The 498,015-nt window shown below is 40.5% G+C and overlaps 6 protein-coding genes, 1 long non-coding RNA gene and 1 pseudogene across 28 annotated transcripts; 5 read left to right on the top strand and 3 right to left on the bottom strand.

Annotated features, from left to right (window-relative positions):
* Positions 1 to 11,186: 11,186 nt before the first annotated feature.
* Positions 11,187 to 30,874, bottom strand: LOC115523058. Its single transcript, XR_004344080.1, has 4 exons — positions 30,698 to 30,874; positions 27,562 to 27,665; positions 12,372 to 12,743; positions 11,187 to 11,717 (listed from the first exon to the last, which is right to left on the bottom strand). It is a non-coding gene; the product is annotated as an uncharacterized LOC115523058 (long non-coding RNA).
* Positions 30,875 to 49,765: 18,891 nt separating this feature from the next.
* On the top strand, positions 49,766 to 252,374 carry ANKRD28 (ankyrin repeat domain 28). Of its 6 annotated transcripts, XM_030328697.1 has the most exons (30): positions 49,766 to 50,132; positions 60,110 to 60,217; positions 103,878 to 103,950; positions 130,293 to 130,376; positions 165,477 to 165,555; positions 183,723 to 183,793; positions 189,849 to 190,049; positions 191,610 to 191,697; positions 197,218 to 197,360; positions 200,675 to 200,887; positions 207,718 to 207,796; positions 208,714 to 208,828; positions 210,083 to 210,165; positions 211,756 to 211,819; positions 213,264 to 213,332; positions 215,437 to 215,577; positions 222,371 to 222,482; positions 223,504 to 223,530; positions 223,952 to 224,026; positions 227,556 to 227,757; positions 231,536 to 231,623; positions 231,855 to 231,972; positions 232,538 to 232,757; positions 238,523 to 238,610; positions 238,699 to 238,782; positions 239,398 to 239,543; positions 240,149 to 240,231; positions 240,693 to 240,775; positions 242,213 to 242,304; positions 249,107 to 252,374. In XM_030328697.1, coding segments are annotated over exons 2-30 (3,210 nt in total). In that variant the 5' UTR covers positions 49,766 to 50,132; positions 60,110 to 60,215; the 3' UTR covers positions 249,394 to 252,374. The 6 variants fall into 6 exon arrangements, with proteins under 6 accessions (XP_030184557.1, XP_030184560.1, XP_030184558.1 ...); XM_030328700.1 differs by lacking the exon at positions 60,110 to 60,217; XM_030328701.1 differs by lacking the exons at positions 49,766 to 50,132; positions 60,110 to 60,217; positions 103,878 to 103,950 and adding exons at positions 127,645 to 129,165; positions 246,195 to 246,345 and having other exon boundaries at positions 249,107 to 249,173.
* LOC115523774 lies at positions 142,121 to 144,214 on the top strand (annotated as a pseudogene).
* A 21,543-nt stretch (positions 252,375 to 273,917) lies between the features above and the next one.
* On the bottom strand, positions 273,918 to 304,362 carry BTD (biotinidase). Its single transcript, XM_030329007.1, has 5 exons — positions 304,290 to 304,362; positions 302,127 to 302,277; positions 281,576 to 281,840; positions 276,356 to 276,505; positions 273,918 to 275,376 (listed from the first exon to the last, which is right to left on the bottom strand). Exons 2-5 carry the CDS (start codon positions 302,135 to 302,137, stop codon positions 274,204 to 274,206), a joined length of 1,599 nt encoding a protein of 532 aa, XP_030184867.1. The 5' UTR covers positions 302,138 to 302,277; positions 304,290 to 304,362; the 3' UTR covers positions 273,918 to 274,203.
* Positions 304,363 to 304,388: 26 nt separating this feature from the next.
* On the top strand, positions 304,389 to 359,808 carry HACL1 (2-hydroxyacyl-CoA lyase 1). 12 transcript variants are annotated; one of them, XR_003971674.2, is made up of 20 exons: positions 304,523 to 304,699; positions 304,875 to 304,979; positions 310,211 to 310,251; positions 310,877 to 310,957; positions 313,093 to 313,165; positions 315,340 to 315,417; positions 316,232 to 316,326; positions 318,092 to 318,204; positions 318,922 to 319,057; positions 327,042 to 327,147; positions 329,359 to 329,442; positions 330,368 to 330,469; positions 332,526 to 332,680; positions 333,098 to 333,256; positions 335,002 to 335,109; positions 336,039 to 336,225; positions 339,914 to 339,983; positions 346,575 to 346,721; positions 358,898 to 359,087; positions 359,728 to 359,808. XR_003971674.2 is itself a non-coding variant. In XM_030329000.2 (18 exons), the coding sequence occupies exons 2-18, from the start codon at positions 304,610 to 304,612 to the stop codon at positions 339,944 to 339,946; spliced, it is 1,746 nt and encodes a 581-aa protein (XP_030184860.1). In that variant the 5' UTR covers positions 304,389 to 304,516; positions 304,603 to 304,609; the 3' UTR covers positions 339,947 to 340,283. The 12 variants fall into 12 exon arrangements, 8 of the variants coding, with proteins under 8 accessions (XP_030184860.1, XP_032450557.1, XP_030184859.1 ...); XR_003971676.2 differs by lacking the exon at positions 336,039 to 336,225; XR_003971675.2 differs by lacking the exons at positions 358,898 to 359,087; positions 359,728 to 359,808 and adding an exon at positions 351,271 to 351,288.
* Positions 359,809 to 365,938: 6,130 nt separating this feature from the next.
* Positions 365,939 to 442,759, top strand: COLQ (collagen like tail subunit of asymmetric acetylcholinesterase). 4 transcript variants are annotated; one of them, XM_030329011.1, is made up of 17 exons: positions 365,939 to 366,135; positions 393,322 to 393,434; positions 394,543 to 394,644; positions 398,556 to 398,600; positions 398,934 to 398,960; positions 401,049 to 401,111; positions 402,825 to 402,887; positions 403,287 to 403,313; positions 403,963 to 404,007; positions 404,204 to 404,239; positions 407,447 to 407,527; positions 412,403 to 412,508; positions 418,296 to 418,435; positions 419,325 to 419,444; positions 419,827 to 419,947; positions 421,319 to 421,421; positions 423,353 to 425,942. In XM_030329011.1, the coding sequence occupies exons 1-17, from the start codon at positions 366,030 to 366,032 to the stop codon at positions 423,420 to 423,422; spliced, it is 1,368 nt and encodes a 455-aa protein (XP_030184871.1). In that variant the 5' UTR covers positions 365,939 to 366,029; the 3' UTR covers positions 423,423 to 425,942. The 4 variants fall into 4 exon arrangements, with proteins under 4 accessions (XP_030184871.1, XP_030184870.1, XP_030184869.1 ...); XM_030329010.1 differs by lacking the exons at positions 365,939 to 366,135; positions 423,353 to 425,942 and adding exons at positions 375,742 to 376,660; positions 442,571 to 442,759; XM_030329009.1 differs by lacking the exon at positions 365,939 to 366,135 and adding an exon at positions 387,212 to 387,510.
* Positions 433,286 to 446,602, bottom strand: EAF1 (ELL associated factor 1). Its single transcript, XM_030329012.1, has 6 exons — positions 446,003 to 446,602; positions 444,031 to 444,125; positions 442,037 to 442,173; positions 439,669 to 439,859; positions 437,781 to 438,014; positions 433,286 to 434,990 (listed from the first exon to the last, which is right to left on the bottom strand). The coding sequence occupies exons 1-6, from the start codon at positions 446,382 to 446,384 to the stop codon at positions 434,944 to 434,946; spliced, it is 1,086 nt and encodes a 361-aa protein (XP_030184872.1). The 5' UTR covers positions 446,385 to 446,602; the 3' UTR covers positions 433,286 to 434,943.
* A 27-nt stretch (positions 446,603 to 446,629) lies between these two features.
* Positions 446,630 to 464,821, top strand: METTL6 (methyltransferase like 6). 3 transcript variants are annotated; one of them, XM_030329013.1, is made up of 6 exons: positions 446,630 to 446,759; positions 447,502 to 447,876; positions 449,617 to 449,751; positions 455,377 to 455,547; positions 462,119 to 462,260; positions 464,136 to 464,821. In XM_030329013.1, the coding sequence occupies exons 2-6, from the start codon at positions 447,652 to 447,654 to the stop codon at positions 464,315 to 464,317; spliced, it is 855 nt and encodes a 284-aa protein (XP_030184873.1). In that variant the 5' UTR covers positions 446,630 to 446,759; positions 447,502 to 447,651; the 3' UTR covers positions 464,318 to 464,821. The 3 variants fall into 3 exon arrangements, with proteins under 3 accessions (XP_030184873.1, XP_030184874.1, XP_030184875.1); XM_030329014.1 differs by having other exon boundaries at positions 449,617 to 449,736; XM_030329015.1 differs by lacking the exon at positions 449,617 to 449,751.
* Positions 464,822 to 498,015: the final 33,194 nt, after the last annotated feature.

Genomic DNA, 498,015 nt, shown 5'->3' on the forward strand with positions numbered 1-498,015 from the left:
TAAGCAGACACTTGCACTCTTTACAACTACTTAAACTCATAATAAAATGTAAATGAAAATTATGAACTATACATAGTTTTTCATATTTTCTCTAACAAGTTCACAGCAAAACAAACAAAAAGTTTGAAGACCACATGTCTGAAAGCTTTTCCTCTGATCTTCAAGGCGCATCAGGGCATATCAAGACACAGAGTCATCTTGTCTGCTATGAAGCCCTCTCAGGCAAGCAGAGCAACCCCCTTGTGACCTCGTGCCTCCAAGTCTGCCCAAGACCTGATTCCAACCTCACACTGTCATCCCGCAGTGCAATTACCTCTAACTCCTGTTCACATCCTCTCCAGCAGCTCCTTAGCCCAGGCATGAAGGAGCAACTCAATGCTGGAGGACAGATGAAGGATGGATGGATACATGCATACATGGACAGATTGCAGCCTACGTAGTCAGGCATTCTAGATTATTCAGGACAAAAGCATTGATGTTTAAGGTTCAAAACAGCTCTCTGAGACCCTGATTCCAAGGGGCTCTCTGTATAATAGCATTCCACCAGATTATCACCACCTCCTGCTCATATCATAAAGGGTGCACCTGACTGGGAGGAATTAATGTCGTGGCAGAACAGTCCTCAGCTTTTAGGAGGATTATCTTTGGTATCTTGGTTTTACTGGTTAGTTTTTTATTTCAATTTTAAAATAACTGTATTCAAATTATGGGTTATTTATATGGTTTTGTTTGTTTGTTTTCTTTTTTTGGAAGTGGGGAGGTGGGAGGAATAGGGAAGGTTGATAGAGAAGATAAAAGAGAATACAGATTGGTATCTCCAAACAATACCATCACTTCCTTGAGTTATTTAATACATAGCCATCCATTCCAGTCATCTTCTCATTTCTGATCTCCGTTTTTCTTCCTTATTTAATACTTACAAAAATGTATAAAGTATTAGTAATAATAGTATAAACTGGGGCACCTGGGTGGCTCAGTCAGTTAAGTGTCTGGCTCTTAACTTTGGCTCAGGTCATGACCTCACAGTTCATGAGTTTGAGCCCCATGTTGGGCTCTACACTGACAATGCAGAGCCTACTTGGGATTCTCTCTCTCTCTGCCCCTCCCTCACTTGTGTGCTCTTACTCTCTCTCAAAATAAATAAATATACTTAAAAAATTTTTTTTAAATATGAACTTTCATGGTTCTACCACTCTGTTCCAGAAAGAGAACATGATCAGTCCCAAGTCCCCTCTGTGCCCCACCTTCGTGTCTTTCTCCTGACTTCCCTTTGCCCAAAAGTAAGCACTGCTCTAAGCTGTGTGTATATCATCCCATCACTTTTTTAAAAATAGATTTTCACACATGTCTTAACACTATATGGTTCAGTTTTGCCTGTTTTTGCACTTTGTATGTTATCATAGTCCATATATTCTTCTACAACGTGATTTTTTTTCACTTGACATTTTGTTTGAAAAAAGCATCCATCTTGTGTACATAGCTAAAGGTCATTAATTTTCATTGCAGCAAGGTATTCATTGTATAAGTATGGCAAAGATGATCCATTTTCCTATTGATAGCCATTTAAATAGTATTTTATTGTTTTCACTACAATAGAAATACTGCTGTGGACATATTTGAACCTACCTCAGTTGCACGCGTGTACGAGTTAATAGGAGGAGGGATCCACACATTCCTAGGAATTTCTGGGTTACAGAACACTTTATGTGTATGTTCTAGTATGTTTACTAGATAATGCCAAATTGTTTCTTTTTTTAATTTTTTTCATGTTTGTGAGAGAGAGAGAGATCAGAGCATGGGTGGGGGAGGGGCAGAGAGAGAGGGAGACACAGAATCCAAAGCAGGCTCCAGGTTCTGAGCTGTCAGCAAAGAGCCCAACGTGGGGTTTCTTTTTTTTTTTTTTTTTTTAACGTTTATTTATTTTTGAGACAGAGAGAGACAGAGCATGAACGGGGGGAGGGGCAGAGAGAGAGGGAGACACAGAATCAGAAACAGGCTCCAGGCTCTGAGCCATCAGCCCAGAGCCTGACGCGGGGCTCGAACTCACGGACCGCGAGATCGTGACCTGGCTGAAGTCCGACGCTTAACCGACTGTGCCACCCAGGCGCCCCAAACCCAACGTGGGGTTTCAACCCACGAACCGTGAGATCATGCCCTGAGCCAAAGTCAGACATTCAACCAGCTGAGCCACCCAGCCGCCCCAATAATGCCAGATTATTTCTAAAAGTGGTTGGAATAATTTATACTCCCACCAGCAGTGTATAAGACTTCATGTTAACCCATGGCTTCACCAACATGTTTTTAAAATGTTTTATCAATTTGGGGGCTATAAAATGTTACCTCATTCTTTAATTTGTATTTCCCTAATTATAAATGATTGAACATGTTTCCCTGTTTATTGGACATTCATGGTTTCTTTTCTATTAAATACCTTTCTGTGCCTCTTGCCTATTTTTTTAATAGAGTTTTTGCTTTTTCATTGATTTTTAAAATATGTGTGTATTAAACGTGTGTTATAAAACATACGTCTTATATATATATTACACAACGTACGTTTTTTCTGGATAGAATTCCTTGTCAGTTATGTTTTGTGAATTTCTTTTCCCAGATTATATCTTGTATTTCACATTGTTCTGCCCTCTTTTGATAATCACAAGTTCTTAATTTTCACAGGGCCAAGTTTGACAACACTTTCCTTGCCTATTTTTCTTTGTTTAGAAAACTGTTTCCTGTATGGAGATCAAACAGGTATTCTCCTACATTTTCTTCTAAAAGTTTTGAAATTTTCCTTTTCACACACAACTCTTTGGTTTACCTCGAATTCACTATTGTGTTCTGTGTGAGGGAGGAACCAAACCCAAAAAAATTTTCCCGTAAGTATATTGCATGTTCCATACTTTTCTCCCCATCTGTAGTGCCAGCTCCATTATTGGTATAAAACATTCCTAACCACGCATGGGGCAAGTCCTGGGATCTGCTCTGTTCCGTTGGTTTCAATTTAAAAAATCTCTCTTTAGCTTCTTTCCAATTGTGCTTCAATCAGTGTGGGGAAGTCATACCATTACCCTCATTTGGCTGAGGATTTGGGGGGCTATCTGGTAACTGCATCTACTTCACAGCATTGGCGTGAAGATCTCACACAGGATATGACACACACATTGTTTAATAAAATGCCTGGCCCAGAGTAAACCCCTCAGTAAACTGTACTTATCATTACCATGATACCTTATAGTGTTCATAATTTACTTTCTTTAGTGTCAACAGTGGCTACATTCCTTAAAAAATAAATTTATTTTATTTTTATAATTTATTATAAAATTATCTGAGGATATTCAGGGAGGGGGCAGGCCATGTAGCATATACTGCCTGTTTTGTGCCAACAAAATTAATTAAAAGAAAAGAGGAATTAAGTCATGAAAAAATATGTGTCTGTATCAGAAGGAAGGATATTAAAAGGAGAGGTGGGCTCTTTGGCCAATGATCAGCTCAAGCCAGATCTGAGAGTGTTTGAAAATTTCATCAAGATTTAAATTTAAGGCATCTTATGGATTGTGGTCATATTAAAATATGTCCACAAATTCTTTTTTTAAATTTTTATCATTTTATTTATTTGAGAAAGAGAGAGAGAGAGAGAGAGAGAGAGAGAGAGAGAGAGAATCTCAAGCAGGCTTCACGCTCAGCACGGAGCCCAGTGTAGGGCTCGATCCCACAACCCTGGGATCATGGCCTGAACCAAAATCAAGAGTCAGACGCTCAACCGACTGAGCCACCCAGGTGCCCCTGTCCACAAATTCTTTAACATTCCTCTTCTCAAAAAGTGGAGCCTAAATCCCTTCCCTCAAGTGTGGGCTAGACTTAATGGCTTACTCCTACTAACTAATAGATTGTGCTGGAAGTGATATTTATGTGACTTCCAAGATCAGGATCCAAGGTGTATGGCTTCGTTTTTGCCCTCTTTTGAATTATCCATAGTGGAGGAAACCAAGTGATATGCTGTGTGGACACTCAGGTAGTCCTAGGGAGAGGTCCATGTGGTGAGGAACTGAGGGAACCATCTTGGCAACAGATCATCCAGCCCCAGTCAAGCCTTGAGATGACTACAGTCCCAGCAAAATCTTGACTGCAACTTCAAGACAGACCTTGAGTCAGAACCACTTAGCAAAGCTGCTTCCTAATTTCTCAGCCCCAGAAACTATTGAGATAATAAATGTTTGTTGTTTTAAGCCACTACGTTTTGAGTTACTCTGTTACACAGCAGTAGATAACTCATATATGGGTCTTCCATGGTTGATAACAAATAAAAAAATGTGATAAAAAATAAATAATTAAAACGTTAAAATTAAAAAATAAATTAATTTAAAAAATAAAATTCAAACAAGTTAATTTAAAAAATTAAAAAATAAAGAAAAAGAAGCTGAGGAGAAGACAGTGATGGATATGGGGAAATGACTTGATGTTTGTATCCGGATAATGACCAGGGTTGGTAGAGGTTTCCATAGTCCAGTGACATTTGCTTAAAAGTAGAAGAGGTACTATCCCATTTGTTAATTTGCTTATTTTAATGAGGGAAGAATATTAAGATGAAGAACAGCATTTTAAGTACATGATGTGTCTTCATCATGAAGACACATGAATAGCTCCGTTTTACAGATGAAGAAATATAGCTCAGAGTTACACAATCAGTAAGTGGAGAAGTCTGCCCAACTCCAGAGCCCATTCCCTTAAAATTTATGTTATACTGGAATCTTCTATGATACCATAGTCAGTCTTATTATAGAATATCTAATTTCTACTATCCGATTTCATAAACACTTGTTGAACACCCACAGTGTAAGCATCTCACTACCTATGTGATTCCAAATTAAATCTGGGTCTGTCCCTGCTCTTGAGTTGTACACAATCTCAACATAATATCTAAAAGCTGTGACCTTCTCACCACCTCTGCTGGCACACCCTACCCGAAGTCATCATCCTTCCTCACCTAGACCCCAACAAATAGCCTTCCCTGACTGGTTGCCTTGCTGTATTCCTGCCCTGCTCCCTCTGTTCTCCACGTGTCCAAAATGATCTTGTCAAAATACCGTTTCAGTCATGACACTCACCTGTTAATACCCACCAATGGCTTTCCACCGAATAAAATCCAATCCCTTCACCACAACCTGCACAACTCCACGGAGTCTAGTCTCTGCCTGTCCCTAATCCCTCTTTCTTTCCCAGTGGCCTCATTTTCCAGCCACATAGGCCACTTCTCCAGTCCTCAGTCCTGTCGGTCCTCCTTCCTGGAAAACTTGTCCTGCTCTTCCCATACTTCGAATCTCAGTTTAAATGTCACCTCCTCAAGGGAGATTTCTCAGACCGCCCCCTTACTCTACCCACCATCTGTCTCCCAGCACATCACAGGTTTCCTTACAGCAATTATCATAATTTTATGCACTAATACATTTGCTTATTTTTCTATTTTCCCCACTAGAATGTAAACCTCTTGAAGGCAAAAGCCATGTATATCAAGATCACACTTCTTTATGTCCAACCTAGTCCTGTGCCTGCATAGTGTGGATGCTGAATAACTATTTATTGAATGAATCAACCAATCAGCTGAGGGGGGGAGAAAACCAGCAAATAATTATAATATAGATGTCAATCATAATGGTTACCATTTCTCAAATGCTCCTGATGAGCCAGGCAATGTATTCACACACTTAAAATCTTGTTTTGTTGAGTTCTTATATTGTTCCAAGTCCTTACAAATACCATTTTTTATTTCCACAAGAACTCTGCAGAGCAAATACTATCATCTTCATTATTACAGATGAGGAAACTGAGGCTGTACACAATTTATAACATAGTTTATGGAAGGCCACTAGACAAGAAAGTGGAAAAGTCAAGATGTAACAGAATAGTCTTGCTACCAAGACTAGACCTTTGCCTTTTTAAAAATATCTTTATTTATTTTTGAGAGAGAGAGCATGAGCAGGGAAGGGGCAGAAAGAAAGGGGGAGGCAGGGTCCCAGGAGGGTTCTGTGCTGACAGTGGTGAGCCTGAAGCGGGGCTCAAACTCAGAAAACATGAGATCATGACCTGAGCCAAAGTCAGACACTCAACTGAGTGAGCCACCCAGGTACCCCTACATCTCTGCCTTATATCACATCATGTCTCTAAAACTTGGTACGTCACACAAAACATGAGTTAAGTGCAAATCCTTGTATCACCATCACCCTATTCTAACCAATAAAGAACCAGTTATAACCAGGGATGTACCAAGTGCTATAGAACTCCCTGCACTTACTTAATAAAATATAATTATATACATTAACGCATTTACGTATATGAAGTGCTTAGCTTCATGCCAGGCACAAAATAGTCACTCAAGAAACGGTTGCTCTAACTGGGAGGTTGACTCTCAAGGTGGTTAAGGGCATGGACTTTGGAGCCGGGCTAAATCTGAATTTGAATCTGGTCTCCTCAACTTACTAGTTACATGACCTCGGGTAAGTTTGCTCACACTTCACGTCTCGATATCTTCTTAGGTTTGCTGTAAGATTAAATGCATTTCAAATGCTTGGCACAGTACCTGGCACATGATAAACAGCTAACAATCAATAATTTTCATTGTGTTGACTATTGAAGTATCACAGAAAAAGTGTTTAACTCTCCTCAGAGCAGCTGCATGCTGTGTTACCTGATGTTAGCACCTTTGCATTTCAGGGGGCTGTGCAAGCATGGAGCCCATCAATGCTGCCCCATTTATTTGGTCATATGGCTGACCCTGTCTTCTTTCAGACTGTTTCCTGATAATGTGGAGCATTTGGAATTCTTAACTTGTGGTTATTGTTTACCAAATGAAACAAATATATACATATATATATATATATATATATATATATATAGTTAGAGTGATGCAAGAATTTTAATTACGGAAAAGGGAATATTGATTAATTTAATAATGTCATATTGTGACATGAAAAAGAATGTTGAAGCAAGAGAAAACTGACCTCTCATATCAGCTCTTCCTAGCTGTGCATGCTTGGGGTTGGTTAAGTGACTTTTCTGAGTTTCTGTTTCTTCGTCTATAAAATGAATACAGTAAAACTTACTTGCTAGATTATTAGGATTATTTGAATGTATACGAGTCATGTGGGACAGTGAATTGTGCACAGTAGGTCCTCAATCCATAGCAAATAAACTCATTTGCTGATCCAGAGACCCAGACCCTAAGTTAGGTGTCAAAACTAAAAAAGAAAAAAAAGGTATCTTTCTGCATCATAGATTCTAACACATGGATTATAAAATGATAATTTCATTTGGATCACATGGTGGTATTGCTGTTGCCAACTTTTAAATATTGGCAGATATATTAATACCGTTGGATAACTTCCATCGTCCTCAAGGTATGTTTTCACTAGAAGCATTGGAAGAGACAGTAGGTGTTGTCTCCCATAAATTAAACACTATGTTAATAATTCATTAATTTATGATGAAAAACATTAACAACTTTAGGAAGCAGGACTCAAGCCTTCTCTAATCAACACATTCTCTTCCGGGAGGAGATGTACATGGATGGCCAGATTGTAGACAGAGGATTCCTTGGTGAAGAGCAAATCAGAATATGGGGTGTGTTCAACAATTCCAATGGCCAGTGACATCAATCCATAATGAAGTCATCCAATAATTCCCTCCAAGGGGAACTACGGGAAAGAGCTCCAAGGGGCAATTACCTGAGTCTATGCCCTCTAATGGACAGCCCTGGAGAACACCATTGACTTGTTATTCTTTGGCACACTTGACTCTTCTTTGGTTGCGCTCCATGCAGACATAGTTCAGTTCAAGCCCTTCTATGTAATAAAATTGATAAGTGTAGTGTGTTAGCAGAATACTTTATTTTTTTTTTACTTTTTTTAACGTTTTATTTATTTTTGAGACAGAGAGAGACAGAGCATGAACGGGGGAGGGGCAGAGAGAGAGGGACACCGACACAGAATCGGAAGCAGGCTCCAGGCTCTGAGCCATCAGCCCAGAGCCCGATGCAGGGCTCGAACTCACGGACCGCGAGATCGTGACCTGAGCTGAAGTCGGCCGCTTAACCGACTGAGCCACCCAGGCGCCCAGCAGAATACTTTTTTAAGTAAATAGGGGAAAAGTTCACTGGAAAAAAAATGAGGGAATTATAAAAAAAGAATGCATTCAACATTTTATTCCAAAATTTAAATGCACCTTTGTATGTCAATCTTTTGATCTAGGACTAAGACCGATTCTTTAAAATTTACCTCATTTCCCTTGCATAAAGCCCACCTACAAGGAGTCATCTACAATTTCCTTTTAGGTTTCTTTAAAGTGGAGAAAGAACATAAAGGTCCCTATGAAGCAATCTGAGAGCAGAATACTTCTAGATTTTTACAATTTCAACCCAAAGTTGTCTCATTTACATATCATTCAATGGCAACTTTAATAAAAAGCACCTTGGCCAAGTTTTTCACAGCACCTAACTTAATTTTCATCAGTACAAGAACTCATCATTTTTTTTTTTTGCACTCATTATTTCACAGATTAACATAGTATTTTATTTAAGTATATAATTACAAAAGGCACAACTGGCATAAAACAGGTTTGGGAACAAACCCAACTGAGTCTAAGAAAGTCTATAATGTTATTAGGAGACATACATCAGACTGGACTTCCAGCCAGAAGTTTTTAGTGAGATGTGGGCATTCATCAGAATGTCTTACAGAGAAAACAGCACATCAGCTAACCTAGCTAGTCTGTTTAGTGGGAGTCAGTTAAAAAAATACAATCTAGAAGCTTTTTTTTTTTTTTTTTTCAGATCATGGCTTATATAACTGGTTGGATCCATGCTCTCTTAGATACAATTACAATCCTCTCTTGCCTCCCTGAGAATACAGCCACCCACTATTTAGCCACCCAATGAGTGATTATTAAGTCAGGAAGATTCCCTTCTCATTTATCGCAAGCTCATTTTGTAGCTCCAAGTTTGGAACTTACCTTGCTATAGCCACTGTGTGATACTTCCAGGATCTGTTGTAAGGATCAAATGTGAGGGGTGCCTGAGTAGCTCAGGTGGTTAAGTGGCCAACTTTGGCTCAGGTCATGATCTCGAGGTTCACAAGTTCAAGCCCTGCATTGGGCTCTGTGCTGACAGCTCAGAGCCTGGAGCCTGCTTCGGATTCTGTGTCTCCCTCTCTCTCTGCCCCTCCTTTGTTTGTGCTCTGTCTCTCTCACTCTGGAAAATAAATAATAAAACATTTTTTAAAAATGTTAAAAAAAAAAGAAACTGTATCTGTGAGAACACTTTGTTAACTCAAAAGCCTTAATCTAAAGGCTGTCATTCATTCTGTGTGCATTTATCAAACCATCCTGTTAGATTGTGGGTTCCATGAGGATAGGAAAAAAACCATTCCATACAAAGCCAGCAGAGTACTGCCCACACAGTGAGGACCAAGATTACTTGGGAATTGATATTCCAAGGGCATATGTAAATCATCCTTGTTGTTCTTATCTGCCAGGTACAAGCATATGCTGGAAAGAGGATCCCGTCAATTCTGCCCATCCCATAAGTACTAGAACATTGTCAATGATCAAGAAAATAATGAATTTTACAGGATCCTTCACTCCAGAAGGAATCAGCTGGTGGCAGCTCCTCGGAATTATCTGGGATGACAAAGGAGATTGACAAGGAAGATGAGCAGGTGGTTTTGTCTGAAAGGAGTGGCACTTTCACATAAAACCACAGCTCAATTTTTTTTGACATTTTTCTTTGCTCTCTTCCTATGCTATAAAAAGTCTGTTTTGAAATCATTGAATGTATTTTTTTACAGGCAAAGTTTCTGTTTTTTCAGGAAGGATAACAACTTGCCATTACTGATTTATTTCTTCCTGGTCATTGGTGATATCTTTGTGGTATTTCTTTTCTTTTTCCTGTTTTTTTCTTTCTTTCCTTTTTTTTTTTTTTTTGCAAAGATGGTGGGTGGCAATAGAATAGTATAAAGAAGTGTCTGTTACAGAGAAAAAGCATCTGAGTTCTTGATGTCCCAAAGCCAGAGCAAGTCTTCTAAGCTCAAATATTCTATAACAATCATTCTTAAACTTTAATCAGAATCTCCTGGAGGGCTTGTTAACCAGATTAGTGGACTCCGCCTCCAGGGTTTCTGATTCAGTAGGTCTAGGATGAGGCCCCAAGAATTTACATTTCCAACAAGTCCTCAGCTGATGCTGACACTATAGGTCTGGGACCATAGATTGAGCACCACTGCCCTAGCCCTAGAATGCTAGTTCAGTTACCATATATTGAACACCTACAATGGGCTAGGCTCTGTGCTGGGGACACCAAGATGGGTGAGACTCATCTCATGCCCTTGAGGAGTCAAAGGCATGGAGCAAAAAATAGACACAGACATGAATTCATTTACTCATTGAGCACTGTTAAGGGAATACAGCATCAAAGTTCTTTCTCTGGGCCTCAGTTTCCCTCCTCACATCCCAGGCTTCTGGTGTACCATCCCACTGCTCTTTTCGACACTAGCTCTTCCCTTCTCTGACTGGGTGACCAGGGTAGAGAACCGGCTCCAGAAGGTCACAGATGAAAAGGAACCTTGGGTTCTTGAGGAGTGGGTGGAGAAGACAGGGGCTGGTTTCTTTTTATTAGCATGTCCGTGAAGCTCCCTTCTGGGCCAAGAGAGCACTGAGGAAGGAGCCAGAGGGGCCTGGACACAGGTCAGCAGCACTTTGGTGTGGAAGGCAGAGTGAGCATGTCAGAAATTATCCCCTCACCCAATCTCTACCCTTGAAATCCTTATTTCTTCATGTCTAAATGTCACCCTTAATTTAAAGCTTGGCTTAGATGCCATCGTGTGTGCAAAGCCTTTCTTGGCCCTCTATCCTTCACTGTCTCCACTGAACCTGCTTCCCTCACTGTGAATAATTACAGGATTTTATTCTTGCCTCTTCTGGGGCAGCTGCTTCCTCCTGCCGTTTAGAATAGCCCAGTCTTTTCTCTCTTGCTGACCATGAATTCCATCTTTTCTTAGAATTCTCCATTGCACGTGGTGCCAGGCCTCACACAGCATTCAACACACATCAGAATGTGGAATGAATCAGAATGTGGAATGAGGAATGAATAAACTAAGAGTTCATGCTACAGAAATCACTTCAATCCCAAAACCCACAATGTGAAGCAAAAGAGAGCAGAAGGGAAGTGGGGATGGAAGGAAATGGGAAATGGAGTAGGTAGGCTGACCAGTTCCAGAATTTGGCTAGGGACTGGACTGAAGAGATTATAGGCCTTGCCAGAGATTATGATTTAGTGGAGGATCACGGGAGCTCCAGGGTTCACGTATTCACTCAGTTATTTGCTTAGTTTTTCCTTTCTTTAGTGTTCCCAGTGTAACCAGGCTCCCTTGGGCAGCACCTGCTCTCACCCTGAACCTCCTGGAAACAGAACTCACCATTTGATGTGCCCCTCAAGACAGATCCACAATGCACTCACAGAAGAGACAATTTACTGAAGGTTTTGTTGGAGAGAATGGAGAGAGGATTGACCTCACACACCACAAGACTTATTCAATTCCTAAGGGGTATCTTGGTTCCCTTCCAAATCCTCTTCTAGTCAGCTCCTTTGCTGCTCCCTGCTTCCTTCCCCAGACAGCCTCCAAAGCCCTGTTTGCTGCCCCGAGCACTTCAGATCTTCTCAGATATAATACTTCACTCTGCAAAATGGAAGCCTAAGAGTTAGTCAACCACAATAACCTATGGCTCCTGACAAGTCCCTCGGAGGCCCCAGAACAGCCCTCTCGCACACTCAGTCTACACAGACGTACGAACTCTTATTACCCAGCTTCCACACTGCTCCCCACTCAGTGAGGATGCCCTTACGGAGTCCCCTCCCAAATGCATTAGAGCTGGCCTGTGTGACAAATAGAATTTGGTGTTAGTAGATTGTGTGACTGCTGGATTAGAGCAAAATGGCCTCCAAACCTCTACTTTATTCTTCCAGATTACCTGCTCCTAGTGCCTTGAAATGCATGTAAGATGCACGTCTATTCTGAGGCCACGAGCTGGAAGTACCACATGAGAAATCTCATAGAGAGTCTTGGCTCTGTGCAAAGGGAGAATGAAATGCCCAGCCAGCCCTCAGCAGATCCAGCCCCAGCCATTTGAGTCACTCCAGTTGGGGGCCCAGACGTGGCATGGAGCGGAGACAAGCTCTGCCCAAATTGCAGATTCCTGATAGACTCCTGTGACTTTAGGCCAGTAACTGTGGGGATGATCTGTTATACGGCAACAGATAACAAGGTAGGTGCTTTTATTACTTTTATTTTATAGAGGAGAAAAATGCAGGTCAGAGAAGTGAAGTAACTTACCCAGTAAGTGGTGGTGTCTAGATTTGGATGCAAGCAATCTGGCTTCTAAGTCTGTTCTCACAACGTCAAAGGCTTTACATAAACTCAGAGCCTTCTTCAACATTCAAATGTTGAAGGTGTGGACCTCACAGACTGTTGTTCTTTATGGGGCCATGATGCTCCAGGCACCGTGATGTAACTTCTGGCCCACCACTGCCTCTCTCAGTCTGTAAGTTCTTGTTCTCCGTCAGCCAGGCATGACATACACTCAGTTTCACACCAGAGCAATTCAAATTCCTGAAAACCAGCTTACACATCCAGCAAATCCACTCTCAAGCACATCAGGACGCTCCTGTTGGCCAGTCTTCCATTTTCCTCATAGCAGGGGAGCCTCTTTGGAAAAAGAACTTGGGGTCAGAAAACTCAGAGCCAAGGGAGTAAATGATGCATGATAGGGAGGTTCAGCCCAACATGTGGGACTGCAGTGGGGAGGAGGTAGGGGGTCTGCCTAGTGTCTGGGTTGTGAGGTAAACAACTGATGTGGTCATGTGCTGGCTATTCTCTGCCTGGCCCTGCTCTCCTGCATGCACTCTCCCCCTTCCTCTGCCCTGCTCTGCGCTCAGGGAAACTGATCCCAGGGGACTGCATCAGCTGGGCTCCCTCGTCAGGTGGATACTGATTGGACTCAGCAATGAGAGGCACTGGCCGGAGACTGGAAAGTGGGAGAAGAGAGGATTCAGCTCTGCACCGTATTTGTGGCCTTGGCTGCACCCCTCCACAGCCACAGCTCCTCAATGGCTCCAGCTCACACGAGCTCTGGTAAGACGACCTTTTTGCCCCTTTCTCCTTCCAAGCCTAAAAGGGTGGTAACATCTTCCCGCCAGTCTCTGGGTGCCTCAACATCCTGTTTGTTCCCTTGACCTGAACACACCTTTGTAAGCAGATCCCTCCTGAAAGTCTCCTCGGTTGTACCGTCTGGGTGAAGTTGATTTCAGCTGAGACTCTGATTCAGGTGCCCAGGCATGCACATGGGCTGAGCAAGGTGAGTCAGAAGAAGTAAGGGGCAGACTGGGGTGGGAGTGTTTGGGAGCTGGCCCTGCACCAAAGTATAAATGTCAGATACTCTCAGACATAGTGCTGGCTGGGCCCAACAGATGCTTCTAAGAGGACTTATTTACCATCCACCCATTTGGGGAGCCTGGCAAAGCCCTTCCTTGTATAGGAGAATGATAATCCAAGCCTCCTATGGTCTTCACTGTGGCCAGCCAGGACACCATTACTCTAGGACAGAGCTGGAGAAACCCTCATATATGCTTTTGCTTTTGTTTTTGCAAACATTGCAACATTCCCTTTCTAGCATAGAACGTAGATACACCTCTGCTTCAGTTCAGACCTTGGCTCTACCCCTTGGTACCTGTGCGACCTTGAATAAATAGGTAATCCCTCTGGGCCTCTGTGTTCTCATCTGTAAAATGAGGGATAATAATGGGTTTGGGGCAGGGACTAAATGACCTACTATATATACAGCTCTTAGCACAGCGCCTGACACCAGCCAGTGCTCAAAATTGTTACTATCTCCACCGCTTACGTAGCCACGCGACCCTAGGCAGTTCACTTCACCTTTCTGTGCCTCCATTTCCTCCTCGATCAACTGGAGAAGTAACACAGACCTCTTGCGTTACAAGGAGATCAAAATGAAGAAAATGTCATTGAAAGCATTCTAGAAGCTCTAAGCATCTTATGAATACAAGGCCTGTTTAAAAAAAAAATGTAATAATAATTACCACAATTGAAAAACTAGCGGGGGCCCTAAAGACATGTTTCAGTAAGTCTTCATGCCATTATCCATAATGATATGGAGAAGGAATTTAATAATAAGATCGCTGAGAAAGTCTCAGGTAAAGAACAAATCATGAAAGAAAGAAAGAAAGAAAGAAAGAAAGAAAGAAAGAAAGAAAGAAAGAAAGAAAGAAAGAAAAGGTTAAGAAAACTTCTGAGAAATGGATTTGGTTTCATTTCTAAGCCTACCCATTTAAACACACCTCCTGAAAAGGAATTTCTACCACAATATATTTTCCAAATTCACTGATCATTAAGCCACGTATGAACAATGACTAAAACACACAGGATCAGATGCATTGAAATGAGTGAGTCCCCCCAGGAAAACACCTAGAGGAGTTCCCCCACCTCCCCAGGCATCCAGAGTGGACCACTCCCCTCCTCAGGGCAGGACACCTCCCTGCCCATGCCCAGCCGGGAAGACAGCCACAGGCCAGGGCCCAGGGCCCGGAGCCATGACTGTGTTTTTGGGAAATTTAGACTCTCAAACCAGACTACTTTTGTTTTCCTGCCTCTCGTGATCTGCCTTTCCCTTCATGATAATGAAAGCATTGACTTTGTGGTAAGGGTTTTAACATCTCCAGACTCAGAGTATGGTCTGTGGACCAGCAGTATCAGCATCACCAGGAGCTCGTTAGAAGTCTACAATCTTAGGCCCCACCTCAGCCCTGTTGAATCAGAATCTGCATTTTAACATGATCCTCAGGTGATTCGTAGGCTCATTAAAGTTTGAGAAGCACTGTTTTAATCTTTCTGAGCCTCATACTTATCTTGCAAGGTTATTGTGAGGATTAAATATGTTCAAAGTGGCTGGCAAGAACTAAGTGCTAAATACATTTTTATCCTCTTCTTTACCCGGCACCCTGCACTGCCTCTGTGCCCGGCCTCCATCTGCCTGAGCCCTTCTTCTTGGCCTGGGCTTCTGAAAGCTGACCTTAACTTGCTTACTCAGACCCTGCCACTTGGCCAGTGCCCCAGACTGACCTCAACTCTTTCCTTGGAGTCCCTGGCAGACTCGCTGGGGTCTGTTGCTATACTTTTCAGCACTCCCTGCTGACCTAGACTGTCCTAGACTTATCCTTGCTCTCCCCAAGCCCCACCTCTCTTGGCCCATCGCTGCCTTTGGACACCAAAAACTCTACAACAGCACGTATTTTAGTCACGCTGCCATTGCTCAAAATGGCCTTGGAACCGCTCCTTGGAATTTGCCTTTACAACCTCACACGGTGCCTGGCCCAGCAGAGTCACTAACTAAATATTCCTTAGAGGAATGAATGAAGAACAAGCCTTCATACTGGGCCACAGGGTTTGTATCTCCTTTTGGGGATTCAGTTTCTTTGCTTTTCCTTTTTCCCACTTTTCTTTGCCATCTCAAAAGTGTGATGCAGAAGGCTGAGATTCAATGTTGACCCAGAAAGAAAGAGCCAATGAGAATGCCTGACTTGTTACGATTCTAGACCTCAATTCTCTATGCAAGGGAGCCCCTGTGGCCCCCAGGGTCCAGCCCTGCTCACTATGATAACATGCTGGGGCTTGAGGCCAAATTGCCAGAAAGTATTGTCAGGTCCTGGCCTGGCCTTCTGTGCTTAGGTGGCTATGGGCTATCGGTATCCTGTCCAAATATCCTTCACTAGCTAGTACGCACGTCACCCAGCTGCTGCAAGTGCTAGGGCCCGAAGCTCCCACCTGTGACCTTCTTTGGACAATTGCTATTGAATGAGCCACCTCACCTAGAAAATTAGGATATATGTCATCCTCATTCTCACCCCAAGGAACCAATGACTGAAGGATATAGGGGTATAAAAGCCAGCACCTTTTTCTCCAGGTGAGAGAACTCTGTAGTGCAGTTCACATTGCAGAGTTCCCACAGATCAGACCAAGGCTAGAATTTACCTGAGACCATATCCCTGACCAGTTCATTCCTCTGCTTCCTTTACTCCTTTACAAGTTTCCTTCTAGGGCATCCCTCAATAAACTGTGTGCACCTGAAACTCTTTCTCAGGCTCTGGTTCCAGGAAAACTGGCCGAAAACAGCGCTTTTGGGATTGAGTGGCAGAACAAGGTTTCTGTGTTCAGGAGCCTGAGGGCTCAGCAGACACCATCTCGACACCAGCCCGACATGACTTATACTGGCATCTCCCCCCCACTCCCATCAGCCCCTGGAGGCCCCAGAGCCAACTCTAAGAGAGAGGGATGAGAATCTAGAGCCGTGTTGTCCAAAATGGTAGCCACTAGCTACAGGTGACTGCTGAACATTTGAAATGTGGCTCATGCAATTAAAAAGCCGAATAGTTAATTTCACTTTATTTTAATTAAAAAATTGGTATTCGGGGTGCCGGGGTGGCTCAGTCGGTGGAGCTTCCGACTTTGGCTCAGGTCATGATCTTGTGGTCTCTGAGTTCAAGCCCCGCGTCGGGCTCTGCGCTGGCAGCTCAGAGCCTGGAGCCTGTTTCTGTGCTGACAGCTCAGAGCCTGGAGCCTGCTTTGGATTCTGTGTCTCCCTCTCTCTCTGCTCTTCCCCCGCTCATGCTCTGTCTCTCTCTCTCTCTGTCAAAAATAAAAATAAACATTAAAAATTTTTTTTAAATAAAAAAATTAAAAAAATAAAAAATTGGTACTCAATTCAGTTATTAGGAAACTATTAAGCATATTTGTAACAACTTGGGTGTGTAAATCTACATCTTTGCAGGTTGCAAATCTTTCTTAAAAAATTTACATCCAAGTTAATTAGCATAGAGTGCAATAATGATTTCAGTAGAATCCAGTGATTCATCTCCCACATATAACATCCAGTGCTCATCCCAACAAGCGTCCTCCCTAATGCCCCTTGCCCATTTAGCCCATCCCCCCACCCACCTCCCCTCCAGCGACCCTCAATTTGTTCTCTGTATTTAAGAGTCTCTTATATCTTGCCACCCTCCCTGTTTTTATATTATTTTTGCTTCCCTTCCCTTATGTTCATCTGTTTTGTATCTTAAATTCCACAAATGAGGGAAGTCACATGACATCTGTCTTTCTCTGACTAATTTTGCTTAGGATAATGCCCTCTAGTTCCATCCACATGCTTGCAAATGGCAAGATTTCATTATTTTTGATTGCTGAGTAATACTCCATTATATATATGTGTGTGTGTATATATATATATATATATATATATATATACACACACACACACATATAAAATTTATCCATTAATTTGTCGATAGATATTTGGGCTCTTTCCATACTTTGGCTGTTGTTGATAGTGCTGCTATAAGCATTGGGGTGCATGTGCCCCTTCGAAACAGCACACCGGGATCCTTTGGATAAATTTCAGGTTGCAAATCTTATGAAATCCAAATACAGTTCAAGGATTTTTCCAATGAAAATTTAGCATCCAAATTGAGAGGTGCTGTATGTATTAAAAAGGTACACCAGATTCTAGAGATCTAGTATTAAAAGGTAACATAAAAGATACCATTAATACTTTTATTTTATTTTATTTATTTATTTATTTTTTTAATTTTTTTTTTCAACGTTTATTTATTTTTGGGACAGAGGGAGACAGAGCATGAACGGGGGAGGGGCAGAGAGAGAGGGAGACACAGAATCGGAAACAGGCTCCAGGCTCTGAGCCATCGGCCCAGAGCCTGACGCGGGGCTCGAACTCCCGGACCGCGAGATCGTGACCTGGCCGAAGTCGGACGCTTAACCGACTGTGCCACCCAGGCGTCCCTATTTTTTAATTAAAAAATGTTTATTTATTTATTTTTGAGAGAGTTGGGGAGGGGCGGGGGGGGGGGAACAGAGAGAGAGAATCCCAAGCAGGCTCTGAGCTGTTAGCTCAGAGCCCAATGTAGGGCTTGATCTCACGAACCCTGAGGTCATGACCTGAGCCAAAATCAAGAGTAGGATGCCTGACCGACTGAGCCACCCAGGCACCCCTCATTAATATTTTTAATATTGGTTACATGTTAAAATAATATTTTATTTACTTTGTTAAATAAAAATGTTATTAGTATTTAAACTATGGCTTCGAAAAATGTTTAATTATGTACATAATAAGAATATGTACTTGGCACAAAAACAGACACACAGACCAATGGAATAGAATAGAAACCCCAGAACTAGACCCACAAACGTATGGCCAACTCATCTTTGACAAAGCAGGAAAGAACATCCAATGGAAAAAAGACAGCCTCTTTAACAAATGGTGCTGGGAGAACTGGACAGCAACATGCAGAAAGTTGAAACTAGACCACTTTCTCACACCATTTACAAAAATAAACTCAAAATGGATAAAGGACCTAAATGTGAGACAGGAAACCATCAGAACCTTAGAGGAGAAAGCAGGAAAAGATCTCTCTGACCTCAGCCGTAGCAATCTCTTACTCGACACATCCCCAAAGGCAAGGGAATTAAAAGCAAAAGTGAATTCCTGGGACCTTATGAAGATAAAAAGCTTCTGTACAGCAAAGGAAACAACCAACAAAACTAAAAGGCAACCAACGGAATGGGAAAAGATATTTGCAAATGACATATCGGACAAAGGGCTAGTATCTAAAATCTATAAAGAGCTCACCAAACTCCACACCCGAAAAACAAATAACCCAGTGAAGAAATGGGCAGAAAACATGAATAGACACTTCTCTAAAGAAGACATCCGGATGGCCAACAGGCACATGAAAAGATGTTCAGCGTCGCTCCTTATCAGGGAAATACAAATCAAAACCACACTCAGGTATCACCTCACGCCAGTCAGAGTGGCCAAAATGAACAAATCAGGAGACTATAGATGCTGGAGAGGATGTGGAGAAACGGGAACCCTCTTGCACTGTTGGTGGGAATGCAAATTGGTGCAGCCGCTCTGGAAAGCAGTGTGGAGGTTCCTCAGAAAATTAAAAATAGACCTACCCTATGACCCAGCAATAGCACTGCTAGGAATTTATCCAAGGGATACAGGAGTACTGATGCATAGGGGCACTTGTACCCCAATGTTCATAGCAGCACTCTCAACAATAGCCAAATTGTGGAAAGAGCCTAAATGTCCATCAACTGATGAATGGATAAAGAAATTGTGGTTTATATACACAATGGAATACTATGTGGCAATGAGAAAAAATGAAATATGGCCCTTTGTAGCAACGTGGATGGAACTGGAGAGTGTAATGCTAAGTGAAATAAGCCATACAGAGAAAGACAGATACCATATGGTTTCACTCTTATGTGGATCCTGAGAAACTTAACAGGAACCCATGGGGGAGGGGAAGGAAAAAAAAAAAAAAAAAAAAGAGGTTAGAGTGGGAGAGAGCCAAAGCATAAGAGACTGTTAAAAACTGAGAACAAACTGAGGGTTGATGGGGGGTGGGAGGGAGGGGAGGGTGGGTGATGGGTATTGAGGAGGGCACCTTTTGGGAGGAGCACTGGGTGTTGTATGGAAACCAATTTGTCAATAAATTTCATAAAAAAAATAAAATAAAAAAAAAATAAAATATAAAAAAAAAAAAAAAAGAAAAAAAAAAAAAAGAATATGTACTAATTACATGTGTAATAAGAATTAAATGCAAGGACCAGGCAGGGTACTGTAGTCCAGACTGAAATGTGACCAAAAAGGGACTTAGAGATACTGAGCCCCAGAGATGTTAAGATAAAACAGTTGCTCATATATCCTCTCAGGAAACTCCCATGTCTCAAGTGGGGTTCCCCAGAAACAGACATTGATATGAGGATTAATGTGCAAAGCAATTATTGCCGAAAAGCTGGTAGGAAGTGGAGGACAGGATAGGGAAACGGGGAAAACCGGGAATGATTTCAGCAGTCTGCAGAGGGCAGCTTAAGCTTCACCCAGATGGCAAATTCTGGAGTATAAGTTATACTTCAGAGGTTGTCTCAACTCCAGGTGAGGGAGGCTGGTTTTCAAAGCCCCCCACCAATCAGTCCTTTGTCAAAGGACTCAGCAGGATACCTAAACTCCTGGGTACCTCCTACTTGTGATCCTAGGCAAAGCAGCTCTAGCAGCCCAAAGAGAGTTCTAAGAAAAAGAGTTACATGTACAGACTATTGAAGGCAAAAGCACGCTGAAGCCAGGGGAGGAGTGACCAGACATAGTAAAGAAATTTAAGGATTCTGGGTAGTGCATCAACAGCCTCCACTGTACTCCATCTTGGAAGGTCACCCGCGTACATCTCTTCCCTGCAGCCTGAAGAGTGTAGCTGGATCAGCAACCTTATGTGCTCTCTTCAATTCACCTTCTGGTTTTCAGACTGTTCTTACAGAGTTTCCTTTTGGGTCGCTATAAATCCAGGAGACCCCAGCTGGTAAGGCTCCATGCCCTCTACCTGGCTAAAAATGAAGCAGGTCTACTTTTTAATTTTTTTTTTTTTTTCAACGTTTATTTATTTTTGGGACAGAGAGAGACAGAGCATGAACGGGGGAGGGGCAGAGAGAGAGGGAGACACAGAATCGGAAACAGGCTCCAGGCTCCGAGCCATCAGCCCAGAGCCTGACTCGGGGCTCGAACTCACGGACCGCGAGATCGTGACCTGGCTGAAGTCGGACGCTTAACCGACTGCGCCACCCAGGCGCCCCGAAGCAGGTCTACTTTTATTTTCTCCTATGTATTGGGTTTCCAAGGATGATTTTGCTTAACCAGAGGTCTCCACAGCTAAAAGAAAGCCTTGAAAACTACAGTGATAGGCCGTGGTCAAAATAAGTGTATTACTTTTTTTTTTTAATCACTGGATAACAAATCACCCAAAACTTAGAAGCTCAAAATAACATATATTTTTTTCTCACAGTCTCTGTAGGTCAGAAGTCCAAGCACAGCTAAGCTCAGAGTCTCATAAGGCTGCCATCTAGGTATTGACAGAGGCTGTGGTCTCATCAGAGGCTTGACTAGGGAAGGATCTGATTCCAAGCTCCTTCAGGCTGTTGGCAGAATTGATCTCCTTGTAATTGTAGGACTAGGGCCTGTTTTCTTGCTGACTGTCAGCAAATATGGGCCACCCAAAGTTTCTTGCCAGGTGGGCCCCTCCATAGGCCCTCTTGTGACAAGGCAGCTTACTCCTTCAAGGCATAATGAAGTCTCTCTAGTCTATGCTAGCAAGATAGAGCTATATATGTATATAATAACATAATCATGAGTGATATATAACAACATAATCATGAAAGTGACACCCTTGCCATGTTCTAGGGTGAGTTCCTAGTCCTACCCACACTCAAAGGGAGGACATGATACAGGACATAAAAATGGGGCCATACTAGGGTCTGTCCACCACAATGGTTATAGAGGAAGGATGTTTAATTGGAGGCTTCTTGGTAAAAGCCTTGCCATGTAAGAGAAAGAATTGCTATATTTCTAATTCTTCCATTCATCCCAACCTGGTCTTAAGCAAGCAAGCAAGCAAGGTCTTTCTTGTGCAGACCCTAAATGATTTTGATCTATTGTCTTGCTTTCTGACCTCTCATATCTGTGTGCATTTTGACAACACATTTTCAACCAGTATCTCTAGACCACGGGTGGGGTCTTGGGCTTGCCCTGGCTAGTTACGTAGCCCTATCTCTGCATTCTTACAGCTGTTGCCTCTGGTCCCACACCTAATAGTCTTTTTTTTTTTTTTTCACTTAATTTCCTGCCTTGGTTTTCATATATTCAATCAAAACTGTCACATGGGAAAAAGCTACAGCTCACTGGATCAAACAAAACACATTATAATAATTAAAAAGCAAATCTTGGTTAAATTTCTTCAGATAAGAAGGAGTTACTTTAGATTAACTGTACTTGACTACCTTGATAAATTTGACATCATTTAGATTTTTAGTTTAGCCTTATGGTAATTTTTAAACAACATCTGTAGGATACCAGCTTCAGGGAATTTGGCCGGCATTACTAAAAGTCACATTTTGCTGAAAGCTTGTTGAATTTAGAGCTCACATTTTATGTAAAATTTGAAGACTTTGATGCTTAATACCTCCAATTTATTACCTCTCTGAGGTCTTAAAGTGTCATTATACTTTATTTCACCAATGAAAACAGTAAATAGTAAATGTTAGGGAATGAAACAAAAACAAGTTATTCATCAAGCATTATCAGAAAAAGAAAACCTTAAGAATCACCAGAGAAACAAAAGGAATTTGAGAACTGAAGATCAATCCAGAGACTGACTAATCAGGAATGGCAAATATTTAGCATGGATGCCTCAACTTCCCAACTGGTGCCCGTGGCAGACATCATCAATTCATCACTACATTCCTCTGCTGAGTCTGAATAGGGCTTCTGAGTTCTCCATTCCCAGAAATGACTACTGCTTTAGATAAGGCTCTTTAGTTACAAGTAATAGAAACCAACTTGAGCCACCTTGAGCAAATAAGGAGGAAATTCACAGAAACATACGAGGGTGTCCTAAAGAAGTCCAGCACAAGTATGCAGCTAGGCCCCAGGAACCAGGAACCAGAAAACCATCAGGCCTCTGTCCCTTACCTCTGCATGTTTTTGCCTGCTTTTTTTCACTTTTTTTCTCTGCAGTCAGGCTTTCTCTTCATCTCCAATCTGCTTGAGGTCATGTGGCCACTCTTAGCACCCATGTTTTCTTATTCCAATTATAGCCTCCTACAGCGACTGTATCTGAATCTCAGCATCAGATTCCCAAGGGAGAAGCTCTGACTGACTGTGCTTAGATCAGGTGACTACCCCTGACCCCGTCAGCCCTCATCTAAAAGGTAGGGACAGCGTTCAAAATGGCTATGCAGTGCCCACTCCTGTGGAATGGCGAGCAGTTCTCAGAGAGGGCAGGGATGGCTCACAGCCTGAGCAGAAAAGTCAGAGATCTTTTCTATTACTATTATCAATCAACAGGCAGTGGCATAAGAGATGAAACATATTTTCTCCTTAGGATCTAGATCAGGCGAGACCAGTAGAGCTTCTGCGGATGGCGGAAATGTTCTGTATCTGCACGCTCAGATGTGATAGCCACTCACCACATGTGAGCTGTCAAGTGCTTGACATGTGTGTGGGGAACCAAATTGTTAGCCTTATTTACTTTTAATTTAAATTTAAATAGCCATATATAGCAAGTGGCCACCATACCAGGCAGTGTAGTTTAAAGATAAGGAAACTGAGCTCCCAGACCACATAGCTAGTTAATAACACAACTGGAACTGAATGCTTGCTCTCCTCTGTCTTTAAAATCTTTCCATCCCATTAACTGGAATTGAGGAATCCGCACAAAGGATCTTCCCAGGTAATTCAAATTTGCTACTTTAAGTGTCCACACCTAACCATTCGTTGATGTCAAGCTTTCTGAAGTGTACTGCACACGTCCCTGCCTTGGAAAAAAGCCATGTGGCCGTAATTGTAGACTTTTCTTAATAACACCAAGTGTGAACCTCAGTTGTCACTCTGGGGAATAATAATGAGGCCCTCAGAACAGGGCCTAGTGAGGCTTACAGGGCTGTCTTCCCCACACTTAACGTCTCTACAGCTGGGAGCGATTTGGCTGTTTCCTCTCTCCTTGTCACATCTTGATGTGGTGGCTTCTGACAGCATCCCACCTCCCTTCACTAGCTCAGCAACGAACCAAGTACAGGAACTTGATCCATTAGTGAGCTTAATTTCACCCACGATTCTAAACCATTAGGCCTGGGGGAGTTTCACAACTGAGTCAGGTACACAGGGTTTTGTATAAAATTTTCCACAATACACAGTTTTTTTTCTTAAAGGTGTATAATGATGTGAGTCTTATGAAAGCTGTTTGCGGGATAAATGGTATGATGTTTTTTGGTTTTTGGTTTTTTTTTTTTTTATTGTGCCACTGTGGGTATGTCAATATTGCTATGTCTAGGGTACCAAGGTAGGATAGGACTGTGCACAAAATATTTCAAGAAATGAGATGGAAACTTGGTGTGGATTATTTTAGATTACTTTCCTGAGCTCTTTTTCCACAGTGTGTTTTCAGGTCATGGAATAGCCACAGTTTTACAAATCTTTTGAAAATATTCAAACTCCAAAGTGAATTTGAAGGATACTAAAAGAAATAATAAATTCGTTTCTGTACTCTCTGCTTATATGGGGGCCAGACTTGCAGTAATTGTATCTATTCAAAACATATCTGAGTGCGTGAGAGCCAGAAAGGGCTCAAAGCAAAGGGAATAGTTGTCGCAAAGCCCATGCACTAGAGACCCTGACCTGTAGCCAGGAGAAACAAGACACCCTGATGGCCTTCAGCCTGGGTCTCATGCTCTTCTCCTGGAGCCCGGACTGAGGGTGTGTGAGAAGGGTGGTTCAAAAGGAAATCTGGGCTCTGCTTCCCGGACCACCAAAAGCCACTATATGACTATATGCTCTGTTCACCATTTCTGGGGAGAATATAATCTATTTTAGAAATATTTCCCTTACACGATTAAAATGTTTGGGTTTTTGTGGCATCTGTGAGGTGAGCTTTCAGTTATCTGAAAAAAAAAAAAAAAAAAAAAAAAAAAAAGCTTTATGCAGAGGCACACCACCAGACAGGGGTCCTGCATTTTTCACTTGCCTTCTGAAAACACCGTGAGGATTTGTTCAAGGGAAGCACTCATTTTGCCTTTATGCTACTTTACAAAATAACTTCACTAACGCGTTCATCGGTTCATCAGTTATTTATAGTCAAGTCTTGATTATCCTCTAGGCAGGTTCCTGGCACGGTTTTCAGCCCTCTGTTTGCCTTTCTCACCTCCCACGGACACACACACTTCTGCAGCTTGTAGCAACTTAGAATTTCCCCTGAGTCACAGCTCCCCTACCCCTCGTGCCAGCTCAGCCGCCCTTCCCCCAAGGTGTCTACAAACCCAAACAACAGTTACCTACCTCCCCACGGCCTTTCCCAAGAACCAGACGAGGCCGCCAGAGAGGATTCTGGGGTTCCTGGGAAGCATGCGGAGAGCCCCAGATCTTGCGGGAAGGCTGGAGAGGGGTCACTAGCCAGGGCGGGGCGGGGCCATCCACTAGCTTCCCATCTCATTTCACAGCATGGCATCACTTTGTTTGAAGTTTTATGTATTCCCAAGACATGTGACACACCCTCCCCTCCTCAAATTCCAGATGAGTACAAAAACAAATTCCTAAGTTGCATCAGAATTATTTCTTTTCTATCTGCACTTTGGGCCTCCGTGAAAGTGGTGCTGGCATTTTTTTTTTTTTTTTTTTTTTTTTTTGTGATGAGGAATAGATTCTAGGTCTCCTAATTCCTGAGCCAGAGCTGTTTCCATGCTGCCCTTAGTTAGAGCAGTGGTTCTCAGTCTCGGGATTCTGATGCCTCGGCCTCAGCTCTAGAGATTCTGATTTTAACTGATCTGAGGTTAGACCTGAGCACTGGGCTCTTCACACATCCTCCAAGCGGTTCTAGTGTGCAGCCAAGGCTGAGAACCACTGGCTCAGAGCCTCCCTTGGCTAATAGTGATTGCGAGTGCAGCTCTTCAGTTGCACAGCTGTGGCTCCACTGATTTAGAATAAATGTTTGACTAGGAAGGGGAGGAGATGTACACACACACACAGAACAATTCAGGGGCTGTTGCACAGCGCCAGGGTGAACATTTCATTCACTCATTCAGTCCACAAACATTTATTGAGGCCCGCCACTAGAATGGGTAGATGCAAAAATGCATGATAAAGTCATTAAAACCTCCAGGATATAACAACCCCCTAGAAGAAGCTTTCCGACAGGTTCTCTGGACCCCCAGAGTCCCCTATAGGGACAGTCAATTCTAGCCCTTCCTCCTTCCTGGTTTATGCCCAGTTAGTGACTCATAATTCCCCTGCATTTGCACATGATTTGACTGAACATATATAATCCTGATGCTTGTAGTCTCTGGTTGCTCTGCAGAGTACAGTTGCTTGAATTATGACAGTTATCTCTGCTAATAAAGTTCACTTTTTTACTGCAGAGTTATAAATACATATGCAGCTTGCATATTCGAGGAGGCATGTGGGAGGAAACGCTGAGCTGTGGGGCCCTTCTAGAACAGAAGCCACTCCCTGGCACCTGCACATACATAACTTTCCTGATACATCCCTCCATGCACTACCCCCCCCCCCCACCACCATCCCAAAGGCTCATCTTCAGGGCTTTCTTATAAAAAGGATTTACTGTATACGACCCTGGTGAGAAGATCAGAAATTAGCATCCTTGACATTTGCCTGCTTTCCTCAGCCCCCAAATGGATTCAGAGCTATCAGCTTCCCTTTTCCCAGGAGAAAACTGGTCCCACAGTCTCTGAGGAGACTGGAATGGCATTAACTGGGATGTAAAGCGACAGCCAAATGGGGATTAGGAAGACAGGCAGCAGGAAGGGGGATGGCCGATCTTGTAAATTTGAGCCCTGCAAATAAGTTCATTAAGTCTAGGATATGCTCGGGGTGCTGGTAAGGCATATAAAGGAGCAGCAGACAAATAAATCTAGCCAGTTGTTTGAAGGAGAAGAGCTAATGGAGGAATTTTTCTAAAAGGAACTTTAACTTTTTACTGAATGCAATAACACTATGCATTATCAATCAGCTGACTATAATTTTACAATTTAGCCTGGAATTTGAACTGCCTGCAGGAGATTGTACCTTGTGGGTAATAATAGGTATGCACGGCGAATGTTGTATAGCATATTTCCTTAAAATATATAGCGGGCTACTTTGGTAACGAATACGTTTATTCGCAGAGAAAATTACGATTATGGTGTGACTCAGCATGGAGCAGGCACTGCTGGTTGTCGAACCAACAGCTTTTCCCCATTTTCCTTGCTAGTCAAGGAAATCCCACTGAGTTGGGAGGGGGTGGCTAGATTTCCACCCTCCCCCAAGTGACAGGGTTGAGAGTGACTTCGCCCTCCCCCCAGGATCAAAGGGAAATCCTCACGGGCCTCAGCCAATCCCAGTAACCCATTCCCCTCGCTGGAGCTACTTCAGGGGTGGGTGTACTGGACTGTCTGCTACCAGAATTGTACCACCATTCGCCTCCAAGTCGAGGACCCGTGCTGTCCAGAATGACCATCTCTGCCCTGTTCCAGCTCATTGCTCGCAAGAGGACCTCGGGTCAGGATTTGCAAAGAGGACGGTGTTATTCCTCTAGAGATAGTTGTAGCTGCATGGGTGGGCAGATGAGAAAGTCCCCGCAGCTTCCTGGCACAAATGTAAGGAATTACACACTTAGGTGTTTGAGGCTAAGGTTGTTCAGGGTCAGTTCCTCTGATCTTTAAGGATAGAGTTTCTAAACTCTGCTCCCCTGGCTCTCCCAGGAGTTGTGGGAGATCCTACGTTAGGTCTGTTAGATCCAGGATGCATCGAGTGGCTTTAGTTTTCCATCCTGAACCCTGACTGATACAGTGGCCAGGGGTCCAGTATTGACCAATAGGTTGGAGCGCTTTTCTTTACCTCTGAGAAGTAGACTGTAGGAGAGACAGCCCCTATCTGCTGCCTCTGGATGACGTGGCATTTGGATGTGATGCCTGGTACAGCTGTCACCATTTGCTGCCCGCCTGAAATAGAGCCAATATGCAAGTAAAAGGAGAGCCGAGAGAAATGCCCAGCAAGAGGAGCTGAAGTCCTGATGTACCTGCAGCCAATGGCTTTCTAATTGGCACAGACATATTCTTTAAGGAAGCAAATGTTAAGATAGTTTGACAGTGGCTGCCGTGTTTTCTGAGGATGAGACATTATAGAGTGATTCACACCTGCTCTCCAGCCTTTTCTTCTTATATTCTTCCCCACCCCAGCAAATGAATATCCAGATAATCTCTGTCTCAAATGTATCACACACCTTTGAAATATCTATGTGAATTACTGGTTTGCATTGGCATATGTGTCTACAATATTATTGCACCTTTTTTTTTCAAACTCCAATTACACTTTAAAAGACTTACACTGCCAAAGCATTAGTATAATCCTATCATTTTGAATTTCTTCTTGTTTTACCCATACACATTCAGTCCTCACTTTGCAGGATAGTGCAGGAGCAAAAAAATGACCCTGAAAGCTGAAGCTATACCAAGCAATCTTAATAATTAACAGGAAAAATCACAACTGTTGCATGAAAGTTTTTTTGAAAATACTAAAAACTCTTACTTTCATTTATAAACATATGGAGATGCTTTAAAAATGGTAAAAGTTACATTTATTTGATACAATGTTACTTAAAACATTGGAAACATTGATTAAATGTTCTATTTCTCTGAAAAATTTGAGTCGTTTGAACAGTGCTTACCTTCAGAGCATCTTTTCTCTGCCCTGGCAAATTGTCATGTCATTCTAAGTTTAGAGCAGCTTCTAACATTTCATCCTTTACACTTACAGTGTAAGTGTAACTTTAGAGTTTTTTTAATATGAAAATTTTGTCCATGTCACTTCCCCTGAGACATCCTCCTTTTTGCCACACCACTCACTGATGATAAATTTGCCTTCTGGCTGCGTACCTATGTTTCTTGAATAGCTGCAGTGTCAACATTCTCACTGTAGAAACTTATGTATTATTTGCAACCCAAATAATCATGATATAGGAAGTATTATTACTATTATTGTTGTAAATTCCATATGAAAACTTCCTGCTGAGTTCTAAATCAGATATAGTAGTAGCACTTGAAGAGAACTGTCCACAAACCTTGGGAGTCTGCCTCTGGACAAGCAAAAAAGCATGTTGTTATATGAATTCTCCCATCCTATTGAGTACTGACTTCCTAAAATGCCATTGTTCTTCCCCAGGACCCCCTTGGGTGAACCACAAGGCATTGTTTTGGTTTTGGAACCTATCTACCCTTCTGGGAAAAAGAAAAGAAGTCAAGTTTTTACCTGAGGAAAGCCAGCTAGGCACAAAGGAAATTTGTTTTGTGAAGTTGTTATCCATCCAGGCTAGCAATCAAGAGAATCTTATGGGTCAAGTGACAGTACCTTCCTGGATTACTGTGTTAAAAAGGACTTTCAGGGGCGCCTGGGTGGCTCGGTCGGTTAAGCGGCCGAATTCGGCTCAGGTCATGATCTCGCGGTCCGTGAGTTCGAGCCCCGCGTCGGGCTCTGTGCTGACAGCTCAGAGCCTGGAGCCTGTTTCAGATTCTGTGTCTCCCTCTCTCTGACCCTCCCCCATTCATGCTCTGTCTCTCTCTGTCTCAAAAATAAATAAACGTTAAAATAAATAAATAAATAAATAAATAAATAAATAAATAAAAAGGACTTTCAGACGATGTCTAGGCTCAACAGAAGAAAGCATCGCAATTGATTAGCAATGTCTGTCACAGTTAAGGGAGAGGAGAGTAAGGGTATCTGCTCTGGACAGGCCATTCCTCATCTAGAGGCTGCCTCTTGGTAAGGTCAGCCATCCAAGTCTGGCAGCATACGAAAACATATTTGATATCTCAGGGATGGACTCGCACCAACCAAATTCATACGAAACTGATATATAAATCAGAAAGACAGTTTATTGACTTGATTTAGAAATGAAACTGCGAATGTGCACCTGTTATTAAATGGGAACTTGAATGGCATAATGAAGGAACTTTGGAGTCAGGCAGACCTAGTTTTGCATCACGGCAGCAGCTCTCAGTAGCTACAAGCTCGTCCATAGCATTCTGTTGATAAGGACATTGACGCTGTGTCTGGGGTCAGTAGGAAAAAATGTCCTGGTTAATTAACTATGTCTGAAGCAGTCAAAATGGGGAAAGTGGGAGTGGCTATTGTTGGTACATATTGTTATATGTTCCAGTTTTTAACCAATGAATGCATGCTGGATTCCTGATAGGAGAGTCTGTTTTCTAGAATCGAAAAACTGCTTTGCGAACAAGGATATAAAAGATGTTTGCTGCAAGATTTGTATGGTTAGTATCACCGAGGCATCTTCACAGTATAAACACAAAGGACACATAAATAAGAAATGATGGTTTGTGGTTCTGGACACTCACTCTCCTGCTCAGAGCTGGAGAAAAAATGGTCACATTTTGTCTCCTATCTATCCTCCATTTTATATACACATTATAGACCAGTGCTGACCAACAGAAATATAATGCAAGCCATAAATGTGAACTATGTAGGTTATTTTAAATTTTCTAGTAGCCATATGAAAAAGTGAAGAGAAATTAACACCTTTTTACAAGGATTTGACCAGTTTTATTACCTCTATACCTTGTGTACATACCCTCATCTTTAGAGAATAATCTCTACATTTAGCTATTGGAGTATCTCTGGCCAAGGACTGGTATCTCAGAGGAGACTGGGGGCCTGGTCCCTCCAAGCCTTAGCTCTCTCTAGTCTTACTGCTGGGTGGTAGGCAGCAGCTGCCCAGCCTGGTATTTGTGGTTCTTTTTGTGGAACACTGGTCTCTCCACAACCACAGTTCTGTTGGGCCCTCAGCAAAGCTGAACCATTTTTCTACCTTGGATTCTTTCAAAGTTTCTCCTATAACCATAATTTTTTTAACTTGGAGAAAAGAACAGGCTCCTTTTTCTTCTTTAAACTGCATTTATGGCACCATTACTGGTTTTCCCTAAACCAGTGGTTCTCATACTTGAGTGAACATCAGCCTCACCTGGAGGGTTTGTTAAATCACTGGTCCAGCTCCAGAGTTTCAGCTTCAGTAGGTCTGAGGTGGGGCTTGAGCATCTGCATTGCTAAAAGTTCCCAGGGGATGGCAGTGCTGTGGTCCAGGAACCACACTTTGAGAACCACTGATATTTTTACCTTTCATTTCAGTGCAGGAAGGAGATGAGAGGCTTTGGGTATCTGAAAGTGAAAGAATTGGGGGAAGTGAAAAGCATCAGGTTATATCTTTCCTCCAAAATAAGTCAAACCCAGTTCTGTTGTTATTCTTTCCCCTGAACCAGCATCTTAGCATGCTCGAACACCTCCTCTTCCAAGATTTCTCCCCCAGTCTCCTGCTAGAGGCAGAGCAACGGGGCCTCTGTCTTTCACAGACCTCTTCTACAGCCCTCTATTGTTCTCTGATGTTGTAAGCATCTGGGCATGCATGTTGACAGTCATGTGCAGTAGGGCTGGAGACTTCTTTTGGCTAGCAGCACCCTCTCCCTAACACCAGGACCTCTCATAGAACTCTCTTGGCCAAAGAGTATTGAATGATTGAGTGAATGAATGATACATGTTTGGAAAACAAGAAGGGGACTATTCACACGTTAGTTAAAACTTTCCCAAGTATCAGAGATAACAATGACACAAGAAATTGTTAAGAAAAAAAAAACAAAAACCCAAAAAACAACAGACAGACTTGGACCTCCTGAGAACTCATTATAACTTTAATATCACTTACATGGTGTCAATCACACAGTTCTAAACACCTATCATGGTTTTACAGACACAACTTCCATTTGACATAGATGCTGTTACTTGGAGTGATAGACTTGTAAGGCATGTTATTATGAAGAAAATGTTTTCGGTGCCCTTAAAACACTGGGTCTCAGGGGCGCTTGGGTGACTCAGTCGGCTAAGCCTGTGACCTCAGCTCAGGTCATGATCTTGTGGTTGATGGGCTCGAGCTCCACGTTGGGCTCTGACAGCTCAGAGACTGGAGCCTGTTTCAGATTCTGTGTCTACCTCTCTATGTCCTTCCCTCTGCTCATGGTCTGTCTCTCAAAAATGAAGAAATGTTTTAAAAAAATAAAAATAAACCCACTGGTCTCAGAGACCCTTCTTTTTTTTTTAAACTTTTTATTTTGGAAAATTTCAAATATATATAAAGGTAAAGAGGACAATACGATGAACTTTCATGAAGCAATAATCTAGCTTCAATAATGATCAACTCTTGGCAAATCTTGTTTAATCTATAACTTCCCTCACTTCAGTAATACATGCATTTCTTATGAAGCAACCCCCAGTGTATATCAGCTCATACATAAAAAGTTTCAGTGTGTATCTCTAATATTTGAAGATTATTTTAAGAATATAACTACACTGGGGTGCCTGGGTGGCTCAGGTTGAGCGATGGACCCTCGGTTTCAGCTCAGGTCATGATCTCACATTTCATGAGTTTGAGCCCCACATCGGGCTCTAAGCTGACAGCACAGAGCCTGCTTGGGTTTCTCTCTCCCTATCTCTCTGCCCTTCCCTGGCTTGTGCTGTCTCTGTCTCTCTCAAAATAAGTAAATAAACTTAAAAAAAAAAAAGAATATAACCACATTGTCATTATCACACTTAATAAATCCTTAACATCATCAAATATTAAAAAAATTTTTTTTAATGTTTATTTATTTTTGAGAGACAGAGACAGAGTGTGAGGGGGAGAGGGACTGAGAGAGGGAGACACAGAATCAGAAGTAGGCTCCAGGCTCCGAGCTGTCAGCACAGAGCCTGACGCGGGGCTTGAACTCACGAACAGTGAGATGACCTGAGCTGAAGTCAGACGCTCGACCGACTGAGCTACCCAGGCGCCCCAAAATCATCAAATATTTTAACTAGTGTTTCAATTTTCCCATTGTCTCATAAACCTTTTCAGTTTGTTTATCTAAACAACTTGTATTCAAGTTGTATTGGTGTATTCAGAATACAATTGGTTTATAAATTGCATTGGTTGACATGCAGTTAAATCCCTCCTTTTTAAAAAAAATTTTTTTTAATGTTTAGTTATTTCTGAGAGAGAGAGAGAGAGAGACAGAATCTGAAGCAGGCTCCAGGCTCCAAGCTGTCAGCACAGAACCCGATGAGAGGCTCCAACCCTGGAACCACAAGATCATGACCTGAGCCACAAATGGATGCCCAACTGACTGAGCCACCCAGGCGCTCCAAGTCCCTCTTTTAATTGTTGGGTTCTCATTCTTTCCCTTTTGGGTTTTTAATTATTATTATTATTATTATTATTATTATCATCATTATTATTTTATTCTGAGAGAGAGATAGAGAGCAAGCTGGGGAGGGGCAAAGAGAGAGGGAAACAGAATCCCAAATAGGCTTCATGCTGCCAGCGCAGAGCCCGACACAGGGCTCCAACTCACAGACCGTAAGATCATGACCTGAGCTGAAATCAAGAGTCAGATGCTTAACCAACTGAGCCACCCATGGACCCCCCTTTGGGTTTAAAAAAAAAAAAAATTATTTGCTGAAGAAACTGGGTTGGTTGTTCTATAAGGTTTCTCACAGTCTGGAGTTTGCATATTATATTTCTGTTGTACCATTTACCTCTATTCGTTCTGTCCCTCTATAGGTAATAATTTCTTTTGAGATTTTTATATTTTATCCTTGCATTAAAAAACAATAGTAAAAATGTAGCATACCATATACACTTTCTCTGCCTTGCTTTTTTTCACTCAATGTTATATCCTGGTGATCACTCCACCACAGTTTACAGAGGAATACTGCATTTCTTTTTTATAGCTGCATATTACTCCATCATATGTTACATAGCTTATTCAACCAGTCCTCTACTGATAGACAAGTGAACTGTTTGAAGTTTGTTGCTACTACACATGGTGCTGCAATGAATAGCCAAAACCTCTCATTGTATTTTTGCCTGGGTATTTCTGGAATAGATTCCTAGAAGGGAAACTGCTGAGACAAAGGATAATTGCATTTGTAATTTTGCTAGAAATTGCAGAAGCTCTGCTTTTTATTTTAATTTAATTTAATTTATTTTTTTAAAGTTTATTTATTTTTGAGAGAGAGACACACACACACATACACACACAGAGTATAAGTGGGGGAAGGGCAGAGAGAGAGAGGGAGACACAGAATCCAAAGCAGGCTCCAGGCTCTGTGCTGACAGCTCAGAGCCCGACACAGGGCTCAAACCCACAATCCGTGAGATCATGACCTGAGCCGAAGTTGGACCCCTTACTGACTGAGCCACCCAGGCGCCTCCAGAAGTTCTGCTTTTAAATGCAATGTGTTTCCAGAAGTTTTGTTATAAAATGGATCCTGGAACAGATCCTATTTTAATTATCTATTGCAATATAACAAATACCCCCCACAAGTAGTCACTTAAAATAACACCATTTATTATTTCTCCTCATTGTGCAGTGTGGGTGGGGCTCCCCAGGGATGGTTTCTCTCTGCTCCATTCGGTTCACTGGGACAGCCTGGCTGAAGCTACAGAATCCATGTGACTTTATTCACACCTTTCATGCCTCAGCTGTATGGCTGGAATGGCCGGACACTGCCTGGGCTTCTCTCTCTCCATGTGGTCTCAAGTTATCCAGAATTCCAAGTTTCTTAAGCATGACAGTAAAACAGGAAACTGCAAGTCCTCTTAAGGTGTAGGCCTGGATTCATACAACTGTTACTTCTGCATTCCACAGGCCAAAGCAAGTCTCATGGCCATCCAGAGTCACAGGGAAGGAAAATAAACCCTATCCTCTGGTGGGAAGAATAACATGCGTACATAGAGATGAAAACAATTGTTAATGGCCATCTTTCAGGCAATCTACCACAGATCAGCACTGCATATGCATTATATAGACCAAAAACACATGCCCTATTCTTATCTCCTTCAGCATCAGCAGAATCTGGAAAGAGTCCATAAAGGTGGTGAGAAGTGAAACACCTTTTTATGCTGCAGTGTTAAGTGTGGGGAATGGTAAAGCTCAAGGGGACCCAAAGGGGAGATAACATCTATCAAGGAAAAGGGAGAAAGTCTTGCTTTGAGGCACGGTTCCTGATCACCTATCTAGAACATAAATCTACTAACAGCTATTATATTCATCCATTGTTTGTTTATTCAAGAACATTGTTCCAGGTTCAAAGAGTTCAAAGTGGTGAAAATAACAGACAAGGTCTTAGCTCTTGTAGTACTTACTTTCTAAATGGGGAAATGTAGAACATGGTAAGGGATAGAAAGATATGTAAGAGAATATCCTGCCCTTGAGGAAATTACAATGTACAGTTGAAAGTGGGGATGATAAGTAATCATGACCTACCTAGAACCAAATAGAGATGATGGAAAGGCAAATACCATTTTGTACAAGTGGAGGGACACAAACACAGAGTACCTGCTCTGCATAAATAGCTACAACACTAACAGGACTGACTGCAGAGGTACAAATCTGAGGAAAGGAGAGGTTCAAAGGAAAATAGAGGAAAGGAGGGATCATTGTGGCCTGGGGAAGTCAAGGAACACTGCATTATGGGAGAGAGGTATTGTAGGGACCAGAGGCTTCTTCTGTGTCTCTGATGACATACTGGCAAGTTCCAGGGGTTGTTGTGTGATTAAAGGTTCTCACCAAGATGGCTTCCCTCCAAGATGGCCTCCTACTACTTGCTGAGAGAAAGGGAAAGGCAAAATGGATTTTTTTTTGTTTATTTATTTTAAGAGAGAGAGACAGAATCCTAAGCAGGCTCCACACTGTCAATACAGAGCCTGATGCGGGGCTTGAACTCATGAACTGTGAAATCATGACCTGAGCTAAAAGCAAAAGTCGATCACATAAATGACTGAGCCCCCCAGGTGCCCCCCCAATGGGGTTTTAAAATGCAGTTCTACATAAAATATCCTATTATTCAAAGGGCAAAATTGGGAGTTCTATGACAGATGTTCAAGGCCTTGTCCTTGGCTGTCATATCTACATGTTCTCCCTTGGTGATCTCACTCAGCTACATGGCTTTACATAGTATCGAAATGCCAATGACTCACAAAAGGACATCTTCAGCTCTGACATCTTGCCATACTCACATATCAACCATTTATAATCTACATACTCATTTGGAAGTCTAATAAGCTTCACATGGCCAAAATGGAATCCTTGATTTTCCCTGGAAAAACCCTGCTCCTCCTCCAGTTTCCCTATCACTTAGTGGCACCACCAGCACCAAGTTACTTAAGCCAAAACACTGGAGTCTTTCTTGACCCCTCTCTTTTTCTAACATGCCATCTCCAACTAATCAGTTGGTCCTGGTGTTTGTTCTACCTTCAGAATGGATCTCAAATTCAACTACTCAACGCTTCTTGCCCTGCACCAAACCACCATCACCTCTCACAACCTAACCCATCTCTTGCCTCCTCTCACACTTCCCTCAGTCTATTACCTACATAGATGCCAGAGCAAACTTTTAAAAAATAAAAGTAAGGTCATATAATATCCCTCATTAAAATCCTCCAATGGCTTACCATAGCAATTTAATTAAAATTCAACCTCCTAGCCTTGGCTTACAAGGCCCAATATTATTCTAGCCCTGACTCTTGCTTCAGCCTCACCTTATGTTACACTTTACCGCCCTTACAGCTCTCCAGCCACAGTGGCTTCTTTGTTTCCAAAACATGCTGAAGTTGTGGCTTTCTTGGGAACTCTACATTGCTCTTTTCCTGCCCCTCTTCTTTGCATGACTGCAAACTCTTCATTTTTTAGGTCTCCGTTCAGATGGCACCTCCTTAGAGATACCTCTCCTGACAACCTTATTTAAAGAAGCCCACAGTTAAAATTCACTAATCGAGGCACAGAGGGCACAATGATGAATAATATAACAAAGTTCTAGCTCTTGTGATACTTAACATTTTAAATGGAGAGAATGCAGAACATGGTAAGGAATATATTGTTACATGGTAAGGGATATATTATTGTTATATTCTCCATAGCATTGATCATACTCTGAAAGATATCTTAATCATCTTCCTATTTAGGTCCACCTCCCACTCTATTCAGTATACACTGGCAAAGGGAGATAGGAAAGGGTCTGTAGCTGTCTTACTCTCCATAATATTTCCAGCTTTTATGATGGTGCTTAGCATATAGTTGGATCTCAATGAATATTTGTTAACTGTATGACTGAATGTGCTTGCATATATTAAAAATTACAGAAGTAACATTTTAGTTATAAAGGAAGAATTTGTTATAGAAGAAAAACTGTTTATATACCCTTTATTCCAATCATATCCTTCTAAATCTTGACTTCCAATCCCACCCCAACATTATGCTGATGTCAAGAATTATTGGACCCCTTCATTACATTTGCCACCAGGGAAATGCACGTCAGCCTAATTACTCCACAGTGGTATGCATTTCCTAGAGGGCAACACACCTCTTTGCTTCCTGTAAAAAATGTGTTCTTTCAGGGCTGTGTTAAACATTGGTGCTCCAGCTACGGTTTCTGATAGTACTTTCTTTGTTCTTTGACATAGGCAATCATGACCTAGCTAGAACCAAATAGAGATAATGGAAAGACAAACACAACTTTGTGTTAAGTGAAGGGAAACAAACACAGATTAGGGGATCTACTCTGCACGCTGTAAGATCTAACACAAACGACAATGAACCTGACTTAACAGTCTTATGCTGGGCAAATTATATAGTCCTTCATGGTTCAATTTCCTCTTTCTGTAACATCTGGATAATAGTGCTTATTCTTCCTGACTTCCTTGTGAAATAGGCATTATTTTAGATCATAGAATTATGGAATGTTAGGCCCTCAGGTATCCTGGGAATCATCTAATCCATATCCAAATGTGGAAACTGAAGCCTGGTGAGGGTAAGTGATGTACCTTACCTAAGCTCATGGCTAATTACTAGCATGACTGGAACTAGAATTCATATCTTCTGACCCTTAGACCAGTGTTTTTTGTCCTCCCCTACTGCAATGTTTGCTGTTGTTTAGCTTTTCCTGGGTGTCTGTATTATCTTCAAGTTAGTTCACACAATTCTTGGAGATAGTGATAATTTGTCTCCCCCACAGTGCTTCCTTGGTTATATATATAAATATCTATTTAAAAAAAGGGGCACCTGGGTGGCTCAGTTGGTTAAGTGTCTGACTTTGGCTCAGGTCATGGTCTCACAGTTCGGTTCATAAGTTCAAGCCCTGCATCAGGCTCACTGCTGTCAGTGCAAAGCCTGGTTTGGATCCTCGGCCCCCTCTCTCGCTGCCCCTCCCCCACTCTCGCTTTCTCTCAAAAATAAATTAAAACACATTAAAAAAAGAGTAGTTGCCATCCCTCCCTGTCATAATCAGCTGTAACTTTCCAGCTACTTCCCCTCATTCATTGAAAATTTTAGCAACTGGTTCACTATCTTTCTTTCCATGTGACTCGTTTTTCTTGGTGACTTCAATAAGCTCATAAATGAATTATATGACACTCTGACCACTTAGTTTACTGAACTCTTCACATCCAATGAGATTTTTCTCCACCCACCTCAGCCATCCATTCTCGTGGTTATGTATTGTAATTCTGAATCTTGATTTTTAAGCATTCCATTGTTTGACTACTGCCTCTTGTCTTCCAGTTCACTTATTATAATAGCCTGACTCCAACCCTTCTGCAACCCCATCAGGAGCTCTGATCCTTTGGCCCCATCAGTGTTTCAACTGTCCCTTCCTCTCCTCACTCTCTTCTTCATCCAGCCTAGAATCCCTGGTCATTCACTGCAATCAGTCCTTGGTGTACATCCACAACTCCATTGCCACTTTCTTTATCACTTGCCTGGAAAAATGCCAATCCTGGTTAAAGCCAACTCTCTATCTATCTTGTTCCTACACCTAAGCAGTGGAAAAAACCTTGTTAAAACAGTCACGACTTGTGCTGTTTAAACTTATGATTATAAATTAGAGGAGGGCCCTCAACAATGCCCAGTAATCCCTCATTTCCTTAGTCAACCCACTCTCGTTCTTCTAGACTTTTTTAATTTAAATCCCACACTCTCGGGGCACCTGGGTGGCTCAGTTGGTTAAACATCCCACTTCCGTTCAGGTCATGATCTCCCAGTTCCGAGTTTGAGCCCTGCGTGGGGCTCTGTGCTGCCGGCTCAGATTCTCCCTCTCTCTCTGCCCCTCCCTGACTCTTGCTCTGTCTCTCTCTCTGAAAAATAAATAAACATTAAAAAAATTAAAAAAAAAAATCCCACTCTCAATGCCTAATACTCACTCTTACCTGATATACTCACCCACTGATATACTGGGGGAAAAAATAAAATTAAGCAAAAGAGAGGTATCAGCATCTTTTCCAATAATCTTATCTTCCCTACTTTCCCAACCTCCATGTCCTAAAATGAAGTGTCCATTCTAATAAAGCTAAACTCTCTGTTGAGAGATAGTTCTCCATGTGTCTCTCACATTTGTTTTTTTTTTTTTTTTTAATTTTTTTTTTTCAACGTTTATTTATTTTTGGGACAGAGAGAGACAGAGCATGAACGGGGGAGGGGCAGAGAGAGAGAGACACAGAATCGGAAACAGGCTCCAGGCTCCGAGCCATCAGCCCAGAGCCTGACGCGGGGCTCGAACCCACGGACCGCGAGATCGTGACCTGGCTGAAGTCGGACGTTTAACCGACCGCGCCACCCAGGCGCCCCTCACATTTGTTTTGATTCAGGCTATCTTATCAAGGATATTTGTAGAGTGAATAGCCTGGGAAGACAGAGATAGTATCTTCCTTTGGAGCAAAAAGCAGGAATACTTACTGTCCACTATAATAAAAATAATGTCTCTCTCTGGAGCAAAGGACAGGCATGTTTACTTCCCAGTGTAAAAGATTCAGGTTCACGAAGCTCAGATTTCCTTACTTGTAATGCAACCCACTGCCATGTACAGGCATCTCCTGGCCCTCTTCACATTGCTCTGTGGGAACTGAGGCTCAGGAAATTGATATAATAAAATTCTGATCTCTGGCTACTGCTTTTACTGTGAGAGATGAAATCCTTTGTCTCTGACCCAGGGGTCTCATGTTTTTTGTTTTTGTTTGTTTTTTTGTTTTTTGTTTTTTGTTTTTTTTGCCAGCACCCATGAAATTATGACAGGCTGTTAGCATGCAAGGTGGATGAAATCTCATACATTGCAGAGTTCTTGATACTTTCTACTTCTGAATGACATCTCATTTCCTCTTGCCTTTTCAAGGACTTTGTTCTACAGGTAACTGCTCTTTCTTTTGCATAGTCAATTTTTCCTTTTCATCTGTATCACACCTCAGCCTATACATGGGATGTAATATCTACCACCTTAAAAGACAAAAACAGCTTCCCTTAGGCTTCTCGTTTCCCTGCAACTACTGCTCCATTTCTCTACAGCCTTTTAGAATGAGACTCCTTTAAAAAGTTGTCTTTATTCCTTTTTCCACCTCTTCACTTTTCATTCTCTTCTAATTCATTCCAATCAGGTTAATTATACCATTTTTTCTGAAACCCTTCCTAAAGTTGTCAGCAACCTCCATATGGTTTAATCCAATGGCCCTAAAAAAATCCAATTTCTCTTTTTATTGGATTTAGCAGCAATCAACCAGTTGACTACTCTTTCTTTCTTGAAATACATTCTTGGTTTCTGGTTTTTCTTATCCCACTCAATCTCCTTTGCTAACTCTTCCTGCTCTACTGAGAAGATTATGAGTTTTTTGTCCTTTATTACATTAATATAGCACATTACTTGATTGTCAGATGTTAAACTAACTTTGCATTCCTGGAATAAATCCAACTTGGCCATGATATATTATTCTTTTTTTTTCATGTTGCTGAACTTTATTTGGTAATATTTTGTTAAGGATTTTTGCATCTTTGTTCATAAGGGATATTGGTCTGCAGTCTTTTCTTCTTGTGATGTCTTTGACTGGCTTTGGTTTCAGGATAGTACTGGCCTCATAAAATACATTGGGGAGTATTCTCTTTGTTTTCTCAAAGAATTTGTGAAGGGTTGATCTTATTTCTTCTTTAAACATTTTTTTTTTATTTTTTTTTTTTCCACGTTTATTTATTTTTGGGACAGAGAGAGACAGAGCATGAACGGGGGAGGGGCAGAGAGAGAGGGAGACACAGAATCGGAAACAGGCTCCAGGCTCTGAGCCATCAGCCCAGAGCCCGACGCGGGGCTCGAACTCACGGACCGTGAGATCGTGACCTGGCTGAAGTCGGACGCTTAACCGACTGCGCCACCCAGGCGCCCCTAAACATTTTTTTTTAATGTTTACTTATTTTTGAGAGAGAGACACAGCATGAGCAGGGGAGGGGCAGAGAGAGAGAGGGAGACACCAGAATCCGAAGCAGGCTCCAGGCTCTAAGCTGTCCACACAGAGCCTGACGCGGGGCTCAAATTCACGGACCATGAGATCATGACCTGAGCCAAAGTTGGATGCTTAACCAACTAAGCCACCCAGGCACTCCATTCTTATTTCTTCTTTAAAACGTTTGATTGAATTCACCAGTGACACCATCTGGGCCTGGCTTTTGTTTGTGAGATTTTAAATTACTAATGCAATATCTTTACTTGTTAAAGGTTTATGCAGATATTTTGTTTCTTCTTGAGTCAGTCTTGGTTATTTGTGTACTTATAGAAATTTTTCCATTTTATCTAAGTTGTTTAATTTATTGACATTTAGCTGTTGATAATATTCCCTTATAATCCTTTTAATTTCTGCAGAGTTGGTAGCAATATCTTTCTATCTTTTATAACTTTAGTAATTAGTGCCTTTTCTCTTAGCTTCTTGGTCAGTCTAGTTAAGGGTTTGTCAATTTTATTGATTTTTTCAAAGAATCAGCTTTAAAAAATTTTCTCTATTGTTTTTCTGCTATAATAATTACTTAATTCCTTCTACTTGCTTTGTGTTTAGCTTGCTCTTTGTTTTCTAGTTTAATGCAGAATCTTAGGTTTTTAAGACTTTTTTTTTCTTTTATTTAATTTTCAAGTTAGTTAACATACAGTGTAGTGTTGGGCTTCAGGAGTAGAACCTAGTGATTCATCTCTTACGTATGATACCCAGTGCTTCTCCTGAAAAGTGCTCTTCTTAATGCCCATTGGCCATTTAACCCACTCCCCCACCTCCCAGCAACCCTGTTTGTTTTCTGTACTTAAGAGTCTCTTATGGTTTGCCTCCCTCTTTATTTTTATCTTCTTTTTCCTTCTCTTCCCCTATGTTCATCTGTTGAGTTTCTCAAATTCCACATATGAGTGAAATCATGATATCTTTCTTATTTCACTTAGCATAATATCCTCCAGTTCCATCCACGTTGTTGCAAATGGCAATATTTCACTTTTTCATCACTGCGTAGTATTCCATTGTACGTATGTGTTTATATATATACATATATATACATTTCTTGTATATATGTATACATATGTATATGTATATATATGTACATATATATACCACATCTTCTTTATTCATTCATCATGGGATGGGCACTTAGGCTCTTTCCACAATTAGGCTATTGCTGATAGCACCACTATAAACATTGGGCTACATGTGCCCCTTTGAATCAGCATTTTTGTATCCTTTGGATAAATTCCTAGTAGTGCAATTGCTGGGTCATAGAGTAGTTGTATTTTTAATTTTTTGAGGAATCTCCATACTGTTTTCCAGAATGGCTGCACCAGTTTGCATTCCCACCAACAGTGCAAAATGGTTCCCCTTTCTCCATATCCTTGCCAACATCTATTGTTTCCTGAGTTGTTAATTTTAGCTATTCTGACTGGTGTGAGGTGGTATCTCACTATGGTTTTGATTTGTATTTCCCTGATGATGAGTGATGTCGAGCATCTTTTCATGTGTCTGTTTGCCATCTGGATGTAAGAACTTTTTTCCTATATAGGCATCTAAAGTTACACGTTTCTCTCTAAGCACTGCTTTAGATACATGCCATGAATTTTGATTAATTTTCCTTGTGATTCTTCTTTGACTCGTTGGTTATTCAGAAGTGTTTTGCTTAATTTCCAACTATTTAGTGTTTTCTCAGATGTCTTTCTGTATAGATCTCTAATTCCATTGTGGCCAGAGGACATACTTTGTATAATTTGTCTTCTTTATTTTTTTGGGACTTGTTTTAGGCTATAGTATATGGTCTAGCCTGGAGAATGTTCCATATGCATGTGAAAAGAAATGTGCATTTTGCAGCTTTTGGATGGAGTATTTTATAAATATTAGTTAAGACAAGTTGGTTGATAGTGTTGTTAAAGTCTTCTATAGTTGTTCTACTATTGAAAGTGGGATTTTGAAATCTCTATTATTATCTATTTCTCCTTTCACTTTTGCCAGTTTTTGTGTCATACATTTTGGGAGATGGTTCTTTGATGTATATATAACTATTATATCTTCTAGATGTGTTGACCATTTATCAGAAACGTCTCCAATAATATTTCTTGTCTTTCAATATGCCTGATATTAATATAGTCACTCTAGGCCTCCTATGGTTACTGTTTGTATGGTCTATCTTTTCCATCCTTTACTTTCAATATAATACCTTTAAACTCAGGTGTGTCTCTTGTAGGCCTGTGACATAGAGTCGGGTCTTGCTGTTTTATTATGTTTGATAGTATCTGCCTTTTGAGCAGCATGTTTAGTCCAATCATATTTATGTACTTATTGCTATAGTCAGAATTTCTTTTGCAATTTTGACAGTTGTTTTCTGTATGTCTCATGTGTTTTTTATTCCAGTGAAGTAATGGAACCACGAAGCACTAATATATTTGGAAACTACTTAAACAATTTCTCGCTGAACAAAATATGCAGAGTACAAAAAATAGAAGAAATGACTCCTACTTCTGTTATTTAAACATAACTTTATTTAATATTGGGGTATATTTTTTTGCAGGCTTAAAATTTTCCCTATTCAGATTTTTGCTTTTTTTGTTTTTGTTTACATAGTTTATATCATGCTCTGCACACATTTGTTTATCTTTATCCTATGTAGTCTATTATATGCGTTTTCTGTGTTTCAAACACAGAGCAGCTATCACCAGCAAAGATATTTGAAGCAGTTAAGCAGAGATCTCCTTGGAAGAGCTTTTACCAAATGAAATGGTTCTGCATGGCCTCGCTGAAACAATTACACTTGTCAAAAACTGGGTATGTTTTTGACAAGTGTATCTGGGTGCTCAGTTGGTTGAGCTTCTGACCCTTGATTTTGGCTCAGGTCATGATCCCAGGGTCATAGGATCAAGCCTCTTATCTGGATCTTTGCTGAGCATGGAGCCCACTTAAGATTCTCTCTCCCTTTTCCCCTCTCCCCTGCTCATGCTCTCTCTCTCTCAAAAACAAGAACACAATACTGGATATGTCAGAGGGTGTTTGGAAGACAAGGTATCTGAAAAGCACTTGGTACATCAGAAGTCTTGGTTATGCACTTGGTTTTTAGCTTCCTACTTTGTGAAGTAAAACAAAGGAGAGGAATTTTCTCTTGCACATTTTGTAAAATTTACCTATAAAATGGCTGGATTAAATGTCTGGAGGAATGGTATGGACTATATTTTACTACTGATTATGGGTGTGTATGTGTGTGTACGTATCTATAATCTCACATGATATCAAGTTTATTGATCCCATGGTATTCTAATCTTTTATCTGCTTGTTTATTAGTTTTTGCATTTATCAATTTCTCTATGTAGTTCTAGCAAACTTTGCTCTATGTGATTTAGTGCGCATTAGTTCATCATTGTATCATGACTGTAGGTTGTCCTGGTGGATAGTTCCTTCTATAATTACTACATGTCACTCTTTATCTCTATCAATCTTTGTTTTAAATTCTTATGTTGGATATTAATATTATTAGATGAACAATTTTTTGGTTAGTATTTTCTTGGTAGTTTTTAAAAAAAAATTGCCTTTCTCCAAATGTTTGGTAATATGTTCTAACTATATAGTTGCAAATGGCACATGGCTGTGTTTCTTCCCTTAAAAACCCTGTCTAAATGTGTTTTTGGTGTCATTTTTTAATAATACAAACCATTTATATTTATTAATACCACTTTGATTTCTCTCTAGAATCTTGTTTCCTATTTATCCTTTGCTTTTCTTTCTCTTCTTTTTTGCTTGCTAATCCAGTAACTAAGTTTTCTGTAGGTCATTTTTTTCCTCTATAGATTCGGAAGTTAGACATTCTACTTCTCTAATTTTGGTGAATACCTTTCAATGTTTAATATATATCTATATCTATATATATATCAGTAATAGACTGTCATATTCAAGGCTGCCATAATCTTTTATTTTTAATTTATTTTTTAGAAAGAGAGAGAGAGAGAGCACTAGCAGGAGAGAGGGGCAGAGGGAGACAGGGAGAGAATCTTAAGCAGGGTCCACCCTTAGTGTGGAGCCCAATGGGGGCCCTTGATCCCAGGACTCTGGGATCATGGCCTGAGCCGAAATCAAGAGTTAGATGCTCAACTGACTGAGCCACCCAGGTGCCCCGCCATAATCTTTTAAATAACATTTCTATATTTAGGATAATTCCCTGGTTATAAATCTCATCTTCCCAATATAAAATTCAGAACTCTGATTTCTTGCCTCCCTTGCAACCAGGATGCAGGCCTATGACATATGCTGTGCTAGCCAGAGCACCTGTGGAAATGTGAGGAATGTGAGGATACAAGCTCTGCACACAACTTTCATTTTCCTGGTGTAGGTAAAGATTAAAACATCAAGCTTATAAAGGCGGCAGTCATTGCAAAGTCCTGATGTTGATAGCAGGAACAGGGGAAGAAAAGTTGAGTTCATGGCATTTAGTGTTTGATGGGAATAGCAACAGTTTCTTTACCATGAAAGTTCTGCTGCATGGTTTAGGGCAATTTTTTTCTAGAACCTTAACCCAAGCTTTTCTTTTTTCTTCTTACCCAATGACCCTGGAGCTGCTGAATGTCAATTTAAGAAATTCTTGCTTGAAGTCTGTTGTTTGCAACAAAGGATTTTAACCAATATAATAACTTGTGAAAGTCTGAAGTTAAGGCATATTTCACTCCTGAGTAAAAGAAATTGAGTCTTTAATTCAGAACTCCCTTTCTGCCATCATCTATGATATTTTTGAGGGCTAATATTTTAATTTCACCTGGTTTTAAAATTCCAAAATACTGGAATATAAAAAAATAATTCTGATTTAGATTAACCAATATATTTGTTAATTTGTTTATTCTTCCTTATCCCATACTTACTTAATCCTTTTGGGTTCAGCTTTTCTTATTGGAGCAAATTCTTTAGTATGTCCTTCAATGAGCATCTGTGAGTACTAAATTTGAAAATGTGTTTATTTTGTTCTTCCTTTTGAAAGATAGTTTAGCTAGGTATAGAATACTAGTTTTTCAGTTATGGACTGTCAGTACTTTGAAGATATTTTCCTTCTGTCACCTATTGCTGCTTATAAATCTGCTGACAGCTCATTCCTGTCAAAATGGTACCTTTTAACATTTTCTTATTGCATTTGGTATTCGGTAATTTCACTCCTCTATACAGGTCTTAGTTTCAAAAATTTATTCTGCTTGAGCCTCAGCATTTTCTTTTGATTTGGTAACCCATGGTTTCTTCAGGTCTGAAAAATTCTCACAATCATCTCTTTGGATATTGCCTCTCCTCCATACTCTATTTTCTCTCCTCCAGAAACTCTTTAAGATGTATACTGGCTCTTCTATATCTAACCTTCAGGTCTCTGAACTTATCTTGGCTGCTCTGGCAGCTTATTATATGCATTTTCCATGTATTTCAGTCTCTATATAAAAATCATTTATATAAGGGTCATCTGGTTCAAAATTTCCTACCACATTAATTGCTCTTCTGGCTTTCAAAGCTCTCATGCATCCAGACCCTGACGTTAGTTAGGTAACTATGGGCTCACAACATCTCTGGGCCCATTTCCCAACACAAAGAGATAACTGAGGTTATTGAAAAACGTAAATGAAGTGACACATTTAAGGTGCTGACAAGTTCCCCAGACATAGCAGCACACTACATAAAATTTACTGTGACTGCCTAAATCAAAGCAGTTTCCCTGATGGTCACATCTGTATGACACCTTTCCTTCTACCATTTTAGACATGAATTCTGAATGGAAGCTGTTTTCAGTTCTAAGACCTTGCTCCTTTGGACTGAGGCCTGGTCACATGAGTCTAGCCCAACTGATTAGTCATTCCTTGAAACTTAAAATTTGACATTTCCTTTTTGACTATAGAGTACTTAAAATGTGAATAGAGCTGCTGGCTGTAGTAAAAGAGAATGAAAATGACATTTTAAGAAGTGTGTGTGGGGGTGGGGGTGAGGGAATGGGTAGGAGAGATTGCTGACCATTCAAGTTCCTGGCTTCATTAGCTTTGATGATATGGGATTTTTCAATACTATAGATTCCTTTAATATTTGAATGTTTTATAATAGGGAGGAATAACCTTATCATAAAGATTTGAAAAATTTTATCAGAATCTGAACACAAATCTTACTTCATTGTATTATTCAATCATATCAATTTTTTATTCTTACTTTCCAGAATGATTGTTATCCTCTCTCCAGCTTTGGAAATGTAGTTGTAATAACATTATATTTGAATGGTCCTGCAGAGTTCCCACAGCCTTTCCTATCATTATCTTATTTGATTGTGTGAGATGAACAGGCCAGGTAATGTTAAGATTAATTTTTACAAATTGTGAAATTAAGACTCAAGTTACATGTTGTTTAGGCCAAAGAAGGGTGGAAACTGAGCTAGATATTAAGCATTCTCTACCAGAAGAGCTCAGAGCTTACCATTTGCAAGACTGTCAAAGATGACACATTATAAAATATTTTCACTAATTATTTTTCATTAGGATTTTCAGGTAACTTCTGAAAAGTTTCATTAGCTCAACTGTAAAACCTATTAAAATGCACTCTGTCCACAACTTAAATTCATACTCTCAAATGCACTTGTGTTCTCCCAAAAGTTAATCTTTGCCGTGTTGTGAATCAAGTTCCCGTTGTGCTTTTAAATTTTAGAACTTTAACCTGGGGAAGATATTATTGAGAGGGAAGTTGGGGAGAAGGGGACATATTAATTCCTGGCTAGACATCCACAGTGCTTAACAGGTTCACGTAGGAATGAGGGTAAATTCTTACACCCCTTGACTAAGAACTATGTTGGGTATAGCCTGTGGGTAATTATTTACAAAGGTGACTTGTAATCACAAAGTAGTCTAGTAATATCATCACACTTTTGTTTTGGAAAATTCAAATGCTTTCACAACCTAACTCATTCACACTCACTGAACTGACAAGGAGTGGCTGAATGACAAATAATATCTGCTGAAGTTATTGAAGTATAGGGGAGTGAGATACTGAAAATAATACAAAGCAAGAATAGTTTAGCTTCCTTTTTAGCCTCAGCATGATTGCTACCTCTTAGGAGAATCTTTCCATTTCAAGCAGAAAATATAATTTATGATGAGGATTGTTAATTTTCGATAAGAAATTGTTTCTATGGAATCAAGGCATTGATATGTCATAGAATATTGGAAGGATCATACTATTAATCAGCAGTGTTCTTCATTTTGCACTCTGATATTTTCATTTTCTATGGGGCTAAAGATAAGCTTTTTGTTTTAAGCACAGCATTATTATAAGCTGACAGTCCTGGCATAGGTCCCCTTTTCTCCTGACTGTCACTAGACTCAAATCGATCCTCTAAATACAGTCCGTCCCAAGAGACACAATTGATGTCGGAAAAGAGGACTTTTTTAAACCGAGCCTGACGTCACACATTTGTGCTCTAACCATCTGTACCTTTTATTAACCAGGGGCTGGAGCCGCCCAGGCGGACAGACACAGGCGCACAACAGCCTTCTCCCACACAAGCCTGGAATGGCAACAGTGTGCTGCTGCCTTAGAAAGAAAAGCCGTTTCAGAACTGTGGGGTGGCGTGGGGGTGTGTGTGTGGCAGGGTGAGGGAATCATTTCTCTTCTTCTCCATCCAAGGATGCTATTTATTGGAAATCCAGCACATCTTTTATTATTTTTTTTCAATTGATTTCTCTCGAGTGGGAGGCAAAACCCTTCAGATGCAAGAGAAGAAAGGGGAAAAAAAAAAAATGCAAGCCGGGCAGGAGGATTTTGGAGAACCACAGCTTTGCTTCGGATTGGGACTACAGGCAGAGAAAGACTCCAGCCAGCGTCCACAACCTGTTTGGCCTGCAAAGATGCCGCTGTTCCGCCCCGAGTGCAGCATCGCTCCCCTTCCCCTCCCCCCTCCCTCCGGCTCCGTGCTGCCCCTGGGAGGGCAGCAGCCCCCAAGAGTCACCTCTCACTCCCTGCCGTGCCCAGTCCAAGTCCGGAGGGGCGTGTGCTAGGGAAGAACACTCCTTCTCCTTCGACGCGCGAGACCCGGGGAGTTTACGCTCCCCTGTAGCCCCCTCCTTCTGGCCTTGCCCACAGTCCCCGAGAGGGCAGCAGCCGCCTGGTGAACGCCTCTCCCCCCACTCGTGTGACTCCTTCTTCCTCCCCCAGCCCAGGGGCGCATTCTCACTCTCCCTCCACGTGTGCGTCCGGTTCGCCTCTCTCCCGTCGCAGGAAGGCAGCAGCCCCCAGGTGCCCACCTCTCGCGCCCCTTCCGGCCCCTCACCCAGTTCCTTCAGCGTCCTCTAGCTTTGGGGAGCGTCCGCACTCCACCTCCACGTGCGAGCCCAGGGCCGTTACCCCGCTTCCAGATACTCCCCCCCACCCCCGCGCCACCTCTAGCCAGGGCTCCGCCCACCGCGCCCGGGGCGCGCGCCCAGGAGTACCTGGCCACCCCTCCCCCGGCTTGGCGCCGCTCCCCTCCCACCTCCCCCACCCCGCGCGCAGTAGCTCGCAGCCCACCCCTCGCAGCTTCCTTCTCTCCGCCCCCTCCCTCTCCAGGAGGTGGGGGGGGCACGAACGGGCGCGGTGGCGTGGCCAATGGGCGCTCGGCTTACTCTGGCCTCTCCCCCGCGCAGCCGCCAATCGCGGCGGGCGGTGGTGGTAATATTGTGGAGTGGAGTTTGGATGCCGCCGCTGCCGCGGGCTGGAGCGGCGCGGCCGCGGGGGCTGCCAGGGTATTTCGGGAAGGGGGCGTGAGGAGGCGGCGGCTGCGGCGGTGGGCGGCTGTGGCTGCGGCAGCGTGTGGAGGCAGCTGAGAGAAAGAGAAAGAAAGGAAAGAAGAGGGCGGGGGAGTACTCAGGAGGAGGCGGGACCGACCGGGCTCCTTACCTCTCGGTAGCGGCGGCGGGCGGCCCGGGAGGCGGCACCGCCCCCTGCCCGCGGACTCCTCAGCGCAGCCAGCCGCGGACCCGCTGGCTCCGGGCAGCGACCGAAGCTACGGGGGCGGAAGCGGTGGGCCGGGGCGGCGGCGGAGGCGACCGCCATGGCGTTCCTCAAACTCCGTGACCAGGTAGGTGAGGGGCGGCGGGGCGGGATCGCGCCGACCGGAGAGGAAGGAAGGGAGGGAGGGCGGCGGGCCAGCTGTGTGGGCCGCCCGGGCGCCCGCTCGGCGGGGTGGGCGCGGGGGAGGCGGGGTGCCGCCCCGGGGACTAGCGCGCTGAGGCCGGGCCGGGGACCGCGGGCGACCCGCCTGTCAGCGAAGCACCGGCCGGGTGAAGCCCACGTGCGGCTGGGGGGCTCGCCGCCGTCTCCGGTCGCCGCCGCGTGAGGGGCGGGTCCCGCGCTGGCCGCCTAGGCGCCCGCGCCCGGCGCGCTGCCGGGTGTGCACCTCCTCTCTCCTGCCAGGTGAGGCTCGGGCCTAACAGGTGGCTTTCCGCTGCCGGGCGGGAGCGGTGCTGGCGGCCGTGACCTTAGGTCACGACCTTGCTCGCCTGTTTGCTTCGCCGGATAGTTTGAGGCACGCTCTCTCCGGGTTAAAATCGGTTGATTCTGCTTCGGGACTAGCTATTCAACCTGCAAGTTCCTAGACTTGTTTTCTTTTGACGTTTTGTGCACCATTTTGGTTACTTTTCTTGACTTACGAAGAGCTGGTCGAAGAATACCTGAAGTGCCGAAAAGAGTAGTGACTCTTTCGCACTGAAGAAAAAAATTGTGTCTAGGAACGAAATGGCAACTATATCAGAATGATTTGTACACCTGAAAATATGGAAATAAGGGTAAGAAGGCTTTCAGGCGGTGCAGAGGCTTCCAAACATTTGTGTCTCTTTAAGAAGAGGGAAATTAACGTATGAAATTTACCGAGAGGCAGTAGACGTAATAGTGCTGAGAATTTATTTTTGCCATTTGTTTTTTTTTTTGAACAGAAGGTACTGGGCAGATTTGAAGGGAAAGTAACTTACATATATTGGGAAACTGTTCTTAAAGTGCGTACCCCTTTTTCAGAAACAATGAGGAAAAACTTGAGATGTCTTTTTTAATATCATCTCTTACTGAATACTGTGCCTTAAATTCTGAATCTTGGTATCATGAATTCTCATTTCATAAATGAATTTTGTTTTCTTTTTAGGCCGTTGGCTTAACGCGTGTATCATTGGGTATCAGGAAGGTTTTAGCTGGTGTTAGCATCGTCAGGAATGATACTTTGAAAAACTCTCCTGTTCAGTGAAGTTTATACATTGTATTTCAAGTGATAGAACAGCATTGTCCATTATGATAGCTACTAGCCTACCTGTGGCAACATAAGTTTTAATTAGTTAAAATTAAATAAAATAAAAAGTTCATTACTCTTAGTGTTGGCAGCCACATTTCCAGTGCTTGGTAGCCACATGTGGTTATTGACTGTGGTATTGGACAGCACAGATACAGAACATTTATATCATCAGAAAGTTCTATGGGATAGCACTGTTGAAGAATAACAGGTAAAACATAACTAATTCCTGTATAATCAAGTCATGATATACCTTAAAGGTGTAAAATTCAAGATCTAGATTCTCTAATCTTTACCAATCTAATGGCACTTTGTGCTTCCCTAGGTTATAGTTGAAGTAATGATTGATTTTTATTTTGTTTCTAGTCCTCCTTTTTGAAAACGTTACTTCTGCGATTTGGATCATAGCGCGCATTAGGAATTTGGTGAACTTTTAGGAGATTATCTCATTTTATTCACCATCAGGTTTAAACAGAAACAAGTTTATGTTGGGGCACCTGGGTGGCTCAGTCGGTTGAGCGTCCGACTTCAGCTCAGGTCACGATCTCATGGTTCGTGAGTTCGAGCCCCGCATTGGGCTCTGGGCTGATGGCTCAGAGCCTGGAGCCTGCTTCCGATTCTGTGTCTCCCTCTCTCTCTGCCCCTTCCCCGTTCATGCTCTGTCTCTCTCTGTCCCAAAAATAAATAAATGTTAAAAAAAATTAAAAAAAAAAAAAAGAAACAAGATTATGTTTTCAGATTGACATAAAGTCTACTTGCACCTTTGCATTTGTGTATTTAGGAATTGGAATTATGAAATAATTGTGATGCTTCTCCAGTTTTATATAGTATCTGTTAATACTCAGTGGTAGTGATGATATGTAAAATGTCACCTGTAAACTTAAGGCTACTTGGACAAGTTAATGAAGTGACATAGCTCAGACGGGAAGAACGTTGAGGTTTACCTCTAAACTACAAAGTAATTGACTCACCTGGTCTCTCTTTTGGAAGACTTTGAGAAATGAGTTTGATTTGCCTATTTCAAAGGGAATAGCCGCTTTTATAAGTCATCTTGTATGTTGATATTTTATTGGCTATTAGAAATGAGAGTAAAAATGAAATGGAATACAAATATAATTTTAACGTACATGAAAAACAGTTCAGGTAGATGAATTATTTTATTTGGGGAAAAGGAGCTGACAGTGTAGATAAGTACACATAATTTTAAAGCTGGAAGATACTTAACCTAACATTTAACTCTGTCCTCATTTACATTTGGGATAGGAAATAGTTCAACCTACTTTTTTTCTATTATTGCCATATTTACCTTGTATTTTGTTCTAGCTCTGCAAATACAACTATTATAAGTAGAACCTATTAATGGATAGGAGTTGTTCTTTGTGTGCATAAGCATCAGGTGGATTCTAGATGGTTTAAATATAAAATCAGTGATTAAATAAAGCAGTTTGTTTTCATGTCTGGTAAATCTGGATAAGACAGCTTTCCCCCTTTCCATGGCAATACCTAATATGGGGGTAAGAACAGGATTGAGTTTTCAGTTGGACACCAAATCTGATTGTACCATTGCATTCATGAATTGCAATTATGAAGCAATTGGGATGCTACTCTGGTTCTATATAGTATCTGTTAATACTCACTGTAGTGATAATATGTGAAATGCCACCTGTGAACTTTAGGATATTTGGACAAGAACTTGGACTAGTGCATTATTCTTTGTTAGTAGATGAAAATAATTTTTAATTGTAAATGAGGCGAAAATTGTTTTCTCTTTGAGGACTAGAAACATGAACTGTCCCCTCGATTTTTTTCACATTAAAGTGTTTATACAGCATGAATCTCTTACAATTGTAGGATTTTATTCAACAGGTATCACTATCCAGATTTTTATCTTTGCAGTTAGCAAAAATGTAATCATATGATTATATTTAAATTAAAAAAATATATTTTTCAGCTTTATTGAAATATTGACATATAACATGTAAGTTAAAGGTGTACAGTGTGATGTTTTGATACATACCTATAATGCAAAAGGAATACATAATAAGGTTAGTTAACACCTCCGTCCCCTCCCACAATTACTTTGTGTGTGTGTGTGTGTGTGTGTGTGTGTGTAGATAAGGTCTACTTTCTTCACAGCTTTGAAGTTTGTGTGTGTGTGTGTGTGTGTGTGTGTATGCATGCATGCACATATATATAATGCAGTATTGTTAATTGTAGTTGCTTGCTGTACTTTAGATCCCTAGAACTTCTTTATAGCTGGAAATTTGTACCTTTTGGCCAATTACATAATTACATTTTAATTTATCAGCAATTACATTTTAATTTATCAGAAATGATTCATAGTCTGCCCTCATAAGAGAGAGAAGACTGTCTTTGTTCAGACTGTGTAGGGTAACAAACTCACAATTGAGAAGCTAAATGGTAACTGGCCCTGGCTTTAGCACCTAGAAGATAGTAGGGAGTGATGGCGATCATGGCAGATAGGAGCAGGTATATTAGCTGCTGCTTATTAGCTCCAGGACATTGTTACTGTGCAGGTGTGCCTACTATTTTTAAAATACCAATTTTCTTTAGGAAGTTAGAGATCAGATACTTATGAAAAAAATCTCTCTATAAGTATTGGTAGGTAAGTTGGTAGTTACCATTGATTAAAAAGTTAAAGCTGTAGTTTTACAAATAGGCTGGTAGGGGACCAGTTTGTAATCATGAGTTTAGCTTAGCTTGAGAAAACAAACTACAAAATAAGATTCTTATTTTAAAAGAGCAGTTTTCTTTCAGATAAAGTAGTTAGAATGGTCATAAACTTAAAAAAAATAAGATGTAATGCATATACCATAAAAGTCATCCTTTAAAGTGTACATTTCAACCAAAGCAATTTTGAGGGGGAAAAAAAAGGCTGGAGGTATCACAATCCCAGATTCAAGATGCACTGCACAGCTGTAATAACCAAAACAGTATGATACTGTCACAAAAGTAGATACATAGATCAATGGAACAGAATAGAGAGCCCAGAAATAAACGCTTGCTTATTTGGTCAATTACCATATGACAAAGGTGGCAAGAATATACAATGGGTAAAAGACAAACAACAACAACAACAAACAAAAAAAATAAAAGGCAACCTACTGAATGGGAGAAGATATTTTCAAATGATATATCTAATAAGGGGTTAATATCTAAAATATATGGAGAATTTACACAATTCAGCATTGGGGAAAAATCATAATCTGATTAAAACATGGACAGAGGACCTAGGTAGACATTTTTCCAAAGAAATACCGATGGCCAACAGATACAAGCAAAGATACTCCACATCACTCATCATCAGGGAAATACAAATTTAAAAAAACAGTGAGATATCACCTAACACCTGTCAAAATGGCTAGAATCAAAAAGAAAAGAAACAAGTGTTGGTGAGGATGTGGAGAAAAAGGTGTGCTGGGAACGTAAATCGGTGTAGCTACTGTGGGAAACTGTATAGAGGCTCCTCAAACACCCCCCCTCCCACACACACACACACAGAGGAATATTAGTCAGCCATAATAAAAGAACAAGATCTTGCCATTTGCAGCAACATGGTTATACCTCGAGGGTATTATGGTAAGTAAAATAAGTAGGCAAAAGACAAATACCATATGAATTTCACTTACATGTGAAATTTGAAACAACCAAGCAAACAGAAATCTGAAACAGTCCCATAAGTAATAGGTGGTTGCCTGAGGGGAATGGAGTGGGGGATGGGCTAAAGGGGATGAAGGAAGTAGGAGCTACAAGCTTCCAGTTACAGAATGCATAAACTACAGGGATTTTCATACAGCATAAGAAATACAGTCAGTAGTATATAATAGTATCATATCACAGTACCATCATTGTAATGGTAGCTGCACTTGTGACGATCATAGCATAATGAATAGAGTTGTTGAGTTGCTATGCTGTATATCTGAAACCAGTGTAACATTGTGTGTCAGCTGTACTTCAATTTTAAAAAAACATTCAATAAGTAACACCCCCAGAAAAGTGTGCAATTCAGTAGATTTTAGTATAGTTGCAAAATTGTGTAGCCATTAGCAGTTACTCCCCATTTTCCCTTACCTCTAGCCCCTGGGGAGTGCTGATTTACTACTTTCTGTCTTTATGAAGTTGCCTATTCTGGATATTCATATAAATGAAATTATACACCATGTGACTTTTTATGTCTGACTTCTTTTACTTAGTATAATATCTTTAAGGTTCATCCATTCATGTAGTATGAATCAGTTCATAAAATTTGTATCATATTAAAGAGTTTCTTTTAAAAATTTCTATACTTTTATGTTGTTTTATTGCTTCTTGTAGTGTGCACATGTGTAATCTGGGATGTTTGTTTCTATTTTTTGAATTTGTTTTAAAACTGGAGTTAGACTTTGTTTGCAGTAGCACTAAAGGATAATAGTTTTTATATTTGGATTATTTTTGTGTAGGAGCCATCTTTGTGTTCTCTTTTGGGTTAATGGTCATTAGGTAAGGATTCTTGATATGTTGAAGGGTTTTTTTTTTTTTTTGAGCAGGGTTAGCATATATCAATAAATAGATATTGAATGGGTGAGAATAATTTGACTGCTGTTTTGGATAGTTAGTATGCTCTCACTTGATCAAGTATCTACTTAGGGTAGAGCATTTTTTGACCTTTCAGTAGAAAAAAAAGATGATCCTAAAAAAAAATCTTATAATTAGGGGTACAGAATATGTGAAATGCATGAAAAACACTGAGTGCTTATATATCCAAGTATTCTCTATTGAGTGTTCCCTTGCATTGTGTTGGAGACTTTGGGGCACACAAAGGTACAGTAGCCACCATCTCTGCCCTTAAAAGTCTTATTGGCTAGGAAAGGAGAAATGATACATAAATGCACAGTATCTGAAACACTTCACCTGAAAGGGTTTATAGAGGTTGAAGAAAGCATATGGAGCATGTTATTTGGAAATGTATCTAACAGTTAAAAAGTAAGTGTGTCTTGTGTTTACTGGGTTTTTGATGCCTTGTATAGTAATAGAACATGTAAAGTTGTAGAACATAAAAGATGTAGATAACATGTTTCAGAATTCAGAAAGGATCAGGTGATCTGGTTGTAGGTGGAAGGAAACTTTTATGGCAAGGGAGGTATTTGAGGTTCACAGGAAGGATTTGTTGAAAGCAAATACTTGTGAAGGAAAGCAACAAGAGAGAACTATGAAGGCAGGCCAAAAAAAGAATACAGTATATCTGTCTGTGCTGGGGTACTGAGGAGATAGATCTGATTGGTGTGGATAGTTGGAAAGGATGGGAGATAGATCAGCTAAACTAACAGTGACTACATTGTGAAGTACTTTGAATACAAGATTAAGAAGTTTGGACTTGATTGGTAGTTGAGGGAAGTTCTAATAGGTGGGCTTTCTTAATCTAAGGTCTGTGAAGGGCTTCTGGAGGAATATGCATATATGTACTTAAGAGGTGTCATAACTTTTATTAGAACCTGTGAGGAGTCCACAACACCCACAAGTTAAATAGCCACTATGTTATGGGTTTTAGAAGAGTGGATTACAGAAGACAAACAGGAACACCCAAGACCAGTTAGGTGGCTACTGCTATCATTCAGAACATATGTAAAACATTTTAGTGCAAGCCAAGTACATTAAGTAATAAGCAGAAGTTTGAATGGGAATGAGTATATCTTTAAAGGATCCTCATAGCTATATTAATGACTCACTTAAGTATACAATTAAGAGTGTCTTATATTTATATGACACCTGACAGTTTTTTGTTGCATAGTTCCACTAGGGTAAATTAAATATGAAAATGCAATTAATGTTGATTATGGTAGTAAAAAAGAGCAGATAATCTAAGTGGTTAAATTTGGGTTGTATTAGGTTTTCTTTCCAGTATTGTATCTTATTTCCTTTTTATTTTTCTAGTCTAATGTAACATTTGTATTCAGTGAATACACTCAACCTGGGTTGAAGTGAGACGCTCATGGAGACAGTTTTGTGCCTGGGAAGAATACATTAGGGTAAAGTCTTTTTGTTCTGGAGATTGTATTCTGTGGACAGTTCACATCAAACACACACAGTGATACTGAATCATATAGTTATACAGTGCTTCTCATTTAAAGCAAATATTAATGAAATCTCCAGTTACTTTAACCAGTAATGTTTTAAAATGTAACGGTACGTTGGTATACAATGGTTAAAGGTACTCAAGTACTTCAAGTTTAATTTCTACTCCTACTCCTTGGTCCCAGTTCTTAGTTAAGTGATTCATCCACCTTCCTTATATGATACTGATTTTTTAAAAAAGGGTTCTTCTGGGTGCACCTGGGTGGCTCAGTCGGTTGAGTATACAACTCTTGATTTTGGCTAAAGTCATGATCCCAGGGTTGGGTGATTGAGCCCCTTGTCAGGCTGAGCGTGGAGCTTGCTTGGGATTCTCTCTCTCTTTCCCTCAACCCCTCCCCCCACTTGTGTGCATGCTCACTCTCTCTTTAAAAACAAAAATTAACATTAAAATTGAAAAGAATGAAGAATTCTTCTCTGTGTATACTGATTGGCATGCAAGGCAAAGCCTGGGTAGAACTACTACTCCCACAACTTTAGTGAAAAGTACACTTTGCCTAGTAAATTTAAGTTCAAATTCTTAATTGTGATGGTTTATTTAAATTTATTTATTATAAACTTAAAGGTATATCTTTTCTACTCTTAAGGATTTAAGAACACAGATAATATTAAAACATACAGCATGTGACAGTTAAAATATTTAAAAATGAAAATCAGAAAGCAGTTGCTTATGAAATATCTACTTGTTCAGAAGCCTAGAATGAGAATTATTATAGTTTATTACTACATTTAACTTTATTTCTTGTTACCTAAGGTACCAGCCTTCCCCCCCCCCCCCCCCCAGCTTTGTATCTTATAATAGGAAGTATAAATTAGTCTGGAGAGGCAGCCTTTTCTCTTGCATCATTTTCTGGATTAAAAAGTTTGATAGCCTTTTCTTTTTTAAACAGTTTTACTGCAATATAATTCACACCAATTTAAGTTGTACAGTTCGGTGATTTTTAGTATATTCACAGAGCTGTATAAGCATCACCTCAATCAATTTTAGATCATTTCTAGTCATACTGAAAAGAAACCTCTTATCCCTAAACTATCATTCCCTCAACCCCCCATCCTTTGTAGCCATAGACAACTGCTAGTCTGTCTATTTTCTGTCTCTATATATTTACCTATTTTAGTTAGCATGTTTGTAAGGCTCATCTGTATTGTAGCATGTGTCAGTATTTTTATTGCTGAATAATACAATATTACATTGTATCATACCACGTTTTACCTATCCATTCAGTAGTTAATAGGCACTTGGATTATTCTCACTTTTTGGCTAGTATGAATGATACCACGAGAACATTTGTGTACAAATGTTTTTATGTGGACAAAAGTTTTCATTTCTCTTGGTGCTTAGAATGGACTAGTTGGGTCATATGGGAACTCTATAGCCTTTTAAGGAACTGCCAGACCATTTTCCAAGAGTGGCTGCACCATTTTACATTCCCACCAGCAGTGCATGAGGGTTCCAGTTTCTCCATATCCTCAATAATGCTTATTATTGTTTATCTTCTTTCATTGTTTAGTCATTCTAGTGTGTATAAAGTGGTATCTCCTTGTGGTTTTGATTTGCATTATGGCTAATAATGTTGAGCATCTTTTCATCATAGCCTTTGCCCAGTTTTTTAAATTGGGCTATTTGTCTTTTTATTGTTGAGTTGGAGTTCTTTAAATATTTTAGATACAAGTCCCTTATCAGATATATGATTTGCAAAAAATTTCTCCCATTCTGTAGGCTGTCTTTCTGCTTGCTTGTTAGTATTCTTTGAAGCACAAAAGCTTTTAATTATGAAGTCCAATTTGTCTGATTCATAGGGTTTTGACTAGGGAGCCTACGTGGGTAGGGTATGCAAGAAGAGGAGTTGGCTTGAGGGTGAGATGAATTCAGTTTTATATATGTTTAGGTCCTAGTAGAACAGTTAATTGGAAAAGTTGTTATAGGAGGCAGTTAAATGTGAGGCTGGGCTCAGAGAAAAGTGTTTTCAGTAGTAATAGAGGTGAATGAGATCACTTAATGGGAAAACTTCATGGCCTAGGAGAGTATAATGGAGAATATGGAATGCGTAGAGGAAAGGAAGCTTGAGAAGAAGCTACCAGAGTTAGGAAGAGAGCCTTGAGAGACTGATCACAGGCCAGAGGAGGGAGGAATTTCCCAAGTTGTACCTGTGTTGTTCTTAGGCACAAAGTCTTGATTTTTTTGTCACTTTTCAGGTTTCTTTTTATCCAGCACATTGTTGTAAACTTTCCAAGGAAGTATTTTTCCTATTTGCCCCAATTTGTTTACTTCCTAAGCCAGTAATTCCTAAGTTGGGCATACATCAAAATCAGTTGGCCAGCTTTAATACAGGATTTTAGTGTCCTACGAGACATACTGAATAAGAATCACCTGGGGTAATGTCCCAGAATCTATATTGTAAAACCTCTTAAGGTAAAAAGAGTGGTTTACTCTTCACCAAGCTTGTTTCCTTTTCTCTTGGATCCCAGCTAACTTATATTTTCCAGCCCCTCTTGCATTTGGGATGGCCATATATGATTGAGATATGGCCATAGGAAGTTAAGCAGAAGTGTTGAGTGTTTCTTCAGACCTGGCAAATACAAACCTTTCTTGAACAATCCTCTCTTCTCTCTTCTCCTCTCTCCTGCTGGCTGGGTGTTGTCTGCCAAAGCAACTTTGGAATTGATGGGTCCAAGGATGCTGAACTTCTGTCAGCCTGGGTCATCTCCAGCCTCCTCATGCCCACAGCTGATCATTAACATGGATTTTTGGACTTCATGTAAGCATGAAATAAAAATAAGCTATTATGTCACACTTTGGGATTTATCTTTTATAACATCCATTGTTACTTTAGTCAGTATACCTCCTTAGCTTATTAACCACAAATTCTGTTTTGGGATCCATTGCCCTTGGTTTATACTGTTTTGCATTTTAAAACTCATTTATATGGTAAGTTAGTCTTCAGCTATTGACTTCCAGACCTTATACATTAATATTGTGTTTTCTTTGTAAAAATTTTCATGGAAATGATTATAATTAACATCCTGATTATTTTATTATCTAACAAACATTTGTATGCCTGCTATCTGCTGGCCCTTGATACTAGGGATACAGCTGTGTATAAAACATGGTCTCTGTCTTCTAGTATGGAATAAGATGGAATTAGATAAGGGCAATTATCTTACATGTGCTTTGAGAGCATCAAGGGAGAAACGGCAGATTGAACCCAGTTGTGGAGTTGGGGGTCCTCAAAGTTATTTTAATGGGATTTTGTTTACCCATGTTCCTTTTGTAATCTTGTTCTCTCTTCTTGTTGGTAGATAAGAGCCATACATAGCCTACATAAAATATCCTTTTAGAGGAACAAATAATACAAGTCAATTTTGGTAGATTTGTGTTACATGTGGGTATTTTATTTGAGTGTATATTTTTTCTTTCCTTTTTTTTTCAATTTTCTTTAATGTTTGTCAATTTTTGAGAGAAAGAGAGATAGAGTGTGATCAGGGGAGGGGCAGAGAGAGGGAGACACAGAATCTGAAGCAAGCTCCAGGTTCTGAGTGGTCAGCACAGAGTCCATGCAGGGCTTGAACTCCTAAATTGCGAGATCATGACCTGAGCCAAAGTCAGATGCTTAACTGAGTGAGCCACCCACCCAGGTGCCCTTTTCTTTTCTTTTCTTTTCTTTTCTTTTCTTTTCTTTTCTTTTCTTTTCTTTTCTTTCTTTCTTTCTTTCTTTCTTTCTTTCTTTTAATTTTTTTTTTAACGTTTATTTATTTTTGAGACAGAGAGAGAGCATGAATGGGGGAGGGTCACAGAGAGAGGGAGACACAGAATCTGAAACAGGCTCCAGGCTCCATCCAAGCTGTCAGCACAGAGCCCGACGCGGGGCTTGAACCCACGGACCGTGAGATCATGACCTGAGCCGAAGTCGGACGCTTAACCGACCAAGCCACCCAGGCGCCCCTCTTTCTTTCTTTTTATTTAGTTTGAGAGAGAGACAGCGTGAATATGGTAGGGGCAGGGAAAGAAAGAGGGAGAGAGAGAATTCCAAGAAGCCTCCACACTGCCAGTGCAGAGCCTGACTCGGGCTTGAACCCATGAAACTGTGAGATCCTGACCTGAGCTGCGACCAAGAGCCAGATGCTTAACCTTAGACTGAGCCATCCAGGCACCCCATGTGTATATATATTTTCTTAATCTCTACCACCAGGAAAGAAAAGAATACTTTATTTAGAGAACTGCAAATCTTAGTCTTGATGCAGATTATATTGTTAAACTTTTCCTGGAGTTAACTAAAGTTGTTTTTTTTGTTGTTTTTTGCTTTGTCTTGTTCTTAAAGAAATACTATATGTTGTCTTTTCTTTTTGAGGGAACTTTCTGATTAGAAATGGTGAAAGTCAGAAAGGACCTACTTACTATTAGTGTTGTATTCTTACTAGTGTAAATTAGGAAAAAGTAAGATAATTCAAACAGGACTTTGAAAGATTGTGTGTGTGTGTGTGTGTGTGTGTGTGTGTAAACAGGTAAACAAGAGCCTTCTATATTGACTAGTTCTCTGAATGGTGAGAGACTTCCTCCAGTTTTTGAAAGCTTACATGCTAGGCAGTGTGTAGTTCCAAAGTGTTACACTGGCTCATGCCAAGGGTGAGAAGAGTGTCTCTGGGAGAACTAAAAACAGCTAGGCAAGCAACGACCACATCCTGAAGAAAAGGAGTTGAACTTGAGGGTTGAAAACACCTGGTTTTTAAGGGATGTAAAAGCAAACTGCAGCATCAGGAGTGAGCAGTGGAGTTGAAATCAGATGAATAGATCAGAATAGCATATGTAGTATTTATCATGTAGATCCAATAAGTAGCCTAATCCAGGGTATAGGCAGATAGTTAACAACTAGCATGTCAGAACTTGAATGATTCATACAGAGAAGATGTCTGAAATCAAAGGACTTCAATAGATGAAGCCAAAGGGCTATAACCTTTCAGACCTTCTCATTTGACACTGTAGCAGGGACAGGGAGAAGGAACCTGGTAGGAGTATTTCCCAATTTAGAAACATCAAGAGGTGTAAGTGAATACAGTATAGATGTACTATAGAAATGTTCTGGAACATTGTATACATGTTAAATAATGGTTCATCCACTCATTTAATAGTGAGCAACTTTCAAGGCGCCTGGGTGGCTCAGTCAGTTCAGCGTCTGACTCTTGATTTTGGCTCAGGTCATGATCTCATGGTTCTTGGGTTCGAACCCCACATCGGGCTCTGCGCTGAAAGTGTGGAGCCTGCCTGGGATTCTCTCTCTGTCTCTCCCTCTCTCTGTCTCTCCCTCTCTCTCTGCCTCTCCCTGTTCACACACACACACTCTCTCTCAAAGTAAATAAACATTAAAAATTTTTTTTAAGAGAGCAACTTTTTCTATTTTAATGAAACTTAGGGTAAATTACTTTAAATATAGAGTCTGTTAATAAAACAAATTATCTTTCAGTTTATCTTTTACCATAAAGCTGAAATTGTATATATCACCTTAAGTTTAGACATACTGGCTGTTCAACTATTATAGATGGTCAGTAACACATGGATTATTTTGGATGTCCTGGTGCATTATTGGCTTTAGAAACTCCTTTGTTTTGGCTATTGAATTACTGCTTTTAAAATGTGACTAAACCTGTTTGTATTTTCTTTTCCTTACCAGCAATTTCTACTTTTTAAGACTTCTATTAGACTATAAGATTCCATTGTGAAGTCAAATGAACTTTTTTACCAGCTCACCTTGTAGTTTCTTCAGCATCTTGGAACCACAGTTTTGAACATGGAATTTCTTTTCTCTGACTACAGCAGCTTCTTTCGTTGTTGGTTCTCTTACTTCCTCACCCTAGTGAACCTGAGCTTTGCCGTATTGGAACCTGCTTTACCTAGTCCACTGGGTTTGCTTTGGCCACAAACTGGCCTAATGAGAAGCTTTGACCTCCTGGTTTGAGCAGTACTGGTTAGGGTAGTGTTTTCTGAAGCATGGGACAACTTTTACTTGAGATTTATTGTGGGTGACCTGTCTACTTTGATTACCAGATGTTGACTGATGCTTCCTTGGTTCCAATCCAGACTCATGAGTATTTCCTCGTATCCTGCTTCGTTCTCACTTTCCTCTTGCCTATTCGGAAATCTCCCAGCTCACTCCATTGCAGCCTTTCGTGGTAACTGTTCTGTAGGTTTCATTTTGTCCTCTTCAACACCCTTCCCTCCTCCCTTCAACTATCACCCCATTCCTAACCATCTTGCTGCTTTCATTTCTGTTTTTCCACCTCTACCTCCTTTCTTTTAATCTTTTTTGACCCAGCCTCTTGAACCTCAACTACAAACTTACAGTCTCTTCCTCTTCATCTGTTTTCTGCCTTTTACAACTTGTCCATTTTTCCCCCTCCCACACCCTTCTCAGGCTGGATCCTTTCCTCAGCAAGCCTTGTTTCTCAGTGGGAACTTTCCCTGCAGTTCCTTCCCTTAATGCTGTTATCATGTCAGTCTTATGTCTGCCCTCTAGGTTTTATACTCCTGTCTTTAGCCTCAGTGTCACCCTTTTACCTTGTAGCTCCATTCTTCCCTGCAGCTGTGTCAGGCAAGGGAAGCAAATGACTTTAAGAAAAATGTTAAGTAAATAATAGTGGATGTCATCATGCATGGATACGGCAAACACTGATGATAATCTTAATTGAATGTCTGAAATGGTAGAATACATGCTTTTAATTCTGGCTCATTAATTTATCACCTCTGTGACCTTGGGCCAGTTATTTCACTTGAATTTGAGCTTTCTCACCTAAAAAGGGAGATAATAGTGTCTGTCTCACAGAGTTAATGAATTAAGATGAGAGTGTATAAAAACTCTAATACATAGTTAGTATTTGCTAAATGGTAGCTACTATTGTACTGAAGATGACTTTGGCTTGAGTGATCTGGGCAGCTCTACCTTTGTCTTACTGTGTGATGACCTTGGGCAAAGAAGCTAAATCTGAGCCTGAGTTTGGTTGGTTGGTTGTTTTAACATCTTTTTTGAGATATAATTGACATACCACAAAATACACCCATTTAAAATATACAGAGCAGTGTTGTTGTTTTTTCTTTCTTTCTTTTTTTTAAGTAAATTCACAGGGTTGTGCAACCATCACTGTAGTCTTAATTTTTTAACATTTTTGTCGCCTCAGAAAGAAGCCCCATACCCAGCAGTCACCCCATTCCTCCTAAATTCCCACCTACTCCCTTCCCCCTGCCCTGCCCTTCCCTTAGTCTTAGGCAACCACTAATCTCCTTTCTGTTTATATGCATTTGCTTATTCTGGACACTTGATATAAATAGAGTCGTAAAATATGTAATCTGTTATGATTGGCTTCTTTCACTTATAAGGTTTTCAAGTTCATTCATACTGTAGCATGTATCAGGAGTTCATTTCTTTTTATTGCTGTATTGGGTTGTTTCTACTTTCTGAAAGAAGTAAAATGGCATGGCGATATCTTCATTTAATTGTGAGAATTGTGGGTATGTTGATAAAGCATGTAGTATGTAGTAGCTCAATTAATGATCACTTTACCAAACAACTTAAATTCCTGTATTCCCTTGACTTTCTCAGTCAACTAATCAATTACTTCTACAATATATATTCTCTTATTTTAGCTTTGGGACCACTAAAATTGGTGAGGAAAGTAAGGAACCCAAGTTGAATACACTCCAGTTTGCTGATATCTAACTTCAGTTGCACCTTCAAAGCTGCTTAATCCTTATCATTTCTTTTCTGTGTCCATTAATCTTCATTTCTAACTTCTCCATTTTAACACGTAGTTGTGTCTCCTAATTTACTAAGAGAAGTCTCTTTACCCATGGAAGCTTTCTTATGGATCTCCTTCCTTATTGCACATGCTTTATTTCTGCACTTTGCTTTTTCCCTCTATCTTCTTTTTCTTATTTTGGCTGAGAGAAATGAATATACGTTTTTCTTTCTCAGAGCATTTTTTTTCTGCTGTAATCCTAATCATATTCTCATCTGTGATTTAAATGTATTATTTCTTATTTTTTCATATTTTTTCACTTTCTCTCCCTGCTCTCACACATTGCTATATATTGGTGTCTGGATGGACACTACCTGTTAATCAAGATTCTAATACTCAGATTGTGCAAAACCAGGTAAGCAATAGTCTTGCAGAATTCGGCCTTAACAAGTGTTACTTATGTTTGAGTATGCCATATGTTACAATATAACTTTTAAAATATTGCTTACTTCATTGTAAAGCAGTAAGTCAAGGTCATTTGAGTTGAAATTTTTTGATTAGAATAGTGAAAACATTTTCCTTTTCATTGTCTTTTGTTAAGGTTAATTACATGTAATATTTTAGAAAGAGTATCCTTTTATTATTATTCCTGGAGACAAATCTGACCCACCCTTCAGGTAGTCTTCTCTCTGAACCACATTGATTGTAAAATGTGCTGATTTTGTGTAATTGTCATTGGTTCCACATTCCTGTGTCCCTAAGCACCCTGTTGGAAAATCTTCCTTTTTACCCAATTCAGTTCTCTCCAGCTATAATTCAGTCATTTTCTGTTCTGTTGTCTATAGTAAGGATCCTGTGTGGCTGATCAACCTTTCAAGTTGGATTCAAGGACCTGGCAATTGGTTAGACCAGTGGTTCCTTTTTTAAAAACAATTTTTAAGGTATAATTTACATACTATAAAATTCATCTGTTTTAAGAGCACAGTTCTTTTAGTAAATTTAAAGAGTTTGCACTCAGCACCACAATCCAGTTTTAGAACATTTCCATCACCCAAAAAGATACCTGTTTTGGAAAACATCAGTTCTTCTCCTAGTGTTATTCTCTTATTCTCATACTATTACCACACTTGTCACACTAATGACACCAGATGGGTGTCCTACAATTCAACTTAATTTTGACACTGGTGACCTGGAGAAAGCATCAGGTTCCATAGGTTAAGGACTTAGTCCCACAAGACGCCCCCCCCCCCCTTCCCCTACTGATGCCAGTTGCAAATCCAGGTTATCTATCACCTGTGCTTCTGACTGACTATAAATTGTAAGTTCCCAAGTAATTTGTTAGAGTGGCTCACAGAACTCAAAGAAACATTTTACTAGCTAGATTACTGGTTTATTACAAAAGGATATAACTAAGGAACAGCCAAATGGAAGAGATGCATAGGGCAAGGTGTGTGGGAAGGGGCATGGAGCCTCTGTGCTCTCTGGGTATGCCACTCTCCCCCAATCTTAATGTGTTCACCAACCTAGAAGCTCTCTGAACCCCATCCTTTTGGCTTTTAATGGAGGCTTTGTTACATGAGCACAATTGACTAAATCATTGATGATTGAATTTCCAGCCCCTCTCTCCTCCCTAGAAGTCAGGGGTAGGGGTAGGGATGTGGGTGGACTGAAAGTTACAACCCTCTGATCACCTTGGTTGGTTATCTTGAGGTGGTTTCCAAAAGTCACTTAACATAACAAAAGACTTAGAGCTCACAGCACTGGAAATTCCAAAGATTTAGGAACATTTTTTTAGAAGAGTTTGTGAAGGACTAGTATAATTTTTAATTTAAATATTTGACATAATTCAGTCATGAAGTTGTGTAGGCAAGAACTTTTCTTTGTGATAAGCTTTTATTTTATTTTATTTTATTTTTTAAATTTTTTTTTTCAACGTTTATTTATTTTTGGAACAGAGAGAGACAGAGCATGAATGGGGGAGGGGCAGAGAGAGAGGGAGACACAGAATCGGAAGCAGGCTCCAGGCTCTGAGCCATCAGCCCAGAGCCTGACGTGGGGCTCGAACCCACGGACCGCGAGATCGTGACCTGGCTGAAGTCGGACGCTTAACCGACTGCGCCACCCAGGCGCCCCTGTGATAAGCTTTTAAATTACTAATTCAGTCTTGTAGGTCTATTCAGATTTTTTATTTTTAAGTTTAGGTAATTTGTGTTTTTTTAGGGAATTTGCTCATTTTATCTAATTTGGCATAAAGTTGTTCGTAGTATTACTTTATAAACTTTTTAATTTACCTGAGGTTGATAGTTTTGTACCCCTTTTCATGTCTGACTTTAGTTATTTGTCTCCATTCTTTAACTGGTCAGCCTAGCTAAAGGTTTGTTAATTTTGTTGGTCTTTTCAAAGAACCAATTTTGGGTTTTGATTTTTATCTTTTCTATGGTATTGATTTTCCTTCTAATATTTACAGTTTCTTTCCTTCTGCTTGTTTTGGGTTTGGTTTGCTTTTTTTCTAATTTCTTAAGATGGAGCTGTAAACTTCCTAGGAGTTTTGATATGTTTTTTTTTATTAAAATTTTTTTAATGTTTATTTTTGAGAGAGAGAGAGAGAGAGAGAGCACAAGTGGAAGAGAGGGGGAGACAGAGAGTCTGAAGCAGGCTTCAGGTTCTGAGCTGTCAACACAGACCTGACTGGGCTTGAACTCACAAGCCGAGCTGTATGATCATGACCTCAGCTGAAGTCGGATGCTTACCTGACTGAGCCACCCAGGCGCCCCTGTTTTGTTTTTGTTTTCATTTAGCTTAGAATCTTGAGATTTTTGTCTTTGACCTGTAGGTTATTTAGAAGTGTCTCATTTAGGGGTGCCTGGGAGGCTCAGTCGGTTGAGCGTCCGACTTTGGCTCAGGTCATGATCTCGTGGTACGTGAGTTTGAGCCTCGCGTCGGGCTGTGTGCTGACATCTCAGAGCCTGGAGCCTGTTTCGGATTCTGTGTCTTCCTCTCTCTCTGACCCTCCCCCGTTCATGCTGTGTCCCTCTCTGTCTCAAAAATAAATAAACGTTAAAAAAAAAATAAAAAAAAGTCTCATTTAATATCCAGACATTTATGGATTTCCCAAGTTTCTCTCTCTCTCTTTTTTTTTCTAATTCCATTGTGATTGAGGAATATTTTTTGTATTCTTCATACCATTTTTTCCCACATTTTTATAACAATTTATTTAACTAAGAAATCCAACATCATTATTTGAATTATAATCCATACCAGAATAATGAGTAAGATAAGTTACATACTTTTTAAAAAAATTTTTATTATTGAAGTATAGCTGACATATAGTATTCTATTAATTTCAGGTGTACAACATTGTGATTTAAAAATTCTATACGGGGGCGCCTGGGTGGCTCAGTTGGTTAAGCGTCCAACTTTGGCTCAGGTCATGATCTTGCAGTCCGTGAGTTCGAGCCCCACGTCGGGCTCTGTGCTGAAAGCTCAGAGTCCAGAGCCTGTTTCAGATTCTGTGTCTCCCTCTCTCTCTGACCCTCCCCCATTCATGCTCTGTCTTTCTCTGTCCCAAAAATAAATAAACATTAAAAAAATTAAAAAAAATAAATAAAAATTCTATACGTAACTCAGTGCTCACCGTGTTAAGTGTGGTCACCATCTTTCACTATACAACATTATTACAGTGTTATTGACTATTTTCCCTATGCTGCATTTTTTTATTTCTGTGACTTCTTTTATAACTGGAAGTCTGTACTTCTCAGTCCTCTTTACCTATTGTGCCCATCCCCCATTCCCTTTCCCTTTGGCATCCATCACTTTGTTCTCTGTATTCATGAGTCTGTTTCTTGTTTCTGTTTCTTTGAGATTCCACATACAATGAAATCATATAGTATTTGTCTTTGACTTATTTCACCTTGTATAACACACTCTAGATCCATCCATGTTGTCACAAATGACAAGATCTTACTCTTTTTATGGCTGAATAATATTCCATTTTGTATATATGCCACATCTTCTTTATCCTAGGTTACTTCCATATCTTGGTTACTGTAAATAATGCAGCAATAAAAACAGGGGTGCGTATGTCTTTTCAGGTTAGTGTTTTCATTTTGAGGGGGGTAAATACCCAGTAATGGAATTACTGATCCTGTGGTATTTCTGTTTAAATTTTTTGAGGAACTTCCATCCTGTTTTCCACAGTGGGTGCACCAATTTACATTTCTATCAGTAGTGTGCAAGAGTTCCCTTTTCTCCACATCCTTGCCCAAACTGGTTATTTCTTATGATCTTTTTTTTTTTTTTATAATGTTTGTTTATTTGTGAGTGTGGGTGTGGGTGAGAGAGAGAGCCTGTACGCATGGGCTCGCAAGAGCAAGTGGGGGGGGGGGGACGGGTAGAGTGAGGGGGGACAGAGGATCCTAAGGGCCTCCACACTGGCCCCAGAGAGCCTGATGCGGGGCTCAAACCTGTGAACCGTGAGATCATGACCTGAGTTGAAGTCAGAAGCTTAACTGACTGAGCCACCCAGGTGTCCCTCTTGTCTTTTTGATACTGGCCTTTTCTGACTGGTATGAGATACCTCATTGTGGTTTTGATTTTCATTTCATGTTTTTAAATTTGAGATTTGTTTTATGGACCTAGCATATGATGTATCAAAAAGAATGTTCTGTGCATGCTTTAGAAGAATGTGAATTCTGCTGTTGCTGGGTAGAGACTTTCACATATGTTGGTAAGGTCAAGTTGGTCAATAGAGTTGTTTAAATTCAGTATTCTTCCTGATTTCCTGTTTACTTGTTCTATTGTTTAATTGCCTATTTCTTCCTTCATTTCTTTCATTTTTTGCTTACCTTATTTTGGGTTATTTTGTTAGGTGAATATGTTTACATTTACTATATCTTCCTGTTAAATTGATGCTTTTAATATTATAAAATAACCCTCTTTGGAAAAAAAATAGCCCTCTTTGTTCTCAAGCAACTTTTTTTTTTTTTTTTTTTTTTTTACTGAAGTCTATTTTGTCAGATATTTTTTTAAATTTTTTTTTTTCAACATTTATTTATTTTTTTGGGACAGAGAGAGACGGAGCATGAACAGGGGAAGGGCAGAGAGAGAGGGAGACACAGAATCGGAAACAGGCTCCAGGCTCTGAGCCATCAGCCCAGAGCCTGACGCGGGGCTCGAACTCGCGGACCGCGAGATCGTGACCTGGCTGAAGTCGGACGCTTAACCGACTGCGCCACCCAGGCGCCCCTATTTTGTCAGATATTTTTTGAGCTACTCCAGTTCTGATGTTATTGTTTGCATGTTATATCTTTTTCCATCCTTTTAATATATTTGTGCCTTTGAATCTAAAATGTATCTTGTAGATGGCATATATTTGGGTATTGCTTTTTTATCCATGTAACAGATATGTCTTTTTAATGGACTCTTTAATCCTTTCCTGTTTCATATTATTTTTGAAATAGTTGGGTTTGCATCTCCCATTTTGCTTTTCGGTTTTTGTATACCTCATGTATTTTTTTTGTTTCTCTTTTATCACCTTTGTGTTTTCTTTTTAGCATTTAAATTTTATAACTTTTTAAAATTATACTTTCCTTTTTTTTCCCAATCCTTTTTTTTTTTTTTTTAATTTTTTTTTTTTCAACGTTTATTTATTTTTGGGACAGAGAGAGACAGAGCATGAACGGGGGAGGGGCAGAGAGAGAGGGAGACACAGAATCGGAAACAGGCTCCAGGCTCTGAGCCATCAGCCCAGAGCCCGACGCGGGGCTCGAACTCACGGACCGCGAGATCGTGACCTGGCTGAAGTCGGACGCTTAACCGACTGCGCCACCCAGGCGCCCCCCAATCCTTTTTTTAAAAATACTCATAATTTACATCCAGGTTAGCATATAGTGCAATAATGATTTTATACCTTTCTTAGTGTTTGTTTTAGGGATTACAGCATACCTTAGAATTTATCACAGTCTACTTCAGATTAGTACTAATGATGCTCAGTATATAATAAGTTCACTTATGTAATAAAGTGGACAATACAGTGTTTCGATTATTGCTTTAAACAATATATGTCTTTTATGTTTTTATTATTTTTTAACAATGTATGTCTTTCAAGGTTTTTTTAATGTTTATTTTTGGAGACAGAATGTGTGTGGGGGAGGAGCAGAGAGAGAAGGAGACACGATTGGAGGCAAGCTCCAGGCTCTGAGCTGTCACCATAGAACCTGACGTGGGCTTGGGCTCAGGAGCTGTGAGATCATAACCTGAGCCAAAGTTGGACACTTAACTGAGCCACCAGGTGCCCCAACAATGTATGTCTTTTATTTTTTTTTTTTTAATTTTTTTTTTCAACGTTTATTTATTTTTTTGGGACACAGAGAGACAGAGCATGAACGGGGGAGGGGCAGAGAGAGAGGGAGACACAGAATCGGAAACAGGCTCCAGGCTCTGAGCCATCAGCCCAGAGCCTGACGCGGGGCTCGAACTCATGGACCGCGAGATCGTGACCTGGCTGAAGTCGGACGCCCAACCGACTGCGCCACCCAGGCGCCCCTGTATGTCTTTTAAAGAAGAGAAGAAAAGAGTAAAATATTTATAGTCTTTTGTAAATGTATTTTACACATTGTGTTTACCATTTCTGATCTCTGTTTCTTCTTGTGGATTTGAGTTACCTTCTGGCGTCGTCATTTCCTTCCTCCAGTGTAGCTTCATTCCCTTTTCCCTTTTTGTGTTATTATTGTCAGAGATGCTACATCTTTATATGTTATAAGCCTAATAATACAATTTTATAATTGTTTTATACAGTTACTTTTTAAATCAATATAGTAAAACATTTATTTTTAATGTATTTATAGCCATTTTTTCCTTTACTTGTAATCATCTGTGCCAGTGTTTATTTTTCATATGGATTCTGAATTACTATCTGTTATCACTTCCTTTCATCCTGAATAACTTCCTTTAGTATTTGGCTTACATCTATATCTTTCAAAGAATACATGTAAGTATTAGTGAGCCCCTCTCCCATCTTTTCAGTTGGAGACTCATATGCCTTATCTTACACACTGGTATTAGTTGAGTGAGGATTGAGAAAGGTTGGCAGGAGATGAGGCTGGAGGGGGGAAGTATGTAGGGGTCAATTCCTGGAGTATCTTATGTTCTAAGCTATGGAACTTGAACCTTATAGCTGTGGGGAGCAACTATTGGAAGATTTTATGTAGAATTCTTACGTCATACTTGAGCCTTGAGGAAAGGACTTTGCAAAGACTGGATTCTGAATGCTTGTTTAGAGATGGCAGTGACAAACCGTGGGTTGTAAGAGGAAAGTAAATCTGCCTTTTTCTCTGGAATTCTTCTTTGTTCTTTTGAGCAATTAAATGCTGTTTATATCCAAGTAGCTACTTCCTTGCAGTCATAAAATATTTATGGATTTGTGACAGAGTAATATAGTTTGTAGAGTAGGGATCATGGGAGCAGTCTGTGAAGTTTGTGAAACAACAGTTTGAAAACCACTATTACAGGATGAAGAGATTGCTTACCTTTTGTGTATATGGAATGGAGTGTATATTGAAACATAGAAACATCTTGTGGGATCTGACCTTTTTTTTTTCTTCTCTCTCTTTTTATTCTTAAAGCTGGGTATACCTAAGCTGTATCTTTTAGTAGTTTTTCTATGATAGGGAAGTGTTTGATCTTTTTTTTATTTGGTGCACACACACACACACACTATATGTTTTCTTTTATATAGTACTTGTTAGGAAAAATTAAAGAGCAGAAAGTTTATTTATTCTAGGTTTTTGCTACCAGTTCTTTCCAGAAGTATAAAATGAAAGGAAAAATAAATCCCCTTCTCCAGTCTTCTCAGATTCTATTCTAAACTATCCTTGTGATTGTCAACTTGTCGATTTGTTTTCACCTTTGAATAACTTGTGCAGGCGACAACCTTGTTTCTGGACTACTCTCACTTACTGCCTGCAGTAGGTTTTAGGAATGCAGGAGCTCTTTTTCTCCTTACTCATAAAGTCAATAAACTATATTTTTCAAGAGTCGAATATACTGTTTTCATTTAACTGATGGAAGTTAGAATTGAAACTACAAGGAAACTTATCTGTTTAGTCTTGAGCTTATAATTTCCCAAAGAATAAGGGCCACAGTTTTGCCCAGCACCGATCACATAGCAAGGAGTTTAGCCATAAAATTATGTCACAGGCTTTCTTAAATACTAGCATGCAAAAATAACATTTTTACCTATCACATTCAATACTTCGATAATATCTTGACTAATATTGGTGGGAATGCAGGAAATTGGTCCCATTATACTGTTTTATTTCTCTGTAGCACTTTCTGAAATAATTCTATTTGTTTACATGTTTATGGTCTGTCTCTCTCTATATTGGAATGCAAGCTTGTAGAGAGTAAGAACCATATCTGTCTGTTATTTATTGTCATATCCCCATTACCTAATAGTAATGCTTTGCATATATGGTGGACACTCAAATAATTGCTGGATTAATAATGGATTCTGATTAGGTGTATCTGGAGTGGGATGCTGGTACCTATATTTTTAAAGACAAGCATCTCCACTTATTTTGAAGTGCATTCCTAAGGTTGAGAAACACTGCCTATATCTTCGTTCTCTTATGTGCAGTAATGTGTATGAAGTACAGAAGATTTATATGTACCTTTACTAAAAGATCACTGTTAGAGGCATCCTTCACTCTTGAAATTGGAAACCTGTGACTGAGTTCCCTAGAAGGAAGAGTTTAGTTTAGAACTGTTTTCCAAGTATTGTTTGCAGGTAAGACTCAGAATGGACAGTTGCTTTCCATCATCAAACAATTAAGTTTAGAGGAGGATGAGAAGATAGAGCTAAAATGAAATTTATTCCTTTTTTTAAAAGCACGAAAAGAAGGGGCACTTGGGTGGCTCAGTCAGTTAAGCATCTGACTTTTGGTTTTGGTGCAGGTCATGATCTCATGGTTTGTGAGATCAAGCCCTGCCTCAGGCTCTGCCATGTCAGCACAGAGCCTGCTTGGGATTCTCTCTCTCCCTCTCTCTCTGCCCTTCCCCTGCTTGTGTGTGCATGTGTGAGCATGCTCTTTTTCAAAATAAATAAACATTAAAAAACGGCAAGGACACTCTTCCTAGATGATTTTCCTTTAAAAAAGTGATTCCCAGTAGGAGGGGTAGGTGTATTATACAATGACTAGAGACATTTTTGATATAACTGGGCAGGGGGAAAGGATAATACTGGCATATATTGGATAGAGGTCAGGGTACTGCTAAATGTCCAACAATGAACAGGACATCCAGTCCTAACAATGAATCGTTTGTTCTGAAATGTCAACGTTGCAGAGGTTGAGAAGCTGTTCTTTAAACAGGCTGCTTGGAGAAAACATTGGTAGTTACCTTGGAGTTTGGCAGTTAGGGAGCCCGTGGAGCTTGCATGTGCGTACATCCGCACATACACACCAGGTTTTGGCCCTGGGCAAAACTGAGTATCTTGTGTAGAAAAATCTATAGGTGTGGGCTTGACTTTTATATACTCAGGAGTTTGATTGTAACTAACCTTGTGCTAGTTTGGGAGGTCCCTAAGACCACTATCAGCTTCAGTAATTTGCTAGGAGGACTCCAAGAACTCAGCAAAGCTTTTATATTCATGGTTATGATTTATTACAGTGAAAGGATATAGATTAAAACCAGGAATGGGTAAAGGCACACAGACCAGAGTCTAGGTGAGTTCCAGATATGATCTTCTAGTTGTTCTCTCCCAGTGGAGTCATGTGGGCAGTGCTTATTTCCCCCAGCAACAATGTATGACAACCTACATGGAGTATTAGCAATTAGGAGTGTTGCCACCCTGTCGAGCCTTAGGGTCCAGGCTTTTTACTGGGGGTCAGTCACATAGTCTTCAGTCCCTTAAGAGGTCAGGCTGATACTGCATGGCCTAAATCCTTCACCATAAATCACATTATTAGACTATTTGTTGTGGCCCATGTTCTCCAGGTAAACAGAGACACTTTTGCCAAACAGGACATTCCAAGGGCTTAGAGGTTACCTTCTAGAAGCTGGGGAAAGGCCAAATCTTTTTTTGCAAGGTGAAGCCTTTACTGCACACTTTGGGCCTGCTGTTTTTTTCTTTCTTTGGAAACAGCTATCCGAGTGATTCTTAGGGGGCTAGTTTAGGATGTTCTGTTATTGATCAGTAGTTTATACCTAGATCTTATATCTTAGAGACCTGTTGGTACATATAAATCTGTGGTTCTCAAAGTGTGCTTCGTGGACCTCTGGGAGTCCCTGAGATCAAAACTGTTCTCATAGTAACAGTAAAATATCATGCGCCCCTTTTACTTTGTTAACATTTGAACTAATGGTACAAAAGTCATGGTGAGTAAAACTGCTGATAACTGTTTTAGGAATCTCACCAGTGGCACCAATCTGTCTAGTCGTCTGTATCCTTTACTGCCATGCACTCAGAGTTTACCAAAACAAAACAAAAACCGCCCATTTCCCTTAAGAATGTTTTTAAGTATAATTTAATTTTATTATGCTTGAATCTTGAACATCTGTATGGTAAAATGGGTATGTACTGCACAGGAAAAGCACTTTGGGGATGGACTTGCCAGCTGAACTAGGCATTTTCTATGAAATAAATCCCTTTTTACTTGAAAGAGGAATTGACAGACTGGTTATTCAGAGTTGGATATTTGGCAAATATTTTCTTGAAAAGGAACAAAGGAGACGTCATTTCGAGGAAAGCAGTTGTCAATGTTTGTTACTATTAATAAAATTTGAGTTTTCCAGAAAGAAATCAGATGTTGAGAGAATCTGTATTGTTCACCTTGAGTTTAGCAGCTTCACAGTACTTAAAAGACTTCTGATAATGTTAGTAATGATTTTAATAAGGGTAACTTTTTGATATTGTAGATAATGAAATGTGTCAAGGGTTGGAAGACCTGAATAACTCCATGAACTAGTATTTTCTTAAGGACTGATTTGTGATGTTATAAAAACACTCATGGGTCAAAGATACATTCAGAGTGTATGGATTTCATGTGAAAAGTATGAAAAGTTTGTGGATAATAGTTTTATATTTCACATTGCAACTAGCCTTCAATAGATCCTACTTGACAAGTTTTGATGTAAAATCAAAGGAAGATACCCATAATTATCTGAAAAGGCTTTTAAAATATGCTAACATTTTCTGTCTAGTTATGAGTACAGATTTTCTTCATATTACTTGAATCAGGATAATTTATCATGGATTGAACACAGAGCATATATGAGACTACAGCTATTTTCTATGAAGCTAGACATTAAAGTGATTTGTAAAAATGTAAAACAGTGCCACTCTTCCTACTGATTTTTAAAACTTACTTTCATACAGTTAGTTGTATTGATTTGTAATGTAGTAAGTGAATTCAAATAAATATTTAAACAATTTCTCAGTTTTAATTTTGAGTATAGGAGACATCAACATAAATAGCTTTCACAGACAAAGCTCTTTAGGTTCATCAGTAATTTAAAAGTGTGAAGGAGTGTTGAGGCCAAAATTTTTTGAACACATGACTTCCTGAGATTCATCCCATAGATATTGTTGAACCTAAGTTTGTGTCTCTTGTGGGGTTAGGCTACCACAGGCTAGCAGGTTTAAATTCCTTGGGCTTTGGCAGAAAGTTCTGGCTTTTTACTTTTACCTGATTATATTTTTAATGTGCAAAATACATAGAATTTATCATGGTTACATTCTGATTTCATATGGCTAGAAAAGTATTATTTCTAGATCAGATGAGTGGAGAATTCTATCTGGAAGAATGACAAAAAGAATTGCAGAAAATGGTAAATAAATTATTTTCTAGAAGTTTCTAGGCAAATGATTATAGAAAAAGCATTGTATGAGAGTCTCAGAGAAACAGGATAAGATTGAGCAAGCACTTTACATATAAGAGATTGCATGCTCATGAAAAGGGGTTATGATAGAATCATTTTAATTATCGACATGCACTATAGCTTTATCTAACCATAAAGAAATAATAGGTCATCTGTTTCTGTAAACACTGAAAATAAGCTCTGTGGGTTGAGTGAATTGTTGGTGGGTTACTATGGAATTTATTTCAGGCAACATTTGGGAGAACCTTACTGAAAGTAATTTAGAAGAAAAGAGACTTTCCATGGATTTTTTTTTTTAATCTGTACATTAATCAGGAATACTTTGATTTAAAATCCTGGTCTGGTTAAACCTTTGTAGAGGGTTAGTTTGGCTTGTTTAGGTAAGACTTTGAGAAATATCTGTGAAGTCCGTGAATAAGTGCAGTGTGGTGTGCAAAGCTGTGGAAGATTCAGAAGAAATCAGGAAGGAAAATTTGTCAGGGGTCAAGTTAAAAACTTATAGGCAGTGGTTCCCCCCCTAGATATTAATAAACTTAATATTAATAAGTTTATTATTATAAGGTATAATAAAGTATTAATATAAAGTATTAATTATAAAGTATATAAAATATAAAAAAGTATATATTTTTTTATATGTAGTACTTTTATTTAGTTCATCGTGGGTTTATGACCCCTAATCATTTCTTAGCAGGGATTAAGAACTAGAGTATTAGGAAAAGATCATAATTTGTTTTTTTCTCAAGTCCTAGTAGAAATAATACTAACATCGATATTTGTATACTTGGATGTTTTTCACTAGTTAAATGTGAGGAAATTCTGTTTTTAAAAAAAATCTTGCCTTGGGGGCTCCTGGTTGGCTCAGTTGGTTGTGTCCAACTCTTGATTTTGGCTCAGTTCATAATATGGTTGGTCACAGGATCAAGCTCCACATTAGGCTCTGCTTGAGATTCTCTCCCCCCTGCACCATCTCCCTCTGCCCCTACCCTACAGCGCACTCGCTGTCTCTCTCTCTCTCTCTCAAAAAAGCAAAACAGAAACAAACAAACAAACAAAAAACCCCCCACGTTTCACCTTGGAACAAAGATTTTTTTTTCTGAAGCACCTGGGTGGCTCAGTTGGTTAAGCATCTGACTTAATTTTGGCTCAGGTCATGATCTCACAGTTTTGTTAGTTTGAGCCTGCGTCAGGCTCTGTGCTGGTAGTACGGAGCCTACTTGGGATTCTCTCTCTGCCTCCCCACACTTGCACTGTCTCTGTTTCTCTTGAAATAAAAAAAAAGGGGGGGGAATAGATTTTTTCTAATTACTGGTGTACTTTTTGGAAACATTTAAGGAGGTACTGTTATAAATTCCATGTTTTTTTTTCTTTTATACTCTCTACTTTCTCATTTTAGATTTATATTTTTTATTCTAACTGAACAGTGACAAGAGATTTTTAGAGGCACAGGTCTTTATAAATTTTGTGTGTGTGCAATAGAATCCATCAATACTATTTTCTTCCCTCAGGTGTTAAAAAAAATTCTTATTCTAAAATTAATCAAACAAAAATACATATTATCCTAAACTGTAAATTATTTATTTATGTAAAAACAAAACATTATTTATATTTTTTATTGTGGTAAAATATACATATATAAAATTTATCATTTAAACCATTTTAAGGTGTACAATTCATTGACATTAAATACATTCACATTGTGCAGCCGTCATTACCATCTAGCTCCTCCGCAACTTTTTAATCTTCACAAAATGAAACTCCATACACATTGAATGTTAACTTTTCATTCACTTTATCCCCCAACCCCTGAACAAAATGAGGTTTGTCAAAAAATCCCCTGTCCTTGTATCTGCATAAATAAGAACACTGGAAGGGTACAACAGGAAACCAAGAAAAGTGATTATAGAGGCAGGAGGGTGGGAGGGCAGTGGTGGGAATGAGCTTTCTCAATTTTTGCCCTTTTGTATGTGTGTGGGTTATATATTTTGAGAGAGAGAGCAAACAGAAGCAGGGGGTGGGCAGACAGAGAAGGAGAGAGAATCCCAAGTGTTGGCAGTGTGGAGCCCAATGTAGGGCTTGATCTCACAAACTGCAGGATCATGACCTGAGCGGAAATCACTAGTCGGATCCTTAACCGACTAAGCCATGCAGTTGCCACTCAATTTATGCTCTTTTAATACAGTTCTGATTATTTAAAAAGATGTGACTCTATTGCTCAATGAAAATAAAATGATAATTGCAGAAGAAAAAAAATGCCCTATCCTTTTGTGATTGACTTATTTTACTTAACATAATGTCTTCAAGGTTTATCCATGTTGTGGAATATGTCAAAATATCTTTACTTTTTTAAAAAAAATGTTTATTTTTGAGAGAGTGAGAGTGAGAGCGAGAGAGAGAGAGTGGGGGAGAGCCAGAGAGAGAGGGAGACACAGAATCCAAAGCAGGCTCCAGGCTCTGAGCTGTCAGCACAGAGCCCAAGATGCGGCTCGAACTTACGAACCGTGAGATCATGACCTGAGCCAAAGTTGGACGCTTAACCCACTGAACCACTCAGGCACCCCAAAATATCTTTACTTTTTAAGGCTGAATAATATTTCAGCGTATGTATGTGCCACATTTTGTGTGTCTGTTTAATCCATCTGTGGACACTTGGGTTATTTCCTAAGTGTCCTTTTGGCTTTTGGTGAATAATGACCTAGTACATATCAATATGTTTCAGTTCCTGCTTTCAGTTCTTTTGGGTATATCTGTAAAACTATAATTGTTGGATCGTATGGTAATTCTGTGTTTAATTTTTGAGGAAATACCGTACTGTAATCTGTGCATTAATGGCTGTACCATTTTACATTCTCACCAACAATGCATGAGAGTTTCACTTTCTCTGCATCCTTGGCAACATTTGTTATTTTCTTTTTTCTTTTTTTCTGTAATTTCCATTCTAATGTGTATGAAGTGGTATTTTGTGGTTTTCATTTGCATTTCCCTACTAGTGATATTGAGCATCTTTTCATGTGCTTATTGCCATTTGCCCATTATTTAATTGGGCTGTTACTGTTTTTGAACTGTCGGAGTTCTTTATATATTCTGGATATTAACTTCTTATCAGATACATGATTTGCAGATATGTTCTGTCTTTCAGTAGGTTTCTTTTTCACTCCATTGCTAGTGAAAATTTTACTATTTCCTGCACAAAATATTAAATTTTGATTAAGTTCAGTTTATTTTTTCTTTTGTTACCTGTGCTTTTGTCATAGCCAAATCCATTGTCATGAAGTTTTTCCCCTGTTTTCTTCTAAGGATTTTTTCATAATTTTAGCTCTTGTGTATAAGTCTTTGATCCATTTTGAATTAAATTTTGTATATGGTGTGAGGTAAGGGTCCAACTTCATTCTTTTGCTTATGGTTATGCAGTTTTCCCAACACCACTTGTTGAAAAGACTGTCCTTTCCTTCACTGAATGGTCTTGGCACCCTTGTTAGAATCATTTGATCATATATGTATGGGAAGGTTTATTTCCGGGCTCTGTTCTTTTGGTCTGCATGCCTGTCTTAATGGCCGGTTCCACATTGTTTTGATTACTGTGGCTTTTGTAAAAAGTTATGAAATCAGGACATGTGAAACTTCTAAAAAAAATTGTTTTTGAGATTGTTCTAGCTATTCAGAGTCCCTTGAGATTCCATATGGAGTCTAGGATGGATTTTTTTTTTTTTTTAAGATTTATGGATTTATTTTATTTTTGAAAGAGGCAGAGAGAGAGGGAGAGAGAAATCCCAAGTAGGCTCCACACTGTCACTGCAGAGCCTGACACAGGGCTGGAACCCAGGAACCTTAAGATTGTGACCTGAGCTGAAATCAAGAGTCAGACACTTCACTGACTGAACCACCCAGGCGCCCTAGGATGGATTTTTTTTTAATCTATAAAAAACATTGTTGGGATTTTGATAGGGATTATATTCAATATATTATTTTGAATTATATTGAATCTGTAGATTTCTCTATGTAAATTTTAACAAAATTAAGTCTTCCAATTCATGAACACAGATTATGTTTCTATTTATTTGTGTTGTCTTTAATTTCTTTCAGCAGTGTTAAAGTAGTTTTCAGTGTACAGATCTTTTGCCTCCTTGGTTAAATTTATTCCCAAGTATTTCATTCTTCTTGATGCTGTTGTAAATGGAATTATTTTCTTAATTTCCTTTTTGGGTCGTTGTTATTGTATTAAAAGACAACTAATTTTTGTATGTTGATATTGCATCCTGCAACTTTGCTGCATTCACTTACTAGTTCTAATATATATAGGGTGTGTGTGTAATCTTCGGGTTTTTCTGTTTGTAAAGTCATGTTGTCTGTGAACAGGGCTAATTTTACTTCTTCCTTTCCAGTTTGGATGCCTTTTCTTTTTTCGTGTGTATTACTTTTAACTGATGGAGAAATTAAATGGGATATGATATTAGTTGATTTAGAAACCTTTTTATCCAAAGACCTACTATGGAAAATATATCTTGAAAGTTTTCTGTTTTGTTCCATTGGAAAGCTTGGGGGTTTTATTTACAGAGTGACAAAGACTGCCTACATTGCAAAGAAAATAGATTATAGATTTAAAACGGGGTTTGTTTTGTTTTTGTTTTGCTATCTCAGAAAGCCTAATCACATAGGCAGTTAATCTTCCAGTCCCTGACTTTTTGCACATTTTTTGTGTTTTCTGCTTGCTTTTAAAGGTAACTAATTAGTATCTAATTAGCATCGAATTGTTCTTTGGAGTTTTTGTTGTTAAAGATATTTGTGTAAGAGATGCCTAAAACTGACATTATAGATATATAAAATGTAAGGTCATTAAAAGCACATTGTGCACTGGAAATGAACTTTAATCATGTAGGTAAAATCTTAGATGAGAGAACTGAGGCCTAGAGACAATGTTAGCTTTACACAAGATTGTAGTGTTAATTATCAGAGCCAGGACTAAAACCTTTTTACTAATTTTTCTCTTATTCTGTCTATCTGAACCATTGATTACTGCAATAGCCTGTAACTGTCTTTCTGGACTTTAGACTCATCCTTTAATTTATTCTGGCTACTGAATCCAGAGCATAATATTTCTAACATATGAATATGATTAGTCGTATCAGTGTGTCAGTTTTTCATTTACTAGCCATTATCTTCGGGATAATATTAGCATTAAATAACAGCTAAGTCCCTTACATATGTTGTCTGATTTAATTCCTTAAATTTTTTTTTAATGTTTATTTATTTTTGAGAGAGAGAGAGAGACAGAGTGTGACTGGGGGAGGGTCAGAGAGAGAGGGAGACACAGAATCCGAAGCAGGCTCCAGGCTCCAAGCTGTCAGCACAGAGCTTGATGCAGGGCTTGAACTCACAGACTGCAAGATCATGACCTGAGCCAAAGTTGGATGCTTAACTGACTGAGCCACCCAGGCGCCCCTGATTGAATTCTTTAAATAGGCCTTGCTGTTAATTATCCCAGATTTATAGATGAGGAAGCCGAGACCGGGGCCTAAATGCAGGATTGTCTGATTTCAAACTTTATGTTCCTAGGCACTATATTATGCTACTTAAGTAGGGTATTCAAGACACCTCATATTATGATTCTTACACACTTTTCTAGTGTTTGGTTGACATTTTTAACTGTAAGTTCCTTGAGGGTAGAGATCATGTCCCAGACCAAGTAGTTGCATAATATATAGTAGGTACTAGGTAAGAGTTGAGTAGATTTTAAGCAATGAGTGACTAGCACAGGAGAGTGAAAACAGCCTAGTGTGGAAAGACATGAATATTACATTGGAAGGAAAAGATTGCTCTGATTGGCCATATGCATCAAGTTCAGTCTTTGGGTTAAAGCAAAATAGTGAGAGGTAATAGAATGAGGGAAATGAAACCCAGGGAGATGATTAAAAATAGCAATTATTTGTTCTTGATACAATTAATTATATTCTTGGATTGTAAGAATTTGAAAATGAATTCTCTAATTTAATGTTTTCAGGTCTTGTGTGGTTAAGAAAGGAAGTGCCTGAAAACTAGAGACAAGGAAAGGTTACTACATTTTTCAAAAGGGGTAAGAAGATTATAAACCTTGATGTGGCTCTCAAGTGAGATTCTAGAATAAATTATTTAAAGAGTTACTTGTTTTCAGGACAGGTGAAGCACTAATCATTAAGAATTAGCCTAAATTCATTGAGCCTAACTCTTTGTGTATGAAGCTTGCTATCTTAAATGGAATGCGAGAGATTTAAGGCATACTCCTCAAATTTGCTGATAGCACAGATATGGGAGGGATAATGAATTAGCCAGGGTGGGCTGGATTTTGCTGTAGTAATAATGCCTAAATCTCAGTAGCTTAAAAATAAGAGATTTTTTTTATGTTTGTTTGTTTGTTTGTTTATTTATTTATTTATTTATTTTTTTACCGTTTTATTTATTTTTGAGACAGGGAGAGACAGAGCATGAACAGGGAAGGGTCAGAGAGAGGGAGACACAGAATCTGAAACAGGCTCCAGGCTCTCAGCTGTCAGCACAGAGCCCAACACGGGGCTCGAACTCAAGGACCGCGAGATTATGACCTGAGCCGAAGTCGCCGCTTAACCGACTGAGCCACCCAGGCGCCCCTTTTGTTTATTTATTTTTGAGAGAGAGAGAGAGAGAGAGTGAGAGAGTGTTGGGGGCCAGGGGCAGAGAGAGAGGGAGACAGAGAATCCTAAGCAAGCTCTGTGCCATCAGCGCAGAGCCCGATACGGGGCTCAGTCCCATGAACCGTGAGATCATGACTTAAGCCGAAATTAAGAATTGGACACTTAAACCCACTGAGCCACCCAGTGCCCCCAAAATTAGAGATTTATTTATTGCTTGTATAACATGTCCATTCTCAGGTCAGCAGAGTACTCTGCTTTGTGTTGTCCTCATTCGGGAACCTGGTCTGGAGTTTTTAACTTGTGGAACATCAACTTGTATTTGTGGTAGGAGAAAGGGAACCTGATGAATTACTTATCAACCCTCAAAGTCTTCTGTCATATCACTTCAACTCATATTTAATTGATCAAAGCAAGTTATATGACCACATCCAACTTGGGTGTAATTCTACCATAACTTGGAAGGAAGAGACCCAGAAATATTGCTAATATCAATATCAACTAAGATGAATAAAGATATATGATGACATATTAAGCTAAGAAGATTGATTTTTGATAGGCTGATGTGATCAGCTGAATCAAAGAGAAATTGAATAGGGAGAAGTGTAAGATCCTGTGTTTCCATCCAAAAATTAATTCCAATAACATATTGTTGATGGAAGGTGGGATGTGGTGAGGTACATCTTACTGGCTTATCAACACATGTGACAAAAACAAGCGTAGTCATTGGTGCAAGGGAAATGACAAGGAGGCCTCAATTCTGACTATTCCACACCTGAATTATCACATTTCTGGCTATAGATGCATGTTCAGAGGGGAGGTACACTTGAAATTGAGTATATGAAATGAATAAGGCAAATAGGAATGTATAGCTGGGAAAATTATCCTAGACAGGAGAATGGGAGGCATCATGACTTCCTCATATATTTGGAGGTGTGCTGTGTAGAAGCAGGAATGAATTTATCATATGTCAGACTAAGAACTAGTGGGTGAAAACTGTAGGAAGTGATTTCAGTTCACTGTAAAGAAGAATTATCCTGATTTAGAGGTGGCCTACAATACTTCTTCCTGGAGATAATCAAACATCAGATTGATTCCCCCGAATTTCTGTGATGCTAAATGAAGAATACCTGTCAATATACCAAGAACTTTCATAAACACTTTAATACAATGAGTGTGCAAACATTTAGGTAATTATTACTAAAAGTGAGATTTAGGGGCACCTGGGTGGCTCAGTCGGTTAAGCGTCCGACTTTGGCTCAGGTCACTATCTCACGGTTCATGGGTTCAAGCCCCGCATCGGGCTCTGGGCTGATGGCTCAGAGCCTGGAGCCTGCTTCCGATTCTGTATCTTCCTCTCTCTCTACCCCTGCCCCGTTCATGCTCTGTCTCTCTCTGTCTCAAAAATAAATAAACGTTAAAAAAAAAAATTAAATAAAAGTGAGATTTAATGAATTAGTGAACTAGTAAAACACATCTTTATACCTACTGTATACTGGAACTATACTAGGAATTTTGTGAATTTTTTTTCTAAATCTTACTTTAGTCTCATTTTATAGATGAGGAAACTGATTCAGAGATTGTTACTTGCCCAGGTTTATTGCTGACTCGTGGATCAAGTAAGGATTTTAACCAAGATCTCTTTGATTCCCAAGACTGCTTTTTCTACCATCCCACTACAATAGATACATTGTTTTGCATACCTACCTTATTGGTGCCTTGGGTAACAGTACCTCCTTACTTTTGGATTCCATCTCTCCATCTTTCTGTACCTCACCACATAGTTCTAATGGGACTGCCCAGAGTTTTCTACTCCTTGGTCACCCCCCACCTCCCTTCCCGTAGGCCAGTCAGAATTCCCTGGGAGTTTTTAACTAAAACCAGGGAAGAGAATCATCCTTCTGTGGTGATAGATGCAGAAAGATGCTGTACTTGAGAGCTGTCCATATTTGCCACTCTTTGAAGGAAGCTGGACTGCATTGAGAGAAAATGATACCTATCGTCTGACAAATGTCTTGGCTGCGTGAATGTGTGGTTCCAGTTGTTCCTGATGCCCATCTGCAATCCTTTCCTTGCCATGATTAGTTATTCCACCCTTCTCCTATTTGAGACCTCCCTAGTAGCATTCAAAAAATTTCCCTTTTTGCAGTAGCGGAAAGAATTGATTAGGGCCTTGAACAGTCCTGGTTACTTTTGACAGATGAGAGGTGGCTGCGGGGGCTATGTGCTGGGGAAACTCTCTGATAGGGAAGAAATTAACCACTGAAGAAGACTGTCATTTCAGCAGCTCTTGAACGTGCAGGGTGTGTGTGTGTGTGTGTGTGTGTGTGTGTGTGTGTGTGTGTGTGTGTGTGTGTGTGTGTTGGGGAAAAGTGGAGTTGTCAGCAGTGGTGATTTTTCAGAATTAATTTGTTAAAAGCCACTGGATCCATTTAACCAAATGCAGCCTGTGGTATACTGAAATCTTAGGACAGGCAGAGCTCTTCTGGTTGAATAGTGTTTGGAGCCCTGGCCTCCTCTTCCTACCTCTTTTCTGTCCCCTTCTTGGCTACTGCTACCTGAGACATCTTGATATGATCTAGAAGGATTTTTTTTTTTTTCCTTCCTTCCAAAGTCTGCCCTTCCATAGGTTCTTAAAGACAAGAGATATATATAGCAGCTACTCTGGGGATTGGTGGAGGAAAGAAAGAAAATGATAGGGAAAGAAAATGATAGAGAAGGAAAATGATAGGGATATGTTTATTAAGTACTTAAAGTGTAGTGAGTACTTTATATGAATTTGACGTAAGTGGTATTCTTATTACAGTTATGGGGATTCAGGCTCAAAAGAGATTAAATGACTTTACCAAGGTCACAGGGCTAATCCCAGATCTGTTCTAAGTCTAAAATTTGACCATTTCATATAACTACTAGAGAATAGCAGCGCAGTTGTTCATGTATGTAAGCCAAAGATCAGAGTTAGTTGCATCTGACTTAATCTAACAAAAGACCAAGGCAGGGCAAAGGTTAGGAGCAGGAACAAGAGGAAAATGGTTCTATAAAGGACTAAAAAGAAAAGAAACATGAAAATGATGATAGTCAATAGTAATAGCTAACTGGATTATGCTCAGTGATACCCAGAAAGAGTATCTCTATCACACTTCTATACAAAATGCTGTTATCAGCCAGACAGCCAAAGTTGTAAGACCTACATCTTTGCCTTAAAAAATGAATGATTCTCAAAAGATAAGAATTTTTCTCTATTTCAAAATTAATAGGAACAAACTTTTTTCTTTTTCCAAATGAAATGAATAGATATGTGTGGAGTTTCTGAAGGGTGATGACCTTGGTATTACAAACTGAAAAGCAGCTCTTTATAAGCATTAAGTAGAGTAGAGGGTAAGGAAAGGACATTGTTTTATTTCTTCCTTCCTTTTTTTTTTTTTTTTAAGTCTCTCTTAGGCAGTTTACACGGATAAGCAGACAACCCTGAAAGAAACTAGTACTCAGTTCTAAAACTTGCATTACCTTAATATTCAAACAAACAACAAAAAAACTATACCTATATATATAAAATGGGTGCTGAGGCTTAGCATATTTTTGTTAATTTTCTGAGAGCAGTACATTTCATATGGTGTTTCTCTGTGTCCTAGGGTCTCACTGAAGTGCTTTGTGATTGGAATTGGAGTGGTGACCTGGTGGACCTCTGGGCCTGCATTCTTTTTCTTAATCAGAGTGGGGTCTGTTTTGGTTGTCATCTGTCTATACATTCTCATGAATGTGTGGGAAGGTGAAGGCATACACACATATATTAGATGAAATCATCTGAAATCTTAGTTTTGATGAAAGGATACTCTCAGATTCAAATTATATGTATCAGAACATTGTTGTTCAGTAGGGTTAACTCATTATCTTAAGTGTTCTTACATGTCTTTTTGGAATTTGCTATGTTTTTGCCTATAAATTGTGTTTGGATCCAATGTTAATGACTGTTGCAGCCCATGTCAGTGGAATTATTTTCAGTTGATGATTAGAGATGATGAATTTTAGAGTTTGTTTATAAGCTGCCAGCTTTTGTGTGATACACGAATAGTGAAAGTGACAAGTTTGGTGCAGGTTGACAAGGATGTGTCTTTTGTACATTGTATTAGTAATACAGATAAGATAATATGGTGAATCAGATTTAGTAATAGAAATGCAGAGCTTCTGGATAGAGGCTCCTCAGGCTTTGATTTTAACTATAGAATTTTGTAGAAAGGCAGCCTAAGTTCCCTAACTAGAAGGTGGTGTAATTGAACTTGAATTAGAAGAAAGACTAAAAATCAAGCTCATATCGGAGGACTATTTTTTTTTTTTTACTGTGGTTTAATGGATATGCACAAACATTTCAACAACATGGGAGATCCTAAAGAAAATAACTCATAAGCATACCAGTCTTTCATAACTGTGTGGGTCCTAATTCCTATGTATATGTATTATAGATTTCTCTCCTTCCATGTTCATGGTCTTATCTACTTGGATTGATGTAGTAGTTCTCTGACCAATCTATCCTTTTCCAGTCTTGACCCTATTTAAGTTTTTTCTTTGTTCGTTTGCTTTGTTTCTTAAATTCCACATGAATGAAATCGTATGGTATTTGTCTTTCTCTGACTGATGTATTTCACTTAGCACTATACTCTCTATATCCATCCATGTTGTTGCAAATGGCAACAGTTCGTTCTTTTTTATGGCTGAATTAACATTCTCTTATGTATATATTACCATATCTTTATCCATTCATCAATTAGTGGACACTTGGGCTGTGTCCATAGTTTGACTATTTGTAAATAATGCTGCAACAAACATAGGTGTGTATATGTATCCCTTTGAATTAATGTTTTTGTGTTAAATACCCTGTAGTGCAAACACTGGATCATAGGATAGTTATATTTTTACTTTTTTGAGGAACCTCCATACTGTTTTCCACAGTGGCTGCACTAGTTTGCATTCCCATCAACAGTGCACGAGGGTTTCTTTTTCTTCACATCCTTGCCAACATGTTGTTTCTTGTGTTTTTGATTTTCGCTGTTCTGACAGGTGTGAGGTGATATCTCATTGCGATTTTGATTTCCATTTCCCTGATGATGGGTGATGTTGAGCATCCTTTCATGTGTCTGTTGGCCATCTGTATGTTTTCCTTGGAGAGATAATCTGTTCATGCCTTCTGCTCATTTTTAAATTATATTATTTGGGTTTTTTTTTTTTTGGTGTTGTGTAAGTTTTTTATATATTTTGGACACCAACCCTTTACCACATCTGACATTTGCAAATATTTCTCTCATTTAGTGGGTTGCCTTTTAGTTTTATTGATTATTGCCTTCACTGTGCATTTTGATGTACTCCCAATTGTTTATTTTTGCTTTTGTTTCCCTTGCCTCAGGAGACATATCTAGAAAAATGTTGCTACCACCAGTGTTAGAGAAATGACTGTCTGTGCTGTCTTCTAGGATTTTTATGGTTTCAAGTCTCATTTTTAGGGTTTTAATCCATTTTGAGTTTATTTTTGTGTATGGCATAAGAAAGTGGTGTGGTTTCATTCTTCTTGCATGTAGCTGTCCAGTTTTCCCAACACCATTTGTTGAAGAGACTTTTTCCCTTTGCATATTCTTGTCTCCTTTGTTGAAGATGAATTGGGTTTATTCATGGGTTTATTTCTGGGTTCTTTATTTGGTTCCATTGATCTATTTGTCTATTTTTTGTGCCAGTACCATACATAGTGTTTTGAATACTGCAGCTTTATGGTATGTCTTGAAGTCTGGGATTGTGATACCTATAATTTTGTTCTTCTTTTTCAAGATTGCTTTGGCTATTTGGGTTCTTTTGTTCCATACAAATTTTAGGATTATTTGTTCTAGTTCTGTGAAAAATGCTGTTGTTATTTTGATAGGAATTGCATTAAATCTGTAGATTGCTTTGGGTAGTATGGACATTTTAACAGTATTTGTTTTTCCAGTTCATGAACATGAAATATCTTTCCCTTTGTTTATGTTGCCTTAATTTTCTTTCATCATTGTTCTATAGTTTTCAGAGTATACTCTGCAGAGTATACCTCCAAGAGTACTCTTACTCCAAGAGTAACCTCCTTGGTTAAGTACATTTCTAGGTATTTTATTATTTTTGGTGCAGATGTAAATGGGATTGTTTTTCTTAATTTCTCTTTCTGCTACTTCATTGATAGTGTATAGAATGCAACAGATTTCTGTGTATTGATTTTGTATCCTGTGACTTTACTGAATTCATTTTATCCGTTCCAGTAGTTTTTTGGTGGAGCCTTTAAGGTTTTCTATATATAGTATCATGTCATTTGCAAATAGTGACAGTTTTACTTATTCCTTACCAATTTGATTGCCTTTGTTGTTGTTGTTGTTGTTGTTGTTGTTGTTGTTGTCTGATTGCTGTGGCTAGGACTTCCAGTACTGTGTGAATACAGGTGCTGAGAGTGGACATCCTTGTCTTGTTCCTGATCTTAGGGGAAAAGCTCTTTCACTGTTGAGGATTATGTTAGCTGTGGGTTTTTTCATAGATGGCCTTTATTATGTTGAGGTATGTTCCCTCTAAACCTACTTTGTTGAGAGTTTTTATCACGAATGGATGTTGTACTTTGTCAAATGCTTTTTCTGCATCTGTAGAAATGATTGTATAGTGTTTATCCTTTCTCTTGTTGATGTGATGTATCACGTTGATTTGCAAATGTTGAACTACCCTTGTATCCCAGGAATAAATTCTGTTTGATTGTGGTGAGTAATTTGTTTAATGTATTGTGGGACTCAGTTTACTAATATTTTATTGATGGTATTGCATCTGTGTTCATCAGGGATGTTGGCCTGTAGTTCCTTTTTTTGGTAGTCTTTATCTGGTTTTGGTATCAGGGTAATGCTGGCCTCATATAAGGAGTTTGGAATCTTTTCTTCCTCTTCTATTTTTTTTTTTGAAAGTTTTTGAATCTTTTATTGGAATATTAGGTTGACACTAATAGACTATCTTTTACTGGCTCTCTGGCAGTCTTTTTTTTTTTTTTTAAATTTTTTTTTTTTTATTCAACGTTTATTTATTTTGGGACAGAGAGAGACAGAGCATGAACGGGGGAGGGGCAGAGAGAGAGGGAGACACAGAATCGGAAACAGGCTCCAGGCTCTGAGCCATCAGCCCAGAGCCTGACGCGGGGCTCGAACTCCTGGACCGCGAGATCGTGACCTGGCTGAAGTCGGACGCTTAACCGACTGCACCACCCAGGCGCCCCTCTGGCAGCCTTTTTTAAGAAAGCTTTTAAACTTATTCCAGAGGTCCCCTGTCAAAAGAACTTTATTTTATTTTTTATTTTTTATTTTTTTTCAATATATGAAATTTATTGTCAAATTGGTTTCCATACAACACCCAGTGCTCATCCCAAAAGGAGCCCTCCTCAATACCCACCACTCACCCTCCTCTCCCTCCCACCCCCATCAACCCTCAGTTTGTTCTCAGTTTTTAAGAGTCTCTTATGCTTTGGCTCTCTCCCACTGTAACCTCTTTTTTTTTTTTTTTTTCTTCCTCTTCTATTTTTGGAAAAGTTTGATGTAAGTATGACTCTTTAACTAATTGGTATAATTCATCTGGTCCTAGACTTTTGTTTAAGAGTTTTTTGATTAATGATTCAATTTCATTGCTGGTAATTTTCAAATTGCCTTTCTGATTCAGTTTTGGGAGGTTATATGTTTCTAGGAATTTATCCATTTCTTCTAGGTTTGTTGGCATGTAATTTTTCATAATCCCTTATAATCCTTTGTATTTCTGTGGTGTCAGTTGTTTCATTTCTGATTTGGTTTATTTGAGTCCTCTCTTTCACCTTTTTCTCTCTCTCTCTTTTTTTTTTTCCGATGTATGTAGGTTATGGTTTATCAATTTTGTTGGTCTTTTCAACAAACCAGCTCCTGGTTTCATCAGTCTGTAAGAATGATCTTTCTTGATGATTTTTAAGTTAGATTTCAAAATTAGATTATATTTTTTGATTTGAAATTTTCAGACACACAGGATAAAATAAAATGCGATAGAAATCTAAATATCACCAGGAATAAACACATTTCGTTTGTGTTTCTATAAGAATGAAATAGTTACATCTACAGCTGGAGCCCCATTCCCATTTTTCCCTGGGTAATCGGCTTGAAGGTTTTTTTTTTTTAACATTTATACCATATTTCATATTTATAAACAATATATGCTATCATTTTTGTTTTCTAAACTTTTAAATGGTATATGTATCTTTTGCAACTCTCTTTTAAGAATTTAACTGTGTTGATACATTTGTTATAATCACTATATATCTCATACAAGTAAACATTTTAATTCCTTAATACTGCAGTTAGGTAGTTTGCAGTTTTGAGCTACTAGAAAGAGTGTTGGAGTAGATGTGCTGGTGTGTCTCCTTGTGTGTGTATCACAGTTTCTCTGAGGTCCGTGTGGGGCAGTAGACTTCCTGGGTCACAGCATACATACATATTCACCTTTACTATGTGATTTTTATTTTCTCCCAAGTGGTTATATCAATTATATTGCCTCTTTACTCTCAAACTTGTTAATAGTTGTTTTGGTTTGACTTTGGTTTTTACAGTTTGATGGGTGTGAAGTAATATCTTGTTTTAATTTATATCCCAGGTTCCTGGTGAGATTGAATATGTTTTCATGTGTTTTGACCAATTGGAAGTTTTTGTGTGAATCACCCGTTTGTTTTCTTACAGTGTAGTTGTGTGTGTGTGTGTGTGTGTGTGTGTTCGTGTTCATTATGAATTTTGTTGGTTTTGCCAAGTAAACATCTCAGTAGATTTCTAGTCTTCACTTTGTTTATGGGGTCTTGTTCAGGGCTTTTTAATTGTGGTATAATCATACTTACCAGTATTTTATGTTCTTTTTTTCCTTTCTCATGTAAGGAACCCATCAAGGTTCTAAAAGTATTCAGTTTCTTCTTAAAATTTGCAGTTTCATTACTCACTTAGTTTTCTGATCCACCTAGAATTTTATTTTTGTATATGGTGTGAGGTTCAATTTTTTTTTCTTTCAAAATTGACTTTTCCTTACCCTTTGTTTTTCTATAAACATTTTTAAAAATTTCAAATCCCCATGAAAATTCTTGAGCTTAAATAGTATTCCATTGAAATTACAGATTTAATTTGGAAAATTGACCTTATACAATACTGAGTCTGGAAAAAGCAGATTCTCATGCAGCAGCTACCTCAAACCTTACTCCTATTGTCTCCCCATGCATTTTTCTCACAGTTGACATCAGAGAATAATAGCTTTACCTTCTCTTCATTAAATCTTGCATGAGTGTTCCTTATTGGCAGATTCCATCCTTGAATGTTTGCGGGGTGAGGGGGTGGGGTAGCAGCATGTGGGGGGGGGAGAAGGGTTCTGGGAAATGTAGTTCCAGTGTAGTTCCAAACTTCTGCCCTGTGATGCAGAGGAGACTATAGAATAGGGTATTGATGATGCAGATTCCACAGTACACAAGCCAAGCAAGCATATACAAATATGTTCCTATTTTCTTCCCCCTTTTAACATACAAGGTGGCTTGATTGTTGTATACTTTTCCCCTCAACTGATATGTTTTGGAGATCTTTTTTTTTTTAAATTTTTTTTTTTCAACGTTTATTTATTTTTGGGACAGAGAGAGACAGAGCATGAGCGGGGGAGGGGCAGAGAGAGAGGGAGACACAGAATCGGAAACAGGCTCCAGGCTCTGAGCCATCAGCCCAGAGCCTGACGCGGGGCTCGAACTCCTGGACCGCGAGATCGTGACCTGGCTGAAGTCGGATGCTTAACCGACTGCGCCACCCAGGCGCCCCTTGGAGATCTTTTTTAATGGGATTTACATTCATAGTTTTGCTAACTATTGTCAGCTACCCTCTGCTGAGGTTGTATCAATTTATATTTCCACCCATAGTGTGTCACTTCCATTGTTTTGCATCTTAACTTTGCATCCTGCTCTCTCCTATTACAAATGCCATTTTACCTTTATTTGGTAAACTCTTTGTTGTTTAAAGACCTTGAAGTCATCCTGGCAGAAGTGATACCCAGCAATATGCATGCACATGAATATACTTAGGTCGTCTTACTCTATTGTATTAGGATAGTTGTGCTTTCTCTATGATTATATCACATGTTTTATTAATTATTTATGAACATTTTCTTTGTGCCCCTTTGTAAGCATGGGCTTTTTTAGTTGTCATTGTATATACTTCTATCATAAACACATTGGGTATGTGTTTGTCTCTTTTACTAAACTATAAATCCTTTAGAACAGTGCTGTGCTAGTTCTTTGTTGGCAGCACCTAGCACATAACAACTCTAACTGTTGGAATGAATAATATGTAATTCTAAACAGAGGGTATATGTAGCTTTCTAAACTTTTTTCATTTAGCACAGTTCATTATGCTAGATGCTTTACATATATGAATATGACTTATTAAAGTCATTGTTTAGTCTTTTTGCAAAAATTGAGTTGTGTGAATACGTTATGCATTCTGGATACTAGACTCTTTCAGATACATAATTTGTAAATAGTTTTTCATTCTTTCAGGACATCTTTCCACTTTTTTAAATAGTGTCCTTTGCACAAAAGTTTTAATTTTGGTAAAGTTCAGTTTGTCAGTTTGGTGTGATATCTAAGAAACCCTCGCCAGATCCGAGGTGGTGATTTACTCTAAAATTTCTTCTAAGAGTTTTATAGTGTTAGCTTTTACATTTAGGTCTTTGATCTTTTTTGAATGTTATAAGGTGAAGCTCCAATTTCATTCTTTTGCATGTGGATGTCCAGTTGTCTCCGCACTGATTTTTGAAGAAGCTATTCTTTCCCATTGAACAGTGTTCACACCCTTAATCCAAACTAATTGACCATAGATGTAAGGGTTTATTTTCATCCTCTCAGTTATGTTCTGTTGACCTATGTATTAGGTCTGTCCTTCTGTTAGTACCACAATGTTGTGATTACCGTAGTTTTGTAGTAACATTTGAAATCATGAAGTGTGAGCTTTCTCTGTTCTTGTTTTCCAAGAATGTTTGGACTATTCTGAGTCCCTTGTATTTCTGTATGAATTTTATGATCAGTTTTTCCATTTCTGCAAAAAAAAGGCTGTTGTGATTTTGATAGTAATGGCATTGAATCTATAGATCACTTAGGGGAATATTTCCATTTTAACAATATTAAGTCTTCTAATCCACGAACACAGGTTCATGGATTTTTTAAGTTTATTTATTTTGAGGGAGATACAGACAGTGTGAGTGGGGGAGGGGCAGAGAGAGAGGGAGAGAGAATCCTAAGCAGGCTCCGTGCTGTCAGCACAGAGCCCAGTGCAGGGCTTAAACTCACGAAATCATGAGACCATGACCTGAGCCAAAACCAAGAGTTGGACGCTTAACTAGCTGAGCCACCCAGGTGCCCCTCTTTCTACACTGTTTTATAGTTTTTTGTGTACAAGTCTTGCACCTCCTTGGTTAAATTTATTCCAAAGTATTTTGTGGGTTTTGTTTGTTTGTTTGTTTGATGCTATTGTTGATGGAATAATGTGGGGTGTTTTTTTTTAATGTTTATTAATTTTTGAGAGACAGAGACAGAGTGTGAGTGGGGGAGAGGCAAAGAGAGGGAGACACAGAATCCGAAACAGGCTCTAGGCTCTGAGCTGTCAGCACAGAGCCCAACATGGGGCTCAAACTCACGAGCCCGAGAGATCATGACCTGAGCCGAAGTCAGATGCTTAAACAACTGAGCCACTCAGGCACCCCAGTGGAATAATGTTTTTAATTTTGGATTGTTCATTGCTAGTGCATAGAAAATCTGATTTTGTGACTTGATCTTATATTCTGTAACTTTGCTGAATTTGTTCATCAGTTTTGACAGGTTTTTTTTTCGGAGATTCCTTAGGATCTTCTGTATATAAGATCATATCATTGGCAAATAAGAGATAGTTTTGCTTCTTCCTTTTTTGTTAATAGATTTTTTTTTGAGAGAGAGAGAGAAAGAGTGGGTGCAAGTGAGGGAAGGGCAGAGAGAGAGAGAGAGAGAGAGAGAGAGAGAGAGAGAGAGAGAGAGAGAAGCAGGGCTTGTGCTCACCCAGTGTGGGGCTCGAGCTCACTGAGGCCGGGTTCAGACTCACGAAATGTGACATTATGACCTGAGCTGAAGTCAGATGCTTAACCGATTGAGCCACCCAGGTGCCCCTACTTCTTCCTTTTCAATTTGGATGCCTTTTATTAGCTTCTTCTTGCTCAGTTAATCTTGATAGAATTTCTAGCACAGTGTTGAATATAAGTGGCATAAGTGGGTGTTTTGTCTTGTTCCTGATCTTAGGAGAAAAGCTTGGAGTCTTTCAATATTAACTATGATGTTAACTGTGGGTTTTTCATAAGCACTGTGGGTTTTATCACGTCAGGGAATTTCTCTTCTAGTTTATGGAGTGCTTTTATCATGAAAGCATGTTGGATTTTGTCAAATACTTTTTCTCTGGGTCATTTGAGATTATTGTGTGGCTTTTTCCCTTCATCTATTAATTTGGTATATTATATTATATTATATTATATTATATTATATTATATTATATTATATTAATTTTCTTTTTAGTATTTACCATGCTTGCATTCTTGGGATAAATCCCACTTGGTCATGGTTTAGAACTCTTAATATGCTGCTGGATTTTGTTTGCTAATACTTTGTTGAGGATTTTTCATCTGTATTCGTAAGGAATATTGGTCAGTAGTTTGTTTTTCCTTGTGATGTCTTTTTCTAGGTTCGGTGTTCTAGTAATGTTGGCCTCAAAAAATGTGGATATCCATTTGTTTGAGCGCTGTGTGTTGAAGAAAGTGTGCATCTGTTCTCTCTCTTTCTGTTTTGAGAAGGATCCACGTTAACTTTCCTTTAAATGTTTGGTAAGCTTCCGTCAGTGAAGCCTTCTAGTCCTGGGCTTTTCTTTGTTGGAAAGTTTTGAATACTGAAACAATCTCTTTGTCTGTTCCAAGTCTGTTTAAAGTTTCTGTTTCTTCTTCCCTTACTTCCCTTACTATGTAGCTGTATTTCCTTAATATAGGTCAATATTATTTTCTTCTTTTTTTCCTGTAGATTTTATGGCTGTATAAGCAAGTATCTCTCTTACTCCCCACCTTTTACACAACAGATAGTATACTAGATACACTGTTGTGCATCTTGATTGTTCACTCTACTTCCAGTATCTTGAGTTCATTCCCCATCAGTACTTAAGGAGTTTATACATTCCTCTGGCTGCTTAGTATTTTATGGTCCTGTATCCTGTTCCCTGTTGACATCTAGGTTGTCTCTAATCTTTTGCTAATGCAAACAGTGCTGCAATGAATACCCACCTACTACAGTGCAGTTGTGCAGATTTCGTAGGTTAAGGTCCTCCACAGGACACTTAAGACACTATATATAGCTCCAGGGTTCCCAGGCCACCCATGGCTTCTGACCAACTGGCTGTAAATTTGGGGTTTCCCATCATCCCCTCATGTTCAATAATTTGCTAGAATGATTCCCAGAACTCAGGAAAGTGCTATACTTACAATTACAATTTTCTTATAGAGATCTGAATCAGCAAAAGAGATGCATAAGAGGAGGTCTGAGAGGGTCCCAAAGTCATAAGTCTCTATGTCCTCTGGACATGTCACCCTCTTAGTATATGGATACTCACTTGAGCTTCAGTGTCAAGATTTTTTATGGAGGATTCACTTTATAGGTATGATAGATTGAATCATTCGTTATATGATTAAACTCAATTTTTAGCCCTGTTCCATGAGGTCAGCTGGTCAGGTTATTATGACATGGCTCACAGTCCAAGCCCTCTTATCACATGATTGTTCTTTTCAGCATGGCCAGCCCAGTATGGAACAATCTAGGGCCTACCATGAGTTACCTCATTAAGCATAAACCCTGATATGGTCTAGGGGCTCACCATGAATAACAAAGACACTTGTATCACTCAGGAAATTAATTACTAGGTTTTAGAAGCTCTCAGGTACCCAGGACAAAGGCCAGACAAATTTTTTATTATTTAACACTTACATATATTACTTTGTGTGCAGATACATCAACTATAAGATAAATTTCTCTTCCTCCTCCCCCTTTCTTTTCCCACTTTCACATGATTTAATAACCAAAACCAAGGAAAGCTATATTTGAGAAGTCTTTCTCCCACTTTGAGTCCCACAAATAAAACTTGTGCAACCCATTCCAAATGAGTATCTATGTTTTCCTTGGTATCCTTTATGTTTTTATATGCAAATAAAAGCAAATGTATAGGTCTTTTTCTCGACTGTATAGATTCTAATGTAACTTGCTGTTTTTTCTCTTAAAAATACAGAAATACATTTCCAGGACATATGAGTAGAATATGCATTCACAGTTTGATATCCAATCAAACTAGAACCTGAATAGTTTCAGACTTCTTGATCTTTGCCAGTTTGAGAGATGAACAGTGGTTTATTCGTGTAGCTTTAATGTGAATTTCTGTTATGAAATTGAACATCTTTGTATGTTTGCACATTTGTGTTTTCTTTTCTATGAATTGTTTCTATTCTTTACCTAGTTTTTAGTGGAATGGTTTTTCCTTTTTAATGTTTTTAAATGGTTAAATCTATGAATTTTTTTGTGGCTTTCTAAATTTTTGTGTCTTCCCTATTATTTAAAAAAAATTTTTTTAAATGTTTATTTATCTTTGAGAGACAGAGACAGGGTGGGGGCAGGGGAGGGGCAGAGAGAGAGAGAGAGAGAGAGGGAGACACAGAATCTGAAGCAGGCTCCAGGCTCTAAGCTGTTGGCACAGTCTGATGCGGGGCTCAAACTCACAGGCCATGAGATCATGACCTGAGCCGAAGTCAGCCGCTTGACTGACTGAGCCACCCAGGTGCCCCATTCCTATTAGGTTATTTTAATAAAACTATTGTGTGTCTTTTCTTTTATAGTTTTTCTCTTTTTTATTAAGATGTAATTTAGCTGTAGTAAAATTTACTTTTTGGTATACAGTTTTGTGATATCTTACAAATGCATCTAATGACTACTGAAATTGAGATATAAAACATTTCCATCATCCCTAAAAATTCAGTTGTGTCCTTTTGTATTCATCGCCTCCTAAGGTCCCCAGCTCTTGGCAACTACTTTTCTCTGTCCTTAAGGTTTTACTTATTGTGAAATGCCATAAGAAATTAATTATGTAGCCTTTCATTTAGCATACATGTTGTTGGTGTGTTCAGTTATTGACTGCTTCTTTTTCTATGACAGGTTGTTTTCTATTACATGGATTTACCACAGTTTATTTTCCTACTCTCTAGTTGAGGAATATTTGGGTTATTTCAAGGTTTTGGAGGTTATGAATAAAGCCAATATAGTGTTCGTGTATAAGATTTTTGTGAGCATAAATTTTTATTTTATTGGTTTTATATCTAGGAATAGGTTACCGAATTATGTGTTAATTATATGTATAACTTTAAGGAACTGTCCAGTCATTTTCCAAAGTGGCTGTACCATTTTGCATTCCCAACACTAATGTATGAGAATTATAATTGCTCTGCCTCTTCTCCAGCATTCTGGATTGTCAGGTTTTGTTTTTTTTGTGTGTTTTGTTTTGTTTTGAGAGACTGCAAGGGCTCAATCCCACTACCCTGGGATCATGACCTGAGCCAAAGTCAAGAGTCAGATGCTCAACTGATTGAGCAATGCAGGCGCCCCAAGTCAGTTTTTTTTTTTTTAAGTCATTCTACTAGGTGCATAATAGTATCTCATTGTGCTTTAATTCGAATTCTGCTAGTGTTTAATGTCTGTATATCGCCTTTTGTGAAATGCCAAACTGTTTACATCTTTGCCCATTTAAAAAATTGGGCTTTTCTATTTTTTTTTAAATGTTTATTTATTTTTGAGACAGAGACAGACAGAGTACAAGCAGGGGAAGGGCAGAGAGAGGGAGAAACAGAATCCGAAGCAGGCTCCAGGCTCTGAGTTGTCAGCACAGAGCCTGATGCGGGGCTTGAACTCACAGACTGCAAGATCATGACCTGAGCCAAAGTCATCCGCTCAACCAATTGAGCCACCTGGCGCCCCATGGGCTTTTCTATTAATGAGTTATATGAGTTATTTATTTTGGATATAAATCCTTTGTTGTTTTGTTTTTTCCTTGCCAATGTCTTTTCTGGTTGTTCCAGACCATTTGTGGGGAAGATTATTTTTTCTCTGTTGAATTGCTTTTGTGCCGTTGTCAAAAATCACTTGACCATGTATGTGTGCATCTATTTCTGGACTCTTTTGTTCCATTTTATCAGATCTATATATCTGTCTATCTTGCAATATCACATTGTCTTCGTTACTATAGCTTTCTAGTAGTGTGAATCCTCAAACTTTATTCTTCTCTTTAAATATTGTTTTGGCTCTTCTCTGTAAATTTCTCCTTTTCATATAAATTTTTGAATCCATTTATTCATTTTTACAAATACCACTAGTATACTTTGATTGGGATTGTGTTGAATCTGTAGATTAAATGTGGAAAAATTGACATCTTAACAGTATTGAGTCTTTGAACCCATGAATGTGGTATCTCTTCATTTATTTAGGTCTTTGATTTCCTTCAATATTTTATAGTTTTTAGCATACAGATTCTGCATATATTTTTTAAATTCATAAACTTAAACATGTCAGTTTTTGGGGTGCTTTTATAAACGCTACTGCTTTTAAAATTTTGATTTCCACTTCATTGGTAGTATGTATAAATATAATTGTATTCCATGACGTGGCTGAACTTACTAGATATGGAAACTTTTTCAGAGATTCCATGGCATTTCCCACATAGATAATCATATGTGCTAATACAGGTAGTTTTCTTTCTTTCTAAATTGTATGCCTATTTTTTCTTCTTTTAGCCCTATTGCAGTTCTAGGGCTTCCAATATGATACTGAATAGGATTGATGAGAGCAGGCATCCCTGTCTTGTTTTTTCCCCTCAGGGAGAAATCAGTCCATTTCCTAGTATTTTTATAGTTCTTTTAACACATACATTTCAGTATAATGACCATTTAGGAGAAGAATGCTATTAATTTTTTTCCACATGGCTTCCAGTTTTCCTGATATCTTTCATTGACTAGTGCACCATATGTATGTATGTCCATGCCCCCCCCCCCCCATGAACTTCTGTCAGAGCACTTATTGCACTGCTTTACTGTTTACTTTTTACTTATCTTTTTTTCTTAATAGAAGATGAGCATTTTGGGGCGGAATAAGAAATGGTGCCTCCCCTCAAAGAACTTACATTGTAAATAATGGGTATTAGGTTAGACCAAATGAAATTACCATTTCTAATATTTAACCTGTAAAATCTTATGTCTAGTTGGGACCCAAACAGTAAAACAAGAAAAGAAGATGAAGATTCTCTTATGCTAACAAGGTCTAGTTATCAGTGTGAGAAATGTTAGTGCATAAGAAATTGTTCATCACTGTTGTGTGCTTATAAGCAAAGCCCAGAACTGAATATACTGATGTAAATGGGATATAACCCCTGCCCTTGAAGGAGAGAGATACTTTCTCTGTGGAAGACAGTGTCTTTACAATATTCAAATGTAGACACATATATCTGTCAATATATGTGCAGATTTACTCTCATTTTGAATATACTTGTGATCTTAGGTTCATACTTCTCAGTGTCTTGGACTATAAGACACTTTGGCAGTGATTTCTATAAGTTACTGAGAAGCTTGACATAATTTTGTGTGTGATAATTTTATGTGAAAAAATACATACATTGTTCAGTTTAATGTGACCGTTATTTCAGTTACTTGGTATTTTGTAGATTTCCTTTTGGAATAACTTAATATTTTAAAAAAGACAGGCTTTAAAAAAATACAAAAAAAAAGGCATTAGGGAAATCATAATAGAAAAATAGAAAACTTTTATATTATAATATGAAAATATACTCCAGTTTTGGTGTAAATTTTTATAGTAAATTATATATGGAGGGAAACTATAATATTTTTGTGTTATATATATTTGTATAATACTTAGGCTTTCAAGCTGATCTTTTACTACTCTATAAGTCTGGAAAAAAGAATATGTGGGAGACTTTGCGTAAACTTCACGAAGTCAGAAACTACTCTTGTTACTGTTACATTCCTTGTACTTAGCACATAAGTAGTTATTAACCAATGATTATTGATTTAGTATTGATTAGAGTAAGAGAATGTAATCTTTACATGAAATTTGTTGATTTTAGTTAATAGGAATGAAAGTTATTATAATCACATGTTGCTTGATAAGCATCAAGAGAGTTGCATAGTTTTTGAGGCAATTAAATTTTATTTATAAATCTATAGTAACAGAAGACTATTTTCAAATAATCTGGAATTTGCTCTTGGTATTGTTTTTAACTTGACTATTAACAAGATTAAAATACAACTTTTAAAACCTATAAAGCACCTTTTTTTTTAAAGTTGAAACTCTTCTTTAAAATACATGACTCAGAGAAGACTACCTTTGTGTTAGTAGTAATAATACAGTAGCAGTACACAGGAAATTTACTTTTCTTTGTATTTACTGCCACCAAATGGCAAATTAATAATATTACTATGTCTGTTATATTAACACTATAAAAGACCTACTAAAGGTAATGCCCCTTTTAATATTGTTTTGGCAGGGTTAATTTGTTCCAGAAAGAGTTTTGACAACGGAAGAAAAAACAAATTTTAATATGTTTAGAACTGTAGCTAGGGGCACCTGGGTGGCTCATTTGGTTCAGTGTTTGACCTTGGCTCAGGTCATGATCTCACGGTTCGTGAGTTCAAGCCCTGCTTTGGGCTCTGTGCTGACAACTTAGAGCCTGGAGCCTGCTTCAGATTCTATCTCAGTCTCTCTGCCCCTCCCCCCGCTCATGCTCTCTCTTTCTCTTTCTCTCTCAAATATAAATAAACATTAAAAAATGGGGAAAAAAAAAAAAGAACTGTAGCTAACCTTTTTCTAGCCAGAGTAGATAGAATGGTTTCTATAAGGCATTAGAGCAAAGCAGAAATCACTATGACAAAGATGATAAAAACTGGTAACTCAAACCTAATAAGAAATAAATTTGACAACATATTTTTATGCAGGGAATTTAATTCTGACCTTTGTTCTTTCTAGGTTATCGTATCTGAGAAAGATGGTTCCAGAATATTTTAGGCCTAATTTTATTTGAAGATAAGCCATTTCACTAAAAATGGCTATTAAGATATCCTGGAAAAATTGTTACATAAGAGTGTAAAGAAACAGAAGCAACCCAAATGTTCAGTCTTAGGAAATTGGTTAAATACTTTTTAATTTAATGTTATATAGTTATTGAAAGTGTAATAGAGGCATATTTAACGAGATGGATGAAGGTCCATGTGGTTAAATGGAGAGCAATGGGGAGAAGCAAGTTACTAAACAGTGTATTCTCACAGTTTTTTAAAAAGTACATTTACCTTTGGGAGATACTATTGTGATTTCTTAAATTTATGTATTTTTTTTTTTTTTAATTTTTTTTTCAATGTTTATTTATTTTTGGGACAGAGAGAGACAGAGCATGAACGGGGGAGGGGCAGAGAGAGAGGGAGACACAGAATCGGAAACAGGCTCCAGGCTCTGAGCCATCAGCCCAGAGCCCGACGCGGGGCTCGAACTCACGGACCGCGAGATCGTGACCTGGCTGAAGTCGGACGCTTAACCGACTGCGCCACCCAGGCGCCCCAAATTTATGTATTTCTAAAATGAACATGTTTTTAAATGTTCAGAAATTATATAGATTGAATATTTTATACTTCATAGACAGTTTCTTAGATTAAAACATCCCCATGGAAGCACTTATTATATATTCATTTATTATAGTGAATATATTTGAATAGTTTTGGGTTTTTTCTTTTTGAATGATGAAAATGTCTTCTTGCAGGCAATTTTGACTCAGCCCACTTTTTGAGTCTCTTCTAATTGGTTCATATATAAATGAAACCTTTATAAAAACTGCCTTGTTGGATAGTTTAATAATTTTCTTTCTTGACAGAAGGGTAAAACTTCTGAGTTAGTAGGTTTTGAATATTATCTAATAATTCAATGTTTTGTTAAGGTGCTAGTTATTTTTATAACATAGCCCTTCATTTCTAGGGTCAGCATATTCTTGCTTTTGATATCTGTTTTCTGCCACAGGCCTGAGATTGGAATTGAAGCAATACAACTACTGCTTCCACCAGAGGAAAATAGTATGGGAATTCCTATTATGGTAGGTTATTTTCCAGTAGTCTCTCTGCAGTAATATAGGCAGCTCTCTTAATGTGTTAGTTTGTTGGTATTTATGCCTCATCATAAATTAAGCATAGCTTTTCTACATAAATCCTTTGTTGTAGACATTTTGTTTAGAAGTGTGGTGGTCCCTGTATTCCTGGAAAACTTATTTATAACTTAATTTGAATAGATTTTCAGTGGAGGGGCTTAAAAATCTGATTTAAGATCTCGGTGTTGTAGTTTGAAGAAGAGAAATATGAAATAGCTGAAAATAATGGTATTGTAGTTAGTTTCTTTTTTTAAACGAGTAAATTACTAGATGTTTCATTCTTGTCAAATTGTATGCATCCCTTTGCTCATAGCTCATTCTCTTACATGTTACATGTTTGTGGTGCACTCTGTAAACGTCAGCCATTCATTAATCACTGGGGAAGCAGTTATGTGAGTGACTCTCATGTTTTTAGTGAAAGTAGTTTAAAAATCTCACAAAACCTAGGAGTGTTAGACTTGAGGTGCTTGTGAAGACAGTAGAAACTGGTTTGGTATCATTGGCATTGTTTGTTAGGCTTCTTATTTGAAATTCAGACATACCGAAAAGTTGTGTAGAAAGGAAAAACCAATGGCCCAGTAAGTGGATTCTTTACTATTATCAAGTTTCACTTGCTGTACTTTCTGTTAAATATTTTTGCTCCTAAATGGTAGTACCATTAGATATTAAGTAGACTCAATGCAAAGTTGTTTTATGACAAAACAAATCACCCTTTCCGGGTTTTTGTTACAATTTGTTCTTAATTAAAATTTTCTTTGTTTTTTTAAAAAAGAGGAAGTGAATAGAACGCTATTATGTTGAAAGCTGAAAGATTTTGTCCATCTGTATTCTGGTAGGAGGGGAAAGAGTATTGGGAAAACGTTAGTGTGTGTTCCTCAAATTGGAATAATTTTGATGACATTAAAGATTCATATTCTCTTGAAATTTTGAATTCTGTTTGAACTAACCAGCTGTGACTCTTTACTTGGCCTTTCAGAATTATCTACTAAATTATCACTTAAACACACACACACACACACAACACAACACACAACACACACAGGATGCCTCTCATTTGTTGTTACCTGGATGGCTTTTGCTGGCTAGAATTCCATTGGAAACACATCCCTTCACACACCTTATTTCTGTTGTTTATAAATCATTTTCTAACTATTAGCTCAATAAAAGCTTTGAGCCTTGAAGTACTCCTATCCTAATTCAATCAAGGATTTGAGTAATGGGTAGGCAAGACAGAAAAAGGAAAAAGTGTCAAGATAGTAAGGATAAAATTTGATTAGAAAAATGGCAACAAATAGCAGACATCATCAATATCATATGGCTCATTTTTTATTTCCTGATAATGTGTGTTAGAGATCATGCAGTCACAAATTCAACTACTTTTGCTATATGATCATTGTGTAAATTGTAATTTTCATCTTTTACCACTAGATGGTGGTTTTGCGTTGGTTTCTGCAGACTGTCTAAATTTACATATTATTTTAAAATGCATCATAAAGAACAATGAAATTAAATTTTGATAGTGATACAGTTTTTCACATAGGCAAACTAGTTCAACATAACCATTATTTGTGATATATATATAGTAATTATTTTTAAAAAGATAAATCAGTATGTATGAAATGGTTAAGAGCTATGCCTGAGCATAATTTCTTCCTTTCTTCCTTCCTTCCTTCCTTCCTTCCTTCCTTCCTTCCTTCCTTCCTTCCTTCCTTTCTTTCTATTTATTTAATGTTTATTTATTTTTGAGAGAGGGAGAGACAGAGTGCAAGCTGGGGAGGTCCAGAGAGAGAGGGAGACACAGAATCCGAAGCAGGCTCCAGGCTCCAAGCTGTCTGCACAGAGCCCGACGCGGGGCTCGAACTCACGAACCGGGAGATCATGACCTGAGCCGAAGTCGGACGTTCAACCAACTGAGCCACCCAGGCACCCCAGCCTGACCATATTTTCTAATACAGTCTTCAGTCCACTACCTTAGAAACATTTTAGATGTTTTGTTTTTTTAGATGATACTGTAATTTAAATGGCACCTAAATAAAACACCATTTCCTGATTTGTAATGTTAGAAAATACATACAGATAGCTCAGGCTTTTAAAATTGTTTTTGATGATCATTTTCTCTATCTAGTAGCCATCCATTAAAGTCTTTTATTTCACAAATAACACATTGAAATTCTCTTTTTTTGGTAGCCAAGTGACTTTTAGTTATCCTGCTTGAGCAATTTGAGTTGACGTAGGATTGTAGAGTTTACTTGGGATTGTAACAAGGTTGTAGAGATCCCAGTTCAAGGGAATAATAATCTTATGTAATAAAGCATTTACTTATGTTTTAAAGAGCAAAGTAAGTACAGAGTCTAGAGCATCAGTGTCTCTAAACACCTTTTGCTTAGGCCTTCGTTCTCCAATTCAGTGTTATTATTTCCTTTTCTCTTCTTTAAAGGATTATTTATATGAGAACAAAATTATGAAAACAGGCATCTTAAATTACCCTTTGCATTCTGCTCTTCACTAGATATTTGATAGCTTTTGAGGTATGAATTGAGAGGCAGTTCTAGCCCAGCAAGTTTCAGGTCTCTGTAGCTCTGCTCTGCATTCAGTGCTAAGTGGTTCTAGTCCCTGGAGCTATGGGTATGGAGCTGTTAAATGGCTCTGGCTTGGGAAGTTTGCTTCTGAACAGTCAGTCTTCACTTAGGCACTCTTCAAATCTTGGTCCTAACCTCTGTTACTTTTTGGAATGTGAACTTTTGTCATTTAACCCTTGTAGAAGTTATTTTTCTTACCTCTAAAGTAGTGATCGGGTTTAGCAAGTAAGAATCATGAAAGAATCATGATAAGAATCAGAAAAAAATAATTATATGCACACAGGAAGGAAAGAACAGAGTACCCATAATCCTGCCACTGAGTTTAATTAATCTGTTGTTACTTAAAAATCTTCTGATCATTATTTAGCATAATTAGAATATATTTTATATATTGTTTCACTTAATACTTTTATGAGTATTGTTTGTCCCATATTTTTAGAAATTCTTTAAAATTTTGTTACTAAATATCATTCAATTTTATTGTATGATATATACTGTGTTTTAAATCGTTTTATTCAACATAAAATTAGTTTTATTGTTTTGTTATAAATGATACTTGAGTAAAATATTTCATGCAAAGTTTTGTAGGCCTCCCTTTTCCTTGTATTTACGCTATTGTAAGAAATGCTAGCTTAAAAAACTTGAAAGACTTATCAATGCTATTGACAAGAGTTGGCAAACTTTTTTCCCAGAAAAGTCCCAAGTCCCAGTTTACTCCTTTCGTCATCCCTTGTAGTCCCTAGGTTGGACAATAACAGCAGCCTGCTTTGTTTTCTGTCTTTAATACTACCTCATTTTTAGGCCATCATTTACACTGTATGCACAGTGAGGCTTCAAGATATAATCTGATTATGTCACTTTTTGACTTAAACTTTTTTGGTGGTTTCCCCAGTATTCAGGTTAAAATGTATATACTTTAATGTGGCATCCAAGGCCCTTCATTATTTAGCCCCTGTCTGATTTTCCAGCCTTATTGTAATGCAACCCTTCTATGTAAGCAGGTAGGAAGGGAACATTCTAAGCAGGGGGAACAGCATATTCTGAGGCACAGCTACAGGAAACGACATGGTATATTTGAATTGCACCAAGTACGTTTATATATGTGAAACTTAAAGACAAGATAAATGGTGGATGTCTTTAGTGTATTTTAATAAAACTTAGTGACTAAATAAAAGGCAAATAATATTTTAACTATGATTTAGAAAGTAACTGGTGATAAAGAGAATTATTAATCAAGACTCTTGGTTACGACAAAAATCCCAACTCAAAATGATTTACATGCAAAAGGAAATTTACTGGCCAGGCAGAGCTAGATCCAGGACTTGGTGACAGTAGATTCCCCATCACCACCCACCCCTTTAACATTTTGTCTTTTTTTCTCTCCTACAGGCAGTTTAGCTTACATTGTCCTTAGTTATAATTATACAAGAAAAGAGAGTATCTTTCCTGACAGCCTTGGCAGGAAAGCAAGTCCTAAGAAAGACCCTATCTGGCTTTGATCATATGTTCATCCCTGAATTAGCATGTGACTAGGAGTAAGTGGTCTTCTGGCCATTCCTGGGTCTCTTGTATATCTTTGGACCAGATGAACTCCTGAAAGGAAAGCATTCTTGTGAAAGAATCTGTGTTTACTAGAAGGATGGATAGAAGTGGAGAAAGGAGAACCAGGAATTGAGAGACCAGTTAAGAGGTTTTCCGGGGCACCTGGGTGGCTCAGTTGGTTGAGTGTCTGATTTCCGCTCGGGTCATGATCCTGCAGTTCGTGGGTTTGAGCTCTGCATTGGGTTCTCTGCTGTCAGTGCAGAGCCTGCTTTGGATCCTCTGTCTCTCTCTCTCTCTCTCTCTCTCTTTCTCTCTCTGTCTCTGTCTCTCTCTCTCTCTCTCTCCCTCCCTCCCTCCCTCCCTCCCTCCCTCCCCCACTCACTCTCTGTCTCTATCAAAATAAATTAAAAAAAAAGTGGTTTTCATAACTCAGGTTGAGGACTTAAGTGGGTCTGAAATAGATCACTGTGAAGAAAGTTCAGGAGGATTTTAGGTAAAATGCCTAGGAGTGGGTGACCAATTAGAAGTGGGAGATGAAGGGGGCTCCTGGGTGGCTTAGTCAGTTGAGCGTCCGACTTCAGCTCAGGCCATGATCTCATGGTTTGTGAGTTCAAGCCCTGCGTCGGGCTCTGTGCTGAGAGCTCAGAGCCTGGAGCCTGCTTTGGATTCTGTGTCTCCCTCTCTGTTCCTCCCCTGCTCGCACTCTGTCTGTCTGTCTGTCTCTCTCTCTCTTTCTCAAAAATAATAAACATTAAAAAAAAGAAAAAGAAGTGGGAGGTGAAGTGAGAGTAGGCTTCTAGATAATTCTTTGTGTTCTGGGCTACTGTATATATATGGTGATGCCATTACTATTAACCAATCTGGGAAGGTTAGGAAAAGAACACTTTGGGGGAGTGAACTAGAGATGGTAAGTTGATTTTTGACATGCTGAGTCTGAGATAATCTAGAATATGGAGGGTGGAAGTTGTGTCTGGAGGTTAGGATTGGAAATAAAGACTTGAAAGTATCAAATATGATGGCTGATATTATAGATGAGATTGTCCAAGAGGAGGTTATTAGACAGGGGTAAGAAAAGTGGGCTGAAAGAAAAGCCAGTATTTAAATATGGATGGTGGAAGAAAAGTCAAGTGGAAGGGGCCAAAAAAGAAGGTTTAGAAATAGAGGTGAAAATTTTATGCAAGAGAGTTTTTTTTTTAATGTTTATTTATTAATTTTTGAGAGAATGAGAGAGAGAGCAGGGGAGGGGTAGAGAGAGAGGGAGACAGAGGGTCCGAAGCAGGCTCTGTGCTGACAGCAGAGAGCCTGGCACAGGGCTCAAACTCCCGAACTATGAAATCATGACCAGAGCAGAAACCAAGAGTCAGATGCTTAACCCACTGAGCCGCCCAGGTGCCCCTGGAAGATAGTTTTAATAAAGATCATTGGTATCCAGTATTATAGACTAGTTGAGAAAAATGCAGATTTTGTAATAAGTTACCACTGGTGACCTTAGAGCAATTTCACTTGAATGGTGAGTATGGAAGTCAGATTGCAGTAGGGTGAAACAAGGGTGAAACAAGTGGCTTTGAATACTTTTTCTTCTGTGAGTATAAGCTCCTTCCCAATGACTGCAAAGTCATTAAGGTATGGTATCTGGCATGTGAGAAGTGTTTAATAAATGGCCACGAATAACTGAAAGATCAGAGAGGAAAATCAAAGGTACAAATATCTTTGAAAGTAAACCAGAAGAAAGTTGAAGGAACTCATCCTTGCTGTTCTCTTTCTCTCTCAGGTAGAAGGCCAAGAAATAGTGTCTCCCTAGCTTGCTTACCTTAGAGCATAGCTGTGAGGAAGCAATGTAGGAATAGATGTGAGAGCATTCTTAAACTAGGAACTGCTGAATCAAATGGAAGGGAGTAATACTTTTCATTTCTGGCATTTTAATTTTGAAATCAGGGACTTCAAATCAGATGCATTTTGGTTCTCACCAACTCAGAACCTGTTTGCTTCCTTAACAACTGCTAATTTAACGTCTCTTAGATGTGTGATTTGTAGGAGCTAGGCTTTGGAAACAAATGGTCCTGGGTTAGAGTCCGTTTTTCTCTACTTGTTAGCCATGTAATTTCCAGTGTTTTACTTTTCCACCTCAGAGTTTTATCCGTGAAATTGGAAGTAGAAATTACTTGACAGACATGTTACAACTGAGTACACATAAAGTACCTAGAATTGTCATAGGTATTCACATTACCTGGGATGTTCATCCTAGCCTCATATGTTCAGCCAGCCTTGTTCCATCTTCACATAAAATAATGCTAGGTAAAAGTACTATCTTATATTGAACCAAATCTAATCTTGCTGCTTGTTATTATTATTCATTGATCTAGTTCTTATCTCTAGACCTGTGCACATTTGGTATCTCTTCACAGTGATAGCACTTCAGATATTTTAACACTATCATATTCTCCCTGACTCCTTTTCAGACAAAATACCTTCAGCTTCATTGACACTTATGATACGGTTTTTAGATCCACCATCATCCTGGCTTTAAATGTGTTCTTGTCTCATTACTCTAGATGTAGTTTGACCTATGTCTAGGAATTAGCCTGACCTTTCCTAGAGGAGGAAAATGAGATTAATGAGAAACTTTTTTTGAGATAAAACTTTAATTTTAATGGGTCAAAATTAAAGTGTAATTTTAATATTTCATACACGAAAATAATACTCTTATTAATGGCATTTATAAAGTGATTGCCTTTAGTCTGCTTTAAGATAAATTACTTGTGACTGTTTTTTTCCCCTTTTAAAAATAAATCTCTATAGCCCTCAGTATTATCTAGCACTAGTGTGTTGTGATTCATTAACAAGAATGAGAAAATAAACTGTTTTCTTTATTTTTTTTTTCAACGTTTATTTATTTTTGGGACAGAGAGAGGCAGAGCATGAACGGGCGAGGGGCAGAGAGAGAGGGAGACACAGAATCGGAAACAGGCTCCAGGCTCTGAGCCATCAGCCCAGAGCCTGACGCGGGGCTCGAACTCACGGACCGCGAGATCGTGACCTGGCTGAAGTCGGACGCTTAACCGACTGCGCCACCCAGGCGCCCCTAAACTGTTTTCTTAAAGTTTATTTATTTATTTGGAAAGAGAGAGGGAGAGAGAGAATTCGATTGAGGGCCTGATCTCATGAACCATGAGATCATGACCCAAGCTGAAATCAAGAAATCAAGGGGAGCCATCCAGCCACCCCTAGTAAAGTAAACTATTGAAATAAAAATGTCAAGATTCAGTTTTTCAGTGTAATACAAAGCATACTATTTGTTGTCCATTCACCAGCCATCACCCACTTCCTTCCTTGCAGGCCCCCAGTTTTGTTTGGTTGGTTACTCCTCTTGTACATGACTTGGAAAAGTCCTTAATAGTGTAAAGCTAATCCTCCTCTACCTAGTAGTGATTTGTTTAGGAAAGAACATAAGAACCAAGACTGGTCACATGTCAGGAAAAGTCAGGTTAGGTAGCTTCTAGGAAAGTCTTCCTTGCACCTAAAACGAGAGACACAGCAGGAAACTTCCCTTTCTGCTGGGCAACAATATGTGTCTGATATGATGGCCTTGAAGTATGGCAGGGTATCTGTGACTATGAAGGGAATTATCCTGAGGGCCGTACTGAGTCTGACCGAGAAGACTCAGCCAGAGCCTAGATGTCAGTCAGTTACCTTAGAACCACCATAATTTCACTTCTTGTTGTTTATGGTAAGTTTCTTTATTGTTTAAACCAGTTGACTGTAACATGCTGTTTTAGTTTAGTTTAGGGTAGCCCTAATGTTAAAGAACAAAATATTTGAAAGTCTGCTATACAGAAAAGTAGACACTTTGTGGAAGGCCCATTAAGATATAATGATGAGCGGCGCCAGGGTGACTTGGTTGGTTGAATGTCTGTCCAACTTCAGCTCAGGTCATGATTTCGCGGTTTGTGAGTTTGAGCCCCACATCAGGCTCTGTGCTGGCAGTGCAGAGTCTTCTTGGGATTCTCTCTCTCTCCTCTTTCACTCAAAAATTAAAATAAACATTAAAAAACAGAGATGTAATGATGAGTCTCATTAATTTTAAGATCACATTAGAATTATATTCGGGTCAAAAACTTCATGGGTATTCTCAACTACTGAATGTTCAGACTATGAACAAAACAGGCAAAAACATTTCTGTACTGCAGTAACTGATGCAGATTTAATTACCCAGTTGGTCAAGAGTTGAGCTAATTATCAATTCTGATAGGGGCCCTTTCTTTCCATTTAAGAAGTTCAAAATTGACTACATCTAAAGGAATTGGATGTTGTCTTACTCTGAAGTAACATCAAGTTATAAGCATGGCTTTTTGCAGGTTTATCAACGGCATGTCTTATTTATCCAAAAAAATTCCATGCCTGATACACATTAGAAACACCCTTTCCTTCTTTTAACAATAGAAGCTATTTTATAAAATTTTAGATAGCACTTTTTAGTAAAGGGAGCTGAAGAATATGAAAAGTGTTCTTTTCTGAGTCATCACTTGGACTTTAAAATAGTTACAAGTTTTAGTATTTTTGTCTCCACCCTTCTACAGTTTAGAAAGATGTGAATCATTTTCTTTAGTATTTCCCAAATGATAGCTGCTTTGAAAGGGAAGTGGTGTATGTGGTCCCAGTTTGTGTGTGAAATAACTAGCATACACTTTACTTACTGATTTTACTGCACTTTGTGGGAATCCCTTGGACGTCTCACGTAATTATTGGTTATAAACGTAAACATTGGGTAACCATAGCAACTTATTCTTAAATTGAAAAGTTTCTCCAGTTTTTAAAGGGATATTATTTATCCCAGTGTCACCACATTGTAGAAACCAGAATGAATTGCAAATAACCTCTCCTTAGTTTTTTTTTAAAGGAGGGCAGAAATTCAGCCTGTTTAAAAATCGTACACTCTGCTAATTTGCAGTATTGGACATAAGTTGTCTTTGATGCAGTTGCTGAGAAATAATTATGTAAATAATAACATAAAATTGTATTTCAGAGAATGTGCTTATCCTGGGCCTGGTGGGACATAAGTCATATGCCAGAGATTCTGCTAGTTAACATACATCCCAGCCAAAAAATTATACTAATAAGAGATCAAATAAGGTGTTTAGCAGTAACACAGCTTAAATAACTAGTTCATTCTAACCTTCAGTCTGATAAATACTTTTGCTTAATTTCAAACTACTTCTTGAGGTAAATCAAAATTATGAAGAAAATAATCTAACTTTTAAAAATGTTGCTTAAATACAGTACTACATACTTGACAACAGAATGGTTTCCTCCCCTTTTTCTGTTACTTTTGGCATACTGAGTGTACTCTAGAAAACAACCTAAATTGTTATATTCGTCTTGTTAAATTTTTTGCTTGCATACTTTTTGAAGGAAATAATTATTTCTTTTAAGACTCAAATCTAAAATTTTTTTAATGTTTATTTTTGGGAGGGGGGGAGAGACAGCACGAGTGGGGGAGGGGCGGAGCAAGTGGGAGAATCTGAAGCAGGCTCCAGGCTCTGAGCTGTCAGCACAGTGCCCGATGTGGGGCTCAACTCACGAGCCATGAGGACTCAAATCTAAAAACAGCCATTTAAATATTGATTTAGACCTTAACGTCTCGTGTATAACTCTTGAATCTCTACTCTTTTCAGGAAGTCCATTCCATTTCCTTTCTTAATTGAAACTGTGTTTTCGTAAGTACATTCTTCTCCAGAGGTCTGCTCAAGTATTATTGTTCCTCTGCTCATAGCCAGTATATCTTGGGAATGTGTGTGTGAGTGTGTGTGTGTCTGTGTGTGTAGGAGAGAGGGAAGCGGCGTCAGCATTCTTCCAGTCGTCCACTATAGCTATTGAATGTTACAAGTCTACCTATCTATAAAAAATCTTTTGAAGCACATGCCATCTGGCTAGGTGACTCCTGTTTTTTGTTGCTATTGTCTGTCAAATCTCACTCCACAGTTCTGCATCTGGGTCAGAGTTACATCAGTTATCTACATGATTTCATTTCTTTGTAGATGACATTTTGAATATCATACTTCCCAGTGTACCAACTTCCACACCAGCGATACTCTCCACTTGGCTCTAACCATATACTCCACTAAGCACATCCCACAATTTGTTTCTTGTACTGAAACTACCTGCACTTCTGTATTTTTATTATTATCAGCCTAGACCTCATGACCCATTACTTTCAGCTGCTAAACATTCACACTTATTCCTTTTCAACTTTATACTTTCACTTCCACTTACCTACATCAACCCTTCCTTCTTGCTTCAGAAGACAAAGATCTTCTCTTCATAACTCAAGGTAATTTTCCACCTCCATGCTACAACCCCCTTTTTTCTGCATCTGTGAGATCTTCCTTCCCCAGTTATTCTTTTTGTTTGTTTGTTTTTTAGTTATTCCCCGTTTTTAATCTTTTCTTTTTTGACGATACTGTCTTCTAATCTATGAACACAGGATATCTTTTTGTTTATGTCATTTTAATTTTTTCATCCATGTTTTGTAATTTTTTAATGTACAACTCTTTTACTTTTCTAGTTAAGTTTATTACCAATTATCTTATTGTTTATGATGCTATTGTAAATGAGACTATTTTCTTTTTTTTTTTCAATGTTTATTTATTTTTGGGACAGAGAGAGACAGAGCATGAACGGGGGAGGGGCAGAGAGAGAGGGAGACACAGAATCGGAAACAGGCTCCAGGCTCCGAGCCATCAGCCCGGAGCCTGACGCGGGGCTCAAACTCACGGACCGCGAGATCGTGACCTGGCTGAAGTCGGACGCTTAACCGACTGCGCCACCCAGGCGCCCCGAGACTATTTTCTTAATTTCCTTTTCAGATAGTTTATTCTTAGTGTATAGAAATGCAACTGATTTGGTTAATATTTGTATCCTGCACCTTTACTGAATTAATTCTAAGGTTTTTTTGTGTGCAATCTAAAGGGTTTTGTACAAAGTTTATGTCTTCTGCACACAGAATACTTCTTTCTTTCTGATTTGGATGCCATTTATTTCTTTTTCTTGCCTAATTGGTCTGGCTAGAAAATTCAGTACTGTGTTAAATAGAAGTAATGAGAGAGCGCATCTTTGCCATGTTTCTGATCTTAGAGGAAAAGCTTTCAGTTTTTCACCACTGAATTTGTGGACTTTTCATATATGGTCTGTATTATGTTAAGGTACTTTCCTTCTATTCCTAGTGTGTTGCAAGTTTTTATCATGAAAAGGTGTTGAATTTTTTCAAATGTTTTTTTCTGTATCTATTGAGGTGATTGTGTCATTTTTTTAATCCTTCGTTCTGTTAATACCGTGTGTTAACTCATTTTTGTATGATGAACCATGATTTCATGTCAGGCATAAGTCCCACTTTGTCATGGCGTATGGTGTTTTTAATGTAATGTTGAATTTGGTTTGCTAGTGTTTCGTTGACACTTTTTGTATCTGTGTTTGTCAGGAATTCTGTTTTCGCTTATAATTTTCTTTTTTTGTAGTGTCTTTGTCTGGTTTGGTATCGGGGTGATTCTGGCCCATAAAATGAGTTCAGAAGTGTTCCTTTTCAATTATTTTGGAAGAGTTTGAGAAGGATTGGCATTAATTATTTAAATATTTGGTATAATTCACCAGTAATGCCATTTGGTCCTGAGCTTTTCATTGTTGGAGGTGTTTGATTACTGATTCAGTCTTTTTCTATTCATGATTCAGTCTTTGGTAGGTTGTATGTTTCTAGGAATTCATCCATTTATTTTAGGTTACTCAATTTCTTGGCATTATAATTGTTCATAATAATCCCTTATCCTTCCCACCCACCCCTCCGCCCCTTCCCCCCTTTCCTGTGGCATCAGTTATAATGTCTCATCTCCTTTTTCACTTTTGGTTTCATTTGAGTTCTCTGTTTTTCCTAGTCTAGCTAAAGTTTTGACAATTTAATATTTTCAAATAACCAATCCAGCTTTTTCCCCCTTATTTCATTTAGTTCTGCTCTAATCATTATTTTCTTCCTTCTGCTAACTTTGGGTTTAGCTGCTGCTTTTTCTAGCTCCTTCAGGTGTAAAGTTAGGTTATTTGAGGTCTTTCTTTTCTTTTTTTTTTTAATAGCTACCATTTTTATAGTACAAGATGTTTTAAGCCCCTTTCATGTGTTCTCAACAATCTTATGAGGCTCCATCATTATTCTCACTTAAATTTGGGGAAACAGATACAAAGAGGCTATATGACTTAATAAAGGTCACACAGCTAAAAAATATTGGTAGAAAAGGAGAGGTTTACTTTTTGCTCTTTCTACTTCCCATTGTTTGACTTTTTTCTTTTCCTGCAAAGTATCATCTGAATGATAACTTATGCAATATGGTTTCAAAGTTGGCACTTTTAACTATAATGTTATCTTTATTTTGTGTGTAATAGTTGTTCAATAAGTGTTTATTGAATGAAGAAATGAATGAAAGTATGGGTGAATGAAATGACCCCAGAAATCTGGAATAAAATTCCAGAGACCTAAGTTTAGTGCCAACCCTGTGCCTGACATTGAGGTCTTTCTTTTTTAATATAGGTGTTTATCAAAATAAACTTCCCTCTTAGTACTGCTTTTTTTACATCCCATAAGTTTTGGTATGTTGTGTTTCTGTTTTTGTCTCTAGATACTGAGATATTTCTAACTTGCCTTTTGATTTCTTCTTTGATCTGTTGGTTTTTCAAGAGTGTGTTATTTAATTTCCACACATTATTTTTCCAGTATTCCTTTTGCTATGGATTGTTAGTTTCATTCTGTTTTGGTCAGAAAAGATATTTGGTATGATTTCTTCTTAAAATTGTTGAAATTTGTTTTGTGACCTAAGATGTCAATTTATCCTGGAGAATGTTCTTTGTGTGCTTGAGAACAATGTGTATTCTGCTACTGTTGGGTGGAATGTTCTGTTAAGCCCATTTGGTCTATAGTGTTCAAGCCAACTATTTTCTTGTTGATTACCTGTCATATGTTCTATCCATTATTGAAAATGGGATATTGAAGTCTGCTACTATTATTATTATATTGCTGTCAAGTTTTCCCTTTAGTTTTGTCAGTGTTTGCTAAATCTATTTAGATGCTCTAATGTTGGTGTGTGTATTTCTCTTCCTAGTTTTGTCATTATATAGAGTCCTTTGTCCCATTTGACACTTTTTGACTTAGAGTCTATTTTGTCTGATGAAGTTTAGCCACACTGTTCTTTTTTTTGTTACCATTTACATGGAATACCTTTTCCATCCCTTCACTTTCAGCCTACATGTGCCCTTAAATCTAAAGTTAGTCTCTTGTAGACCACATAGAGTTGGATCTTTTTTTTTAATGTTTATTTATTTATGGGGAGGGGGAGAGGGAGGGAGGGAGAGAGAGAGAGGAAGAGGGAGACAGAATCCCAAGCTGACAGCACAGAGCCTGATACAGGGCTCAAACTCACAAACTGTGAGATCATGACCTGAGCCGAAATTAAAGAGTCGGACACTTAACCAACTTGAGCCACCCAGGAGCCCTGGATCTTGGTTTTTTAAAATCCATTCAGTCATACCATATCTTTTGATTGGTTAGTTCTTTTTTGAAAATCAAGTTCTTTAGCCTTCTACGTGTTTATCTTGATCTTTGCCTTTTTTCCCCTTAGCCCTTTTTGGGTTAAATATTATCCAACTTACTCTTTTCTCAGAGCCAATTTTATTGAAGAAATCTAATCGATGGTCACTACCACTACTTTTGGTACCTTCCTTTCATGAATCAACCTATTCTTATCAGAAAAGGGACATAAAGTTATAAAATACCAGAACTGAAAACAACTTGATCAATTTCATTTGCTTCAACAGCAAAACAAAGGTGCCTAAAGAAATGAAGTAATGTGCTGACAGATAGCTAGTCAACTTTTGTTAACTTCAACTTATGAATTCTGTATGGAACCCTAGTGTATGTGAAGAGACCTTTGAATACTGAAGAAAATGGGACCTAAGAAGTTCATGTACTTTGTTTCATATGAAAATAATGTTGTTGCCTTCAAGCCAGGGCTAATACTGTGAAAAATTAGAGAGATGTATGTGATTTTAGGGAAGAAACAAAGGGGAAAAGAAAGAGAACTAGTGAACCATTCAAGTTATGACAGAAATATTTAGGAACAGTCAACTAAGGCTGTTGTGATTATTTTACTATGAAGCAGTCTAACAATAACAGTGTATGTTCATATTATTGACTCCGAGCCATCATAAAAATCGATGTTCTTTTCTGTAAGACAGTGATGTAGGTAGCATATTTTAGGTTTCTGTCTAGAACAGTTAAACTTTTAAAAAGTTAGTCTTTATAGGTCTAAACCAGTGTTGTCTAATACGATAGTCACTAGGCAGATATGGCTGGCTAATGTAACTGAGGAACTGAATTCTTGATTTAGTTTAATCTAAATTTTAAGAATACATGATTTAGTTACTGGAACTTAAAAAATATGTTTGTGGGGTGCCTGGGTGGCTGACAGCTCAGAGCCTGGAGCCTGCTTCAGATTCTGTGTCTCTCTCTTTCTCTGCCCTTTCCCCACTCATGTTTTGTCTCTCAAAAAATGAGTAAATGTTAAAAAATATATATATGATTGTAACAACTCAGGCACATGTATTTACATTCTCAACTGTAAATTTTTTGATCTCTAAATACAGATCTGTTATTTCCAGTGAAAATTTAATGTTCACATTGAGATATGCTTTAAGTATAAAATATGCAACAAATTTTGAAGGTGATAAAAAATGTAAAATATCCAATAACTATATTGATTACAAGCTGAAATGATAATATTTTGGATCTATTTAATTACATAAAATACTGCTATTATTAATTTTCACCATTTTAAAACGTATTTACTAGAAAATTTTAAAGTATGTGGCTTATTTTTTATTTCTGTTTGGCACTTGTCTACTCTTTGAGTAACTAAACTATTAGTCTGGCATTGTAAATAGTTTTTTTTTTAAATGTTTATTTATTTATTTATTTATTGGGAGGGAGAGAGAGAATGTGCACACTAGTGGGGAGGGGCAGAGAGAGAGGGAGAGAGAATCCTAGGCAGAGAATCTGTGCTGTCAGCTGTCAGCACAGAGCCTATTGCAGGGCTTGATCTCCCCAACCGTGAGATCATGACCTGAGCTGAAATCAAGAGCCAGTGCTTAACTGACTGGGCCACCCAGAAGCCCCTGTAAATAGTATTAATGTTAAAAATTTTTTTTTTTCAACTTTTATTTATTTTTTTGGGGAGAGAGAGACACAGAGCATGAACGGGGGAGGGGCAGAGAGAGAGGGAGACACAGAATCGGAAACAGGCTCCAGGCTCTGAGCCATCAGCCCAGAGCCTGACGCGGGGCTCGAACTCACGGACCGCGAGATCGTGACCTGGCTGAAGTCGGACGCCTAACCGACTGCGCCACCCAGGCGCCCCAAATGTTAAATAAAACTAACAAATAAAATGTTTGAACGATTTTCTTAGAAATGTAATCGTCAAGAGGAGGTTTTGGTTAGATATTCTAGCTAGTTGACTGTTGGTTTGAGAAAGCACCCTTCCAATAAATCAGGAAAAAGTAGCAACAATGAAGTTTATGAACAGTTTCATAAAAGCCATCATTTTTTTTAAGAGAATGGACAATTAGAAGATATCTTTATGTACCAATTACAATTGTTAATATGCTATGCTCTTACCAATGACTTAATTAGTAGCAGGTTTTTCTTATACTTCATATTTAGGTCTCTGTATATACTACTTTTTACACTACTTTTTACTATCACTTGTGTTCTTGTACTGGCTAATTTTTCTTGTGTACCTCATTTAGGCTATATAAGGTCTCCCCCACCCCCCCCCCCTGCTTTACTGAGGTATAATTGACCAGTAAAAATTGTATTACTTAAGGTGTACAATGTGATAATTTGAAATACATATCCATTGTGAAGTGGTTACTACTATCAAGCTAAAAGTATGTTTATTAATACATCCGTCACCTCTCATAGTTACCTTTTTTGTTTCTTTTGTGGTAAGAACACAAGATATACTCTCAGTAGATTTGAAGTATACAGTACAGTATCGTTAACTGTAGCTGTATGTATAGATCTCCCAAAGTTACTATTCTTAAAACTGAAAGTTTGTACTCTTTGACCAGAGTTTCCCCATCTCTACCTTTAAGCCCCTGGCAGCCACCATTTGACTCTCTGTTTCTAGGAGTTCAAGTAAGAGGAATCATACAGTATTTGTTTTTTTGTGTCTGGCTTATTTATGCTTATTTTATTAGCATAAATGTCCTCTGTGTTCATCCATGTTGTAGGAAATGGCAGAATTTCTTTGATTTTATGGCTGAATAATACTCCATTGTGTATACATACACATTTTTTTTTTTTTTATCCATTCATCCTTTGCCAGACACTTACGTTGTTTCCATATCTTGTCTTTGTGAATAATGTTGCAATGAACATGGGAGGGTAGATGTCTCTTTGAGATACTGGTTTCATTTTTTTTGGATGTATACCCAGAAGTGAGATTGCAGGATCTGATAGTAGTTTTATATTTAACTTTTTGAGGAAGTGCCATACTGTTTTTGATGGTGGTTGTACCAATTTACATTCAACCAACAGTGTGCAAGGGTTCCCTTTTCTCCACATCCTTATCAACACAAGAGTGCCCTTTCATGTACCTGTGGCCACTTGTATGGCCTTCTTTAAAAAAATATTTATTTAGGTTTTTTGCCCATTTAAAAAAATAAGGTTATTTATATATTTTTGCTATTGAGTTGTATGCGTTCTTTATATAGTTTGAATATTAATTTATTATTGGATATATATGGTTACAGATAAGATATTTTCTCCCATTCCCTTGATTGTCTTTTTATTTTGTTGATAGTTTCCTTTGCTGTGCAGAAGCTTTTTAGTTTGATGTAGTCCCTTTTGTTTCTGTTTGCCTTTGTTGCCTGTGCTTTTGGTGTCATGGCCAAAAAATCATTAGATTGCATAAGGTCTTTGAATGTGGAGATGATATATGGCATTTCATAATCTCTTGGTGTGTGTATAGTAGAGTGGAAATGTTAATAGGAAATATTTGTTGAATTAGTTGCTATTGTAATTTTGAATGTTTTAGATTAAGGTATTTTTGCCAAACATTTTTTAGATTATTTCAGTGTACTGAATCTTGGGTAATATGGAACCCAATCTTACCATCCTTTAGGAACTTTTTTATACTGCTCTTTGAATTTAGACAGGTTCAGGATTGTTAACACTTTGTTTTCAAATCATGAGAGTAGATGTTAAGATACATATTTTGGATTAAGATTGGAACCGACTTAGAGCTTGAAGGGTCCTTAGATATGATAGAACAAGTCTTATTACTCATTTTAATACCTTTGGAAACTGAAGAAGGCCTAGATTGCTTAAAGTCTTGCAAGCACTAGTTGCTTGCATAAAACACCTAGGAGTTGTTTGTGGTTACCATCTTCTCCCTCACCCCTAAATCCGGTCTATTAGCATGTCCTATAAATCCTATTTCTAAAATATATCTCAGTCTCTGCATTTACATGCCCAGCATCCTAGTTCAGATTACCCACTCTTTGGATTATTTCAACAGTCTCCTGGATTATTTCAACTAGTCCTTTGGCTTCCTTCTTCTCCTCAAATTTGTTCTCTACACTGAAGCCACATAATCTTTTTAAAGCAAATCATCATGACTGCCTAGCTTAAAAATTTCTAATGACTTTCCAATCACTTAGGAAATACAGACTTTATAACTTGGCTTACAAAGTTCTGTATAATCTGAGTTTAACTGTTTCTCCCAACTACATCTGCTCCTCATAGTTACTCATAGTTGCTTACTGCAGCCATGTGGACCTAATTTTTTTCCAAGAAATTTTTTCCTTCTACAGTTTATTGCAGTTTGCAGTATATAATATTTATTTGTATGTAAGCTCCATTAGAATAAGGATTGACTGTTTATTCATAATTTTGTTTCCTTAGGCTAGCAGAAAGCCTGACACATAGTAGATGATGAATAAATACAGATGAATGGATGAGTCATTGTCTGACTGGATGTTACTGAGCCTCTACTTTCCATATATAAATTGGATAATAGTATCCACAAGACGTGATTGAGGATTCAGTGAAAATATTTGTGATAAATATGTTTCCTTCTCCCTCCACGGATTAATATAGTGGATTTGTTTTTTGAGGCTGTTTTCTGGTTAGTTATTTCTATTTCAGTTTGTTGCAGTTAATGTTTATAATCCATTTTAATTTTTGAAAATTTAAGTAGCTATACTGTACTGGAGTATGGATCATTGATTGATGATTGGAGGAAGAGGAAGATTACCACTTAGTGTTAGTTTCAGCTCTGAGTAAAGAGACTCAAAAATCACAAAGACTTATACGAGGTGGAACTTCTCTTTGTAACATAAGAGTTGGGAAGTGGGCAGTCTAGGGCTTTATGGCAGTTCTGTCCCACAAAGTCCTCAGGGACCCAGATCCCCTCTAATATACTGTTCCATCACCCTAGACTCTGGTCCTTTTTTGGTTTAAGATGGTGGTGAGTCATCCATGTTCCAGGAAGCAGGGTGGATATACCATTTGTCCTTGTAGAATAGGCAGTTTTCTGGAAGCCACACACACCTCTACTTAAAATGCTGGTCACAACTTTGTCTTGTGGCTTCTAGCCATAAGGGAGGCTGAGAAGTATAGACATTGTTCTAGGAGGCCCTGTACTTACCTAAAAATTAAGTCTTCTGGCCAAATGGAATATGGGGAAGAATGGATGCAGATATAGATAGGTCGTAGTAGAACACATCAGAGTAATAATAGGTAACAATAATATATGTTAACAATATGCAGTATATGATAGTATTAATGGAAGGGGTAACAATTCATTATACCATTATAATATACCAGTGGGGTCAAACCACTTGAGATCATTGGATAACATTGGTTGTCAGCCATTTTGGAAGTATGGTTGGGTAAACATTTAAAAAGTGGTCTAGTTTTGTAAATATATTACATGCAGAGAGTTAATTTGCATGTATTATAAGGATCTTGAATTCATCGTTTTTTAAATATGTAATGTCATTTTTTCAGTGGCTGTACTAATACTGAGGAAGCTAACCAATACCTAACAAGAGCTATTTAAGATTTTTCCCCCCTCCTCCTCCCCCATTTTCTTTTAAAATCTGTTCATAGGATTTTTCTAAAATATATGGACAGATGAGGCCTAGCTCAAGAAGATTGTTCAGGATTCTTGAACTATGAGAAATGTTTCTGAAACATGGTTTAAATCCATTTCTTACCATCTCTCACCACAAGCTTTTTATTTTTCTTTTTTTTTTTTTTTTAAATCTTTTTTTTCAACGTTTATTTATTTTTGGGACAGAGAGAGACAGAGCAATGAACGGGGGAGGAGCAGAGAGAGAGGGAGACACAGAATCGGAAACAGGCTCCAGGCTCTGAGCCATCAGCCCAGAGCCCGACGCGGGGCTCGAACTCCCGGACTGCGAGATCGTGACCTGGCTGAAGTCGGACGCTTAACCGACTGCGCCACCCAGGCGCCCCAGCTTTTTATTTTTCAATACTAAGACACTAGCGTGCTCTGCTCTATCCACCCTGAGTAAAATTCCTATCGATGATAATCAATATGGAGGTCACAGATTTTCAGAGATAAGATAACTTTGGATTGAATCTGTATGCAGAAAGAAAAAAATCTCATGTGTCCCGAAAAACTTTTGGTGTAACAAAATTAGGAACCAAAAAAAAAAAAAATCTTTTGCGATGTTAAAATATTTTATCGTTAAACCAGCTTTCCATTATGTGATTCTGTGAAGAGTAGGAGTAAGCTGTTGATAGGATACATTTTAGTATAAAGAATGGAAGGATTATGAAGTTGTCAGAATTGTAATTTATTGGCTTATTAAAAACTTAATTTGGCTTAAAAAGTAAATGCCTCAAGATAAAAACCACATCCCCTTACCATTGTTCAATTGAAAAAAAAATTGTTGAACTTAAGTTTGCACTATCTTTGTCAGTAATTTTTTATCATAAATACTTTGTACATTCCTAATGTTTTAAATAGTTACTTACCTGTTTTTTTTTTCCTTTAAGATGTGAATTCCTTGTATTAGGGGTCTGTCTCATTCAGTAGAAGATTTAAAACAGTGCTATATGGTGCTGTTAACTTAAATAATAAAAAATAGTGCAGCAATTATCTGAGTTTTTTCATCTTCCTTTGATTATATTGGATATCATGGGCCAGGAATTTTTTTTTTAACATTTATTCATTTTCAAGAGACAGAGCGCACGAATGGGGGAGGGGCAGAGAGAGGGAGACACAGAACCAGAAGCAGGCTCCAGGCTCAGAGCTGTCAATACAGAGCCCCATGCGGGGCTCGAACTCACGAACTGTGAGATCATGACTTGAGCCTAAGTCGGACACTTAACCGACTGAGCCACCCAGGGCGCCCTAATGAATTTTTTTTTTTTTACATTTTTTTTTTAAGTAGGCTCCATGTCCAACGTGGGACTTGAACTCACCACTGTGAGATCAAGAGTCTTGTGCTATACTGACTGAGCCAGCTAGGCACCTCATGGGCCAGTTCTCTTTCCTTAGAGTGTAAAGTACAGTGAATGTTTAAGAATGGCAAAACCCATAATCCTACTTCTTGCCTAAGTTTACTCCTTCCTCCCCTCCGTAATGCTTACTTAATTCTTGTTTGGTTATTCCAGTGTTAAGACAAGCTTCTAGCAGTCTCTCCAGAAGCCTGGAAAGGGTAGGGTGAGGGGAGTGTACTTAGCAACTGAATGAGATCTCTAGAGATTAGTCTGAAAATCATCTCACCAGTAGGGGGAGAAAATCGACAGTAGTCCTCTCCTCACTACCTTCACTAGGGAAATCATTCTACTTCCCCTAAATATCCATAATAATAAAGATTATCTACATTTTATTTAAACTTCACTCTGATAACACTATAAAGTAGATTCTGTTTAATGGTCTTTATTAGATGTTGAAGTGAGACCGAGATTAAGTAACTTGCTCAAGGTCACGGTTAGGTTTGTTAGTGCAGAAACTGGATTAGAACACAAGCGGTTTGGCTTACAAAGCCTACATTCTCAATCACTGTGCTATTATTGTATTTCTCCTAGGTAAAAAATCTCTGAAGATTATTATTCTTATTTTATAAGTGCAAAGACATTTAGGCCCAGGGCATTTAAGTAGCTTGCCCAAGGACACAACTAATAAATAATGGAATCAGAATTTGAATTCCAGGTAGGCTGACCTCCTGAGGCCTTAATTTTAGCTGTCATCCTGTATCATTGGTTTATATCCTGTCAACTTCTGCATTTTAAGTTGCTCAACTTCTACACCTTAATGCCTCTTGTGTTTTTGGATTAAAGTAAGTGTGTATATATATATATATACACACACTCTTAATATATACACATGAATCCCCTTTTGTCTTTATAATTTTACCACTCTATTCCAGAGTCTTGTGACATAATAGAATTAATTTCATTGAAATTGTTTACAAGTGGGAGAAAGTAGAAGGAAATGTGTGTGGTGTGTGCGTCTATGTGGTGTGTGTGTGTGTGTGTCTGCATGGGGTGTGTGTGTGTGTAAACATAGTCCCTCTGCCTTCAAAGAGCTTGTTCTCTGGCTGGGAAAGACCTAAGTACGGAAGTTGACCTAGAACAAGAAATAGGATGTACCTGCTTAAGTCTAAGTAGCTGAACTTACACATTGAATACTTTGGAACGAGTTAAAAGTGTCTGTATAAGAAGAGATTTTGTTTGGGGTGCAAAAAACCCCTGAAGACAGAATATAGGATATGGTCACCGCAGTGATTTAATTTTTACATATTTCATATATCAAGATGATATTTGAGTTAGTCATGTGGAGATAGTTACAGCATTTTGTTATGCAAAAATATTTGCATGTCCTTTAATTTGGCTTAAAACCATTTGCTTACTTTAAAATACAACTCTGCAAATTGTTAGCATATTTCAGTATCTTGGTACAATTATGTTAGGATTACAGGTTCTTTAATAGATTGATATTAATGGTTTTTGTTCTTAAATTCTGGCATTTCTTGTATTATCCATATCATGTGGATTTTTTTTCTTTTTGTGTTTTGGTAAGTAAATTAGCTTAAACACATGATGTAACACTAGCCCTGAAATACCCATTTAAAAATAACTTGTTAGGAGTATTATGACAATAAATAGTATATTCTTTGTTACCTTAAACTTTTCATAGCCATTATAGGTTACCTGTTTTTTAAGATTACTTTGACAATCTAGTATAGGTTGCGAAGATCTTGAGAGAGTACTGGGGTGGGGGTGTGTGCACAAGTGCGTACACTCAGTGGAAGCAGACTAGATTAGAAAGAGCATGTGTTTGGAATTAGACACAAGTTTAGTAATTGTATGACTGGATAAAATACTTAATTTTTGAGTCAGTTTTTTTCCCTCTATTATATGGAAACATAGCAAGGTTATTGTGAGTTTTAAATGAAATGTACAACACTTATTAGCACATCGTAAATGTTCAAAAATAGCTATTATGTTCCTTAATTTTAAAAAAATGCTAGTTGATAGGAGAAAGAACAAAAATTGAAGGGAAACCATAGTATTGTAATTTTCTGTTAGAAAATAACTCGCATGCTTAATAAATAGAGAAAGAAGGGAAAGCTTACAATAGATTGTTGTTTTTGACACTTCCTTGTAGCTTTGGGGAAATTAATTTTATAGAGGAAGGAACATCTGACTTTTTATGTTACCTCGTGCCTTTTTGACATAGAGAAAATGAATACTTAGGGCATTAAACAATAGTTTTATGCCGCTATTTAACGGATTTAAGGCTTTATTCCATTTCCGGATGGGAAGGTGGAATTATTTATTTCTTCAGTGAAATTCAGATGATCCACAGAAGCTTAGAGCTAGGATTTTTACATTATGAAATTTTTGGGTTTTTTTCCTTTAAAATAGACATGATTGATTAAATTCAACAACAGAAATTGTAAATCTTAAATTTCTTTGCTTAAAACTTTTTTGCATTTTGAAAATAAATGCATCTGGTATATTAAAAATGATCTTGGTAAAAAAATAAAATCTTAGATTTGTGTTTTTCTGTTATCATAAAATATTTCTCCATCTCTTTTATGGGTCCACTGCAGACATTCTTATTGCAGTTGTCATTTATAGGGTTAAACATTTGCTATATTGTAACATACGAAAGCACTTAAGCTGTTTGGAATTGTTTACTTGCTAAAACCAGTGTTAGTCAGCAGAGGCAGTACACCAGATTTCCTTGTGGCTTTAGTGGAAAATGTTAAAAGCGCACATCATTTTCAGTTATAGAATTTTTCAGTTTGATCTGGATTAGTCACAGAACTGGCATGAACCTTCTAATTGTGAAGGCTGTCCAAATGCACTATTTTTTTCTCCTGCTAGAGGAAGTTACATCCCCGAGCAGTAGCTCAGATCTCTGGTAAGTGTAACATGTGAGCATTACTAGGCATTTCATCCTGCGGTTCTGCAGTCTTTGCTATTCAGACTGTTGCTCAGTTGGAATGCTTCTGTGGGGCCGATCCTGAGGTTCTGTAGATATTTTTTAAGGACCTACCTATTTGGAGGTATCAGTGGCCGTTTTGCAAGATCATCTGGGGAACAGGAAAGCATCTGAAATCTACTGAAAAGGATAACTGTAGCGGTTTTCACAGTGGAAGGAAACTATATTGGCACAGAGCAGATGATTGAATAAAGTAGTTGGCTCAAAGAAGATGCACAGTCTGCTGTTTTTTCCTGTGAATGAAGACTATTTAATGGAAGCTGTATTCATGTGGAGATCAAAGGAAACACTGGAATGATAAACTACTGGGCTTTTCTCTCTCTTTTTTTAAATGAAAAGCCTGAAGCAGTAATTTGAGCTCAAATGCCTTCTAATTCCTTCGCAGCCTGCCTGTTCCGTTAGGATCCTCTGCTAACACTATTTCTGCCTGGTGCTGTGCCCTTTTGCTGGAGCAGCCACAGACAACTGCCTGATGGAGAAAGAATGAACGCTCTGCCTTGCTTATGCTATCGATGGGAATAAAGCTATCTGTGTTTCTTCTTTATATGGGATATCTGGATTAATCAAGCTGTATTCTAGTACCAAGAGTCCTATTGTCTCTTGGGGTCTGACTCATCGCATGTAAATGTACTGCAGCTTTGCTATTAATGCAGAGTGTTGTTGTTTTTTTTCTTTCCCAAACACAGAAAGAATTGTCAACCTCTGAGCTTCATTTTAAGAATTTATGCTGAGCTCTAGATATTTTTTTTTCCTCTGGATAGTATCTGCTTTAAACCAGAAGCTGAAGAAATGAAGACAAATTAGAAGTGGAAACAGAATAGTGAGATTTTTTTTTTTTCCCAATTATAAGCAAGTCAGCTACTGGTAACTATATGACCTTGCAGGCAAGAGTGGGTATAGCTATAATCCTCTCTGTCACAGTAGTTGTTTCTCATTTCATCCTGTATTGTGTGGTGTTGTCACCCCAAACAATAATCTTTTTATGCAAGTAAATTTCTGTGAGACAGAGAGCAATATGATTATTTTGGAAAGGGAAAAATATTTTTAGATGAGCTTGTACTGGACTCCGTTTTAGTTAGTGACATGTTGATATGAAATTTCTTTTAAGTATTACAGTAACCCAACAGAAAATAACAGAATTTTGTTGTTTTTAGGAAGTTATGTTATGTAGTCATAATTTTAAACTTCAGTTTTTCTGATAGTACTTACTAACTTTAAAAAACCAGCTGCGCTGTTCAGAGAATGATCCTAAGTGTTGTACAGAAGAGGAGGAAAAACTATTTGTGCTCTTCCAACTGTGACTTTTATCACATAGCTTGGAATTTAGTGTTTTAAAAGAGCGAATGAGTCGAGTGTGTATTGTTGTTTTGGAGGAGGTAGAAGATGAATCTCCTGCATTCATTTCTAAATTGCCACAGGAAAATAAATCCCTACATTCACCACCACCTTCTGGAAGTGTATTGGTAAGATATGAGAGTTTATGTTTATTATCTTCTACTGAACTAATGGGGTAAATTTTATCTTTTAAGAATAAACATAAGGTGGCTTCCACTAGTTTTATTGCAAACCCAAATAAAAGCAGTATAGGTATGTAAATATGATGCAGTATTACTTGTGTATAAAATGGACACAGTTTTGGTTTTTACTTCTTCAGACGTTTAGCTAACATTCTCAGACTTTCCTTACTATGTATTACTCTCTTACAAAGACTTTTTAAAAAATAATTTGAGAATTGTAGTTCTGGCAACCACGTTTCTGTTTTCATTTTGTGGTTTTAAAAAATGATGTAATGAGAATGAGGAACTGTATGTTTTAGGAAAGGTTTACTACTGCTAGCAACACCGAGGCACAACCTTTTCTGTAATGAATTTTATGTATTTACATGCAGCACTTTTATATGAAAAAGAATCAGACTTCCTTAACCTTATTTTTAATGCTGTTGTCAATTGGTTTGTTTGACTAGTATAATATGATACCTTATCAAAGAGACTGTTGTTGATTAAGAAATTGTTATATTTAGACATGCACGTGTTTGCCTCTTCGTGTTATTCAGGTATATGCTATTTTTTGGTCTTTGAATAGTAGTGATTTTCATCAATTGCCAGATTTTCTTTCTTCGGATTTAAATCTGTATAACAGATAATGCTAACCCATGCAAGTTATTGAATGCCCCAAACAGAACTTTTCAAAAAGGCCTGCCTTCATGGGCATCATTGTGGCCTGGCAATGGCTTGTTTGACGACTTATGTCCCACAAGTAGATGTTGAGATGTCACACTTGTATTTGGAAGAGACTTTGTTTTTTACCATGTATATAAACAAAAGGCTTCTACTCAGGTTTGATTGTGTTTATTGTACTACCTAATTTTGGCCATACTAAATTGATTTTTTTTTTTAATTAGGCCTTTTTTATTCAAGGAGGAATCCTGTACTTTCATACAACTTGACTCAATAAAAGTATTGGTTAATGTCAAAAACAAATTATTGTTGCTAAAGAGAAGAAAAATTTTAGGATTAAAAATTATGTGGAAATATCTTTAGAATTATCCATGCAGTGTGATTAATATTTTTATTACTGTCTTGTATTTTAGCCATCACTGGTGCAAGCTATATTTAATGGAGATCCTGATGAAGTTCGAGCACTAATATTTAAGAAAGAAGATGTTAACTTTCAGGTAAAACAATGAATTCACTGATACTGGCCTTTAAATCTACTTATAAAAACTCTTTTCTAGAATTATGATTTTGTTAAAAAAGACGTAACAGTTCTGTAACAGTTGTTTAAATGAGGGCAGAGGGTCTTGAAGTAATTGCCTCAAAAGAAGGGGACTGGGTGTATATTCAGGTAAAAAACTAACACAAGAGGACTAGGAACCAGTGAGGGTCCTTTGTTTCCACAGCTTTTTACTTGGGAATATTTACAGAAAAGTTGAAACAATATTCTGAATACCCACATACACTCCACGTAGATCCAGCAGTGAGAACATTTTGCCACATTTGCTTTCCCTCTCATATTTACACATATTTTATATATAGACACATACGGTTTTTTCTTTTGCTGAATCCATTTGAAAGTAAGTTGTAGACATCGTGACATTTGACTGGTTAAATACTTGTATGCATTTAGATGAGGGTTCTTTTTGTGAACTCTAAAGACATTCTATTAAGTTTATAATATATCTGATTTGATTATGAGATCGAATTTGTTTTCTGTAAATAAGTAATGGTAAGCATTATACAGAGACCATCTGTTTGAGCCTCTCAGTAAAGAAAGACATATTGTTTGAAAAGTCTCCAAACTGAAAGGTGTAGTGGATTTGACATTCAGGATTGACATGAGAGACAGTTTTATACAGATTGGGCATATGGATAATTTTCCGTTTCTCTAGTGGCCAGTAGTTTCTTTAATTTACTGAATTGAGGCTAAAGATATATAATTTACTATAGTAAGATCTAATTCATTAATGTGTATATTTTTACGGGAAACATGTTGACAGTACATTCTTCATACATAATTCAGTCCTCTGAATTATTGTGGTGAGGGGGTCATGATTCATAAAGTTGCCATAGCAACACCAAAACAGATGACCTAAAATGATTGGTAGTTCTGCAAAAGCCTGCAAGGTCATCTCAAGCTCTCATCTTTCATTCTTTCATACAGTACTACTGTGATAATGTTAAGTAGATATAAAAAGTATTAATCTTTTAAAAGTTGGATTATCCAAATAAATTTAATCTTTAGCTAAAATGGTTCATTCTAACATTAGAGTGATCAAAATGCTATTACTACATTTTTTTTAAACCTTCCTAAATAATTGCCTTTAAATTTATATTTATTGGAAACATGCACCTAATTCAGGATATATTTATTTATTTAAATGGAATGCCTTGTTACTTTACCTAATTGGGGTGTTCTGAAGAGTCTGTTTTTTCTTAGGACAGAAAATAGTTACAGGGGTATAGAGTTAATGAAAAGGAAAAAAATGGCTTTCTGTTCTGTTGAACTCTAGTTTTTTGGGTTTGTTTGCTAGTTTTCTTATAGTACTACAAATCTTATCTTGGTGAGAAAGTTTGGACTATAATGCTACTTACCATGATTAATTTCCCTGTCATTATGAAGTCTCATAGCCAACACTGTTTTCTGCTGTATTGATCAAATTATTTTAAATTTTTAAAAATTACTCAGAATCATCTTGAGCATAAGTTTATTCTACTGTGATGTCCTTGGAATCTATTGTGTATGTGTCATTAGTGTGTCACCCCCAAACATTTATGATTTTTAGCCTCTACTTATAGATTCCTTTCTTTACTTGCTTTTAACCACCACTTCTTTTTTTTTTTTTTCAATATATGAAATTTATTGTCAAATTGGTTTCCATACAACACCCAGTGCTCATCCCAAAAGGTGCCCTCCTCAGTACCCATCACCCACCCTCCCCTCCCTCCCCCCCCCCATCAACCCTCAGTTTGTTCTCACTTTTTAAGAGTCTCTTATGCTTTGGCTCTCTCCCACTCTAACCTCTTTTTTTTTTTTTTTTTCCCCTTCCCCTCCCCCATGGGTTTCTGTTCAGTTTCTCAGGATCCACATGAGAGTGAAAACCTATGGTATCTGTCTTTCTCTGTATGGCTTATTTCACTTAGCATTACACTCTCCAGTTCCATCCACGTTGCTACAAAGGGCCATATTTCGTTCTTTCTCATTGCCACGTAGTACTCCATTGTGTATATAAACCACAATTTCTTTATCCATTCATCAGTTGGTGGACATTTAGGCTCTTTCCATAATAACCACCATTTCTTAACATCTCCTAGCTGGTGCCCTTACTGTGACTTAGGGCAGAACTAAAAGGTTAGTACTTCAAATCAGTAGGCTTTTCTTGAGGGTGGGTGACTTCAGTAGTCTTCAGTGATTCATGGGTTTTTGACCAGTTATTCTACAGCTGCTTTTACGTCTTTTCTCATGTGACTCTTAGTAGTTGAGAGTATTGTCATAATTTTACAATTTGTTAAATCTGTGATCTGAGTTAAATCTGTGATTGTTGATAGGTAATAAAGTATGTTTAAGTTTATGTCAGTGTGACAGTGGTGTTTTTTTAAAATAATTTTATTTAAATAAGTAATTGAGAATAACATCTCTTTGAAACTTACAGTTTTGAAGTTGTTTTTTATCAGTTTTTAGAATGGGTATACAAATTCAGATTTGTTTCTGTACTGTTAAATGAACATTGTATTTTTTTTAGATTATTTTAGTTTCTTCAGTCATGTCCTGAAGTTTGGATACTGTGAATCACCAATAGCATTTTCTTAGTAACATACCTGAATTGATTTTTAACAAAACTCTTAATTTAAAATACATGTGTATTATTTGGTTGAGAAGGAAGTCTTCTGTTGTAGAGGCTTAGGTAAGATGATTTCACTAGAAAATGCTGGAGTTCTGGTGGCTCAGTTGCTTAAACGTCCAGCTCTTGATTTTGGCTCAGGTCATGATCTAACGGTTCCTGAGTTTGGGTCCTGTATCGGACTCTGCACTAGCAGCGTAGAGCCTGCTTGGGATTCTCTCTCCCTGCTTCTCCCCTGCTCATGCGTGTGCGCTCTCTTCTCTCTCTCTCTCTCTCTCTCTCTCTCTCTCTCTCTCTCTCAAATAAATTTTTAAAAATGTTGGAGTTTCATATTTGGAGGCTTTGGGCCACAAGTAATTGAGTGCCTAACTAAATACAGGTTTATTGCTTTTATAATAATTTACTCTAGAGCAAGGCAGTTTGGTTGGTTAAGATCGTACTGTCAGAGCTCTGGGTGAGTGGCTCTGTGAGGCTTTCAGCTTTCTTCTAGTAGAGATGACTGATGCATTTTGTGCTTATGACACCAGCCAAAGAAATGGAAAGGGGACCCTCCTGTAAGTTTCCTTTTTCTTTGTATTTTAATCAGCAAAACTATCTTTTTCCAAATCCCCTCCAAACTCCCCTGAGATTGGATTGGTTACTGGGCTTACTCTAAACCAATCCACCAGCAAGGTAGAATGGGATTAGCGTTTTGCTTAGATTAGTCATTGTTTTTCACCTGGTTCATCCCCTGGGACAAGATAGAGGCTTATCATCACTGGTTATATTACCATTCCATATGTGGAGAAAACTTGCATTTTCATAGGAAGGCATAAAGGGGAAATAGTTGTTTGGGTAGTAACCTAATAGAAGATTTTTGATTGCCTAGAAGCAGTTGAAGTAGCAAACTTTTAGAAAAATAAGTTACCTGGTTATGGAAGAAACACTGTTAATCAAAAAGGTGATACTGTCAAAAATTTATGAAAGCAGAGTGGGTATGTATATATAGTGTAAAGAACAATTGGAATTTAAGTTATTAGACCTAAGTACTCCTGTTTTCTTACCTTATTGCCTATATTACTACTTGAGCAAATCCATTTAAGCTCTTTGAGGCTCTCTTTGTTATAAAATGTATGGATTACAATAATGGCTTTCAGGGTGTTTGCCACTCCAAATTTAAGATGCTCTAAGGTGTGCCTGGGTGGCTCAGTAGATTAAGGGGTTAAGCATCCAACTGGGGCTCAGAACTCAGGTCATGATCTTACATTCATGAATTTGAGCTCCACATCAGGCTGTCTGTTAGCACAGAGCCTGCTTGGAGCCTCTCTCTGCCCCCTCCCCTGCACGCCTCTCAAAATTAAATCAGATAAACATTTTTAAAAAAAATTTTAAGATGGTCTAAAAATTCTGAATGACCTTGAATGACCTCCTGCTTTTGCCCAGAAGGTTTCATTTGTATTTCTAAATATATGTAGCCAAAATAATAATTATTATTATTTCCTTTCCCGAGGATTTAGTAAAACTTAATGCCCTATTGTAGAGTCCAAATAATTTAGTCTAAAATATCAATAACATAATTTCAGAGGAAAGGTCTGACTTTGTCAGAAAATTATTTCTACACAAAGAAATTGTTTTCCTGTGTCCAGAGTGATAGAAATTGGTGTTAATTATAGAATTTATTTCAGAGACAGTGATATGCCTAAATCTTTTTATGTTATGAATTCAGTTCATACAACAATCTTGTAATGTTGGTAGGTTAGCATTTCCATTCCACTAATAGATAACAAAACTACAATTCAGAAAGGTTAAATATCTCCAGGACCAGTAAGTATAGCAGGAACAGGAATTTGAACCCATGTCAGACTTGATAGTAACTGGGAAAATAAAGTAAATTGGAGAGAGAGGAATAGTTTTTTTTCATTTGTCAAATAGTGCCATAAAACAGTAATGGTTCAGAAGTGGATTTTCCCCCCAAAAGTTAGGTTGATTCTATGGACTCCTATCTTTTAAACTGTAATTCAAGTGGATTCCGATACCAAGTGCTGTTAATGTTAGCATTGCAAATGAGTGACTACATAAGCCTCCCTGATGTCTTAATTTTTGGCTGGATAAAAATGTCATTCAAGATAATACCAAACTAGAGGTAATTATAATTTAGCGAATGCTGTTCTCAGTATTCAAAACAGGAATGCTTAGATTATGAGTGACCCTTTTTAAACACAAAAGAGTTGATTTAAGAGCTAGTCAATAAGTAGAGCTTCCTATATCTACCATATAACTTAGTATTTTTGAAAATGCTATCTTGGATATTTTATTAGCTTCTGAATTTAGCTTTGTCATTCAAAGTATTTTGGGATTGATTTGCCAAAATAGCCTTCCAAATTATTAACATCTTTAAGCTTTCAAAAGTACTTTCTGGGATCATTGAAATGATGTTGATTTTACTTTGTCAGATGAAGTGCTCAGCAAATCTATATATACACATCATACAAACATCATTAGTTTTCGTTATTATTATAATAATATTGTTGGCAGTTAACACAAAGTAGTAAACCCTAAGTTTACACAGGTTGCCTGAATTCTACCCACCCCCATCCTTCACTGTGTTCTCTAGTCTTTTCTGGAAATTAACAAGAAATGCTCTAATCTTTGACCAGTCTTTCTTGTGGCCACATGTCACTTCTGCTGGCTGTCAGTATACCACACTGTTGGTGTTCTAAGTTCTTAAAACCTCCTCACTCCGTTACTTGAGGTCATGTGCACTCTCTGCCCTAAAATTGTACATGTGCACATGGTCTTTTTTAGCTACTTACAGTAATTAGTAATGGAACCTGTGACCAACCCTTCAACCCCTTCTCAAGTGTACCCACCCAACTTCTAGCTGGCTTCCATGGAACATCGAGTAGTAAGGGGGAGAGTGAAGAAGAGCAAGGAACCAACTCAGTAAACACCCAGGAGAGAATTCCTCTATAGTTTCTAGGTGCCTAGAGATGGCACCTCTCCTCTATTCTTGCCAGTGCTTCTAGCATCTAGCCTCAGATTTTTAAATTTTCTTCACCAATGGTCAGTTTTCCCCCCAAGATCTTAAATGAGTTTACATCCTGTCATTGTGACTATAAATGGCTTTGGAAGATTCTGAAACAAAGAAGGTATTATCTAATGAAACTAGCTGTTTTTGCAGCTAGAGACTGATGGTGACTTATTTTTATATTCCATTCATGTATTGTTTTTTATTTAGCATATACACATTCTGCATCTTTCATTTTTCATCTCCAGTATATTTGGGGAATATATATTGGGAATGTAGTATATTAGTCCATATTAGTAATGAGAACTTCTCATTTTTCTTTATAGCCACATCATTTTCTATTGTTTATAATGTAATTTATTTAACTAGTCCCCTTTTAGAGAGCATTTGGATTATTTTAAATCTTGCTAATTGGAAATAAATTGAGATCTTTTCACCAAGAAAACAAAAATTCTGCTTCAGTGGACATGCAAAATTTTTGGAATGTTTATATTTATTATAAATTATTAAATTATCATCTTTCCAAATAGACTAAATGTCCTCTTAGTTCTTTGAAGCAATTTTACTGGACATGTATAAATAAATAGATGTTGGGTAAACAGTGATATTTTTTTTTAAAGTTTATTTATTTTGAGAGAGGGAGAGAGAGTGTGTGCACACATGCTCAGAAAGGAGCAGAAAGAGAGGGAGAGAGAGAATCCCAAGCAGGCTCCGCACTGTCAGTACAGAGCCCAGCGCGGGGCTCGAACTCAGGAACTGTGAAATCATGACCTGAGCTGAAACCAAGAGTCGGACACTTAACTGATTGAGCTACCCAGGTACCCCAACTGTGATATTTTTAATAAAGATCAGGTACTTTTACTTGCATAGTCTGAAATAATGCTGATGAGTTTTTATACTTATAACTGTATATAAGTAATATGTTAGGTAGTAAAACAAAAATGGCATAAATTCTGTCCAAAATTTTAGACAGAGCTAAATTGGTCTGTTAGTCTCAGCTAGTACCTCAGCCTTTTTTTTTTTTTTTTTTTTTTTAGGTTTTAGTGAGGTATAATTGATATACAATGAATTACATATATTTAAATTACACTGTTTCATAAATTTTGACATATGCATATACCTATGAAACCTTCACCATAATCAAGGTAGCTAATGCTTCCATCACTTCCAAAAGATTCCATTTGCCTCTCCATAACCTCTGACTTGCTTTGTATCACTACAGATTAGTTTGTATTTTCTAGAGCTTTATATAAATGAGATTATACAATATGTCTTCCTTTTGTCTGGCATTTTTTCACTCAGCATAATTATTTTGAATCTCACATGTTGTGGCATGGTATTAACAGTTCTTTTCTGTTGCTGAGTAGTATTCCATTGTAACTATAAACACAATTTGTTTATCCACTTAACTATCGATGGACATTTGAGTTGTTTCCCATTTTCATCTATTACGAATAAAGCTATGATGAACCTTTCTGTACAAGTCTTTGTATGAATATAGGCTTTCCTTTCTCTTGGGTAAATGTCTAGTGGTGGAAAGATCAGACCATATGGTAGGTATCTATATGTTTAACTTTTTAGGAAATTGCCAGCTGTTTCCAAATTGGTTGTATCATTATACATTCCCACCACCAAGACATGAGAATGCCAGTTTTTCCACATTCTCACCAATATTTGGTAAGGTCAGTCTTTTCTAATCTTAAAAATTCTAATAGATGTGTATCTATCCCACAGTGTATCTCATTGTAGTTTTAATTTACATTTCTGTGATGACTAATGATATTGAACATCTTTTCATGTGCCTCTTGGCAATCTGTATATCCTCTTTGGTGAAGTGTCTTGCAAATGTTTTTGCTAGTTTCTTTGCTTTTTTTTCCCCCCTTAATTGGATTGTTTTCTTGCTCTCGAGTTTTGAGAGTTCTTTGTATGTTCTGGATACAAGTACTTAATCTGTGGTTGTGTTTTCATTCTCTTAAGAATGTATTTGAAGAGCAGAAGTTTTAAATTTTGTTGTCCAGTTTATCAATTTATTCTGTTATGGATTGTGGTTTTGGTGTTTTATCTAAAAAGATCTCTATCTCCGCATCACGTAGATTTTCTTTGTATCTCCCAGAAGTTTTGTATTTTACATTTAGATCTACAGACTATTTTGAGTTAATATTTGCATATTATGCAAGGTATATGCCAAAGTTCACTTTTTTAATATGTAGATATATTCAGTTCTTAGGTACTTGTGGAAAAACAAGACTATTTCACTGAATTGTCTTTGTGTCTTTATTAAGTCAGTTGTTAATGCCAGTGCCATACTGTTGTGATATGGTAGCATTTTATAATAAGTCTTGAAATCATCAACTTCTTTCCTTTTTCAAAATTGTGTGAGTACTTAGTGTTTTTATATATATTTTAGAATCAGCTTGTCAGTCTCTGGGGAGAAAATTGGATTATGTTGATCTGTAGGTGAAGTTGGCAAAAATTAACATCTTAACAATATTGAGTCTTCTCACCCAGCTCTCCATTTATTTAGGTCATTTTTAATTTCTCTCAGCAGATTTTGTAATTTCACTGTGGATGGCCTTTTACATACTTTGTTAAATTTATATTTTATAAATTTTGTTCTTACTATAAATGGTATTTAATTCAAAATATGTTAAATATCCAGTACTGCTGAGGTAAGTTTCTTTTTGAGTACTCTCTCCAGTGCTCCAGGAAACACAAGTTTTTCACCCTGGCTGGCGGGAACAGATTACTTCCCTGTATGCAATCCAGGCACTATTCCTTCAAAATCCATGTATCCTCACTGGTGATGCTATCACCTCCAACTTGGCAAAATATATTTTTTTGCTGTGTGTGTGTGTGTGTGTGTGTGTGTGTGTGTGTGTGTGTGTATGAGAGAGAGAGAGAGAATCTTGCATATTACAATGATTATGGCCTTCCAAAGGATTAAACTATAGAAATTAGATAGATACACAGTAGTAGTAAAATTTCATGAGGGCAGTTAGGAAAAATAAAGTATCAAAAACCTCCTGGATTAGGATCATAAGGAGAAAACGGTTGAGAAGCACTACTTTAATTGCTTTAGATGCTTCTTTTCACCAGACTTGGGTAGTATTTTTATACACTTGTGCTGCTCAGTACTTAGTTGAGTATACAAGTGCATAATCTGAAGATCTCTGGCATTTTCTAGCTGTACCATCCTCTCTCTGTTACTCTGTCCTGAGAATTCTAGTCCCTATTCTCCCCAAACTGTGGCATTACCTTACTTTGCCTTATTCTTATAGGACCTGGTATTGATATGTAATTTTGGGAGCACCTGGCTGGCTCACTTGGTAGAGCACGTGACTCTTGATCTCATGGTTGTGAGTTAAAGCCCCACGTTGGGCATGGAGCCTACCTAAAAAAAATAATAAAATAAAGATATGTAATTTTGGTGTTTTATTTTTTTTACTGGGAAGAACAAGTAAATCTTAGCATAGGAATATCTGTTTACTGCTAAATTTATAGAAGAGGATAAATTCAGTGTTTAAAATAGGATTCTTCCTATTGTCTTTTTAATATTACTACTGATAGAGCAATGTGTGGGTTACAACATGAATTAATACTTACATTCTAAACTTCCTAAATAGAATATGCTTGAGGGCAAGAACCATGCCTTCCATTTTGTAGGATAGGTAGCACTGGAAAGGGATCTTAGAAATTAAGTGGTTATATCATCTCTATTAAAGATGAGACAAAACTAAAGTCTTGGAGTTTATTTGATTTGGTCACTTATATTTAGCAGAGATAGCATAAGAGCCTAGTTTTCTTAATGTCCAGTTTGTTTTCTGTCCATGATGTCTCCACTGGTTTGTCACCCCTCAATTCTGCCTAGTGGTTTCACATTACAGTAAGTGTCTTAGCTTTTGTCCTATAGCTATTAAGTATGTAAAGTCTTAGTAAATACCTGCTAGCTTAATTTGGTATAACTTGGTATGTTGGTCCATTCCCTTGAAAAATTATGTGCCAGTTACTGTGCTGGGTACTGGGGAGACAAGTCCGGTTATACATACTTTTTCCCCCTATTCTTCCCTGCTCTTTCCTGACTCAGGATATCGCTTGTGCCCATGTTGTCTCCAATTCAATCTTTGCTTCATCTTCATTTTCTCTTTGTTCTTTAGGTTACCCCTGATAGTAGGCAGAATTCCTAAGATGGCCCACAAGAATCTTACTCCCCCTCCATGTACATATCCTGTATAATTTTCTGTACTGTAAATATGATAGGATAGCACTCTTGTGATTATAACGTTTGGCACAGTTGACTAGGAAGGTGAGATTAGCTGAGTAGACCTGACCTAATTACATGAACCCTTTAAATGTGGACCTAGGGGCGCCTGGGTGGCTCAGTCGGTTAAGCAGCTGACTTTGGCCCACGTCATGATCTCACAGTTCATGGGTTCAAGTCCTGCATCGGGTTCTGTGCTGACAGCGCAGAGCCTGAGCCTGCTTTGGATTCTAGGTCTCCCTTTCTCTCTCTGCCTCTCCCTTCTGCCACTCACACTCTGTCTCTTTCAAAAATAAATATTAAAAAAAAAAGTAAATGTGTATCTAGAGTCAGAAACAAAGACAGTAAGGGATTTGATGTGAGGCAGGTTCTGTGTTGCTGACTTTGAACATGGAGGGGAGCCTCATGGTAAGGATTGGGCAGTCTATAGGAACAGACAGAGGGCAACTTCTGGCTGACAGGGAGAAAACTGGAACCTCAGTCCAACAACCACAGTGAACTCAATTTTTACCTAAATGAACCTAGAGGTGGATTCTTCCTTAGGTCTCCTGGTGAGGACATTGCTCACTGACACCTTGATTTCAGCTCTAAGAGCGTCCCTGAGCAGAGAACCCAGCATACCATGCCTAGACTTGTGCCCTACAGAACTGTGAATTAATAAATGACTGCTGTCTTAAGCTCCTAAGTTTGTGGTAATTTGTTATGCAGCAATGGAGAACCAGTATTAAGACTTACATATATATCTCTTTTTCTGGAACACCTTTCTTGGTCTTCCAGGATGTGTATTATGGCAGCCTAATAGATATCCACAGCACACTGAACTTCTTGTTTGTAGCACTCATGTTAACTGACTTGTGTCTTGTTCAGTACCTTTAACTCTGGATATAGGGACCTGGTTTGAATTATTCCCTGTATTTATACCCAGTCTGTGGTGAATAATAGCCATTTAAGAAGTGTCAGAAGGGAATGAATAAAAATAAGACATAGTCCCTGACTTTGACAAGCTTATGATCTAAAGGTGTTTGGCTATGTTGTGTGTGGGTATTCTTGCTTGTGTTTGTGTATGGAATGTTTTTGGGTTTTGGTGGGTAGGAACAGTCAGCTATTAGTTGCCCAAGTGCAAAGTGAGTTAAACTGGCTTCTTTCCATGGTCGTTTTGCCTTACAACTCCTTCAGTACTTATTTAGACAATTCAAATCACTTTGACATAGGAAGGGTGAGTCAAGCAAGGAAGGAAAGAAAGGGAGGGAGGGAGTGAAGAAAGGAAGGAAAGAAGAGAGAAGGAGGGAGGAAAGGAAAAAATGTGTGCTTGAAATGCATGTGGACAAAGGCACTCTTCTGTAATAACTTTATCATTTGCAGTATTCTCTTGATGATCTGTCAGAGCATTGACTTTAAAGAGACAATGAGATGGGATATTCTACCGAGTTCTTTGTCAAGGGGACTAAATCCCATCTTGCCCCCAATGCTTAGGAATAGAAGTTGGTTCTAGGGAAGGCATTTAATAAAGTTCTTAGTGTTAGTTTCCCTGACCAACTAGAAAGCAGCTTTCATATTATTGTATTAACGTCCAAATCATCATCATTAAATAAAAGTAAAGTTTGCACAATTGCTGAACACACAGCACAGAAGCAGCACAGGAAATGATGGGAACTTCATAGGTGAAGAGGAGATGCTGGAAGCTGCCAGTCATTGTTAAAAGCTGCCTCATAAGCCAAGTGTATACTTTTTGATAACATGGGGTTCACTCTTCATGTTGCCAGAGCAGTGCCACATATGAACAAATCTAAATAGCTGATATATTGGTAATTGTGCATAAACCAAGGTACCTATAATAATCAAAAAGAAGCCCAGAAGAGAGAATTAAAGAAGAACAAAAAACGGTGCATGATGGTACGGGCTGCAGTTTTAAGGATGAAGGATCCCAAACAGATTATTCGGGACATGGAGAAATTGGATGAAATGGAGCTTAACCCAGTGCAGCAAACAGTTAAATGAGAAGGTGCTGAAGGGGGCGCCTGGGTGGCGCAGTCGGTTAAGCGTCCGACTTCAGCCAGGTCACGATCTCGCGGTCCGTGAGTTCGAGCCCCGCGTCAGGCTCCGGGCTGATGGCTCGGAGCCTGGAGCCTGTTTCCGATTCTGTGTCTCCCTCTCTCTCTGCCCCTCCCCCGTTCATGCTCTGTCTCTCTCTGTCCCAAAAATAAATAAACATTGAGAAGGTGCTGAAGATAAGCGTAAAAAGCTGCGTGAAACCTTTTAACGTATTCTACAACTCTGTGGAAGAGAATCTGGATATTTACAAAGAATTGAGAAAGCTAGAAGTAGAGTATGAACAGAAGAGGGCTCAACTTAGCCAATATTTTGATGCTGTCAAGAATGCTCAGCATGTGGAAGTGGAGAGCATTCCCTTGCCAGATATGCCACATGCTCCTTCCAACATTCTGATCCAGGACATTCCACTTCCTGGTGCCCAGCCACGCTCCATCCTTAAAAAGTCCTCGCCTATGACCTTCAACGCAGGTAGTTTCTATACTTCCTCTTCTTGGACATGGTGTTCCACATTTGCCCCCTGGCAGAAAACCTCCTGGTCCTCCCCCTGGTCCACCACCTCCTCAAGTCTTGCAAATGTATGGCTGTAAAGTAGGCTTTGCTCTAGATCTTTCCCCCTCATAGGTGGGATGAAGACATTTTATATAGTCCTGAACTTGCTCAACGGGGTCATGATGATGATGTTTCCAGCACCAGTGAAGATGATGGTATTCTGAGGACATGGATCAAGATAAGCATGATGACAGTACTGATGACAGCGACACTGATGGGTCAGATGGGAAAGTGAAGGGGCTGAATTTGTGCACTGTGATGATAATGAAAGAGACAACAATGAAGAAAAAAAGTCAGGTCTGAGTGTAAGATTTGCACATATGCCTGGAAAATCAAGGAAGAAAAAGAACATGAAGGAGCTGACTCCTCTTCAAGCCATGATGCTTCAAATGGCAGGTCAGGAAGTCCCAGAGGAGGGGCGAGCAGTAGAAGAAATTTCAGAGGATGATGATGAAGGTGATTCTGATGATTCTGAAGCGGAAAAGCAGTCACAAAAACAGCATAAAGAGGAATCTCTCTTTCTGATGGCACATTTCCCGCCTCTTCATAGCAGCAAGCTCCCACGCAGTCTGTTCCTCCTTCTCAGATACAAGCACCTCCCATGCCAGGACCACCTCCTCTTGGACCACCACCTGCTCCACCTTTACAGTCACCTGGACCACCTGCTTGGCCTTCCTTCTGGACCACTTCCAGGAGCTCCTCCATTCCTGAGACCATCTGGAATGCCAGGGCTCCAAGGGCCTTTACCTCGACTTTTACCTCCAGGCCCACCACCAGGCTGGCCCCCTGGCCCTCCCTCAGGTCCACTTCCAGGTCTGCCTCCTGGCCCTCCTCTTCAGGGACCCCCACCAAGGCTACCTCCCCCTGCACCTCCAAGTATTCCTCCACCCCGTCCTGGCATGATGTGCTCACCTTTGGTGCCTGTACTTGGACCTTCCCCACCTGGGCTTTTCCCACCAGCTCCCTTGCTGAACCCGGGGGTTTTAAGTGCTCCACCCAACTTGATTCAGCAACCCAAGGCGGATGATACAAGCGCAGCCACCATTGAGAAGAAAGCCACAGCATCCATCAGCCAAGCCATGGATCACCAATCCCTAGGCGGAGATTACTTGATTTGTGCCCACTGCAATGAGGGTACATCAAGAGAACAAAGGGACTGCTGCTGCTCCCCAGAGAAAGTCAGAGGATGATTCTGCTGTGCCTCTTGCCAAAGCAGCCCCCAAATCTGGTCCATCTGTTCCCATTTCAGGGCAAACTAAGGATGATGCTTATGAAGCTTTCATGAAAGAAATGGAAGGGCTACTGTGACAGCTTTTTTTTTTTTTTAATTTTTTAAAATGTTTATTTTTGAGAGACAGAGCACAAGTGGGGGAGGGGCAGAGAGTGAGGGAGACACAGAATCCCAAACAGGCTCCAGGCTCTGAGCTGTCAGCACAGAGCCCAACGCGGGGCTTGAACCCACAGACCATGAGATCATGACCTGAGCTGAAGTCGGATGCTCAACCCACTGAGCCACCCAGGCGCCCCTGCTGTGACAGCTTTTAATGCCAGAACGGGTTTCTATAGGCATGAGTGGTTCATGGGGAAAGAGGCTCGTATTAAACTTAGTGAAAGAGCTGCCAGGGTATTTTTAAATTTCATTTCAAGAAGTATCCTAAAATTTAGCCTTGTTCAGAATTTATTGCATATAAGAGAGAGTTATTTCATTCAGAATAGATTGGTTATTGAAGCCAGGCTGTTAACATCTATTCCCTTCTTACCACCATTTTCATCCCGTTTGTTTCCCTTCTCCAGTTCTTTGGCAACATGGTCAGGGAATCTTTGTTACTTATTTGTTTTGATTCTCTTCTTGTGTGCTATTGGCACTGGAGTAGAGATTTCTGAAAAAAGTTTATTTTACCCCATCTTGCCTTTTGTGTTTGACCTATTTTAATATTTTCTTGTAAATATTTTGTAATATTTTAGTAAAATGGGTTGCAATGTCATTTCCTATTACAAATCAAAATATGTGGGAAGAAATTGTACAGTTCTTTGATTAAAATTGTTTCCCACTGACCTAAACTTTGAGTGTTTCATGGAATAAATAAATAAATGTTTGACAAGAAAACAGCAACAGCAACAAAGTACCTGTAATAGCCAGAGTCAGATTTGGGAAAGGAAACAACTTGTCCCATCCCACCCAAATCATGTAGTCACAAAGAAAACATATTTTTTTTTATTTTTTAAAAAAAAATTTTTTTTTCAATGTTTTATTTATTTTTGGGACAGAGAGAGACAGAGCATGAACGGGGGAGGGGCAGAGAGAGAGGGAGACACAGAATCGGAAACAGGCTCCAGGCTCCGAGCCATCAGCCCGGAGCCTGACGCGGGGCTCGAACTCACGGACCGCGAGATCGTGACCTGGCTTAACCGACTGCGCCACCCAGGCGCCCCAAGAAAACATATTTTAATTACATAATCTTAAATTACCTAGGATGAAAGTGAGTGATTTAATTAATAATAGATTAATTACTAAATGAATAAACATTTTCCATAAAATTACAGTGACACATCTTGAGATATGTTTTTCCTTATCTTATTATAATTACTTGTTGTGTAAAACAGGTAAACAACATAAATATTTTAAACTAATAATGTACCATTATTTTCTTTGGTAGTTTTTATACAGAACTAATGATTTGAATATTACCACAGTGATTTAAATCATGTTCTCTTGTGCAAGCTCAATAAATTAATAATAAAGATATTTTAGAATACATTTATCTCTGCATATGAGAAAAATATGATTTGTGAAATGCTTTATGTCAAGTTTTTATCATTAGTTTGGAAGATAAATGTGTACAGTGAGGGTTTTGGGTTTTGTTTACATAGAAGCTAGATTACATTAATTTTTTTGTTTGGGTTTTTTAAGATGCCTTACACAAATTTCTGTCAACATAATTTCTGTTTTTATTCTTAATTCCTTTGTAGACCCAAATTGGTGGTTGGGGGAAGGGCATGGGTGCAAGGGGTGAGTAGTTTTCTTTTTCAATTTTCAGGTGACTTTTTTTCGTTTTCATTTTGAACATTAGTTCAAGAGAACAAAACTTGCCCAACCAACAAAGAAAGCTCCTGTTGTTCTTAAGCTGAAATACCATATTAGGTCCTATGTCTTCTGCCAGGTTTTTATATGCTTTTCCTTTTAGTTCAGTTGTATTTTAATTGATATTTTAGACAAGTGATTGAACACTCATGTTCAGTGTTTTTTCTCCTTTTAATCTTTTAAAAATTTAAAAATTTTAAAAAAGATTCTTTGAATCTTTTAAAAAAACTTTAAAAAATCTTTTAAAAATCTTTTAATACTCAAAAATACGTAAAACAAATGTAGACTATAATGAATTATTAAATGTAACCTCTACCCAGATCAAGAAAGACAATGTTGCTATTGCTACAAAAGCTGTTTTGGTGCCCACTTTATGATCAGAAGTATTTATTCCCATCCTGCAATATAGGCATTACTATGACTTGTATGATAGTCTCTCTCTGTTTTCTTTTATAATTTTGCCATTTAATCTTTCCTCTCCAAACAATACAATTTAATTTTGCATATTTTTAAGTTAAATGAATCTTGCAACATATATTCTTTTGGATCTGGGTTCTTCTGCACGGCACTATCTTATTTCAAAACTTTACCCGTGTTATATGAACCTAAGATTATTCATAATATTCCGCTGAATGCATGCACCACAGTTTATCCATATTCTGCTGTTGATAGATAGTTGTTTCCAGCTTTTTGCCTATTATGAATAATGCACCTATTCAGAAACGTGCCTCTGTTGCACATGAGCATGCATTTCTCTAGGATATATGCCCACTCAGAATTTCTGATATATAGGCTCTGCATACGTTCATTCAGCTTAAATGAGAATGCTGTATTAAGCAATTTATACTCCCATGAAAATTGTATGAGATTTCTTTTTGCTCCACATTTTTGGACTACATCCTTTTTGTTTTGTAGTAGTTAAAACTTTGTTTTGTAATGTAGTAGTTAGTGTGTCTCATTATTTGTACAAAGTTTGAGGTTTTTTTGATGACAATGTCAAATACCTTTTTATATGTTTATTAGACATTCACATAGCCTCTTTTATCAAATGCCTATTAAATCTCTTGCCCATTTTTCTTTTGAGTTCTCTTTCTTTGCTTATTAATTTACATTTCTTTATGTATGCAGAATATGAACCTTTTGTGAACTGTGTATGTTGCAGATGTCTTCTCCCAGTCCAGCTTGACTTTTCACTCTTGTGTCATTGAACATGAGGTCTTAATTTAATGTAGTCAAATTTTTCAGTATTTTCCTGTATGGTTAATGCTTTTGAGCTTTTTTTAAAATTGTTTATTTTTATTTTTGAGAGAGAGCAAGACAGAGCGTGAATGGAGGAGAGGCAGAGAGAGAGGGAGATAGAATCCAAAGCAGGCTCCAGGCTCTGAGCTGTCAGTACAGAACCTGATGTGGGGCTTGAACTCAAGAACTGAACCACAAGATCATGACCTTAGCCGAAGTTGTACGCTTAACCAGCTGAGCCACCCAGGCGCCCCTTCATAGAAATTCTTGAAATCACACTGTGTAAGACCCCCACCCCCCAACTATGTTCTTTTCACTCAAAATTGCTCTGGCTGTTCTAGTGTCTTTGCCTTTCCATGTAAATTTTAGATCATTAATATCTAAAAGGAATCCTGCTGAGATTTTGAGTAAGATTACATTGAATCCATAGATCAAATTGACATCTTAGCAATAATGAGTCTTCTAATTCATGAACATGTTATCTCTATGTAGGTTTTCTGTAAGTCTTTAATGAGTATCTTACAGTGAACGTATACAGATCCTGCAAGTTTTTATTAGATTTATACCCAAGCATTTTTCTGGCTTTTCTTTCTTTCATTCTTTTGTATTGTAAATGTAAAGTCTTTAACATTTTTAATTTCCAGTTAATTGCTAGTATGTGGAAATACATTTGCTTGTTGTATATTGACCTTGCATTCAGCAACTTTTCTAAACTCATTTTTGGATTTTTTACAAAAAATTTTCTTGGGATTTTCTCCATGAACAATATGTCATTTATAAATAGAGACAGTTTTATGTTTTCTTTCCCAATCTATATGCCTTTTGCTTCTTTTTATTCTTACTGACTTAGGACTTCCAGTATGAGAATGAATAGGAATGACGAGAGTAGACATCCTTGCCTTGTTTCTGATCTTAGAAGGAAAACATTTACTCTTTCACCATTAAATAACTGGTATATTTCTCACGCCAGTCAGAGTCGCCAAAATGAACAAATCAGGAGACTATAGATGCTGGAGAGGATGTGGAGAAACGGGAACCCTCTTGCACTGTTGGTGGGAATGCAAATTGTTGCAGCCACTCTGGAAAACAGTATGGAGGTTCCTCAGAAAAATAAAAATAGACCTACCCTATGACCCAGCAATAGCACTGCTAGGAATGTATCCAAGGGATCCAGGAGTACTGATGCATAGGGGCACTTGTACCCCAATGTTTATAGCAGCACTTTTAACAATAGCCAAATTATGGAAAGAGCCTAAATGTCCATCAACTGATGAATGGATAAAGAAATTGTGGTTTATATACACAATGGAGTACTACGTGGCAATGAGAACGAAATATGGCCCTTTGTAGCAACGTGGATGGAACTGGAGAGTGTGATGTTAAGTGAAATAAGCCATACAGAGAAAGACAGATACCATATGTTTTCACTTTTATGTGGATCCTGAGAAACTTAACAGAAACCCATGGGGGAGGGGAAGGAAAAAAAAAAAAGAGGTTAGAGTGGGAGAGAGCCAAAGCATAAGAGACTCTTAAAAAGTGAGAACAAACTGAGGGTTGATGGGGGGTGGGAGGGAGGGGAGAGTGGGTGATGGGTATTGAGGAGGGCACCTTTTGGGATGAGCACTGGGTGTTGTATGGGAACCAATTTGACAATAAATTTCATATATTGAAAAATAAATAAAAAAAAAAGAAGTTTGCAGCACTCTCAACAATAGCTAAATTATGGAAAGAGCCTAAATGTCCATCAGCTGATGAATGGATAAAGAAATTGTGGTTTCTATACACAATGGAATACTACATGGCAATGGGAAAGAATGAAATATGGCCTTTTGTAGCAACATGGATGGAACTGGAGAGTGTTAACGCTAAGTGAAATAAGTCATACAGAGAAGGACAGACTCCATATGTTTTCACTCCTATGTGGATCCTGAGAAACTTAACAGAAGACCATGAGGGAGGGGAAGAAAAAAAAATGGTTAGAGAGGGAGGGAGCCAAAACATAAGAGACTCCTAAAAACTGAGAACAAACTGAGGCTTTATGGGGGGTGGGAGGGAGGGGAGGGTGGGTGATGGGTATTGAGGAGGGCACCTGTTGGGATGAGCACTGTGTGTTGTATGGAAACCAATTTGACAATAAATTTCATAATAAAAATAAAAAGTTAATAAATAAATAAATAACTGGTATATTTCAAGTTCAAGATTCCCCCCCCCCTTTGATAGTAGCTGTAGAATCTGAAACTTACATGATTTTAAAGTTCTACTCTAAATTAAGTTTTAAGGTTATGAAATGTATAATTTACGAGTGTTGCATATTCAGATTACCTTTATTAAGTTGGAATATATGCTTAATTTAACAGTTAAATATCATGGTTATAGACAGTGTATGTGCATATATTTGTGACAGTCTAGATTTATTTTTCTTCAAGTTGTTCCTGTATAAAATGTTACCACTGCTGTAGATTAATACTTAAAGTTGAGTGAGGGCATGTTTGGGTAGCCTCATTCAGGTATTTGTTTATTAATGGAGTGAAATGTCCTGTCACTCCAAGGCACTAATTTAGTTTTTTAAATAGTTTGATCAAAAAAAAAAAGTTTGATCAAGAAGTGTGAGTAGTGAAGCTATTTGTTAGATGTATCTTACTTGTTTACTAGCCATAAACTGAAAGTGTTAGTAATTGGTTTAAATATATAAATCTTTCAGTTGCATGTATAGTCTTGTAGACAAGAATGTGGTATTTTTATGCTAAAATGATTTGTCTTATGGTAGGTTCACCTGTGTTCTGATTCTTTTCTAAGAAATGAAAATCTCTCACTCTTTTTCCCAGACTTTGTAAGTATCACCTACTTGTAACTAACCCAAATAGAGAGCTGTAGAAAAGAATATTAAGATTGCCATATTGTGGAAAAATTTTCTAGAGTGGGACCATACTTCTACAGTTACATAAGGGTGAGGAATCCCTTGTTACTGGTATGATTTTTAAAAATACATTATTTTCCAGAATCTAACATATGTTCAGATATTTAGAGATAAACACATGCACATGAATGACTGATTGCTTACATCACTGTTGCTGTTAACTTATTTAAACTCCAAGGAAGTGAAGAGTCCAGAATGTAAACAGCAAGAAGGACCTTGATCTGTAAATCAGGCAAACTAGACTCTAGTCTGTCTTTCAGTAGTTTAGCCTCTCTGAGCCCTGTTCTTCTCATTTGTAAAATGAGGTGATTGAACTTGCTCTCTAAGGCTATTTCTATCCCTAATATATTACTATGACAACTCATTAAACTATTATATTTGCTTTCTAAATTATATCACTTAAGTCTGGGTTATTTCACAACAATTTGGGGGGAACGGGAGGATATTTCAGCAGATTTAGTTAAGAATCAAGTTAATGGTTCCTTTTTTCTTCTGTTACCCTTTTCAGTGAGTGGTAACAATATTGATTTGAATATTTTCTCTAGGTGTCTTTCTTGTTCTACTTTTCTTACACACATCAAAGGCTATATAAAAATCACAAAGTGGCAGAAACTTTGACTATTTTGTTAGTGCCCATTTGTTTCCCATTTTCCTCTAATGCGCAGAGCTCTGATTTTGTTTGGGCATCTGATCCCCCATGTCACTGGAAAATGATCCCCTTCCTACCTCCAGGGTGTCATAATCAAGTGGTTGATGTAGGCATAGCAGGTGACACAAGACTGGACAATGAGAAGTGAGAGAAAGTTACATGGATGCCTTGGGGCAGTTTCCTCACTGATTAAAAATAGACATAAAGGACACTTCCGGTTTCTAGTTCCATATGTAAGAAACTTGGAAGTCGCCACTCTGTTCTAACAAGTACAAAGCTGAACAGACTGAAAATTTAACAGCTCTTCTTGGGTCCATAACAGCCCTTCTTGTGACCCAGGGCAAACCACTGCCCCTAAGATCGGATAGACACAAACGAACATAGAAAGCTGAGGCTTGAAGAGCAGACTCGTGAGTAGCAACTGCTCAGGAATCAGTTCTGGGAAGGAAAAACTGAACTTTAATTGACAGATTGCTGAAGGTTCAGTGTGGATAATTCTGAGAGTTGAAAACACCAGGGGATCCAGTCACAGGCCACCACAGTATTGTAAGGTTTACCTCCAGGAGCCAAATGAGGTTCTCACAGTAAATATCAGAGAAAACCCTTCACGCTTCTAGCAGGGGCCCGGGGTGGGGGGGTGGGGAGCATTTTGAAATATGATAGAGCACTCCGTCCTTTTTTATTTTTTAATGTTTTATTTATTTTTGAAAGAGTGCAAACCAGGGAGGGGTAAAGAGAGAGGGACAGAGTATCTGAAGTGGGCTCTGCGCTGATAGCAGCAAGCCTGATGTGGGGCTTGAACTCTTAAACTGTGAGATCATGACCTGAGCTGAAGTCGGATGCTCAACTGACTGAGCCATGCAGGTGCCCCCAGAGCACTCTGTTCTTAACAAGGCCTGCCCTCTGGGGGAGACTAGTTAACCAGAGGCTGACTGACTCTGGAGGAAAGGAAATACCCAACTCCGGCCCCCTCTAGCCATTCTGTCCCACCTGGAGGCGGGGGAGGGTGGCTGGGAAACACTTGTGAAGTTCACAGACCAGAGGTATAAGCTCACTAAATAAAAATCCTAATCATAGGACACTTCCCCTCCCCTCACACCTCACAACACATTAATTATGAAAGGCCTATTTACAGTGGTTCCTTTTACCCAGTACATCATGTCTGGTTATCAAGAAAAAATTAGAAGATATATAAAAGGCAAAAAGCACAGTTTGAAGAGAGATGGAAATCCTAAGAAAGAACCAAAAGGAAATGCTGGAGATCAAAAACAGTAAAAGATAAAAAAAGAAAAAGTTTTTGTTGAACTTCTTAAATAGACTGGACATAACTGAAGAAAAATCTCTGAGCTAGAAGACCTAACAATAGAATCCTCATAAACTGAGAAAGCAAAGAAAATAAAGACTTAAAATAACAGAGTATCTATGAGACAACTACAAAAGGTGTAACCAACTTGTAATAGGAATCCCAAAAGGCAAAGGAAGAAAAAGGAGCAGAATAAACATTTGAAACAATCATGACTGAGAATTTTCCCAAACTAAAGACCCTAAGCTACATATCCAGGAAGTTCAGAGAACACTAAGCAATATAAATATAAATAACACAGCTACAACAACAAACAACATCTAGGTGTATCATTTTGCAAATTGTAGAAAACGATAGAGAAAAAATACCGTACCTATAAAAGAGCAAAGATAAGAATTATATTCAACTTCTCAGAAACCATACAAGCAAGAAGAGAGTGGAGTGAAATATTTAAAAAGGTAAAGGAGAATGGTGCCTGGGTGGCTCAGTCAGTTAAGCATCTGACTCTTGATTTTAGCTCAGGTCATGATCTCATGGTTTGTGGGTTTGAGCCCTGTGTCGGGCTCTGCACTGACAGCGTGGGGCCTGCTTGGGATTCTATGTCTCGCTCTCTCTCTGCCCCTCCCCCTGCGCTCACTAGCTCTCTCTCATAAATGAATGAGTGAATGAATGAATACATAAGTGAAATAAAAAGGTAAAGGAGAATAAAGATTTTCTTAAGCAAATAAAAATTAAAGAAGTTTGTTACTGGTAGACCTGCCTTGTAAGAAATGTTAAATGAAGTTCTTACATGGAAGGAAAATAATACAGATCAAAAACTCAGATTTATATAAGGAAGAGAATTGAGTATGTCAAAGTAAAATGAAAATAGTTTTCTTATTTTTAATCTAATGTATAAGCTTGTTTAAAGTAACATTGTATTATGTGTGCTTATATATGTGTATATATATGTCCTACGTATATACAACGTGTGTGTGTGTGTGTATACGCACATATATATTTTTTTCATTGTTTATACTTCTATGTAAGTGAAATGGATGACAGCAATGATACAAGGGACAGGAAGGAGAATTAGGATTAATTTGTTATTAATAAGACATTGCCTATTAAGTGGTATCGTGATATTTGAAAATAGATTTGGATTAGTTGTGAATTTCTACTGTAAACTCTAGGGCAACCATTAAAAAAATTATTTTTCAAGTATAACCAATATTCTGAGAAAAGAAAATAGAGTCATACTACAGGCTCAGTTAAAACCACAAAATGCAGAAAAAGAGTGAAGGATAAAAACAGGAACAAAAAATGAGGGAAACAAACAAAAATGTAGCAAATAATAGTAGATAATAATCCATCTGTATCACTAATGCTCTGAGTATACCAGTTAAAAGAGATTGTCATTAGTGGATCGTAAAACAAGACCCAATTATATGTTGTTTTTGAGAAACCTACTTTAAATAAAAAGAAATCTATAGATTAAAAGTAAATGGATGATGAAAAATACGCTAGCACTTATCAAAAGAAGGCAGGAGTAGCTATATATACTTCAGACAGAATAGACTTCAGAGCAAGGAAAGTTATCAGGGATAAAGAAGGGTGTTAAATAATAAAAGTGTCATTTCTTCAGGAAGAAATAACAAACTTTAATGTGTATGCACCTAACAGCAGAGTATCAAGTTATGGAGATAGTATAAACATGAAGGGTTGGTGGGGGATGGAGATGAACAGGTAGAACACAGAGGATTTTTAGGGCAGTGAAAATACTCTGATAATATAATGATAGGTAAGTGTCATCATGCATTTGTCCAAACCCATAGAATTTACATCATCAAGAGTGAAACCCAAGGTAAACTTTGGATTATGATGTGTCAGTGTAGGTCCATCACCTACACTGTACATTGTAACAAATGTATCACTCTATTAGGGGCCGTTGATAATGGTGGGTGCTGTGCACGCCTGGAAGTAGGGAGTATATTGGAAATCTCTGTACTTTCCCTTCATTTTGCTGTGAATCTAAAACAATTGTCTCTTTTTTATATAGTTTTTTTCATGTTTATTTAAACATTTCTTTAATGTTTATTTATTTGGCGGGGGGGGGGGAGGCGGGAGGGACAGAGAGAGGAGACACAGAATCTGAAGCAGGCTCCAGGCTCTGAGCTGTCAGCACAGAGCCTGATGCGAGGCTCGAACTCACAAACTGTGAGATTGTGACCTGAGCCGAAGTTGGTTGCTTAACTGACTGAGCCACCCAGGTGCCCCAACAATTATGTTAACTAAAAAAACATTTTTTTAATATAAAAAATAAGAGCACAAGAGAGGAATAGATGGCTTTTTTTCCCCTGCTACTGGCTGTTGTTTGGGGTGAACTAGCTTGGATGAGCCTATACATTGGTTATGTGGTTGTGGATGGCAAAGTAGAAAGGTAGAATTTCTTACACCTGGATGATGTCTTTGAGTTGCTAAATCAACCAGTTTTGCCCCTATCCTGTATAAGAGTAAATCTTATTTTTAAACCATTTTTTAAAAATGCTTATTTTTTTTGAGAGAGAAAGAGTGTGAGCCAGGGAGGGGCACAGAGACAGGGAGAGAGAATCCCAAGCAGGTCTGTGCTGTGAGATCTGTGAGATCATGACCTAAGCCAAAATCAAGAGTTGGACACTTAACTGTCTGAGCCACCCAGATGCCCCTTAAACCATTTTTAGTTAGTGTTTTTCTGTACTTGGAAAGCTACATAGAATACAATTAAAGCACTAATTGTCAACATTAATTTTGTGTCCTGATAGTGCTGCTTTAAAAATCCCATTAATACAGAGTTGAACTAAGAGAATAATTTTCTCCCTTTTCCTGCCTCTCTTTCTCCTTCCTTATCTCTTACTCCCCTTCCCTAGCTTCCCTAGAGTATGTTGATTACAGTGTTCTTTGTAAAATAACTGAGGGGTCATGTAAAATCTTCTTGTCTACTATCATCCAAAGTGATTGTTACTGTCAAAAACTAAACTCTTGCAGTTACTTTACATTTTGAATTGTGCTTCTGTTTGACTTTAATTTTTATCTGTCTTAGGAGTTTTGACCATGAGTTTGATAAATTCAAGCTAGGAAATATTTATTAAACATCCATTGTATTGTTCTGGGTTTCTTAAAGATTGGATTACCTTTGTTGTAGTGAAGAGATTAGGATTTATGAAGAATCCCTTGCCATGTGTAAGATATGTTATTTGAGATGAAATGTTTTTGTTTTTTAGTTTAACCAGAAGAATTAACTGATTCATTTATATTATTTAAAACATAGCTGATTATATTACATTGTTCATTGGTAAATTGTCTGGTAGAATTATTATTGCTAAATTTTCAGAAACTTAGGAGTTTAGACATACATACCTATGCAGCGTCTCTAGTATTTAAATATATACAATCCTGATCTCAATCTAGCTAATACAGCTTTTCTAAAGGGATGAAAAGAAAGGTGGTATTCTTTATTACCTGATTGTTCCTTAGCTATTCCTTTTCCTTTCTGTGTGACTATAGAAAGGGAATAGAGAAACGCATCATTTATAAGTTAGTGATAGTTCTGTCCTGTGTCTAAAAGTAATAAGCTAGATTTCAGCTTCCTTAAGGTGTGGGGAAACTCCCCCTCCAGCTTAAGGTGTGGGGAAACTCCACCTCCAGCCCAAATTGCTGAGCAGTTTACTTGGAGCAGTTTTGCTGCTTTCAAAGACTCTCAAGAGAAGCCACAACTGGTCCAGCTTCGAATAGATAGGGATTGAATGGACTGCTTGCATTTAGTTGTAGTTGTTAATTATAATTGTCAATAGAACATTTTAATGAAAAGCATGAGTTTGGAGGTAGTTTCCTCATCTTTAAAAATAATATGGTAAACTATACAGTAAGTTTGCAAAATAAAACAGCTGTTTCAAGTGCTTTATGCAATGCCTACCACAAAATAAAGATCTGTAGGGTTGCCCTCATTTTCTGAGAAACTCTCCCCATTCCACATAGTTACTGTGATCAGTATGTTGATATTGTATTTTGTACATAAAATATAACTTCTTTGCCTATTCTCACTTGATTGATACATGAGTAGGATCTAACCAAAATAGAGTCAATCAGAATACTATTTTAGGATTTGGAATTAAAAGACTTCTCTTTGGACTACTGAAGTTCTAAGAGTAAATCTCAGGATCTCTATGGATGTTTTTTTGTTTTTTTTGTTTTTTTTTTTAACTATGAGGAAAAGTGTTGTTGGTGAAGGGGGGAAAAAAAAGCCGATACATGGAAAAACAGAGACAAAAAGTGGTCCTGAATGTGTAAAGTGCTTGATTTTAGTTCTTATGGTCTAGCCATGCCCCTTCCTTACCTAAATTTTGTTTGTTTGATACCCAATTCCATGAGGCATTTCACTCTTTTTAATAAGTCCATTTTGCCTAAACTAGTTTAATTTAGATTTCTGTCACTTGCACCCAGTAATATCTAATACCTGTATTAAATAAATAGTAACTATTAAGGGCAATTAGAGAACAAGACAATAATGTACTTAGTTGAAACACTTTTTATTTCAAGTTATATTAGTCTGCTAAATGCTAATGATTTTTCATGTCATAATCTGAAACTTTAAGTTTCCATAGAGGTTTTCATAATATTTCTTGGGAAAGAGCGATAGCATACGTTTTAGAACTGGGTTTTAATTCATTGATGAAGAGTTGTCTGTACCCAGTAATTTGGATAGCCATCTCTTAGAGGCAGTTCTAGAATGTGCTTTGTTCTAGGACCCCAAAGTCAATTATAGAAATCTTCTACAACCTATAATACATTAGAATATCATGATTCATGGCAAATTTTCTTCATTAATATTTTAATTTATTTAAACCTCTCTAGTGCCTATGAGGTATATAACTTTGAGTCAAGTACTATATGGGCATAAAATTAGACAACTTATTTTCTCTAGATATTTATTACTTAATAATGAAGCCATGACATAAACCCAAAATTGAACAATAACCAAAATGTCAGCTGTGTGGTACAGATGACAATGTCATAATAGGGAACACAGAGTGATTTGAGTGTACTCACATGGTCTTGAAGCCTTGGTAAAGGAGATAGAACTTGGGCTATGAAGACTGGAAGGGATTTGGGTAGGGGAAAGACATTCTGGGCAAAGGGAACAAAGGTGAAAGATGACAATGTGCCATTACTCATTCTGTTAATAGAAATTAACTATTGTGGTTCCAGCTATAGGTTAGTGGCTTTTGAATATCAGGTTATAGAGGTAGAGTGGAGATGATTGGTGGTGGTCACAGTCACTACAGGGATTGAGCAGGGTAGCTAATGAATGTGAAATTGTCTTCCAGGTTTGATCTGCTAGCAGGTAAACCGGTTGGATCTCTAACGTGATTTGAGGATGAGACGATAAGGTTGGAGGATAGTAGTGAATTTAAAAATAAAACATAATCAGGGCACCTGGGTGGCTTGGTCGGTTGAGCATCTGACTCTGATTTCAGCCCAGGTCATGGGATTGAGCCCTGCATCAGGCTCCACACTGAGTGTGGAACCTGCTTAAGCTTCTCTCTCTCTGTCTCTCTCTCTCTCTCTCTCTCTCCCTCTACCTCTCCCTCTCCCTCTCCCTCTCCCTCTCCCTCTCCCTGATTGCACTCTGTCTCTCCCTAAAATGAAATTTTAAAAACTAAATAAGTAAATAAAACACAATTTAAGGATTGTTCCAAACAGCTATAAGTATACAAAGTACCACTTATGTACCAGAGTAAGCTAGAGTTTTATTTGAAGCAGCTACAGATATCCACCAGCACCCTACAGAACCATATCCCAAGGCTGAGGTTCCTTGTGTGCAGTTTTGAGAACAGCCAGGCCTTATAACTTATTTATGAAAGGGTAAGACAAGATTGGATCTGATAAAGTCCTAGGTAAGTTCAGCTGAACTCTGTGGACCACAAACAGCATTGGAAGTTAATAGCTGACTACTATACATGGGAGTTTCAGTCTGATAGTACAGATAAAAAAGAAAGGGAAAAAAATTACTAAGAAAATTTTGATTAAAATTTGGTAAGAAAAGTGAAGTCAGGCCACAGAATGTTTTGAAGGAGAATTATTAGTTTTAAGCAGACCATGGTGCTTAAAGCTCCCGTGCATAATGGAACATTACAAATAGAGGCTGTGTAAGAAGTTAGGAGCCCAACTGCCTGTGTTTGAATGTTGATTCTGCCACTGCCACATGATCTTGAGTAAGTTCCTTAAACCTTCCTGTGCCTTGATTTCTCTATCTGTAGAATAAGGAAATACATTGGTTCCTTAACCCTGCAGGGTAAAGTGCTTGGGGCAGTCCTAGCAGAAAGTAAGCACTAGATAAGTGTTGATTGTTGAGATTTTTAGGATTATTATTCTTAAGAGGTTACAACTAATATATATAAACACTTTCAGTTACTGGACAAGGACAGAATTACAGAATTGAGTCCTTGCTATGAAACTCGTGGTTGAATCCATGTAAGTGGATAAATTCTCACAGTCTCTAAGTATTTCTTGTACAAATGTTCTGTTTCACTTTCACTTTAGCATTTCTGACTTTTCACTTTTTGGTTTTCCTACCCTATATGTTTCCTCTCATTCCAACCTGATCCTGAAATCTGCTTTATATTAAAAGCTCCTACACAAAATATTGAGAATGTACAAGTACAGTTTTAGTTCCCAGATTTTACTTAAGATACTTCCCCTTAGATACAATCCTTTTCCTGACCTGTGCTTGGAATCTACCATGGATTCCCTTCTTTCTCACAGCCTCATTCCCTAGGTTGTCCAATCTTGCTTGCCTATGTTTTATAGACTCCTTTTGGAGCTCACTATAACACAACATATAAACCAAAATATAATAGGATTTTTCTGAATACTTTTTTAAAACTTTAAAGAAATTATAGATACATCAGAAATTGCAGAAGTGATACAGAGAGATCCTTTCTTTCCATCAACCAGATTCTTCAAATGTGGTGACATCATACTGTGCGTTATTAAAACCAGGAAACTGATATTGGTACAATACAACTAATTACAGAATAGACTTCTCTTGGATTTCACCAGTTTTTTTGCATTCATTTATTTATTTTGCATTCATTTATTTGGCATTGTCTTTATGAATAATCTTATGACATTTTGTCACATGTGTAGATTTGTATAACTACCAACATGTTTAAGATACAGAACTGTTGCATCACTATGAAGAACTCCTTCACGTTCCGATCACTTGCGTATCTCTTTTGTATGTACCAGCTCAGCATATTGGCCCAACCCCAAATTGTTAGCAACCCCTGATCTTCTTAACCCATCTATTGTAGGCCATCTTCTTTCAGGATTATTGTTTGTAAGAGTTATAGCTATTTTTTGTTTGTTCTTATTTGGGGAGTGTGGGCAGTTAAGTTTTGGTTGCCCTAATCATGTGCACAAAATATTTTTTCTGAGTATTTACATAAGAACTGTAAGAAAAGTGTACTTCAAAATATATGATCAAATCTATGTGATCAAAGTTAATATTTGTTGTTTGAGTCTAGTGTATATATTCAATAATTCTAGTTGGGATTATTTTAAGAATACTACATTGAGATGCAGTGGTTTCTTAAAAAACTGACTTCATATCTGAGAAACATTGTTTTTGTAATGTGTACCTGGTACTTGTGAAAACGCCTGGGATATTAAAATATTTTTAGGATTTTTAATAAATAGCTTTTCAGTTGGTATAAATGTTATTTTTAATTTTTTCCTTTTTTACTTTTTGAAACATGTACATGGTAATAACTCCAAACAATACCAAAGGCTACAAATAGTGAAAACTCTCACACTTTAAACCCTAGTCCGCCAGTTCCCGTTCACCCAGAGGTAATCACTCTATTAGTTTCTTGAGTATCCTTCCAAAGATATTTTATGCATAATCAAGCCAAAGTGGATGTAGAACCTTTTATCATACAATTGTTCTAAGTCTGCATTTTTTCATTTAACACTGTGCTTTAAAGACTTTTCCATTGATAAGGAACATTGAGGTCTGCTTGTTTTTTTTAAATTGGGGGCATGGTGTGATATTAGGATTTATAATAAAAAGTATATATTTGGTCTCTGTTCCCATTTCTGGCAGTGAGCTCCTAAAAACCCTTGGAATTTCCTGTGAGAGAGCAATGAAAGATGTCTTTTTTATGTAAATGAAGTGACTTTTGGAAAGCTTAGAATGAGGGCTCCTTGCCAGTGGAGCCAACCTTGTGATTAGAGGGTGGGGACTCTCAGTCCCCTTTTCCCCCAGTACCACTGCCTCTGGGGAGTGGATTAAGCTTAGTTGCCAGCAGGTGTTGTTGTTTATCAGTCATGTCTATTAAGGAAACCTCCATAAAAGTCCCAAAGGAGGGGGTTTGGAGAACTTCCAGGTTGGTTGACCAGAAACCCTTACACCTGCCACTGTGCTGGACCTGAAACACTACCAGGATTAAAGTTCTTTGTTCAGCATCTCACTCTATGTTTCTTTTCCATCTGGCTGTTGATTCGTACCCTCTAATGTCCTTGTAATGAACTGGCAGTCTAGTGAGAAAAACTGGTTTACTGAACCCTGTGAGCACTGTAGCATGGAGGGTGTCAGGGGAACCTTTGATTAATAGCCATTTGGTTAGAAGAAGTACAGGTACACAACCTGGACTTGCTATTGGCATTTCAAGTGCAGGGGGAGGTCTTGTAAGACTGAACCTTTAGCCTATGGGATCTGATGCTCTCCCCTAGTCTGAGTTGAATGGTAACACCATTCTGTATTGGGGCTTTGCTTAGATGTGTGGAGGGAAAAAAACCTACACAATGAAACTGGATGTAGAACCCTTACATGGTATTTCACTTTATGAATGTACAACTAGAAGTTCTCTCATCTGATAGCTTTTATAACTGGTAGTTAATAAGTTTGACAGAGGGAACTATAAAAAGTGATCTTTGGGCTTTTTATTGTAATAATGCTTACTTGACAGCCATCTTTTTTTTTTTTTTTTTTTAATTGAGCTGAGGCTTTTTTGTTGACAATGTGGATTCTGCTGTTCATTGTTATCTTCCTTGTATAGACCCTGCCCCCAGTGCATTATCTGTAACCCATTTTGGGTTTCTTTAAGTGATGTGAGAATTTAGACACTTAAGAATCAAACTTAGAGGGAGCCTGGTTGGCTCAGTCAGTTAAGCTTCTGACTCTGGATTTTGACTCAGGTCATGATCTCACTCTTTGTGGGATTGAGCCCCAGGTTACGCTCTGCGCTGACAGCATGGAACCTGGTTGGGATTCTCTCTCTCCCTCTCTCTACTCCTCCCCTGCTTGTTCTCTCTCTCTCTCTCTCTCTCTCTCTTTCTCTCTGTCTCTTTTTCTCAAAATAAATAAACATTAAAAAAAGAATCAAACTTAGGGCAAAACTGCCCATTTGTTGACTATTTGCCTTAGTGATTCATTTCTCAGCCACACCCAGTTCAGTAGCACTTTTTTTGATAGCTTACCTTTATTGAGTCTTTATGTGATATTCAGTCTAGTGATCATAGAAACAATTTGCTTTTCCCACTCCTATTTTATCAGCTTAAATAATACTTAAATTACATAGTTATGATTGCAATTTGGACGAACATTTGTGGTAACAAACACATCTTATCCTTGATAAATAGACACCCAGTGGTGGGAATAAAAGTGGTAGCCTAATAGTCAAAATACACCGTGTGCCAGAGTCCTCATTAGTTTTACACAGGAAAACAGAGTATCGATTAATCATGTGAGTCAGTTAAATGAAGGTTGGTTAAGAGCTTCTTGTATTTCATTTTAGATCGCCATTCACCTGTTGGTGGGCATTTAAATTGTTTCCAGCATTTTGCTTCCTACAATGATCAATAAATATACTTAATCATTTTGTTTGCATATACATAGGAATATCTTTATCTAAAAATTCCCTGAACTAGAATTAGTGTGTACAAGGGGATAGTCATTTTTTCATATTAGTAAATTTTGCTAGAGGGAAATCTTAAATATTGTGTAATTATCAATACTTAACTATCGTAAAGTAAAATATAGGTAGATTTATTTCTTTTAAAATTATCCAATGTGTTCCTTTTTTCCTTTAGTTTGATTTGTAGAGAGGAAAACTATGTTCATGAGTCATAAAATACATGAATAGTATTCAATGCATTGAGTCATAGAATTCCAGACATCTCTCACACATAAATGACTCACTTTGTGTGTGTGCTGTGTGTGTGGTTTATCCTTTGCAATAGATATGTTTCTCAATTTGAGTAAGTCTGATCATATTTAAACACTCTAGGGAAGTTTGCTGTGTTAATGATTAATACTGAAAAGCCTTAAACCAAGGATCCTTTTATTAAAATGACTAAATTAGGACTCAGCTTTGAGTAAAGTCTGAGATTTTAGTGGCTCTAATGTTGGTTATCAACAACTATTCAATGATTTCTGTGCAAAGAATTCTGTTTGGTGGGGTATATACTGGAATAAAAAACATGATCTTGTGGAAATTAATTGTGGTTAGAGTGACATGAGCTCTTATCACTAAACAATTTTAATAGCCACTGTACCAACCTCCCGTTACTGAAGCATCTCTTAATACCTAAATGATAAAAAGCAGTATCACAAATGTATTAAAGTTATATGAAAAAGCCAATGAAGAGCAAGTGATAAATACACACATTTTTATAATACCTTTTTATATGCTACTGTTAAACCTTTTTTGGACTGCCTATTAATATTATTTTCATCTCTCTTTTGACTAGCAACTTTTTTCCCAATTTATTCTCAATTGTCCAACTATTCTTTCTTAAAGTATTTGGGGTATTGCCAAACTAGAAAATTACTGCATTGTGAAATAAACTTTTTCTTTTTCTTAAAATTTGAAAGCTATCATATTCTAATACGGTAAGAGACACCAAACCTCTTTAAGTGAGAAATTTATTGGGGCAGCTGGGCGGTTCAGTTGGTCGAACCTCCCAATTCATGATTGCAGCTCAGGTCACAATCCCAGCGTTTGTAGGATCAAGCCCTGCGTTGGGCTCGGCGCTGAGCATGGAGCCTGCTTAAGATTCTCTTTCTCCCTCTGCCCCTCTCCCCCACATGCATGTGCTCTCTCAAATAAATAGATAAATAAATAGGAAATTTATTTCTCCTAATAGTATAGGAGTTAGTGGTCCAGGTTTGTAGAGCAACTCTGTTCTATAGAAGATCATTCAACATCTAATTGCTTGATAGTCTTCTAGTATATTGGCCTAACCTCTGTAGAATCAAAGCTGGCTCAGTTTCACATCTGTCTTCCAGCCTGTGGGAAGTGGGAAAGTATTAGTCCTTCTCTAAGGTGGTTGTCTGCTAAATTAAAGATGACCTGAAAGTTGTGTCTTTACTTCCACCTTACATACCATACTGGTCCACACTAAGTAACAAAACCTAAAGGCAGACTAGGAGTATATTCTGTTACTGCATGGGTAAATAACCAGCTACGACTTTATTCGTATGGACAAAAGGGAAAATAAATAATGGAAAACAACTAACAGTCTATCACAAAGCTGTATCCAAAAAATTTGGGTGTAAATTTCAAAATAACTCTATGTAAATAGCTTTCTTAGATGCAACCAAGTCAGCAATACCCTTGTAACTTTAGATGAGGTGTAAACATGAATTAAAAATCCCTGAATGTCACTTTACCCCACAATCTTGCTTCTGAAACTGGAGATCATTGGTGTTTGAGCAGGGGAGGTACATGATGCCTTGCATTAGTTGTAGCTTCTCTTCTTGAAGGAAGATTTGGAAGACTATGTATTTTTTAATGACAGTATAATTAAATACACTGTTACATTAGTTTCAGGTGTAAAATGTAATGGTTCAGTAGTTTTATACATTTCTCAGTGCTTATCAAGATAAGTGTACTCTGAGTCCCCTTTATCTGTTCCACCCATCCCCCAACTCATCTCCTCTTTGGCAACCACCAGTTTGTTCTCTGTATTTTAGAGTGTGTGTATGTTAGAGTGTGTGTATGTTGGTTTTTGTTTTTTTTGTCTCTTTTTTTTCTTGGTTCATTTGTTCAGTTTCATAAATTCCACATAAATTCATATGATATTTGTCTTTCTTTGCCTGACTTACTTCACTTAGCATTATTGCAAGTGGTAAGATTTTAGTCTCTTTTTTTTTTATGGCTGAGTAGTAGTCCATTGTGTATATATGCCACATCTTTATCCGTGTATCTATGGATAGACACTTGTGTTGCTTCCATGGTTGTATGTAATGCTGCAGTAAACATAGGGATGCATATATTTTTTGGAATTAGTGTTTTTCTTTTTTGGAGGTAAATATCCAATAGTGGAATTGCTGGATCATATGGTAATTCTATTTTTAATTTTTTGAGGAACTTTCTTACTGTTTTCCACAGTGGCTGCATTAATTTGCATTCCCACTATCAGTGCACAAGTGTTGCCTTTTCTCCATATCCTTGCCAATACTTGTTATTTCTTGTCTTTTTGATTTTGGTGATTCTGACAGGTGATATCTCATTGTGGTTTTAATTTACATTTCCCTGATGATTAGTGATATTGAACAACTTTCCAAGTGTCTGGTGGGCATCTGCATGTCTTCTTTGGAAAAATGTCTATTCAGGTTCTCTGCCTATTTTTTAATTGGATTGTTTGTTTGTTTGTTTGTTTGTTTTGGTGTTGAGTCATACAGATTCTTGATATAGTTTGGCTATTAACCCCTTATAGGATAGATCAGTTACAAGTATCATTTCCCATTCAGTAGATTGCCTGTTTGTTTTTGTTGATGCTTTATTTTTTTTGCTGTGCAAAATGGAAAACTGTATATTTTTTTATGTTTACAAAGATAGGAATATATTTTAGAGCCACAAACAAAATTGGCAGGAATTTTAAGAAAAACCTTATGACTGTTTTAACTTCAAATCCCCAGAGAAATATTCTGGGGTACCTGTGGAAACATTTTGATAGGCAAAACTTTTGGTTTGTTAGGGTTTGTTTTATTTAGTTAGGTTAACAGTTCCAAACTATGTAAAATTGTGGAAATGTATTGAGGAGGAATAGGGTGAAGTAAAAGAAATTTGCATTCGTATATCAGCAGCATATAGGCATCTTTATTCAAAGAAAGCCTAAGAAGCTATTTCTCTGTTCACCTTAGGTTTTATTTTTGCTGTACTTTATATTTAAGGCCAAAATATTTTTTCAGGTCTTTCTTCTCCTAGCAAGGAAATATTTTGTTAATGGGACTTGCTGACTTAGACTAGGGTTGTGGAACTTGTAAGTTGGTAGTTCATGGTTCTTCTTCATTTAAAGTACACTGAAATCAAGTTTATATTAAAACTTAAGTTCCACATTTCCTTCTTCTCACAGGACAATGAAAAGAGAACTCCACTGCATGCTGCTGCCTATCTTGGAGATGCAGAAATCATTGAACTGCTTATTTTATCTGGTATGTAAAGCTCTATATAATAAGAGCACATGATGCATATTTTTGTCATAATTAATGTTTATCAAACCTAGTTGACTATTTCCTTATATTTGTTTCCTAAGCTGAAACTTGCTTGTTCATTCTACAGCTGACCTTCTGTCACGTGCTAGGTCCTACTGTAGTGCGTAGAGTACATCAGAGAGCAAAACAAAGATTACTGCCCTTCTGGAGTGTATACTCTAATAAGGAAAAACAGGCTATAAATACAAGTAAATAAATGTTATAGCATGTTAGAAGATGATAACTGCTATAGAAAAATAAAAAGGTAGGTGAGAATTATGGGGTGAGATGAGCAGTATATAAGCTCAGGCAGTACATCGACTATTCATAGTAGGCCTGATTCACCGTAGAGTAACTGGGAGACAATTGCAGTTCTTCAAGGGGAAGGTGATGTGGCTCAGACCAAGTGCCGTAGTGGAGATATTGAGAAGTGGTAGTAATTTGATGTATTTTGAAAGTGATGGCAGCCAGGTGTCTATCTGTCAGTAGCTTCTATCTAACTCTTTTTGAGGGCCGGTAAAATACATTTTAGGAACTTGTACTTTATTGTACAGATCAGACGGTCTGTCGTCAAACAGAGCTCAGAGTTCAGATATATTTTTGTTGTAGCCAAGTTATTATAAATTATATTTGTTGGAAAAGGATGCACGTGCTTGAATTGTGCTTGTGTTGTCAAATTGCGATATACACACAATGCAATTGGAGAAATAGTATCATTCATTTAATTTTGGGGAGTAAGACCACTGAGAGAATTTTTGAATGAAGATCCCAATTCAATAGCCTAAATAGACTTTTGCCATTTTACAAGTTTTTGAAAGTTTTAAAATCCGGGTTTTATAACAAATTGTATGCTTATATAGAATTAAATATAATTAAATATTGACCCAGCTAATATTCTTTTTTATTGAAGTATAATTAACCTACAATGTTATATTAGTTTCAGGTGTACAACAAACACATTACTCAGTGCTTCCCAGATGATATTCTTATATTAGTTTCTTCATGAGTAACTTCATCACAGATGCACTTCCTTGAACTGTCTGTTCCTCTGTGAATGCTAGCTCCCTAGTTTCTAGCTTAAATTTACTAGAGATAAGAACGGAGGAGGTACAAGAGAAAAATCATATTTCCTCTTAATTAAGGTTTCTACTATAATAATATGAATTGATGGATATAGGTTTATATATGGAATTTTCTTTACAAACATTTTCCAAGAAACAGTTTCTTTTTTTGTTAAGAAATAGGTATGCTACAAACAGTACAATTCCTGCTAATTTAATGTCTAGGACTTTGGATAAGAACTATATTGCTAGGTTTCTAATTTTAACACAGAATTCTGTTTATTTACTTCACATTTTAATGCAAAGATGTTATGACTTAACATGGAGGGTTCTTTTTTCCCATTTTTAATTTTTAACCTAGGAGAAACTTTTCAAATGCTCAAAGTTTGACTTAATCCCTGGCTTTTAAAGTGAATGCACCAAGGATTTTTAGCTACCTATAGAAGGTTGACTTCCTTGTCTCTGTATTATATAGTCAGATGAGCCTTATGATATGATAATATCAGATATCAGCTTCAAAATAATAAACATTTGAGAGGATGCTTAATTTCTTTTGAATAATTTGAATAGAAATAATGTATAAAATTAACCACCATACATTTATTAAAAACTATTCAGCTTGTCTTTGAAAAATACTTTTATTATTATGTTTTATCAGTTTCATGGGTAATAGTTCATATAGTTGTATTTATAGTTTTCAGGATAAAAAATTACATTTTTACATTAACCTCAAACTGTATTATTTCCTGGCTCCAAATTTCCTTTGCCTTCAGTTTCTACTACTCTCCCTTTTGCACATTCTGCTCTAATGCCACTGGCCTTCCATTCTGGGTCTTTGAACTGCTCCTTCTTTAACCTCAAACTGTCTTTTCTCAAATAGCCACGTGATCTTACCTTTTTTTATGTCCTTGCTCAGATGTTACCCCCTCGGGGAAGTGATGCCTGATCACTGCCACCACCGCCACCATCCTTTCCCTCTCCTTTGTGTTATCTTTTTTCCTAGTACTTATTATCTGATATTCTTTTAAAATTTTGCTGCTTGTTTCCTATCATTCTCTCCTTACTAGAATGCAAACTCCAAGGCAAGGATGGATTTAGTCAGCTTTGTTTTCTAACATATTTATTCCCAATACCTACAATAGTTTTGGATACTTGTTGAGTGAATGTGTGGTTATAGCAATATAAGTTTAGGCTCTTCACATTTTGGTCTCAGTTTCCAAGGTCTTTCGTGGAAGTGAGAATGGGAGAGGTGGGAATGAGGTAGGAATGTGGGGGTGCAGGGTAAGTGGAAAACGAAAGAAGACAAATGATTTGTTTCCTATGGATGCAACTCAAGCTCTTCCTTAGACTTTGTTTCTCTTCAGACAACCATGTAGGCTCTAAGAAAAATAAATAAAAACTTACTTGGATCTGGAATAAAATGAGTTGGAATGAAATCCAAGGCTAAGTTTCTACTAAACCAGAACCTCCATTTTCTACTTACAAATGAAAAAAAAGTAAATGAACCAGGCTCTGTGTTGCCAGGAGAAGCACAGCAGATAGTATAAAGAGCATAGATTCTGTGGCCAGATAGATTTAGGTGCAAATCTTAGTCCTACCTCTTAGCACCTTTGTGAACTTTGGGAGGTTATTTAATCTCTCAGCTTTAACTTCCTCTTCTGAAGGAATTTATAAATTTATATTTATTTTTAGATTTAATATTTTTATATCTATTTTAAAATTTACATTTTAAATATAAATCATTTATATTTCTAATATAAATTTTATAGGTTTGAAGCAAATGAGATGATGTTATTAAGATACCTAGAAAAAGTTCCTGGTACATCATAGATAATTAAAATTTGGGCCATTATTTTTTTAAGTTTATTTATTTATTTTGAGAGTGAAAGAGAGAGTGGGGGAGGGAAAGAGAGAAGAATCCCAAGCAGGCTCTGTACTGTCCATGCAGAAGCCTCATGCGGGCTCGAAGTCACAAACTGTGAGATCATGACTTGAGCCGAGACCATGTTGGACACTTAACTGACTGAGCCACACAGGAGTCCCTGGGTTATTATTTTTTAAGCACTCCTTCTTTCTTTCCTCAACTTTATTTTGGTCCTGCCAAATAAATAAATAAATTCCTGATATCAGGAATTACCTTTTTTGTGACTTTTAGATATAATCTCCTAAAAATTCTCCTCTCCCCATTGTGTAATCCACTCACATTCTGAAATGATTAACTGGAGGAGTGACTTGTGTATTGGGGAAATACAGACAAGAGTTTATTTCCATAACCAAGAAAGACAAAGGTTGAAACAAAATAGACTGTACACAGAGTATTCTTACTCAATTCTAGAATCAAAAAAAGGTGGAGAGGGGGGGCTTTAAAACTATACAGAAGGGGTGTGCCATGTTACTGAACAACCAATAGGTGAAAAAAAGAAATAAAAGAGCAAAAAATATCTTGAGACAATTGAAAATGAAAATCTACCAAAACTTACGAGGTGTAGCAAAAGCAATTCTAAGAGGAAAGTTCATAGCAGTAATTGCCTGCATTAAGAAAAGCGAAAGAACTCAAACAGCTTGGCTTTTCACCTCAAAGAACAAGAGAAAGAAGAAAGTAAGCCCAAAGTTACCAGAAGGAAGGAAATAACAAAGATCAAAGTAGAAATAAATGAAAATCTAAAAACAATAGAAAAATTAATGAAATTAAGAACTTTTTTCCCCCCAAAAGATAGGCAAACTGTTAATGAGACTTATCGAGAAGAAAGGAGAGTTACTCAAGTTAAATAAGATCAGAAGGAGGAATCATGCCAACTGATCCCACAGAAACAAAGGATCAGGAGCGCCTGGGTGACTCAGTCGGTTAAGCATCCGTCTTCGGCTCAGGTCATGATCTTGGGGTTCATGAGTTTGAGCCCCGCATTAGGCTATGTGCTGACAGCTGGGAGCCTGGAGCCTGCTTCCAATTCTGTGTCTCCTTCTCTGTCTGCCCCTCCCCTGCTCACACTCTGTCTCTCAAAAATAAACATTAAAAAATATATATATATGAAGGATCGTAAGCGACAATGAATAGTTATATACCAACAAATTGGACAACCAAGAAAAAATGGATAAATTTGTACAGACATACAACCTACCAAGATTGCATCATGAAGAAATAAGAAATCTGAACAGACCAATTACTAGTGAGGAGATCGAGTCTGTAGTCAAGAACCTCCTAACAAAGAAAAGTCAAGACAGATGGCTTCACTGGTAAATTCTACCAAATTTTAAGGAAGAAGAAGGAACACTTCCAGACTTCTTTTTTTATGAGGCAAGCATTGTCCTGATAACAAAACCAGACAAGGATACTACGAGAAGTGAAAATTATAGGCCAGTATTCCTGATGAACACAGATGCAGAAATCCTCAACACAATATCAGTAAATCAAATTCAATAGTACATTAAAAGGATCATACACCATTTTCAAGTGGGGTTTACTGCAGGAATGTAAGAATGGTTCAACATCTGCAAATCATTGGGAAGCACCACATTAACAAAATGAAGGATAAAAATTACATGATCATCTCAGTGCAGTAAAAACATTTGACAGAATTCATCATCCATTCATGATAAAAACACTCAACATAGTTAGTGTTCAATCTAATGAAGGTCATATATGACAAACCCACAGCTACCATCATACTCAACAGTGAAAAGCTGAACATTTTTCCTCTAAAATCAGGAACAAGATGAAGGTACCCACTCTCTTCACTTTGATTCAACATAATCCTGGAAATCCCAGGCAGAGCAAATAGGCAAGAAAAAGAAATTAAAGACATCCAAATTGAAAAGAAATAAGTGAAACTATCTCTATTTGTAGATGACATGACATTATATATAGAAAACTGTACAGTTCACCAAAAAACTGTTAGAACTAATAAATTCAGTAAAGTTTCCGGATACAAAATTAGTATACATAAATCATTGTGTTTCTTTCTATAGATTGATAATGTACTATCAGAAAGAGAAATTAAGAAAACAGTCCCATCAAAAAGATATAAAGTGCATCAAAATGAGTAAGATAGGTAGACATAAATTTAATCAAGGAGGTAAAAGATTTGTATACTGAAAACAAATAAGTCATTGATGAAAGAAATTGAAGAAGATAAAAATAAATGGAAAGATATTCCATGCTCATGAATTACAAGAATTAATATTGTTAAATCTCTATACTACCCAAAGCAATCTACAGCTTTAATGCTTGCAGTCTTTATCAAAATTCCAATGGCATTGTAACAGGAGTAGGAAAAACAGTACTGAAATTTGTATGGAACCACAAAGACCCCAAATAACCCAGTCTTGGAAAAGAAAAACAAAGCTAAGGGCATCACATTTTCTGATTTCAAACTATATACAAAGCTGTAGTAACCAAACTAGTATGGTATTGGCATAAAAATAGACACATAGATCAGTGGAGCAAAAAGAAAGCCCAGAACTCAATCCATGTGTATATGATAATTTATGACAAAGCCAAAAATATGCAATGGGTTAAGGGCAGTTTTTTCAATAAATGGTGTTGGGAACACTGAACAGTCACATGCAGAGAATGAAACCTTACCACTGTCTCCTACCATATACAAAAATCAACTAAGAATGGGTTAAAGACTTGAAACCATAAAATTCCTAGAAGAAATTGTAGGGGGTAAGCTCTTTGACCTCAGTCTTGGCAGTGATTTTTTTGGATTTGACACCAAAAGCAGAAATAACAAGCAGGGACTACATTGAACTAAAAGGTTTCATTCAGTACAGCAAAGGAAACCAACAAAATGAAAAGGCAATGTACAGAATGGGAGAAAATATTTAAAATTATGTATCTCATAAGGGATTGATATCCAAAATATAGAAAGTTCACACAAATCAATAGCAGAACAATCTGATTAAATTTTGGGCAAAGGAACTGGAAAGACATTTTTCCAAAAGAGACCTACATATGGCTGACAGATACATGAAAAGATGCTCATCATCACTATTCATCAGGGAAATGCAAAGCAAAACCACAATGACATATCATCTCACACTCATTCGAATGGTTTTTATGAAAAAGATGAGGTGAAAAGTTTTGGCAAGAATATAAAGAAAAGGAAAGCCTTGTGTACTGTTGGTAGGAGTGTAAATTGGTAGAGCTACCGTGGAAAACAGTATGAAGGTTCCTCAAAACATTAAGAATGGAACTACCTACCATAGGATCCAACAATTCCACTTCTGAGTGTATACCCAAAGGAAATGAAATCACTATCTAGAAGAGATATCTGCACTCGCGTGTTAATGGCAGCATTATTCTCAATAAGCAAGACATGGAAACAGCCTACATGTCTGTCAATGGATGGATAAAGAAATCGTGTGTATGTGTACACTGGAATATTGTTCAGCCATAAAAAAGGTAACTTGTCAATGATCCAACAAGATGGATGGACCTTGAGAACATTATGCTAAATGAAATAAGTTAGAGAAAGAGAAGTAATGCATATTCTCACTTATATGTGGAATCTGAAAAAAACTGAACTCATTGAAACAGAAGAAATTGATGGTTGCCAGGTTGGGGGAAATGAGTATAGGCAGTCAAAAGGTAGGAACTACTAGTTATAAGTAAGTTCTGGGGATGTAATGTATAGCATGTTGACTATAGTAAACAATAATGTATATTTGAAAGTTATAGGAGAGTAGATCGTCAAAAAAAAATTTTTTTTAACTATTTGAGGTGATGGATGTTAACTTATTGTAATTTTTTCACAATATACGTTTCAAATCATGTATATTTTAAACTAATACATTGTTATATAAGTCAATTACATCTTTTTTTAATATGAAATTTATTGTCAATAAGTCAGTTTTATCGCAATAAAACTGTGAGGAAAAGTATAAATATCACTCAATACAGTAGTCTCCAAATAGTATACTTTAAATCTGCAAAAGTAGACTTTAAGTTTGTGTAGTGGTGCTTTAAGAGTTCTACTTAAATTTGGTGTGAAAGCTGTGGTTGTTGAGGCCCAGGTTAGACTCTGATTTCCATACCCTCGATTTCAAATTCTGTGTCCATCAAACAACTTTATAATCATATTGAATGAACTTTTAATAAGTTTACTTAGGAAATTAGAATTGAAACTAGGTGTTTGACCTGATCGAGTCTCTAAACAAAGAAGAGAATGGAATACATGGAGAGGAGAAAGTAGGCAACAAAAGTAGGCTAATCTGTTCATGTTAGCGGTGAAAACTGTTAACATAGAAAGTTCAGGGCAGATTGCTCCTGCCTTTCATATTAATAATTAGTGACATTTTGGGGTGCCTGGGTGGCTCAGTCAGTTAAGTGTCTGACTTTGGTTCCGGTCATGATCTCGGGTCTGTGAGTTCAAGCCCCACATCGGGCTATGTGCTGACAGCTCAGAGCCTGGAGTCTGCTTTGGATTCTGTGTCTCCCTCTCTCTCTCTCCCCGTCCCCTACTCATGTGTGCGTGCATGCGCTCTTTCTCTCTCAAATAAACATTAAAAAATGAAAAATAACAATAATTAGTGACATTTTATAGTCATAATGATGGGGGGATGGGCATTAAAGAGGTACTTTTTGGGATGAGCACTGGGTATCATATGTAAGAGATGAATCACTGGGTTCTACCTGAAGCCAGGACTACAGTGTATGTTAACTAAATTGAATTTAAATTAAAAAAATAATAATCTTAAGAAAATTAATGTGAAACAATCCCCATTTAGCTCTTGCATTATACCAAAGTCATGATATGCTTCAATAAAAACACAATAAAGTAAATGCATTAGTTTTATATTATAAAAACTACTTTGGTGTTGATAACAAGGTTATTTGTTGCTACATATTTCTCTGAAATGAAAAATGAATAAGATAAAAAGGTTGACATCAGCCTATAGTCCTGTCCTTCCATGTTCGTGTTTGGATTTTGATTGTTTTCTGACTTCCTATGGTGGGAAGTAGGAAACCGTGTTCTCTAATTTGTTTCACTCTTGTGTTTTCATTGTCAAGAATTATGACTTTATGTTCTATTTTGTAATCAGAATTCCCACTGTTTTCACACGTACCCCCAGTCCTTATCCATTGCTTCTCTAGCCCCAGGTTTTTTTCTTTTTGTGTATCTCTTGGTTGTATAGACATCATCAAGTTGTTGGGGGCTGGGTGTTTTTTTGTTGTTGTTGTTGTTATTTCTTTTTTTTTTTTTTTTTTTAATTTTCAGTAAGAGCTCATTCTTATTTATTTATTTGGGACTGTTCTTATTTATTTATTTATTCTTATTTATTTGGGACTGTTGCCTTTTTTATTTAACTGAAAGGTAGATTGGCTACTTATAAAATTCTTGATTCATGCTTTCTACTCTCAACTTTATAGATGTTATTTCAGTATCTTCTAGCATTAAATGCAAGTCTTGGATCAGGCTCTTCTCTGCTGACCATTTCCATCTCCCCACTCTCCCCCCCCTCCCCCACCCCCACCCCCACCCCCTACCCCCCCCCCCCCCGCCCCCAATACCACCTCCACCATTATGGTCACTTCTCTTTTGCCTGGATGCCTGTAGGATTCAATTCTTTATCCTTAAAATCCAGTACTAACTTACGCAGGCTAAATCTGTTGATTATTTTTGCTGGGAAATGTCAGTATGCACTTCTAGCTCTGAAATTTAGATTTTTTTTTTAAAGTTTATTTTTACTTATTTTGATAGAGTGATAGAGAGTGAGCAGGGGGGGTGGGGGCAGAGAGGGAAACAGAATCCCAAGCAGGCTCTGCAGTGTCAGTGCAGAGCCCAATGCAGGGCTGAAACTCACGAACCGTGAGATCATGACCTGAGCCAAAATCAAGACTAACCGACGGAGCCACTCAGATGCCCCTAAAACTTAGATTTTTATTTCATGTTTATTGTCTACTGAATCTTTGAATATTTTATTTCTGTGTTTTTCTGTCAGTAAATTTTTTCTACTGTATGTTTTTCTATGAGCTTTTCTCTGATTGTAATTTTATCTTTTCCTTTTAGTTTTAGGTTATTGTCCTTCATTCATGCATCAAATATTTAATGAGCGTGTCTGTGTATCAAGCACTATTCTAGGTGCTGTGGGTAGAGCAGTAAATAAAATAGATGGAAGTCCCAGCCTTCATGGAGTTTGTTTTGATGGAGGAGTAAGAAGTTAATACCTATAGCTTGTCTTGTAAGTGATAATTGCTATGAGAAGAGTAAAGCAATAGTATATTGGGTGGGGATCAGTTCCTGTTTTATATTAGGTTATTAGGAAAAGATTCAGTGTTATATGACATTTGAGCAGATAAATGAAGGAGATGAGGAAGCAAACCTTGTACACCATGCAGATATTTAGAGGAAATGGAGAGAACAAGACCAGACACCCTGAGGTGGTGGCATGTTTGGAGGCAAGTGCAAAAAACAGGAAAAGAAGTGGAGGAGGTAGCAAGGTTCCAGATCATGTGTGGCCTTATAGGCTTTGGCAAAGACTTGGTTTGGCCCTTAAAGTGACGTGGAAAAGCAAAGGAGAGTTTTTGAGGGAAGTGACCTGGTCTGATGTAGGTTTTTGGACTGTGGTTCAGATTCCTGGCTGTGTTTTAAATCATGTTTATTTTACCTTCTGTAATTTCTAGGCTTTTATCTATGATTGTCTTATTTTCCTTCTTTCTTTCTTGATCTCTGCCAGCTCTCATCCCTTTGCATTGTTTTTCCTCTGTCTTGGAACTCTTTAAGGTCTCTCTTCAGAGCTTACTTTCTCTGAGGTTGTGTATAGAGTAGTTTATAGATTCATCCTCTGCTTTCCTGGGATAATTTCTTTCAGATATACCTATTGACTGTTTGCTCAGTGTATTCTGTTCCCATATATATTTTCCCTAGTGTCCCATGCTGCATCTTTACGTATCTTTGAAGAATATTCTTCTCTCTGGAACAGCTATTTGCTAACAAATAGAGTAGGCAGGGGCAAAAAGTGAGCATCAGTTAGGTTTGTTCCAGTAGCTCTCACGCTAAATGGGTTTTCTCAGTCTAGCAGAGGAGCTTCCTTCAGTTCTTTGCGTACTTCATGTCATTACCTCCTTAGATCACAGGTCCTTAGGTAGTCATCTGCTGGTGTTTGGCTCTTACCCTCCATCTTCATTTGGGTCAAAAATAGTAAAGATGCCTGGTTGGTCCCTCTTTTAGAACTGCCCCACTTTGTTCTTCTGTATTTTGAAGTTAGAGTTCTGTGAATTACCCACATACTACTGTAGATCATCTAAAAGATTGTTAGAAAGAGGTTCTGGGACACAGCAGGGAAAAAAGGACAGATGCACATACACACAAACACATTCTTTTAGAAGACTCCGTGGCCTTCCCCAAATCCAAAGAACCTTCATTTGGTATCCTTCCTCATTTTGGTATAGATTTCACTGTATTTGGTGGAAATTTTCATAGTTTGGTTTGCAGGTGCAACTGTTTTCTTGTTGTATTAAGGATGTTATTTCCTCATATTCTCTTTTATATTTTGGTTAGGTTTTTTGTTAAGAGCAAAACTACGGACTCTCTTTAGCCTGCAGTCCAGAACTAAATTCATTGGAAATCATACATTTATACATGATGCACCTCCAAGATTTTTGGATGAGGGGTATCATTCTTGACGTGTTATGTGTAATCAAACAAGTAAATCCTTCTGTAGAACCTATAGTAACACTGGAGTCTAGTGGAATTAACTTCACAGTTATTATTTTTTGAGGTAAAATAGTAAGAGGAAACTTTGTGCTCTTACTACCTTTCAAGTATTATTCTAAATTTACTTCTTCACTCTTAACTCTGTGAAGGTATTATTATTATAGAGAGGGAAACTAAGGTATTTAGATATAATAACTGTCCAAAAGTTACTCTGCTGTAGTCTTGCTCCCCTCTTCACTCTGCCCCCTCCACTCTGCCCACTGACTTAGCAAAATTTGTGTAGATAATTACTTTTAGTGAAGAACTTCTGTTTTAAGGACTAAATTTTCTTGGCTACAAACTATATATATACTTTTATGACAGCTATTCATTTAATGCTTGTATTTAAAATTATAGGTTTAGCAGTACCTCAGACTGTTTCTAGTGTGTGATTAACTGGTAAATGACTGTGTTGTGTAAGTCAAAAATTCATTTGGTTAGTCTGTTGTAGAAAATATAGTCCTTAATAAGGAAATACGAATATTACGTTTTTGGTATTAGGAATTAGACATAAAGTATGTGGCCCTTGAAAACCTTCATTGCTGGTATATTAGTTTGCTAGGGCTGCTATAAAAAAGTACCACAAGTTGAGTGACTTAAACAGCAGAAATTTATTTTTTCATAATTCTAGAGGTTAAAAGTCTGAGATCAAGGTTTTGGTGGCATCACTTATTATGAGGCTGTGAGGGAAGGATCTGTTCTAGGCCTCTCTCCATAGCTTGTAGATGACCATTTCTTTTTGTGTCTTCTGTCTGTACATATCTGAGTCCACATTTCTTCTGCTTGAAAGGATACCACTCATATTAGATTAGGGCCCACCTTAATAACCTCATTTTAACTTATCTCTGTAGAGACCCTGTTTTCAAATAAGTTTTCATTCTGAGGTGCTGGGTTTAGGACTTCAACATATGAATTTGGGAAGAGTGGAGGGGACACAGTTCAACCACACGGTATCTGGTGTCCATAATACCATCATAAATGATACAGTTCAGCAGCTTTTGGATTTTTTGTTTGTTTGTTTGTTTTTTAGCATTGCAGGTGGAAAAGTGGAAATGTAATTGTTTTTTGCTTATTCCACTCCCAACCTGAAAACAGAATCTGAAGCTTTTACCACTGCTTATGGTAGGCAGCCAAAGGAAAGCATTATTTCCAGTTTGAGAAGAGTAATGAAAGTGTTTGGCTCCTGGTCCAGCTCACTGGATTTGGACAGTCTCCTCTGAAGCTTAGGAGTAGCAAAGAGAATTATTCTCTGTAAGGAGAAGCTTGAGAATATTATTAGTGGGAGTACTTATAATGATTATAAACACCTTGACAATAGAAATAACTTTAATAATACCTACTATCAAGTACTTAGCCTAGCTCAGAGGTCAATAGACTTTTTATGTAAAGGGCCAGACAGACACCTGGCAACTACTTTTAATTCTACTCCTCTAGTGTGAAAGCCACATAGTTAACATTGTAATAGGTGTAGCTGTATTGCAGTAGAACTTTATTTACCCAGTAGGTGGTTGGCAATCTGTGGGCTGTAATTTGAAGACACCCTGGTATAGATTATGAAGATGCTACCTCATCTACCTAATGTTAAGGTAGGGCAAGGTATTTAATAAGTATGAAATAATTCATTCTGGGTACCTGTTTCAAAATAGAATAGAATGTTGTAACTAGAAATGGATCATACAGATCACTTAGCAAAACCCTTGTTTTACTAATAACTGAGTTTTCAAATCTCAGAGAATTGGCACATTTTGTTGACTGATTAGGGGAAAAAACAGATGAGTTGAGACCTAGAGTCAAGTGGGATGCTCCTGATCTGAGTTCCTGACCTGTGGAACCCACTTTGTGGAAACAGGAGCTCTCTCTGTTGTTTCAACCTGGGCCCCATCCTCCCTTGCCCTCTACCCCATCCTCCATGTACACAGCAAGGCATAGGAGACAGGGATTATGATTAACAACGTGAAGGTCTGGGTTGTGGGGAACAGCCCCCCAGGTCACACAGCCTGCTGGTTACAGAGCCATTATTAGATCACAGTTCCTGCTCTCCGGCTCCTTCTACTAACCCCTGACTGTCTCTTCATGAGTCCAGAGCTCTCTTCAGCTACACTGTTGTCTAGAGCCCAGAATAGACTGATGTAAGTAAATCAGATTTTTAAAAAAATTATTTTCTTGTTTATCTTCAAATGAACTGGGCATTTGCTTAATCTTGGAAATCTTACCTTAATTTTTTTTCTTTTATAAACTGTCAGAGTACATTTTTATATATATGAATTATTAAATGAAAAGACTGTGAAATGAAAAGAGAAGCTGGTTATCTGAATTTTTCTATATAATCATTAACTCTGGTATCAAATGGATACAATCTGTTTTGGTTACCTTGCAGTTGTTTTTTGTTTGCTTGTTTTCTTTTTTGCTTCTAATATTGCAGAAATCTAATCACATTTCTACTCTGGGAAGATGGATCCAAATTCAGATATTTGACATGGCATATGTGCTGGCTGCTTATTTATTATCTTAAGGGAAGGCTCATAGATTTCCCTTATACGTGGATTTGTGGCGGCAGGGGGAGTCTCGTAAAGAAAGTATTTGGTATACTATTGGACATAACTGTCTTGGATTTAATGAAATGTGCTTCTTGCACTGAGAGATTTTCTGTAAATGTTGGTTTGCAGTAGTCAGTCAGTAATACCATTCTTAAATTCCTATCTTAATTTTCTTCAATTTCTCAGCCGTTCTTCCTCTTACCCGAGGGCCTCCCAGTAACCTAACTTCAACACTAGGGATGGAGCTGCTGTTATATATTCTCTTCTGTTTTGATGATTAGGAAAGAGTAAAGGAATTAATTCTTTCTTGGTGATTTAGAAACCACAAATATTATACTCTGCCATGTATAGAGTATGTGGTGTAGTCACTAGAGCTGTTACATTTTGATTTTCTCTCTTTGAAGGCTGAAGGCTGTTTTATGTTTTAAGTTGATATGATCTTTTTTCCTCTGTCTCCATCTTCACTGTTAGCCATTGTGACTGGTTTTCAGCTATTAGACTAGTAAACTTTACTCTAGAAATATATTTTCCATTAGTGGAATGACTTTGTAGTTTGTGTTTATGAATATATAGTTAATTTTGGAGCCGTCTGTGTAGAACAGAAGTCTGGTTACCTTCACAATTCTCATAAGATGATTTTTGGGAGCCTGGCCATCTGAAGTGTGCCGCCATGCTTGTTGCTGTTACTCCATTTTCATTTTATACCCACTGCTGCTCTTATAATGTGCATTGCTATGCCATATTTGCCTGTTAATATGTAAAGCGCATACTAATTAATGGATGTGGGCAGGCGAGATATTTGTTCTGTTGGTGTCCTTAGAAGTAGTTCAACCATTTCTCATATAACTTGACTTTTAATTTCCAAGGAATTAAAACATTTGATTAATGCTAATTAGAAGAAACACGTGGTTTTTTTTTTTTTTTTTTTTTTAATTTTTTTTTCAACGTCTTTATTTATTTTTGGGACAGACAGAGACAGAGCATGAACGGGGGAGGGGCAGAGAGAGAGGGAGACACAGAATCGGAAACAGGCTCCAGGCTCCGAGCCATCAGCCCAGAGCCTGATGCGGGGCTCGAACTCCCGGACCGCGAGATCGTGACCTGGCTGAAGTCGGACGCTTAACCGACTGCGCCACCCAGGCGCCCCAGAAACACGTGGTTTAAACAAAAGATGAGTGTCTTCTGAAAAAGATATGATCAGATGTCTAAAATTCGATGGTGCTCATCTTCCTTCAGATAACTATCTTTAGAATCTACAAAGAACAAGCCAGATTTTTTAATCAAGTTGCCTGTTACATTAATAGCAAGTAGTAGTATTTTGTATCCTCAGTAAACTATCAGTGGATTGTTACAGTCACTCATGTTTTTTGATACATTAACTTTGAATTTGTTATTATGGGGCACCTGGGTGGCTCAGTCGATTAAGTGTCCGAATTTGCCTCTCAGGTCATGATCTCACAGTTCATGAGTTTGAGCCCCGCATCAGGATCTGTGCTGACAGCTCAGAGCCTGGAGCCTGCTTCCAATTCTGTGTCTCCCTCTCTATGCTTCTCCCCCGCTCACGTTCTCTCTCTCAAAAATAAACATTTAAAAAATAATAAAAACAATAAAATTTGTTATTAAATGTGAAGAGATGGGGCACCCGAGTGGCTCAATCAGTTAAGAGTCAGACTGGCTCAGGTCATGATCTCACAGTTTGTAGGTTCACACTCCACATCAGGCTCTGTGCTGGCAACTCAGAGCCTCCTTCAGATTCTGTGTCTCCCTCTCTCTCTGCCTCTCCCCCACTCTGTCACCCTCTCTCTCTCTCTCTCAAAGAGAAACATTAAATAAACATTAAGGGGCGCCTGGGTGGCGCAGTCGGTTAAGCGTCCGACTTCAGCCAGGTCACGATCTCGCGGTCCGTGAGTTCGAGCCCCGCGTCAGGCTCTGGGCTGATGGCTCAGAGCCTGGAGCCTGTTTCCGATTCTGTGTCTCCCTCTCTCTCTGCCCCTCCCCCGTTCATGCTCTGTCTCTCTCTGTCCCAAAAATAAATAAACGTTGAAAAAAAAAATTAAATAAACATTAAAAAAAATAAGTGAAGAGAAAGAAAGACTACTTAATTATCATAACTTAAAGTGGAAAAATGGTACCAGCAGAGTCTTTTACTTTGGTCTGACAAATGGCCATGAAAATTGGATTTTCGTCCTTCAACTGTGTATGTGATAACTGTTCCAAAGAAAGACAAACCTATCTTTACTTTCTTCCTAGTTACTTTCCAATTTGAAGCACTTGAAGCCAAATTCTTGGAATTTTTTATGGCCATTCCTTTTATTCCTTCTTCAGTACATTTCTTTTTTTTTGTTTTTTAGTAAGTCATATTTCAATTTTATTTTAAAAATTTTAAATATATATTTAAAGGTATGTGGTACAGTGAAGTTGCCTTTCTACCCCAGTCCTCTATCACACAGTTCTCATTGTACCCCACCACCTACACAAATGTATAGGCAACCACTGTTATTAATGTCTTAGTCTTCCTCCAGAGTTTCCTTCTGCATATAAAGCAAATATGAATATAGATATTTATCTTTTCCGTAGATACTTATCTCTTTCATTTTCTACATAAAATTAAAGAATATTATTCAAACAGTTCTCACTGCTTTTTTCACTTTTTATTTCTCAGATCTTTATCAGCACATAAAGATTCTTCTCATTTTTCATGACAGCCACATTCTATTTCCTTGTTAATTAATATCTGCAGCCAGACTTTTGACCCTTCCCATTTGCTGAAGGTCCATAATCAGGCCCCATTCTTTTCTGCCTTTGTCCAGAGTACTTGTCTTTTCTGAGTGTGTCACTACCTTTGAGGCTTTAAGGCCAATTCTTGCCTTTCAACTATGCACATAAATAAAAAACTGTAGAGAGAGGTACAAGGATAATGGAGAACAATTGAAATTCCGACCAGATAAATGGGAGAATGAAGAAGCCTAGCTTCTATATTGCCCCTTTATTGTCTCTAAGGACTCTAACCTCCTAACCAGTAAACATTTAAAATGTTTGCACTATCTACATGATGATTTTTGATGATGATCTTACACAAAATAAATGCTGACTTTATTGTACTCAGGCAGTCTGTGTTTTAACCATTTTGGTCTCCCAAGAGCCTAGCAGATGGTTGTTCAGATGTTTATTACATGAATATTATACTACTCTCTGTAGCTGTTCTTCATTTTGCTGAGCCCCTGTCTTTCACCCAAAGCCTAACTGAACAATCATGAAAAGCTCTCATGTTGGTTCTTGATTCTTTCAGTGTCCTCACTGTCACTGCTCAGAGTTTAGCTACTCTCAGAATTTCAACTTCTTACATTTGGGGATGGTTTTATACACTTACATTTCATTTCATTTTTCTCTCACATTCAAGACTTTTAAATCTATTCTAATATACATGTATTGTGTGTTTATCATGTTAATCTTTGTAACAAGGTATTAGGAGATCTGCTTTATAGATGAAGAAACAGGTTGAGAGGGATCACACAGCTAGTTAGGAACCCATAGCTAGTAGTTATTAGAGCTGTAACTTCGAGTCACTTGATTATTCCCTGGAACCTCACACTCAAAACATACAGTGTAAACATTAGACATCTGAATTTAGCCTTGGTTCTACTATACTTTGATGTTAAGCTATCCGCCGTACCTGTGTTTCATCATCTAGAAAATAAGGAGTTTGGACTAGATATCTAAAGGCCTTTCTTACTAGCTAGTAATGATCTTGGATATAAATATAGGATTGTTTATAGTGTGGGACCTATTGCCAGTCCCTCTACACTTTTAAGAGCTGGGGCTGTGTGTTTTTACTTAGATATATACTGATGCTACAGTTTGGTTGCTGCTTCTGTTTGGTTGGGATTTAGGTACAAAATCAGTGGATTTTATATAGCCAATAGATTTTTCCCTCCTTTTTTTTTTTTTTTTTGGTCTCACTAAATGTATTTATATTCTATTAAGGATAATTTTTATCCATTGCCAGTGACTTTTTGTAATTTTTTTAACGTTGATTTATATTTGAGAGAGAGAAAGAGAGACAGTGTGTGAGTAGGGGAGGGGCAGAGAGGAGACAGAATCTGAAGCAGGCTCCAGGCTCTGAGCTGTCAGCACAGAACCCGACACAGGGCTCGATCGAACTCACAAACTGTGAGATCATGACCTGAAACCAAGTCTGATGCTTAACCGACTGAGCCACCCAGGTGCCCCAGCAATGATTTTTAAATAACTGTACGTAGTTGATATTTTTGTAATTATTTAAACCTTTAGGTGTAACCCAGAAAGACATGTGGGTTCATTCATTTCTTTCTCAGTTTTTTTTCCTTAAGTCGGTAGCCATTGTATCCATTTTACACAGGAATACCTAATGCAGTTTTTATCCTCATTGAAGAACTATTTTGATTTTATATTGCTTTATACCATGATAGATTCTTAGTAAAGAAATGTAATGAAGACTTTGTAATGGTCTGCGTTTTACATAGGAGTATTCTTATTAAGTATTTGACTTTTTTAAGACACGATTTAAAATGGGATCTTATTTTTACTTTAATATGCTCTGTATAAAGGTGCTTTTCTAGTCTATATATAAAAGGATGTTTCTTTTATTTTTAATAAAAAGAGCTAATACCTTATTGGAGAATTTTGTTTTGTGATTTAATGGTAATTTATTAGCAGAAAGTATAAAAAAATGAAGTACTACTTTTTCAGTTGTTACTTACCCAATTTGGACTATATATAACTAATATTTCAGGAAATTTATTTAAAATATTTTATGTAAAATATTTCAATTTATTTTTTTCTTCTTGTTGCAGGAGCTAGAGTTAATGCCAAAGACAGCAAATGGTTGACACCTTTACACAGAGCAGTTGCATCTTGTAGTGAGGTATGAAATTTCTCTTAGTAAATACATCATATATAAAAACATTATAAGTAGGCCTGCCTGTGAGCCCATATTAAAATTCTGTGTTTTCACAAGTAGGAAAAAGCAACTGAAAATACCTAGATTGGTTATTTGACTTTAGAATTTGTACAAACCAAGTTAAGTGTTCCCCATTTCTCTTTTGTGACTAAGGTCTCTTGAAGAGTCTGAAATAGCAAAGAATAGAAAACCCTCCTTGTATATGTCCTACAAGAGAAATTATTTGTTATCTTATAAAATCCTCCTCAATCTTATCTCTACTGGACAGGCTGCAGAGGTTCTGCTGAGTGTAATCAAGAAATAATCTCAGCAGTATATAGCGATTCATTGAAGTATCGTTTGGTTAAACACTGAAATTAGCTTCAAAAACATTGCTCGATCTCACATTTTACCAGTTCTAAATATATAACCTAAAAATTCTAGGTGTCTTATGGGGAAGAACAGCTTCTTCTTATTTGTAACCCTATACTATTTACTCTTCAAGATAACTGACATTTTTGGAGAACATTCATTTTTATGTTTTTCATACTTCTAGTCCTCATGACATCCTTGTAGGATAGATATTTTGAGGGAATTGTAGTTCATCATTTGCCAGAAACCACTCAACTTTTGAGTAGCAGAAATGGGATCAAAACCTAGACCCTCTTTTTTCTGTCATTTTACTTTTTCTAAAATGTATTCGGTGCATTTTAAAAATGCATTGTGTCCAAAGAACTCTTATCTCTTCACTTTTCTTTGTATTTCTCATTATGAACTACATCTTGAACCCAGAACAAGAATTAAACAAGTGAAGAGAAGTAGAGGGTGAGCGGCTGGGAGGGATTTCAAACCCTGCAACGTGACTGCAGCAGTCTGTTAGCTGTAGCCTCCTAGTTGGGAGGAACGGGAGGGAGAGAACCGTGGGTGGTGCACTGGAGCACATCTTACCACATCTGGGTCTGTGATGTGCTGTAGCTGCTGGAATGTGCAACTTGGATCTGGAGAAACTGGCTACAGATCTCACTTGCCACTTTCTAGCTCTGTGATCTTAGGCAGATCTGGGGATTATCATGAAAACTAAGACATTAACCAAAATATTTTGAATTCTGAAATTCCTTGGTAATGTTAAGTTTGTGGTTAGCCCTCTTATAAAGAGTTTCTGTAAACAAGGCAGTTAAGGAAGATAAACATTACTGTCATTGGGACCTATTAATAAGTTAGTCATACCTATCCAGTTTTTAGTATGACCCTTGGGAATATGATTATTAAAATTAATGGAGTTTTGCCAAATTAAGTCATAAGAGACACTTTGCATATTTGTAGAGATTGTAAAACAGACCAGAAATTCTTAAGGTAATTAATATTAGAGGAGGGTTGCAGGTTCTGCCCAAAGACTTAACAGCTGATTTTTTAAAACCATGTACTTAGCCTGAACTTACAGGCAAGCTGTAGGTTAGAAAGCAGTGATCTTAATAAGTTTCTTGAGTATGCTTTCAGCCTAAAAATTACTGGGCTGTGTATTAGTATTCTTTTGTAGGAAACCTAGTCAAGAATACCAGTTGCACCCATGTTCTTTTCATTTTTTCTACTACATCCTGAGAGCAAAAGAGTGCTGTACTTAATTTCATTGAATAAGGAAATATAGCCACAGAAGGGTGTGGAAAAGACAAAATTTTAGGCAGCTTTGGTTTATGTTTTTGAAGTACTGTGAGAGAAGAAAGCCCTAAAGAGGGTGCCAATCCTCCAAGGCCTTTGGAAGCTAACACCATCATAGAACATAGTGGAGAAGTTAATTCGTCACAAAGAGGATGCCTTAGTGCTTAATTCCTGCACTTTACCTGGGTTGAGAAAGGCTGCTTTGGGTTACAAATCCTAAACTCCTCACTCTCCCTCGGTGACATGGCTTCCACACACCTCATCGTATTGGCTGGCTGACTCATCTCATCTCCAGTGGTGATTTGTGACTGCCATTCTTCAAGTCGGAGCATACAGTTTAGCTCTCTCAATGCTGAGTATTCTTCTGAATAAATTGATTACTGAGTATTAGGGCTTTTTGTGTGTTCTTGTTTTGGTTTTTTTAGCTTGTTTTTTTTTTTTTTTTTTTTTAATTTTTTTTTTTCCAATGTTTATTTATTTTTGGGACAGAGAGAGACAGAGCACGAACGGGGAGGGGCAGAGAGAGAGGGAGACACAGAATCGGAAACAGGCTCCAGGCTCCGAGCCATCAGCCCAGAGCCTGACGCGGGGCTCGAACTCACGGACCGCGAGATCATGACCTGGCTGAAGTCGGACGCTTAACCGACTGCGCCACCCAGGCGCCCCTTAGCTTGTTTTTTTTTTAAGAAGCCACATCACACTGCTAAATCCTCTGGAAGATATACATTTACTTTTTTAACTTTAGGAATTACATCTTAGTTCTGTCAAGACCCCAAATTTATATTATCACATGAGATATTAGCAGTCCCTCCCACTATTACATTTATTTGCAAATGTGTTAGCCCTTCTTTTTCCCATGCCTGACTTAAATCAATGGTAAGAATTGCTTTTAAAAAGGCAGAGCCACAGACAGCAGTGCTGTAGAAACTCTTCTAGGTGGACCCCAAGCAATGAATAAATACTCTTTGGACAAAATTATTTAACCTTTTGTCATCACCCCATATGTCATAATTTTATTAAAATCTGTGTCATAGGATATTTAGCTGAGTTTTTTCTTAAAAAAATTTTTTTAATGTTTGTTTATTTTTGAGAGAGAGAGAGAGAGAGAGATACAGAGCATGAAAAGGGAAGGAGCAGAGAGAGAGAGACAGACAGACAGACACACAGACAGACAGAATCTAAAGCAGGCTCCAGGCTCTGAGCTGTCAGCACAGAGTCCAACACAGAGTTCAAACCCATGGACCATGAGATCATGACCTGAGCTAAAGTCGGTTGCTTAATTGACTGAGCCACCCGAGTGCCCTACTTAGCTGATTTTTTAAAGTCAAGGCACACCTGGAGTATTTCTTACACATACATAGCCTCTAATAATGGAAAAATTGGAATTAAGGTTGCTATGGTAATATTTATCATTAGTGGAACCGTATATACCTTTTATTATTCCTATATTATTTTCTAAATACTTATAATGTGCTGATAATATGATCTAGAGTTTTACTAGTTCTGACAACAGGCTTATTGATTGTAATTTCTAGAAATCCGCGTGTTTGGTTTGGTTTAATGTCTCCCTCCAGTCTGTAGAGATTTGTTTTTTTCTGAATTTTCAAAGATTATTGCTATTGTGATCTGACATCCTATTGTGAATGATAAATGGTGGATACGTTAGTCAGCTTGGGTTGCCATAACAAAATATTATTGACTGTGTGGCATAAACAACAGAAATTTGTTTTCTCATAGTCTGCAAGCTGGAAGTCCCAGATCAAGGTCCAGCAGAGTTTCTAATGAGGGCTATCTTCTGGGCTTTGCAAACTGCTACTTCTTACTGTATCTTCACATGGTAAAGAGAAAGGAGGGGGGGGGGATCTTTCTCACTTCCTCTTCTTCTAAAGTATCAGATCAGGTTGCCTCCCTTATGATCTCATTTAACTTCAGTTACCTCCCAAAGACACTGTCTCCAAATATAGTCACACTGGGAGGTGTTAGGGCTTCAACATATGAATTGTGGGGGAACACAATTTGGTCCATAGCAATGAACCCCTTGTTCAAACTTTGGTCTGTCTTGATTCTAGGATCTTGGTAACTATGTTTATAGCGTTTCTTAGGTGCCGTCTTACCCACCCTCACCTACCATTAACTGGATTTATTCTTGCTTTTCAGCAAAACAAAAAAATAGTTTTGATTTTTCTATTTCTTGCTAATGGAACATAAATATTCTCCATACTTTTCAGAAATATACACTGTGAATTCCAGAGTGGGAATGAATAAGGGAAGCCTGGCACTTATTCCCACTGTTTGCCTAACTTAATCCAATTATAAATTCTTCATTTTGTTTTTAATTATTTTCTATTACATCCATCAACATATCTACTAACATTTCCCAGGATAATGTTAGTTTTATCCTCCAAATCACAATATACCCTTCTTGAGTTGGAGAATTCTGATGGTGTGTTTGTACCACTTCCTGTCTGTATCCTTTTCTTTATACTCCTTTTTTTCATTGAAGTATAATTTACAGTAAATGAACACATGTGTAGTCGGGTTTGGACACACGTATCCACTCATGTAACCTTTTTTCCCAATCAAGATATGGAAGATTTCCATCACTCCGGCAAGTTACCTCATGTCCCTTTCTAGTCAGTCTTGCCTGTCCCCGAGGCAACCACTGTTCTGATTTCTTCCACAATAGAATAATTTTGCTTATTCTAGAGCTTTATAAAAATGGAACCATACAGTATGTACTCTTGTATCTTGACTTCTTTTGTTCAACTTAATACTTTTTTAAGTTTTGTTGTTGTTGGTTTTCTTTTGGTTTTGGGTGTTTGTTTTTTGAGAGCAGGGGAGCAGAAAGAGAGAGAAAGAGAATCTCAAGCAGTCTCTGTGCTGTCAGTGCGGAGCCCAACTCAGGGCTTGATCTCACGAACTGTTGAGATAATGACCTAAGCCAAAAGCAAGAGACACTTAACCGACTGAGTCAACCAGGGCCCCCAACTTAATATTTTTGAGAGTCTTCCATATTACGTGAATTGAATGTTCATTCCTTTTATTGCTGAAGAGTATTTCATTATATGGATGTACAATAGTTTATCCATTTTCCTGTTAATGGCTGTTTGCATTTCTGGTTTGTGGCTGTTATGAATAAAACTACTGTGGACATTCTTGGATGGGTCTTTTTAAATTTCTGTTGGGCAGATAACGAGTGGAATTGTGGGGTCTAGAGTAGGCCTATACATATATATACATGTATATGACTGGCTGACTTCCTTAGCAGATTGATAGGTTACTGGGCCTCTCTCTAGCCTTTGTCAGTCCTGTTAATAAGTATTTATGCTGTTTCCCATATTTCAGACAGTTCTGATTACTTTTTATTTGAAAGGCCTTGAAAGCTATGTGTGAATCAGAGATGATAGTATTTTGTTTAGTCTTCCTCGCTACTTACAGTTATTTGACGCTTTCGAACACTTTTCATGTACTTTTTTTTTTTTTTTAAGAAAACCAAGGGTCATTATTACTAGACTTAAATAGTTCTACCTGGTAAATGAACTGAGATGATTTCTGTTCTGGGCCTTTTTATTTCATACATAGTTCGTCATTCATCTGCCAAAGATAGGATTATTACTACAAGGAAAAACTTCTTGCTAAGTTTAGTTCTGACTATATTGCTTACTGTAGATTGCATACTGGATTCCTTAGTATCTAGCCATGAGGCCAGTTTATAGATGTGTTGTGAAGTTTTCCTTGTGTTTCTGGAAGACAAATCCCTTTGGATACTAAGCTCTTAAATTGCCTGTTAACTTTCTCACCAGTTAGCATCACAGCATCTGTTTCTTTATTTACCTGTTGGTCTGTTTCTCTCCAGATCCTAGTGATTTCTCCTTTTATAAAATACAACGTGTATATTAATTTGGGAGACAGTATGTTTTAAATTTTTATGTATTTATTGTCAAAGTAATAATTCTCTTTAAAACTATTTAGAGTATAAATTAATTGTATCTTGCCATCTAGAAAAATGAGAACTGATGAATGTTTTTAAAGAATATTTGTTAGTATTTCTTGCACATTTTAATGTTGGTATGCCTTTAATTGGACAACAGAAAAGGGCAATGTTTTATCTCATTGCATTTTATAATGGCTCTGAGTAGTACTGCCTTTAGTTCAGAATATTTTATTTTCTTGAATAAATCCGACTCATTTATAGCAGGTTCTGCCAGACTTTTTATTTCCTTAGGAAATTTTAATTCCTTAATATATATAATTTATATATGTAGTATATAAATTATATATATGATTCCTTAATATATATAATATATGTATATATTATATATATATAATTTCTAAAACTGTTAACTCATTTGTCTTTTGTAACTTTTACCTTCATATGTTTTAGGAAGCAGTGCAGGTACTTTTGAAGCATTCTGCAGATGTTAATGCTCGAGACAAAAATTGGCAAACCCCTTTACACATCGCTGCTGCTAATAAAGCTGTAAAGTGTGCTGAAGCTTTGGTACCTCTTCTGAGTAATGTAAACGTGTCTGATCGAGCGGGGAGGACCGCATTACATCATGCAGCTTTTAGTGGACATGGTGAGGTAGGTAGTGTTCAGTTAGACAGTGATTCTCTCTCCCATCATCCTCCCACTCACCAGTCTAATTATTAATGAACTTGCCCTTTTTAGCCACTCAATCATGGTAGCAGCAAACAGAAATATCCGTCTTGCTCATTTTTGTCTAATTTTGCCTTTAGCAAACCCTCGACTTCTTTTCATGATAAAATTTGTGATACAACATTCTCAAATTTTGAAGTTTACGTATCAGATATAGCCCTATACACTTGAATTTCATGGTCAAAGGACAACAGAAGATGAAGGAGAGCACTGCCAGCTAAACACAATGTGAAAAGTATTTTCTGGCATTGTGGAAAAAATAATCCAGAAAGATAGAGCAGTTTCATTTTGCTCCCAGAAAGATAGTAAAAAAGGAAAACAGAGATTAGAAAATATTTTCTTATCATTTATTATCAATGTTTAGTCAAGAATTCTTTGATAACAGACCATGAAAGGAAATAATTTAAGAAAATTAATATTTAGTTTTCTTTTCTTTCTCTTTTTTTCTTTTTTGAGAGAGAGAGAGAGAGTAAGCACAAACAGGGAAGGGGCAGAGAGAGAGAGGGAGACACAGAATCTGAAGCAGGCTCCAGGCTCCAAGCTGTCAGCACAGAACCCGACGCAGGGCTTGAACTCACGAACCATGAGGTCATGATGTGAGCTGAAGGTGGACACTTAGCTGACTGAGCCACCCAAGCACCCCAGTATTTAGTTATCTTCTACAACAATCATTGCTTCATGTTAGATATTGTCATGGTAAAGAGTAAGGTTTATGTGTACATAAAAGACTTAGTAAAGAAGGGAATACAGAGTAACAAAAAAACCTTTGAGGCCAGCTTGCCCATCCTTCATTTTTGTTGCAGACACAGAAACTCAGAGATAAAGTGACATTCCCAAGATTCCATGCCTGAGTGCTAGTGGCTGCAGTGTTGTTTTCACTGTTCCTCTGTTTTTGCAACATAAAGAATCCTTGCCTTCACTGCAGTTAAGGTCACAAGATACGTCCCCTTTTTTGGAACATGGAATGCCCTTTCCTGTGGGGAAACTTATCATAAATATGGTTAGACAGAATAGAAATCTATGAGGTACTACATCATGAGGTAAGTAGACTACCCAGTGACCTTTGGATCTAACCGTATTATAGATACTACGTTTGTGTTTGAATTAAATTTAAGACATTTCTGGGATAAGAATGCACTTTACATCTTAACAGCACTTTGGGCTATTAAAAGAAATAAAACCTGTTGTTAAATATTCCACCTTTAGACTTCCCATATTTGTACTTCTTTGTTCATAAAATACCAGGACAGGACACAAAAGGGCATCTTTAAAAGATACTGATGCCTGACTTCAATAACGTGCATTGTAAATCTTTTTTTCATATTTTGTCCTATTATTTATTGAATTATGTTAAAGGGTCTTCACTGTTTAGTCTACAACACAAATTCAGTGCCACAGAGATTGAGATGAGTAGTCATCATAAGGGATATTCATGAACAGTTCTTCTTCTGAATTTTGATGAAACTGTGTTTATTCTTATTACAGATGGTCAAACTACTCTTGTCTAGAGGTGCCAATATTAATGCTTTTGACAAGAAAGATAGACGGGCAATTCATTGGGCAGCATATATGGGTATGTATGTTTTAAGTTTCATTTTTTGACATTATGTATTCAGGAAAATTTGTACATTTTAGTTCTTGCATTTGATATAACATCTGTTTTTAAGGATAGTGAGAAGTTATACCATATCTAAATTTGCTGCCCAAGTGGACCCAGCCTGGTAGTGGGGGACATTTCAGGTCCAGTTTTCTTAAAGCTGTTTGAAAATAATTCTGTTTACTTTTAAAGGGAGAGACATCCTAGACACAAGTCTGGGAAGCATAATCTTAGTTGGTGGTTTACTAGAAGCCCATTCTTATATCCATCCTTGTTTTCATGGGAATATTAAGATAGAAGTTATGAAGATGCTTTAAGAAGCCTATTATTTTGGGCCACTGGGTTGAATAGGCAACATCGTGTTTGATTTCTACAACAGTAATTTCACAGAAAGAAACTAAGGCTTAGAGTGTAGGCTTTTCTGCTGTGACATGTATATGTTCTTGAAAAATCTTGGGATTTGCAAAATTGCACCCCACAACCTGACAGAGCTCGTGGGAAAACAGTCTTGGGGTAGACTACCCAAAACCAGGCAACCAGAGTACTAACAGAAACATTAATTGGTTCTTAAGGTGACTTGGACAGCTAGAGTGCAGGCAGATCTTGAGCCTACCTCAAGATATTTTTAAGTGCACAAAAAGAACAGGCTTGTGGGTGCTAAAACCATGCAGGTGGAAGTAAATCTCTAAGTATGGAGGAAGTACAACCTGCCACGAACCTTGCAAGTCCTACAAGGCTAGGGTTGTACCTCTGGGAGGAAAAGCTGGATATAGACATTCATTTTTCAAGTTTCTCAAAATAAAACTGAAAGCACTCTTCCTCCCTTTGTAGCGATGGAGCCTCAGAATTTTTTCTCTTCTCTGCCAAAGGTTATAATTCTCCTTCTGCTATTTTGGCTCCTCTGGCTTAAGAAAAATCACATATGGATTGACACCTTATGTGTAATACTAGAGTCATTCCCTGATTTGCCATGCATACTACCTAATTACAAAGACATTTAGCTAGCCACCCTTCTTATAGGCATAGCTTATCCTCAGGACTCCCTGCTCTTGGTTTTGTCTTTTCCTGTTTCTGACATAAAAATAAAAAATTAAAGGAAGATTTGATGGAAGATTATTAATTTTTAAAACTATATAAAATTGTAAAATATGACATTGGAAGAAAATAAATGAGCTCAAACCAGTTGTGTAGATAACCCCAAGGTCCAGCATTTTTTGCCTGTAGTAGAAAAAACCAAAAGCAGCAGAATCCATAGTGAATAGCAAGTCTGACCTTTAGTGTGAGTATAAGGAATGATCAGAAATGAAGGTTCTTGAAGGTTAATATCCTTGTCAGATGTCCCTGTTTTGAAAGCCAGATGCTGAACATTTGGGCTTCTGGTATTTCTCTCACACCAGAGATTCATGCCTCTAGTTATATCATGGGCAATTTTCTTCTGTAACTTGAAAGTAAAACATCCAGAAGCCCGTCTCCTGTAGCATCTGGAAGTCCCTTCCTCACAGCCTATTTTTCATATTTTAAGTCTTGGGGACTTTTCTGAATATTCTTCTGTAGCTTATCCTTCCAGATAGTTTTAGAGCATCTATTCTGAATGATTTGGTACACCTTATGTTAAAGGGTTTAAACATGAAGCAGAATTCATCAGGCCTCTTACCTCCAAAGAATTAAGACTTAACTAAGCAGTTGTTTTCATGAAATTGAAGGCCAGCAGATTTTGTGGGTTGCCTCTAATTGAGCTCCCAGAATAGCTGGGTGTGTATATCTCAGGAACCCTCCTTTGATAGCTTTGTTTTCTTTGGTGCACTGAATGTCACTTTTCAGGCCAGTTGTGGATTAAAAAAGGTATTCTGTGTTTCTTGGGCCTCATTTAATTTTTGAGCATAAACATTCAGGGATTTATAATTCTCCTTTCCCTATCTCTTTCAGCATGGAAGAAGAAGAATGTTGACACATAGTTTCTAAAACTGTTCAGCTGTTCTAAGCATTCAGGATTAAAGAGAGCTAAACATGTAAAAGTAGGGAGCTATTGACTGGTCTAATAGACAAGCCCGGTGTCCAGGTCTTTGGCCCTACTAGGGTTATATTCAGAGAATCTGTCAGTATTTGTGAAAGAGACATTAAAATTACATGTAGTCTTCTTATAATTTATTTCTCACAAACTTCTTATTTGCCCTGGACTTCTATCCCCTGGTTGAAGTTCCCCTTACTCTTCTCTTAGGCTCTACCATTTATCCCTATGCTGTTACTGAATTATGTGTCAGTGTTTGGCAACAATATCTCTATCCCCGAAGAGTTCATCATATCCCCCTCCCTACCCTATGTTCACTCTGACTGTGAACCTCCATTGATATCCCTTTTATACACTCATCTTTTCTGTTGCTTTCAGTACTTTTAGCAATATTCAGCCAAGTTCTACCTCAAATCACCTTACCATGATGACTTTGACATAGAAAGTACTGAATAAATATTAATTACCTTGATTAGCAACTCATTCCCAAATTTCTTCTTAAAGCAGTGCATAATTTGAATGAATATGAAATAGTATTTTTTTCTCCTTCCTTTCCTTTTCATAAAGACTTACAAATTCTGATCACAGTTCATTTTCCTTATTTTTACACAGTCATGAACAAAAGAAAAATTCAGGGAATTTTTCAAGTAAAATCATGTATACTATACATGTCCAAAGAATGCCATTTTCTAAAACTACACCTAGACAAATTACATGAAATCTAGTCTTCCTGGTAGCATAAGTCTATAAATTGACAGGGAGGACACGTACTTGTTCTGGCCAGGGCCACAATGTAGGTAGAACAAATATCATTTATTTCATTCTGGAACTTTATTCCCTTTTTCCTTTTAAATAAGTCACCCTCAAACTGGCTGTGGAGAGGCCCCTTTTTTCATATTTTCAGTGGTTCAGTTAAAGGAATTTATCCATATTTCTGAAATGTGCTTAAATAAGTATTTGTCAGTTTTAAAATTGTAAATTTGCCTATGTGTAGCCCCTTTTCAAGTTTTATTGATGTTAGGAGAAGTTCATACTTCCTGGCATCTACTAGTTTATATGCACGATTAATACGTTCTGTACCATTTATATGAATGATGTTTTGGTTTTGAACAGTTTTTCTAGTATGTTAGTATTATGAGCCTTTTAGTCTTAAACATCAAGAGAACTTTGTTTCTTTTTGGTGTATTAGTGAATAATATGCATTTGCCCAGTTGAAAAGCTATGTTTATGTGTGAGGCTTCTAGGTACTGATTTTCACACGTTACAATAAATGCAAGTAGCTCTCTTTCTAGAGCCATAGATCAGAAGGTAATGTGTAGTGAGTGATCTTTGGGCCAGGTGATACTCTTACGTGATAATTACATTTGATTTGGCACCTAATGATTTGATAGATATTCCTTTGGTTTTTTTCCTAAAAATATGGTAGAGATTTCTTATTGAGATGGGGCAAAAATAGCTGAAAGTATCCACTTTAGTTGGTAATTTACATATAAACAATTAAATCTGGGCGCCTGGGTGGCGCAGTCGGTTAAGCGTCCGACTTCAGCCAGGTCACGATCTCATGGTCTGTGAGTTCGAGCCCCGCGTCAGGCTCTGGGCTGATGGCTCGGAGCCTGGAGCCTGTTTCCGATTCTGTGTCTCCCTCTCTCTCTGCCCCTCCCCCGTTCATGCTCTGTCTCTGTCTGTCCCAAAAATAAATAAAAACGTTGAAAAAAAAATTAAAAAAAAAAATAAAAAAAAATCCTGAAAATTATTAAAAAACAAAAACAAACAATTAAATCTACTTGATTCTTTGTGCATCTTATAACCTGGCCTAATTTTGTCAAAGAAGAGGGGCCTATGTTTGAAAGCGTCATTTTTATAGTTATTAACTTTACATATTCATTCCCTATGAAGGGATATAAAAAAATGGTGTCATGAACAATTTATTTAACAAATATTTGAGTGCCTATTTGTTTATAACACTGTTCTCAGCCCTGTGGAATATACCTTTGCCTTTGAAAATATATATTTGGGAAGCTAATACATAAAAGTAATTAGAGGCAATTAAATAAATAATGATTCAAGTTTAAGAACCATCAGAAGGTATTATATACTTATTAGATAGTATTTACAGGTATGTAATGCTTTTGGCTTATAAGGCTTCTAGGGAAGAGAGATAACGGGGTTGATCAGGGAAGATGGGAACTGATGTGGGCCTTCAAGGGTTAGTAACAATCCTTGGAAAGAGACATCCAAGCAGAACATTCCATGCAATGAAGGAATCCCATGAAAAAAGGCACAAGGATGGGAAGCATTATGGGAGGAGGAAAAAGCGCTGTATAATCTAACCTGATAAAGACCAAGGAGATATAAAAAGAGAATAGTGGTTCTCCTTCTTTCTGGATACATGTCCCCCTTCCTGGCCTCCTTGTATGGTATAGTGGGGCCTGGTACTAGTTCTGACTAGTGAATTGATAGCAGCATCACCTCTGGACCAGAGCAGTTAATTGCTGATTCAAGATAGATTCTGCAGTCTATTCCTCCTTTTGGTACTGGCTGGCCACATGCAAGGTGGTGTCAGCTATATGAACCTGGGTCCTTGAGTGACTGAGCAGAGCCCTCTGGCCAAGCAATCATGGTGATGATGAGAAATAAAACACCACTGAGATTTGGGAACTGATTTTTAACCACAGCACACATAACCTAGCCTATCCTAATTGATACAAAGGTGAATAACAAACTAAGTTGATTAAAGACATCTGGTGGAAGTAATAGGGGAGAAGAAGTCTTTAACCACATGTTCTAAAGAGTAACATTTTAAAGAAACCCAAGCCCATGTCACTCCCAGATTTTCAAGTAGAAGATTCCACTAAGGCAGAGAAACATAAACTTATGTGTTATATCAGACATAAAAAGCTAACTTCAAAACTTGAATGTGTTGGGGTGCCTGGGTGGCTTAGTTGGTTAAGTGTCCGACTTCGGTTCAGGTTATGATCTCATGATTCGTGGGTTTTAGCCCCACATCACGCTCTGTGCTGACAGCTTGGAGCCTGGAGCCTGCTTTGGATTCTGTGTCTCCCTCTCTCTGCCTCTCGCCCGCTTGCGCTCGCTCTCTCTCTTTCTCTCTCTCGCGCACACACACACACACACACACACACAAAAGTAAATAACATTAAAAAAAAAAAAAACTCGAATGTGTTAAAACAACCTTGAAATCAAGATCTAGACAAACGGAGGGTTATAGATTGTAAGGTTGTCACCGGATAAAATACTAAATACAATAGTTTTCAATTACTTACCTACTTACCGCTGTCAAGATTTATTGAAATTATCTGAATACTTCTTTTTCTTCCATCCTTTCTCTGGTTATAACTTGATTTATTGGTGACTTATGCATTATTTATTAATTTGCATTTTTACCTTTTTTTAAAAGATACCCACGATTATATTTCATATTTTCCATATGCTCCTCTGCTTTTATTTTTTTCTCTTAAACACATTTTCAGGTCACATCGAAGTAGTGAAATTACTTGTGGCACATGGAGCTGAAGTGACATGCAAGGATAAGAAGTCTTATACACCTCTTCATGCAGCAGCCTCTAGTGGAATGATCAGCGTGGTCAAGTACCTTCTGGATCTTGGAGTTGATGTAGGTATATAGATTGAGCAGTATAAATGAAGGAGGCATTTTATATGTTTGTGATTACCTCGTTGGCAGAATTTATTTCAAACTTAAAAGATAATTTTATACAATAATATTTGTCTTTTAATTAGATATTTATAGTTCTTTACATAATAATAGTGCACTAATATCTGATCATGTAATTAGTCAAAGTATATTAAGAGGTAAAGTACATTCCAAAGGGGAATGGACGATGCAGCTTTTTCTGCTTCATATTTCAAGCCCTGTAGCTCCATTTTAGCCATGGAAATGAGCAGATCAGACACACCTGGATTATTTTTCCTAAATGGCTGGGTTCTACTGTTAGTCTTACTTGCTTAGTAGTTAGTCTAGTATTCCCATTAAATGACTGTAGCAGTTCACATTACAAAATAATGGCAAGAGCTAGGCAGGAAAACTCAAGGCTTCTTGCCCATCAACTATAAGTGTTCCTTACTGTATAAATCTGTTTGGTTAGGAGGGTTGTTGCTTTATCAGAATGTATTTGATTTCTGAATTGAGATAGCTAAGAATGCCTGTCACTTTCACAGGCCATCCTTTAAGCACTTGTGCTTATATACCTCTCTTAGTATATTTATTTTAGGTACAGTTTTGACAAACTCATCTGATTGTTCAAAATAGATTAAAAAGAGCAAATTAGAAGGGAGCACCTGGGTGGCTCAGTTGGTTGAGCATCTGACTTTGGGTCAGGTCATGATCTCACGTTTTGTGAATTCAAGCCCCATGTCGGGCTTGTTGCTGTCATTGTGGAGCCTGCTTCAGATCCTCTGTCCCCAGCCTCTCTCTGCCCCTCCCCTCTTTCAAGCTCTTTCTCTCTTGAAAATAATTTTTTTTTTTTAAAGAACAAATTAGAAGGAGAGAGAGGGTTAGGCTCTGCCAGAGGGAGGTGTTTTATTTTTTTTATTATTATTTTTTTTAGTTTCACATAAAATTTATTTTTTTAATATTGAATATAATTTATTGTCAAATTGGTTTCCATACAACACCCAGTGCTCATCCCAACAGGTGCCCTCCTCAATGCCCATCACCCACTTTCCCCTCTCCCCCATCAACCCTCAGTTTGTTCTCAGTATTTAAGAGGGTCTTATGGTTTGCCTCAGAGGGAGGTGTTTTAGATCAATTATAAAAACAATAAAATGTAAATGGTAGTCTGGTTGGACAAAGAATGCAAGGCAGAATTGTGGAGCTGAATAGACTCAATTTAAGGATTATATGAAACACTGCCTGAAGCAAGCAAATAGTTACTAAATGTGTCAGGATTGTGAGAAGTTGCAAAAATCCTAATGTTGTTAAGTAGGGTCCTGTAGAGTATGAACAGATAGAAGTTTTATTTCAGCTCAGCAGTTCTATAGCTCTGTTTCACATCCATTCTAGTGCAGTTTTTAAAATTTCTTTTATTGACAGTAGAATAACATTTGTAAACCATGGTGACAGAGCATTCTTCAAAATAAGTGGTCAGACTTAGAGCTGTTTAGTGACATGTGGCCTCCAATTGCATAATTTATTAGTTTCCCAGGGCTGCCATAACAATTTACCATAAAGTAAGGGACTTAAAACAACAGATTCAATCTCTCAAAGTTCTGGAGACTGAGGGGAATCTATTCCATGTGTCTTAGCTTTTGGTGATGAAATCTAGGTACTTTGACCAAAGTTAAGTGTTCCTTTTTCACTTCCTTCAGTTTCTGTTCCCAGAGATTTCAGAAAAGAAAATGTAAAATAGAGTTGTGGTAAGTTGGGGCCAACTTCAAAGTTAGAGGGCACAGTCTCCACACAAGACCACCCTTACTTCCAACCAACTACAAGTTTGGAGTGTTGCCCAGAACTACCTTCGGGTTTGATAATTCACTAGGATTCAAAAAATTTACTGAAAACTATTATACCCATGGTTTATTACACAAAAAGATACAAATTAAGATCAGCCAAAGGAACAGACACATAGGGCTGGGCCCAGGAGTATTCTAAACACAAAGCTTCCATTGTTCTCTCCTGATGAAGTTAGGACTCCCTACTCTCCTAGCATCAGTATATGAGAATATGCTCATGGTATTTGCCAACCGGGAAAGCTCACCGTAGCTTTGTTTTCAGAGATTTTATTGGGGCTCCATTACATAAGTGTGATTGGTTGATTGATCAGTTACCCACATGGTTGATTTCAGTCTCCAAGTCCACTGATAACAGAGAGCGCCAAAGCTCCCCCTTCTCCTCAAATGACACAGTTGGTTTATGTGGCATGGTCAGATCCTGCCCTTACACTATTGACTGTGGCCAAGCCTATTCTAAGATCCAGTGTAGCCAGCTCCCACCCTAAATAAAGGAACCTTCTATCAAGTATGCCATAGATTACCTCCCAGAAGACAAGGGCAAAGGCCATATATCTCTTTGGACAAAGGTCTGGTTCTTTACACAAAAGCCATATAGAGGCACCTGGGTGGCTCAGTTGGTTGAGCATCCAACTCTTGATTTCAGCTCAAGTCATGATCCCAGGGTCATGGGATTAAGCCTCCATCAGGCTCTGGGCTGAGTGTGGAGCCTGCTTAAGATTCTTACTCTCTCCCTCTGCCCTTGTCCCCCACTCACATGCTTTCTATCTCACATGCTTTCTGTCTCTAAAAAACAAAAAAAAAAACGAAAAAAAACTATAAAGCATTCACCTATTTTATTAGAAACAAAATGAAAAAGAAACTTGAGCTGCAAGAATTACTTCTCAACATTGAGCATATTCGTTTGAACACATTCATTTTATTACAGCGTCAACATGTAAGGCTGGAAAATATCTAGACTCCAACTTTGTTGCAAAAATGAAGTAGAAAAAGATGCCACTCATTGTTTAAAATCTTAATCTTCATTAACAACTTCAAGTGAAAAGATTGAAAATATGCATGTTATTCAGTATATCTCAGAATTTTCAGTTTGCATTAATTTGTCATGATTCTTAGATTTAACTCTTACAACTGTCCCTTACTTTGAAAGCTTTTAGAAATACGTTTAGTTTTCGTTTTCCTAAAATCTCTCTCTCGAAATCATTGAATGTTGTCATGAAGCAGACATTGTATGTATAAATTATATTCCTTGAATGTACAAAATCTATTTCACACCAAAATGCTTTTGTGAATATTCATTATTTTAAAAGAACTTTATGATTATAAACCTTATCTGTGTATTTATCCTTGTTTCTCACTTTAATAATTTGATTGCAACCACAACAGTGCTAAAATAACCTTCATTCTTGAAGCAAGAAGCAAGACTGCTTCATAACATTGAGATTTTTTTTCTTCCAATAGATGAATGAACCAAATGCCTATGGAAATACACCTCTTCATGTAGCCTGCTATAATGGACAAGATGTTGTAGTGAATGAACTTATAGACTGTGGTGCTAATGTAAATCAAAAGAATGAAAAAGGATTTACTCCTTTGCACTTTGCTGCTGCATCAACACATGGAGCGTTGTGTTTAGAGCTTCTAGTAGGCAATGGGGCTGATGTCAATATGAAGGTATGAAATAAAATCAGAATCCATACTATAGTATTTAGGAGTTGGGTGTTTAAAACAATATCGATAACAAATACCATTCAGCAATAAAAAGGAACAAAATACTGATAGACAAAAGATCACAGGTGAATCTTAAAAATATTATGCTGAGTCAGAGCGCCTGGGTGGCTCAGTTGGTTGAGCGTCTGACTTCGTCTCAGGTCATGATCTCACGGTTTGTGAGTTCCAGCCCCACATCAGACTCTGTGCTGACAGCTCAGAGCCTGGAGCCTGCTTCGGATTCTTGTCTCCCTCTCTCTCTGCCCTTCCCCTGCTCATGCTCTGTTTCTCTCTCTCTGTCAAAAATAAATAAACATTAAAAAAAATATGCTGAGTCAAAGCCTTACACAAGACTATACATATTATTCCCATTTATATGAAGTTCTAGAACAGATGAAATTCCATCTATATTGGGTTCCAGATTCTGTAGTGGAAATAAAACAGTTGCCCCTGTGAGGAGGGATTGATGAAAAAGGGACATAGAAGAACTTTCTGGGGTGATGATAATATTCTATATTTTGACAGGCTTTATACTATATAAATAAGCATTTGTCAAAACTCATGAAATAATACATTTAAGATTTATGTGCTTCATTGCTTATAAATTTTCCCTTAGGAGGTAACACACCAAGCTGATGTTGAACCCTAATTAATGATATGCATACCAACCTATTTAGACATATCTGCGACTTTTGAAAAACATGAAATAATTGGGTGGATGGCAGGGTGGACATGCTGGTATATGATGATGCACTTATAGTAGAATATTAGTGATAGAATTTAGGTGCTATGTATATGGGTGTTCACAGTAATCTTTCAACATTTCTGTTTTCAATTTTTTTTTCAATTTTATAAAAATTGAAAGACCAGTATCAATGTGTTACATGTAAGGAATAGCTGGTTTTTTGTTTTTTGGTTACAGTTACTTTTAGGAATGAGCATTTGAATTTTGAAATACGTGAGAATTCTGGAGCCCCGATAAATGTACTGTCAGTATATAATTCTATGAGAAGCCACATGCAGCCACAGTTTTGAACATCACTACTTTATAATGTGTAATCATCATTTTGATTTTTCCAAGATATTCTCATTGATTCTGTGTTAATTCATCAGTTCATTATTTGAGTATTTGCCAGTCCATATCTCGTGTTACGAAGAAAAGAAAAGCACAAAAAAAAATTGAACTGTTTCAGATTAGTGAAAACATTGAACCTTAAAATGTGTTTTTCAGAACTTTAATTTCTTAAGATTTCATCTTTTGTGGGTACGATGAGCCAGTGTCCTTCAGACTGGTAGAGAAAAGAATCCATTTTCTTATGTCTCTTAACTTTAGATAAGCCTTTAGTGATGCCACTGACTTCCTGTCTGACAGCTGCAATAGCAGCAAGTCCATATATAATTAGGTCTTTGCTCTATAAATTACCCTCTCAGCTACAGGACAAAATTTATGCGTACTATACTTAAGGAAGGAAAGGATATGATATAAGGTATCATAAAGAACTCCTGTTATATATATGCTTAGGTTTATTTTTTTATTTTTATTTTTTAAGTGTTTATTTTTCTATTTTTGAGAGAGAGCAGGCAGGGGTGGGGCCGGGAAAGAGGGAGAGAGAGAATCCCAAGCAGGCTCCGTGCTGTCAGCACAGAGCCGGACATGGGGCTCGAACTCATGAACCTGGAGATCGTGACCTGAGCCCAAGTCAAGAGTCAGATGCTTAACCGACTGAGCCACCCAGGCGCCCCGTATATGCTTAAATTTAAAATACCTGATATATGTTTCAAGTTTCCAGTTCTCAGTCATATTACATACTAAAGTTTTTTTTAATCATCTAAAAAATTGCTAAAAATTTTTGATAATAAATTTGAACTCCTTGTTTTGGTTTGAAGAATTCCTGCTGTTTGGATAATTGGGGACCAGAACAATATCTAAACATTTGTGAAGGAAAGAAATTTGTTAATTGTTTCCTCAAAAGCCTAGTAATATTTTTTAATACAGATTAGGTCTTAACATTCCTCAAAAGATCACAACTGATTTTTTTTTTAATTTTTTTAATGTTTGTTTATTTTTGAGAGAGAGAGAGCGCGCGCACACGTGCTTGCGCACAAGTCGGGGAGGGGCAGAGAGAGGGAGACACAGAATCCGAAGCAGGTTCCAGGCTCTGGGCTGTCAGCACAGAGCCCGAAGTGGGGCTCAAACTCATGAACTGTGAGATCATGACCTCGAGCCTAAATCGGATGCTTAACTGACTGAGCCACCCAGGCACCCCACAACCAAATATTTTTAGTTTCTGTGAGATCTGTTTATGATCAAGTGACTATAGTTGAATTATCTTTTGTGTGTGAAATATTAAGGATCATGGCTTACCTATATCATTAGCTATGACACATGTTTTAGTTTCTGTTGTGCTGTCTTTAAGGGGTAAAAATTAGGCTTTTTATTTATACAATGCCATTTAGACATGAATATTGAATATAATTTGATGATAGATCACTTGATTCATATGTCATTGCCTATGTAGCTGACTCTTGTTTTAACTCTATTTGTGATTTGTTTTAACTCTGTTTTCTTTTGAAATATAGAAATGAGAATTAGTCCTACATGAGGCTCACTTACAGTGTAATGCTTAGACCAGTGGTCCTATTTGAAGCTACCTCTTTATTGATTTAGAAAAAAACCAATGGTGGATTTTATACACCACAAGGGAATTTTTTAGCAAAGCAATTGAGATGTGGTGGTTAAGTAGATTTTAAGGCAACAACCTATGATGTTGGCTTAGAAATAGATTTCATAGGGGCACCTGGGTGGCTCAGTCAGTTCAGTATCTGACTCTTAGTTTTGGCTCAGGTCATGATCTCACGGTTCATGTGATCAAACCCGCATGGGGCTGCACACTGACAGCACAGAGCCTGCTTTGGATTCCCTCTCTCCCTCTCTCTGTCCCTCCCCCCCCCCCAAAATAAATAAATAAAAGTTAAAAAAGATAAAAAGAAATAGATTTCATAAAAGTTGCCTTAATCTTGCCTAGGGATGTACGACATCCCATTTAAATGCGATTGTGCAGCTATCTTCTAGCTAAGTTCCTTTGGAACACAATTCCCATGTTGTTAATGACTTCTAAGGTACCTTCCAGATCTGAAATTATATAAAAATTATTGATAGCTATATGCTTTCAACCAATAAGAATGTATATTCATTCAAGAATATATCTTCATTCCAGACACCTGTGTTTCCTATCATTGCCAAATATAGTGCCTATCAAATTGTTGCTTGATTAAGAAGCTAATAAGGCTTTGACACTTGCCTTACATTATAAAAGATTCTACTTGGTGTAGCCCTCATATTCTCTGTATCAAGTCATCTCTTTCTCCATTTTGGTGTTTCTGTCCCTGATCAACTTGTGGATGACTAGAAATTGGAATGTGAATTTAGGCTTGAAATTATTCAGTTATTCATTTATAAGTTTTTAAATCGGCTGTCTTTCAAAGTACTGCATAGAGATAAAGTGAATGGAGTTTAAAAAGCAATATAGGTCTGTTTTTTTTTTTACCTTGCTTTACATGAGCCCTACTGTGTTGATTGTATCACTGAAATGTGTATCTTCCCACTTAACCTTATTCTTTTTTTTTTTTTTTTTTTCAACGTTTATTTATTTTTGGGACAGAGAGAGACAGAGCATGAATGGGGGAGGGGCAGAGAGAGAGGGAGACACAGAACCGGAAACAGGCTCCAGGCTCTGAGCCATCAGCCCAGAGCCCGACGCGGGGCTCGAACTCATGGACCGCGAGATCGTGACCTGGCTGAAGTCGGACGCTTAACCGACTGCGCCACCCAGGCGCCCCTTAACCTTATTCTTAAGAATAAATATTGGTCAGATAAAATACCGAAATATTTTATTTAAAACTTAAATCTAGGAAGTAGTATGTGTGGCTTACTTACTGTTGTTGCTGTTTATGGTCACCTGTGAAACCAACTCTTAGAATGTTGGTAGATCTTTATTTTTTGTTTAAAACTCCTAATTTGATTCTCAAATTAGTTAAGGTGACTTAAAAAAGAAATTTACCCATTGTCTCCCCAATTCAGAGGGAAATAAATGTGCCCTCCCCCTTCTTAACATGGCTTATGGTGGACTTTTCAGTTGGTAATCTGAATTTTTTTCTTAGTATATTTGGAATACTTTTTATAATCAGTAAGTATATAGAAAGTAAAAATGTTAATCCAGTGCCACCTATAGCCTTATAGTATATAGTAAAGGACTGCATACTAGCTATGAGACCTTGTTACATTTCTTAACCCCATGGCCTATAAAATCAGGTCAGTAGTATGTAACTCATAGGGTTTTGAGAAGTAAATGACTAATGTATATGAAATATTTTAAAACTGCCTGAAACAGGGGCGTCTGGATGGCTCAGTTGGTTAAGTGCTGGACTTAGGCTCAGGTCATGATCTCATGCTTTGTGAGTTTGAGCCCCACATCAGGCTCTGTGCTGACAGCTCAGAGCCTGGAGCCTGTTTCAGATTCTGTGTCTCCCTCTCTCTCTGTCCCTTTCCTGCTCTCACTCTCAAAAATAAATAAAGATTAAAAATAAATAAAAATAAAAAATAAAACTGCCTGGAACATAGTGCTTACTATTTATGTAAATGTTAGCTATATTTCAAAGTTCATCATTTTATGCACTCAAAATATATATTACAGTTTAGTTTGTTTTTTTTTTACTTTGTTTTTTTCTTTTGTTAAAACATGTCTGTCTATAGGTAAAAATTAACATTACAAAATTAAGATATGTTGGGGTGCTTAGGTGGCTTAGTTAAGCATCCAACTCTTGATTTGGGCTCAGGTCCTGATCCTCCCAGTTGTAAGATCAAGCTCTGCATCAAGCTTGTGCTGACAGCACGGAGTCTGCTTGGGATTCACTCTCTCCCTCTCTCTCTGTGCCTCCCCTGCTCGCACACTCTCTCTCTCTCAAAGTAAAGAAACTTTAAAAAATCAAGATATGTTATATAGGGAACATTTCGAAAAGATACTACAAACTAGAATCCCTTTATTAAAATGCTTTTGTACTTTTTGTTTTGTTCTTTTCTGGTTGAAAGAATAACAACTGGTACATTGATAAAAACACCAAACATAACAGACACTGGTATGTTATATGGGTGTTTTACAAAGATTATTCTATTTATTCTGTACCACAGACCTATGAGGGAGAGGTAATTTGTGTCCACTGTCAGTCGAGAAGTGAAGGCTCAAGATGGTAGGCAGTTTCTCCTAAATCTTGCTGTGGTAACTGGAGAACTGGGATTCAGCACAGGTCATTGTGACTCCAGAGCCTACCTCGTTTGCTTGCTTGTTTTGTTTTGTTTTCCCTCCTGTGCACACACTGCCTGCAAAGGTTTGAAAGTTCTTTGAGATAAATTGCCAATTGGATGGCTTGTTTGCTTGAAAAAATTAATATAAAATTATGGAATCAAATATATATAAGTAATTATGAAGTTCGTCTAACACTCCATTATTATGACAGGAGCATTTCTTGAGGTCTGCATTATACAGTTTTAGTGTAAACTTAGGACACTTGCCACATTTCAGTTTGGAAGAAAAAAAAAATATATATATATATATAAACATACATACACACACAGAAGGTATGCTGAGTATTGCTGAGGGATTAGGAATTGCAAAATATTTTCTTTCTTTTGTTACAGTCATATTGCATGTTTTGACAAAGTCCTTTCGAATTTCAGAACTTGAATATTAAATACATACATGCACAGCCAGTCTGATTAATTTAAGTCATTTGAGAAAAAAGCTATTTGTTATCAATAATTATGAACAAATTAATAAAGTGTTCTAAATGCATTATAGTGGTGGAGTTAATTCAGATATTCATTTTTTTCTTTATTGAGGAGGGATTTAGCATTTCTTAGAATGAAAGAATTGTAGCAATGTGAATTTTTGAAATGTGGGAAACACATCCTAGCTGTACCACTACTGATTATGTGACCTTGGTTGAATCATTTAACATCCTTGTGCTTCAGTTTACCCACCTATGAAATAGGAAAGATATTAAGATTATACCGTATCTACCATGCATAGCTTTTTATAAATGGTAGGTATTGAGGGTTTTTTGTATATTTGTGCTTTATAATATCTGTACTTTAAAAAAAAAAATTCTTGGGGCACCTAGATGGCTCAGTCAGTTGAGCATCTGACTTTGGCTCAGGTCATGATTTCATGGTTCAGGAGTTCGAGCCCCACGTTGGTCTCTCTCTGTTGGTGCAGAGCCCACTTCAGATCTTCTGTCCCCATCTCTGCCCCTCCCCCGTGTTGCACATGCTCGCTCATGTGCACATGCTCTCTCTCAAAAATAAATGTTTAGGGGCACCTGGGTGGCTCAGTCAGTTAAGCGTCCAACTTTGGCTCAGGTCATGATCTCACCATCCGTGAGTTCAAGCCCTGCGTCAGGCTCTGTGCTGACAGCTCAGAGCCTGGAGCCTGCCTTGGATTCTGTATCTCCCTCTCTCTCTGACCCTCCCCTGTTCATGCTCCGTCTCTCTCTGTCTCAAAAATAAATAAACATTAAAAAAAATTTTTTTAATAAATGTTTAAAAATTAATTAATTAATTAAAAGTTCCTAATTTTGAACAGCTTGAACTGTTCTGCCTCCATAAGCTTGAACTAAACTTAATGTTTGAGTAATAGTTTTACAAAATAAAGATGTGAGAGGACATTCAGAATAAAACTAAGGATTACATATGACAGATGTAATAATAATTTTAAATCTCTTTTATTTGATTATTTCAGAGCAAGGATGGGAAAACCCCACTGCACATGACTGCCCTCCACGGTAGATTCTCCAGATCACAAACCATTATCCAGAGTGGTAAAAAGTATTTCTGTTTGTTTTTTTTCTTACATGTAGTAAAAACATCCACAAAATGAATGGTATTGTGGAATTGTTATAACAGTCTATATATTTTTAATATTTGATTTCAGATCTTATGAAAATCAAATAATAAAGAGTACAAAATGCCATGTATATGTTTCTTTCACAATTTGTTTTTCATTTATTTTCATTTTGTTTCCCCTGAATTATAAATATTATTTCTCTAGCAGTTAGTGTGGGCTTTTTTGAAGCATTGCTGAATAGAAGACTTTGCCTTTCCATCACAGTTTGTATTACACGTTAACAAAACTCTGTTGCATGTATCTTTTTTCCCCCTTTGAATGTTTTGAACTATTTTTAGGATTTTCATTTATTTTCTGAATTTATATTCTTTTGCATTTGAAGTAGCACTAGCCAAGCTAAACCTTTAAATAAAAACTCTTCAGTACATTACTTTAGTGTTTGCCAAGCCGTGTTCCAAGCAACTGTTAGTAGTCCTCAAAATAATAGCTGTTACGGTTCTGCAAAGAAAAAGTAGTAGTTTCATGATCAAATAATTCCTGAAGCATTGCTTGCAATCTTGATGACACATGGAGTTTGCACATTAAAGCTCTGACGTCTTGCTCTAAAGAAATATGTTTACTTTTGTTTTAATACAGTGGTTTCCAAACTTACTGGACCCCAGAACCCTTTTGTCATTTTAAAATGTCAAAAACGTATGCTTAGTTTACAAAATTGTTTTAAGTGTAAGATCTATAACTGCAGTGCCTGGCCCAATAAATGTCCTATGAATGAACTCTAGTTAGATCTCTATATTCATTAGTTTATGCTTGAATAGTGTTTTATGTTACTTTCCACATAACAGATATGACTTAATATTAGTCCACTATCTGATGGTATGCTATTTATTGCAGGAGCTGTAATCGACTGTGAGGATAAGAATGGAAACACCCCTTTGCACATAGCAGCAAGGTACGGCCATGAGCTGCTAATCAACACTCTTATTACAAGTGGTGCTGACACTGCAAAGTAAGTACTTAACACAGCGTTGATAGCTGTGATGACTGGGAAACACAGATGGCAGTGAATTGTAGTTTTCTAGATATTTCAAGAAGTATGGATTTTGTGCCCAATATGGTATTCATTGCTTGAGCTTTTTCCCCTTTGTGTTGATGATGTGCTAGAATAGATGTTTAGTATGATTTCATTTGGTAAGGCAGCATAGTGTATTTTTATGTTTTTTTTTTTTACCCCAGTTCATTCTAGATTATGAATAATAAGCAGTTTTGGTTAGAGCTCTTCATTGTTTTGATCTAATTATTTGTAATCTAAATGTAAATAAAAGACCTAAAAATGTTTATATGCTGAATGCTTTTCCTTTTCATCCAAATACTACTACCTGTAGGTCTTTTGCCCCCTCATTTGGTGGGAACAGCTCGCTTTGTTTTATAAAAGTTTCTATAAAAGATGTTGTTAGAAAGATGGATTCTCTTGCATGTTCTGCAAAAGTAAATATCCTACTGAAGTTGATGTTTATCATTCCTTTGTGTGCCTTTATATTTTTATTACATTTTATTACATTTATATATATTCATTAACATGTTTTAAACCTCCTTGTAAACTTTCTGTAACTGTGATGCCACTGTACACTTTTTGCAACTTTTTTTGATTTAGCCACGTAGATAAAATTCAGGCTTTTTCTTCACATTTCTACAAATACCTCTAGTTCATTCATTTTATAAAATGTAATTATTTATAAAGAATTCAGTTTATTCATTCGACTTATTTGCAAACTTAAGTTGCTTCCTATTTTTTATTGCTACAACAATTACTACAGTGAACATTCTTGAACGTTTTGTGTTGTGATAATGATTCTCAATAAGAGTGAGGCAGGGGGATTGAATTTCACACCCTAGGCCCATGTCCAGAGACATTTTTGGTTGTCATAATTTGGTAGAAGGATGTTACTGGCATCTGGTGTGGGTAGAGCCCAGGGGCACTGCTGAACATCCTGCACGCACAGGATAGCCGCCACCCCACCCTCCACCCCCCCACATCCAACAAAGTTCATCAGGACAATAATGCCCTGGTTGAAATATCCTACTCCTGGAGGAAAATTGCTAGATAATAAATAAGCTGCAGTCACCTTTAGCCTTTTGCCACATTGCTCTTCAAAGTGTAAAAGTTTGGACTCATTATCTTTTCACTGTAGCTAGTTTCTTTGTCACTTATTTAAATGACTATATTATTCTTGTATTGAGGTTACTGTCCTACTTATTTTAGGCGTGGCATACATGGAATGTTCCCCCTCCATTTGGCAGCTTTAAGTGGTTTTTCAGATTGCTGCAGGAAACTTCTTTCTTCTGGTAAGTGGAACCATTGCAGACTGATTCTCTTTTTTTTTTTTTTTTTTTTTTTTTTTTTCCACGAAATCCCCCAAAATTTAATCTCTTTATCCTGCTTTCCCAAAATTACTTGTAGATATGTCCAAATGTGAATCATTTATTAAGTCCTCTTAGAAGATGTTGGGTTCTTTAATTTTAACATTCAGTTTTCTCTTCAGATCTGGGAAAGGTTTTATCTTTCAGGGATTTCCTTCTTTCTGTTAGTGGGGGAATGGGTTGTAGAATATTTCTAGAGCAGTTTCTGTTCGTTGGATGGTAGTATTGTCCCTTTATGCCTAGAAACAGAGTATCTTCATTTGCATGCTCCTTTTTTAGGAGCTGATAGCCATTCTATAATATCTCCCAGGTTTGTGAAATTATTTATATCATATCTAATTACTGTGTTAAAATACCATAATCATAGTCCGTTTGAAACAAAACAGGGTCTATAGCTTTCTATAAATATTACAAAACTATGATCCTTATTAAATGCATAGAATTACTGAATATATATGATTTCATTGATTTTAAAGGATAGTCTGTTTCTCAGAGTGTTGAAGTTGAACATATTTTGTATGTTAATACTCACGATTACCGAAAGAATTACGGGAAAGTTTCAGTGAAAATTAACATTTTGTGTGAGACAACACTTCTTTTTTCTTAGTAATTTTTTAAGTTAATTCTACTTTAAGTCTTTAAAAGTTTGTGTATTTCCACAAGTATTCACAAACCCATTTATCTATGAAAGAGAAGTCTAAAATTTCTCCTCAGTGTTAGAAATAGTCCACAGATAGCAGAGCACCTATGGCTTCTTTGAAAAACAACTTTACTAAGAGATAGTTCACATAACATACATTTCACCCATTTAAAGTATATAGTTCAGTGTTTGTTGGTATAGTCGCAGAGATGTGTGACCATCACTAGAGTCGGTTGTAGAACATCCTCATCCTCCTGTTAGCAGTCAGTCCCCATTTCCTCCTGCCTCTCCCTAACCAATCATTACATTCTGTCTCTATAAATTTGCCTGTTCTGGATAGTTCATAGAAATGGTCACCCAAGATGTGGTCTTTTCTTTCACTTAGCCAAATGTTCTCAAGGATCATCCATATTATAACATGTGTCAGTACTTTGTTGTTGTTGTTGTTTTATTGTTGAAGAATATTCCATTGTATCCTGTGGCGCTTTTTTTTAGTGTTTATTTATTTTGAGAGAGAGAGAATCCCAAGCAGGCTCTACGCTGTCAGCACAGAGCCTGACCTGAGGCTCAATATCATGAGCTATGAGATCATGACCTGAGCCTAAATCAAGTATTGGATGCTCAACCAACTAAGCATTGTATCCTATGGCTTTTAAACAAGTATGCCAGCACTTGTCCTAAAACTCCCAGTCCTCTAGAGGCATGTTTTGGTAGTATTAGACATTATTAAGCTATTTTCAATAATTTTGTGCCTATTTTGTAATTCAGGTTTGTTTGAGATTGTGGTGTATGTGATACTTGACATTTCTTGACTTAGAACTTTAGTATGAAGTAACATATCTATGATACTATATAAGATATATCCATTTTTACAGGATTTGACATAGATACCCCAGATGATTTTGGCAGGACCTGTCTACATGCAGCTGCAGCTGGAGGGTATGTTAACAAAATTTTTACTTTTTAAAGAAGAAGGTAGTTGGTCATGCCAGTTTTTTCTCTTCTCTTTGTTTCTCTTTATTAGTTCTGAGCTGCCTCAAAATAGAAAACAAACTGTAATAAGAGTGGTTTGGGAGAAGAAAAGTCCAGAATAGTAGAAAATGCTTTTTTTTTAATCTTCCACCTGAGTCATAAATTGTGATTGGGAGAGATGGAGCGAAACTGTAAAAGGAACTATTGCTTTCTATCAGAGAAAAATTATTTCTGGATAAGTGAAAAGAATATATGTCTTCAAATGAGAGCCAGCAAAACATTTAGAGATGTTTTGAGTAATATTAGTGTTCTTTGGGAAAGTATTTGGGGGTTTTTGGTCATAATTTTAGGGAAAAAAGTGTTGATGGTTTGTGTATGTCTTACCTCTACTCAGGGCTAATATATAGAAAGAAGAAAATTTGAGATTGAAAGATTTTGGACAAAGTTTTAAATACTACTCTGGGAAAATAGGCTGTTGGTTTGAATAAACAAGCTTCAGTTAAAACTCTTGGTCTCTGAAGCATGCTGCTAATCTAATGTTTCTGATCGTTTAGATCCTAAATCTATAATAAGCCATTTAATTCATGATGGTTTATCAAAAACATCATTTATAAGAATTTTATTCCTGATAATAATTCCTTAATAATTCCCAGTGGTTTCAGATGACAAGTGTGCTGAACCTGCCACTAGGTCAGTCTCAGTTCCAGAGATGGATTGTGAACTATTATGACTGGGTCCTCTTGTTCTTCCAAGGTCACCAAAGAACCTTCCAGTTAAAACCTAGCTTCCATGTTACTTGCCTCCACAGAGAGGGACAAAAGAAAACATGAGTATCTGATCACTTGGCAGTCACAGTTTTTATTGTAATGTAGTAAGTTGATGTTCTGGTTTTTGAAAATGAAATTATAGAAATATCCACACATGTACTCCCCTGTAATTTTAACTAAGGAAACATCTAAGCAATTATAGTATAGGAGAAAATAAGGAAAGCATCTTGGAATGTTATCTGTGTTATCAGGTTTAATTTTTTTTTTTTGCCCATTTTCGTTTATTTTGGTATTAAAAACCACTTAAATTTAAGCCATTCCATTAAAAGCATGTTGTTTGAAGTTTGTTTTAAAGGTTCCTAAAAACTCTCAGGAAAACTACAAATGTGAACTTTCTTTTAAATAGCGGTTAAACGTAATTCGTTTGTTATTTCCTATCAACGTGCTGATCAATATGTGTGTACCTAACTTTTAAAAATTCTAGATAAGGTGAATTTTAATGTTTTAATTTTTATAAAATATAAATCATGTTATTCACTTTACCTTCACTTGAATGAAAGCATGCTTTGATACTTACTTAAACCTACCAATTTCATTTTAAAATTATTGACAATTAAGTCTTATAACTGTATTTTCCCATCTAGGAATTTGGAGTGCCTAAACCTTCTGCTGAATACTGGTGCAGACTTCAACAAAAAGGACAAATTTGGGAGGTACGGTGTGATATAGTTCCTCTATAGAACGTAATTAATGTTATTTACTTAATGATTAGCATGATCTTCTAACTGGCTTCTGAGAATTAACTGAACAGTTCAGTATCATTTGCATTGTGATCACGATTGAGAAGCCCAAATAAGTCAGTAACTTCTAAATACTCATTTTTACTCACAGTCGTCTTCCACTTGGGCCCCTGCCACAGCCCCAGGCTACCAGGTCTACCTTATGAGCGCCTCTGTATATCTTGGTATCATTCCTTCTCCTCCCATATTTATACCATGAAAATGTAAACCCCCATGGTGCCTGAGTTCCTTCAAGAAACTCATAAGACCCAGAACTCAGTAATACATTTCTCCTTCCCCATAAGTCATTTCATTGTCATTTCCCCTATGGGGAAATAGGTTATAAATATATATGAAATTTTTGTTCTCCCGTGTAAACATACACACATAACAACACATCCACACATACCCCTTCATATGACTGGTAGGAAAGCACCTGTGAAGTAGCCCCAGGCCTCTTTGTGACTAGCATTTATGGTAGCAGTACTTATATCCACCACGACCTGCGAAGTTATTTAGAGTAGGAGTTGATACAGCATGTGCTAAAGCCATACAGGAAATGATGGAAGGCAGTTCACATTGGTTTAAAAAACAGAAGTGGAGGGGTGCCTGGGTGGCTCAGCCAGTTAAGTATCCGACCCTTAATCTCATAGTTCAGATCTTGATCTCAGGGTTGTGAGTTCGAGCCCCATGTGGGGCTCTGTGCTGGGCATGAAGCCTACTTTAAAAAATAAAAGTGGCAGTGCAAAAAAGGTTGTGTGTCTTGAGAATTATATCAAAGTACATGACAAGAAAGTGTGTGTCAGAAGGAAATATGTGGATGTATGTCAGTGCATGTGATGGGCCAGTACAGAAGTAAACAGAATTATGTACGGTAGGGAATCAGAAATGCACAGAAGAAGAAAAAAAACTACTTGACTCCATAATTACTTTGAGGAATAGACTGCTCTCATAGGCTTACTAATAGAAAGAACTAATGACCTGCAAAATCAAAAATCACTTTGGCTTTGCAATGCAATATTTTTACAGCCAATTTGCTTTGATAATTGTACTGTAATCCATCTTGTATTAGTTAATTTGTAGTACTTGAAGAGTTTTTTACTACAGATGCAGAGAGGGCCTCGGAAGCATATTCTGAGTTTAGAAGCTTGAAAGTAATTCAGGGTTAACTGTGTTTCTTAAAATGCTATTACTGCAGTATATTGTTATCCAATAAAGTAAAATAATGTTTTACTGTCATCTCACTCAGTAAATGTTTTAGAAGAAATTATACCATGAAGACTCTGGACTGTATTTACCTTCACTTTGTTTTTTTTTTTTTTCCTCCTCCTCCTCCCCCTCCTTTTTTTTTTTCTTTTTTTTTTTTTTTTTTTAAGTGAAAAGTCATGGGATCATCATAGAGTTGTAATCCAAAGACTAGGGACTCCTAACTTTAGTAACATTCTGTTGCATTTCAGTAACTGAGACGAAAATGGCTACAAATAAATATTCATTCTTTAGAAATTAAAAACAGTACTCTAACTCTTCTGAATAGTGAACAATGTGCATTTTTTGCTTAAGAATCCTGTTATTACTGTGCACCTTTACTGTATACTTTACAACTGGGCTTTCTTTTAAATGCTTCTATATTTCTCTTTATTCTTCTACTGAGACAGGAGTAGAAGTTTCTTCTACCTCTGTACTGCAAAACATTTTATTAGTATAAGAAAAGCCTTGTTAAAATGAAAGTTTTGAAGTTTCTGAGCAGAATATGAAGGTGTCTGTGATATACTCAAAAGACTAGAATTGTTACTGTGGGGACCATGAAATAATTTAACTGTGTTTCTGTTTTATTCCCTATTCTTAGAGGTTCTCTGCCATCTTACTTTCTTCTACTGGCTTTCTGTCCAGCCCTCCAAAAGACTTAGTATATGGCAGAAATCAATCTCAGGCTCACTATAAATACATTATTTGTAACTGGGTCAAGTAAGAGTAAGCTCTTGTTTACTGGTATATGTCCCTGGCTTTTATTTTTCTGATATTAACTTGGGCACAAAAGATCTCCACTTCACTATGCTGCTGCCAACTGCAATTACCAGTGCCTGTTTGCTCTTGTGGGATCAGGAGCAAGTGTGAATGACCTTGATGAAAGAGGATGCACACCCCTGCACTATGCAGCTACATCAGACACAGATGGCAAGTAAGTATCATGTGGTGAGAATGAAGGATTGTTTCTATAAACCAGCATCTTCCATGTGGATGGCTGTTGGTTTTTTATACAATTTTATATTTTCTTTTTGTACTTTTTTTTAGTCTCTGGTTCAGGAAATAAATTGGTTTCATAATTATTCCTAAATCATAGTTTACTACCTATTTCTACTCAGCAACCTGCCTTATTGACTGGTCTGGTAGAAGAAAGATAAAGGCCTCTTGTCGTCCTCTCTGCCAAAAGCACATCTTAATATCACCTCCGTGTTTTTTCCCTCTGACTTCTCAGAGGCAGCAGCCTTGAGTTTATTGTAGGGAAAGGGAAAGAGAAGAGAGATGGACAATGCCAACAGAAGATGGGGCAGAGATTGGAATACCAGTATCCGTCAGAGGTTGAGATTTTATATTTGTAAGAGACCCTTATAAATTGGTATCCAATAAGGGAGTAACCAAACGCAGAATCTGACATGTAGTTGTTGCTAAATATTACTTAAATAAGTAAATGAGATAATAGGCTAACTAAATATTGGCCAAGAATGACTGAATGAGAACAAAGGATTGAGAGATGTGTAAATTATTTTTATAATTAATGTTCAGCTAAAGTTGATCAGAACTGTTTATAGTACCTTATATACATTGCCTTCTTGGAAAAACATAACCTCCTTGGAGACCGTGATCTTCAGTCTGTGGTATTCTCCATGTGTCTGGGTCAGTTAAGAGCAAAAATAACCTTAAGAAAAAATAAATAGTGATTCTTAGTGAAGGATTTTATAAAATATATGTCAAGGAAGTTTTATTTAACATAGAACTATTTGTTTGGTTTTTACTATTTGCTTTTTACCCTCAAAATAAAAAGCATAATTTGATGGTATTATTCACAAATGTTAATTTGTTATAAATCTTATAACTGATATCAAAGCCATTTCTATCAGTAGCACTTTGTTATGTTGGTTTATAGCTAAAACTCTAATCTTGAAAGCACTAGTAAAATGTACTTTTTGTTTACAACAATATATCGCTTTGTACAATTTCATATATACCCAGAATAGTTAGGTACAGATAGATTTTGGGAGAAGTTAAATTATTTGACTATGTTTTTAGGTAGTGGCTCTTCAAAGAAAGAAAATCTATGGTAAAGACTTTGTAAATAAGAAAGTATTTTGGTAAATTTGGATAAAATAGATCATCCTCTGATTTATAAATTTTGTACTTTCAGGATTCGATTTATAGATTTTCTTGAAATAGGTTATGCCTAAAATGACTATATCACTACCAATAATCCTTTACCACTGCTCCCACAGACTGGTTATTGGGTGTTGCTCAGCAGAATCTACATAAATTCCACTGAGAGGTCACACACATAAACACACACACATGCACATTGAGATTACCCAAAGTTCTCCTGCCCTTAGAAAATTACATTAAATGTTAATTCTTGCACAAAAATCAAAAGAGCAACAGTGTTCAGCCCATACTGTTTAGGATTTGTGGTTTTATTTTAAGCCAATGTACTTTTTCTTTTCAACGTTTATTTATTTTTGGGACAGAGAGAGACAGAGCATGAACGGGCGAGGGGCAGAGAGAGAGAGAGAGGGAGACACAGAATCGGAAACAGGCTCCAGGCTCTGAGCCATCAGCCCAGAGCCCGACGCGGGGCTCGAACTCACGGACCGCGAGATCGTGACCTGGCTGAAGTCGGACGCTTAACCGACTGCGCCACCCAGGCGCCCCAATGTACTTTTTCTTTAGAGGTGTACTACTACTAAAGTGAATTAAATCATTAGTTTTCTCATGTCATATCAATGGTTTAGAGCCATAGCTACTAATATTTATTGCTTAAACGTTTTAATTCTCAGTGTCTACACCAAGCAGCCTAATGTATAGAAAGAACATGAGCTTTGGGGTCCAAAAGACCCAGTCTAAATCTTGGAGTTTCTATATTATACCTCTTTGAGCCTGAGCAAGTAATTGCCAAGCAAAATCTTCTTTATCTGTAAGATTAGAAAGAAACGTACTTCTTAGAATTGTGGGGAAAACTGAGATCATGGGTATAAAAGAATCTAACACTGTTTCTTAGAGCCTCTGTTTCCTTAAAGAATCAGAATCCCAGAGGGGCGCCTGGGTGGCGCAGTCGGTTAAGCGTCCGACTTCAGCCAGGTCACGATCTCGCGGTCCACGAGTTCGAGCCCCGCGTCGGGCTCTGGGCTGATGGCTCAGAGCCTGGAGCCTGTTTCCGATTCTGTGTCTCCCTCTCTCTCTGCCCCTCCCCCGTTCATGCTCTGTCTCTCTCTGTCCCAAAAATAAATAAACGTTGAAAAAAAAAAAAATTTTTAAAAATAAAAAAAAAAAAAAAAGAATCAGAATCCCAGAGATCCTGTTTAATGCCATCATTTATTGACTCAGTGATTTGTTCCCTGAGAACTTTGTGGAAGCTATAAGCCACAGTAACCATTTTAGGATACCAGAGGCATCCTTTCAATAAGTGATTGTTTTGGAGGCTTAAACAGTAGCATTAAAGATTTATTTTTCTAAGTTGTGCTCATTTAATTCCCAGGTATAGGTCGAATAATAAGAGAATCTGGCATGATTTCATATATAATTCTGGCAAAGCAAGTATGAAATATTTTCTAAAAGAAAACACAAAATCCCATAGTTTCATATTACTATTATTCAGTAATATGTGTCTGTTGCTTTGTTTTTTTGATGATGACTTACTAATTTCCTATCAGCACCCCCAGGGAAAGTTATTTATATTTTGGAATTTTTGATACCTGACATTGGTTTTCTGCTATCCAAGAGCGATATAAGTATTTATAACTCTCCTCTGCCTTAATGTCCCTCTGTCTTCAGTTTCAATAAATATTAGAAAAATACGTAAAATCTTTCTTGACTCATTCTACTCATTCTTTTAGTCACCCCCATTGTCCTAGTGTCTGCATTCTTTATAGACAGTCATGACTCAAATACATAGTTGCTGTCACAAGAAACATGTACTAAATATTAATTTAATGTACTAAATATTAATAAATAAAATTCTCTTTGCCAGTTGAAGAGAAATAGGGCTGTCTTTGAGCAAGATGGTTAAGGATCTCCTCCATACCCATGTGGTATGTATAAGAGAAGGAAAAGATTGGGGGGGGTGGTTTTTTCTGATTATACATAGAGAAGAAATCCTCTTCATGCCTGTTCTCCTGAGATAACCACTATTAACCTGAATATTTCTGTGTGTGTATGTAGATCATTTCATGTCCATCATAGTCTAATCAAAGTTAAAGCCTTGGTATGTGCCTTTCCTTAGCCTTTTCTGTGTTCATGTAATTGTATATAAATGTTTTTATGAGTATATATATTTCACTGAGATCCACTTCTAAGGTGATAGTTGGCATTTTTCACAAAAATGGCATATTTTGACTTCTAATATCATTGTTTTGAACTTTATATAAATGGCATCATACAGTTCTTTGTGTAGAAGCTTTATAATCCTTAGATTTCTTCCCAAGTACTTAATACTTTTATTGCCAAAATAAACCTATCTTTAAATTTCCTTTTGTTGTGGTACAGAGAAAATACATTTAGCTTTTGTACATGACTTTATATTCAGCAGGCTTGTGTAACTCATTTTGAAAATGTATGTAAGACAACATTGGGTTTGATAGTGGCTCTGCTACCTGTTGTGAGACTCGGGGCAAGTTACTTCACATCTCTCTACCCATTTTGTCTGTGAAATGGGGGAAATAGTCTGACCTAACTCAAATGGCCAAATAAGGTGTAGGATATCTGAATGCCTAGAACAGTATCTCTAATCTTCCGGTAAAGAATAGCTGTATTTTTTAAACTGTGCTTGATATCTTTTTCTTTTTTCTTCTTTGATAAGAACAGACACTATTATACACCATAATGGGAGAAAATAGAGGAAGGAGGGCCTCTGGGAACAATGCCACATTCCCTGCCCTGGGCTGAGTGGGTCTTACCAAGAGCTCTGACCAGCCATGGGACTCATGGGTGGTAGGGGAAGAGTTTGAAATGTACTCTGGTTTAAATTATGTGCTTAACTGGAATGATACTTAATTTGTCTAACATATTAAATGAAGGAAACAAAATATGTAACAGTAAGAGCAGTTTATTACTTAGCTGTTTCACCATGAATATTGCTCCAGGTTTTGCATACAGCTTATGTTAGGGGAAAGAGATTAAAGAGAATATTCATCTTAAATTTTTTGACTTGTATAAAATCAGTGTGTGTGCTAATTTACAATTTCAGAAAAAGAAAAATTAGACTTCCTCCCCTCCATTTTATTTGCAAATTAAATGTGAGGTCCAGATATTCGAGATCACATAATTTGTGGTTCAGTATTTTGTAAGCACCCAGGTTAAAGTATCATTCTAATTCATTAATTCCTGTGCTAAGGCATTGGTAGCATGAAAGGAGCACTGGATAAAAAGAAAACCTAAGGTGTAGTCCTTGCTTTGCCATATGCTAGCCAAAAGATTTGGAACAAATGATTTGATTTTCGTGAGCCACAGTAATTTTTCCAGTTGTTAAAGGTAATGCTCATCTCACAAAGTAGTTAAGAAATTTTATATTGCTTAGCAAAATCTAAAAGGCATGCCAGTAGAAGGAATTTTATCATTTTTAATCAACCGTTAGCCTTTGTTTTGTTACAGGAGACCAATTATCTGAATAATGTGAATGTAAAAAATAAATAATATGATAAGAACTACCTACTGTATCTGTAACACTTAAATTATTTGAAACCATTCACTGCTTGGAAGGCAGCTACGCTCATGCTATACCACCAACACTGCACTAATGCTGTATATTTGGACTAGTCACTATGGATAATGCCTTGAGATGTGCTTTACTACTTCAGAAAGTAAACATGAACTTACCTACTTGTTTTGCCTTCCTTAAATAAATCTTTTTTTCAGTACTCATATATCAGCAAGTTATCTTAAAATAGTTTGTTCCACGGATAGAATCTTCCTGGTACTCAGGTCTCGGGAGAACTATTTCTGCTCTCTCGCTCTCTCTCTCTCTCTCTCTCTCTCTCTCTCTCTCTCTCACCTAGAGAACTTGATTAAAGATAGATATGCCCTTGTGTGAAATGTTTGTGCCTGCAAAGCAGTGAGACTGTCCTCCAGCCCTGCAGATCTTTTATGCATTCCAGTGAGCATTGACCTCTGAGTTGGATACCTAGGAAAACTGGATACAGTTTATGCCCTGCCTAGAACAATTTGTACAGGCTCCTCAGAGCTAATTTATGAACACCAAAAAATACCAGTCTTCTTACCTTAGAGTCAGATTGAGTTTGTTTGTTTGTTTTAATCACAATGATACCCAGTTCACCATGTTTGACTAATAATTTTAGCTGTACATAAATATAAAAATCCCACTTAAAAGCATAGACATTTGCTACCATTGAGGATAGTATAATATAGATTCTGCAAGTAATTCCTAGGGGACTGAAAGGATTTTAAGCAATTCAGTATTAAAGAAATAAGGGTTGGCATTGAAAAGAATAGCCTGGGTAGATAATAGATAATATAGATAGATAAGAGATAGATGATAGTTATGTGTATGTATGATATAGTTACTGAAAGACCAATTACATTGCTTTAGAGTTTTGTTTTTGTGTAACTTCAGTATGCTTTTGGAAACTCGAATTTTTTCAGTTTTTTTTTTATTTTTTGTGTATATTTAACATACAGTGTTAAATTAATTTCAGGTGTACAATTTAGTGATTAAACTATTCCATACATTACCCATTGTTCATCATGACAAGTGCACTCCTTAAGGAAACTTCAATTTTTAACAAGGAATATTTGACTATAAATTGTCCCCCAGTAGTTGTATTAATATTTAGTTAATATTGCAGTCAGTATTGCAATATTAGACAAATTATCAATGAATAATTATGAACTTGGAATTTGAGCCTGAATGGAGTTTAGCTTCCTTAGTTGGATTTCTGCCCTACCCCCCATCTGTCAAATGAATAAACAGAGGCCATTTCACCATAAAGTTGAAATTTCTATTTGATTTGCTCAAGATCACTAGTATATAACAAGTTCTATGGACAGATCTTTTAATTTGTAATTCAGTGCTCTTTGTTGATGCAGTAACAATAACACGTAATAAAATTGTAACAAGTCATGAACCATATGATGCCTTTTAAAATTATTTTTCTCATGTTTTAATCGCACAGAAACAAAGTAAATCTACCATGGGAAGGTCTTTCTTGTTACCACCATACCACCTTCTACTGAGAACACCCTTCTCAGTCCTCTGATTCGAGATCATTGAAATCTGACCTTGTTTTCCTGAGATTTTTTTTTTTATATCCTTTCTTCAGCTTCCTAATGAGATCTTACACTCACTGTGTGTTCCAGATACGTCAGCAGTAATATTGCCAACATTGGATGTTCACCACCACTAAGTTTAATCCTGTCAGATATTGTTTGAGTGGAATAGGTGGTGCCATACATAGTGACTGTGTAAAAGACAGCCCGCAGGTACACTGAGCTTATTGACAGACTCTGGAGATACTCACTCTGAATGAATTTTCTTCATTCTTATGAACATTTTGCTTGTATTCTTACGATAGTTACAGTCAATGTCATTTAAAGACAAATTTATGTCGTGTAGATATATTTATGATTTTTACATTACTCAAGAAAAAAATTGTAAGAAATTGTAATTGTAAAAAAATAGTTTTTAGTTGCAGGCTGTTTTAATCCTTGGTAAAATGCAAGATTTAGAATTTTGAATGTGTTATTACTATATATAGGTGCCTGGAATACTTATTAAGAAATGATGCAAATCCAGGGATCCGTGACAAGCAAGGATACAATGCAGTTCATTATTCAGCTGCTTATGGTCACCGTCTATGTCTTCAGCTGGTAAGATTCCTGAATTCTTGTGGAAGGACTAATGTGATTTTATATTCTAATAACATATGAAAATGAGAATAAATGAATCAAGATACAAACTCTATCACTTTTTAATATTTTTAGAACCTATATACCTCTTAAATTCATACTTGCCTCAGTATCTCGCATTCCCTTTTCCCTTTCAAAAAGAAAGGAGAGAAGGGGAAAGTGGGTGATGGGCATTGAGGAGGGCACCTGTTGGGATGAGCACTGGGTGTTGTATGGAAACCAATTTGACAATAAGTTTCATACTTAAAAAAAAAAAAAAAGGAAAGAAAGGAGAAAATTAGATCTCTGGAGAGGGCTACTTATGTCCTTCCCTTATATTACCACATCACATTGGTGTAGCATTTCTCTTCCTTTAAATAAATGTTTTCTAGAAATTTCTAAAGAACTGTAACCATGTCTTCTGTGAGAGGAGGCCTTTTTTCCCACATATTTAGAGTTCTGAAAAGCCCGTTCTTTTTACAGCCTCTCCTGGTAGGGGAGACAATACTGCAAAGGAACTTTTTATTTCAGTTATGGTCTCATCCTTGAGTATATGCACCATTCACTCCATTTTGCCAAATCAAAGACAAGTTAAAAGATTCTGAAGTGTGTAACAAATGCTTCAAGTTAAAGGTTTCTTTATTTAGATTTACCTTATAAATTGTATTAAACTTCACTTCCCCTCAAAGAGAGTGAGTATTAAAGATTGAAAAAGCAGGTTGACATATTCAATATAGCACTTAAAACCTGCTATCAGAAATAACAGGTATTTTCTTAGGTTACTATGTATCTTGTAGACTAATATCTTAGACCCATGAATGTAGATTGTGGTCTGTTATACACTTGTTTATTTAAAAGACTCAATCTTGGGAGACAAAGGAAGCACAAGTTCAGAATAGAATTTAACAGAAGCCTTGTATAAATAGACCTGTAGTTAACATTTATCTCTAATATATATGAATACTTCCTAAGCTAAATATTCTTATTTTAAATTTTATTTCAGATTGCAAGCGAAACTCCTTTAGATGTTGTAAGTAATAATCAATATCCCCTTTACTATTCAGAGTATTATTTCTTTGCTCTCACTAGAGCTGAAGCCTGTTTTACACATTCCTAAGAACAAACATAGTGACAGAAATCATATGTGCAGGGGATGGGAAGGGGGTTCTTACTTGATGGTGAGTAAATAGCATTTCCCTCAAGCTAGTTTATAGCCCTCCCTCAGAGTTCTTATTCTGTGGTACTTACCACACATGCGTGATGATCTATTGTGTAAGGTTGCTGAGTGGAGTTTTTCATAATGTAATGGACTAAGATTTTAAAATATAATGGCTCAAGTGTCAATTTTTACTCTAAAATTGATTTAAACTTGGGGGAGAGGGAGCAGGAATAACTGCTAGAATATATCCAAAAGTACCATTTCTGACATTTCAAATGCTTTTCCTTCCCAGTTAATGGAAACCTCGGGGACAGACATGCTGAGTGATTCAGACAATAGAGCGACAATAAGCCCTTTACATTTGGCTGTGAGTACTACCTTCACAGCCAACTTGATGGCTGGTTTACTGAAAATACCTCATATATGTTTGTTTGACTTAAACTAGTACCCATGTATGATGGTCCATGTATGATGATCATGAAATTAAAACTTAAGAATTTTTTTTAAATTCAGAGACTTCTTGAGTTCACTTTGTTATGTTTTGTTTTATTAAAAAAAAAAAAAATTGTGGTCTTTGGATTTCCCCCAAAGGCCTACTCTAAGGGAGAGAATATACCTGTGATGTGAATTTAAAAAAACACTGCCCTAAAGGAATGGCTTCTAACTTGCTAAACAGAACTGTATTTTCTGTGGTATTTCTACAACTTTTTGCTTACTTTTTGATCTTGGAGCACTAAGTGTGTGCTCACTGGTCCTTCAGTTACTCATGCTATAGGATTTGGGGCACCTGGATGGTTCAGTCAGTTAAGTGTCCACTCTTGGTTTTGGCTCAGGTCGTTGTCTCGCAGTTCATGAGTCTGGCTCCATGATGACAGTGCAGAGCCTGCTTGGGATTCTCTGTCTCCCTCTCTGTGCCCCCCCCCCCTCAAAAATAAATAAACTTGTAAAAAAAAGAAACCTCTGAATTTTTCCTCTTAATGATTAGTCCCTAAGAGGAGAAGGTTAGCGAAGTGTAACAATTCTTTAAATCAAATGTGGGAATGAATTACTTTAGGAAATTTCAAGTAGGGCCCAGTCTAGTTCTTTTTGTGCTACAAGAAGAGTCTATTTTTGGAACAGAGCACATTAACAGTTGCTGGGGGTGAGAAAGAGACTAAGAGGAGACTCCGATATAGTCACCGGCCTTTTGGGAGACTTCTGGTTTTAAATATAGTAAAATGCTTATAAGGAGGGTGTATACTTAAGTTAATGGATCACTACAAGTTCAGTGATCCATTTAATTGTTTCTTCTTATATATGCTATTATTTTTTATAATACTCTCCTTGCGTATTTCATAACACCAACACACGTTCATTGAATTTTCTTGCCCTTTTCCTCACTAGTACTTCCTGCCATTTCCTAAATAACTAGGGAGGCATGCTGCAGCTTCTTGCTTCCTTGCCCTGTGGATCTTTCGAAATACTATGTACTCTCCCAGACGTGCCCAGTAAATAAGTCCTGTGAAAGGGCAAAGCCAACGTGGAGAAAACAGCCATTTTACTGTTGGTGGCGAGAGATGCAGTCTGAGCAGATGGCAAGGCAGTTCTTCCTGCTCCGTCACCACCATTCTTACACTAGCACTGTCCCTTCCTGAGCATCTACTAGGTGCCACACTAAGCATTTTGCCAAGTTTATGAATACGTTACCTCAGAAACTATAGGTTTTTTGTTTTGGGGTGGGGGGGTTTGCTAGGTTTTTACTCCATGGCTATTATGAATAGTGGTGCAAAATATGAACATGGCTATGCTAAATAGTGGTTTTAAGCTGAAATGGAACGAATTTTGTTAAAATTTAGTAAATTAGGCTCAGTGAACTGTGATTATATCACCACTTTCACATTATATATCTGTTCCTAGGAGGTTTTCAGAAATGACTCGAAGTGCTTTTTTACCCTTCCAAACTCACCCCATCCAAGACACCTTAGTGCTGTGAAAACACACCAGCTTGAGGCTTAAGGAAACTGGTCTTGGTTCTTATCTTTGTACATACTGTGTGTACAAATTCGTTGTCTCAGTCCTATACAAGGACATCCTGACGGGAGGCTCTCTGGCAACTCGTCATGGCTTCTTGTCATCCTTATTGTGTCTCTTCTTGTTATACACTCCTAGTGTCTTATACGTATGCTGTATCTCTCACATTTCTTTCTGTTAATAGCATCATCTCATTGACCAGGTTATTACAGAACAAGATTAGATGTGATCCTAGGACGGTAGAGTTCCATAATCTCCAGTTACTTTAATCTTCAAGGTGGTCAAGAAACTCTGTAGGTAGTGAGAAACATCAAAGAGACCAGTAAGGCCCAGAGCAACTTTACCTCTTTCTGGTACTTTCCGACATTTTCTGCAAGAAATAACTTTACAGCCCTTTGCTGCAGTGTGGGGCCCATTTCTGGCTAAGTGGATGTTTTCAGATTTAGCTCAAGTATGGTACAATTTTACATTTTTCAGTTCCCAGTGAAAAGTTCACCTGTGATAACAGACTGCTAAGCTGTAAGTCTGAATGGTGTCAGAAATGACTTGTAAAAGTCCTTTAGCTACAAAGTGGTAATATGAGTGAACTAGAGACAACATTCCTTTTGTGCCAGAACTGGGTCTTGTTAATTGCTTTAGGTCTTGCTCAGCATCTAGTCCAACGAGAGTAATAGATGTTCAGTTGATATGTTGGTTTTTGAAATGAATTACCTGGAAAGCTTCTTCCTCAACTGTGATAAAGAAGAGGACTTCATTCTGACAAATCTTTAAAAATTTTCGCGTTCTCTTTGTACAGCTAAGACAGAACTTGGCACATGGCAGTTACTCAAGCCAGATTTAGTCTGTTTTTGTGCTAAAACAAATGTTTATTTTTTTAGATATAGCATGTTATGAGGTAAGGATAGTTACTTTAATTTGAGAAATCAGAAGACTTAAGTATTAACTTCAGTTGCTGGCCATCTCTATAATTTAAGTATAGTCAAATTTTATCAGGGAGTTAAGTGGAGCACTGAATTGTGATTAAGAACACAGGCTTTGAGGGGTGCCTGGGTGACTCAGTCAGTTAAGCGTGCGACTTCAGCTCAGGTCATGATCTCACAGTTCGTGAGTTTGAGCCCTGCGTCGGGCTCTGTGTTGACAGCTCAGAGCCTGGAACCTGCTTTGGATTCTGTGTCTGTCTCCCTCTGTCTCTGCCCCTCCTCCCCCGCTTATGCTCTGTCTCTCTCTTTCTCAAAAATAAATAAACATTAAAAAAAAAAACAACTTTTTTTTTTTTTTTAATTTTTTTTTTTTTTTTTCAACGTTTTATTTATTTTTGGGACAGCGAGAGACAGAGCATGAACGGGGGAGGGGCAGAGAGAGAGGGAGACACAGAATCGGAAGCAGGCTCCAGGCTCTGAGCCATCAGCCCAGAGCCTGACGCGGGGCTCGAACCCACGGACCGCGAGATCGTGACCTGGCTGAAGTCGGACGCTTAACCGACTGCGCCACCCAGGCGCCCCAAAAAAAAAAACTTTTAAAAGAAGAAAAAAAGAACACAGGCTTTGGAATTATAGACTTAGGATGAAAGTTTTAATTGGATCTGTGTTACACTTTCATTGAATGCTATGAATCAGAAAGCTGTATACTAGTGATAAAATCACCTGTCATTTGAACATTTATTTTCTGCAGTATACCTGTTCTCTAACATATACTCTAACGTTGTACTATTTGGTTATTAGAAATACTTACAGTTAAGTTTTCTGGATTCTCAATAATGCAAGTTTTGTATTATCTCAAATATAATAATAATGTGAAGACAAGTTTACTTCCTTTGTTTTCAAAGACATCTGAGAAGTCAGTCTAAATATGTATTTTTTTTAATTTATATTTTTATTTATTCCTAGGCCTATCATGGTCACCACCAAGCACTGGAAGTGTTGGTACAGTCTTTGTTAGATCTTGATGTGAGAAACAGTAGTGGAAGAACACCCTTAGATCTTGCAGCCTTTAAGGGCCATGTTGAATGTGTGGATGTACTCATTAATCAGGGAGCCTCCATTTTAGTAAAAGATTACGTTTTGAAGAGAACACCTATACATGCAGCAGGTATGTCAAATATTACGCATGATTTTATTTACCACTTTCTATCTAATATTCTTTTCTTTTTCAATTTTTCGTATGTTATACTCCTGGTAATTATTTTAATAATCTTGACTTTGAAAGGTCGAATGATTTTTCTCTCAGGGAAAAGCCAACAGCAAGATTATAATTGCTTTAAAAAATCATTGTCTACCTTAGAAGTTGGATTTATGTAATAGTCTAACTTCTGAAGTACTTTATCAACAAAACAATACAATATTTTTTACTTCTTTTTGATGGAAATTATTTTGGATTAGTATGTGCTTTCATTTAACGGTTGACAATTTTGACTTATTGTACCAGAGTACTACATTTAACGTGTATTCACACAGGAGTTATAGAGCACCTACTTTATGCAAGATCTACTCCACGGTGTGATTTTGTGATGTTGCAAATGTGTCAGAATGCAAAATTGTGTAACCATGTCATTGTGAGGACTTGGTAGCTGTGTATCTCTAGCAGATACAGATTCCTGACTCTCCACAGGAATTACTACAAGTCAGTATTCATTTTAAATAACTAAGACTAGGGGTGTCTGGGTGGCTCAGCCGGTTAAACGTCCAACTTGAGCTCAGATCATGATCTCAGGGTTCATGAGTTCGAGCCCCGCATTGGGCTCTCTACTGACAGTGCGGAGCCTGTGTCAGATCCTCTGTCCCCCTCTCTCTACCCCTTCTCCTCTCTCTCTCTCTCTCTCTCTCTCTCTTTCTCTTTCTCTTTGAAAAATAAAAGCATTTAAAAAATTAAAAACTAAATATATAAATATATAAATAAATAAAACTAACTTAAAAAGGGGTAGGAGATGCCTGGGTGGCTCAGTGGGTTAAGTGTCTGACTCTTGATTTCAGCTCAGGTCATGATCTCACAGTCCTAAGATCAAGTCCTGCCTCAGGCTCTACACTGACAGCCCAGAACCTGCTTGGGATTCTCTCTCTTTCTCTTTCTCTCTCTCTTTCTCTTTCTGCCCCTCCCCTGCTTGTGCTCTCTCACATTCTCCCTCTCTCTTACTCTCTCTCTGTCTCTCTCTCTCAAAATAAATAGACTTAAAAGAATAAAACAAATAAGACTGGTCCACTGGAAGGAATCCTAGCCAAGTATTTTTTTTTCACCCCCCACTACTGAATTTTGCAGAGGATTTAATTTATCTTAAAACCTTACTATTGGGGCGCCTGGGTGGCTCGGTCGGTTAAGCGTCCGACTTCAGCCCGGGTCATGATCTCACGGTCCGTGAGTTCGAGCCCCGCGTCGGGCTCTGTGCTGACCGCTCAGAGCCTGGAGCCTGCTTCGGATTCTGTGTCTCCCTCTCTCTCTGCCCCTCCCCCGTTCATGCTCTGTCTCTGTCTCAAAAATAAATAAACGTTAAAAAAAAAAAAAATTAAAAAAAAATTAAAAAAAAAAAAAAACCTTACTATTTTCTTCTTTATGTGATTAGATACATTTCACTTAGTCTGTTTTTGTAGAGTGATTTTTAAGAACCACATTTTAATATGGGTTTTGAACTTCTAGTCCTTTAGGAAACTTGCCTTTTTGAAGACTAGGTAGGTAGGTAACACCCTCTGTTGCTCCAGAGCAGCCTTTCAGAAACTGTTAGTTATTTAAGCAGGACTCAAAAACAAAAAAATTTTAAGTGGAATAAAATGCCTATAAATGTGTGTATATTGTTATATGGTAAGAATTAAGTCAAAATGCTGCCATTTTCTGTTATCTTATTCTGAAAAAGAATGAAGTTATATATCATTCTGCAACTTGAAAAATTATGCCGTAAGCACAGATCATTTGAAGAGCTGATTTAAAGCTTTTATGGAGTGGTTTGCACTCTTTATAGATAAATATTGAACCAAGACACTAGCCAGTCCCTCAGAAGTAGCTAACCAATGTCATATAGTCTATAAATTCTATCCAGTGAAACAGCTGCAGTTTACTGTTGGTGCCAACCTATTCAGTAAACACAAGCTTTGGTTCTACACATGTCTTTCAAATTAGGAGATTGCTAGGGAGTACTGTACTCATAAGTCATGAAGAGAACACTGTGATCTTTTATTTTTTTTCTGAAAGTGAGCCAGTTTTCTCCAGTGGTACTATGCTTGATATTTTAGATATTGAACTTAGAAAACACAAAAACTCCTCAGTAGCTGCTGTGTACTGAGTGCAAGTGAGTCACTTAAAGAAACGGTGGGCTGGGACACCTGGGTGGCTCGGTTGAGCATCCAACTCTTGATTTCAGCTCAGGTGATGATCCCAGGGTTGTGGGATCGAGCTCCGAATTGGGTTCTGAGCTGAGCATGGAGCTTGCTTAAGATTCTCTTCTCTTCTCTTCTCTTCTCTTCTCTTCTCTTCTCTTCTCTTCTCTTCTCTTCTCTCTCAAATAAATAAATAAATAGCAGTTAAAAAAAATAAAGAAATGGTGGGTCAAACAATTTCCTCGACACATCCCCAGGTGGGATGCTTCAGTGACAGCTGTTATTGATTACTATGAGAGTTGCTGGGTGAGTGTGGCATACAGATGTGGAGTGATGTTGTTACCACAAATCTTAATCGCTATTAGAATTTAATATAGCTGTTAGAAGTTACTGTAGAATATTAGGCACCTAGCTTGCTTTCACTAATTTGTCATTTCGAGGCACTTGGGTGGCTCAGTTGTTTTAAACATCCGACTTTGACTCAGGTCATGATTTCGTGGTCTGTGAGTTTGAGCCCCATGTAAGGCTCTGTGTTGACAGCTCAGAGCCTGGAGCCTGCTTTGGATTCTGTCTCCCTTTCTCTCTTCCCCTCCTACACTCCAACGCCCGCGCGCGTGCGCTTGCTCTCTCAAAAATAAACATTAAAAAATATTGTCATCTTTTAATTAGGAAGAATAGTGACAGATATTCCTTTTTGCATCATTACGTGACTTACATATTTCTTTCAACTTCAGATTTTATGATATTATGGGAAGGACCTGAATTTTGCAGAGGATTTAATTTACCTTAAAAGCTTATTATTTTCTTTTGGTTATTTCTACTTTATACCATTGCCCATTTTATGTATTTGGACATATAAATGCATTCTTTAGAGAGATCATTTTTTCTTTTATTGTATATGTATCAGTTGGAATTCTCATAGTACCCAACTAAAAGGTGGCATAAGTGACAAGAGTTTTAACCTCTTACATAAAATGTTCAGAGGTAGAGTCAGTTCCAGGATTGACTGATTCAGCAGTGGTATCAGAACTCTCTATTATTCTCTTGCCTTTGCAGTCATGGCACAGAATGGCTACTGCTTCTTTACGGTATCACCTCTGAAATCAGGAAAAGGAGGAGGACTTGTCATTATCAGGGATAAAAATATTTCCCAGAAGCCTTCAGACTTAGCATCTCAGTGGTCAGAACTGGATCAGCACTTATCTTGGAAGCTGTCATTGGCAGAGAACAGAGTTGTGATGGACTTGATCTAATCATGGTTTCATCCCTTGGCTGAAGGCATTCCCTTGACCACATTGCCACCACCAAAACCAGATAAAACGAGCGTTATAATACCAGGGCAGATGGTGAGGGATGGCTATGGCCATAATTAACCATGAGGAATTGATACCTGTAGTCAGTTTCACCAACAAAGGCAATATAAAACTTTGTATCTATATATTTTTCTCTTAGACTATTAAATTCAATGAAACTATCCCACAGTTATATCCAGAAAATGTGCTCTATGATAGAAATTTTCTATTTTATCATTGTAATTACTGAAATTTTAAAATACCGCTTTACAGCAACAAATGGTCATTCAGAGTGCTTACGGCTACTAATAGGAAATGCAGAACCACAGAATGCAGTTGACATTCAAGATGGAAATGGACAGTAAGTTTTAATAATTTTTAAATTATTTTCAAGATGTGTGTTAATCTTCATACTTGTAACCCTAAAAGTCTGTCATACTATGTAACTGAGTAACAACAAATACAGTTTTCTCACTTTAAGTATATTTTAGAAGTTGTATCACAAAAAGGCATATTTAGAAAACAGGAGTTTGTTTTTCATGGAGTAGTCTTAAGTTGTAACGCTGAACCTATTATTACTCTTGTTGCTCAGGACTCCTCTGATGCTGTCTGTTCTCAACGGGCACACGGACTGTGTTTACTCACTGCTGAACAAAGGAGCAAATGTAGATGCCAAAGATAAATGGGGAAGGACAGCATTGCATAGAGGGGTAAGCAAAAATATTCCCATTGCCTTTCAAAAATTTCTTAGGATCTCCTTTTGCCTAAAACTGAACTAGGCTATGTTTATTCTTCTTCATTAAATTTCTCCCAGATAGTCTTTACTCTTTCTTTTAGTATTATAGTTTTGAGTGCGAATTTTAAACAGCTGTAAAACACAACTTAATCCAGGAAACAGTAATGTTGGAACAAAATTTTAAAAACCTAAGACCTAAGTAGAATTAATGTCAATTTTACTTTTTCTCATCACAACTATTTTCTTACACATTTTTGTCTTTTTCACCTTTGAACCTTTCACCTTTTTACCTTGTTTTCACCGATTTATAAGTTCCTTTGTTCCTGTTTTTTGTAATATGTGTATTTTGACAAAGTTAATGCTTTAGATAAACTTTTAGGCAAATTTCAATAAAAATATTGAATTACTCAAAAAATGATAAATGCTTTGATTGATGGTAGAATATGGGAAATACGGACTTCAAAAGTTTTTAATTAGCAAAAATTGGCATGTTACCCAAGATGACATATTCAACTACCTGCAAACAATTTTTCTTTCAGGCAGTTACAGGCCATGAAGAATGTGTAGATGCATTACTTCAACATGGTGCTAAGTGCTTATTTCGAGATAGCAGGGGCCGGACACCTATACACTTATCAGCTGCCTGTGGACACATTGGTGTTCTTGGAGCCCTTTTGCAGTCAGCAGCATCTGTGGATGCAAATCCAGCCATAGCAGACAATCATGGATATACAGCACTTCATTGGGCTTGCTACAATGGTTAAGTATACACATGCAAATCTACATTAAGTACCATTAATGCACCAAGTAGAGACAAGAAACTCTAGTATATAGCACTCTGATATTCATGAATATTTGTAAGGCAAAGTGTAAGATCGGTAGGAAGCATAGACATCATCTACTACCTAGTTCTAGCTTACTCCTATCCCTTGTCATGCTAAAGCCAAGACATTAGTTTGTCAAAGATCTTTTGAGATAAGCTTTCATTAAGTCTGAATTTTTTCTAAATCTTTGCTTCAACAGGTATTTTGCATTTTTAACATACTTTTATAACATGTATGATGTCTTTTGTATAGTATGCTTGTAGTTTGATTATGTTCTTTTACTTTCTAAGTGCACTTGTGTTAGGCAAAAAAAGGTGGAGAAAATGAAACTGTATCACATTCTGAACCGAAATCTGTGCATGTTTTCAGAGCATATTGCGAGATAAGATCCTTATGTCAATAGTAACATGTATGCTCAACATTTTAAGGGAATAAAATTCTAGCAGATCACAGAAGTAGAAACTTCAGAAACTTCTATTGTTAACTTCGCTGCATAGTTAGAACACACATACTTTTAGCTTCCTAGAGGCTCACAGCCAGATACTCCTTTTATAGGTAAGCTCACTTCACTCAGAGAAGTATAGAGCTATGTTTAAGGTATAAATGTTCAAAATGGAGTTTGGCTTATGAAATATCACTAAAATAAGTAATGAGGCGTGTTGAGAGAGAATGATTTTTGCCTTGTGTAGGGCCACAGATTTGATCATGTTATAAAATGCTAAGATACATGACATACATTCCAGACATCATTTCTGTCAAATTTTGGGCTTTGGGCTTAGCCAGGGATATGAAGATTTTTATTTGTTTTGAATTTCATTGCAGCATTCAGATTACTATTAGTTGTGAGGAGCATACCTAGAAAAAACTAGTTCATAATCATAACAACTTTCCCTCAAAATGTTAAGAAAATATAAATTGCCTCTTGATATAAATGTTGACGTGCTTAAAAAAGTTAAGTATAGTATCTGTTCTAAAATTCAGCTGTCTGCTTTATGAGAGAGTTTAGGTTTCTCTCTTTCTGTACTGTGCTGCTTCATCGTTCTTCATTGGAGCCATTTTGAGGTTTTTGTTTTTGTTTGTTTTTGTTTTGTTTTTAACTTATTTTGAGAGAGATAAAGAACAAGCGGGGGAGGGAGGGAGGGAGGGAGGGAGGGAGAATGAATGAATGAATGAATGAATCCCAAGCAGGCTCTGCACTGTCAGCGCAGAGCCTGATGTGGGGCTCAAACTCACAAACTGTGAGATTATGACCTGAGCTGAAACCAAGAGTCAGATGTTTAACCTACTGAGCCACCTAGGCACCCCCTACTGGAGCCATTTTGACAAATAATGTTATTGAGTTATGGTGAAAGAAGAGAAACCTGAATCTTGCAAAATTATAGTTTAAATGTTTTCATAAGTATTTTATAGATGCAGTATTTGAATGCTCATATTAATCCTTGTGCCAGAATTGAGAGTTCTAATCTTTTGCTGTGCGAAAGTTTTGATCTCTTCTTAAGGATTGTTCTGTGATTGCTGTTGGGCATCCATCATCTCTGGGTACTGATGGTACCATCAAAACTTAAATACTTCAATGTACTACTAATTCACAAGCTTAGTTTAGTCAGTTTCATTTTTACTGCCTCAGATCCCTAGCCAGAACAGTTTTGTTGAAGATTAAAACCTTTGGGATTTTAGATTCTCTTTTTCCCTTTTAACTCAGTAAAGTTGGTATTTAATGAGTAGAGTGAAGTGGCCAAATATTCAGGCTGAAGTCCAGAGTCAAAAAAGATACTGTATTTTGCCATTGGAATTTGATTTGTTTTTAATGATGTAACTTGACATCTTCACAAGTAGAGGAAAACCAAAACCATCTAATATAGTAGGGATACACCTTATGGATGTGAATTTTATTTAAGAAATGAAAGTGTTTTGAAGCAGACTTTTATTGCTTGATTTTTTTTTTAAACATATCAGAATTAACCATTGGAAAAATCACACAGTAAGCTATCTGTCCTCAGGCAGAGTATTTAGTGTGAATACATTGCTGTAACTATCCTTTGGAGAGTTGCTGTCTAGTACATTTCTTATCAGATCTTTATGAAGAACATGGTTTCCCTAAAGTGAGTTCCTGCTGTATTACTGCTGAATTTAGACTCTAAACATGTTGTGTACAAGAGACAAAATAGACAAAATTTTGCATGAGCTTCATGCCTGGTTGCCATTTAAGGATCGTAACAGATGTGTCTAATTTCCAGACTGTAGCAAAATTGTGATGATTCTGAATTGAGCTGGAATGAATTAGATGTGTATTGGCTATATGCAATAAGAGACCATACAGACAGTCTAAAATTAATACCATATTTATAGCCAAAAGCCTATTTTATAGTTTGGTGTTCTGAGAGTAGAATATATAAAATGGTTTTACTTCCACTAGTAATTATTGTATAGCTAAAAACAAAACTGGATGCACTCCAGTAGACCAGAAAACAACCTTTGTCTAAAAATTAAAATGGAATGATGACAAAGTATTACAAAAGAATTGGTTATACATGCTAAGTTTTAGAGTTCCAGATTTCCAGTTTATGTAGTCATTCGATCACAGGACACTCTTAAGGGTATTTATATTATCCCTTTGTTGCTTTTAAAAATTTGTAAATTTTTGTGAAGCTCTATGTATCCTCAGAATATCCCTCTGAAACATGAAGAGACCAGTTTTTTCATCCTTTCATAAACAAGGACACAAAGTGATGAGTTTTCACCTTGATATGATTGCTGGAGATAATCCATAGCCCAGAACTGTGTCTTTGCAGTATGCAGTCTGCTCAGATAGTGATTCTCAAACCTTTCAGTCTCAGGACCTGGGAGTTAGAACTATTAATATTTACTATATTGGAAATGAGAACAGAAATTTAAGAATATTTATTAATTAAAGTAATCCATCAAATGTTAATATAAATAACATTTTATAAAAAACATATTTATAATATAAATAACATTATGAAAACATTTTATAATATAAAATAACATTTTTATAAAAAATAACCTCTTTTCAAAACAAAAAAGAATTTTAGTTAGAAGAGTGGCAAATTTCTTTACAGGCTAATTCAGAACACTAGTTATCAGTGGTACCCCAAGGTTCCCCAGACCCACACCTTGAGAACTGCTATCTAGGAAAATAGGAAACCCTTAAATCTATAATGGACAAATTTCCATGGCTACTTCTTGGTAATGAGTTGACATTTGGAGAGAATGAAAGCAAGGCTTCTCTGGGTGCCTGGGTGGCTCAGTCAGTTAAGCATCTGACTCTTGATTTCGACTCAGGTCAGAATCTCACAGTTCCTGATACTGAGCCCCCTACGATCCCTCCCCCCCCCAACACACATTCCCGCCCCCCAGTGGCAGGCACTGCTGCTTGGGATTCTCTCTCTTCTTCACTCTCTGCCCCTCTCCCACTCATGCTCCTTCTCTCACTCTCAAAAATAAACATAGGGACACCTATGGGTGGCTCAGTGGGTTAAGTGTCCCACTCTTGGTTTCAGCTCAGGTCATGATCTCACGATTCATGGGTTTGAGCCCCAGGTCAGGCTCTGGGCTGACAGTGGAGAGCCTGCTTGGGATTCTCTGTCTCCTCCTCTCTGCCCCTCCCATGCTCGCGCCTCTCTCTCTCTCTCTCTCTCTCTCTCTCTCTCTCTCTCTCTCAAAATAAGTAAAACATTTAAATTAAATAAAATTAAAATTAAATAAAAGCCTTCTCAACCTCAGCATTATTGGCATTGTGGGCCAGATAACTCTTTGTTGTGAGGGACTAACGTGTGGATTGAAGGTGTTTAGCAGCATCCGTAGCCTCTTTCCCACTGTATGCACTCCTTTACCCCATCCTCATTTGTGGTGAGCAAAAATGTCTCTAGACATGATTAAATGTCTCCTGAAAGGCAAAATTGCTCCAGTTGGGAATCCCTGGATTAGAGAAAAGAACTGACAGAAGATGAAACAACTACAGATTTCCTAAAACATACTTTTCCTGGTAAAAACAGTTACAAGATAAAGGAAGATCTTGGGTGCCTGGCTGGCTCAGTCAGTAGAGCATGCAACTCTTGATCTTGGGGTTGTGAGTTCGAGCCCCACATTGGATGTAGAGATTACTTAAAAATAAAAAAAAATATTTTGGGGTGCCTGGGTGGCTCAGTTGCTTGAGCGTCTGACTTCAGCTCAGGTCATGATCTCACAGTTCGTGAGTTTGAGCCCTGTGTCAGGCTCTGTGCTGACAGCTCGGAGCCTGGAGCCTGCTTTGGATTCTGTGTCTCCCTCTCTCTGTCCCTCTCCCCCTCATGCTCTGTCTCTTTCTCTCAAAAATAAATAAATATTAAAAAAAATTTTTTTAATAAAAAAATAAATATTTTTTTAAAATAAAAAAGGATGCAACCTTTCATTGGCAGCAATTAGTACAGCAGTTGGGGTATTTTAAAACTAAAACCCTGCTTTGAAAATTGGGTAAAGAAAATCTGAGGTTTGGGTTTTTCCTTGTCTTCAAAGTTGCTATTAAAAAGTGTGAGCCTGGGGCGCCTGGGTGGCGCAGTCGGTTAAGCGTCCGACTTCAGCCAGGTCACGATCTCGCGGTCCGTGAGTTCGAGCCCCGCATCGGGCTCTGGGCTGATGGCTCAGAGCCTGGAGCCTGTTTCCGATTCTGTGTCTCCCTCTCTCTCTGCCCCTCCCCTGTTCATCCTCTGTCTCTCTCTGTCCCAAAAATAAATAAACGTTGAAAAAAAAAATTAAAAAAAAAAAAAAAAAGTGTGAGCCTGAAATCTAGCAGTAATCCATATACTTGTCCTTCAGCCCAGCAATATCATTTCTAGGAAATTGTCCTACAAAATTACTTGCGTTTTTTTTTTTTTTTAAGTACTGGAATGTTTCATTTACAGTATTGTTGGTACTATAACAAAAACAAACCAGCAGTCAAAATACATAATTAGAAATTAGATCATTTATGATAGACTTTAATACTGTGAAGTTTTTCCAAACATTGAAGAATACAATTTCTTTATATGCTACTTTGGAAGGATGTATACAATTTATTAAGTGAAAAACAAGTTGCAGAATTAAAAATTTACATAAAAGTTTTAAAAAGAAATGCATGTTTATGTGCATGTAGTTGTATATGCCTAGAAATTTTCTGGAACTGTTAAGATAATAGTAGTTATAGTCTAGAAAGTGGAACTGGAGTTGGGGGTAGGGATAGGGGCATGTACTTTTTCCCTCCAGACACTTCTGTAGTATTTGAGATTTTATCATTAGCTCATTAGTAAAATCAGAAAATATTTAAATTTTGAAGTTAATTATGCTGTATAAGTATGTTCATTTTAAAGTTCTATTATGCTATAGAAATAGACTTTAAAAATGACTGGAACTAGTTACTATGAAAAAGATAGAGACTAATTTTTTTCCCCATAAAACAAACATTTGTTGTGTCAGTTTATTACTGCTTATAGCAGTTAATAAACTGCTATAAAATTATAAGAAGCTTCTGAATTTCAGGTCTTGAGGTTGTGCTTTGGATTTCAAACTCCTGGAAATGTGATGTTTAACATATTCATTGAACTCTAGTTATTTTAAATCCATGTAAAGTTTTTTCTTATCTGTGTTAGGGATGTGTGGGTGTATATGTGGGCACTTCAGTATCTTTTTTGGATTTTAATATCCAATTCTCATTTACTTATTTAGGTCATGAGACATGTGTAGAACTCCTTTTAGAACAGGAAGTTTTCCAGAAAATGGAGGGAAATGCTTTCAGTCCTTTGCATTGTGCCGTGTAAGTAAAGGCAGATGAATCACATTTGTTCTTAACTATTTACGAAGTGCACCATCACTGTGAGTGACCACTGTGCTACCTTACACAGGATAAATGACAACGAAGGTGCTGCTGAAATGTTAATCGATACATTAGGTGCCAGCATCGTGAGCGCCACAGATTCAAAAGGAAGGTAGGAACTCCACTGTGTAGGAAATAGTTTGATTTGCAAAAGGAAAAAATTTTAACTACTAGTGTGGAAGAATTTGTAGAGAACCCTTTATTAACTAAAAGCTGATTTTTATATTTGCAAGTATTAATTATAAAATCTTAACTATGTTCTCATTATAAAAGACTTTCTTATTTTTATTATGATTTTTAGCCAGTCTTCCTCTTTAAAACTTTAAAATATAAAGATTTCCCTTTTTTTAAAGGTATGTTTATTACCCAGAGGTTATCGTTAATAAAGTTAGCAGCTTTCTAAATAGGAATAAAGACTGAAGGAAAGTCCAGTGGTCGCAATGGGTGGCAATACTGGGTCAGGATTTATTTCCTTTATTTCTTTAATGATGTAATTTTTTTAACAGTTTTATGTTATATTAGATTAAGGGCCTTTTACATTATCAGAAATACAAATTACTCTGTTAGAAATTAGTAAGCTCCATTAAACCTATTTGTATCCACGCAATGATTTTATAGCCTAATATGTAAACCCTTGAAAATTGCTTACCATAAATTCAGGAATAATTTTTTCGAGAGTATACTACCTACAGATTTAGTGAAGTCTTCCCATTTCTTTGCATTACAGAACCCCTCTCCATGCGGCCGCCTTCACAGACCACGTAGAGTGTTTACAGCTGCTGCTCAGCCATAATGCTCAAGTCAATTCTGTGGACTCTTCTGGGAAAACACCTCTCATGATGGCCGCAGAAAATGGACAGACAAATACAGTTGGTAAAGAAAGCGGTTAAGGCTTTTATTATTATAATGCTATGTTGCTTATGTATGTTTAACTTATGGAAAACTTGGATCTCAAACCTTCTGATTCTATTGAATCTGCCAGTTTTCTCCCCACCCCTGAGATTTAAACCTTTATTAACCTGCTTTCAGCCCACATTTTTATCTAGGGCCACAATGTTTTCATTTGCCCTTACTGACTGAACAGTCCACTGTGGCAAGGCAGTATAGAATAGAGGTTAAGACACTGACTCTGGAGTTAGATGGACTGCATGTGAGTCCTAGCTCTGCCAATTAAATGACCTTATGCCTCAATTTTTTAATTTTTAAAGTTGAGAAAAATAATAGGGGCCTACTTTGTAGAGTTACTGGAGAATATGAATCCAGGGCACTAAACTCTCACAGTTAGTTGCTGTTGTGTCTGTGCCTTAGACAGTAATGTGACCATATAGTGTGTACATGGTATATTACAGTATTTTTCTTGTCCTTAAACTTTCACTAGAGGGATATTTTTGCTTTGTATCTTTCTCTATAGTGAGTTTATTAGTAACCCAAGATATATGTATTCATATACATAAGATTTGATGTAATTTTCCTCCCAGAGATGCTGGTTAGCAGTGCTAGTGCAGATCTGACTTTACAAGATAACAGTAAAAACACCGCCCTCCATTTGGCTTGCAGCAAGGTAGGTACTCATTTTAAGGATATGTTTTCATTGTTAATATCAACAATGGCATTTAAAATTTTTCCATTTCACTGAAGTGAACAGAGCTAGAGATCGAACCTCTGTAATGATCTGTAACCTCTTTAACCTCTGTAATGACTGACATCAGATTTCTTGAGAAAAAAAAGAAAATATTGTATTAGTCACCCTGATATATGAAAGTCTCCAGTGGGCCAAGTAAGTTTTGGAGTATAAGCCTAAATGTAATTATTATCTTCCTTTAATCTCTCCAATCTTAAATATTCTTGTCCTCTGCCCTAAGCCTACTCCACACAAATATTTAAGGCATAATTAGCCAAGAAAATTCATGGCATTTATATGGTGATGTACATATTGTATGGACTAGAGTTGAGGTTTACTGTATTTGTAAATTTATCTTTAATGATACCTAAGTTTTTAAGAGTTATTTGCCATAATTTTAGGGTCATGAAACTAGTGCCTTGTTAATACTGGAAAAGATAACAGATAGAAACCTCATCAATGCAACCAATGCAGCCTTGCAAACGTGAGTATTTTCATGTCTGGTATAAACCTTGTGACCTAGAATTATAAAAATGATTAATAGTTATTTTTTTCTAACATGGGACTATTGGCATGAGTCTCAGTCACAGAAGCAGTTAAAAAGTAGAGGGGCGCCTGGGTGGCGCAGTCGGTTAAGCGTCCGACTTCAGCCAGGTCACGATCTCGCGGTCCGTGAGTTCGAGCCCCGCGTCAGGCTCTGGGCTGATGGCTCAGAGCCTGGAGCCTGTTTCCGATTCTGTGTCTCCCTCTCTCTCTGCCCCTCCCCCGTTCATGCTCTGTCTCTGTCCCAAAAATAAAATAAAAAAAAAAAAGTAGAGTATCATTTTTATAATTGACAAAATTCATTTCTAAAGGCATCACAATTAAAAGGCTTATTATTTTAAAAGTTTTTGGACTGAAACTTTATTTATTTATTTATTTTTTTTATGAAATTTATTGACAAATTGGTTTCCATACAACACCCAGTGCTCATCCCAAAAGGTGCCCTCCTCAATACCCATCACCCACCCTCCCCTCCCTCCCACCCCCCATCAACCCTCAGTTTGTTCTCAGTTTGGACTGAAACTTTATAATGGAAAATACTGTGGATTTTTTTTTTCTTGATCTGATTACCCATAATTTTATGAAGAAAAGTAATACTGTTCTGTGTGTTTTGTGGAAATGAACCGGAATGATATGTTATTTGACACCAGCAGTAAATGAGGTAAAAGCTTTACATGTGTCTGTAAACTAGAGAGATTTCAGAAAGAATCAAGTTCTTAATGTGAGCAGCCATCTTTCAAGTGACTGCTTAAGTCTTAGACATACATCTCCATGTTTCTCTTCTAATTTCTGTTTGCTATTCTACTTTGAGTCTTGGTAAAAACAAAAAACAACAACAAAAAATTCATAATACTGGTTCCCATTCACATATCAGCCATATCTCTTGAGGTTCTAGAAACTAGTCATGGAACCTGTAAATTACTTTCAAAGCCTATTGGAATTTGTGCTATTGAAATTTACGACTTTTATTGTATATCTATTATATGCATTTGCCAACTTCATTTCTCAAAACAACCACTTAAGAATGCAGTTTAGTTAGTAAAATCTTTTTAAACATTGAGTCTTAGAAGGAAACAAGAGGTATTGGTAAAAGTGAATTGCTGGTGAGGCCCAGTGTTATGCACATTGGCAAGATTTGACAGTGTACTCTGCATGCTGATTTTTTGTCCCCCATTACCATCTTTATTGCTGTTAGGACTGGGTGCCTCAATTTTGTATCTCTGGGTCATCATAACTTCGCAAAAGTGCTCCTCAACAACCAGGATTGAGAGAGAGAGAGAGAAGGGGGGGGAGGGAGGGAGAGAGGGAGAATGTGCGTGCATGCACATGCAAGGCCTTGTACCTATTTGTGTGTACATATATACATTTTTTCCTCTAGACCTCTGCATGTTGCTGCCCGAAATGGGCTAACGATGGTGGTTCAGGAACTTTTGGGGAAAGGAGCAAGTGTGCTTGCAGTAGATGAAAATGGTAAGTAGGTTCTGTGTTTTCTTTCCTTAAACTGTATTTTACTAGAAGCTCTTATCTTTTGATCCATATTTGAAGTAAAGTAAATGTGGATATTTTTTATTGGTCACAGAGAACAGCTGAAATTAATATTGAATAGTACTTTGTGGCAAAGGGAATAAGGGCAAGAAAAATAAGAAAAGTCTGTCTAACAGATGAACTTCGGAATTTCACTAACTTTGGTTTAGTGTTACCACCTTTGTTCATCTTAGTATTCAAAGAATTTGTTCTGTCAACAAATACTTACCAAGGCCCTAAAGTTAATCTTCCTACTAACTCATTAGATCCTATCCCCTTTTGCCTACTTGAGACTATCACTTTAGCAATTCTTCACTTTGTGTCCTGCAATAAGGACCTTTTGTAGGAGTCTTCCTAGATTATTCCCATCAGTATATAAACATTATTTCCCTCATCTTAAAAAATCTTCCTTTAATTTACTTCTGCAGCTACTGCCATATTTCTCTTCCTCTTTGCAGCAGAATTACTCAAGTGTTGGCTTTCTGCTATCCCCATTTCTTCTCCTCTTTCATTCTCTCCTATGGGCCCTCCGGTCAGACCTTTGCCCCTACCACACCGCTAAACTGTCTCAAGATCACCAGTGACATCAGAGTTTGGCATAACTGATTATGCCTTTCTCTTTTTCTTTTCTTTTCTTTTTTTTTTTTTTTATAGGAATAAGTGTTTTAATAGGGAATTAAAAATAGACAGGAATAAGGGACTAACTGGGGATGTGAAGGTTGCAATCTGCCATAGCAAGTGTCTGTGGCAAATAATCCAAAGAGTCTCCATATTTCCCTTTATACTGCACACAAAGGTACATGGATAAATAGGTACAGATTACTTTAGGTCAGGGTAAGAGGGAGATTACAGGGGTGCCTGGGTGGCTCAGTTTAATGTCTGACTTTGGCTCAGGTCTTGATCTCATGGTTTGTGGGTTTGAGCCCCGCGTTGGGCTCTGTGCTGACAGGTCAGAGCCTGAAGTCTGCTTCGGATTCTGTTTCCCCCTCTCTCTCTCTCTCTCTCTCTCTCTCTCTCTCTGCCCCTCTCCCACTCATACTCTGTCTCTCAAAAATAAATAAGTGTTAAAAAAAAAAAAAAAAAGGAGATTATAGTATCCTTCTTTAGGTGAACCCAGTCTGCCTTCATCCACAAATACATGGTTCCTTGAATTAATAACCAGGTAAGGGTTTGTAATTTGGTATTTTGATGGTTGGATTAAATAACCAGATTCAGTGGAACCAAAATTTTTAATTTTTGATTTTATTTTATATTGAGGCATAACTAACATGCAATATTAATGTTAATTTCAGGTATATACTTTTTTCTTAAAACTCTTCTTTACTTGGCTTTCAGGACTTCATACTTCCTTGGGGTTTGTCATATGTTACTAGCTACTCCTTCTCAATTTCTTTTGTGAAGTTTCTGCCTCTTGTGCCCAATTTCTTAATATTGGAGGGCTCTAGGACTCAGTCCTTGGTTCTTTTTCCTTTCCATATCTACCTCCAGTCATTTGGTTCTGGATACTACCTACATGCTGAGAATTTCTGGATTTGTATCTGTAGCCCAGACCTCTCATAATCTCTGTGGAGATATGATCCATTTGCAGATCCAGCTGCCTAATTGACAGTACTGTATGGATGTCTAATAAACAGCTCAAGCCTAACATGCTCAGAAGTTAACTGATTCTCCTTTTCCCTGCCAAGCCCCTTCTCCCCACAGCCACCTGATCTTAGTCGATGACAATTCTCATCCTTATAGATGCTCAGGACAAAAACCTGGAGTCATCCTTGACTTCTCTCTCTCTCTCACCTAGTGTAGTGTCCTTCATATACTATTGATCTACCTCCAAAAAAGGCCCACTTTTTTCTCTTCTATTCTTACCGCCCTGGCCTGGATCCTTTTAAAATATGTGAGAGTCTTCACTTACAATGATCTACAAGGCCCTACATGATTAGTCCGTGGCCATATTATCTCTCTGACCTCATCTCCTGCTCTTCCTTCTCTCACTCCATTCTGCCATGCCAGCCCCTCTGCACACCAGGAATGTACACGCATTGTGATCTTTGTTCTGGCTATTTTCTCTGCCTGGTACACTCTGTCCCCACTCAGTCTTTGACTAAGTCCCTCACCTGTTTGAAATCTTTACTCAAGTTTTATCTTCTCATTGAAGCCTATCCTGAACCCCATCTGTACTGCAACCTGCTATAGACAGCTACCATAGCATGCTTAGTCCTTGTTAACATGCTCTATTCTTTCCTCTTCCTTTTTTCCATAGAGCTTATCTTCTAATATATTGTATATGACTTACTTTTTTATTATGTTGACTGTGTGTCTCCCCACTAGAATGAACATAAGATAAGCTCCATGGGGACAGGGAATCTATATCATTTGCATACGTTGTTACATTCTGAGTGCTGAGGTGAGTGCCTGGATATAGTGATTATTTGTTGGGTGAGTGATTGTGCCAGGCACTGTACTCAATTCTGAAGATAACGATGTAGAATAAGACCATCTACTTCCTTGAATGGAGTATAAACAGGCTGTTAGAGTGCCCTGGAAGTGGTTCGTTTGGAATAAACCTAAAATGCATTGCAAACACATAAGAGAATCTTTAGAGTCTTGCAGGATCAGGGAAGGCATCCCCAAAAAGCAACTCATAAGCCAAAATCCAAAGGACAAGTAAAAAAAGTAGGGAGAGAGTGACGTGTTTAAAAATCTAACAGAAGACACTAACTATTGGAGTTACACCAGAGTCTCTTAGATCAAGTGGCAAAAAGGATCTGTGCACTAGGAAATTAGCAGTTAGTCTGCTAGATTAGAATGGGAAAACAGATTAACATTTATAGTTGAGATAAGGTAGTGACCAGAATTATGGTAGAAGCACTGGAGATGAAAAAATGTAACTGTTTCTAGAGATCTTATGATGGGACTCACAGGGACTGTGTGAGGGAAGAGGTCTCACACCACCTACCTTCGAGTGCTGTGTGGATGGAAGTGCTGTTGTTTAAGATTAGAAAGTAGGAGGAAGAGCTAGAGCTAGACTCCCAAGTGGATAATGGGACATAGGGATCTGGAGCCCAAAAGAAAGATCTAGATTGGACATAGAGATGTGGGAATCATAAGTGTATGTAGTCGTGAAATCCAAAGAAGTGAATGCTCTCACCTATAAATTCAGACCTACATAGCTTTTTTTTTTCTTTATGTTAATTTATTCTTGAGAGAGACAGAGACAGAGAGAGACAGAGAGAGACAGAGCACAAACAGGAGAGGAGCAGAGCAAGACAGGGACACAGAATCCGAAGCAGGCTCCAGGCTCTGAGCTGTCAGTACAGAGCCGGATGCAGGGCACGAACCCACAAGGCATGAGATCATGACCTGAGCCGAAGTCGGATGCTCAACTGACTGAGCCACCCAGGCACCCCAGACTTACATAGCTTTAAAATAAATTTTCATTATCAGTAAATTACATTTCTGGAAATATATATAGTTATACTATATATAGTTTAAAATGAGGAGCCTAAAATGCTAACCGTATATGTTTGGCCACATTGTGAGACTCTGAATCAATAGCTAACATTCAAATCTTTGTTGATCATTTTGAAGATTTTATATATTTTTTTTCCTTATAAAGAAATACAGGGGATAATATAACATAGTAATGAAGGTCACCTGTGACCACCTGGGTATCTTCTAACACACTTTGCAATGTGAAATAGTAATCATGGTCCAAAGTTGATATGTCATAGCAATATATTTCCATGGATTTTCTGGAGGAAGCGCAATGTTTTATACTTGCATGGGATAAATTAGACCCTCGTCCTCAGGCAGTTTACTTCTCTTACTTTTCTCTTTAGCTGACCATATCAACTCCATGCAGATGAGAGGAGCCTGGTTTTCATCATATTCCAGCTATAAAACACTCCTGAGATGCTCTTCTCCCCCAATCCCTACTCATCCAAGGGATCATGGCCTATCTAATGGGTCGCTCTGACTACAATACAATAGGTACCTTCAGACTTTCAGCAGAGCCCTTGAAAGAAGTATGGGCATTGAAGCACTCTCCTACACATTTTGAGTAAACAGGGTTTAATTTAAAAATGCACATGTGGGGTGCCTGGGTGTCTTAGTCAGTTAAGCTTCCAACTTTGACTCAGGTCATAATCTCAGTTTGTGGTTCAAGCCCCTCATCAGGCTCCGTGCTGACAGCTCAGAGCCTGGAGCCTGCTTTGGATACTGTGTCTCCCTCTCCCTCTGCCCCTCCCCCACTCACACTCTGTCTCTCTCAAAAATAAATAAGTATTTAAAAAAAATTTTTTTTTTTTTTTTTTAATTTGAAAATGCACACGCTTCAGTCACTCCTGCCAAGCTTGTAGGGGCACCAGCTGTTCCCTTCAGCCCTTGACAAAGGGAAGATTTATGAAGGGGAAAAAACAACTTTTTTTTCCTGAAGGCTAATACAGCATGGATAAAAATATATAGGAGATCTGGAAACCACCAAATGCCGGTAGTTAGAATGGATAACTAAACCATGGTATAATCACAATAGTGGAATGTATAACAGTGAAAATGGTATATACTATATACAATACCATGGATAAATCTCACAGACATAATGTTAAGCAAAAGAATCAAGGTATAAACTAATATATACTGTGTGATTCCATTTATATTAAGTTCAAAAAAAGTCTAAACTATAGTGTTTATGAATACAACTAGAAAGGAAAGCATAGCCATGTTTATTACCACATCAGGTGTTTATTACCAAATCAGGATAGTGGTTACCTCTGTGAAAAAGAAAAAGGGTAGTGATTAGTAAGGAACATGGGGTCTCCTGGTATGCTGAGAATATTCTTTCTTAGTCTGGATGGTGGTTACATGAATGTTTTTTTATAAATCATTTAGCTATTTAAAAAGCAAATACGAGGGGCGCCTGGGTGGCTCAGTCGGTTAGGCATCCGACTTCGGCTCAGGTCATGATCTCACAGCTCGTGAGTTCAAGCCCCGTATCGGGCTCTGTGCTGACAGCTCAGAGCCTGGAGCCTGCTTCTCATCCTGCGTCTCCCTCTCTTTCTGCCCCTCCCCCACTTGTGCTCTGTCTCTCTCTCTCTCTCAAAAGTGAATAAATGTTAAAAAAAATTTTTTTAAATAAAAAAAAATAAAAAAATAAAAAACAAATACGAGTTTACAAAATATATACAGCTGGCCCTTGAACAACATAGGTTTGAACCACATGTCATTTAATAACATGGATTTTTTACAGTACTATAAATATATTTTCTTAGGACTTTTTTCTCTAGCTTACTTTCTTATAAAAATACAGTTTATAGTACATATAACATACAAAATATGTGTTGATTAACTGTTATGTGTTATTGGTAAGGCTTCCAGTCAACAGTAGACTATTCAGAGTTATGTTTTGGGATGTCAAAAGTTACACACAAATTTTCAGGGTACATGGGTGGCTCAGTTGGTTAAGTGTCCGACTCTTGATTTCGGCTCAGGTCATGATCTCACAGTTCATGAGTTCCCAGCCCCGCGTCAGGCTCTGCATTGACAACGCAGAGCCTGCTTGGAATTCTCTCTCTTCCTCTCTCTTCCCCTCCCTCGTGTTCTTGCTCTCTCTCAAAATTTTTTTAAAAAGTTACAGATTTTGAACTACGCAGGGGTCAATGCCCCTAGCTTCCCACCACATTGTTCAAGGGTCAGCTTGTACATATATGAGTGTGAAAGCTAAAACATGAGTGTATATAGTAATAGGGAAAACTGTGTCCAAATGTGCAACAAAAATGAAGCTGTATATTAAAACTTTAAGACATTTGCTGCTAAAGTTCCATATGGGGTGATCTAAACTGAGCATCATATTGTGTGCTCTCCCCATCTTCTCTTTCACTTCATCCTCAGGGTCTTGTACCAGCCGGGGTACCAAATGTTTACTTACTCAGTTTGTTGATACTTTGCAGTGCCTTAAGGCTAAGCTTAGTCAGTCTTCTAACGAAAGAAACAGTTGAAAGCAAAACATTTGTTTTGGCTTAGGAGTTTTTAAAGTTTACCTGTTTTGGGGCGCCTGGTTAGCTCAGTCAGCTAAGCATCCAACTCTTGGTTTTGACTTAGGTCATGATCTCAGTTCATGGGTTCAAGCCCTAGGTAGGGCTCCACACTGACAGCATAGGGTCTGCTTGGGATTTGCTCTCTCTTTCTCTCAAAATAAATACATTAAAAATAATAATAATAAAGTTTACCAAAAAGTTGATCGATAGCCAACTGTCTTTCATTCAATACCCATCTTTGGGCGCCTGCTCAGTGCCTCATTCATGAATGTGTATACTTTTAGGTTTCTCAGCATGTAAACTCTTAAGTAACTATAAATTAATGATTAAGATTCTTCCGGCATTCTGAAGGAAGCTTTATCAGTCTGAGGTGTTTTTGTTTTTGTTTTTGTTTTTGTTTTTAAATTCTAGCTCAGTATCTTCTGTGAACTCAGGTGGATATGGTTTAAGTTTTGGGATCTTGAAGCAATCACCATCTCTGGGCCTCAGTTTCTTTCCTCTTCTGTAACATAACTAAGGTCTCCTCTCATACTAGATTTCTATGACTTTTCTCTTTTCTACTGAGTGGAAATTTTCTAAATCGTTTTAATTAAACAGTTCATTTTAAACCAGGTAATTTAAAACATGTCTGAAATTGAAGGCCATTTGAGCTTATTTCCTTATATCCATGCAGTGGGTCTCAGGATGTCTAATTATTTAAATTTTATCTTTAATTCTAGGCTATACCCCAGCTTTGGCCTGTGCTCCCAATAAGGATGTGGCTGATTGCCTGGCTCTCATTTTGGCCACCATGATGCCTGTCTCATCAAGTAGCCCTTTATCATCCCTGACATTCAATGCCATTAACCGTTATACCAACACCTCAAAAACAGTCAGCTTTGAAGCCTTGCCCATCATGAGGAATGAACCTAGCTCCTATTGCAGTTTCAACAACATTGGCGGGGAACAGGAGTACTTATACACCGATGTGGACGAGCTCAATGACTCTGATTCCGAGACCTACTAAGAGGCTGAGCCAGAGGTCTAAGTGAGGAGTTCTGACGCTAACGCTTCAGATTGTGCTTTTTCAGGAAAAAGGCACTTTCTTATTCACGTACAAATTCAACCTAAAAGGAGAGATCACAGAGTGAGCAAGTATGAGAAATGTGATACATTAGGAAGAAGAGTTTTAAAGGCAAGTTTTGCAAAAGGAACTTCTAGTATCTTGAAATAGACTTGACCAGAGAAAAACACTTTGATGTCAAGTTACTTTGTGGAGTTGTTTAATTTGGTTTTGCAGTGCCAGGAATAATTTGGGACACTGTGCACCCTAATCTGCTTACACAAGCAACACTATTCTAAAAGAAGAGATAAGGACACTAGATTAAAAATTTACCAATAAAACTACAACTAAATTTAAGGGCAATAAAAGTTTGGTATAGTAGGCATTATGTGCACAGCAAATTGCCAAAGGACCAAGTAACTTAAAAGTTTTTTAATAGAATGCCATTTTGTGGAAACTGGAATAGGTGAAATGAGACATTATCTAAACCAAACTTTAATATTTCTGAAAATGAAGCTGAGATTTGGTTTTAAACGTTGATTTTTTTTTTTAAGAAAACATCTGAAAGCCTTCGAATACTGTATTAAACCATGAGAGAAAGCAGATGTATTTTTACATTTTTTCTTTTACATAAAAATTTAAAAATTCCAACTTTTATAATATTAGAATTAAAAACCAGCTGACTGAGTGCAGTCAGGGTGAAAATACTGGTGATGTAGACATGAGATAGATTGGAGTCGGGCTGTTGTTGCCCACTTTTGAATGGTTTAGGTTTAAAATTGAACTATTTTTGTTTCAAAATGTAAAGAATTTCTTAGAAGAAGAAAATTTCGTGAAATCAAAAAAGTAGATTATTTTCACCCTATTGCAGCTATATGGTCCTGGGAAATGGAGTTTTCAACCTCACTACTTTGGATGGTACAGCTTTGTCTCTTATGTTACTTTTGTGCCTCCACAATGGATTGGGGGATTTTTGTTTTCACTGTTTGGTGAATAATCAAAAGAAAATCCCTTGTTGTTGATACGTTAACATCATCGGGTCTCTTGGAAGGCATTTCTGTATTGGGTCCTATTCAGATTTAAACATGCTACTACTTGGGGAAGGAAGCAGTTGCCTGCCGAAATGGAAGACTGCCTTTCAAATAACAGAAAGGCTGATGTTTAGGTTTTTAAATAACCATTTATATGGTTCTGCTTTTACTGTAACTGTCACTTTCCCAGTAAGAATGATTTCACGTATGTAGGGGGTGTTACAGATCTGGGTGAAGTTCCATAAATTTTCACAGAATGATACCCAATTTCATTTTATCCTTTTTGTATTGTGCAACTGGAAACTTTATGACATTGTAAATTATCAGCTGGTTTTTCTGAATATAAAGTGTGAAAACACAGAACAGTATTTTGATCTATTTGATAATTTTGTGGGGTTTTTGAAGAATTAATGAGCATGTACATAGAAATAGTGACTGCTTGAATACTGTATTTACTTGCACTCTTTCAGTACATCAAGATACCTGTATATTTTAGAGTATAATAAAACACAGATGTGAGTTGTATTTAAAGAATAATGTATTTGTATCTGTGCATATTACCTAAAAATCTATAAAGTTTCTAGGGCATTGACTACTAGATTTTAAGCATTTTTTTTTCTAAAATATTTACAGAAATTATAAATGTAATCCTCCATCTTTTCTTTATAATATAAAGAAGTCATAATGGACCCTTCCTAATTGTTAGTGGTAGGAAGGTGAATATGCATTTTAAAGACAGTGGACTACATTTTCTATTGTACCTTTTGAAAAAAATGAAAAAAAACTCAAGAGGATTCTAAAAGTATACATATGTGTGCTTTCTCTTTCCTTTTAGGAATTCTCTTCTGAATTCCCTGAGGGAATTTTCTAGAATCTCAGAATTGAAAGAGACCTGAGGTTCATCCAGTCTAACCTCTTAACAAAATGCAGGAGTCCCTTCTACAAGGGTGATCTTTCCACCTTGAACACTTCCAGTGACTCTACCTCACCAAGCAGTCCATTCAGTTGTTGAGCAGCTCTAACTGTTAGAAAGGTCTTCCTTAGATGGAGTTGAAGCCTCCCTCCCGGTAACTTCTGTCCTTGTGCCCGGGTCTGTCCTCCAAGAGAACGCTGAGAACGTTGGAAGGATGAATCTTACGCCCTCTGCCATGTCTTCTCTTTTACAGGCTGTTTGACTTACCTGCTGAAGTGATTTCCAGAAGGACTCATTAAACACACTGTTAGATTTATCCATCTAATGAAATCCAAGGTGTAGCTATAAAGTAACAAGCTGTTTTTAATTTCTCCTCACACACACCAAAACTTAGATCTTGCATCACTTTATGTAAATGATGCCACTGCTGAAATTGTTTGTGAGGTGGTTATTTCAATTGCTTGCCCACTAGGAAATCTGTTTCCTTGCTTTGTGATCGCATTTTGTGATAGTCTGTCCCCAACTGATCAGCCATTTCTTTGGTCTGAACGTAATGAGGGGAAATCCCAAGCTACTGGTCCAAATAGGATTTGAGCAGCACTAGTATGGTTGGAGTACATACACGGACAGCTTCAGTGAATGAACACAGGGCCACAGTAAGTTCCTTTACAGTTACACCTTGTATGTTAAAAGCATTCAGGCCCTGCTCTGAAGTGGTTTTTATCCTCATACAGAATAGAAGAGCCTGTTTGCTTTTTTAACTTCTGCATGGAAGATGACATCTGAAATATCTGATGTGTATTATAGTAAAACCAGCTTCTGCTCTAGAACTACTTTGGGGGAAATGGTGGTAATAGCAAATGACTTCCTTTAACAAGACACTCATCTCAAACAGTGCCATTTAGTTCAGGAGATCTCTAAGTGTAGCTGTCAATTTGGGGTTTAATTTGGCTTATATTGGACCTTTTAAATGAAATAAAGTTTTTTAATGCAATAAATCAAGTGTCTTTCATTTTTACGTGCAAACTTTTTTTTTTTCAAACTTCTTTATCTTTTAATGGCTAATTAGTATTCTGACTAGTTTTTACCCTTCTTTAAAAACTTGACTTCTCACAAAAGCTGTTTTAGAATTTAGATGAGCCTAATGGGGTTTTTCAAATATTCACTCAACAAATATTTATTGCTTGCCTGCCATATACTTGAGGGTGGGGATGGGCAGAAAGTGAACCTAGAAGGCGTGGTGGTATCCTCTAGGAGTTCTCATCTCATCATGGAAAGACCTACACCTGAAAATAGAAAGGACCAAAGTATAATTGAGATGAACTGCTAGGGAAGGTCAGAGAACAAAAGGAAGATCAAAACAGGCTTTCTGGGAGAGATGACCTTGAGACTGGACATGGAGGAACAGCTATATTTTGGGCAAGTGGAGAGGGGCAAATATTAGCCTAGGTGAGAAGAGCAAAATCAGTAGTTTGTAAAATGGCTGGTGAAAGGGAGAGGATGGAATAGGTGTTAGCACTTAGCACTCCAGAGCACAAAAAGACCGTGCAGACCTACAAAAGAGCTAATTATACACATGCACGGAGATGAGCTACAGAAGTGAGAACAAATAGATATAAATAGGTGACTGGAGGAGCAGGCAAAAAGGACTTTAATAACCTTGCTCAAAATCATCTTATGCTGGTAATGATAAGTCAAAATGCCTGTACAGTGTTTGTCATGTACGAGGCAAGGTTGTAAGAAACTGAAGTACATCTCTTAATCCATGAACTATCCTATGAGGTAGGTACTATTAATAGTACCATTTAACAGGTGAGGAATGAGGCAGAGAGGTGAAGTGACTTTTCCCCAGAATTGCCTGGCCAGTAATCCCTGAAGCCTAAATTTAAATCCCAGCAGTCATTTCCATTGTCTGTGCTCTTATCCAACTAATGATCTCTAACATGCTTTCTGGTCTTTGCTGAAATTGGTGATTTTCAAGTTGGACCACATTCCTGACAACTCAATTATGTAAGTTCCTTTCAGTGTTATTCTCCTCCGTCCCCAGTTTTAGAAGAAACATAAATGTGACCACAACAGATGTTTTTTGAACATCTGCTCTGTACAGAAACTGCTAGGTTCTGGGCATGTTGCACTGAAGGAAAAGGGAACAAGATTTGCCCTTGCGATGAGTCTAAGAGAATGATACGTACTTAGGTTTCAGTTGCTATTGCTGCCCCAAATCTGCTCAACTTAAAATAATCGTTCTCACTCATGCTTTTGCAGGTTGGCTGACAGGCTTGGCTGGGTGACTGCTTCAAGCTGGAGATCTGGCTGAGCTTGACTACTTGCCATGAGTAGAGCTCGGGTCTGCTCCATCTGTGTTCTTCGGACTTGGACTAGACTGCAGAAGTTGTCCAGAAGTTCTCAGTGATGATGACAAAAGCACAAGAAGGCAAGCCTAATCACACAAACACAGTTTATGCTTCTGCATGCGTCACATGTGCTAATACTCCACTGGCCAGAGCAAGTCACATGGCCAACCCCAGCCTCAGTGGGATGGGGCCATTTGGCTCTGCCCACTGGAGAGGGATAGTTTGAGTTCAGTCCCCACAATTCACTTAGCCCTGAAACGATGAGTCAACCAGTCTGTCATTGTTTGCAATTTGTCCATGGGCATTCTTGGTAGTCTTTTGTTTTCTGGCTCCTTCCTTTCTTGTGGTCCCCCTTCTGGTGGTGTAGGTGGTTCAGATATAAAACTGGGTAGCAAAACTTTATTTTGAATTGTAAAGTTTTTGGCAGTGCAGAACTGATCAGTTAGGTGTTGGATTTGCCCTTTTCCAGAAGTGGAGAAGCCAACTCTTTGCCTACCTAAAACTTCAGAAGAATGTAGTACCAGTCCCCTTTTGGATCTTAACTGTGACCATCCCTTTCAAACCAGAGCCCAGTCTAATGGAAGATAGAAAGTAAAGCTTGGCTAAGTGACTTACTTTTAAGGCAAAAAAAAAAAAAAAAAAAAGCTAGTGTATAAAGTGCTCCACTCTATCTAGATCATTTCTCCATCTCACCCTCTCCAGCACTTGTGTAAGTCTCCATTTCTCCACTTCATTTTTCTTTTTTGTGTTCTCATTTCTTTATGGTTATTTTACTCTCTTGCACTTAAGATTTTTAGTGGTCTTCTCTCTTAAATTAGGACTGAAATGCAGGCTCAAGTGCTATTTCCTTAATTAGAAAAGCCAGTAGTTTAATCTTAAAATATTTTCTTTTCTTTACCCTTCTCTACACTTTAAGAAAAACTGCATTTTCACTTTTTTTTAATATTTGTTTATTTTTGAGAGAGACAGAGTGTGAATGGGGGAGGGGCAGAGAGAGAGGGAGACACAGAATCCGAAGCAGGCTCCAGGCTCTGAGCTGTCAGGACAGAGCCCGACGTGGGGCTCAAACTCACGAACCGTGAGATCATGACCTGAGCCAAAGTCAGACATTGAACCGACTGAGCCACCCAGGCGCCCCACATTTTTACTTTTAAGGTCTATTTAGCCCTTTAGCAAACACTTCTTAAGTACATATACTGTGACAAATACTGTTTAAATACTGGAGCAGTACCAGGGATACAATAATAAACCTGGTGAGGTCACTGCCATCAAGAAGCTCATGTTTTAGTTGGGGAGACAGACAAGAAAGATGACAGAACGTGATTACTCTGTAAAGAAGGATTTGTGAGAATAACTGGATAGGAGGGAGAGGTCCTTGAGGATAAAGAATGCTTTGCCATTTGTGCACCAGGGGATTACACAAAAATTCTGATGTGAGACACAGATTTTGCTGAGAAAGTGGAAGAATGTTGAAGTAACAAAATAATAAAAGCAGGAAAGGATAGATTGAGAGGGTGAGCTAATCCACAAAAGTAAACCAGGGGATTCTGCTGAGGCTAACTGACCCAAAAGCATGTCATAGGTCAACCTAGGGATCGATTATCATTTGATCTGGGTTGATTGAAAGTGTTTCTTAGATGCCTGCTGGGTCAACCTTCCCCAGTCCATGGCATGTAACTTGCTTCACCTTCCAACTAAAAATGAAGATGGCACAATGCTTAAGGTTGGACAGGTTAGCACTAAGCTCTCAAACTTGAACTCTATGCTAATGTAATAGTTGGCCACCACCCCCTCCCCCCCACCAAAATGGGAAGTTCATTTCTGGTACCCAAAATAATAGCGGGTGCTATGAGTAACACTGTCTCAGACCTAGTAGAAATAATCAAAGTGCATTTTTTATGTTGATAGGTAAGTTTTTTACATGACCTGCTTCTTGTATAACCTGCTTTTGAGCCCTTATGTCTGCCACAAAGATGACAGGACCCAGCACACAGGAGAGAAAAGTAGCTTGTGGTTCTGATATTCATGGTAAGAAATGCTAAAATCTGAGAAAATGTGAATGAGGAGAATTCAAGGGATAGGAGATTCTGTTGAAGGCATTTGTCTCAGTCCACCTCTAGGTAGCAATAAATGTGTAGGCATGGGAAGAAGTCTGTCAATTGCCTGCAGTTAGGCAACTAATAGGATTAGACACTAAGTGGTCAAATAGCTTTTACTAACTGATGTCAGTGAAAATGGCAGAGGAAAGACCTGTAAGAACAGTGACCGTTGTGACATTTTAACTTGCTCTAATGCCATTCCTCATTCCAGCCCTGCAGTAGCAGATGGCTAACAGTCCACATTCCCAATGCAGTCTATTAGTCACCAGAGAGAACAAAACAAAGCTAGAGCTCTTTTGAAGCCTCATTCCCAAAGAGATGCCATTGTTTGGCCTGCCTGATGGTTTCCTGGAATACCTCATTTATAAGGCTGTCTGTAGTTGAACTAACTCAGAGTGGACCCAGTGTAAAAAGTACTCTCATTGGAGGGGTGTTTGTTAAAAACATTTATAGGCAAGACTCTTAATGTTGCACTTGCCTTAGGTGATTGATAAGAGCTGAGTCAAGCAAATAGACTAACCAAAGAGTTGAAAAGGAAAAGCCGAGGGAATCGATATCCACAGGAGCTTTGACAAGCTCTTACATAGTTCTAGGAATCTAAAATGTTATATGCACACACGGGGCTGTTGCCACCTGTGAAAGACCTAAGGCCACCCTAAGCTCTCACCTGTGGCTAATTTTGAGGCTGTACAAACAAGTGGAAGCTAGTTTTCAACTGCTAGGCTGTTAGGAAGGCATACCTTAACACATACACACACAGCCCCTTGGCAAAAACTGGGAAATTTTATGTTGTTGTGGTTATTGTTGTTGTTGTTACGGGGGTTTGAGGAAATGTCTAATCATTAGCCAGCTGCTAAGCTGAGTAAAAAATTTCATTGACCACACATGGCAAAATATGCAGACTTTACAGAATTTGTTATTCTATTCATTCAGAATTCTGTAACAAGTAGCAATGACAGCAAATCTGGGGAGGGAGATGAATCTGATTTCCAGAACTGTGTTATATTATTTAAAATGTCTAATTTTCAACAAAAGGTTTTGATACGTACAAAAGGTATGTATGGCCCATACACAGGAAAAACAATCAGTAGAAACTGTCCTTCTTCAAGGACATAGGGCTTACCAGACAAAGACCTTAAATTATGTTCAAGGAGCTAAAGGAAGCCATGTCTAAAAAATTAAATGAAAGTATTTTTGAATGCCTCACTAAATAAAGATATCAATAAATTATTTAGAAATTATATTTTAAAAAGCAAATGGAAATCTTTGATTTGGAAAGTACAATAAATAGCTGAAATAGAGGGTCTCAATATTAGATTTCAGTAGGCAGAAGAAAAAATCAGTGAGCTTGAAAATATGTCCATTGTGAGTAGCCAGCCTAAGGAATGTGTGTTGGAGGTGGGAGAGACTCACAGAGAGACCTGTGTGACATAATCAGACATACCAGCATACACATAAGGGAAAGCCTGGAAGGAGAAGAGAAAGGGGGACAGAAAGAATATTTGAAGACCTATGACTGAAAACTGACCAAGTTTGAAAAATGTTAATGTACGAATTCAAAAAGCTCAACACTAGGGGCTGCCTGGGTGACTCAGTTAAACATCTGACTCTTGATTTCAGCTCAGGTCATGATCCCATGGTTCATGGGATCCAGCCCCGCATCGGGCTCCATGTTGAGCATGGAGCCTGCTTGAGATTCTCTCCATCTCTCTCCCCTCTCTCTGCCCCTTCGCCACTCACACTCTCTCTCTCAAAATAAATAAACTTCAAAACCAAAAACAAAACAAACAAAAAACCCCTCAACACCAGGGTGACTGGGTGGATCAGTCATTTAAGCTTCCAACTGTTGATTTCAGCTCAGGTCATGATTTCATGGTTGTGAGGTTGAACCCCATGTCGGCCCTACACTGGGCATGGAGCCTGCTTAAGATTCTCTCTCTCCCTCTTCCTCTTCCCCTCCCCCTCCCCTGCTCACACACACACACTCTAAATAAATAAAATCTTTAAAAAAAAAAAAAAAGGTTCAACACCAAGGAGAATAAATTCAAAGAGATCTAATGTACGCACGTTATAAGCAAACTATCAAAAGACAAAAAAGAACCTTCAAAGCAGAAAGAAACAACTATCACCATGTACAAGGAATCCTAAATAAAATTGACAGCTAGTTTCTCATCAGAGTCCAGTGGAGATCAGAAGGTAGTAGGTTTGACCTATTCAAGGTGCTGAAAGAAAAATGATATCAATCAAGAATTCTTTATCCAGGACAATTACCCTTCAAAAATGAAGGACAAATTAAGACATTCTCAGAATAACCAAAACTGAGAGAACTTGTCACTGGCAGACCTGCCCTACAAGAAATACTAAAGGGAGTCCTTCAGACTGACGAGAGAACATTAGACAATAACTCAAATGCACATGAAGAAATAAAGAGCAGCAGTAAAGGTAACAGCAAAGTAAATTTAAAGGACAATATGTAAATGTATTTCTGTAACTCTTTTTTACTCCTGTCTGATTTAAAAGACAGCTGCATGGGGTGCCTGGGTGGCTCAGTCGGTTAAGCATCTGACTTTAGCTCAGGTCATGATCTCATGGTTTGTGGGTTCGAGCCCCACGTTGGGCTCTGTGCTGACAGCTCGGAGCCTGGAGCCTGTTTCAGATTCTGTGTCTCCCTCTCTCTCTTCGCCCCTCCCCTGCTTGTGCTCTTTCTCTCTCTCAGAAATAAATATTTAAAAATAAATAAAAAATAAAAGCTGCATAAAGCTGCAATTACAAATTACGTTGATAAGGACCATGTGTGCATAAAAATGTAATTTATGACAGCACAAAGGTACAGGAAATAGAGCTACATAGGAGAAAAGATTTTGTATAGCATTGAAATTTTGTTTTATTAATCTGAACTAGATTGATACAAATTAAGGTGTTAATTGTAATCCCCAGGACAAACACTGAGAAAATAACTATAAAATATAAAAGAAATGACAATGAGAATTAAAATGGTACCCTAGAAAATATCTAACACAAAATAAGCCAGGAATGGAGGACTAGAGAAATAAAAAAGATATGGCAGATAGAAAACAAACAGCAGATGTAAATTTTACCTTATCAGTAATTACATTAAATGTAAGTAGATTAAACTCTATAATTACAAGATAGAGATTAATAGAATGAATATAAGATATCAATTATATGCGGCCTAGAAGAGACACGCTTTACATTCAGTGACACAAGTTGAAAGTAAGAAGATGATAAACAACCATGTAAACAGCAACCAAAAGGGCTGGTAGTGACTGTACTCCTAAATAACTAATGGGTCAAGAAATAAATTAGAAAATATCTGAGATAAATGAAAACAAAAGTACCACATTCCAAAACTTATGAGATGCAGTGAAAGCAGTGCTTAGAGGGAAATCTAGCTGTAAACAGTAAAAAGAAAGAAAGGTCTCAATTCTGTAACCTAATCTTTGACCTTAAAAAAAAACTAGAAAAAAGAAGTGCAGACTAAATCCAAAGCAAGCAGAAGAAAGGAAATAATAAATATATTATAGCCGAAATAAACGAAGTAGAGATTCAAAACACATTAGAGAAAAACCAACAAAACAAAATTGTTCCTTTGAAAAGATCAACACAGTTGATAAATCTGTGGTTAGAATGACCAAGAAGAAAAAAATACTCACTGAAGTCAGGAATGAAGAGGGGGCATTCTACTGACTTCATAAAAATAAAAAGAATTATAAAAGAATAAATAACAAATTATTACATACCAACACATTTGCTAACCTAGACAAAATGGACACATTTTTAGAAAGACAAATTATCAAAACGGTTTCAGGAAGATAACAGAAAATCTGAGTAGACCATAGCAAGTAAAGATGTCGAATTAGTAATAAAATATTTCAAAAAGAGAAGCTTAGAACCAGAAGACTTCAGTGGTGAGTTCTGCAAAACATGTAAAGAATTATCAATCTTTCTTTCAAAAACTTTTTTTTTTCTTAAAGGAGTGGAAGGAACACTTCCCAGCTCACTCTATGTGGTTGATTTTAACCTGATACCAAATCAAAGTATCACAAGAAAAGAACACCACGGACCGATATCCTTTCTGATGATAGATGTAAAAAATCCTTAACAAAATCCTATCAAACTGAACCCATCACTATCTAGAAAGCATTGTACACCAGGGATATCTCTTACGAATACAGATGTAAAAATCACACACAAAATACTATCAAATAGAATCCATCAATCCATAAGAAATTATTATACACCTTGACCAAGTGGGATTTATCCAAGGAATGCCAGGTAGTTTCAACATACAAAACTAAGTCAATGAAGTACATAATATGTTATCAATACAATAAAGGCGAGGAGGCACTAGATTGTCTCTATTGATGGAAAAAATCATTTGACAAAAATTCAACTTCTCAATGGTAACAACAGAAGAATAGGGAAAACTTACCTGATAAAGAGCATCTATGAAAAACCCACAGCCAATATCATACTTCATGATGAACAACTGAAAACTTACCATCTTAGATCAGGAACAAGACCAAGATGTCCACTCTCATGACATGTATTGAACATTGGACTAGAGGTTCAGGCCAGAGCAATTAGGAAAAAAAAAGATACCCACATGGAAAAGGAAGTTAAACTATTTGTAGGTTACATGATCTTGTATATAGAAAGTCCTAAGGAGTCCACCAAAAAGTGTTACTGCTGATAAATTTGGCAAGATTGCTGGATACAAAAATCAGTTGTGTTTGGGGGCACCTGGGTGTCTCAGTCAGTTGAGTGTCTGACTTTGGCTCAGGTCATGATCTTGTGGTTCATGTGTTCAGCCCCACATCAGGCTTGCTGCTCTCGCCCTGTCAGCACAGAGCCTGTTTCAGATTTTCTGTCCCCCGCCTCTGCCCCTCCCCTGCTCATGCCCTCTCAGAAAAATAAAACATTTTTAAAAATCAATTGCATTTTTATACACTTGGCAATGAACAATCCAAAAATGAAATGAAAATTCCATTTATAATAGCATCCACAAAAGTAAAGAATACTTGGAAATAAATTTAACAAAAGAGGTATAAGAGTTGTACCCAAAAAATATAAAACCTCACTGAAAGAAAGTAAAGAATACCTAAATAAATGGAAAGACATCCTGTATTCATGAATTGGAAGACTTAATGTTAGAATAGCAACATTCCCCAAATTGATCTATCACATGAATGCAATTCCTGTGAAAATTCCATTGTCTTTTTGGCAGATACTGGCAAGCTGACCCTAAAATTCATACGGGAGGGCAAAGGACTCATAATACCAAAACAATTTTAGTAAGAACAAAGAAGACTCACACTTCCTAATTTCAAAACTTACAACAAAGCTACAGTTATCAGGACAATGTGGTACTTGCTTTAGCTTAATGATAGACATATCTAGAGATCAGTGGAATAGAATTAAGAGTCTAGAAATAAACCCATTCATCTATGGCCAATAGATTTCAATTGAGGGTACCAAAGATTCCTGCAGAAGGTGCCTTTGCTCAACCCCTCACTCACCCACAGGCACCATCTTCTGGATCCATAAACCCATACCAAAAAGGCAGCTGGGACCATCCACACCTGAGAAGGGGTGTTTATTTGAAATATAGAAAGTCCACACTCTTGCATAGTGCTTGCAATATGCTTCATTACTGATGTTAATGATTACATGAAGTTGTGATAAGAAAGAGCCTAGTTAATTCATTGATTTACCATGCACACACTGCCTGGTTTCAAAACCTGGCTCCTACAACTGAGTGGGCTTGAGCCTGTGGTTTAACCTTAATGTCTTTGTTTCCTCTTCTGTGAAATTCAGGTAATATAGATTTCTGTCTCATAGAGTTATTGGAAAGATTAATTGAGTCACTATGCCCAATAATAATAAATAAAAACTATCAATATTGCAGTCTCCTTTGAGGTAGATTTAGAATGTCACAGATTGTTTTACATTCTTCTCACCAATGGGTTGTGTCTATGTTTCTTCCCCTTGAATGCAGACGGGCTCTGTAGCAACTTTACCAATAGGATATGGTAGAAGAGCCACTGCCCCAGCCTTCAGAAACTGACAACTCCCCCTTCCTGTCTCTTCTAACAGATGTCCTGTTAGAAGTCTATTTTGAGACCACCACGCTGGAGGACCACATGGAGAGACCCAGCAGAGCCTGCCAGCTGCCCCCATCAGTGTGCCAGGCATGTGAGTGGGGGAACTATCTTGAAAGTGGGGTTGCCAGCCCTAAACCATTCCAGCTTGAGAGAGACCGGCTGCTACACACCCGAGTCCTTCCCAGATTCCTGACACACAAAGCCATGAGCAAATTGAAATGGTTATTTCAAGTCATTACATTTCGGGGTAGTTCTGTTACTTAGCAGTAATCACAACACTGATTATGAAAATCTAAACACTAAACAAATGAATGAGTTGGAAGGAGTGGGTAGTCTCTAGCCTAGGGAAACGATGACTCATTTCAAAATTAGGTCCTCATTTTAGTTGTTTTACAAAATACAAGAGTTCCTGTCATATGTGGGTGCTGTTTATGTCCTTATTTACTCCTAGAAAGGACACAGGGAAAAGAGTCTCCAAGGGTGTTTGAACTGAAATCAATGAGTTTAACCCCCTTTTACGGATGGGACCTTGGGCTTGGAAAAGGGAGAGAAGGCGCTCCAGGACACACAGCAAGTTAGGAGGAAGCTAGGCCTGCCTCTGCACTCTTAAGCCAGAACTTTAAAAATACTATTTTATTTCTTCGTTTATTTATATTTTTGTTGTGCTACCTTGCAGGAACAAATCTATTTTGTGACACATCCATTTTACACATTCAACAGACAGTGCCCATGTCCCTAGGAAAAGTCTGAAACAGAATGTTATCAGGGCCTGTGGAATGTAGGAGCCAATTTTGGTATACTAGTCGCAAAACAATGAAAATCTTCACCCTTTTCAGATTCATTTGTAATGCCAAAATAGTGGCTCTTATTGTATCTTTTTGTCTCTATATTCCATCAACCCACTAATTATCCTTATACATTTCACACTCACTGTATGATGATTCACTCCCCCCCCCCACCCCCCCCCCCCAGTACTCAGCACATTATGATTCAGAGGACACATCCTTCTTTGTTTTTTAGGTTTGGGGTTTTTTTTTTTTGTTTTTGGTTTTTTGTTTTTGTTTTTGTTTTTGTTTCAATGGTGGCTGAAAAATTTGGACTGCAGCCATTCTTTGATGATGTGTATTTTACTGAAAACAAATGCCTGTTATCTGTGAATACAGGGTTCTTTTTCTCCGTTTGTTTTGACATACTCAGTAGTCTTCTAAAAACTGATGCAGGATTATATTAGAAAATATCAAACTTAAAATGGATAATCCCAAATAATTACCTTTTCCCTTCAATTACTAGTTAATTTATTATAAATTTTAAACTATTTTTCAGAGCTTCTAGGTGAGTCCTCATGGGTGGTCATGAACTGTGACTGTCTCAGGAAGGAGTGGGGTTTCTGAAAACCCCATCAGCAGCCAGAGGAATCACTTAATTGACCGTGCCATTCCCCTGGTTAATACCCTCTAACTGCTTCCCATATAAACTCAAACTCCTGCCATGGCCTACCAGGGCCTGCATAACCTGAAGTTTGACAAACTTCTATGGTTGATTTAAATCATTCTGACTGTCATAGGTAACAAACCACTTCAAAATGTAATGGCTTAAAATAACCACTCATTTTGCTTATGAATCTGCAATTTGGTCAGTGCAAGGTGGAGGAAGCCAACCTCTGCTCGGCACGCTGGGGCTGTTATCTGAGGGCTGTGGGATCTGATGGTTGAGAAGCTGGCTCTGCTGTCATATGGGAACCCAACTGGGGCTGAGAGTTGAGGACCTCAATTTCTCTCCACATGAATCTCTCCATGCGGCCTTCATTTCCTTGGAGTGTGGTTAGGTGCCAAGAGTTAAATCCCCAAGAAAGAACCAGACAGGAGCCATATAAGTCGTTCACGACCTAGATTTGGAAGTCATGTCTGCCACACTGTGTCACATCTGCCACACTGTGTCACATCTGCCACACTACATTCATGGAGGCAGTTATGAAGTCCTGCCCAGGGTCAAGGGAAGGAGCATAGATCTCATGATGGGGAATGGCAAAGTTTTGGAGGAACAAGCAGCACTGGAAATGTTGCAGCCATTTTTGGAAAATAAATTACCACAATATGCTTTACTGATTTCTTTTGGGGTGTGTGTGTGTGTGTGTGTGTGTGCGCGCGCACATGAGTAAATCCCATGTTTAAATGAGCCGTAGGTGGTAAGCTCTCTCTAAAGGTAATAGTCTTTTCTTATGTGTTTACAAACTGTACAATTTCTAACACAGTATTTTATGTGCAGCTAACACTTAATTTTCACACCTGATTTTATAAGCTGCAAGATATTCATAATTGAGTCAATAATTTTTAAAGACTTAGAATCCCCAAATATATCTTATCTTAAAATCACACTGTACATAATTTTATCTTTATTTGATTATTCAGGAATCATTTTAGGAACCCTACAATTCTTTGAGATCAATAGATACCACGTTCAACATTCCAGTACTCAGAGAAAATGTAAATGCTGACCATTTACAGGTTCTGTAGGAATATTTAGAGTGTGGAAATGAGAAAGGCAGTGTCTTTACTTTCAGTGTAGTAGTATCTTTAGTTATCACATCAGGACCCTATGGCAATAAACTCGGGACTCTTAAGATAAACTACAAAACAAGTCTTGAAGTTAAAGGGCACAGCATCAAGAATTTCATTCTGCCAAATCAGGTGGTAATATATCAGAAATTTTAAACACTGAAAGTATTGATAAAACCAATCATCTGACTTGCATGGAAGGTTTAGTACAGGCATATCCAGTAAGCATAAAAACAAGCAACCATCTTATATATTTTATTCAAAATGTTGAAGCACCAGATTAAAAGATTTCAAAAACATTCCATGCCGGTTTTCTTCCATTGGAACTGAATAAAGGGATCATACTGAAAATATCTGCAGATTGGGGCTCCTGAATGGCTCAGTTGGTTAAGCGTCCAACTTTGGCTCAGGTCATGATCTCGCAGTTTGTGAATTCAAGCCCCACATCGGGCTCTGTGCTGGAGCCTGGTTTGGGTTCTGTGTCTCCCTCATTCTCTTCCCCTCCCCCACTCACACTCTGTCTCTCTCTGTTTCTCAAAAGTGAATAAACGTTAAAAATTTTTTTTTTAGGGGCGCCTGGGTGGCGCAGTCGGTTAAGCGTCCGACTTCAGCCAGGTCACGATCTCGCGGTCCGTGAGTTCGAGCCCCGCATCAGGCTCTGGGCTGATGGCTCGGAGCCTGGAGCCTGTTTCCGATTCTGTGTCTCCCTCTCTCTCTGCCCCTCCCCGTTCATGCTCTGTCTCTCTCTGTCCCAAAAATAAAAAAAAAAAACAAAAAAAACAAAAAAAAACAAAAAAAAACTTTAAAAAAAAAAATTTTTTTTTTTAAATTTTTTTTTTCAACGTTTATTTATTTTGGGGACAGAGAGAGACAGAGCATGAACGGGGGAGGGGCAGAGAGAGAGGGAGACACAGAATTGGAAACAGGCTCCAGGCTCTGAGCCATCAGCCCAGAGCCTGACGCGGGGCTCGAACTCAAGGACCGCGAGATCGTGACCTGGCTGAAGTCGGACGCTTAACCGACTGCGCTACCCAGGCGCCCCTAAACGTTAAAAATTTTTAAAAAATATCTGCAGATAGTTTCCATAAGATTTCTGCATTCCCATGAAGCCTTTTGTGAACTTTCAAAGTTACACACAACCTGATGCAAGGCAATTCCTTAACTATAGATCATATTTTCCCCACACTGATTTGTCTTTGATCAAAGAAAAGTAGAGTAATGTATTTGGGTGACAAAAAAAGTCCCACAGAAAGGGGAATAATGGGTTGAAAACTAGCATGAGGATAGGAGAGAAGAGTGTTCTGAACTGGTCATTTGGAAACTAGCTATGCCTCGGTCCTGGGGTGGGGATTCCAGGCTCTAGCTCTGATGCTAGGATACTGGTTTAGCCTTGGGCAAAGCACTTCCCATCCAAGCCTCAGTTGTCTCTCCTTTAAAATGGACACACTTGCCCCTTTCAGAGAACTGATATGGGGAGCTGATTACTAAGGCGTGCACACATGCTTTGAAAAATGCACAGCACTGGAGTAACGGTCTCACACTTGATTAGGATCACCTGAAAGCTTATTAAACACAGATTGATGGGACTTGTCCCCAGAGCCCAAGAATTTGTGTTCCTAACAAGTTCCCAGGTGACGCTAGTGCTGCTGGGTTGGGACCACCCTTTGAGAACCACTGTCTGTATGATGCCAGGCTGGGGGGACGGGGCGGGTGCGGGGAGGGGGGCGGAGGGTTAGGTAATTCTGGAGACAGGAAGATTTTCCTGGCCACTCTCAGAATGCCTCTTCTAGAACTTCCAATTTCAAAGCAGCCAACATCTGCTCATTGTGGGCCCCTCTTTGTGGTTTTCTCCCTCCATTTGAGAATATTGCCCAGGTACACTTCACTCTTAAAAACCATGAGAAAAGAAAGGTTATTTCTGAGCTAGTCCAGCAGATAATAACTACTAGTAGCACTTGTATCATATATAGTGGGAGAGAGACCTGTAAAGGGGCAGTAGTCAGGACAGCTGGAAGATGGAGCATCAGATGCATTGGAATTTTGGCAGGGGATTGAGGTGCTGTCAGGAAGATTACTGCATTCATTATCGTTGCGTAAAAAATTACCCCCAAACTTAGAGGCTTAAAACAACATTTTTTTTAATTTTCTTTTTTTTTAATTTTTTAAAATGTTTTTATTTATTTTTGAGGCAGAGAGAGACAGAACATGAACAGGGAAGGGGCAGAGAGAGAGGGAGACATAGAATCTGAAGCAGGCTCCAGGCTCTGAGCTGTCAGCACAGAGCCTGACACGGGGCTCGAACTCACAGACTCTGAGATCATGACCTGAGCCAAAGTCGGATGCTCAACCGACTGAGCCACCTAGGCGCCCCTAATTTTCTTTCTTTTTTTTTTTTTTTTTTTTTTTATTTTTTTTTTTTTAACGTTTATTTATTTTTGGGACAGAGAGAGACAGAGCATGAACGGGGGAGGGGCAGAGAGAGAGGGAAACACAGAATCGGAAACAGGCTCCAGGCTCTGAGCCATCAGCCCAGAGCCTGACGCGGGGCTCGAACTCAAGGACCGTGAGATCGTGACCTGGCTGAAGTCGGACGCTTAACCGACTGCGCCACCCAGGCGCCCCTAATTTTCTTTCTTTTTAATGTTTATTTATTTTTGAGAGAGAGAGAGAAAGAGAGCATGAGTGGGGGAAGGGCAGAGAGAGAGAGGGAGACACAGAATCTGAAGCAGGCTCCAGGCTCTGAGCTGTTAGCACAGAGCCTGACCCGAGGCTCAAACTCACGAGCTGTGAGATATGACCTGAGCTGAAGTCAGATGCTTAGCTGACTGAGCCACCCAGGTACGCCTAAAACAACAAACATTTATCTGAAGGTTTCTGAGGGTTAGCAATTCGAGAGTGGCGTAGCTAGGTTGTTTTGGCTGAGAGTCTCTCAGAAAGTTGTAGTCAAGACATTGGCCAGGGTGGCAGTTATCTAAAGGCTGGACTGGGGCTAGAGGATCCACTTGCAACATAGCTCACTTATGGGGCTAGCGACAGGAGGCTTCAGTTTCTTGCTAAATGGGCCTTTCCATAAGGCTCCGTGAGACATGGTAGCTCGCTTTCCCCCGAGCAAGTGATCCAACATGGAAGGTAGGCAACCAAGACAGAAGCCACAGGATCTTTGATATCTAATCTCAGAAAATAACAGGACATTGTGTCTGCCATGTTCTAGTGGTCACATAGAACAACCATGGAACAATGTGGGAAGGCACCACACAAGAGTGTCCATAGGGATCAGTGGGAGCTATGTTAAGACTGGCTACCATGGTTATGCTCATTAAGAAACCTGTTTGTCCACAGGGCTGTCTCTTCCCTGACTCCCTCTCTCAAATGAACTTGTTCATAAGCTCCCAGAATGTGTTGGGAGCATCATGTGCTGCAGTTTCCTCCCTACACACTCCCCCCTTCTCCATCCTGTTGTGTGACCGTAGCACTGACTTCTGCAGACAGCACCAGCTGCACTTTCTTGTTCTCTGCCTTGCTGTTGGGTCCAACCAATAGGAAGCAGCAGCAGGTGATGAAAGGGTAGCAGAAGAGAGAAAAGACATGGTACTTCTTGGCTGGCCTCCTTCTGTGTAAGATCACTGTAGTCTGCCTGGATCTCCCTTCTTTTTTTTTTTTTTTTTTTTTTTTTATGATATTTATTGACAAATTGGTTTCCATACAACACCCAGTGCTCATCCCAAAAGGTGCCCTCCTCAATACCCATCACCCACCCTCCCCTCCCTCCCACCCCCCATCAACCCTCAGTTTGTTCTCAGTTTTTAACAGTCTCTTATGCTTTGGCTCTCTCCCACTCTAACCTCTTTTTTTTTTTTTTCCTTCCCCTCCCCCATGGGTTCCTGTTAAGTTTCTCAGGATCCACCCTTCTAAAGGCTGCAGCTCCTGCCGGGCTGCTCTCTCCATACAGCTTCCTTCCCTCCCCTGATTCTGTAACCACTTGAGCCCTTCATACCTTCAGGCCTGGGAGGCTAATGGCTCCTGCTATTGCTAGCCCCTGAATATTGGACTGCCCTTTGCAGGCTTCCCTATAACCCCTGCCCACACCTGTGTAAATTGCTCTGTTATTACTCCTCTGTGTTAATGGGGTGTGCAGTCTCCTTCCTGCTATGACCCTGACTGCAACAGCATGTAACTAGTGTCAGAGAGAAATTTATGCTCAGAGGAAGCAGGCCTGGTGGACATCTACTGTTTCTGCCCAAGCATATCCCACCCACCACCCTGCCTCAGCGTTCCTTTGGGGATCCAGCCCTGCCCACTTCCTGTGTCTTGTCAGAGCCATGCCCATGATCCCTCACTCTCCAGGTGGGCCTGGGATTCGCTGCTGGCCAACAGGCCAATAAGAATATCATGGCCCTCTGAACAGTGATTGGGCATGTGGCCCAAGGCAGGGCCAGGAAGGCTCAGTTCTGGGACTTTGTGAAAAGAGAAGCTCTTTCCTTAGGGGTTGCTAAAGCATCAGATGACGCCTCAGGCTGTGGTGGCCATTATCATTACCACTATATGGGGAGTCTGTCTGGGAAGGAAGCTGATAAAGAACGCCAAGTACAGACATACTACATACACCCATACACACACAAATGCTGTTCACAGACTGTTTCAGCTCCTGAATCCAGCCATGCCTGAAGAGATCTACTCTGTAGACTCTTAACTTATTTATTAACTTATTAACATAAGTTAATAAATGATAATTTTTGCTCAAACCAAAAAAAAAAAAAAGTGCGTGAAAGAGTTACACATACATGACTCCTAGCAGCTCATTGATCTATTGGTAATTTTATTTTTAACCGTTTGTTAGATTTTTACTTCAATGCTAGAAAACTTTCAAAAGAGAAAAAAATTGTTGTTCTTTTGTTGTTTCAGCCTGTCTAAACGAAATAAGCATGCTTGGTGACTGCTCAGTCATTCATTCATTCACTCATTCATTCAGCAACCATGTATTGAGCCCAGATTTTAAAAACCACAGAGGGGTGCCAGGAGCCATACACACAAAGATTAGTAGCACATGGACTGTGTTCTCAGATGGCATCTCCATAGTCACGGTGAAGAAGATGCAGATTCCAGCACCAGCTCTAATCAGCACATGGGCAGTTCACTAGCATCTCTGTCTTATCTGCAAGATGGCCATATCAAGCCTTCTTTAAGGCTCATGGAGAAAGTTAAGGGAGCCATTTATGTGCCACATCCAGCACAAAGCTGTCACTCACTACAGGGCAGATACTCTCGGCGCAGCTCACATCCTGGCAGAGAAGACCTGGGGATAAGTATTATGGCCCGATGGGGAAGGGCTCTGGGAACAGGAAAAGTCAATTCGGTGGAAGAAGATTCACAAAGTGCTTGTCATGGAGTGGACCTTCAAGGATGGAGGAGTTTCCCCATCAAAAGAGGCATTTTAGCAAAGACAACATTGCTAAGGCCATGTTGTGCTCAGCATATCAGGGAATTGAGAGAATTTGGCCATGGCGGGATCAGGGAGCTGGATTCATAGTGCGGGGTCAGCGTGGGGCTCAGCACAGGCAGGGGGCAGGTTGTGTAGGGTATGAACTTCAGGGAGGCGAGGAAAAAGAGAAGCAGGATTTGGACTGAGGGGTTTGGTAACCAGCTCCAAGATGGTGCCCAGTATCCTCACCTCCTGGCCTGTGTCCTGTCCCCTCCTTCAATGAGCAAGGCTGATCTGGGTAAGCCAAGAAGATAGTATGGAATGATAAAGTGTGACTTCTGAGCGTGGGTCATAATAGACACTGTGGCTTCTACCTTGGTCTCCCTTGGATCACTTGCTCCATGGGAAGCCAGCTGCCACTTTGGACAGCCAAACAGCCCTACAGGAAGGACCCTGTGTTGAGCAACTGAGCCTCCTGCCAGCAGCCAGCCATGTGGCTGCACCAAACTGATGGGTAGTAGTTTTCTAGAGCTGCCATAAAAAAGTACCACCAAATGGGTCGTTTAAAACATAGAAATTTACTACCTCATAGTTCTGGAGGCTAAAAGTCCAATATCAAGGTGTTAGCGGGGCCATGCTCCTCCTGAGACCTGTAGGGGAGAATCCTTCCTTGACTCCGCTAGCTTCTGATGTTTCTCAGTAATCCTTGGTGTTCCTTGTCTCATGGATGCATCCCTCCACTATGCCTCTGTTGTCACATGGCTGTCTTCTCCCTGTGTGTCTAAATCTTCTCCTTTTCTTTTTTTTTTTTTTTAAATTTTTTTTTTAAATTTTTTTTTTCAACGTTTATTTATTTTTTGGGACAGAGAGAGACAGAGCATGAACGGGGGAGGGGCAGAGAGAGAGAGGGAGACAGAATCGGAAGCAGGCTCCAGGCTCTGAGCCATCAGCCCAGAGCCTGACGCGGGGCTCGAACTCACGGAGCGTGAGATCGTGACCTGGCTGAAGTCGGACGCTTAACCGACTGCGCCACCCAGGCGCCCCAATCTTCTCCTTTTCTTATAAGGACACGGGTCACATTGGATTAAGGGGCCACCCTATTTAAGTGTGATCTCATCTTAATTAATCACATCTACAAAGACCCTATTTCCAAATAAGATCACATTATGATGTATGGGGGTTAAGACTTCAACGCATCTTTTTGGGGAACACAGTTGTTGATAACGTTCTCCACCTCCAGTGAAGCCTTCAGCTGACCACAGCTCCAGCTCACATCTTGACTGCAGCCTCATGAGACCTTGAGCTAGAACAACCCAGCTAAGCCACTCCCAGATTCCTGACTCATGGAAACTGCGTGAGTTAATCATGTTCACGATTGCTTTAAGCCACTAAGATTTGTTATGTGGGAATAGGCAATCAACACAAGGAGGAAGACATGGCAGTAAAAGACCAAAGGCCTCCACAGCAATCCTACTCAACAGATCTTCATGTCATATCAGCATTTATTTTAAATCAGAGCCTTTTTATGCAACATGTCATACTGCTAAAACTTTTTTTAAAAAGTTTTGCCCTATGTACATTCACTTTGTTGAGAAACCATTTGTTCATCTAGTGGGTGATTGGGTGTTTGAGCAGTTCTGAGTTTCACTGGGAATCCATGCAGCTGACTCAGATTTTCCCTCTCTGGGCAGAGCTCCGGTGCCAGGCTGGCTGGCTGGTCTGGGGTCAGGTGCATACTCCCGGTTCAATGCGTGATGGCCAGGGGATGGGGCCACAAGGTACAGAGCAGGGCCACCTGTGGGTAAGGGGTGGTCCGGGTGGGTTTCCCTCAGCAGGGCCATGGGCAGGTTGTCTCTCCCTGCAGGAGGGGGCGGTGGGCACCAGCATTGACAGTCTGTGATCAGGCTGTGGATTTTGCCTTCTCTAGGAACAGGCCTTTTTAAGTCCAGTGTGAACACAGCTCATTGTGCCTCTCACTTCCTCTGTGAGGAAAGCCACAGACAGGCACAGCTGCACCTACATGAGAAACCACATGGACCAACTGACTTCCCCCAAGTCAGATTTGACCAAAAATACATTTGATTTCCTGCCTCTATGTTATGGTCAAGATTACCATTTGTTTCCTTGAATTTCAGGATTACAGTTGACAAAAGCATGTCACAACCATTAGTCATAGGTGTTTTTTTTTTTTTTCCTGAAAATGATTCATTTTACTCATTTTCCCATCCTCCTCTTTGTTCTGCCAGCTGGCAGCTACTTCTTTTTATTATAAAAATAATTTTGTGTTACCCCCATCATTTATATCTTCCCTCATTTCTACTTCATAAACAATTGGTTCTAACTTGTCAATAGAAAGTAACTCAGGGAAAGTTCTAGGTGCTCTGTTCAGAAGGGCAGAATGTGTATCCAGCAGGTGCTTCATAAGTGCTTACTGGGTGGAGTAGTTCCACCAAGTCTGTATTTAGGTCTACTGTCTCTGTACGTCTCTTTCTCAGGCTGACTTGAAAACTCTTGGCATGAAGCAACAATATGCATTTTTAAGATGATTTCTATTTCCCTGGTGTTTGGGGCAGGGAGCTAAGTGGGTGGCAGACAGCCACATCCGGAGAGACAAGCTCACTCCTCCTGGCAGGTCCTGCACTGGGGACAGCAGGCAGGCTCTGCCATTGGTGGGAGGGGTCCTGCTCCCATTCCAGGAGGACTTCCCAGGCCTTCCTCAGGAATTCTGAGTTCTTCCTGCTTATTCCCTAAAGATGTGACTCACTCCAAACCTTTGCGAGTGAGCAGTGAGTCAGCGGGGGTTTTGCTTTTTTGGATCATTCCCACATGGATTATTCAACGCACATTATATGAATGAGAAGACCACGGCGTGACAGGGTTTAAATAAGTTGTCCAAGGTCTATGCAGTGAAGAGTAAGCCGTGAGGCCAAGGATGTGAGCCTGGACAGTCTTGAGACCAGGGTCTGTACTCTTTATTCTGCCTAAAAGCCAGAAAAGGGGTCTAGAAGGCTATGCTGCAAGGGAATGGGGAAGGAATCCCATTTTTTACTTTGTATAATTATATATATGCACACACTGCTTTAAAAAACCTAAAAAAACTAAACAGCCACACCATGGAAGAGGCAAATCACAGAAGGCTAATTATCCATCTTCTTAAAAATTATTCATTTTCCTACTTAAAAATTATCTGAGTTACTAGGCATTGAGTCAAAATGACTTTGAAATGTTGGCTACAAATAATACAGAAATTAGTGGCCTAAAAATGTCTTCCCTCACTGATTACGTTGGTTCTGCATCTGGAACTCCTATTGTGGGAGGGCCTTGCTCTGCACCTGGTGGGCTTTCCAAAAACACCTGTTGTGTGATCAGATTAATGAGTGACTACAGAGGGCCAACCTCCATGGCAGCTCTTGCAACTTTTCTTCAAGAGGCGTGATGCCTCTCTCAAAGGGTAGGCCCTCTGGGGACTGTTCATGGAATCATGCCTGCATCGTTCCATCCTGCGCAGTTGGGCAACTGGAAGGCTCTTGCCCAAAGTTAGCATGATTTATTTAGGTCCCTGGAATCCCTGGATGAGACATGTTGTGCAGAAAGAATCCTCTTACTCATACTTTCCCTCTGCTGCCCCTCTCTTCAGCACTTGTTTCCAGCCTCTCTTTCTCTCTGAGGCACTGCACTCTTTTCCAGTTATTATGAGCCCTGCCTGACAGATTCCATTTACTGATGGAAAGGCATTTGGGAGAGAAACTTCCCTTCTATTTTTAAAAGCTGCTTTAAGATACACATTTCTGATGTTGCTGGTGGCTCTGGCATTACCATTTCATCTGGATAGAATTCTGTTCATCCAGAATGGAAAAGGACCCACGCAGCCATTTCTAAAACAGGTTTTGCTCTGAGAGTTTGTTTCTTACGTTAGAAGGTGAGGCTTGTGAGATACTTGTATGTCCTGGGTCTCACTTCATGAACAATAAAAACACACACGAAACCCACTGTTTTGTGGATGTGTAAAATATAAACTGGCATTTTTATTTTAGCTCTTAAAACCAATTGTATAATGAGAGGTTTGCTGGAGGAAGATATGGCTTGAAAAAGAGAAACGGGAGCAGGGAATACCAGAAAAGACTCGATAATCCACGTCAAAGAGGAAAAGACAATGGGGGAAGGTGCCTCTCCTACCTCATCCCACAGCTCCCACAACGGGCTGTGGGGCAGAGAGGTGGTCCCAGTGCTTGTGAGCTGTGGTCTGGACAAGTGCAGGGCTGCCCACCCCACAATGCCCTAGTCCCTCTCATACAGCCGCCCGTAGAGAGCTGCCGTCACCAGGCCAGAGGACAGTCCGCTCTTGCTCAGGAAGGAGTAGTCATTCTCCCAGCCAAGCTGATCAGGGGTTTCCAGGGACATCCCTGAGGTAAGAAGCAGAGGAAAGATATAGGAAGTACTGAAGTTCCCCCATAGGTGGAACTCAAATATCCCTGTGGCTTCTGTGATCTCCTGCCCACAGGTGTTAAAGCCAAGACCCCCACACTTGACCAGGGCACAAACTTGAACATAGTAAGTGCCGTGCACAGTGTGAAGACCGTCAAAGACCCCCAGGGCATACAGCTCTTTGGACAAAGTGGGCCGCTGGTAAAGCAAGTAACAGCAGAGGCCGTTTGCACAGACGCGGAGGTAGCCTTCCTTTCCCCACACAGGGACCAGGGTGAAATTGTCATACATCATCTCCGAATGAAACACAGGAGGAGTGTTCATGTTCCACTTGGTGGCTCCATCACAATGGACTTCCTGAGCATCCTTTTCACAGTATGGATCACCTGCCAAGATTTCTAAAAACTTACTACGAGATGGGTTCATTTTACCTGTGGCATTCTCTGGACCAATGAGACCCAGTGGATTTCTGGCTACCTGTGCAATTATAAGATGACCAGTGGCGTTTTCCATGTCATGGTGCCAAAAGGACTTCCGAGGGCTATGTATGCCACTTCCGGTCATCCCCAGAGATGGGTGGTGGATGTTGGCAGCCAGCAGGTTGATACCAAAGGCAATGGCAAAAGCTCTCTGAATCTGAATGGCTGCCAAGAGTGGGAGCTGGTTCATCCAGGCAGTAGGATATACGACGTGCTTCACCTCAGAGTCTCTGAGGAGTCTAATGGCAGGGTCAAAAAACAATATATCAAAGCAGGTGAAGATGCCAAATTTGCCAGCAAAAGGGGTATCAAAGATGATGTGATCCACTTTGAGAGGGGTATCAAAAGCTGCCTCAAAGTAGAGGTTGTGTTTGCGATAGCGGTCAACAAGGGTTCCGTTGTTGCTGAACACGACATTTGTGTTAAACTGGTATCTTCCATCATGTGGGCACCCCGGGTCATTGTTATGGCAAGGCTGCTTGGTCCCAAGATTGGCCACCAGGAACATATTGCCCTTGATGGCCATGCAACTCAGGCGCTGGAGGACCTAAAGGGAAAAAAAGGCATAAGTAAATGAATTTTTAAAATCCTGCCATTTGCCTTATAATTTTAAAATAGAAAAGTACCTGTATTGTGTCTATAATATGTAAACAGCTATCATAAATCAGTAAAGAAAAAACACTACTGGAAGAGTGCACAGGATATGAACAAGTGATTCACAGCACAAATACAAATGGCCAATGGACATCTGAGAAGATACTCAACCTCATTAGTAATGAGGAAACACAAATGAAAATAATGAGATCTCATTCTGCACCTTCGTAAGATTGCCAAAATTCAAGATATTATTCCGTCTTGCATTGACCAAAGGTGAGGAAACAGGCACTCAAGACTATCACGAGGGATGTAAAATGAAATGAAGGTCTTTGAAAAGGGAAATTTGGTAGTCTTTAAAATAATTCAAAATGTGCATATCCTTTCGCTGAGAAATTCCATTTCTAGGAATCTTACCTTACAGAAAAACTTGGACATATTTATGAAGATATATGTACAAGGATATTGACTGAAACATTATAATAGCAAGGGTTTTACAAAAGCATATAGCATGCTAATAAAGAGGATGTCAATAACTATGAAATGAATAGAAAAGAATATAGCTGGATGCACATCAAAGTGTTGATGGCAGTTTCTCTAGGAAGAGAAGGAGGGTAATTGGTGGGGTGTGTGAAGATGGGACTTTAATTTTTTTACTTCTGATTCGTTTGTTTTCTAAGTATATATTCTTGTATGTCCCGTGTAATTAATAAATAGAATGATCCAGAGATGAGTAAATGCCCCGTAATACCAGACACTCTTTAACTGATGGAATATGTGGCACAGGGAGTTTGGGGAGCTCAGATTTCATTTTTAGGAACCTAGGGTCTCCTTTCGGTCTCATTTAACCTGTCTTGGCTGTTGGCCCCTGGCTTGGTTCATCTCTGCATGCCTTCAGTCTACGGAGGAGGAAGGCTGGGACCCTCCCTTACCTCTGTATCATTGAATCGGTGGGGCTCCAGGCAAGGATTCCACCTGACCAACTGGGGAGACGGCATGAAGTCCAAAAATGGGTAAACAGATGTTCTTGTAAAGTTGAATCCATGAATGCCATCTTCTGGAAACACTATAATCTGTACACCCTGTAGGTCAAACACATCAAAGTATGGTATATTATCCGATAACAGGAAACACCCCTTCTTTCACTTGTCCATTCTTTCATTCACTCGTCGGACAGCCATCAGGTAGTTGTACTGTGCCAGGAACCAGAGGTTCTAAGATGGTGGCTGGACTCTCATCAGGGATCTTGGTCTTGGGGAAACTGTCTCACTTGGCCTCATTGTCAGGTAACAAAGACAGATGGATTTAGAAACAACCATTGGCCATACCTCATGTTAGGGAAGGAGGGAATGAGTGAGATTGGAGCAGAAAGCAGGAGTTTGCCAAGCAGACAATCAGGAGAGGTTTGGAGTTCCTGGTGGTGGCACAGTACAAAGGCCTTGAATACTGGGCTTGTTAACAGATGGGGTGTCTCCAATCCAGTGGTTTCCACTCATTGTGCATCTAAATCAGACGGGGAGCTCCTGAAAAAACACTTGGTTTAGGGGTGATGCTGGGGCCCACTCCTAAAAAGTCTGCTTCACTGGGCTGGTGGGTAAAATTCAAGTGTGTTCATTTTAGAAATAAGGACTTTCTCTAACTTGAAGTTCTCCAACTGGGAATTAGGAGGCCCTTTTCCGAATCCTAACCACTCCCCAGGCTTTGTCCCACACCTGGAGACAACCTAGGTTTCCTGACTGATAGCCTGGGGCTCCCTGTGATGTTCACATTAACCGAATGAAATCCAAACAAACGGGGCACCCTCAGCTCCCAGCATCAGGGCCTCATTCTCCTGCTGCTCTCCACTTACACGGCTTAAAATGCGAAGCCTGGAACATTGCTCCAGAGTGAAAGGTGGAGGAGGAAGGCAGAGAAGGTATGAATAATCTAAAATAAGAGGCAATTTGAGTCACTTATTTCTGGAATGCACTGCAAACTCTTTATAATATTTTATTCTGGCTAAAAAAGCTTCGAAAGTGTAACTGTAGAAAACTTGGAGAACAGATAATATTAATATTAGTTTAGTTAATATCTTGGCTATTTTTATTTTGTCTGTGTGTGTGTATATAATTGCGATAATGATAAATACATGGTGTTTCGGGAGCACCTAGGTGACGCAGCTGGTAAAGCATCAGACTCATGATCTCAGCTCAGGGTCATGAGTGCAAGCCCCACGCTGGGCTCCGCTGAGCATGGAGCCTACTTTTAAAGAAAATTTTAAATAAATACATAAATAGTTTTCCATCTTGACTTTCCTCACTACATACAGCATCAAGACTACCAAGATACTTTCAAAAATACCATTTGCAATGGCCACATTATATTTAAGAGAACACCATAATTCATCTTTTATCAGCGGACATCTGAATTGTTCCCAACTTTTGGTGACCATCTGCATACAGGGTGCTCAAAACACTTAATGAGTATTATACACAAGTGTTTAGGTGTCTGATGATTTCTTCAGAATGAAGTCTTGTAAGTGAAGATACGGGCTCACAGACAGGAAGAGTTTTCAGTTGTTTACATTGCCAAATAGCCCTCCAGAAAGATTATACCAATGTATGCTCCTCCTGGTAGAGTGTTAAGATTGGTCACCTTACAGCACACGGTAAAGCAAAATTATCACAAACTTGGAAATAAAGCAAGATGTTTGCCTTTCTAACATATACTAGGGTGCTATTTAAGAGGCTCACTCAAGGATTATTTAGTGAATGTACTATTGCTAGGCTTTGTTATTTAATATTAGATCACCCCAGACTGCAATTGTATTGCTCTATAGGACATTAGCCAGTTTTGTATACACGAGCAAATTCATTTCAACATTCATTTGACCGATACACACACTCATGTTCCTCCGATGCTCTTTTGAGCCAGGTTTACCATCTGACTGATTTCTTCATTAGATCAGTGAGTTAAATGACAGTTTTGGCACATGTTCATTCTATATTTGTGTAAGAGGTTTTAAAATTTTTTTTACGTTTTTATTTATTTTTGAGAGAGAGAGGCACAGAGTGCAAGCGGGGGAGGGGCAGAGAGAGAGGGAGACACAGAATCTGAAGCAGGCTCCAGGCTTTCAGCTGTCAGCACAGAGCCCGACACAAGGCTCGAACCCAAAAATGGTGAGATCATGACCCGAGCCAAAGCTGGACGCCCAACCAGCTGAGCCACTCAGGCACCCCAGGAGTCATGTTTTAACTTTTTGAAAATTATACTTGGACAAATGTTTTCCTTTATTAAAAACAAAACTTTCCCCAAGAGTGTTGAATGGTTTCCTATGGACAATACCATTTATGTTATGTATACATATTAGATTAATACTGAAGTTAAATTGCATTTCCTAAATACATATTTTCTAGGAATAAGAAGAGGAACCAACCTGAGCCAGGGTAGAACGCTGGATCTAATGTGACTATCAATCCATCTAGAAAGCAATTAGCATCCCTGATAAATGAGGAGTTTTCGGAGAGACTTCAATGAGGTCAAGAACTCCTGAGGAATTAAGGTTGCCAACCCAGTTGATGGACCAGCTAATATCTTTAAGTTGGAGTCCTTTTCTTCCCTATAAATATCTCTACCAAGAGAGAAATACTTCAGTTGGCTAGTTCAGGAACCCTTGCCTTCCAGCAAGTTTGATCTAAAATTCTGACACATGCTTGGCATCAATTTGTCATAGAAGTTGCTTGAACGCATAAAACCATGCAGGGAAGCCGAGAGATCTGTAAGCACTAAGAAATGATCAGATAAACAATCTGTTCTCTTGGACCACAAACAGAGAAGGAATGATGACTTGCAGGCAGCATGGGCTCAACAAAAACATGTTACAGGTTTCCTTTGGGGGCAGGTTATTGGAAGGCAGGGGAATACCACCGTCACAGTCTCCGGAGTTCAGCATGGCCTCTGCCCAACCTCTTAGAATGGTCTTGTGGACAGGATGGAGAAGCGAGGGATGGCTCGCATTTCAGCACCATGCAAGCAAACACCTCTGTGCACAGAATGGTCTCGAGTGGATCTGTGTCATCAGGAGGTCTAAGGGCACAGCCTGGGATTTTTTTACACTGACTTCAGCGTAAACATAAATGAGGTGTGTATCAAATGTGTGAATGACGTGAAGGTAACTGATATGCAGGATGTCAGTAAAGATCCCCAAATAGCCGAACAGGCTGGAATGATGAGATGTAACAGCATAAATGTGAAGTCGTGTGTTCAGGTTAAAGAAGTTAACCTTGTAAGTACCGGGTGGCAAGAGTGGCACGTGTGTCTGTGTGTGGGAAGAAGACTCGGGAGTGTGAGTTGGCAGCAAATGCCTTATGAATCCACAGTGAGATGTGGCTGCCAACAGCTTTCTGGGGACAAAGTCTCGAATGAGAACGGTGCTACATCTCCTCCACTCTGCCCTTGAATACGGAGACTTTCCTACGGCTCTGGGCACAGAGATCATCTGGGAAATCTTTGTAAAAGGGACATACAGCCTGGAGAAGAGATGCTGGGTTTGGGGGGGGGGGGGGGGCATGACGGCTGTCCTCCTGTGGAAGACAACCCGCCATGGTCAGTTCCTCGGTCTGTTCTGTTTAGCTAAGAGGACAGAACGGGTGGCAGTTGCCGGGAGGCAAACTGTTGTTCACTGAAAGGCAAACCTTGCCAGAAGCTCCCGCGCTCTCATCAGACAGTGCGTTCTGGGCCACAGAAGGTGTTCAAGGAGAGACTGGATGTGGGGCTTTGAACGAGAGAGGAGCATCACCCATCAGAAGAAGCTGGACAAGGTCTTAAACTCTCTTCCAATATTAGCCTTATATATGTGTATATTGTTTTAATTTTTTTAATGTTTATTTTTGAGAGAGACAGAGAGTGAGCAGGGGAGGGGCAGAGAGAGAGGGAGACACAGAGTCTGAAACAGGCTCCAGGCTCCAAGCTGTCAGCACAGAGCCCGATGCAGGGCTTGAACTCCCGAACCTCGAGATCATGACCTGAGCCGAAGTCAGATGCTGAACCTACTAAGCCACCCAGGCGCCCCTATATATATGTATATCTCTAAAAGGTAGCCTATAATTTTATATATGCATATATACACATACACATGTAATGAGGTAGAATTTTAAAATGCAGCAATAGCTAGTGGCCGTCCAGGCAATCCTGAGTACCCTGAACAGAGATAGGAACTATTTTGGAGCAGGACCTGCTGGCCCGAACTGTCCTGCCCTCCAGACTCACCGGCACAGGGAAGTTTTGCTCACGTGGAGTGTACCTCCTGTCAAGGCAGAGCAGGGCTTCCTCACATGACTGGGCTTGGTCACCACACACCAGGTGAAAGTCCAAATTTCCCTTTGGTTATGGGTTTCCCAACAGGGCATTTTGTTATGGTCACGTCTGGCACGGACACTGCCCCTCTGCCCCACCCTTCCTGGCAGAAGTGGGAAATGCAGGCCAAGCAGGAAGCCTTCACAAAGGCTGGCAAAGACCTCCCTCTGTCCACCTCCGTTCTGTCTGGACTGAGGTCTCATACTGTTCATGGTCTGGAACAGAGACGAGAAATGAGCCCCAAATAGACTGAAGGTGGAAAACAGCAGTTCTGTAGATGCTTACTATTTTGAATGCCTCAGAGAGCAGGAGAGACCCTCATGCCTGGAAGTTTCTAGAATTTTCTGCACATCAGAATCCACTGGGGAGCCTTAGAACTCCCAGTGCTCAATCCACACCCCATCTGCCTCTGCGGGTATGGCATACAAGCACCCACTTAGTTTACGACTGGCTGGGCACTCCCTCTGCACGGCCAGTTTTGAGAACCAGGGACTGAGCTCTGGGCTCCTCAGACATGAGGGGAAAAGCAGCACCTGGGGATCTTGCTATGATGTTGATTGATTCAGCAGGTCCGGGCGGGCCCCAGATCCTGCATTTCTCACAGGCTCCAGAGGGCTGCTGATGCCACTGGTCCGTGGACCACTGAGCAGCGAGACCCCAGCCACCTGACTAGTTCAGCTCCACTTTACCAGCTGGACTAATTTTCCAGAAGGGCTGCGGGAGCCATTGACGGAGAGCCAGAGAGCAATTCGCCCTGTTCTGCTAGACAAGCTGGGGGGGGGGGGGGGGGCGCGGGCTAACCCAGGAGTGTTTCTTGCCTTTTGGGCTGCGGTCATTACTTGCTGTTCATAGATGTCGAGGTTCTGGTTCATTAGGTCCAAGGCCTGCTTGCGGCCCACGAGTGCTAGAGGGCTGGGAGTGAAGATTGACTGGTGCTCGTACACAGCAGCCACGTAGTGTTCAGCCTCAGAGTGCTGGGCCACGCGTGGTTCCTCGGTGTGGACTCCCAGGGCAACCACGTAGCAGCCGAAGAGGAAAAGAGCAAGCTGACTGCCGGCTCCAGACATAATGCAGACCATAAATCTGGAACGTAAGGAGGCAAGGGGAAAACAGCTGAATAAAGAATCCTGCCAAGAATGTAACTTTTGCAGCTGTGACTTATTAATCTCAGCAATTAAACCTACCCGCCGTGATACTGCAACTCAAAGATTTGTTTCATGTTCCTAATAAAAGGGTCTGTGTTTCTCTCCAAACACGTAGCAAGCTACGTTTAAAATGGCTCGCTGTGTTAGTCTGGTTTTAGAATGTTTCCAAAACAGACCCGATGTTTGCCATGATTTTCTTCCCCAGCGTTCAGCAAGACGGCATTGTGTCACTACTCGCCTTTCTAGCCACGTACGTACCTAAGTTTTAGGCAAGAATAACTACCATGATTATTTTATATAATTCGGTGGCATATTCCACATCCCACCACCTGCCCTCCACACACACAAACGTGTCAACCATCCACGCCAGCTCTGATTGTTGCGATCCCGATAATACAGCTCGGCTTTCCTAGCTACAAAACTCTGATGGATTAAAATTCTCCCTGCATTTCTTTGGTCAGTAATGAATATAAAGGGTAAGTCCTTCTTAGCACGACATTCTTTATTTGGTGCAGAGAAGCTGCTGACTTCTACTTACGTGCCAGTGTCTACTCTTGGTTATGGATAGGTAAAAAGAGGGCTCCCAATCAAAGCGTTTTGTTTCTCCTCCTTGAATTTGGGAATCATCACCTTCTCAACCTCTGTCTCTGCGATTCCACCACTCGTGCTCAAAAGCATAATCGTTTGGAAATAAAATCCTTTTGCAGTGATAAAATGCAACCGTCTAGAAAATATACGAGGATTTTCTAGAAAACGTAAGAGGATTTTCTAGGACGTACACCCAGCTATGTAGGCCCTACCATAAGCAATTAGAAGTAAATTATGTCACTTACACTGACACTTCTGTGTGCCTTTTTTTCCCAAGACTAGGAGTTTTTATTCCCAATAGTTATGTGTTACCGTGTTAGAGTGAATATTCCAATTCTTCCTTGAAAACCAGCCTGGCCTCCCAGCTGAAGCCCCTCGCCTGACACACAGATTTACCAGGGGGTGTGCCAAGGCCAGGCCACTTGCTCTGTGGAGATGCGCTGGGGCTGACCAAGTGTCCAGGAATCCAGATTAAACATCGAGGTGACAAAGACAAATCAAGGAATCCTACTGCTGCTTTTTAAAAAGACAACGACGCCCTGTCCAAGTCTGACTCATAACTCCTGTGTTTGCATTTTAAAACCAAACTTTCCAGGCTGCAAACTTCCTTTCATTTTTCTCTTAATAGTTCCAGAAACAAAAGTAACCATAAGTATTTTCAGCAGCAGAACAAGGACTCGGGAGGCTCAGTCTGAATCCTTGCAAAACCAAACACTTGTCGGGCCGAGCAGGCCTCATCCCACGGCCTTGTCTCACACACTGTTACTTCCTGTCCCAGGGACTAAGTGCACCATCCAGATACCCAACCCCAGGACTTGTTGCCATTCATCTGGGACCCTGAACGATGTTCTGAGATTAGAACAAGGAGCCTTTGAGCAAGCAGTCATGAGATTCTGAGTAGAAACAAAAGTATAATTGATAAGGTTTCTTATCTGAATTTTGCCTCTGAAGACGAGCACGGGATAATTTTAACGGTCAAAATCTAGTTTCCGCTCCCTCTGGTTTCAGAATGATGATAATGGGGAATGGGTTTGGGGGAGAAACTTTCATCGTCAAAGACACATTCCCGGTATTTCTCAAGCAGTAGATGCTGGCCTCACTCAGAGGTGGGGAAACCGAGGCCGGGGGAGGGGAGAGTTGTGTGAACCCGTGCCCGGTGGAGCCAGCTCAGGAGTTCCTGGGGCCCAGCAAGGTGGTCACGGTATCCCCTTTCTCAACGAAGAGCTGTGTGTCACCCATTTACTTGGGGACAGAGGACATTAGTTTAAGTGTCAGGACTTGCAAAATGGTAAAACAAGAAAACTATGGAACCAGCAACATATTACATTTCTTTCTATTTTGAGAAAGTAAAATGTAGATTATTTACAAAAGGTGCTTGGCAGGAGGGCTGTAAATGGCAATCACTTGTGTGTGAACAAAGGTGGGTGATAATAAGAGGTTAGGCAGATTTCACCAGGTATTCATGCTTGAGAGAAGCAAGCTTAATGAGGTAGGAGAGAATGAGTAATTATGATAAAAATAGGTACCACAGTTTGCCCGTCCCGATGTGTGGTGAAATAGCAGCCGGTTTAACCAAATTTGCAAATGCTGGCTTTCCCTCTTTATTTGGCACTACACAAATGTCTCAAGAAAACCAACAAGGCCCAAGATAGGGACTCTGCAGGGCACAGTGGGTAGGAGAGGGGGGCAGTTTTAATGGGGCAGGACAGCATCCAGATCTGGTTTCCGGTGGTTACCAGGTGCTGGTTCACCACAGAAAGCACAGGTGGGCTGGGGTGTTGGGGCTCCCTGGGAACAAGAAGCTTCCGGAAGTCCTGGGGCTCTTGGAAACCCAGCCATAGATGTAGTTCTAGAGCTGGCCAGGACCCGGACGATAAACAGCCGTGAGTACAGGCGTGTGCTCAGTCTGAAAAGGTACACACACACCCTCTTCCATCGGAGGGCATTTGACAGGCGAGCTAAAACTGCAGGAAGGCCTGACACGAAGGCCCCGTCTGGGTGACTGTGTGCCCCCACACCCTGCTTCATCCACTCAGCTCACCACAACCCTCTGATGTGGGGGCTCGGGCTTACAGGGTGCCCTGAGTCTCACTGCCAGGAAACAGCACAGTGGGGAGGATGCTCCCTTCAGACATCCAAGAGACATCAAACTGTGAGCCAGACGCAGGTATAGGTGTCGGGGGTACAGCCATGAACAAGCCCGGCCCTTCCTCAAGCAGCCCCACTCAGGATGTATGGGGAGACTGACCACAATCAAATAAACACTGAGGATGCCTTACGCGGTATGTGCAAAGGGGAAATAAAGACAGGGAAGGGGGCAGCGAGGGTCTGGCCTGGGTGGGGGACAATTTTAAATAGTATGGTCAGGAAAGGTCTCAGTGAGGTGAGGTCTGCCAAAGGTGAGGGAGGAGGGCATGTGGATGCCTGGGGGAAATGTTCCAGGCAGAGAGGACAGCTAGGTCAACAAGGCCTGAGTGGAAACTTGCTGAGAGGGTTCAAGAAACCAGCAAGGAGAACAGTGGGCTGGAGCCCAGGGCAGAGGAAGACAGCAAAAAGTGAAGTCAGAGAAAAATCACAGGCCCCGTCCCCGGTCTCTCACAATGCCAGGCAGTTGCCCTGTCTGCTTCCATTCTCCCCCTTCTAGAACAGCCCGTGAGATCCGGTTAAAGCCTAAGTCAGTCCTGACACTCCTCTGCTCAAAATCTTCCAATGCCTCCCCACTTCATGCAGAGGAAAAGCCAGAGTCCGTACAGTATGCCAATAGGAATGATCTGGGAGACAGGAAGTTGTTGACGGGGTGGGGAGAGCTTTGCTGGAGTGACATCTCTAAGCAAGCATCCTGACCTTTTAACTGCCCCAGAGAAGCCCCAGCATCTCATTTCATCATGAAAAATGTTCCTCTGACACTAATCCTGGTCAGGAAGGTTCCTGTGGTCTCTGAGAAAAAGAAATCAAAGTCTAAATTACACGGAAAGCTATTTTGTGGAAATTTGGTAACATATCACTCACTGGTTATTTTTACACATGCAAACTTTTTTTTTCCACTCTGCTAAGTGATTCATCTTGATAATTAGCTGTATTTCCTTCCTGGCCATACTAGTACAATAGTATCTTTTGCAATAAAATGAAAGGATTGTTATTAAGGTACTCTTAATAAGATAATTTCAGAGGCAGGTATATACATTTAAAAATGTATATATAGAACTATGGATCATTTTAATAAAAGATCCTGTCATGCCTGCCTTGTCAGGGAGAAGAACAGTCCCATGACTGGGAAAGGAGGCAGGAAAAGTCAGCAAAGGAAATGTCACATCCTGTGGAACAAAGCTGAGAGAGCCGCTAAGTCAGTAAGGAACCAGCACACTATACGTTCCTGTGCATATCTGGCAGGATGCCCCCTAAGTCACTGTAAAGTTCCAGATAGTTTTAAACTTATGAAGTTTATGATATCCTTGCCTGGATTCTTTTACAGAAGGAGAAATAATGTCCAATCTCCACCTAATTTACATAATCTGAATTTAAAGAAATCCCAAAATAGACCTTTTATTTCCTAGAAAGCCGCCTATTTTCTGGTTCCCCCCTCTGCTGATGCTAGTTGTGAGCTCGCCTGGGACTGGCCCCTGGAATAAGATGCCCCACGATGGTTTTAGCTTGGACAGTTTCATGCAAACCTATCCACCGACGACACTTTTGATGTCTCAGTAGGAAATGTCAAGTGTAAATAATACACTTGTGGGTGGCAAGTGATGATGGTGTCAAGATTCAAGGCTGAACTCCAAACAGTGAGTAAATTACCCGGTCCTCTGAATTGAACTGGTAAGTTGCGATTTCATTTTTTTTTTTGAAATTCCACCTATGATCTTAAAAAAAAAAAAAGAGAGTGACATACAGAAGTGTAACTTTGGACCAGGCCTTTGATTAGGGCCTATTTCTGTTCCATTGACTACAGTAGTTTACCTTAGGACACCAAATGAGCAATCAAAGGATTGTGACACTTGAATCTAACTATAAGTCCTCTCTCTTTTCCTCAAATGGGAAATTGTCTTCATAATTTAAGTCAAATAATACTTCTCCCTGAAACGCCCCGGGTATTTAATGTAAGAAGGTGCTTTCTTTTTCTTGCGTGGACAGAAAGAGCCCCTGCGGAGATGGAATCTACAGGTTCGCTGCTGCCACCATGTGGACAAACGGAGGATCACTGGCCCACGTTGGTTCGCTCTTAAGTCGCACAATAGCAAAGTGATCCTTGTGTAGTAAGTGGATGGTGTTTTTCCTGCTTTCCTTCTCATTTTTATTTTTTTTCTGCTTCCCACTGTAAAAGAGGTTTTCCAAGATGTGGGCTTCATGAAAACTTTTTTTATTTGCTATGCTTCCAGGACCTAATTTAGGACTGTATTCACAAGTCCTAAATTTGTTACCATCTCTTACCTTACAGTGGTGCACTTCATAGGATGTGACTGGATATGCAGTGACACAGCCCAGCCACACCGTGACAGGCAGCACAATGAATGGCGGAAATCTAGCTGAGTTAAGGGTTCTAGGGGAACAAAATTTTGTATCAACGCCACACTGACTTTTACATGTTACATGCTAACATTTTCGAATCATTTTCACCATCCATTATTTCATTTTATCTTCCTATCGCAGAAAGCAGTGGAAGTGAAATGGTAAAATTCTATTTTCACGGTGAGGGAAAACTCCAGCACTAGTTAGTAGTGAGAACAGACTGGAAACCAAGTCTCCTGACTCCTGGTCCAGCCCTTCTGGCACATGTTGAAGAACTGGGGCAATTTATCAGTCAAACGTTCAAAGACCACTGGGTAGTGTTCAATTTAGCCGCAGCAGAAACAGATTCCAAGTAGCACTCCCAAGGGAGAATCTGGGGGGTCAGACCAAAGCAGTGGTTCTCAAACGTGAGCATCCCTTCAGTCACCTGGAGGGCTTGCCCACACAGATCCCTGGACCCCGTGCCTAGAAGTTTTGATTCATCAGGTCTGGGACAGGGCCCCAGAATGTGCATTTTCTAACAAATTCCTAGGTGATGCTGATGCTGATGTTCCTGGCATGCAGTCATACCTGGAAACCCACTGGGCTAGAAGGTAAAGGCACACAGAACATATGTTCTGATTCCTAGATTTCCCTCATGTCAAGACATGATTCAGAACCTTTATTTCCTGAGTGCCTCCTCAACAGGGCTGATAGAATTGGGGCAGATTCCAAAGTGTTTCCACCATATTTAATGAAAATAAGTGGCAAAGTATTTAACACTCAAACTAAGGGGGAAAACTTCCCCCAAACAATCTGGGTCCATGTCAATGAAAGGATTCAGTGCTTGTCCTTAGCCTTAACAGAAACATCATTGTAGAACCAGGTTGTTGCTGGTTTTCATTTGTTTAAAGTTCCTGATTTTTTAAAGTTTATTTATTTATTTTGAGAGAGAGAGAGAAAGAGAGCATGCACAAAAGTGGGGGAGGGGAATTGAGAGAGAGAGAGAGAGAGAGAGAGAGAGAGAGAGAAGAGAGAGGGAGAGACAGAGAGAATCTCAAGCAGGCTCTGAGCTGTCAGCACAGAGCCCGATGCAGGGCTCAAACTCATGGACCATGAGATCATGACCTGAGCCAAAGTTGGACACTTAACCGACTGAGCCACCCAGGTGGCACCCTAAAGCTCCTGACTTTAAAAGACTAAAACCCAGACAATAGATAAATATTTTGTTATATAAATAGTTAATACATTTATACATTTAAATTATACACTTATAAATAAATAGGTAATCTGAAAAATCTCCTATATTCTGCAAAAACATATCAGTTTCCGTCTCAAAAACATAGCAGAAATCCTTAGGGGTCAAAATTGAACCACTGACGATGTAAGTCTCAAACTGGGTCCAGAGACTTTGTGGTCTGAGACTAATAACAAAGGAAAGAGCACACCCTAAGGTCAGGAACACGACAGGGATGTCCACTCTCGCCACTGTTATTCAACATAGTATTGGAAGTCTTAGCCTCAGCAATCAGACAACACAAAGAAATAAAAGGCATCCAAATCGGCCAGGAGGAGGTCAAACTTTCACTCCTCACAGATGACATGATACTCTATATGGAAAACCCAAAAGATTCCACCAAAAAACTGCTAGAACTGATCCATAAATTCTGCAAAGTCACAGGATATAAAAATCAATGCACAGAAATCGGTTGCATTTCTATGCAGCAATAATGAAGCAGCTGAAAGAGAAATCAAGGAATTGATCCCATTTACAACTACACCAAAACCCATAAAATACCTAGGAATAAACCTAACCAAAGAAGTGAAAAATGTATACACTGAAAACTATAGAAAGCTTATGAAAGAAATTGAAGAAGACGCACAAAAAAGGAAAAATATTCCATGTTCATACATTGTAAGAATATTGTTAAAAGGTTGATACTACCCAAAGTGGTCTACATATTCAATGCAGTCCCTATCAAAATAACACCAGCATTCTTCACAGAGCTCGAACGAACAATCTTAAAATTTGTATGGAACCAGAAAAGACCTGAATAGCCAAAGCAATCTTGAAAAAGAAAACCAAAGCTGGAGGCATCACAATCCCGGACTTCAGGACGTATTACAAAGCTGTAATCATCAAGACAGTATGTCCTGGAACAAAAACAGACACTTATATCAATGGAATAGAATAGAGAACCAGAAATAGGCCCATAAACATATGGCCAACTAACCTTTGACAAAGCAGGAAAGAATATCCAATGGAATAAAGACAGTCTCTTCAGCAAGTGGTGGTGGGAAAACTGGACAGCGACATGCAGAAAAATGAACATGGACTGCTTTCTTACACTAGACACAAAAATAAATTCAAAATGGATGAAAGACCTAAATGTAAGACAGGAAGCCATCAAAATCCTCGAGGAGAAAGCAGGCAAAAACATCTCTGATTTTAGCCACAGCAACTTCTTACTCAACATGTCTCTGGAAGCAAGGGAAACAAAAGCAAAAATGAAAGGGTTTGTACCCAAAATCTATAAAGAACTTATCAAACTCAATACCCCAAAACCAAATAATCCAGTGAAGAAATGGGCAAAAGACATGAATAGACACTTCTCCAGAGAAGACATCCAGATGGCTAACAAACACATGAAAAAATGCTCAACATCACTTATCATTAGGAAAATACAAATCAAAACCACAATGAGATACCACCTCATACTTGTCAGGATGACTAAAATTAACAACTCAGGCAACAACAGAGGTTGGCGAGGATGTGGAGAAACTCGAACCCTCTTACACTGCTGGTGGGAACGCAAACTGGTCCAGCCACTCCGGAAAACAGTATGGAGGTTCCTCAAAAAACTAAAAATAGAACTACCCTACGACCCAGCAATTGCACTACTAGGCATTGATCCACGGGATACAGGTGTGCTGTTTCGAAGGGACACATGCACCCCCATGTTTATAGCAGCCCTATCAACAATAGCCAAAGTATGGAAAGAGCCCAAGTGTCCATTGATGGATGAATGGATAAAGAAGATGTGGTTTATATATACAAAGGAGTATTACTCGGCAATCAAAAAGAATGAAATCTTGCTATTTGCAACTACATGGATGGAACTAGAGCGTAATACGCTAAGTGAAATTAGTCAGAGACAAATATCATATGACTTCACTCACATGTGGAATTTAAGAGACAAAACAGATGAACATAAGGGAAGGGAAGCAAAAATAATATAAAAACAGGGAGGGGGACAAAACATAAGAGACTCTATAAATACAGAGAACAAGCTGAGGGTTGCTGGACGGTTGTGGCTGGGGGGATGGGCTAAATGGGCAAGAGGCATTAAGGAGGACACTTATTGGGATGAACACTGGGTGTTATATGGAGGGAATGAATCACTGGATTCTACTCCTGAAATCATTGTTGCACTATATGCTAACTAGGATATAAATTAAAATAATAAATAAATAAATAGATGAATGAATGAATGAATGAATGAATACGTAAATAAATAAATAAATAAATAAGCACAGAGAAGGCTTCTTCCACTGCCAGTCAGTCTTCAGAGAAAAGAATGATGGGGTCACTTGCAGCCACTTTGCTCTTCTGGAATATTTATAGCTTCCAGTTAGGCTTTACCTTCTTCATCCTCTAAGAATGAATCATCAATTTCCCCAAAATGGGTCTCAGTGAATGTCAGCAAAGAATTATTTTTCAAAGTCTTTGGGAAATTTTTCCTTCATTTCTTTGCTGGACTACCTTCAACTAGAGGAACCACCTTCAGAAGAACCATCAGAAGAACCACCTTCTAGATAATGAGGACCTGAAGGCTGGACATCCAGAAGTAATACAACCAGTGCAAGGAAAATATGATGTCCCAAAACCTCAGGTCCAATTTTTCAGGGAAGATGTGCTCAGAAATGAGGGCAATGTAAAGACTCTTTGTGATTAAAAAAAATTTTTTTTAGTGTTTATTTATTTTTGATAGAGAGGGAGAAAGAGAGCATGAGCAGAGGAGGGGCAGAGAGAGAGAGGGAGACAGAATCCGAAGCAGGCTCTGAAGCAGATGTGGGGCTCGAACCCATGAACTGCAAGAACATGACCTGAGCAGAAGTTGGATGCTTAACTGACTGAGCACTGAGGTGCCCCAAGACTCTTCGTGATTATTAAGTGTATGGACACAACATGTCTAAGGGTGGAGTGGGTGAAACATCACTGTAAGTCCATCACCCCTGTGCTCTTACCTACCAGTGTTCAGGAGTGAAAATCCAAATCACAGAACCACGACGATGGTGGAAATGCCCTGGATGCAGACAATGAAGAACAATGGAATGGGCACCACAGCCAGGGAACCACACTCCCCAAGGCAAAAGAACAATCCTTAATAAAATGATCTGGAGGGGTGCCTCGGTGGCTCAGTCAATTAAGCAGCTGACTCTCGATTTCGGCTCAGGTTGTGATCTTATGGTTGAGTGACTTCGAGCCCTGTGTTGGGCTCTGTACTCACACTGCAGAGTCTTGCTTGGTATTCTCTCTCTCTGTCTCTCTCTGTCCCTCCCCTGCTTGTGCTCGCTCTCTCGCTCTCTCTCTCAAAATAAATATATAAACTTTAAAAAATCTGGAAACACTGAAAATAAATAACAGTAGGAAGTATGAAACAAACAACAAACAAAGCTAAAGTAAGACACAGCACTAAAGAAAACATGCTGAAGTCTACTTTTGCCTAAGGAGAAACCAGAAGTTATTACATCGCGCGGAAGGCACAGTCAAGATCACCAAGAGAGAAACAGCACAAAGCAGGCAAACAGGTCCAAATGTGATCCGTTCTGAGTACCTATAGAACATTCTCCTGACACAAACGTGGTGGGAACATGCAGGCGACCCCACAGTATGGGCAGGCGCTCACGGTATTCAGCTAGAGCACAGTACACAATCAAGAGTAACGGACTTTCCAGCCTATTCACTAAGTCGGTTGTCTTCTCCATCCACGGTATGGTAGAGGTGTAGAGAAATGGTTAGTATCTCCACCTTTGTCTCACTTCCTGGAGGCCCTGAGTAGTTTTGTTTGCTTCCGCTTTGATCAGATCAGTAGTTACTCGTGTGCCTTCTTCCCTCTGGTAAAGGTACCGGCTCAGCCACAGCTGCATCTCCTCCAAGCTCAGGGCTCTTTGGGGTTGATGGAAGGGTGGAGTTGGATGGGGAGGTTTCTGACTCTGCCATGATAGTTGGTGCTACATTCCTGAGCACTGGGGACAAAGCAGAGGGGAACAGTCTAGCTCTTCTTAGGAAAGAGCTTACTCCTAAACTTGAAGGGGATCAAGACCCAGAGTCAGGATTTAACCCAAACTGATTTTGTGCAAAAGCCTATATTCTTTTTATGCCAATGCAACTCAAAACAATGGGGGGAAGCATGTGATTGAATAAGTGATATTGGGATGACTGACTTACAAACAATTTGGAATGAAGTTTATTTTTTATTTTTTTTAAATAGCCCCAACACGGGGCTTGAACTTATGACCCTGAGATCATGACCCTGAGATCACAACCTGAGCTGAGATCAAGAGTCGGGCACTTAACTGACTGAGACACCCACGCGTCCCTGGAATTAAGTTTAGACATCTTAGGCCATATACAAAAATAAACTCAAAATCAAGAGCTATTTGAATGATAGGAAAACTAGCATAAATTAGAATTTGCCATCAGATATTTGATGAAACCACTTTCTAAAACCTGAAGGCGTTTAAACAACAGAAGAAACAGACTGACAAATTAAAATTTACATGCAAAATATAAACATCAAGACAACAGTCATAAACAGGCAATGAACAAGAACAGATATAAATGAGAAGAAAACAATCATAAACAAACACTTTGAAAGATTCTGAACTTGGGGGCGCCTGGGTGGCTTGATTGGTTAAGCGTGTAACTCTTGACTTTGGAGATCCAGCTGAAGGTCAGACACTGTGCTGACAGCCGGAGCCTGCTTCAGATTCTCTTTCTGCCCCTCCCCTCCCAAATAAATAAAATAAACATAAAAAAAAGACTTTGAATTTATGTACAAAATAGACATTAACTAGTATTAGTCCAAAGTATTAAATTTGTAAAAGAAGTAAGGTAAATTAGTAAAATGATAAAGAATAGCAATTTCTCACTGGGAAAAAAGTTTGACAATTTCTATTATGAATTATAGTCTACTTCTGGGACTTTATCCTAGGAAGTCATTCAAAACAAAAGTTAGTTGAAATGACAACATACCATGGAAGTAAAGAATACGGGCTTTTGAGTTTCAACATATGTGAGTTCAAATCCTGGCTACGATTTACTCACTATAGAACTTTGAGTAAATAAGTTATCTGTCAGTTAGAAATGTAAAGTGCTTAGTGTTCAAGAAGTGGAAGCCAGTTCAAATTGAAGAATAACTCCCAGCAGCTAAAAGTTGGAAACAAACAGTATTCAATATGAAGAAAGGTATGAAAATTGATGTATATAAACCAGGTGGAATATTAAGCAAACACGGAAAAAACAGTTATGAAGACTCTAATGATGGGCCACATTTAACATGTGCTAAATAAACATATAATAAATATCTTTCTGTATTTACAACGATAATAGCTAAGTAAAACATGTATACATGTGACCAAAGACTAGAAGAGAATGTGAATTAATGAAAACATGGCAGGTCATCTTACGGGGATTTAAAATATTTTCTTAAATGTTACCCTGTTTTTCTAATAAATGAAAAACGTAAGGGAAAAAAAAACAGCTGAGACTTCTGGCTTACAGTCTGGCATATAAGGAGCTTGGAAGGAGCCATTCTATTGTTTACAAGTAAAAACCTAAAAGATCTGAAAACCAACAACTCTTCGTAATTGTTTCAGAGAACTGAGGTCACGGGGCAAACCGTTGCCTCCAAAATTAGAGAGACAGACAGGTGGATACAGAGAAGCACAGAAACCTCTGTGGGAGCCAGTACTAGCACAGGAAAACTTCAACTGCAACGGACAAATTTTGGAGGCTCAGGGCAGGTAAGTCAGAGTTAAAAACTTCCGGCTTGGGGGGCTGGGTACCCACACTTTTGTGAGTTTTGCCTCCAAGAGCTCTACCAGGTTGTCCCAGTGAACACTGGGAAAAAATCTCATGTTTCTGGCAGGGAGAAGGGGAAAGTAGAGCATTCTGTTCTTCAGGAGGACTGCCCTCAAGAGAACCGAGCTAACCAATTAAGGTTTTATCAGAGCCTGACTGACCTGGAGGAAGGGGAAATACCCACCTCCAGCCCCGTCTCACCATCCTGTGAACTTGTGAAGTTCACAGTACAAGGCACGGGCTCACTGCAAGACAGTGCGACTTCCATACCCAATTCCACTCTGCTGCAGGCTGGAAGAACCACCCCAAAGCCCTGCCCCTTGACTTCATTTAAATTGCTTTGGCCTGGTGTGCCTGGGTGGCGCAGTCGGTTAAGCGTCCGACTTCAGCCAGGTCACGATCTCGCGGTCCGTGAGTTTGAGCCCCGCATCAGGCTCTGGGCTGATGGCTCAGAGCCTGGAGCCTGCTTCCGATTCTGTGTCTCCCTCTCTCTCTGCCCCTCCCCCGTTCATGCTCTGTCTCTCTCTGTCCCAAAAATAAATAAACGTTGAAAAAAAAAATTTAAATTGCTTTGGCCCCCAGCTACAAGGAAGGTGGGAAGAGTGCTGCATTACCATCTTGAATAAAATGAAGATTTTGCCAGATAAAATATAGGAAGCCAAGTTAAGCTTGACTTTTGGATAAACAAGTGTATTGGGACATACTTGTGCTAAAAAATTATTCATTGTTTATCTGAAAGTCAAATTTAACTGGGAGTCCTGCGTGCCCTGTTTTGTTTTTCTAAATCTGGCAACTCTACCCATAAGTGACCAACTAACCACTACCATGGCTTTTATGCTTATCACTTCCTTTAAAAGAAAAAAAAAGCTTTATGACCCAATGTGCATCCCTAGACATTATAGTTTAGTCTTCCTAATTTATTTTTTTTTTTTTTTTAAATTTTTTTTTTCAACGTTTATTTATTTTTGGGACAGAGAGAGACAGAGCATGAACGGGGGAGGGACAGAGAGAGAGGGAGACACAGAATGGGAAACAGGCTCCAGGCTCTGAGCCATCAGCCCAGAGCCTGACGCGGGGCTCGAACTCACAGACCGTGAGATCGTGACCTGGCTGAAGTCGGACGCTTAACCGACTGCGCCACCCAGGCGCCCCTAGTCTTCCTAATTTAAAAGCACTGATATATTGACGTGCCTGACTGGCTCAGTCAGAACAGCATGAAACTCTTGATCTCGGGGTCGTGAGTTCAAGCCCCATGTTGGGTGTAGAGATTACTAAAAAAGTAAATTAAAAAAAAAATTAAAACATTGATATAGGCTTTAAGTCTCTTTTAATCTAGAATTTCCTTTTTCGTCCCTTTTATTTCCATAAGACGAACTTGTTGAAGAAGCCTGTAGATTAGACCTGTAGATTTTCCAACAGAATGGGTTGTATTATTGCAAATGCATGGTGAGGTTCAAACTTTTCCTCTTTCTTTGCTATTTCTTGCCAATTGGCAGCTGGATCCAAGACTGGATCAGACTCAGTGTCCATCCTTTTGGCAAGGCTATGGGTGGCAGTGTGTATTTTCATCACGAGGCACGTGTCTAACTCTCTTCTCATAATCTTAGCACAAAACATTGATACTTAATGCCTTTATATGTTCATTGGGGATTGCAAAGTGCTAGCTTTCTAATTCCATCATTTTATTTATTAATTGGAATACTTTTTATAAAAAGACATTCTATTTTATCTGCTATTTGGTTATCTAGTGGTACAGTGCATACAGAAAAGGCAGGATAAATGCTAGATTCTCTCTTCCATTCTTTTTAAAATCAGTTTTCAAGACAATGAATTGGTTCTCTATTATTCTCTGAAGTTGACCAATTTTTTAAGATATCATTTATGGGCGGCTCAGTTGGTGGAGCATGCAACTCTTGATTTCAGGGTTGTAAGCCTGAGCTCCATGTTGGGTGAGGAGATTACTTAAAAATTAAAAAAAAATCTTTAAAAAATATCATTTACGAACTCATGTATTTAAACATATTTTATGAGTTTCTCTCCATCTCAATTATTATCATTATTGAAACTCAAAGTATCCCATCCTTGGCCAATGGCAGCCTCTTCACGTTAGCTATAGATTCTTCTTGATATTACCCTAGTAGTTTCTAATAGCTTTTCTGAAATCTGACATTAAACTATGTCCCAAGCTTCTCTTGCACATTCCTTGGCTCAGGTGTAGAAGTCGCCATTTCTCCAGAGAGCCTGGGTACAAAATTTATTCTCTGAAAAGACTAATGAAATTAAGCAAATCTCCATCAAGATTGATCAGGAACAAAAGTAATAAACAGGCACGTGAACATAAAGAAAAAATTAAAAGGGAACATAACAAAGATTTAGAATTGATTATCTGTTACTCTGGAACAAATGTATGTTGAATGGATACGTGGATGAAACACGTAACTTTCTAAGAAAATAAAATTTACCAAAACTAAGTCCAAAAAAGAAAAAAACTAAGCAGACCAATTATCCAAGAAAAATTAAATTATCAAAGGCTCCTCCCCAGAAGCACCAATCTTGGTCTACTGTTTAGGGGAATTCTCCCAAACATTCAAGGAAAAGATACATACTGTATTTTTTTTATATGAAGATATTTACACCTATGTATTTTATACAAACTGTCCCAAAACTTTTAAAAAAGATTGTATAACCTTGATACCCACACTAGATAAGGATAGTTCAAGAAATGAAAATAATGGTTGACTCTCACTCTTAAACACAAATATAGAAAGTCTAAATAAAAATAATAGCAAACTGAATTATGCAATGTATAAGAAGAAAATCATCATCATGACCAAGCTAGGTTTATCACAAGAATGATAAAGCATTTAATATGAAAAAGTATATCAACTTAATTCACTGTATTAACAGGTTAAATGAAACAAAAATGCCACTTATCAGTGCTTCTTATCTATATTGTACTGGAGGTCTTAGGTAGTGCATTAAGCTAAGAAAAAGAAATAGAAAAGATAAAAGACCAAGAAAAGAAAAAACAAACCTTCATTGATTCTATGATTATCTACAAAGAAATCCAAGAGAATCCATAAATAAATTATTATAATTAATATGAAAGTATAGTAAAATAGTTACATTTAAGACCAACATACGAAAATTAATTGCATTCTAATACAGTGGCCCCCTAAAACTAGAAAATGCAAAAAAATCAATAAAAAGTTAGGTGCTTAGGAATAAATATAGCAAGTATAATGAAATATTTTTATTGAAAGACATTAAAGAAGAATAAAATAAATGGAGAGATATGCTTATGGCAAAAAGACTCAATAATATAAAGACATTGTTCTATCCAAATTAATCTATAAATTCAATATAATTCCAATTGAAATTCTAATGAGTGTTAAACTGGAATGCGATAAACTGATTCTATAATATGTAGAAAAAAGACCATGAATAGATCTGGTAGGCAGAATAACGGCCCTTTAAAGACATTCTAATCCCCAGAACCTGTGAGTATGTTGGTTACATGGCAAAAAGGGAATTAAAGTTGCTAAAGATGCTAAAGTTGCCTGGGTGGCTCGGTTGGTTAAGCATCCAACTCTTGATTTTGGCTCAGATCATGATCCCAGCATCATGGGATTGAGCCCACATTAGGCTCCATGCTGAGTGTGAAGCCTGCTTCACACATATACACACATATATACATATACACACATATATATACACACATATATACATACACATATATATACATATATGTACATATACATATATATACATATATATTATATATATTATATATGTGTGTATATGTATTTTTAAAGGTTGCTAAAGAGCTGACTGTAAAATAGATATTATCCTGGATTATGTAGGTAGGCTCAATGCAATCACCAGTGCCTTTATGAGTGAAAGTAGAAGAGGGAGAACCAGAGGGATGGTAGCATGAGAAGGTTTAGGCCTGATATTGTTCACATTGCCAAGAATGTGGGAAGCCTCGGGGCGCCTGGGTGGCGCAGTCGGTTAAGCATCCTACTTCAGCCAGGTCACGATCTCGCGGTCCGTGGGCTCGAGCCCCACGTCAGGCTCTGGGCTGATGGCTCAGAGCCTGGAGCCTGTTTCTGATTCTGTGTCTCCCTCTCTCTCTGCCCCTCCCCCGTTCATGCTCTGTCTCTCTCTGTCCCCAAAATAAATAAACGTTGAAAAAAAAAATTTTAAAAAAAAGAAAGAATGTGGGAAGCCTCTAGAAGCTAGAAGGAGTCTCTTTTAAGGCCTCCACAAAGGAACGCAGTCCTGCCAGCATTTTGATATTATCCCAGGGAGACCCATTTCAGACTTCTGAACTATAGAGCTATAAGATAATGCATTTATGTTGTTTTTAAGCCACCAAATTTGTGGTAATCTGTTATAGCAGCAATAGGACATTATAGCAACTGACAAGGTGTTTTCAAAAGAACAAAATAGAAGGACTTCCCTACCAACATAAGACTTATTTCAAAAAAATTAAGAAAGAGCAGAGTACAGAGACAGCCCACATACATATATGGAAACTTGATAATATAACAGAGATGACACTATGGATCATTGGGATAAGAATGAACTATACCATAAATGGAAAATGGATATTTTGGGAAATTGACTAGCAAAAATGGCTAGCAATGATTCCTCTCTCCATATTCATGTTTCTTTATCATATCACTTTTAATGCCATCTTAGTCAGAGTCTGAACTCGGCCATGTAACTTGCTTTAGCTGATAGGATGTTAGCAACCATGATATACAAAGGTTCCACAATGGGGTTTGTCCCCTTTTGCAATCTGCTGCCACCAACTGAAGAAGCCCAGGGACACCTGTTGAATGATGAGAGATAACTGGTTCAGTAGCAATATACCTGCCACCCCAGTGGGTAACCAGTCAGCTTCCAGTGGCAGAGTGACCTAGCAACTGACCACGGGCACATGAAGGAGCCCAGCTGAGTCCAGCCTCACAAGACTATAAATTAAATAAATGGTCGTTGTTTTAAGTCACTGAGTTTTAGAGTGATTAATTACACAGCAAATCTAATTGATATAGATATTATATGGAAAAAACCCTTGGAATGATACCTTCCATCACATGTAGAAATCAATTCCAGGTAGGCTAAACTTTTTGATGAAAATATAGAAAAATAAATCTCATCCCAGGTTAAGGAATATTTTCTCAAGATACAAAGAGTATAAAACAGAAAGGAAAAGAATTGTCAAATGTGATCACACCCCAAAACCCCACAACTTTGCACCTCAAAAGTAACTATAAACAAAGTTAAAAGACAAAGTATAAGCATTCAGAATATATAAAGAATATCTACAAATAAATAAGAAAAAGATAAACAATCCATAAAGAAATGGGCAAAAGATATAAAAGAGGCAATTGACAGAATAAGAAAACCCAGATGGCATATCTATACCTGTATCTTCATTAGTAGTCAGGGAAATGCAAATGAGAAGCCATTTCACATTCACGTAGATTGGCAAAAATTTCAAATTTCATGATTGAGAATGTGGAGAAAGGGGACAGAATGTGGGACTATCAATTGGTACAGTAACTTTGGAGACCAATTTGGCAATATCTAGTAACACTGATGTGACCCGCCCCTAGCCACATATACACAAAAACTCACACAGGCACACCAGGGGAGAAATTTGTTTATAACAATGAAAAGTTAAAGATAACCTAAATGTCCATCCAGTAAAGAATGGATAATGTGAAGGGTGCCTGGGTGGCTCAGTCGTTTAAATGTTCAACTTTGGCTCAGGTCGTGATCTCATGGTTCCTGAGTTTGAGTCCCACATCGAGCTCTGTGCTGACAGCTCAGAGCCTGGAGCCTGCTTCAGATTCTGTGCCTCCCTCTCTCTCTCTGCCCCTCCCCCACTCATGCTCTGTCTCTCTCTGTCTCAAAAGTAAATAAAAACATTAAAAAACTAAAAAAAAGAGAGAATGGCTAATGTGGGAATTATAAACACCAAATTCAAGATAGTGGTTACCTCTATGGCACAGGGGGTGGAAAATGCACTGGGGAAGGGATCCACAGGGAGCTTCACTGTATTTTTAATGAATTTCTTGAGCTAGGGGCTGGGTACATGTGTATGAATCCATCTCTGTTCCCATTCATGGGTTTGAAAGATGCCGTAAATGTTAAATATAAACAAACTTTAAAGCGAATAAAACAGTATGTCACAGGTAAGCTCCGAAGGGGAACTCAAAGGTTATGACACAGAAGGAAGTTCAAGGGCCTAAACTCTTAATCAGGAAGATGTCCCTCACCTGGGATTACACCCCAGCAGTTCCATTCAGAACCCCGGGAATCATTCAGAGATTCTGCCCCAGAGTGGATTCTTTGTTTTGCTCACATGAGGAACAGATTAAAAGCAAAACAAAACAATAAGGTACACTTTTAAAAGCTAAGGAAAGGGACTGTAATGAAGGCTAATGGCGAAACAGAAGAAACAAATGAAAACAGAAGCATTGAACTATTGCTACCATTTTTCATAAGTGATAGCTGTCCCCCACCCCACCCCACCATGGGCCACCCCCAAGTGTGGGGTTCTATCATACTGAGAAATATTGGATTACGGTTTCTAAGCCACTTGAGATAAATCTCTTACATCCTCATAGCATGACACACAGTTGTCACCATTTTCTGGTGCGCTTTACATAAAGTAACATGTTTATTAGTGATTTAACGATTGCTGAAGTCAAACCACCCCAAATTTAAACTGAAAAAACAAACAAACAAACAACCAAACACACAATGGACGAAGACACAGCAATAAGAGGGACACAATGTTTCTTCAGTTTCTGCCCAACTGTGTTTCCCACTCCAGGTCTGGGTCTAGCTGGCATTCAAATGTAGAGAAAAGGTGCTTGTGTGTCCTAGCCAAGGGCAGAAATCCAACCTTTCTCTAGGTCACAGACAACTGGGAAAAAAACCCAGTACCCGTCCTCGAGTACCCGTCTCCCAGTAATAGGCATTAAACCTGTCCCAGACACCTCAATAATAAAACTGCTTTTCACTGGTTTTGCTTCAAGCCTATTTCTGAGCTTTGGTACTTTGCAGTCCATCAATTTAATGAGAAGCAAAGATCAACTTAACCTATTTTATTTAAAGGACATTTTATTTTATATTTTATTTTCTGCTCTAATTATGTTCACACATTTTTTTTATAGCACATTTCTTGCTGTACGGTTTTCAGTGTTGGTTTTAAAAAGAGTATTCTACATAGATATCCTTTTTTCTTTTTGTTATTGTTGCTTGCTTTTTGTTTGTTTTTAAGGTACTTAGTTTCAGCTTTCTTTTATTTCAGCCAATTTTCTTTTCTTTTCAGCCATTCTATAATATATCACAAATAACCCTAATTCATTTCTTCACTTGATAACCAAACACTTCACATCTTGATAACATGTTTGTGAGACAATTTCTTATAGGTTCAGCTGGTGTTTTGCTTTTTAAATAATCACAAGGATTTTTAGTGTCTTTGTTTACTGAAATTAAAACATACTATCATAATTTGGGGGCCTGAGGAGTTACTATTACTTTTAGAAACTGCCTTTAGAGAATATATTTTCTCTAGGCACTATATTTGCAACTCTTAATAAGTTACCTGGTTGCCTGGATATTCTCTTTACCCAGATGAACTTGGGCATAGACACTTTGATGACCACCTCTGCTCTTTGTTTGTTTATTATTTTATTTCTTTAAGTAGCCTTCACACCCAGCACAAAGCCCAATGTGGGGCTTGAACTCATGACCATGAGATCAAGACCTGAGCTGAGATCAAGAGTCAGACACTTAACCAACTGAGCCACCCAGTCATCCCAGCTCTGTGCTTTAGAGAGCATATTATCATTGTGTTAGCCTTTTCTTTAAAAAAAAAAAAACAAACAAAAAAAAAAAAACAACTCAGACTTATTCCTCCTTTGACCTCATTCCATGGATAAAGAAACAAAACCAAACAAAAAAATTCCAATAAAACATGCACCAAATAAAATCCCATGCCTACCACCAATCAAAGTAATAAAGAATGTGGTTAATGCTTACAAAGTTTGCATGGAAGGGCCTGGATAAATCACAGCAGAATCCTGTAATCACAATTGGATGGAAAGGAGTTGCTCTCAGGGCTTGCTAATCCTGGGGACAAGGATCACTTGTGCTGAATCATCCGACCAAGTACACAGTGGAACGTTGTACCCTGAACCAAAGATACAAAGGTGAAAGCAAGTTTAAATAGTCTCATTGACTTTTCCCCTTGCTAAAGGCCAGAATCCAGTCAGTTGAGAATGTATCCTTTTTGTAAAACCCATTAATCTAAATTCAGGGGACTTGTTCCAATTCATGGCACAGTTTTCACCACACTTTATGTGGAGTGATTTTGTCCATGATTCTTTTGACACAGAAGTAGACACAAGGTCCCATGAATGGACTAACGATCTACACGGTCTGTGCTGCCAAGTAGCCTTGAACCTGTAAATCCAAACGAATCAACAGTATTACTTTGGTAACAGGCAGTCACACATTTCATTGTTAACTAATGCTTCAACCATGAGTACAGAGCTAGGGGTTCCCAAGTCAGGCTGCAAATCAAAATTAGGTAGCAGCTTTAAAAAATATATAGGTGCCTAACTTGTCCTAACTCACTGATTCAGAAAATGTGGTGTAGGGCCTAAGCAACTGCATTTTTAAAAAGCTTTCCAAGTGATTCTGATACAATGGTAGTACAGACTCTCACATAGGTGTTGATATAAACAATACTACCTGATAGAGGAGGTCCATGCTTCTCAGAGACGGGAGACAAAGAACAGGACTATTCAAAGCCACACAAAGAACATTTTGCATCTTTCTGGAACATCAATTTCACTTGACTGGTAAGCTTAAAATGTCATTTTTATTTTGGGTGGCGATTACATAGGTATAGCCAATTGTCAAAACTTCTTTATGACCTGTACATTTAATTGCATGTTTATTTTACCTCATAAAAAGATAATACTTATATTAAAATATGGATACATTTTGGAGTGGAAATGCAACACCTGCATTTATATTTTAGAGGAACTCTGAGACATCAAAGAAATCTCCCTTTTTGATCGGCTACCTTAGGCTAGGTCCCGTATCCAGGGAGGTAACTATTTCACTCTCTTGTCTTTAGAGTGGGAGGTTAGGGCTTGAACCGCCAAAAAGAAGACCTTTTGGAAGGGCCCATGACTACAGTTAGAAAATCTCTGGATTTAGGAATCCTTTCCCTTCCAGTGCTTTTCATTCATTCCTCTACCCATGATCCACTCCCTTCTCCTCTGTCTACCTTCCACATATTACTTGCCTTTTTGCTTTGAAACACTCCAAATCCTCAAAAATTTAAAGTTCCACTCTTTGTTATGGAGATTTTATTACTGAACCGGTGGTTTCAGGACCTGGACGGAGACCACACCCTCAGAAATTGCACTACAAACATCTTTTTCGCTCAAAAATGCGTTTTAAAAGGTTATCAAGCTACAGGGACTGGTGGTAGACAGGGACTAAATCTAAAAATTATGAAAACCCACATTTCCTGATTTTGGAAAGACAAGAATGGAGAGTGGAGAGGAAGAGTGGGCTAGTCGCAAGGGTTAGAGAAAACAATGGTCAAATGTAACTAGGTTCAAGGGTTCCTTCTTGTCTCTTGTAGCCTAAGGGCTAAACAGTGAGTAAAGTACAAGCTGGGGATTCTGAAGAATGGGATGGGTTCAATGGCTCTGGGCAAAATTACTTTGTCTTTTGGTTGGGAAATTCGGTGTCCCCATGTATATTGGGATAAAGAGTAAATCCGTTTATGGATTTAACTGACGTGTACTATTGACTATGTTTCACGAACTACATAGTTGTGAAACTTCTTTAGTTACAAAAGAGCGTGTAAACCAAAAAGCGTGTAGTAAACGCCTAGTACACAGCAGACGTACAAGCACAATACGACCGAAACTCAACTTTGCACTAGGCTAGGCTCCACCCAGCCCACCCGGGTCCCAGCAGCCTTTGCGAAACCTGCCTAGGCCCTTAGGGCGCCCGGGGGGGGGCGGAGGCGAGAGCGCCCGCCACGCCCCCTTCCGCTAGTGCTCCTAGCCCTCCTTCCGCTCCTACTCTGCGTGTGCTCCACTCGCCTTAGCGAACCCCCAAATGCCTCCGGAGGGTAGGCACAGAGGAGCTACCGGCCTCAGAGGTTCCGCGTCTCACCTGCTTGGCATAGGTCTCAGCCTCCTGCTAGTCCCGCCTCCTTCTGGCACTCTGGCCCCGCGAATGGAGGAGCTGGGAAAAGGGCACGGCTCTGATTGGAGGAGTGTGTTTACATTCTCAACTCACGCTGCGAGCCGACGGATTTAAGCCCCGCCTTTTCCTTCCCGCTTTTCAAATTGGTTGGTTGCCTTCCTCCTTGTCAGTCAGAGGAGCGGTTTCCACAATTGGTGAGCGGCTGTCCCCCCGACTTTATTTTGCTGGGCGTCTACGTGTCAGCTTGATGTTTGACTGAGAGAGTATCTCCAAGTTTTAGGTGGAAGATGTCGGAGACTAACAGAGCCGCACGTAGCGACGGAGACGAGGAGCAGGTTTCTGGTGCTGAAGTCATCGCCCAGGCCCTGAAAACGCAAGTACGGTGGACTCTCCTACGGAAGCCGGCGGGGGGGCGGAGACGTTGTCTTGGAGACAAGGAGAGGGGTGCGGTGGGAGGTGGGGAGGTTTTCCTTGAGGCTTTCCTTTTAGCGCCCCGGGAGGGAACGGTGTGGCGCGGGCCCGGGCATTTACTCCCCTGTTCTTGGCCCCCAGGATGTAGAGTACATGTTTGGCATCGTAGGCATCCCAGTGACCGAAATCGCCGTTGCGGCCCAGAAGATGGGCATCAGATATGTCGGGATGAGGAATGAGCAAGCGGTGAGTATGGACAGTGGGGGGCCGAAAGCGTTATTGGGAATGATTGATAATAGCAGCAGATATTCATCGCAGACACTCAACCCTTACCACCGTTCTTCAAGCAGACCAAGCGCAGCAATCCTATGAAGCAAGAACTGTTTTTGTTAATCCTAGTTGACACAGAGAGGTTGAGTAATTTGCCCGAGGTGACAAGTTGCTAGTGTCAGAAGCCAGGATTTGAACCCAAGTATTCTGGGGTCTGGAGTCCATGCTCTTGACACTACACCGGGTCGTTCTCTGCCAAGTCTAGAGCGTTGGAACTGAAAGGGACACTTTTCCTGGTCTGAATTCAGTCCCTCTGTCCTCTCATAACTACCTGTTATGATGTATTTCTTTCTGTGTATTATTTGTCTGGTCTGACTTCCCTATTAGGCTGTGAGATCCAGGAGAGCGGGGATATTATTTCTTCTTGACACATCTGTATCCCCAGTACCTAGCACATGATAGGTGCTCAGGCCTTTCCTAGAGATGAATGGGTGAAGACCAAGGCTCTCATGTCATATGGTAGGTGGCCCTGCAAGGTAATAGGTTCACAAATGGTAAAGCCATGATTAGAACTCTGGTGTCCTAAATCCCAGTCCAGTCCACTGCATCATGCAACCACTCTTCCTAGAGGCTTATTTGGAAGCAAAAGAAAGGAAGATGAGACATTTTGTCAACCCAGTCTTAGTGCTTACTATGTGCTGGTTTAAAAGATCAAGAAACTACTTCTGCAGTGTCATACCCTGTCAGTCCATCTAAAGCTAAGTATTCCTGCTTTGCGCTCTCACTGTTTGTTGCTCTCTAATTCAGGCTCTTACCATCTGTTGCCCAGACAGCTGCCTTGACCTCCCTAAGTGGTACCCTTTCTCTGCCATCACATGTAGGCTCCTAGAGAGCAGGAGTTGTAGTTCATTTGTTATATCCCCGGAGTGCCTGGCTTGTTTGGGGCTTTTGCATGATGTAAATGCTTACCACATTGTTTATTAATTCAATGGCAGGCCTTAAGTGTAAGATTTGAGGAGTATGGGTTTTTTAAAATCTTAAATCAGGTCTTGAGTTTGTATCATTTCTTTCTTCTTAGTTGGAACAATATTCTATTCTGTCGTCTATGTGAGAAAATAAGGCTATTGACCTATTAATAAGTCAGTAAGTAAAATGTAATAAAATAACTTATATTTTACTGTTTTTTTATGAAGGTGGAATGTTTGGTTTCTTCTTCAAACACCAAATATTTATTGAGTACATACCAGGTACTGGTGTATAAGTCTTCTTCTGACTATTGGAATGAGTCACATGACTGAGGGAAATATATATCAGGAATGTATTACAGGTATCTGAAACCCATGTCTGATTTTGAATTCACTACCTTTTCCCTCCAGATTGGCTCTTCCCTCTGTATTCATGATTTGAGTCGGTGGCACTGTGATTCACCTAGTCAGTCAAGCAAGCCCAAATCTAGAGGGTTATATTTCAATATTTCCTTCAGGAACCAGGTTTAGTTGTGATCTTTAAGTTTGGGAAGGTGAGGTAATTATAATAGTATAATTATAAATGTATGTATAAGGGGCACCTGGGCGGCTCAGTCAGCTAAGCATCCAACTCCTGATTTTGACTTAGGTCATGATCTCATGATTCATGAGATCGAGCCCCATGTCTAGCTCTGGGCTAACAGGGTAGAGTCTGCTTGGGATTCTCTCTCCCTCTCGCTGCCCCTCTCTGGCTCACATGCATTCTCTCTCTCTCTCTCTCTCTCTCTGAAAAATAAATAAATAAAACAAAAAATGTATGTATAAGGAATGGTGCATATAGGGGCGCCTGGGTGGCTCAGTCGGTTAAGTGTCTGAGTTCAGCTCAGGTCATGATCTTGTGGTTCATGGGTTCGAGACCCTGTCGGGCTCTGTGCTGACAGCTCATAGCCTGGAGTCTGCTTCAGATTCTGTGTCTCCCTCTCTCTTTTTCCCTTCCCTGCTTGCACTCTGTCTCTGTCCCTTTCTCTCAAAAAAAAAAAAAAAAAAAAAAAAAAATATATATATATATATATATATATATATATATATATATATAAAGGAATGGTGCACATAAAAGATGACTGGTTCTCTCTGAGTGGGACAGAGAAGATTACCCGTGAAGGCAAGGTTTGTTCATGCTGTTCCATCAAAATAGCTTAAAGGCACAATGAGCTGTGAGACTGAATAGGTAGACTAAGGGGAGGTTGTAGAAAATCTATGGCTGGAAAAGGAATGTGGACTTTTTTAGTAGGCATTGAATGAGACCTGAAAGGTTTTTCGAAATAGGTGGGAGACATAATTAGATTTGTACTCTAGAAATCATGGTAGTACAGAGTATGGATCAGCAGGGCAGCTTGAAGTTTTATTTCAGTCCCTGCAATCTCAGTGGAGGGCCTCCGTAGGTCCCAGGTGCTTTACTGGACATATGGAATATGGAGGTGAATGACATACTTTCCTTGTACTTGAGGAGCTTATAACCTGGCTGTGGAGACAGACATAAACAGACAATTTTATTATAATGTGATAAGTGCTATGATAGAGATATATTCTGGGTGCTACGGAAGTCCAGAAAAGGGTACTCAGCTCAGCCTTAAGCTTCAGAAAAGGTTTCCTGGAGATGATCCCTGAGCTGTCTTGAAGTATGAGTGGGCATTAACCAACTAGGAAGGAGAGGACAGGCTCTTCTGGAGATGATTCTTAGATGCGGGCTTGCTTAACTGACTAGGGGGATCCCAGCACCGCTGACTCAGATCGGGAATACAGATGGAAGAACTAATTTGGAGGGAAAAGGTAATGAATGCAAATTTGATGACTGAGATGCCTGTAGGACGTTCCCGGTACGTAGTCCCCTCAGTCAACCTGACTCTTCACAGTACAGTACTCAGGAAGACTTAACTAGTGCCTGAATTCAGGGTAATGACAGGGTGATGAAAGGAGAGTGTGAGAACAGATTCAGAAGCCATTCAAGAGGCCGAAGAGGACTTGGCGTCCAATTACGCGTTTGTGCTAAAGAGAAAGGTGTAGTTGGTTGCGGATGGTTGTGACCTGGTGGTCTTTCGTCAGATCCTTAGCGTGATCAAGACATACGCTGACTGGCTTTCCAGGGAGGAGGCACACTGTTGGGAATGTGACAGTTACTGAGGACTAACTGTGCAGGCAGTGTTCTGAATGTTTTACATATATGTTAACTGATTTCATCCTCAGAGCAGTGCTGTCAGTCATGTTCATTTTATAGATAAGGAAGCCAGGGTACAGAGGAACTTGCCAAAACTACACAGCGGAAAGGAGAGGAGCAAGATTCGAATCAAAACAATTCAGTTCTAGAGTCTGCTCTCTTAAGTACTACACACAGCATTCTGCTTGTGAGTGGAGGTAATTTGGTAGAGAAATACATGTTTTATGATCATAAAAAGAGTTCCTTTCAGCTTTTGACATTTGCTACCAGAAGGATATAATTTTTGGTATATGTTGTTTTGTATTTTGCATTCTGTAGCAATATTTCTTACCCCGCTTTAATAAGTGGACAGTGTTCTTCAGTGTTCAGATTGCACCAGACATTATGTTTTATGCACTTGCATTTTTGGAGTTGTCTTATTACTATCCTGTGTGAATTTGGTCTTGTGTGCAAAAGGGAAAGTGATAAGGGCCAGTGGAGAATAGTAACAAAGAGACGGCATGGAGCCTGTGTGCCCTTTCTTAGTTGGGCATATGGTAGTGGTAGCAGTTAAAGATTCTTAAAAATTTATTTTTAATTTTTTTACACTTATATCCTAAACGTTTATTTAAGTTAAGTCTACTACACATAAAATTGAGTGGAGTTTAGAAAAATATCATTTTTATTACTATTTCTAAAAAAAAAAATGAGAAGAAATAATACTAGAAAAAGATGTCTCAGACTAAAAAAAAGGATTTATTTGAGAGAGTATTTAGCAGTTTTTCAGGTTATCTTGTATTTAATTTAGCACCTCCCCTTTTTCCTGTGCATTTGAAAGGTAGTTTAAAAAGTAAAACCTAACCAGGGTGCCTGGGTGGCTCAGTTTGTTAAGCATCCAACTTCAGCTCATGTCATGATCTCAGGATTCATGGGTCCAAGCTTCAGATATTCTATCTTCCTCTCTCTCTGCTCCTTCCCGGCTCCCTCGTTCCCCTCAAAAATAAATAAACATAAAAAAATAAAATAAAAAAGAAAAGTAAAAACTAACCATATGGAGGCCATAAAGGGAATCTCAACAAATCTTCAAAGATTGAAAACATACAGTAAAAAAAAAAAAAAAAAAGAAAACATACAGTATATGTAACCTGACAGCGTAGAAATAAATTCAGTAACAGAAAGATAAGTAGAAAATCCCCAAACTTGAAAGTGAAATAACATATTTGATACTTGGTAAACGTTTTTAAGGATTGGTAAAATCTAAAAAACTTTAGGGCAGAGTGGTCAAAAATGAAAGAGAGAAAATACAAATTACTAATAGCAGGAATGAAAAAGGACACATCACTATGAACCCTGACTAACCAATGGGTTGAGGAAGAAATCACAGCAGAAAATAAGAAATATTTTGAATTGAATGATATAGAAAAGATGAGATTTCAAACTTGTAAGGTAGAGTTAAAGCAGTTCTTAGAAGAAATAGCTTTAAGTAAATCTATTAGCAAAGAAGATTTTTAAAAATCCGTGCTTTAAGCTTATATTTTAAGAAGCTAGAGAAAGAAAACCGAACTAAACCTAAAATGAAAGGAGTAAAATAATGAATACAAGAGCAGAAATCAGTGAGATAGAAAACAACAGTAGAATCTAATGGTAGAATCAACAAAGCCAAAAATTGGTTCTTTTAAAAGATTAATAAATTTGATAAATCCCTAGCAAGACTGATGAAGAATAAAAGAGAGAAAACATAAATTGCCAGTATTAGGATTGAGAGAGAACATTTCTGTTGATCTTGCAGATATTATTAATAATAATCTAAGAGGATATTATTAATAAACTAGATGATATAGACAAATTCCTTGAAACACTAAGAGCTAGATTAGATACCTAAGCCATTACTTGAAATTTACAGGTAGAACATTACTTACTAAAACTGAAAGCGTTCCAGTTCCTCCTTTACCACTCTGTTCTAGTTTTTTATTTAATAGTAAATATTTATACGTGTACTTACTGTAATGATCCCAGTATGCTTAAGTCCCAGTATTTTTTCTTTGTAGGCTTGTTATGCTGCCTCTGCGATTGGATATCTGACAGGCAGGTAAACTCAAGTCTATGTTTTATTTCTGTTTCTTTTAAAGGCTGTCTTAAACAGAGTTTCTTAAGAAATTACTTTGTGAATATAAAATGGCAAACTGAATTATATATGGAGATACTTTTTCCTTGAGTGTTCTGAAGTTAGAAAGTCACATCTAGGGTAAAGCATTCAAATTAAATTTTTAAAAAAGTTGAGGCAGGTCATTCCATTTCAGAATTACTTTCTGTCAGATATCAATTGACATATTTATCTATTAAAATTTTTTAAAGATATTTTTCCACATAAAAATGTACTCCACGTCAAAAATTTGCTTTTGTATACAGTTAAATCAGTGGGGGCCAAATATAACCTCTTTAAAACATGAAGAGGTTCAAAATATGAAGAAGTTAGTGAAATATAGTGTGAAGATGATGGGTCTCTTCTTTCTTGCAGGAAGACTGATACAATCTTTCTTTTGTTTCTTTTATAATTCACAAAATATTCTAATAATTACTTTACCAATTGTAGTAAAGACCTGAATGTCGTTCCTTTGAAGTCCAAGAAAGTTGCCATGTTTCCCCCTAAAGTGATATAATCACCTGTTCCACTTGACCTGCTTTTAATAAAATAAATTCTGTTTTGCTTCTAGGCCTGGCGTATGCCTTGTTGTTTCTGGCCCAGGTCTCATCCATGCTTTGGGTGGTATGGCAAATGCAAACATGAACTGTTGGTAATTAAATTGCTGTTACTGAAAACATTTTCTTAAATGTCAGTGTGTGATTTTACCTACTGGAACAACCAGTGATCTAGCGTGAGAAGACCTGGAATCAGGTGCTTGAGGGAATGGCTTGGTAAAAAATTAAATTAAAAATAGTATTAGGAAGAACAACAAAAAAAAATCAGTAATCTTACTTAGAGGTAAACACATTTTTGAGTTTTTGGAAAACTTATGTGTAGAAGCATATGGGAATACACGTATGCTTAATTCATTAAGTCTCCCTTGTGTATAAACCTTCTTTCAAGTAACATCTTCCTTCATTAAGATATAAACATTTCTAGGGGTGCCTGGCTGGTTTAGTTGGTAAAGCATGGGACTCTTAATCTCAGGGTCATAAGTTCAAGCCCTACATTGGGCATGGAGCCTACTAAAAAATAAAAAAGATATAAGTGTTTCTTTAAAAATTTTTTTTTAATGTTTGTATTTATTTTTGAGACAGAGACAGAGCATGAGCAGGGGAGAGGCAGAGAGAGAGGGAGACACAGAATCTGAAGCAGGCTCCAGACTCTGAGCTGTCAGCACAGAGCCCGACATGGGGCTCGAACTCACGGACTGTGAGATCGTGACCCGAGCTGAAGTCAGACGCTTAACCGACTGAGCCACCCAGGTGTCCCAAGATATGTGTTTCTAAACGTATGTGTAGAAGCATATGGTGATAGCTCTGTGTTTAACTCATAGAAACTAGACAGTGTATAACATGTCATTCATATTCATCTTTCATTAAGATAGAAGTGTTTATAAACTTACGTGTAGAAGCTTGTGGGAACAGGCTTACGCTTAACTCATTAAAACTATACTGTATATAAACCTTAAAAAAAAACCAACACGTTTTGGAGTGTGTGTGTATATGTATGTGTATGTGTCTCTCTATATATGTGAATGTGTGTGCAGTTCTCTTTAAGTGCAGAATTATTTTTAAAACACCTCAGCTCAGAATGTAAGAATGTATCCAGTTCTTTATCTTGTTTTGCATAAGTAGCAAGACACTTGAAATTCTTAGATTTTTTGAGTTTGCTTTATAAGCTCTTTAGTACTTACTCTTTGACCTTGCACTTAACCCCATCTTTGGGGTTAACCAGTAAGGTCATGTTAAAAGGAGTTATGTTCTAGTCAATTCATAAAACATTTAATCTTCCTTCATACAAAGAAGTATCATCCTAGTATGAAGGAAGAGTAAATATTTAGATATTATTTATACCAACGTCCTAGTAGGAAGGACATTGTCCGCTTTCTTGCCAGATGCCTTCTTTCCTTTCTTCTTATAGTAGTTTAGAAGTAAAAACTAACCATGTGGAGGCCATAAAGGGAATCCCAACAAAACTCCAAAGATTGAAAATATACAGTATTTGTAACTTGCAGTTCTTAGAGGAAATGGTTTTAAATGAATCTGTTACTAAAGAAGATCAAAGATCTATGCTTTAGCCAATAAGATCATGTTAGAGGGGGTTATGTTCTAGTCAATTCATAAAATATTTAATCTTCTTTAATACTAGGAATATGAAAGAAGATTAAATATTTTAGTGTTATTTAGACTAATGTCCTAGTAAGAGGGCATTGTTCATTTTCTTGACATATGCCTTCTTTCTCCCTTCCTAGTCTTTCTCTTTCTTTACCTTCTTTAGGGCCTGACTTTGTTTTTCATAACTTTTAAGTTTGCCATAACTTTTCTTCTCCTTGAAGGATAAGATTGGATTATTGGTGTGGAGTTTCTTTCACTCCATCATTTCCAAATAGACTCACTTAGGAAGGTGTGAAAAACAATTGTTTCCTCCTCTTAATCCCAAGACTAATAATGGGAAGGGCATAAAAAGTTATTTTACATTATCACAGGTAGAGATTTAGCATCATATCCAGAAGGACTTGGGAAGAGGGAGGCATGGAGGAAAAGCATTTACTATAAATTTCAGATTTTTCTGAAATTAAGGAATTAAAGAAGTGTTCTCTCATATCTGGTTGCCTACTAAATATTTAGTTTGTTGAAATTTTCTCTGTCAACATACATTGCTGTTTACTTATTGGGCACTTTCCTCAGTATTTTACATGTCTATCTTATTTGTAATTCTCTTTTAAAACAACGAATTTTTCAGGCCCTTGATTGTGATTGGTGGTTCTTCTGAAAGAAGTCAGGAAACTATGGGAGCCTTCCAGGAGTTTCCTCAGGTATCCAACTCTAAAATTGTTATTACAGAGTTTAGTAGCATAAATCAATGCTATTAAGATTTAATGAGAAGAAAAAAAAGATTTAACGAGAAAAAATAAAAACCTATCTGTAAAATAAACAATGACAATAAATAGACATATTTGAGATAATTTAAAGGTGATTTTTCCTTAACTACAAGATAATCTCAGTGTGGATATTAAAGAAGCTCAGTCTCTGCCTGCTTAGGAGCAGTCTTCCAAGAAATACATCCTTTTTTTTTTTTTTTCCTTAATGTTTATTTTTGAGACAGGGAGTGGGGGCAGAGAGAGAGGGAGACACAGAATCCAAAGCAGTCTCCAAGCTCTGAGCTGTCTGCACAGACACTTAACCGACTGAGCCACCCAAGCACCCTAAGAAATACATGTTTTTAACAGGCTTTTACACTCTGAAAATAAGTCTTAAAGATGCAGGAATAAAAATGGTGTAGGACAATGCCTCTCAAACTTTAAGGAAGTAAAAAATTGAGAGGAAAAATCCTACTTAAAATGACTATCAGGAAAAAATAAAATGACTGTCAGTAGACTCTGGACAAGTTCATTTTTATCTTAGAAAGCTGAGGAAAGAAAATATTTAAAAATTTCTAAAAACTTAAAAGAATTTGTCAACAAGATGGTATAGTGGGATTTTTTTTTTTTTTTTTTTGCTTTTCTACATATTTAATACAGGTGCAACAGAGGTATTCATAAATAGATGCATAAAACAAAATGCTGCAGGTTTAAGAATCATTGTAGAAACAAATAGGTGAGAGTGAATGATTAACTCTTAAGCATTTATTTACCCATTCATAGTACAAAGTTATGAGCAAAGTTAAAACCATTAGGCAGAGTCTACTGGTTAATCATAAGTCATTGTGAGAACCTCAATATAAACATAGAATTTTATATATGGTTTAAATCATTGTAAAATTTTAGATCTTGGCATAGTTTGATGCAAAAGTTATATTTCTGTCCTCTTGAAAGGGAATTGAAGTTTTACTTCGTCAATGGCAAAGAATAACAATGGCTATTTAAAAGATGCTGATAGGGGCACCTGGGTGGCTCAGTTGGTTGAGCGTCTGACTTCGGCTCAGGTCATGATCTCACAGTCCATGAGTTCAAACCTGCGTCAGGCTCTGTGCTGCCAGCTCAGAGCCTGGATCCTGTTTCAGATTCTGTGTCTCCCTCTCTCTCTGCCCCTCCCCTGCTCATGCTCTGTCTTTCTCTGTCTCAAAAAAAAAAAAAAAAAAAACATTTTAAAAAATTAAAATAAAAGATGCTGATATATTTGAGAAACAAGTAGAGCAGATAAGTTATTTAAAAGGAAATTTAAGATTGCTATAGAAACTTTATAGATGAAAAGAAAGCAGAGATAATGTCCATTGCAGATATTTTTTTCCTGAAAAGGAAGATGAAATAAGTTTATTAGATGAAATGAGAAATTTGAAGAGAAAGATCACTACATTTGATTTAAAATCTAAATACTGTTTTTGTGGAAATACTGCCATGACCAGGAAGAGACTGAAAATCTTAATTCCTTTGTGCTTGTGGGACTAAGACTACCAACTGTTCCATAGATTTCATACCAAAAAGTATCAAGAGACACCATTTCTATATAATGCCTCAGGGAACCTTAAACAGTGAAAAATTAACAATACTGAACTGCACATCCCAAACAGCATAGCAGTAAAATATGTAACAGGAAAATTGGCAGAAACGTAAGGTTAGATTATCATTGTAACAACATGAAACAGATGAAGTTTTGTATTCCTGGCTATGTAATTTTTGGGTCCAAGATATGCTCATTTTAATTTTTAGTGGACATGATCAACTTCCCTTCTATTTAGACTTTCACCAGCAGCTTAGGAGAGTGCCTGTTTTCCTGTGTGGAGGTAGACGCTGAATATTATCAAACTCTTTCTTTTTTGCTAGTCTGAGAAGTGAAAATGATGTCTTGTTTTTTATTTACTGTCTGAATCATACTGAGACTTAAATTTGATTGTGCTTTGCATAGGCTTTACAGAAACAGCCCAAGTAATGTATTTTCTCCATCTTTTCTCTAAACATAATAGGAAGTAATGAGTTAACGTTTTGTCTTCCTTCAGAAGAGTAATATGATCTATAAGCTGAATTTTAAGGGATTTTCTTTCTGCATATAGGTTGAAGCTTGTAGATTATACAGCAAGTTCTCTGCCCGGCCAAGCAGCATAGAGACTATTCCCTCTATTATCGAGAAGGTAAAGTATTTAATTACAGGTCCTCCAAGTCAACTGGTTTTTCTCAGTTGCTCATACCTGTGTTATTTTTATTCTCAATAGAATGAGCAACAATTTAGTATATATTCAGGCAGTCAAAAATGATATAAAGAGCTATGTACATTTTAATTTTGCTGTCATTTAATCATAGACACAGAGATAAAATAAGTAATTTTTGAAAAAAGTTTCTCCTTAAGTTTTTTAAATTATTATTTTTTAATTACAGAAAAGTAAAAAGAAAGATAAAAGGAGACCCTGAGTTCCCTTTCTGTCATGCTTTTCCAAAAGATTATGTTTGAAAATTATACTAATGTATATAAAACTGTGTCTTAGTTGATTAAACAGCGTATTATAAAGTAATTTTAGTTGGCCAACATTGGTATGTGGAGTTATGTTTGAGCTGTTTCAAAACCATGTGATACATATTACAACATCACAGTTGGCCAAGTCTTTAGGATTAGGAAGCAGGGAAAAGTACATGTTACAGAGTAAAGACTTGGCAGGCAGAGCTTGGTGGGTAATTTCTAAGACCAATGCGTGCTACAACATGAATTTTAAAACCTTTGGCGAGCATTTTCTTTCATATCTCTCCCCTTTAAAAAAATACTTTTAAAATATATATTTCAATAGAGGGCATTTCAGTTTTAGTTAAAATTGTTTATTTCTCCAGCTAAGGATGTCCAGAAAAATTAAAATCGTATTCCTTTCACAATTTTAATGATCTTTGAGTGAATTATGTATTTCAGTTATGTAATGAGAGTTTTAAAATATTTTCTTCTATTTGTAATAAATTTAGGCAGTGAGAAGCAGCATTTATGGTCGTCCAGGTGCTTGTTATGTTGACATACCTGCAGATTTTGTGAACTTGCAGGTGAATGTGAATTCTGTAAGGTAAGGAATAGTTACACTGGAGTTCTTTCTTAATTGTGTTATTATAATGTTTAACTTTTTCACAGATTACTTAGCAGTTTATAAATTAATCTTCATTTGTCTTAACTTTTGACAATTTAATAATTAAACTAAATCCTGGCCAAAGGCCTGGAGCTTTCTGAGCACTCATTTTAAATTATTCTTCTAATAGCTATAAATAATACATCACCATCAATGTAGTAGGGGTTATAGTCTTCATAGTGTAAACCAAGAGATCAGGCGACTGTTGAAAAATTCTTTAGGACTCGGCATAAAAAATTTTAGTCTTTCTGTCTGTCTCTGTGATTTAAAAATATTCCAACTCAGGTGTTACTATGATTTGCCATGTTCCCTTCTTCCTTAAATAAACACTGGGTGAATAAAGAGTATAAGAAACATTTTTCACTGGGATCAAAGTCACCTCAGATAAGGATGGATACTTAGGTTAATGCATCACCCTGGGTACCATTTAGTATATTCTTGCTGTTGTGGACCCAGTGGTTCTCCAGTGACTACAGAGAGACGGTGTGTATTTCTGTGTATTCAGTATACCAAGGAGTTGCTTCTCTTGGTGTGAGAGTCATCTACTCTGCATAATACCTGAACATGATAAATGCATTATTGAGCGGAGGGAAGGCAGAGATGAGTCTCTGGTAAGTTAACTCTGTAAGCCTTCTTTAAAATTTTTGTAAAGGTTGAATGTCTTTTTTGTATTATATGTTCAAATTTTGTACAGTGTGCAATGTTTATTCAAATAAATGAAAACACTGAGGATTTGGTGTCTAGAAATACTTAACTATAATTTAAATTTCTATGCTAACTATACTTAATATTTCTTTTCTAAGGCATGTTGTATACTAAAATATTGACTCTCCCAGTGAATGGAAATACAGTGAGGTAGTTAAAAGCATGGGCTTTGGAGACAGAATGACCTAGTTCAATCCAGTCTCTGCCACATACCATCTGGGGACGCTGGGCAAATTACTTTGAGTTTTTCCCCCAGTGGTGATATGGAAATAAAATGCCTAACCTCATTGTTTTGAAAATTAAATGAGACTAAATGACACATAGTATTAAACACTGGCTTTTAGTATGTTTTTACTGTTATTACAACAAGAACTATTACTACAATGTAAAACCATTGATTCAAATTTCCTGTCAATGAATTACTCACTTGATTGGTTTTAGATGGTATTAGGCAATAACTTAATTTACTAGGTGTGATAGGGACATTATGGTTATATAGGAGAAAGTCTTTATATTTTAGAGCTGCATGGAAAAGCTTTTAATTGCCTATAATTCTCTTTAAAATGGTTCAGGAATGGGGCGCCTGGGTGGCTCAGTCGGTTGAGCAACTTCGGCTGAGGTCATGATCTCACGGTTCATGAGTTCGAGCCCCGTGTCGGGCTCTATGCTGTCAGCTCGGAGCCTGGAGCCTGCTTCAGATTCTGTGTCTCCCTCTCTCTCTGCCCTTCCCCTGCTCGCACTCTGTCTGTCTCTCTCAAAAATAAATAAAACATTAAAAAACTAAAAAAAATAAAATGGTTCAGGAAACAAATTTATGTACATATTTGTGCGCGTACGTGTGAAGCAAATGTGGTAAAATGATATTAAGTTGTTGAATATATCAGGTGGATATATGGAGTTTATTGTACTGCTTTTTTTCTACCTTTTTATATATTTGTTATTTTCACAGTTAAAAGTTTAAAACTTGCCTCTTTTAATGAACAGAGCTCTTCACTTCCAGGTACATGGAGTGTTGCACGCCACCTCCTGTTAGTATGGCAGAGACCTCCGCTATATGTATGGCAGCAACTGTTATTAGAAATGCCAAGAAGCCCCTTCTTATCATCGGGAAAGGTAGCATTGATTGGAACTCTAAACTTTGCCCAGCTGTCAAAAGAATGTTGATTCTGTTTAGAAATTGTCTTCATTACTTATTAACATATCTAATATTCAAAATTGGAGTATGAGTTCTTTTCATTTAGCATTATTTATTAATTTTGAAATCACAGAATTATTCTAGAATGCCCAGAGATCTTACCCTTTTAAGGGAATATCTATTCTATTTCTTCAGTTCTATGCATGAATTATGGTTTCTTCCACTATAAAAATAATATGTGATCATTATTAAAAATGTTGGAAAATCCAGAAGATTAGAAAGAAGAAATCCCTTCTTCCAAAGACAACTATCTTAAAAATTCATTTTTGTGTGTATATTTTGTATATTGTGATCACACCATATAGACTGTTTTAGTTATATTGGTTATTTCATTTAATATTATAACAACATTTCTTCAGTCTTAAATTTTTTTCCTAAGTATAATTTTAATGTCTGCTCATGTATATACTAATACTTCACTGGTAGATACTTAAATCTTTGCCATTTTTTTTGTTTGTTTAGTATAGTTGTGACAAACATGTTTGTGCTTAAAGCTTCTTCCATATATAGGCTTTAAGATAGATTCCCAGGAAGAAAATTTGAGAAGTTCTAAAAGCAATTTCATGTGAACTGTTTTAAGAATCACAGTGCCTGGAGCTTAACTGACTTGTCTAATATGTTTGCATTTCTTGTAGGTGCTGCTTATGCCCATGCAGAGGAGGGTATCAGGAAATTGGTGGAGCGGTGTAAGTTGCCGTTCTTGCCCACCCCCATGGGAAAGGGTGTTATCCCTGATAACCATCCGAACTGTGTGGCTGCTGCCAGATCCAGGTGCGTGGCATTCTAGAATTTGAGTACAATGGCCTGGCAGATTTTAAGCTAATTTAAATTATTTTGTGACTTTAATGAATCTAGGAGAAGTTCTGAAATGTAATTTTAAGCACACCTGTTTCTTTTTAGACTTTTCAGCACTTTAAAGATGTTGCCCACTGCCTTCTGACCCTCCTGGTTCTAGATGAGAAATCTGTAGTCGTTTGAATCCTTGTTCCCCTACATGTAGTATGTTCTCCTGTGCCTGCTTGCAGGATTTTTTCTTTATTTTTGGTTTTCAGCAGTTTGATTATATGTCTAGGCATGGTTTTCTTTCAGTTTATCCTTGTTCTGTAATCTTCAATCTGTAAATTAATGTCTTCCACCAAATTTGTAAAGTTTCTGACCACTATTTCTTAAATATTTTTTCTGTACCAATCTCTTTCTCCTTTCCTGGGATAATGCAAATTGTAGACATTCTGATACTGTCCCATTGGTCCCTAAATATCTGTTCAACTTTTTTTCATCTTTAAAGTAGTTTATTAGAAATTTCTTATATGAAATGTTTTTTATTTTTATTTTTAAATAAATTTTTTATTTTATTTACCTTTTAATTGAAATATCATTGCTATGCAATGTTGCATTTGTTTCAGGTATACAACATAGTGATTTGATAGCTCTATACATTATGCTGTGTTCTCCATTCAGTTCTTTTCAATGCTTTTGTCTCTTTTATATTTTATATTTCTCTTTTGAGAGCTTCTATCTTCCCATTTATTTGAAGAGTATTTTTGTTCACTTTATGGAGCATATTATAATAGCTGTTTTAATGTCCTTGTTTACTCATTATCTGAGTCATCACAGAATGGATGTCTTTTCATTTCTTTTGAGAATTGGTCAAATTTTTCTGGTTCTTTCATATATTGAGTATTTTTGGAATGTATCCTAGATTTTAAGTACTACGTTACAAGATTCTAGGTCCTATTTACATCCTCTGTTGAATGTTGATTTTGTTTGTTTTAGCAAGCAGTTAGTCTGGTTAGGTTCAGACTGCAAGGTCTTACTAGAGGGGCAGTAGCTCCAGAGTCAGTTGAGTTTCAAAGCCTTTGCTGTGTTTGTCCACACATGCAAAGCCCAAGGGTGAACCCCAGTCGTGTGCCAGTTCCTCTCCAGAACTAGGGGTTTCTTTTCCCCAGAGTGACACTCTGTAGGACACCCCCTGCCCTTTCCAGGAGTCCCTTGCTGCTGCCTGATAGTACTGCACAAACAGAACTGCCTTTGGGGCAAAGTAACAGAAAGAAAGAAAGATAAAAAGTAAGGGGGATTGTCCCCATACTCTTTACAGTCCGAAGGGGCCCCTTTCCTGGTTCTTCTTGCCTGAAAAATGAAGTCTCTCAGAATGTTAGCTGCTGGGGATCTACCATGATACAGCTGTGCAGGAGGGCCGCTCCCAGAGCATGGCTGTGAGAGCAAAAAAGGAGAAAGAAAAAAATCTGAACTTCTCCCTGTCGTGCTCCTCCCTGGCTTTCAGGGTCCCTTTGTTTGGTCACCTGTCCAAAAAAACAACGTTTCTCCCCAAGTTTTTGTTACCCTCCAGTTCTATAACCAGCACCGCCCTGAGTCAAAGCTACAAAGTAAAAGAGAGGGAAATAAACCTTAGAAACTCACACCTTGTGTGAGTCACTTCTTTGACTCCTTTCCCCCACCCATCTACTGTTGGTTACTTTTCAGAATCCTCAGGCAGTTACTTTTTATATTTTGTTCCCAGTTTTCCATTGTGATTAGAGAGCTAGGCTACAGTGGGCTTACCCAGTCTTGGCTGGCACTAGAAGTCTCTCCTTTTTAGATTTTTAAAACATACATTTGATAAACTATACATTTTTCTTTTAATTTCTTGAAATTTCTTTATTATGAAATATTCTAAATAATACAAATGAGAGGTCATTTAATTAACACTTATATAACTGCCACTCAGCTTTATTAAATATAATGTAATCTATTAAGTAATATGTAATATTAAGTAATCAAGTAATATGTCATTGCTTTGGTTTTTTGTTTTTTTGTTTTTTTTAGGAAAGAAAAAAATTACAGATTCATTTGTAGTCCTCTGAATAGCTTTTCTGATCTCATTCCTTCCTCCCTGCACAGAGTTCACCATGGTTATGCATTTGGTGCTTTTCATAATCTCATGCACACACTAAAATTAACATTGAGGGTTTTTAGAATGTAATTTTTGCTCATTTAATGCTATCTTAAATAGATTATACCTTAATCTATACAAGTATAGACTATACCTTTACTTTTTTTTCATATTGGTATACATTGTACAGTAAGCAAATTCTTACCCTGTTAAGGTTTTAGTGTGTGCATGTGTATATTTATATATTTGTATTTTAACTTGGCTTGAGCTGAAGTTTATCTTCATTCCATCAGAAGTTTAAGAAGGTAATATTAAACACATGGAACATTCTCCAGAATAGATCACATACTGGGACACAAATCAGCCCTTGACAAGTACGAAAGACTTAGATCATACCATGCATATTTTCAGACCACAATGCTATGAAACCCAAAATCAACCACAAGAAAAAATTTGGAATGACCACAAATACTTTGAGATTAAAGAACATCCTACTAAATAATGAATGAGTTAACCAAGAAATTAAAGAGGAAATTAAACAGTGCATGGAAGCCAATGAAAATGATAACATGACAGCCCAAAACCTCTGGGATGCAGCAAAAGCCATCATAAGAGGGAAGTATGTAGCAATGCAGGCTTTCCTAAAGAAGGAAGAAAGGTCTCAGATACACAACCTAAACTTATACCTTAAAGAGCTGGAAAAAGAACCCCAAAACCACCAGAAGATGGGAAATAATAAAGATTAGAGCAGAAATCAATGCTATTGAAATTTATTTTTAATATGAAATTTATTGTCAAATTGGTTTCCATACAATACCCAGTGCTCATCCCAAAAGGTGCCCTCCTCAATCCCCATCACCCACCCTCCCTCCCCCATCAACCCTCAGCTTGTTCTCAGTTTTTAAGAGTCTCGTATGCTTTGGCTCTCTCAGTCTCTAACCTCTTTTTTTTTTTTTCTTCCCCTCCCCATGGACTCAATGCTATTGAAATTTAAAAAACAAACAGTAGAACAGATCAGTGAAACCAGGAGCTAGTTCTTTGAAGGAATTAACAAAACTGATAAACCTATAGCCAGATTGGTCAAAAAGAAAAAGGAGAAGAGCCAAATAAATAAAATCCAGAATGAAAGAGGAGAGATCACAGCCAACACTGCAGAAATACAAACAATAATAAGAGAATATTGTGAGTAATTATATGCCAATAAATTAGGCAATCTGGAAGAAATGGAAAAATTCCTAGAAAAATATAAACTACCAAAACTGAAACAGGAAGAAATAGAGAATTTAAACAGACCCATAGCCACTAAAGAAATTGAATCAGTAATCAAAAATCTCCCAAAAAACAAGAGTCCAGGGCTGGATGGCTTTCCAGGGGAATTCTACCAAACGTTTATTTTTTTTTTTAATTTTTTTTTTTAACGTTTATTTATTTTTTTATTTTTTTAATTTTTTTTTTCAACGTTTATTTATTTTTGGGACAGAGAGAGACAGAGCATGAACGGGGGAGGGGCAGAGAGAGAGGGAGACACAGAATCGGAAACAGGCTCCAGGCTCTGAGACATCAGCCCAGAGCCTGACGTGGGGCTCAAACCCACAGACCGCGAGATTGTGACCTGGCTGAAGTCGGACGCTTAACCGACTGCGCCACCTAGGCGCCCCAGTGTTTATTTATTTTTGAGACAGAGAGAGACAGAGCATGAACAGGGGAGGAGCAGAGAGAGAGGGAGACACAGAATCTGAAACAGGCTCCAGGCTCTGAGCTGTCAGCACAGAGCCTGATGCGGGGCTCGAACTCACGGACCATGAGATTGTGACCTGAGCCGAAGTCGGACGCTTAACCGACCAAGCCACCCAGGCGCCCCTCTACCAAACATTTAAAGAAGAGTTAACACCTATTCTTTCGAAGCTGTTCTAAAAAATAGAAATGGAAGGAAAACTTCCAAACTCATTCTACGAGGCCAGCATTATCTTGATTCCAAAACCAGACAAAGACCCCACTAAAAAGGAGAACTACAGACCAATTTCCCTGATGAACATGGATGCAAAAATTCTCAACAAAATACTAGCCAACCAGATCCAACAGTGCATTAAAAGAATTATTCGCCATGATCAAGTGGGATTTATACCTGGGATGCAGGGCTGGTTCAATAACTGCAAATCAATCAGTGTGATACATCACATTAATAAAAGAAAGGACAAGAACCGCATGATCCTCTCAATAGATGCAGAGAAAGCATCTGACAAAATACAGCATCCTTTCTTGATAAAACCCCTCAAGAAAGTAGGGATAGAAAGAGCATACCTCAAGATCATAAAAGCCATATATGAAAGACCTGCCACTAATATCATCCTCAATGGGAAAGAGCTGAGACCTTTTCCCCTTACGTCAGGAACACGACAAGGATGTCCACTCTCACCACTGTTATTCAACATACTGTTGGAAGTCCTAGCCTCAGCAATCAGACAACACAAAGAAATAAAAGGCATCCAGATCCACAAGGAGAAAGTCAAACTTTCACTCTTCTCAGATGACATGATACTCTATGTGGGAATCCCAAAAGATTCCACCAAAAAACTGCTAGAACTGATCCGTGAATTCAGCAAAGTCGCAGGATATAAAACCAGTGCACAGAAATCGGTTGTATTTCTATTCTATACACCAATAATGAAGCAGCAGAAAGAGAGATCAAGGAATTGATCCCATTTACAATTGCACCAAAACCCATAAAATACCTAGGAATAAACCTAACCAAAGAAGTGAAAAATGTATGCGCTGAAAACTATAGAAAGCTTATGAAAGAAAATGAAGAAGACACACACAAAAAAATGGAAAAATATTCCATGCTCCTGCATTGGAAGAACAAATATTGTTAAAATGTCGATACTATCCAAAGCAATCTACATATTCGGTGCATCCCTATCAGAATAACACCAGTATTCTTCACAGAACAGACAATCCTAGAAATTTGTATGGAACCAGAAAAGACCCCGAATGGCCAAAACAGTCCTGAAAAAGAAAACCAAAGCTGGAGGCATCACAATTCTGGACTTCAGGACTTCCATACTCTGGAAAACAGTGTGGAGGTTCCTCAAAAAATTAAAAATAGAACTACTCTACAACCCAGCAATAGCACTACTAGGAATTTATCCAAAGGATACAGGAGTGCTGATTCATAGGGGCACTTGTACCCCAATGTTTATAGCAGCACTTTCAACAATAGCCAAATCATGGAAAGAGCCCAAATATCCATCAACTGCTGAATGGATAAAGAAGACGTGGTTTATATATACAATGGAATACTACTTGGCAATGAGAAAGAATGAAATCCTGCCGTTTGCAACAACATGGATGGAACTGGAGGGTATTTTGCTAAGTGAACTAAGTCAGAAAAAGATCTCCTATGTTTTCACTCATATGTGGAACTTGAGAAACTTAACAGAAGACCATGGAGGAAGGGAAGGAGGAAAATAGTTTCAAACAGAGAAGGAGGCAAACCCATAAGAGACTCTTAAATACAGAGAACAAACTGAGGGTTGATGGCGGGGGGGAGAGGGGAAAATGGGTGATGGGCATTGAGGAGGGCACTTCTTGGGATGAGTACTGGGTGTTGTATGTAAGCGATGAATCACGGGAATCTACCACTGAAACCAAGCTGTATGTTAGTTATGTTAGTTAACTTGACAATAAATTATATTAAATTAACAATAGAACTACCATATGACCCAGCAATTGCACTACTAGGTATTTATCCAAAGGATACAGGAGTGCTGTTTTGAAGGGGCACATGCACCTTAATGTTTATAGCAGAGCTATCGACAATAGCCAAAATGTGGAAAGAACCCAAATGTCCATTGATGGATAAAGAAGATGTGGTATATATATGCAATGGGATATTACTTGATCAAAAAGAATGAAATCTTGCCATTTGCAACATGGATGGAACTAGAGCGCATTATAGTAAGTGAAATTAGTCAGAGAAAGACAAATATATGACTCGTGGAATTTAGGATACAAAACAGATGAACAGAAGGGAAGTGAAGCAAAAATAATATAAAAACAGGGAGGGGGACAAACCATAAGAGACTCAAAATCACAGAACAAACAATGTTGCTGGAGGGTTGTGGTTAGGGGATAGGCTAAATGGGCAAGGGGCATTAGGGAGGACACTTGTTGAGATGAGCACTGGGTGTTATATGTAGGGGATGAATCACTGGATTCTATTTCTGAAATCATTATTGCACTGTATGCTAACTAACTTGGATGTAAATTAAAAAAGAAAAAAAAGAAGTAACAATGAAGAATATTTATCTTGAAAAAAGAAGTTAATAGTGTAAAAAAGATTCCAAGCAGTCATAAATAATTGAATCAATATTATCAAGTATCAATAAGCAAATCTATTCTTCTAACTGCAGTTTTTATCTTATTGCAGTTGTTAAATTGGGTCCCACAGGACCAATACAGTATATGAAAATGCTATTTCATGTATGATATCCTCACTGAAGAAGACAAAAGCAAAAGAATAGATCCCCTATAGAAAAATGTAGGATAAAAGGGAAACAGCCAAGAAGCAGAAAAATGAGAAGTGAAGAAAGAACCCCATAGCAATTATGATATAAATCCTTCTGTAGAAAGGTAGAAACATTATTGATTGGATCAATAAAAAGACAGTTACATATAAGAACATCTGAAGCAAATGATACAGCATAAAGTAAGCAAAGGTGTATGAGGTAAGAACAAAGCAAAGATGACTTAATATCAGTGTGCATGTCAAAGTAAAAATTATTTTTAAAAAATTCGTTGTATTGACAAGGATATTAAGATATATAAAATAAAACTATTAATACATTTGGTAAATTTTTTGAAAGCATTTTGGGAGTATGAATCAATCGTCTTACAAATACCTGCTTCTAGGAATCCGTATGAAACATGCATTAGATGTTCAAGTGTAGGGGCGCCTGTGTGGCTCAATCAGTTAGACATCCGACTCTTGATAACGGCTCGGCCTCAGGCTCCACTGAGCGTGGAGCCTGCTTGGGGTTCTCTTTCCTCTCCCTCTCTCCCCCTCCCCTGCTCACTTTCTCTCAAAATAAGTAAACATAAAAAAAAGATTTAAGCATAAAGATGTGCAACCCAGTACTATTAATAACAGATTATCCAGTAATTAAAAGATTTAATAAATTTGGTATATGTGTTCTGCAAAATATGCAACCTTTCAAAATTGTATTTAAGGGGTGCCTGGCCGGCTCAGTCAGAAGAGCATGCAACTTGATCTCAGGGTTGTGCGTTCAAGACCTACGTTGGGTATAGAGATTACTAAAAAAATATAAATAGAGCATAAAAATGATAAAAATTTTAAGAACCTAATGATAAGGAAAATGTAATAATAAGCAAAAGTGCATGAGACAGTATTATAGCATATAAGCTCAACTATGTAAAAATATGCTTGCATAGAAAGAAGACTAGAGATGAAAATATACCAGACTACTGACAATAGCTTAAAAGTTGATAGTATTACTGCATGAGGTTTTTTTTCTTTATGCTGTTTCTATTCTTCCACATTATCTACAGTAGACTTATAATAATTTTTCTAATGATAAACAATAATAAACAATGAAATAGGTATAGTCTTATAATATTTTTCTACTTATTTTACCTTGTAGATTACTATTTAAATAGAATGGCTTCATAAATTATTTTGGTTTGAAAGATCAAATTTACTCTAGAAGCTGATTCTGAAAACTAAAATAAAATAACCTCCAAATCATTTGAACTTTTATAAATATTTAAAAAATGATTTTAGAATAATTCAAATAAGAAATAATAGATACATACTTTTTGTATTAAACAGATTTTTCTTTTTAATAGGGCTTTGCAATTTGCTGATGTAATTGTGTTATTTGGTGCCCGATTAAATTGGATTTTGCATTTTGGACTGCCTCCAAGATACCAGCCAGATGTGAAGTTTATCCAGGTACTCAGAGTGCCGAGATTTAAAACCAGAGCTATCTGTGACTTATTGTCCTCAGCTATTGTCAGCTCCGCTTTCTTCTTGGCTTTTGTAGGTTTTTATCGTCTAAGATAATTACAGGTACCAAAGTAAGCTGCCTTTTCAAGCCTATGAAACATAATGTGCCACTTTACTTCTAACCAGAAAACCTTTCAAAACCAAGTTTTAAATAGTTTGAAAAGCATAATTTGCCTCTTCTTCATAGTTCAAGTATATTTAAAGGCAGACAGAAGGGGTTTGAGTACAATGGTAGATTAGAACAAAACATTCAGCATTGTTAGAGATTGAGTTTTCTTTTTATTTTATTTATTTTTTAAAAAGATTTAGGGGGTTATTTTTCTCTTACATAATGTGAAGTGCAGAAGTAGGTGGTTCATGGCTAGAATGCAGACTTTCAATGTCATCAGGGATTCTGGCTTTTTCTATCTTTCTTCTCCATCCTTAGTGCCTGGTTTCCACCATCAAGGTTGCATCATCCAAAATGGCTGCTGGAGTGCCAACCATCAGGTTATGATTCCGGGCAGGAAATAGGACGATTTGGGAAAGGGGGGATATGGTAGTTTTATTAATAGGGCCAACTCTTGAAGCCCCACCCTACAACTTTTGCTTATGTCTCACTGCCCACTCTGGATGAAGGGAACTAGGAAACAGTCTTCAAGGGGTATTCCTAAGGAAGGAGGGAAGATTAGATAGCAGCTCTCAGGCCCTGCCACAAATGCAGATATGCGCTAACAAGACATTAATGAGCAAGCTTCCATGTGTCCATGAGTTGTTTTTTTAGATGCCAAATCTTTCTCTTTAAGATTTTTTTAAAAAGTTATTTCTACACACAACATAGGGTTGAACCCACAACCCCAAGATCGAGATTCATACGCTCCACTGACTGAGCTAGCCAGGCACCCAAGATGCCAGATCTTTCCAACACCCTTTGATTAGGAATCTCTAAATGCTTTTACCTGTCACTGAATAGTGGAATATATACTCTGACCTCACTCTAATGATTCATGTATCATTATGATCCTCTTTCTAAGCCAGTTTCCTTATTGGTGTGGAAAGTACTGCCTATATAGTACAACGTGAATCTGTTTGTCCTCCAGAGATTGTGTATGGTGTTTGATGACCCAGCTACAATTGCTATCTTCTCCCTGTTTACTTTTTAAGGAGTCAACTTCTAATAGTCCCATTCCCCCCTGGGGCTATGGGAGAACTAACACTGCAAATAAGCAAGACTGGGGTTTCCCTGGAAGATGCTGCTGCCTCTTGATTATATCTCTTGAGTACAGAATACAGTGCATCCCCTTTAGGGTGGCTAAATTACAACTCCTTGCACAGCTATTTTCACTTGCCCATGGCCATTCAGAAATGGGGCCTCTGGGTAAGTGGAAAGTAATCATGCTATACCCTAGGGAGTAGTAGTTCTCAAAGTGTGGTCCCCGGACCAACAGCATCAGCATCACCTGGGAAACCTGTTAGAAAACCACATTTTGGGGCCTCATTCAGAGCTGCTGAAACTCTGAAGTAGACTCTTGCAGTCTGTGGTTTAACAAGGCTACCAGGTGATTCTGATAGTTCACATTTGAGAGCTGCTCTAAGTAGGGAACTACAGTGTAATTAAACAGAACCTTATTATTGATGAAATTCAAAACTATCATTGATCAAGTCAGATGGATTCCTGTGGGTATAATAGAACAATACCCAAATCTACAGAGTAGACATTAAAATGAAGGAAGATGATGCGGTTTCTGTACCTGCTGTGATACTTACAGTTCTATGGATTTTTACTTTTATTAGGAAATATCTTGGATATAAAATCATCTTTATCATTTGTTACATATACACAGTTCATTTATTCAGTATTACTTGAGTTCTTTTTTATTTTTATTAACAAACATCTTTTTTAATATTTATTTTTGAGAGAGAGAGACAGCGTGAGCAGGGGAGGGGCAGAGAGAGAGGGAGACACAGAATCTGAAGCAGGCTCCAGGCTCTGAGCTGTCAGCACAGAGCGCGATCCAGGGCTCGATCCAGGGCTCGATCTCATGAACGGCGAGATCGTGACCTAAGCTGAAGTCAGACGCTTAACCAACTGAGCCACCCAGGCGCCCCAGTGTTAATTGACTTCTTAAAGATTTTTAAGAATAAGCATGGCTTGTTCTTAAGCTTTATCTCTTTTAGGTTGATATCTGTGCAGAAGAATTGGGGAATAATGTAAAGCCTGCTGTGACTTTGCTAGGAGACATAAATGCTGTCACTAAACAGGTAAGAGCTTTTACCTAGGCTTTAATTTATATGGATTGGTCTTTAAGCAATAGTCTGTTGTTAAAAATGTCTCAGCCTTGATTCACTTGATGACAGGCTTATTAATATCTATTTTAAACAAAATTTATGATGGAAAGCTAGTCTTGAAAAGAACTCTGGAACTCAGTAAATCCAACTCCTTATATATAAATCATTTTTAAGCAAGTAAGTTAATCATTTTGGAAGGCGATGAAGACTTAAAGGCAGTCAGTAGGCAAACAGTGATATACTAAATAGGATTCAGCTCTCTGAAAAATTATAATACAGCTTCCAGAGTAACTGAACTTACAGCCAAGAAATGTCTTAATGTACTGGAAAAACCTAACTTAGTATTTCATTAGGCAATAAAGAGATTTTTTTACTCTTCAGATGGTACTCATTATTTGTATGTAATTTATACAGTTCACTATATCAGGAGATAAAGTATAGTGACATCTTTCACTTGATATTGGATACAAATTGGTGTTGTTATCATGACTACATAATATTAGGAAGCAATCCCCAATCACATATTAGAACATTCTGGAACATTTGGTTTGTATCTCTGAAGTCCCTGGATATTTGGGGCTCTTGTCCTTTCCGCAAGGATTCTACGGTGGGGGTGATTTTCTTTCTAGTGTCAAAAGCTGAGGAGGACATAAAAGCCCCTGCCTGTGAGGTGAGGTAGCATTTCCCTTGTGTTCTGTGGAAATCCCATTTGGCAGAAGTCCACACTGACCCAAACGAACGCTTTCCGTGTTGCCCCAGTTGTTAGCTGCCTAGAGTGCAGACAGTAGGAGTGATGAGAAGGGCAGGATAGCATAGCAGTATCATCTTCTTTAACAAGATATTGTTGTGTTAATATGACATAAGCTTATTTTCAAAAAGTAAAAGTGTGGTTTTTTAGCTTTTAGAACAATTTGATAAAACGCCATGGCAGTATCCTCCAGAGAGCAGCTGGTGGAAAACTCTGAGAGAAAAAATGAAGAGCAATGAAGCCGCATCCAAGGTAATACGAGACTCACAGAAATTTAGAAACACTTCAGGCCCATGGTTCCAGTAGATCTGTCATAACATGACCTACGCATTCCTAAATCACCACGCTATGTAAAATCATGGAGTAAAAACCGTGGGATTTATGGGGAAAAAGGTTTAGAGGCACAGCTGTCAACTTTGTGAAACATTAAGATAGGAACCTAATAAAAATGGTGGCAAAATTCTACACATGTTAAATGGTTAAGACATACATACTTCAATAAATATAGTACTTTTCCTTGAAAAAGACCTGAAGTCTCTTGTGGAAGTGGGCATTGGGAGGATCTCAGCTTGTGAGTTAGCGTGACATGGTGGAAGGAGGCTGATCTGACATTGGACAGAAAGTAATAAGAGCCCATGTGAATGGGTAGGGCTCACTGTCCTCAGTTTGACCTTGGCACCAAATCACAATTAAGAAATCTTTTGGAATCTTAAACTGGGGCATGTTTTTCTACCCTTAAGATATAAGTCCTTCAAGGCATGCATGTATAATAAGTGTTTCATCAAAATTGAAAATTTGTTCCAATGTATAGCCTTTTTTAAAAAAAATGTCAGCTTTGTTGAGGTATAATTGACACTTAAAATTGTAAGATATTTAAAGGTATATCACGATGATTTGATAATGCATATACACTGTGGAAGGATTGCCCCCATCTAGTTCACTAACACATCCATCACCTCACTTTTCTTTTCTTTCTTTTCTTTCTTTCTTTGTTTTTTTTTTTTTTGTGAGACCACTTACACCCTTTTTAAATTAACTTTTGTGTCACCACAGAAAATTATTTTGTGACTTCCTCATCTGCATTCATGGCTTTGCCTGATATCTAAAGGCTTTGGAAACTATAGTAATGTGTGAAACTACCAGACCATCCACTACTAGCAGTGAAATGAACCACCTCTGTAGGATGTGGTGATTTCTATTTAGGGTCTTCGTATATAGGTAGAATTTTTTTCTTTGATTGTGAGAAAGGTTGTTCATGATTTTTTCTGATGTTTTGTGTATTCCTGTGCATCTTGGTTCAGCTGGGTGCAGTTTTCTGTGTTCATGTAGTGTTTCTCACTGATGGACTCCTACAGGAGCAAATGTGAAATTTGCATTGTGCTCATGTTATTCCTTTATATGTCAGATGTCTTGGAATAAATTCACATTTTCAAAAACAGCAGAATTAACTATACATAATTCTATGTTTTATTGGAATATTAATCAGTGGCTATTTCTATCAAGAGACAGTCTCAATTCTATTTTCCTAAGTGGTACCATGATTAATCCCTTCTTTTTTCCTAGGAATCATACTAGTTTAAGATGGGAGGAACTTTCCTCTCTTCTCTGGTGCAGGAGTATAGGACGGTGCCTCATCCATCTTAGGTATAACCTCCAACAGGCCAAAACAGCACAGGTGAAGAGGCAATGCTGGAAACCCTTGGGACTGTTGCTGCTAAAGCCCCATGTGGCTTTCTCTCTGCTCTAAAAGACATATGGCTAGACAAAGGCACTTATCTTGCTCCATTCAAAGACTCTTTAGTGGGTGAAGCGTATCTCCTTTGCTCTCTAATGCATGTGGAGAAGAACCAGATTTTCAGATTTTCTAAAATCCTGACTTCATTTTTATTTTAAGATTCAGGGCGTATTTCAGATTAAAGTATTCTAGAATAAAATTTTTACTTTCTAAGGAAGTGTATTCATAAAAGTACTCAAATAAGACTGTTTAGTTTTGTTTAACCCAATGTTTCCAGCTATCTTTACCATACGACTTGTCTGACTTGAGGATGATAATGTGTATTGTGGATCTCCAAGAAGAAAGATATTCCCTAGATTATTTGATTGTGTCCCAGACTGGGACTGTGGAACCCATTTTTCTTAGCCTGTCCCACAGGACTGTCCACAGATCCATTAGCTTCTAAGAGAGGCCATTTGGGAACTTTGTAGCTTGTAGCCTCTTTCCAAATGAGTTTGGTAGTAGCTTATTGACATTCCTCATTTTTCACTGTATCTCAACCTAATTTGATTATATTTCCCTCAAATACTTTAGGAATTAGCTTCCCAAAAATCTCTGCCTATGAATTATTACACAGTATTCTATCATGTTCAAGAACAGCTACCTAGAGACTGTTTTGTAGTAAGTGAAGGAGCAAATACTATGGATATTGGACGCACTGTGCTTCAAAACTACCTTCCTCGTCACAGGTAAGGCTTCCAGAAAAGTAATTTTAATGTGTTAACTTTGAAACTATAGTAATGCAGGCTCATAAAACATTTGAGGATTATACATGTTCAGTGCATAAAGATATATTCCATAAAAGTATTCTTAGGTGAGATTTGGCAGAGTTTTTATGTTTGATATGTCTTTAAGGTCATGTGATAATTTGTATATTTACCGTTCCAAGGATATATTCACAGTTTTCCAAGCCATCACGAGAGACTTTTTCCTCTCATACCGCTTATCCTTGACTAGTCGGTTCCTCACAGTCTAAAAACTTTATATTAAAGACAGAGAATGTTTTTATTGTTCTCTATTTTACACATGAGTATGACTAGATTTGTGCCCACCCACCATCTGCAACGTGCCCCAGAGGGTTTCATTTTAGCTTTTTCCCCCAACAGGCTTGATGCTGGTACTTTTGGAACCATGGGAGTTGGTTTGGGCTTTGCCATTGCAGCCGCTATACTGGCTAAAGCTAGAAACACAGGTCAGCGGGTCATCTGTGTGGAAGGAGACAGTGCATTTGGGTTTTCTGGCATGGAAGTGGAAACCATCTGTAGGTACAACAGCATTCATTTCTTTCTCCAAAAGATAAAGAATAAAGACTCACTTGCCTAACAGATGCTTACTCAGCGTTCACCATGTGCCAAATGCCCTGTACACACTCTGTGCTGTGTCCTGAGAATACTAGTGTGAAATAACCCCGGGGTCTTTCTCATCTAGGACAGTGTGTTCATGACCTCTTTACTACATGCCCCAAACCCGCAAAACTGTGAGGAGTGGTTTTGAGATCACTGCAAAAAGTTCTAGTCTGAGAAAAGCTTGTTTTTGGCAGGGAGACAGCAAAGCTTTGTGGGTAAGAGCACAGCCTCTGGGTCCATGGTCTGGATTTAAATACTGGTTGACCACAGCAGAGCCAGGTGATGTGGGTTAAGTTACTTTACTAAGCTGCTGTCTCCTCTAAAATAGGGAGAGGAATCGTAATAGTTCCTACCTTAGAGGACGGTAGTGAGGATTGAATGAGGTAATCTAGGTAAAGCTCGAGACGATTGTTCATTGAACGTGAGCTGTTCAGATTATGTTTATAGTTGTGAGGGTTGTTTATAGGGAGAAACTCACGAGCTGTAGATCCTGCTATAGAAGGATGGGGACTTTTTTCTCCCTAATTATTTAAACTGTAGTAAAGTCCTTCTTTATTCTTAGCCAGGTCTCTTATTAGACCCTTTGTAAATCATGTTTTGGGGGCTTTCAGAGCTTTGGTATACAACACTTTCAAGATCAGATGGAAAAATGTACTTGTTAGAATGTCTGTATTGACAACCCGAGTGGTATACACCAAAAAGATGATTTATGGAAAAGCCAGCCTTCTAGAGAGTCATGATTCCCGTTGAGCATGGAGCGCAAGTAGTTTCCACAGTCCTATTACATAACAGTATGCCATGTAGTTTTGTTTTTACACCTGGTCTCAGAAATTATGTGTGTACAAAACAAAGCCCATGTTCTTTTGTCAGTCGTTGGTAAAAGTTAATCATCCTTTCATCTTTACAGTACTGTTTAGCACATTATTAAATACTCTTTTTCTCTATTATACAATGCTTTTATTTTTTTAATTTTTTTAATGTTTTTATTTTTGAGAGAGACAGAGAGTGGGGGAGGGGCAGAGAGAAAGGGAGACCCAGAATCTGAGGCAGGCTTCAGTCTCTGAACTGTCAGCACAGAGCCCAATGCGGGGCTCAAAGTCACGAACTGTGAGATCATGACCTGAGCTGAAGTGGGACGCTTAACCAACTGAGCCACTCAGGCATCCCCATATAATGCTTTTCCAACTTGGAGCAAAGTGGTTTCAGAGAAGAGAATGTATGCTAGTCACTTGTATGCTTCCCACAGCATCTAGCAAATACTGCTTGTCTGTGAGGAGTTCAGGAAATAAAAAGATACTTTTCAAATAGTACTCTTAGGCACCACCTAGAAGTGGTGCTTCAGAAGGTATTAAATATGGAAGGTGGAAGGTGTCCTTCTTAGCACCTGGATCTATGAAAACCAAGGTTCGGAAAAGCACAGTGAGGTCCACAGATGCATAATGCTAGCACCTGGTGTTCTTACATCCTTTCTGACTCCGTATTTCCATTAATGATTTGATGTTCCTTTTTAGGTAACAAATGTTTAAGTTTTAGTCTTACCCTAATATTACAAAAAAGGTTATTTCTAGAAAACTATCCATTTTTAAGTTAAAGTTTCAGCCTGAAGATAATAAAGTGCTTTAGAATGAAGAATGATTTCCTTTATATTTTGCTTTCAATTTTAGGTACAACTTGCCCATCATTCTTTTGGTGGTGAACAATAATGGAATTTACCAAGGTTTTGATGTGGATAGTTGGCAGGAAATGTTAAAATTTGGAGACGCTACTGCAGTGTAAGTAACCCAGAACAGTATGTATTTATTTTCCCTCATCTATTTTAATGTCTCCTTACAAAGTCTGCTGTATTATAATGTGCTTCTGTAGTGTGAATATTGTTTATTTATATTTTCAGCCTCCCTAAAGGGCAGGAACCCCATATGCATGGCCCCTCTTTGTACAACTGCCCATGATGGGGTGCTTCAATAAATAATTTATGATCAGGGAGCCACTAAAGACTCAGACAATTAAGATTGATGTGCAAGCTTTGTTAATGAAAGGGCTTGTTGCAAAATGCTTCCAGTCCTTCTGTTCCTACTACACCATGGAGGAAATGGATGTTAACACATTATTTATGGTCCAGAGATCTTCCTTCTTTTTATTACTTAACTAATTCTTGATTATTTGGTGGCAGAGTCAAACGGTGACAGTATCGTAGCTAGCCGTGTGGGAGTCAGCCTAGGGGTGGAATGGGATGTGAGTATGTTTGCTTCTGCCTCACTGACTCCATTTCTCATTTTGTTGTTACTTGGTGTTTTGCAGTAACCATTCCTCTTTTCTTCTTTTTCTTTTGGATTCATAGTAGCTGATGGTGTAGTAGCTAGTAGCTACTAGCCATGTGTGGCTATTTAAATTAAATTTAAAAATCGTTCTTATTTTAACTAGTCACGTTTCAAGTGCTCACAGCAACAGGTCGCTAGTGACTATCATATTGGATAATGTATACATAAATATATATATTTAAATGTAAATATAAAACATTTCTTTCATCACAAAAATTCCTGTTAGACATTGCTGTATAGACAACAAAAAATATATGGAAAGTTTAGTGTACTGGCATCTTTAGGTGTTGAACATAAATGTACACCTTTCAGCTCAGCCTAAATTTTTCCACAGATTATTTCAGAGAATGGCTTTTTTTCTATTGACTTACGACCTTTTTTAGGGCCCCTCCCGTCTGTCTTTTGCCAAACTCACATTACGAGCAGGTTATGACTGCGTTTGGAGGCAAAGGGTATTTCGTACAAACACCGGAAGAGCTCCAAAAATCACTGAGGGAGAGTTTGGCAGACACAACTGCACCTTCTCTTATCAATATCATGATTGAGCCACAAGCCACGCGGAAAGCCCAGGTAAATTCAGTTGCCAAGCAGAAATCAGAAATGCATCTCCCATCCTATCCCTAGAAGTATCTACCAAATAGAACACTGTTTTTTCTAAACCGTTTCTGAGTTTGGCACTTTCTTAGAGGAACTGATTGATGCTTCAGCTGAGATCCAAAAGATAAGTAGGGACAGTCTCAAGCAAAGAGGCTAGGGAAGAGATGTGCAAAGGCTCTGTGGCAGCAAGGAGCATGGCAGGTCTGAGGAACTGAAAGAAGGCCGCAGTGTCTGAAAGGCAGAATGGGAGTGGGAGACAGAGTGGGAGGATGAGACCATAACAGGAAGATTTGTGCACTTACATTCAAAATTGGTTACTTTGGCCTCCATAGCAAAACTACAGTGTAGATTACAGCTGTAAAATAAATGATAAGGTGTGTAGCATAATCCTCTCCCATCTCAGATTAAGTTGCTTTTCATACTTAATTTTGTGCTCTGATCCTGGTCCTGCCAGTTGTCCTCTCTGATATGTCTATCTTCCATACTTACACATTGTGTATCAGTCACTGTTTTCAGAGCAGATCATTTTTTCAAGAAGTTTCTGTGTTGGTTCTTTATACATATATATGCCATGAGATCATTTTCTTTTTTGAATAAGGTAGTAAACCAGTGGGCAAGTGGATGCCTGGACAATCAGTGAAATGTAAATTAACTGATTTAGAAACTATAAGATATATAAAGTTCTACTGAAATTATGTTCTATAAAAACAGATATCAGAGACTTTGGTGAAAGGAACAGAACAGAACTACAAAATAGCCAGGAAACAATGAACAAAATGGCAATAAGTACATACTTATCTGTAATTACTTTAAATGTAAATGGACTAAATGCTCCAATCAGAGGAGTGGCTGAATGGATAAGAAAACAAGACCCACTATATGCTGTCTACAGGAGACTCACCTCAGATGTAAGGACACACAGTCTGAAAGTGAAGGGATGGAAAAAGATATTCCATGCAAATGGAAACCAAAAGAAAGCTGGGATAACTATGTTTATATCAGACACAATAGACTTTATTATTTTTTTATTTTTATTTTTTTTAGGAATTGTATTTTTTTAATCTACAAATTCTTATTTTTTTTAAATATGTGAAATTTATTGTCAAATTGGTTTCCATACAACACCCAGTGCTCATCCCAAAAGATGCCCTCTTCAATACCCATCACCCACCCCTCCCTCCCACCCCCGATCAGCCCTCAGTTTGTTCTCATTTTTTAAGAGTCTCTTATGCTTTGGCTCTCTCCCACTCTAACCTCTCTTTTTTTTTTTTTTTTTCCCTTCCCCTCCCCCATGGGTTCCTGTTAAGTTTCTCAGGATCCACATAAGAGTGAAAACATATGGTATCTGTCTTTCTCTGTATGGCTTATTTCACTTAGCATCACACTCTCCAGTTCCGTCCACATTGCTACAAAGGGCTATATTTCATTCTTTCTCATTGCCACATAGTACTCCATTTAGACACAGTAGACTTTATTTTTTTTTAATGTGATAAAGAATTTTTTTTTTTTGCCCTTCATGTATTTATTTATTTATTTTTTCAATATATGAAATTTATTGTCAAATTGGTTTCCATACAACACCCAGTGCTCATCCCAACAGGTGCCCTCCTCAATACCCATCACCCACCCTCCCCTCCCTCCCACCCATCAACCCTCAGTTTGTTCTCAGTTTTTAAGAGTCTCTTATGGTTTGGCTCTCTCCCACTCTAACCTCTTTTTTTTTTTTTTCCTTCCCCTCCCCCATGGGTTTCTGTTAAGTTTCTCAGGATCCACATAAGAGTGAAAACATATGGTATCTGTCTTTCTCTGTATGGCTTATTTCACTTAGCATCACACTCTCCAGTTCCATCCACGTTGCTACAAAGGGCCATATTTCATTCTTTCTCATTGCCATGTAGTACTCCATTGTGTATATAAACCACAATTTCTTTATCCATTCATGAGTTGATGGACATTTAGGCTCTTTCCATACTTTGGCTATTGTTGAGAGTGCTGCTCTAAACATTGGGGTACAAGTGCCCCTATGCATCAGTACTCCTGTACCCCTTGGGTAAATTCCTAGCAGTGCTATTGCTGGGTCATAGGGTAGGTCTATTTTTAATTTTCTGAGGAACCTCCACACTGTTTTCCAGAGTGGCTGCACCAATTTGCATTCCCACCAACAGTGCAAGAGGGTTCCCGTTTCTCCACATCCTCTTCAGCATCTATAGTCTCCTGATTTGTTCATTTTGGCCACTCTGACTGGCGTGAGGTGATATCTGAGTGTGGTTTTGATTTGTATTTCCCTAATAAGGAGCGATGTTGAGCATCTTTTCATGTGCCTGTTGGCCATCCGGATGTCTTCTTTAGAGAAGTGTCTATTCATGTTTTCTGCCCATTTCTTCACTGGGTTATTTGTTTTTCGGGTGTGGACTTTGGTGAGCTCTTTATAGATTTTGGATACTAGCCCTTTGTCCGATATGTCATTTGCAAATATCTTTTCCCATTCCGTTGGTTGCCTTTTAGTTTTGTTGGTTGTTTCCTTTGCTGTGCAGAAGCTTTTTATCTTCATAAGGTCCCAGTAATTCATTTTTGCTTTTAATTCCCTTGCCTTTGGGGATGGAGACACAATAGACTTTAAAACAAGCATTTTAATAAGAGACAAAGAAGGACACTACATAGTAGTAAAGGGGTTAATCCAACAAGAGGGTATGACATTTGTGAATATTTATGCACACAACGTAGGAGCACCTAAATATATAAAGCAAATATTAACAGACCTAAAGGGAGAAATAGCACTACAAAAAATAGTAGGGGACTTTAATACACCACTTACATCAATGGATAGATAGATAATCCAGACAGAAAATCAAGAAGGAAACATTGGCCTTAAATGACACATTAGATTGGATGGATTTAATAGATATATTCAGAACCACACAAAATAGTCTTGAAACCATGTTTGTCACAGTAAAGCCCTAATGAATTGTCCCCTCTCGCTAGTGAGTTCGGGTTTCTAATGATCTCTTCTCCAAGTTCTCTATGAATTTTGGGGGGTATTGCTGGAGAAATTTAGGTTCTTATCTCTTCTTTGATAACTCCATAAGGATCATCCTTATATTTCTTGAATCTATCACTTCAACATGAGTTATCCTCATTCCAGTAAATTCCACACATATTGTTTCCAGGCTGTTCATTTTCATTGATTGTCTGTGTGTCCATCAGCCATTTGGTCATTGATTTGCGATGTAAACTGACTGCTTCCTGCTGTACTATAGAGAGGACCTAATCTCTGCAGTCACCTCTGTGCAGGCCACATGTGTGGGATAGTATGAATCCTGGGAAAGGCTTGGCTTCTGTGCACTGCTCTTCCTACCCAGCTTCTTTTTGGATTTGGATACTCCCCCTCTTCTTTCTTCTTTTGACTCGACTTCTGGTTCTCTCGGACTCTAGTTTTTTGTGCCCTGATTACTTGATAATAGTTATTTTATAGGACAAGACCGCAAGATTCACTGTGAGTTTTTAGCTTCTTTTTGGGAAAGGCATAAGACCAATGACAAACTTCATTTACCACCATTGTGGTAAATGTGGTTATAATGGGACTTTTAGATTTTAGAGCAAGCAAAGGAGGATAGTTTGAGACAATTACTTCTTTCACTGAATGTTTGTTGTCTTTTTCTAGGATTTTCACTGGCTGACACGCTCTAAGATATAAAGATGTCCGGGAATGGTCGTGAGGAGTTTTCTTTCCTGTAAGATGGAATTTTATTTTCCACAGCAAAATACTAAAATGTTAAAATTATCATACAAAGAAAAATAAAAAACATTTCCAAATGACATCTTATAGTAAAGGAATTGACTGTGACTAAAACCAGAAAAAGTTACCAGTATTCTACCACAGAGAGAACAATTGGCAGATGAAAGAAAAAAGAGAGTTTTATTAAATAATAGCATTGTAACTGCCTAACTGCTGAGTTACATATCAGTCTTCTTTCACATAAATCCATTCTTAAAGTCACGTGTTTTTTAAAAAACATCTTCGGAGAAAAAAATCTCCCAAGAATTTTCTAAAATTTTTTTTTTTTCAACGTTTTTATTTTATTTTTGGGACACAGAGAGATAGAGCATGAACGGGCGAGGGGCAGAGAGAGAGGGAGACACAGAATCGGAAACAGGCTCCAGGCTCTGAGCCATCAGCCCAGAGCCCGACGCGGGGCTCGAACTCACGGACCGTGAGATCGTGACCTGGCTGAAGTCGGACGCTTAACCGACTGCGCCACCCAGGCGCCCCTCCCAAGAATTTTCTAATGTAGAAGCATGTTCAGTAAGTTGGAGTATATAGGCTATTTCTACTTTGTAGTTTATCTGTTGATCACTTTGTACCTTAGACCCCCCAGTATTTAATGGGGCTTGTTCTATACTTTATGAAATGGGGTTTTGTTTTGTTTTGTTTTGTTTTGTTTTTCTGGAGAGAACTTACTGAGCCAAAGGAGAAGTCATGCCATACCTAAACTGATAATTTCAGGGTATGTTTAGATTAGCAACCTTAGTTTATGTGTACCACATTGAGACCAGCAGAGGCAACAGTCTTTTGATATATAAAGAACTCTTATAAATAAGAAAAATATTAACACACTAGTAGAAAAATGAGCAAAGGGCATGAGCGTATAATCAATGGAAAAAATACATAAAATGAGTATGAATAAATGTGAATATATAAGTTAGACTGCAAGCCCTTATTTTTGCCTATCCACTTGGCAGAGCACTTTCAAAATTATAATTCTCAATGAGGGTGAGGGTAAAATGAAGACGGAACTGCTGTGTTATGGTGGAAGATGAAATTGGTACATTTTCATAGAGTAATCCTAGCAGTGCTTGTATTTGGAATCTTAAAAATGTTCATACTGAGCCTTGGGTGGCTCAGTCGATTAAGTGTCTGACTCTTGGTTTCAGCTCAGGTCATGATCTCATGGTTTCATGAGTTCGAGCCCCACATTGGGCTCTGCACTGACAGCGTGGAGCCTGCTTGGAATTCTCTCCCTCTCCCTCTTTCTGCCCCTCCCCACTTGCTCTGTCTCTCAAAATAAATAAATAAAATTAAAAAAAAATGTTCATACACTATAACTTTTGACCCAGGGAGCCCATTTAGAGAGTGTGTCCTAAAGAAATAATAAAATATTTTGTCAAATATTTATATATAGGGCCATTCAGCACAATTTAGAAACAGTGCCAATGTTTAATAATAAGACATTGGCTACATATGTTATGACCTATTGACCTCATAAAATAAAAATTGTGTTAATGAGTATGTATAGGGATACCTGGGTGGCTTAGTCGGTAAGCATCTGACTTGTTATTTCGGTTCAGGTCATGATCTCATGGGCATGGGATTGAGTCCCGTGTTACCCAGTGTGGAGCCTGCTTAAGATTCTTTCTCCTTCTCCCTCTGCCCCTGCCATGCTTGCTCTTTCTCTAAAAAAAGAGTATATATAACTGGAGGAATCATCACAATATAATACTAGTGAAAAGACAAGCTACAAAATGGATGGATCCAGGTCAGGGTATACACCTATACTCGCACAGTCATACATACACAGAAAGAAAAAGATGGGCACAAAATAAACCAAAATTTTAATGTAACGTGTTGATGGAGTTATAAGCAATTTTTATTTTCTTTAATTTTTCCTTCTTTTACGAAATTTTAAAATAAAAATAATTATTTAATTTTTATTATCAGAAACAGACATTATTTTAAAAGGATGTTAGAAATTGAAAAGTATCATTTATGATCTGGAATTTTATATGAATTGGAGCATATGACTCTATCTCAAAGTTCAGCTGGTTTGCAATATACACATAAGACTTGTCTCCATTGGCTATTTAGGGGCATAAGTGACTTCTACAGAGTGGAGTCCAGCTTTGAGATGTCAAGACACTTGCGGGGAGCTGTGGTTTTACCCAGTGAGCCCCTGAAATTGGGCCTACATGGCAAACACACTTACATACTTCTGAGGTACACACTAGAGGGCCTGGGCTGCATAAAAGCATAGAGAATATCAAAAAGAGTGTTGAGAGTGGGTAGCTCGTGTAACCTTGTCAGTGTCCTACTCTACCCATTGATGGTTGCCTCTGGCAGCCAAGTGCAATGCAAGATTTTGCTGTAAAGTAGTGTAGAAGCTTTGATGAATATCTGTGAACTGAACTATGTAAATCTAAATACTAGATATAATTTGGGGAAAATGCTTGTTCCCTAGCCACATTTAGCTCAAGAGGAAAAAAAAAACAAACATGTTAACACATTAGTAGACTATCCAGCAGAGGTCAGTCTGAGCATATGAAGACCCGATTAGTCTAGGAGCACTTTGATGACGCTGTCCATTGACTACCTATTTTGTAACAGTAATCTTGAAATTGGTTTCCTTCTAAGAATCTTCCCTTAGAAGGATAAGATATTGAAGAAGCCCCTCTAAGATAAATCTACTGGTTGATAGTCAAATTTACCATGATACAACATTTTGCACCTCCTAGTTGATTTAATGAACACTCTTATGTGATCCTGGTATGTTGAATACTCAAGTGTCTCATAAAAACTGAACTTTGAAAGATTTGGGTTACTTTCTTGATTTAGGAAAACTAAATCTTGGGTGGGAAACGACTTCTTGGGTTAGTTCCTCTACTCATATTCTTTCTAAAAGCTTTCCTACATCATGAGATTGTTTGGGAATTCAGAATGCTACCCTGAAACTCCAAGCCCAATGCCTGGCCTATAGAAGGCATGCTGATGCGACTGTGTTTTAGGAATATATGACTTTAGAGGAGACACTGGCTGAATTACATCCTGCCTTGAGCAGTGTGGCTTCATGTTTTAAATAAATGGGTCTTACTTCCCCAAGTAGATAAGTCATTTCCTGGAAAACGGGTTGTGTGTTTTTACTTACCTTTTTTTTTTTAAGTTATTTTACTTACCTTATTTTTTTTAAGTTATTTTTTAAGTTATTTCTAAGTAATCTCTACACCCAGCATGAGGCTTGAACTCATGACTCTGAGATCAAGAGTCACATGCTCTTCCGGCTGAGCCAGCCAGGCGCCACTGTTTTTCCTTCTTTATACAGCCACCTGCTCTGCAGGGGTTCACTAAGTAATAGTTGAATGAGAATTCATGATGGTTAGAAATAACTCAGTGGATACCTTCTATGGTTTTTTTAACACATGCACCTTTGAAGTAGCTCCGTTTATCATGTGAAGTGAGTATATTTTCCTTAGGAAAAAAGGTCTCAACTCTGTTACAAAGAAGTAGTAGGACTTTTGAACCCCAAAGGAAAATGAAAATACGGATTCCAAAAATGTTTTTCTTCCTTTACTATGTGCAAGAGTCTTCACTAGGCAGCAGGGAGCAGTGCATTCCCGTGTGGAAGTGCCAGGTGACTGAAACAAATGGAAATTCAGAGTGACTAGGGTAGCATTTCATTTGAACGCATTAAAGAAAGTTGGAAACCAGTTAAATTCTAGATGGGAATTATGACTGAGAAACTCTGCTACCTGCGTTGGAAAGTGAAATGTATACAGAAAGAAGTCTGAAGCATCTGGTGTTTCCTGGTTGCATTTGCTGCTGCTAATGTGACTAATGGAGTAATGTGGATAAAGGAAATTGAAGATCCTATGAATTCTCCCCATTGATGAGGTGCAAGCAAAAGTATACCTTGCTTAGATTCGGATCTGACAAGCAGCGCTGTCTACACCTCTGGCTCCCACTGGATTATCGTAGGATCTTCTGTCCCTTCTAAGGCCTTTTCCAGGAGAGGGGCTAGCCAGGCAGTGAACCCATGGTAAATCCAGGTTGTAAATTTACTCCAATTAGGGAGCAGAAAAAAGGCACACCCAGAAACCCCTGGATCTTCAGTTTCGAAGTTTGAAGGAAACATTCTAAATTTTGACTCAGACCTGGAAATATCCACAGAGATGGCATCATCCACAATTTTGTACTTTGTATCCAGCAGTCACTAAGATGACCTGTGGTCTATGGAATGGTTAATCAACAGCCACATGGCTCATGCCCTGGTCCCAGCAGTTTCCTGGGAGTTGCCTCCCTCCCTCCACTGATGAAGGTGGGCTCAGGAAATCAGATCTGATTTCACCTTAGCCTGAGTTTTGTTCATGCTGTTTCTACTGCAGTGCCCTGTGCACACCTACCAATTTTTGCCATATGAAATCAGCTATATCCTTCAAGATCTAGCTCAAAAGACCCCTCTTCTGTGAAACTGCTCTCCCTCCCAGCACTCCTACAACACCCTGTATGGGCATCTGTCACTATTCAGAATGTTCACAGTTAATTCCCATTGCCCTCCCCCACTCAACTGAGTGTCTGCGTTCCCAGATGTCACCCACCCCTCATCTTCCAGGGCCTGTGTCCTTGTGCTCCTGTTTGGCATGCTCCTCTGAGTTCACCCCTGAAGAGTCCACTTCCACACGGCATATAGCAATCTAAACGTCACAGACATTTTCTTGCCTGGGAGGTGACCCAGGAGCTGCATCAGCCTCAACCAAGGATGCAGGGTGGATAGATGAGCCACCAAGAATCAGAAGCCCACCCTTACGCCTGGGTATCAGATGAGCCCCACGATTCTTAGAGCAGGGTGGGGGAGGATGGCTGTGGGCCATGAGGCCCTGACATGACTGAAGTCAAATTACTAAAAATAAATATTTCTTTCACACTTGAGTGCTTTGGACTGAAATTTACACCCACTACACCCATAAACCATTTCATAACTCACTGCCATCTCTGCCTCCCCACCTTCCACCAGCCACTCTATCTTCCTCCCCACTACCCTACCTACATTTTCATTTGCCAGAATTTTCATGGTTCTCTTCATAATAACCACTTGATTATTTTTGTATATTCAGTAGCACACACACACACACAAAAAAACCTGGTATTTTCCTTGGATTGTGCTTTAAAATACAGTGTAATAATAGAAAAACTCGAGATTCAATAAGGCCAACAGATCAGGAGACCATTGTCTTGAAAAGAGAAGTTTCTTACAATTCCTAAGAGGAGTGTGCCGCACCACTCAGGCCACAGAAGACACAGAGGTCGATCTCAGGCATAGAGAGAAAGGGAAGTAGTGGGCTGAAGTCTCTACCGTGATCTTGGGAAGAAAAAGGTGAGGCACAATAAACAGGTTTAGGATTGGCCAGTTTGAATAATTTCCCAGGGCTCTGGAGTGTAGGGGCAGCCCCTGGTGACCTGGTGCTGTGACCCTGGGGTGGTTAGGATAGGAGGATGGTGGGGAGGGAGAAGAAGAGGAGTAAGGACTGTGATAAAGAGGGTGGTTGGGATTGTGGGTTTTGGATCATTTGGTTTTATTTGCTCTCTCTAGGAATTAACTAACCTGGGAGGGGCAGTTCCTCCAGGGTAAGCTAGCCCGGTGTCAAAGAATCAGAATTACAGAAAACAAAAAGACAGGGTTAATACAGAACGGCATTAAATGCATATTTCTCAAATATCAGTTCTTATGATATTTGGAGAATTGAATCTTAAAGTATTGTTTCTACTAATGCTAGGGTATCTTTGATTTTTTGAAAGTGGGTTTTCTTTGTCCCTCAGTGGAGTTTTAAAGTTTTCATAGTAGCCTTGCCCCATTTTTATTAAATTTGTTCCTGGACATTAATCTGTTTTGTGCTAGTGTAAATAAATTCTTCTACTACATTTATAGTTAGCTATTATTTACATATTTTGTGTATTAATTTCATACTTAATGGGTTCTCTTAAACCTTTTCTTCCTTTCCTAGAGAAGGAACCGAGGGGAGGCGGGGAGGGATGGGTGAAATAGGCAATGAGGATTAAGGAGTGACTTGTGATGAGCACCATGTGATGTTTGGGCATGTTGAATCACTATATTGTACACCTGAAACTAATATTGCACTTTATGCTCACTAACTGGAATTAAAATACAAACTTAAAAAATAAATAATTTTCAAAACACCTCTTCTTCCTTTCTTTTATCTGATGGCATTGGTCGGTACTTCCAGAACAACTCTGACTGATATTGGTGACTGTGGCACACACCACTTTCCTTCTGGGTGTTTTAAATTTTTTTTAATGTTTATTGGAGAGAGAGAGGGGGAGAGAATGAGTGGGGGAGGGGCAGAGAAAGCGGTAGACAGAATCCGGAGCAGGCTCCAGGCTCTGAGCTGTCAGCACAGAGCCCAACACAGGGCTCGAACCCATGAACCATGAGATCATGGCCTGAGCCGAAGTCTGGTGCTTAACTGACAGCCACCCAGGCGCCCCCCTTCTAGGTGTTTTAGAATCAGCATATCATTTATCTGCTTTCTTCTTTCAGGAGCAGCAAAAGATGGAAGAGAATCTCCCTACAAGGAGTCACTGAGGCTGCAGGGCTTGAATGTCTTCCCCAAAGGATGTGAAATCGGAAAAGAATCCCTACCCTTTTTAAGTTGGCACTGGTGTTCCTGGATGCCTGGAGTAAAAGGTAACTCTTGGCAAATGAATTAGGGCTAGTTGGTGTGCTAGTGAACTATTTGTTGCCTAGGCTGTCTTCCTTCATGGCACTAAGACCAATGACAAGGGCAAACATATTGAGAAACTTGTTCCTCTGTAGACTTCACCTTCAAAATCTCGGACCATGTTCTTCTAGAAGAGTCAGCAGAGGATGACCTCCTTTCCCCCCACAGTGATGCATATATGGTTGGGGGCGCCAGTGGGGGAGGGGCATTGCATGGGATTGAACACTCCAAGGGTTTTATTCAGGGAACCACCCGTGTGAGAGAAAACAGAAGGAGCAGGAAAAGGCTGAGAGAGCCATCAGACTGCCATGCAAACCTCACCCTGGGAAAGGAGGGAGGGAGAGAAGATTGGGCCCAAGCATTCCCGCTGCCTGCCGTCTGAGGAAGATTTGGCAGAGCTTCTGTCACAGTCCCATGTCTCCCAGGAACGGGCCCCCTTCATATCCTACTGGACGCAGACATCGGAGGGGAGCAGCACAATGCCTGGGAAGTGTGAGCTTGGCACACATCAGGCGATGGATTTTGGAGAAGCCGCAGCTGGGGATCTTGGTAGTTGGCTCCTCGTGGCTGCCACAGGCACTTCTGGAGGCCTCTTTACTGCTGCCTTTAGACTGTTAGGGCTGAAAAGTAGGGAGGCAGGGCCTGTTCAGGGCTTAAAATCCAAGGATCCTCCTGCAGCTTGTTTTTCAGTTTCGGGCCTCGACTATCCCTCTTGGACGGAGTAAAGTAAGCCCGAGTTTCCATCTTGGCTCTGCTTTGGTGCTTCTACAACCTAAGTCTCAGTTTCCTCATCTCTATAACGAGGATAATAGAATGCCTAACTCATAGAGTTGTCTGGAGCACATGCTGTTTATAGGAATGGGTAGCATGAAACCTGGCACAAAAATGCCCCTTGATAACCATTAGCCCCTCCCCCTCACTCCCTCTTCATGCCTCAGGCACCCACCGCTCACAGAACACAGGGTCAGGAAAAAGCTAGTTTTGTCCCTCTGTGGAGTCTTCTGGTAAGAAAGAGAAGTCCGCACGTCTGTATAGTTATTGTGTGCTTTGGACAGCTGGGGAACTGACCATGGTCAATATTTAGTTTGGCCGCCTTCCTTCCACACCTCAGCACAGGCCTGGGCTGTCAGTGTAAACTCAGGAAAAGGCACATTGATTTGAGCCAAACTGAATTAGCAGACCAGTCAGTGGCCGGGAAGTCACGTGCTGCTTTCCCAAACCAAATAGAAATTATTTTTAGATTATTCACTGTTTGGTATTATCCATGCCACAGCTCCCTCCTATTAAGGCACATCAGAGAAAATTGGCTTTGGCCAATTAATGGATACTTTGCAAGCCATTTGTCAGTACTGGGCCTCTGTTCTCATTTGTGAAGAGTGGTTGAAATTGACCAGTGGTTCTCAATCCTGGCAGCACACGGAAACCACCTGGGGATCTTAAAAATCTTGAATCCCAGGCTGCACTGTAACTCAATTACATCAGAATCTCTAGGGGCACAGGCATCAGTATTTTTAAATCTCCCCAGGTGATCCCGGTGTGCAGCCCAGTTTGAGAACTAGTGAAAGAGGGTTTCAAAGCTTCCTTCCATCTCTAATTCCAGGGACATGACCTTGAAGAGGTAAAGTCTATTTCTAATTTCATTCATAAAATAGGAATTCTGAGTGAATATTCCAGCAATTTTGTAATTTTATACTCTTCTTAAGTTCTCTGCTCACAATCATGTTCCTCCTTAAATTCATAATTTGTACTTTTTCTCCTACATAAATATTTGTTTCCTTCATGTGTCTGTCATAATCTCTTATTTTCACTTATATAGTATGTTTGTGGCAGGTATATAGTTCACGAAATTGGTTGACTTTTCTTTATTCCTCTGTAATAGAAATCAGCTCCTGAGCTCCATTTCTACTTATCTTACGCATACGGCTTGATGAATTCTTAAGTAGGTATGCATCCGATTCCCAGATCGAGACACATAGCATGTTCAGCAATGCAGAGGGCTCCCTCATGCTCTTTCCAGTCAAACCTCCATCCCCCAGGGGTAGCTGCTTTCTGACTTCTATCACCAGAGGGTAACACTCAGTCTCTTCTAAGTGCTTCATCTACTTTCGATTCACTCCTCTCCCCTGTTTCCTTCTTACCTGAGGATGATCTCATTTTGGGGGGTCTTCCCTGCCATCAGGGGAGAGGTTTGCTTCAAGCCTGGGTGATTCCATAATCTATGGGTAACAAACCGTTCCCAAACTTAGCAGCTAAATGCAAGACATTATTCTCTCTCCCAGCTTTGCAGGTTGGTGGGACTCAGCTGATTCTCCTAACCTCGCTTGGGGCCTCTCTCACAGCGGCCATCAGATGGCAGCTGGAACTGGGCCCGCTGGAGGCTCCATTGGCCTGGAAGTCCTGAGTTGCCTTCTTTACTCTGAGAAAGTAAAAATCAGCTCAGACCATGAATGTAAACATCTGCCTAGCCATTCATCAGGCTGGAATCAGAGACATGGATAATGTCAGACGCACAGTTAACAGAAGGAAATATTTTAGCCAAGGACACACTGCAGCTGGAAGTGCCCTAACATCCATCTTTCTTGTTCATGAGAAACTTTGCTTTCTAAAATCATAGATTATCAGGAATTTTTATCAGTAAGCGTGACATGCCCAAACAGCCTTGATTTGCGATGCACATGCAGAGTTTCTGGACACAGATTTCTCCATCTGTTATAACTTTATAGCATTCCGGGAAACAGGACCTCGGGGTCCGCTTCACAGTCCAGATCTGACATGGAATCCTTTACACGGAGCCTGCTTTGCTTTGAGCCAATTGAACCTTTGATTTAATACTGAAATCATTTATTTGTGTATTCTTAAATGGTGAATTTCGTGGTATGTGAATTTATGATCTATGAAAGATGGCATCCCAATTTTTTTAAATGATAGCCATCGAAAGAATTAGAATGTTATGTGTGGCTTTGAATCCATTGGCACTTCCTAAGCCAGCCAGGATTATTGTCATAATCCCATTGCCCGGCTCCTAGCAGACCTCCATTGTTCCAATTTGTAACTGGGTTGGAATACTGAAACTCTCTCATGCACCCCCATCTTTTGTCCTCCGTCTGCACCCCACTCATCCTCCTTGAGCCCTCTCATCCCTCCTCATATAATGCATACGTATTCTGCAAATGCTTTGCATGAAAATTGTTGGCTTTTAATGTCACCTTACACTGAGTTTCCTCAATGACCTCAATTTAATAAAATGATTTCTTCAATTCAGAAACAAAGCACTCAGCTTCATTTATATTCCACCTAAACTCCATCCCTCCCTCCAATCCTATGCTAACTCTACCTTTGGTGAGTCATCCCGTGGTTCCTCTGGATGTGGTCTGTTTCACTGCAGTGGGCTAATAAACCTGACTTTGTGAGACTACAGGTTTGTTCCTGACAGCCATGAGCTGGTTGGTCTGGGACAGCCCTAGGCCCTTGGCACTCCTTCGCGTGGTCTCTCTGCACAAGCAGAAAGACCTGGGCTTTTCACAAAGCAGCTGACTTCCACCAGGGCACAAGTAAAAGCTACCAGGCTTTCTTAAGACTTTGGCCTGGAACTGTGTTACTTGTGCCATTATTCTCTTGGTTAAAGTGAGTGCCAGGGCCAACCCAAATTCAGTGTGAGAGAGGACTGCGCAGGTCCATGACCATCAGGAGGTGTGGTTTCATTGAGGGCCATCTTCGGAGGTCAGCTTCCACAGCTGTCCTTTTTCCTCATGGCCGTTCCCATCTCGAAGCTTCATCTGCTTCAGACCCTACTATTCTGCTGATCGCATCCACTTTTTGCAAACTGTCAGGGCTCTTTTGCCATCTTCTCAGTCCTTTCCACATCCCTCTGTGGCCCTGAGAAGTTTCTGGCTGCATTCTCCACACTGTCCTAGCATGTCCAGGGCTTCACAGGCCCCTCTGCCTGGACTTCTCCCTCAGACATTGTAGTTCTACCACCAGATGCCGTGTTGGATATGGCTTCTCCTCTAGGTCTACGCTATGGGGAGCCAGCCCCCCCGCTTCTGCCACGGGATTCCCAAAACCAGGCTGACCTACCCACCTACCTCCTGAGGAAGTGAATGCCACTGATTCAAGGAATGAAGGGCTGTGGGAAAACAAGAAAAAAATACGGAAGAGAAAATGGCTAAACTCTAAATAGAGTAGTATAACCTTTTAAAGAAAGCTCCATCAGTGAGGCTGTTCTGTTTTAGGTAGCTATTAATGTTGAATATCAGTATTGCTGTGATCTGAGTTTAAGGTAATGATAATGATAAGGTTTGGCTAGCCCTTAAGAGATTTCACACACATAATTTTATTTCATCTTTACAGCAACCTTTGAAAGGAGTGATTATTGTTATTCCTATGATAAGGAAACAGGCTTAGGGAAATCAAGTGACTTCCAAAATCACATATTGTGTGGTTTTATCTTGAAGGGACAATTTTATTATTTTTTAATTTAATTTTGTACTTTACTTTTTTATGTTTATTTTTGAGAGAGAGAGTACCGAAGCAGGCTCTGAGGTGTCAGCAGAGAGCCCGATGTGGGGCTCGAACTCACAAACCGTGAGACCATGACCTGAACCAAACTTGGATGCTTCACCAACTGAACCACTGAGGCACCCCATTGAAGGGACAATTTTCAAAGAGAAACGATTTGAAAGAGAACAAATGGAACTGTGATTTTGACATGAGGATTTCTGGAATTTTCCATTTTGATGATCTCACAAAATGCTTGGCTTAAGATTTAGAGAAAAAAATCAGTGTTACCTAAAGAACAGTGACAGAGTATGAGGAACAGCAGTGATGAAGTGATAAAGAAATCGATCGTAAAGCTTCTATTTAATTCGACATCCATTGAATCCCTACCATGTGCCATTCATTTTGCTCACCCTGTATGTGGCAAGTTATGAGCTTCTAGGTTGCTTATCTGAGAAGTCATGAGATGAAACTTCTACCCTGGAACACCTTCTGGGGTCTCCACACCAACTTTGGGCTGAGATTTGACTCAATGAGATTGATAATAAAGAGGATGCAGGTGAGATGGTGTTTTTCAAGTTGCAAGAGAGTATGAGGGGAGGCTGTTTTAGGCACAGAGGAAGAATCCGGGTTCTGAGGGACAGCCACGGAAGGGGTAAATCTAGCTCCTCAGCAATGATAACACATGGCAACATGCTTGGCCATGTGCAATTGAGGCTGCTCCTCAAATTTCTGACAATATGGAACTAAACAGAACAGGAGATTGCTTTCATAAGAGCCAGCAGACATGGGAGAAAAAGGGCTCACCAGAGACTTTGTCTTTGGGGTCTTTGAAAATTGCTTCCCACTAGCTCTTTTAATATATCTTGATCCTTCCTGTAAACAGTGCATAGTAAACACTTTACATTCATTATTTTTAAAAAGCCAATTATATTCATAAAACAATAAGTAAAGACAGACTCCATTTTATTTTTATTTTTTGAATGTTTATTTACTTTTGAAGGAGAGAGAGGGCATGAGTGGGTGAGGGGTAGAGAGAGAGGGGGACACAGAGTCCAAAGCAGGCTCCAGGCTCTGAGCTGTCAGACCAAGGTGGGGCTCAAACTCACAAGCCTTGAGGTCATGACCTGAGCTGAAGTCAGACACTTAACTGACTGAGTCACCCAACTCCGTTTTAAATTTTTTTTTTCTTTTTTTTTTTCAACGTTTTTTTTTTATTTATTTTTGGGACAGAGAGAGACAGAGCATGAACGGGGGAGGGGCAGAGAGAGAGGGAGACACAGAATCGGAAGCAGGCTCCAGGCTCTGAGCCATCAGCCCAGAGCCCGACGCGGGGCACGAACCCACGGACCGCGAGATCATGACCTGGCTGAAGCCGGACGCTTAACCGACTGCGCCACCCAGGCGCCCCATACTCCGTTTTAAATACAAATAGGCCACTATGGCTGGAGAGAGGTCACCAGCAAAAACAATGGTGGTATATATGGCCGATGTCAGATGTCAGAGAAATGACTGCCTGTGTTCTCTTCTGGAATTTTTATGGTTTCAGGTCTCATGTTTAGGTCTTTAATCCATTTGAGTTCATTTTTGTGTATGGTGTTAGAAGGCAGTTCAGTTTCATTCTTTTGCATGTAACTGTCCAGTTTTCCCAGAACCGTTTGTTGACGAGACTGTTTTTCCCCCAATGTGTATTCTTGTCTCCTTTGTCATGGACTTATTGACCATATAATTGTGGATTATATGTTCCTGTTCCATTGATCTGTGTGTCTGTTTTTGTGCCAGTACCATACAGTTTTGATTACTACAGCTTTGTAGTACATCTTGAAATCTGGAATTGTGATACCTCCAGTTTTGTTCTTTCTCAAGATTGCTTTGGTTATTCAGGGTCTTTGGTGGTACCATACAAATTTTAGTATTGTTTGTTATAGTTTTGTGAAAAAATGCTGTTGGTATTTTGAGAGGGATTGCATTGAATCTTAGATTGCTTTGGGGGTAGTGTGGCCATTTAAAAAATATTAATTCTTCCAGTCTATAAGCATGGAGTATCTTTCCATTTGTGTCATCTCCAATTTCTTTCATCAGTGTTGTATAGTCTTCAGAGTACACGTTTTTCACCTTTTTGGTTAAGTTTATTCCCAGGTATTTTATTCTTTTTGGTGCAATTGGAAATGGAGTGGTAGGGAGCCTGGGTGTCTCAGTCGGTTAAGCATCGACTCTTGATTTAGGCTCAAGTCATGATCTCCCAGTTCATGAGATTGAGCCCCATGTTGGGCTATGTGCTGACAGTGCAAAGCCTACTTGGGATTCCCTCTCTCTCTCTCTCTCTCTCTTTCTCTCAAAAAAAAAAATTAAAAAATAAAATGATTAAAAAAAGTAAATGGAGTTTTCTTAACTTCTCTTTCTGCTATTTGATTATTACTGTATAGAAACACTACTGATTTCTGGGAATATATTGTAGTTTTCTTTTTCTTTTCTCTCTAAATGTGTTTATAGTTGTATACCGGGACTAACAAGTTTGATCTATTTGAATATAAACCATGTCAGCTTTCTTTGACGGTGTGACTCAGCTTAGGCTAATAGGTTTGAGGATGATCCAGAGAAAAGTAGAACAAATTGGCTATTTATGGAGCCAACTACTAATATAAATGGAAATGCTTTTAGCACATGTTCTTTCCAAGAATCTCCCAGACTGACTGAAATAGGGCAGGAATAAAAATGGAAAATTACTTTAGAAGGTCATTTGCATTTTGGATGCTACCGCTTACCAGTTGCCTTGGGTTTGTGGAGTTCCTAATTCAAGAACCATTCAGTTTTAAAAATGCAATTCAAACTGATACATAAAGGGGGAATTGTAGAAGAAATTTGGAGTCTATATGAAAGACAAAAAAAGTAATGAGCTATATATTTAAATTGGCTTCAATTCAAAGTATGTCTTTGAATTTGCAAACCACAGGCCTCTTCCAGAGAATTTCTGCACCAATAAAGTGAAATATAGTTACAACTGTAATCTGGAAATAAGGTTATACATGCTTTTAGGGTGAATACAATGGTAAAGGGAGGGGAGGAACATAGAAGATGAGACCAGAAGAACACTGCTACAAAGTAGAATTCTCTAGGGCAGTTATAAATTTGTCCAGAATTCCCCATTGAAACAAATGGTTATCTGGATAATTATGCCCCAATAATTCAATCACTGTGGATACACTCCTTTTGCTAACTGAACCTTAGACTAGTGGTTCTTAAAGTAGACCAGCAGCAACAGCACCTTGAAATCTAAGAAATGTAAACCCCCACCCAGCTTCGAAGACATTCTGAGTCAGAAACAGAAATCTGTGTTTTGACAAACCCTCTGGGTGATCTGGAGCATGCTAAATCTGGTGCATGCCAAATCTACTTACTCCACATTCATAGGTTTTTAGTTTTAGGCACCTAAGATAGAAAACGTGGCCCATTTTTTTTTTTTTCCTGTCCAGATCTGTGAGATTTTCTAGCCTCCAGATCTGTGAGAAAACACATTTGTTTGCTGAAACTACCCAATCTGTGGTGTTATGTTAGGGCAGCCCTAGCAAACAAATACACTGGGTTCATGCATTTTTCAGGCAGTGTGTGGAGAATCCCAGACTGTAATTGACGGTATGTCAGCATCTTCCTCTCTGAAGTCTATTTTTCAGGGGTTGATGACATTTATTTCCTGAAGCTAGAGCTGGGCTGAGCTGGTTCTTTCGTCGCGGGCCAGGTGGTATCACTGACATGGGAGGAGTCTGGCACATCATAGAGAGAGCCTGGGGGAGGCAGGTGGGAGCCAAGGCCCTCACAAAGGCACCAATTCAGAGAGGGACCTCTGGAACCTCACATTTAAAGACCAGCCTATGCGCAAGCTGCCTTACATGTGTCATTTCATTTAAAGCTGACTCCTCTGCAGCTGCAAACTCATGATTCCCTTGACAATAGAAAAGTCTGTTCTGAAACATCACAACGGAATTCTTGATCCAGTATGAATCACTCTTTTTTTTTTAATGTTTTTTTATTTATGTTTTTTGAGAGAGAGAGAGAAAGAGAGCACAAGCAGGGAGAGGCAGAAGGAGGGGGACAGACGATCCAACGTGGGCTCTGTGCTAACAGCAGCTGGATGTGGGGCTCGAACTCATGAACCATGAGATCATGACCTGAGCCAAAGTAGGATGCTCAACCTAGATGCCCCAGTGTGAATTACTCTTAAGGTTTTGGATGTACTGCAGTGTAGTTTATCTGTCTTGTGTATACCATCCAAACCATTTCATTAACCGATTTCACACTTTGAAGGCCTGCTGTGTATCTGAGTTGACACTTAGGGGAATAAAGGGATCAAGCAGTCATGAGCCTTGTGCTCAAGTGATTAACAACTTACTCAGAAATAAAATACAGCTAAGTAGCATATTATAAGGTTGAACACACAGACTAGATCTATACTCGTATTTGCATATATACATACCCACATAAGTATTCTTATTTCTGAGTAGTTTAGATTGCCCCTATTATGTGGCAGCATTGTGTAAGGCAGTTTAGAAGGCTATATCAAATCCATACTGTTAAAGAGGAGACCTCTCTCCCCATACTTCCACCCTGGGCCATCCCCTTCTAAATTTATGTCTCCATGTTTTTTAGAAGGAAAGGAGTTATCGGTCTGGTTGGTCAGAACCCAGGACATGGATTGGGCCATTTTGCCCACAGGCAGCATCACTCCACGTTAAAGATCAGCTTTGTGGGAGAGCCACCTGTCCTTCTGTACATGGGGTCAGGAGTCTTCCTAGGGGCTGCTTACCCAGGTGTGGCCTCTGTTGCATCTTCTTCATTCTTGTTCCTGTGGTGGTGGCGGGGCGGGGGGGGGGGGGGGGGGGGGGGGGGCGGGGGGGGGGGCGCGTGGAGGAAGGAAAGCAGAAGCTCAAAGAAGGGCTGGCCATCACAATTCTTTGGGGGAGGAAGCAGGCCACCCTCTGTGGCTTGCAGGCCTAGCCAACACCTTCCAACGCAGCCTTTCCCAGACTCTGGGTTGTTACAAGTAATAAAGTGTTCCCATTTGGCTGCTGTAAGGCTTGCGTGGAGACCCCTCCTCAGGAGTCCTGAAGGGAAAAAGCGGAATCCTGAGACGTGGGTATTTCTAGCCCAAGGAAACTCTAGGTTAACCACTTCTACTTCATAGAGATAACATCAAGGAATATTATCTTTATTGAACTCCTGAAGAGTTTCCCCACAGTGAGTGGCAGAGTCAGGATTTGAACTGGCTAATGGCTTCAAAGCCATGCTTAAACTGTGGCTGTTGACCCCACGCACACTGCCTTCAAGTGCCAAGAATGAAGATCCAAGAATGTGCTAGGGAAGTTCCTGGGGGCTGGGGGGTAGAACACATTCCTCCTGGCAAACTCTTCGTGGAGAGGAAACATTTAAACTTGAGAAAACTGGGAGCATTTGGACATGAAGGGGTGGGAGTATAGAAGAACAGGTATTCTGGAATTGACTGTCAGGCCAGGGAGAACACAAGGCAAACTGTCCCTGCTAGCAATTCCCAGCATGAGTGGGAGCTGGAATGCACTGAGCACATATAAAATATCCCCCATCCAGTCACTGTAGAGTCATTCCCATTTGGAAGTGACCTTCTGCTATTCCAGGCTGTCAGAATCTGCCAGCATCTGTCACCTAGGCTCAGCCCATTCTGTTTCCCTCTGAGGACTCTGGACAAGAGGCCCTGTTGGTGGCCCTGGAAAGGCCATGTTCATGCCCACTCTAAGCCCTGGGCCAGAGTAGTTTCCCTCACCCACCTGCCCTCTCCCTGTGGTGTCTGGGCCCGGGGCTGAATAGTACAGTGTAAAGAATCCACGCTTTGGGGTATGCAGCCAGCTTTGTGTTCTAGCTCTGCGGCCTTGGGCAGATGACCTCAATTGCCTTTATCAGCCCTGGTTTCTTCATGTGTCGCATGGAGGTAGTAACACCTACCTCATGGAGTTGTTGTGAGGCTTTCAAAAAATGTGCAAGTACATATGTACAAGTGCAATAGATGTTTAGTGAACAGTGGCTGATGTTGGTATTTCCATCCCATAAGGTCAGAATTGCCTCAGACTCTTTCATGAACCTCCCCTTGAGGACTAAAGGCAAACTTTTCTCTTACCTTTCTAATTTCTTACCTTTTACTTCCCTTCATGAGGCTCTCTTGATTAATTATATCTCTCCGTTATTCTTGATTACGATGAATAATATAATAACATGGACCTTTTATTATACATGCTTCTTGTCTGTCTTGAGACTCCCACTAGAAGTTAAGTCCCTGGGGGCTAGAAATTTCTTACATTTGATTCACACTGAATCCCCAACTCCGAGATCTTTGCCTGGAGCACAGTAGGAACTGGGTAAATATTTGTTGAATGAATGAATGAGTCCTCTGACCTCTCTCTTACCTTCCCGAATCATTCTTTCTCTGTTTCCATCTTCTCCAGTTTAGCCTTTTGCCTCCACTTCCTGGGGACATGCATGTGTTTGTGAAACATCACAGTTATATTGGGTAACTCTGTATATAAGGAAACAGGTAATCACATAATCCATGATAACTCGATGGAAAATTTTTTCTCTCTAGTGCTTAAAAAAAAAGTCACCTGTTCTTATCCAAGATTGTATAGCTATATATTTGGCCTTGCAGGCCACCCTTTCTCTGTGGGCTGAGTATTTTTAAAGCACTTTAAGACTTTAAGGAGTGGAGTAATATGGAACGCTGTGGCTCCCAGTTTATGCAGTTTGTTCCATGATAGCCTACAGGATGGAGAACCTCCTGGTTACAGGAATTACACGGACCCCAAAGCAGCATGGACTGCAGTCCCCGTGTACGTCCTTTGTGTCATAGCGTATTGTTTCCTAAAAGTCTGTAATTCTAAAAGTCTCCTCAGCAGCTTCCGATTATTGTTCATCTTGGCCAATATCTCCCTTCCCACGATGCCATGGGAGGATGCATCATTATATGTGGCACAGGCAGTGCCCTTTCCCACCCTTTACCTCAGAGCCTTGGTCAGCATCTGCCTATCGATGTGTTAGGAATGGTCCTGTTCTAGGGCCTTGCCAAACAACACAGCCACATGCCATAGAAAGGTATGATTGCTACCTCCAGCTGGACAGAGACTAGATCATTTGAAAATGATGCTTTGTCTTTACCTTGAACCAAATCAAATTGTGAGGGCAGCCCTTCCTCTGTACTCCATCTAATCTCCTAGAAGATAAGAAGAACCACTGTCTGTAAGTGGGGTTGTGCTGGATGTGATGTGATGAGGCAGTGGGGTTTAGGTAGGGGGGAGGCAGGGGAACTGGGGTGGTAATGTTCTTCCAATAAATATGTAAAAATAAAATTTTGCAATGAACACATGGTAAGTTCCAACAGTGGTTAACTAGAAACATGCATTTGGACTGGCTAGAAGAGAATGAAGTGAATTCAACTAAGTTTTCTGGGGTTCACCCTAGGGGAAATCTGGGGTAAACTCACCGCCTGACCTTCAAAAGTGGGGCTAAGATCTGTTATGTTCTTTGGTGGCTTTATTCTTTTGAGTTCATACCTTTCTATCGTCCTTGAAATAAGTAACACCAGGAAACTGGCTTTGCTTGGGAATCAGGGTGTTTTCCCTCCTTACAGGTTTCAGTTCAAGAACCATCACTCCTCGGTCATCGTAAACCATTGGGAGATCTCCTCTGAAGTCTCCAGCCCTCCCTAACTTCCTACCATAAAAGATTTCCTGTCCTCCCTACCAGAGGAAGGAGTGTGCTTTCACATCTTCAGAGCTGAACGATTCTTGGACTCACAGCATTTCTAGGTCCAGTTCCAGGTAAAGATGAGGTTGATTGATGTTCCCTTGGAGAACAAGTCCAGGCCTGGGAGCACTGATGACCTCTGGCTCAGTGTACCAGCACGAGGGTTCAGGTCCAGTCTTGCTGGTAATCACTCCATCTGCCAGTGACCCGCTGTCTGCTGCTGTCACCAGAGCCTCCCATAAGCCTTAGTTTTCTTATCTGTAAAATAGGAATTACAAGTCTAATCTCACTGTTGTTCACTGCATGAACAACAAATGGGGGAAAATGATAAAAAAAGATTTTATAAAAAAATAAAGCCCTACATTGCAATTATTTATCTAGCACATCAGTAATGTATTTATTGTATAGAACCTAGATAAGAAGAAAAGGGGGAATCAAATAAGAATTAAATAAAAATGGGTTTGAGAGTCAAATACTTTGAGAGGTAAGAGCAAGTAAAATGGTTTCTTTACTACAGGACACGCCAGTGGCTTTAGTATACATATATATTTTGTAAATTTCCAAGAGGAGCATAAAGTAGACAGTGTTTCTCAATTTATGGGAACTCCTCTACTTTGTAAAAATGGAATATCTCTTACAGTGGGAGCACCTCTAGCACAGTTTGAGAAACACTGAATTGGGTAAGATTATTGTTGTTATTGTGATTGCATCCAGGTAGTTCAAGGCCAACTCGGTGCAAATCTCTTCCCTGAAAGTGAGGACAGCAAGCTCCCTGCCCTGGGATTAGAACTGCAGATTCAAGGCCTTGGTGAGTCTAATTCGTCTAATTAGACTTTCTGGTTCTCTGGTGGGTCTTTCTGTTGCATCTCGAGGCTCCATGGGTTCTGGCTCTGATTTCAGCTTGAGTTGTCAGAGGACAGGGAGCTGTGAGGAGGGACTTTCCCTGGGCCTCTCAGTTGCCCTGTCTTATCTCTCTCCTGCTGGTGCAGCTGCCAGCAGGAGGTGGCCAGGGCCTTAGCATAACTGAATCATCGTTAATTCCAGGCCAGAACATGCTCAGAGATCTGTTCTCTGGCAGGACCAATCAAAATGTTCTATCTGTTCCTCTCAGCACGTTGGCAGGGACTTGTTGGATCTCATACATGGAGAAAAGACACCTTTTATTCCCCTCCTTTCTTCCTTCCTTACTCCTAAGATTGCCAAGACTCTGATTCTGCTAAAAAATATATCTTTTAAGTTACAAATTAAGTTACACTCATTGCAAAAATTTCCAATACAAATATGTATAAGAGTAAAGAGGGAATTTCCCTCCATCTCTTATCCTACATACTTCCATCCCCAAGTGTGAAATGTGTATTATTTTAGATCTTTCTCTCTGCACATATACATAATTGATAAATAGATTTGCTTGTTTGTTCAGATGTTTGGTCAGATGCACTGCACCTTTGCAGTTTTAGTCAGCAATATTCTCTGGACAGCCTTCCATGTCCATGCATAAATGTAAACTATCTTTGCCTCATTTTTTTAAAGTCAAGCTTATTGCAGGAAAATTCACATAAAACTCACCCTTTTTAAGAGTATGGTTTGACGTGTTTTGACAAAGGAGGCAAACAACCACTCCAGTCAAGATAAAGAACATCCCCCATCACCACCAAAAGTTCCCTTTGTAGCTGATTCTCACGACCGTTAACTCTTGGTCACCACTGATCTGTTCTCCGTCCGGTAGTGTTGCCTTTTCCAGAATGCCTTATAGATGGAGTTATGCAGTATGTAGCCTTTTGTGGTGTTGGCTTTAGCATAATGCATTTGAGATTCATCCCTATGACTTGTTTCTGCCGTGTAGTATTGTACTGTACACAACCGGTTACACCAGTAGATGGCCATTTGGGTTGTTTCTAGTTTTTCATTATTACGAAGAAAGTAGTTATGAACATTCATGTACAAGTCTTTGGGTGGATATACGGTTTCATTTCTATGAGTAGAATTGTTGTGTGGCAGAGTAAGTGCATATTTAACTTTAAAGGAAACTGCCAAACTGTTTTCCCAAGCGGTTGCACCATTCTGCATTCCCAGCAGCAATGTGTGAGAGTTCCAGCAGCTCCACATCCTTACTAACATTTGGAAATGTCTGTCTTTTTAAACTTAGTCATTCTAGTAGTATGTAGTGGCGTTTCATTAAGGTTTTAGTTTACATTTCTCTAATGACTAATGATGTTGAATATCTTTTCATGTGCTTATTTGCCATTTACGTATCTCCTTTGGTGAAGTATCTATTTACACCTTTTGCCCTTTTCTTTTAATTGGCTTGCTTTATTATTATTGACTTGTAAAGTTCTTTATATATTCTGAATATGCATCCTTTATCATGTATGTGTTTTGCAAATATTTACTTATAGTCTTTGGCTTGTCTTTTCTTTTTTAGAGAGGTTTTTTTTTTAATGTTTATTTATTTTTGAGAGAGAGAGAGAAACAGAGTGCAAGCAGGGGAGGGGCAGAGAGAGAGGGAGACAAAGAATCTGAAGCAGGCTCTAGGCTCTGAGCTGTCAGCACAGAACCCAGCATGGGGCTCAAACCCACGAACTGCAAGATCATGACCTGAGCAGAAATCAGACATTCAGTCAACTGAGCCACCCAGGCGCCCTGCCCTGCCTTTTCTTTTCTTCTTTATTGTTTGTTTATTTTTGAGAGAGGGAGAGAGAGCACGTTTATGAGTGGGGCATGGGAAGAGAGGATCTGAAGCAGGCTCTGTGCTGACAGCAGAGAGCCCGATGCAGGGCTCAAACTCATGGACCATGAGATTATGACCTGAGCCAAAGTCAGACGCTTAACTGACTGAGCCACCCAGGTACCCAGGTGCTCATTTTGGCTTGTCGTTTCAATTTAACATTGGTTTTCATAGAGCAGAAGTTTAAAATTTTTGATCAAGTCCAGTTTAACAATTTTCTTAAATGCTTCATGCATTTTATGTCCTAATATTTAAAACACTTTTTTTCATAGAACCCAAGGGTCAAATGGTGATTACCAGGGGCTGGGGAAGATGGGGGAAATGGAGAGACATTGGTCAGAGGGTACAAAGTTTCAGTTATATAGGATGAATAATAACATATAGCATGGGGGTTACGGTTACCAATACTGTTTTGGTGCAGTGGAAATTTCTAAGAGAGTAGTTTTTAAGTGTTTCACTAGAAAAAAGGTAACTATATGGGTTGACAGATATGTTCATTGTCTTGACTGCAGTAATCATTTCACAAAATATATGTGTACCAAAACATGCTGTATATCTTAAATATATGCCATTTTTATTTAAGAAAAAAATTTTAATTTGAAGAGAAATCTTTGCCTAGCCCAAGGTCACTAAGATTTTCTTGCGTTTTCTTCTAGAAGTTTAATGATTTTCTCTCTTAAGTCTATGATCCATTTTGAGATAATTTTTATGTATGGGGTAAAGTAAGAGTTAAGAATAATTTTTGTTTGTTCTGCATATGGACGACTGATTTTTCTTACCATTTCTTCCCAAATATTGCTGATTTTTCCAGCAATATTTGTTGCAAAGACTACTTTCTTCTTTGTAATGACTGTATAATGTTTCACTGAAGATAAGTCCTATGATTTATTCAACCAATCTCATATTCATTGAAAGTTAGGCTGTTTCAGACCTGAGGCTGTAACGAACATCCTTGCACCTCAACCACTGGGCAGTTGAATGGGTATTTCTGTGGAATTTCTGAATCAAACGACACATGTGTATGTCATGTGTTGATGAGTGCCATCAGATTGCCTATCTGTATACCATACATTCCTACCTACGAGGCCTGTGAGAGAAAGCTCTAGCTTTGATTGGCTTTGTTGGTATAAGCCTTTCACAAATCTCAAATAATTTCCTTCTAGGTAATCTAATAGCCTGTGTTATTAGATTCTGAAAGATTGAGAGCCCTTCCAGGAGAGTTTGAAGAAAGATAACTTCTCAGTCAGTTAGGGTAACCCTGTAAGAAATAGACTCATAAAATACACAGTACATGGGAAATGGAAATTTACAAAGAGCTGTTTCATAACTGTTGGGGCTTATAGATACCTCTGTGCTGGGGCCTCCCCAGAGGGTAGAGGTGACTCGCCCCCCAGTGGCCTGAATGTGTATATGCAGCCTCTGCATGGCAGGCTGTCCACATTCCCTCTCACTTTCTCCCCATACTTACCAAAGTCCTTTCTTGTACCAGGCCTGGGCCAGCCAGCTACTGTCTGTGCAAAGGCATAAAGGGGTGCTGGGAAATGCAGTTTGCTTAGTGTGGCTGGAGCATAAAACTATGCCATTTTCTTTCTTTTCTTTTCTTTTCTTTTCATCCTGTGGTGGTGTGATTTGATCAAATTAACTGACATTGTTGAGGATTAGGTGGCAAGGACTGTCCTGGGGTACACAGAGCTATGGGACTGTCCTCTATCTCTGGAGACATTAACACAAGTTAAATAGCAATGCAAGGTGGTTTAGAAGCAGCTCAAAAACAATAGCAGGCGTTGCAGGCAGGACATAGTGACCCACTTTGTGCCAACAGCAGAGTCAGTGGTGAGAACTGTGTGCTGAGAGAAGGAAGAAATCACTCTTGCTTCACAGGAGGGATCTGAGCTAGATGGTGAAAGTTCAGATTCTGGCAGCAGGTTACTCAAGAGTTACCTTCTTCCCAGGTAGCACGTTCTCCAAAGACCACTGCTGGGACTATAGGTTTCAAAAGTTAACAAGAACAAGCCTGAGAATTTCCTAGTGGGGTTTAGCCAACAATCACAGATCCTTCTGTTAAATAGTTTGGGAATAGCTAAATGGGGGTACCATGAAGCTGTCCTGTTAAAAATTTTTAAGTTTAGGTCACCTGGGTGGCTCAGTCAGTTAAGCGTCCGACTTCGGCTGAGGTCATGATCTCAGGGTTCATAAGTTTGAGCCCCATTTTGGGCTCTGTGCTGACAGCTCAGAGCCTGGAGCCTGCTTCAGATTCTGTGTCTCCCTCTCTCTGCCCCGTCCCTGCTGGCACTCTGTCTCTCTCTGTCTCTCTCAAATATAAAATAAAACATAAAAAATAAAATTAAAAAAATTTTAAGTTTATTTATTTATTTTGAGAGAGAGAGAGAGAGAGAGAGAGCACGTGCACAAGTTGGGAAGGGACAGAGAGAATCCCAAGCAGGCTCTGCATCACCAGCTCAGAGCCTGACGTGGGGCTTGAACCCACAAACTATGAGATCATGACATGAGCTGAAATTACCTGACTTGACTGAGCCACCCAGGCGCCCCGTCCTGTTAATTTTGAATATAACCTAAGTATATTCTTCAAGCTTTCAAAAGATTTCCTTATAAGCCCCTTATCAGTTACCTATGACCGTACAATAAATCATTCTAAAACAACAGCCATTTTATATGCTCATGAATCCATATTCTGGGCTGGGTTCATTTGGGCTGTTCTTCACCTGTGACTGCCATCGTCATCTGGTGACCCACGTGGTCTGGCTTCCCTCACGTGGCTGTTGCCTCATCTGAGATGGCCAGACAGGGGCTGGCTGCTTCCCCCTCCCTGCTGCTATCCGATGATTCAGACTCTCCTATGTGGCAGCTTTATGGGGCAGCTTCTGGAAGGCAAAGGCAGAGCTGCCGGGCCCGTTAGGGCCTCAGCCTGGAAGTGGTACAGTGTCACTTCTGCCACACTGTACTAGTCAAAGCCAATGACAAGCCCAGCCCAGTTGAATGGGGGAGGAAACAGACTCCAGCTCTTGCCGGGGAGAGTGGCTCACGCGCACAGGGACGGGACGGATTTTCAGTGGCCATCATCGCCCCCAGTCCACCACAGCTCCCTGCATTTCATTTTTGCTGTCTGCATACACAGATTTTACCTCATCTGTGATCCATCCATGTTACCTCATTTAACCTTTCCGGCGTACCTTTAAAGGGAACACCACCTCCATTTTATGATGAGAAAACTGAGGCTCAGAGAAGGCAAACACTTGGCTGCTGTCACAGCAGAGCTGGGAGGCGGACGAGACTGGTGCGAAAGCCAGGGAGCCTTGCCTTAGGCTCTGCCTCCCCCAGAGATGAGGAAAGGTGCTCTTCCCCAAGGACGCCCACCCCAGAGGCCAGGAACTCCCAAACCACTCCCAAACAAACTCCCACGAGGCCCCGGGAGTACATTACGTGCATTAAAGCCAACTGGGCAACTCTGTAGATCATTATTTTAATAATCTAAGGATCTCTGTAACAGGCTTCATAAACTCATAAGAGGTATTCATTTAAGGACGCAGCACTTTTTACTTGGATTTTGCCCAGCCAAAGATCAAGTCATTGATGCTCTTTCTCCAAGTGTAATTTGATAATCATTCACTTTCTGTCTTTTCACTTATTTTGCTGTGGATGAGATAGAAGGGTGCTGCTTCTGCAGGGAGAACAAACACTTTCTCCTGGAGAAAGCTGTTTGAGAAAATCCACCTCCCCCGTTTTATTGGACGATTAAAGAAAAATATATCCAAGGTCAACTTTGCATTTGTCACCGAGCGGGTAAAAGTGTCACAGGCTGACAGCAGAGGGATTTGTGTCTGTGGAAATTCAGTGATTCTGTGGTGCGGTTGGACACCTCCGTTCCGAGCAGGCAGCTGCTGGGGGATAATTGGGGATCTGACTGCCTTTGAGGACTGCTTCTAGTGAACGTTTGAAACTCAACTGCCTTTTCACCGCCTCTTCAGTAGCCACTCACCTCAGTCTCCAAAACAGAAGTTCTGACATAGTATTTTAATGTGGGCATTTGATTCAGTGTGGGAGATAAATATAACCCTGTGTAGTACGGAGAAGGTTTAATGGGAAATGGTTGGCATTCTTTCTTGGTAAAGGCATGGGGAAAGGAGAGGGAGACAGGAGAGAGAGGGAGAGGGGGAGGGGGAGGGGGGAGAGAGAGGCGCAAACAGCAGTGAGGAAGACAAAGGCAGAGATAAGCAAGGCTTCCCGAGCAGCCTTGCCTAGAGAACTTGACACTTGCCAGACCCCAGCCAGCATGGTTGTCCTGAATCCAGTGACTTTGGGAATCTATCTGCAGCTTTTCTTCCGCTTTATCGTGTCTCAGCCTACTTTCATCAACAGCGTCCTCCCAATTTCAGCAGGTAAATGATGACCACACTTTCCTCTCTTCCATCCGTTGGGGGCAGGGGGAGGGGGTGGAAGATTATTTTGCAGCGTGTCCTGATATTTTCCCCCTTCTGCTCTCGGTGGAAGGAGGCTGGAGGGAGACAGCCACCCCAGCAGCTTCCTGTCACCCGAGCTGTCTCAGAAGCTCGCTCCGTACTTGTTCCAAGTGGCCCCCACCCAGCTGCTCAAAGCCAGAGACCCTTTTAAAAATGGTTTCTGCCTCTCCCACTTCTCCCCACTTGCTGCGTGATTTCACTTTGGGAATCGTGGGGAGCTTAAAAGAGACACAGAGGAGAGCATGGAAGGGAGAAGTGAGCCCCAGACATTTCTGTGAACACATCCCCAACCCCTTCTGAAGGGGGCTTGACTCAAGGGGGATGTCGTGGAGCAAATACGCCTCCGCTGAGCTCTTCCCTTCCTGTCCCAGCAGGGAAAAGGGGAATCCAGTGATTCGCCCGTGGGCAGGGACCCTTGCAGCCTCAGTCCTAGGTCTCCCATTTTTCCAGCCCTGGCTGCTTTCCTGTTGTTCCTTCTTCCCTTGGTGAGACTTCTGCCCAAATAGGGCAGCTGGAGGTCGTGGGAGATGGGAGATTTCTGAGGGGATGTGGAGGGTTCCAGAGTGCCCCTGGCCTGGCCTAGAGTGGACTGTGTCAGAGATAGGGCTGGGTGATTTGGGGAAGAGGGCTTTTTAAGCTGACCTGCCAAACTTCTCTGAGGGCAGCAGGCACCAGATTGCCCTCGTCCTGTCTGACCCAGAGCAGGGGAAGTATTGTGTTACTGACATGGCCTATTTAAACCTTTCTGAGGAAACTCAAATGTTTCCGGAGGGCTTGAGGGAGCCAGGCAGACCCCCCGGGTTTGCTGCCTGTCCCGTTATAGCCCCCCTCAATTCACCTCAGCCGCCTCTGGCTTCCCCCCTCTCCCCCAGCAGAGGCGGTTTCAGTCATGCCCTCCAACTTGAATCTCACAAATACTTTCACGCAGGCAGACATTTCATTCTCACTGCCTTTGCTGAAAACACAGGCTCTCAGAGAGGACATGTCTCAGAATCCAGACCCCAGCCCCTCTCTGTTCATAAAATCAGTTCAGCAACGTGTTGTGCTGTCAGGCCTGCCCGCATCTGTGGGCCCTGAGGGAAGGGCTCGGAGAAGGGCACAGGGTAAATTATGAAAATGGGAGAAGCTGAAGGAGAGGACAGGGGAACTTGTTGGGAGGTGAAGAGTAGGGAGGGTAGGAAAGGTGGGTGGTTGTGTCACCACGCCTGTATGACAATATGCCCCCACAAATTCCAGTTGGGAGCGCCACACTTCTGGGAGCTGGTGGGTCATGATCCTTCTATTTAAGGGAGGGAAGCTGGATAGTTCATTCGGTCTGATCCAGTGGGTTCTAAACCTTATTTAGGTAATAGAGTCCTTAAGGAAACTCTGGCTTCTGGTTCTAGCTCTGCCTCTGATGGGCTCTGACTTCTGGGAGACAGTTGGCATTCGACTGTAAGCATCATGTGGGCAGAGACTGTCTTGTATGTTATCATTGGTTCCCCAGGGTCAGAGCAGGCCTTGGCACATGGTAGGTGCACAATAAATATTTGATGAATGAGTGAGTGAATGGAGGAATAATAATTTTTCTCATCTGTAGATTGGGGCTTGCCTTCATTTGATATCATTTAATTTAGATAGACTCAGATGGCTACTAGGTTCTGAAAACTAGAGAGAAAAGAACCTCTGATTTTTTTTGTTTTTTAACTCCTTGCCCTAGAGACACTGCTGGTGCAGTGTAGACATCTTTTAGGTAGGACATTGTATAGATTGTAGCAGTCAAGGTAACAACAGGAAGAAGAAGCACTTCAGATGGTTCAGATGAAGATTTGAACGAAGGGACCACTTTCAGAGGTGTGAGTGGGGTTAAGGGAGCCAACAGGGAAAGTTGAAGAATTAGTAACTCGGGAAGTCTTTACCACGCTTTTGCTTAAAAAGGCAAGAGGAAGAGGGGCACCTGGGTGGCTCAGTCAGTTGAGTGTCCAACTTCAGCTCAGGTCATGATCTCATGGTTTGTGAGTTCAAGCCCCACATAGGGCTGTCTGCTCTCAGCCTGTCAATGCAGAGCCCACTTCGGATCATCTGTCCCCTTCTCTCTGCCCCCTTCCCACCCCCCTGCTTGCGCTCTCCCCAAAATCAATAAATATTAAAAAGAAAAGAAAAAGGAAAGGCAAGAGGAAGAAATGGGGAAATTGATCCTAAGAAGATTTGGAACCTTGGAGGAGGGGCCATTGAACAGGAGCTATGACCACAGAAGGACCCAAAGCAGGGAGAAAATAGAGAAGAAGTACCCCAACCTCTCTCTACTCCAATCTAGCTACCTCTTTTTTTTTGTTATTTTATTTTATTTATTTTTGAAGGAGAGAGAGAGAGAGAGAGAGAGTGAGTGTGTGTGTGTGTGTGTGTGTGTGTGTGTGTGAGTGGAGGGGCAGAGAGAGAGAAGGAGACACAGAATCTGAAGCAGGCTCCAGGCTCTGCGCTGTCAGCACAGAGCCTGACGCAGGGCTTGAACCTATGAACTGTGAAATCATGACCTGAACTGCAGTCAGATGCTTAACTGCCTGAGCCACCCAGGTGCCCCAGCTCCTCTTGGCAGTGCCTTCCATTGGCCAAACCCAGCCCGAAGCTAGGGGGCAGGGGGAGCCTCTGGATACAATCTATGGCAATTAGCTTCTGGGGCACAGAGTGAGAGGGAGGGGTGGGAACGTGGAATAGCTAGCTCATACATCCACTGGCACTTCCTGATGAATTTCTAATTTTTTTTGATGCTTATTTTTGAGAGAGAGAATGAGTGGGGGAGGGGCAGAGAGAGGGGCACAGAATCTGAAGCAGGCTCCAGGCTCTGAGCTGTAAGCACAGAGCCCGACACGGTGCTCAAATCCGTGAGAGATTTGAGTCATGACCTGAGCTGAAGTCAGACGCTCAACTGACTGAGCCACCCAGGCACCCCTGCCTGATGAATTTCTAAATCCAGATCTTCTGGTTGTGAATGTGGTCCTTAGACATTTGGTAAAACAATGGAAGGGGCCACCTGGGTGGCTCAGTGAGTTGAGCATCAGACTCTTGATCTCAGGGTTGCAAGTTCAAGCCCCGGGTTATACTCCATGTTGGGCGTGAAGCCTACTTAAAAAACAAACAAACAAACAAACAAACAATGGGAGTGCACCTAGGGAGAATCACTAAGGTAACAGTTCAATAGAGCAAAAAATATCTGCTTTCACCTGTAGAGTCTCTTGGCCTTGTTCCCACATTTAGTCACCATGGCTTCTTCATAACACAGTTCAGAAATAAACTTCTGCCCTGAAATGAGAACTGTTCTTTGACACAGGATCACTTTAATCCTTTGAAAATATTTTCCAATAATTTGGTGTAAAATATTCTATATTCAGAATCTTATAGATTCTTACTCTTCTGAGGAAGACAAGCCCTATGCTCGTAGACACAAGGGCCACCCACCATACCTTAGTGAGCACCTACTATGTGACTAGCACTGGGCTAAGTGGTACAGAGGACACAGAGACAAGTCGGATGCTGCCTCTGCTCTGGGGGAATTTGTGAACATCCACTGTTGAAACACAGGCAGCATGTGCTAAATGGCCCAGCAAGGGTGTGACGGAGAAAGAGCTCTTACAGGCCTGTTGGGCAGTACTTTCCTTCAAAGCTGAGCCAGCCCTTCACTGCCTCCAGGAAGGACTGTATTCCCACAACTCCAGACACAGCACCAACTATCTAGACCAGAGAGAGGCTTACTCCCTAGCAAACTCCACTGCCGGGTCCCAGAGGAGAACCACAGAAGGGCGCAAAAAGCCTCAAAGAGGCCAGAATTGTTGACAGAACGCCCAGTGTTAAAGCACATGCATTTGATACACAGAAAACTAGTTCTGACTCTTCCTCCAAGTCTATTAATTGTCGCTTTGGATACCGTTCGAGCAGGCTTAGATAGTAGGCTTCTGGAAGGGTGGTGTGGCACATTAGGTTGGGGAGGGTGAGTTCATGCTTACGATGGACACCATGACAACAACAAAAAAAGCTGACCAAAGTGATTACAAGAAAAATGGCCAATCAGCAGGGAATAGTTCTGAGATCAAAAAGAATAGCAGACCAGAATTATTTCTAGAGCCCCTGTTCTGTAGGTAACCCCTGAGGGCACCATTGACTTATGACACATTAACTGTTTCTCACTATTATGAGCATGAATGGCCCAGTGAAGACTGAATTGTGTACACTTAATTTTGCTTAAAAAGGCAGATAAGTGTCAGGTATGTTTTAGAATGATTTCTCTTGAACATGGCCTTGAAATTTTAAGTGTCAGGAGCCGTAATTTTGGGATATTGTGTTAACTATCGCTGAGTAATAAAGCATCCTAACACTCAGTGGCTTACATAACAGTCATCTATCACTGAAGTTCACGTGTTTGTGGGCCAACCAAGGTCAGCTGATCTAGCCTGGGTTTGGCAGGCCCTGGCTGGGCTCGCTATGGGTCTGTGGATTGACTCAGCTCCAATATCCATTCACAGATATAGCTCAGTGGTTGTACAATTTCTAGAATGTGGTGGCACAGACCCAAGGACAATATTTATAGAAGGGCAGACCTTGCACGCACTTCGATTTATGTAATTCTCATAGCACCTCTGGGATGGGTGTGGCGAGACTCCCAGTTTTCAGCCGAGGAGGTGAAGGTGCAGAGAGGTTAAGTGACTTCCTCAAGATCACACAGCTGGTATAAAATAAGAGAGCTGGAGACGGGAATCCCATCCTCTGACTTTAAGTCCAGGGATTTTACTAACTTAGATCGATGTCCATGGACAAATAGTGATAGTAGCTTTTAAAGCCCTGCAGACTACCCTCCTACCCTCCAGAAACTCTCCTCTAGATTCTTTATTCTCCATTCCCTCCTACTTTCTCCTCAGCATATCAATGCCTAAAGGTCTTAGCAAAAGATTAAAGATTATTTTATAGTAAAGTGTGTAGGGCCTACCTACCTTACTCTCTCCTTTGAAGGTATTTGCATTTTGTTTGTTTGTTTGTTTGTTTTTAAATTCTACTTAGTTAACATACAGCGCAGTATTGGTTTCAGGAGTAGAATTCAGTGATTCATCACCCCAGTGCTCATCACAACAAGTACCCTCCTTGGGGCACCTGGGTGGCTCAGTCAGTTGAGCGTCTGACTTCAGCTCAGGTCATGATCTCACGGTTCGTGGGTTCGAGCTCCGCCTCAGGCTCTGTGCTGACCGCTTACTCGGAGCCTGGAGCCTGCTTCGGATTCTGTGTCTTCTTCTCTCTCTGCCCCTCCTCCACTCACGCTTTGTCTCACTCACTCTGTTTCTCAAAAATAAATAAATGTAAAAAACAAAACAAAAATTTAACAAGTACCCTCCTTAATAGCCACCACCCATCTAGCCCACGGCCCCTCTACCTCCCTCCATCAACCCTCAGTTTGTTCTCTATCTTTAAGAGTCTCTTGTGGTTTGTTTCCCTCTCTCTTTTTTCCCCCTTCCATATATTCATCTGTTTTGCTTCTTAAAATTCCACATATGAGTGAAATTATATATTTGTCATTCTCTGATTTATTTTGCTTACACAATACACTCTAGCTCCATCCACATTCTTGCAAATGACAAGATTCATTCTTTTTGATGGCTGAGTACTATTCCATTGTATATATACCACATCTTCTTTATCCATGCATCAGTCGATGGACACTTGGGCTCTCTCCATAGTTTGGCTATTGTTGATAAAAAGGTATTTGCATTTTCATGGGGATTTAAACTAAAGGATGATCTAGTAAGATGAGCCTCAACCAGGGTATTTTGAGGGATGAAACCTTCTGGAATGAGGGGAATACTACTTCACGGACATTCTCTTCAGGTACTGTGAGCCCACCTATCCTATGCCTCTCCCAATACAGGATTTCCCAGGTAGGCGGGACTCCCACACCAGATGGTGAGAAGACCCCAATTCAGCCCCGTAGAATGTGATCATGTGGAAAAAAGTGAATACTGTCTGGGCACCAGAATCTTCTGTTGGCTACTGGGGTGTGACCCCGAGCAGGGTTTTTGTGGCCTAAAAGACCTGCTGTCCAGCTCTGCCCTGCCCTGCCTGGAAGCCAGCCAGGTCACCACTTGGGAACCATTCATGTTCTTGGCAGTAGATTATGGGCCATTTATTTGTGTCTGATGGTGATCAGCTATTGTTTAATGTTCCATAATGCACTTCCTAACCATCTCCTCTGATTTAGCTTTTCATATTTCCTCTGGATAATGCAATCAGAGAGGGTTCTTAAATTAGAGGGCTCCCCATGGGTCCCAACCTCCCCCTTCACCTCACCCCAAGCCTCTGAATAAAGCAGTGGACTCAGCTGCAGCTCATGTACAGAGAGAGCTGGGTATGAGATGGGAGGCTTTCCCTTCCGATATCCAGAGGCATGCCCCCACATCACCATCCACCTCGCTCACGCCTGCTTCTCCCAGATCCACAACCGCCACTGCCACAGCCACACAACAGCAGCACAGCCCCAGAATTAATAGAAAGCCCCTCTGGCTCCTGTGGGACCAAATAAGCTGGCGTCCCATCATCTTGAAATGTGGTTCACATTTTGAGTACTGACTCGTACTGCTCTTATAATTGGTACCAGTTATCCCCAAACCTCTCATTTTGCAAAGCATTTTCACAGCTCTGTTTGTATTTGCCCTGCACAGTCGTTTGAATCCTGAGCTAGTTGGTTATTAGCGTGTGTTGGGGGAAGGCCACTTCACTGCAGTGAGCTTCAAATTCCTCCTCTGTAAGATAGGTATAAAATTCTGTCTCCCAGAATTACTGTAAGTATTCACTCAACAAACACTTAATAAGTGCCAGCCGTGTACCTGGAACTGGATGCAGCAGTGAGCAGAGAAGCACATTCCACCCATATGGAGTTCAGGCATCACCCTGAAACGCACTTGGCCAGGCTGGCCCGCTGGTCCCAAGACGTGAATGAAAGACACCTGCGCAGGGATGGAGGCCCACACCAGCTGCCCAAGGATGGAATCCAGTCTTCCTGTGTAGCATGTTCAGACTTCACGTTGTAGTCCTTTAAAATAGAGAAGTATTTCATGGCCTTCATTGCTAACGTTTAACATAGAGTGATTTAACATTTTAAAAAGGTGCTTCTGATGTCTCTTAAAAACAACAACAAAATTCTTGACAAATGGGACAGCCTGGCAGTGCGGACCCACAAGACATATTCTGATATGACAAGGACTGTTTGGAATGCAGTGGCTGGTGGCTGCTCAGTGCCAGCTCCCCAGACCCCCAGTGCACCCTCTTGTCTTAAGCCTGGTCCACTTCTTGCATTTACCTAGCTAGCCCCATCTGGGCACGTGACTTTTTGACCTCTGGGTCCAGCAGTCATGCTGGCTTGGACTCTGCCTCCTCCTCCTCCTCCTCCTCCTCCTCCTCCTTTATTTGTGTATTTAAAAAAAAAAGTTTTTTAATGTTTATTTTTGAGAGAGACAGAGTGTGAGCAGGAGTGGGGCAGAAAGAGAGGGAGACACAGAACCCAAGGCAGGCTCCAGGCTCTGAGCTGTCAACACAGAGCCTGACACAGGGCTCGAACTTATGAACCCCGAGATCATGACCTGAGCCGAAGTCAGGTGCTTAACCGACTGAGCCACCCAGATGTCCCTGCCTCCTCCTCTGCCTTTAAATTTTTTTTAAGTTTTATTTTTCATATTTGTGAGAGAGACAGAGACAGAACACAAGCAGGGGAAGGGCAGAGAGATGGAGACAGAATCTGAAGCAGGCTCCAGGCTCTGAGCTGGCAGCACAGAGCCCGACGCTGGGCTTGAACTCAGAAGCAGTGAGATCATGACCTGAGCCGAAGTCGGACGCCCAACCGACTGAGCCACCCAGATGTCCCTGCTTCCTCCTCCACCTTTAGAACTCTCGGGGCATTTTTCCTGAATTCCCAAGCTCTGCAGAGTTCAATTTGAAAGTGAATGTTGCAGATTAGCGATTCTCAAACTGTAGCGCTGGTTCTCAGCCCGGGCTAGACATAAGAATCACTTGGGATGTTTTATAGAAGCCCAGTGGCCAGACTGAACGAACCAAATAAATCACTCTCTGGGGCATGTGCCCAGGCATTGATAGTGTTTAAAGCTCACTGGGTGCCCTAATGGCTGACTTGAGTTAACCACCGAACTGTAACCAGCGTCCGTATCATCTGGAGGACTTGTGAAAACACAGCCAGCTGGGCCCCATCTCTGGAATTTCAGTAGATCCGGGGTGGGGCCCAAGAGTTTGCATTTATAATAAGATCCCAGGTGCTGCTGATGCTCTGGTCCAGGGACCACACTTTGAGAGCCACTGCTCAAGTTTGCCTCGGAGCCACTGTATTAGTCTCCTTTGGCCACTGGAACAAATCACCCCAAATGTAGTGCCTTAAAACAACACACATTTGTTCCCTTGTAGTTCTGGAAGTTGGATGCCAAATTAGTTTCACTTGGCGGAAATCAAAGTGTTGGCAAGGCTGTGCTCCCTCCGTAGACTCTCTGGCAAAATGTTTCCTTGCTTTTTCTAGTTCTAAGCGACGTTCATTGCCATCTTTGTTTCCTGGCCCCTTTCTTCATCTTCAAAACCAGTAGTAACATAGCATCCTAAGTGGTCATATTGCCACCTTCTTCTCTGTCAAGTTTTCTGCCTCTCTCTTAAAAGGACACGTGTGATTGCATTTAAGGTCCCCTGAGTTGATCTCCCCATCCTGAACTTCTTAGTTGAATCACATCTGCAAAGTTCCTTTTGCCGCATAAAGTAATATTTACAGGTTCTAGGGACCAGTCTGGACCTCTTTATTCAGTCTACCATAGCTACCTTTCCACTGGGTAAAGCGTCCCACGAGGGTTAAGTGGCATCAGAATCAAAGGCACCAGCATATATACTGGTCTTCGTTTGGGTTCCTTCTAACTGCAGATCCCAACACAAGGATTTGTGTGTCAGTAGTTTATGTAGGAGGTAATCCCAGTAGGGCAGTGGGGACATGAGACAGGGAAGGGAAGGCAGCACGGAGGGAGATCATAAGCAGATTGCTGCTGGGGTGCAGTTCTGGGAGAACAGGAGGGCAGGGAGACAGAAGACTGGGATAGTTACCCACCAACCCCTGGGGACATGCTTGCCCCTAGCATATTTCTTGACTGGAGGAGCCCTCTGGCATAGTTACAAGTGTTTGTGGTAGGAGCTTGAAGCCCGCAGAGCCTGATGGGTGCTGTGGCCTATGGGCAGGGAAGCAGCTGTGTCTGCCATTGATACTTTAAAAGAGCTATACTAATTCAGCTACCTTGCATTGAGTGCTTTCTCTTTGCTAGCCTCTTTACATATATAACTTCTTTTTGTTTTATTTTTTTAATGTGTATTTTTTTGAGAGAGAGACAGAGCATGAGTGGGGGAGGAGCAGAGAGGGAGACACAGAATCCGAAGCAGGCTCCAGGCTCTGAGCTGTCAGCACAGAGTCCGACACGGGGCTCGAAGCCACGAGCCGTGAGATCGTGACCTGAGCCATAGTCAGACGCTTAACCGACTGAGCTACCCAGGCATCCCTACATATATAACTTCTAATCTCACAACATTTTCATGAGCCAGTAGTACCCCCGTTTTACCAAGCTGGAAACTAACATTCAGGAAGGGGTAGTCACTTATCTGAGGTCACACAGTACTAGGGGCAAAATTCCGAATCAGAACTTTCTGACTCTCAAAACATTGTGGAAGCAGAATATTCTAGTGATTAGGGGTAGGGTCTCTGGTGCCTTGCTACCAGGTTTCAAATCTTGTGTTTTCTTTAGCTTTGTGATGTTGGGCAAGCAAATTGCCCTTTTGGTGCCTCAGTTTCCCCATCCATAAAATGGGGCCAAAAGTAGGGTTTAACTCACAGAGGGGTTGTGAAGATTAAGTGGGCTAATTAGGAACATACGGTACTTAAACTACAGTGCCTGGTGTATAGTGTGTCATTATTTCTGTCGTTATTTCCAGAACCTCACAGTGTCTGTACACGTGCCAAAGGGCACGATTTCCCCTGTGATGCACTTGCATTATAAAAGGCAAAAGTTGCAAATACAACCCACACCATAACTTTTTGCTTAAAATATCCAGTGAGCTAAGGCAAAAATAGGGGCTCAGCTATTACTTAGCATTTGTGAATGAGTCCCTAAAGCAGGAACACGTTGACCAGGGAAAAAAGGCTCTTCTCGTGATGACCGGCTTTCCCAGATCGCTTTAAAAATACACCTGGCCCGATTCCATCTCCCAGCCCAGGAGCATTTAGCTCCATTCAAGCCCACACTTAGGTCTCCACAGCAACCAACATAAGCACAAGCGTGAGGCGTGTGTTGGGAGCTGGCAACAGCTGACGGAGAGGCCTCGTGGCTGCTGAGGGCTTTGCACCGTAAACCAGCTGGGGGCTGAAAAAAGAGAGGAACACCAAGAAGGAAACATGAATGTGAGTTGGACAGTCTCCTTCCCTCCCAGGCCTCTGCACTCCTTTCCCCACTCATGCTGCCCTGCTGCTCACCTGGCCTTCTTGGTGTGTTTCTGAGAAGTCTGGAGAAAGCCCCCACGAGCTTTCCTGCTGCAGCTTGTAGTTCTCTCTGGGGACACGTGCTCCAGGAGGGACCTTCCAGGGGTCTCAGGCCTAGCATGCGGCTTCTCAGGGTTCCAGGTGGGTGGGGGATGGAGTGACGATGGCCACCCTAACCGCAGAGACCTACCTGTCCTCCTGGGGCTTTCTTACTTTACTGTGACTGGGGGTTTGTTCAAGTGTTTGAACTTGTCTCCTATAGGAAGGGGTGGGTCATTATCATTGAAAGTTGAAACTGGGCTGCCCCTTTGTGCCCCAAATGAACTGGTTTCACTTCTGAGATCATCTATACTTGGGTGAACCCCACAGAGTAGCCCCCAGAAGCCTTCCAAAGTCTCTATGGTCCTTCGGAAACCAAACTCTGAACCATTGAGATTCGTGTTCAGCATGGGGGGGTGGGGAGGGGTGCTCCAAGCAAGAACAACAGCCCTTTTCTCCTCCCGGCCCATCTTTAGTAGAGCTGTGTTGGCAAGGTCATGGTAGGGAAAGTTAACCCCGGAAAAGAAGAATGTCTTCTGTGTCCAAGGAACATGAGGGCCCGAGGGAGTGGTGTCGTTCTGGGTGGCACTGTCCTTCACTCTCCATGCCTGCCCGTGGAAAGCGAGGAGTGGAAGCCTGAGATGGCTGTCTGGACAGTTCGGGCCCTGGAAATGCTTTCCCCAAAGTATCTGAGGTAAATGGGTTTTGTTTTGTTTTTTTAATTTCCTTCAGTTACCTGGGCCCCCTGCTCTGGCCTGCGCCTTCTTCTCTGGCAGGCCCTGAAAGAGTGTACCTTCCTGACAGGCTTAGAGCTGGCCACCATAGTGATTGCTGCTAAGGTTCTCTTGTTTGGGTCCAGCTGGAAGGAGGCGCAGGCACATCTAGTCAATCACGTTGGCCTGTTGAGTGATATTCTTAGGGAGGTATTGTAGCACAGGGCTAAGGCACTGAGGTAGAATTCAAGAAACGTGGGTTATTTCTCTGGACCTACTGCTAACTCCCAGGACACATGTGTAGTATTGGCCAACCTATTTGCTCTCTGTGAGACTGTTTCCTCATCTGTAACACGAAGGGATGGACCAGATTTGAAAGCCGTAGACTTCTCTGACTTTGTGGCTAACGAGTTGCTTGCTAACTTATGTAATTAGCACCTACGCGATAAAGGGGTCTTGGCACGTGTTTCTCTTCTGAGCCCTGGCACCTGAGAATCCACAGGTATGCGCCTGAAGGGCATAGGGTTCATATTCAGACAGCCCTGCCCTTGAGTGACCTCTTCATGACTCACTAGCTGAGTGATCTTGGCCAAATGGTTGCGGTTTAATAGCTCAACACCTCAGTTTCCACCTCTGTAAAATGGGGATGATAAGAGTACCTGTCTCGTTAGATGGCAGTGAGGACTGAATGAGCTAATAGGTACAGAGCCTTGCACCTGGAACATAGTTAAGCTCAGTTGCTGGCTGCAGCAGTTATTCCAAATAGTGTTAAGAGGGCTGGACTCCAGGCCGCTTGCCTCCTTCTGGGATGCCTCATTTCTGCTGTGATCCCCTCTGCTCCTGTTGAGCCTGGAGAGATTTGCTCATAATGCTGAAGGGTCCGTTTCAGAATTCCGAGTTCCCATCTAAAGCCAGAGCAGGGGCCAGCTCGGTGCCTGGACTTTGGAATTAGAGGTCTGCACTCCAGGAGACCTTGAATGTCAGAGCCAGTTTTCCTCACCTGGACAGTGGGATGCAATGGAAGGTAATTTGAGGGGCCACTGTGAGGATCCAAGGAGAAGGCATGGGAGTTCCTAGCTCTAAGCTGGCCGAGTATGTACTTGGGTGCCCTTGTGCCTTGAGGGGCGACACTGGGCTTGCTAGACGTGGGGAGCACGGGCTCACACCTAAGGGCAGTGCCTTAGCACACTGAGTTCTCAGCTGAAAGGCCTGCCGATGGGCACAGTCCACCACAGGCCGCCCTCCCTCCGCAGACGGAGGTGAGCTTTCTGGGAACCCTGGCAAGGCACTGGAGTCCTGAGAGTGTCTACCCTCTGGAAACTGTGCAATCCTGTGTGGAGCATGGCTGGTAAGACAAGCCATTTCCTGTATCCAATTCGTCCCTGTCAGGAGAAGGGGACTGTGGAGTGACAATCTTTGACAATCTTCCCCCCTTCAAAATGGACAGTGGATGCCAAGTCACCAGGCCTGCCCGGTGTGGGCTCTCCCAGGCAGTAAGAGGAAGATTATTAAGTATGAAATTTTCAAATAGAATGCCAGCAAATGGTGGCTGATTTGAACAAGATGCTCAGTTTTCTGACCAAATACCTATCTGCGACCACTTTGCATTTTGTTCAACTTTATTTTTCTAAATGGGGCAATAAAATCCACTTGAATTGATTCAAATTCTCTTATTATTAGCATGTTTAAATCTGTCTCCATCTCTAAATTAATTGTGACAATTACTTGAGATATAATTTTTAAAAAATTTACTATTATTTTGAGAGCGACTGAGAGAGAGACAGAGTGCAAGCAGGGGAGGGGCAGAGAGACAGGGAGACACAGAAGCTGAAGCAGGTTCTGGGCTCTGAGCTGTCCGCACAGAGCCCGACATGGGGCTTGAACCCACGAGCTGCGAGATCATGACCTGAGACAAAGTCAGATGCTTAACTGACTGAGCCACTCAGGTGCCCTGAGATATATAATTTTTGATACGCTTCCCATCAACATAACGACCGATATTTATGGCACCTCCTACTATGTACTGGACTACTATATTGAAGAAGATTCGTAAGACTAACTCTAGGAACCCATAGTCTCTTTGTGACACGAAAATAACACAAATGAGGGGCGCCTGAGTGGCTCAGTCAGTTAGGTGTCTGGCTCTTGATTTCGGCTGAGGTCATGATCTCCTAGTCTTGAGATCGAGCCCTGGGTCTGGCCCTGCACTAACCGTGAGGAGCCTGCTTGAGATTCCGTGTCTCCTCTCATTCTTCCCCTTTCCTGCTCACATGCACGTGCTCTCTTTCAAATAAATAAACATTTAAATAAAATAACACAAGTGAAATCTCTAATGAGGAGTGAAGCAGATCGCCCGGGGTGTCTCAGGCTGCGCAAGTAATTGGAATTTGTAGGAGAGCCGAGCAACTAAGACAAGGAGACAGCTGATCTAGGTTCAAGTCATGACTCTGTCCCTTACCTGGGCACTGCTGTGAGCCTCAGTTTACTTATCTGTCATAGGGAGAAAATATTAATAACCATTAAGGATGTTGGATGCTAGTGCTTAGCACATAGTAAGTGTTCAGTGCCTGTTACTGAGTATTTTCATAGTTGATTTTTTTCAGGCTACGTGAAGGTAGTTTAAAGAATGATTTTGTTTTTTGCTTCAGGTAAGATGTCTTCCAAGTGAAGGAATATTCTGCAGCCATAGAAAGGAATGTAGATGCATTTTATGTAGTTCTAGAGAATAAGCTCTTAGAAATGCTGTGAAGAAACCAAGATGGAGTAGCCTATGTATAGTTGTATATTCAGGTAACCCTTTGAGAAAGAGGGGGGGATCTATTCTGTTTACTTATCTGCTTGTATATGCATAGAATATTCCTGAAAGAATACACAGAAAACTAAATGAGTGATAATAAATAATTGGAACTGCTACAGAAGTAGGAAAGTTTTCATGTATGTTCATTTGTACTTTTGGAATTTTGAATCACATGAATGTATTACCGATTCTAAACCATTAAAATTCCAGCTATGCACACAAAACAGAGCCTCTCATCTGGAGCACACGGGATGGGATTTTTCTGTCTTTAAAAGTCTGTTTAAAGCAATGGGAGTTGAGATCTCAGAATGGTAGAGTCACACAGTTATAGTGCTGCAGAAAGTCTAGGGCTCATCTTTCCAACTTGTTTAATTGAGAAGCTCAGTTGAGTCCAAAGGGGTCAGCCTAAGGTCCCCCACTTTCTGGAATCCAGGGATCTGAGTGATTCAGTGAGACCAGTAGGTAGAAATGCTTGTGCTGGGTGGGAGCCAGGGGACTCCCAGTTACCATGCTTCCCTCCTCCCACCTGCCAAGTACTCTCGGACAACAAATATTGGAGGCATTGGGGGCAAGGATGGGGGTGGGGGTGCTCCAGGGGAAGGGTTAAGTGAGCTATGTGGCTTTGAATCACAAGTGTCAATAGAGCTACAATGTCACCATGGAAAAATGAAGGTGTGGACACAGTGGCTAGAAACACAGGGTCTTTCCACTCGGCCCCAATTGTCAGTGGGTGTTGGAAATAACCAACCCTTTGGGCCAATGTAGCCAGGGGGTTTTGTCTCTGACCTATTGCCAGATCTCCTGAATAACTCTACAAACTTGGCCTTCCCTGTCAAGCCGTAGCAGAAGATTTAATAGTGCTCGCTGCTTTATGCTGGACACTGTAATTAAATTCAGAGCCAAGGCGCAGCCAGTCTTGGGGAGGTGTCTTGATGTTCCCTTGGCTCCTAATAACATTGTCTCCTTCTTCCTTTCTGTTTACCACATGCCATTTTGTCAAATTAGAACTTGAACTAAAAAAAAAACAGATGCCTTCCTTTAGATAAGGTCAAAAAATTCCCTTGTGGGAAGAAAGGAGGATGGGTTGTCTCCTTGAATCTATGCACAAAGGAGTCACCTTTGATATATGACTTAATATAAAATAGCAAATATGAGAGGATTTTCTTTCATCTGCCTAAGACAGACCTTCCTCCTCGACACATCCCTATTGGCAGGGGAGGGGGCAGAAGAGAACATGTCCTTCAGGGGGATTCAGTTCCCTGCTCAAGTTCTCATAATGAATGGCTGCAGGCTTCTCCAGGCAACGCTGGTGCCCTAACTTTGACACACTCCCAATCCTAATCCTTGTGGAGGTATCTACTTGTTCTCTGTTTCCTATTTAAATTTTTCCAGGAGACCCCAGTATGCCTACAGTTATGGACTGAGTTGTGTACCCAACACCCAAATTCATATGTCGAAGCCTTAACCCCAGCACGTCAGAATGTGACCGTACTTGGTGACAGGGCCTTTAAAAGAGGTAATTGAGGTTAAGTGAGGTCATAAGGTCATAATCCAGTCTGAATGGTGTCCTTATAAGAAGAAGAAACTTGGACACACAGAGACACCAAGGGATGCTCAAACAGGGGAAAGGCCATGTGAGGACACAGCTAGAAGAAGGTGGCCATCTGCAAGCCAATGAGAGAGGCTTCCAAAGGAACCAAACCTTCCAACACCTTGATCTTGGACTTCTAGCTTCCAGAACTGTGAAAAATAAATTTCTGTTGTTTATGCCACCCTGGTACTTTGTTATGGCAGCCTTGGCAAACAGATACACCCACCAAAGAGACTATGCAATCATTATCATTTTGCTATATTTACTCTATCACATATCCCTTTGTCCATCTTGTTTTTTTCTTTGGATGGATTTCAAAATGAGTTGTAGATTCATTGCCCACACTTTTTTGTTAAGTTTATTTATTTATTTAGAGAGAGAGAGAGAGAGAACAAGTTGGGGAGGGGCAGAGAGAGAGAAAATCCCAAGCAGGCTCCTGGCCGTTAGCACAGAGCCTGACTTGGGGCTGGATCTCATAAACCATGAGATCATGACCTGAGCCGAAAGCAAGAGTCAGACACAACCGACCGAGCTACCCAGGTGCCCCTCATTGCCCACTTTGAAGACTAAACTATTCAACAGAAAAGGTTGATGTTTGACTGAAGCCCATTCACACACTAATTGAACCCTCTCTGTGGTCATGATAGGGAGCAACTAGGATCGTCTATTCATGTGAGTTTACAAACCAGGAGACTGAGGCCCAAAGATGACTGATTGTAAGGTTTGATTAGAAAAGCGTGGAACTGGCCGTCAGTAAGCTTCTCCAACCCCAGCTGGCTGAGATGACACCTGCCATTTTTTTCTGTGCTTCCCCGCTCCTTCTGTCTGGCTGGTAGTCGGGGAGAGAGGTCACCGCGTTGTGCTGGTAACCAAATCTCCGGAAGTCTCCAGTGTCCGACATCTGGCTTCATTCCTGGCCTACTACCTACTGGCTGCGTATGACCATAGATGCATCCCTAAATCTCTGAGCCTTGTCTAACAATGAGGATGATAATACTAATACAAGATGTATTGATACACCTTGTGTGTATTAGTATCAGAGAAGGATGCTGAATGCTCACAGCCTAGTTCCTATTGTTGGTGCCTCATTACCAGGGTAGGGTAACACTATCTGCTGTAATAAACAAGCAGTGACATTTTAATGGCTTCCTCCAATCAAAATTTATGCTCACCTAACAGTCCAGGGTTCCTGGCTGGGGGCAGTTCCTGTCCACGCTGGCATTCAGGGATGTGGACCCCTTCTATGGCTCCACCATCCCCTCAGGTCTGAGTGCTCCGCACCGAGGCAGAACCATTGGCAAGAATAGTCCCATGCCCCTAGCTGTTCACACTGCAGGGGGCTGGTGAAGTGCCTCTGGAAGGAGGAGCACACCTCTGGGGGGAGTACTAGCTTTCTCTGCACAGCCCCAGCTCTCCTGGACATAAAGTCAGTGGCTGGGAGTGAAGAGTGGAATGAGCCTGTTGGCGAGGGAAGGGCCAGGTCAGTGGGAAAGCTGCCCTGCCCTCCCAGGAGAGGGGTGAGAACAGCAGGAGAGTGGGAGGTGGCAGCATGCAGAGCCGTCCCTCCAGGGCTGGGTAAGTTGGCCAGCAGGAGGGCACCGTCTCACAAGGCCGTGTGCAAGACCCCTTTTGAACTCTGACCCCAATTCTGTGCCGTCTGTGTGGCCTGGACCAAGTGATGCCCTCTCTGTAAAATGAGGATAGTCCTACTGTGAGGATTAAGCGCAACGATGCACAGGAGGTGCCGAGCCCAGTGTTGTCCTTGTTTCGCAAGGAGGATTTTGCTAAGCAAGGGTCTGCAAGCTTGCAGCACAGGTGCCCCTCCTTCCTCTCATCTCAGGGAGGCCAGTACTAGTACATGGTGACCCTCCTTCCTCAGAGTCCTTCTTAACATAGCATTCCAGGAAAGCTGTACCAAACAGTTCACTAGCAGGTAGGATGAAAACTCTTTGACCTCCAGAGGCCACACTTCAGGCTTCTTCACCTCTGTATCCATGTGGCGTAGCAAGGACTTGACAATAGTTAGTGTTCAGTAAATGAAGTAGAATCTGTTGTAGGCCTCTCTTGGAGGTGGTGTTTAAGAAGAAATTATTCTCTTGTTGACATGGGAAAGAAGACTCTGTTCAAGACTATTGCCCTAGGTGCAAACCTGTCTCCGTAGGGGAAAGAATGGGCTCAATTCTGAATGTAGTAGGAACAAGTGGGGATTTATGGCCAAGGAGCTGTTGGGGGGAGGCGGTCAGTGGATGGAAAATTACTAAGAGGAAACATCAGGGGTTGGGAGATTCTTGCTAAATCCATTCAATAGAATTCTTGCCAAAGGCGGGCCGGGGTGCTAAGATGTCAAGGGTAGGGGGAATGAGGAACTTGGTCAGACAGATACCAACAGTAGTTAGATATCAAGGGTGGGGAGTCACTGTAAAGTGATTTTGCTGGACTCTTGCTAAAACTGAGCTCTACAAGGGCAGACACAGAGGCCCAAGTTCAAGGCCATGTCGAGAAGCTGAACAAAGTTTGGTCAGAGAGTCTCTGCGGGTGGGAAGGCAGATCCCATATCTTCTAGTCTACTTCTCTGCCAATGCAGGTTTGGGGATGGGACATCAGACTTGAGGTACCCTGGGGCTGGTGGAACTCTGGGCTGTGCCTTTAAACATGCAGGTGTTTTTGCCTCACACTGGGAACTCTGGGTCCTTGGGGAGGATGCTCCGTTATCCAGGCCTCAGGATCTCTCTGTGCAGCAGGGGTGGGAGCCACAGGAGGGGAAGATGCAAAAAGGACTCCACTCTGGCCCAGATCCTTGGGGAACAGGACTGCATGTGGCAGCAGGGGGACAGGAGCTTCTGGAACAGTGCCCAGGGAGGCGGCATTCCAGAAGTGGACTTCTGGCCCGGTTGATAAATACCAGAGCTGTAATTAAGACAAAATACTGTGAATATGACACCTGCTGACAGCTGCAGGAAGGCCCCGGAAACTTTTATTATGAATTAGATTCTGCAGGCCACTCTGCTGTGGTGAGCTGGTGCCTGGGCCAAGGAACCTGAGGGAGCTCAGCAGGCCGGCTGCCTCGAGGGCAGGGGATGGCTCACCAGGGGAGAAGGGGAAAGAGTGATCTTCCATCCATTTCCAGGGCCCTCATGAAGGACCATTTAAGTCTCAGAAATCATAACCCCTGGTAGAAGCCAGAGCTGGAAAGGGCTTAGAGCTCAGCTGGTCCAATGCTCCCATTTTATATTTGGGAAAACCAAGGCCCAGGGGGGGACGTGAATTGCCAAGGTCACACAACAAGTTACTGGCTGCACCAGGGCTGGAGACCAGCCCAATCCTAATCCCAGGCTGCCATGCTTGGCTGCAGGGCAGTTAACAGTAGTCGGTTGGGCACACATCTAGGCATTCAGCCCAGAGTGCTTGGAGAGACTGAGACAAAGTCGGAGATAGGGAGACATAGAGACAGAATGAAATGGACAGAGAAGAGAGTTGCAGAAGGAGAGCAACATGGAACAGAGACAGAAAGAGATGTTCGTGGGCCTGAGTCATTACATTCAAAATAGAGATTCGAACACCAGCAGGGTGGGGCAGGACCTCAGCGACCAGCTAGGTCAGTCTCCTTTATTTTTACAACAGTCAAAGTGCAGCTGAGTAGTTGACCTGTGTAAACCTTTTCAGGAACAGTTTGATGCTGAATGGTAAAAAGGAAGTGCTTGTGGTGCTAAAAAGTGGCAAAACTTCCATCTCTAAGAGTTTTTGAACGGGATTTGAAAAGTGAGCTGTAGGAATGTGACCCAGTGCAGGGGCATTTGGGACAGTATGCCAATGACATTTCTGCAACTGTCTGGGATTTAGGACCAAGCACCCCATGCCCTCTGTGCTCTTTCTGATGTCTTAGACTCTGTGTTTTGAGAACAGAGGGAAATGTTCCAGAGAAGGAGCAGAGCCTAACCCTTTCCTCCCTTACTCCTTTCATCTTGGTACCAGCAGATCTTCTCTGCTTTCAAAGCTCAGCTCACCTCTTCCAGGAAGCTTTCCCTGATTTCTCACTTATATCCCTCTGCCAACCGGTACCCATCACTTATTGTTGTAAATCCCTCTAGACATCCCCTAGCCCTGTGTTAGCCACTTCTCTTTTTGTACTTTGTATAATAGTTATCTCTGAAAACGTCAATAAAAGAGCCCCTATTCTATTCCAGGAACTCTGAAATCCTTTGCTCTAATCCTCACAACAAACTAACAAAGTGGGTTTTGCTTTACCCATTTCAAAGATAAGAAAATTGAGACTCAGAGTGAATAACTTCCTTAAGCTAGTAAGTGGCAGCCTGGATAACTCCAGCCTGGGTTTGCCTGACTCCAGTGCCTGTATTCTTTCCATAAAACTGAATGACATATGCCAAGGGCAGGAACTGTGTCTAGTCATTGGGTCTTGCATACATTTGGCATTCAGTTTGTGTTTCTGAATGAATGAAACAGTAAGTGAATGAATGAATCCAAAGAATATCCTTTCTTTTGAAGCCTATAGCTCAGGGGTCAGTCAACTACAGCCTGGGGGGCCAAATCCAGTCTGCTTCCTGTTTTTGTAAATAAAGTTTTATTAGAATGCAACCATGTTCATTCCTTTATTGTCTGTGGCTACTTTCATGTGTAACAGTAGAGTGATGTTGTGAGAGACACCATATAGCCCACAGAGCCTAAAATATTTACTGTCTGGCCCTTTCCAGAAAAAGTTTTCTGACTCCTGCAATGACTTACGATTTTTACTAAGCTGGTTAAAACAATGGTGCTTATTGATAAGTACTAATAACCTTGTCTTTTATGATCTAGAATTGTGTGTGTGTGTGTGTGTGTGTGTGTGTGTGTGTGTGTGTGTGTGCATGCTTGTTATCAGATAGATTCCACATGTATCTGGTATATGCCACTTTATTATTTTACAGGCAGGCTTCATCTAAAAAGGTTTGCCCCACCAGGCCCTTGGGAATATCTGTATCTAGATATATCTATATCTATATATACCTTTTTAAAATTTTTATAATTTTAAAAATTAAGTTTAGCTTTGTTGGCAGCACCTTGGCACAGACATGGTCAGAGCCAAGACCCTGGTGACAAAGGTCTTCCCTGAAGTAAAGGAGGGCCTATTCCCCCAGGACAGTCATGGTGGGTGTGGACTTTGAGGCTCGCCAGAACAGTATTGACAGGGGCAGTTTCTGAGCTGAACGAGAAGCAGCCTTTTAGACGGATTACACTCCCATTTCCTCTTGGCTGGCAGGGGCGATCCGATCCCGGGCTCCCAGCCTCGCCTCCTTCCCTGGGACAGGGGCCCTCTTCTTCCCCCAGGCCGCCCCCCAGGGTATCCTCTGGTGAGGCCAGAGCACTGCCTACCTGTTCCTGCTCCCCGGAGCTCAGGACTGGCCCCTGGACCCCTGGCATCTGGGGCAGAAGCAACACCAAAGCAGGGATTGGCTGCCTCCCACCCCAAATGCCCAGCTGGGAGTGCTCAGAGGCGTGACAGATCTCAGCCTGTCGCCAGCCTGTGTTCCCTGGCCAGTCCCTCCTTGGGCCTTGCCCACGATGACGGTTCCATCACTCAGCTTCACTCACCTGCTCACCATTTCAGGACTGCTCTGTTACTCAGCTTGCTGCTCGGGTGAGTTTGCATGCGTGTGTGCGTGCGCGCGCGTGTGTGTGTGCCTGCATATATGATGTGTGCATTGTTTTAGAAAAAAGGCTTGGAAGGCAGACTTGTTCTGGGTGCTTTTAGCAGTCTTTAATCTGAAACTTCTCGACCAGTGTTGGATGCAACATAAAGGGGTTTGGCGGTGGAGTTGGTGGGGACCTTGGTATACACACTCGGGTGTGTGCACTAATGTGTGCCCTTCTTGTGACCTTGACTTTGAGGTGGCAGGCTGGCAGCTGCTGCTCCTGTGGCTTTGAAGTAATGTCATGTACTGTGGTCGGGGCCAGCCCTGGTATTGGGTGGCCAAGATGTTCTCCATTACTCTCCAGGCTGACCGGCTTAGGTCATGTGGTCACTGCCAAGTCATTTTCTTTGTGGGTTGTGTCCTCACCTGCTCCCCTTGCCCATTCAGGGGCAAATTGCAAGATGGCAAATTCCTACCATGGTCTTTCAGAGAAGTTCGTATACACTCAACTTTTAAGATCAGAATTTGGTTTTCAGGGTGTGTGGGGGTTGGAGGAAAGTTGTAGTGTGCAGCCTTCTCTGGAATATGTGAATCAGGAAAAACTTGGAGCAGATTGAAGCCAGCTATCACTAGAACTTCAGTGTAGTGGAGACATCTGACTCACATTCAGAAAGCTGAGTGGAATGTGTGCCCTTCACCTCTTCTCTCCTCCTTCTAGTACAAGTTCTAACAGGCAGGGAAAGGCCCGAAAGTGGAAGGAGGCGGGAGTAAGAAGTCGAGCAGTCTCCCAACTTCACAAACGGTGGCAGAATAGTTAGTATATGGCTGTATCTGAAATTTTCTCACCCTACAAAGGCAGGATGTTTATGTGACTTCTTTCCTCTGGTGGCTTCTTTTTTTCAAGTTTATTTATTTTGAGTTGGGAAGGGGCAGGGAGAGAAAGAGAATTCCAATAAGGCTCTGTGCTGTCAGTACAGAGCCTGATGTGGGGCTCAATCCCACAAACTGAGAGATAATGAACTGAGTCGAATCCAAGAATCAGATGCCTGACCAACTGATCCAGCTAGGTGTCCCTCCTTTTGTGACTTCTAATGACACATTTTCTTGATTGGGTAGGGAATGCGGAGCAGGGGGGACTGCTTGATACAAACACAGGAGGCAGAAACAGAAAGGCTGTCTCTCATACCCTACTGATGGGCTGGCCTCGTGAATGGGAGATGCAGACGGACCCAGTGGTGACCCTGGTGTCATATGTATGAAAACAGAATTTGCAGATGGGTGGGCTTAGGTAAGGAAACCAAGTCTCAGAAATGAGTTGTGCTGGGCCACTTAGTCACTTGCACCCAGACTCCTACTCTTTTGATCCAACTCCCTACATTTCCAGGAGTAAGTTCAAGTGAATCACACTTTCCAAGGAAGTGCCCAAGAGTCAAGTGGGTATTGAGTGAAAAGGGCAAAGCCAGCATCCATAACAGTAAACAAAACAGAAACAAAAACCAAACAGTTGCCCAAAGCCTACATTAGACCCAGTGTTATTTCTTCCCGTGATTTGGCACTGCAGTGGCCACGTACAGTAGGACTTCAGTGGCTTTAAGTCAGGGCAAGTGGTCCTGAAATTCCATGGTAATTGGCATTTCCCAGGCAGCTGCCTGGGTCAGAGCCACGTGGCGCACCCAGGTTTCTGCAGGCCCCGTGTTCATACGTGCATGATTGTTTCCATTACCACAGAGCCTGCTGGGGCCTTTCCAAGCTGGACCCTGGGCTGAGACATGATTCCACGGAGGCATCACAGTCCTGAAAGAGACCCACAGGCCGCTCGGATGACACCAAAATAGACATGTGAAGTCCTGGCTTAGTTGGCTGGGAGGGGAGGGAGGGGTGGGAAGCTGTTCCCAAACACATCCACCTGATGGAAATATTCTGAGCTGGAATGAGCCGTAAATAAACTAGACTGTGCTAAAAACAAACATCTCCAGGGAGTTGGGGGGGGTGGGCAGAAATAGATGCTCTTCACCTGCTGAAAGTGAAGTCAAGGTCAAGGGGGAAAGGGCGAGGAGGGATGGGGAGAGGTAAACAATGCAGATGCCTCGGCAGGAAAAGCAACTTATGCTCGCTGAAGAGTTCTCCAGTTTCCAGGAAGAAATAAGAGAATTGCTTCAAATGATAGACTCTTTCATTAGTGGGAGACCACAAAGAATGTGGGGTGAAGCGAGGCACTGGAGACCATATATGGTCTGGAAAAATAAATGGTGAGGAGTGCAAATGAGCCACGTGAACCTGCCAGCCTCCCAGGTGCTCTTGGCCGGGAGAGACTTTGTGGAAAACCACAACCTCAGCCCTTAGCTGTGTGCCAAAGCACACAAAGAGCAGCAAAGGAGAAACTGCCACTGGGGTGGCATTGAAATGGTCCTGGAGTGCTGGTGCGTGTCTGCCACCTTCACCACGTGCCCCAGGCAGGGTGGAACAATGGACCCTGCCACTCCCAGCTTACCCAACAGTCTGGCAAAGAAACTTGGAGGAATTTGAAGAAGAATATGATTGGCATTAATGTCATGCTTTATAACAACGTAGCTATAGTATTTTACCACTGAGAGAGAGAGAGAGAAGTGGCCCATGACAGGTAGAATGGGTCTGCCACTCACAGCTGGGCCATGGTGTTCTGTTGAACAAAATCAGCGTCGTAGAACAGCCTCAGACAAGGCCAGTCTGTGACTGTGATGGACCAAGACAAAACCAGGCCACTGCGTCATCATATCACACACAGACAAAAGACCACCATCCAACCACAAAAATGGCCAGCCATCCCTCGATCCTTGTTAATATGTGTGAGTGCTGTTGCTTTACTAACCACAGCTTCCGTCTCCCTCTGCTCTGTTCTTCTTCTAGATAAGAACTAAGATAATCACAGACGAGCTCTCGCTCCCTGCCAGCATCTGGTCCAGAGCGAAGCCAGACTCAACTTCCTCAGAGTCTCCCCCAACATCACTGAGTGAAAGCCCAAATCCTAGAGTAAATCCTTTCTAGCACCCTCTTACCAAGATGCCACGTGGTTCCCCTGGGTGTGTATCCTCCCTCACAATGAGTCCAAAGAAGCAGTCTCACTCAACTACAGGCGTGTTGCCGATGGGGTGGGGTTGGTTGGAGGCGCTTTGTATTGTATCTCAGGTAGTTGTCATGGGAGCCCCTTGCCTTCTTCCGAGCTCCTGACCTTTATTTCCCACGTTCCCACTGCGCGTGGAAGAATGTGGAGATCAAGAGAAGAACCCTAGAACCAGACTGCTAGTCTTTGCCTCAGTTAACTGATCTATAAAATGGGGGTAACGATGACGTTCAGGATTGCTGTGAGGATTAGGTCAATTTCTATACGTGAAGCACTTCAGTGGTGCCTACGCATGTAGTGTCTTGGGTTTTATTAATTATTATTATTATCAATTTAGCAAACATTTGTGGAATATCTAGTGTATGTCATGTACTGTGCTAGAACATGGGGATTAAAAGCTGGCTTCCATCCTCCCAGAAAATACTATAGTCGGGAAAATACAAGGAAACTGTTTTACCCCATGGATAAGAGCTAACATAGAGGCAAACCCAGAGAAAAACATGGCAGGACCCTCAACATTGGCCTGGGAAGTCAAGGAAATCTTCCTGGTGGAGGCGGCACCTGCCAGTTCTCGGTTAGTGAGTAAGAGTCTCCAGGATTGGGCTAGGTGTCAGGGGCAAGGGGTGGGATATGAGCAGAAGGGCATTGGCAGCCCCTCAGGCCTTAGTGTCTGCAGGTCAGGAGCACCAGTTAGACATCTTTCTGCCCCTCAACATGGCCTGGCCCAGTGCCTGACAAAGCATGTACTGGAATGAACAAATATCTAATACCAAATCTGACAGGTTTCCCACAAACCAGTGCCTCCTCTGACCTTCCCATCTCATACTCTGACTCACTGTTGTCCCAGGTCCCGGCCACCTCAAAACCACCCTCGATTGTTCCTCCTCATTCACTCTTGCGGCACGCTGGCCCCCAGTTTCTTTCTCCCCAGTGACGTTTGCATTGGTTTCTCCCTTTTTTGTCCTCACCACTTCCATGGCCCTGACAGACCACCTCCACGTCTGGCTGCTGCAAGATTATATTGATTTTTTAAATTGCATATGTATGGTGTATTGTTTATGAATTTCATTTCTGGGTAATAAAAGAGTCTTTACAAACAGAAGCATTGGCTCAGAGAGGGCCGAGGACCATTGGCATGGGCCAATGGAATGTTCCTCCATCAGGGAGGGAGTATGTGGGAGTGCCCGAAGCAGCCATTCCTGGGGAGCACCCACCAGCTGCCTGATGTCCGCAGGCAGGTCCTGGAGCACAGGGTAGAGACAGTAGGCAAGCCCAGGCCCCTGAGAGAGAAGACTGAAACTGGGTTCAGGGCCCGAGAGGCATGTGGCGGGTGACCTGCCCAAGTTCTACAAAGTCAGAGGCTTGACGTAAGGGTTGAAGGTGAGGGTACCCTCACGAGACCCAAACTGGGAACTGTAAATGTACAGCTTTTGCTGATTATGGATATCAATGCTGTGAATATTCTAGTACATGTGTTTTGGTGAACATATGGCCACTTGTCTGTTGCTAAACACCCCTGAGTGAAACTGCTGGGCTGTCGGGGTTGCCTGGATTCAGCTTTAGTAGACGATACCAAGCAGTTTTCCAGGGAGGTTGAACCAACTTACACCCCCCGTCTCCAGCCAATGTATGAGTTCTGTTTGTTCCACGTTCTTGCTCACATTTGTTATTTCCTGTCCTTTTCATTTTAGCCATTCTGGTGGGGTGTGGAGTGGCTATCAACCCAATGTTCAGCCGCTGCAGAATGGATAAGTAGATTGTGGTTTGGTCACACAATGGAACTCTCTTCAGCGCTAACTGCTACACAACAACCCGAATGACCCTCACAAACACTGTGTTGAGCAAAAGAAGCCATACACAAGAATTCATGTTGTCTGATTCTATTTATATGAAGTTCCAGAATAGACACAATGAGTCCCTGGGGTTAGAAGTCAGAATGGTGGCGAGGGAGGTATGCAGAGATTGGACAGGAGTTTATGGGGCTTGTGGATGATGGGAGTTGTGTGTTTTGATCCAGGGGCCAGCCTCTAGGGTGTGTTCACTTTGCAGAAATCTGTTGGGCTGTGTGCTTATGATCTATGTCCTTTCTGTAAGGTATACTTCAACGTTGAACATACCCTAACATCGAACACGGGCAAGACCCCGTGTTCAATAAAGCTACCAGGGTCCGGGGCCCCCGCCTTCATCTCCTCACACCCGTGTATTGAGTCATTAGACTGTAACCCTTTTGTGAGCATGGGTGACCCCAAATGTGTGTGTAGAGTCTAGGGTCAAGTATGTGTTTTAAATCAGGGCTCCGGGTCTTGTATAGTCCATGCCACCTTGGGCCCTGGATGCCCCCTCCCTGAGCCTCCCTCTGAGGGCACCATCAAAGTAATTAACAAACACTTCCTTCTCCTCCTCTATTGGAGGTGTATTATGAGTCTGGACTTCTCGTTCCTTGTCACATCTACAAAGTGACAAGTCAGTCCACGAAGAAGGAGACATGGACTTTATTATGGTCATGGTGTCCATACCAGCTGCTTCACCATCTTCGTTCAGCAAAGGCTGGGGGAGGGCTACATCAAGTGGCAAACAGACGGTGCACTCACATCTAACTGGTTGGAAATCACATTCAGAAATCTGGAGTTTGCGGCATGGGTCTCCCTAGGGTTCAGGGGACATGACAGAGGCCCCGACACTGTCGAGGCTATGAGCAGCAATTTTCTCTGCACAGCTCTTCCCGGCCTGGATCAGAAGAAGCGTGGCAGCCACAGAGCATGCTGCCTCCTGACGCCCCCTCCACCCCCGCTGTTCCCACCACCATTCTTCAGAGGAGGCCGAAGCCTGGTGAGTACCTCGGGGCTTGTGAGAGAACAGACACACGGGCTCCCCAGTGCCCACCACACAGCCCCTGCCCCCAACTTCCCCGCACTTGAAGTGAGAAGCCTCCAGATTCTTTTCAAGGGATCCAACCCTTTACTCTCACACAGCAGGTTGAACTCCAGAATGGGCGTTTTGCAGTTTCTTGTGTGTGTCCATTCTCCCGCTGTCATAAATAAGTTAGGGAGGGAGATTCTCGTCAGCAGGAAATTGGATTTGGAAAAGCGTCCCATCTCCCTGAGAACAATGAGGTGAATTTATAACTTTCTAGGCTCCCTTCAGTTGCTCAGAACAGAATTTCCCCTTTCTTCCCAAGTGTTTATGAAGTTCCCTTCCACAGCCCATGTTTAACATAGCCTGTTTCTGTGAGGGGGCGCAGGAAATGGTCCCCCTATAGTCATACTGAGGTGTGAGAGGGAACAGGATTTGGGAAGACAACAGGCCAGAAGAGTCTTGCGACTTGGGATTCTCGAATTTTTCTGAGAATTCTTAGACCTGTACTGCCCAATGCAGTAGCCACTGGCCATATGTGTCTTCAACACCTCTCATGTGGCTCGTTAGAGTTGAGATGTGCTGTACGTATGAAATACGCACTGGATTTTGAAGACTTGGGATGAAGAAAGAAGGTAAAATGTCTCTGTAGTGTTTTAATATTGATTAGATGTTGAAATGATATCTGGGACATGTTGGGTTAAATCTATTATTAAACTTAATTTTATTTCCTTCTTTTTCCTTTTTTTAACTTGGCTACCAGAAAATTTTAAGCTACCTAGGTGGCTTGCATTTCATTTCTGTTGGACGGTGCTGGCCTAGACATTAGGCAAAGGCCCCTGAAATGAGCTTCCTAACTCCATCCAAAGGGGCTCTTCCATCTCTATAATCCATTCAAGCCAGGAATGTCTCAGGAGAACAGGAACTTGGGGCCCAGAAGGTCATCTTCTTGGGACACCCACTGGGGTGTCAGGGAACCACCAATCTTGGGGACTGGATTAGGAGGCAGATCTGTGTCCAGGGGTAGTGACCCTTCTTCCGTCCCCCACGTCTGACCCATGACCATGTGTTGCTTGCATTGAAGCTTCTCTCCCCAGACATGAAGAATTTCATCCTGGAACTGGAGACCACACAGTCCTCATGTGTGCAAGGATCACTCGGCTCCCCTGGGCCCCCTGGCCCCCAGGTTGGTGCATTCCACCAGACCCTGTCCTGCTGTCTTCTGTTCAGAGCAGTAAAACCCACTGGGGAGAGTCTCTTAGAGCTGCCCTCTTCAACGCGACATGGGGGCCGCTTTTCTTTCCCTAGCTCACCTTCGGCTCCAGAGCCACGAGGCTAGTACACAGATTCCTCTTCTCTGGGAGAATGCTGGCCTCCCAGCCTTGATATCCTCACCTACACAGTGGAGACAGTAATTACCCCCACAGTACTGGATTTGGGTGGTGGTGGTGAGGGGACCAGATGGGCTGCTGTCTAGATGGATATGATTATTATTATAATGATCATCAGACGCTTGACAACAATTGGTTGCCCCTTATGTGACCATTGACCAATCCCCCCCCGCCCCCCCGTAAACCAAGAAGTGCCTGCATTTGGCCCAGGAAAGCAGAGGTAATGGGGAACTTGTTAGTCTGAGCCTCATTAGACACTGTGACCAGGCAGCCTCCCCCCACCCCACTAAAGCTAAAGGAAAGAGTGAGGACCAGGTGAAATGTTAGAGAAAGGATTTTCTAGGCAAACAAGAGTACCCTCCAGAGACCCTGTCTCACAGACCCTGGCTCCCCTGACTTGCCTGGAAGAGGGGGCCCAGCAAGGAGGACCGCCCCCTGGCCTGGGGCTCGGGGCCTGCCGTGGGGAGATGAAAAAGGGTACAGGCAGTAGTCAGTTGCCCAAGTGCCTTAGGAATTCTGTTACCCCTCCTGGGTGACCCCTCCTATGGCTTCCCATCCCAGGAGACTAAGGCCCTGCAAGAGGACCCCGCCTGTATCTCCTACAGTGTATCATACCAACATTGTCCACCCAACGCCTATCTCTTGGGTCCTAAAGCATATCAAGCTTGTTCCAGCCTTAGGGCTTTTGCGCTCGTGGCTCAGGCTTTTTGGAACGTTCTTTCCTCTGATTTCTACCACGGCCAGCTCCTTCATTACTCAGAACAGTTTATGGGCCACCTCCTTAGAAATGCCTTCCTCAACCAGCCAGTCTACAGTACCGTTCCCTGTCATTCTCGATCCCGATGACCTATTTTAATTCTCCGCACAATTTTCTCATTACGGTTTTCTTATTTTGTTGTTGTTGTCGGTCTCTTTGGTCTTTTTATAAAGTATAAGCTCTATGGCGAGGACTGGCACACTATGGCCAATCAGATCTGGCAGCAGCCTGTTTTTGTAATTAAACTTTATTGTCTCTGGCTGCCTTTGTGCTGCAAGGGAAGAGGTCAGTGGCTGTGACAGAGATGCTGTATCAGAGGCGTAGTTTAAGATATTTACTATCTGCCTCTTTACAGAAAAGGTTTACCGACCCGTGGTCCTAGAGCAGGGATATCGTCTGTTTTGTGCCCGGTCTGTACCAGTGCATGGGTTCTTGTGATCTCTCCATAAATATTTATTGAACGCAATAAAGAACACAAAACAGGACTTTGAACCCAGAAATGGCCAGAGGCTGCCACAGAGGGGCTAGGAAGTCTGCAGGAAAGCAAGATGGACACCGAGGAGCACCTCCCAGGTGGATTTCTATCTTCCCACCTCCGTCAGTCTACACTGGTGGATCTCAGAACGCCTGAGAGCCACACGGCATGGGAAGGAAAGGGGGATTTTCTGCTGAACTCACACCCTCTCCAGCCCTGCTCACACACCTCTAACTCACGTGATCCACTTGAGTCATTCAGAGAATGTGCTGCCCAGCTAGGTGGGGTGGGGGTAGTGGGAGCATTTGCAGCCACTTCCATTCCTTAGAACATAGTGTAAATGCTGTTCCCAAGCAAAATGAGGTCTGTGAATCAGTAACAAGGGCGTCCTCTGGGAGCTTGTCAGACATGCAGAATCTCATTCTCTCCTCCCCTTCACACACCCCCACCCACTCAATCAAAATCTGCATTAAAAAACATTTTTAATGTTTATTTTTGAGAGAGAGCGAGTGGGGGAGGAGCAGAGAGATTGGAGACACAGAATCCGAAGTGCTGCACGCCGTCAGCTCAGACCCCGACGGGCTCAAACTCACAAACTGGGAGATGGAGAAGCTTAACCCACTGAGCCACCCAGGCACCCCAAAATCTGCATTTTAACAAGCCCCCCCTAGTGAAACATCTGCACATCAGAATTTGGAAAGCACTGAGCTAGAGCACAATGGCCTGGTAAAATCCTTCCAGCCCATTTTAAGAAATTGAAAAAACAGGCTTGATAATAAGAAATGAGAGAATGGAACAGCGTTCATCCTTGCAAGGGGACTGGACAGGTGGCAAGCACACTGCCCTGGGGCTCCCTGTCACCATGGGCTCCTAGACTTTGGGGAGCAGGGAACCTCTGCCCCTCTGAGTCACACTCTCTGGGAGCCCTGGCACCCCCTAGGTTTTGATCCTCAAGGACTGTGTACCCTGTACCCTGGGCTATCTATCAATCCAAGCTGGCCCTCACAGCCCTGAAATAGGACCAGGTGCTGGGGCCAGCGCAGTCCCCAGCAGGTCACTGGGCAAGTGGCTGAGGAAGTGGGGGTGAAGCTACCCTCCCAGGAAGCCCTATTTCCACACAAGGGTGTCCAGACCAGGAGTGAGGAGGGAGAGAAGCGGGGAGGAGGGGAAAGTTAGGGGGAGCAGGGGGGCTTGAAAGAAGACGTAAGGTGGGGGCAGGGGAAGGAGAGAAGGGGAGAGTGGGAAGGGAAATGAAACGATGACATTGCCTCTTCCCATCCCGCAAACAGGAAAATAAATCAAAGTCTGGTTCCCAAAATTAGCTGTACATTAGAATCCCTGAGAGCTTCGGGGCACCTGGGTGGCTCAGTCGGTTAAGCAGCCAACTACAGCTCACGTCATGATCTCATGGTTCGTGAGTTCGAGCCCCGCATCGGGCTCTGTGCTGACAGCTCAGAGCCTGGAGCCTACTTCAGATTCTGTGTCCCCCTGTCTCTGCCCCTTCCCTGCTCATGTTCTGTCTCTCTTTCTCTCCCAAAAGTAAACATTAAAAAAAAATTTTTTTAATTTAAAAAGAATCCCTGGGAGATTCAAAAATTCCTGATGCCTAATGCCCCTTTCCTTGAGATTGTGATGTAATTGACCTGGGTTGGCTTGGTCAGGATTTTCAAAAGATCCTCAGGGGATTCTAATGTGCAGACAGCTTTGGGAACCACTGAGGGGACTGTTTATCATTTGGACAAGTCTCAAAGGAATCATATTTCAAACAGGCTTTGTGGTAGGTGTGTCCACCAGCAGATCATGGGGATAAAATTGTGGCCTGCTACAAGTTGATGGATTTCCTCTCTGCCATACTGGGGAATTTGGAAACCAGTCAACCCAGCATTTCGTAGACGCGTGAACAGAAAGCAGCTGCATATTGGCCGTGGGTGTGGCAGGCTTTAGTGTAGTGGGTGCTAGAGTCCCTGAGCTGGAGTCAGCCCCACTCCTGGGACTGGGCAATGAGACAAAACGCACCATTGCCCACATTCTTAACGTCTTAAAGAAGGCTTTCACTGCACCTGGTGCCCATAGATCCAGCACAGAAATTTCTAAGTTGGCTGCTCCTGTGTGCAAAGAGTAACTTCCCTCTTGTCAGGGCCCCAGGGGGGCTTGGTTGAGAGCAGCTGAAAAGCTATGAGAGGTGGCGACGCATCTTGTTTTCTGCAAACAGCGTTTCCTCAAGACTCTCTAGTTGTAACCATGGCACCCCTGGAAGCACAGCTCAGGGAAAGTTACTAGAGGACAAGGAGACTGGGTTGGAGGGCACAAGAGGGTCCTTCATGGGGACCTTGGAGCCCCGAGTCTGCTAGAGGGAACCAGGCCGCTAGAGGAGCCCAACGCACCAAGAGCCTCCCTCGCAGTCACGCCTCCCTCCCCACCCATCCTGCCTTGTTTTGATGGAGACCTTTTCATTTCTTATCTTGATTGCATAGGGTCCACCGGGACTTCCTGGCAAGATAGGACCAAAGGGAGAAAAGGTATGAGTCACTGCCTTCTTCAGTCTACCCCTTCTTGGTAATTCCAGCCTGTTTCCTGGGGATGCCACTGAGAATTTTCTGGTTGAGATTTCAAAGAATGTGCTAATTCTGCCTGAGCGAGTGAGGATGGGCTCCGTGATGGCGGGGCTGCTGCTGCAGGTGTGAGATCCCACTGGCGTATTTCAGCTTGGCCCACTGACATGGCAGGGGTGCTGTGAATGGCCAAGCAACCAAGCCACATGCTCATGCCCAGCCGTCAGCCCTACTAAGCTCTGTGCTTCCAGAACTCCTCTTCCACAGAAGCCTCTGCTTACCTGTCTTCTCCATCCACAGGGGGAGCTTGGCCTACCAGGAAGAAAGGTATGGTTCATGCTGTTCTGTCAGCATTGCACGGGCAACTGTTCTCTGTGTGTGTGCGTGTGTGTGTGTGAGTGTGCGTGTGCACGCTCTTAGGGGTACTCTTAGGGGTAGGGGCCACCAGCAGTACACTTCCTTAGACTCCAGTATCCAGGTGGAAAATGGTGGCACTGCCATTCTGATGACAGTGGGCTTTTTCTGCCTGTTCTTTTTTTTTTTTTTTTTTTTTTTTTTTTTGAGAGAGACAGGGAGCATGAGCAAGGGAGGGGCAGAGAGAAAGGGAGAGGGAGAGAATCCCGAGCAGGCTCCACACTGCCAGCACAGAGCCCCATGTGGGGCTCAAACCCACGAACTGTGAGATCATGATCCGAGCCGAAACCAAGAGTCAGACACTTAACTGACTGAGTCACTCAGGTGCCCCATTTTCTGCCTGTTCTTTTGGTCGAGAGCCTGCTACTGCCAGGCATCTGGACCTCTCCCAGAGGCTGCCAAGCCTGCCCAAATTTCCCCCAACCTCAGACCATCTCATTCTGCCACCCATTAGGGAAATCATCCAGGGCCCCAACCAGGGGCACTAAATGACTCTTACTGTCTATTTGATTAAACTGGAATAAAGTGCAAAACAGAAGCCAATAGCTTTTGCCTTTTGGCCCAGCTGAAATACATAGGAGTCACTTAAGGTCATAGGGACTTTGAGCGAACCAAACACATGTTACCAAGGCTCTCATTCAGGTCAGGAAAGAGTAAACCAGCAGCCACTCACTGTGGTCAATGGATGTTGGCACTGAAACTGTAGGTCTCAGTGATAGAAGGCGGTGTAACACTGTGGCCAAACAAGATGCTTATGATTCTAAATATAAATTATTAGTTTTCTGGTTAAATGTTCTATTCAGATGGTTTCACTATCAACAAAAGCCTCAAACAGACCTTTGCAAGCAAAATTACATCCCTCAAGGACACAGATCACAGCTCCAGCCAAGGCATAGGGGTTATCTGAAGTGCTGGGCTGGAAAGCATTCTGGGATGGTCTTCATGCTCAGAACTAACGAGGGCCGCGATCAGTTAGTGATGTCTGCCATGAAAGTGGGAGGCAAGAGTAGAAATGAGGACACGTGTTAGCATTTGTGATCTCCAGTTTAGGGGCTGAGCCTTCCAGATGTCTAGTTAGGCTAACTGTGAAATTAGCCAGTGGGTGCAGAGGTTGAGATAGACCCCAGGTCCCCACCCCCACTTCCTCTTGTAAGGTTTGCTCTTGCATGGCTCCTGGCTTAGGTTGGCCTCCCTAGAAGCAGAGGTAGAGACCACACGTGCCATGTAGAAGTGAACACATTAAGGGAGTTCTCTCAGAAGGATCCTGAGGGGAGGGGAAGCCGGATGGTGCCGGGGAAGAAGCCCAGCTTGGGTGTGGTGTCAGATGAAGTCCGTCTTCAGCCTCATTGCTAGGGGACTCTGGTGTGTGAACACCACAGAGCTTGTCCTGTCCTGACGTAAGGGAGCTGGGTTATTGGCTGCAGGGAGAAGAGGTGCGTGAGTTGCCGGGCAGCTCCAATTGACCATTGGCAAATTCCACAATTACAGGTTGCAGGAATGTGTTGTGGCAGGAAGGCAGGTAGCCACTGGGGGGATGGGCACAGTGAGCAAGTGAAAAAGATCTTGAGGGAATACCAACAGCATCTGCTGCTGTACCCCAAACAAAACCCCACCCCATTCCATGCCATATCCTTGGGAAGAACCTGTTGGAATGCAAGGAACATTTGGGTGAGTGGGCAGGTGAGTGGAGGTCATAAGCCAAGAAGTTTAGAATCCCTTCTCTATCACCGTCCTTCGCTGCACCCCCCCCCACCCCTGCACCTTCCATTTCTTGAGTAGAATAAGAGCTTATGTGTTGACATAATATAACACCAAACTCTTTAACTTATGTGTAAGTGACCCAACCTTCTAGGCTATTAGTCATTGGAGGGTGGGGATGAAGGACCTGGAAGCCATGCTTAAGGGCCCCACAGTCCCCTCTGAGCTCCCAAAACAAATCTCATTTCCTGGAAGGAAGGAAACAAACCCAGTTGTCCTGACTTTTGTTGTTCATTTTTGAAGGGTAGACCTGGCCCCCCGGGTGTTCCTGGCATGCCTGGGCCAGTCGGCCCTGAAGGACCCAGGGTAAGTATGGCACACTCTCAGGGTTCATGTGGTATCAGAACATGAGGGGGGATGTCAGCCCCCCGGCCTTTGGCACATAGTGAAACTTGTTTCCTTAAGAGGAGGAGGATGAAGAAAGGACGAGGACTGCCCAGAGGTCCCCAAACACTTGGGGACCTTTACTTGAACTATAAGACCTTGGCCCGTCCAGCAGCTCTGCTCCTGTGAGCGGGGGTGGGGGGGAGAATTGAAGGGCCGCTCCCCTCTTTCACAGGGACCCCGGTTCTCCTTTGTCCTCAGAGGTAGCCTGAAATTCTTTGGTTTCCCTGAGATGACCCATGAGGTGCTTGTGTCTGGAAAGCTGTGCGGGAGTTTGGGGGTTGAGGGTGATGGGCACTGGCCAGCTGGAAAGACTGAAATCCTGCATTTAGCTAAGCTAAATGCTGATGAAATCCCTTCTTCAGACAGATGATGGAAAGCTGACACATCCACACCCATACCTTTGTTTATATTCTTCTCCCTTTGGTCAGAGACTATTGGGTGCAGATTTGACCTGCAGAAATAGGGACGGGCAGGTGAATGCCACTATCTGCTCTGATTCAGTCACCAGCTGTATTTATTACACAGGATACAAAACTGTGTTCCCAGTCCTCTTAGGAAAAGTCCCAAGGATATTTTTCCAAAAATCTACTTTATAGGTCTGAACTGTCCACTATGGCAGCTTTTACCCATATGTGGCTACTGAGCCCTTAAAGTGTGGCTGGTACAACTGAGGAACTGAATTTTTTATTTTAATGTAAGTTTGAATTTAAAAACCTTTACTCAGTTCAGTTATTTGAAAATATGAAGGCATGTTTATAGCAACTTGAATGTGTGACTCTGCTGTTTCAGTGTAAATTTTATGAACTCTAAATACAGATCGAGTATTTTGGATGACAATTTAATGCCTGAATTGAGATATGATTTAAATATAAAATACACAACAGATTTAAAATATCTATTCTAAAAATCAGATTGTAAAATATCTCGTTAATTTATATTGATTATACGTTTAAATGATAATCAGATTAAATAAAATAAAGTTGATTTCACCTGTTTTACTTTTTACCTGTTTTACTTTTAATGTAACTTCTAAAAAAATTCGAAAGTATGTGGCTCATCTTATATTTCTACTTTTCAGCACAGAGGGTGCTGAAAGTTCCAACTACAAACCATTCTGAGGGGCAACAGAGCCCACCCATGAGTCTTAGCCCCCTGTCTCCGTAATGCATGCCCAGAAGCTGATGTTCACTCTGTTTGACTGCAAACCTAGGGTGAGAATATATGAAAATGCCCGAAAGGCCATCCCTATGCAGAGCATAAAACAGGTGAAGTTTTCTGGGGTGTTGACATTTAGTCCTGTGAGGCCCGATGCCCCCATGCTCTCTCCCCGCCCTCTCAAAACCTACTCCAGGAAAAGATCAAGCATTTGTAGCATATTAGCATTTAGTTTGGAGATCTGCTCTGCCTTGGGCAATTTCATTTTACGTTTAATCTCAAATACCAGAACGAAGTGTGAACTATGGAGCCTTAAACCCCTGGGAGTGAGCAAGGGAGCATGTGGGGTCCTCAGATTCACAAGCCAGCCCCAATGCCCCTAGTTCCATCATGATCTTGCCCATGATTTTCCTGGTTCTGTTTCTCTAGTAAATGTCACCGTTGGTCCTTTTCCCCATCTTCTTCTGATTCCCCCAGGGTGAAAAAGGTGACCTGGGTGTGATGGGCTTGCCAGGGTCAAGAGGACCAATGGGCTTCAAGGTCAGTGTGTTGGTCCAGATGGACATTCCCGGCTCTTCTCACTAAGGCTCTGGAGCAGCTGCTGTCCACAAAGATGGGGGCTGGGTGGGGCTGCTGTCCTGGGCTTGGGGAATGTCACAGATACCAGAAAGCCCAGTGCCAGAGTGCTTGTCTTTACCAGCCCTTTGGGGGACATCATGCCTGGGATGCAGGGGCATAGGGATGTCCTTCCTGTTATTCTCCTGGGCAGGGAGGGTCAAGCTTCTGAACAACAAGGCAGATGGAAAACTTTGTTCAGGCCTTTGGGGGTAAGAAAAGCAATCTTCTTTTTAGGCCTGGTATAAACATCACCCTAAGGGACATCTTTGTGTTTACTGCTACATTGGGTGAATCGTAAATGCACATTTTGCTTTCTTTTAGGGCTACCCCGGATCCAGAGGGGAAAAGGTTAGTGCTTGTCTCCCATGGCTTCCCAGAGCCTGGTCTGGGCTATTGACTCTGGGGTCAGTGATGAGCAGAAGACAGGCCCAGGTTTCTCTTAAGTTAGCACCTATAGTGACCATTCCTAGATATCCCCCTGTCCTTTGTCATTGGACTGAGAGAGCAGGGAGGGGCCTCCCAAGGCAGGGCGAGTAGGTTAGGGAGGAGCTCCCAGTGGAGGTAGAGGCCCCTCACGTGGAGCAGATCAGTAGCTGAAGTCTGTGCTGGTGGAGGGGAAACACAGCCTGCCTGCGGGGCACTGGAGGGAGATGGTTGGTGTTGTCTGTAGACCAAGCTTCTACCACACAACTTTCTCATCTGTCAGAAACCAAACCAAGTAAAAAAAATCCAGCCAGAACCTGGGGACAAATTTCCCACAGGAGGAGAGAGGATCTGGGACCCAGAATTTTCTGCGAGTTGTCTTTTATTAACGCAAGGGTCTTTGTGGTCCAAATAAAAGGTAGACCACAAAACATTCCTTCCCTGGGCAAGTCACCTGAAGCCTACTTCTTTGCCTGTAAATGAGTGTGTTGGCTTAGGGAGCTTTCATTTTGAAACTCTCCAGTTTTACCCCAGGGTATTAACTCTTTGATTCTCTCCTGTGGTTTCCTCCTAGGGATCCAGAGGTGAAAGGGGTGACTTGGGTCCCAAAGGAGAAAAGGTAATGGCCTTTGCATGGAATGATAAACTACAGAGGAAATGGCAGCCCTTGCCCACCGCCATCTTGTGGGCTGTCCTACTGACTGACTGACTGACTGACTGATGGCTCTATCTTGAGAACAGCTGACAACACTCTTCCACAGCCCTTTCAAGCACTATCTCAGAGGCAGTCACTATGTGTGTTGCTCTCTTCACAGGGTTTCCCGGGATTTCCTGGAATGTTGGGGCAGAAAGTAAGTACTTAGAAGTAGTAAAAATAGGCCTCAGTAATAAATTGGACCTTCTTAGCACCACAAAAAGAGCTCTGGGCAGGGAAAGTGGGTTTCGTCGTGGAAGGTTTTGGTTTAGAAGGGGAGCAGGTTGCTGTGCATGTTGGTGAGAGGGTGACGGCATGGTCTGAGACCTCCCTCCAGTTCAGTGGGAGGGAAAGGATGCCCTGTCTGGGTAGAGAGGCCTTTCTTTGCATTTCCTGCCTCTTAGAGGGCCATGGTAATGTTCAGAAGCAGCAAGCGTCAGACAGTTGGATCAGATCTGAGCTGCAGTGGTCGAGAGCCCCAGCGCGAAGCACAGGCACCTTTGGCCTAATGCCTTTGTTGAAGACCCTCAACCTAGACCCTCTTGGAGGGCAGTATGTGTACTGTCAGAGGCACACAGAGCTATTTTAACTGGGTGACAACAACCCTTTTTTATTTGCATTTTTTCATTTAAATAGTTAGCTATTTAGTGGGATTTCATGGATATCTTGCTGGGAACAAGTCTTAATAAAAATGGGAGTTCATTCAATTGACTTTAAAAAATATCTAGCCCCTAATAGTAGAACGGTATGCCGATATGACAAAAATTGTGGAAGTGGCAAGTGACTAATAGATTTCTGGAACCTTTTACTTAGGGCCAGGGTCTAGAAAGAAAGGGGGGTGGTGAGAGGAGGTGTTGGGATAAAGAGAGCGTGCATAAATGTCTCCTAAGAACAACTGTATCTAACATAGTAACTTGTAACAGGGGTTCCTCATGCTTAAGGCATTGGCCTGGGAGATGGTCATTTTCACCTGAGCCTCAGAGAATAGTATTCTTCAAACATGCAAATGCATGCTTTCTTAGAATTCTAATTGTCTTTCAAATTTATCTTAAAGTTTTCTTTTTCCAACTTGAATTAACAATTTTTATCTGACCTGTCAGTAAAGCTTGCTTGCTTATTTATTTGTTTGTTTATTTATAATGTTCATTTATTTTTGAGAGACACAGTGACAGAGTGAGAGCAGGGAAGGAGCAGAGAGAGAGGGAGACACAGAATCTGAAGCAGGCTCCAGGCTCTGAGCTGTCAGCACAGAGCCCAACATGGGGCTTGAACCCATGAACTGTGAGATCATGACCCGAGCCGAAGTTGGATGCTTAACCGACTGAGCCACCCAGGTGCCCCGAGCATATTTAAATAATGTCAGTCATCTGCCATTAATTTATTATTATTTACCACTGCCTTAAGCTGTCAAAAAACTGTTCCTGCTATTCCCTAGGTGGAGTGTTGGATTAAAAATAATTACATAAACAAATTAAAGGAAACATTAAAAGAGAAAAAACTAATCTGATTTAAAAATATTAGGCTAGGTTTTCATTCAGTGCAACAGTGAACATCAAAGAATAATAAATTACTGTGGAATTAAGTATGACAGCTGGCCTCTGCACCATTTACTAGGCTTGCCATGTAGAGTTCTCTTTCCCTTTCATGGCAGGCTGTTTTAAGACAGAGATGATATGATAATGGTAATTAGGTCTTAGAAATTAGATCAAGAACTTACTGTCTGCTTTCAGTTGATGAAGAGAGGGGCCACACTTCCTTCTGCCAATCTTTAAAAAAAAACAAAAAACTTACACTGTTTATGCTGCTGTTTTTCCAAGCCAAACAAAACACCCCCTGACCTCCTCTAAACAACCAAGGGAAATGGTGCATACATCTGCATAGCCATGTAGAATCCACGCCGTTCTCCCACACTCCCTTTCTGTCCAGATGCTGGAGGACACGACAGGTTGCCAGGAAATCAGAGGTTTAAGGACAGTTCTTGATGTGGCAAGAGTTGATGGCTTGGGTAGGGGCCAATTTGTTACGTTGGCCGAGTGACCGATCATTTCAGAGCTGTATTCTTGATCCTTACTCTTTATTAGTATTTCCTGAAATTTTCTATTATGTTATACCTCCTCTGACTTCCATGTGAAGAGCCCACTGGGTGTTTATTGTTCTGAGTGCTTGGAGGAGCTCTTTATGGACACTGGATGCTGACTAACCGAAACTCCCCCGGTTGTTGTTGCTAAAGTTAGCTTGTTGGTGGTGCATTCTGGGCTGTGGAAGGATAACTGGAGGTAGGAATGGTGTTCTGTAGGCTCCGTCACCCAAATAAACAGGAAGTGGTCCTGGAATCCTAGCAGTACACGAGGAAAGAGAGAAACTATAGTGGAGAAATGGGTTTTACAAAAGGTTGGCCTTAAACTATGGAATTCTTCAATTGGTGCATTTGGTTCTGACTGTTCAAAGTAGGGCTTTTCAATTAGAAGTATTGCTTCCAGGGGCACCTGGGTGGCTCAGTTGGTTAAGCGCCCGACTTCGGCTCAGGTCATGATCTCACAGCTTGTGAGTTCGAGCCCCGCGTCGGGCTCTGTGCTGACAGCTCGGAGCCTGGAGCCTGCTTCTGCCTCTGTGTCTTCCTCTCTTTCTCTGTCCCTACCCTGCTTGTGCTCTCTGTCTCTCATAAATGAATAAAGTTAAAAAAAAAAAAAAAAGAAGAAGAAGAAGAAGAAGTATTGCTTCCATGCCTTTTGTAGTTATTGAGCATTTGAATATATGTCTGGAACATTTTTCCCCATGGTTTTCGTCTAAATCAAATGAAAGTGAGCTAGAACTGAAACCAGTTTTTACAGAAGAGTAGGGAAGTGTATAACCCTACATAAAGGTCCTTACGTGAGCAGAAGCTTCCCAAAGATGATAGTTGTCAAAACTGTGTCCAATCATTCAAAAACTCACAGATTTGAATTTGTGATAAAAACAAAACACAGTACAACATAAAATTGCAACTAAAAGAGAAAGCATTTTCCCCTGGCAGCTTGCAGCGTCACAGGCATACATATCACGGAAATGCAAGAATCTCCTACTTTGGCTGTTTGGGATGGTGATTTGGGACACCAAAATATGTGGTGCCCAGGAGCTGTCTGTCTTGGAGAATAAATAACCCACCCAGGGTAATCTTTCCTTTCTCTTCCTTGAAAAATCTATCCACCTTTCACATGACCTCATCACTTTCCCAGTCTCTCAGACTGTCCCATTGGAAAAGGTCCGGAACGATCAAGTGCACTGCCCTCATGACCAATGATTGGTCTGTCTACAGACGGACCTGCAGAGGAGTGCCTGCTCCACATGCACAGATTCCTCTCTTCCTTCTCTTTCTTCTTTCCAGGGTGAAATGGGTCCAAAGGGTGAGCCTGGGATAGCAGGACACAGGGGACCCAGAGGAAGACCAGGAAAACGAGGCAAGCAGGTAAGGATCCCAGTGCTTACCACGCTCCTGAGGTCATTCCCTCCTGATGTAGGCAGATGGGGTAGAGAGGCAGACAGGTGGAGCCAATCAGCATAGGCACAGTCCCCAACGTCCTCTGGCTGGTGGGCAGAAAGAGCACCACTTCCAGGACCTCCTGCTTCTCTAGGCTAACCGAGGTTTGAAGCAGATGGGCTAGAATGCTCTGTTCAAACTGTGTCCAAGGCCAGAAGCAGGAGTGGATCTTTGCTTCATACGAACAGGTCTACCTTAACCAAAGCAACTGGGAATGGAAGCCAGATCTTGTTGTTTACCCAGAAAACTTGCTTTTTGCCTCAATGCTGCAGACACAAATGGAGTTTGGGGGAATATCCAAATATTTGCTTGCTGTTGAAAGGTCTTCTGAGTCTCAACAATAGAGTGGTTTTTCCCTACTCGGGCCCCTGAGCTGTAAGTGACTCTCTTTATGGTCACTATTAAGGGCTTGGGGAAATTGTTCATTCTGAACGCTCCCTGGTCAGCAGGCACTTGTGATGTGAGAGGGAGAGGAAAGATGAAGGCACATTTGCCTGAGCTGCCTTTAGAGCTGTATTGAGTGCCTCGGAGAAGCTTCTTGTCTTTTCTCTAATGGACAGGCATCATTCCTTTACTTTTTTGGTTGTCTGTTTGTAGGCTTTTCACCTCTTTTTCCATTATAAATGTAATATGTGATCATCACAGAAAACTTGGAAAATTCAGAAAAGTAGAAGGGAAATCATCTGAAGACCTAACACCCAGACATAACCCTGTTACCATTTTGGTGTGTTTCCTTCCAGTATTATTTCTTTGTGAACTTTCTGGTTGTTTGTTTCTTTTATATCCAATATCTAGTTGTTGTATCCTAAAACTTTAACTTAAAGTCACACATTTTTGCGCATTCCTGCACATATGTATTAAGCTCTTTTAAATGTCTGCATTGCATTTTGTAAATGAGTAAAGCAGTAGACTGCTTGGACAAGAGAGGCCTAACTAAAATTATATACAGATGCTGAGAGGTGAATATCTTTGGGCACAAACCTTTTTCCATTTTTATGTTTTTATTCTTTTCTTAGGCTGGGTCCATGGTTCTTAAACTTTAGCTTCTATCAGAATCACTTAGGGGACTGATTCGATACAGATTTCTCTGCCCCAGGTGCAGTGGTTGTAGTTCCAAGTTTGCCTCCTATTGTCCCCAGCACCTAGGCCTTATTTTTTAGAGCATCTGATGTAATTGACCTGGCATGGGGTTTTAGAATGGGTTGTTGTGGGGTTTTTTGTTTTTTGTTTTAAAGCTCTCTATATGATTCTAATATGTAGCCAACGTTCAGAACAATGGTCACAGTGTGAAGCCAATTCTGGTCTTTTCCAAGTGAACTTAGGAATGACACAAGCTCCAACCCCAGATAATACAAATTCCATTATAACTTTCGAAGTCGTAATAGTCCAGTTCAGTTTTCGAGGTTTTACAATGGCTGGCATGTCCATGACTTCACAGTGATGCCACAGATACCAACGTCCTAAAACCTAGGCTCAGAAAAAGGAGGGAAAAAAAGGGAAAATCTTTTTCTTCCCTACTGCTCATCCCATGCAGAAGGCTTTATGCTTGAAGTTCTAGAAGGCTTCTGTGCTTCTAGTGCCCTTCTGGGGTGGTATTTGTCTTTTCCTGGTGAAGGCTGGAGCCAAGACGGCTATTTCTTGACACTGTTGAGAATGATTCGGTTGGGACATTCTTCAAACTACACCAGCGCCATGTGTGGGAGCTCAGAGAAATGAGCTCATCCTTCCTACAAGATGTTATAAACAAGCTGAGTGTGCTCTGAACCCTCACTGCCTGTCTAGTCAGCAGATACTTGGGTTGTTAGCTTTGGGAGCCTGCCATCGTAGTTTTGTTTTTTTTTTTTTAACATTTATTTATTTTTATTATTTTAATGTTTATTTACTTTTGAGACAGAGAGAGACAGAGCATGAACAGGGGAGGGTCAGAGAGAGAGAGGGAGACACAGAATCTGAAACAGGCTCCAGGCTCTGAGCCGTCAGCACAGAGGCTGACGCGGGGCTCAAGCTCACGGACCACGAGATCATGAGCTGAGCCGAAGTCGGACGCTTAACCGACTGAGCCACCCAGGCTCCCTAACGTTTATTTATTATTGAGAGACAGAGAGACACAGAGCATGAGCAGGGGAGGGGCAGGGAGATGGAGGGGCACAGAACCTGAAGCAGGCTCCGACCTGTCAGCACAGAGCCCGACGAGGGGCTCAAACTCACGAACCGCGAGATCACGACCTGAGCCAGAAGTCGGACGCTTAACCAACTGAGCCACCCAGGCGCCCCTGTTGTTTTTTTTTTTTTTAATCATGAATTAGTTTCCTAGCATAGAGTCTTATACACCAAGTGTTGTCAGGCCAGTGGTGCTAAGAGTTTCTGGAGGTTAATGTAAGTCAATCCAACTCCTGGAATCAGAGGTCTAGAAGGGACTTCAGGAGATTAGCATTTCACAGCTAGAAGGATTTTAGAGAACACCTCATCTCTGTCTAGTCACAAGGAACCTAAGGGCCAGGGAAGTAGGGTGATCCCCAGCCAAGTGAACTTCCAAGCCAGCACTGGAACTTAGAGAGTTGAGACCTGCTTCTCCCCACACACCTTCTCTCTTCACCTTCGTGCTTCAGCGCTTGCTTTAAACCAGGCTCAGGGAAATGGCTCTTGACTCTATGATACAAATCTTCAGTTAAGGAGACAGAGCAGCGTCTTTGAGAGGGATCACCAAATTTTATGGCAGTAAAGGAATAAACAATGCCTTTCCTGGAAAGCGCTGCTCAGTAAGTCCTGCTCGTAGAGATATGGCTTGTTGTGAACAAATGACAGATATGCAGAATAATCCATTATTGCTGGTGTCAGAATCAAGGAGTACCTTCCAGCCCCTTCAAGCTGTGGCATTTCCTGTGCTCATAGATGATGTAGCTTTTAGAAAAACAAGCCTTAACTGTGGCTATATTAAGATGGTGTGACCTCCTTTGCTATTCTGGGACCCATCTTAGTTACCAAGCTTCAGCTTGGGCCAGGGATTAAGAACTCCTTCCATCAGGATGGAATTGGAAATAAACTCTGCCCTTATAGGTCCCATATTAGGACTTTAAGAACTCCTATGAATGAATGAATGAATGAATGAATGAATACGACAAAAGAATGTAAGAAGTCCTTGGACATTGTCAAGAGGTTCCCCAGAGCCATGTTGACAAGGCAGCAGGCCACATGTCACTGTTGTGATTGAAAAGGAGTGCCCTGCCTGCCTGCTTCCCAGACTTGGGGAAGATTATGTTTCATTACATGGGCAAGCTTGCCAAGGCACAAGTGTACAAAGGGGATCCAGGTCAAAGATGTCGTGCATCAATCACTGTCCAGTTTAGCACCAGCATACGAACACACAGTAAGCAAATTGTGGAGGGGAAGAATCTACAGATCTTGGTTTCTAGGGTCATTCCTAAGAGCAGCCCTAAGGAGGGAATCTTTGCTCTTGACCCTCTCAGAAGGGGCAGCAAAGAGAACATCCTATGTGGAATGGCTACAGCTACAGGTGTGGCTCTCTTTAAGGAATTAGGCCTTTTCTAACCATGTGAAAAAGATGAAAGCAAACTAGCTGCTGTGATCGTCAGCTTGGCTTCCTTAGCCGTTGGTTCTGTGCAAAGTGGTTTTTCACCTCTGAGATCTTTGTTAGCCTCACAACAAAGCTGCAAAGGTGCGTGCTTACTGGCCCCATTTTACAGACGAGAAAACAGGCACAAAGCAATGACGTGAGTTACCCAGGGTCTCATGGCCAACGTGAAAATCCAGGTCTCTTGACTTCCAGCTCACCAGAACTGCTTCCCCTTTGTGTTTTCAGTATCTTCCTCCTCCCTCATTTAATCTGGGGAAGAGAGGTGAGCAAGACAAATTCGGGCCCAGAGGGAGCTTATGTCTCATGGAGAGACACTGATGAAAGGACCACACAAATATTGGTGCATTTCTGACCTGGATAAAAGCCTGGAAGGAAAGAGGCCCAGTTCTGAGAGCCTGTGACCGGGAGGACTGACTTAGTCTGGCAAGGCCAGGGAAGGCTGTGCTGCAGTGACATTTTACGTGAGAGCTAAAGGCTGGGAGGCAGTTAACCAGGCAGAGGAGTGGAGAGCGAGTTGGGGCAGGGGGGCGGGGGGGGGAAGGCATGATGCCCTTGAAGACCAAAAACACCAAAAGGCTGGAAGGTGACTAGAAAGGCCAGCCATACAGGCCTTTGTAGGTGAAATAAGGATCTGGGTCTTTATCCTGAGAGCAATGGAAATTCATTCAATGGAAACAGGTCTTGTGGTAAAAGAAAAATGGTCTTGGTGAGCAAGCAGAGCCCTGAGGCTAGGCCCAAGTCTGCTGCCTCAATGCTAGGTGACTTAATGTACATCTCTGCTCTTTCCTGAGCCTCTGTTTCCTTCTCTGCCCCGTGAGAGGAGTGGGTTGAATTGGTTCCTTTCAGCAGTCAGTGCCATGTTTCCAGAATAGAGCAAGAAGTAATGTCTACAAACTTGTAACCATCACAATCTCAAATGTCACTTTCCCTGAGCTTTTTTTTTTTTTTTTTTTTTAAGTAGACTCCATGCCCACTGTGGGGCTTGAACTCACGACTCTGAGATCAAAAGTCACACGCTCTACCAGCTGAGCCAGCCAGGTGCCCCTGCCCTGAGCTTTTTAGGAGTTTGGGGGTCAAGGCTTCTGGGGCTGAATCCTGCTCTGGGCTCCTGCTCCAAAGTGCAAGGCGGTCCCTGATTTAGACATAAATGGGGAAAGAAGTTTGCCATATCATGTTGTCATAACAGGCTCTGCCTTTCTCTCTGTCAGGGGCAGAAGGGAGATAGTGGAGTAATGGGCCCACCAGGCAAGCCTGGGCCTTCTGGTCAACCTGGCCGTCCAGGTCCCCCAGGCCCCCCGGGCCCCCCATCCGCAGGTAAGAGCCACACTGCTTCACTTGATCCACAGTGTTGCCCTCCTGGCCAACCTCCCCAGAGAGGGCACAGCAGAGGTCTGCCTTGTGTTTTGAGTTAGAAACTACCAGAGATGCTTTTAATATATTTATAATTTCTCCATAGCTTGGCTCATTCAACTTCTACACAAGAGAGATAAACAATATCCTGACTCTGTTGTAGCATTTTGGAGAACAAATAGAGGAGGAAAAAAAAAAAAACCATAATTACATTGGTGATGTCATTTATACTTCAAGTGAAAAGTAACAGGCACATTTTTCATCAACTAACACCTTTTTCTAGAAAAGCCGTTCATGGCTCCAAGCAATTTACTTAATCCTAGAAGTAAAGATGACGTGGCCGATTTTTCTATCTTATGTGGTGTCGTGAAAGCGTCCTTGTTGGTTTATGCTGAATATACAAAGAAACCCTGAAAAGAAATCAAAGTCTGTCATCGAAGAGGGCATAGATACACTGCTTGTTTACCTTGTTTAATTTGATGCGCTAAACCCGTTAGTTTATTCCCTCGTCAGCTCCAAATATGGCCTTTCAGAGCACATTTCCTGCATAAACACAGCATCTCTAGGTCTGAGAAGACTCTTTACTATGTAGGGTTCTTGGCTCTCAGTTATACACATGGAAACAAAACAATTGGTATTACAATTTTATTCTTAACTTAAAATGAAGGCATTTTAAAATTCTACATTGTACTTTTCCTCCCTGGGTCTATGGGAATATATTCACAACCATGTAATGCGATGGTCTAGAAATGTCATAATTTGTTAGCTCCTTTAAACCAAATTAAAGCTGGTTCTGAGATTTTAACCTTCCGGGATGCCAGGAAAATTCCATCTCAGGTATTAAGAGGTTCTCTCCACTCCTCTATAGAACTACCTAAAAAGATTTGGGCAAAGATCCTGGGGATTATGGCAGAAAAACATCAGGGGAGTTCCCTCCAGCCTTTGATCTGCCCTGTTCACCTCTGAGATGCCTGCTATCCCAGGCCACGTGGTCCAAGGGTGCCTGGTGACTGCCATCTTCATATCATGCTCGGGTATCGGAACATTTCCAAGCCTGGTCCCTGTGGTTCAGTTTCCCAAGAAGTCCCATAGCTATTCTTTCTGAGACCTTCCTTACCTTATCTCCAAAACACAGGGGGTCCCTCTCTCTCCATGTCTGGAGTCATCTCCCCTCTTCTGACCTCCAGCGCCTTCTCATATTCCTCATGCACTGCCACCCGTCTCAGGAGCTTTTCTCTTCTGAGAACAGAGGGCAGAAAGGCAAAATCTTCACACAGTACCTGTTTTCAGCAAGGGCAAGAAAGCACAAAATCTTGCTACCTCCTTGAAATTGGGAGAGGAAAAAGTGAGAAAACAAATGTCAGTTAGTACGACAATAAGTTATCTTGCCGCACCTATTTCTGTGCTGTTAAGGGAACTAGATTGGAGATGCATCCTGGGCCATGTGTCCATGCCCCACAGTCTGTTTCTGGGAATTGACTTGACAATCCCTATGGGGGTCCTTCCAACTACACTTGACCCTCGAAAAATGTGGAGGTTAGGGGCGCCAACCCCAGCACAGTTGAAAATCCACATATAAGCTCCTGAATCCCCCCAAACTTAACTACTAATAGCCTGCTGTTGACTGGAAGCCTTCCTGATAGCAGTGGATTAACATATACTTTGTGTGTTATATGTGTCATATACAGTAAGCTTATAAGAAAGGAAGCTAGAGAAAAGAAATGTTATTAAGAAAATCACGAACAAGAGAAAATGCATTTATAGTACTGTGCTGTAAAAAATCTGCATCTAAGAGGACCCATGCGGTTTAAACCCGTGTTGTTCAAGGGTCAGTTGAAGTCCTCTTCCTCGCTTCCGGCATGAGTAATGTTCCCCTCAAGGCCCAGGATCATGAGCTGCCAGCCCCAGGGACCGAGAGCATGGCGCGAGGCCTGAGTTTTCTTTGGGGAGGACTCTCTTGGCCCTTGAGGTATTTAAGCAGTTCACAAAACTGAGGAGAGTAGCCAGGATCTTGGGGAGCGGTGTGGATGCAAAGAGAGGTCATTAGGCCAGCCCTCTGGTCCACCCGATGAAACCGTCTTCTTCTGTCAAAGCCCTCTCTTCAGTAAGGCCTTCCTTGGTCCCTAACAGGATGGGTCTCCTTTCCCTGGGCCCAAGTACATATTGCCTCTCTGCTATGGCCCTTCACCGATAACTTTTCTGCAGATGTGTTTCATCTTCCTTCTAGATAGCAAGTCCTCGAGGCAGTGTCGATGGCCGGTCAGCTTTACCATCCCATGGCACCTGGCAGGTGGGCGGGGCAGGGCTGTGCACCACAAGCACTCGCAGACATGGGCCATTTTGGTTCTCAGGCTGTCCCCCCCCGGGGGATTGCATAGCAGGCAAGTAGGATGCAGTCCATTTCTGACTCAGGTCCCCTTCCTGTGCCTTCTTATGAGTCACTTCCTTTCTGGGGAGCCTCCCAGAGTGAAGGGGCTAAAGAAAATGGGGCAATCATCCTGCTCTTTGGAAACTTTTTTTTTGAGGGGGACAGGGTGCAGGGTAGGGAAAGAAGAGGAGGGAGGAATTTAAAAGATAACTTAAACTGGACCTGGGGCCAGTTGGATAATTGTCAAGAATGGGAACAGGCCCCAGAAGTGATTCCTGAGACTGTCTCTGGAGTCTGATAAAAGTCCCACACCCACTCAGGACAAATACATGTCGTATCTGCACCCAAGATTCTGCACACTGCTTCCCAGAGTTCCAGAACCCCTGCCCCAGATCCATCTTAGAATGTCTTTGGGCTCTGTGAACCACAAGTCAAACAACCCTGGTCTTATCCAGCCTTCCCTTTATAGAAAAGAACTTTGAACCTCAGAGAAAAGGGACTTCCTGGAGGTCACAGAGCTGACCGGTGGTGGCCTTGCCCGGCCCAGAATCAGTCTGTGGCTCCTGGTCTAGAGACCCTTCCCACTTAGCCATGCAGCCTCTGCTGAGGCAGAGTAAGAGCTGGGGGTGATGTGGAGACTTCTGTGGTCCCTCTGCCTCCTCGCAGATTCCCATGTCAGGCCTGCTCCCGCTGCACGGCCAGCAGCGATGGGAGGCAGTGTGGGCACAGACGGAGGGCCAGGTCTTCTGGCTCCACGGGACGATGGATCAGGCAGGCCCGCTGGACCAGCTCTGAGAGGCCGAGGTGGGGCAGTTCGAGTTGCTGTGCCCTTCAGTGGATCCTGGCAGGAAACAGGCAGGGGTAACAGATGCCCTCTGACAGCTGAGAGGAAGCGGCAGGGAAACTGCAGTGGTGGCAGGAAGCGGGCTCCCTGCCACATCCTGTCACCCTCTCTGGAGGCCACCTCTGGTTCTGGTGCCCAGAGCTGTGGGGCAGGACAGTGCTGGGGGGAGGTGGGGGGGGGAATTTTTATCACCCAAGTTACAGAGAAAGAGGTAATTCCTTTGCCGAGGGAATCAAGGCAAAATGCCTCTAGGATGTGATTTGAAGTAACCAAATTACAAATCTGAGTGAGTCCTTCCTGCACCCAGACCGGGTATAAGTGAATCACTGTGGTACCTGGGAATTTCCAGCTTCCTGCAAGCATCAATATTCTTGGACTTTGTCTTTTGATGGCATAGTGTGAAGTCATACATGAATTCAAATCTCAGCCTCACCACTTATTGGCCGGACAGTGGGACCAACGCCTGACCCTCTCTGAGGCCATGGTTCTGGAGGAGTTGTTGGGGTCACAGAACCTTCTCCGATGCCACTCGCGCATCCTTGGTTGCAGAACATTCCCACCTCAGTTTCCCTGGGGGTGATAATTACCGAGAGTATTCCTGGGCTGGTGGAGTCTGTATCTTTCTGGGCTGTGCTGAAAACATCAGAACACGGGACTGGAGCTCCTCCTACAGCGTTGTATTCTTATTTCTTGTTCAAGCAACCACCACAACCTGGTATGAAATGTTGGCAATGCCCGCCCCCGCCCCAGCCCTCGAACTGGCATTCTTCTGATCTTGGACATATCTGTCCACCAGCTCAGGAAGGCTCAAGGTTGTGGAGAGGGTATTCCCACTGGGGTTTCTTCCTCTAGCTAAAGCTGCTTCTTTGGGTTCCTGACCAGACCTTTCCCCTGGAGTCATTTTACTTTCTGCCCTTCTGGAATCTGCCAGCTGTATCCCTAGTTGCTGGCTGCCTTGGGAAGTTATACAACCTGAAACCAGTGACTGGCCTCCAGACTTGCCCTTACTTTTCCAGGAGGAGGCATACTTCCTTCCTTCCTTTGTCAGTCTCTATGTTTCCTCTTTCCTCTCTCCCTGTTGGATGGCTCTTGCTCTCGTTCTTTTCTGCCAACCGGGGTTTTTAAGCCTTTTCTGAAGACCTTTTCTTTCCAGTGAGTCTACATTCATTCATTCCATCATCAAGCATGTATCATGTCCCTACTGTGTATCCCACCCTTGTGAATGAAAACGGGTATCAACCTTGCCCTTGTGGAGCTTATATTCCACTGGGGGAGATTGACCTTGATCGGATAATCTCACAAGACACAAAATCGCAAACAGAGATAAGTGCTGTGAAGAAAAGGCATAGGGAACTATGACATTATCCAAGCGAACGTGCCAGAGTGCGAAGATTCAGAAGGCTTCCCTGCAGAAGTGATATTTGAATCCAGATCAGGAGCTAGCTGGAAGGCACCTGAGGAAGGAGGGATGGAGGGTGAAGGAAGAATAATCTAGTAGGGAAATGGCTTGTGCAAAGACCGTTTCCTTAGACCAGCGTTCGCGACCTTAGTATACACTGGAATCATCTTGAGAGCTTTTAAAAGTATGGATGCCTGGGTTCTGTTCTCTGCATTCTTAATGGAATTGGTCTGGAGTGTGGCCTGGATATTAGGACCTTTAAAAGTCTAGGTGAAGACTACTGCCCAAGCAGATCACCCACATTGCAGGGAATACATTTCCTAATCATATATGTTCATGACACTCTTCTCAGTACCAGGGGAGAATAAGTAGGTGGAGCATTTTCAGGCATTCCATTTTCTTCCAGAAGGAATGAAAGAAACCCACCTTTAGATATTCCTTCGTAAAGATCTCACAAATAAGAACAAAATAAAATGAATAAAAAAATAATAGAAGTTGTCAGCATTGTGTTCCTTAGATCCCTGTTAATAGTAGTCTAAACAAAAAGGAGATTGTTTTTCTCATACGAGGAGGTCCAGAGAGGTCAACAATGGCTGACTTTGGTTCAGCTTCTAAGTGTCACCATCAGGGTCCCATGCCCCATGAGCCCCTGGTCTTTCCTGTATGTTGGCTTCTCTTCTCATACCTATTACCTCAGGGTTGCAGTGTGGCTGCTGCTGCACCAGGCATGTTGTCTGTCTTCTAGACAGGAAGAAGGAGGAAGCTAGGTCTCTCACCAGCTCTGTTTTTTCCTTATCAGGATAGACTTTCTCAGATGCTTACCCTTCTCCCATCACAGACCTTGCATGCAAGGTCATCTGGGAAGTAGAATGTCTGTCTGGTTTCCAAAGTATAGAGAAAGGGAACGGAGAGAATTGGGGAAGGTACCCCAACACCCGGTATGGTTAAGGGACCCACAGAGAACATCACCTCCTCCATATCTTGGATCAAAAAAGTCTCTTTAGACCTCTCCCCAGGGCCTACCCTAAGATGCTGTGGACTTTGACCTTCTTTCTGTTGTAAAGGTTGCTCACGTCTCCCCGGGGCTTTTTGGTTTTCACTTCCTTTGCTCTAGTAACACAGCATTCTGTTGCTTCCTAGGACAACTTGTGATGGGACCCAAAGGGGACAGAGGATTTCCCGGGCCTCCAGGAAGTTGTCTTTGTGGAACCCCTACGAATGTGAATAACCCCTCCTACAGGGAATCCATGTATGGGTCCAGCTCCCCTCATGTTCCTGTGGTAAGGCTCCTGGGAGAAAATCTGGTGGTTATCCATTGGGACCTCTCACCTGATCCTCCAAGAGCTCGTAAAAGCCTTTTAATAAACTGATTTCCTCATTATACCTGGTACGCACTCATTATAGGAAATTGGAAAATAAGGGAAAAATAAAAATCTAGGAAACCAAGTTGTCCATTTGGTTGTGGGTCCAACTTGAGGGTTTTTTTTTCTTTGTCTTTTTTTTAAGGACAAAAAATTATAGAAAATTTTAAGCAAATGCAAAAGCAGAACAAATAGTGTAATAAACTTCTATGTACCCTTCACCCAAATTCAACATGTATCAACTCCTGGTTAATCCTGTTTCCTCTTTATACCCACTCACTACTGCCCACCCTCCCTTGGATTATTTTGAGGTAACCCTGGACATTAATTCATCACTTGAATGGCTGCATAATCATCCATCCATCATGCGACTGTGCTGTGATTTATTTAACCAGGGCCCTGTTGTTGGGTACTTGTACGGTTCTCTCAGGCTTTTCACTAATGTAAATAAAACCGTAATGAACACCTTTGAGTATAACAGTTTTGTTAAGACTCCTTTCCAGATGTTGAATTACTTGATTAGATGACATCATGTTTTTATTTAAGTCTCGGGAACATTTTAAATGTTAGAAAATTTTTAAATTGTGGACATTCTTATTGCAAACCCAGACCTTAGGAACTGGGTTGAGAAGATGTGGGAATCAGGACATCCCTCCCGACTTCAGGAGGATCCCCAGCGTGTGATATGCAGACTCCCCCTCCCACTGTTAACCAGCCCAAGGATGGAGATTCTGTGTCCTCTTCCAGCTTTTCCCCTGACCCCTATAGAAGTGTTTTCTGGAATCCTCACCAGTGTGTTCTCTGGCAGATTTTTGTGGTCAACAACCAGGAGGAGCTCGAGAGGCTGAACACCCAAAACGCCATTGCCTTCCGCAAAGATCAGAGATCTCTGTACTTCAAGGACAGCCTTGGCTGGCTCCCCATCCAGGTACCCTGAGGCAGACACTCAGGACATACCCGAGGAAAGAAGGGCCACCGGTTGGGTCTAGCACAGAGCTTTCTGCAGTCTGTTTCCGTGGAAGGGCTGGGCACGCTCCTCTTCTCTGCTTCTGAGCAGTTCTCCGTGCCCCCGCCCACCACATAGGACCTCCTCTTGGAGGCAGGGTTCCAGACGGTCTCCCATCCCCACACGGACAGGATGCTGTCCTGATCTGGCCCAGCCTTCCCGCCAAGTGCAGAGCTCTGGGCCATAGGAGAGGGGTGCCTTTCCCATCCGGGAGGAACCCCCCTGCCCAGACCCGGGGTCTCCATCCCAGTGCCAACAACCTGTCATGCCATCCCTAGTAACTGTCCTGTGTGTCTTTGGCCAGGTGACCCCTTTCCACCCTGTGGACTATACTGTGGACCACCGTGGCTCCTGCGGGGATGGAGTCCTGCAGCCCGGGGAGGAGTGTGATGACGGAAATGATGACGTGGGTGACAGCTGCATCAGTGAGTGGTGCCTGCCTCGGGGAGGACCTGGATGAGGGAGGGCAAGCCCCTGGATGCCAGCTCTGGTGGGTTGGGTGATCTCCAAGCCAGAGGGAGTACCCCTGGGCTGCTGTGGGGACGGCCCTCCCATTCAGGCCAAATGCTGACTTTTTACTGCCCACACATATCATGGTGGGTTAGTGTCAAGGGTCTTGCCCCTAGAGAAGCCACCAGTCCCTCCTTTTCCCTGAATCCTACTTCTTGGCAAAACCCACGTTCCAGTTCACGTTCTTTATCAAAAGATAAAGGTGATACAGAGTGAAAGATGAAAGGGAGAAGCCAAGAATTTGCATCAGGACTTTTACCAGATGGAGCCCTGGTGACAAAGGCCTTCCTAGGGGAAGCAGACTTCAGGCTGATGGGATGCTACGGGGACAGGCAGGCGGCACAGCACTGGAGGGTTTGCTTTCCTTCTTCTTTTTTTAACCACGTGACACAAACAGGAGGTGGTGTGTCAAGTGGGGGATTTAGAGCCGGACGGAGTAGAGTTCGAATGTTCCTAGAGGAGGCTCTCAGTGAGTGGGGAATGGAGGGCACTTCACAGCTCAAGTCTCACTTTCCTCCACTGAAAATTGGCTGTGTCGGTACTGACAGCTCAGCTCTTTAGAGATGCTGCGAGCTGATGTGCGCCAGGTCGTCTGGGTGTAGTAAGGATTCAACGTCCCTTCACTGAATGATTTTTAAGTCCTTGCTGTGAGGAGCCGGCCTGGCTGAGGGCCGGAGATGTGTAAATGAGCAGCGATGGGCACAGGGACCGAGAAGTGGCTGGATCTCTCTCTCTGTAGCTGTACTTGCCGGGACAGTTCCCGGGATGGTGATCCCCGGCATGCCCGCTTTGCCTGGAGTCCCTTCTGCCCCTGGTGCAGACAGAGTCAAATAGGAGATCACACAGCAGGAAGGAACCCCGTAAAAAGAGGGTTGTGGAAGTTCTCTGTAGACGAGAGCCGCCGTGGCCATCACTTGTGCCCAGTACGCAGTCTCCTGACTCTCACTCCATGGGAACCCACGGTGTGTCCTGTGAAGGGGAGGTGGTGTCCACGCCCCAGGTTTGAGATAGAGATATTGAGGCTCAGGGAGGCCAAGGGGCCTGCTCTTGTTCTGTTGGCTAACAAGTAGCTGGAGTGGGCTGGAGCTTGGGTCTCCTTATTCTCTGGTGTGTGATTTGGGGGGGCTGAGGGGGCAGTCCCCGGATGCATCTGAAGCTTTATGGGAGTCTGCTTAAGAGGGTGCATGCTCTGGGTGGATCCTTTAGGCCACACAGTCCTTACAGGCTAAGGTAGGCCTGTCCCACCCCAGCACCCTCTCAGGGCTACACTCCCCTGTGTCCCTCAGGCTGTCACCGGGCCTACTGTGGAGATGGTCACCAGCACAAGGGAGTGGAGGACTGCGACGGCTCTGACTTTGGCCACCTGACCTGCGAGACCTATCTCCCTGGGTAGGAATCACCTCGCGTGCTATTATGACACCCCTGCCTCCCTCTCTGCCTGCTTCCTCCTCTTTCCTTCACAAATACTTTTTTTAATGCTGCTTATGTTTCTGGTACTTTCTAGACACTGAGGTATGGTGACAAATAGCACAACACATGGTCCCTGCTCACCTAAGGGAGACAGGCAACACACACATAATGACCACGTGCCCTCTTAGGGTACCTGAGTGCCTCTGAGGCCGAGCTGAGACAGAGAGTCACCAGCTCCATCCCGGACCCCTGGCAATCAGCAATCTCTACGTTCAGCTGTTGCCCCTGGGTGAGCAGCTCCCAATCCCAGTGGCTACCATGACCACATTAGTCTTCTGGAAAGTGGGTCTGGAGGAAGCCCAGTGGAGGATGGAGGTACCAGGGCATTTCCAAGAATCTAAGCATCTGTATAACCTGAATTCTCTGCAACAACTCCGACCCCCAGGGCGGGACTATAGGTGCAGATGAGATCACACCAGCATTAACATCTAATTTTGCTGGCTCATGACTGTTCCAAGAAAACCCCGGGAAGTTAGTACCCCCTTCAGGCACCCCTCTACTTCTATCTGGGACTCTCCAGTGGGTGTTCACATTGACCTCCACGGTTGACATCTCCCAAGCCAGCTGAAGGACACTGGGCCTATGAGATGCAAAACCATACCACATTCCCCCTAATCCTCACAGATGCGGAGTTGTATAGTGTTGTAGGGAAAATGAGAAGGCTTTCCTCCCTAGTTCCTGCTTCTCTGTTGGTTCCACAATGGATCGCTGGCCCTTCATACCTCCTAGGTCCCTCAGGAGTCCAGTCTCTTCAGCCTTTGCTTTCAGCCCTATTCCTCTGGTAAGCTTGGACCCAGGCCCTCAGCAGGGCTGGGAAACAGACACCAGTCCTGTCTTTCTGTCACCCCTCTGTCCACTGACTCTGTCCACCCCTCTGTCCTCTGTCCAAGGAATGGAAGGCATTCCTCAATGGAAGGCATTCTCCTCAATGCCCACCCCCAAACACACACCAGCGTCTCGAACCAGGCTGGGGGAACTACAGATCTGTAGTTCCAAAACTCCAAGCACTTTAGGCTTGGCCAGGACCCGACTGTATCTCTGTGTCTGTATGTACTGCCCTATCCCTGAAGTGCCCTATCCTCCGGCACTTGCCAGAGAGGTGGCAGGTCTGAGCTGATTGATGGCTTCATGGAGACAAGTCAGTGTAGATAACTGGACATGGAACACAGGACTGCATAGAGCCTGGGGCTTACCCACTGGTTCACTGTGGTTACTCATGTAATCTCTAGAGGCCTCAAGGGATGCTTGTGAATATGGGTATAATGTGTAACCATCATACATTAGCACTTGGGCTTACAGAGGTATAGGCTGTGCTGTCCAATCTGGTGGCCCCCGGCCACACATTGCTATTTAACTTCAAATTAATTAAGATTAAAAATGCAATTATTCATTCCTACTAACCTTATTTTAAGACCTCAGTAGATACACATGGCTAGAGGCTGCTGGACTGGACCGCACAGAAATAGAACATTTGCATCAGTACAGTATGACCAATGGATCGCGCCTGGAAACCTTTCAGGTCTTGAGAAGGGAGTGATTCTCTCAGAGATGCTGTGTTAAGAACATGGTTACCAACTCTTTCCACCCAGATCCCTCAGCTGGGCTCAAGGGGCAAAGCTGCAGAGGCCTGAACTCAACTGCCCCAAGCCTCTTACCCCAAGTGAGAATGAGAGCACTCTCTGGCAAACCCTGAGGCCCTTAGTGAGGTAGCAGTAGTGACAGCTGTCTGATGAGGGTGGACCAGAAGTCACCAGAGGTGGCCTCAGAACATGCCTTGGTCCTGAGGCCTGGGCAGGAGCCGTCGTGCCCGCTGCCCTGCGCGCACCCTGACCCATATCTGCCCCCCTCAGGTCATATGGGGACCTGCAGTGCACCCCCTACTGCTACATCGACTCCACGTCCTGCCGCTACTTCACGTGAAGGGCCTTTGCGGAGAAGGCAGGCTGCATCCCACAGGATCGGCAGCAGCTTTTCCACCCTCATCAAATTGACTTCACACCCCCCGGTCCGGTTTCCGTCACCTGTGTGTGACAAAAATAAGGACGAGCTCTTGCTGCTAAGACATGCTTTTAACTCGGTCCAACCGGAAGAACTTAGGACCACTGCACCCTGTCTTAATCTGAGGTACCGGAGAACCTTCCACATGCCCCCGCTGGGAACCATTTTCCCATTGCTACCATCCAGCCAAATCGCCGACCTACAGTGCCCTTTTTCTTCGGAATGTTACCAACCCAGACCGTGGACTTGGCTCACAACTGTTACCTACGCCTAGACCTGCAGGGCTTTTCGAATTTGTCGTCATCCCATCTGGGTCATGTGGTGGACAGGCCTCCCACTCCTCTGACCTCCAGAAATGTGGGCATTCTCACCCGGGGCAGCCGGCCGTCAGGTCTCTCCAGGCCTGTGAACCACAAAGCAGGGAAATGAACCCGCCTTCTTGGAGTGGCTCCCAGCTCTGCACCCGCTGAGGAACCCCTCAACTGGCCACAGTCCAGCACAGCCTCATGTGGATGCAGCTCCCCCAAGAAGGGACCCAACTGTGAAAAAGCCCGGAGAAAGCCACCAAACCGGTGCTCTGCCCCTGGGAAAGGGCGGAGGCCCAGCTGGGTGCTCAGCTTGTGAACAGCAGAACAGTGGCCTTCCTGCTTCTCAGTGTTTCCCAAGAGGGTAGCTTCTATAGTTTCACCATCCCCAGCACCACCTTGACCTCGTGGCTCTCAGTACTTGGACCTCTGTCTTGTGAATGCCCCTTATGTCCATCTCTTGTTCAGGAGATTCACCACCAGAGGGTGTGACTTCCTGAGCCTACACTTGGGCAGGCTTTTGGTGTTTCCGGTCCTTAGGAGAATGCCACCCCGGGTCTCCCCATGTGAGGCCCTACGACTGAATACCTGTTCTAGGCAGAGACCATTTCTGTCCTGAGCTCCAGCTCCTGGCTGCCTGCTGACTCCTGTGCACACCTGTGACCTTCCCATTGTGTCTCTGGAGTGCAGAGCCTTGCCCTCGTGTGCCTGAGCCCCTCGTGTTTCTGCAGAGTCGTTAGTCTGGCATGACTGTGAGCTGCCTTGTACCACCATCTTTCCTGAGTGGGGCTGAGCTTTGTTTTGGAAAGATGTCTCCCCAGTGGCAGACCTCAGATGGGATTTCCTTGTTTGTTACCAGACGGAGGGACGCTGTTGAGCTTTTGTACAGAGCACTTTAACGTGCCTGAGTCTTGGGGACTCAGCAGACAAGAGCTTCAAGATGGCCCGCTGGGCCATCACTAGTGGTCTGTAGCAGATGGGATCAACCTGAAGGTGAGGTCTTCAGAGATGGGCTTCAGACAAGAGCTTCCGGCTCAGCGGGCTGTCACTAGCGGGTCTGTAGCAGATGGGATCAGCCCAAGGGTGAGGTCTTCGGAGATGGGCACACTGGCCAGCTGGGTTCCCCCAGGCTCTACTGCACACCTTGGGGGTGATGTTGCTCCCATGAAAGCTGCACCTTCATGCTGGGATCTCCGGATATCAAGAAATATAAGCGGTTTGTTTCCCCACTGTGGCTTTTTCTTCCCTGGGGGTTTTGGACCAGAGTCCCAGCATTACTGGTTGGAATGAGGGGTCTGAATTCACTGTTTCTGAGGCTCTGCAGAGGATTCTAGAATGTGGAGCAGTCCCACTCAGAGACAAGGGAGGAAACGGAGGTTGAGAGATAGGGAGGGACTTAGCCAAAGTCACAGAGCCTGGTCTTGCTAACCTAGCCTCACCCCAGCCTTATTTTAGGACCCTGTTTAGAACGAGATGGCGTTCCGGCACTGCCCTTGGACCTGGCACGAGGGGCCCTGTCCTGGGTCTCTTGCCTTAGAGGGTACCAATCTGGCCCTCCTCTGGCCATGACCCTCCCCACAGGGCAGGGAGTCTGTGAGGCCAAGGCGACATGCCTACTGGACACCCCTCTCCCAGACCGTGTTCCAGGTACCCAGGAGACCACAGTTCTCACCCAAGCGGTCCTGAGCCTGAGGCCTCTTCCCCAAGTCTGCCTGACTGAGTATGACCTGCATACGCCTGTAAGCATGAGGGGTGACCAGGGACAGGCTGTGTTTAGGTGTTGCAGATGGGGCTCGGATAGGCGGGCTGGAGTTGCCACAGAGATACACACGAGGCCCCTCTCAGTGCGGGCTGGGCCTTGCTCTCCTCGTGCTGCCACAGAACTTTGAGGAATCTAAATAGTCCATATTCAAACCCAGCCTTCTAGGTCTTTATGAAGGTGTGACTGACAGGTAAGCAGAGAGAACATATTTAAGAACACTCTGTTAGTTTGATTATAATGTAAATACGTAGACATTTGGTGTGTGAGCCTCCACCTATGCTCTTGTAACCAGATCCCACAATATTAGAGGGGTCTGTCTCCAAGTATTGCAAGGGGGGTTCTGAAAGGCCCTGAAAATAAAAGGGTTCAAAGCCACGTGTTTGTATATATGTATATAATAATAGTAGTTCTCCCCCTGTGGAATTGTGAAATGGAGAAATGAAAGATGAAGGAAGATGGGCTGTCCCCAGCCCTGCCCTGAAATGCTAACTGTGGTGGAGGGAGCAGGCTCCCCAGGAACAGGGGCACCTGTAATAAGCAGGCCAGGCGGCCACAGGATAGGTAGCTAGATGTTTCCAGAGAGCACTTGCTGGTCCTGTAGGGAACTGAGGGGCCACAGTGTGGAGGGAAGGACGATGAACCCGGAGTCCTGGCACCTGGGCTCAGGCAAGGTTTGTCGCGTCTCACAGCCTCCATTTCCTTACCCGGAAGAAACTGTAACAAGGGCTAAATTTTCTTTTGGCTTTAACAGCTTGTGGGTGGGGACACCATCCTCCAGTGGTGACAGGGCCTGCCTAGGAGTGGTGATGGATTCCTTCAGCTGCTCCTGAGGCTGTCACATGGAGTGGCTGAAAATATCATAGGGTCTTCAGAGGTGCAGTTGGGTCGCTAAAAAAGGCTATGCCAGCTTAGATGCTTTTGTTGGTAGGTGGCAGAAAATCCAACTTAAATATCATATAAACCACAGGGTGAAATTTATTGGCCAATATAAGGTAAAAACTCCAGAGGTAGGGTGGAGATCAGGCATGGTTCAATCAAGGCTCCCACTCCATTTCTCTGCTTGAGCTGTCCTCTCTGCTATTTGCATCTCTCCTGTTAGTTTGATCCTTGGGGTGGTCACAAGCTGACTGTTACAGTTTCAGGCTTACATCTGCACCCTACGATACCCAGAGGAAGAGAGAACATCTATTCCAGTGGCCCCCAAGACATTTTTTTCCAGAAGCCACCCCAAAATCTTACCTTGAGCCTCATTGCCTGTTTGGGGTCACATGCCCATTCCTGAACCAATTCATATCATCAGGAGAATGCCACCTGCTAACTGGATTACAGCTGGGTTCCTGAACCCACAGGGGCAAAAGCTACAAGAACACTCGTAGCCCACTCCCTGGCGACTCTCCAGAAGTAGATGGGCTGTGTAAGGAAAGGGTGGCTACTGGATGATACTGTGGGGAGCAGAAATGGGGTGAATGGGTGCTGGGTACACAGTGTCCGTCACAGTGGCCGTCTCTGGTTTTACTTTTCCTTTTGGCAGGAATAGGTGCTGAGCCACTTGAGGCAAACATTTGGGAAGATTCCTCACACCTAAAAAGCTCTTGGCTGATTCTGATAGGTCCACTCGAGAGAGGCTGCCTCTCCCAGGGAGGCATAGGTAGTGAAAGAGGTGGTGTAGTTTGCTTTCGGGAAAAAAAGGAAGAGGACTGGATTCACGTATCTGGGTTCGAAGCCTGGCTGTCACCAGTGCACTGTTTAATCATCCTGCATAATTTACTTTTCTGTTTTTGTCATCTTTATACTGGGAATAATAGTACCTTATTTTCAGGGTTGTGTTGAATTTTACTGATTATATGGTTAAAATTTCTGACACCTAGAAACTCTTCAGGGAGGGCTGGGTTTTATCTGTGTCATGATTATTTGGTGACTCACACCAAATCGGTCACCTCTTTGGGACCTGGGGTCTCTTTCTTCCCCCTTTGAGGCTGGTTGCATGAGTCCACTTTTGATGGCAGTTTGGACCACAGCCTTTACTACAAATCAGTGAAAAAGAGCAGTGGTTCTCACACTTTGCAGCACATTGGCCCACTTGATGGATATCACCAGGGATGAACCAACAAAACTTACGTAGACCAACAAAATTAGGTTTGCTGACTTGCAGAGGGAGACCGAACACCAGAGGACAATGGGGCATTTCACCAAACCAAGAAAGACCAGATTATGATAGGATCTGGGGGTTAGTATAGGTAGAATGTAAAAGCAGCATTGTGGGGACAGGCTCAAAGCAGAGCAGGCAGTGTATAACGGGGGTCAAGATGAAGCCTGGACTAGGAAGTGGACCCAGGTCCTGATTCCTTGGAAAACTACAAAGTTAGTTGGGAAAAAAAGCATGGAATGTTATGCCTGAAAATCCCTATCAGAATTTCTGTATCTGCGGTAGAAACTGAAACTGCTTCTCTGTGTCAAAGTGACTCACGTGGCTCAGGTCTTCCAGGCAAGAGTGGAAAGTTTCAATCTTACTGATAGGATTGCACGCTGCAAAATTTTGTCACAAAAGTTCACCGTGATTTTTGTTCAGGTTGCAGGAGTAAAAAGCAAGGCTGGGGCCGTCACTGAAAGGCGAGCAGTAGTCCCTCAAAAGAGTGATCATGATACGGCGGATCTGGCAGGAAGATCGCTTCCCGTTAACTTTGCAGCTGGCTTTATCAGTGTCTGCTGTGGCACTCTGATGAATGCCAGAAACAGGGCCGACTTTTCCTCTCTCGGTCTGGACTGGTTTTTAACCCTTTCACCAGTAACGGAGGCCCAAGCTCCGTTCAACTGATCCCCAAAGATCCAGGTCGGCCCACAGGCTCCTAACAACCAAGGAAGCACAGGGATGGGGTTTGGCCCCAGAAGTCTTTATCCACCTGCAAAGCCAGCTGAATGACAAATTTGTGAGCAAAGTAAGGTCTTTAGAGGAAACTTGGTAACTAGTACTTAGAAAGCAGTGCTTGGAAAGATGGTAGGACAAATTTTCTGAGCATCATGGGACATACTGGTCATCCATCACTCTAATATGGGCATAGAGGACACATGGGTCGAATTGCTTACGAATCTCCAAACCTCATAATTAGGGCGACTTCTGCTCCAATGACTGCCTTACTTCAGTGATCTCCCCCAATCCCTCCTCTATAGTGAACCAATTTCAGTGAAACTCAGATCTTGCATTTGGTAACAATGAGCTCACAGATCAAGTACCTTGGCAATTCATCAGGGAGATTGTTACACTTCAGCAGCTCCCAGTTGCCACCCATGGGCCCAGAGGCTCCAGGAGTGTGGGTTCCTCTCCAGCATCTTCATTTGTAACCATTCTGAGAGGTTGCAAATCACACAGAAGTAAAGGGTTAAGGAATGTCCCCACCCCTACCCCGGGGGCAATAGAGGAAGTGAACTCACATTCCCTTTAGCAGAGGGGCTTCCTCTCTGGGGGGGGGGGGGGGGGGGGGGCGGGCTCACCTGAGTTCTTTTCAGCCCAGACAGTTAGAGTCAGACAAGTTTACAAGAAACCACCTCGCTAAAGGAAGAAATAAGCTATTTCCCCTGCCGTCTATCCCCCCCTTGTCCTACCACCTTTATAGAAGGGAAACGGGGCCCATGTAATCATGAAAATCTGCCAAGATGCTATTATCTCAAGAGAATTGAATATGTCATTATTTTGGTTTCTGTAATTTCTTCAAGGACAGTGAGGAATTATCTTGCCATCTTTCCACGCCCTTAATACCTCTTGTAGATGTTGGTTTTTGACGTTCCAGTTCATAGAGTACCATACCCCACTGCATGCACCACTCCAGGTTACCCTCAGTCTAACACCTGGGATGGGAAGTTGTAAGCAGTCATACCATCGTCATCACTTGAGGCTCACCAAGGGAGTCTGTTTCCTTGGGGCAGAGGTTCTAAAGCTTTAGGGTTTATCAGGATGTCCCGAAGGGTTTTTCACACAGATTATTGGGGCCCACTTTGGAACTTCCGATTCAACAGATCTTGGGGGGGGGGGGAGACTTGATTATATTTCTAACAAGGTCCCAGGGGATGCTGATGGTACTGGACCAGGGACCACATTTTAGGAGCCACTACTCTGGGGAAACATCTCATCTGAGAACAATGGCCGTAGACCAAATACACTGCGGGGGGAGAGGGAGGGGGAGGAGGACTTTGAGTAGGTGGCTTTTTACATGCTCTTCCATTAAGGATGTAGGGTCTGTGTCCCTCTTGAATCCAGGTGGGCTTTTGATTGTTGGAGCAATAGAATACTGTGGATGTGATGCTGTGTGACTTTCCAGGCTAGGTCATAAACAACCAAGCAGCTCTTGGGATGCTCATTCTAGGAGAAAGCAGCCATCACGTAAGAAGACCAACTACCTTGAGACTGCTGTGTTAGAGAGTCTCTGGCTGACAGTCCTAATGAGCCTGCTTCTAGCCATCCCCACCACGGTGCCAGACATGTGAGTGAAGCCAGTTTGAATTCTCTAGTCCTGCCCATCTGCCAACTGAGTCCCACTGAGTGACCTCAGTTGGAGCCAAAAGAATTGCCCAGCCAAGCTCTGTCCTAAATCCTAACCAACAGATTCCATGAGATAAAATGGTTGTTGTTTTAAGCCACTAAGTTTCAGGGTAATTTGTTACTTAGCAATAGGCAATGAACGGTGCTCTAGGTTGGAAAGGTTGGAAAGGAAGCACGCTACTCTGAATAGGGCAGAGTGCCAAGTCCAGAGGAGCCTTTGCTTGGTTTGGGTGCCCTCTGCAGGAACCATGGACAGAAAGTGGCCTTAACCCCTACGTGGACTCTTATTTAACTGGCCAGGAGAAAAGCCAAGTTGAGGAAGGACTTAGTGATTATATGGTCCAGTGTTGTCAACCATGGTAGGGACATGGCGTACGTGGAGGAAGTAGATTGATTGCAGTGATCGCCCGAATTCTCACACTTCTCTGTACCTACACCTTGCAACTCCTCCCATCACCTGGCAGAATGCACACTGTATTTGCCCACCCCTTGATTCTGAACTTGACCCTGTGACTTGCTTTGGCCAATGACACGTTAGCAATTGTGACAGAGGCAGTTGTTTCCTCTCTCACTCTAGCATCTCTGCCTTTGCCATGACAATGTGCTGGGCTAGGTTGCTAGAGGGTAAGGCACAAGGAGCCCGCCTGAACTGCCCCAGCCGTGCTGGCCAAGTCCTCCTAGATCAGCTGAGTCTGCAAACTGCCAGGCGTATGGAGTCCAGTCAAGACCAGACTGTCCAGCCACACCCAGTCTTAATCGCCAATCCAGAGCTGTAAGCAAAATAAATGCTTATCTTAAGCCACTGAATTCTGGGATGCTTTGTTACGTGTCATTGTGTGGCAACAATTAACTGAGGACCACACTCCTTTGAGTGAGGAATGGACACTTCCCCATTGAGATTCCTGGTTCAAATCTAACTCCTATTTCCACCTGAGGAAATGTGAGCCAGTTACAGAATGAGCAGCAGAGGATTCCTAGGCTAGTTCTCTTAGTGCATAATTGTATTCAATCCAAATTTATTGAGCACCCATTAGGTGAGAGACACCAGAGAATTAAGAAGGAATATGGTCACTGCTCACCTAGAAGTTTGCAAGACCGCTGTGGGCATTGCTGTGTGTGGAATGGAAGCAGGAGGCAGGATCACTTCCAGCCAGTGAGTGTACTGGGGGGAGGGGGGGGGGCGTGGTATTCCAGGTGGAAGCAATTTGGTGTGCTAAAAGAATTAGGATATGTCTGGAGACTCAGTTTAACCCCCGAATGGTTCTTAGAGTCAAAGCCAAGTCTGCCTTTCCAGACCGGGTAATGGCCTCAGATGCCATGTGGCTCACATCCTTCCAGTTTTGAACTTCACACTTTTGAAGCTGAGGTGTTCATCCTAATGAGCATAAACACCAAATTAAAAAGGAATTCATTTAGAGAAGCAGGCATAAGCATAAAGGATTAATAGAACCTTACATTTTTCATTGATTCCTAGTAAAAAAATAAAACCCACCAAGACATATACTGCTGACCTTCATTTTTTACTTAAATATAGTGATCTTTAAGAGAATAAACCAAAAAAAAACTTTACACAGCAAGTATTTTACATAAATGCAAACATTTTACATAAATGTAAACATGCACATCTACTTCATAATTACGCAAAATAAACTTTTAGGCACAAGATTTCAAAAATCATTAAAGAATAAGACAACCCAAGACAGATACAACATAAGCAACAAAAACACACATTTCATAACGCTTCAATTGGTCTTGTCTTCCAACCTACTGGTTAAGGCCTGAGTTTCAGAAATCCTACCTTCCTTGCCAAATGGAAACATCCAATTTGGCTGTACCTAAGAGAACATACTATTATCTTTCAAAATAATGTTAATAAATACATCACTCACACTCTCTCTCTCTCTCACTCACACACATACACACACACACACCATACTTACACCTTACTTAACCAGCCTCTCAATTAGGATAGCAAGGATTTTGGAATTTTCAAGTTTTCCCACCACTGAAGCACATACATATTAATACCACACACAGAAAAAAAAATGATTCTGCTATAGAAATAAAATAATGAGTGGCATCATCACAGATCTCGTTTGTTTATATTGTTTCCCCAATTCACGTCTTTACTGCGGCTTGCCATGGCTCCCTGGGCACCCTGAATTTAAGTCTTTATATCTTGCCTAATGACTTACGATACGGCAGAAGTTGTATAGGACAGAGAAAAGGCAATTTTAACAATTCAGTTAGAGACTTCCAAAACCATGAAAATCACAAATAGTTTTCAGCTCTCTCCAAATGCTTGGAATGTTTGCTCCACGTCTGCCCTCTGTACTCCACTGGTTGGTTTTCTCTGCCTCCTCCCCACCAGGCTATAAGCATCTGAATGTCTATTCTTGTGGACACCCCAGGGAATAGAGATGAAAATGACGGTCCCTGCTTTTAAGGAGTTCACACCAACCAGAGCTCAAGCAAGAGGAAGGTCAGTACAGACAGCACTCCAGTGGGCAGAAAAGAACAGAGGGAGAGTCCACGAAGATGGCACCTACACAGCGTCAGGACTGGGGCTTGGCGGGGGAGAGGGAGGGAGGGACTGAGAAGGCACAGAGGCACGAAGAGTAAGTCCAATGAGGCTGGCACGAGGTAACTCAGAAGTAGTAGTCTGTGGGGCCAGATTCTTGATTTCCAAAAAGACAAGATTCCTTATTCTGGTGGGTAAAGCTGGAGAGCAGGCGGTGGGGGTTGTGGGGAGGGAACCACCGAAGGCTTCGTGCAGAGAACAAACTGGAGCCAGCTGGAGGCTAACCATGCAGGGCCAGGTAGGACGGGTGACAGAGGAAACGAGCCCAGAGAGCTCGACTCACCAAACCCAGTGCCACATGCAAGCATTTCTTATAGAAACAAACATCTTGACCCGACATGTGAAAAACCACAGTTCTATCTGTATAAATCAAGACTTTAGGAGGAAAAAAAAGAGAGTGAGGCTTAAATAGATTATTTTTAGTTCAAGTTCCTGGAACCTGCCCCAGCTTGAGCAAGTTAAAAGCAGTGAAACAATTCCCACATCCAGTAACAATTCAAGTCTCCCAATCATGACCTTTACCTTCCCTGAGCTGTCATTAGCAAGGAATTATAAAGCAATTATCAATTCATTATGAAGAAGTTCCTACCTGCCATTAAATCCACCGAAACCTCACGATGGGCTGAGAACCCACCGCCGAGTACCAGTGTGTCCCCATTACCTACACGTGGGGGGGGTGGCGGTGCGAGTGTGCCACCGGATGATGGCTCCCGACCCACATCTCCAGCTCACTGGAGTCACTGCATATGAAACGGGGGACTCCATAAGGTGCAACTCTCACCAAGGCCCCCACCACGAATCATCTAATTCCTTTCCAGGTCTAGACTGCTTCCATCCACTAGCTGGGGAAGCAGAGGCCATCTCTGAGTGGAAGAACCCAAGGAAGGAAAATCATTTTCAATGTTCTTAACACCCATTGAACCAAAGCAAATGGAAATTTCTCAGGACATTCAAATTGTATCCATTCAAATTATAGAAACAGGCTACTCCATACCAATCACAGGATGATTTATCACACATTCACTCAATATGGAACATTTACTAGTGACCAGTTTCCTGTAACAACAGATTCATTTGGAAACTGCACACTGCAAAAGGCAATCTTGTGACTTTCTTCTAGTTTATCAAAAATACAAATCAGTCTGGGAGTCAGGCACAAACAGTGGTACAAAAGCATGAAGAGAAATACCTTATCTAAGAATGTGCTCGTTTCATATTGCAGAACCCCTATCTAGATTCTGGTTTTTGGAAGCCTGCTGCTGGTTCTTTTGCTCAGAAAGGTTCCTTCACTACACCTCTCTCCCACTCCTACCTCCCCTTACTAAAATTCACTGAACGGGAAACACTCAGTATGGACCTACGTGGAACTAAAAGCCCCAATTTAATTGAATCTCATGTGTCAGCACAGTGGCTGCTGGTTTAATCTGCTCAGCCAGCCTCGTGTATCTAGGGACTTTTTGGATCAGAATTTGAGCCGGAAGCGCCCAACACTTCATCTTTGGGAATCCAATAAAATCTCTGACGTACAACTAGAAGTCCCATGAACAAGAATCTCCAGTTCCAGTTAATAAGATTCAAGGGCGGGAGCAGCAGGAAGAGCTGGGGCGGGGGCAGGAGACGGGCCACGAACCAGATGTGTGCTTCTCTTTCCTCACTTGTAAGTGAGGGGGCTGAACTCGCGGAGCTCCGGGGTCCTGCCCAGCAGCCGCTCTAGGACTCCCTCCTCAAGTCCATCTCTACACAGGCTCGTCAAGCTGGGTCAGACAAAACTTCCTCACCACTTTGTCTCAACAGTTTAAAGTGGTTGTAAAATACTTCTATGCTGCAGTCTGAGGTCTCCCTCTCTCCCCTACCCCTCAAAGACCAGGTTTCATTTCACTGGTGCAGACCACCTGGCCAAACTGGTGGCTGCTGAGGTTTAAAAGTGAATCACTGGCCTGGTTAAGATGATGGCCTTTGAGTAACCTAGACCAGGGCACATGTGTCTGTTTTTCATGAACAGTGTTAACCAAATAGCAATAGAATTCTGTTAGTTCTTCTATAGATCTACTTTGCAACATGAGATTGTTCAAAAATTACATGAGAAAATCACCCATCACCACTAAGTTAAAGACTTGAGTATCTGAGACCTCCAGAGCCTCGAACTCCTGCTACAGTCACTGATCCACAGCACGTCCCTCTCGGCAACGGGCTCCATGCGAGCGCAGCCGGGTCCGGCAGCAGATCTGTGTACCGAGACGCTGATTTTGAAAGATCTGGCTCTAGTCATCACTGTCACTGCCAGACTCACTCAACTGCAAGTCATTTCCTACAAAACAAAAACCACAGAATCACACCAAAAGTGCGCAATTTAAAAATGACTTCCCCACAATTCTTTGTTTCACCGCCTTGGTTATCGCACTATAGTAAAACAAGCCAATTCAACTTAATTAGGGAGGAAAACCGATTTGGCTCAGTGACAAAACTGACGCAGTCAACGTTTTTAAAGAAATGCTATTCTTGATATCTGCAAAGCACAGCGATGCTACGTACTAGGATAGAACAGGGGGAAGCAGGCCAGACAGCTTTTAAATGTGTTAATAAATAGCAAAAAAGTATAAATAACCGATTCACCATCTAGAATCGTTCACATGAAGTTGCTAAAATAACACCGAGTTAGGCTTCCCGTCAAGGAAGCCGAATACTGTTTATACCAGTAACCTGCTAATCCAGCATCCCCTCCTGTTCAGTTACTTTAAACCTCAACTCTCAACTGAAGAGCTTCAATTACTTTAGCCTCAGATTTTTGTTTAGTGTGCAGAATTCAGGTGTTAGGAGTAAAGAATAGAAGTGCTCAGCGTTTTAATCCGATAGAGTAACAGGACCCAGTTGATAGCACTCAGATTATAGCAAAAGTGAACCGCTATACGACTGGATTGCTACTCCTAGACCAGCCCTTCTCAGTTTGTGTGGAGGACCCCGGGGTCCTTGAGACCCTTTCAGGAGGGTACTTCCTCTTCTAACTACACACCTGTGTGAGGCCAGATTTTCTTCATATACATCAACCTAGACAACTTATGGCAACAGACGGAACCCAGGTTTCCACTAAGCTAGATCGTAAAGAGATTTGCGAAATTTTAAAGCAATGTTACTCTCTTACTAAGTATTTTTTGATTGGAAAAATTTGTTTTTCATAAAAATGATACTTTTGCTAACATGTGACAGTTTATTATGTTATTTTAAATGAATTACTGGATAATTTAAATATTTCAGTTTTAATTTCTAATGGTAATATTGAGTGGATATAAGCCACATACACAAAGCTCTTTGGGGTGCTCAATAATTGTTACAATTAAGAGGTCTGACACCCAAGAATGGAACAACTACCGTTCTAAACTTAAGGAAGGCAACAGGGGCCTGGCAAGAGCTGGTAACTCCCAATCAGCTAAGTTGAGCACGATCTCTTAAAAAGTAAGATGATGTGCTTTAACAGATCAGTGGAACTGGAGCTGGAAACCTAGTTTTGAAATTGCTTATATAAAGTTAAGGTCTTGCCACTTGAAGAGCTGCAGATCAGGATGACTTGGTGCGCAATAAAGAGCTAAAAGGATTTTAAGATACTGGTAAGCAGATAACACCCACTGTGCCTTTTTTTTTTTTTTTTTTTTTTTTTTTTGCTCTTTCTTTCTAGGAGGAAAGAATAATTTGGCATTGACTGGGCAAACTCGAGAACTGAGTCAAAGCCACAGTAGCTATCTGGCACTATTCCACTAGGAATACCAAATTCCCGGGGCGCCTGGGTGGCGCAGTCGGTTAAGCGTCCGACTTCAGCCAGGTCACGATCTCGCGGTCCGTGAGTTCGAGCCCCGCGTCGGGCTCTGGGCTGATGGCTCAGAGCCTGGAGCCTGTTTCCGATTCTGTGTCTCCCTCTCTCTCTGCCCCTCCCCCGTTCATGCTCTGTCTCTCTCTGTCCCCCCAAAAATAAATAAACGTTGAAAAAAAAAATTTTTAAAAAAAAGGAATACCAAATTCCCAATATGAAATTTACTACTCCTGGCCAACTGAGAATAGCACCAAAGCATCCCCTGACATCCAGAATGTAGGCCCAGAAAATGGGATAGCAGACAATATCCTCAACTGATATCCTAACAGTGTTCAACTCACTCAAGTAGCGTTTCTCCACCAGGAGTGGTCTTGCCCCCCAGAGGGTATCTGGCAATGTCTTGAGATATTTGGGGTTGACACAACTGGGGACAAGGGAGAGAGAAGGGCATCTACCGGGTAGAGGCCAGGAATGCTCTTAGTCATCCTGCAATGCACTGGACAGCCCCCATGACAAAGATTTATCTGCCCCACAATGTCTGTAGTGGTGAAGTTGAGAATTACCTTCGCCTGGTCCACTGTAGTAGGGTTAACTAGGTTAGCTTACCAACTATTGCCTCCAGACCTTCCAACCTCCTCAAAGGCAGTCATGCCAGATGAAAGCATTCATTAGGATACTGGAGAGAGAAGGGCATAGGGAGCAAGCACTCTCCCCATCTCCAATACGAAGAAATCTGTTTTTGTTCTTGTTTTTCTCTCCTTTACTTTAGTATCAACTGCACGGAGAGCCACCCAGATATAGCAATGTCCTTCCTCTTCCTCTTGCCAAAGGCTAGTTGGTTTCCAAATATACACTAATGGCTCAGGTTCCAAAGTCTATGGGCTGCAGGACACCAGTCTGGACAACTGTGTTCTTGGGAACTGTAAAAAGACCTAGAAGCAGGGGACACTATAGTGGAGGGCATCGCCCCTAAAGCCTGTAAAGCCTGGTAAATGCAAAAACAAAGAGCCGAGCTGTTCATGTTTCAGCATTTTCGAGAATTCACAAAAACTAATTTGTGCCAGTGGGTGAAAAAAAAAGAACAGATTTTCTAGTTTTGTGCTTCCCCAACACCCCCGCCCCTTTTATTTTTTTTAACTGTTTGGTAACTTCTTCCTGCTCCAAATTTTGTCAGGATGCTTTCTTATGCCTTAAATATCTTCTGGTTTACAGACTCGGGTGTAAGATATATAGAAGCTGCATCTCTAGTCTGACATGCCACGCCTCTCTGAGCCAGAAAAGGGAGAGCACACTTACTGAGGGTGTTCATGAGCTGGTTGCTTCCTTGTGGCCGGCTGGTTCCATTGGCAACGGCCGGCCTGCTGTTGTAGGGCTGCTGGTGTGCAGGCTGTGGAGGAGACGCCGGACCGTTGTCCTCACCCTCGCTGCTGGAGCTGTCATCATCGCTTCCCGACGAGCTCTCAGAGTCTGAGGAACTGCTCCCACTGCTGCTGCTCATCTGCTCAATAATGTCAACTTCAGCCCTCAGCTCTGGAATAAAATGACACGACAGGGGTTAGCCAGCAACCACTCTCAAGGCCGCAAGCTGCCTTCTGTAAATAGTGAATTGGCAAAACCAACAGCAATGAGGAATGACTAAAATTCCTGCTTCTTATTCCTTAAAAATGTATAAACAAAACGACTAAGACCAAAATGAACAGAATAAAACTGTCTTCAGAGAGACAGCGGAAACATTAACTTCACCCCAAATAACAAAAAAGAAAACTGTTTCAGATAATGATGGTTCTGTGTAAATTAAGCCTATTTGCCTTATCTACTTAAAAAAACAAATACTGTGAATTATGGGATTAAACACCAAATAAGAGAGATATTATGCTAAAGGGTTGAAAAATATTTGACTAGGGATTGGAAGATCTGGGTGCTTGTTTTGGATCTGCCTCTAACCAGCAGTGAGACCGAGGTGGGAGTCAATTATTTTTTTCCAAGACACTTTGAAAAAATAAAAGGCCACAGCAGACAGCCTCTGAGGTCCTTTTCAGCTTTCCTGTCCCACAAAGGAACTGAGGCATGCAGGAGGAACCATGGTAACGGAAGGAAAATGGGGAAACAACATGCCTCCTCTGCCCTCTGTATATATTTCACTGACAGCCATGCCTGCCAGGTATTACATTTTTTTTATAGACGTACAGCAGCGAATGAAAAACATGTTTACCTAACCCTTTCAATGTCGGTGAATACATTAAGGATACCTCATAGGATACATCAAGAAAGATGCCAGATTTTCCTGTCCAAACATACCATGTGATTTTAAACACGCATTTTAGGCGTAACTGTCAATCACTAACCACTCATAGTCCAATTCTTGTTCAACTAAAGTGAAAACTTTAACAAATAGCATTCCAATATCCCTGAGGAAAATCAAAATCAAGAACAAAAACAAAACAGGAGGCTTAATAAGCGTGCACCACGCAGAGAATGATTGTTTACTGAAAGCACTTCTATGAGGCAGAAGAGGCAAACTTCTCAAGTACAACTCTATCTTTCCCTGTTTACTACTGCTACAGATTTCATTGTGTTTCATAAAACTTTATAAATCTGAAATACGACAGCCTCGTAACTTCCTGAGAGTCTGGACAACGAAAACCACCCCCTCCCTGTATGAGGAGAAAGCCAAAGTGAGAACCCGACCAGACCTCTAGGTCTTTCTAGGCCATGTCCATTTCCAGGTCCCATGGCACTCTCATGTTTACACACTTTGTTAGTACAAAGCAATGGTCCTGGTATTTTAAATATCCCTCTGACCTAGATACTATACTAACACTGACACACCTGGTTTTTACCCCAACACCTTGGAATTCTCTTCTCCCAAAACCTTAAAGGCACAGCATATAGACTTTTGGATGACAGTCATGCTTGTTTAAATCCTGGGCCTCTGAACAGAAAGCTGCAAAGACAGCCACAACTCAAGTCACTCGCCTGGACCTCCCTTGTCAAACGAGAGAAGTGGTAACAGTCCCACCTCCGTCACCTCTGGAATGGTGAACTCTGCAGATTATTTTTTCAATGGCAGAGAATGCCCATGCCACCAGTGCCCATGTGATGTCAACATGATAGCCTTGTGATCGCCACAAAAGCCTCAACACCCACCTCCCAGTGGCTATCAGTTCCAGAAAATGCTCCCTACCTCTTTTGATGTCATCCAGCTGAGGTTCAGGTGAAGGGTTATCTTTCGAAGGAGAAGTTTTGGGTCCAACTGGAGGCTTTGTCGGAGCTCTGAATGGCAGAGGTGGTGGAGGTGGTGGCGGCTGAGATGGCTGTGGGGGACGAGTGGGCTGCTGTTCCATTCGGGCTTGGATTTTACTGCTCCCCTCAGCTCTAAAATGAACAACAGACATTAAATTGCAGGGCCAAAAACAGTGCTCCTCAAATCTGTTCAGGTAACCAAGTACCTAGAGGTCTCTGCACAATCGTGCTTCTCTACACACTACTTCAAAATACTGATGTTTGTCACTTTATCCCATGAACTACTCACTCAACAACTGCCTACTGCATTCCGGTACTGCACTACGCACCAGAGATACAAAGATGAATAAAACAGCCCTCAAGAAGCTCACATTTTATAACAAGCAAATAAGACCGATATGCAGGACACAACGTGATCGTGAGAACCCATTTTACCAGCAGACAATAGGACTACTTGACTCGTATACGGTATAAAGTTATAGTCACAAGTATATGAGTTACTACAAAAAACCAGCTCTTGAAATGCTGGCTAGTTTGCAAGTTTTCCCACGATCTGTTTACTGCCTGTTCATCTTGTCACGCGCCAGCTCTTGCAGGCGGACAAGCAAAGCATCCCACCCCAACGGGAGAAAATTCTATTCACTAACAATTTCTTTTGTAAACGGATGAGCCCACTTTCGGCTTTTGAACTTTGGTGGGCACACAAATCGCCTGAGGATCTCATTAAAATGCAGATTCCAACTTAGCAGGTCCTGAAATTCTGCACTGTAAAAAGCATCCAAGTGATCCAATGCTGCTAGTCCATAGATGACAGCGAGTAGTGAGAGAAATGCCCACAAACATCATCTGTTGGGGAATTAACAGTGGCACCTGGTTCGGGGAGGTAATTAATACAAATCTATCCCAGGCAGGAGAGGAGCAGGGGGCTTGGACGTGCATGCCCAGGCTAAGGGCTCTGTTCTGATGCTGGACTCCGGTTCACAGGCTCATGAATCCGCAGTCTCTTCGTGTGTGTGTGTGTGTGTGTGTGTGTGTGTGTGTGTGTGTGTGTGTGTGGTTTTTTTGTTTGCTTGTTTTTACAGATAACGATAGTACCTTTCTAAATGTTATTTGTAAAGTTAGGTAGGATAATGCATGAAAGCATTTAGCATAGTATTCAGTAACCCCTCGATAAATGGTAGCTACTTTTTTTCTGGAATGAGTAAATGAAGAAGCATAAACAGAAAAATATCAGGCTATAACACTCTCTTTAAGAATTTAGGGCTGTATTGGGGCGCCTGGGTGGCTCAGTTGGTTGAGCGGCCGACTTCAGCTCAGGTCATGATCTCGCAGTCCGTGAGTTCGAGCCCCGCATCAGGCTCTGTGCTGACAGCTCGGAGCCTGGAGCCTGTTTCGGATTCTGTGTCTCCCTCTCTCTGACCCTCCCCCGTTCATGCTCTGTCTCAAAAATAAATAAACGTTAAAAAAAAAAAAATTAAAAAAAAAAAGAATTTAGGACTGTATCACAATTGCTGTATCACAATGTAAAAAACAGACCAGTGGGTTGCTTCTATTCATAGAATGAATTGTGACTTTAAAATTTAATTGGCTTTGTGTTACAAATGTAAAGCCTGTTGAATTAAAGATTAAAGAGAACTCACTATTTACAAAAACAGGCAGAACTTGGGGCGCCTGGGTGGCTCAGTCGGTTAGGCGTCCGACTTTGGCTCAGATCATTATCTCAGTTTGTGGGCTCAAGCCCCGCATCGGGCTCTGTGCTAACAGCTCAGAGCCTGGAGCCTGCTTGGGATTCTGTGTCTCCCTCTCTCTCTCTCTGCCCCTTCCCTGCTCGTGCTCTGTCTTTCTCTGTCTCTCTCTCTCTCTCACAAAAATAAACATTCAAAAGAAATTTTTTTTAATTAAAAAAAATTTAAAAAATAGGCAAAACTTTATTTTAGTGTTATAAATACCTCAAATGCATCTTGCAAAAAATTAATGTTTTTAATCTAATTACAAGTCTACAAGTTTAAATCTTATCCCCTTAGGTGGTACTATTTGAACAATCATGAAATTAATAAAATAGATTTAATTATAAAATACATCCCTTTCCCCTGTGGCTTCCACGTTTCAGGTCTTAAAAGCTTTTATTTCTTTTTATTGCATTTGAGGAAGTGGTATTTTACTGACTTATTGAGAAGACACAGGTAGAGTTGTTGATATTATCGACAGGACACTGAATACTCAGATGCTCATATCCTTCTAAAATAACTGAAGAGATAATGCAAAGATCTAGAAACCCTGTATCAATCTGTATCTGGTCATTCACGTACCTTGTTTTCTTGACCTGAATGCTGCTACTGAGTTTTTCCAGCACATATTCACCAGTGTCATGATTAATAATAAGCACACAGTCTTTCTGATAAGGCCGTTTGTTCCCCTTGAACACAGTCATTGGTGGTGTGGATCCCTGTATGCCACAAAAGTAGAAGATCAGACCAGACACACCAGTTATGAACATTAAAAACGAATTTACAAGTGGCTTCATGAGTATCAGAGCTACTCAAACAGAATAGAATGAACTGATTTCTATTTTAACTCCTCTGGCTTCCTAGGCAAAAAGAAAAGGGTTATAATATACAGCAAGAATCTATAACTGTGCAACTACTTCTCAGTAATCAAGAAAGGTAATATAAATTTTCAAAATTACCGTACATTTTTCTAAAGACTCAAAACATGTTACAAATAATGGTGAGGTATGAACTAGTAAAAACAGATTAACCATTACTTGGTATTATACTGAGTAGGACTTTTCATTGCAAGAAGTAAAACTAATACGTGATTTCTGTATTTCCTTGTAATTTCAGAGTCCAGGGCTTCCCCTCATGCCAAGTAACCAACAGAGTATTCTCTAAGGGCAGCTCATTATTCTGCTTGGCTCAGAGTAAGTACATCATGCCACTCACCTGCCTAAGCCCTTTAACTGCTAACCTGTTGCTCTGAGACCCAAGAATAAAATCTCTAAACCAGATACCTGGCCCTTCTGCCTCACCCTGTACCCCTAGCCCTAGGCTCTGCAGGATCCAGAGTAGAAGGTGGCTGGCCTCTCTCAGATCCTCATGCTCTTTCTTGCGGGGCTTTAACAAGGCTTCTGCCTGCAACATCCTGCCTCTTCCTCTCTTTCAATTACTCAACCTTCAAATCTGCTCAAAGGTCACTTCCTTAGAGAAACCTTCCTGATTTTCTAAAATAAATGGCTGTGCTTTTTATATTTATTTAATTCCAGATCATAAGCTCCCCAAGGGCAAGAAAAGTGCTTGTTTTCTTCGAGATTGTATTCTCAGTGCTTAGTAACGGGCCAACACATAGTAGGCGCTCAATTAATATTTGACATATATAGGATTTGATTGTATGGAATAAAAAAAAATTGGTTGGCTCCTTGACTCCTTATTCATAGGGTAAAAACTTAGAGTTGGAAGGGACCCTAGAGACCATTTATCTAACCCCTTCATCTTACATTTGGCAAATGAAGATCCAAAGGGAGATGATGTAATCTGCTAAAGGCAACATGCAATGAAATAGCAGTTGGAACGGGCAGACAAGTAATTTCTACTCAGCCTGAAGCTTCTTGTCCAGAGCCTTTTCATCCTATTACTGGTTACCAAGACCTTATTATGTTCCAGGACAGGGCTGTGACATCCAATGACACCTGCTCATTATGAGCATTTTGTCTGATCCTTCAGGCTGTGTGATTATAATGCTACTTTGGACAAAGCTTCAAAAAAAAAGTCTCTCTCCACAGGGGTTCTCAATTTAGCTTTTAATTGGGTTCCTCATCCCTAAATTAGCTGAATGCTCTGATCCTCTGGTGCTTGGTTGCAACTTTCAGTCTGCAGTCCGCCCTTTGCCTGATGTATGAAAGGTGTCAATTCTGCTCCTGCCTGTCTTAACTCCTGGTTTGGCTGTGCCACACGCCTAAACTGTTGTTGCTATAAGCCAACATGGCGTCGAGGGCTTTGCTCTTTGGAGCTGTGTGGGGGAAAAGCTAGGCCAATCTGAAAGAGCGGCTAGAGGGGCTAAGTATCCAGACAGGAACCTTGTCTACTTGGTAGCAGATGGGGGAAAAGGGAGCTTGGGAAAAATGGCAAAGAATCATTTTTACTCAAGCACTTGGGAAACATGAATTCCACCCTACCCCATCCCCCCAATTCCCTTTTTCCTTATGTTGGAATTTTAGAAATCTAAAAATTTTTAAATAGTAGGAAAATTCAAATTGCAATAAATAGAATATGAGGATTCACTGTGATTCCACGGTGCATAAACTTACAGGGATATGTGGCAGGGTAATTGTGACTTCATCTCCTTTGCCAACCTGAAGCTCTCCTTCACAGGAAGTGTCTATGGATGCTGGCTTAAAGTCATCTAAAGGGAAAAGCAAAAGAATATTTATCCAGCCGGTTACTTATACTAAGCCTCCTGGTCATTCTTGTTTAAGAATTAAAATTTTTTTGTGAGTCAGATAAATGGAAAAATACAATGTAGAATTTAAAAAACCTATTTCATTGTGGAAAAAAAGCAGAGAATAGTACAATGAGCCCCTGTGTACTGTCACCCAGGTTCAAGAAGAATTACGAACTCAGGGACAATCTTGTTTTCTCTATACCTCCTACATACTTTGCCTCCCATCCCTGCTGGATTACTTTGAGGGGAAAAAAAAAAAAAAGCTAGAATTCATATACCATTCTATTAAGCAAAGATATTCCCTTCTCCCAAGTGACACATGAAAATTAATGCCTTCTTAGCCAGAGGGGTTTTGTTAGGATTGTTGTGTACAAGATCAAAAGCAACAGAGCATATTAAAAAGATTCTGTGACTGTAACACCCTATATGAAACAGGAAAGCCCCAGTATCATATAAGCTGATTTCACTTTGCATAGAAACTGTCAACATTAGGATTTCCCACACTCAAGTTCTTATAAAAGTACAGAACAGATGGTTGAACTCTATCTCCAAAGGTTAATCCTGCCCATCTCTCTCAACTGCTGCTAACGTGCACCACGAACAGCCATCTTACTCCATTCTGACATAAACTGGCCTCACACTGCAGGCCACGTGCATATATGAAGTGTCTCACTTAAATTCCACATTGCTCTTCCCTCTACCAAAACATCAATTTAGTAAACTGCTCCGCAAACGATGCTCTTATCACATTCCCAATATCCTCCCTCTGAAAGAGCTGATCTGCTGTCAGTAGGAGACACAATAATGGTCTGGCAAGTGACCGCAGAAATATGGAACTTCATTATCTAACACGCCCTCTTCCAATGTGTTGAGTCACATTTATTAGCTCCTTAGACAAAAACAAGTCTTAACCAGCATTAGGGCTGACGGATACGAGAAGCTTGTGAATCACACAGAAGGATGCTCAGCCAGCCCATCCCTAAGAGCCAAAACTTTACCCAGGACATAGAGTGGACGTGCCTTCCCTCCACAGAGTCTATAATCATGCAGAAAAGGAAGGTCCAGCATAACGACTATCTGGACATTCTTGATGCCTCCTCTCCCCCGCTTCCAAGCATACATCAAGCTTTATCAAGGCTCACGCGTTCCAATTTTATTCTTCACTCACATGGGACTTGGTACTGAGTTGGGGTAGTATAGGTCACCTCAAAAGACAGCAGAGTCAAACGAGGTACAGAAAGCTGGAGGAGGAAGATGGATGGAGCGCACAGAGGATGCGGATTCTTTGGCTGCCAAGGGGATGAAGCGCAGGCTCAGGGTAACCAGAACAAAGACGAACGAGGAACGAAGGCTAAGGAACACAGGGAAGAGGAGAATGTAATAGGAGGGAGTCGATAAGGCTCATCGGCAAACGGGAAGAGTCCTTTAAACGTGGAGGACCCCGCTGGGGTCATCAGAAAGTGGGACGGATTACAGGGAGAAGTGGAGTCTGATGTGGGGTCACAGTCTTTTCGTAATAAAGAGGGGTAAGTTTCGAATAAAGCAGGGCTGGGTGGGCGGATGAAAAACAAAGGAGCCAATAACCTTCGGAAGAAGTAGTTGGGACCACAAGGCAGATGGGTAGTTGGGAGTGGCGAAGCGTTTGGTTTGGGGAGTGAGCTGGAAAAGGGGGGAGGGGAGGAGGGGGGTGGAATCGAGGTCCAGGAGGATCTGGGCGAAGAGAGAAGGGAGCTGACGTAGGCAGGAGGTTCCCTGGGCTTTGGAGGGACGAGGGAAGAGAAGAAGGAGTCGGGTTGGCAAGAGGCGGCGGAAGGGAACAGAGGGGAGGGCTGGCTTACAGCGAATGGTGTGGAAAGAGGCCCGCGGTCGCTTCTCGAAGCTCTCCCCGAGCCGCAGGCAGTGTTCCTCGCGGTCCAGCAACGGGTTCGCGGTTCCGTTCATGGCCCCCCACGAGCCTAGCGCCCGGACCGGCGCTCTCCTGGCGCGGCCGCGGTCCGAGCTTCCGGCGCCGGCGTCCGGGGAAACGAAGCTCCCGGGACAGCGCTCGGGGGCGCACGGCGAGCCGAGCCGGCGCCCACCCGGGGCCGGAAGCAGGTCCTCGCCTCTGCGGCGGGGTGGAGGAGGACTGCGCGGAAGCAGGGCCGCGGAGCTTCCGGCGTCGGGGAGGGACTTCTGCGTTCGTGACGGAAGTGGCGGGGGCAGTGGCGGCAGCAGTGCCATGGCCAAAGGATTCCGCCGGGAGAGGTCCTCGAGGGGGGTTTGTCCCCGGACCGAAGCTCCCTGATCCGGCTTCGGAGGCCGGGTCCGGGCTGAGGGCTGAGTGCGTCCGTCCCTACCCGTCCAGGTGAATGTAAGAAGTGATGACGGTGAGCCCAAGCGCGGCGAACTAGATGAACACGGGTCTGACAGCCAGTGTGGCCGGCTCTCCGCAGGCCGGGGCGGCCCGGGCGCCCTAGTTTCTCCCAAGCGTCCGGAGCCCTGCGGACCCTACCCCGCGCGTCACTGGCCTCTTACCCTTCACGCGGTAATGGAGGAGCGAGAGCCTCAGCCCCTGGAAAACGGCGCTACCCTCTGATTCGTGAGACGGCCTCTTAGGTGTGTGATCAGAATCTCAGGCCGCCGGGCTTGACTACAAATTCCCCCCCCCCCCGAAACTGGGTCTCGGATCCTTGGGAAATGATCACCCCACTTGACCACCCGTCGCCATTTTGGGAAGCTGGTGTGGTGGTTTTAAGTCACCCTTTCACGGGCATTAAAAATTGATGTTTCCTCCCTAAGATTTCTCAGTCACTTGGGAGTGTCCTTTTTCTAAACCAAACCGATTTAGTATTATTATATTTTTTAAATGTTTATTTATTTTAAAGAGAGGTAGAGACAGAGCACGAGTTGGGGAGGGACAGAGGGAGAGAGAGAGAGGGAGACACAGAATCCCAAGCAGGCTCCAGGCTCTGGGCTGTCAGCACCGAGCCCGACCCAGGGCTGGAACTCACAAACTTTAAGATCATGACCTGAACTGAAGTGGGACGCCTAACGGACCGAGCCACCCAGGCGTCCCTAAACAGATGTATTATTCTAATAGTTAACTTGTTCTGGTTTGAACTAGAGTTTGGTGCGTGAGAGCCCTGGCCACGGAATGTAAGCCCTCTGAAGGTAGGGATTGTGTCTTGGGCTTCTTTCTGACCGACCTCTTGTAGAGTGGGCAGGGTTTTTGTGTTGAGTCAGCATCTAGTATGTGGTGAGTTGAACTGTTTGGTGAAAGAACCGTTCTAAAGCGGCTAACCAGCGTCTTAAAAACTGTTCTAGAACCACTAACCAGAATCTCCTTTTTCCTGCAAAGCACCCAGTGCCGCCCGAGGCTTGAGCCCAACGTGAAGAACCACATTTGGAAAAATCCTTCCTATGTCTGCAGTATCAGCTTGGATTACTCAGGTTATTCAGGGTTGGGGAATCTTCAGCAGTGTTAAATATATTACCATCAACTTATGGGATGGCTTCTTTGCAAAGGAAAGGGCTGCAGGCAAGAATTCTCAGCGCTGAAGAAGAGGAGAAATTGAAAAGAGACCAGGCTTTAATGTCTGATTTTAAACAGCAAAAACTGGAAAAAGAGGCTCAGAAGAACTGGGACCTTTTTTACAAAAGAAATAGCACTAACTTCTTCAAAGATAGACACTGGACCACCAGAGAATTTGAGGAACTCAGATCATGTAGAGAGGTAAACTAATATTGAACCTTGTTTGAGTTTTTCATTTCACATGTGAAGAGGAGTGTTTATTGCCTTCCTATGGGTCTCCAGTGGATTTAGTAGGTCCTGGGTTGTATGTAGGAAAGAGAGCTTTCAAGGACATTTTCTGTTTCTTAAAGCCAGTCTGAAAGTCATAAATATTGAATTCATACTGGGTGACTTCAGTGACAGATTCAGATTCATAATAAAGACGATAAACACTTTACCACGGCCCTTAGAAAAGGGCCCTTAGAAAATTACACAACTCTACATGTTGTGTAATTTAAGCCCTACAATAACAGTGTGAAGTAGGCATCATTGTTATCCCTACTTGCAGGTTAAAACGGGGCACAAAGCTCTTTTAAGAGAGTTGTCTAGGGGCGCCTGGGTGGCGCAGTCGGTTAAGCGTCCGACTTCAGCCAGGTCACGATCTCGCGGTCCGGGAGTTCGAGCCCCGCGTCAGGCTCTGGGCTGATGGCTCAGAGCCTGGAGCCTGTTTCTGATTCTGTGTCTCCCTCTCTCTCTGCCCCTCCCCCATTCATGCTCTGTCTCTCTCTGTCTTAAAAATAAAATAAACGTTGGAAGAAAAAAAAAAAATTTAAAAAATAAAAAATAAAAAAAAAAAAAAAAAAAAAAAAGAGTTGTCTAATGATAGAACATGGTGAGGGAAGAAGTCCAGATTTGAGTGCAAGCAGTTTCGTTCCAGAGCCTGTTATTTTAGCTATTATCCTGTGTTTTCTTCTTTTTTTTTAATGTTTATTTATTTGAGAGAGAGAGAGAATCCCAAGGAGACACCATGCTCAGCATGGAGCCCATCTCTGGGCTTGATCTCACCACCATGAGATCATGACCTGAGTTGAAATCAAGAGTCGGTGTGGTTTATATACACAATGGAGTACTACATGGCAATGAGAAAGAATGAAATATGGCCTTTTGTAGCAACGTGGATGGAACTGGAGAGTGTGATGCTAAGTGAAATAAGCTATACAGAGAAAGACAGATACCATATGTTTTCACTCTTATGTGGATCCTGAGAAACTTAACAGAAACCCATGGGGGAGGGGAAGGAAGAAAAAAAAAAGAGGTTAGAGTGGGAGAGAGCCAAACCATAAGAGACTCTTAAAAACTGAGAACAAACTGAGGGTTGATGGGTGGGAGGGAGGGGAGGGTGGGTGATGGGTATTGAGGAGGGCATCTTTTGGGATGAGCACTGGGTGTTGTATGGAAACCAATTTGACAATAAATTTCATATATTAAAAAAGAAAAGAAAAGAAATCAAGAGTCGGATGCTGTGGGGTCCCTGGGTGGCTCAGTTGGTTGAGCACTCGATGTCAACTCAGGTCATGATCGAGAGTTCGTGGGTTCCAGCCCCACATCAGGCACTCTGCAGTCTTTGCAGAGCCCACTTTGCATCTTCTGTTCCCCACTCTCTCTGTGCCTTCCTGGCTCCTGCTCGCCCTCTCTCTCAAAAAAAATAAAACATTAAAAAAGAAAGGGGGGGGAGGGATGCTTAATCGACTGAGCCACCCAGGTGCCCCTGCTGTGTTTTCTTTATACTAAGCTGCCCAGTGTTGGACGACAAGCAAGGTATCAGTATTAGCTTTAGGTTCTCAGTTCACTTGTTTACTCTCTGTCCCATGGGGGCAGAAACCTTGCTTCTCCTGTTTGGAGACATGTTGTAGTTTGGTTTGTTTCTCGATGATGCAAACGACTTTGCATCTCTTTCCCCAGTTTGAAGACCAAAAATTGACTGTGCTTGAAGCTGGCTGTGGTGTTGGGAACTGTTTATTCCCGCTTTTAGAAGAAGATCTGAATATCTTTGCCTATGCCTGTGACTTTTCTCCAAGAGCAGTTGAGTATGTCAAGGTTGGTGCCTTGTCCATGTTTCTGTTATGTTACTGTTTTCTTAGATTTCTTTGACCTGCCCTCTCTGCCCATTTGCTTATTAATTCCAGTTCTCTCTTTGAAGCTAACCAGCTATGACCACCATGAATGTGTTTTTCCTGTTTAAATACCTGTATCATACATACAGAAACACAGCTTTGGGGTACCTGCATGGCTCAGTCAGTCGAGCATCTGACTCTTGATTTCAGCTCAGGTCATGATCCCAGGATTGTGGGATTGAGCCCTGCATTGGGGCTCTGCACCTCTTCTCTGCTCATGCTCTGTCTCTAAAATTAAAAAAAAAAAAAAAAAAAGAAAAAGAAAAGAAATACAGCTCTATTCAGAAAAGTAGAAAGAACTACCAAAATGATACCCATATGCTTCTACCTAAATTGAATGATTGCCAGAATTTTGTACATTTGCTTTATAGACTTTTTTCTTTGCTCAACTATTTTAAAGTATAGATGTCAAGACACTTCCATCTCAAATATGTTTGCATACATATTCAAAAAATACGGACTTTTTCTGCATGGCGCAATACGTGAACTGTGATCTCCTAATGTCATTAATACTCAGAATGGATTTAGATTTTTAGATTTACCCAAGTAGTCCCAAGTGTCTTTTATAGATGTATTTAATCAAGGACTAAATCTTGTACTTCTTAATGTACCTTAAATCTCCTTAGCCTAAAACATCCCTGCCCTTCCCCTTGACCTTTTCCCCACTGGCTTTGAGCTTTTTTTTTCTCTTTAATTTTTTTTTTATGTTTATTTTTGAGACAGAGAAAGAGTATGAGCAGGGGAGGGGCAGAGAGAGAGGGAGACACAGAATCTGAAGCAGGCTCTGAACTGTCAGCACAGAGCCCAACATGGGGCTCAAACCCACAAACCATGAGATCATGACCTGAGCTGAAGTCGGACGCTCAACCGACTGAGCCACCCAGGTGCCCCTGGCATTGAGCTTTTGAAGAGCAAGCCATTTTCTATAATTCGGTCCCACATTTCATATTGGTCTGATTGTTTATTCATATCATTGTTCAACTTGTTTCTTTATCCTCTGTATTTCCTTTACTGTAAACTAGAAGTTAGATTTAAACCAGGTAAAATATTTGTGGCAAAAATACTGTAATAAGTGATGTTGTATCTTTGATATTGCATCCTGTCAGGAGGCATTAATGTCTGGTAATGCTAGCTTTAGTTTTGATCTCTGGGTTAAGGTAGTAACTACCTAATTCCCACCTAAAAAGTACCTTCCTAAGGGGTACAAGTATTTACCTTTTGCTATTAACAAATATGTGGGGGATACTTGGGCAAACATCTAACTTTCCATCAACCTTTTACAGTTGTACCATCCATTAGAAGTTTTTTTAATAGTGGTATCACATTGTACTATAACTTGCTTTCTTCACTCCACATCCTATCTTGTACTTTGGTTTTTTTTGTCTTAGTACATATAGGTCCACTGTACTTTACTTAGCTGTTGTAGTATTCCACAGAATGGATATACTGTACTTTAACGGTTACCCTGTTGCTATTTGTTTAAGTTATTTCTGATTTTTTACTCTTACAAATAGGGTTAATGTGGCACTATGTGCCACTCCCCAAAACACGTGTGTGCATTTTTCTCTCTGGTGATGGAAGAATTCCTTGGAGAAATGGTACACACATTTAAATTTTAATATTTGATGTATATTTTTTAATTTAATATATAAATTTTAATATACAGCTACTATTCTGTCTATATCCTCAACGTTTGATATCAGTCTTTTTTATATCTTCTAATCTTATGGACAAAAAGTAATACTCCATATTTTAGTTTGTTTACCCCTTATATATGTAAATAAGCATTAGTTTTTCTTCTGATTGTGAGATTCTTTATTCCACATGTATTTATCGAGAGCCTAGTATGTGCCAGTCACTGTTCTACGCACTGGGACTAAGTAGTGAACAAAACACAAAAAAATCCCTCAGGTGGAGCTTGTATTATACTATGAATTGTCCGTTCATAACCTTTGCTAATTTTTCTGTCATTTCTTTATCTTTAGGGTATATTCTGGATATTCTGTTTTGTTTTTTACAAACATTTCTAGTTTATTTAGCATTGCTTTATGGTTTGTCTTTCAGCAGGATTTAAACTATGTGCAAATTTAGTAATGTTTTCCTTTCAAGGCTCTAAGGTCTTAAGTCTTGTTTAAGAGTCCTCTAACCTTCTACATAGTTTTAAAGCTTTGGTTATCATGTTTTTTAATCTGGAAAAATTTTGGCCCTTATTTCTTCAAATATTTCTTCAGCTCTGTTCTCTCTTCTGAGATTCTAATGGCATGTGTATTATACCATTTGCTATTGTATGGCGGTTTGTTTTCTTGGATGGTGGTTTGTTTTCTTAACTTTTTTTCTCTTTGCATTTTTAGTTTGTATAATTTCTTTCATCCTATCTTCAAGTTTACTGACTCCTTCTTAGGTAGTAAATGTTCCTATTGATGAGCCTTTCAAAAGCATTCTTAATATTTGTTGCTGTGTTTTTGGTTTTTAGTTCGTCTAGTTGATTGTTTTTGTAGTTTCTATTTCTCTGCTGAAATTACCTATTTGATCTTAAACTTTGTCTATGTTTTTCATTAGAGTCTTTCACTTATTAATTACAGTTATTTTAAATGCCCAAACTTCTAGTTCCTATATCTGTGTCATATTTGAGTCTGGTTCTGATGATTGCTTTGTCTCTTCAGACTATTTTTTCTTGCCATTTGGTATGCCTTGTACTTTTTTTTTCACTGAAAGGTATGTTATGTAGGGCTATGGATACTGAGGTCATAAGGATTTGTAATAATCTAGACAGGAGTTTAGCTGTGTTTGAAATCTGTTATTGTTATAGTTACCTGTGAGGTTTATCGTTGCTATGGCCACCAGATACTTCAGAGCCATCTGGTGACTTGGTTTATGTCACCCCTTTTGGCTTTGGGTCTGCTCTTCATACTGTTCCTCGTAAAGATCCTCTCTCTTACAACTTTCCCAGCTGCAATCCACTGTTGTTATTACCACTGGAGACTTGGTAAGGTGTGGGAGAAGGGATTGTCATCTAATGTTCTGATTCTCAGTTTTTGAACTGTAGAGTGGGCCTGTGTCTCGGGTGTGGCCTTCACAAGTGTGTCTGCACTCTAGGACTAGAGCTTTCCTCTCCCTTTAGTCCCTCAGTATCTACCTGGTGTCCTCCTCGATGGTCTTGAGGCCATTCTCCCTTCAGATCAAGACTAGGTCTATCAATCCCCAGCACCTCCACCAAAAAAAAAAAAAAAAAAAAAAAAAAAGACTAGGTCTGGAGGGCGCTGGCTCAGTCCGAAGAGCATGCAACTCTTGATGTTAGGGTTGTGAGTTCAAGCCCTACATTGGGTGTGGAGATTACTAAAAAAATAAACTTAAAAAAAAAAAAAATTAAGAATGGGTCTGGGCAGAGCAGTTTCCTCCCCTCTTGGCAGTGGTATTTCGCTAGTACCCTAAGGCTGCAGGCTTCAGGAGACCTTTCCCCTGTAGTTTGAATCTTTTCTTCCTTAAAGGAGATGAGAAAGTCCAGTACTAGATGGAGCACCATCTTCTCTGTGAGAGCCCCGTGATGTTCTTGGAAGAAACACCTATAAAAAGATGGGAGTGTTCCTGTTACTTCCACCCCCAGAGGCCCAGAGGCTTCACGCTATAACATCCGCACTCAGTCTACAGCAGTTTGTCCAATTTCTAGTTTTATCTTTCTAGTTTGGGAGTTTCTGCCTCAGGTAAGCAAATGCTTCGGTCCTGTCTCTCCCAGAAGGCACTTATCTGTCTCCAGATTGGGGGATGGCTGGTGGTTCGTTGGCCTCTATTCTTTGATGGGTTCACAAAAAAAGCCATTACTTGGCTGTCTGTCCATCTTTTTTCTTATTGTAAGGATGGGAGCTGCATTTTTATACCAGTGTACGTCTTTGAACTGAAACTGGAACCTTTAAGTCACCTGGGTAACCAATTGTCCTTTAACACAAGTGTATAGCTAGTTGTTCTAACACAGTAAGTTGAATGAGAAAATTCATTTTTATTCCCTGATAATTGTCACTTTTATTGTCTACCTTTTTTGATATGTCATCTTTGTCACTTATTTTTTTTTTTTAACATTTATTTATTTTTGAGACAGAGAGAGACAGAGCATGAATGGGGGAGGGGCAGAGAGAGAGGGAGACACAGAATCGGAAACAGGCTCCAGGCTCTGAGCCATCAGCCCAGAGCCTGACGCGGGGCTCGAACTCACGGACCGCGAGATCGTGACCTGAGCCGAAGTCGGACGCTCAACCGACTGAGCCACCCAGGCGCCCCATGTCATCTTTGTCACTTATTTTTTGTCATGCAATACTAAATTCTCCTATATACATGGGTCTGTTTTGAGGACTCTGATCTGTCTTCGTAGTCTATTTGTCCCCATTCTCAAAGCTCATTGTTTCAGTACTGCATTTTGTAGTATGTTTTGAAGTCCAGTAGTGTACTTCCTCCTTCATTGTTCTTCAGTTTAAAAATTGGCTTGGCTATTCCTAAAGATTTTTGCTTCCAGATGAATCAAATTTGCCTTTGCGTCAAGTTTCTAGAAATCTATTGGGATTCTATTGAGATTGCATTGGATTTAGAAGCAGATTTATGGGTAGAATTGTCGTCTTTTCAATATTGAATCTTCCCATCCAAGAACTTTGTATTTATTTGAGTCCTTATTTACGTTAAAGAAAGGTTTGTGGGGCGTCTGGGTGGCTCAGTCGGTTGAGCGTCCGACTTCGGCTCAGGTTATGATCTCACAGCTCGTGAGTTCGAGCCCCACGTTGGGCTCTGTGGTGACAGTTCAGAGACTGGAGCCTGTTTCTGCTTCTGTGTCTCCCTCTCTCTGCCCCTAACCCACTCACATTCTCTCTGTCTCTCTCAAAAAAAAACATTAAAAAATTTTTTTCTTAAAGAAATGTTTGTTATTTTTTTATAATGCTCTTATAAGATCTTAGACTTTATGATACTCTTTATTTATAAGAGTATTATACGTATTTTTTTTTGATAATGCTCTTAAACCCACCATCCAAAATGTACAGGAACACACTTGTTTAAAAACAAAAAAAGGCGGGGGTGGGGCAGGGAAGAAGAAGAAATTTGGTTTATTTGGCTTGCTGTCTCAAGGGAAAATATGCAGAACTGTGGGAGCATCTCCATGAGTGGATTGGGAAGGACTTCTCAGAGGATTTAGGCTTGTAATGGGTGATTTCAAAGGAGGATTAAGGAAGCACGGGTCAGTTTTGACTTCTCCCTCTAGAAATCTATGCTCCTAGAATGCGCAGCTTTGAACATGTGATAGCTCCTCAGTGTTCCATCCTCAGTTAAAGATGATTTGTTAAAATGAAATCTTGGCCCTCCTAGTAACAGCAAATGCTACGTGCATTAGCGTGCAAATGGCACATTACTCAGTTTTACCCAGTAAGAAAGTGATCTGTGATTTTTGTGTAACAGTGCACAAGTGGAAATAGATCCATTTTCCATCGGATCTCCTTTTGATGCTGTATTTTTCTCTGTGTGTCCACATGGGTGTCGCATTAAAATTCTTTTCTTTTTCCCCCTTCTCTAGCAAAATCCTTTATATGACACAGAAAGATGCAAGGTGTTCCAGTGTGATCTAACCAAAGATGACCTTCTGGAACATGTGCCCCCAGAGTCCGTGGATGTTGTCATGTTGATATTTGTCCTCTCTGCTGTTCACCCTGATAAGATGCACCTTGTCTTACAAAACATTTACCAGGTTAGTAATTTGGACCCTGGAGGTTGGACATCCTGATCTTTTTGCTTACCTCCCCTCTGAGGCTCATGTCTAGTTCACAAAGCCCCCTCGTTCTCACTAGGTGTAGGCCATGCAGTCAGTGTATCGAAGGGGTTCTCCTACATAAAACATTCAGTTTGAATTCTGGTTTGTCTGGTAGCCATCACTGCTCTTCAGTTTGGCCAGCTTTGGAGCGAGGATGATTTTGTAGTTATCTGGGCTCTGTGCATGGAATAACATGCAGATAGTCCCTGCTGGAAAAGGAGAAGAAGATATGGTTCGGGGTCAAGAACGTAGTCCGGCATCAGAGTGCCTAGAGACGATACCCGACTTCCCTGCTTAGGCAAGTTTCTTTACCTCCCTGAGCCTCAGTTTCATTACCTATGTAATACTGAGATACTGAGATGAAATACACGCAATATAAAGTGCTTAGCACAATGCCTAGAAGGTGGTAGGTGCTCTTCAAAAATCAGCCATTGTTGTCACTGTCATCATTGTTGCCAGAATGAGGAGAACCCAAACTGCTCTGGCCATCAGGAGGCTGCTGTAGCACTCAGGAAGTAAAGCATCACTCTCAAGTCATGTGACTCAAGACAAATCACGTCATCTTCCTTCTGTGGGCTTCAGTGTCCTTGGCTGTAAAATGGGGGTGTCTGTTAGGGTTATTGTGAGATGCAGGTAAGATCATGAATGAGGCTGCTTTGTAAACTACGGTAGAAGCTCTCTTATCTGTGGCAACAATGTTGATTAAAGATCAACTAAATCAAAAAATCATGAAAAAGGTACATTCTTACCTTAAACATTTTATTATGACTTAAAATATGTTAATATTCTTTTATCACTCTTTTGATGTAGAGCCACGGCCCTTTCTTTTGAGTATGGGGCTCTTTACCATTTTTCTTACCATCTTAATGAACCACATACATAGTAGCATAGTAGAGTTCTGGCTTCTTTAAAAGTGGAGCAAAGACTTAAAAATGATTGGAAACTTAACGCAAGGGCAAATTTTTTAATGTTTTTAACCTAGACTTACCTTTGATTCTCCCATGTCTAACAGCAGTTCAGTGCTTCTCTATCAAGTCTTTCCAAAAGTTTCAGTGTACTTTTCAGAGAAAATAAAAATGCTCTTTACTTGCATTGCATTGTTTATATATTCATGTATAATTCTAAATCTAAGTACAGCTGGTGTAAGTAAGTTTGGGAACCAACACAAGTGACCAGTGGTAAGCATGCAGGTCACCTGGGGGCCACTAAATGGCAAGGGCACACAATCTGGAAAGCCTGTTAAGCCTCACCTGTTCAGGGAGTCAGAGGCCTCAGTCAGTCTGCTTTATAAAAGGGAGAGAAGAACATTCAGCAAGTTGAAAAAGTAGACGTTTTAAATGTTTTTTAAGTAGCAAAACAAATTTCAAGACACTGGAAACCTTTTAGGGAGTAATTATTCTCACTTAAAACAACATTTTAAGAAATTCAGATATTGCCGCGGTGGTTTCAGCTCTCTGCTCGTGAGGTTTTGTAAGGTTTTTTCTCCTTACTTCCCCTTTCCCTGCCCCTGGTATCTGATTAGATGAGACCCAGCATATATCCACAAATGGGCATGGAACTGAAGCTGAGTAAAGAGGGAAGAGAGGGCATCAGGGAAAAGATGGTAGGATCACCTGATTTGAAGGTCCAGGTGAGGACAAAGGATGATGAAAGATGGGGAAGTAGAGAGAGCTGGAAAGATGGGGCAGGGGGGAATGACCAAGGTGACTTGTATGACACTGAGAGACCGGAGGGGTTATGCTTTTTAGTGTTGACAAGACTTCAGGACGTTACCATGGGAGTGAGTGGTTTAGAAGGGTAAGACCTTGGAAAAGTCCAAGCATTAAGAGGCCAGCATATTTGGAGGGATAATCCACATATATTGAAATTACTCTGAACTAAGAATGGAGTAGTATTAAGGAGAGGAGAATAAATCAGAAACATTCATCCTGAAACAGGGAAATGACCCTGGCACTAAGAGATGACAGTAATATTAAGGGATAGCAGATGATATAATCTGATGACAAGAGATTCAGACCTAGGGATTTTAGGGAGGAAAGAGAATACATGAGAAAGTAGCAATGAGAAGCATGGAGGGCGCCAGCCTCATCTCTAAGCCCAGTGGTACAAAGGTGAGGAGAGAAAACAGCCATGACTTGAGGGGTTGCAGGGAAAACAGTGTCCTCAGGAACAGTCTGTTAGCACCAGGATATGAAAGGAACATTGAGAAGAGGTGGATACTAGTGATTTCACTGATGAAAGGTTTCAGGGATTGGAGAGAAGTAGGAGTTGGGGACAGAATAAAGAGCATCTGGAACTCGATGGGGCGAGAGTGCCTACTATCAGTTTTGCTTTTCAGCATTATCCTGGTGGTCCTAATCAGCTCAAAAAGACAAGAAAGAAAATAAAAGATGGGGGAAAAATAGGGATGAAAGACAAAACTCATTTGCAAATAATGTAATTGTCTAATTAGAATATATTAAGACTATAAAAGTGTAAGATGAATGTACTCTGCTTAATGTCACAGAGGTATTCACACCTAATGAAGAGTAACATGCATTGTGCAATCTTACTTTTCCATTTAATATTATACATTTTATTTTCTTAATTTTTAAAAAAAAATTTTTGTGTGTATTTATTTATTTTGAAAAAGGGAGAGAGAGAATCCCAAGCGGGCTCCGCACTGTCAGCACAGAGCCTGATGTAGGGCTCAAACCCACACACCATGAGATCATGACCTGAGCTGAAACCAAGAGTCTGAGGCTTAATTGGCTAAGCCACCCACGTGCCCCCTATACATTTTATTTTTTGTTGTTGTTTGATTGATTGGAGGTTTTGGGTAGGGTTTTTTTGGTTGTTTTTTGAGCAAATTGACAAGGTGGTTCTAAGTTTACATGAAAGAACAAAGATCAAAACACTTCTGAAGAAAAACAAAACGGGGGAAATCTGTACTCTACCAGATGAAAAGACTTCTTACTGCTACAGTAATTAGGATAGAATGATGTTAGCAGAGGGACAACTTGAATGTGATAGCTTAAACACAGATCCACGCATACATGGGAATTTGATATATGGTAGAAGTGACAATGAAGATCACTAGAAAAATAGGGACTGTTCAGTAAGTGATGCTGGAACCACTGGGTGTCCATGTAGGAAAGAATGATTGTACTTCTCCTTCACATCCTATACAAAAATCATTCTCAGGTGAATTAAAGACTTAAGTGAAAAAGACAAAAATTTAAGCCTTTCAGAAGAAAATACAGGAAAAAATCTCTATGACCTCACAGTGTGGAGTTTTTTCAAAAGATGACTCAAAGCATTCTAAGCATAAAGATGATTATAACAAAAGTAGGAATTTCTTTTCTTCAAAAGACAATATAATACAAAGAAAAAAAAACCAACAACTTTGGAAAAGTGAGTTAAAGTCTGTAAACTGTTCAAAGATTAGTACCCAGAATACGTGAGAAATTCCTGTGAAAGAAGTACAAGCAAATTAATAGAAAAATGGGCAAATGTGAGTAGTCGTTTTATTGAAGAGAACACACATATGAAAAGATTATCTCAGTAACCCAGGAAATGTAAAATAAAACCCCAATGAGATACCGCTAGGTTAACCAAATTAAAGAAGTCTGACAAAGCCAAGTATTGTTGAGGGTATGCCTATTCTTGACTTAAATAGAAACATACAGGGGCGCCTGGATGGCTCAGTCGGTTCAGCGTCCAGCTCTTGGTTTCAGCTCAGGTCACGATCTCGCCGTTTCGTGACTTTGAGCCCCGCGTCAGGCTCCACGCTACCAGCGCAGAATAGGATTTAATAAAATTAATGGAATTTTCTGCCTCCCCCACTCGCACTGTCTCTCTCTCTCTCAGGGTAAACTATTTAGAAAAATTTTAGTGGAAACATACAGTATATTATTTATATTTTAACAGTAATGAAATTTTTTTATTATTATCCAGTTGAGCTGTCTCAGTCCACACCTGGCCCCTGTCGTAACCTTTCTTTGGTAACAAATTCCGTTTCAGCAGTCCTTTGTATTTTTACCCCCAATAGAATTCTTTTTTCAGCTGATGTGGAATGAGTTCACAACAGTAGCAGATTGCGATCTCTCTGCCATCATACGTAGTGCCTGAGTCATTAATTTGAAACCATGTGCTTCATCTGAAAATTACAGAAGGAGAAGCAATCTCTCAGCCTCTGACAACAAGACCCAAAGGTGGACAGCTCTGAGGCCTTCATGAACAACCACAGTAATAAGCTGTGGTAAGATAGATGTAATTACTGTAGAATGTTAACACTGAGAATTTTTAAAACTAGGTTTCAACTGAAAGACAACCTTAAGGTTGAATTCCCTCATTTTTGGAATAGAATGAAGTAAAAATAGACAAAATTTGTCATCAGAAGACCTGGATATTTGTCTGCCAGTGCCACCAACTTGCCTTGAAATCTCAGACAAGTCACTTTGACTCTGAGCCTTGCTTGCCGTAAAAGTGGCTATAATAGACCTCCCGTTCCCCTCCCTCCCCACCCCTAACCTACTTCTTGGAGTTGTTTAGAGAATGAAAGAACATAATGGTGAAAAATGCCTGTTAGCTATGATCAAAGGAGGCATTAGTATTGAACTTATTATTTTATAGACAAGAAAACACACGGATGAAATTACTTGCTCAAGGTTATTCAACTAGTTATGGAAGAACTGGGATATGAAGCAAGACTTCCAAATTCCCGAGTGTTCTTCCCACTGTCCCATGGAGACTTCCTGCTTCTGCAATTAAGAATAAGCCTTTTTCCTGTAAACTAAATTTTTCAGAATTTTCTCTTCACAATTCACATTTTTTTAAAACTTGGCGTTCTAGACTAAGATAGGATGTTTTTACCCAAGAGGCTCTTTACTGATGATATTTAGAATGCATCCCTCATTGATTAGAATTTACTAAATGAGGAAACTGCAGCTCACTTGGAAGTATTAGGGACAGTCTTTCATACCCCTATTCAAGAGGAAATACATCAAACTGCATCAAAAGTCTTAATATGTCACGTCTTAAAAATCATCTTATTGTTGTGATGAATCAGAATAAGGTTTAATTGGGGTGCCTGGGGTGGCTCAGTTGGTTAAGTGCCCAACTCTTGATCTCAGCTCAGGTTCTTTTTTCTTTCTTTTTTTTTAATGTTTTATTTATTTCTGAGGCGGTGGCGGGGGCAGAGGGGCAGAGAGAGAGGAAGACACAGAATCTCAAGGAGGGTCCAGGCTCCAAACTGTCGGCACATAGCCTGACATGGGACTCAAACCCACGAACCGTGAAATTACGACCCAAGCTGGAGTCGAACACTTAACTGACTGAGCCACCCAGGCACCCTGATCTCCGCTCAGGTCTTGATCTCAGGGCTGTGAGTTCAGTCCTTGCGTTGGGCTCTGTGCTGGGCATGAAGCCTACTTTAAAAAAAATACAGAATAGGGTTTAATAAAATTAATGCCTTTTAAGTCCGCTCTTATTTAGTAGCGTTCATGCATTTTGAAAGAATTCTCACATAAAAAGGAAATGTCACAGTACATACCACTTTCTCTTCATTTTGAAAAGCGTGTGCTATTTGCTTTATAAGATGGAGGTAGTTATAATACCCACATCCTGCCGGTGCCTACTCCCAATTTTCGAGACACCTACTCTGTGACACCTGTCTCTGAAAGACTTTAGTGAGGGACTCCCAGCCAGGTCTGACCATGATCCCCTTCCCTACACTGCTGCACTGGCCTGAGGACCTGTTATAAGGCACATGTAGGACAGATACTCAAATACTTACCCCTCCTCCCCTTAGCCTTGCTTTTCTTGTCAGTAGCGTGAATGGAATTGGAATGACACTTCCCCCAATCCCCCTCCAGGGCTAAGAGGTGTCTCTGATTCTACAATATGGTGCCTTTTGACCCAAATGTGAGTCTTGACTACCCCCCACTTAGTGGCCGAAGTGTGAATCATGCATAAATCACTTATGTAGTGTCCATTTTCTCATCTTGCACGAGGATGATAATCTCTCCTTTCTCCCTCCCTCCTGTCTGATAAACTGCCGAGTGCTCTCTGTTATTAGCATGGTGGGCAAGCTATGCATAATTGTAGCACAGTGAAACCCAAGCGGAGACTTAAAATGAGGAAAGCCAGCTAGAATCAGTAAGAAGCCAAAAGGACATATTTTTTTAAAGGATCATATACTAGGAGATGGCTGATAAAATGGCAGGAGAACATGCCTTAAGATAAGACTTTGATTTAACGTCATTAACATTTTAATTGATATGACATTGGACCTTGTAGGTGCTCAAGAAGTATCCCTCTAATGCATGGGGCCCCGCAGGTCTTGCTATACCTTTGATTAGGAGGCCGTTTTTCCTTCAAACTATGGATGGTTCAGTCTGGTTCCTTTCATAATTATCACAAATGTAAGGTATTTTAATCCCTGAATCAATCAGATTTTATTTTATTTGAATAAGTCTTATTTGCCTGGGTTCCCCAGAGTTACGTGCCGCCTGCTTTTGTTTCATAGGTATTAAAACCAGGCAGAAGTGTCTTGTTTCGTGACTATGGGCTGTATGATCATGCCATGCTTAGGTTTAAAGCTGGCAGCAAACTTGGAGAAAACTTTTATGCTAGACAAGATGGAACCAGATCGTATTTTTTTACTGATGGTAAGATTAATGGAATTTGTCTTTAATTGTTTACTTGCTTGCATTATCAGTGGGGTACTGGCCGGGGGCGGGGGCGGCTGCACGTAGCGCAGGGTCCTGGCTGGAACAGTCTCCAACGCTCACCACGTAGCACCTGGGACGACAGGGACGCGGCCCTGGCCGTGGTGAGCTCACAGGCCTCCTCTGGTGACAGTGTCTAGTTAGTGAGCCCAGGTTAGTGGACAGGCTCTGACATGCCACGTGGCTGCCCTACCAGGAAATGTGCTGGAAAAGGGGGAGGGCAAATGCGGATCCTCACTTCGTCCAGTCACAAAGAAAACAGGTAGGATGGGGCGCCAGGCTGGCTCAGTCAGAAGAGCATATGTGACTTAATCTTGGGGGTCGTGAGTTCAAGCCCCACGCTGGGTGTGGAGGTTACTAAAAACAAATAAATAAACTCAAAAAAAAAAAAAAAAGACAAATATAATGCCTGGAGATTACCTTCCCAGGTTATAAAGGCAAGAAACCTTTTTGTATAAAGGTTTTAAGTATGAAAATTTACTATAGGGGTCTTTAAAAAGTCATTTTTTAAAAATTCCTCCTTAATATTTATTCATTTTTGAGAGACAGACAGAGCACACACACGGGAGGGGCAGAGAGAGAAAGGGAGACACAGAATCTGAAGCAGGCTCCAGGCTCTGCACTGTCAGCACAGAGCCTGATGCGGGGCTCGAATTCACAAACCACGAGATCGTGACCTGAGCTGAAATTGGCCACCCAACTGACTGAGCCACCCAGGGGCCCCTAAAAAGTCATTTTGATAAGAAAAGCATCCAACCCCCGAACATTATTTCAGTCTTATACTGGATATTTTGAACTATTAGTTTTAAGCCTACTTAATCATTTGGACCACAAAATAATTACCTTCTTAAACTCTATTTTTACAACCGTTTGTATTTCTTAAAGTATTCTTTTGGATGTAGAAGGAAATCAGAAATGAGTGATTACCATTAAAACTGCAAAGCCAGAAAATGTCAGGGGAAAGTTAAAAATATTCATGCTCCTGTTTACTGAAATCTCAATTGTAAATAATTGAGAAGATGTAGTGATGTCTGCAGAGTACCTCAGAGCATGTCCTCGGAAGCAGGGCTCTAAGGGTCTTCACTTTCACTACATGGCCATTCAGTTGGTTTCAGTGAACATGTAGTGATGTATTATTTGGGTTAAAGTTTCCTTAGGGTATATCACTACAAAGGGATTTTCCCCGCCACTCTGGTTACAGAATTTTCTCCTTCGTGTTAGGATAGGTGAGGTGCTTGGTGCAAACAAACTGAACACATGAAGACTTTATATGAATATAGCCACTTTGAATATTGTTTCTTTTTACTCAGACATTGGTATTTGGGGATTCATAATAATAGGGCAAGGTGGCCATACTCCAGGTTGTCCTTAAACTTTTCTGATGAAATTATTTAGTTGGGGGTTTCTATTTGGGTGTGAGATGAGAAGTAGGAGTGTGTTAATTTCTAAAACAAAACCTTCTTTAAATTTTAGCACTGGAGTTTTTGTTATACTAAAAAAATAACATAACCCTCCTCCCTGCACCCCCCCCCCCCCCTTTACCACCTCAGAGCAAACGTAGTATCAAGACCATGAGCGTCACAAGGGCACCTGGGCGGCTCAGTTAAGCCTCCAACTTCAGCTCAGGTCATGATCTCAGGGTTTGTGAGTTTGAGCCACGTATCGGGCTCTGTGCTGACAGCTTGGAGCCTGCTTCAGATTCTGTGTCTCCCTCTGCCCTTCCCCTGCTTATGTTTGCACGCTCTCTCTGTCTCTCTCTCAAAAATAAGTAAACAAACAAAAGACCATGAGCATTGTTGATCTGCTTCCTTACAGAATTCCTGGCTCAGCTCTTTATGGACACAGGTTACGAAGAAGTGGTGAATGAATATGTGTTTCGTGAGACGGTGAATAAAAAAGAAGGCCTGTGTGTGCCGAGGGTTTTTCTTCAGAGCAAATTCCGAAAGTGTCCTAAGAACCCAACACCCTTGACCCTGGACCTGGGTCACAAGTCCTGACCTTTCACAAGGTTGACATTTGTGCCTCCCCTTGAAGAGGAAAGTTTGAAGTAACTCTATTTTGTATATTTTTATATTTTAACTTTTTAAAAATGAGCATATATAATTTTTATATGAAAAGGTAGCAAGTGTGTGTGTATATTACAACAATGCAAATAAAATTTCCAGGCCTGAAAAGTAAAGAAAGTTTGATGGTATAATGTAGTGCAGCCAGGCTGTCTGACTGAAATTCCACGAAGGGAAAAGCCTAAGCGCTTAAAGAGATCCTTGCCGTCACTACTGCGAGTCTGTAAGTGTGCCCCCAGGCAGCATGTCAGACAGCCCTGTGGAAAAATGAGGCCAAATAGACTGAAATAACACATCCAGATGTATTTTTAGCCTGAAGGATTGTTCTCTTTTTCCAGTGTCTCCTATTTGCCCGTTTTTCTCCGCTTCAGTTCATTTGTGTGCCTCTTCAAGACCAGTGTTTCACAAATACAGCTTTTTCTATGACTCGAGAACCCACCATGCCTCCCTGCCTAATTCTTGAGACCCTTTGTAATTGAACCAGGCCCTGGCCACACTGCCCCAGGGAGAGAGGGGAAGGCCATCTTCCCGATGCAGTTTCTCCAGGAATACGGTGGATGGACTGACCCAAGTCCCCACTGGGATATGAAGCAGTGGCTTGGGAGGTAATTGACCAACATGGCCAAAATCACACAGCTAGTGTTGCAGTGGGATATGGGGAAATCCTTAAATTAGTCTGCTGACCTGTTTCCCAAGCATCTCCAAATAATGCCTTTTACCCTATGACATAAAATCCAAGTGCTGTTGGCTCGCTAACAAAAGATCCTATAAGCTTTCCTGTTTCCCCTCTGCAGAGAGCTTGTCTGTGAGAACATTTGTGTAAAGTACGTTGACTGTGGTCTGCACCTGCAGCAAGCTAAGGCCCTTTCACCATTGCCACATCTGAGGAGGGAGGTCCCAGTGGGGAATGGGCGGCATAATAGTCCTAGCTGGTCTGTACAACTAGAATCAATCCTGGCTCCTGGAGAGAAGCGGGGCAGGCGTTGGGGCTCAGGCAGAGTGCCGGCTGGCATCCTGCCCTCTGGGCCTGACTTCTTGGGAGGGGCTTCTGGGGATGGGGCAGGGGATGCAAGAGGAACCCCGGTCTCTTGTTGGTCTGTTGCTTCATATACTCTCTCCCTTTCTTTTGAGGGCTAAAAGATGGCTCTGCTAGGTGAGAGCAAAACCGATGAGGAATTGTACAGAGTTTGTCTCTTGCAGTGTTTTGTTTTTTTTTTTTTTCTTTCTTTTAATCGGCTAGTAAAGATGGATCTATTGCAGGGTTCATGGGCCCTCTCCTAGATCTTGGGTCAGGCCTGGCCCCAGAGCATCTGGTAGAGGAGAGCCACGACCAGCCGCAGGGTCCCCACTTCCGGTCCAGGGCTCCTTCCTCTAGCCTTCTCCGAGTGAACCCCACTCCTAGCTTCAGCCCCAGGATGCGCCTTCCACAAAAGTCCTTCCCTCCATGAGATATGACTAGTGCTGCTTGGATTTCCGTGGCTGAGCTGAATAGAATCAGGGTATTTAAAGTAGAAAGTAGGGAGCTGTGTAGGGCGTACGATAAGCATGGGCTTTTGTTATCAGAAGTCACTTGGAATCATGACCTCATCATTTACCCTCATTTGTAAAATGGGGATAGCTGCTGAGAAGCACACCTACTGGAGGTTGCTGGTCCGAGGCGGATCATATGCCGAGAAACAGGAGTGATGTTCTCAAGAAAGCTGAACAGGCTAGTAAGGACCCTGGCTGTAAGAAAAGGCCTCTCTACCTTCACTAGTAGTTGGCTGAGGAGACACCCATGAATAAGACTAACTAACAGGAGCAGTTATGGCCCCAAAGTCCTACCCCATAAAGGAAAGGCTGCAAAGTTTTCAGTTGGAGTATTTAAAGTTGGCCTGATGACATAGGTAACCTCTCAGTTACCCCACTCTAAAATACATTGGTTGTAGGGGCGCTTAGCTGGCTCAGTTGGTGGAATATGTGACTCTTGGATCTTGGGGTTGTGAGTTCAAGCCCCACATTGTGTATAGAGATTGCTTAAAAATGAAAACTTTAAAATACATTGGCTATGAAATATACTACTTAAGTGAATGAGGTGACATAGTCCATCAGAGTTTTAGCCATGAGCTAATGGATTGGATTAAGAAACAACAAAAATAAGGCTAAGCATAATAAAAACATGGCTACAGTCCCACTGCCTCTGTGCCTTCCTGTTGATTCTCCCCAGGCAAACCTCTTATCATTTCACCGCAGGTTAGGACAGTAGAGCAGCAGGGCTTTCCACATTTTGGGCGCCAGGGACCCAGGAAAGCAAAGCCACAGTTTAGTAGCAAAACTAACGGCATTTGTTAAATCAGACTACAAAGAGTGCACCAAGTATTGCCTTGTTTTCACAGACAGAAAACGGCTCCAGAAAGGTAGTGAGTACTAGTTAACAGTACTATAGAAAGTAGTAGAAGTATCCTAGTATTATATAGTTCGTATCTGTACTATATATAGTATAGTACATATATGCTATACGATGTATACTGTACTATACAGTACTAGGTATATATTTTGAGTTTTTGATATACTACATAAATAATACTAATAAAATTATATCACATGGTTTGGAGTTTGGAAATCTGGGTTCAAGTCCAGGACTTGCCCCACACAAGTCGCCAGCTTTACAGAGCCTCAGTTTTCATCTGTAAGGCTGAGTTCTTGGCACCTACAGCAGAGGGCTGCTGTCAGCCTTTAACGAGATCATCCACTTGGGAGTGCTTTGTTCACTAAAATGTGCCAGTCAAGTGCTAGTTATTTCTATTAGTTTGTATTCCCCAAGAAAATAACCTCTCCCATTTTTCTTAAACCCCAATTTCTCTTCCAGAAGCCTGTCATTTTTAAGCATAGGGTCCTCAAAAGAGGCCGCAAGGGGGCGCCAGACGCTAAATAATCCCGTTGGCCTTTCCAGCGTGTCCATTTTTATTGTCATCGAAAAGGAAGGCAAATGCTTACAAATGTGTTTTCTAGGTCAACTTTATCCCATAAGATCAATTTTGGCCTCATTGTGGAAATAGCAAGGATGCTTTTATCCAGCGTTCAATATACCTTACCTATGGAAGGTGGTTTGCTTTCAACTGAATTTGGGCAACATTTTAGGTAATAGGTTCTGAGAGGATCTGCAAGCCCCCCCCTCCCCCATCCCTGAATGGTTCCGTGGATTCATTTTTACTGTTGCTAGGGATTAAGGCAACGCAAGAGAAGGGTCTCAGCCTGGATACTTATTTGCCTCACACATTATTCATAGTTATCTTTGACAGCATTCAGCTTCCTATTTCACAGTCATCAACCAAGAAAGGGAAAATTGTGAAAGAAATCATGTGCACCGAGAGAGTAAAGCGGGACCGTGTTTGCTGTTGGGAGGCAAATATTGAATATGAACGTAAATAGGCTCTGCTTCTGAAGCCAAATGAGTCATTAAACACAAAATTAACTACGTTTTCACTTTTCTGCCCTTCTCACACACGTGGCATTTCAGTAGCTAGTGTTCAGTAGGTACCAACTGGAAACAGGGTGCTGTGGGGTCACCCTGGCTGGAGTATAGGAGTAGGAGGACTGTGGGCACACACAGAGGTAGGGGACTTCACTGAGCCAAAGTGGGGCAGCTAGGAAACCAAGCACAAACACACGGCACCAGAGGAAAGAAAAAGAGGAAGAGAGGCTATGGAAAACCTGAGTGTGACAACTGTCACCATCACTTGGAAAGAATATTTCCACACTTCGCATTAGAGGCGTCATATGCCCTGGTTTAGGGCATGGCCGTGGAGATGAGAATGTGACGCAGAGCTCCTTTAGAGTATCTTCCCAAGCACGTCTAGAAAACCATTGTGACCGGCAAAATGAGACAATTTACAACTTATAACAAAATGGTCAGCTCTAATTAGAAATAGTTATTGAATTGAGACTCCCTTTGTTGCCTTTCAAATGAATAAAATTTATTTATTTTTATATTTATTTATTTTTGAGAGACAGAGTGAGACAAAGTGAGACTGGAGGAGGGGCAGAGAGAGAGGGAGACACAGGATTGGAAACAGGCTCCAGGCTCTGAGCTGTCAGCACAGAGCCTGACGCGGGGCTCGAACCCACAGACTGTGAGATCATGACCTGAGCCGAAGTTGGACGCTCAACCGAGTGAGCCACCCAGGCACCCCTCAAATGAATAAAATTTAAAACATGCTCACACTCAGGGTGCCTGGGTGCCTCAGTTGGTTAGTGCCTTGACTCTTGATTTTGGCTCTGGTCATGATCTCACCCTTCGTGAGATTGAGCCCCTCATCGGGCTCTGCGGTGACAGCACAAGCCTGCTTGGGATTCCCTCTGTCTCCTTCTGCCTTATCCTCTCTGCTGACCCATGTGTGCGTGCATGCATGCTCTCTCTCAAAAATAAACGTTTTAACACACGCGCACACACACACACACACACACACACTGCTCATTCTCTTTCTGGGGCTCTTATTATTAAACATCGAACTTTCTCTACCACTACTATAATTTTACAGTCTGTTCTCTCTTTTTCCACCATCTCTCTTTTTTCATGTTTTGCTTTCTGGGAGATTTGATTCACAATCCTTCACTGAGTTTTTAACTTCTGCTTTCATATTTTTATTTTTTATATATTTTTTAAAGTTTATTTTGAGAGAGAGAGAGAGGATCCCAAGCAGGCTCTGCACTGTCAGCACAGAGCCTGATGTGGGGCTCAAATCCACCAAGTGTGAGATCCTGACCTGAGCCGAAATCAAGAGTCGGATGCTTAACTGACTGAGCCACCCAGGTACCCCATCTGCTTTCATACTTTTAAATTCCAGGAACCCTTTTGTATTCTTTCATTGTTCGTTTTAAAAATAGCAACTTAGTCTTGTTTCATGGATGCAGTGTCTTCTATCTCTCCAGGGCATGCATTCTCCTCAGGGACACTGTTGTCCCCAAAGGCACAAAACTTGGTTCTTTGGCGGTTGGCCAAAAAATCTTAGACCGTACAATGATTTGTGACCCTTTAAAACTCAACCCTATCAGACAAAATCATATTCTTTAATATTTAATTTGTCTCATTAGGGAAAATAAAATTGAATTCTAATTTTTCTCCTCGAGGTGTAATTTAGGCTATCTCCCTGTACAGTGTCCCTGTGTATTAGTCAGAGTTCTCCAGAGAAACAGAACCTATGTATAGATAGGTATATAGATAGATACATACAGTTGACACGTGAACAACACAGGGGCTAGTAAAATAATCTGCAATAACTTAACCCTACTGTTGACTGCAAGCCTTACTGATAACATAAATGGTCAATTAACACATACTTTGTATGTTACCTGTATCATATACTCTATTCTTACAATAAAGTAAGCTAGAGAAAAGAAAATGTTAAGACCATAATAAAGAGAAAATACACTTATAGTACTGTGCTGTAAAAAAATCTGCATACAAATGGACACAGTTCAAACCCATGTTGTTCAAGTCTCAATTGTATACAGTTTATGTATACACAGAGAGAGAGAGAGAGAGGGAGAACTACTGTACGGAACTGGCCCACACACTCAAGAAGGCTAAGAAGTCTAAGAGCTGTAGTCCCAGGTCAAGGATAGTGAGGCAGAGAGAAAGAATTCATCTAACTCATGGTTATTAAATTAACCATCACTCTGTTTTCTCTCTTTTTTCCCCTTTCCTGTTTTGGTCTCTATCTTTATTTTTAGGAGCTTTTCTCAGATGTGTAGTGATCCTTGGTTTTCCATTTATATTTTAGAACGGGGAGCTGCTGGGAATCTCTGAGCACGAGGGGGAGCTGTCAATGTGGGCTTCCCGGTGTGGCGATCCGACGAGGCTGTTGCTTTGTATAACCTCTAGTCTGCTATCTTTAGGTCTCTCCCGAAAATAAGCTTTCAGCCCCTGCCGGGTGGATACCATCCACGCTGCTCGTGATCTGGGAGCCAAGCCAGTGTGGAGTGGGGAGAATCTCAACATTTGGCACGTAAGCTTTCACAGAGTTTGCTGGGAAAGTATTTAGGAGTACTATTTATGGTATAGTGGTGCATCCTCCGTCTTGCCTGGTGTGTCCCCTTAGGCCAAGAGACACATTTTGTGTTTAGCCTCTAGTCTTGTTCTGGGGTGGGGACTATTCGGTTGTCTGGCCTTGGGGACATGGGGAGGGGGCTTGGGGGTATAACTGCTCCTCAAAGACCTATTTTCAATGCCGTCTGTACCCACGATCCTGAGGCACAAAACCTTTGGGAGTTCTCCGTGCAGACTGAGTTGCTTTCTTACCTTTCATCACTATTGGCTTCAGATTCAGCTTCTCAGGTACACTAGGTCAGTTGTTACTCATCCCTCTGCTTTCAAGTCCCCTCTCCCCCCATTCTATCATGTCTTTATGACTTTATCCTGTACAAAACCCTTTTGTTATCGTTCTAGTGGGGTTTCTAGAAGGAGCTGAAATGAGCGCACTTGTTCTGCCACTTAGTCTGCCATCTGCTCCCAGTGGGTTCGGGGAGGAAAGGGCCGCGCATAGACTGAGGGACAATTTGAGGAAGAAAGAGATTGGTGTGATTGCCGAGTGCAAAGGGGCTGAAGGATTTGGAGGGACGGAGAAAACTCAGGGGAGCTGACCTTGTGGTGTGTGCTTAGAACGAAAGATAGGCTAGTTCCAGGTATTCTCTTGGGCAGAGTCCAGGATGTTGCTGAATCAGGGTCAGGTCGCTATTCAGAGAGCTGCTTTAACCTGTGTCCCAGAGTATGTGTCAAGGACCTTAGAAATGGGCATGCCTTGTTTCACATTAATTTGTCGGATTCTTTCCTCCGAGACAAGCTAACATATCTATAAGGACTCCTGTACGAAGGTGTTTATTAGCAGCATGATTTGTAACACTAAATATTAGAAACAGTCTACACCACGGTTCAGCCACCGTGACCCATAGATCAAATCCAGCCTTTCTCTCATTTTGGTAAGTAAAGTTGCACTGAAGCACAGCCACACCCACGTACACATTGTTTATATTTCCTTTCATGCTCTCACAGCAGAGACTATGGCCAGCAAAGCCTAGAGTATTTTCTAACTGGTCCTTTAATAAAAAGTTTGCTGACCCCTGGTCCAAATGACTAGTGAGGAAATGGATAAGCCAACTGAAGTACCTCACACGACAAAATGGAATATAGTCAATGGACATTATATATAGGAAGTGTTTTTAAACTGGTGAAAAATACGCATAACAAAATTTATCATCAACCATCTTTAAGTGGACAGTTCAGTAGCGTTAACTGTATTCACATTGTTAAAGAGCTTTTGCAACATTTTCATCTCGCTGGGCGCCTGGGTGGCTTAGTCGGTTAAGCATCTGACTCTTGATTTCAGCTCAGGTCATGCTCTCATGGTTCGTGAGATCGAGCCCCATGTGGGGCTTTGCTCTGACAGTGCGGAACCTGCTTGGGATTCTCTCTCTTTCTGTCTCTGTCTCTCTCTCTCTCTGTCCCTCCCCCACTCACTCATGCTCTCTCTCTCAAAACAAATAAACATTGTTTTTAATTGGAAAAAAAAAAAAAAGAACATTTTCGTCTTGTAAATCCGAAACATTGTACCCACTTAATGCCATTTTCCTTTTCGCCTCCCCTCCCTAGGCTCTGGTGAGCACCATTATACCTTACGTTTCTGTGAATTTGACTACTTCAGTGATCTCATATAAGCAGAATCATATCGTTTTTTGTCTTTTTTTGTAACGGACTTATTTTATTTAGTGTGACATCCTCAAAGTTTATCCATGTTGTAGCATGTAACAGGATTTCATTCCTTCTTAAAGCTGAATAAAATTCCGTTTTGTGTATATACCACAGTTTGCTTATCCATTCATCTGCCAATGGATATCTGGGTTGCTTCTATCCTTTGCTACAGCGGATAATGCCGCTATAAACACAGGTGTACAAATATCTCTTGAGACCCTCCTTTCAACTCATTTGGCCGTGTACCCAGAAGTAGGATTGCTGGATTGTATGGCAGGTCTGTTTTTAAATTTTAAGAACCCTCAGTGCTGCATTCCATAGTGGTCGTACCATTTTTCAGTCCTACCCAATTGGAATGAGGGTTCCAATTTCCCCACGTCCTCAGCAACACTTGTTAATGTGTATATTTTTGATAGTAGCATTCTAACGGATATAAAGTGATATCTCATTGTGGGTTATTTATTTAGCTCTGAAAATGTAGTCATTTTCATATAAAAGTATGTTATTTAAACCCACATGTAGTGGGTTTATTGTCATTCTGAAATGAATCAACAAACATTTTAGATATTTCTTAGTTTTAATTTCCAATATGGTAGACATCGGTAGCTAGAACTCACATAAAAATTCTTTGGAGTCCTCCACAATTTTAATAGTCTTTTTTTTTTTTTTTTTTTTTTTGGAGGCCAGGAGTGTGAAATCAGCTTTACTGGGCCAAAATCAAAGTGTTAAGTACTCGAAGTACTTATATTTGGAAAAAAAATAGAAAATCGTATTTGAAAGCATGCCAAGAAATCAGAAGTATTTAAACAATTCAGTGGTGGATGAAACGCTTAAATTTGGTTTTAACAAGGATGTTGAGATAGGACAGTTTGTTAGCTGATTACAGAGTAAGCTATTCATGTAGGGAAGAACTCTCCAAAGGGATAGGAAGGCAGTGAGCAGGCCTAGAAGGGGTTGCTATGATGGGCTGTGTGGTTAGTAAACTGAGGGTTTGGTTTTTTTTTTAATTATTTATTTACTTTTTAATTTACATCCAAGTTAGCATATAGTGCAACAATGATTTCAGGAGTAGATTCCTTAATGCCCCTTCCCCATTTAGCCCATCCCCCTCCCACAACCCCTCCAGTAACCCTGAGTTTGTTCTCCATATTTAAGAGTCTCTTCTGTTTTGTCCCCCTCCCTGTTTTTATATTATTTGTGCTTCCCTTCCCTTATGTTCATATGTTTTGTTTCTTAAAGTCCTCATATGAGTGAAATCATATGATATTTGTCTTTCGCTGACTAAGTTCACTTAGCATAATACTCTCTAGTTCCATCTGCATAGTTGCAAATGGCAAGATTTCATTCTTTTTGATTGCCGAGTAATACTCCATTGTATACGTATTTCTTTATCCATTCATCCATCGATGGATATCTGGGCTCTTTCCATACTTTGGCTATTGTTGATAGTGCTGCTGTAAACATTGGGGTGCATGTGCCCTTTCGAAACAGCATTCCTGTATCCCTTGGATAAATACCTAGTAGTGCAATTGCTGGGTTATAGGGTAGTTCTATTTTTAATTTTTTGAGGAATCTCCATACTGTTTTCCAGAGTGGCTGCACCAGTTTACATTCTCATTGTGGGTTTTTTAAATGTTTATCTATTTATTTTTAAAAGGGGGGGGGGCAGGAGGAGAGCATGAGCAGGGGAGAGGAGAGAGAGAGAGAGAGAGAGGGAGGGAGAGAGAGAGAGAGAGTGAGTATATCCCAAACAGGCTCCCCACTGTCAGCAGAGAGCCCAATGCAGGGCTCGAACTCACGAACCATGAGATCATGACCTGAGCCGAAATCAAGAGTTGGATGCTTAACTGACTGAGCAACCCAGGTGCCCCATCTCACTGTGGCTTTGATTCACATTTATCTGATGATTAGTGCTGTTGAGAATCTTTTCATATGCTTCTTGGCCATTTGTATACCATCTTTGGGAAAATGGCCATTCCAGTCCTTTCCATTTTTGTTGTTTGCCATTGTCATTGAGTTATAGGAGTTCTTTGTATATTGTAGCATCTCCTTTTTGCTGGAGTCCTTTCTTGATTTTACAAGGGCTTGGGTGTTGTAGCTTTCAGCTGGTCTGTACAGTTCTCACAGAGGTATTTTGGTCCATACATGTAGTTAACCTGTGTACCTCTGTGGGGGAAGGAAAGCCTGTGCCATCCTAGTCTGCCATCCTGCTGATGTGACTGCCATAGGAAAATGTTTTTAACATTTTAATACAATGTTTATGTTTCAATGCTAATCTTAAAAAAGATCCAAATATAAAATTATACAGTCTGTTCTGAACTATATAAAAATATTCTTAGAAAAAATACTGGTAAGAAATGTAGTACAATAAAATGTTAATTCTTTTCTGCACTCTCTAAATATTTTACAACAAATATATATACTTTTATAATTAGGAGGGAGGAAGGCAATTTAAAAAAACAACCGGAAGCTCAGAGGTAGACCAGGGGTCAGATTAGGAAAGGGGTCTTTTGTATTCAGGGACCCAAAGAGCGGAGAAATAGTGTTCTGAAGGCGTGCAGGACCGAGTTAGGAAAAAGAGAACAGAACAAAGAGTAAGAAACAATGAGTAGTAGTCAGGCAGCACCTTTGGGAGGGATGCATGGGGAGAAAAGTAACCTTCCAAGTCAACCAAGAATTCTGAGCAGCTGATCCTGGAACATCCCCGTTAGATGCATACTTTGCATGGGAAGACTTCCTCCCACTGTGACACAGCCCGTACCCTTTAAACCCAGCCCGAGGCCTGGGAACCACAGGGGAAGAGAAAGGGAAAACACTAGGAATTTCAGTCCTTCATGTAATAACAGTCCAAGGTTGCCCAACTTGTGGGAATTCCCAAAAGCAGGGTGAACAACCATCCCAGTTGGCTAGTCCTACATCACAGGAAACCCCCTAGTGCCAGGTAAAGCTGGGCATTAGTTGCCTGACAAGGCATGGGATACCACGTATACACACACACACACACACACACACATACACACACACACACAGTTACCTAGCTTTGGCTTGCCCTTGCGAGATAACTGAGAATGGATTCATCTTTCTTTAAGGTTGTTTTTTTTTTCATTTATTTATTTATTTTGAGAAAGAGAGAATCCCAAGCAGGATCTGCACTGTCAGTGTCAAGCCCAGTGCAGAGCTTGAACTCACAAACCATGAGTTCATGACCTGAGCTGAAATCAGGAGTCAGACACTTAGCCGACAGAGCCAACCAGGAGCCCCTCTTTTTTTAAGTTTTTGATTTTAATTCCAGTGTAGTTAACATACAGCGTTATATTAGTTTCAGGGGTACAATATAGTGATTCATAAGTTCTATACATTACTCAGTGCTCATCATGGTAAGTGTACTCTTAATCCCCTTGACCTATGTTACGCATCCCCCCATCTGCTTCCCCTCTGGTACCATCAGTTTTCTCCCTATAGCCAAGAGTCTGTTTCTTGGTTTCTCTCTCTTTTTTCCCCTTTGTTCATTTGTTTTGTTTCTTAAGTTCCACATATGAGTGAACTCATATGGTACTTGACTTTCTCGGACTTTCTTCACTTAGCATTATACTGTATCTATCTATCTGTCTATCTATCTATATCACATCTTCTTTATCCATTCATCTGTTGACGGACACTTGGGCTGCTTCCATAATTTGTCTATTGTAAATAATGCTGCAATAAACACAGGGACACATGTAGCCCTTTGAATTAGTGTTTTTGTATTTTTTGAGCAAATACCCAGTAGAGTGATTACTAGATCATAGAATAGTTCTATTTTTAACTTTTTTGGGAACCTCCATATCTTTTTCCACAGTGGCTGCACCCGTCTCCATTCCTGCCAACAGTGCACAAGGATTCCTTTTTCTCTGTATCCTCACCAACACTTGCTTCTTGTGTTTTTTGTTTTTAAGTAGGCTCCACGCCCAATGTGGGGCTTGAACTCACGACCCTGAAATCAAGAGTTGGATGCTGTATACCAACTGGGCCACCCAGGAGCCCCTGTTTCTTGTATTTTTTTTTTTTTATCTTAGCCATTCCAACTGCTGTGAGTGATATCTCATTGTAGTTTTGATTTTCATTTCCCTGATGACAAGTGATGTTGAGCATCTTTTCATGGGTCTGTTGGCCACCTGGATGTCTTCTTTGGAGAAATGTCTGTTCATGTCTTCTGCCCATTTTTTTTTTTTTTTACTGGATTCTTTGTTTTTTTGGTGGTGAGTGGGACAAGTTCTTTATATATTTTGGGGTTCATATTTTATCAGACATTTCTCCAGTGGACAGGTTGGTAGCACCCCACTAATGAATGAGCACTTTTATGCAAAATAGAAGCCAGTCCTGCTCTGGGCAAGTACAGCTCGATCATAGCTTGGTGGGGCACCTTGGTGTTACACAGCTTGAGAGGATGGGATCTGAAACCTGCCGTGGCTCTCCTGGTCACGCTGTGTCCTCTGGCTACAGGGACTGTGTCTGCCAGAGGGCACCTTCCACACCAAGGTGCTCCACAAGCTATGATCGAGCTGCACTTGCCCAGAGCAGTACTGTTTTCTATTTTGCATAAAAGTGCTCATTCATCAGTATGTCTGTGCAGTGCACAAACCACACAGCCATTGGCAACAGGCCTGCCACTCAGACTCCAAAGGGGTTTGTTTCCTGTCCCAGATATCTCTAACATCAACAATGCCAGAAAAAAGAAAACCCTTTCTTATTCAGTGGTCTATACATTTTTGCCTAAAGATTGTCTGCCATGTATGTAAAATCCAAAATAAACACTGAATTTTTAAAAAAATTTTCACATATAGCATAAGGACCTGCTGGAAACAGATGAAAAACAACAACAACAACAACAACAACAACAACAACAACAACAACAAAGGACAACTGGGGGGGGGGGTATTGTAGCCAAGGATGAGACTGGAGGTGAAACTCAGCCCTTTGATTCGGCTTCTCCGGTTCCAGGGAGGAAGAAAGAACCCACCACAAGGCACACACATGGAGACCACCTGTTTCTTTTCAGCAGACCTTTTACTCTTGGTCAGTGCTGTAAGGGTCACCTTTTCAGACCTTCACTACATCTTCAGGATTGCTTCCACCCCCTTCTGTCTCACTCCTCCTTCCGAGTCTCTGATAAAATGTATGTTAGACTTTTATTTTATTTTTAAATGTTTATTTTATTTTATTTTATTTTTTTTGGAGAGAGAGAGCGCACACAGCTTGGGGGAGGGGTGGAGAGAAAAAGAGAGAACGAACCCCAAGCAGGCTCCATACTCAGCATGGAGCACAGTGTAAGGCTTGATCCCATGACTGTGAGATCATGACCTGAGCCGAAATCGAGTCAGACGCTTAACCAACCAAGCCACCCAGGTGTCCCGAAACATATGTTAGACTTTTAAAATATATTTTCTATGTCTCTTATCTTTCCTTCTGCATTTTCCCTCTTTTTAATTTTTTTTTTACAAATTATTTATTTATTTTAAATAATCTCTACACCCACCGTGGGACTTGAACTCACGACCCGGACATCAAGTGTTGCACGCTTCTCCAACCGAGCCAGCCAGGCACCTCTGCATTTTCTATCTTTTTTAGCTGTTGGAATGATGCTCTGAAGAATTTCTTCAGAGCTATCTTCCAATTCTCTAATTCTGTCTTCAGTTGTATTTCTTTTAGGGTTAAAGTTATCCATTGAGGTTTGTAGGTACACTTGTATGTCTTTTGGTTATTGCATTTTTTTCCCTTAGAAGTTCTACTTAGTTCTGGGAAGACTGTATCAGTTGCTATAGTTTCCTGTTACCAAAGATATCAACAAATGTGCCTTGTTGATCTACCTTGTTGGCTTATTTGAGGCCTCTATATTGAAAGTACCTTCCTTCAAGAGGTACTTGCATATGCTTTTGTGAGGTGTACAAGGGGCACCAAGAGTCTCAAAATACCTTAAACCAAGTTCAAGGATAGTCCCTGACCCAGACAATTGGTGGTGGCTACCACATAAAGAAATAAACTGGAATAATAAGAAACAGACACACATTGAATATGGAAGATGGGCCTACAAGGGCCACCTGAGTTGGTACTGGGGTCCCAGGTGCTAGGATGAACTTAGTATCTTGTAGGTAGAGGCAGCGATCGTGGCAACAACACCAGGGAGAATAGTGAACCCCCAGGAAAATACAGACATGGTGGGAGCCTGCTAGAAAGCAGTCAAGACCATCCCAAACGGGAGGCAGAACAGCATCAACTGAGGTATATTGTTGGGAGCCGCCCCCCCAAGTTCGTTTTCACCTCATGAGTTAGAATTACTAACAAGCCCTCCAAGGGCTCATTGACTACAAAGGTCAGCATCAGAATGTGACGTAGCAGTCTCAGGTGAGCTGGTAAATATGTCAGTCCACGGTAGGAAGGTTGTTTGTAAGGCAGGGGCAGGGGCTTAGATTCGGGACTTTTTTGTTTGTTGTAAATGCTGTGTCATCTTAAAAGGACCATGTCCTCTTTCTGGGCCTTGGTTTTTCCTTCTGTGAAACAATAGTTTTGTATTTGATCAGTGTTTCCCAACTTTTAATCTTCACACAAATCTCCTAGGAATCTTGTTCAATTATGGATTTCGATTCAGTAAGTCTGGGATGGGCCCTGAGGGTCTAACGAGCTCTCAGGTGATTCTCCTATTCCTGATCCAGCGGCCCAGATCTTAAGTAGAAATGTTGTACACGGACTCTAAGCTCCCTCCGGGATGGCTCTGGTCAAATAGGGACGCTTGGGGCTTTTGGAAGCTTGCTGGTTAAACGAATCCCCTTCTCAAGTGGATAAGTCTGTCTCCTATTTCAGGATCGGGCTCTAGGGTCTCCTTCTCCGGGAACACTTACCTGGGATCTTTGCCTGCGTTGCCTCCCACCAACTGCCTGAGTGGGGAGCTCTCTTCTGGGTGCCTGTGCCCTAAGTGCTGTGAGTATGCCACTGTCTCTCTGTAATCATCTGCCTGATGTCAACATCCATGCCTCCAGTACATGCCTGCCTGTATAAATGAACAGAAGGCCAAAATAGGTTTTAACTGGGGGTAAAGGGATGGGGGTGATCGGCAGATTCCTGACCAGGACTTAATAGCCCGGTCTCTGTTTATTGTGAGTCACAAATACCCACTTGGCTCCTGTTATGGACTGAACGGTGCCCACCACCCTCCCCTTCCCAGTTCTTGCCTTGAAACCCTAAATCCCCAATGTGACCATATTTGAAGATAGAGCTTTTAAAGAGGTAATTAAGGTTAAATGAGGCCATAAGGGTAGGCCCTGATCCAACAAGTCTGGTGTCTTTCTTAGAAGAGGAAGAGACACCAGGAACGTGCGCACAGAGATAAGGAAGGCCGTGTGGGGACGAGGCTAGAAAGTGGCTGTCTGCAAGCCAGGGAGACCAGTCTCAGTCCTACACCTTGAGCTCAGACTTCCAGTGTCCAGAACCGTGAGAAAATAAATGCCTGCCGTTCAAGCTGCCCGGCCTGTGGTATTTTGCTATGGCAGCCGAGCAGACTACCGCAGCTCCTAAACGGGGTCTCAGGTTTCTAGGCTTGTTTCGACCTCACAGAAGACCCTCAGCACATAGAGCTCCTCCGCAGGGAGGACTCCGCAACCTCCAGCTTCCCTCCTGAGGCCAGCACAGGAGTCTCCTCTGGGCTAGGCGGTGTTTATGGAAAGACCAGAGAAGCAGGGCCGTGCCAGATGGAATCTGTGCCCCCCCGCCCCCCCAGTCAGGGCTGCTGAGCGTTACTTGGTGGAACGTGTGCAAATCTCAAGACTTGATGTTCAGATCCTGCCTCCTTGCCTCATCACTCCCTCTTGGTAACTACACCCGGCTATTGTCTGCGGCCGTTCAGCCTCATTGCTGCCTTTCCACGTTCTCCTCTGTATCTCAGAGGATGGCAGCCTGGAAACCGCATTTTCCAAGCTTCCTTGCCAGCTGGGTTCCATGCCAGTTAGGTTCTGCCGGCGCAAGGCCCTTGTGTGGGTCGGTTGGAAGGCAGGAGGGTGGGAGAAATGCCCTCTCCCCGGCCCCTCTTTGTGACATCGACAGCAGCTATGGTAGACGGTTGTGGGCCGTGCACTGCTGGGGTCCTGGGGCGGGGGCGAGGCGGTGGCGAGGTGACGCTGAGGGCTCCAGCAGCTCTGATGGCAGTTTCAGTGGCACGAGCAGGTGGGCCTCGGCTTTCTGCTCAATGGGAGAGACCGGAGCTCCAAGGGCATCGGTGGTGAATGAGTGTGGGCTCACGGGCTCTGGGAAAAACTCCCTTTTACCTTCAGGTTGTACACAGGTCAGAATTCCCTTCTTTGTTAAGGCCGAATAATCTTCCATTGCATGTATATCGCGCATTTTGCTTGCCCATTCATGTGTCAATGGACAATTGAGTTGCTTCCACATTTTGGCCATTGTGAATAATGGCGGCTGTGCGCGCGAGTGTGTAACTATCTCTTTGAGACTCTGCTTTCGTGTATTTTGGATATATGCCCAGAGGTAGCATTGCTGAATAATAGGGTAATTTTATTTTCAATTCTTTGAGGAACCACCGTACTGTTGTCCACAGTGGCTATGCCATTCTATGCCCCCACAAACAGCGCACAACAGCTCCAATCATTGGTTTCTTAATTACATCACCTTCTCAGGGTTATAGAAAAAAGGTGTGAACACGACAAAAATGGTCTCAATGTCAAAGGCCATGGGTGCCAGATAAACACCCTACTTTATACATCATCTCACATTTGGTGACCATTCTTAAATTGTTGGATTGTGGGGGCTACACTAAGGATGTAATGGTGATATGTCTCCTATCCCCGACTGGATTCCTGGACATCCTGCATTCTACTTTTAATCTTTCCATTATAAGTGAGTAAGTCATACTCCCCTATGGGCCTCAGTTTCCCCACCTGTAATATAAAGTGATTGAATTATAGGGTTAACTATGACCAGCTCCGGAATTGTTTCTGAGATTACCTCTTCAGTAACTAGTTTAATGGAATCTTCTGGAGTCAGCAACGACTTAAAAACCAGAGAAATGATGGAGTTATTGGGGGTCTTTGGAAGGATCTCAAATTGGAAGTCCAAGGATCAGTCACAGATGTTTGGTTGATTGCCTCAATATTTTTCAAACTTTTGAATTTGAATTGTTGTAACTACAGATATAGGGGTGTTTAAAATGATGAGGGACTATTAAATGTCACATGTCACTCTGGCAGTGAATTTGAAAACCTAGAAAAAATAGGTTTTTCGAGAAATGCAAAATAGCAAAATTGACACAGAAAGAAGTGGAAACTATGAATAAATCAATGACTATGGAAGAGATTAGAAAAAATAATGAGATTTGCTGTTGAAAAAGCCATTGGGGGGCACCTGGGTGGCTCAGTCTGTTGAGCATCCGACTCGATTTGGGCTCAAATCGTGATCCCAGGGTCGTGGGATGGAACCCCACATTGGCTCTGTGCTGAACGAGAAGCCTGCTCAGGATTCTCTCTCTTTCTCTCCCTCTGTCCCTCTCCCCTGCTTGTGCATGGGTGCACACTCTCACTTGCTCTCTCTCTCAGATAAATTTTTAAAAAATGAAAAGGCATTGATGAAATGGCTGCACAGCTGGATCTTATCTAACTTTTGAAATACAGATAATTACAAGATTATTCAAAGTCTTGTCCGCTCGAAGTGTAGTCCAGGGACAGGTGGCATCCGCGTCCCTGGCAGTTGGTTGGAAATGCAGAACCCCCACCCCCGACTTAAATCCACTAAATGAGGCTCTGCATTGTTTAAGAAGCCCTAGGCTAGGGCAGTGGGGGGCAGTGGTTTTCAATCTTGGCTGAACATGGGAATTATCTGAGGAGCTTTTAAAAATACTGGTATTTAGGGGTGCCTGGGTGGCTCAGTCGGTTAAGCGGCCAACTTCAGCTCAGGTCATGATCTCGCGGTCCATGAGTTTGAGCCCTGCGTTGGGCTCTTTGCTGACAGCTCAGAGCCTGGAGCCTGTTTTGGATTCTGTGTCTCCCTCTCTCTGACCCTCCCCTGTTCATGCTCTGTCTCTCTCTGTCTCAAAAATAAACGTTAAAAAAAAATTTTTTTTAATAAATAAATAAATAAGATAAAATAAAATAAAAATACTGGTATTTGAGCCCCACCCCCAGAGATTCTGATTTAATTAATCAGGTACATGACTTGGGCATTTGCATTTTAAAATATTCCTCAGATGATTGAGAATCAGAGATTCAACCTGAGCCATACAGAAACATGGAAAGCTGATAAAGGACGTCCCCCCCACCATAAAAAAGAACTACAGACCAATCTCATTTATGATTAAAAATAAAATCCAGTAATGATAAAAAAAAAAATACTACAATAAAGGGTGCCTGGGTGGCTCAGTGGATTAAGCATCTGACTCTTGGTTTCGGTTCAGGTCATGATCTCACAGTTTGTGGGTTCAAGTCCCAAGTTGTGCTCTGTGCTGGTGATACGGGGCCTGCTTGGGGTTTCCTCTCTGGCGCTCCCCTGTTTGCACACCTGTGTATGCATGTGCTCTCTCTCTCTCAAACTTAAAAAAATAAGAATACATAAGACCAAGCACAGTTTATTTCAGGAATACAAGCCGTAGGGCAGTGGTTTAACAACCTGCTCTCTGGGAAAGATTTAAAACGAAACAAAAAACCCAAAAGCCCTGATTTGTAGCATTTGTCAATTCCCGTGGTGTAAATACTCCCACCATGACTAATTTAATTTTTTTTATGTTTTATTTTTGAGAGAGAAAGAGACAGAGTGTGAGTGGGGGAGGGGCATAGAGAGAGGGAGACACAGAAGGTGATGTGGGCTCCAGGCCGTCAGCACAGAGCCCGATGCGGGGCTCGAACTCACGAACTGTGAGATCATGACCTGAGTCGAAGTCAGACGTTTAAGCAACTGAGCTACCCAGGTGCCCCCCACCGTGACTAATTTAAAGCATAGTTAATTTTAAGCTAATTTCGCACTAGCAAAGAATGGTGCTAATTTTAAACTACCAACATGACTTCAACTGGCTTGAAAACTCCTGAACGTTAAACACTTGGCTCTCACAAGCTGCGTCACACCGCTAGAGCTTGCTTCAAAATCAGGAAAGCCACTGATGAATCCATTCCATCAATATGTTGAGGAGAGAAACCACACGATCCTCCCACAAATACACCCGATCCTCCCACAAATACACCCGGGGTGGGACGCCTTGGCTGGGCTTGATCTCCACTCAGCAGGGGCATCATCCCCCGAGCTGTCTATCACCCAGCTGGCTTTCCACATTTCCCTGACCCGCTGGTCCCTGCAAGCATGTGACTTTGTGACACACGCTTTGCGGCCAGGCGAAGCCCGGCCCGGACTGGCCGGGGCCACTTTGCCCTGTGGTCCTGGCAAGGCCTGGGCGTAATCACGTCCTGTGGAGGTGAATGACGAACGTGTTGCCGTCACCTCTTCGTTTTTCAACAGGCAGAGCTGGCAGGGGAGAGTGCACTGCTTCCGTAATCTGTGGACATCCTGCTTCAGACGAGGTTGCCCTTTCTCAACCCTGAAAGGAACGGAAGAGGGAAGGCAGGGGCCCACCTACTGTGCCTGGGAAACCGGATGGGCTTCCTGCCTCTGCACCCTTCTTGGCTTGCATTCCCGTCCCGGGTGGCTCACCTGCTCTGCCCTGCATTTCCTTACTTCTTGACTTTATCAGGCCAGTCCCTCCTCCTAGAAGCATGAGCCTCTCATATCTTTCTAGTAAATCCCCGTTTTGTTTAGATACCCGGGTTCCATTGTCATCGCCACTGGACTTTTCTAAGCAACGCCATTCCTCTTACCCAAGAGGGCTGACTAGTACAGGCATCCAAACTGGTGTTCACGTCAGCTGTGAGGACAGTTACCAAGCAAACCCATTTTTGCTTGTAACAGGATTCTGGGGCAGTGGGGTCATTGACAGCTTCCAGATTTACTAGCTCTTCGGGGTTCCTGCAGTTTCAGGGACTCCTGAGGAGCTTCTTGGAACAGTTGTGTCATGCAGGGCAATCGCCCCTCAGAGGTTAGGTTCCTAGAAGACTGGGGCAGCCTCTAAGCTCCTTGCTCCGGACGCTTGTCTCTCCTCCCTGCAGGAACGGTTGCACCCCCACTTTCTAACAAATGATGGTGACAGTGTGGCAGAGATTCTGCTCCATGAGCTTATTTATTCTCCGTGGAACAGATTTTATTTATTTATTCACCTAACAAATAATTTTTGAGCACCTGTCATGGCCACTTTGTGCCGGGGACAGATGGATGTAAACCCTAAGCCTTATATGCTATCAGGGAAAGGGAAAATAAACAAAAACAGCCCTAAAAAGATAAACTAGTAAGATGATTCGAGGTAGACCTAAGTGACACGGAGAAAATAAGCATGTAGAGAAGCGGGGAGGACAGGAGAGAGCTCCTTAGCTCAGAAAGTCAGAGAAGGGCACTGTGGGGAATGGAAAAATCTGCGAGCTGAGAGGGGAGGAAGGGCCTGCCTGTGGGGAAGAGCAGGAGGAGCTTTCCAGACGGAGGGAAAGACAAACGGAAAGGTCAGGAGCTGGGCACGGGCTTGGAACAGCGGCGGAGCCATCAGAGCCCTGCAAGGTCACACACGTGAGGGGAGGCCCTGGAGGGGGCAGCGAGGGCCGCTCACGCCGCAGGGGCTGGGACTAGCACTCAGGTGTTGGGGTTTTTGTTCCAATGGAAATAGGAACGGGAAGTGTTAAGCGGGGAGGTTCCTAAGATCTGATTTGCGATTGGGAAAGGTCACTGTGATTTGTGATTTGGAAAGGACCGCGATGGGGCGAGGCTGGAAACGGGAGACAGGCAGGGAGCTTGCTGCTGAGGCCAGAGACGGCCAACGGCAGGAAACCATCTGGTGATGCAAAGCCGAGCTTAGGCATCTGAGGTTCCTCCAAAACATCTCCAGCAGTCACAACCTACCACTGCAACCCAGAAACACAGCAATTATGTGCCAGAAAAAACCACATGTGTTTATGCTCAAACAATAGTAATTACAGGGCCCCTCCTTCTCGTGCCTTCCCTGCTGACTCCTGACTGCCCTAACAATTAACTCCTGCCAGCCAGCCACCTCCTTAGTCCACCTGCTCTCAAGGCTCTGCTACCCTCTGCACGCCCCCCACCCCCCACCCCCCACGTTGTGTGCTTGCATCATCAACTTGTTATTAGTGTCTCAGGGATCAGATAGATTTTTGGAAATAAGATTCACATATTACAAATTATTTGATTACTTTGACATGATTTAGTTTTTCATCTCAAGTCCTTCATCATTCTAGGATGATTCACTCATCCCTTTGTCCATTTATTCACTCATTCGGTCAGCCGACATTTGTCGAGTCCCCGTGCTGGGTAGGAGCTGGAGATATCACGACAAAGGCATAGATCTCGGATCCCACTCGTGGGGAGTTGTCATCTGCAGCACACCCTCCGTGACTAATTAAAAAAAAAAAACTTTTTTTTAACGTTTTTGAGAGACAGAGAGAGACAGAGTGTGAGTAGGGGAGGGGCAGAGAGAGGGAGACACAGAATCTGAAGCAGGCTCCAGGCTCTGAGCGGTCAGCGCAGAGCCCAAAGCAGGTTCAAACTCACAAACCGTGAGATCATCACCTGAGCCGAAGGCGGATGCTCAACCAACCAAGCCACCCAGGCGCCCCTTTCCATGACAAATTTTAAGCTAATTTTGCTTCCAGCAAAGAATGGTGCTGATTTTAAGCTCTCAGATTTTATGGCGACTAGCTCTTGGTGAGGGGCCAACACCAGCTAGGTTTTCAGACCCCAGAACTAGATACTGTCTCTTTCTAGTAAAAGGAAGGAAATGAAAATTCACATTTATGGACTGTTTGCTCTGTGCCAGGTTATACCGTTTGCACGCTGTTATATAGCCAGTGAGTTTCAGGACTAAGTCTGAAACCAACTCTGCCTGACTCAAAAATTCATGCTCTCAGGGCACCTGGGTGGCTCAGTCGATTAAGCGTCCGACTCTTGATTTCAGCTCCGGTCTGGATCTCGAGGTTCATAAGTTCAAGCCTTGCATCGGGCTCTGTGCTGACAGTGAGAAGCCTGTTTGAGAGTCTTTCTCTCTGTTCCCCTCTCCCCCTAAAAATAAATAAACATAAAAAAAAAAATCCACACTCTCTCCATTCCACAGTTTCAAGAAATAGATCACATTCAAAGAGAAGGGAAGAACTTGCTTACATGCTCAGGCCCTCCTCAGTCCAAGAAAAGTGTTCCCCGTAAAGATAAGGAAGTCACATGTCAGGGATGATAAAGTCTAAACAGCAACCAAAGAATCACGAAAACTGTAACAATCCCAGAGAGACATCCTGGGAAAACCGAACAAGCTGTTCTCCTGCACAGAACAAGTCACTGAAAGGCCCTGGAGAAAGATTAGAAACCGGACAGGTTGAGGAATAATTACGCCCCTGAACTGTTTGCTGGGAGGCTAGGTGTGCCAGATGCGGTATATTCAGCATCCAGCTGCCTGGGGCGGTGGTAGGGTGGGGTTTGGGTGGGGGGGGTTGTCTCTCCCCGGACTTCCAGTCAAAGTCAGCCAAATGGTGCCCTCACTTCTGTGGTCAGGAAGAAGAGCCTTCCAGGTCCCTGCCTCTCAGCCCTGGTATCTGTCCCCACTGGTTTATTGGCAGGCCAGAGACAGCAAGAAGCCACATGAGAGAGGACAGATGTTTTTAGGAGTGTCTATTTTAAAAATTTCGACAAAACTGATAACGTCGCTTTGGTAACAAATGTTACCGTAGTAAGCCAGAGAGAGCCAGTTTTACAGGAAATTTTAAGAGAACACAAGTCTTTAAGGAAACTTCATGATTTGGGCGGGCTGCTTCAAACTTTGTTTCCAGTCGCCCGAAGATCCATGACCTTTGATGGGAAATACTGAGGCATTCGATGCAGCTTATCTCATACTTGTGTCAATTGAACTACCCATCTCCCACCCTCAAATCCGTCTTAACTACCATGAACTGACTTTCATCCTAGGCGCGATATTCTGCCAGGCCCTGTTTGAGATTAATAAGATAGCGTTCGTGTTGTAGTAGACCCTCAAATACGTCCACAATAACCATAATGTAATGTGTTCATTACGCTAGAGTGGAGGCATGTGGAAAGAGTAGTGGGTACTGGGAGGAGGAGTGATTAATTTTACCTGGGAGAGGGGCCATCATGGAAGACTTTATGAAGAAGCTGAGGGGGAAGGACTCTGCTTTGGGGCTGTCCCTCATCCCCGGCAGAGGAAGCAGGGACCCCCCGGGAAGTGTATAGTGGATTTGGGAAGCAGGGACTTCACTGTGGCTGAGTGTAAGGAACGTGGGAGGCACCTGTCGGTGGTGAGTATGGTAAATTACTGCATTCAAGATCCCACGGGCCTTGAAGGCCATCCTGGGCATCCTAGACTTTATTCTGAGGACAATGGAGAGGGAGCACTGAGAGGTTCAGAATTGGTGAGAAATACTATCAAATCTGTGTTCTAGAACATTAGTGGGGTTGGGGGTGGCTTGGAGGGAAAAGGTCTGGTAGTTCAGGTTTCTGGAGCCAACCATCGATGCCTATCCTGAAACCAGCCACTAGGACAGTCGTTCCTGTCACAGTCTAAGGACAGAGATTCAACACATTTATGGAACCCGATGACAGAGATTACACCCATTGATGGTATAATCTCCTCATAGGATAAATGCATATATTGCCAGACAACGATTTGGGGTACCTTTTTAAAAATTTTTTTTAATGTTTATTTTTAAGAGAGAGAGAGAGAGAGAGAGAGACCAAGCACAAGTGGAGGAGGGGCAGAGAGAGAGGGAGACACAGAATCCAAAACAGGCTCCAGGCTCTGAGCTGTCAGCACAGGGCCCAACACAGGGCTCGAGCTCATGAACCTCGAGATCATGACCTGAGCCAAAGTTGGATGCTTAACCGACCGAGCCACCCAGGTGCCCCTCGGGTACAGTTCTGATAAGTGAATTTTAATATCATTGGTTTCCTCTCTGTACTCCTCTGTGTTTTCTTTTATGCACTTAAAAATACTATTCTAGGAAAGACTCCACGGACTTCATCAGACCAACAAAGGGGCTTACAGATCAAAGCCCTCAAACATTTGAAGGGATTAGTGGGCCATCTTCTTTCCTTTCTCTACGTGTAGTAACTTTCCAATCGAGCAAGCATTGATTCAATACCTCACACACGCTCAGGGTTGTGTCAGAGGCTTGTTCTCCGGGGATCTGGAACCAGGCTTCCTGGGCCGGAATCCTGGCTTTATCTTTTCTAGCCGTGTTCCTTGGACCAAATTCCTTGAATCTCCCAGTTTCCTCCTCTGTAAAACAAGGACAGTAATGGTACGCATTTCGTGCCATTGTTGTGAGAATGAGATCAGTTCATATGCCGGAAGTGTGAGCACTGTGTCCAGCTCCCTGTCCCCACGGGTCCAGACTGCAGTGTGTTTACAGTATAATTAGGGAGGCGCGATAAGCTCAGGTAAGACTACTTGAGAACCACAATATGGTACAACTCTTTCGTGTGGTTACTTTTCTCTGGGTCTTCTCCAGGATGACCCAGAAAATTCTGCTAAAAAGTAGTAATATAATCCCTTTAAAGTCCATACTTACCTGAAATTTCAATAGAAGTTTTAGTTGGACTCCCGCAAAAAGTGGACAGTGAAGCAAAGGATTTGGGGCCAGTAGTATATTTGGGAAGTGATCCTGGGAAACAAGAAGGTGAGGAAGGGAGCTGGGGAAGGGAGGAAAGCCAACCTCCCAGGTTTCCTCGGAGGGCAGCTGGGCCTCAGTCCTGCCGGGGCCCCTCTGTGAGGCTGTACGGAAGACACCTCCAGTTGTCCCACAAGGGCTGAGGGGGCTGGTGGATTTATCCTCATCTCTTGAGGGGAGTCCTGGGGGTGCTACTCCCCGGCACTCCTGGCCGGTCTTGCTTGTGGGCCCAGCATGTGGCCAAAAGCCTGAAGGAATGGAGACACGGGGGTGCCTAAGGCAGAAAGCCAGGGTGCTGAAGGATTGTCTTCTGACAACGTCTGCTCCAGTAGGGCGGGTGACTTAAACACCCTGGCCACAGTAAGCACGGGAGACAGGAAACAGATTCACTCTGACTTTATGTGAATAAAGTCGTGATTGAAAGGGGTGCCTGGGTGGCTCCTTAGTTAAGCGTCTGGCTCTTGACTTTGGTTCAGGTCATGATCTCACACGGGTTCGTGAGTTCAGGCCCCTTGCCAGGCTCTGAGCTGACAGCTTGGAGCCTGCTTGGGATTCTCTCTCCCTCCCTCTCCCTGCCCCTCTCCCATTCTCTCTCTCTCTCTCTTCTCTCTCTCTCTCTCTCAAAATACATAAACTTTAAATAAAAATAAAAATGCGATTGAAAGAGGTTCAACCCCAGCCTGGATCTTCCAACTTCTACCCCTCCCACCCTCACTTGTCACGGTCTGTGATTTTCACGGGTGGTTCCTTTTGCAACTTATGTGTGATTCAGTCTTTAAGGGTATGTTTATCAGAAATTCTCACCACCTACTCTTTAAAGACCACATACTATTATGGGTAAACTTTTCAGTGATTTGGGGTGGGGGGGGACAATGTCAGAAGATACTCATTATTTGGGTATCTGCTGATTAGCCAAGAAAATAGAATTCCTGGAATGTTTCTTTTTAGCTGTTGTCTGTTAATCAAACAAACACCATGATTTGCACTGCAAAATCTTAGAACTGTGGGATGTTAGATTCATCTGGTTAGATTTCAGTGTAAGCACAGCCCTAAGAGCCTGCAGTTCTTTGAATACATGAATGACTGCCACAGTGTTAAATTCCATAAAAAGCAGTTACATCTGCTCAGTTTCCAGGTGACAGAGTGTGGATTCCGGCGAGGAAATTTATCATCATTATTTAGAAAACATATTTGATGTCAAGGCAGGTGCCTGGGTGGCTCAGTCAGTTGAGCGTCTGACTATGGCTCAGGTCAGGATCTCACGGTTCATGAGTTCGAGCCCCATGTCAGGCTCTGTGTTGAGAGCACAGAGCCTGGGGACTGCTTCGGATTCTGTGGCTCCCTCTCTGCCCCTCCCCTGTTTGCACTCTCTCTCACTGTTCTCTCTCTCTCAAAAATAAGTAAACATTAAAAAAAAGTTTTAATAATTTATAAAAAAAGAAATTGTATTTGGTAAAGAAAATGTAGAATGGCACATCTTTATCTGCACTATGAGTATAATAATGTATAAATTATGGAAGTTTATAGACAAGAACCGGAAGGTAAAATGGGGAAATGAATACTGTTTTGCCAGTACAATTTTCTTTAAAAACAGAAGAGAGATCAGCAGTGTCCTTTACTCAAATCCCAGTGTGACATGAAATTTTTAGCACAATTTTAGTTAGCCTTGGCAACTTTTCTAGGCTCAGACCAAGTTACTGAGGAATTTTCCCCAAATTTCCTACCACCAATTTGTGTTTCCTCTAAAAATAGAGAAAGGGGGGGGGGTGTTTAGTAACAGAAGCACTGTGAACATGGATGAACCTCAAAATCAGTATGCTAATGAAGCCAGACACAAAAGACCATCTATTGTATGATCCCATTTACCTGAAATTTCTAGGGACACCTTGCTGGCTCAGTTGAAAGAGCATGTGACTCTGGATCCTGAGATCATGAGTTCGAGCCCCATGTGGGGTGTAGAGATTACTTAATTAAATAAAACTTTTTTTTAAAGTTTTTTTTTTTTTTTTTTTTTAAGAGGCAAAACTATGTATATAGAAAGCCGATCAGTGGTTACCTAGTGGTGGCTGGGAACAGGGATTGGCTCGAAATGGGCATGAGAAAAATGTTCAAGGTGATGGAATTGTCCTAAAACTGAATTATGGTGATGGTTGCATAATGTGTAAATGTAGTATAACTCCCCAAACTGTGAGTTTCATGAGATGTAAATTATACAGTAAAACTGTTAAATGCACTGCCACGCTGTTTCTAAAATATAAGGAAACGTTAGAAAAATGATTTCTGGTTACTGTGGGATAGAAAAACTCCTTGCCTCACAAATAACCTCCAGCAGCCCCCACAAATAAACCTCCCCAAACACGCACTGCAGGGGAAAACAGCACTCACTTTGCAAAGGAGCTTCAAGACAAGCCTCCTGACCTCCCTGCTAACAGATTGCCCCCCAGCACCCCACCCCCACCACAGACAGGCTAGACCAGCACTGTCCAGTGGAAATACAATGGGAGCCATGCATCTGTACTTCTGAGTTTTCTAGTAGACACGTTAAAATGTAAAAAGAAACAGGTGAGTTAATTTAAATATTTCCTGTAACTCAGTATGTCAAAATATTATCGTTTCAGCATATAATCAATATAAAAAATTTACCAGTGACATGCTTTACATTCTTTTTTCATGCTGAATCTTTAAAATCTGACGTGTGTCTTACACGTCGAGCACATCTTGGTTCAGAGTAGCTAGGTTTTCAGGTGCTCGGTAGCCACAGGTGGACACGGCAGGCCTAGAGGCATCTAGCGTATTGACAATAATCCAGAGACTTCAGATCATTTGTAAAGAGGGAGCTGTTTCATGCAAACAGCCACTGCTAATTAAAAAAACAGACATGTAAAGGTATATGTTGAATCGTTCTGTGAAAGCACACTGATCTCTGTGCGCCTTACTTTTTTTTTGGTTAATTTTTATTTTCTTAAGTGTTTATTAGTATTGCTCCTCTGTTGAAATCCCCCGCCTCTTTTTCTCTTTTATTTTATTTTTTCTATTTTTAAATATGTTCAAGTTAGCATACAGTGCAATAATGTTTTCAGGAGTAGATTCCGGTGATTCATCCCCTATGTATAACACCCAGTGCTCATCCCAACAAGTGTCTTCCTTAATGCCCCTTATTGATTTAGCCCATCCCCCCTACCCACAGCCCCTCCAGCAACCCTCAGCTTGCTCTCTGTATTTAAGAGTCTCTTCTGTTTTGTCCCCCTCCCTGTTTTTACGTAACTTTTGCTTCCCTTCCCTTATGTTCATCTGTTTTATATCTTAAATTCCACATGTGAGTGAAGTCATAGGATATTTGTCTTTCTTTGACTGACTCATTTTGCTTAGCATAATACCCTCTGGTTCCATCCATGTAGTTGCAAATGGCAAGATTTTATTCTTTTTGATTGCCAAGTAATACTCCATTGTATATACATACCACATCTTCTTTATCCATTCTTCTGTTGATGGACATTTGGGCTCTTTCCATACTTGGGCTATTGTCGATAGGGCTGCTATAAACATGGGGGTGCATGTTCCCCTTCGAAACAGCACACCTGTATCCCTCAGATATATACCTAGTAGTGCAATTTCTGGGTCATAGGGTAGTTCTATTTTTAACTTTTTGAGGAACCTCTGTACTGTTTTCCAGAGTGGCTGGACCAGCTTGCATTCCCACCAGCAGTGCAAAAGAGATCCTCTTTCTCTGCATCCTCACCAACATCTGTTGCCGGAGTTGTTAATTTTAGCCATTCTGACAGGTGTGAGGTGGTATTTCATTGTGGTTTTGATTTGTATCTCCCAGATGATGAGTGATGTTTGGCATCTTTTCATGTGTCTGTTAGTCATCTGGATGTCTTCTTTAGAAAAGTGTCTATTCATGTCTTTTGCCCATTTCTTCACTGGGTTATTTGTTTTTTGGGGGTTGAGTTTGATAAGTAAGTTCTTTATAGATTTTGGATACTAACCCTTAATCTGATATGTTATTTGCAAATATCTTCTCCCATTCTGTTGGTTGCCTTTTAGTGTTGCTGATTGTTTCCTTCACTTTGCAGAAGCGTTTTATCTTGATAAGGTCCCAGTAGTTCATTTTTGCTTTTGTTTTCCTTGCCTCCAGAGACTTGTTGAGTAAGAAGTTGCTGCGGCTGAGTTCAAAGAAGTTATTGCCTGTTTTCTCTTCTAGGATTTTGATGGCTTCCTGTCTTACATTTAGGTCTTTCATTCATTTTGAGTTTATTTTTGTGTATGGTGTAAGAAAGTGGTCCAGGTTCGTTTTTCTGCATGTCGCTGTCCAGTTTTCCCAGCACCATTTGCTGAAGAGACTGTCTTTATTCCATTGGATATTCTTTCCTGCTTTCTCAAAGATTAGTTGCTCATACATTTGGGGGTCCATTTCTGGATCTCTTTTCTGTTCCGTTCATCTGAGTGTCTGTTTTTGTGCAGTGCCATACTGTCTGGATGATTACAGCTTTGTAATGCATCTTGAAGTCTAGGATTGTGATGCCTCCCACTTTGGTTTTCTTTTTCAGGATTGCTTTGGCTATTCAGGGTCTTTTCTGGTTCCACACAAATCTTAGGATTGTTTGTTCTATCTCTGTGAAGAATGCTGGTGTTATTTTGATAGGGATTGCATTGAATATGTAGATTGCTTTGGGTAGTATCAACATTTTAACAATATTTGTTCTTCCAATCCATGAGCATGGAATATTTTTTTCAGTTTTTGGTGCCTTCAATTTCTTTTATAAGCTTTCTATAGTTTTCAGCACATACATTTTTCACTTCTTTGGTTAGGTTTATTCCTAGGTCTTTTATGCGTTTTGGTGCAATTGTAAATGGGATCAATTCCTTGATCTCTCTTTCTGCTGCTTCATTATTGGTGTATAGAATAGAAATACAACCGATTTCTGTGCACTGATTTTATATCCTGCGACTTTGCTGAATTCATGGATCAGTTCTATGATCAGTTCTAGCAGTTTTTTGGTGGGATCTTTTGGGTTTTCCATATAGACTATCATGTCATCTGCGAAGAGTGAAAGTTTGATTTCCTCCTTGCCGATTTGGATGCCTTTTATTCCTTTATGTTTTCTGACTGCTGAGGCTAGGACTTCCAATACTATTTTCAATAACAGCGATGAGAGTGGACATCCCTGTCATGTTCCTGACCTTAGGGGGAAAGCTCTCAGTTTTTCCCCATTGAGGATGATATTAGCATTGGGTCTTTCATATATGGCTTTTATGATCTTGAGGTATAATCCTTCTATGTCTACTTTCTTGAGGGGTTTTATCAAGAAAGGATGCTGTATTTTGTCAAGTGCTTTCTCTGACTCTATTGAGAGGATCATGTGGTTCTTGTCCTTTCTTTTATTAATGTGATGTATCACATTGATTGTTTTGTGGATATTGAACCAATCCTACATCCCAGGTATAAATCCCACTTGATTCTTTTAATGTATTGTTGGATCCAGTTGGCTAGTATCTTGTTGAAGATTTTTGCATCCATGTTCATCGGGAAAATTGATCTGTAATTCTCCATTTTAGTGGGGTTTTTGGTTTTGGAATCAAGGTAATGCTGGCTTCAGAGAATAAGTTTGGAAGTGTTCCTCCCATTTTTATTTTTTTGGAACAGCTTCAAAAGAATATGTGTAAAATCTTCTTTAAATGCTTGGTAGAATTCCCCTAGAAAGCCATCCAGCCCTGGGCTCTTGTTTTCTGGTAGATTTTTGATTACTAATTTGATTTCCTTCCTGGTTATGGGTCTGTTCAAAATTTCTATTTCTTCTTATTTCAGTTTTGGTAGTTTATATGTTTCTAGGAATTTGTCCATTTCTTCCAGATTGCCTAATTTATTGGCATATAATTGTTCATATATTCTCTTATTATTGTTTGTATTTCTGCTGTGTTGGTTGTGATCGCTCCTCTTTCATTCTTGATTTTATTTATTTGGGTCCTTTCCTTTTTTTTTCTTGATCAGACTGGCTAGGGGTTTATCAATTTTGTTAATTCATTCAAAGAACCAGCTCCTGGTTTCATTGATCTGTTCTGTTTTGTTTTGTTTTTTTAATTTCAATGGCATTGATTTCTGCTCTAATCTTTATTATTTCCCATCTTCTGCTGGTTTTGGGTTTTATTTGCTGTTCTTTTTCTAGCTCTTTAACGTGTAAAGTTAGGTTGTGTATCTGAGACCTTTCTTCCTTCTTTAGGAAGGCCTGGATTGCTATCTACTTCCCTCTTATGACTGTCTTTGCTGCATCCCTCAGGTTTTGGGCTGTGATGTTATCATTTTCATTGGCTTCCATGTACTTTTTAATTTCCTCTTAATTTCTTGGCTAGCCCATTCCTTATTTAGTATGGTGTTCTTTAGTCTCCAAGTATTTGTTGTCTTTCTAAATTTTTTCTTGTGTTGATTTTGAGTTTCATAGCATTGTGGTCTGAAAATACACAGGGTATGATCTCGATCTTTTTGTACTTGTTGAGGGCTGATTTGTGTCCCAGTATGTGACCTATTCTGGAGAAAGTTCCATATGCACTTGAGAAGAATGTGCATTCTGCTGCTTTAGGATGAAATGTTCTGAATATATCAGTTATGTCCAACTGGTTCAGTGTGTCATCCAAAACCATTGTTTCTTGTTGATTTTTTGTTTAGATGATCTGTCCATTGGTGTAAGTGGGATGTTGAAGTTCCCTACTATTATGGTATTATTATCAGTGAGTTTTCTGTATGTTTGTGATTAATTGATTTATACATTTGGGTTACAACACGTTGGGGGCATAGATGTTTACAATTATTAGATTCTTTTTTTTTTTAAGTTTATTTATTTATTTATTTTTGAGAGAGAGAGTGAGCATGATGGGGGGAGAGGGGGAGAGAGAGAGGGAGAAAGAGAATCCCAACCAGGCTGCATGCTGTCAGCACAGAGCCTGACCTAAGGCTTGATCCCATGAGCTGTGAGATCATGACCTATACTGAAATCAAGAATTGGACACTTAACCTGAGCCACCCAGGCATCCTGTTCCTCACTTAAAAAAAAAAAATTAATTTCTCATATTATCCTGAGGAATTTTTTAATGTACTCAATGAGTTTCATTTTTAGGTCTTGGTGGTTAAGTTCCTATGGTCAGCACACACAGCGGTGTTTGAAATTAACATTGCAGAGCCATTTCAAGACTAGGAATTGAAACAAGATTTTAGTTTAGATGAAAGGTTATGTCCTTTATCAGGAAACTGGGTACTGTCCTCACCAAGGAACAGCTGTGATGATCTACAGTAATAGGTCTGTCTGGTTAGTATAATAATTGAACTAAAGCTACCAGCAGCCATTTAGAAATTATAGTGTCACAGATAAAGACTTACAGCTTGGGAGAGTCTTGGGTGGGCTTGTTTGGTTGGGTCTGGGTGTAGGATAGAGGTTGTCCAGTTTGGGATAATACCATTTGAAGTACTGTCGAGATTCTTATGCTACAGATGCGTTGATGTGTTCTGATCTGCTATCTCCATCACAGGTCAATCTAGTTTATTCCACAATATTCTGTGTTTAACTTTCCACTTGTAGCCTACCCCCCAGCTTTCTCATGGAACTAAAGTTGTGCTGCAGCTGTAGCACCTGGAAAAATATTTCTTTCCTCAGAAGCACTGCATTTGCTCAGTAGACCCACAAATCCAAATAAGAAAGCAACCTCATAAAATCAGCAGGAAGGAAGGCAGCTGATTGATTTCTCAGTTCTTGTTCATTGTTCTTGGAAGTGCTCCTTTGCTCATGGTGACCTTTTCTTTATTCTTCCTTTCCTGTGAGTTAAAACCGTGCCCTGGGGACGCGGGTGTCTCTATCAGGCCCGACTGCTTTTTACTCCGTCTCCCTCTCTCCATTGCTTTTCCTTTACCTCCCATACAGATAGATTCACAGCCAGGGAAGGCGTTGTTCTTAGAGCCATGGGATTATTAGGGACATTGGCCCCTGGAGGATCTCACACAGAAGTTGGGATGGGACAGAAGCTTTTACCCTGGCCTTCACCTTTGGTCCCTGCAATTAATCTAGACCACTTTTGCTTCCAAGGTCTGCTCTACCCACTTTGTTCTCTGACTCTGTAGCCTCCGTTCAGGCTTCCAGGCCTCCCCACTCTGCTTTGAATATTTATTTGTCTCTGTCTCAACCCACAGCCTTTTCCCACTTACACACCTGTCTCCAGCCGCAACCCACCCCGCCCCCCCCCCGGCACTACAGAATCAGAAACACTTCTGCGCCCAGAATCAGCCAGACTACTCCTCTCCCAGCCACCAACAGATCCTGGCCTATATTCACACTCAACTTGAGGGCTTAATTAGCATTGCTACCAGTGGTCAGAACGGAGCTCCCACTTCTTGCACTTCCAAGACAGCTTCCCTTTTGGTTATTCAACAAAGGAGCCCCTTTATTTTCTGAATGTTAAAGAAAAGTAAACTTCCATCATGCTCCTTGATGCATGGTTTAGGTTAGGTTCTCTGCAAAACAAAACCTCAGATAGACTTGGGTCTTGGGTCCAGGTTGCCTTTTGGGGAGGGGAGCCTGGGATTCTGGAGTGAGGGATCAGGGAGGGTAAAAGGAGAAAAAAGCCAGCAGGGGATGTGTTAATCCACTGGTTATTGTTGTGGGCAGCTGGGCTCACTCTTACTGGGGACCCTCTGAAGAACTGTTGGAAAACACCCTACGGAATATTGCCTCTGAAGAACCAGAGACTGGGGCATCCTTCCACTGAATCTCCATTCCTACAGTGGTTGAGGGCTGCCATGGGAGTGTTAATGCCCCTCTGAACTTTGGGCTGCCTGTGTAAGGGCTGAGGGAACTACCAAAGCTTTAAACAAAACCCTGAGGAAAAGTTGAGGGACTCCACCAGTATTTGAGGTGGACATTGCCAGTGTGTGTGAAGGATGCCTAGCCTGGCCACAGCTAGAATCCCAGAGGGGCTGGGGGATGTGAGCACAAAAACTACCAGCTGCTATTCATGAATGATCATTGAAAGCTATCCTTCTCACCCCCCTCGAAAAACAAAAACAAAATATGCTGAAATGGAAATATCCCTAAGACCTGAAATAACCTCTGCAGCTGTTTCTTCATGTGAAGAAGATGGCAAACTCAAAGACAGCCAGCTTCCATATGGGCAGG

The sequence above is a fragment of the Lynx canadensis genome, chromosome C2 (genome assembly GCF_007474595.2).
Source record: "Lynx canadensis isolate LIC74 chromosome C2, mLynCan4.pri.v2, whole genome shotgun sequence".
In the NCBI taxonomy this organism is placed as follows: Eukaryota; Metazoa; Chordata; class Mammalia; order Carnivora; family Felidae; genus Lynx; species Lynx canadensis.

What these genes read in the sequence shown, in the direction of transcription:
- ANKRD28 (XM_030328696.1), top strand. Translation starts at nt 129,046, where the DNA reads ATGAGTCGAGTGTGTATTGTTGTTTTGGAGGAGGTAGAAGATGAATCT. An exon ending in AACACCTATACATGCAGCAG is followed by an intron (nt 227,758 to 231,535) that starts GTATGTCAAATA and finishes ACCGCTTTACAG; the next exon opens with CAACAAATGGTCATTCAGAG. An exon ending in ATTCAAGATGGAAATGGACA is followed by an intron (nt 231,624 to 231,854) that starts GTAAGTTTTAAT and finishes CTTGTTGCTCAG; the next exon opens with GACTCCTCTGATGCTGTCTG.
- BTD (XM_030329007.1), bottom strand. An exon ending in TAATGACCGCAGCCCAAAAG is followed by an intron (nt 276,506 to 281,575) that starts GCAAGAAACACT and finishes TTTGACCTACAG; the next exon opens with GGTGTACAGATTATAGTGTT. An exon ending in ACCGATTCAATGATACAGAG is followed by an intron (nt 275,377 to 276,355) that starts GTAAGGGAGGGT and finishes TTTTCCCTTTAG; the next exon opens with GTCCTCCAGCGCCTGAGTTG.
- HACL1 (XM_030329000.2), top strand. Translation starts at nt 304,610, where the DNA reads ATGTCGGAGACTAACAGAGCCGCACGTAGCGACGGAGACGAGGAGCAG. An exon ending in CAGATGTGAAGTTTATCCAG is followed by an intron (nt 327,148 to 329,358) that starts GTACTCAGAGTG and finishes TATCTCTTTTAG; the next exon opens with GTTGATATCTGTGCAGAAGA. An exon ending in TTTGGAGACGCTACTGCAGT is followed by an intron (nt 335,110 to 336,038) that starts GTAAGTAACCCA and finishes GACCTTTTTTAG; the next exon opens with GGCCCCTCCCGTCTGTCTTT.
- COLQ (XM_030329011.1), top strand. Translation starts at nt 366,030, where the DNA reads ATGGTTGTCCTGAATCCAGTGACTTTGGGAATCTATCTGCAGCTTTTC. An exon ending in GAGGACCAATGGGCTTCAAG is followed by an intron (nt 402,888 to 403,286) that starts GTCAGTGTGTTG and finishes GCTTTCTTTTAG; the next exon opens with GGCTACCCCGGATCCAGAGG. An exon ending in CTGGAATGTTGGGGCAGAAA is followed by an intron (nt 404,240 to 407,446) that starts GTAAGTACTTAG and finishes TCTTCTTTCCAG; the next exon opens with GGTGAAATGGGTCCAAAGGG.
- EAF1 (XM_030329012.1), bottom strand. Translation starts at nt 446,384, where the DNA reads ATGGCACTGCTGCCGCCACTGCCCCCGCCACTTCCGTCACGAACGCAG. An exon ending in TTACCCTGCCACATATCCCT is followed by an intron (nt 442,174 to 444,030) that starts GTAAGTTTATGC and finishes TGTGGCATACAG; the next exon opens with GGATCCACACCACCAATGAC. An exon ending in CCAGCTCATGAACACCCTCA is followed by an intron (nt 434,991 to 437,780) that starts GTAAGTGTGCTC and finishes TTTGTTTTGTAG; the next exon opens with GAAATGACTTGCAGTTGAGT.
- METTL6 (XM_030329013.1), top strand. Translation starts at nt 447,652, where the DNA reads ATGGCTTCTTTGCAAAGGAAAGGGCTGCAGGCAAGAATTCTCAGCGCT. An exon ending in GAGCAGTTGAGTATGTCAAG is followed by an intron (nt 449,752 to 455,376) that starts GTTGGTGCCTTG and finishes CCCCTTCTCTAG; the next exon opens with CAAAATCCTTTATATGACAC. An exon ending in ATCGTATTTTTTTACTGATG is followed by an intron (nt 462,261 to 464,135) that starts GTAAGATTAATG and finishes GCTTCCTTACAG; the next exon opens with AATTCCTGGCTCAGCTCTTT.